At 34.0% G+C, this 548779-nt stretch overlaps 2 protein-coding genes, 1 long non-coding RNA gene and 1 pseudogene across 3 annotated transcripts; 2 read left to right on the top strand and 2 right to left on the bottom strand.

The window, feature by feature from the left end:
* The first annotated feature begins 88354 nt into the window (after positions 1-88354).
* RAB32 (RAB32, member RAS oncogene family) lies at positions 88355-133067 on the top strand. The gene is made up of 3 exons (XM_051997911.1): positions 88355-88803; positions 129266-129543; positions 132023-133067. Exons 1-3 carry the CDS (start codon positions 88551-88553, stop codon positions 132167-132169), a joined length of 678 nt encoding a protein of 225 aa, XP_051853871.1. The 5' UTR covers positions 88355-88550; the 3' UTR covers positions 132170-133067.
* A 26881-nt stretch (positions 133068-159948) lies between these two features.
* Positions 159949-164146, bottom strand: LOC127561555 (60S ribosomal protein L32-like; annotated as a pseudogene).
* A 32732-nt stretch (positions 164147-196878) lies between these two features.
* Positions 196879-454719, top strand: ADGB (androglobin). The gene is made up of 35 exons (XM_051997914.1): positions 196879-197256; positions 235306-235468; positions 237396-237488; positions 240081-240152; positions 241050-241244; positions 271146-271285; positions 273046-273132; positions 278229-278602; positions 287487-287621; positions 294849-294964; positions 305478-305652; positions 312859-312949; positions 334750-334885; positions 338176-338209; positions 341891-342059; positions 345227-345290; positions 348057-348159; positions 350746-350887; positions 357151-357265; positions 359242-359409; positions 363496-363631; positions 365159-365296; positions 367930-368023; positions 384916-385050; positions 387370-387523; positions 405248-405435; positions 415126-415310; positions 427576-427775; positions 428278-428389; positions 435494-435675; positions 444998-445159; positions 446384-446477; positions 448776-448887; positions 451702-451885; positions 454279-454719. Exons 1-35 carry the CDS (start codon positions 197183-197185, stop codon positions 454462-454464), a joined length of 4908 nt encoding a protein of 1635 aa, XP_051853874.1. The 5' UTR covers positions 196879-197182; the 3' UTR covers positions 454465-454719.
* LOC127562306 (uncharacterized) lies at positions 428400-486690 on the bottom strand. The gene is made up of 3 exons (XR_007953651.1): positions 486591-486690; positions 442999-443267; positions 428400-429664 (listed from the first exon to the last, which is right to left on the bottom strand). It is a non-coding gene; the product is annotated as an uncharacterized LOC127562306 (long non-coding RNA).
* Between the last annotated feature and the right edge of the window lie 62089 nt (positions 486691-548779).

Below are 548779 nucleotides of genomic sequence, written 5' to 3' on the forward strand. Positions count from 1 at the left end.
ATTTACCAAAGGTGTTCATAATTGTCATGAAGAATGTCAACTATTGTCAAAAACAGAAGAGGAATTTCATGGAGATAGTCTTTTCTCATGGAAATAAATTCTTACAGGTGCTATTATTTATTCTGTTAACCATGAAATATTGCTAAATGGGATCACAAAGAATCTGATACCTGAAAAACAATGAAACAACAAATCCACAAAACAAAAAACAAGTAGATAAAACAGCTCAGGGGCCAAATGTGTGAGAGTTAGAAACAGATTAATGTAGAATTGATGTAAAGAATTCTTCATAATAATTAAAGCAATTCCAAAGTGAAGTAAGACTGCTTTGGCAAGAAGGGGTGGGGCATAACTATGATAGCAATAGCTGGAGCTTTGACCCAGGAAAGTAAATTTAGAGAGCACAAAAAAGTGAACACATTTATGTTGGCAGTGTCAAAATTACAATAATAATTAACTTAGCAAAGTTTCCGTTGATTTTGTCTTGCACATCCTCACTTAAATACAACTCATTTGCATGTCATGCATCACTTCCCTGATGTTATAGTCCCCTTCATTACTTACGGCATTCTTTTCTAATCATGGATTACAAAGTTGAATAAGGGCACATTTTATGCTGCTTTTCACATCTGCCAAAATTGCTTGTCACTGGATTACAACTTGTTAGGTATGTACTTGGGAATAATTTTTCAGATATGGTTTAAATTACATGACCACTTGGGTTTTTTCCAATGCTAATTATGTGCTTCTGTGAGATATGACTCTTTCCTAGACATAATATGCATTTAAATGGGGAGTTCAAAAAACTAACCCACCAATACACACACACACACACACACACACACACACACACACATAAACACACATATACAATAGTCATTGCAGGTGGATGGAAACCATAATTAAATGAAAATTTAATATGAGAGAAAGAATGATATTTGGAAGATTGCAAAAAAAAAAAAAAAAAAAAACTTTTAATAACCCCAAGAAATTACCCGAAAAAAAAAAACTCATCTTAGTATCATTTTCTCTCCTAATAAATGAAATATGATTGTCTAGTACCTTGCATAGCTTGCCTGCAGAGGATTTATGGGATAACATGAAGAAACTATGCCATATTGCCTATAAATGTATCTGTGTAGAAACCAAAACCAACTGAGTGCACCCTTCCAGGAATTTTAGTTACAATATGTCTTTTAGCACTTAGTATATTCCCTAACACAAAGTAGATATTTAATAAATTCTTCTTGATTTCTAACCTAGTATCTAAAACCCAGCATCACAAGATAATTTCTAGCAGCCCTCTTCAAATTCAAAATAATTCAGCTTTTACTCAGAAATCAGAACAAATTCCAATAGAAATAAAATAAAAGAAGGCAAAATTTGATTTAATGAAAGTAAAAACTTACTTAAAAAAAGCAAAACCTAGAGTTTGGCAATATGGAATGTCGTCTCACAGAAGGAGTTCTCTAACACTAGAAATCTTCAAACAATCTTAACAATACTTTGTCAGGGATTTTGTAAATGGGATTTTTTAATTTGGGTCAGAAAAAAATGGCTTCTGAGATCTCTCTCCAATCATGAGAGTCTATGAGTACAGTAGCTGAAATAGCATAGAAAGAGAATAAGTTATCCTAGGCTCTATTAATGGTTCCCTTTATGACTAATCAGTTGCCCTTGAAGGGGGACTCTTTAAGCAGTAATAATTATATTTAAGTGTTTGAACAATGGTACAATTCTCAGATGAAGAACATTGCTTGCTGTGAGTACAAACCACTATCTATGAGGCATAAGAGAAAGAGCATTAGAGAGCTAATTGCTGATGGTACAATCTTAGAAAGATTATTAAACCTAGTCATATATTTTTAAGCTTCCCAATTTTGTAATCTCTTAGTTACATGTCATATTATCTTATTAAAAGATATTCATCATTTGTGCCTGTCATCAAATAAATATGCTCCAATTATATGCTTTCATAATTGTTTATCTCCTTTGTTTAATCCAAATTACTGCAAATGAGATTAAAATTAAGCTCCATACCTTTTTTAAGAGATTCCATAAAGGTTGGAAAAGAAGAAATACCATTAGATTATTTCTCTACCCCCCACAATTCTGTATGCTGTCTCTCTGGCATTTCTACTTCTCAACATACTAATACACCCTAAGAACTAAACAGACTACTGAACAATCGCAGATAATGCTCAAACCTATTTAAAAGAAATCTTTCCAGTTTCCATTGACATATAACATTACTAAAGTTGGAGTTTTTTAGAGTAGAGCTTGAAAGACTGACCCATTATTGCAATTCAGGAGGTTGATATTAGATTAACAAAGTTGGTTTTTTTTGGTAATTTCATGGGCAAACCAGATCAATATTCCTCCCAGTATAAATAATTGTGTAAGAGAAGAAAAATAGCAGATAATACAACAAATTATGCTTTTTTCTGATACAGAAATAAAGATATCTGATGTCTTCTGATAAAGAGATAATCTCTTTAGTTAAAATATCAAAGAGTAATTATGAACTATTAATGAATAATGAAATTCACATTCATATATATTTTTAAAGGATAGGCTATAAAATAATAGTCAAAGAAATAAATACATATGTACATAGAGTTTAAGAAACTTTCTGACTGTACTTCATCCATTAGTAATCACAGTTTTATTTAATCCTGTTTTCTTTTCCTCTTATTTTATTTTAAAGTAAACCTTTTGTTTTTTTCTACCTATAATATTTCTAGTGTTTAGGGATTTCTGTCCTTGCCCATCTTCCAAGTCCTTTGAATCTTTCTTCCCTTTTCAGTGTTTTAATGACCTTAATGAAAGAATCTTATCTTTAGATGTTAGATGATTGTGTTTCTTTGCAACAATAAAGAACTGGTTTCTATTTCTTTAAGTTTTTTTCTTACCCACACAGCAATATGGAGGAAAGAGGCTTTTTGAGTTTCTCGTCTCTTGATATATTTGGTATTTTTCTAATCTGGAGAAAATTTCTCGTTTATCTGACAATTCTCCTACCTATTTCCTTGATCTTTTACATGGAAATTGTCCCTTTACTAGGATGGAAATTTAGCAGAATTTATAACTTTCTAGTTGTTAAAATGACTGTGCTTTGTTTTTCAAAATATCTTTTACAGCACATATTAAGAGAACACTAATGATCTATTCAAGAAAGAAAGTAGGTAGTACAGTGGGTAGAGTGGCAGACCTAGAATCAGAAGATTCATCATCCTGTGTTCAAATCTGGTATCAGATACTAACCAGCTGTAAGACCCTGAGTTTAAAACACTTAATCCTATTTGCCTCAGCTTCCTCATCTATAAAATGGGCTAGAGAAGGAAATGGCAACCCCCTCCCCTATCTTTGCCATGAAAATTCCCAAATGGGTTCACAAAGAATAACACATGACTGAAAACAACTGAACAACAAAGATCTACTTAATCATTTGGTTCAACAAACATTAAGTATCCTACTATGTGTATCATCAAAACATATTAGATTATGAAAATACTTTTTTTAAAATAAAAGTTATTATCCTCAAGGATCTTAAAACCTAGGGGTTGATGGAGAGATGAGAGATATGTTATATATAAGCATACACACATATACACAGTTACTGCTTCATATGTCCCAATAACATACTTTGCTATAGCCATTGCTTCAATTAGCATAGTTTGGCATTTTCCCCAGAGCTCTGATATGTAAAAGGTACTGCTATCATTTGTAACTCCTACAGCATATAGAAAAACCTAAATACCTAGATGAAGAGAACAATTTGTTAACTACAAAGCAAGCCTACTTCACCTTTCCAGGTACACTGACAGTGAGCTCTGCCCATCCCCATTCTGCCCCCTTCTTTAGTAACAGTCTCTCCTATAATGGCCTCTTTAGGGTCCCAGGGTCTCTATCTTCCTGCAACAGAGCATTATCTCAAGATTTTTCTTTCCATGAACTTTGTGTCCCAATGGTTCAATTCTCTCCCAAAGACTCTTTATCATAATTTGTCATTTAAAAAAATGTTTATTTCAGGCCTCTTTTATTCTACCATGTCCTAGGACATATTTTTTAGTGCTCACCTTGGGCATCAGAATTACTCATTATAGTTTTTGCTATAACCATTGCAACCAAATGATTTTGTGCAAATTGATGTGAATATGTAATTTGGAACTTTTCATTTTTGTTTGAACATGACATTAAATGTTTGTTAGATCAGGCATATTTTTACAACACAAATAAAAATTATCTGTTTTCTAACTAAATCTCACAAAAAGATTCTCTGAGTCAAGGTCATTATGATGAAGAAATAGAATCTAAAGAACCTAAGGGACTGAATTTATTTTCTCTCTATTAACAATAGTTTCTAGAAAACTAATTTTGCTTGTGAGAGAGTAAAAAAAAAAAACATGCATTCTTGCTAACCAGTCACTCCTGATACTGTGATTAAATAGATTTCATTCCTTAGTATCACTAATATAGCATCTCAAGAATTCAAAGCACCAATAACTCATGCCTTAAAAAAAATCACTCATTGTTGATTAGCCTTTCTCAGACACAAGTTGACATGCTATTACCTTTCCTTTATTCTTGGCATGTACTCTATTAAAAAGATGTTTGATGTGTTTTCAAAAAGACTTTTTTGTTGTTATTTATGTTATTTTGCAACTGAATATAAGTATAATATTTCTTTCTAATGAGAAGTTTAGTAAAGTAGCAAGAACATGAGATTTAGATTCAGAGTAGTGATGTTCAACAATTGGCTCTGCTGCTTATTAGTCATGGGATCTCAGACATTTTATTTTTATTCCCCAAGCCTGAGCTTCCTTATTTATAAAGTAAGTGCTTCAGACTCTAATATTCCATCCAATTTTATATCTTATGATTGAAACAAAAATAACAAGAATCACATGACCAGCAAGATGGAAGAATCATCTCTATAAACCTCTTCAAAATCTAAACTAAAAAAAATTAGGTGTCAGATTTAGAATAATTACAGGTGATTTCATAAGAAGATAGCATCCCCTACCAACTACACACAAAGTGAAAATCTCAAGAATTAATGTCCAAGAACTTTAATGCTTCAATGCTTCTCAGCATCTCATCCTGTTCCCCCACTCCATTTGCCTCCAATTGTACAATCACAAGCAGAATTGTAGCCTTGTGATCCTCAGCCTACTGTTGGTTTCACTGAAGTAATGACTTTTTTCAAATACTCTCTTCCTGTTCCACAGGATAGGCATTCATTTTGCCCAGAAACATGAAGAAAAGAAGGAAATATATGCAAATTAAAATATAAGCCACTCTTATAATGACATTTAGCCATTGGTTAGAGTTGAACAGACTGGTAGGTCTGATAGAAAAGGTATTGGAAAAACTATCTAGGGCTCCCTAAAGATTACTCAGGGAGGGGATCCCCTGTCCAGTGGCTATGGTATCCCTTAAATTAAGGAGGCTGAAGTTTTTCTAGTATTCCAATCTTTGGGTCTCTGGACCAGTGAAAGGGGAAAGAAGAAATGATGGATAAAACAAGAGTGGCTCAAGAAGAACATATAAACAGAAAAATAGTACACAAATATGTGTATTAAGAGAGAAGATACTAAAAACAGGAGGAAAAATGAATAAAAGCTCAGAAAAATGAAAGCATTTTAATTAATCTTATTCAGCCAACCCATTCAGACAAAACCCTCAAGATTATTTAAGTCAGTGAAAGGAAATGGATAAGATAATGTGGGGAAAAAAAAAAAAAAACTTTTACTGAAGTCTTTGCTGGGTTGCTTTGCTTTGAAAATTGAGTTCAACCATATAATCTTGCAATTATTGGAAAGGCTGCAGATGAGGAAGCAACAGCTAAATGATGTTTTAAAAAATATTAAAGATAAATATGATGATTATTTTTATATGAATGAAACAGGCTATTCTGGTAGGGGGGAGGAGAGAATATTTTTCAGAAGTTACATTTCTAAGGAAGGAAAAAAAAAACTCAATCTAGATTTAAAGTATCAAACAGTGGACTATTTAGAGGAAATGAGGATTTTTTTTTTTAGGTAAAACCAATGCTTGTTCATTGGTCTGAGAAGCTATAACTTAGGATTTCTTCCAGTTTTTAATGACCAAATAAAAAAGTACAAGTGACTGAAGCTATCTTAAAAAATTAGTTTTTGGGTTATTTCAGCCCAGCTTTTATAAAAATTTCCAAGGACAACTATATTGCTTTTATATAATGTCCCAGGTCATCCAATTACACTTATCTCATGATGTGAAAAATGTGTTTGCAAATTCATCAAAATGGGAATAAAGCTTTCTTCACCTACCAATCTGCTTATGAAGATTCAAAGAAAGAGAAGGTCAATCTCTGTTGATAAAATGTTTTAGAATGCAATAATGTTTTTTCTCATATTATTAGCATATGTTTATCCATAAGTATAGTATTCAGAATAGATTTTTTTAAAATTTCTGTAATGACTTTTACTTTATAATAAACTTGAATCAGAAATATATTTTTCTTTTCTTCATGGTCATGTTAATAAACAAATGAAAACTTATTTTAAGAAATTTTGATTGCAAATTTCCATTGGGCTGAAACCAATTACAATATTTTACATACAATTATAACTTCAAATAGCAAGAATTTGAATAATGTAACCACTTTATGGAATTCATTATTTGTATTAATCAGGATCTAGTTATAATGTGAATGAATGAGAACTAAAATTATCTGATGAAACTCAGAATCTTATAGACTTTCCTCAAAATCATGGAATAACATGAAGCAATTTCACTATGGTTCAAAAGCCATAAAGGAAAAGAAATGTCAGGACAGAGTCAAGATGGCAGAGAGGACACGCACATCTTTCTGAGCTCTCCTTTACCTCAAACTATTTTTATGAAACCCAGCCTTGGATTTAGTACTTGACTGTCAAAATCCATGAATATTGGGAGTACAACACATTACCAATAGAAGATAATCTTGAAATTCACCAGAAAAGATCTGTTTTCACTTATGCACAGGGATGTAATGGGGCTAGGCCAAGCACAGACTCAGGCAGATAGGCAGTTAGAGCACCAAAAACAGCTCATGCTGGGCAGACGAGAGCAGGGTGGGGTGTGGTCTTACCCAGCTGAAAAATCTGCGGGGAGAATTTTACCACAGTGTCAGCTACTATGCTCTGGCAGCAAGCCAGTAGATCAGCAGAAAAACTAAAAATACAGTGGGTAAAGACTATAACCCCAAAATACTAGAGTCTCTCAGGACCTGAACACACCCACCCAGCACTGGGAGGGACTCAGCACAATCTCAGTGTGCAACCACTAATCCCAGTACAGATGCTGATCCTAGTATAAAGGTAAAAGGCTGGAGCAGAATCTACTATGCTTCAGGTGAAGGCAAAAAAGCAGGGGTAGTCATCCTGATCTCAGATCAATCAAAAGCAAAAATTGTTTTAATTAAAAGAGGCACTATATCTTGCTAAAGGGTAGCATAGATAATGAAGCAATATCAATACTAAACATATATGCACAAGCTAGTATAGTATCTAAATTCCTAAAGGAGAAGTTAAGAAAGTTGCAAGAAGAAAGAGACAGCAAAATTATAATAGTGGGAGATCTCAACCTTGCACTCTCAGATCCAGATAAAACAAACCACAATATAAATAAGAAAGAAGTTAAAGAGGTAAATAGAACACTAGAAAAATTAGGTATGATAGATCTTTGGAGAAAACTAAATGGAGACAGAAAAGAATACCCTTTCTTCTCGGCAGTTCATGGAACCTATCCAAAAATTGACCATATATTAGTTTATAAAGAACCAAATTTAAATGCAAAAAGGCAGAAATAGTAAATGTATCCTTTTCAGATCACGATACAATAAAATTACATTCAATAAAAAGCCAGGGGCAAATAGACCAAAAAGTAATTGGAAACTAAATAATCTCCTAGGAAAGAATGATTGGGTGAAAATAGAAAATCATAGATACAATTAATAATTTCACCAAAGAGAATGACAATAATGAGACGACATGCCAAAATGTGTGGGATACAACCAAAATGGTAATAAGGGGGAATTTTATATTTCTAGAGGCCTACTTGCATAAAATAGAGAAAGAAAAAATCAATGAATTAGGCTTGCAACTAAAAAAATTAGAAAAAGAGCAAATTAAAAACTCCCAAATACTAAACTCAAAATTCTAAAATAAAAGAAGAGATTAATAAAATTAAAGGTAAAAAAAAAACTATTGAATTAATAAATAAGAGTTGGTTCTATGAAAAAACCAACAAAATAGATAAACCTTTGGTAAATTTGATTAGAAAAAGGAAAGAGGAAAATCAAATTGTTAGTCTTAAAAATGAAAAAGGAGAACTTGTTATTAATGAACAGAAAATTAGAGCAATAATTAGGAGTTCCTTTGCCCAACTTTATGCCAATAAATTTGACAACTTAAATGAAATGGATGAATAACTTCAAAAATATAGGTTGCCCATCTTAACAGAGGAAGAAGTAAATTGATTAAATAGTCCCATTTTAGAAAAAGAAATAGAACAAGCTATTAATCAACTCCCAAGGATTTACATGTGAATTCTACCAAACATTTAAATAACAATTAATTCCAATACTATATAAACTATTTGAAAAAAATTGGGATTGAAGGAGTCCTATAAAATTCCTTTTATGACATAGATGTAATACTGATACCTAAACCAGAGAGGACAAAAACAGAAAAAGAAAATGATAGACCAATCTCCCTAATAAACTTTGATGCAAAAATCTTAAATAAAATATTAGCAAAAAGATAATAAATGATCATCCCCAGGATAATACACCATGATCAAGTAGGATTTATAACAAGAATGCAGGGCTGGTTCAATATTAGGAAAATTATTAACATAATTTACTATATCAATAATCAAATTAACAAAAACCATATGATCATCTCAATAGACGCAGAAAAAGCATTTGATAAAATTCAACAACCATTCCTAATAAAAAGACTAGAGAATATAGGAATAAATGGATTTTTCCTTAAAATACTCAGTAACATCTATTTAAAACCATCAGTAAGCATCATATATAATGGTGATAAACTGGAACCATTCCCAATAAAATCAAGAGTGAAACAAGGTTGCCCACTATCACCATTACTATTCAATATTGTATTAGAAATGCTAGCTTTGGCAATAAGAGGTGAAAAAGAGATTAAAGGAATTAGAATAGGTAATGAGGAAACCACATTATCGCTCTTTGCATATGATATGATGGTATATTTAGAGAATCCCAGAGATTCTTCTAAAAAGCTATTAGAAATAATCTACAACTTTAGTAAAGTTGCAGGACACAAAATAAATCCACATAAATCATCAACATCTTTATACATCACTAACAAAATCTAAAAGTGAGAGATGCAAAGAGAAATTCCATTTTAAATAACTGCTAATAGTATAAAATATTGGGAATTTATCTGCCAAGGAAAAATCAGGAAGTATATGAGCAAAACTACAAAATACTTTCCACACAAATAAAGTCAGATCTAAACAATAGGAAAAATATTAAGTGCTCTTGGATAGGTCGAGTGAATATAATAAAGATGACAATACTCCCTAAATTAATCTATTTATTTAGTCCTATACCAGACTCCCAAGAAATTATTTTAATGACCTAGAAAAAATAACAACAAAATTCATCTGGAAGAACAAAAAAGGTCAAGAATTTCAAGGGAACTAATGAAAAAAAAAATCAAATGAAGGTGGCCTAGCTGTACCTGATCTAAAACTATATTATAAAGCAGCAGTCACCAAAACCATTTGATATTGGCTAAGAAATAGACTAGCTGATCAGTGGTATAGATTAGGTTCACAGGACAAAATAGTCAATAACTATATCAATCTAGTGTTTGACAAACCCAAAGATTCCAACTTTTGGGATAAGAATTCACTATTTGACAAAAATTGCTGGGAAAACTGGAAATTAGTATAGCAGAAACTAGGCATGGACCCACACTTAACACCATACATCAAGATAAGGTCAAAATGGGTTCATGATCTAGGCATAAAGAATGAGATTATAATAAATTAGAGGAACATAGGATAGTTTACCTCTCAGACTTGTGGAGAAGGAAAGAAGTTATGACCAAAGAAGAACTAGAGATCATTATTGATCACAAAATAGAAAATGTTGATTATATTAAGTTAAAAAGGTTTTGTACAAACAAAACTAATGCAAACAAGATTACAAGAGAAGCAATAAACTGGGAAAACATTTTTACAGTTAAAGGTTCTGATAAAGGCCTCATTTCCAAAATATATAGAGAATTGATTCAAATTTATAAGAAATCAAGCAATTCTCCAGTTGATAAATGGTCAAAGAATATAAACAGACAATTTTCAGATGATGAAATTGAAACTACTTCTACTCATATGAAAGGGTGTTCCAAATTACTATTGATCAAAGAAATGCAAATTAAGACAACTCTGAGATACCAATACACACCTGTCAGATTGGCTAAGATGACAGGAAAAGATAGTAACGAATGTTAGAGGGGATGCAGAAAAACTGGGACACTGATGCATTGTTGGTGAACTTGTGAATGGATCCAGCCATTCTGAAGAGCAATTTGGAACTATGCTCAAAAAGGTATCAAACTGTGCATACCCTTTGACCCAGCAGTATTACTACTGGGCTTATATCTCAAAGAGATATTAAAGAAGGGAAAGGGACCTATATGTGCAAAAATGTTTTTGGCAGTCCTTTTTGTAGTGGCTAGAAACTAGGAATTGAATATGAATGTTATGGAATATTATTGTTCTGTAAGAAATGACCCAGCAGATTGAATACAGAGAGGCTTGGAGAGACTTACATGAACTGATGCTAAATGAAATGAGCAGAACTAGAAGATCATTATATACTTCAACAACAATACTACCTGAGTATCAATTCTGATGGAAGTAACTATCTTCATAATGAGAGGATCCAAATCAGTTCCAATTGATCAGTGATGAACAAAACCAGCTACACCCAGTAAAAGAACACTGGAAATATGTGTGCATCACAACATAGCATTTGTACTCTTTTTATTGTTGTTTGCTTACATTTTTGTTTTTCTTTCCAAATTATTTTTACCTTCTTTCTAAATCTGATTTTTCTTGTGTAACAAGATAATTGTATAAATATATTGTATTTTAACCTATACTTTAACATGTTTAATATGCATGGGATTGCTTGCCATCTAGGGGAGGGAGTGGAGGGAAAGAGAATATAAGTTGGAACAGAAGTTTTTGCAAGGGTCAATGTTGAAAAATTATCCATGCATATGTTTTGTCAATAAAAAGCTATTTTAAAAAAGGAAAAGAAATGTTGATTTATGTCAAGATAGTAGGGGAGAGCATTGGCACTAGATTTATGAAGTTATTGATATAGGGAGAGCATAGTGAGAGACTTCTGCTAATCACATCAGCACAAACACAGAGGCACATATACATGTGAATAAATGTCTTTTACAAGAGAAATTTTAAAAGTGGAAAGTTGCATAAATAACAAAAAAGATAGTAGAGAAAATAATGAATCATCCCTACTGTACTGTACCTACTGTACTGTGGAAAAATAAAGAGATTTTAATTCCTAGAATTTCAGTAAGGAAAGGGAGTGAAAGAGAATGGAAGAGATAGAAAAGGAAGGCATTGAATCTGGGGGACTTCCAAGTGGCAAATTTAATCACAACAGGAATGCAAGAAATATTGCTGAAGATCATTCCCATAATATAAGAGATTTGTGCCTATCATAAAAGAGACAATGATTTTTTAGTGGTGTAGTGGAAATTAGTGCATTGGGAAACCACACTCTCACAATTTTATATTTCTGTGGCATCAGTGAGAAGCAGAAGGGACAGGTGTATGATATAGGATCAGCTGGTACCCCAAATGGTAGGGCAGAGAACAGACATAAAGTCAGACATGGCCTTGGGGGGGAAGGAAATTGATCATTATGAGAATAGATGATAAGACCAGGCCATAAGATTTGGGACTAGGATAATTTCTACACATAGCAGTACTACTGATAACTAACATTGTTTTAAATGAGTATATTTTAAAGAGTATGGCAAAACAGAGAAAAGAGAGGATGGAGAAAGATCTATAAAAGCAATAACACAAATTAGTTAAAAGGAACTCAGATCTGCCACATCAGAAATTTCAATTCTATGAGGGCCACAGAAAATAAAGAAAAAACAAATAAGAACAGAACCTATGAATGAGAATAAAATTCAGAATAGATTCAAGGAGATGAGAAATAATGAAAAGCATAAAGTAAGATTTTTTTTAGAAAAAAAAAGCAAAATTAAATTAATAAAAATAAGAAATTGTAAAGTCTGGGCTAGCTCCCTGAAGGCCTCAGGAACAGCCGGAGTCAAGATAAGTAAAAGTCCTTCGTCTTTAGGGGAAGAAGTGAAAGAGACAGACAAACTGCCACAAGCTCACCACCAACCTCCCTTCTCCTCATCTTGCCACAAAGTGAAGTTCTCTGCCCTCTCTCACACTCCACCCTCTAATCCTTACCTATAATTCTCTTAACCCCAAACATTGAGCTAGCATCAACTGTGAGAAGAGCAATTCCAAACATATGCTAATAGAGTAATTGTCCAATGGGTAATTAGCCTTAAGTGCTTGGTTGTCTGATTCAAGTACACCTATGAAAAGTTTCGGCCTTTTACAAGAAATGAAGGAAAAGAACATTTTTCATGAATGGAAAATGAGTAGGAAAGGAGAAGCGACAAAAGAAAATGTGAAATAGCTAAATAAAGAAAAATAAATTAATTATTTAATTGAAATCTAAGAATCAATAAAATGCTAGACAGACAGGAACTTATTTCAAAGCATTAACTAACAAGAAAAACAAACTTTTAAAAAGTGATACTAAAGAAACAAATGTAGGAAACTACAATTAAGTCTTCAAATGTGAATGGATTAAAGAATCTAATAAAATGAAAAAAGAATGGAAGACTGGTTAAGAAATCAAACTCCCCTTCTTGTATACAAATGCTGCACCTCCACTAGGTTACTTCCCCAAGTGAATACTTACAAATATCAGATTTCCAGGAGGCAACTATTATCCTAGGTTTAATGTGTTTTTTGATCTTTACTTCTAAAACTACATTTTGTAAAATTCTCAAATTCAGAAACTAATGCCTTTCCCAATTCTTCTCCCAGTCCTCCCACTGCTACTACCTTGCCTTTGATATTAGCTTCCATTTACTATATATATATATATATATATATATATATATATATATATATGCATATATACACATACATTATATATAGTATAAATGGATACACACATACACTCACACACACACACACATATATACATTATATATAGTATAAATGGATACACACATACTATCACACTCACACACACACACACACACACATACATTTTTACATATTCTCTCCCCTATTAGAATGAAAGTAAGAGCTATATTTTGGTTTTTCTTTATATCCCTAGTGCTTATGTTGGCACACAGTAAACACTTAATAAATGTGTGTTGACTAATTGGCTGAATAACCATAAGGAAAGTTATGGGAAATCAGATAGTCCTATTCGTACATCAAACTGACTATTATCATACTTTGAAAAAACAACAAATTTTTTTATTAATAAATTCATGTAAAACTAGGGTATACAAGAAGGAGATTGTTGGATGGTGAATCTTTTCAATGTTCCTACAAATACATAGTGGATACCAATATATCCAATTCTTACCCATTTGGGGCTACTCTCCAGAACTTGCTACTTGTCATTTGTATCTACAGTACTGTAAGATAAAAGAACAGCAACAATCAAACCAATCAAAACTTAGGATGTGAAATTCTAATGATTAAGCTTGGTCCCAAAGAAAAAGTACAAGTATATTCATTCATTCATTCATTCAAAAAATGTTTATTAAGAGATAATTAATACACATCTAGAAAGCAAATGGTGATTTAAAGCTTTTTGTTTTCAAAATATATACCTAATTTTTAACAATCACTCTTGCAAAACTTTGTGCTCCAAAATTTTTTTTCTCTCTTCTCTTGCCTTCCCCCTTTCCTTAAATGGCAAGTAATCTAATATATGTTAAACATGTGTGATTCTTCCATACATATTTCCACAATTATCATGTTGCATAAGAAAAATCAGATCAAAAAGGCAAAAAAAATGAGAAAGAAAACAAAAAACAAGAAAACAACAATAAAAAAATAAGTGAAAATACTTTGTTGTGATCTATACACAGTCTCTGCAAATCTCTCTGGATGCATATGGCTCTTTCCATTACAAGACCATTGGAGCTGATCTGAATCACCTCCCTGTTGAAAAGAGCCATGTCCATCAGAATTGATCCTCATGTAATCTTGCTGTTACCATGTACAATGTTCTCCCGAATCTACTCACTTCACTCAGCATCAGTTCATATAAGTCTCTCCAGGTCTCTCTGAAATCATCCTGATCATTTCTTATAGAACAAGAATATTCCATAACATTCATATACCATAATTTATTCAACTATTCCCCAACTTATGGGTATCCATTCAGTTTCCAGTTTCTGGATAGTACAAAAAGGGCTGCCACAAACATTTTTGCGGTCTTTTCCCTCTTTTATGATCACTTTAGGATATAAGCCCAGTAGAAACACTGCTGGGTGAAAGGGTGTGCACAGTTTGAAAGTCCTTCGGGCATAGTTTCAAATTGTTCTCCAGAATGTTTGAACCAGTTCACAACTCCACCCACAATGTATTAGTGTCCCAGTGGAAATGATGATTTAAAAAATAAAAACAGCATGAACTCATCCAGAGCAGATCATGCCAGATTAAATGTCAATAATTACAGTTAATAGTCAATAAATATTTATTAAGTGTCTTCTTTGTGCTAAAGCATTATGCTAAGAACAGGGGGCAATAATAAGAAAAATAAAGACAGTATACACCTTCAAGGAGCTTATAGTATAATGGGAGGGGGAGAGAAGATAATACAGAATAATGAAGCAAAAAAGGGTGGTAACTTGACAGGAGGCACCCAATGAGGGGATAAGACATTCTTGTTTCTCCTACGCAGTAAAAGAGTACTAAATAAGTGTTAAATATTAAAGTTGAATAAATCTTACTAAGGATGAGATTTCAGGTGATGAGCTTATCTTGGGGGTGGCATAATTTTCAAGGAAAGGAAATCATGGAGTACTTGATGAAAAATAATGGCATTTCATTTTTCAACAGGATGACTAAACTAGCAAGTGAGGAAAATGTTTTGGAAATTATTTACCTTGATTTTAGCAAAATTTTCCATAAAGTATATGAATATTATTTTTATGAAAAAATGTGGAGAGATAGGAAATAAATTATGAATTCAGAACTGGCTAGTGAAAACTCTAAAGGAATTCTTGTTACTGGCTCAATTTCATGATGTCAAGACATCTTCAGTGGAGTTCCCACTGAGCACTGAATCTGTGACACTTAGCCATGTCCTATGTAGTATTTTATCAATGAATTAGATAAAATAATAGGTAATATACAAACCAAATTTGTATGTTAATCAATCAATATTTTCAAGGACATTATATTTGCTAGGAACTGAAATAAGTACTGGAGTACTTGGAAAGAAAACTAACATAGTGGATGACAAAAGATCTTGACAGACCAGAGCACTGAGTTGAATCTAATAAAGTAATATGTATTAGGGCAAACTGTAAAGTCTAACACTTGAGTATGAAAATCAAATTTGCATATATGACATGTAGAAGGAATGATTTGTTATTCTTAAAAAGACCTGGGAACTCTAGTAGATTAGGAGGATTGATTACAGGGACTCGTCATATCTAGTCTTAAGAGTTTATTCAGGTATCTGAATGGGTGTCAAAGGACAAGGCATTAGATTTTCTGTTTGGGTCCAGAGGGTAGAACCAGGACGAATGAGTAGAAGTCACAGAATACTACTCTCATATCAAATATATCACGTGAACAGTTAATTCAGTGAGCACCAGATGGACCAAACCTTTCTATTACATGCCCAATTCAACCAGAGCAAATTCAGCTTTAACACCTATGGTGTCAAATTAGCTAATACTACAGGGAAGAGGAAAAGTCAAGACCACAATTAATTTTACTGTTACTTTCCCAGTCTGTGCAGATGCTGCTGAAATTTTCCAGAAGTTTCAACAACTCCAAACTCACTAGAGCTCACTATCACCTAATTAATTTTGTCTCCAGAGAATTAAGGAAGAAGAATGTGCCTTGGGAAATTATTTTACTGTAGAGAATTTAGAAATTTTCCTTTGCTATCTTCATATAACCACCCAAAATGTGTGTAAAGATTGTGTGGCAAACTCTTAGGAGCCCAGGGGGGTGATGGTGATGCTAAGATTACTTTTTACTTTATCCCCCTAGGGAAAAGATAGAGAGAGACCACAGGCTTGAGAAAATTTAGTTAGCAGGGCAGCTGAGATAATGAACTACACTCCCCAGCAGACTATCTAAGAAATCTTCTATACAAAATCCAGAGAAACAAACTTGCAGCTGGTATTAGAAAGGTAAGGTCAGAAAAACAAAGATGTTCTTTATATTGCAGAGGGAAAAATTCTCTACTTCCTTTAACTCACACAGAGTAGACAGGATCAACATACAATACAAAAGGATAAATTCAAAGAATTGGATGGATTTAATTTGGGCAATGTGGTATTTTTATATATCCCATTTCTCTGTACTCATCCCAGGAATGAATAAAATTGTTTATAGAGGCAATATCAGGATGCTGTTGCCTTGAGATCCCTTGGGAATTTCCAAAGACTACAAGGACATAATGACCCAGCATTATGTATGTGGGAGTTAATGAATTCCCTGGCTTTTTCTGGTAAGGTGGAGACTTAGTGGTGAAGAATGTGAGAACTTTGAATTGAAGAAGTGCTGCACTGATCTGCTCATTGGGGACTTAGCTGAGTAGTCAGTGTAGTTGGTTTTGCTTTTTTTTTTTGCACAAGGGAACATTCCCTACCTTTATCACTTGATAGACTACCCTGTGGGGTTCTTGTCTTTCTCTGGCCATCAGTCCTACATGGAGCATGGACTCAAAAAGGAGAGCTGGTGTCTGGGCCTCTGGCTGCCCTTTTCACTTGTGTTTTCTTGTAGTAGTAGTTGTAGTAGTAGTAGTAGTAGTAGTAGTAGTAGTAGTAGTAGTAGTAGAAGAAGAAGAAGAAGAAGAAGAAAAAGAAGAAGAAGAAGAAGAAGAAACTAATAGCAGTAATAGTAGTGGTAGTAGTGTAGAGAAAGGAGGAGTAATAATGGGAATAGTAATAATTATGTAGTAGTAGTAGTAGTAGCTGTAGTAGTTGTAGTAGTAGTAGTAGTAGTAGTAGTAGTAGTAGTAGTAAAGCAATTATTTGCATAATAGGAATAGAAGTAATAGCAACAGCAGTAGTGGTGGTAGTAATGGCATTGAAAATAAGCATAAAAAATAAAATTGATATACAGCTACCAGGTACTATGCTAAGTACTTTACAAATATCATCTCACAACCTAACCATTTTACCAGCAGACATGCACCAAGAGTTGTCTAGATTGTGCAGACTCAAGGTAGAGTATTAAATATATAATTAGCAATCCCACATACTGCTTTGTTTTGATGAAGTATCTGTATAAATATCTGATATTGCCTCTATAAGCCAATTCCACTATTACTATTACTACTACTGCTATTACTATCTCTACCACTACTACCACCACCAGTACCACTATGCATTCTGAGGCAATGTAACTGATTATAAACAATTTATTCTCTTTTTATAAATGAAGAGAAATAAAATGATTTAGTCAGGATAAACCAGCTAATAAATATTTGAAGTCACATTTGAGCTCAGGTTTTCCTAACCCCAGGGTCAACATGGTATTCACTGTGTCAGTGATTAAATGTCAGTCAATAGGTAAATGTGACCTCATGTGTTCCAAACATCTTGAAGTTCTGGATAAAATGAGTAAATCTGGCTGGAGTCAGAGGAAGCATCTGTATTTAAGAGGATAATATCAGAAGGATGGACCCAAACCTGGCTATTTTATTAGTAGACACATATGAAAGAATTATTTGGACACTGTAGACCCAATATAAAATATAAAAGGTATAATTAGCAATCATAAACTCCTTTATGTTCTGGTAAGGTTTAAGTATCTGTCTCCTGAAGCAGTATACCTCTAGTTATAAGTAAATTACAAAATTCTGCTTTAAGTTTTACAGTCAATTTGAACTTATGAGAATGTATGTGTGTGTATATATATATGTGTGAATTTTTTTAACATTTCTGTGTGAAAGAAATACCTGTCTTACATCTAATTTGCATTTTACACTTAGAAGCTTTCTATTCCCCCTTTTGCAGAAAATGCAGTTGTGAGCTGGAATTTAAAATTTATATTTGTCCTTGGAGCTCTGGGAGTATAAGAAAAGGGTGGCTAGCCCCTGTTAATTAGCAACCAGGATTAGCCTCAGTCTGTACCTGCTGTTCTTTTTACTGCATAACATTGTCTTCTGAAATGTTCTGTAAACATGCAAATTTATTTACTGATCTATGACCATGTTATAAATCCCCAGGAAATTCAAGCACCTTGAGGGGAAGAGTCCAGGTATTCTGCCCTCAAGTTGCTTGGGGCTATATAACATGTTCATAGATCAGTAAATACATGCAAAATAAATATATACTTAAGAAGATGTGTTGCATGTTACAAAACACACACACACACACACACACACACACACTAGAGTTCCTTTTGCAAAGGAAAATACTAATAGTTAGAGATATTAGGAAATACTTACAAAAGTCACTTGAATTAAGCCTTTAACGGAAGCCTGGGATTCCAAGATGCTGAAGTGAAGGAGGAAGATTATTGTGGGCATGGGGGAAATCCTGTATAAAGGCAAAGAAGTGGGAGATGGTCTATTGTATATGGGAAAGAATAAATAAGTCATGTTTCATAAAGCATGCATAAGAAGGAAAAAGAAGAGAAGTGTGCAATCAGCCTAGAATGAAACTGAAGAGCATTAAATGCTAAACAGAGGAATTATATTTTTTTCTAATATTTATGGAGAATTCCTGAAGCTTCCTGATCAGGGCAGGGATTGTCCTGTGTTTTGGGTTAGCAATTAGTCTGAGATGTGAAGTAGGTATTGACGTAGATAGATATTAACTTCAGAGACCAATTGGAAAGCTATATAATATAGTCACTTTTTTGAGTCATGGACGCTTTGGCAGTCTGGTGAAGCCTATAGACCCAACCACAAAATAATTCTTCCTTCTCTACCCCCCAAGACATCAAGTAATCATCAAGTTTATACACATACAATTTTAAATATATTTCCATATTAGTCATATTGTGAAAGAAAAATCAGAACAAAAGGAAAAACCACAAGAAAAGAAAAAAGTGAAAATAATATACTTTGATCCACATTCAATCTCCACAGTTCTCTCTCTGAATGGGGATGGCATTTTCCATCCCAAATCTTTTAGCATTGTCTTAGCTCACTATATTTCTGAGAAGAGCTGAGTCTAGCATAATGGATCATCACCCAATATTACTGTTACTGTGTACCACCATGTTCTCCTGGTTCTGCTCACTTCACTCAACATCAGTTCATGTAAGTAATTGCCAAGTTTTTCTGAAATCTGCTTGCTCATCATTTCTTATAAAACAATAGTGTTCATTATATTCAAATACTATAACTTATAAAAGCCATTCTCCAGTTGAAGGATATCCCCTCAATTTCCAGTCTTCTGTCACCACAAAAAGAGCTGCTACATTTTTGCACATGTGAGTCCTTTTATTTCTATTATAATCTAGTTTAGATAACTTGGGGTTGAGAATTCTATAAGACATATTAGGTAGAGATGTTCAGCAGGCAATCAGAGATGGGGGACAGGAAATCAGGACAGAAAAGAGGGCTGAATATGTAGATCTGTAAGTTATCTGCATAGATAATGCTTGAATCCATGGGAACTAATGAGAGACAAATGGGGATAGCCAGAGACATAATAAGAAATAAGAAATAAGAGAAATAAGAGAAGATTGTGCCCTAAATTATTCAGATGAAAAGGATGTGGGACATGGATGATGTATGATGTTCTTGCAAAGGAGACTAATAGGAAGTTGTCAGACAAGCAGGAAGAAAACTAAGACAGGGCAATGGCACAAAAACCAAGAGCAAAGAACATCTAGGAGGAAGGGGGTAGTCAGCAAAACCTAATGCTTCATAGAGGTTGAGAAAGACAAGGAGTGGAAAAGGCCATTAAATTTAGCAGTCAAAATGTAATCCATCACCTAGGACACCCTAACAAGTCTAGGCTTATATGTTCAGTGTATATTCTAGAGACCTGACTTCAAATGAGTCAGTTTCATTCTTGGCTTATTGCTCATACTTGAAGTAAATCTCCAAAATAAATTTTAAGTTTTGCATGGTTTCCAACTCCCACACACCTGTTTAATGTACTAAATAGGTATTGGGTAGGGAGCCTTATTTCACCACTTGGGAAATGGATAACATGCTAAGATTTCATTGAAGCTCATGAACAAAATACAGACACACTAAGTACTCAGGTAGACTATGATCTTCCCCTAGAAGGGAACTGATTTTAGGATTAATCTAAGGACAACACTGAGTCCTTTTAGTCAGTATCTTTCTCCTATAATTCAGTCCTTCTGAATTTTTCTATAGTATCATCTTATGCTTTAGATTCTTCCCCAGAGGTAAAAATATCCTAGGGGTTATTGAGTAAGCAATCCTATTTCCATCACACCAATATGTATGACTAGCTCACTGGGCTTGATTTCCAAATAAGACAGTGCACATGAACTATTCATATTGTAGTCATTTTCAATATCACATCAAGTCAGTAAATCTCTCTTGGAAGATCTGGTACCTGAATTCTGAAACTCAATAATTCCTGGACTTGGAGATAGCCAAAAAATAAATTTCAAAGCTGATGATATCCAGAAAATTTCCCTTTGCTATCTAGATGGCTAGATTCCAGAATCAAGCTATAGCCTACTGCTTTCTTGATATTAATGGATTGTCTAAAAACTAAGTGACTTTCAGTTCCCTTGTGTCCTTTTTTCCACTTCTCTGCTGCCATCATCACAAGAACAGAGAAAAGTACATATAGTCCCATGGGACATTTTATAGCTTCCTTTTTAACCCCCTGGGTTGTCATAATCAAAGAAATGATCACTAAGCGGTCAACCTCCTAACAAAGGTCCTCCTCATTCTTAGCTCTGTTACTCCTTAGAAAACAGATCATCTGTTGATGGGAACATACTCAAAAACTTTCCAGCACAGAACCTGTCAGCACATATAATCTACAGCATATAACCTTGAAGAACTCAGGATTACTTCCATTCATTGGAAAACATCAGAATAAGACTTCTTAGAGCTATAAAAACAAGAAGAAATTTGGGGAAAATGACTAGGCAGAAAGATGTAAATATATTTCTATTTATAGATATCGTGCTTTAGTGAAGTGCTTCTCAGAGTGTCTTAGTGAAGTGCTCCTCTGAGAACCTTTGGAGAGTCCAAAACAATTATTGTAATAATACTAAGACACTTTATTAATTTAGCAAATGTTGATAGCTATAACCTATATAAACAAAAACTCTTTGGGGGAATCCTCAATCATTTTTAAGAGAGTAAGGGAGTTCAGAGTATTCTTATTTCATTCATCTTCATGACAATCCTGAGAGTTGTGTTATTATTTTTCTTATTTTACAGATGAGAAAAGTGAGGCAGACAGAAGTTAGATAACTTTTTCAGGGTTCATAAAGCTATCATCTGATGCAAATTTTGTACTCAGGTTTATCTGTCTCCAAGTCCAGCACTCAGTTGCTGTATTACTAGTTGCCTCTAACTAGAAAAATTCAACCCCCAAATGCATAAAACATTAGGACATTAGCTTACTAAGGTATATGCAGGATTTCAATAAATACACCTAAAAAACACTTTGCATAAGTAAATGAAGTTTTATATAATTATAGAGATATTTATTGTATCAAAATCAGCTAATTTAATTTACAGATATGCTAAACTACAAAGGGGCTTACACAATTCAATTAAGCAAAATAATAACAAAATTTATTTGAAAAAATGAAAAGTCTATAAAACCTGGGTAAATATGAAAATAATAAAAGAATGAAGGAGATCTAGAAATCTCAAATCATATCATAAAGCAGTAATCATTGGAAAACAAAAATGTTACTGTTAAAAAACAGAAAAGCAGATCAGTGGTACAAACAACAGTGAATAATATTCCAAAGCAATCAAACACTGCCCTATTTTCTACAAAATCAAGAATATAGGCTAGACAGGGGAAAAGCAATGGAAAAACCTAAAACATTTGCCAGAAATTATGACTAGATCAGTAATAAATATCATATATCAAAATAAGTCCCAAATGAATGTGTAAATATAATCCTCTTATTTAAAAAAAATGGAGGAAAGAGAATGGATGGAGATATTTTTCACTTCTATGATTAGAATCAAGCAAGTAATCGAGATTATTATACAAGATACAATAATCTGTTGAAGAAAGTATTGATGTCAAATATCTCTGATAAAATTCTAATATCCAAGAGATGTAGTAAATAAACATAAACATATAACCAAGGGCCATTATCCAAGAAAGAAATTGTCATAGGATATGAACAAATTATTTTCAAATGAAGACATACAAATTATCAACCAGCATGCAAAAACTATTTCAAAGAACAAATAATATGGGAAATGCAAATTTACAAACTCTAAGATACTTCAAATTAATAAAGATGGAAGAGATTAGAAACAGTCACTATTGGAGGAGCTGTTTACAGACCAAGGAATTAATGATACTCATGAAAACAAATCATAATTTTGCAAAACAAATCACTATACTGCTTACAACCTTTCATTTAGAGATTCCACAAATGGGAATATACTCCAAGGAAGAAAACAACAGAAAGGGTCTATGTAAAAATAGTAATATTAGCACTTCTTTGTAATAGCAAAAAACTGCAAACAAAATGAGTACCCATAAGTTAGGAAATGATTGAACAAAGTGTGGTACATGACTTTCCTGTGAGAAATAACAAATGCAATGAACTAAGATAAAACATAAGAAGACTTCATAAACTAATAAAGAATGAAAAAATTGATGTTTCTTGAATATTGCACTTTATTTCTCAACTCTGGGTATTTTCTCTGGCTTTCTCACAGATCTGGAATTATTTGTTTCTTCATCTCTGCCTGTTGGCTTCCCAGATTTTCTTTAAATCCCAACTAAAATCCCATTACCTATAAGAAGTCTTTCTTAATTGTGTCTTCCTGCTTTTAATTATTTATTTGTCTCATATATAGTTTGCAGTTATTTTGCTTGTTTTCTCCCTAATTAAGCAGCACTCCTCCCTCTATTCACTTACCCCCATGAAAATTCCTTCTCTCTCCATATATAAATAGTTCTAGAGAACCTTGTCTGCATCTCTCCTTTGCTCCCTGACATTCTACTTTGCACTCTACTTTTCTGAATTCATGTTGCATCTTTCTATGGGAATGTAAACTCTTTGAGGACAAAAGAGATGCCATTATTTATCCTTGTTTCCACAATACCAAGCATGGTGCCATACTTACAGTAGGAAAACTAATTTATGTTTGTTGAATTTAATTCCATTCAACTGGGAAAAAAAAAAAAAAGACTGAATACCTTCTGAGTGTTTACCTGGGAGCCTCTATTTTAAAAGGTCAAGTTATAATATTATATGACATAATGCTATTTTAGCTGCTCGAGAGAACTTTCTTTCCCTTTGCTGAAATTTCTTTTCTGCAGTTTCTGAAATTTCTACAGCAATTACTGTTGCCAGAGGTCTAACCCAGAAAAGTTAGCTATTATATATTATAATGCCATATTTATAATATAGGATATATAAACATATCACATATTCCTATTATAATTTATATTGCATCGATTAATATCCATTATATGATATATACACACATATGCAGAGGTACATTCCTATATTTGCACATGTGTGTATATATAGGTACATGTTAGAATATGCCTATATATCAATAAATTTACAGTTTTGTAAAATATCCTAGATTTAGAACTCTAGAACATATGGTAATGAATGCTTGAGCCAAGAGCATAAAGGAAAACCCCCGTACCTCTCAGGAGTACCCCTAGAACCATGAAAGAAAGTCTAGTTAAGAAACCCAATTGAACAATAAGAGAGGGAGTGGTATAAAAATGTACAAGGCTTAAAAAGGCTACACTTGTATCTCAGTAACTAGAACAAAGCCTTATTTACAATAGCTCCTTAAACATTTGTTTAATTAAATTAGTAAATGATTAGAATACAAATGGCCTTGTCATTTTGCTATAAATTTGCTATTATTACTGCGCCATCTGGTTATATTGGCTCTAAAGAAGAGGTTAAAATGATGCAATTCCTCATTATGACCTCTTGGTGGCTTGGGAAGTGAATCATGCATACATAAAATTAAATTGTCTAGGGAGTACAGCATCTGCGGAAAGAGTATTTTACACAATCTTTCTTAATGGTTGCACATGAATATTGTTGAAATTATCATGTAATTTCAACTGAATTTTTCACCAACTGGCTCACTTGTAGCATTCAAATATTTTAATTCTCTAACGTACTAGAAAAAAACAAATAAACTTTGAGTCTTATTTTAAAACTAAAAATATTTTCTTTCTGCCATCATAATGTCACATTTTCATAGTCAGTCAAAACATTTATTAAGCCCCTTTTATGTGTCAGGCACTGTATGCTCTGTGATAAAAGTGTGAATGGGAAAAGTTTAAAAAATTAAACTGATCATGAGGTCCTAAGGACTAAGAATTCTGCATATGATCACATCAGTCCTTACTAGATATTTATGAGAAGACTCCATATGGATACAACCCCCCCCAACCTGCCAAACTCCTCCTCACCATCTTTCATAGAATTTCAACATTACAAATGCATGGGGATGGGAGAGAATTAATTTTCCATCTAGCCTAAGCAAGAATCCTTTTCCCATTATGTCTAACAAGCAGTCATCCAGCCTCTTCTTGAGAACCTTTTAGGAGGAGGAATCTTCTATCTCCTGCAACATTTCACTTCCCATTATCTCTGTTATAGTTTGTCCTGATATACATTCTAAATGTGCCTCTTTATAGCTGGCTCCCCTTTTTGTTCTCCTGAGTCAAGAACCAAGAAGAATAAATCAAATACCTCTTTCATATAACCATTCTTCAAATACTTGAAATCTTTCTTGAATCTTCTAATTACTCTTAATAAAGGCATCAAAGTGGTGCAAACAGGTCCTAAATAGTGGTAAATAGAGCACTAGGTCTGAACTCAGGAAGATGTGAGTTCAAATCCAGCCTCAAGCATTTACTACTATGTGAAAATGGACAAGTCACTTAACCTATTTGTCTCAGTTTCCTCAATTGTAAAAATAATAAAGTTGTTGTGAAGATCAAATGAGATAATATTTGTGAAGTACTTGTCACATAATAGTCACTATATCATAAATACTAACTCTTATTTCGAGTTCTTCATATGAGTTCATACCCAAGGCCCTTTATCATTCTCATTTATTCCATCTGGATACTCTCTAGCTTATTAGTGTTCTTCCTAAAATATGGAACAAAACAATACTCTATCATATTGTTAATTCACATTAAGCTTAACATTTGACTAAAACTCCCATAGCTTTATTTTAAAAAATTACTGTTTATCTGTGCATCCCCTATCTTTTCATTGTAAAGTTTATTTTTATAACCCAAGTATGATATTTCACATTTATCCCTGGAAAATTCCATTTCATTAGGTTTGGTTCAATGTTGTAGCCTTCTAAGATCTTTTTAAAAATCTGACTGTCATTTAGAGTATTATCAACTCTCCTGACTTAATGGGATCTGCAAATATGACAAATATTATACTTCTGCCTTCATCCACTTTTTTAATAAAAATGTTGAATAGAACAGGGAAAGAAAAAGATCCCTGAGGGTCTTCATTAAAGACATAACCTTACAAGTGGATGTCAGACCATTGACTATTCACTAGGTTTGGCCATTCAACCAATTTCAAATTTATCTCATTATGGACATATAATCTACATTTCTCTATCTTTCCCAGACGTATATCCAGCAAAATATTATCAAAAGCTTTGCTAAAATCTAAATGAATATAAATGGTATGTATACACCTTTCCAAAATTATTTTGAGAAGGCGTCTATAGCCAATAGGACCTTAGATGCCATAATCCAATACTCTCATTTTATAGATAAGAAAACTGAGTCCCTACAGACAATAAATATTCAGACAAAATCACACAGGTTGTAAATGACAGAGGCAGGATTTTATTTTAAGCTCCATGTCTCTAAGTTCAGTACTCTTTCTACTCATAGCCTTCCAAATGAGGATCTGGATCAAAGTCAAGTTTCTTAGAGTATAACACATAGATTTATTGATTCTATTCCATTCCTTTTCTTTGAAAATGAAGAATTTTCCTCCATTTTCATTTACAAGACAAGGAATATTTTGGAACACAGAACCATAAAAAACATGAATCACTTTCCAATTGAATAGGATGGAAAATGAAGGTAATTCATCTTCATTCTTTCAGGAAATTTATATTTGATTTTTTTGGGGATAGCTCAGTGTCTTTGCCTCTCAGGTATGTTTCATTTAATTTTCTCTTGAGAAGGTTTTGCTAAATAATATCTTGCTAAGAAAAGATAGAAAAACAATGTTGGAAATAAAATCTTGATTACTCAGAGTACAGGTGCAGACTCAAGGATATGATAGATCAATTTTGCCCAAGAAAAGAATTTTGGTTCAATTCAGGGATTTTTTTCTCTCTTTTGTGACTTGTATTTTGTTGGCAATCTGGAGAATGCCATAGATCCCTTCTCAAAATAATTTTAGCTTAATAATTAAATGCTAAATTTCAAATAGAAGTTAGTGAAAATAAACATGTAATTTTAGCTTGTTTTTTTTTTTCCCATCCAAATTCACACATCCCCTGAAACGTGTCTATGGTCTTCTTTTTTCACATTAACTGAAGGTTAACAATCCCTAGACCAGTGGAAAAATGTTATTTGACAGAAAATCTGAATTCAAATTCCATTTTTCATACTTTATTAACTGTTTGATTGTGAACAAATCACTTGATCTCTCTGAGCCTTGACCTTTTCATCTATAACACAGAAATAACAGTTTCCACATTAAGACTCCCCCCACAATATAATTTAGAGGGAAATATTTTGCAAATCTTACAAAAACTACTTAAATGTGTAACATCATTGTTGTTGTTGTTATCCCTCACCTCTACCAGGGTGCCCTGTGCCTTTATGCTACCCCATGAAACATAGATTCCTTTTTTCCTTGCATCAGACTTTTGACTTTATGTAATCACGAAATTATAGAGCTGATAATGGGTTTTCAAGATCTTCCAGTTCTAGTGCAATATTTTATATACAAGGAATATGAGGTTTAGGGAAATGAAGGGATTTATCCTGAGAAGCTGCAAAGCCAGTACAACCAAGGAAAATTTGTACCTAAAACTAATTTTGATAGGAAGATGACTGGCATATATAAAAAGTTGCATAGCTAATAAGTGAAGAGCCAGAATAATGGGAATTTTCAAGTCTGCAAGGTTATCAGATGAAAAAAGATTATCTTAGATCTGCTCAGCCCTCGAGGATAAAACTAGGAATAATGGCTAGAAGTGACAGATTTAGGCATGAGAAGAAAAAGCTCCCTACCAATTAGAACTACCTCCAAGTGGAATGGGCTGCCTTTGGTGACTGTGGGCTCCTTCTCAGTGAAAAATTTTAAGGAAAGACTTGATAGTGATTTGTCAGTGATGTTGCAGAGTGAATCACTGTTCAGATCAAGATTGAGTTAGATGATTTGTCTTCACAATTCTCTTCCAATTATTAATTTTTGTGGTAACCTCCAGGGGACTTTAAGAGAAACAGAATGAAGAGGCTTTAAAAGAGAGAAGGGGAGAGAATAAAGTGAGAGGCAGAAGCCATCAAGGGATGGAACCATTAGCCACAGAATGGGGAAGGTCTGACTTTAAATACCATTTGTGATGCTTACTGTGTGTGTGTGTGTGTGTGTGTGTGTGTGTGTGTGTGTGTGTGTGTGTGTGTTAGTACCTCCAGGAAACTCTCTAAAACAATACTTTGTAGAACAGGTAATTGATCTACATTGCTAGAGTTTCTTCACACATACTCCCTACTGAAAGAGAAAGAGGGAAGAAGAGAATTAAAGAGAGACAGAGATAAACAGAGAAACAGAGAAACAAAGATAAAAACAGAGCCAGAATGTGACAGAGACAGAGACAGAAGCAAAGAGACAAAGACAGAGAGATGGAGATGACAGACAGAGACAGTAAGATAGAGACAACAATAGAGAAAGAGTGAGAGAGACAGATACTTAGAAAGCAGCCTGGCAGACAGGTGAGGGAACAATTACAGAGACAGTGGAAAGTTTAAATACAATTGCTTCAAATGGGGCATCCCATTCCCTTGTGAGAATTGGAAGTGGAGAGGGAATAGGGAAAGGAAGTATGAAGTCAGTGACTGATGCTCATGCTATGAGGTGTGGGAACTGAGGTTACTAGTTACTGAAGGAAAGGCTCCTCCAACATGATGTCCAGGAGCACAGAATTTCCAGGAGTACTTGTAATGGCTCTAATTAAGCATAATTTTCTGACTCTTTCTCCCTATACTGTTTCTCTTCCTTTCCTGCCTCTCCCTAATCTAACTCTTCCTGCCATATGCCCCATGGTTTATGGACCCAAGAGCCTGGGAATTCATGGTAATTAGTTGTTGTTCAGCTGTTTCAGTCTCTTGATCCCATTGGGGGATTTTTTGGGGCAAAATTAATGGAATGGTTTGCCATTTCCTTCTCCAGTTCATATCACAGATCAGGAAATTGAATTAAACAGGATTAAGTGACTTGCTCAGAATCACAAGAGCTAGTCAGTATCTAAGGCTGAATTTGAACTCGTTCTAACTTCAGGCACTGTGCTCAATACTCTATGTCATCTAGCTACTCTGATAATTAGTTATTGGATCCAAATTTGCTTGGTACACAGCCTCCTTTTCTCTCCTCCTATAATACATACCTTCTGTTAGAGGCAAATATACATGTTAGTTGGAGCCTTCTAGAAACATAGTTTTAAGAAAGAGGAATGATTTTAATTGTGGGAATGTTGAACTTTTATAGTATGTCAATGAGGATAGATATTTGGGGGATAGCAAGGCCTTATTGCAACTCTCAAAGCATGACACATACACATATGTGTGCATTTGTGTATGTATATATATCTATTATTTGTAACTAGAGATAGAATTACTGGGCCTAACAAGCTCTCTCTAATCACCAGGAATCCAGGGATCAAAGATGTTTTAACATGGAATCAGTGAACTTGTTGGGCTTTTAAAAAATAATTTGGTTGCCCTGAAGTCAGGAGGAACCTGAGTTCAAATCTGGCTTCAGACATTTAATACTTCCTGGCTGTGTGACCCTGGGCAAGTTACTTAACCTCAATTGCCTCAGCAAAAAAAAAAAAAATAATAATAATAATTTGGTAATTGTATTTTGGTATAATTGATTTTCTTTATAATACATAGGATTATTTTATATTATAATTGTTATGTTATATTGATTATATTATAATATTTTATTTAATTCATTTATAACACTTGTCTGAGAAAGGGACAATGGGTTTGTTGAAACAGCAAAGGACCTTCCCACTATTAAAATCATTCCTTTTTCTTAAAACTCTGTGTCTCCATTTTTAATATATACTGGATTACTTGTCATCCATTACTTGTCATTATTTGTCATAGAATGGGGGAAATGGAGGGGAACAAAATTGGGACACAAGGTTTTACAGGAGTTAATGTTGAAAACAATCTATGCATATGTTTTGAAAATAAAAAGCTCAAAAAAAAGACACTGCATCTCTAGGAAGGCTCCAACTAACATGCATATTTGCCTTTAGCAGGAGGGATATTATAAGAGAGAAAAGGAGGCTGTGCACTAAGCAAATTTGGACCCAATAACCAATTACCAGCACTGCTAGTCAGGATAATTTGAGTATTGAAACACTGCCCCAAAGAAGGTTAAGAACCCCTTGCTAAGGCCAGTAGTTGACAGGCAGCAGCCTGGTTAGCTAGATAATGAGCTTGCTGCTTGTTGCTGGGACGAAAGGAATATTAGCAGGGTAAAAACTGTCAGCCTAAGAGAGAACCAAGGAAAACAAAGCAGCAAGCAGGACAGAAAAGTGGTCATAAAAGTAATGATGTCCTCAGATCACAGTCAAGGAATTAACTAGGTCAAACACAAATCCAAGCTGAGATCAATCATATGTTAGGTAATAGGTCAAGGTCAGAGAGAGAATGACAGTAGATGGTTGTGGTTAGTCAGAGAGGAATAATAGAAGTAAAACAAACATTGATAGGATTTTGTAGTAGTGAATACATTTGCTGGGATAGTTTCATGGATATGTCCTTCTCAAGGTCTTAAAGGCTGCTCACCTTTTGGGTCTGAATTCTGAAAGACTCTGATTTCTTTATACAATGTAGGCTTCTCTCACCAGCTGTATTCCTTGGACTAGATTCTGCTATGTGATCCCATCCCCAGAAAACCATATCACCCGAAAATTCATCACCCTTCATGAATGCATCAGATTCAATATTCACCCCTCATTATTACCTTCAGTACCCTTTGCCCCTTTGAAGGGCTAGAGATTGGATTAAAGAACTCCTCCCAAAAGGTTCTCCCAGGTCATTCAATTCTTTTTCCCCCGTGTACTGTACACTTGGGACTGGATTCCACCATGTCCCTTCTCCCATCCCATTTTATTCAGCTTTCTGTTGTGCATTGTCTTCTCCTGGCATATTGTAAGCTAACTGAGAACAATGACCATCTTTTTTTTCTTATCCCCAACATTCAGCATAGTGTCTGGCACAGATGCTTAATATTTATGTGTTGATTGATTGACATGTCCCTCTCATGATGTAACTACAGTAATATCTTTGTTAAAAAGGGCAGATGGAAATTGAGGTATTATGGATAAATAAATAGTCTTGTAAATAAACTTTTGCTCTATGTATATATGTGTATATGTGTATGTACACAGAGAGACTTGTATAAATAGATTATTAATGTAATGGTTCCCTTGAGATACTAATAGAAGGGCTTTCCCTTCCTTTCCCCTTCCCCTACTTCAGATCAGTTACAGATGTTCTGACTGTTTCCTGTTGGCCATAAAGACCCTTGATTGGTTAATGAGATAGAATTCTGTTCATATCTTAAAAGAACAATTTCTTTTTCCTATTGGTCATGAAGACTAATGGTGTCTTTCTGAACTACAAAAGATCGTAGGAGGGATGTCAGGTGGCACAATGGACAGAACATTGGGCCTAGATTGAGGAAGATCTGACTTCAAACCTGCTTTCAGACACTTAAAAGTTATGAGACCTGATCAAGTCATTTACCTCTATTTACTTTAGTTTCCTCAACTAGAATGGAGATAATAATAGCTCATACCTCACAGCTGTTGTGAGAATCAGATGAGATAAAATTTGTAAGACTCTTAGCACAGTGGCTGGCACATAATACATACTTATTAAGTGCTTGTTTCTTTCTTCCCCTTTCATCTGAAAAAAAAATGAGATGGTTAGATAATCTCTAAGGTCCTTTCCATCTCTAGACCTATGTTCCTAAGCTCACAAAGAGTTCCTTTCTATTCTCAATAAATTAGATCCTGATCCTTTCCTCTTCTCTGTTCCTTTACTGGAGTGGGGGGAGTAAGTCAGAGGAAGAGAAGAGAAAGACAGAAAAAAGAGAAAGAGAAAGAAAGGGTAAAGTAAAATACACTGACTACTAAATCTACATTGAACATAAATCAGTTGTTAATGCTTCCAAAGATACCCTGGGATCTTGCAATTTTGCAATGCCTCAAGGCCATCCTTATGAATATAAAATTATTACTGTGCTAGAGAAGTGTGAAGGTGCCAGAGTGCTAGATAAAAGAGTTTGCTGTATTTTATAACTTAGAGCATCTGTTAGGATCTACATGCCAATAACTTATAATAGTTAGAATTGGTAATCAAGTGGACTATTGAATATGAATTATAGTAAGCTAAAAATATTTGGATGCTACAGTATGAAAAGATTCATTCATTCATCCAACAAACATTTGTTAGTCTCAGTTAATTTCCACATATTGTATTTGGTGCTGCAGAAGGCACAAAATTTCAAAAGACAAAGATAAGCATGCTGATTATAAATCAATCAATTAATACTTATTAAGTTCCTACTATGTGCCAAGCTCAGAAGCTATTTAAATAATAGGATTATATTGATTATTCCCAAATGCCAAAACTAAGATGCTATATTAAGACTAAGGGAAGACAAAACTATATAGTCTAAAGATCACAGAGCAAGTACCAATCTTCTTTGGTTCTTATGTCAATTAAATTTCAAGTCTAGTTCAAAAATAACCCAAGCAAAACATCCTTCAATGTTCCTTCAATTCTCATTCAATGATCTCACTAGTATATTTCCTCCATTGGTATAGATCCCCAACGAAGCCTTGCTCTAAATCTTCAGTTTATTAGTTACATTTTAATATTCATGAGGGCTGCCCATTGGTTATCTTTTGCCCTTATTATAAAACTGGCCTTTCTCCTTTTCCAATTATTCATTTCCTAATCAATATACTATATTCTTGCATTTAACTTATCACTGGAAATGGACTAAAACCTACTTTTCAAATTGTGGGTTTTTCAATTTTTCAATCAATATCAAGCATAAAACATCAACAAGAGACTGTGTTGTAAGATTGCTTTTTTGTTTTGATGAAGATCATTAAAAGAACCTGTTAAAAGACTATTACCACTCATATGAAAGAGTGTTCCAAATCATTATTGATCAGAGAAATGCAAATTAAGACAACTCTGAGATACCACTACACACCTGTCAGATTGGCTAAGATGACAGGAAAAAATAATGATGAATGTTGGAGGGGATGCGGGAAAACTGGGACACTGATGCATTGTTGGTGGAGTTGTGAACTAATCCAACCATTCTGGAGAGCAATCTGGAATTATGCCCAAAAAGTTACCAAATTGTGCATACCCTTTGATCCAGCAGTGTTTCTATTGGGCTTATATCCCAAAGAAATACTAAAGAAGGGAAAGGGACCTGTATGTGCTAAAATGTTTGTGGCAGCCTTGTTTGTAGTGCCTAGAAGCTGGAAAATGAAAGGATGCCCATCAATTGGAGAATGGCTGGGTAAATTGTGGTATATGAATGTTATGGAATATTATTGTTCTGTAAGAAATGACCAGCAGGATGAGTACAGAGAGGCTTGGAGAGACTTACATGAACTGATGCTAAGTGAAATGAGCAGAACCAGGAGATCACTTTACACTTCGACATCGCTATTGTATGAGGATGTATTCTGATGGAAGTAGATTTCTTTGACAAAGACTCAATTTCAATTGATAAATGATGGACAGAAGCAGCTACACCCAAAGAAAGAACACTGGGAAACGAATGTGAACTATTTGCATTTTTGTTTTTCTTCCGAGTTGTTTTTTACCTTCTGAATCCAATTCTCCTTGTGCAACAAGAGAACTGCTCGGTTCTGCACACATATATTGTATCTAGGATATACTGCAACATATTTAACATATATAGGACTGCTTGCCATCTAGGGGAGGGGGTGGAGGGAGGGAGGGGAAAAATCGGAACATAAGCGAGTGCAAAGGATAATGTAAAAAAAATTACCCTGGCATGGATTTTGTCTATATAAAGTTATTATAAAATAAAATAAAATATTTTTAAAAATTAAAAAAAAGACTATGTTATCCCCCAAATATAATCCAGCTTGCTCTTTCCTTCCTATCTTATGTGGGCCCAGCTCAATATTCTTCTTCATTATCAGTGTCCAACACCATTTTAATGTACTAACAACACATCATCCTTTAGGTTGCATAGTATGAAACAGCCAGATGACATAGTGAATAGAAGCTGTATGTGGAGTCAGCGAAATGTGAGTTCAAATCCTACCTCAACTCCTACCTATTAAGTTGATATTCACTAGCCAAATGACTATGGGCATGTCACTTAACTTTTTAGCTTCACTTTGCTCATCAAGGATAATAACCCCTACCTACCTGGATTATTTATGATCAAACAAGTTAATATATCATAAGTACTTTGTAAATCTTAAAGTGCTGCATTAATATTAGTTATTATTATATCAAATAGAGTTGTTCTGGAGGAGAAAGTAAGGCTGTTGATCCTGTACTGCTCTCCCTAACTCAAATCCAATTCACTTGCATGTTATGACATCATCTCTCTGATAATATAGACCAGGAATTATTAATTTTTGTCATGATCCCTTTTGGTAATTTGGTAAAGTTTAGGGTTCTCTTCTCTAAATTTTTTTAATTCACAGAATCACAGGAAATCAGCCATATTGAAATATAGCTATACAATTTATGTATACTCATATATGCATTTGCATATACAGATATATGCACATATACACAGATACACATATGCTCACAGATTCTAAATTGGGAATCTCTAGACCAGACAACAGGCATTTTTCAATTTTAACAGGTAACCAGTCTTCCTTAACTTATCACAGATCTTAATGGAGGTTCTATAATATTTTAGAGCTTGATGCATTTAGAACAATGTCATTCCATAAACAAGAACATCTGGAAGAACTTACCATCTATGAGAAATTCTTCAATTGGGACTCTATGCAATATATTTAAGATGGTAGCAAATCTGCTGGACATATGTACCTGTATTATGTTTTCTTTAACATTGATAATAGGCAGCTAGCTGATGTGGTCAATAGGATATTGAACCTGGGGGTTTGAGGTCAGATCCTATCTCAGACACTTAACTGGCTGTAAAATGAGGGTAATGATAATACCTATTTCATGGGGTTGTTGTAAGAACAAAATGAGATAATGTATAAAGTGCTACATAAATGGTAGTTATAAGAAAAAAATGACAGCTACTGTGGTTATATTTATCAAATAAATTTTATGTCCTTCATTTATACACTAGAGGAGAACTTTTAAACCAGCATGGTGCTCTACTAAACCAAATGCTTTTTTTGCAATCCATAAACAATGAACACAGCAAGATCTTGTATTTATTTACTACACCTTTCAGTCAGCTGGGTAGCTACAAACTTGTGGGCTGCTAAAGAAAATCATTCGCTAAAAGTTACCTCTTCTCTTTTCCTAGTTTCTTCAAGGATACCCTTGATATATATGCATATACGTGTATAGGTATAAACATATATATGCTTGTGTATGTATGTATATATACAAATATGCACATATATATCATAAAGTTTTTATAGATATTAAAATTAGATATGTTAGTCAACAGCTTTCATAGTCTTTTCAATCGCCATTTTTTGAGGAATGAGATCATTGACAGGATTCTCTCCCTCAAGCAATTATCATAGCATATTCCAAAAATTTACTGCTCTTATGATGGTTTTACCTCCTGTATTGACTTCCATTTATTGTGGTTCAGCTTCCCTTTTCAATTTTACATTTTCCTTCCTTCCTTCCTTCCTTCCTTCCTTCCTTCCTTCCTTCCTTCCTTCCTTCCTTCCTTCCTTCCTTCCTTGCTACTTTTCTTCATCTTCCTTCCTTCCTTTCTTTTTTCTTTTCTTTCTTTTCTTTTCTTTCCTTTCTTTCTTTCTTTCTTTCTTTCTTTCTTTCTTTCTTTCTTTCTTTCTTTCTTTCTTTCTTTCTTTCTTTTCTTTTCTTTTCTTTCTTTCTTTCTTTCTTTCTTCTTTCTTCTTCCTTCCTTTCTTTCTTTTCTTTTCTTTATTTGGAGGCATTCAGGGTTAAGTGTATCTAGTAAGTACCTAAGGCTATTTTTAAACTGAGGACCTCCTGACTCTGGGATTGTTACTCTATTCAATGTATCACCTAGCTGTCCCCCAATTTTACCTTTTTCATGTAATTTCCATTTTATTCCTCAGAACATGGAATACTGAACTATTAGGGTTGAAACCACAGAAATACAGAATCCCAGAGGCAGGGATATGCTGCTAAATGTTTAACAACTCTCCAAGAAAAAAAAAAAGACACACAAAACCTTTTTAAAATTCATCTAAATATTTTCTCAATTGCCTTCATCAACCTAGACAGTCTATAAAAAGTAAATTAAACCCTTATTTGTAACTTCTGATGATTTCTGAGGTGTAAATGTTAATACTGAAAATTAAACAATCAGCTCTCTTGAGCTTATTATAAACTGGCTTTCACACACTCTTACCCAAAAGCTACTTGGTCAAATCTGTCCCTAAGTAGAAATCTCTTCATGTTTGGTAAATGCTATCTAGCTCTGAAGACAATCAAAAAGGATTAGGTTTAGGATTACCTACTAAGGTTAAATTACCATTGCATTCATTAACTCTAACTGTTGGGAAGTTAATTCTGCTCATGCAGGAAAAAAACAAGAGGTTTCCAATCTTCACATGAGAGTCCTTCAAATTCTTAAGAGACATTTACTATTTTTCTACCCCATACACCCCATCTCACACATATACACTTTTCTCCAGACAAAAGAAACAAAGTTCCTTCAATGTAGCTTTAACTTGATTTCCTTCACCATTCTGATTCCCCTTCTTTAGTTTATCAATGTATCTCATTAAATATGACATCCTGAAAAAGTATTCGCCACAGACTGATCCAAGAACAGTGAGCCTATCACAATTCCTCAGTCCTGGATATTATTTCTCTTTCAATGTGGTCTGAGATTGCATTAATTTTCCTGCCTACCATAGCATACACATGGTTCATATTGAGCCTGTAGTCTATTAAAGCCCTCTGACATTATTCAGACAAAATACTATCTAGCCACACATTTCCCATTTTATAGTTATATAATTGATTTTTGGAACCATAATCATAATAGTACCAGGTTCTCAGAATAGATGTCCCCTTCAACATATTCATGCACTCTCATCTTCCATGTTCAATACACTGTCAAGTCCTGTCAGTCATATCTCACCCCCCTTCTCTCCTCTGACACTGTTCCAACCCTGGTGCAGGTCCTTATCTCTTTTTGCTTGAATTATTGCAAAAACTTTCTGGTTGGTCTTCCTGCCTCAAATATTTCCCTGCTCTCATCCATCTTTCACTCAACTGTCAAATTAGAAAGAATAGTTGTCAGATTCGGTGACCTGCATGCAACTCCTTCCTGCACTACTTTCTACCTGCATGATCTTGGGAAAATCAATTAATCTCTCTTTAATTATTCATCTATCAAAATGAGGAGGTTAGATTATATGGCTTAGGACTTCCGGTTAAGATGGCGGAGAGGAGGCTCACAGTTGCATAAGCTCCGCGCTTTCTCTCACTATCCACTTCATTACAAGCCTCTGAATCAATGCTTGACTGAAAAAAACCCACATATAGTTACCAAGAGAAGCCATCCTTGAGATCCGCCAAGAAAGGTCTGTCTTTACTGGAGGGCTGGGGCGGTTTTAGATCGGGCGCAGGCGGCAGGCAGCGGCAGTGAGAGCACGGGAGCAGACTGGAGAGGGGGTGGGGAGTGATTGCAGCCATCTCTGCGGGGAGAGCTTCGCTACAGGTTTGGAACCTGCAGCAAGTCAACAGCCCAGCAGAGAAGCTAAAAAAACCGGGGCTGAAGAATACAACCGCAAACAGCTGGAGTCTCTCAGGACCTGGCCGCCCCCTCCTTCCCCCCCCACAGTGACTCAGCACGCTTTGGGATCTCAGAGCGCAGGCGCAGCACAGTCCTGTTAGTGCCTCACTGCTGCCCCCTGCAGTCTGTAGAGGAAGCTCGATAACACACCCAGCCCCCCCCCCCCCAAAGAAAGACTCCAGTTTTTTCTGTTTTTCTTTGGTAGTTTGTCTCTGATTAATAGACAGAATGAGCAAGAAGCTGAAGAGGACTTTAACCCTTGACAGCTTCTATACAGATAGAGAGCAGACTCTAAATCCTGAGGAGACTAAAAACAGACAGTCCCCAGGTGATTCCCCAAAGGAAGAGATCTTCTGTTCCTCAGCACAGATGAACCTCATAGAAGTGATTAAAAAGGCTCTCACAAGGGAGCTAGAAGAAAAATGGGAAAAGAGCCTGGAGAAGTCAGTTAAAGAGAGAGTGGATAAAGAAGTAAAATCCTTGAAAAATAGGATTAGTGAACTGGAAACAGAAAACAGCTCTCTAAAAAACAAAATTGGCGAAATGGAAAAAAATTCCACAGAACAAAAGAACTCAATTGGACAATTAGAAAAAGATTTTAAAAAAGTGAGTGAAGAGAATACTTCACTGAAAATCAGAATTGAACAAGTGGAATTGAATGACTCGAGGAGACAAGAAGAATCAGTCAAGCAAATCCAAAAAAATCAAACAATGGAGAAAAATGTGAAATACCTTCTGGGGAAGACAACAGACCTGGAAAACAGATCCAGGAGAGACAATCTGAGAATCATTGGACTCCCAGAAAAACATGATGAAAAAAAGAGCCTGGACACTGTCTTCCAGGAAATTATCAAAGAGAACTGCCCAGAAGTCATAGGAACAGAGGAAAAAATAAACATTGAAAGGATTCATCGATCACCCACTGAAAGGGATCCTAAAATCAAAACACCAAGGAATATAGTGGCCAAATGCCAGAACCCTCAGATGAAAGAAAAAATATTGCAAGCGGCTAGAAAAACCCAATTCAAGTATCAAGGAGCCACAATAAGGATCACCCAGGATCTGGCAGCATCCACATTAAAAGATCGAAGGGCCTGGAATATGATATTCCGAAAGGCTAAGGAACTTGGTATGCAACCAAAAATAACTTACCCAGCGAGAATGAGCATCTTTTTCCAGGGAAGAAGATGGACATTCAACGAAGTAAGCGAATTTCATCTATTTCTGATGAAAAAACCAGAACTTAACAAAAAGTTTGATCTACAAATATAGAACTCAAGAGAAATCTAAAAAGGTAAAGATTAATCTTGGGAACTATATTTTGACTATATAGATGTATAAAGAATACATGTATACCTTGTTCTAGAAATTGATGTGGAAAGGACATTGTACCAGAAAAAGGGTAAAGTGGGGTAGTACATCTCATGAAGAGGCATAGGAAACCTATTATATCTGAGAGAAAGAATGGAGGGGGATGAATATAGTGGGTATCTTACTGCCTTCAGAATTGGCTTTAAGTGAAAAATCTTAAGACATATTCAATCTATGGTGAAACTTCTCCCATCTCATTGAAAAGTGAGAAGGGAAAAGTGGAAAGGGAAGGAATAAGCTAAGTGGAAGGGAATACGGGAACTGGGAGGGAAAGGGGTAAGATAGGGGGAGGAACTCTAAGGCGGGGGGAGGGACACTAAAAAGGGAGGGCTGTGAGAAGCAAGGGTGCTCACAAGCTTAATACTTGGAAGGGGGGAAAGGGGAAAGAAGGGAGGAAAGCATAAACCGGGGTTAACAAGATGGCAAGTAATACAGAATTGGTCATTCTAACCATAAACGTGAACGGGGTAAACTCCCCCATAAAGAGGAAGCGGTTAGCAGAATGGATTAAAAGCCAGAATCCTACAATATGTTGCTTACAGGAAACACACCTGAAGCGGGGAGATACATGCAGGTTAAAGGTAAAAGGTTGGAGCAAAATCTACTATGCTTCAGGTGAAGTCAAAAAAGCAGGGGTAGCCATCCTGATCTCAGATCAAGCTAAAGCAAAAACTGATCTAATTAAAAGAGATAAGGAAGGGCACTATATCTTGCTAAAGGGTAGCATGGATAATGAAGCACTTTCTATATTAAACATATATGCACCAAGTGGGGTAGCATCTAAATTCTTAAAAGAGAAACTAAGAGAGCTGCAAGAAGAAATAGACAGTAAAACTATAATAGTGGGAGATCTTAACCTTGCACTCTCAGAATTAGATAAATCAAACCAGAAAATAAATAAGAAAGAAGTCAAAGAGGTAAACAGAATACTAGAAAAGCTAGATATGATAGATCTCTGGAGAAAATGTAATGGAGACAGAAAGGAATACACTTTCTTTTCAGCAGTTCATGGAACCTATACAAAAATTGACCATATATTAGGACATAAAAACCTCAAACTCAAATGTAGTAAGGCAGAAATAGTAAATGCATCCTTTTCAGACCACGATGCAATGAAAATTACATTCAACAAAAAAGCAGGGGGAAGTAGACCAAAAAATAATTGGAAACTAAATAATCTCATACTAAAGAAAGATTGGGTAAAACAGCAAATCATAGACATAATTAATAACTTCACCCAAGAAAACGATAATAATGAGACATCATACCAAAATGTATGGGATGCAGCCAAAGCGGTAATAAGGGGAAATTTCATATCTCTAGAGGCCTATTTGTATAAAATAGAGAAAGAGAAGGTCAATGAATTGGGTTTGCAATTAAAAATGCTAGAAAAGGAACAAATTAAAAACCCCCAGTCAAACACTAAACTTGAAATTCTAAAAGTAAAAGGTGAGATCAATAAAATTGAAAGTAAAAAAACTATTGAATTGATTAATAAAACTAAGAGTTGGTTCTATGAAAAAACCAACAAAATAGACAAACCCTTAGTAAATCTGATTAAAAAAAGGAAAGAGGAAAATCAAATTGTTAGTCTTAAAAATGAAAAGGGAGAACTCACCACTAACGAAGAGGAAATTAGAGCAATAATTAGGAGTTACTTTGCCCAACTTTATGCCAATAAATTCGACAACTTAAATGAAATAGAAAAATACCTCCAAAAATACAGCTTGCCCAAACTAACAGAGGAAGAAGTAAATATCCTAAACAGTCCCATCTCAGAAAAAGAAATAGAACAAACTATCAATCAACTCCCTAAGAAAAAATCCCCAGGACCAGATGGATTTACATGTGAATTCTACCAAACATTTAAAGAACAATTAACTCCAATGTTATATAAACTATTTGAAAAAATAGGGATTGAAGGAGTCCTACCAAACTCCTTTTATGACACAGATATGGTACTGATACCTAAACCAGGTAGGCTGAAAACAGAGAAAGAAAATTATAGACCAATCTCCCTAATGAATATTGATGCTAAAATCTTAAATAAAATATTAGCAAAAAGATTACAGAAAATTGTCCCCAGGATAATACACTATGACCAAGTAGGATTTATACCAGGAATGCAGGGCTGGTTCAATATTAGGAAAACTATTAGCATAATTGACTATATCAATAACCAAACAAACAAAAACCACATGATCATCTCAATAGATGCAGAAAAAGCATTTGATAAAATCCAACATCCATTCCTAATAAAAACACTTGAGAGCATAGGAATAAATGGACTTTTCCTTAAAATAGTCAGGAGCATATATTTAAAACCATCAGTAAGCATCATATGCAATGGGGAAAAACTGGAACCTTTCCCAGTAAGATCTGGAGTGAAGCAAGGTTGCCCACTATCACCATTATTATTTAATATCGTATTAGAAACACTAGCCTCGGCAATAAGAGCCGAGAAAGATATAAAAGGAATTAGAGTAGGCAATGAGGAAACCAAACTATCACTCTTTGCAGATGATATGATGGTATACCTAGAGAACCCCAGAGATTCTACCAAAAAGCTATTGGAAATAATTCATAATTTTAGCAAAGTAGCTGGCTACAAAATAAATCCCCACAAATCCTCAGCATTTTTATACATCACCAACAAAACCCAACAGCAAGAGATACAAAGAGAAATTCCATTCAGAATAACTGTTGATACCATAAAATATTTAGGAATCTATCTACCAAAGGAAAGTCAGGAATTATATGAGCAAAATTATAAAAAAGTCTCCACACAAATAAAGTCAGACTTAAATAATTGGAAAAATATTAAGTGCTCTTGGATCGGCCGATCGAACATAATAAAGATGACAATACTCCCTAAACTAATCTATTTATTTAGTGCTATACCAATCAGACTTCCAAGAAAATATTTTATTGATCTAGAAAAAATAACAACAAAATTCATATGGAACAATAAAAAGTCGAGAATCTCAAGGGAATTGATGAAAAAAAAATCAAATGAAGGTGGCCTAGCTGTACCTGATCTAAAATTATATTATAAAGCAGCAGTCACCAAAACCATTTGGTATTGGCTAAGAAATAGATTAGTGGATCAGTGGAAAAGGCTAGGCTCACAAGACAGAATAGTCAATTATAGCAATCTAGTGTTTGACAAACCCAAAGCCCCTAACTTCTGGAAAAGAATTCATTATTTGATAAAAACTGCTGGGATAATTGGAAATTAGTATGGCAGAAATTAGGCATGGACCCACACTTAACACCATATACCAAGATAAGATCAAAATGGGTCTATGACCTAGGCATAAAGAACGAGATTATAAATAAATTAGAGGAACATAGAATAGTTTATCTCTCAGACTTGTGGAGGAGAAAGAAATTTGTGACCAAAGATGAACTAGAGACCATTACTGATCACAGAATAGAAAATTTCGATTACATCAAATTAAAAAGCCTTTGTACAAATAAAACTAATGCAAACAAGATTAGAAGGGAAGCAACAAACTGGGAAAACATTTTCACAGTTAAAGGTTCTGATAAAGGCCTCATTTCCAAAATATATAGAGAACTGACTCAAATTTATAAGAAATCAAGCCATTCTCCAATTGATAAATGGTCAAAGGATATGAACAGACAATTTTCAGAGGATGAGATTGAAACTATTACCACTCATATGAAAGAGTGTTCCAAATCATTATTGATCAGAGAAATGCAAATTAAGACAACTCTGAGATACCACTACACACCTGTCAGATTGGCTAAGATGACAGGAAAAAATAATGATGAATGTTGGAGGGGATGCGGGAAAACTGGGACACTAATGCATTGTTGGTGGAGTTGTGAACGAATCCAACCATTCTGGAGAGCAATCTGGAATTATGTCCAAAAAATTATCAAAATGTGCATATCCTTTGATCCAGCAGTGTTTCTATTGGGCTTATATCCCAAAGAAATACTAAAGAAGGGAAAGGGACCTGTATGTGCCAAAATGTTTGTAGCAGCCCTGTTTGTAGTGGCTAGAAACTGGAAAATGAATGGATGCCCATCAATTGGAGAATGGCTGGGTAAATTGTGGTATATGAATGTTATGGAATATTATTGTTCTGTAAGAAATGACCAGCAGGATGAATACAGAGAGGCTTGGAGAGACCTACATGAACTGATGCTAAGTGAAATGAGCAGAACCAGGAGATCATTATACACTTCGACAACGATATTGTATGAGGACATATTTTGATGGAAGTGGATTTCTTTGACAAAGAGACCTGAGTTTCAATTGATAAATGACGGACAAAAGCAGCTACACCCAAAGAAAGAACACTGGGAAACGAATGTGAACTATCTGCATTTATGTTTTTCTTCCCGGATTATTTATACCTTCTGAATCCAATTCTCCCTACGCAACAAGAGAACTGTTCGGTTCTGCAAACATATATTGTATCTAGGATATACTGCAACGTATCCAACATATAAAGGACTGCTTGCCAACTAGGGGAGGGGGTGGAGGGAGGGAGGAGAAAAAAAATCGGAACAGAAATGAGTGTCAATATAATGTAATTATTAAATAAAAAATTTAAAAAAAAAAAAAAGATTATATGGCTTATAAAGTCCCTTCCAGTTCCACATTTATAATCCTATCACATCATTTCTACTTTGTTATGTCATGGTTACTATCTTTTACTCTCTAAAGAAAACATTATATATACATAGCTACATATACATATACATATATATATATATAACATATATATACATACACATAATATACATATATGTATGTATGTATGTATATAGATGATATATAGGGAAGGTTTCTGAGCAATTTACAAGTACTTGGGCTCTTTCATTTCTTAAATCTCACCACATTTTCCAACATGTTTTTTCTTACTCTACCCTGTATCTACTTTCACAATGAAGTCATTAATTACTAAAATATATATTGAGTTGATTTGAAGGATCATTTCTTCAAAGAATTTCTCTGCCACAGATACTACTAGTGCTTAAACTGTCATTCCCTTTAAGGTTATCCTTTTGTTTATGGTTATCATGAGTGCTATGAGATAAGACCATCAAATGTTCCATGAAACTTTGGAGAACACAATAAAATTGACTCTTACTGTTGGCTTCTTTATGGAAAAGAGGCATCTTTCCATTTAACTAAACTTTCTTCCAGTTTCATTTATCTCCAAAATGTCACTGTTAACATGATTCAGCTCTTTCAATAATATGTTGATTCATTGGTCATTGAAAAAAAAAAAGAGCTCACAGAGCACAACAATTAATATTAATAGATGGCCTAAAATGGTGATTTTAAGTATTCTTTATTCTCTTTTCTCTTACTCCACCAAAATCATTGCTGAAGCTGCAGGACACAATAGAGGACAGAGAGCACTTTTTCATTTTTCATTGGCCCAAAGACTGCCAGGACCAGAGAGTTCACCATAACCAATCTATCAGGTTCATACTGCTCTGTCTTGGTCATTGAGTATCATTTAAACCTTAAATTTGAAGGATTTCCAAAAAGATGGAATCTGCTGATCCTAAAATAGCCTTAAAATATATATAATATATTCCATATGACAATAAGAAATCAAAGTGGGATTTCTCATATTCACATATATACACACAGATTTTAATGCTAATAACATTCTGTTCTCCTTAACATACAAGTATTTATTTTGAAATATAAATTTCTTGACTCATGCTGAAGGTTTGAAACTCAGATGGACAATAATACACCTTCAAGGATGTATTGTATTTTTCCCTTCAAGGACCAATACTAAGCAGATGCCAGATAATTAGGAATAATCTATTGACATAGTTACAATGTCATGTCTTTGTATACTTTAGTTATTTTTGATTCTACAATAGCCCTGAGAAATAGGAATTACATGTGTGATAGCTGAAAGGGAGATGGGGTGCTGTATGGTCCATTATTAGACATGAGTAATGAAATTTTAGATCAAACACATCTAACCCTTATATTTTATCTTTCTGCAGTTCTTAGGAAGAGTAACCAAAAGATAGTGTTATTCTGTCTCAGATCCCTGAGGCTAATGACAAAAATAATAGATTTTTTTTTCAAATGTCTGGTTTAAGAAAAAGCAAAAAAGTCAGTGACACTATATAAGTATGTTATATATAGCATCTGTATAGATGTCACAGAGTATGGGGGGTAGTGTAAGTTGTAAAAAAAAAAAAACTTGAAAAGTAGGAAAAGGTCAGACTATAAAGGATTTGATATTTGATTTTGGAGTGACAGGAAGTCACTGGAATTTACTGAGAAAGGAGGCAACATGGTTAGAGTACTGATTTAGAAGTTTAATTTGACAGTTGTATAGAGGATAGAAATGGAGATGGAGATGAAGATGGAAACAGGAGAAACTTGAGGGAGACCAAAAGGTTACTGAAATATTCCAGGCTTAAACTGATGAGGGCATGCACCAGGATTGTGTCATTGTCAGACAAGAGAAGGGGATATATGAGAAATATTGTAAATGTAGAAATAATAAGATTAAGATTAAGTAATATATTGGATATGGGAAATGAGAGTATCACTGGAGGATTTTTAAATGACTGAGAGGGTAGCTGTGCCCTTGATACCAAGAGAGAAAGTTTAGAAGTAGTAATGATTTGGAAAAAAATGTTGGAAATACACTTGATATTGAAAATCAGATAGTGAGGAAAATTTATTAAAGAAGAATGTTCAGGAATGTCTTAACATTTTGGGGCAGAAATGGGCTCCATTCCTCTTCAGGAAGACGGAGCCCTGAGCACAGAATGAGAGAAGCTTTATACTTGCTAGCTTGTTGCAGCCCTTCCTTTCAAAGAATGGATCAGTCCGTTCCTTTCAGTTACAATATTTCTGATATGCTCAACATATGTTTCCCCCCAAATATATATAAACATGTCCCTCTCCCTCACCAAACATCCCATGTTCAAAAATGGCAGAAAACTCCTCCTATATTTAATATTCAATTAGCCTATTAAGCAGGCCAATAGTGATTTGATCAAGTCAAATCATTGACCCCACTACTTTGGGCCAGATTGCTTATTATCGTAAATTTGTGGTTTTCTCAAAACTACAAGATCCCTTATTTTTTTTTTTATATTTTATTTTATTTTATAATAACTTTATATTGACAGAATCCATGCCAGGGTAATTTTTTTTTTACAACATTATCCCTTGCACTCGCTTCTGTTCCAATTTTTCCCCTCCCTCCCTCCACCCCCTCCCCTAGATGGCAAGCAGTCCTATATATGTTAAATATGTTGCAGTATATACAAGATCCCTTCTGATTGGCTGAATCCATCCATGCCATCCTAGCTCCCCAGTTCCTTGTTTGCTCGAGGATTCTATTGATCATTTAATTATTCTGTGGAATCTTAATCTTCCTTAACCTCTGATATTCTGAAAACCTCTTGGCTAGTGGTTCCCACTATCTTACACTACTTTGAAATTTGCAACACTCTGTGGAAGCCCAACTTTTCAATTTTTCTCACAGAAATCATGAGTATTATTGAAAGTAATGAAGGATAGGGAAGATATATCAAAATATTTACCTCTGGCTGTCAAGTATTGAAATGTATTTCTATCCATAAATTTCTATGAAGGCTAAAAAAGGGCAGGTAACAAATTGGGGTCAACCCAATTTATGCAAAATTGTTATACTGAATTATTTATATAATAAGTTGAAGAAAAGAACATTACCTCTCCCTTTTAATGCAAAAATATAACTCAATATTAGTGTTTTTTAATGGCATCAAACAACCATCTGGTGCCAAATATAGAACAAAAAAAAGCTGATGGAGGAAAAGGAATTCAGATTGTCACAGCAATGGCAGAAATAGCTAACTACAGATGTGGAGATAACTGTTGGAAAAATAAATAGAAAAAAAATCCATTTGTGCAAGACACAGACCTCACTCACTGAGAAACACATGAAAGGACTATTTCATCCCATACTACTCTGAAATAAAAGAAACTCTCTCAAAGTCCAACTATCAAAAAGATTGATGACTAATTGTTAGTTTAACAATAATTAGTTTTAAAATTTAAATTAATTTCCCTCAGAGGTGAGTAGCAATAGTCAAGTTAGGTATTATTTAATGCATCCAAAAAAGGATGTATATATCCCCAGGGTATGTGTAAAATATTATGCAAGAGTAAAAGGAAAAAATTTTAGGAGAGAAGTACAATTGTTCACAAGCAGCTGCAGCCTGCTTCCAATGCTCTCCTTTCCTCTGCCTAGACCTATGACAGGTGGCACCATATAGTTAGTCCTGTGAGCTCCTCCCAGACAAGTAGACAAGAAAGGAGGAAGGCAAGGAGGCAAGTGGGTAGGTAGTCATTTCCCATCAGGCTCCCACACTCCCTGTGTTCTGCTTATCCACTCCTCCTCAGACATAACACTGCACATATATTTTACAGCCAGCCCTTAGCCCAGGCAGGTGGAACTATGTAGTCCATCCAAGCTCTTCTCTCTCCACTTTTTCCAAAAGAACAAGAAATGCTCCTGCCAGCCTGAAAGGAGCTGAAGCAACAAGGACAGAAGTGGTGCAGGCAAAACAGCCTCCGCAGTAGCTCACAAAAGGAAGGAGTGAGTCAGTGTTTGCTGCTGCTGCTGCTGCTGCTGTGCTGCTGCTGCTGCTGCTGATGATGATGATGACGATGATGCTTTGGGCCTCAAATGACTGAGCACAAAATTTTCTCAGATCTATAATCTTATCTTTAAAACGAGATCTTTGACTGAAAAATTAAGTAAAAGCAAAAAGCAAACAAATAAACTAACCAACCCCGCCCCCCCCCCCCCCAAATATAGGAGAGCTACCTAGGAATTAGGAATTAGGAAACCAGGGCCAGCTGCTTTTTTGCCGCTACATTGTCTGCACCTTCTGGACTACCCTCCCCATCCCCCATTAAGGATGATAGAAATTTAGTAGCCAAAATTAATAAAAATCTTTTAATAACTGGTGAATGGGATTGAAAAATGTATATCATAATTTAGGAAATGCAGATGTAAGCATGTATAGTGAAAGTCCTCATCTCTTTCCACTTAAATAATTTCAGTAGCCTTCCTTCCAATTGGTCTTCTTGCTTCAATTGTCTTCTGACTATATTCTCTACTGTATTCCAATCAGCTATAAAAAATGATCTTCCTAAAATGCAGGTTTTGTCATATAATCACTCCAATACATTCAATAAATTCTAGTGGCTTTCTATCATCTCCAGGATCAAATATAAATCTTCTGACATCCAAAGCTCTAGTCTTTCATATCTTTCTAATCTTCTTCCACTTTACTCTCCATTTCCTATCATCCCTAGTTTACCTTCAAGGTCCAAATAAAATCCCACTTTTTATAAGAAGGCTATACCAATTCCTCTTTTATGTGTTTTAAATTTATTATTTACTTGTTTTTTGCATTCTTTTATTTTCAAATTTTGAGTTCAAAGTTCTCTGCCCTCCTCCTATTCTTCCCTCATCCATTGAGAAAAATAAGCAAAAAGGTAGAAATTACATATGTGAAATTGGGCAAAACATTTCCATAATAGTCATATTGCAAATAAATAAATGGATAAACAAATAAATAAATAAATAAAGCAAAAAAAAAAAAACAAAAACAAAAACAAAAAAAAAAAAAAAAAAACATTCTGCTCTCTACTTCCATTTAATGAGTGAGCTCCTTGCCTTCAGAAACAGTTATGATTATTAATTGTGTATTTATCTTAATCTCATTTTCTTCTGTTTTTCCATCTCTTTCTCTTTGCTTCTAACCACTACTTCCCTTAATCCTCTTTCCTACTTTTTGTCATTCCACTCCCCCTCTCCCATATAGAGGGTGGTGGAGAGAAAATATATGTATAATAAACTTTTGTTCTCTCTCTCCCCTATATCTCTTCTCCTCTTCTTCTCCTCTTCTCCCCTATTTCTTTACTAGATTTCTATGCCTAATTGTGTGTATATTCTCCCTACTTTGAATGAATACTTATGAGGTTCAAGCATTGCTCAAACACTCTCACATTTTCTTCTCTACTCTAAAATTTCTTTCTTTTTTTTAATGTGAGAAAAAAATTTGTCATTCTACTGCTCTTTTCTTCCTCCCAGGCCACTGCCAATTCTCTTCTCTTCATTTTTCTTGTATCAGCCCACAAAATCAATTCTTACCTACACCTATGTCCTCCTATCTGGAGTCCTTCAAGCTACCCTGTAAAGTCCAGGCTAGCTCACTGTAAGCCTCAGGAACAGCAGGAGTCAGGATAAACAAAAATCCTTAGTCTTGAGGGAGAAAAGTGAAGGAGAGGGACAAAACTGTCAGGAGTTTAGCCAAGGATCCCTCCTTGATTCTAGAGCCCAGAATCTCCACACTTTTCTCCTCTCCGTTCTGTCCATGCTGAGCCATGAAGTTCTTTCGCCTCTCTCACTCCACCCCCTAATCCTTACCTACAATTCTCTTAACCCCAAGCATTGAGCCAGCATTAACTGAGAGAAGAGAAATTCCAAACATATGCTAAAAGAGTCATTGTCCAATAGGTAATTAGCCTTAAGTGCTTGGTTGTCTGATTCAAGCTCTTTTTTAAGAGTTTCAGCCCTTTATACTACCCTAATAGTAATAAAGTTCTTAGGAATTACATGCATCACCTCCATATAGGAATGTAAACAGTTTAACTTTATCGAGTCTCTTAAGATTTTTTCTTTCATGTTTATCTTTTTATGCTTCTATTGATTTTTGCATTTGAAAGTCAAATTTTCTATTCAGCTTAGGTCTTTTCATTAGGAATGCCTGAAAATTTTTCTATTTTATAAAATATCAATTTTTCATTTTTTCTGGGTGGATTATTCTTGGTTATAATCCTAGCTTGTTTGCCTTCTGATATATTATATTCCAAGCACTGTGCTTTTATAACATTGAAGCTACTAAATCTTGTGTGATCTTGACAGTAGTTCCATAGTATTTAAGTTGTTTCTTTCTGATTGCTTGCAGTATTTTTCCTTGACCTCTGGAATTTGGATAATATTTTTAGGAGTTTTCATTTTGAAATCTCTTGCAGGAGGTCATCAACAGACTTATTCAATTTCTATTTTACCCTCTGGATCTAAGAACATATGCTACTTCAAAATTTGATTTGAGTAGTTATTTTATACTTGGTTGATGAAGCATATTAGGAGAATTCGGGTGGGTGCTACCTGTATTCTGCCTTGCGGGTCTGATTGCTCCCATGAAATCTTCTAAGTATTAATGCCTTCTATCTGTTGATTCTTTCCACTTTATCTTTTATATATACATATATATATATATACATATATATATCTATATCTTATTTGTAAATAGTTTTTTGAACATTGTCTCTGCCTTTAGATAACAGGGCTTAGCATTGTATCTGGAACATAGTGTTTATTAAAAGTTTTTTGACTAAAATATGTACAAAATATGAATAAATATTATAAGGTAATTTGGAGGACAAGGTATTATCAGATAGCTTCATTGAAAAGGACTTCATAAAGGTGCTTCAAATCACTGTTGATCAGAGAAATGCAAATTAAGCCAACTCTGAGATACCACTACACACCTCTCAAATTGGCTAAAATGACAGGAAAAGATAATGCAGAATGTTGGAGGGGATGTGGGAAAACTGGGACACTAATACATTGCTGGTGGAACTGTGAACGAATCTAACCATTCTAGAGAGCAATTTGGAACTATGCTGGAAAAGTTATCAAACTGTGCATACCCTTTGATCCAGCGATATTACTGCTGGGCTTATATCCCAAAGGGAGGGAAAAGGACCCACGTGTACAAGAATGTTTGTGGCAGCCCTTTTTGTAGTGGCCAGAAACTGGAAACTGAGTGGATGCCCATCAATTGGAGAATGGCTGAATAAGTTATGGTATATGAATGTTATGGAATATTATTGTTCTGTAAGAAATGATCAGTAGGAGGATTTCAGAGAACCCTGGAAAGACTTACATGAACTGATACAAAGTGAAATAAGCAGAACCAGGAGATCATAATACATGGCAACAACAAGACTACATGATGATCAATTCTGATGGACGTGGCTCTCTTCAACAATGAGATGATTTCAAACCAGTTCCACTCGTTTAGTGATGAAAAGAGCCATCTACACCCAGAGGGAGAACCTTGGAACAGAGTATAGGTCACAAGATAGCATTCTCACTCTCTCTGTGCTTGCATTTTGTTTTCTTTCTCAGTTTTTCTTTTCCTTCCTTCTTGATCTGATTTTTCTTGTGCAGCACAATAACTATATAAATATGTATACAAATATTGGATTTAACATATATTTTAACAATTTTAACATGTATTGGACTGCCTGCCATCTAAGGGAGGGGGGAGGGGGAAGGAGGGGGAAATTTGGAACACAAGGTTTTGCAAGGATCAATGTTGAAAAAATTACCCATGCATGTGTTTTGTAAATAAAAAGTAATATTTTTTTCAAAAAAATAATTAATTAATTTTAAAAAAAGAAAAAAGAAAAAGACTTCATGTAAAAGATGGTTCAAGTTGAATTTTGAAGAAAACCAAGAATTCTGAGTTGGAACTGAAGAAGGAACACCTTTCAGGAATGGGGAAATAGCAAATCCAAAGGCATGGAAATAGAAATGAAATCACATGTATGAGATCATCCTGGCTAGACCACAAAATACCAGGAAGGGAATCATATAATAAGGTTGGAAAAGAATATGAAGATCAGGTTAGGAAGACATTTAATGACCAAACAGAGTTTAAATGGAGCAGAGGAATGATATTGACAGGTCTACATTCTAGGGAAATTAGCTGTGTGATGAGCAACTTATCTTGAAAAAAAATGAGAGACTAATTAGAAGACTAAATCATTTTCTTTGTATGTAAGAGTATATGTGTTTGTGTTTGTGATTTCTGCATTTTTGTGATTTCTAGGACTGATAGAATGAGAATGCTGAAGATTTTCTTAAAAATTCATATGTACAACTCATCCCCTCTGCTAAAATGGAAACTTCATGATGGAAGGAACCATCTTTTTAAACTATATTTATTCCCACCTCCAAGCAAGCAGCCTAGTACCTTAAATTAAATTTGTTTAACTTCTTTATTAATATCTTTTTTCACTTCAGATTCACTTTCTAACAAAGTCATTCTAGTTCTCTGGCCTAGATTTTCTTATGGCTATTTGTCACTTTACGTCCTGCATAATAAAACTGAGATAATGTTTTCAAAAGGTAGTATAAAAAAACCATCCTTTTTAGCCACACTAATACACAGATAGTAATCACTATCAGGAAGTATATCAACTTCAGCTATACCCATTAAGAGCATGAGCTATTTTAACAGAAAAAAAAAATCATAGGAGCTAAAAAAGCTAAAAAAGCATGGGAGCAAGAAACAGCCTTGTTTCACTCCATGGGTGACTGGGAAAGCTCAAAAGTGTTGCTCATTGTCCAGAATCTGGGCAAACATGCTATCATGAAATTGATGTATTATACTGATGAACTTCTCTGGGCAAGTGAATTTTAACATAATTTTCCATAAGCCCTCCTGACCGACAGTATCAAAAGCCTTGGTCAGATCTACAAATGTTGTATACAGACCTCTGGTCTGCTCCTGGAATATTTCCTGGAGTTGTCAGGCAGTAAACGTCATATTAGTTGTTACTCAGTCCCTTATGAAGCCACACTGGCTCTCAGGTAAATGATCTTTTTTTAGGCTTAGGGTCAGTGAGAATTTTACCAGCAATGACTAAGAGAGACTCCCCTGTGATTATCATAGAACAATCTATTCCCTTTACTTTTATAAAGATGGACAATGAAGGCATCCTTGAATTCCTGGGGCATAACTTCTTCTTGCCACATAATCTGGAAAATTTTAGTCAGCTTTTGTATGAGCAATGGACCCCACCCCCCATTTTATTCATTTCACCTGGAAGAGAATCAGCACCTGACACTTTACCACATGAAAGTAGCCTCATGACATTCAAAACCTTTTCTTCAATTGAAACTTCAGCTAGGGAGTGATTGATTTCAACTTGAGGTAAAGAGTCAATAGCTTCAGCATTGACTGATGATGGTCTGTTGAGAACACTGTGGAAGTGTTCAGCTCATCTCTCCAGGACCATGTCCTTATCACTCATCAGTGTGGTATTATCAACAATGAGTAGTTGAGATGCACCACAGATCTTTGACCCATATATAGCTTTCAGTGCATCATAAAAACACTTTGAATTTTTATTATCATCATAAAACTGAATTTCAACTGTCTTTTTACTGAACCAAGAATCTTGCATTTCTCTAAGTTTTGATGATACTTTACTTTTGATAAAACTGAATGCTACCTTCTTAGAGATGAACTATCCTGCTGGTATAGCTTATGGAGTTCTTGTTTTTCACTTAGCAGCTTCTGAATTTCCTCATCATTTTCATCAAACCAGTCTTGATGTTTGTGAGTGTTCTGACCCAGATGAGCAAATGCAGTGCTGTACACCAAATCTCTAAAAGCTGCCCATTCCTTTTCTGCTTCATTGTGCCAATTATGTGCTAGCTCAACTTACTTTCCAGATAGGCAATAAATTGTTCCTTCTCAGAGAAGTGCTCTAATCTGTTGACATTAATTCATCTACTACTCTTTTTGCCTTGGGGCTACCACTTTTGTTGAATGTGAATATTCAGGCTGGAGAGGATAAGTTTATGATCCACCCAGCACTCTGAATCACACATTGCTTTGGTCACTCTCACATCCTGTCTCTTCTTAGAATCACATGTTCTATCAAATGCCAGTGTTTGCTGTGAGAGTGCATCCACGAAGTTTTATTACATGTAGGTAAACAGAATATGGTGTTGGTGATGAGAAGGCCATGAAATGCATAATTCTTCAATAGTAAATGACCATTGTTGTTGCTGTTTTCAACTCCATTCCTCTCAAGGACTCCCTGCTGTGTGTGGTAGTCTGAGGCCGTGCTAGGATTAAAGTCACCTAGAATTATAAGCTTGCCCTTTATTGGCACATTGATTGAAAGGGTCTCCAGATTTTCATAAAATTTTCTTTGGCCTCTTCAGGATTCGTCATGGTGGGAGCATAGACATTGATGATGATGGCATGGCATTTTCCTTCAAGTGGCAATCACATTGTCATAAGCCTGTGATTCATTCCCTTTGAAAAGTAAGTGAGCTTGTTTACAAGATTAGTTTTGATTGCAAAACCTACACCAGCTTCACTGTATTCCCTTTCACTTTACCACTCTAGAAAAATGTGTATCTAGTTTTTACAGTAAACCGGCCTTCATTTGCCAGCCTTGTTTCATTCAGGGCTGGTATTTGGATGCAATATCAATTAAGTTCTCGTACAAGAAGAGTTGTTCAATCAGGTCTACTAGATTTTGTGTTGTACACAAATATATACACATATTCCATGTACCAATGGTGAGAGAAATCAATTTTTCAGAAGCTTTTTTAGAATTTTTAGTGTCTCCACCATAAAGAGGGATCCCCACCTGCCACAGTAATCAGGCCAGAGTTGGCTAAGCAGATAATTTTTAGGGTACCTTTTCTAGCCCCTTTCTCACACCTGGGCATGAGCACTGTGACACTTAAAAGGCTACTCAGACACTGAAGGGACTGCCAAATCCCATTTCTGCTTTCAGTGAGATGATCCTAGGATCTGGACCACCTGTGTGAAGGATTGTGCCTATAGCTCCCAATGTATCCACACCTGCTGCTCATCACTCATTACCACAGGGCTTTGAGTGTAGAAATGGCAAAATGGTATGGTGATGTCTTTAGAATCATGTATAAATTGGATTGAAGTTAGGCAGTTATACAAAGTTATCAACCTTACTCTCTCTTCTAAAGCCACCATTGTCCATGGCAGGACAGATTCAAGACCACTGCTGGTGACTCAAGATGCAGTGGATGACTTTGGTGTCTTCAATGTCAAGCTCTAAGTGCTCCCTAACACCTGCTTCACCTGCCTTCATGGCCATTGGAATAAATTGTGCCTGCTACAGCTTCTTGGAGCCACAGGTGAGAATTAGGTAGATCAGGTGGACATCAAAGGTCAATAGTGCCCTTTACACAGAGCTACCAGTCTTCCCTGAATATACCCTATACTCTGATCCCCACCACCAAATAACAAGCAGAAAGATGAGACCATCAAAATAATACTTGTGAAGATATATCAAGACTTTCATTATCAAGAATTCTTTTCTCAAACACTTAGCATAATGAAAATTAAAAATATATGTATGTACATATATATATAAGATATTTTACATACATATATATGATCCTATTCCCAGTTCTAGAAATTCTATATAGTATTAACAATTACAATTTTGCTTTTTGTAGAATGTATGAGGTAATCATCAAAATGGGTGGAAGATGGAAAAGGAGAAGATAGATCAAAATTAGAAGGGACTTTAGGAGGCCATCTGGTCCAGTTCCCATCTTTAACAAGAAATAGAGGTTCTGGGACACAAATCAATTAATCCATCCATAGTCATACATATACATTGAGGTTGGATTGGCTCAGGATCATACAGAGAGTAAGAGACATATGTAGAATTTAAATCCTTATCCTTTGATTTCAAATGCAGTTCACTTTTGACTGCATCAGACTTTCTCCCTCCAAGAACAGGTTCTTATTTTTATTTAGGCCAGGATTCCGATTCCTCTAAAAGTGACACTCCAATAGCATATCTCCTTTCAGCCTGAATAAGACAGGCATTAAATATTCTTGACATCTCTAGGTTACAAATCACAATCAGACCTTTTGCTCTCAAAACTGTTCCCAAAAAGCTTTTGCAGCTGTTTGCAGTCAGCTAATGGATAGATCTAAAAGGTAAATGATAAAGATACCATGTGGAGGAATAGAAAGAATCAGAAACTACCATTTTGCCCTGTATTCTTTAGGGGACATTTTTTCAAAAACAGATAATAAAAATCATTCCAGGAAAAGCAGGTGGGATAATATCATCACAAATCCTTTTCTCCTGAGGAAAGAACTGCAACAAAAGAAGAAAAAACTTAATAGAACAGATGGCTTGATACAGGCTATTGGGAACTTGTATACACAGTTAGAAATGATGGTCTTTATTGTTTCCTGCATTCAGTTTCTAGTAGGAAAGCAAAATCCAAGTAATCAAAGTAGACTTGTATATATGTCATTTTTGTAAATGATGACAACACTTGATTTATGCAAAAGAGGTTTAGAGGTCATTTCTCAACACATGACTATATAGGTCTTGGTTTTACTGATGAATAAATTGATCACATTTGGAGAAAGCTATGATGTAACAGAAACTTTCCTGACAGAGCATGGTTCCTAATGGTACACAAAAGAATACTTATCTCCCTAGATGACTATTAGAATGGAATGTCCCCAAAAGATTTGCTTCAATTTAGAGTGATAAGATCAAGGAACACATGATAGGGGCAAGATCTTATAGATTGCCTGATCACTTTTAAAATGAGATGCCTTCATGGAAATTTTCATTTACTTATGGAAATGGTGTAAAAGCAAGATAAAGGACCTTTTGATCTACCAAAAGTCACAGAAAAACAATCGCATGACATATGAAAACACAAAGCATTTAATTTAGGATTCTGAATTTTTGAGAGATATATAAAATGCTCAACACAGTAAGTAGTAGAGTGTTCTGGGCTGAAAATCAAAAGAATGGAGTTCAATTATTGCCTCAGATACTTCCTACATGTGTTATCATGGATACAGCATTTAACCTCTCTTAGCCTCAATTTCCTCATCTTTAAAAAGATTCACTTTGATGGTCTTGAAGGTCACTTCTAGCTCTAAATATTTGATCCTATTACCTTCCTTATCTTTAAATTAAGAACATAAATATAAAAGTTTAATGCAATAAATGAAGGACACAAGCAAAAACATTCTTCAGTAAGAGGGAGACATAGAAAGAACATGGTTCAGGTTTTGCCTTTGCCACATGCTGACTGTAATTCTGAGCAGGTCATTTAACCTTTAGTAGTCTAGGCCAAAACTTCTTAAATTATGGATCACAACTCCCTATAGGGTTGTGTAACTGAATATGAAGGTCATGAAAGTATGATTTATTATAAGTAAAGGATTTATATACCTATTTTATAAACCTATATACTTAAGACCATAGAAAAATTTAAAATATAAATTATAAAAAAGGGATCACAAGTAAAAAAGTTTTAAGAAGTCCTGATCTAGGCAATTCTCAAAGAGCATCAATTACACAGAAGTTGCCAAACTTCATTAGTAGAAGGAATTCCCAACCCCTCTCTTTATATAAGATCTATTTCACAGTAGATAAGTAGGCAAAAAAAATGAACAATTTTCAAAACATTTGGGGTTATTCAGTTGTGTCTGACTCTTCATAACCTCATTTGGGATTTTCTTAACAAAGAAACTGCAGTGGTTTGATATTTTCTTCTTAGAGTTGAGGAACTAAGACAAACAAGGTTGAGTAACTTACACAATTATTTGGCCTCTGATGGCCAGATTTGAACTCAGAAAGATAAGTCTACCTGATTTCAGCCTTGCAATCCATCTACTGTGACATTTATAAAACCATTAATTATCATTTTGAAAATGTGCTCCAAATCACTAATAATAAGAGAAACACACATTAAAGGTGCTCTCAGGTTTCATCTCACAATATGCAATATGGGAAAAAATATTTTTAAAATAGTTTAAAAAGGATTATAGGAACATAGGCACACTAATATACATTTTTGGAAAAAAGAACACAGTCTCCCCTACACCATGTTAGCCCAAGGAAGATGGAGTTCAGGGAGAGGTTTGTGTAAGTTCAAAATTTATTCAGTTACTACACTGTAGTGGTCTCACCAAGTTCATGCCCAAAGATAGCATCTCTGCCATAGGAATTTTTGTCTCAACTGTTGTTGAACTAATGTTCCTTTTCTTCATTTAAAATTTTTATTATGATACATTTTATTTTTATCATAATGAGCATCTGAATAATTCCTTTGTAGTTTTAGATCAGATTTATTTTTTATTTAACTGGCTTTATTGTGTCTTAACTACCACTTGATGTGATGTTTTTGTGTATTTCTTTTTTTTTTTTTTCTGAACTAATATTCCAAAGATCACTTCTTGCTGCTCAGTGCATTAATGCTATACTAACACTAGAATCCTGACACTGGAATCCTGGGATGCTGGAGTATAGCTGTTGATCTTTTGAATTCCCAAGGCCAGGAACTCCAATCTTCTCTTTTTTTTTTTTTTTAAATAACTTTTTATTGACAGGACTCATGCAAGGGTAATTTTTTACAACATTATCCCTTGCACTCACTTCTGTTCTGATTTTTCCCTTCCCTCCCTCCACCCCCTCCCCAAGATGGCAAGCAAGCCTATACATGTTAAATAGGTTATAGTATATCCTAGATACAATATATGTGGGCAGAACCGGACAGTTCTCTTGTTGCACAGGGAGAATTGGATTCAGAAGGTATAATTAACCCGGGAAGAAAAACAAAAATGCAAGCAGTTTATATTCATTTCCCAGTGTCCTTTCTTTGGGTGTAGCTGCTTCTGTCCATCTTTGATCAATTGAAACTGGAACTCCAATCTTCTCTACCTAAAAGAGAAAAGGACAAATGCAGAAGTGAAAGATGAAAGCCCTTTTATGAGATTATAAAGCTTCAGAGAGAAGAAAGTCTTGTAGTCTCTATCTTTACAAAATCATCTCTCACTAGATATATTCTTAAATGCAAAAGAAATCAATCCCATATAATCCAATTATATTGAAATATTTATAAAATTATTTTTAAAAAGAAAATTTACAGACCTAGAATGTGGAGAAGCTTCGATGTAGACAAAATGTAATTTGATATTATGGCTGTACTGTAGATATCTATAGAGAATATCATGATATCACATCCCTTCTGAAAACCATCACTGTTTACTTCAATCCTTTCTCATGTTACATAGTTTCCATATTCTTCAAATGATTGCTCTCCTCTGGATGTTTTCCAGTTTGTTCATAATAGAGAGCCCAGGGATAGTGAATATTAACAATAATAATGATAATAATAACTAACATTTACACATGTGAACTACATTATATGACATCTATACTTATGGAAAATGTGCCTGGCACTGTACTAAGTGCTTTAAAATTATTATCTCATTTCATTTGCACAACAACCCTAGGAAATAAGAGCTATTAATGTTCCCATTTTATAGATGAGGAAACTGAGGCAGGCTCAATGATTTAGCCAGGGTCATATAACTAATAAGTGTATGAAGCTAAACTTAAACTTGGCTCTTTCTGACTCCACCTAGATTTGGGTAGAAGGGAATGGTAAGAGAGAACCCAGGGAAATTTAGAACAAGGATAGAACTTACTGATCTTTAGTTTTTGTAAATTATGTGTGGGCACATTTTAAAACTTCATGGGTGAATATGGGGTTTATGTTCAAGAGGCTAATTATAACTATTTGAAAGAAATATCTATAGCATAGTTTTAATAAAAAGAAAAACTAACAAAACACTTATCAGAAGTCTTTAGAACAAAAACCCATGAATGCTTTGAGAAATTACAATTTAAAAATACAATATTCTAACTCTTGTGGTAAATTTTCAAAGGAGCTCCAACCATCTTCTATTTTTATGGTGGGTTAAATTTTGTAATAACAAAGAAATATGCATTTTGGGAAGAGGGATGAAAGAGGGACTACAATCAGCACATTGAGGGGCAAAGTATTCAAGTATTCAACATCACGATTTTTAAAATGTTCTTTTTTTACCCTTATTACTTTAGCAACAGGCATGAACTACATCCTCACAAAATCCCTGTGAGGGAGATAGCTTTGGAGGAGGAAAGAAAAAGAGAATGAGAAAAAAATACACTATACAATCAATTCATTATAAAGAAAAATACCCACTTTGATCCAGCAACGTTTCTACTGGGCTTGTATCCCAAAGAGATCTTAAAGGAGGGAAAGGGACTCACATGTGCAAAAATGTTTGTGGCAGCCTTTTTTGTGGTGGCTAGAAACTGGAAACTGAGTGCATGCCCATCAATTGGAGAATGGCTGAATAAGTTATAGTATATGAATGTTATGGAATATAATTGTTCTATAAGAAACGATTGGCAGAGCCAAGATGGTGGAGACAATACACGTTTCTCTCTGACTTTCTCTACAACCTTCACCCTAATTACGAACTCCAGCCTCTGAATTAGCTCTGGATTGGCAGAACCCACAAATATTGGGAGTGCAACAAATTATCAGCAGAAGATAATTTTGAAGATCTTCAGGAAAGGTCTGTTTCAACTGATAATGGGAGGGAGACAGCCAGAGCAACCAGCTGAGTACAGATGTGCAGACAGCGCAGTGCCAGAGCAGTATAGTCTCTGTGAGGTGCTACAGACTCCGTGAGTGGGAGAATGTACCAGGAGGAAACAGACCAGAAAAGGTCTGTTTCAATTAGAACCAGGAGGGAGGCAGCAAAGCACAAGCAGCTGACCACAAACACCAGCACAGATAGCATAGAGTCCCCGGGATGGGGCAGACTCCACTGGGCAGTGCAGGCAGAGAACCTACAGGGAGAAATCTACAAGAATCTGCAGCATTATGCCCATTTTGCCCTGGTTGCAAGCAGTAGATCAGCAGAAAAGTTATAAAACATCCAATACAAACACAAAAGATCAATAATGGACCCCAAAACACCAGAATCTCACAGGACCTGACCACACCCAGCACCAGGAGTGAATCAGCACTGGCCCAGCAGAGCTGCTAAAGCTCAGGAAACCTACCTAACCTAAAGGCAGACCTTTTTTAAAAAATGAGTAAAAAAGTAGAGAGGACTCTGACAATAGACAACTTCTATGATGAAAGAGAAGGACAGATTTCAAATCCTGAGGAGACTAAAGGCAGATTGTCTCCTAATGAAGCCCCCAAAACCTATATAACCTCGTTCCCATCACACAAGGCCCTCCTAGGAGAAATTAAAAAGAATTTTAAAAGAGAGCTAGAAGAAAAATGGGGAAAGGAAATGAAAAATTTGCAAGAAGGTTTAGAAAAGGCAATATAGAAACTATCTGAAGAAAATTTACTACAAAATAGACTTGGTGAAATGGAAAAAGCATATAACTCATTAAAAGATAGATTTGATAAAATGGAAAAAGAAAGCAACTCCCAGAAAACCCAGAATTTGTGACATGAAAAAAGAAAATAACTCCTTAAAAAACAGAATTTGTGAAATGGAAAAAAAAATTCTATAGAACAAAACAACACATTTAAAAATTCAATTGGACAAATACAAAAAGAAATTTAAAAAAGTAAATGAAGAAAATAATTCACTAAAATTCAGAATTGAACAAATGGAAATGAATGACTCAACAAGAAAACAAGAATCAGTCGAGCAAAACCCAAAAAATGAAGAAATAGAAAAAAAATGTAAAATGCTGAATTGGGAAAACAACTAACCTGGAAAATAGATCTTAGAGAGACAATTTAAGGATTATTGGACTCCCTGAAATACATGATGAAAAAAAGAGCCTAGACACTATCTTTCAGGAAATCATCAAAGAGAACTGCCCAGATATCATAGAATCAGAAGGTAAAATGACCATTGAAAGAATTCATCAAACATCTCCCGAAAGAAACCCCAAAATTAAAACTCCAAGAAATATCATGGCTAAATTTGAGAACTGTAGGACCAAGAAATAAATATTATAAGCAGCCAGAAACAATTCATATACAGAGTGAAATGAGCAGAACCAGGAGATCATGGTACACAGCAACAAGAAGACTATTCAATGATCAATTTTGATGGACATGGCTCTTTCCAACAATGAGATGATTGATGCCAGTGCTAATGATTTTGAGATGGAGAGAGCCATCTGCACCTAGAGAGAGAATTGTGGGAATTGAATGTGGATCAAACATAACATTCTCATTCCTTTAGTTGTTGTTCACTTGTTTTTTGTTTCCTTACTCATTTTCTTTCTTTTTTGATCTGAATTTTTTTTGTGTGCAAGAGAATTGTATAAATATGTTTACACATATTGGATTTAACACAGTATAACATATATTGGATTGCTTGCCATCTGGACAAAAGGATGGGAGGGGAGGAGAAGAAAATCTAAAACACAAGGCTATTCAAGGGTCAATGTTGAAAAATTATCTGTGCATATATTTTGAAAATAAAAAGCTTTAAAAAAAGAAAAGAAAAAGAAAAATTCTCTAATAGAATGGACACATTTGGTTCTTGAATTTAGCTTAATTATATGTTTATGTTAAGAGCAATTAGCAACTTGTCCTCTACGCAACTTTTTCTTAATGTTTAATTTTAAAAATATATATGTTTAATTTATAAGAAAATGTAATATATTTCATTGACAGTTCTAACATTCAGCCTATTAATACAAGTATACTAGTATTTTTAAAAATTGAAAATGTGTTTCTTTTAACTAGAAACTCTTGGAAAGATACAGACAATGCATGTCTACTGGTCTTTCATTCATAGACAGCATGAAGCAAATCCCAAGAAAATCATCATAGGCCTTGAAGGTTTACTTCAATATTTCTCACTTAAATCAGATGTGGAGTTGCTTAAAGTGCCTCTGGGAGATATGAGCAAATTGAACAATGATGGGGGTAGAAAAGAACTCTCATTCCATTTTATAACTGTGCAGTGCCATTACAAATTCATTGTCACACTGAGGAATCTTGGCAACAAAAAGTAGGGAATTTAGAGATTCTAAAATGCATGGAAGTCTCTTAGAAAAGCTTACTGAGGGGTTGGCTAGGGAATATTGAGATAGAGGGGGAAAGAAACCTTGATAATAACATTCTACCATGAAACACAAGTACTTCTGAAAGTAAAACTCCTATTGATCTCTTCTTTAGGGCATATATTTTTTTGAAAAGAATTCCTTATCCATGTTTTGGTGATGACATGGTAGAAGCAAATTAGAGAGCTCTTGATCTCTCTATCCCCAAATGGTTCCTTCTTTGTCAACATCACAATTGGTATTGAGTATCAGACTATATTCAGATTTCTTACTGAAGCATGGCTGTTTTTCAAAGAAGAAAGAGAAGGAGGAGAGAAAAAGAAGGAAGGAAGGAAGGAAGGAAGGAAGAAGGAAGGAAGGAAGGAAGGAAGGAAGGAAGGAAGGAAGGAAGGAAGGAAGGAAGGAAGGAAGGAAGGAAGGAAGGAGGAAGGAAGGAGGGAGGGAGGGAGGGAGGGAGGGAGGAAGGAAGGAAGGAAGGAAGGAAGGAAGGAAGGAAGGAAGGAAGGAAAGAAGGAAGGAAGGAAGGAAGGAAGGAAGGAAGGAAGGAAGGAAGGAAGGAAGGAAGGAAATAGTTTTTACAACTGCACTGAAAAGCCTCTGCCACCAACCACTCCCCCAACACACACACACACACACACACACACACTTTTCTCCATGCCCTGCCCTTTCTTTTAAATAGAATATTCAAGGAAAATCCCTGACGTGGTTTATAATAGCTTGCCAAAGTAGATGTTTCTATTTTAAAAGCAAAGGAAGAGCCTGCTGGTATCTATGACATGTCTTGTGATAAGCCACTGTTTAGAAATCTCATGTATTGCTCCTGCCGCCTCCATGGGAATCTGGAAAACAATGGTGGTAGAAAACCCTCTCTGAGGTTGATGCCATCTTCTCAAAATGTGCTATACAAGAAGGGAGGAGTTGGCCAATACCCTGCAAGAGAAACAAGATGAGAGCTCTGTGCTGGATGTTCTGGTTGATTGACAACATGTGTTTCTCACAAAATGGAACGCATAGGATGTTGTAACCCTACAGAATAAATGTTTAAAAATATGATGATGGAGCTTCAAATTGGCTGGTTTTTTTTTTTTAATGTAAAATGTTGGGGAGTCCAGGATATTTCTATATTACGCTTCTTTATTTTGTAATGTGACGTTTGTACAAACTGTATCCCCAAAGAAGACTTTGCTAAAAATAATATAACTACTGAGATAAATAATGAGTAATAGTAGAGAGGGAGCTGTAGTCAAGGGAGAAAAATATTTGCAGCTGAAGTTTGAATGAGAAGAAGCAGTGAGGTGGAGAGATCAGAAAATAGCTGTTGCAGATGGCAAGAGTTATCATGGGAAAGACTGTCAGCCATCCAATATTATGCAGATGGAGCCAATGAGAAAAGGTATTAAGGAAGTGGAAGAGACTGAGTCAATACTCTGGGAGAGTTTCAAATCAAGATGAGTATTTATGAACTGCTGGCTAAAATAAATAAGAATCCTTTAAATTGTATAAGGTCAAACCTAATGTGGCCATAAATTACTCTTTGTTAATGAGGGAAAGGAAACAATTTGTCTTTAAGAGACCTGAATGGATTCTTCTTCACTGTATGTGGGCAGTGATATAGAGTTTAAGTCTAGCATCAGAAATATTCAAGAAATAAACTAATTGATATCTGGTTGGGTTCCTTTTGAAAGAAATGCACTTGGGAAGACCTCAGAGTTTTTTCCATAATCACTTATATTGTACAAGAAAAAAAACCATAAAATTGACAATAGTCACACAAGAAGCATCTTGCTATTTTCCTGGTGATACTGTATACCAACAATCCAATACACATGACCTTCCTCAACCACAATATAGCTTTTAGATTTCTATATAGCAGAGTGATTTAGGCAATTTTGTCAAAAAGTATAGACATCTAGAGAATAAGTTCTGCCAAAGCAAGACCTATTTTCTTTTGTATTTACATCCCAAATACTCGGCACGTAATAAGTGGCTAATAAGTTATCTTTGTCCAGATCATGTTCATTAACAATGGACTTTTCCCTGGCCCTTCTCTTTTCCCTCTACTATTTTGCTTTGTAAACCCATTAACTTAAATGGATTCCATTATTATGTCTATGATAATCATTCTCAGATGCTACTTCTTTCCTGCTTCCCATTTGTATCTCCAACTGTCTATGGCATATCTCTAATTGGAGTTTCCATAGACAATTTTAACTCAACATTTCCAAAATTAAATTTGTTATCATTCCTTCTCTTTTTCTTAAAGGCAGCTGGTGGCATAATAAATACAGTGCTGAGTCTAAAGTCAGGAGGACCTGTGTTCAAAATTGGTCTCAGACACATATTTGTGTGACTTTGGACAAGTCACTTGAAGCAAAGCAAAAGTAACTGTTCATTAACACTTAAAAAGTAGTGGCCTACATTGTGGTCTTGTATTCATTAGCATCCACCATACCTTAATCAAATAAGATGCTAACTTCTAATACTAAACAGAATAAAAACAATCTATATAAAGATTTAGCAAGCCATATGATTCTTTATCATCTTGGCTAATTCACCTCCTCCAAATGAAGATATAAGCGTATGCTTTAAATCTCCATCTAAGTCAAATTACAAAAAATATAAAATGCAAAGAATCAATCAAAGGGGTTATAGATCTCTTATAGCCATTATATATAATCTGGAGCTTAAAAAAGATACTAGAATGGAGTTTTGGCCCTGTGAATTATAAACACCTTCCTGCCAGTTCCTTTGAAACAACTAGCAGAAAGCCCTAGGGTTGCTGGGAACTTTCTTTTCCCCGACCCTGTAGGGAGTTGACAGTCTGAATTACAGAAGACTAAAGGAACCTCTGCTGATAAGGAATTGTCAGGCTCAATTGTGCTGCCAAGATGTGGCTCTGGACTAGAAAGAACCAGCACAAGCTAGGTGAGTGCAGAAGCAGTGGAGCAGGAACTCTGCAGATTTCAGATACTTGAAAGAGGGTGGAGTTTTTGGTGTCCAGTTCCAGGCCAGGAGGGAGAGCTGAAGGATAATCTGAGGTCGGAGGCATCATCCACTCTCACTATAGGACTAGAATTGATTATGTTAAAGTATTTTTATTTAAATTTTTTAAAAGAGAACAGGCAAAGGAGAGAGAACACAACCATAAAAAAGTTACTATGGGAATAAGGAAGGGATTAAGGACTGGGATTCATCTTCAAAGAAAGAGGCTAAAGTAAAACACCAACAACAAAAGCCTTTCTTACCCCAAAGACTAAGTTAAATGGTTACCTGCCCAAAAAGAATTTATAGAACTCAAATTTTAAAAATCAAATAAGAGAGATTGAGGGTGAAAAAGGCAATCCAAGAAAAACAAGATTATGAAAAAAAAGTTAACCAACTAGAAAAGGAGATACAGAGTCTTAAAAAGAAAGTAATTCTTTGAAAATTAGAATTAGGCAATAGAAAGTCAGTGAAGCTATAAGAGACCAAGAAATAATGAAACAAAATAGAAAGAATGAAAAAATAGAAGAGAATGTTAGATCTCAAAAGAAAAACATAGATCTGGAAAATAGATCAAGGAAAAAAATATGAATAAATTGAACAACTTGAAATCTATGACCCTCCCCCCAAAAAAATCTAGATACAATAATACAAGAAATAAACAAAGAAAATAATCCTGAAGTGTTAGAGCTAGAGGGGAAAATAGAAATAGAAAAAAGAAAATCCACTAATCACTATCTGAAAGGGATTCTATGAGGAAAACCTACAAGAACATTTACATTATACGTCAATCATATTAACATTGTTTTAGACTATTCAAAACAATTAGATAGTATAAGGTTGAAATATTGCTGTGGCATAGAAAATGATGAGTTGGTGATTAGAAAGATATGGAAAGACTTTTATGCAAGAAAGATAATATCTACCTTCATAGAAACAAAGGTAAAATAAGTATAATATAACCTTACATAGATATATATGCATGTGTATTATCTATATATGTGTATGTGTGTGTGAATATGTGTGTTTGTAAATATATCTGTGCTTAACTGTAGCCTGCTTGGGGGAGATGGAGGGAAAGAAAGGGAGCAAAAAAAAATAAAATAATAAGTCCACAGTAGAGAACAAAAGAATATCTATCAAGAAGCAAAGATGGACAGTTCTAAATACAACGTATTCTGTTAATATATATGTTTTCTTGAAATGAAAATTCATTGTTACTTTGAATCTTCTCATGTTCTGCTGTGCGCATGACAATGTTTTTTCTGTTTTTTCTTTTGTCTTTTGTTTTTCTTTCTATTTTTTAATGAATACATTTTTAAAAATAAAAATAATATAATATGATGTATAGATAGTTGGCCTTGAAATCATAAAGACCTGTTTTCAAAACTGACTCTGACCCATCTGATCATGAAAATCCAGGCAAATCATTTACTTTTTCAATATTCTAGACAATTTGCTAAGACTGTAAGTTGCAGACAGATGCTGATCTGTATTGTTGGAGGAGAAGGAAAAGGAATACTGATTATATGCCAGGAACTGTGCCAAGCACTTTACAAATATTATCTCATGATTAGAGTGAGCTTCTGCACCAGAATTTTCCTATAGCTTAAAAAAAATGCCTCTAGTCTTTCTGTGTCTACAGTCAACACATTAATTAGTGCAAGTAGCATAAAGGACAATCAGTTATAAAGTCAAGAATTTAGTTTTTGTGATGATACAGAACACATTGGAACTCCCAAATTATATACGCCTAAAATCCATTTGATACTCCTTCTATCAACATGATCAATTTTATTTTTTAATGCTAAAATAATTGTAATATTTATTTGTTTGCATTTTAATAGTATTTTATTTTTCCAAATATATCCAAAGATAGCTTTCAATATTCACCTTTGCAAAACATTGTGTTCCAATTTTTTCTCTTCCACCACTCCTGAAGACAGCAAGCAATCTAATATAGGTTAAACATGTATAATTTTTCTAAACATATTTCTATATTCATCATGCTGCACAAGAAAAATCAGATCAACAGGGGAAAGACCATAAGAAAGAAAGAAAAAACAACAAGCAAAGAACAACAAAATGTGAAAATACTATGCTATGATTCACATTCAGTCTCCCTCATTCTCTTTTCATCCCAACTCTATTGGAATTACCTTGAATCACTTCATTATTGAAAAGAGCCAAGTCCATCATGTTGATCACATAATATTGTCATTATGTACAATGTTCTCTTGGTTCTGCTCACTTCACTCAACATCAGGTCAAGTCTTTCCAGGCTTTTCTGAAACTATCCTGCTTATCATTTCTTATAGAACAATAATATTCCATCATATACCATAACTTATTCAATCATTTCTCAACTGATGGACCTCTACTCAATCTCCATTTCCTTGCCCAATGTGGCCAATTTTAAAACATTGAGATTTGCAATAGTAGCTCCATTCCTATTACTTTTAAAAATATTTTTAATATTATTTTTTCTCTATTATTTATCAGTTGCAGCTGAGTATTTTAACTGAGCTTGACCAATTGAAATACTGGGACCTTTTGTAGCCATTAGCCACCTCTTGCTAAGTTCACCCCCTCATGTTTTCTTCAATATCCTTCTTTTGGCATCCCCATATTTCTTGAGATCAGCTGCTGTTTTTGCTAGGAACAGACTTCTCCTAATTCTCCCCCTTCCCTAGCAACCAACAGGCAGGAATTTTCTTTTCCTACACAAAAATATGCTTCTTAGAGTGTCAGCTAAGGGGAAAAACTGGTTAATGATTACAGTTTTACATAATTTCTGGAATCCTGGAGGAGAAGCTGAATTATTTGATTCTGATACAATTGTATGAAGATTTAATATTTCATGTTATTATTACTTTTGATATTCTGGGAATAGAAAAACCCAAGATATTAACTAGATTGGAGCTATTCAAGGCATTTGCCAGAATGATTCTCTGCACAAAGAAATCAATGAACTTTAGGAAAATCATCTGGGAAGTTAAAGTCAAATGGAATATCTGCCTCCAACATAATAATAATAATTAATTCTGTAGGTAATGTTGAAGATCTGCAGAACTCTTTGGGCACACTATCTCATTTGAGCTGTATAATAATCCTACACAGGCATTCCATTTTACAGATGAGAAAACTGAATTTCTGAAAGCTTATGTGATATACTTCTAGCTTTCACATCTAGTTAGTATCAGAAATTCTATTCCAACCCAGCTCTCTGAAGATTCCAAATCTAGCTTTTGGTCAATTGCACCAAATTGCCTTTCACACATGTTCATGTTTTTTTTTTTTATCTGGTAAAATATAAACTCCGTGAGTCAAATACAGTTTTATTGTTTGTCTTTTTATTCCCATGCCTAGCGCAGTGGCTGACACAAAGAAAGTGTTTGATTAAGGTTCATGGAGTAATTGTTCACATCCTTCCATCCTTCCCCAAATCTCTACTGAGAATGACTGGGGCTTTCCTTCAGTATTTTTTGACATTTCTTGGATATCAATGGAGAACATACAGACAGACTTCAGATTCTTATTACCCCATTCAATAACAAGTTTCCCATGAGTTTCTCTAGTAAATTGCAGCCTATTTATATTGTGAGGAGTGTAGAAAAGTTAGGTTTCCATAGATATTGTTAAAACAGGATGAAGAGAGGGGTGAAATATCTTGCTAAGACATCTCCAACCAATCAGTCCAACCATGTGAGTCGAGGAACTGACTAAATAGCAAAACTCTTGACAAAGGGGACCAGACCTAAACCAGTCCAAACTGGCCAGGCTCAATGAAAGGACTCAAATCTTTTGCCAAATGGAATGGAGGAATACAGAGAATTGTAAATCTAAGCAATTGTAACCCTGATTAAATTTGACTAATTGTAAGGAACTCAAATTGTAAATCCAACCAATCCAAACCTTGAAGAGAGGGGTAAGGAATCGAACTAACAATATGAAACTTTCTCCTGTGTCTGCATTTGTTGTGTGTCTCCCCACTTGAGCATAACTTTTACTCATGAAAATTACTGAATAAAGTAGTCTTTTCTTACTCTAAAAGAGCACTGGTTATAACATTACTCCTGGACCAACTTGCAAGTGGGGAAGTAGTGGGCAGCAGCACCTTGTCCAAGGCTTACTTCCCAGTCCTGGTGAGTTCCTCAGAGTCTTTTGATAACAATATCCATACAATATATTTTTCTCTCCATTGCTTTTTGTGTGAGCCTCAGCTACCTATTGGAATTTTGAACTGGATGTCTCATAGACATCTTAAACATTTTCAAAAATGAACTCATTATCTTTTCTCCAAGACTCTTTCCTCTTCCCAGTTTCTTTATTATTGCTGAGAGTACAACCATTCTCCTGTCGGTCACAACCTACATGTCATTCAATTCTTCACTCTCATCCCTACATCCAATCTGTTTCCAAGTCCTATTGATTCAATTTTCACAATATCTCTTATGTATACAAATGCACTATCCTGAGGAATGCACATTTCAATTGCTAAAATCTTGCAAGATATTTTGGGGTTTATGAACTAGGACCATGCCTTAAAACCCAAATCACTCTGGTTCTCATTGATTGACCAACAATAGGTCCCAAATCAAGCCTCATTCACTAGTTATTTGGGCCCTGATTGTAATGTAATTAGTAATTACATAATATGTAATAATATAAATAGTAATTATTTCTGTTTTGGGTAGAAACTGTGAGGATCTTCCTTTCATGGACTGACTTTTTTTTATCTATGTAAAATATGTATGTATCTATCATTTCTTCCTCATTTCTTGCCCAGTCTTAATCACTGATTGAGCACTGAAACATGTTGAAAACCTTATCTTAAAAAGACCAAGATCTCCTACTGCATCTAGGCCCTTCTCTAGTCATCTTAATTTATATCTTGCTACTGGACCCACATGGCTCAGGAGGAGAGAGGAAGGCTACTGATTTTGCACAGTCCTCCCTCACTTAAATTCAATTCACTTGCATGTTATGGTATCAGTTCCCTGATGTCATGGACCTCTTTGAGAACGAAGGACGACAACAACAATATATGACATTTTCTCTGCTGCTGCTGCCATGTAGACCTCTGTTCCCTTACACTTAGACTGTTGCAATAGTCTTCTGGTTGACTTCTTTTTCTCAAATCTTATCTCTCCACTCTAATCTATCCTCCATTAGATTACCAAAAATAATTCTTCCTAAAAGGCAGATCTAACTATTTGTCTCCTCCTCCCCATTCAATAAATGACAATAGCTCCCTATCACCTCCCAAATCAAAATTTTCTCTTTGTCTTTTAAAGTCCCTTATAATCTCTCCTTCCTATCCTTCTACTCTTCTCATACCTTACTCCTTCCCTATATTCTGGGATTCAAAGACAATGGCCTTCTTGCTATTCTTCCAAACATTTTCTGGAGTATTCCAAACTCTCTCCCTTCTCATCTCTACTTCTTCCTTTCTATGGCTTTCTTCAAGTATGAACTAAAGTCCTACCTTTTACAAAGTCTTTTGCAGGCCTAAAATTTAATGCCTTCCTTCTGAGATCCTTTATGTTTTAATCTATCTAAATCTTGTTTGTACATAGTTGTCTCCATGTTGTTTCCCACATTACACTATGAGTCTCTTTAAAACAGGGAATTTTTTTTTTGTATCCCAAGTTCTTGGTACAGTCCCTAGCACAGAGTAATTGCTTAATGTTTGTTGACTTGACTGTAGTATTCCATTACTGTCATCCATATAGCATTACTAGAACAATACTGCTCTCTTACAAAAGGTGGTAGTTTCTTAATGGACTAATTACAAATCACACATAGAAAATTCAAACCTTTTCATCATCGTTGCTTTCTAAAAAAAAAGTAATATTCTACAAAATTTAGCAATGGCAATATATCATTATAAGTCCAAAGCTAAGAATAATTTCCAAATTCTTCATTTCCTTCCCTGACTTGGGAATCTTTTCTTGCCCTTACTCCTCCTTGTTTTCATTATTTCTAAACAGTAGTGACAATAAAATATAAGGTATTGCATTTTAATGAGGCAGCTAAGTGGAACAGTGGATAGAATGCCAAGCCTAGAGTCAGGAAGAGCTGGACCGGAAAATTGTATTCATTGTGTGACTCTGAACAAGTCATTTAACCTCTTCCTTATTTGAAGGTATTTATCCTATTGAATAGTAAGTATATTTTGACCAGCTTACCCCCCACTTATTTTCATCATATAAATGAAGTGTATAAATGATTTGAATAGCATTCCTTTTATAACTTAAATGTAAGCTGTAATGTACACATGACCTAACACTTGTTAGGTGAGATAACTAATGTTTCTTGCTGAAAAAAAAAAAAAAAAAACTAGTAAAAACAATTCTTTGCTTTGTTATCTAGGGGCAAAAAAGCTAAAGGGTGGATTGATTTAAATTTTATAATGCAATATGAAACTGCATTATAACTTCAACAACCAATTGAGCCTCATTAAGTGCCTCTTTCAGCAGCAGTAGCCTCAGCAGTAATCAACATAGACACCATTTCTGGCAGAAATATAACAGACCTAGTACAACAGCAGCTATTCCCCCAAAGTGAAGGAAACCTGACTTTCAAAGGCTGGGGAAGAAATAAGCAGCCAACCCTGAATGCCACAACATTAGGAGTATGACAAGCTTTAGCAACAAAGTGAGTGATTTGGGGTAGAACAATTTCCCTCTCCTTTCACCATGCTGGAGAAAAAGTCTCATTTCCCCACATCTCAAAATTTTTTTCACTGGCATCCCTCTGTGGAAACTTCCAAGGAGATTGGATCCCCAAAGAGAAGCATCATGTATAAGGATAAGGGTATTTTTCTCAGCCATTAGAAGATATCTAACCTGTGATTCAATTTTTACATATTTTACGTATTTATATATGTATATGTAAATATATGTATATATATAATATGTATGTGTTATATATATATATGTATATATATAACACATACATATGTTAAAAATAGAACTATGTCTCTTAAAGAAAATATCCAAGTGAATTATTATCTTCTATGGCTAGTGGGAGGGAAGGAGAGGAGGAGGTAGATAATATATTGTCTCCCTTTTTGTAATGGTATTATTAATGTACTATTTCTAGTCTTGAACTTTCCTCAGAATATTATGCATTGGACATTTTTTCCATGATGTTTTATGACATGTGTTTCTCTACTCCATGGCATAAGTTTAAAAGACTTCAAATCAAAACTTGCAAAGGTCTCACACTGTGCTTTCTTCTTGTCCACGGCTCTGTTAAAATGAAGTATGGCATTGTGGAAAAAGAAGTATCTTGGGAGATAGGAGACTTGGGTTCTAGTCAGTATTGGGCTGGTAAATGCTTAACAACTTAACAACTAGCTCTCCAGAAAAGAAAAAAAAAGAAATGTAAGCAATTGATACACTTTAAATTTTAGCCAGCATTATTAATATTTTCTCCATTACTCTCCTAAGTCTATATAATTATCAAAACAATAAATTAAGACCTGATTTGCAACAGTCTACTATTTTTAGATGTGTAAATATACTGAAAAGTTAACAACTGATTCTAACAAATCCCTTCTGTAGCACATCACTAGTTATGGCTCCCTGAGTGAAATAAGGAACAACATTAAACATAGTATTCACACTTCTCCCTATAGTTTGGTATCCTCCTCACTTAATCACCTTGGAACTGTTTTACTTTCCCCTTTGTAATGAATTTTTGGCTTTGACTGGTTTCACCTCTGCCTTGGAAATCCCCCTGTTGCCTAGTGACTCTAATAAAAGTAATCCAGTGTGGGCTCTGTTATGGCTTCTGGGCACTCCACAGGTTCTATTTATTCTCTAGCTACTGCTATATCTGCCCTCTTTCCAAGGAAGGGCAACTACAATGCTACATACCAAACTGCCTCTGCCTCTTTAAACTCTTTCTTGCTTACCACTCCAGTCTTCCAATCTGAATATGGTGGCGACCTGAGTGACTAAACTATAGTTCCTCCTCACTTCTCTTTAACTATTCATTCACTTCTCCTCTTGGCTAGTATTTAACCTACATCTATACATAATTTATAGGATTGTTTATCTTATTTTTATTGATATCTTTTTATATATGACCCTAAATTCCAAATGAATACCTATCCTCTCCCTTAATTACATCAAGCTATTCCTTTCAGTAAAGTGCATGTCTTTTTAAAAAAACTAGACCAGTGACTTCATTGGTATAAGGAACTGCCAGTGAAACAACTCCCTCTATTAAGTCACATCAGCAACTCTTTATAGTCTTAGAGAGTTGTTTGGGGAAATTGAGAGAATAATTTGCCTAGGATCATTTAGCTTGTAACTGTCATAGGTAGGATTTGAACTGTTTTTCCTCACTCTGAGGGTACTGCCCTTAATCCCTTTGCATAAATTTTCTTCAAAAAAAAAAATAAAAACATAAATCTTCTTAGTGAAGTGAGAAGAATTTCCCAGAAATAGTTTTTCTTTAAAAATATCATAAGAGGAAAGAAGAAAATAATGTTGCAACATAAATGTACTGTACTTTCCTCACAAATATAAAGTTTTCTCTATAAAGAAGTAAGTGGAGGCAATTAGGTATTACAGTTCACAAAATACCAGCCATGGAATCAGGAAGACTGGAATTTATCTAGTCTCAGATACTTATTAGCACTTACTTGCAATCCCTTAACCCTGACTGGCTTCCAAAACCCAAACCAAAAGGGGACAGGTGGTTTCATATAAGGCCAGTAGACACATAAAATTTCTAAACAAGTAGGTTAATATGGATTATTATAAAAAGCTGGAGGGCAGGGGAAGCACATAGATATTTTCTCAAAATTCACTCATATACATGAAATACAAAAAATATTGAGATAAGCTCATTTTTGAAATTTTATTGTTAGTCAGTCATTTCAATAACATCTGACTCTTCAGGACTCCATTTGGGATTTTCTTGGCAGATTGGTTTGTCATTTATTTCTTTAGTCCATTTTACAGATGAGAAAACTGAGTTAAACAGGGTTACAGGGTTAAATGACTTGTCACAGCTAGGAAGTATCTAGTCAGATTTGAAGTCATGAAGATGAGTCTTTTTTTTTTTTTTTTTTTTTTTTTTTTTAGTGGCCCTTTTTTAGTGAAACCAAACAGGATCTCCAAAATAGGGGTCAAAACTATGTAATTCTGGGCAAACCTAGAAGACTAGATCAATATTACCAGTGAAGAAATAGTTTAAAAAGATAGTCGTACCTTCCCTCATAAATGATTGTGTTTCTCACCTATCTATATCTAAACACAATCAAGAGTATGCTGAAAGAGTATTTAGTTCTATAATGTTATGCATATTAAATCATGTGCTGAGTGGAGAGAGAAGGAATAAACACTTATACAAACTGGGAAATTTCCATTCACACTCTACTAACCTGTTCTACATTGATTAAAGCAAATTATACAAAAAGAATATAGAATTAAAATGGAAATGATTAGATAAACATACATTATGAGAAATTACAGTAAAATTTAATAACTGGAAAAATGTTGTAATTATCTAATGTATTGATAGAATTACATAAAATATGATTAATGTGATAGTAATTCCAGGAATATTAATGGCCTTTTTTTACTAGGAAGACAAAGAAAGTGCAACGAATTGGAAATCCTGAGCCTTCAATTTTAATCCAACTTTTGGCACTGCTTAGCTGTGCAACTTTGAATAAATGCTTAACTTCTCTGTTTTCTTCTCTGTAAAGGGAAGAGTTGAACCATATGATTTATAAAATCTCTTTTAGCTCTGACAGTCTATGATTAAAATTTTGAGTACCTGAATGTAGTTGTTATTGCTGTTCATCCTTTTCTATTGAAGAGGGCCAATATGTCTTGATTCCTGCCTGAATTGAATTTAAGTGAGGCAGAGTTGCCCAAAGTTGTCATTGCCACTCTCTCCTCCAGGTTTTAAAATTCATTGTCAAGACAAGAGTCACAACTAGTGGCCCAGGATGGAGAGAGTGACCTTGGCCTTTCTAAAATAAGGTCTTTCAAAGGTTTCAGTTTTCTGAGGCAATCCCCATTCAATGACTAGGGGCTAGGTAAGAATTGAGACAAAAGGTGACTCAATTTACACTTCACAAAGATATCAAGCTGGGGGGAGAAGACCCTTAGTGTTTCTGCCTGGAACAGAAAACAATTGGTTTTTATACTTATTTTAAGACATTGAAGCCTAAAGTATAAGACACATAGGCTTTGTCTGGGGGCTATCGTTTTTTGTCCTTCCTTCTCAAAGGACCATGACATCAACCATTCCATGAGATGTAAATGTGTTGGATTTAAGTGAGAGATGGCTGTGGACTGTCACCCAACTCACCTTCCCTTTCAGAATCATTTGGGTCCAGTGGACAGATATTAATGAGTAAGATAGACAGATGAAGCTTTTTCAAGAAGTCTATGAGATTAGGCCTAAGTCACATGATCTCCATTCCCAGAACTGGAAGATCAAGTCTTGAGCCCAGGTTGCAGAAAGTCACATGATCTTTAGATCTAGAGGTCCCTAAAAGCCAAGACTGTAAATCAGTGACAGTGATAAGAGTAAAATTCTGTATGTCCTGAGTAAGCCCTGTAAAATTATGTAAAATCACCAAAAAATGTCTCCTTTGATCTACAAGCCCAAATGGTCTTGCATCCTCTGGAGCAAGACAAGCTTTCTTGGGGGAAGCTAAGACCCCCAATAAGATTTCATATCCACTTGAGACTTCCCTTAGACTCATGCATAAAATGGGTCTTCAGAAAATGATTCTTTGCAGATCACTTCTTTCTTGAGAATGATATGGCCCTGAGAATCCCTCTTGGTATTCTTTTTAATAATAAAGCTTTTTTACCATAGCCTTTGGGTTTAGCGAATTCCTTTCCAAGAACCCATGCCTTGGAGAACTCGGAACCTCACCCATTCCTGCCTAACCTCTTCTTTGGTACCCTCATCCCTCATCAAAAGGAAGTGATGGGACCCACAGGAAGCAGACAACATTGATGACTATTGGTCAATGATGGTTACTTCCTTTAATCTCTCCAATGAAAAGGATTGGGTCTTTTGCTATTTTAACCAGCTTTACTGCTTCCTGCTTGTCAGGTCAATGAGCCCATGTTAGGAGCTGAGATGCCTTTTGGTGTGTTGGATCTCTCCTTGCAGGGACTAAATAAATGCTTTCACTTTGTACCTGAAGATGTCTCTGATTAATTAATTTGGGGAAAGGAGTCTAGCACCCATCCCACACATTGATCAGAAGGACTGAAGATGGCCCTGGATGCAGTGGAAGCTCTTTAAGCTAAGTCTTTAATAGGTCTCAGTTCATTCAGTGATTAAAGCTACAAAAGGTATGAAGGGTGTGGGTGCTATTATTGGGCATTCAGTGAAATCTTCAAGATTAGCTTGACAGGTTAGTCAAGTAGTTCTATTTGAAATAAAAAGAGCTTGAATGGGATAAACTGAGTGAAGACCTATCATGGGAATGTGGCCTTGAACTATGCCCATTGTGACTTGTGACTTTGCCACAACAAGTTGATCTAGAACTAAAAAGCTGCAGGTGTTCAATTGTCTTGGAGGAATGTTTCCCGTCCTGTCCCACCCCCATCTTTTAATTATCATTTAAGTACATCTTTTAAAGGGTGATGATGGCTTTGGGAATTCAGATAACAGAATTCTCTCATCCAATTATCTGCTTGTATAGTGGGTTCTCTAGGAAAATTTAAATTAAGCTTTCGTTGTTTACTAGTATTCTTTTGTTTCTGGAATAGAGTTCTGTCTTTAGAGTATTAGCTTGAACTTCCCCAAACAATGGGGGGGGGGAAGGGGGGAGAGGGAGCTTCTGCATTTAGAATCTATTTAATCTTGTGTTTTGCAATTTGTACTTTGTACTCCTTTACTGACACCTTGTCTGTTGGGAGTTGCCCTTTTAGTGAGATCATAATAAAACCTCCCCTCCCCCCTTCCCCCTGCTTTTTACCTTGAGAATCTCCCATTTTAATTTGGGTAAGGATTAATGTCCCACACAAGCTTTAAAATTTTTTTTTCAGAGCTATATTTCAATTAATCATAAATTAAAACTGCACAAGACAAAAATAAATTGTCCCAGGTTTTTGAGAAAAAAAATAAATTACACAAATAACTTTTCTTTAACCTAGCCCCCAAATTCCAAAATATCTGACATGTGGCAGTGGGAAAGGAAGAGGAGGAAGAAGAAGAAGAAGAAAAAGGAGAAAGAAGAGAAAAATAATAAGCCTCAAAATCAAATGATTAAATAATTGTGTGGTCAATTTAAGAAATATTTGAGTTTTTTGTTTTTGTTTTTGGTTTTGGTTTTGGTTTTGGTTGGGGAAGGGAGAGAATGAGCAAAGAAAAATCAAATTGTTTAACTTGTTTACATTTTAAAAATTTTAATTTCATCTTATTTTTAGCTCTGAGTTCTTTCCCTCTCCCCTCCTCCTCTCCTTGATCCATTGAGAAAGAGAAACAAAACCCATTACAAAAAATGTGTGGTTGAGAAAAACAAATTCCTATATTAGTTACAAATAACAACCAAAAAAACCTCATTTTACCCTTGGAGTCATATCCCATCTTCATCTAGACTTTGGTAGGGTGTTTCATCATGAGTCCTTTGTAACTGGGATTTATCACTATGCTAATCAGAATTCCTACATCTTTTGAAATTGTTTGTCTTTACAATATTTTATATATATATATATAATATATATATATACACATATATATATATACATACACACACACACACACACACACACACACACACATATATATATATACACATATATACTGTTCTTCTGGTTCTGTTCATTTCTCTTTACATCAGTTCATGCAAGTTTTCCTAGGTTTCTTTGAAACTATACCCTTCATCATTTCTTTCAGCACAATAGTATTTCACCACATTTATATACTTATTCAAAAATTCACAAACTGATAGAAATCACCTAAGTTTCCAATTCTTTGCCACTAAGAAAAGAAGCTACTATAAATATTTTTTGTACATGTGGGCCCTTTTTCTCTTCCTTTGATCTCCTTGGGGTGTAGACCCAGCAAAAGTATTGATGAATCCAATGGCACTCACAGTTCAATAGCTTTTAATAGCATAGTTACACATTGCTCTCCAGAATAGAAACAGTTGTACCTGTCTTGCCACAGTCTATTCAGTTCCCTTTTTGCCAATCTGATGGGTGTAAGGTAGTAACTCAGAATTATTTTAATTTACATTTCTTCAATTATTAATGATTTAGATTTTTTTTTAATATAGCTACTGATAATTTAGATTTCTTTTTCTCAAAACTGTCTTCATATCTTTGATAATTGATCACTTCAGGATGGCTCTTATTCTTATAAATTTGAATCAGTTCCATGTATATCTTAGAAATAAGACTTATTAGAGAAACTTTCTACAAAGACTGTTTTTCCAGTTTTCTACTTCTCTTCTAATTTTAGCAACATTAGTTTTGTTTATGTAAAAACTTTTTAATTTTAAAATGGATAATCAACTTCAAACCCCTTATAAACTTATTTAATCATGAACTCTTCCCTAATCCATATATTTGACAAGTAATTTCATCTACATTCCTCTAATTTGTATATGATGTCTCACCTTTATATCTAAATACTTGTGCACTTTTAACATTAAGAACAGGGAGAGACAGTGTGGAAGAATGGATAAGAATTTACCTCAAAATCAGAAAGAAGTAGTTCTGTCTTTGACACAGACACAGGCTAAGTCACTTAAGGCAAATCATTTAACTTCTTAGTGTCCTTTTACTTAGTTGCTAAATTCTGAGATTTATAAGTTTAAAAGCAAGGGCTGTTTTGCGTAATTGGAGGGAGCTTCTAAATCAGGATTTTCTCATACAGCTGAAATAAGAAGTCTGTTCCCTTATCTACACCTCACATAGCACTTGTATGTTCTGATTTTAAAATACAGCCAAAAAAAAGTTACTTTAGTTCTAGAGGAACTAAAAGGGAATGGGTATGAAGAAGGTGAGTGAGGACTTGATATATCATTATATTTGAAAATCTAAGATATCATCTAGGCTGAATTTTTTAAAGGATAAACTTTTTCAGAACTTGTTACAAAAAGGATTTAATTAACTACCCAAAGTTCAGAAAAACAAGTATTATCATCATCTTTCTTTTACTCATTTTCAATGCAGAAAAATCTTTAGTATGAAAGAGAAGAATGTTACATCTCATTTTGTCAAGAAAAAGTCTACTTTTATAATCAATCAACAAACATTTATCAAGTGCCTGCTATATACCAGGCAGCATGATAAGACTGGGGCTATTAAAAAAAAAAAACCACCAAAATTGTCAAAAATAAAACAAAATGTCCTTGAACTTAAAGAGCCCTGGATGTAATGGGAAAAGCAATATGCAAATAACAATGTACAAATAACATATAGGCAAGTGGAGAAAATCAGTAGAAGGAACTAGCACTGAGGAAAATAAGGTAAGTCACAGAGAGAGCATTTCTGTAAGTAGTCAGCATATCAGATTGCCCCCACAGAATAAAGAACAATCAATAAGCCAATACTTTCTGAATCAAGATATTTAAAGTTATTGTTACTAAAGGTTTTTAAGTTGTATTTTAAAATTATAGATGTAAGCAAAACACAATATTTTCTCACTATAGTGACTAACTTTTATCTCAAAGAAAAGATGAGAAAATTCATCTCCCTTGCATTGCAGAAGTAGGAGACTATGGATACGGACAGACACGCACACACATATATCATCAGATGTGAGTATTTTTTGCCTTTTTTCCTCATTCTTTTAAAATATTTGTTACTCACAGAAAGGGAGATATATTCAGAAATGAATTAATAACATAGCAAAATACATTAATAATAATTTTAAAATATTTTTGAAACAGTACACACACAGAAATAAATCAACAAACTATAAATATAAATATAAATGTTTCGCAACTTTGTTATAGGTAAATGGAGAGGGGAAGAGTATCATTTTTTCAGTTTTAAAAATATAAAACAACAAAAGTCAACTGATAAGCATTTATTAAGCATTCACTATGTACCAGGAAATATGCAAGTGTTAGAGAATCTGATTGATTTCCAAATATATGTAGTTAAGAAACAGTAGGCTAGAACAGAAATTCACATGCACAGACCTCATCAAACTCATGCTACCCTCCATGAACTATTAATTAGCCAGAGCTGGCATTCCAAAAGCCACCTGCCCCAATGTAATGAGCCCCCTATGATGGATGCTGCCATATTCATAATAAGTAATATTGGTTTTATTTGGCTCTCTGGTGGTTAGCACATAAATACTCAATATCACATGCAACATAATTTGTATAGGAATAGGAGCTGATAATAGATGTATTTATATCTAAGACTCACCATAACATATTATTATTGTTCAGTCATGTCTGTCTCTTTGTAATCCCATTTTGTGGGTTTTCTTGGCAAAGGTACTAAAGAGGTGTTCCTTTTCCAGCTCAAAAGGAACTAAGGCAAAGGAACAAAGGAAAGGAACTAAGGCAAAAAGGATAAAGTATTTTGCTCAGAATCACACAACTAGGAAGTATCTGAGGCTAAATTTGAATTCCTGAAGAGTAGTCTTCCTGATTCTAAACCCAGAGCTTTTTCTATTTGTGCCACCTATCTGTGCCTGACATATGCTCAGCCTCGGCTCTATATATTTGACATGTGTAAAAGATGTGAACATTTTATTAGCTAGTTACTGCAATGGATAAAACACCAAAGTTGGAGTGAAGAAGACCTGAGTTTAAACTCTACCTCAGACATTATTTTCCTAGCTATGAGACTAGACAAAATCATTAAACCCTTCCTGCTGAGGAGCATTTGTAAAAGGGAGCACCTACCACACAAGGTTATTATGAAGACCCCAGGAGATAATATATATATATATATATATATATATATATATATATATATATATATATATGTATATATATGTATATATATATATATATATATATATATATATTTTCAAAGCACTAGGAAAATATTGGTTATTATTATTATTATGGAGTAATTTTTAGGCTTTTAGCCTAATGTAAAATGAATTCAAATTACTTAATATATTTTGGCTCCTCTATGTTAGGCTTCTCAATGGATACATTCTTATTCTATTTCTGTTTTGTGAAAATGGAAAAGAAAAACAGTGGGAAAAAAAATAGCTTGAAATGGAATGTCCAGAGACCCATAATTATAGTGTTGCACCAGACACAGCTGAACTGAAAAATAAACTTTCATTCAAAATATATCAAAGTCCTTTTTTTAATGTCTGAGAAGTATTATTTAGTCATTCACTAGTGATCACACCCTCTTTTTTCATCTTCTCTCATGAAACAACTGATAACAAGATCTTGTTATTTTCATGGAATTGAATATATCTTGGACTTTTGTGCTGAAACACTCATCTGATTTTTATTATACTTTTCTTATTAAATTCTCTCCTTATGAAAACATGTTCTGCTTAAGATATTTAATGACACAAGATGTAGTGGGATGAATGCCTTAAAAATATTATAATATAGACATCTTTGAGATACAGTTCATCAGAAAGATACAATTTGCACTATTACATTACTTCTAATTCTGGAGGGCTTTTGCTAAGGATAACTTGGTCCTGATTACAGTTTAAGGCAAGAAGGGGTACTTTGTTTCAGCAATCATCAATCTAATCTAGGCTTTTATTTTTTTAATCTTTTTGCCTGAACATGTAGCAAATGATCAATTCAACTTGAAACGTGAAAGTAAAGAAAGAATACATATCAGGTGGAGGAAAGGAAGAAGAGAGAAGGAGAAAAAATGGTTGAATAATATAGTACTATATGAAAGATAAGGAGATTGAAAGTCAACTAGTGATTTTATTGCTGTAGAAAACTTCTGGTGGGGAAAATAACTATATCAATAAGATCAATACCTACCCTGCAACTTAGAATCTCAGAAAGTTTTCTGAGACAGTAGGAATATGTGATTTGCTCAAGGTAGCTCAGTTCATATGTATCAAGGGGTAGGATTTTTACTCAATTCTTTCTGACTCTGAGGCCAGCTCTATATCTACTGTACCACACTGCCTCATGATATTTGAGGGGAAGTCAATAAATAAGGACAATTTTCATTGTCCCATGCAGTTTTTAACCATGATGTATACTTTTTATATAATATTTTATTTTTTCAATTGTATATTGAGATCCAAATTCTTTCTTCCCTTCCACACTTCCCCCCTATCATAAGCAAATTGCTACGTGTTACACATGTGCAACATGATGTAAGCTTGTTAAGTATTTTTAACATATTAACAGAAGTGTGATATGCATTCTTTCTGGAAACAATTGATATCATCTTTGATTATGTTTCTGAAATAAAATATATAGGAGATATACCTATATCTGCTTTGATTATTAGCTATTTTACAGCTCTTAAGTAGGAGACAGTTAGACGGTTCAATAGATGGAGTATAGGATCTAAAGTCAGGAAGACTCATCTTCATGAACTTAAATCTGGCCTCAGACATGTACTTGATCAGTGACTCTGGGCGAGTCAGTTAATCCTGTTTGCTTCAGTTCCTCATTTATAAAACAAGTTAGAGAAAGAAATACCAAACCAGTCCAGGGTCTCTGCCAAGAAAACCCCAGATGAGGTCAGACATAACTGAAAAACAATTTTAAAAATTACAACTAATCTCTTAAGTGCACTTCAGTCCAACAAACATTTATTAAGCATACTGGATGCATAGCCTTATTCTGTGGATTGTAATATAATACAATAATACGAAATAAAAACACAGAAATCTCTGCTTTGAAGGAACATAAACTCCTCTAGGTAGAATATGATACATACAGATTTAACAGTGATACAAGACAGAATGTTAAAGGACCAAAGAACAAATCTAGCCAACATGCCTAAAGCTGGAATGATTAATGAAGCTTTATAGAGGAGACAGTACCTGAACAGAGCCTTGAAAAAAAAAAAAAGGATTTCAACATCTGGAAATGGGAAAAGAATTTATTTTAAACTTGAGTGAAAGCCTGTAGGAGTGGACAGAGATGGGAAAAAGAGAGAGAAAAAGCTAGCGAGCCAATTAGGCAGCAAGATAGAGTATGTGATGGGAGGTAATGAATAAAAGATAGGAGGTAACCTAGTTGGAAAAGACCTTCAATGTGATGCTGAATTTTTTAGCTTTTAGGCATTAAGGAACCCAGTCAAATTTAGAGTAGGGGTGTGATGTAGTTAGATATATGTTAGATATTTTAGTAGTCAGTTAGTTAGTCAATAAACACTTATTAACCACCAACTATGTGCCACCAGTGGTTACTGAAAGTAATTGTTACTAGAAGTCACTGGAAGCTGGATAAAGGATAGAATGACAATAACAAAGTTTGGAGGCAGGGTCACCTGTCAGGAGGAAATTATAAGAATCGAGGGAGATAAGGAATGGAATTGAGATTGTAGTGATATAAAATGAGGAAAATCCATCTTCCAACACAGGGTAGTACCTTCTGTACAACTTACAGAGTTAGTTACTACCTAGAAAGCTGAGAGGTTGAATAACTGAGAGGTTGAATTCACATCCAGAGTAGATATCAGAGGGAAAAGGGACTCCTGGCTTTGAGACCAAGTCATTTCTCTTTCTAGTATGCAATGTATCTCTCAAAGTGAAGACAAAAATAATGTGGACCTGGGCTAAGAGATGGCAGGGCTTGAAGAGGGTAACCACAGAAGGCGGTATACTGGAGTAACTACACAGATTCACTATTATCTCTAAATTAGTAGAACTCATACAGACAAATAAATCCTGGTCTCTTCAAAATAGTTCCTTGAGAAAACTGTTTATTTTAAAAGATTATTGTATTCATTAAAATGAGCTGGTTCACCTGACATAATAGAAAATCATCTTATTCATACTTTTATGATTTAACTAACCAACAATACATTATTGAATTTGTTAACCTATTTCTAAATAACAGACTGGATCTTGATTAACTTTTGACCTTTTAAAAACAAAACAAAACCAAGCAAAACAACCTATGTCTTATCTTTTAAGATCAACTTAGCACCTTTTCTCCCATGAGACATTCAAAGTAATGAACTACAGGTTTTGAAAGCAGTTTCAGAAGAGGAGTCTTCAAAATTTTCTCACTCATGGCAGGATCTTTGAACTCAATGGACAGAAAGCAGTCCTTCTGGGGAACTTAAAGAAGATTGAGGAAAGAGAAAGTGTTTAGAAGCTACCTTGTTAGAGAGTATTGTGCTGCTTGGGAAACAGTTATCTAGGTTTTAGTGATCCATAGTCCTGGGGTTTTCAAATCTCCTGAATAAGTTTTGTTTTAAAATCTTTTAAAAATAATATAGAATCCTAGTTCTAACAGCTTTAAACAGTGCATAATTTAGCATTAGACATGGGCATTCTTGAAGGCAGAAAGTTGGAGTTGATTGTAGCCTACATATAGTGTAAAAAAGTTTGAATTGAAATCATAGCTTTCCTATTTATTATGTGTGATTGATGAGCTTCAAAACGTAAATAATACATGGAGCTGTCTGTAATGAATTTACTGACTCAAATCTGTCTTTCATTCAAGGGAAATAGCTTTATGATGCCATAAGGCACCCAAAGTCCTAAAAAATTTGCAATTAACAAAGGGAAAAGAGATAACTTTTATCAGATACTGTAAGGCCAGAGAAACTGAGCAAGATAGAGATTAGAGAACAATTTAATAATTTATTTAATGGAGAGATTTACTGGGACCAATGGATCCATGGTTTGGTCCCAGGGCTGAATGAGACTATTATTTCAAAGAATCCAGCTCTGAATGTCTGATACAAAATTCTTTTATAGAATGACAAGACTGATGGCATAATGGTGGAGATACCTGGATGAGGATGACCTAATGGGGGTAGGAACCTAGGATGAGGATGACATAATGGAGGCAGGCACCTAAGATGACATAATGGAGGGAAGTACTGGAGAGGCTCCTGTTATGCTAATGACATATAAAATGGAATAAGACCTTTATCCCATAAGGTCTAAGATATAAGACCTCTATCCTATCAAACATTAAGAGGGAATGGTTATAGCCTGAGGCAGAGTAACTAAATAGGACAATTAGGGAACCTGGGTCAGGACATTAAAAGAGAACTGTGGCACAATACAAAATAACTTCTGAAGTTGACATCTATAGCTTGGACTCCTGATTGTATTCAGTAACTGTGGATTCAAGATAATCCTGTTAATGCTCCTCTCCATTGCCCACCTAAACAATGGGTTACTGACAGAGACATGATCTTTTGCTGGGGTCTCATTCACCACATCATGACTAAGGGACAGGTAGCAATTTTCAGCTTCAATCTTCACATCCTTATAAAAGAAATCATTCCTTTCCTTTCTTTAGGTTCTCTCCTGGAATTTTGTACTTCCATTCCAATTAGTTTTGTTTTTTTTTTTTTTTTTGCTGAGGCAATTCGGGTTAAGTGACTTGCTCACGGTCACCCAGCTAGGAAGTGTTAAATGTCTGAGATCAGATTTGAACTCAGGTCCTTATGACTTCAGGATTGGTGCTTTATCCACTGTACCATCTAGCTGCCTCTCCAATTAGCTTTTGCATGAGGTCTTAGGGGCAGATGGGTGGAGTTGTGGAAAGAGTATCAGGCTTAGAGTCAAGAAGATCTTACTTCAAATCCAGTCTCAGACACAGACTAGCTGTGTGATCCTAGGCAAGTCACTTAATTCTCTTTGCCTCAGTTTCCTCATCATAAAATGAACTGGAGAAAAAAAGACAAACACTTCAGTAACTTTAACAAGAAAAGCCCAGATGGGGTCACAAAGAGTCAGATGTGACTAAAAAAAAGTTAACAACTGAACAACAAGGCTTTGTTAAAACTAGTGATTTCAGCCTTCTCAGTCCCTTGTCTTCCCTCTTAATAGAATTAGTAAGGCCAGTTTGCACTGGCCTATTGGGGTATCTTGGCAAGCATGTACCCAAAGTTCCCCTGGAAATTTCTGGAGACTCCAGGAATATGATCTCTCAGAGATGATAAACTTCTTAGCTGCTTCTAGGCACACAGAGGCTCAGTGGCTAAAGGACATGGTGCTTTGATACCACGAAGACATCCCTTTCTGGGATGCTGAACAGTAGGAGCTGATGATTTGTTTGTCTTTGAGAGACAACTTCTCTGCACCAGGCTCTCCTGAGGTCCTATGGGAAGCAAATACATAAATAAATCAGAGATTTCTTTTAGTATGGGGCAGGAATTTCCCTTAGATAGACCGGCTATTCTACACTCCTTGAATTGTGGCTACCTTTCTCTTATGACTTTTGGCTATCTCTGTGCACTGTGTGATTAATAAATGCTAGTTGACTGGCTTTATGTTTCCTTTCACGCAAATAGATGATTACCAAGAAGGATGTATCTAGGCTTGGAGGTAGAGAGGTCCTGGGTTCTTTAAAAGAAGTCCACTGGAAGCTGGGGAATTTTGTACTGAAGAAAATGACCATGGATAAGGGAAGATGAAGGCCCTGACTTGGCTTCCCAGAAGACTTGGACTTTGAAGGAAGCAGGGCAGAGAGCAGGGGAAATGAAAAATGCTTAATCAGCATCCTCCAAACGATTTTACCTTCAGATGAGGTTTCAGTATAGCTTCCCAGCAGTTTATAATAATAGTTGGAAGTTGCTGCTGACTTCTCCTTTAAGTTGTTCTACTTGGTTTGCTAGGAACTCATCTGTGTTTAGCACTTTTTTTTTGCAAGGAGGAATAACGTGCCTTTCATATCTAAATGATATTGTAAACTGAATATTTTTATAAACCTCCCTTTGAGGATTACCTAGATGTGAGTCCTAAATCTAATCTTTAAATAATCTCTTCCTAAACTGTCCCGAAGGGTGATTAAGGAACTGGTGTATATGAAAGATAACGCATCTCTTCTCTCATTGCAGACCAGGTCCATCCGGATCTGAACCTCACCTATACTAAAAACCCAGGGTTGAAAGGAGATGAGGTCCGTTCCCTAGAATACTGAAACTAACTTCAGTTCCTTAATGTTGGATTAGAAGCAGTTTTACTTAATTTCTCCATGGTCAAAGAAGCAGTTACCCTTTATCTATTGCACCCCATGTGTGAGTGTGAGCCCCAGGCAGTCTGGGAGTACCACAGGTAGGAAGTGTGAGCTAGCCTACCATAGGAATTAGCCCGCAGGTTCTGCAAATTCACTCCAAATTTCAGCCCAGGAGAAGGGGGTGGGGCACAGTGTCAAAGTTTCCAAGAGCTTTTTACTTACCACGGACGGGAAGAGAGAAAGTAGGAGGGGAAACAAAACTGTGGCAGAGTAGCTTGGTCCCGCGGGCCTGGGGCCGGCACGAAGAAGGAGTGGCCAGGAGTCCGTCTCCTCCCCGAAACAGCCCCTTCCCCGCCCCGAACAAGGGGGTTTTTATAAAGCGGAAGGTTCCGGGTCCTGTGACTGGAGTCAGGTGGTGTGAGAGCTCCTCGCCTTGTGGGAAGTTGCTAGGAGAAAGTTGAGAGTCTTAGAAGAAACTTCTGCTTTTGCTGCGCGCCCAGTGAACCCAGCGGCGGAGCAGCGTGCGCTTCAGACCGGATCAGGACACGGAGGTTCCGGCCGGGAGCCCTGAGCTGGGTGCTCCGAACGGCGGCGGGGATGGCTGGCGGGGCGTCTGGGGAGCCCGGCCCGGGGGCGGCTGCGGGCATTGCGGTGCCCGAGACCCAGGAGCACCTCTTCAAAGTGCTGGTCATCGGCGAACTTGGGGTGGGGAAGACGAGCATCATCAAGAGATACGTGCACCAGCTTTTTTCTCAGCACTACCGGGCCACCATCGGGGTGGACTTCGCCCTCAAAGTCCTCAGCTGGGACAGCAAGACCCTGGTCCGGCTGCAGCTCTGGGATATTGCAGGTAAGGAGCGGGGGATCCCATCAGTATCTTCCCTGCTCTACCCTAACCTGCTGACCTCTCTGACTTCCTTTAAGCCCCAACTAAAATCCCACCTACAGGAAGCCTTCCCCAATTTCTCTTAATTCCAATGCTTTTTCTTTGTTACTTATCTCTTATTTATCCTGCAAATATTTGTTTGCGTCATATATGTATATATTTGTTTGCATGTAATCTTCATTAGTTTGTAAACTCCTTGAGGGCAAGCACGGTCTTTTGCCTTTTTTTGAATCCCCAACCCGTCGAACTGTGCCTACAATAGAATAGGTGCCTAATGTTTATTGATTGATTAATTATGAATTGATTGGTTTTCCTCAGTGCTTCCCCATTGGACTTGGTGGCAGCTTCAAGGTGTCAGCTGTTTATTGATTGATTCCTCTTGGGATCATCCACTCTCGATTTGGGCCCCAAAGGGTCTTGCCTCGAAAACGCCCAATTTTCCAAATCTTGAAATTAAAATACTTTAATTAATGCCTGTTATACTGTATAGAGAGCCGGCCTGCGATCAGGAAAACCTGGGTTCAGATTCTGGACAAGGGCTTTACTGGCAGTACGGTCCTGGGAATTTAAAAGCATTTAATTCACTTAACTTTTAGTGCCTATCCGTTCTCTAAGGCAAAAAGTTGGAGCGCTGGTGCTGAATTGTTTTGACAGGTTTTCTCCATGGAATTTGTTCACCATACCAAGGAAATCATTAGAACAATTCTCCTCTCTCCCCCCACCCCTTCCCAATAAATAAAAGAAAATCAGTTCTGAGTTTCTCTATTCCCAGAAAGTCTAATTGAAAAAAGCAAAAACAAAACCTGACTACAATAACAAGGTAGATGGGGAAATATCATTCTTAAATTTTTTTTCTTAGTTCTTGACATTTATTTGTATTAGATTTTGATTTCCATTTTTTTGTTCCCACCCTCCCCAAGACAGCAATCAGTCTGATATAGGGCAACACATGTACTATAATATTAAATGTTTACATATTAGTCATGTTGTCAAAAATCAGATCAAAAGGGAAAAACCATGAAAAAGGAGAAACAACAACAAAGTGAAAATAGAAGAAGCATCACTATTTTAGTATCATATTGAAACTTCTCTTTCAAATTCGAATCCTCAAATTGCAGCATGAGTATACCACCTTCCTGCCAGATAAGGGATAGGGAAGGGGAGCTAGCTGGCTGGAAATGGACAAATGCAGGACCAGCAGCAAGTTAGTCAATCATCTGGCTCTTTTAAATAGCAATTCTTCACTGACTTAGAAAAACTAGTCAATGACAATTGGGTATTTCATGGAATTTTAAAATGTACCAAGTAAGAGCCATAGTTGGAGAGAAGGGAATGAAAGCTTCCTTGAAGAACTTCCCTTCATTCAGTTTTCTTTGTATTCACCTCTTCTTTCCCAGAGCTTTGCCCATTGTTGAATAGTTGGTACTAAACATGTGTCTACTTTGTGGCCTTGCAGATATAAAATGAGGCAAAAGACAGTTCTTGTCCTCAAAGGAGTTTAGCTGTTTTGATTTGTTCAGAGAGACTTGATAGAAGAAATTGGTTTGAGATTTTTTTCTAAGGAGCTAACTAAATCTAAACTAGCCATAAATCATCCAATTTGAATTTAAAAGAGTTCTTCCCTCTTACCCCCCCAACCCAGACTATTGGGGTTAAGTGACTTGCCCAGGGTCACACAGCTAGGAAGTATGAAGGGTCTGAGAGCAGATTTGAACTCAGATCCTCCTGACTTCGAGGCTGGTGCTCTATCCACTGCGCCCCCTAGCTGCTCCTTGCAAGAGTTTTTTAAAGTTTACCATAAGCTTTGGGGGATTGTAGTGGTCTACAATTACAAAAGGAGATAACAGATTGATATACCTAAGTAGGTCCTTATCAGACAGCTGATCCACCATCTTATTTATAAAAATAAGAAAACTGAGGCCCTTCGAGGTAATTTTCCTAAGATTACACAACTAACTACTGTTAGACCCTCAGGCTCCTGTCCTAAATGGTTTAGGAATTCCAAGCCCAAATATAATTTTGTTTGAGAAAGTATTTCTCTCTTTTCATCTAAATTATAGGAAAAAAATTTCTATAAAAGTTGCTTTGTTTGGAATCACTCAGTGATCAATGTGAAATGAAGTTTCCTGACCTTGGCTTAGTCTTCCTGTCAGTGGTTTTTCTGAAGCCATCCGTTGAAAAGTCTTCTTTGTAAACCAAACATTTCTCTTTTGAAATACTTCCTGTGATTACACAGAACACTGATGCACGCAGGACTCAGTAACTGCCTACTTTCCTAACAAAATCTGTTCTTTTAAATGGTGCTGTAACATGTGATCATCTTTTTTTTTTTTTTTTAAGTTTTTTCCCCCCAGTTCTGATCATCTGTCTAAATGCAATTTAAATATGGTGATTGACTCTTTTAGAAGTAAAATGAGAAACCTTCATTACCACTATTGGTATAACTTTAGAGTAATAATTAGACTTATTTTTTGCTGGGTTGTTCTTTGTTCTTGAAGAGGACCATAACACAATGGAGGTGATGCTATGACATGCAAAGGAGTTGGATTTAAGTGAGGGAGGGCCGGTCAAGGTCATCTGGCTCACTTTATCACCCAGAACCATCTGGGTCCAGTGGCAAGAGAGATCAGAATGACTGGAGATGGGACTATGGGAGACCTTAAGCTTAGGTCTTAAACCTGTCTCAGTTTGACTGAGTCAATTCTCATTCTATGATTAAGGCTAAGATTGAGGCAAAAAAAATGGTATTCAAAATCCAGTCTGGGAGGGGAAGGCTCTCTGGGTTTCTGGTCTTGACAGAAACAATTCCTAATTACTTTCATTCTGAGTCATGGGGCTTGGCCTTGGACCTGTTGTTGGCCAATCAGTGAGAACCAAAGTGATTTGATTTTAAGATTTGGTCCTTTAGAAAGAAATCTAGTCACCAAGTCCTAAGATATCTTGGGATGTTTCATTTCAGCATTTTTTAAAAAAATTACATTCTTTCAAGCAGAGTATCTCCAGGTTAAGGGTATGATACCCTATGTGCACAGAAGGAAGGAAGGAATCTTTTTACTGGATCCAGATGGCTCCGGAGGGAGAGTAAGGCTGATGAATTTTCACTGTCCTCATTCATTTAAATCCAACTCACTTGCATGTCATGGCATTACGTCCCTATAAGATAGGCTGGACTTGGATTCCAGAACACCTGAGTTTGATTCCTGTGTTAGAGCCTGGAAAAGGTACTCCAGGTGTAAAATGAGGATGAGAATAATATCTACTTCCCAGGATTATTGTGAGAATTGAAAAAAAAATGGAAAGTTTCAGAGTGTGTTGCTCATATTTGAAAAGAAATGCATAATAGGCCTTCAGTAATCCCTACTTGATTTCAAGATATCTTCCACCTATTATTAACCTGAAGCAGAAGGAAAATTTTTACTAGAATCTTCAGTATTATTAAAAATTAATAAACCTACGTGGCTCTCTTTAACAAAGAGATGATTCAAACTAGTTCTAATTGTTCAGTGATGAAGAAAACCATCTACACTCGAGAGAGGATTGTGGGAATCACAGCATACATAGCATTTTCACTCTTTTTGTTGTTTGCTTGCATTTTATTTTGCCTCTCTCTCTTTTTTTTTAACTATTTTGATTTAATTTTTCTTGTGCAGCACAATAGTTGTATAAATCTGTAAGCATATAATGGATTTAACATTTCTATCATGTTTAACATATATTGGACTATTTGCCATTTAGGAGACAGTATGGGAGAGGGGAGGGAAATTGAAACATAAAGTTTTGCAAGGGCTAGTGTAAAAGAATTGTCCACACATATATTTTGAAAAATAAAAAGCTTTAATAAAATTTTTTTAAAAAATCAATAAACTTGAAGTTTGTGGGAAAGAAAAGCAGTTTTCAGCAGTATTGTTGTATAAGTGGAAAAATGGAAATAATATACAAATAACAATTGTATAATATTGCTTACCATTAATATGGGACATTCCTGATTTATGTTGCTTTCTTCTTATGCAAATAAATGCAAAAGCAATTAGTAAAGGCCTTCTATGGGTCCAGAAACTATAGTAGAGACTTGAATGAGAAAGTGAGACAGTCTTTGCTCTTCAAGTACTTGGATCCTTGGAGACTGATGGTTTGTGTGTGTGTGCGTGTGTGCGCTCGCGTGTGCGCATGTGTACATTTGTACTGTAAAGTGAGGGACACATTCACTTGCTTGCAAGGTGATGGAGAAGCTAGAGTACCGGGACCTAACACTTTTTGTATTAAATTACTTATCTACAGGCCACTTGAATGGAGTGGTAATACTGGCATAAATACTTTTTCTTTTTTTTTTTTTTTTTTTTTTTTGTATAAATACTTTTTCCATTGTGCCTATGGGCACTGACCTCAGAAGTAAGTGATTCCCCTACTTCCCTGTTATTATAGTAGTTTGCTCTCTAGTCTCCTGGTAACCAGTCCAGAACTCTTTCCACCATACCAGATTACACCTATAGAGAACTTTTTTTTAAAAAAAATATTTTATTAAAGCTTTTTATTTACAAAACATATGCATGGGTAATTTTTCAACATTGACCCTTGTAAAACTTTCTGTTCTAAATTTTTCCCTTCTTCCCCCACCCCCCAGATGGCAGGTAAATATGTTAAATCCAATATATGTATACATATTTATAGAGTTATCTTGCTGCACAAGAAAAATCCGATCTAGAAGGAAGAAAAAAACTGAGAAAGAAAATAAAAAGCAAGCAAAACATTAACAGAAAGAGTGAAAATGTTATGTTATGGTCCACACTTAGTCCCACAGTCTTCTCTTTGGGTGTACATGGCTTCCTTCATCACTGAACAATTGGAACTGGTTTGAATCATCTCATTGTTGAAGAGAGCCATGTTTATCAGAATTGATCATCAAACAGTATCGTTGTTGAAGGATATGATGATCTCCTGGTTCTGCTCATTTCACTCAGCATCAGTCTCATGCAAGTCTCTCCAAGCCCCTCTGCAATCATCCTATTGGTCATTTCTTACAGAATAATAATATTCCATTACATTCATATGCCATAACTTATTCAGCCATTCTCCAATTGATAGGCATCCATTCACTTTCCAGTTTCTTGCCATTACAAAAAAGGGTTGCCACAAACATTTTTGCATATGTAGGTCCCTTTCCCTTCTTTAAGATAGAGATCTTATACCTATAGAGATCTAGGGACTCTTCATGTTTTGAATTTATGGGCCCTGTGATGCCTGAAGCTGAGGCCTAATTAATTCCTTCAAAAATAGAAGTGTGGATTGCAAAACGATAAGTAGGTGGAGTCTGCCACTAAATCAGTGACTAATCTACAGCATGGGGCTGTGGTATTAGTTACAGAGCTTCCTTCAGTTTGTTTTTGTGGGGTAGGGGCAGGGGGATTCTTAACCAAGTCAAGTGGCAAGAAATGTTTTTGTCTTTGAAAGCTTTAATGTTGAGTGACAGGACTCCAGTATTTAATATTTTCTCTAAACTATCAGCTGATTAATCTGAACTTTCTGTGAAAGAAGGCAGGAAAGAATCCTGTAAAAGGTTTCTCACTGCATATAAGAATCTAGATTTATAATGTAAATTTAAATCTCGATTCAGTATTAAGCTGTTGCTATACCTTAAGTTGTGTTTGAAGTTCTTATTCCCCAAATCTTTTTTGAGATAAGAGCTTCCCCCTCTGTAGGAAACAGAGAGGTTCTTAAGCCTGAAGAAATACTTAATTTTGACCCAGAGGTAGAGAAATAAGCTTATAGGGATGCCTGCCAAAGTAAGATGGTGTCAGATGTGCTTTATCGACCAAAATGCCCGATTAATCTTTTCTTGCTACTTTCTCATTTGTAAGAAATAATATGTAGCTTATTGTTCAATCATTCAAGACATAATTTATAAAACACCTGCTTATATGTCAGGTACACAAAGACACCAAATGAAATTATTGATTTCATCTGATTACAGATCTAAATATGTCCAGAATACAAAGAAACTTTTGTCCAAAGAAGAAAGGGTGAGCAGAGAGGGAAGATCAGGAAAGGCGTGGGTCACTTTTGAAAGAGGCGAGGGATTGTTATAGAAGGGTAGGGAGGAAATACATTCTTGGCAAGGGGAGCTTCCTATGATATGGATGTTATTATTGCCTTTGAGGAAAAGAGAAGAGTCCATTTTCATGGTATGGTGGGAGTCATTTATAATGAAACTGCAAAGAGGGGCAGGGACCAAATCGTGGTGAACAGAAAAGTTTGTAGTTGATCCTGGCATTAATAGTCTTTGAATAGGGGAGCGATCTGGTCAGATCTGTGCATAAGGAAAATCACTTTAATAGCTGGAGAATGGATTGAAAGGAGGACCTGAGATAGACCATTTAGGAGGCCATTATAGTAGTCTAGGCTAGAAGCGTCATTACCTGAATAGGAGAAAGGTTCAGATTGGAAAGATGTTACAAAAAGTCAGAATGTCAGGATTTAGATACTGAATAGTTACTGGTTGAGAGACAATGAGGAGTTGAAAATGCAAAAGTTATGACCTTGGGGGACTGGAAGGATGGGTGATCCTAGTCACTATCCAGTCTAGGAGGAGAAGAGTCTCAGGGTTAGGGATCAAACAAAAACTATTTCTATTTACATTCACTCTGAGTCTTTCTGAGGCACACATTATGACCAACTGGGTCTTGGCCAATCAATGAGGGCCAGAATGATTTCATTTTAAAGCATGGTCCTCTAGAAATAAATAATGAACATTAATAGTAAATATAATGAAATAGAGGATGGGGAGTGGAGAAAGGTTAATATATGAGATAAACTTTGGAGTAAGAAATATGTTAATGTTACATAAAAAGTATGTATATCTTCATTACTTTTGGGATGAACAACTTTTTCAAAACACTCCCATCAGTATCAATTACAAATAGCCTTGTCTTTCTATCAACTTCCTTTCCCTTTGACATGCCTTATTCTTTGCCAAGTTTCTCTACCAAGTCTTCTCTTTTCTTGAGTCTTAACAATAGGATTTTTCAGTATGAATTAGATATAGTCAGTAATTAAATAAGGCAGTGACCTTATAGGAATAATAGGAAAATAATTCTTTTCTAATAGGAAAAGAAATAGTCTTAGTGTAAATAGCTTGTTTAAACAAAAATTTACACTTAAATACATGTTTGAATGTGGGCAAATTACTTAATCTGTGACCCTTAGTTTCTGCATTTGTAAAATGGGACTAATGTTTATATTGTTTACTTTCCAGGGTTGTTATGAGGAAAACAAATATGTAAATTAACAGTGAATAACTAGGATTATATATATAAAAGCACATATATATGTATATGTTTATGAGGGATGTAAAAGACCCTTACCCAAAATGACTACTCAGAGATCACTCAGTAGAAGGCAGAAAAGTTGTTTATTGAAAACCTCTGGAGGATGAGCCGTGCCATCACGAGATAAGAGAGAGAAAGCTCGTGGTAGGAGGGCTAAAGAAGTAGTAAAGATACATAGCTTTTATACAAGAAATTACATCACAAGTAAGAGAGCATTGAGAAGGGGAGGGGGAGGCATCTAATTGATTGTTGCTATTTGGGGAGATTGGAATTGAAGGTTTCTGTTTCCCTGAAATCTCCTGATTTCTAGGAAACAGAAAGTCAGGCCTTTAAGTTAATCAAGCAGACATTGGTCCAGCTAATAGACTAAATATATATTTTTTAATTTTAATTTTATTTTATTTAATAATAACTTTGTATTGACAGAATCCATGCCAGGGTAATTTTTTACAACATTATCCCTTGCACTCGCTTATGTTTCGATTTTTCCCCTCCCTCCCTCCACGCCCCTCCCCCCCCCCAAGATGGCAAGCAGTCCTAATAGACTAAATATTGATAAATGTCAAATACCAATAAATGTCATCAGCTCAGATAAAGTAAATATGTTTCTAGCTGGCCAAGACTCAAGTAGATATGAGCCTGCACATATTATATAGGACATAGGGGAGACACAGAAATAATAAAATACAGAAAAAGAATTCATACATTCCTGTAAGTTCTTCACCTTATCGATTCCCCACATGTTGGATATGTTTGTATTTGGCTATCCTAGACTGATAACTTTAAGGACATTTAATATTGGTCCCTTTTATTATCCATTAAATACTTTTTTACCAAGGGCCAAGTTTGTGGTACATGATCACTTTTTGTAGGAATTTCCTCACTTTTTGAAATAAGATAGAAAATAAAAGAAATGTGTTCAAGTGACATGTCCAAGTATCATTTGGCACTTATTTGAAAAGTACTGACTTGTGACATTAGACATAAATGACCATCAAAGCTCAAGGTCATTAATGGGATCGTATTAATATGGATGCCATGTAAGTTTATCAATTTCAAACCCTCTTGGGATATGTGGCAGTTGAGGGGGAGTTAAAAAAAATGGGCAGGATTTAGTAGTCACAAAATTTACCCTCCTAGCCAATTGGCCACATAAAGAAATTCCTTTCTATCCATTTTCAATGTTAGACTTGAAAAGTAAATATAAAATGTTACCTTTTAATTTTTGAATTATTTTCTCAAGGATTAGATTGGGACATAATTTTTATGTTTGCTTCTGGCTAGTTGGGATATGTATGACTCTTCTGCAAAAAGAAGCCTTTGTGCTACAAAACAAATAGAAGGTTATAGTGTCTAGTCTTTTCATCTTTTTGCAATATAATACAACTAACTGGATTGGCCAAGTACTTGAATTTTTTTTTTTTTTACATAGGCCATTATAACATGATTTCTTCAATGAGTCATAGAAACTGTGTTTTTATTTGTAACTAGGGACTTTGAGTCAAATGATCTGGCATTGTTAGATGCATATTCTTGGGCTTGTTAACCACGCTAGGCTCAACTGTAAAACAGGAGTACTTACAGTTTTAACACATAGGAAGAAAGACATATGTAAATGAATTATTTTGTTTTTCTCTAACCCTTCTTTTCCCCTGATCTCTAATACTCCCACCTTATCAGAATACCTTAATGCAGGAAAGGGACCTTAGGATTTCAAATCCCATATTTTACAGATGTGAAAACTAAGAACATAGAATGAGGTATTTGCCCAGAGTCTTACAACTGAATTAGTGGTAAAGGTAGGTCTAAAACCTAACTTTTGACTTTTAGCCCTACAAAGCGTTAGAGTAAGAGTTTTGATTTACATGTTAAATTGTCCAGTTCATGGCATAGTGGTAACATTTATAGGCTTTGCAAGCTTTGATTTATATAAAATTCTTGGTTCTACTTTAATTCTCCATCCATCTAAGTGATTTTTATATTTATCAAACATTTATTACCTTCTGGTTGTTTAATTATTATCTGCTTACCTAAAGATAATGAGATAGTGATTTGCTAATCAATTGTTAGGAACCATCTAAAGATGTTACTTTACAGACTGATCCATAGGTTGAAGCAAAGCATTGTTGCTAACAAGAACTAGATTCTATCTTCATAGCTCACATTTATATATTATATATATTAAGAGACCTCTGGAATAAACTAGTTACTCATATAGGTATGAGAATACTTTACATCTTAAAACGGCTTTGGATTTAAATTTTTATTTAACATTCCTTGTTGCCTAGCATTATCTTAAAGAAGGGGTTCTTAAACTGGAACCCATATCTTTTTTTAAACAATTATTTTTATGACTATTTCATTATGAAAATTTTCCTTCGTTTTGCATTTAAAAATATTCCTAGAAAGATCCCGTAGGCTTAACAGACTGCCAAAAGGGACCATGACTCAGAAATGGTTAACTACCCCTATTCCAAAGGCAAAATATTCAAGAGAACTTGGAGGAAGTTGGAGTCTTTAGAGTTATGTTTTCAGAACTCCTTTGTTGTGGAGGAGAATTTCAAAGATTTACATTGTGTGATTCCTAGGCCACCTTCTGAAAGTGGCAAAGAATACGCCTTCACATCCAATCAGTAAACTTAGGGAAAGTGGGAGAGAGTGGGCTGAAGCTGACAACTGAGTTGAAGTGTTACAATGCTACTAATATAGAAATTCTATGTTGAATTATGAAAAGCCAAAGTACAAGGATGATCCTTTGGAAAAGGGCTTTTTTTTTGTTTGTTTTTAAATAGAAGGTGATACAAGCAGTTTTCAGATAGTTGTTTTGATTAAATAATTTGATTTGATTAAATCCTTTGATTTAATTATTTTTGATTAAATAATTTGGTTATTTTGGTTAAATAATTAATTTTGCAAAAAGGAATCCACCTTATACTGCCCAGAAGGCTATATAATTGCATCTTTTTTATGTGATTTTTCTGAAAAAGAAATAAATGACTATCAAATAATGTATTGAATGTTCATTTAAAAAGAAGAAAAAACTTTTTTTAATGCTCCCTTCATCAGTAGTCTAACACTATGTTAAATGATGAGACTATAAAACCTTTTTGCCCCAGCAGGACTATAAAATGCTGAAACTCCAGTTGTGGTATAACCAAATACTAATTAGATCTATAGGATGCCATCCAGGAACCCAAGTTCAAATTATGGTACCAATTTGATGGTTGTGTGAGCTTGAGAAAGTCTCTTAACCTCTAAGACTCAATTTCTTTATCTGTAAAATAGGAATAATATTTTTACCATCTATTGACAAGGTTACTGTGAGGATAAAATGAGGTCAGTTGTCTGTAAAAACTCTAATATGGGAATCTGATCTTCACAGGGAAAGATAATTTCCTGCAATGATTTATATTCTGGGATGAATTGGAATGGTTGAGGATGGGAAATGGGGGCAGTGGGATCTTTCTGAGTAAATATCTCTTTTAATATTTATTTGGTTTTGGGTAGCTCAGAGAAACCATAAAATAGCCCTTGTTTCTGTTCTGGCCAGAAGTTCTGAAGATCTTCCAAATTGTGTTTTTTGGGAGGGATGGAGAATAATTATTGTTTTTGAGTAGACAAAAAAGACTTTCTTTTGCCTCATTTCTTACCCAACTTTAATCACTAAATGGGTGTTATTTCAGGCAAACTTAGATCAATTAAAGTCCTTAGCTTAAAAAAGGCCAAGGTGTCCCACTTGTATCCAGGGCCATTTCTGGTTGTCCTGAAATATATCTTACCACTGAATCCAGCTGGTTTGGAGGAGAGAGACCTTGCACATTTCTCCTTTACTTAAATCCAATTCACTTTAAAGTCATGACATCACCTTCCCAAAGTCATTGGTCCTCTTTGAGAACAAAGGACAAATAACAACAAAGTAATATATAAATGTGAGCTTATGAAAATTCATTAATTTTCCAGAAGAGTATTTAATATATTTTTCATGCCTTCATGTGTCTTTAGGGAACTCCAAAAGATGCTTCATGAAACTCTAAAGTTAACTGGTTAAAAGCTACCATTAACACATTTCACTGCTATTTCAAAAAAGTTTTTAAAAACTCCACAATTTTAAAAAATGTTGAATTTTTATTTCCAGTAAGTTATTTATGACAGAATCAATGACTTTCTTTTGCAAATAATATTAAGAAAAGACCAATTTTACTGGATAGAAGAATGCTACAAGGGGAGAGATAATATGATGAGATTGAGATCCAATTTCTGAAGAACTTTCAAGGGTTGATATTTTATTCTAGCAGTAGTAGTCACATTTGTTTGTTGAATAAGAGAATGACAGTCAGATCAGTGCTCCAGGGAAGTCATTTTGGTGGTATTGTCATAGTTTTTAAATGCTATCTTTAGACCTTATTTTCCCTCATTTAACAAATTGTTATTGAATGTCAGCTCCACTGGAATTGTGGAGAAAACTTCATGGTGGCTAGACCTTAATGCATCTTCTACTCTTAAGGAATTTACAAAACTAACAGGATAGAATTTGGATGCAAATAGCCAATTCTACCAGGTTTTGAGAGATGATCTAAAAATTCTAAGGAGAGAACATAACTGTCTTGAAGAAATCAGGAAAAAGTCTCCATGGAGTATCATCTAGTCCTAATGGATGTCAAGTATCCAATCTGACACTTAAAACTCAGAGCCCATCGGGAAGTTCTTCCTTTTAAATACATTCCTATGATTGTCTATTGGGCCTTTGTCTTTTCTTTTAGCTACTTGCCTTTTGTTCTCTCTTTTTTTGTTTTTTTTTGATTTTTTTTGTGACTCAGTTTGGAAGAGATCTTCTAGCTGTTTGCTGTTTTCTTTCTCCCAGTTCATTTTATAGATGACTAATCCTGAGGCAAAAGTGATTTATACATAGTCACATAGCTAGCAAGTGGCTGTGGCCAGCTTTGAACTTAGGATTCCCTGACTACAGACCCAGTGCTCTATCTGCTGTACCTAGAAGTGGCTAAATACATTTTTGTGAGAGCATTGATTGATGCATCAGAAAATCTGCATTCATCATTATAGTTCTAAAATTGTCTTAATATGTGATTTTTGGCACTTCACTAGACTTATTTTTCTAAGGCTATACAAATGAGGGAATTAGACTAGATGAACTCTAAGATTCCAGTATTGAAAGCAGATGATATATCAATAGTCTTTGGATTTCTTACTTCAATTCGCATTTTTTCCTTTCTTTTAGAAGATTTTAATTCACTTTTTTTTTTTTTTTAACAAAGTCCACCTTCTTCTTTCACTTAATCCTGTTCTTCCTAATATTGCTAAAGAAACATAAAAGAAGGAAAAAGGAAGCTCTTAATAATAAATGTGTATAGTTGAGTAAAATATTTTTTCATTGGCCATGATCAAAAAACATCTCAGTTTACATCCCGAGTCTGTCCACCACTCTTTTGGAAGATAAGTTGTTTATTTGGTCATGAATCCTCTAAAATTCTCCTACCATATTTGTACTTCTGTTTCTATTTTCTATAAGTCTATAAACATTTTAATATCCTTAAGTCTATAAAATTATAAAACCTTTTGCCTTCTTCTTTCCAATTTCTGTTCCTCCCTAAGTCTTTCCTGTCCTTCCCCCACATGTTTTGTTGTGCAGTCATTTCAGTCACACTCCAGTCTTCATGACCGTTATTTTCTTGGCAGAGATACTGGAGTGGTTTGCCCGGGGTCACAGAGTTAGAAAGTGTTTTGGCCAGATTTGAACTCAATGAAGTCTTCCTGATTCCAAGTCCAGTGTTCTATCCACTGTGCCACGTGTCTGTCCCCTGCCTCACATACATACTCTTTTCATCTATAGGGCAAGGAGAATATGATTTTGAACTTTAAAAACTTGTGCTTCTTCAACCAAAGTTAAGTCTCTAATTGTGTCCTGTAAGGCCTTCTACTAACTGATCTATCATCCTTTTCCAGCCAGCGTGCTAATTTTTTAACTGAACAAAACCCTGTTCTTCCACAAGTTCCTGTTTCCAAGTCTTTACACATATCACTTACTGCCAGTGGTAAATGCCCCTTCCTTGTATGATGGTTATCTCAGTGCTTTACTTGTTGAACATGGCTTGTGGCTATACAGGCTGTGTTGTGTGAGAAGGCTCTTGTCAAGTTTTATTTGCCATCGGAAACAAGTTAAATCGCTTTGAAGACTTTGACTTTGGACACATTACTCAAGAAAGTAATTTAATCTCCCTTCTTTTTTTAATCATATTCTTCCAGTTTTCCTTCCATATTAAGCCTGAAAGACATAAATGGTTGAATATAGTGGAATTTAGGCCATGGAAAGATAAGAGAAAAGCCATATTATCCCACTCTACACTCAATATGGAACAATACAAAATGGATTGAAATAAGACTGTAATTGCATAATGTTGAGTCTACCTTGTTGAGGAAATAATAATAACTAACATTTAGATAACACTAATCATGTACAGGACTAAGTCTTATATTTACAAATATTTTCTTAATTGAACCTCCCAACCCTGGGAAGTAGGTGCTATTATTATTTCCATTTTACAGTTAAGAGACATAGTTAATAAGTGTCTGACGTTAGATTTGAACTCATCTTCCTGACTTTATAGATCTTATAATTTATGTACTGTGCCATTTGTTTTCCTAATTCTTCAGGCCTTGGTTTAAAATTCAGGGGGTACACATATCTGATACTGTCTATCTCAGTTTCCTCAATTATAAAATGGGGATAATAATAGCAACTATTTCCCAAGGGTACTGTGAAGACAAAATGAGAAAATATTTACTGAGCACTTGGCACAGTGCCTGGCATACAGTAAATATTTAATAAATGGCTTTTTCCTTCTCATTCCATTGCATTTGTAATTGTAGTAGTAAAATTTGTTCATCTCCAGCCTGGACTGCTACAGTTCAAATAGATGATATTTAATAAACTTGTAGGAGGCAAGTTAAAATGGAAGATGGTGTTGATACAGACATTATTATTTTTTAAATACTCATAGCAGAATATGAATCCCTTTCGTCTTTTTTTTTAAAATTTTATAATAACTTTATATTGACAGAATCCATGCCAGGGTAATTTTTTTTACAACATTATCCCTTGCACTCGCTTCTGTTCCGATTTTTCCCCTCCCTCCCTCCACCCCCTCCCCTAGATGGCAAGCAGTCCTATATATGTTAGATATGTTGCAGTATATCCTAGATACAATATATGTTTGTAGAATCGAACAGTTCTCTTGTTGCACAGGGAGAATTGGATTCAGAAGGTGAAAATAACCCGGGAAGAAAAACAAAAATGCAAATAGTTCACATTCGTTTCCCAGTGTTCTTTCTTTGGATGTAGCTGCTTCTGTCCGTCATTTATCAATTGAAACTAAGTTAGGTCTCTTTGCCAAAGAAATCTACGTCCATCAGAATACATCTTCATACAGTATCGTTGTTGAAATATATAATGATCTCCTGGTTCTGCTCATTTCACTTAGCATCAGTTCATGTAAGTCTCTCCAAGCCTCTCTGTATTCATCCTGCTGGTCATTTCTTACAGAACAATAATATTCCATAGCATATGAATCCCTTTCAAGAAAAAAAAAATTCTTTGGCAAGACTTGTTTTTCCATACTGAGAAATAATGGCTTGCAGTTTCCTTGATGAGAACAAGGTGGAAGGCAGTTTATTGGATGGATTCCCCTCAGAATTTGGACATTATGAGAAAGGCATGGAGAGGATCAAATATATCCCAATGGAGGAGACATCTTCATTGATGTGATCTCAGATCCATTGAAATGCCATGATATTGTAAAGCTTAAGACACTTGTTTTCATTCTAACAAGCTGTATAATTTTGGCATGCTAAATATTTAAGTGTACTGCTAAATTCAAGTTAATAATAGCTTTATAAGAAAGCAACAATGTCTTTTTTTTTAAATAAGTTTTTATTTATGTCTTCTGTTTCTTGCATCATTATAGTATCCCCAGTACCCATTATATTGTGGAAATGTAATGTCAAGTATTGTTCTAAGCCTTTTTTTTTTTTTTTTTTTTTGCCAGCCTGCTTTCCTGTTTTCTCAGCAATTTTTATAGAAATAAGTAGTTTTTCCTAAATAATTTGTTCTCCATTTTATCAAATATTGGGTTATTGAGTTCTACTGTATCTGATTCTTCCTTGTCTGGTGTGAGATACAAGGACAGATGAAATTGACCCCAATTTTAATTAATGACAAATGGTTTTGCTGACTACTACTTTAAAGGTAGCTGGCGGCCTAGTGGATAGAGGTCTGGACCTAGAGTTATGAGTACTTGAGTTCAGATGTGGCCTCAGATACTTACTAGCTGTGAACTCTGGAGGAAAATCACTTAACATCTGTTTGCTTCAGTTTCCTCAATTATAAAATGGAATTAATAAGAATACCTAATTCATAGGGTTGTTGTGAGGATAAAGTGAGAAAATAGTTGTAAAAAAAGCATTTAACAGTTTTGTTACATAGTAGGTGCTTTGTAAATACTTATTTTTTCATTCCCTCTTTCTGCTTCTCTTCCTTTATAATATAATTTGAGGCCTAGAATTGCTATTCCTACTTCAGCTCTTTCTTTTTATCATTTTTCTTATTTTTTTATTTGTGATATCTTATTAATTTGGTACTTTAAAAATTGCAAAACCTATGGAAGGGGAACTTTTCAGTGTAATATGAACCCATGGTCTCTTTTTGACATCATCTTTTATTCTGTAGTGTGAACAAAAAAATATCTTTCTTAGTAAAGTAGTATTGCCCTTTAAGACTGACTGCACAACTTTTCAATTCAGAAAACACTCATGATGTATAGTTGCTAATCATTTTTACCACTGACCACAGACTATATTAAACTAGAAGCTATTTCTACCCATAGAGGTTAAAGCAACACATAAATACTTTAAAATGTTTATATCCTAATTATGAAATGACTTATAATAGCCTGATCAATTGGGATTAGGATAATTTTATCAAATTTCATATATATTATATGTAATTTGGTCAAATTATATATAATATGCTTTGATCAAATTAAAGAATTGAAATTACTTAGAGTGATCTGATCAGCCTGGATTGGAATACTTTGATTAAATTGCATGTGTAGCAAATTTTACACATTTATATTTGTTACATATAATTATATCAAATTATATATAATATACTTTGATCAAGTGTTATGTGTATGTATAATATTATGAAATGACTTGTACATTTGTTCAGAGACTCTTTATAGATTCTAGTTCTCTATTAGGGAACGAGACTTGTCAGAATAGAGTTCTCAGAGTCTTCTCTGAAACACACAAACAAAACATCTAGTATAGATCAATAGATCAGGGGACAGGCTGCTCTTTTCTAGTTGTTGTATTTTTTTATTTTTTAATTTATAGACTAAAACAAGCATTTCCACTACAGAATAACAACGAAGATGATACACATGAAACCGCAAATCTATTATATATACATCACTGCTATTCCATTTTAATATATAATAAAGTTATTATGTACATTTTTGCCTCTTCCATGCATCTGGATAGCTACCTATAGAGGTAGGTGTGTGTGTGTGTGTGTGTGTGTGTGTGTGTGTGTGTACTTGGAATTTAAGATGTAACTATTAAATCTTTTTAAAATGGCATAATTTGATCAAATTATGTAGCAAATTTTGCACATATAATTTGATGAAATCATTCTAACCCAGGATGAACAGACTACTTTACGTCATTTCATAATTAGAAAAATAAACATTTAAAGTATTTAAATATTGGTTTAAACTCTATGGGTAGAAATATCTTCCACTAGTTTAATATGCTCTCTGGCCAGCACATTTATTTATTTATTTATTTGTTTCTCTGTCTCTGACTGTCTTTCTTTCTCCCTTTTTCCTTGAAGATCTCTTGATCCTCCGTAAAGTACTAAGGATACAAAGTTATGGAGGAGGGGAGTATTTAGGCAGATGGTTCTTAGTTCAGAATGTTATTTAATATCATATTTCAGCCATTATTTAATAATTCTAGTTTTAATGCAAAGTAAGATGCTCTGTTAATTTGGGGGAGGGGAGTGTGCTATTTTAGCAGCTACTGGGGAGTATTGAACTGTCTAGTGCATGCTTTTGATACTAACCAACTTATTTTTTTTAATACTAGAATGTTTTAGAATGTTTGCTAAGCAAATTTCCTTCTTCCCCTCTGACCTCCAAGTAACACTGACGATTTTAGAGAACACAGCTGAAATAGGTGACTTGTGGACTTGGTGTTTTATTGTTTCTCATGAGCAATGACAAATATGAAAATATGAAAAATTAGGACAGACTGGCTTCAGATCAAAAGGTTTTCCTCAAGTTTTATTACACTTGATGATTTTGTCTTCTAGAAACATGATTAGCAGCCCTGGTTTATCTGAGCTTTTTCAGTCAGCCAAATCTCAATATTGAGGTCAAGTTTTAATTTTACCTGCATGTAAGCTATTGGGGTTTCTATTCAAACTAAGCATAACATTTAATGTATTTGTAAACCAAATTAAATTCTTCTTTAATCTTTTTTCTTTTTACATAATCAGAGGGCATAGGAATCCAGCCAGCTCTGGAGTCCATTTTCTTTAAAGAAATGGAACAATCAATCCATAAGCATTTCTTAAAAGACTTGCACTATGCTAGATAGCAGGGGAGTTCTCATGTAGGGGTTATTTTTGACGTGAGCTTTGAAAATAAGCAGAGAGGCATTAAGAAGAAGGAAATGTACTCAGAATTGGTAGGATAACACCCATAATAGAACTATTCTGTGGATGAATACATCTTATTAAAAAAAATAGACATAAGATAGAGTGGGATAGCATAAATTAAGATTGCAGATTTATGAGGAAATGGTGAAGACCTATGCAGGAAGAGACATAAGTAATTTTTGTAATAGCATATATTACAAATTACTTAGAAAGAAGAAATGGAATTTGATAAACATATCACAAGCCAGACACAATAGTATAACATAATATAATAGGGATGGGAAACCTCAGTTATTTGAGCATCTTCTGTAACTCTCTCTACCAAAAGCAGAGCAGCTAATATCTTCCTGGTTTGTATTGGTTTGTATTAGTGCTGACTTCAGCTTTCACAAAGTGGAAAAAAGGGGAAATTCTATTCTGAGTCTGAGGGTTCTTATTGATAGAGAGAAACTGATTGCTGGAGCAGAAATAATGGGAAAGTTGGTGGGAACTGACTGCTTCATCCTAAAGTTTGTGTTAGAATAGGAAAAATATGGCTTAGTTTGGCATGTATCCTAGATTGCAGGTAAGTGGACTTCAGAAAGTTCAGAGGAAAAACTGGTAGTATCCTATGGAGTGAAATATATTGTGAAATTTAGCCCAAGAGGCAGCTGGGTGTTCTAGTAAGATAGAGCTTTGGAACTAGAATTGGTAAGAATTGAGTTCATATCTGGCAGCAGACATATATTAACTCCTGAGCATGTCACTCAAGAATAAGAGATGAGATAGAGTAAAATTAAGAAGATACAAAAAGAAACAAAAAGGGGAAGGAGAAATGAGATTTGTCTGAAGATACCACTGTGCACCCATAAGCAATTCACCCACTAACTTTGATTTACCAAAAAAAGGAAAGAAGGAAGGGAGGGAATAAAGGAAGAAAGGAAGGAAGAAGAGAGGGAGGAAGGGAAGGAGGGAAGAAGAGTAAGCATGTAGGTAACAGAAGACTCAGGCATATTGACATGGTCATGTGGGCAGTTAAGTAAGGAATAGAGCACTTCATCTGAAGTCAAGAACTGAGTTCAAATCTTGCTTCAGATACTTATTAGCTGTGTGATCCTGGGAAAATCATTTAACTTCTGTCTGCCTCAGTTTCTTCATCTATAAAATGGGGATAACAATAATACCTATCTCTAAGGATTGTTGTGAGGATCAAATGAAATGATAATTATGAAGCGCTTGGCACATAGTAGGCACTATATAAATGCTAGCCAATGTCATCATTATGTAAAAGTACTGTCAGGAGTGCTAAAGCTGAGAATAAAATGAAGTCTGGTACAGGAAGCAAAAGAAAGTTTGGGTTGTTTAAAAAAAAAAAAACATGGTAAGGGAAAACGGATTGGAACAAGAACAGAACCTTTGATTGGAGCAGATGGGATGACAACTGACAAGTTGCTTAATTCTTAATTTGCTCTTCTATACTAAGGAGAATGGCTCTTAAATTATGTGTAATGAAACAAAAATGATGGGGAGCTGTCATCCAAGATAAGTGAGGAGATAATAAGAGAATACTTAGCTGCCATTGATGAATTCAGGTTAATTGGATGAAATGGATTCTGAATATCAATGTGATACACCACTGAAAACCACTGAAAAGTCTTGGAAAATGGAAGAGGTGCCACAAGATTAGAGAAAGCAAATGGTCTTTTTCAAAACAGGAAAAATAACCTTTTTTTTTTTTTTTTTTTTTATAAATTATAGGCCAGTGAACTTGACTTTGTTCTTGAGGAAAGTCTTGGCCACATCATTAAAACAATGGTTGATGAATAGAAAAGAAAGCAGTGATTACAAAGAGCCACCATGGCTTCATCAAGAATAGGTCATGCCAGACTAACCTCATTTCCTTCTGGATTACTAAATAGATGTTAATTAAATGCATGAGAGCAATGACATTCATATAGTTTAGTTTTCAGCTTTGCTGAATAAAGTATTTGCTCAATAAAGTATTTTGTACAATTCTTATAGGAAAGTTCTTGGTGATATAATTACATGGATTCAGCTTGACTCAATCTGGATTGAAAAGCTTGACTCAATCAATGATTGTTCATAGTTCTTGATTGTTATGATAGAAGGACTTTAGGGAGCTATAATCAGTCTGTGTTTTAACTTTTTTTTTTTTAATCAATTACTTGAATAAAGGCCTTGATACGATTTTCAGATTTGATGGGCTGACAGAGAAAGTTAATATTGGATAATGAGATAAGGATCCAAAAAAGATCTTGACGAATTAGAACATTGGGCTGAATTTAAAAAAAAATCATTAGAGATAAATGTAAAGTCTTATATTTAGGTATCTAAAAACATCTTTATAAGTATATAAGATAGGAAAGGCATAGTTAGATGACAGTTTGCCTGAAAACAGATTTGGCAGTTGACAAGTTCAATGTGAGTCAGCAATATAATATGGAAGGCAAAAAAAGTTAATCTTTGAACTATATTAAGATTTTTCTAAATTAATAATTACTATAATTTATATAATTTTCATATTTTCATAAATACTTTAATTTTTCTTTAAAATATTTAATGTTTATATAAATATTTAATTTTGTGTTTGATTAATTTAATATTTATGCTAATTTTAATGTTTATATAAATGTTTTGTATTTATAGGCTCATTAATATTAATATATTTATATGCAAACATTGTGCAAAGGGTTTTACAATTATATTATTTGATCTTTACAACAACCTTGGAAGATTGGTACTATTATTATTTCCATTTTACAGAGTTCAAATCTTGCTTCAGACAATCATTAGCTGTGTGATCCTGGGAAAATCATTTAACTTCTGTTTGCCTCGGTTTACAGATTAGAAAATTAAGCAGAGATTAAGTGACTTTCACCAGGATCACACATCTAGGAATTATCTGAGACTGGATTTGAACTCGCCATCCTGACACCATATTTGTATTACCTCTAAGTCAGAAGAAAATAATTTTTCAGAAATAAGAAGACAGTAGTTTTTCTATACTCTGTCCTCATCATTTTTCATTGGAACTATTTGTATTGAGTTTTAGACACAACAGTTTATGAAGGACAGTGATAAACTGGACTGCGTCCAGAGGAGAGTTAGCAGGATGGTGAAGATCCATGGTATGTGAGGTTCTGTTGCTTAAATAAAGTGGGCATTTTTAGCTTAGAAAAAACCGGAGATGGAAAGAGGGCATGATGGCTATCTCAGTTCTTTGAGAGAGCTGTCAAGTACAGAGTTTGGACATGTTTTTTTTTCTCCCTGAAGGCAGAATCAGGGCAGTGAATGGAAGTTACAAAAAGACAAATATAGGTAAAATTTTCCTAATAATTAGAATTTTTTAAATGTTGGAATGGTCTGTCACTGGAGATGATGGGCTCCTCTTCCTTGGAAGTCTTGTAGCTGAGTCTGGATTACCACTTTTCAAATGTTAAATCAGAGATTCTTTTTCTGAATATGTCAAAAGTATATGACTGCTGGGATCCCTTCCCATTATGGTTATGTGATTGTGATTTGTAGATCATGAATGCTAAGAGGCTCCAGAAGCCGTGTAATCCAGTACATCAGACTGTACAAATGAGGTCAAGACTCAGAAGTCAAAAGAAATGTCCAGCATTATAAAATGTCAAAGCAGGAATTTGAACCCAAGTCCTCAGACTCCAGATTCAGTAGTCTTTTGACTTTAATTTTCCCAAATTGAAAAATCTTCATTGTCAACACCATATCTTTTGAGAGGAACTTACAAATTTAATTCTAATAACTACTGTGAATTTGTTAGCAGGCATGGGGATGTCTTTACATGTACACCTATAAAATCTAAAGGAAGAGCATTGCATCATAGGGTTCCCTTATTATTAGCTAACTGTGGAAGCAGAGGGAAATTCTCAAACATAAGTAAGGTATTTAAATAAAGAAGGGGATTTTCAGTTGCTTTTGTGCCAACTGCAGAGATGATATGGCATTGTAGATTGTGTACTAGACTTCCTGCCACAGAGGAGTCTGCATGATCATGGGAAAGTACGCTAGTCTGAGGCACTATCAGAACACTTTCAGCCCTCTTAAGGGGGCCTAATACAGGAAGGTGTGGGTTTCTTATAAATGGATAACCAATTGTTTGCTGAAATTCTGTCTCTGAAAATTATCATGTCGTCACTAAATTCACATTAGGCTCCAAGAGAAGAAAATATTTGCAAATAAAGCTTTCAAAAGAGCAGCATGTTCATTAGAAATAATAAAAATTATCCAGTGCTCTTCTTTTAGATTTTATCATTTCATTACATTGTTTTATGTAAAAAAAAAATTTAATATGAGCAATTTTTAGATATATGGATGGCAATTGACTGAAAAATGGACAGGAAACAAGATATAATGTTGAAAATTTTCACATTAAACAATATAATCAAATGAAATGATATTTATAAAGTAGTTAGTATCATACCTGGCACATAGGAGGGGCTTAATAAATGTTTTTAAAAACAGATTCTTATCATTGTTATTGAAAGCTTGTAACTCAAATCCTAAATTGACAAAATATTATTAAGATGCCTTTTTGACTTAAAATGAATGACTTTTTTTTTTTCTCCTGAGGCAATTGCAGTTAAGTGACTTGCTCAGGGTCACACAGCTAGGAAATATTAAGTGTCTGAGGTTGGATTTGAACTCGGATCCTCCTAACTTCAAGGCTAGTGATCTATCCACTGTGCCACTAGCTGCCCCATGAATGTCTTCTTAATGGGAAGATCTTAATATCTGATGGGATACTAGTTCAAAACTGTTTTATCTTTCCTCCAAAAAAGAGCAAGTGATATATCAAACTGCAGCGATCACCTGCTTATTTAAGTGCATAGTATTTCATGGCATTGTGAAAAGAGTGCTGGATTTGGAATTGAAAGAGCTAATTTAAAATCCTGACTCTGCCACTTATAAACTGTATGACTTTGAGCAGTCACTTGACCACTTTGGGTCTCAGTTTCCTCAAACACAAAATTGGGAAAGAGGTTGGACTGGATGACCTCCCTTCTATTTCTTAGTATCCTGCTTCATCCTGGTAGTTTCCTAATGTACCAAAATCACACCCTGCCTCTCTTCAAATTCCTTATCTTGTCATTCAAGGCTCACCTTTCCATTTTCTCAAGACTACTTTCCTTTTTTATACTCAGTGTTCCAGCCAAACTTGACTAACTCTCCATCTGTGTTTCTTATTCCAAAAGCAATAATAGTAAACATTTGAAACTTGATAGTTTGTAATTTTCTCATTTAATTTTTATAATAACTCTGTAAAGTTGAGACTGTTGGTAATGCAATGGATTGAATGCCAGCTTTGGAGTATGGAAGGCCCTAGCTATACTGACACTTACTAATTGTATAACTTTGAGCAAGCCTTTTGACCTCTCTACTTGCTTCAGTGTCCTTAACTGTAAAATAGAATAGTAGAAACATATATCTCTTCCCAGGATTGTTGTGAGGATCAAATGAGAAAATATTTGTTTGAAGCTCTTAAAATCTTAGATCTAAGGGTAGAAAGCAATCCTGAGGATAGCTAATCCAACCCTCTTTACTTTGTCAATGAATAAACTGATATCCTGGAATTTAGGTGATCTTCAAATCACACACATAAAAGGTAAGATTTAACACTGCCTCCTTTGACTCTTTTCACTGCTGCATGCTGACTGGGAGTTGTCCTTGTTTCATAGTAGCCAGAGATTCTATTTGAAAACTATTTGGTGCTTTCCTCCCCTTTTCTGTGAGATGGGAGATTGTTACCTACACTTTCAGACTCTACTTATCGTTTCAAAGAATTTTCTTTTTTTTTCTTAATCTTTGTTGCAAGGGATGATCTCCTGTGGGAGAAGGATATATTTTGAAATAAAGTGAGGTGCTGGAGAACTTCAGTCCTCTAGGGAGCTTAGATTTTATCAGGATTGAAATGCTCTCTAATAATAATGGATGAAGTTAATTTTTCCAGGCATGGCAGTCCTGTGTGATTCTCATCTGAATCTTCCTTTTGATTTACCATCAGACCCTTGTTTGTTTTCATTTTTTATTGCATGGATCCTAGGGAGCGTACAGGCTTGACCATTAGTTGTCCCTTACTGTCCTATATTATCAGCCCATTTTTTCCTGCTTCTACATTTCTCTGGCTTTCTCTACACTACTTCTGCACATCCCTGTAATTTTTGCATTCTGCTCACACTTGCCTTTTGGGTGAACTCTAGGACATTGACCCAAGGTTTCCAGCATAGTAAGGGACACAGAAGTCATGACAGTAAGCATTTTAGAATTTTTTTTTATCTTTCATGATAATTTTTCTCTGATACCCTTATCAATTTCCTATCTCACTCTCTACAAATAACTGGTCCCTGTCTTTTCTTCTCCTGACCCCAACTCTCACAGCAGATAATTTGATGCTTTCATCTCTCCTGCCTAGGTCTTTAGATCTTCTCAACATCCTTCATCACTTCTTGTGTTGTTTCAGTTTTGTCCCAACCCTTCATGACCCCTTTGAGATTTCCTTGGCAAAGATATTGGAATGGTTTGCTATTTCCTTCTCAGCTCATTTTACCCATGAGAAACTGGGGCAAAGAGTTAAATGAGTTGGCCAAAGTCACACAGTTAAATGAGTTGGCCAGAGTCACACGACCAGTAAGTGTCTGTCTTAAAGCCAGATTTGAACTCAGAAGGATGTCTTCCTAATTCCAAGCCTCGTGCTTTGTCCGCTGTACTTGCTAGCTGCCCCAATATCATTACTATTTCATCCAATATTCCTTTTGCTGGGTCATTGGCTTCATAGCTTCCTGCTTCCCAGAATTTCATCCCAACAGTTACTCATCTTTTTCCACTCGCTCCTTTTCCATTTGTCTATCAGTAGGTATAATTCTCTCAAATCCTGTTATTAAAAGTCTTTTTTATCTCTTTTCCTGTCCAGTTACAACCTTGTATTCCTCTTTTCTCACTGGAAATTTTTGAGAGGAAAAGTCTGATTGCTATATTTCCTTTTCTTCTCTTCTCTTTTCAATACTTCATCATAGATTTTTTTCTCTGTGACTGCCATTGTGATAGAATCACCAGACAACCTCTAACCCATCTAATATAATGATCTTCTTCCCCCACCCCCCTGTTTTCCTCATCCTTGTCTTAATATTAGACCATGGCCATTCCTTCTTTGGGATATTCTTTATTTCCTTGAGAAACACCAAATTAATTGGTGCCTGACTATTTCTTGAATCCATTTGGGGTTTTCTTAGCAGATACTGGAGTGGTTTGATATTTCCTTCTGTAGCTCTCATTTTAGATGAGGAAACTGAGGCAGATAAGGTAACTTGTCCTGGGTTACACAGTTTGTTGAGTATTTGAGGCCAGATTTGAATTGGGGAAGTCTTCCTGATGCCAAACCCAGCACTCTATCCATCTAGCTGTCTCTAATATAATATAATACAATAATTAATAGTAGCTGGGATGTTAAAGTTTGCAAAACTTTTTATACCTGGGAAACAAATGCTTTGTTTACCTTGGGAAACAAATGTGCAGATGAAATAATTGAGGCTGATAAAAGTTATGATTTGCCCAGGGTCACCAAGCATCTGATGCTTCTCCTGAGTCCTTATCTCTTAGACTATTGACCCTCTTTCTTTTGGTTTTCCTATTTCCCCCATGCTTTTTGACTCTACCTTTTCTCTTGGCACTATTAATAGTCTTTCACTTTGATGGCTTTTGTATATCACCTCTACCCAGAAGATTACAAATCTGTATGTCTTTGGCTTATCTCTTATGCTTTCCTATCCCTAACCTATGATATCCAGTAAGTTAATATTAAAGTTGTTTCCTATTAATGCTCTTTCATATGCATCCTCTCTCCTTTATTCCCATTGCCATCAGCTTAACAGAGTCTCTTATTACCAATGATCTGAGCTATCTCATTAAGATTAAGAAATAAAAAATTTCTTTTTTATAACCCAATTCTAACCTTTCTCAAACTAATCCTTTCTAATATTTCTGCATACATTTGGCCATAGTTGCCTGCCTATTGACTTGCAAGTACAAATCTCTTTAACAAATCAATTCCCTCTGTAATTTAAAAGCTTATTTTTTTTTCTCAATAGTATTTTATCTTTCCAAATACAGGTAAAGAAAGTTTTCAAAATTTCATTTTTGTAAGACTTTTGTCTTCTGAATTTTTCTCTCTCCCTCACTAACCTCCTTCCTCTCCAAGACAGCAAACAATTTGATATAGGTTAAATATGCGCAATCTTTTAAAACACTTCCATATTTGTCATGTGCGAGGAAAATAAAACCAAAGAGGAAAAACACAAAAGAATTGTTTTTGTCCTTCATTTTAGAAGAGGACTAATGACAGGATAGTGTCTTGATTCATGCGTGAATTGGATTTAATAAGTGAGGCCTTTCACTAAAGAGCAGTTTACTGTACACTTGAAATTATATCTTTACAATTGAAGTTCCTGTGTGTTAGATTAGGAGTCAGAAAACTATAGACCCAAAATATGGCCTGTATCTATTTTTAGTTCTTGTGTCCATTAAGGTAAGAGTGGTTTTTACAGTACGACATAGAGTAGATTTTATTTTAAAATGTTCAGAAACAGTTGGTGGGCCATATTTTGCACTGTGGACCATAGCTTGCCAACTACTATGTTAAACTTGAAAAGATAATAATATGTATTTTTTCTAGCAATACATAGAACTGTGTGGGATTGTAAAATAATAATAATAATATGTCCTCACTCCTATCCCTGATATTTTATACCTTATAGTTCTTACAGTAAGCAGAGTATGGGAAGGTTTTTATTACCTCCATACTTGACATAGTCTATTTAACTGATCTCCTTTCCTCTAGTCTTGCCAACCTTCTGATTCAGTTTGTGTTACTATTAGAACTAAATCATGGCCTTCTCTGTCACTTACAATTCTCTATAACCATATAAGTCAAAAAATTTTAATCTGACATAATTGAGGCTCTCACAATCTACTTCCAAGTTACCATTTTAAATCTTGTATTCTATGACTCGCACATTATGTTGTGGCCGAACCATATTACTTATTGGTAGAGAAAACAAAGCTTATTTTCATATTTTGTGCCACTATTTCCTAATACAGTTTTCTTCCTCTTCTCCAGATATTCTTATACATAGTTAATTTTATTTCAGTATTTAATATCTACATAGTAATAGCAAGCAAGTATATAGTGCTTTAAGGTTTGCAAAATGCTTTATGTATGTTATCTCATTTGATCTTCACAACTATTTTATGAGGTAGGTGCTTTTATTATTCCCATTTTACAGGTGAGAAAACTGAGACTGAGAGAGATTATATAACTTTCCCAGAGACACACAGCAATGATTATCTGAGACAAGATTTGAACTATGGTCATTCTGACTCCAAAGCTAGCCTGCTACCCATTCTATTACTGGTTGTCTCATGGCTTATTTCCATAATTCCTCACAGAATGGAGGTGGGCTCTGGGTTATCAAGTTTAAGACATCATAACATTATCAGAGTTCTGGCAGGTCTCACCAGTCTGAGAGGGTAAAGGTAAGAGTAGCTCAATGTAAAGCAATGGGTGATTAAGGATCAGCTTGCCCAAGTTTGAAGAGGATTGTTGTCAGATGTGTAACGAGTTTGACATTCTCCCAGACATCTGTGAAGTTGGAACAGACTAATTACTGAACCAACTTCTATAGGATCATAGATCCTTTAAAATTGAAAAAATAACTATGTCTCATCTCTCCTACATTGTAAGCCTTTTAAGGAAAGAACTATGCCATATTTTTCATTCTATTCCTTCTGATACCCTAGTGTATACTGTATCATACACAGTATAATACCAAGAGTTAGGGTCCAACTTCTGCTACTTAATCAGCTCTCTGATCTTGGGTAAGACTCTGAATAACTATGAGGATATTTCCACATTTATAAAATTAGGGTGTTAGGACTTGAATTCAGAAGGCCATTACAACTTTCTATTTCATGATTCTGCAAAAATAAACACTGAATATCTGTTATGATATATGTTACATTCATACAACACTATTTTGGCTACATGAATTCTCCATCACCATTTTTAAATTGCCTGCTATGTTCCATATCCAGAGGTAAAAGACAGTCCCTGTCAGGCCTTATGCAGCTCACAAACCAATCAGGCAGACCATAAACAAATATGTGCAAATAATCTATATGCAAAATAAATAGGAAATAATTAAGAGAGGAGAGATATTAGAATTAGGAAGAGTTGGGGAAGGCTTTCTGTAGAAAGTAGGGTTTTTCATGACTAATGTGAAAATGTTTAATATAATTGTACATGGGTCACCTGTTGAAGAAAGATGGAAAGGAAAGAAGAAAAGAAAAAAAAATGGATCTTACAAAAGTAAATGTTGAAAACTAATAAATTAAAATTTAAAAATAATAACAAATAAAAAGAAAATGGGGTTTTAGTTGAGACTTACAGGAAGCCAGCAAAGTCAGTAATTGTAGTGGAAGAAGGAGAGCATTCCAGGTATTGAGAACAGCCATTGAAAATGCCAGCAGTTAAAAGATGAAAGGTGTTGTTTGTGGGATAGCAGAATCCAGGATGTGAGATATAAGAAGACTGGAAAGGTAGGAAGGGACTAGGTTATGAAACAGAGCATTTTGTTTGATCCTAGAGGCAAAAGGGGAACCACTGGAGTTTTTAATTGAGTAGAAGGAATGACATCATTGGACTTGTGATTTAAGAAAAATCATTTTGTTGGCTGAATGGAGAAGGGATTGGATTAGGAAGAGACTTGAGGCAGGCGAAGCCCCCAGTAGAAGGCTATTGCCATAATCCAGGTTTGAAGTGATGGGGAATGTCAGAGGAAAGAAGGAGTCATACTCAAAAAGACATTGCAAAGATGAAATCAACAGGCCTTCAAAATGGCTTTGATAAAGGGGAAGAGAGATAATGAAGAATTGATTGAGGTTGTTGGCCTGAAGGCCTCAATGAATGGGGTTATCTTGTTAAGTTTTACAGCAGGTAGAAGGGGGAGATATGGTCTAGAGAAAAAGATAATAAGTAAGGGGAGTAAGGGGAAAAGATACTGAGTTTCATTTTGGACATACTGAGTTCAAGATGTCTACTGGTTATCCAATTGGAGATATCTGAAAGGCAGTTGGAATTCTTAGATTGGAGTTCAGCAGAGAGGTTAAGGTGTAAGATATGTAAATTTGAAAATCATCAGAATAAAGTTGGTCATTAAATCAATGGGAGCAAGTGGGATTATCAAGTGGTATAATTAAAGAAAGCCCAGGACAGAATCCAGAAAGGCATCTTTAATTTGAGATTTCTCTTGCTTGATTCTCACAAATTTGTCAAAGTAAGTATATGATCATAAGTCTCGCTTACAGAAGAAGTAAAAGACCAGAATGGCTAAGGGGCTTCACCATACCACCCAACTTGTAAAAACAGCAAGCTAGTATTCAAGCTAAGTTTTTTTTGTTTCCAGCCCTGTTACCCTCTTTTATAATATTATATTCTTCTGACTTATGAGTAAGAAGTTAAATGATAGGAGATTTTGAGGCTTTTTCTTTCTTTTCACCCTCATTTTGAAATATTGGTGGTTTATTAGGCAGCTACAAATGAGTAAAATGGCAAAAAAAAAAAAAAAAAAAAAAAGAACAGCAGATATGGCCAGTATCCTGTATGAGTACAGGAAGGACAGTGGCTGATGGTTGGGAGGCTTTGGGGAAGATGTTAGACGTGGGGTGGACCTTAGAATATTGGTAGGGCCTGGTTGGAGGGTTCTGGTTCCTGAAAAGAAGACTAGAAATAAAACAATACATAGACACTCGGAGTGTCTGGAAGGTATGATCCACTAAAGATAACAAAAAGGCACTTTTGAGCAATGAAACAGTAGTGTGGATCAGGATCTGGAGATCTTTATCCTGTAGGTAATAAGGAGTCCTTCTGTTTTTAAACAGAATGATAATGAAAGTAAAATTTTGGGAAAATGAATCTCCATGGTATACAGAAGAGGCTGGATTGGAAGCTGATTAGGAAGCCATTGAAAAGTTAATCCTTGAACAAGCTGATTATAGAAAGATTTGGAAAGATTTATGTGAACTGATGCTGAGTGAAATAAGCAGAACCAGGAATACAGCAAAATTGTGTGATGATCAACTATGAAAGACTTGGTTCTTCTCAATGGTTTGGGATCCAAAGCAATCCCAACAGACTTTGGACAGAAAATGCCATCTGCAACCAGAGAAAGAACTAAAGAGACTGAATACAAATCAACACATGCTATGTTCACTTTTTTTTTTAATCTCCCATGGTTTTTCCTGTTTGCTTTGATTCTTCTCTCCCAACATAATTTACAAACAATGTGTATTAAAAATAAAGTTTAATAAAAAGAAAAGAAATCCTGATGTGATATAAAGATGGGGAACTAGAATAGTAGCAGTAAAAAGAAGTGGATGAAAGTCATTGTAAAGAGAGAATTGGTGACTAGATATGGAGGGAAGAAGTAAAGATGAATCAGATTTCAAGACAGAATATTAGATATAGACAGTAATACTATGGGTATCCTTGTGTCATAACGCTGGCTCTTGGGCTATATACCCTCACTTTCAGGTAGACCTGCAGCTCCGAACATGCTGCCATGAACATGTCATCTTTTCCCTTTTTCTCTATCCCCTCTCCCTTGTTCTGGGAAAAAGTGAGTTGATTGATCAATCTAGGAACAAAATCAAGTTAACATTGACCTTTCTTCTGCATCATCTGCATCATTCCATCATACTGGGATTTTATCCATTCCTAGCAAATAGTTGGCCAGCCAGGTGGCACAGTGCTAGGCTTGGAGGTCCAAAGACTCATGCTCCTGAGTTCAAATCTAGCTCAGCTACTAACTAGCTGTGTGACTTTAAGCAAGGTACTTAAACTTCATTTTGCCTCAGTTTCCTCATCTGTAAAATGAGCTGGAAGAGAAAATGACAAAACATTCCCATATCTTTGCCTTGAGAATCCCAAATGGAGTCACAAAGAGTTGCACAGACTAAAAAATGACTGAACAACAACAAAGCAAACACTTCCTTCTATGTGTAGTCGTCCCTTAATAAAATTTAGGTTCTTGAGAGACAGAGACTATTTTTTCAGAACTGAAAATAAAATTGGAGTACAGATAAAAAAGAAAGAACATGGAGAATAGGATAAGTATTATAGAACTAGAGAATGGTCGCTGTCCCAATTTTCCTAAATGGAAAGATAACAGAATTAAATTGTAATTTTTGTTGTATTGTGGTTGTGGTTGTAGGTTGTTTGTTTGTTTTTTTTTCCCATTATTGGAGAGAGCTGCTTTGGATGGGTCAGTGATAGTTTCTTATGTGTTAATTTTAAGCTGAGGGAACATTGGGTATCCTCTTGACATTTTAGGACTAGGATTCATAGATATGGAGAGATATGGAGAGTTGCTCCCAGAATAATAGTTGATGTTGTGAAAGTAGATTTGTTAGTCACGGTCCTGTGCTGTTCTTGTGGCATCCAAACAAGTTTCATTTGGCAATGGCCCGTAACCTAGGTAGAAGCTCTCAAGTTTATAAAAATAGGCTTGATAATTAAAGTCCGAAATAGAAAACTTAAGGGATTCCTGCTGTGGATAGCATTTGGTTCTTTGGCCTGCCTTTAGCTATGGAACAAGCATGTGTACCTCTTACATCATCTCCTTTTCCACCTGCTAGTTCTCCTTTAGGAAGGCAATTTTTTCTTGACCTTAGGAAAATCACTTCTGGGTCTCAGTTTAACTATATGTGAAATGAACAGGTTAGAGTAGATCTAGCTCTAAATCTAGAATCCTTCTCACTTCAAAAACTAGTCAGTCTGGCTCTAAAAATTTAACAAAGTAAGGATCTTACTTATTTTTTGAGCCAGTAACAGTGATCCCCTTGTTCCTGACATAAGGTACTTTCTTTCCACTCCAGCCATTTTCATTGGCTGTTTCCCCACTCCCACTCTCCCATACTGGAAATGTTCTCCCCTTCCTCATCTCTGGGCCTTGGATTCCCTAGCTTCATTTATGTCCTAATTAAAATCCCACCTTCTACATACAGGAAATCTTTCCCAATCTCCCTTGATTCTGATTCTAAACCCTGATTATTTCTTGTTTATTCTATTTATAGCTTGTTAGTACATGATTATTTGCATGTTGTCTTCTAAGCTCTTTGGGGAGTAGGGACTGTCTTTAACTTTCTTTGTATTCCCAGCACTTAGCATTTTACCTGACACATAATAGGTGCTTAATAAATGTTTTTTTTTGACTGGCTAGATAATCTGAATTTAATACAAACATCTTTCTCCTCCTTTCCTTTGATTTTTTAAAATTTTATTTTAACTATAGACCTTGTCCTGTTTTGATGAAATAGAGCATAGCAAATGTATTACTGTTTGTTTTTATTTAGAAAAGTCAGTCTTGTGCCATAAGCCTGAGACCTTTGGAGAGAAACTATTAGTCACTTGAATTAGAAATATAACTAAAATTTCTTGAATCCTCTCTCTCTCAGGTTGGCCCAATTGCCTTTCTTTTCTGGGTGGTGCAGTACAATAAATTGGGCCTGTAGTTAGGAAGGCCTAGCTTCAAATCCAGCCTCGCATCCTAGACAGGTTAGATATCTCTGTAGAATGAGGATCATAATAACATCTATCTCTAGGATTGTTGTGAGGATCAAATGTGATATTTTTAAAGTACTTAGTCCAGTGCTCAGTACATACTAGATGCTATTATTATCATTTATTAAAGGCTCTTGATTATTGTCTTATGAAATCCTGGATCTACTTAAGTACGTTTCTTTTTTAGGTGTAAATGGCTAAAATGCTGGACCTGGAATCGGGAAGATTTGAATTGAAATGTGATTTCAGATACTTAGTCGCTGTGTGATCCTGGACAAATTCTTTAAGACTATCTGCCTCAGTTTCCTCATCTGTAATATGGAAATAATAATAGCACCTACCTCACAGAGTTGTGAGAATAAAAGTAGATAATATTTATAAAGCACTTAGCATGTAGTAGGCTCTGTATTAATGCTTATTACTTTCCTTTCTCCTCCTTCCTCCACTTTGATTTGATTTTTACAACAAACTTTTGAATTGGGTACTACTATAATTGATCCATTTTTTTACAGATGATGAACCTGAGGCTGAGATAGTCTAACTAATTACCCCAGAATCGGCTCACTCAGCTTTTGGGTATCTGAAGCAGAATCTAAATTCTGGTCTTCTGACTCAAGTCCAGTGCTCTCTGTTTCTGTATGCTAAGTAGATTACCACTGAAAACAAACAGTTATGATCTATAATTCATGGGGAAAATTGCTGTACTTAAAACATAATCCATATTAAAAAGATTACCTTTTGCCAGTTGACTCTATTAACCTCTTCCTGACGTGGCATTAGTTGACAAATGTGTGCTATATTAGTCTTTACTGATAACACATATGTTCATTTAAAACACACCTAAAAATGCCTTTATAACAGAAATTATAAATTCTGTTTCTATATATGTCATCTTGGACTTGATTGAAATAGATTTGTGGACTTTAGCTTTAAAAGGGACTTTAGTAGTTTAATCCAACCCTTTCATTTCATAGATGAGGAAACTGAGCCCAAAAAGATGAAGGCCACAGGTAATAAGTAACACAGCCAGGTTTGAATTCCACCCTAGCAAACAGTAGCTTTCTTCCTTTTCTTTCCCCCAAATTCAGACATATTGGGGTATTTATGCCCACCATCTTGTATTTAGTACTGCTTTAAGAGAGTGTCCTGTTTAACTCAATGGAATTTATTAAATACTATATACAAAGACTGTGCTATGCCCTAATAGTATACAAGGATAGGCAAAATATAGTCCATGCTTTTAAAGTTTATAGAATAATAGAGGAATTTGGATCTACACACCAGTAATTGATCCCAGGGAGAGCAAAATACAGAAGACAGGTCCAAGCAAATTGCTGAGAAATATGAGGGGAGAAAGTACCCTTTTGTTTTGATGGAGAAGAGAATTTTTCCAGAGGACTCATGTTTGTAATGAATTTTATTTTTCTTACTTTTTCAGTGGATGGGGGAGGAAGAGAATTCAGAACTGAAAATAAAATTTGAGTACAAATAAAAAGAAAGACCATGGAGAATAGGATAAGAGTCATAGAACTAGAGAATAGTCACTGTCCCAATTTTCCTAAATGGAAAGATAACAGAATTAAATTGTAGGCCAGTGTGCTAGACTGATTCTTCACAATTTTCTCTAATATATTATTAAAGAAATGTTTAGTGATTTTTTAAAAAATGTATTTAACAGAAAGTAGTCCAGGCTGGGAAGAATATAGAATGGATAAGGAGGAATAGCATTGGTCAAGGCTGGATTGATGGGTTGGAATAGGATTCTGGAAGTCCAAAATTATGTTAATGATTAAAGAAAACATTAGGCAAGTTGCTCCAAGGTTGCCTATTTTTACTGTATATACTAAGAAGCCTTTGGTGAAAATACCAACTGTATCAATAAAACCATTTGATTTCACTTGTGAACTGTTTCCAAGCAACTAATTTGTTAATGATTGTTGGATGTGCTTGAAAGAACTTGGGGAGTGGAGATAAAAATCTAGAAAAGAGGATTTAGGGGGTAGGCAGAGTGATGGTAACAGCCATTAGAAGATTTTATCTTAGCTCCAAAGGGCAGACCAAGAAGTTCTAGATCTATGTGAGGTAATTTTGTTGTCAGGAACACCAAGCTTAGAGTCAAGAGGACTAAGTATAAATCCTTGCACTGCAACTGACCATAGTATATAACTTATTCCTTTTCTGCCTTGGCTTTCAAGATAGCATGTTTTTAAAGACATACATTTAGAAAAAATATTGCCATTAATTAAAATGTTAATCCATTACTGACTCTAATGTTAATCATTCATAGCTGTTAATAAAGTTGCTAATTGATGATCTTCTCTATAATCTCTTTGCCAGTGAATGTGAAGATGGCGAATATAAATGTTTCTAAATTCTCTTCCATTCCAACTCCCCAGTATCTCTCAAAGCTGTACCAGCTTTTTAATCCCAGCTGCCGCCTCCCTGGTAGAGGCTCTTCATTATCCCCATCTGGCTTATTGCAATATGCTAATAAATCTTCCCACCTCTTTTCTCCCTTCTCCATTCCATTCTTCACACTATTGCCATAGTCACCTTTTTTATATAAAATTATTCACATCACTTCTTTGCCCAAAAATTTTCTATGACTTCCTGTTCCTTATCAACTAAAGTTCAAATTCTTTAACCTAGTATTTGAGGCCTTGTATAGCTAGTTATTTAATAACTAGCATGTAAATAATTCATTAAGTTTCTTAATGTCACAAATATTATTTCATTGGAGGCTTATAGCAATCCCAGGAGTTAGGTACTATCATTATACCCATTTTTCAGATAAGAAAACTTTGGTGGACCAAGATTAAATGGCTTTCTTGCATCACATTTTTAGTGTCTATCTGAGGAAAGATTTGAACTCAATTCTTCCTAATTCTGGGTCTAACATGACATCTTGCTTTTTTCAAATTTTTCTCAATAACCATTTCTGTGTGGAATTTATTGTCCAACTAAAAATCCATCCCTTCCTCCCATACTGTGAACTGTTTATAGACTTTTTTTCTTTCTTGTTATTCAAATCCTCCACATCCTTTAAAACCTTAATGTAAGTCCTGTGCGCTTCAAGAACCAATCTGTGATCTCCTCAGTCTGTTTTCTTTACTTTTCATGGTGTTTTGTACCTGTCATATTTTTATTCCATTTTGTTCTCTAAGCAGTTATGTGACATTATCCTTTTTATTTTTTTTATTTTTTAACTATGTGGTCTAACCAGTAGGCTCAATGAAGTCAGGACATGTATCATAATTATCTTTCTTTCTCTACCATTACCTAAATAGTATTTTACCTTTATTATGATGGATGAGTGGCTTCAGTGATTTTTTTTTAAAGCATCTATATTAAAATGAATTATTTATTAAAGAAATAAAATGGTAGCCATTGGATGGATGTAGTCTTAATAGCTTTGGACATGTTCTATGATCCATATTTATCCCTTTTCTTTAGATTGTATAGATGTGTCTGTCAAATGAAATGTCTAAATCAAAGGTAAATCTTTTCTGTAGCTAATATTTTTAAGTGGTGTCCCAATGAGGCAAATTTAAATTTCATTCCTATCATTATCAAGACTCAAAGATACAGCCCAATAATGAAGCTAATAGGAAGAACCTTTTCAAAAGGAAATGGAAGCAAATATCTATAGGACTGTCTCTACAAAGCAGCAAAGTTGCTTTTGATCTGAGTGCTATGTTCTGTGTCAAGCTCAGCATAAGCTGTGGGTACATATTAAATGTTAATGAAAAATGGAGTGATGCCATCGTTTTAAAATGTCAGCATATGTAGTGAAATCACACTCTAAACAGTTGGCTGACCAGATTTAAGTTGGTAATAAAATATGAACATGAAAATGAAACCATACTCGTGTATAGGGATTAGACATATTTGACCAGTTACTGTAATAGATTTGACTGATGTGGCAAGTAGAACTTCATTATGATCTTGGAAGGAGATACTTGTCAAAAGTTAATTAAAATCAGCCATCTTAACCTGATAAGGATTTTTTCTCTTTTTATGCTGTTCTACTATGAAATACTTTTAAGATTATGAAAGTTATGTAGTTTTTTTTTAAATAAATTTGGGATATTTATGCATTTTGGAATTGCTTGGCAGTAATTAATACCTCAAGATCAGGGCTTGTTTTATTATCCTCTTGTTTTGTTTTAAGGCATTCAGGGTTAGATGACTTGCCAAGGCCTACACAACTAAAAAGAGTCGGAAATTACATTTGAATTCAAGTCCACCTGACTCCAGGACTGGTTCTCTATGCATTTTGTCACCTAGCTGCCCCTTTATTAAGTATCTTCTTAATTTTGCATTGGTCTTGGTCTTCTATCATCTTCAACAATTGCTTAATTTATAAAATATTTGTGGCACTGAGATCCAGATGTTCAAAGTATGTCTGATAGCCAGATTTAATTAGCCTGGATTATCATTAAAGAATTAGCTGCTTTAATACTCTATTTTTTTAAGACTATGTTTTCCTAAGTTCCTGTGAATATTGTATATTTCAGATACCATTTACACCAGTGTTCTTAACTTTTTTTATGTCTTAGAACCTTTAGATAATCTGAAGTCTGATCCCTTCTGAGAATATTTGTGAGTGCCCAAATATATAGGATTATAATTGTTAAGTACGTGGTATTACAAAGGAAACAATTTATAATGAAATAAATATTTTTAAAAACAAGGTCATAGACCTTGGATTAAGGCCACCAGATTTAGACCATGCACAGTATTGGTATTACTACAGTGCCTCTGGTGATATTTTGCCAGCATGTTTTATATTTTTTATAGTATTTTATTTTTCCAAATACATATAAACATAGTTCTTCACATTTGCAAAACCTTGTATTCAAAAATTTTCTCCCTTCTCCCCAAGACAGCAGGCAATCCAATAGAGGTTAAATTTACAACACCTTTTATATTAAATCCATAAGATAGTATTTTTTAATGGAGAATGGAGAAAACAAACATTGATCTGCAGTCTACTTTGTGCCAGGCTCTAGGCTAAGCACTTTACAAATGTTTATCCCATTTGATCTTCATAACAAGCCTTAGAAATAAGGGTTTTTGTTATTCACATTTTACTGTTGAGTAAACTCTGGCAAGCAAAGGTTAAGAGATTTGACCAGCACAACAGTTTGTGTCTGAGGCAGATTTTGAATTCAGATCTTCCATATCCTAGAGGCCCTAGCTCTCCTGCTATTTCTTTCCTCCAAATGAGGATAATTTTGTTTACCTCTGAGTGTAGTTCACATGAGTTACTTTATATGAAGGATATTCAGAGCACTGTAAAAAAAAAAATCAAGATCTTTGTTTATTATGCTGTAGGTGCTACAGAACTCTTGCCCCTCTGTAATCCTTTTTTACTGTATGACAGACTTGCTGCTTAAAGAGATCTGCAGTGAATCACATTGAAATGCAAATATAGCTTCCTAATATATGCTTTTCAGCTTGACTTCTGAAGTAAAAGAATAGTTATGCCATAGTTTAAGAAAACCAAACACACAAAACCCCAGAGGACTGGGCCAAGATGTGAAGAGAAGATAGATGACTAAAGAATATGGGCTAGAAAAGAAGGAATCATCTTTTTTTTTTTTTTTTCTTTCACTGTTTGTTTCTCTAATCTTCTGATGAGTTTTATCAGTCTTTTGCTTTTGTCATCTTTCTGAAAGGTTCAGTTGGTGCTATTACTAGAGGGCTATTTGTTTTAAACCCTGCCTTCTTGTCTTTTAATCTCAGAAAAGGAAACTTATTGACAGTCGATCCCAGCTCTGTTTAAGGGCATGTATGATTTGAATCTTGTTTCAAGTGCTCAGATTAGATTAGGCAGTTAAAAGTGATTGTAGATGGTGTAATTGCTAACATTTCTTTTAAATTTGTGAGCATGTACATATACTTATATAATTTTATCTTCATAAACCGAAGTAAGGGTTGTTATTATTTCCATTTTACATTTAAGGAAACTGAAGCAAGTTAAGTGACATCACATGAATGGTAAATGTCTGAGGCAGGCTTCAAATTCATGTCTTCCTGACTTGAGGTCCCGTGTTCTATCTACTGTACCAGCTTATGGAATCACAAATACATACTTCAGCATAATATATGATAAGGTAAAGCTGAGTTGGAAGACAATCAAAAAATCATACGGTGATCTCTGTGTTGATGATTCAGTTATTTTTCAAGCATTTCCAATTCTTCTTGACCCCACTTGGGGTTTTCTTGGCAAAAATACTAGGGTGGTTTGCCATTTCCTTCTCCAGCTCATTTGACAGATAGAGTAAAATGACTTACCCAGGGTAACACAGGTAGTAAGTATCTGAGCTCACATTTGAACTCAGGAAGATGAGGCTTCCTAACTATAGGCCCAACATTCTACCTATTGTGTCACTTGACTGCTGCCTTCTTCAGGAAGCCTTTTCCAACCCCACTTTTCAAGTGCCTTCCTTCTCTTAGTGATTTCCTATGTATCCTATTTATAGCTTGTTTTGATTATCCTGTTTGTGTGTCTTCCCTATTAGATTGTAAACTCTTTGAGAGTAAAGATTGTTTTGATTCTTTTTTTTGTTTCTCCCTCACTTAGCAGCACCATGCTGCCAGTAATAAGTGCTTAATAAATGTTTATTGGTTGGTTGATACTATGTGGTAGGCACAGTGCTAAATGTAGGAAACACGGAGACAAAACTGAAATCATCCTTGACTCTAAGGTCAACTTAGATTCCAGTGGGGATGGGGAAACAATCTTTTTTTTTTTTTTAAATGCTTATTTAATATACAATATAAACTCAGCCTACCTTAGATGTACTTACATCTGAAGGTGTCATCAAGCTGGCTTTTGCCTCCCTTTCTAAACTTATTTCATATTATTCCCCTTAATCTATTGAAGCAGCCAGGTGGTTCAGTAAATAGAACACTGAGCTTGGAGGGGAGAAGGCCTGGATTCAAATTCTGTGTCTGACTCTTAATAATTGTATAACCTTGGACAGGCATTTAAAATTATTTAACTCAACTCCTCAACTGTAAAATAATAATAATAATAAATTTTATACATAATAAATAATAACAGCATGTTATTGTTATATTACATTGTTATATTATATTGTTATTGTTATTATATATACATATTATTGTTATATTACATTGTTATATTTTATATTGTTATTATATGACAACCTATATCGTAGAGTTGTTGAGAGGATCTCTGTCTGTAACTGTAACTTTCTGTAAAACAGCATAGTGTGAGGCACAGAGTAGGCATTATATAAATGTTTATTCTTTCCCCTTTCCCTACTGAGCATTCTAGCCCAGCTAGTCTGTGACACCCCCATCTTCCACCTCTGTGTACCTTTGTTTCACAGGTTGTGCCTCTATCTTCAGGGCTCAGGTGCTATTTCCTATGGAAGTCTATGTTGAATTTTCTTCCCAACTTTCCTAACTCCACATTCTACTGCTATCCACCCTTCCATCTTCACCCTGCTCTCTTCCTTTTCAAGTACCTAGCATTTACTTATCTATGTATGTGTTATCTTCCTAATAAAATATAGGCTCCTTGAAGAAGATTGTCTTAGTTTATTTAGAACAAAGCCTTGAACATATTAGCTACTCTATAAATGTTTATTTGATTTGAATGTCTTCCAAAAAAAAAAAAAAAAACACACACACATTTGAATTGTGCATTTAATTTTTTTTTTTTTTGTCCTGAAAATTCTTTCTTGTAAATGTATTTTTCAGGTCAAGAACGGTTTGGTAACATGACAAGAGTATACTACAAAGAAGCTGTGGGTGCTTTCGTGGTCTTTGATATGTCAAGAGAATCTACATTTGAGGCAGTTCTCAAATGGAAAAATGATTTGGACAGTAAGGTACAACTTGCAAATGGCATCCCAATTCCTACAGTTCTCCTAGCCAATAAATGTGATCAGAATAAGGACAATAGCCATAGTCCTTCTCAGATGGACCAGTTCTGCAAAGAAAATGGCTTTACAGGGTGGTTTGAAACATCTGCAAAGGTAAGGACCTGGATCTGATGAATTCTGAGTGCAGATTGAAGCATACTTTTTTTTCACTTTATTTCTTGTTTTTTATGTTTATCTTTTTGTAGAAATAGTTTTGCATGACTTCACATGTATAATTGATACTGCTCATCTTCTCAATGGGTGAAGGTAGAATGGGAGAAATAAAGGATTTGCAACCTCATATTTTTTAAAATGAATATTAAAAATAAAATTTTAAAAACTATTAGCTATTCAAAAGCAGAAACTGCATGGCTTGTGAAGAGAATACTTTTTTAGATTTGAGTAGATGGCCTTTAAGGTCCCTTTGCTTTTCTAAGATTCTGTAAATTAACTGAATGTATGATGCTTTCATGAAACTCATAGTTCTAATAGATAAAGGAAACAGAATCTATTATTCTTGGCACATGCTGCAGAATGGTTTCATTGATCAATTTTAGGTGGTAAGGTAGAAATTCATTTCCATAATTTTCAATTCCTTTTCTGACCAAGGACTTCATTAATTTCACTGGGCCCAAACATAAGTATGAGGAATTTAGTCTCCATTTCTCTTGAAACTTGAGTTGTGCAAGTTATAGAAAAAAGGAGACTCTATTGTCCATCTTGGAAACTAGTTTTAAGACGTTATTGCATCAGTTGTTGTAGAAACTCATTAATGATTAATGATTTCTCTAGGATTGGAAGTTTATGAATAATTGCCTGTAGAAATTAGTTTTTACTACATGAGACTAATAGATATTTGAAATGCCAAATTTAATATAAAGAATTTATTATTGCAGAAGTAACTCATCTGTCACATTGAGCTAAACATTTTGAAAGCCTGTTCCAAGCATATTAAGTCAAAAAACCATCACAACTGGTGGAATGAGTAAAAGTAATTGGTGCTGATGCTGGGAGGGGTACTTAATAATGAAAAGTTATAGCTACTGTTCTATACTATCTATTGCATGATGACTATAAAACATGGAGGCGTATGTTGTAATAGCTTTTGATTCCTTGGATTTTTTTTTTTAAATAACTCCATAGGTGTCATAACTGATTTGTGTATGATACCCAAAAACAGGTCTGTACTAAGGAGTAAAATAAAAGCAGCTGTGTAGAGAACTCATTATATGCTTCAATTAAGAGGCCATTGGATATATTATCACCACTGGCTCACATCATATACTCAATATTTGGGGCAAAATGGGACTCACAATGAAACATTGATCTGAATTCTTTTCTTGGGTTTAAGTCAGTCTCTGAGAATGAGAAGCAAGGTGGCACAGTGAACAGAATGCCAGGCTTAGAGTTATTTACAAAGTTCGTGTTCTTCAGTTCAAACTTGCCTCTGCCACTTACCAACTGTATGACCTTAACCATGTTTGCCTCAGTTTCTTTAATCTTTAAATTATGCTGGGAAAGGAAATGGCAAACCATTCTGATATCTTATGAAGAAAACCCCAAAAATGGAGTCACAAGGAGTTGGACTCCAATGAAACAAGACTAGTAACAGTGTGATGTTGACTTCTTTCAGATCATAGAATTTAAGAGGTGTAGTAGTGTGTGAATTTTATAGACAACATGCTTTCATTTTGTGATATCAGTGCTCATTCATATTCATGTGCTCCTACCTAATGATTTGGAACATCGGATCTTGACCATATGAAACCAGATTGAGCTTGTTTGTCTACTTTAGTCAATCTTCTTTCAGTTTGTTGCTGAATTTTGTTCCTCTTCAGGGCTGTTTTTAAAAATTTTATTTAGCATTAGCATCAGAATAGCTGTTATTCCAAAGACATGTAAGTTTTAGCCCTTTGAAAAGAATATTTCATTGAATATTAGAGTACTAGTGGAGACCAAAAATTTCAGCCATCATTCAATTAAACACAGTGAAGCTAGAGTCAGGTGCCAGAAGTGCTAAAGAAAGTTATTGGGGGCAGGGTCAAGAATTGACAACTTATTGTTGCAAAACAAAGTAAACCTCCCAAAACAAAGATCTTCAGAGGACCTTGGCATAACAAGAATGTGAAAATTTAATAAGTATTTGGAGCCAGTGATAAAATGAATTTTATGACTTTTCACATTTTTCAGATTGTGTGTGTATGTATATGGGGATATGTGTTTTTTAATCTCCCCCTTTTTTTAAAAACTAAATTTCACATTTCATGAGAGCAGGATCATATTTTACCAAAACTTAAATTTCTTCCTTAGGGGAACAGAGTACTGTATTCTCCAAAATAATCGAGCACTTAAGTTTAAAACAAGGAACTCTTGGAGAATCAGCAAAGTCTTAATTTCTTAAAATGCATCTAATCCTGTTCTTTCCTATTTGTGGAAGAAATCAGGAGAACTTGAAATTTGCCAACCTCTTTCACCATCTTTCCAGAATTCTCTCCTAATCCTGTTTTTAAAATAATTTTTCTGATTCTCCTGAACATCTTTAATACTCTTTGAAAGAAAGCTATAACACTGATTTTATTTTTCTTCATTTCAGGATAATATCAATATAGATGAAGCAGTTCGATTTCTGGTGGAGAATATTCTTGCAAACTATAAAAATTTCCCTAATGAAGATGATGTGGACAAAATAAAGCTGGACCAGAACACTTTGAGGGCAGAGAGTAAATCCCAATGTTGTTAATCTTTCCTCTACTACCTTTTTGGTATAAAATGATGGCTGACTTTATACCTATCAAGATTTAAAGTGAGACTGGATTCCAGTTGGACTGCTGTATTGGGACTTTTCACATGGATGATTCTTTAAAATGGTGGTATCTCAGGATGCCTGAACTTCTTGGTTGGAAATGGGATATATAGTAAATTGTTCCTTGCCATGGGTGTAGAATGTGTGTTCAAAGTTTGTCTTGTTCTTCAAACAATGTCAAAATGTTTATGCTTTTTTTTTTTTGTATTTTTTTAAATAAGAAAATGCTTCTTCTACATATGGAAGGATTTCCAAGTTTAATTATTTTATTGTTTACTACTACAGAAGAAAACTTTACAGTCCTGACTTTTCTAACAGTTTTTATATGTAATTTGTTTTTTTTTTTTTTCTTGAAGGAATTCTGGTAATTTGTCTTATTGATTTATGTATTTTAACTTTCATTAGTTACAGAAGTCACAAAGTCCCTTTTCCTGTTTGATAGCATTTGGTTTTTTTAAATATATATACACACATACACATACACAAAAGTTTTGCATTTCATTTTAAACCTTTTAAAGGTTTATAATTTTAACATTATGCTTTCAAGCTTTTTCTAGTCCAGTTAAACATTCTTTAATTTCTTAATCTGGGCTTGATCATGGGTGACTTATAGGGAACTAGTCCTTTCCAGGGAACAATTTTGATAGTTAAGTTTAGACAGCCTTCTTCTATATCCTCTGTATGTGTTCTTACCACAAATATCTTATTTCAGATTTGATCAGTGGTATAAGCCTCACGACTAATAATATCTTAGTGAAACCAAATGACAAAATTAAAAGTTGTGGTCAGTAGAGAATGAAATAACTGGCAAATAAACTTAGATGTTCTACACTAACATTCTGTTGTCATTTAAAATAGAGTAGTAGAGAAACTGAAGGCCAAAGCACTTGTTTTCATACCTCTTTTTTGAATGAAATTGTCACTTATTAGAAAAGAATATTTTGATGATTAATATAGTTTTTGAGTAACAAATATTAATGGCCTTTTAAAACAATATCAGTGTTTACTTCCATGAAAATATCTTGTTTTAAGGGATTCACTGCCTTATTTAAGGAAAGCCTTAATACTCTTCAAGAGTTAAATTTTTGTATAACATAACTATTGCCTAGTTCCAACTGTATATCTCTAGGCACCTAATTATTATACTAGATATGGGGCTACAATTGGAGTTACAATTTGAATTCAGATCCTGCCTCATATACTTAATTGGGGGAATATATCCATTGGCAAGGTCAATTAACACTCAGCCTCAGTTTCTTCAACTCTCAAATATTGACACTAAAACCTACCTCACAATGCTATTATGAGGAAAACGTAATGTTTTTCAAACCTCAAAACCCTATATGATAATAGCAATGACTATTTTTAGAGAGAACACTTAGAAAGGGGGGGTGTTTAATCTAGAGGTGAAAAGCCTCAGACTACTTTAGTTTTTATCATGTGAATAATTAGAAACATAAGGAAAAAATGGCTTACACATTGCCTCGGTTTTCATAGGGAAAGGACTCAGTTGTCAGAGGCCATAATATGCAATTGACTCATCTTATAGCTTTTGTCTATAGAGTTCTTATTTAAGAACTTCTTATTTATTTAAGAAAATTTTAAAAAAATAAACACAGACCAAAGACATTGAACTTTTTAAGATATGCATCCATGATATCAAAATTGATTCTCAAGTTAACAGAAGAGAAAAGAATCTTAGAATTTTAACCAAGTGACATTTGCCATTTTAATAGTAAGTCACCATGCTTTCCTGTAGAGCTTTTTTTTTTCAAATGCATCTTTAGGGATCTTGAGTAAGTCTTAAATGCATTTGGTACTTTCTTTTCACACTACACAAGAAACGTGTTGGGAAGGGGCAGCTAGATGGCGCAATGAATAAAACGCCAACTCTGGAGTCAAAAGGACCTGAATTCAAACACAGACTCAGACACTTAATCCTCATTAGCTGTATGACTCTGGACAAGTCATTTACCCCTAATTGCCTCAATAACAAAAAAGAAAAAGAAGAAATGTGTTGGGATGATTCTGAACTGGGTATTACTCGATTTGAATAGAAAACCAGTTCTGGAATCAAAAGGACCTGAATTCAAATCCAGACTCAGAGACGTAAGTAGTTGTGTAAGTAAGTAGCTGTGTGACTCTGGACAAGTAACTTAATTCCTGATTGCCTGAACAACAACAACAACAAAAAAGAAATGTGTTGAGGTGAACGCTGAAATGGGTGTTACTCAGTTTGAAATGTTGATAGTTACCATAACTAAATGACTTAAATCATTGCTACAGTTACCTTATATGTTGTTTCAGGTGTGTGTGTGTGTGTGTGTGTGTGTGTGTGTGTGTGTTTAAGATACCAGCTTGAGAATCAACTGACTTGTGATCTTTGCAGATCCTTACTTTATTCTTGTTGATTTAAGCATTTTTGTGCCTCGGTTTACCCTATATAAAAATGGCAACAATATTCTCAGAACTTGAGCATAGATTCACTTAATCTTTGTTTTATGGTGTTTTTTAGCGTGGTGGGGACCTTTCAGTTCTCTACAGCATCTAGAAATGTATGTTTGTGAGTGTTTTCATTGAGCACTTCTTTTATGCAAGACCTTTTGGGGAATATAGCGAATAAGACATAGCTTTGCCTGTGCAGTGCTTAGCATAAGTAGGGGAAGTAAGGCATGTGGGCATGTTGGAATGGATAAAGTGCTGGACTTGAAATCAGGATAAACCTGAGTTTTAATCTGGTTCAGGTCTGAATTTAGATCTTTGTGACTCCCTGTTTACTATTCCCTGTAATGCATATCCCTATAAAATCTATGATGTTAGATTGCCATTTAATTTGCCAAAATTAGGCAGTGAAAGTTGTGAAATAGAAGCACTGGGACTATATGCTATGACTAAAAGATAACATTTGTCTTTTAAAAATAAGATTGCTTTTTCCTGAATTCATAAAATAATCTTGATCATAATTTACCTGTACATTTCTCTACTTACCAGTTATTTTATCCTCGAAAACTAGAAAAAATACTGAGACTCCTTTGAGAAAAGCCTTTTATTATCTCTTTCCTGCTTCTGTCTTCTCTTCATATACCTTTTTTTAAAGAAAATTACTGAGGTACCTTTGCTGTTTTTGCAGCAGGACTAAAGAAATTAATAAACAAATGTTACTCATTGTGGAATGAGCCCAAGCAAGGGGTTTGAAAATGTATGTGAGAAAAAATGTAATTAAAGTCTTAATTTTGTTTTGCTGTATAATAGAATCACATTCTTTAAAAAGATTTTGTTCATTAATAAAATATGAAATGACTACTTTGTTTAACATTAATTTTGTGTCATTACATTTGAACAATTTTAATTTTAATTTTGGATGTTGACCAACTTACAAAGAACAATGTGTTTTTTACATGCATTTTCATTTGACTTTTACCTCTACCTTTTAAGGTATTTCAAAATATTATCCCTCTTTTATGGAGGAAGAAACTAGGACTAAGAGGCTAAGAGTCTTGCTTTTATTGTCTTACAGCTAAAAATTTTGAATTCAAGTCTTTCTGGATTCCCAATCTAGCACTGTTTCTTCTTTATCATGCTTCATGATGGCACTAAAAGAAACACAGATTAACTAACTAAATAAAAAATAAGTATCAATCATCATCATTGGCACTTAATAAATGTTAATTAATTAAAAGCTAGAATTCATATAGTGCTTTAAAATTTGCAGAGCTCTTTACAAATATGTTCTCAATTTTTCCTAATAGCAATCATGTCTATATTGCATGAGCACCTTAAAGATTTCAGTCAACTAAGAGCACTGGGAAATATAGTAGATGGAGCTGACTCTTGAGTCAGAAGTCACTGTTAAGTGATTCCTTAGCCCTTGATATTGACCAAAAAATAGTTCATAAAAAAAGGCTGGATGAATGGAGGATCAGGTTGAGAAATCACCATTTTGGCCAAAGTCCATCAAATCAAATCCCACCTTCTTGTAGAGAAACCTTAAAGACTTTTCCTTTTCCTCTAAGATTACCTTTCTTTTACATGATGTACATCTTGTATATACGTGTTTATTTATATGTTGTTCCCCTTGTTACAATCTGAGTTCCTAAAGAGTAAAAGGACCCTGTGTTGGCTTTCTTGAAGTCAAGAATCAGGAACAAGAAGACAAATTTATAGGAAGAGTTGGAGAGAGTGGAGATTCATATCTCAAACTATCTATTACCATAAGTTAGGACAGTTGTCATTCTGGGAGAGCAATTTGGAACTATGCTGAAAAAGTTAAACTATGCATAACCTTTGACCCAACAGTGTTTCTATAGGGCTTATATCTGAAAGAGATATTAAAGGAGAGAAAGGGACCCACATGTGCAAAAGTGTTTGTGGCAGCCCTTTTTGTAGTAGCCAGAAACTGGAAATTGAATGGATGCCCATCAATTGGAGAATGGCTGAATAAGTTGTGGTATATGAATGTTATAGAATATTATTGTTCTGTAAGAAATAAAGAAAAGAATGATTTCAGAGAGGACTGGAGAGACCTACATGAAGTGATGCTGAGTGAAATGAGCAGAACTATCAGGTCATTGTACATGGCAACAACAAGATTATATGATGATCAATTCTGATGGACATGTCTTTCTTCAACAATGAGATGATTCAAACCAGTTCCAATTGTTCAGTGATGAAGAGAGTCATCTACATCCAGAGAGGATTGTGGGAACTGAATGTGCTTCACAACATAGCATTTTCACTCTTTCTATTTTTGTTTGCTTGCATTTTGTTTTCTTTCTCAGTTTTTTTTTTCCCTTCTTGATCCGATTTTTCTTGTGCAGCAGGATAACTGTATAACTAACATATTGTAACATATTTAACATGTCTTGGACTGCCTGCCATTTAAGGGAAAGGGTGGAGGGAAGGAGGGGAAAATTTGGAACAGAAGGTTATGCAAGGGTGAATGTTGAAAAATTACCCATGCGTATGTTTTCTAAATATAATGCTTTAATTTAAAAAAGGATTGAATATTTCAAAAACAAAATTAGGAAAATTGTAAACCATATATGTAAACCATAATTGCATACAAAAATGAAGGTAGCTTTCCCAGACTTATCTAGATGGGCATATCTTTAGAAAGGTCTGGGACCTGATCTTCCAGGTGCTTTCTCTGACTCTCCCTCTTGATTTTGCACCTTTGCACCTAAGAAACCCCCAAGACTACATTTACCCTTAAAGCAATGAGCAGGAATCAGAGACCCCACTTCCACCAACTCCCACTAGCTGTCTTAGAAACCCAGTCATCACAGACCGACAGATTGGCATCTGGCAGCCAGTTATCCGTAGAACTACAGCACTGTGGAGCCCAGGGACCTCAGGGCCATTGTCCCATCATTCCCACCTCAAGCAGTCCAGACCCAAACTCATTTGGGACAAATGAACAAAGGTCTCATATTCTGGAATTGGTTCAGGCTGACAAGGGGCTGTAGAGCTGATCACCTAGTGGGATCCAGATTGAGGAAGGGAGACAAGTGACTTGTGGACATCAGCAGCATCCAGTGATGAATGTCAGAATCCAGGTGTCAGGTGACTTCAGGTTGGCCAAGTTGTTAGAATTTCATGGCTTAGAGTCTGAAAGAAGCAACTCTCATGAGTAGGTTAAAAATGCAAGGATTAAATATGAGCAAAAGAATAAACAAAAGTGGAATTAATATGGAGGCTACTGGGGACAGTAACTAGGAACTCCACCCAGAGGAAGATTGGGGGGAAAATGAGGCTATCATGAATGCCTCTCATGCAGACAGCTTTTCCTAGGATAAATCCCAAGAATGTTTTCCCCAAATTCCTGCTTTTGTTTTCTCAAAGGAGCAGATGCAATGGGTGTAACATTGTGGCCTTAAGTGAGTATGCTCTCCTTAAGCAAAACCAACAGAGTCCTTAGTCTTTCAAAGGAAGGCTTCTATCTAATTAGTACAAACCAAAAGCAGTTTGAAACCTCTGCAAGGAAACATATGTGTAGGACTTTTTAAGAGTCCTTTCAGAATTTATTTGCCTGGGGACAGAATGTAGGAGTCAGGAGTTGGGGAATTAAAGATGCCTTGGTCAAGGACAAACAGGCAGCAGTATGAACAGCTGAATCTTTAAGCCTGTTTCACTTGGCCTAAAAGTGAATTCCCTTTCATTTACAAAACATAAATGAAACCTCTCTAGCTCCATGGACAGCTTGTAGTAATTGTTCCCCTGCTACTTAATAGGGGAATGTTTGGCTGTCAAAAATCCCCTTTCTTTTCATATAGCCCCCATGGGACATGCAAAACGTGTTGGAGTCAGTACAGATGTTAACTCTCATTCCTTTCCAATTCTAAAGCACTGATATAGGCAAAAATGCTCAGAAGCATTTATGGGAGCCAGAATATCTAAGGGCTGGCCCAGGATGAGCTTAGGAGAATTCTCAATTAGAAGGGCTGCGGCAGCTGGCTCTACGGCAGGGGAGGCCACACCAAAGACACCAAGTTTCTTTGAGAAGTAGGCAAGGATCTAGGATAGGGTTCCAGAGACTGAGTGGAGACTCCTAGGACCTGACCCTATCTTCCATTAATGTACAGTGTAAAAGGTTTTAGGTAGGACTAAGCCCGGGGCAAGAAATTAGTTTAGCTTTCAGGGTCTTAAAAACCTTGGCTTGATCAGGGCATGATAAAATTGTCTGTTTCCTCCCCCAGTGAGCAAAAGGGAGGTGGGAGGTGGCCCAAATACTTAGACAAAGTGGGCCTCCAGACAAAAAAAACTTTCATCCTGGGAAGCAAGAGAATTTAAGATTTTATGGCAGCAACCAGAAAAGCCTCTGGGGCTGGGCTGCAGATCAAGTTATCTACATACTTGTATCTTGCCTCATATTTTCTACTGACCACTTGCTTTGATTAGAGAAATTTGTTATAAGAGGAAAAAGCAGGGACATGATTATAATATAATAAAATCAGTCAAAACTGATTCTTTAGGGCCTCAATCTGGGAGCCTATACATGACAGGATAAAGTATCCTTAGCTCTGACAAGCAATCATGCAGAAACAATTCCATCTCATAGCCATCTTCAGGAATAATCAGATGGGAAACAAAAAAACAAAACTGGGAAACTGAATCAGAAGGATCCCACCTTAAGCAGAGGCTAAGGTTGTCCTCTCACCTCTTGCCCAGATAAGACAACCATCTGTGTAACTTATGGCATTTCTTTGCCATGGTAGGATTATTGACTTAATGATCCATCAGGCAATCATATCCAAATTCAAAATCAAAACCAGTATTTAGTTACAATCCCAAGATATTTCATTTAAATAGCAAGTTTCACCAATCAGGAGTTTCAGGTCTATATAAAAAAAAAAATCTTACAAACCATTGTGCATAACTTATCAAATGCATCTGTAAAACACAGTCAAGGGGCAGCTAGGTGGCACAGTAGATAGAGCACCAGCCCCAAAGTCAGGAGGACCTGAGTTCAAATCGGGTCTCAGACACTCAACACTTCCTAATTGTGTGATCCTGGACAAGTTGTTTAACCCTAATTGCCTGGGGGGGGGGGGGGGGGGGAACAGTCAAAACTAGTGCAGGGATATCAGATTAAAATTCTGCTCTGGGTATTTCAAGAAATCTATAGATCATATTTATTATCATATTCATTAAAGAAAGAGACACTTAAATAAATATTAAATAATTTTCTAAAGACAGATGGAGACCTTGGTAGAAATAATCATTTTCAGAGAACTTGCAGTTCTAATGTCTTAAAAGTTTCTTGCATTGCTAAGCAGTGAAAAAAATCACTGAATCAAAAATGACTTTGCCTTAAAGCAGCCATAAAATTGAAAAATAAAAACAAACATTCAATTATTAACACCATGTAAATGATGCAAACTATTCCTTTAAATAGTAAAAAGGAATTAATGTTGAATTTATTTCATTTAACTAGCAGGATGGGGTTGAGTTCCAGTGAGTGGAGTTTGTTCTCTCATGTCTAAGAAGCAGACACACCCAGTGGGGGAGAGGATGAGTTAAATCTTAATCTTTCCAAGCTGACAGATTTGTCCCTTTCCCCTTCTTCCACTCCATGTGGTGTCTCTCATAACTCCACCATGCTTCCCAACCACACTTCTCTTTATACCTAACTCTTTTAGGGTGCCAAGTCCTCCCTAAGATTTAGTCTGCCAGCTAAGGACATGTCCCAACTTCATGGCATATCTCCCTTCCCCTGGCAAATGGCAAGTTCCACTAGGAGCTTGCCCCTTTCCATAATAAATCTACCTTTTATCAAAGATAATGGCCAATGTGAATTCCTCACATGACCAAACCCCAACTTTAGCTCCTATCATCATCTGGTGTCTACATAACTTACATAATACCTAACAATTTTAGGTTTCAATAGTATGACAATAACCTCAAATAATTTAATTAGCAATTTCACAATTTTCATAAGTGATAACCAAATAAACACCATAACCTATCACAAAAATGGATAGGAATGTCAAGTAATTTACAATCATTTCCAATTTTAATGTAGACACCAATTAAAAAGTTATTTTAAAAATCAACACGTTCCATTCAAACTATCAATTGCTTTTGCAAATCAATCTTTCTTGTCCCTTGTTTTTAAAATCACTTTTTTAACTTTAAGATTTACAATATAGCTAATATCTAAATAATTTTGGACCAGATTTCATAAAACTTATGCATATGTCCAGCAGAGCTGACAAAAATTTAATGCATAGCTCATAATTTTTACAAATTACCCAATATACATTTTAGAAAGCAACATACTTCATCTAATTAGGGGATATAAACATGTGACCCCCCTAAAGCTAGCAGAACTTTGTTTTAATTACTTATTTTTTTAACTTAAAATCAAATCAAATACAGATTTAAATTTCCAGTAGTAATGTTTCAATATTTGCACACAGATTTCTATGATCTTGTGCTTAAAGTAAACAAATCCACAATTCTAGCACATACCATTTAACAGTGATTGTCTTATATAATTATAAAAGATTCATCACATAAAATTTACATCTCATCTTGATATCTGAAGAAGTGACCTTAAGGACAATATTCCTAATATAAAAGCCAATCATTATAAATTGTTCCTATTTAACAAAGTTGTAGATTATCAGTAAACTCATTCCTTCATTAGGATCTATTGCAACTCAAGTTATTTCTCAGGGACAATAACATTACAAAATAGTTTTAAGAAGCTTAATAAATTTACAATTTAAGAGGAATTCCAAAAAAAGACACCTTTTCACTTGCTGTTTACTTTCTTTGATTGACATCAGCTATCTTTGTTTTCTTTTACTCATTTCCTCCCCTCCCCCATCTCAAGTCAATGCAAACCTGATCCAGATAAAGTTTTGCTTGATTTTTTTCCTATGTGAATTAGAAAAGACTTGCAGACTAGGCTGTTTGTTTTTAAACTAGTCGAGTACCTTTCTGTTTTTTTTTTTTTTTCAAAATCAATGCAAACATTATAATTTATATAAAACTGCTTTTACTACCATATCTCAAATAACAAATTGCACTAAACTGATTGAGCATATTTTCTTTTTCTCCCTCTCACCCCTTTGTCCATGTGTCCCTGTTACAATCAAGGAATGAGGGAAAGAAGAAGAAAGAAAGACTCTTAATACTCTATGCACTATCCTACTCACAGAGGCCTTAATTTAGTTGAATTTGCTTCCAAATTATCTCAACATTGGTATTATATGTTGATCACATCTAAAAACCCCTATAAAATTACCAAATATGAAGCAATTAAGTCCAATAAAGAAATTAACACTCATATAGCATTTGTTTTTTGCTAAGCACTTTTGCACTCTTGGAATGACCAATAGCCAAATTCCCCAATCATAGCTCTCAAACATTAGCTAACTTTTCCTGCAGTCCCTAGCTTGGCCAGATCTGAAGTCTACATGAAAAAGTCAGTCCCCCCCCCCTTTTTTAAAACAAAATCTAGCTCACAGACATTCTGCACAAAAACACAAACACAGACAAAAATTACATGAAAGAGAACCATCCCCCCCCCCCCCCAACACACACGACATCAATATCTCACCAAGTGTAATTTTGCTTCAAAAATTTGGTTTGGACTGCTCCTTTCCCTCTCTCTTTTGGGAGAACAGTTCTAATCTCATGGCTTGAGATACTATAATACACAGGCCGGCCTATAGACTCGGATCCCCAAGCCCAGAGGGGGTTGCCCCCATCCAGCAGTCAATTAAAGGGCCCCTGTTCTGTGCTGTTTATCAGGACTTTCTTCTGGCTTACTAGGTGCCACCCTTTAACTTTGAATCATCAAGTCTTGGTGATCTTAGGGTCTCCTTCCACCTAAGGATAGCCCAAGGACATAGGCAGTGCCTGGGGAGAGCAGCTCTGATCTCTGGATAACTCCTTCTCTTTTGCCTCTGGATTATGAGCACACAAGTTACTTGACTAGCCAGTTGCCTTCAGGCCTCCTCCTCCTCCTCCTCCTCCTCCTCCTCCTTCTCCTCTTCCTTCTCCTCCTCCTCTTCCTGTTTGTATTTAGATGTCTCTCTTCAGGTTCATACTTCACAGAAAGGGAGGCTGAGGGTCTGATCTTAAGGATGGTCAGAGAAAACCCAACCTGGCGCCTGCCCTGGATCAGAACCCCAGCCATCTCTCTGGCAAGTCACATAATCTGGATGAGCCTCCATAAACTGTATGGTATGGGTGCTAGACTCCCTTCCCCAAATTGACTACTCAGAAGCATCTTCAGATACAAACAGGAAGCATTTATTCAGTCCATGCAAGGAGATTCCCAAGCACACCTGCTGAACAGACCCAGAGCTTCTCAGCTCCCATCTCCCAGCATTGTGCCTAGTCTAGTGAGCTGGAAACAGTGATTTTGATTAATAGCAAAAGACGTGGGTTCATTGGACGGCTGAAAAGGAAGTAACCACTGATGAATGGTCAGCAATGCTGTCTACTTCCTGTGGATCCCATAACTTTCTGAAGCTTAGCTCTAGGGTCTGACTCACTCCATCTCATAGATTTTTTGAGAAATCTTCACCTGATCCCATTCAACCCCAATATATGCCAACATCCTCATTAGAATGTAAACCCCTTGAGGATAGGAACTGTCTTTGGCCTCTTTTTGAATCTCTAGTGCTGGTTTAGTATATAGTAGGTCCTTAATAAATGTTTTTGATTGATTTTACAACTTCCAGAGTAGAAAGAACCTCAAGAGAAGTTAGGTGATTTTTTAAATGTAAAAATGGTATAGCTAGGATTTTGAATGCAGATTCCACAAGTCTAGGGTCTTTCCACTGTTGTGCCACATCTTTTATGAAGGTTGAAATTAGTATGCAAAACTCAGTCTTTCTACTTCAAGATTCCAGTTCTTTCTGCCCCAGAACTCTTTTCAACAGAAATCCTAACAATGCAAGAAGATTTTCTTCTCTAAATTAGACCACCTGACCTACAGTATTGGAGTCCTTAATTGGCCTTAAGGGTTACATGGAGAAGGTTCTGTGTAAAAGGCAGAATTTCAAGAGAATTCTTGCTTCAAAATGGAATCTTTGGGGATGGGAAAGCTGTGAGTTACTTTTTGACCTCATTTGGGTTTTTCTTGGTAAAAATACTGAAGTGGTTTGCCACTTCTCCTTCTCCAGTTCATTTTCAGAAGAGAAAATTGAGGGAAGTAAGGTTAAGGGAAATTAACTTGGCCTGACATTATCCACTGGGCCATCTAGTTGCTTATTTAGGGGAAGTCACTATTTGATTGCAAAGAATTCAGAATGGGATTCTGACAAAGGATACCACTTCCTTGAACTCTTAAAATCCTCTTTAATAAAACAATTACTAGGAAGGGAGATGTTAAAAGGGAGAGAGTTTTTAACTTTAAATTGTTCTTGGAGTACTTGCTGAAATGCCTTTTAGCCAAAACAAAATAACAACAAATTCAGTACAAAATGAAACTGGTTATATCATCTATTAACAGTTCTCTGATCTCTTAAAAAACAAACAAACCTGTTTCAATAGACACATTCAAGCAAACTCATCTTTAGTTCAAATTAGGTCTCAAACATTAGATGCATGACCTTGAACAAGTCACTTAACCAGTTTGCCTCAGTTTCCTCATTTGTGAAAACAAGAATGATAATAGCACCTACCTTCCAGGATTTTTGTGAAGATCAAATGAGATGCTAACTGTAAAGTATTTAGCACATTGTAAGCACTTAATAAATGTTTGTTTCCTACTTTCCATCCTCTCTCCTCTAGCTGTTGCACTTGTTGCCTTTGGAACTTTTCCCTTTCTGCCTTAAATATACATCCCTTCACACAATTCTTAATTTATTATCGCTTGATAGTTATGTTTCCTAAGCACAGTAGCCTTCAGAACATTACAACTGTTTTCTTAAAAGTTTGTACTACATTGAAGATGATAGAAAAACACCTGAATTTAAGTCCACTATCCCCTTACTTTTGTTAAGGGAAGGAATTAGGAAATAAGGCTTCAGTATAGACTTGGCATGGAAGCGGTTCCACAGCAATCTGGGTCTGCTCTAATTTTCCTTGTATAGGAAAGAGGTGGGTGCTGACAACAAAGGCAAAAATATTGAAAATTCAAAAGAAAAACTTTGCTCCAGGCATTCAGAGTTTGGGGCTATAATTACCCCTGCCCTAACTTTTGTGTGAGTGTCTCCTACTGCAATTCACTCCTATAGGTCAAACTCATTTCTGAGGAAGGTTGAGGGGAAAGGCTTAGATCTTACATATCTACAAGAGATCAAAGGGACAAGCCAGAATTGCTGAGATAGAAATATCGAACTTCCTTTGCTTGCTCTCTATAGTCTCTTCTTTTAAAGTATACCTTAAATTCCTTTGTAACAAAACTTGCTGCTTCTTATATTTTTAAAAATTCTTCAATATTTCAAAAACACCTTGATGTATTGGATACAGTCAGCCTTGGAGTCAGGAAAAAACAATTAAAAGTTCCAGCCTCTGATACATGCTAGCTACAGTGATCCTGGAAATGTCACTTAATTGTCAAAGTACCTCTGGCAAATCTCTAAGACTTAGGTGCAGAGTAGATATAGATCACAACTGATATATGGAGTTTTCTAATAGAAACTTCTCAATAGAAAATCACAGGTTCTTTGGAAAAATACAAATTATAAAATCTTCAACATCTAAATTAATACCTTTAAGTAGTATATATTTACTATTGTTTCTATTCCCTAAAGTAGTCTCCTCTTCTATTTTCTCATTCATTAGGGAGAAAAGGAAAAATCCTAAACAAAAACATTAATGTATTATAACAAGAAACTCTTAGAATTAAAATGTATTTCATGAAGGCAAAACTATTATACTGGTTTTGTTTAATTTGTATATAGCACATATATACTACCTCTATATAAACATGTATACATAGACACATATAGTTACATATATTTGTACAGAAATGTATGTGTGTATACATATATAAAAATTTCCCCTGAATACTCAGTATTAATTTAAATAATTTATTATTTTAAAATTTAAATTATTTTCATAATTATATATTATTTATATATAATTATAATTCATATTGAAATATTAATATTTGGATTATTTGTTATTTAAAGGAATGAAAAAGAATAAAAGACATGAAACCCAATAGGGTTTTCCCCAGGGAAGATATTGCAGAAGGAATTATTGTGGGATATAATTTTTCAGTGATTCTCCAAAGAGATCAAAACACTTCTACTCTTTTTCACAATTCCAGAGACCAAACTACCGATTCATTTCTCCAGATCTATTGTCACAGGAATAATCTTGATTGCAAAGAAGAAGTGGAAGTAGAAGTCTTAGTTCCTGATGCCTCAAGATTTGGAGCCCAACAAAGATGAAAGGGGGCTCTAGTTGTCTCTTCAGTCTGTATGCTCGCGTATTCCTAGTAATATCATTGCTATTGCTATCTAACTGAAAACAATGTTCTAACTTTGGGCAAAAGTCTCTGAGTTCTGTTGCATAAAAGCCAAATCTGGGGTAAGTATTCATAAGATATTTTGTCAATCCACCAATTGTTAGAGAACGAATGTTAAAAATATAACAATTCATGTTTGATGCCCACTTCCAAAAGTTGCCCATGAAAATATTTTCAAGAAAAGTTGAAAATTAGATGGCAGAACAAGACAATGGAAATATCATTTTCCAACCTATAATACTATTCATTTTTGTCATTCTAAGTTTACTACAAAATGATATTTCCCAGGAAAATTAAAACTAGCAAAGACATTGTCTTTTTAATTTTTATATATCTCCCAGGAAATAAATCATTAAGTGGATAAAAGATCTGAAGAACAATTTTCAAAGGAACTGCTTGCTGTCAACAACCTTAAGAAGGGTTGCTCCAAATCATCAGTAATAAGAAAAATACAAATTAAAAAAAAATCTCATCTCCAGCTTATTGTTCTAGAAAACTTAACTTCAAAATGGGGGGGGGGGGAAGAGAGAGAGAGAGAGAGAGAGAGAGAGAGATAGAGATCCCCTTGCTAAGCATTAATTTAAAGAAGTCAGACAGATCCCACATATGTATGTGTGTGTATATATATATATATATATATATATATATATATATATATATATATGTCAGTATATTTTGTACTCTACTCATATATACTAAAATATGTATAGCAGTACTTAAAGTAGATGTTAATTTGGGAATAACTAAAAAATAGTGGCATATTTTGTTGCTTCCATTTTTGTTTTGCTTCCACAAGAAGTACTACTATACATATTTTAGTACAGGTGAGTAGAGTACAAAACATACTGATTAGAAACACACACACACACACACACACACACACACACATATGTACAACTGGGTCTTTCTGTCTTTGACTTCTTTAAGTTAATGCTTAGTAATAGGATTTCTCTCTTTAACTCTCTCTCTCACTTCCTCCCTCCTTCCCTCCTTCCCTCTCTTCCTTCCTTCCTTCCTTCCTTCCTTCCTTCCTTCCTTCCTTCCTTCCTTCCTTCCTTCTTCCTTCCTTCCTTCTTCTATCCTTCCTTCCTTCTTTCCTTCTTTCCTTCCTTCCTTCCTTCTTCTTCCTTCCTTCCTTCTTTCTTCTTCCTTCCTTCTTTCCTTCCTTCTTCTTCCTTCCTTCCTTCCTTCCTTCCTTCCTTCCTTCCTTCCTTCCTTCCTTCCTTCCTTCCTTCCTTCCTTCCTTCCTTCCTTCCTTCCTCTCTCTCTTCCTCCCTCTCTCCCTTCTTCTCTCTGCCTAATTGAAAATAAATCATTAAGTGGATAAAAGATCTGAATCACAATCGTCTTAAAAAAAAAAAAGAATAGCTTTTTACTTTTCAAAATATATGCAAAGATAATTTTCAACATTCAACCTTGCAAAATCTTGTTGAACAACAGTTTTCAAATGAATTGCACAGTCAGCAACCTTAAGAAAGGTTGCTCCACATCATTAATAATAAGGAAAATGAAAAACTTTAAAAGAAATTATGAAAGTGAATTCCTAAAAGTATAAGATTTGCCTGACTTAATAAAGCAAGCAAAACGAGAAAAACAGTATAGGCAATGATTAAAATAATGTGAAGAAAAAACAGTGCAAAAATTAAGTTGAATATTGTCTAATTTTAATGCCTGCTCATGTGACTAGGGAAACAATGAAGAATTTATCTTTTCTTTGGAGAGCTTGAGGGCTATAATATAGTTACTTTACCAACTGGTTTTACTTGACTGTTTTTCTTGTTACTAGGAAATATCACTAAGTGTTTGGTTATTTGGGGGAAGGAAGATATCTATCTGATAATAATTGTGATATTAAGAAAATGTCATGGATGAAACATTAGTTTAGGAAAAAATTCGTCATTGTTATTGACAAATGTGTACCAACTAAATACATGGCTCATATTAATCTGTATGAATTTAAATGAGCTCTTATACTGATTCATGAAAATTATTTCTTAAATCATTTAAGGAAAAATTATTTGGGGATTTGTTCCAATTGCCTTTGTCTTAGAGAAAAATGTGTTGATAGAAGGAGAATCTAGGTTTACAGTAAATTTCTGTTTTAAACGATTACTTGTTCCCTCAATACTTTCTGTCATAGAATTTTTTAATGACAATTGTTTTTCATTTCTGAAAGATATGACCCTTACTATGTTTCATAGTATAAAATGTTTAAACATAGTAGATGTATTTACTAAATATTTGGATGAATGGAAGAGATTTCTCCTTAAGCTCTCTTTTTCACAAGCTACTCAGGGTGACCTATCCATACTCAACCACACAAAGTATATTTAAAAGCATTTGCTTATGATATCACTTTCTTAAGGATTTTAATTGATACTTTTTTTTTGAGGGAAGGAGGAGGATACTACATTTGCAAATTGGTTCATGTTGGTATTTTTTCTGCGTTAGATTACAAATTCATTTTTTCTGCTATTCAGTGCCCTACATAGAGAAATGTTGCCTCTGAAGGGAGATTTTAGCTCTATGGTGGTACCTTAATGTGAATTCATGCATTTTTCAATCATGTCTGATTCTTTGTAGTCCCATTTGGGATTTTCTTGGCTAAAATACTGGAATGGTTTGCCATTTCCTTCTCCAATTCATTTTACATAAGAGGAACTGAGGCAAACAGGGTTAAGTGATTTATCCAGAGTCATATAACTAGTTAAGTGTTTGAAGTCAAATTTGAACTGAAGAATATCATTTTCTATTATTATACTTTGCTTTTAGTTATAATTTGCTTTTAAAACATGACCAATGCGTTTCCTCTTCCAGTTATATATTACTTTGAAAATATCAAATATCAAAATAGCAAATCATTTTGAAAATATCATTGACACATCATTTCTTTTGAAAAGTTCTTTGAAATTGATGACAGCCTATTTATACCTGCCATAGGCCTATCTGTAGTATTTTGAGTGATCTATAATTTGAATTCCTTGGAGACTATGGTATTTCATGCTTTGTAGTCATGTAGTGCTGGAAGAATCTTCATGTTCTTTTTTAAAAAAGATATTTAAGAGAAAGGAAAATTTTAGGGTTATTGAAAGCAGTCTTCACTTTACCACAATCTGAGAATTATCACAAATTCACTTCTTGTAGGATGAAGACAAAAAAAGTGCTGTATTTACAAGTTTAGGCACTTTGGTGTTATACTGCAAACAAACTGCAAATCATCTTAATGCTGTGATTATTTCATAATTTTAGTGAAGTACTACTAGGGTATATCTTCTTTATAGGCAGGGACTTTGTCTTCATACTTCTATATTGTTCTCCTAGTTCTTTTCACAAAGGAGTTGCGTAAGAAAATATTTTCTTATTTATTATTAAATATCATTTATTCAGTGAATAAGCACAGAATTTTGAAAGCCCAGGTTCTTCAACATCTATAACCTTATTAATCATGTTAAAAATTCCTGGAGAATGAATCTTTACCTTCTTTCTGGCAACCATTTCTGAAATGCAAATGAGATAAAATCTAATAGTCACTTGGCTTGGATACAAGGACTCAAGGTTACAGGGAAAAAAAGAAGTTTCCTATATCCTTGTGAGACACAGGTGCTTAACTTAATTAACTTTTTCATAAGTAATAGTTAATTTCACAGTAAAGAGGAAAAAAAGAATTATCTCAACTTCTTTAAGTTTCTCCTTTGATGTGTAGCTTCTTTCTAGGGGCTTCAAATGTGTTAATTAGCTGGGATAATTGTTTCCAAATACTGAATTTTGAGTAATATTTTAAACTAATATTTCTGGTTCCAGAAAAGAGATAATGTCTCTATATTAAACTCCTACTTGTCTTTCTGCTTCTCTTTCCTATCAGTTTTAAGCCAACAGATCCTAAAGATAATAAAGCAGATTGACAAAACTTAGATCATGTTTCCATATGTTGCATAGGGGACAGGCAACAAGCCCTCTCCCTTCTTTCTGGCAACCATTGCTGAAATACAAATGAAATAAAATCTAATAGTCACTTGGCTTAGATACAAGGACTCAAGGTTATATGGAGAAAAGAAGTTTCCTGTATCCTTATGAGATATAGGAATTTTTCTTCATTAACAGTTAATTTCACAGTAAAGGGAAAAAAAGGGGAATTATCTCTTGACTTCTTTAAGATTTTCCTTTGATGTGCAGCTTCTTTCTGCAAGAAGAGATTTGTCTTTGAAAAAGAGAAGAACCATGTGAATCATGGAGAGAAGAAACAGGCACTAAGCTGCTCCCAGGATATATAGGAGACAGAACTAGGTATTCATGCAGTCCTTTCAGGGAACCATAACCATGAAGGAGCTAGATTTGGAAGGAAAGCTAAAATGGCAAGAGAGTCCTGAGGAGGAGGAGGACAGAATTTATGAATATTGCCCTTGGTACTGCTAAGGAGATTTCTATGGCAGGAAAACATATGCAAAGGAGTAATCTGAACCTAGGCCTTCTATATAAATCTATATAAATCCCTGAAAGAGGAGAGTGGATAATTAGGGGAGGGAAGGGTGCATATTCAAGTGACCCTGGTCTGGAAAGCATATCACTTTAAATTGGAGAGACTGCATAGGTCCCTGTAAAAAGGGGAGGATAGTTTCTTTATTGTATGAGGGCCTTTAGTACAAGACCATTCTAAATTTATTTAGGAAATAAATAAAAGCATTTTCTTACAGTCAATGTCTTGTTAGTTTTGTGAATGTTTGTAGGAGAGCTCAAGGACCCTTTGGGAAGAGCAAATGAGTCAGATATTGATGTTCCCAGTATTTCTCTGGCTGGAAACATGAATTAAAGATTAATGATAACAATTATTGTTGTTGTTATTGTTGTTAGGTGAGAGATGTAAACAGATGCTAATATTGCCAAGTGTCTCCTAAAGGGGAGGAGGATGGCTGAAGGCATGATCCTGAGAAATATTACAAGATCTCCCCAAATTATATCCATATTTATCATTTTAGGATCTGGGATACAATTGACAATTTATAGCTGTTAGCTTTAATATTTTTACTTCAAATTTGTTTGTTCTTTGTTTTTTAAGGGAAGGGAATAAGCATTTGTAAATCACTTATTGTGTACCAGGCACTGTGCTAAGTACTTTATAAATATTATGTTATTTGATCCTCACAACAACCCTAAAAGGAAGATACTGTTATCTTACAAGTGAAGAAGCTGAAGCACATAAGAGCTTAAGTGATTTGCTCAGACTCACATAACTAGGAAGAAGGTAAGATTGGATCTGAACTCAGATCTTCTCACTCTGTCCATGGTATCACCAGACTGCTTACATTATTTTTTAAGAATGGAAGAGATTTTGACAAATCCTTTGATGTTCATCATTTTGCTTTTAAATAGATAATCTACCTCCTTAGAACTTCATGTTGGTTTAAATGTTCTTTCAAAGATTAAGGCTGTTGCTTGGTTTCTATTTGTAAAGAACTTTCCATGCACTAGCTTATCTATAATTACTCTAATTAATCTCTTTTTTATCTAAATGTGATGGAACTTTGTAAATTGAAAGCTATTTGAAGTCAGAAAGTGCTTTCATTTTTGTCTGTTCAACCTCAGTGCCCAGCATAGTCCCTTGCAGTTGTCAAGTAGGTGTTTTAATATGTTTGTTGAATTGAAGCAGCATTTCTCTATCATAAAAACTACGAAGGAATCATTAGATAAATGCATCTTAATTTTGAATCACAGAATTTGAATTGAATTGAACTTCAATATGGTTCAATTCATCCTTTATTTATGAGGAAACTGAAGCTAAGCCAAAGTCAAAAAACAAAGTCAAAGTCATCCAATAATATATTTCATTGTTTAAAAAAATAATTAAAGGAGAATTGATGTACCAAATAGGTAATTCCTTTTCAAGAGTTATATTTTTCCACTCTACTTGTCTCTTTTCTCAGCTATCAAGGATGACTTTCTTGACCAACTCCTTAGAGAGAATATGTACTTTCAGAATAAAATCACTTTCAATGGTTTTTTAAAAGGCCACCAGGAGTGTGAATGATCCTTTAGCCAACCAATAGAGGTATAGGGCTAATTGCCCTATAATTCCAGCAAATTGATGGAGAGACTTCCTCATAACTTCAAAAGGATCAATAAAACAAACACTTCTTATCTTCCTTTACAAGTGTGAACCAGTTACCTCTATTTTTCACACATTAAAATCTATAAATAGGCCACTCAAGGTCTCAAAGTACTTATGAAATTTAAGTGGGACTATTTTAAGTTTTAAGCAAGTGAGGCTTTAATCCCTTGTCTCTGTTTTCTGCCCCTTATATCCTGTTATTTCATTTGAGGGGTCCTCAAACTACAGTCCATGGGCCAGATGCACCAGCTGAGGACATTTATCCCCCTCACTCAGGGCTATGAAGTTTCTTTATTTAAAGACCCACAAAACAAAGTTTTTGTTTTTACTATAGTCCAGCCCTCCAACAGTCTGAGAGACAGTGAACTGGCCCCCTATTTAAAAAGTTTGTTATAGAACAAATTTTGGTGAGTTGATCTTACACTTGTTGACATTGTCTTATAGAGGAGTATGTTTTAGTGGAGAATCCATTCCTTCAAACAACTTATATTTTAAATAATATGTTCTTATAATAATGTATATTCATATATATGTTGACATATATATGTCAGTATATCTGAGAGATATTTTAAAATGTGCAACATTGATATATTGCTTATTTCAACCTTCCAACCTCTGAAAAAAAAAGCAGACCTAAATGTTTTCAGAATTTCAAGAAAATAGAAGGAAGGAAAGGAACTATGGGAAAAGGGAAATGGACAAATATCTTCATAGTAAGGACTTATTTACTGTAGCAAACCAGTATATACTCCCTGTAGGCTACTTCTTTCCTCCCATTTGTTTTGCTGAGGTAGGGTGTCTGGCTATTTTTTTTTCCCTTGGGGTTTTAGGGATAATCCTAAGGAGTTAAGAGTTTTTCTATTACTGTTGCTCATGAACCCAAATCAGTATATACTTTTCATTAATTTCCAGATAGCCATATATTAAATTAGCTTTTAAAAAGAAGGGGTAGAATAAGAACATTTGGTCTAAAACCATTTCCCAAACAGATTCAGATGCAGTCTTCTACCAGTACATTCTGAATATAGCGTAGAGTGATCCTAATCTATAGAAGTCCTTTTTCTCCCATCATGGAGTCCCCATGAAGTTTCCCTTTGGGTGTGTGTATGTGAATCTCTATTGAGTTCCAAGGGTTGATGCTCTTATAGTTTGTGTGAAGCTTCCTTTCCTCAGTGGGTTTAATTTGTCTTTGATCCTCACATTAATGTGACATTTAAATCACAAAATTCACAAATTCATCTTCTTGTAGAATATATGGGTGATGAAGAATGATATCTTCCCTTTTCCTCCATTATCCCACAGCTAATTCCCTTTCAGAGTCTTGGCTACAATTGTTGTACCATCAGGGTTCACTTCTATTGGAATTTCCTAGTGTAGACTGTCCTGTTGTTTTATCCAACATCCACAGAGTAATACTGTCTTCACTTAACAACAATTACAACTTAGCAAGGTTTATGCAGTGTAGTGTCATCTGTTTTCATTCAATTTACACCTAGTTTATGCCTTTGATTGATCAAGTCATGGAGATATCTGGACTTTATTCAAACCTATCTTATCCCTTTGATTGTGTGAGAAGTTTATTAAGTCTTAGATATTGATGTTGTATTAATTGAAGTTGAAAGGTTTGGTTTTTCATTGTTACTCATATAAGAGGATATCTCATGAACCTATCAAAACTCAGAGACCTTTTGAGGGCTTTCCTTCATAACAGGGCTTTAGACAGAATTTGTTTCTGTCTAAATAAATAGTTAAGGGACACATGAAAATGTAAATAACTTGAGAACATCATAAAGGACATATGGGATGGACTTTAGAAACTAATGAGTCTAAAACTTTCATTTTTTATAGATTAGGAACTAAGGCCAGTGAAGTTAAGAGGTTTGCCCAGAGTCACAAAGACAGTGAATAGAACCAAGATTCGAACCCAGATCCTTGATTCTGTACCCACTATTTTTTCCACTGTACCATACCTTTTGATGAATGAATGGGAAAGACTTGCAGCTGAAACCTCCTTATTAAAATATGAGCATGACCTTTTTTTTTTTTTTTTTAATGATCTTGCTTCCAAATTATGCTGCTAGAAGTGGGGAAAGGAGGAGAGGGAAACAAAAACATCTAAGAATTGAAGTTATTTTCTACACATTATGCAGTCCTTGTCTATATCAGAAACAAAGAGGGGAAATGCCACGTCCATACACATGCGAAGGCAAGGGGATAAAAAATTAAAGGTAGTCTCTCTGTGTTAATGCTATTCAGTTCTTTCCTCCTGAGCATCCTTTCAATTTTTCTCAGCAATACCTCCGACAGGCATATTTGTGTCAGAATTATTCCTACTTCTGCCCTCTCCCTATGTCTAATTCTACAGCAGCACTTGAAAATGTCTAGGAAGATGACAGGATCCAAACAATGAAATGAGCAAAATGAGGAGTAATCACAGTCTACTTAATGTGCAGGATTAAATGTTATAAATTTTTATGTCTGTTGAACTTTGAAGAAGAAAAAAAAGAAACTTAAGTGAAAATACCATTGAGCCAAAAATAGACTAAAGTTGCTCCTTACCACCATTTAACTAATATAATGAACAGTAAATTTAATTTTGAGCAACTCCAATGAACTATCAATCTTATTCTTCTCAGCAAAATAGGATGAATTTTAAGTTAAAATCCAATGGATTTCACTCTTCCTTCTCAGGTCTTGGAGTACTCATGTTAAAAAGCACCTCCCTACTTTTTATTCCCTTAAATCAAGTTAATTTTTTACAGGAGGAAGAAAATTAGTCGCCCAAGGTTATGACCTATATTATAGCAGTTTGCATCTGAGATTGATACTTTAAAAATGGTACTAGACATTCAGAAAAATATTAAAAAATTGGGAGATGTTAAGAGTTACTGTCCAGGAGATATCTTAGTAATATTTATGGAAAATTTTGGTCTAAGCTACATCTCCAAATGTCAAGAAAATTTCCACTTTCCTGCCCCTCCCCCACCTCTCATTCAAAAAAATCTTAATACTATTGTCCTCGGCCATAGACATTACTATTCTAAGGAGTTCATTGCAAACTAAAAATATAACTAGGGAACATTACCAAGAAAATATATATATATTTCTTCAAATATTACATTTTAGGCAAACTCTACTTTTTAAAGGGATAAATTACTAATGTTGCTGGTATATTATGATATTTCTTATTTATACAACATTTTCTATCTTTTGGACCTAGAAGAATTCAATCTATCAATCAATAAACATTTATTAAATACCTAGAATGTGACAAGCATGCTAAGCTTTTGATGAATGGATGGGAAAGACTTGCAGCTGAAACCGCCTTATTAAAATATATACTGGAGATACAAATATATAAATAAATAAAGAGATAATTCCAACTTCAAGGTGTTTAAAATGTAATAGAGGAGTTAACAAACATATATGTTCAAACAAGCTGTACATAAGATGAAAAAAATAGTCACCAGAGGGACAAAGGAAGTCAAGGAAGTTGGTAAACAAAGCTAAAGAAGGAGAGGCATTTGGAACAGTCAGAGAAAATACCTAATTCTGGAATCTGGACATTAGGTTACTAATTTCTTTTGACATGGAATTCAGGAACCAGCATCTTTCCTGGTAATAAATATTCTCCCTGAAATTACATATTTTCTTGATCCTCTCATCACATTATCTACCTTGTCCAGGATGTTCATAATGAATGTCAGTTCCGGAGACATCTTGTGTTTACTGATCAACATACAGATGAACAAATTTGAAAAAAAATATATAATATGATTGAGAGCTTTCCAAAAATGAGTCATTGACTTTTACTTTTAAAAAGTAAATTTTATTGATGTCTTTTATTTTTGTTTTTACATAAACTATATTTCCATAATCTTTGGCCCCTTCCCAATCCAGAAAGTCATCCCTTAAACCAAAAAATAACAGAGAATGGGGGAAAACCATTTAGCCAATTTATCAAAATAGTTTGATATTTACAGAATTTTATATTTATAGAACCACTGAAAGGAAGGGAGGAGGTACATTTTCTCATCAGTTTTAGGGGGCCAATCCTAATTCCACAGAATTAATTTTTAATTGCTTTGTTGTTGTTCTTTCTGTTGATGTTGTAGTTATTTGTAGTTTTTTTATATATTGTTTTCCTAGTTCTGATTATTTGCTTCTCTGAATTTATTATTTGTTATCATTTCTCACAGTATAGTAATATTACATTGGATTCAATATGCATGATTTATTTAAACATTTTTTAGTTGATGGCGATCTATTATTTTTAATTCTTTGTTGTTTTCAAAAAGCTTATGTAAACATCTTGTGGAATATAGGGAATTTATTTTTATCATTATCATGTCATTTTATCATTATCATTTTTATCCTTCCTCCTTGAAGAATGATCTCCTAGTTCTTCTCATTTCACTTAGCATCAGTTCATATAAGCCTCTCCAGGCCTTTCTGAAATCATGCTGTTGGTCATTTCTTAAAGAATAATAACATTCCATAACATTCATATACCATAATTTATTCAGCCATCCTCTAATTTATGGGCATCCATTCATATCCAGTTTCTTGCCAAACAAAAAAGGTTGCAACAAACATTTTTGCACATATGGGTCTTTTTCCCTCCTTTAATATCTCCTTGGGATATAAGCCCAATAGAAACACTGCTAGATCAAAGCGTATTCACAGTTTGATAACTTTTTTAGCATAATTTCAAAATGCTCTTCAGAATGGCTGGATCACTTCACAACTCCACCAACAATGCATCAGTGTCCCAGTTTTCCCACATCCCCTCCAACATTCATCATTATCTTTTTCTATTATCTTAGCCAATCTGAGAAGTGTGTAGTGGTATCTCAGAGTTGTCTTAATTTGCATTTCTCTGATCAATAGTGATTTAAAGCACTTTTTCATATAACTAGAAATAATTTCAGTTTCTTCATCTGAAAATTGTCTGTTCATATCTTTTGGTCAAATATATTTTTATCATTGATAATTGTATCAGTGGTTCATATATCATGGATTTCAGACTTTTGTCAGCGATATTTGAGATTAAGATTATTTTCCCCCAGACTGCTGTTTCCTTTCTTTTCCTGATGGTCTTAATTTTGTTTGTGCCAAAGTTTTTCATTTTCATGTAATCAGAATTATCTATTTTAGTTTTTGAAATTGCTTTTTATCACTATTTGGTTAAGAATTTACCCCTAGCCATAGATATGAAAGTTACATGATCTTGTTCTCTTTTAAATTTTTTAGTGTATGATCTTTAGTGTTCAAATCACTTATCCACTTTGAGTTGACTATGGGATGTGTTCTAAACCTAATTTCTATGAGACTGCTTTCAAGTTTTCCCATTCAGTCTTGTTATTCCCAAAGAGCTATAAAACTTTGATCCTTTGATCCAGCAAGACCACTGCTAGATCTACATCCCATAGACATCCCCCAAAAGGGAAAAGGATCAATTCATACAAAAATATTTATACTAGCTTTTTGTTGGCTAAAAATTAGAAATCAAAGGGATATGTATCAATTGAGGAATGGCTAAACAAGTTATGGTATATAATTGTGAGGGAATGTAACAAGTGACAAGAAGATGATTTCAAGAAAAACTGGAAAGACTCATGTGAAGAGAATAGAATCAGAAGAACATTGTACACAGTAATAGCAATATTGTTTGATGAATTGTCAATGACAGCTATTCTCTATAATACGATGGTCTAAAACAATTTCAAAAGACTAATGCTAAAGCATACTATCTGCTTCTAGAGAAAGAATTGACATTGATTGAATATAAATTGAAATATTCTATTTTTCACTTTCATTTTTTCTTTTATTTAAGTCTTCTTGTAAAAAAAAATAACTAATGTAGCTATGTTACACACTACTCTACATGTATTATCTATATCTAATTCATTAATCTTGGGGAAGGAAGAAGGGGGAAAAATGAGTGAGAGATGGAATTTGGAATTCAAAATTTTAAATAAAAATGATAAATAAAAAATAGGTTCTTTTCTAGGACATTTATGTATTCAGGTTTATTGGGTTATTGAATTCAGCTGTTTCTGATTCTTTCTTGTCTCGTCTGTTTCATTGATTTATTTTTCTATTTTTAACCAGTATTAAATAGTTTTTATCATTAATGCTTTATCATATGGTATGAAGTCTAGAAAGGCTATTCCCTCTTCATTCCTTCTTTTATTCATTGTTTCCCTTGAAATTCTCGATTTTATTCTCCTCCAAAGACATTTTGTTATTATTTTGTCTAGCTATGTAAATCATTTCCTTGATATTTTGGCTGGCATAGCAATAATCTGTCATTTCAGTAGTATGTTCATTTTTGTTATATTGGCATTGTTCAGCCATGAATTTTGAATATCACTCCAGTTATTTAGGTTGTTCTTTACTTCTTTAAGGAACATTTTATAATTGGAAATGGGAATAAGCATTTATATAGACCCTATTATGTTCCAAGCACTTTTTACAAATATATAATCCTTATAAAAACACTCTGAAGTAGATGCTACAGCTGAGGAAATGAACAAATGACTTGTCACACAGTGTCACACAGGAAGTAATTAAGGTTGCATTTGAATTCATTTTTTGATTTCTAGGCCAGCATAATTCTCTAAATTATATCTACATAGATACTGAGTAATTTTTTTAGAAAGACATCCAGAAGTTTTATACATTTTAATAGCTATTTTGAAAAAGACTTCTTTTATTATTATTATTTTGTGTTTTAAATGGAAATACCATTGATTTTTGTATGTTGCTTTTATATCCTTCTACTTATTTGTTCTTAAGAGTGGGTCTTCCTATGTTGCCCAAGCTAGAAGTGCTGGGCCACTCATAAGCCCATTCCACAATTGATTGGCAAGAGAACTTTAACATTCTCTATTTCTAATTTGGGCCAGTTATCCCTCTTCCATACTAATGCTGAACTCAGTGCATACACCTGATCAGCATAGCTCATTGTAACTCAGAACTTTTGAGCATCTGAGATCTGTAAATCTCAACCTCCCAGGAAGTTGAAATTACAGGTATGTGTACTGTGTCCAGCTTATCCAACCATAACCTGCTACTATTTAATGAAACTATTGTTTCAGTTAGGTTTTTTGGTGATTAACTAGAGTTTTTAAATAATGTCAACAGCAAATTGGAATGTTTTTGTCTCTTGTGTTTATGTTTTTACTTTGTTTTATTTATCTAATTTCATTTTTCATTTTAATGGTATGAAAATTATGTAATTGTGTAACTTTCTCCATGTACTATAATTAAATTGAAAAACAGTACTGTGAGTACTCAGAAATTAGGTTAGGTTATAAGATAGTATTATTAGGAATTTTCAGTATAATGAAGATTGGCTGGGAGAATTCCCCCAACAATTTAATGATCATACTGTATGTTAAGAAGACAAAATCAACTCTTGATTGGTTATTTGGAATTCCTGGGAGGATGGACTCATACATTGGCCATTATAAGTGAGTTGATAGACCTTTCCAGTCCTTATTCACTTTTTCTATTCTGCCTTTCTTCTGTATGTAGCACACTTGTGAGTGGGGAGGAACCATGTTTTTCTCTCTCCCTCAAGAATTGTAAATTGTTTCCTTTTTTGGTAGTTTAAGTTTGGTAGTTAAGTTAAGTTTATTCAACACAAATAAAAATGTACAAAGCTTTTTACTCATTTTTATTATTCCTCAGTCTAGCATTTGGATTGGTGATTTTGATGGCTGGCTAAGCTGCTCTCTCCCCAAAGCATTGTGAGCAATTTCAGCATAGTAAGATTTGTTGTACATCCGGAATATTTCTAGCTTTTTGACATTGTGCACCAAAAACTTCCTGAATCCACTTTGTAACATGTGTTTTGTCTCCTTATTGCTTCCTTAACCAATACTGGGCATCAAAATCTGGCCCTTGAATTGTTTTCATACTTTGTTGTCGATGCCTCTTGGTTTATGCCAATTTCTTTTGATCTTGATATATGTGTTTGGATCAGATGAACTTTTTGGTCCTCTTCTTGACGATTTTGGGCTTCATAAGGGATCAGAGGGCTGGGATGATGCTGGTACAAATGAATCATGGAGTTATCAGTGGAATGAGGATGACTTGTAAATGGTTTCCTTGGAGTTGATGCACAAGAGTTACATGAGTTGCCCATAGGTCTCTAATACACCTAGCCTGAAAGTTTCTAAGGATCAACAACCCCAGCCCAAGAGATGATGGCACAGGAGCAGTGCTGGAACATTAAGAGTTCCTGGCACATGACAAATACACTTTCAGACACAGCCAATATGTTGATTTACTTTTCTTGACTATACTTATTTGTTACAAAGGAAGGTTCTAGGAGGTTGGGAATGGATCACTGTGAAGTGACAATGATATAAAAAAAGAAAGAGTTTTTATGAAAGATTTACAAGAAACAAAAAAGGAATCTTGTAAAAGACATGTTTTATTTTCAGAACAAATTCTGAAAATCTGGTCCGGTAGAGAGAGATAATGGAATTAGTAGGAAAAAAAAAAGGACATCACTTGTGTGATCCCTACAATTGAAGATTTGTAAAGAGTTATTAAAGCTATCAGATAGGAGAACAGAAAACCTACACTTTGATCCTCATTCTTCTAGTGAGTTATTCAAATATTACAAGTCTGATGAGGAGCATCCAAAAAATGTGAGTACCTTTTAAGAGTTATCTAAGTCATAAGGTCTCATTAAGAATCTAGGAGACAGTTTATAAGAATCTATAGGAGAAAAGAATTCACTAGACTTAGCATACTGTGTCCCCAAGGACAATCCCATTTTAATATTCCTTTCAAGGGAAGTTTATACCTTATTATGAATGTGATTTTTTTTCTAATGTCTAGTGCTTAATGCTTTTACCTCAGTGCCTTATATAGAATAGGTATATGCTAATTAAGTTTATTTTAGTTTAGTTATAACTTACATACTTCTTAACATTTGAATTATAATGTCCCATATTTGGGTTCAAAAAATCAACTACATAAGTATGGAATGGAGAGATATAATTTGAAATCTATTCACATGAAAAAAATACTTGAAGGTTTTAGTATACTGTGTATTTAATGTGAGCCAGTAATGTGATATAACAGTGCATACATGATGGCTGTTTTCAGATATATGAAGCATCATTACATAGACTCTTTATAAGAGAGATTAGATTTTTCCTGCTTGGCCAAGAAGATAAAATTAGGAACCATGAGTCAAAGTTAAAGGAGTTAGATTTTAGCTGTTATTGTGAAAACTTTTTCTTATATTTAATTCTGCAAAAATGGAATGGGCTTCTTGATGAATGGTGAATTCCCTCTTACCAGAGATTTTTGAATAGAAGTTAAATGGTGATTTGTTGACAGGTGACATTGGTGAGGGAATCCCAGCCTCAAGTGAGGATTGGGTTCAGTGGTTCTTTCCATTTCTAAGAATCCACAATTCTATGATTTATCTTTCAAGAATCATTTTACTTTCTACAACCATTGTTTTCCTATTGTACAAGATGAATATAGTGTTTGTAAAGTGGGAATATATCTCATAATAGTTCCAAAATTGCACCTAATTCTGCATGTCACTCTTTTAGTAATAGTAGTCAAAACATTCAAGCGATTAGTTTTTTTTAAAAAAAAAATGGAATGATTTTTGATAGCATTTTGAATGACATTTATAGAATCAGTCTTTGATTATAAACTCAATGGAAATAAGTAAGAACATAGAAAATCCAAAATTTCTAAAATTATTTACCTTTGGAATGACTATGTATTTGCATTTATATTTCAGTGTGCTAGAATTCACTTTCAACAAATAGTGGTTTAACTAAAGCAAAGCTTCTTCAACTGTGTGTTGCAACCCCATATGGGATCACATAACTGAAAGTGGGTATTGTGAAAATATGAGTTATTATTAGTAAATATTTGATTTGTTTACTTATTTTATATACTTGTATACCTGGGGCTTGTAAAAATTAATTAGGTAAAAAGGGGTAACAAGTGAAAAAAGTTTAAGTAGCCCTGATCTATAGTATACTGAGGTGATAAGCATGATGTAGTAGGAAAATCACTGGATTGGAAATTAGAAGATGTGAGTTTGAATTCTACCTCAACCATTTATTACTTGTATGATTTAGAGCAAGACATAGAGCCCATCTGTTTCCTTGTCTATAAGATCAAGTAATTGACCAGAAAAACTTCAAATATTCTTTTAGCTCCAAATCTGTGTCCTTGAATCTCATAGGTCCTTACAGCTCTAAATTTCTTATCCTATGAAGATTAAATTCTGTAGTAACTAGAATTTACAGCTTCTGCTTATTCATTATCACCTTACCCCAATTCTGACTCCTCCTTTTACTTTACTCCAGACTAGGACCATTCTAATGCACAGTTAGCCTTCATTTTCAGTCATTATTAAGAATTTTAAACTTCCAAAGTTTTTTTTTTTTTCCCCATATACAAAATCTATTGAAGAAATTGAAACATTAACAAAACTGTACCTAAGCAGATCAGGTACCACTTGCCAATAGTGAGTTCCTGAGATGTCAATCAAGTAGAAACTTGATAAAAAATGTAAAGGTCCTAAGTAATTTCAATATTAGGCAATCTGTTTGGAATAATGGATCATATTCACCGGATTCAGTAGAAAATTGTTGACTGACTTATTAGAGAAGGAGGAAGGATAATTGTTGATAAGAATTATATCTTTATGACTTTCATGTTGAATATTAAATCAATTTCATGAGTACAGATGCACTTTATTTTACAGCATAACTGTGATCATTAAAAGCAGATTTATACATCAAGACTTAATGTAGATGCATTAGGGGAGCTTGATATTTAAAGAAAATCTCTTGATAAATCCTTTTATGACATGAAATCTTGGGATGCAAAGAATGTTAATAGTTTTAAGAAAGGGTATATATATATATTGGGGAATACCTATATTAATTGTCATATTTTTTCTTACAAAAACAGTTGGAGCAATTGTCAGAGCACAGCTTGGGGAACTTGAAAGATTTAAATTCTGTCTTCTTTCTGTTGCTATGGGCAAGTTGTTTGATTTGAACAGAATCTTGCACTGAACAGAGATTGCATCCCACTCATTTATAATTTTGCTGTGTGGAAGCTAGAAATTGAGAGTAAAAAAATGAAAGAGGTCACTGGGGTTCACATTTAATTTTCTGTGTGGGATGAAGCTGATAATTGGAGAGGTAAAACGTGACCTAGTCAAAGACAGATCTTGCTTCATGCTTTGAAATGGATTCTGGTAACTTTGACTTTAAATTTTCATAAGCATGTAGAATGATGACTGTCATAATGAAAAAAAATAATGTTCAACCCTGTACATAGCTTTTAAAAAAGTGAATTTTTCATAACAATCCTATGAAGTAGGCATTTTAAATATTATATGTGAATGAGAAAGAAGTGATTCTCTTCTTTCCAGGATTAACCGTGTGTTTATATTCTGGACCCTCACCCCTTCTCTTGACAGTTTATCCCTTCAATCATTTCTTTTACTCAGCATCCTACCTAGTGATTCCTTTCTATGTACTTGTGAACAAACTTAGGTTTCCAACAGGCCTTTTAAAACCAAAAACAGAGTCTCTCAAGCTCGCATTCTATATAATTGCCACATTCCAAGAGTCCTTTGCATAAAGCTTCCAATCCCACCTCTTTATTGAAACTACTTTTTCAGAGTCACTAATGACTTCTTATCTGCTATATCTTATGTCCTATTACTGAGATTTCTTTATCTCTCTTTAAAGCTTTTGACAGTATTGACCACACCCTCTTACCTTAGTTTCTGTGACTTTGCTCTCTCTCTTGGTTCTGCTTCTGCTTGTCTGTTTCTTTTTTGTCTCCCATGCTGGGTCATCAGCCATCTCTACAAACACTAATACTTCTAAAATTGTTCCCATACTTTCTTGTTTATGCTCTTTCTCTATGGTCTTTACCTTGGAGATCTCATATGATCTTTATCTGTTCAATTACCATTTCTTTACATATGATTTTCAAATCTATATACTCAGTTATAACCCCTTGCCAGAAGTCAATTGATTTCTGGACATCTTTTATGTAGATATCTTATTTAGAACCACCTCAAACTCCATGTCTTTAAAACAGAGCTCATATTTGTCTTCCCTATTCCAAATCTAATTCTTCTCCAAAATTTCCTATTTTAGTCTGTCTCCTTTTTCCCATTTACAGATACATCTTAGATTAGGTTCTCATCATTTCTTTCCTGAATTATAAAATAATCGTCTAATTGGTTTTCTGGTTTCTACTTTCTTTTGTCTTCAATCAGTCCTACATAACCCAAATTCAAATAGATCTATGATTTTATGGACATGACTACTCTCTCCAATTATGTCTGTTAATCTTGTGCTACTTTTATCCAAGTTCTTTCATCAACCTACCATAAATGATTCACTTAATACAAGAATGACTTCCTAATATTCTCCTAGAATTGTATGGATTCCACCATGGCATGTTAACTAACTGTTCATCAGATTTCTCTAACATTTATTATGTGACCAGTGCATCCCCCCCCCCCAATACATTTTATTAATATCCTCTTCACTGTTTGTCCTGCATGATTCTTGATTTGTAATGTGTACTTGCTCATGTTCACCATGAAACATTATTGTTTGTTTGATTCTCAATTTCTTATAGGAAAAGAGATTTTTTTCCTAGAAGCACTAGGGAGGCACTGAAGATTTTTGGTCTGATAGTTATATTATCAGATCTGTCCCTTAGGAAAATGATTTTGGCAGCTATATATGGAAGTCTCAAGCCTTAGTGGATCAAATACAAACTCCTCTGGTTGGTATTTAAGGTGTTCCACAATCTGATTCTTATCTACCTTTTCAGTATTATTTAATATTTTTTACTCACACATTATGTTCCAGTTAAATTAAACTACTAATTACTCGTCAGTGTTCTAATCCATTCTTCATTCATTTCCGGATGTCACATGTAAATTTCTACTAATTATAAAAATCTCCTCTGTTTAGAATATACTTGGTCTCTGTCTAAGAATCCACATTTCTTTCAGTTCAACTCCAGTGCTATTTCCTCTAATAAATTAAACCCCATCCCTTCCCATAATGTATTCTTCATCCTCAAATTACCTTGTATTTACTTGTTTTGTTTTTGTCTTTGTGTCTCCAGTGTCTAGTGACACATCGTACATATGTATCCATGGGTCAAAGGCATGAGCCTTTCCACATACAGTTTTGGGGAGATCCCTCTCAAAGTTTCTCTAGCTTTTAGCTGGCTGAGGGAAACCCTGGAAGTATCCATACCTAGCTCATTTTGCTCAAAAGAGCCCTTTGCTCCTAGCAAGTAGTTGGGCTAATCAGACATTAAATGGAGAACTTTTTTTATTCACATAGCAAAAACATAGAAAGGATTTACATCCAAGTCCATGGACAATCAAGAAACTCTCTTATCTTCCCCAAGGAGAAAGAACTCAGGGATTCTCCACTCTATATCCACTCCTCTTCCCTATCCATGCTGCACACATGAATTAGAGTAACCAGCAAATAGAGAGGTCTGGCTCATTGTTGCTGTTCAGTAATTTTTCAGTTGTGTCCAATTCTCTGGGACCCCAGTTGGGATTTTCTTGGCAAAAATACTAAAGTGGTTGGCCGTTTCCTTCCCTAGCTTATTTTACAGATGTTGAAACTGAGGGCAACAGAGTGAAGTGACTTGCCCGAGATTACACAGCTAGTGTTTGAGGCCAGATTTTCATTCAGGATGGAGTCTTCCTAACTCTAGACCCAACATCCAATAAAAGATGGCTCCTCATAAGATAGCATCACAATAAGTAGTGACCTGTTTGTTTGTTTTTTCTTCAGTTTCTCATTTTCTATCCTTTGCCAAGTAGTTCTTCATTGAGGCTCCTTCCTTTTTCTTGCTGTGGTTCTATCTTTTGTGGGGGCATGTTCCAGCTCTGGGCAGGAGTGCAGCCCATGGGTATGTACAGAGTATGCTCTACCTCTGCTATCATCTTCACCTGGCTCTAGTTCCTTGGTGCATGTGACAGAGCCCAGTATTCCCTCTTAGACTAGGAAGCAGCCTTGGGAATCTCCTATTAGTAAGGTAAGAGATACTTGACCTAAATTTTTACTTTATCTAATAGGGGCTTAATAAATATCTGTTGTATGCCTGTGAAATCTGGACAGCATATCAGGACCATGTCAGGAAAGTCAATTGCTTCCATTTGAATTGTCTTAGGAAGATTCTGAAGATCACCTGGCAGGAGAAGATACCAGACTCCGAGGTCCTTTCTCAAGCTAAACTGTCAAGCATTCTAACTCTATTGCAGAGAAGTTAAATAACTGGCCAGGAGTCACACATGTATAAATATATGAGAAAGAATTTGAATTCAGGTTTTCCTCACTCCAAATCCAGGGTTCTATCTTCTATATACACCACAGAACTGCTATTATTAGGATTAATGTTTTTTTTTTTGTTGTTGTTGTTGTTGTTGTTGTTGTTTTTGTTTAATCACAAACTCACCATAAGTAGGAATTATTTCTTGGTATTTGTATCCCCAAAATTTAGTACTATGCCTGGCACATAGTCCTCTTCAAGAATAAAGGACAACAATCACCAGCCAAATGTTTGTTGGATTAAAACAATGGGATTGGAAGTCTAAAAGATGAAAACAATTTACTAAAGATTATAAAGATTATACCATTAATATGTGGCTCTCAATACCAATACTCTGACTCTACATTTAGTGTTCTTTATAGCACAGTGTATTGCATCACAACATTAAAAATATAGCTTGAAGATTTAATAAAAAGCATACATCTTTAAAAGAGACATAATAGCTGAACAAAGAGAATAGCTTGAACAGAGAGCATACCTCTGGGATTGGTGGATGAGAAAGACAGAAAGAGAGGAAAAGAAAAGAGTAGGAGGGGAAAAAAAAAACCCTTAGTCCTTCACTTGATCAATTTATAATCTATTATTGTGATAAGCTTTATATATAATATGCTTTAAAATGCAATTAATGAGTCACAGCTATTAGCACAAGGAAGGCGAGGGGCCTGGGTATAAGTTCTATATCTTTTATCCAATTGGGTAATTTATACCAACTGCAGATGTAGGGAAAAAAAATTGGGTTACTGAGTCACAGTTACTATCCGTGTGTGAAAAAGGTCTCAGAAATTGAATGATGCCCAGGGGTTCCCTCTGGTGTTCATTGTTGCATTGGCAGGTGGAACGAATACACATAATCTGATCCTCACTCTTAATTTTGCTGCCCTACTAAGAAATTCTGGTCTACAACTGAATTATAATGGATTTTCCTTTGAGAAACACTAGATCAAAATTTCTCGGGGGGGTTTTGTTTGTTTTTCTCTTGTGTCTACAGATGGTTTTAAAGCCTAATTCTGTCATTAGATCTATTAGCAGCTATTGCTGCTGCCTCCCTACAACCTCAATTCACTTGCCTTGTACCCTTGATTTGATTAACAGATATTGGCAGATATTGGTTTTCCCCAAAACTAATCAACCAATCAGTCAAAAAGCATTTATTAAACCCCTGCTGTCATCAAAACACTATGCTAGGAATACAAAGGCAAATAAAAACTATTACCTAATGCTTCAACTATGATGTTTATTGACACGTTATTTAGTATGTATAATTTTTTGAGTCAAATAATAATTATAACATTGCAAGGTGACAGAATTCATAAGAGTAGTGATTATCTATATGAAGACATCTATTACATGTAGACATGTAATATATATAAAATGTATATAATATGCATGTAAAAATATAATATATATAAGTAATAGTTATATTCATATAGATATCTATCTTTATATATAGGATACATATCTACATATGTGTATGTATGTATATATACACACACTCATGCATATTTATCTATCTGCAATTAATGCCTATTAATCATAAGCACATTAGTTAATAACATAATGGTCTATTTATTTCACTGTTATTACAAAATGCTGTAGCATTTCAAAGGGAGGATAGTTTTGCTCAGACTTCTCTTTGCCTCTTCCCCCAAAAGGAATATTAAATATGAATGATAATTAAATAATAAAAACTAGTACATTTCATTGTGCCAGTTCTACAATCCTAGTTTGATGTAAAAGTGACCCATAAAAAAGACAAACACTCTTATTTGTGTCTTTAACATAGAAATCATTAGGTTGAGAATGGAAATGATTGAACAAAGTGGAGATGTCTAGCCCATATAACAGAGACACAATGGCTGTCTTCAAATATTTTAGAGGTTATCTTATAGAGGAAGAATTACACTTGTACTGTTCCACCCCAGAAAGTTAAACTATAAACAATCAATGGAAGTTGCTGAAGAAAAAGTTTGGGCTTGATATAAAACAAACAAACAAAAAACCCACTTCTGGACAGTTATATTGGTTGAAAAATGAAAAATACCCTCTACCACATAATTGACAGTTGGCCACCTGCCATTTTCTTGATTAATAATTGATAATTAGGCTACATACATTACTTCATTGAAGCTGCATTATAATCCTATGAGTTATATATTATAGGTTTTATTATCTACAATCTATAGAATAAGAAATTGAAGATCAGGAACTTCTTGGTAAACTAAGAAGTTGAGTGAGTTGTCTAAAATCATAGTTATTTGATGTCTATATCAAGATCCAAATTCAGGCTTTCCCGACTACAATTTCAGCACCCTATTGTGATAGAAATTTTAAAAAAGGGTAAATTGATGAATGTTTGTTCAAATATGGGTTGGGCTATGATAGTTTTCCAATTTTTAAGATTCTGCAATTCTCTAATTACTAGAAAAATAAGCTATGCTAGTTGCTTGATGGATTCTATCTGTGACACATATTTATATATTTAAAGTTAGTCCTTGAACTTTTCCTTAGAATTATAAATCTGATAGTGTGAAAAATAGATAGCTCCATCAATATTAGAGTATCTGTTGCCTTGCCTTCTGTTGCTACTGCTAGAGAATATCACTACCTTGAAATAAACCTCATTTGCTATCATTTTGATAAATGAATGAGTATGATACTTTGTTTTTCTTCAGCTATAGCTTCTGTGTCCTCAAGCAGAGAATCAATTCTGACCTTAACATCTTGCCTGGTGTGATATCTTCAAATGATGACTGAAGAATGTGTCAAGAAGTTGAAAATTTTCATTTTGTATAGTTTTTCACTGAGTATTATTCTTGAAATAGGTGAAAAAATAAAATTACTTTAAAAGATGATATTCAGATGAACACACCATAAATAAAAATTGACATAATTTTGATGTAACAGGCTTAAATCTATTCTCTAAGCCTGACTTTTCAGCTCTATGTTTTGGGTTTCTATAAAGATATGATCAGAATGAAACAATGAAATAAAATTATTTTCATTTGTATTCCTTGTCCTTTTCAGGTTTATGAATTTTCTGTCATCTCTTGGAGCTAAATCAAATGCAAACACATGCTTAACTAGAATGATAAAACAAAAATTATTTCACTAGACTCCAGGATGTATTTGAGAAACCTGCTTCAAATCAGTCCAAATATAGCCTATCCTGAGACTGCAATGATCAAGGAAATATAAAATTCCTGATATTCATTTCTTAGGAAAATCATGTATAGAAACATATAGATTCCTATCACCATCTGTTTTAAGTCTCATAAAAATATTAGGGAAATATTTTACTAAGATACTAATGAAATCATTATTAGAATTGTGTGGGAGGAACACATGGAAGGTGATTAACAAAGAATCTAGATTCAGGTCCTGGTTCCACTAATTACTGTGTGACCTTGGGTGGCTTATTTAACCTCTCAGCCACAGTTTCTTTATTTGAAAAATGGAACAATAACATTCTTACCACCTATTGTGAAAATGAGGTAACAATGCATAAAATGCATTTTGTAAGCATAAAGCATTACATCAATATAAGTTATCACCATTAGCTAAGTATAGAAAGACTGACAGGAAGATTGGCCAATAGCTCATTATTTTTTTTGACCCTGGTGACCTCAAATACTCAAATGGATCTGTGAGTTCTATCTGGGTGATCCACTAACAGTGCAGATCCATACATAACCACTTGTGCCTACATATCTTATATATTCTTATTCAAATCATCTCAGAACTTTGTCAGAAGAAGTTTATTCAGGATGCTGGAATCCTTTATTCTCTCTTGACATCATAAAGATATTAGTGACACACTCTAGCTGTTTACCATCATCCCTCAACTAGTGATCAGCTTATATTCTCTGTATGGTGATCTGAAACAGATAAACATATAATAACCTGTATTTTGTGGCTGCCTTTCATTTTTACTGTGATGATAGCAAAGTGGTTGAAAAAGGAATGGTAAATGGTAACAACACCAATTTAGGCCACCTAAAAATATTAACTTAGAATTTGGTACTCTTCATATGTGATCATCTTCCATAGACCAGTGAGATGATATACCATGAGAAATAAATCATACCAATATTGACTTTGTGATAAATGAAAGCTAAAGACATGAAAAACGTAATTAGATGGCCTCCAATGCATGGAGAAAATCCAATGTGCATATATAAAGGGAGATTGAATTCTCTGGGAGCATTATTATTTATTATTATCTATTGATTATTATTCAATGACATTTATTTAATGATATGACTATTTAGTAATATAATGAATTTACTACATTTCAGTCATACCATAGCAACTCTGAGAGAAAAGCTAATCTATGTTTTTAGATTACAGTATTATCTATGAATCAAAAACTTTTAGATTTTTAAGCTGGAATTAAGTAAAGAAGGTATTTTTAAAGGCATAGGGTAAAGGAAAAAGAAACTATATGCTTAATTTATCTTTTAAAAATTTGTTACATGCAAAGTTTGCTTGCCTCATTTAACAAATTTTTTAATGTTAAATAGTAACATCAAGCAGGTTATATCTGAATTTTTATATATGGTATAACTATATTTTCTTATTCTTCAGTAAAAGTGACATTGGCCTCCTAGCTATTCCTCAAAATAAAGGCAGTGCCCCATGACTGGAATGTTTTCTCTTATCCCCACCTCTTGTCTTCCCTGGATTCCTTTGATTCCCAGCTAAAATCTTACCTTCTATTAAAAAAAAAATATATATATATATATCTTTTAAATTCTAGTTCTTTCCCTTTGTTGATCATTTCCTATTTATTCTATATGTAGCTTGTTTGTACATTATTATTTGTAGTTGTCTCCCCTTTGACTGTAAGTAATGTGAGGGAAGGTTCTATCTTTTGCCTTTTTTTATATTCCCCAAACGTAGCACATAATAGGTACTTTTTAAATGCATATTGTCTGTTGGACTGACAACTACAAGGCAATGTGACTTGTGATTGTGAGATAACAGATTGATTGTGATAAATATTTCTGTGCTTGATTTCCTTAACTTGCCAATATGTTGCTATCCCAAAACAGATCTCCCCATCTTCAAGAAAAAAATGGCTCCCAATATCAGAAAAAAAGAAAGTTATGAATAATGTAAGAAGTTTGATGCTCAGAAGTCACAAATTCTTGTTGATCACTCAGCTTTTATCTCCCACCAGTTACTATTACTTTGACTTTATTTTTTATCTTTCTTTTGGGTCTGAGTAAGAGAGTTTGCCTCCAACCCCACACAACAGTTTTGGAAGATTTTTTGCAGAAATAATGGATTTATGTATCCTGGAGAGCTCTAGACCTAGAATTAAATCCTTAGATGACTCTGATACCTTGAGAAAGAGGATCTTTCAATTATTGTTTGGGTTTCTGGAAGTTGGGGAGAAGAGAAGACTGATGCTCAGAAGAATTGATAAGTCAAGATTTTATTTATAAATTTATATTTATAGTATTGATTTAAATCTGGAAGGGATCTTATAGATCATAAAGTTCAACTCCCTCATTTTCTATATGAGGAACTGTGGATAAGAAATAAGTAACTTTTCCCAAGTCTCCCAAGTGTTAGAGATGAGATTTGTATCTAAGTCTTCCAAACTTCATGTGTAGCACTCTAATGTCATGTTAAGTAGAGAGAATCACAAAATGTTATACTGATACTTAAAACTATTATTATTTGTAGGACCTCAGTCAAAATTCATTTTCATCTGTATTTTTGGCTATTAGTGTAAGTGCAGTTTATAAAAATGAGTATTTTGCATGTAAATATGTCTTTGTTGGAATACTCACTTGTCTCTAAAATCCGTGAAGAACATACCCTTTCCACTTGCACCTTAGCAGCCTTCACAGTTTCTCTCTTCATAACCTTGTTGTTTCTTTCAGGCTAACACTTTCTTGATATTGTGATGATTAGAGCTTGCATTTATATAGAGTGTCTTAAAAGTCTAAGGGCAATTTTAAGCTTAAATAGACTTACATTATAGTTTTAAGCTACTTAAATTAAAGTTTTAAGCTTAAAATATAATTTTAAAATCTTAAATTTAAGTTTTAAACTTAGATCTGCTCTAAGACTTTTGAAATTCCCTGCATAGTGCTTTATGGTTACAAAATCCTTTTATACAATAAGCTATGAAATGGGTAGTACTAGCAATATCCCCATTTCATACAACTGGAGACAGAAGATCACAGAGATTGTGACTTGCCAAGGATTATATTGCTAGTACATAGTGAAGTCAGGATTCAAGTTCATTTTTTAAAAAAATTCAATTTCAGTACTGTTTTAATTATTGCTATTCATTTCTAATAATTGTAATTCATATTTCCATAATGCTTTAAGATCTGTAAAATATCTTTCTCCAAACCATCCTGTAAAAGAGGGAACATAAATATCACACATGAGGGAATTGAATCATAGAGAGTTAAATTATTTTCCCAAGACCAAATAGAAATGATAGACCCTATAGTTGAAACCAAGTCTTCTGATTTCAAATCCATTATCACTACAGAATACTGGCTTTGATGAGCATCGATATTGCAGAAACCACTTGTTATTGTGAAGATTCTATCCTCCTGCTAAAACTCTTTGGCTATAAGCCGGATTCTTTTATTGGTAGTTAGGAATCTCTTCTAGAGATATCAGTCTATGGGGCAAGCCCCATAAGAGAAACTGACACATTATCATAATTTTATTAGGAACATAATGAAACAAAAACCAGTGTGATCACACAGCGTATTAAAGAGCAGTCAATAGAGATTTGGAGAGACCAAGGGGTCTAGTTTCTCATCATCTCACTTCTTGATTGTTGCAAGATCCTGCTTGTTGGTCTCAGATCTTTCCCCACTTCAGTTCATTCCCCACAGAGCTATCAAATTGATTTTTGTCTAAAGTACCAATCATGTATCATCCATTCCTACTCCACTGCTTTCATTCAACAAATTTCATTGGTTCACTATTACCACCAGATCTGTTTGGTTCCTAAAAATTCTTTATAACATACCCCTCCCATCTCTCTCTAATCTTCTTATTCTTTACTCCTCTTTACATGTTCTGTGATGCAGTGACATTGGCCTCCTTGCTGTACTTCGTAAAAAACATTCCATATTTTGACTGTCACCTCCCCAAGTTATTTTCCAAGATTGGAGCTCTTCTTTTCAGCCCCTATTCATGTGTTGTCTTCCTCCATTAGACTGTGAGCTCTTGAGGATAGCGATTATTCTAGGCCTTTCTTTGTATTCCCATCAGTTAGCAAAGTGCCTAGCACATAGTAGGTGTTCAATAAATGTTGACTGATTCTGACTTTGGCTCTCTGTTCTGGATTCTGAGTGTTTTTGCTGGCCATTGCTAATGTCTAGAACTTTCTCCTTCCTCATCTCTGCTAGTTTCTTTGATTTTAAGTCTGCATGAAACCGTTCCTTGTCTTCCTTAATTTCAGCGCTTTCCTCTCAGAGAACCTCCACAGCTGTGGATCATAACATCTGAAGGAGTTACAGGGCAGCCTTTACTGACACAGGTGTTGCGGACTGGGAATGAGATAAACTGGAGGCAGAGGGAAGAGGAGAGAGGTCAGAGAACACCAACTGCCTCTCAGTCTCCTTGTATCATCCTCTCACAAGAGGAGATCCATTCTGGATTGGACCTCCAGCAGCAACTGTCAGGTGGCTCCCTTGTATTCCAAAACTTTCCCTCTTAGACAACTTCATTTTATCCTGTAGATGTATAGTATATATTTTGTACAAAGTTGTTGAAATGTTGTCTCCCAAAATAGATTGTGAGTCCTTTGAAAGCAAGAACTATCTTTTGCCTTTATTTACTTATTTATTTATCTATTCATTCATTCATTCGTTTGTTTGTTTGTTTATTTTTGTATAGCCAGTGTTTAGCACAGTTTCTGGTATATAATAGGTGCTTAATTTTTGCTAGTTGACTGACCTACTAGGTTTGCCTTAGACAGTAGGTGTGACCTTGGAAAAAGACAACTTTTGGAAAATGAAGAGGTGGATGAAATGAACTCTGAAATTCCTTCTTCTGACTCTAAAATATTATGTTTGTTCTGTGAAATTTCCTTCTATACACAAACTTCAATTAAAGTCAAGAGGAGCTCTGTGTAGCTGGAGAAATCTAGACCAATGTTTTTTAATAAGTTAAAATAATCTTATGGAGCAATAAGTGTTATTGTTTTGAAACCAAATTGCATCTTATCTCTGGGCACATATAAAATAGCTAGGATGTTGCACTTGCACATAAAAAGTAGTGCATGAGTGTAGCCTGTTGGCCATTAGGGAAATTGCAAGACATTCATTTTTACAGATTCAGTGAATTTTCAAGTTAGGAGGGATTTTGGAGGTCATTTCATTCAAGTCTTTCATTGTACAAATGAGGAAACAGCAGTCAGAGTAATTAAAAATGTTCTGCCAAAGGTCACAAAGTGTGTCAATGGCAGAATCAAATCCAGAACCTTAAATTCTTTACTGTGCTCTTCTTTATCATATTGCCTTGTAAATTCAGTCACATTCAGACTTGGTAGGCTAATGCCATGGGATTTAACTTATATTATCAAATATTCATACTTTGCACACATTTTCTTATTTTGAACAACTGAATCAACTACAGAGAAGCAGTAGCATGATATTCAAAGTCAAGAAGAACTAGTTTTAAGTCCTGTGCAACTTTCTAAGTCCTATAGAATTAGAGGATTTCTTGGTGGGACAATTGAATCTCATCTACCCCAGAATCCCATATCATTCACTAGGCCAGATTTATCAAACACAGCTTATTGGCAAAACTTTCTAGGACAGTGAAAGTATATTAAAATGTAATTGGGAAATATTTAACAAAAAAAGACTTTGACTCTCTGTTCTGGATTCTGAGTGTTTTTGCTAGCCATTGCAAAAAGATAATAAAACAATGTCAATTTGTTTTCTAAGATAATATACAGTTAACTGGGACCCAGTATTATTTGAGGTTAACAACACCACTCTAGATTATAGCATCTACCCTAAGGTGGAATGCTGTAAAGTCTGAGTTAGTTCCCTGGAGGCCTCAGCATCAGCCAGAGTCAGGATAAGTAAAAGTTCTTGGTCTTTAGGGGGAGAAGTGAAGGAGACAAATTGCCAGGAGTTTTACCAAAGATCTCATCACGATTCTGGAGTCCAAAATCTCCACACCTTTCTCCTCCTCATCCTGTGGCCAAGTGAGCTCCGGCTTGTCTCACCCCACCCTCTAATCCTTGCTTACGGTTATCTCAAACATTGAGCCTGCACTGAAGAGTGAGAAGGGCCATTTTTCCAAACATTAGAGTCATTGTTGAATAGGTAATTAGCCTTAAGTGCTCGGTGGTCTGATTCAAGCACACCTTTTAAGCGTTTCAGAGCTTTATGTCTCCCACTTTCTTTTGTTTTAGAACACAGATGGTCACACATCCCTGACTTCTCAGGTAGGGAGGTGAAAAACACCAAAGGGAAGAAAGGAGTCAAGCCAGATATTACTAGCGGGTTTCTGGGCTGAAGCCTCTTATTAGAAACAGGTATGCACAAACCCATCAGCATGGGAGGTATTACACAAGCACATAGCAATAATGCACAGGCTATTAGTGATGTCTCCCCATAGCCAGTGCAGGCTCAATGTGGTGTAACAAACATGAAATGTGCATGCAAATAGTGATATAACAAACAATATGAATCAACATGGTGTTGTAAGAGATTGCCAGAAGTCCTAGAAGGAGAGTATGTAAATAACAATCACACATATGAATTCTTCAGCAGCCAAGAGATAGCCCAAAACCAACCTATTGTCCATTGCTTCACGTGTCAGGGAATCCAATGATCCCTGCAAGTTTTTGAAGTCCTGCAACAGTCTTTTTATATGTTAGGGAATCCAATGATCCCTGTAGATTTTGATGTCTTGCAACAATCTTATCATGTCTCAGAGAATCCAATGATTCCTGAGGATTTTGAAGTCAAACAATTTTTGATGTCCATGAGTCAAACACCATAACTGCCAGGCTCTTTCAATGGTGAGCACAATCAGCAACGAAGCCATGCGATGTTTCTTGGGTCTTCTCCTTCGTTTCAAGGTTCTGCTCTGTCTCTCTCTGATGGACAAGGTGAATACAGCTCGTTGGCACCCATCTGATTCCTTCTCCACCTGTAGAGATACAAGCAAACCCTCTCCCCCAAGTAATTAACCTATCTGGTTCCTTCCATTCACCACTTTCTGGGTCTCTCCACATCACCTGGCGATTATCTAAAGATAGTGGAGCTGCTCGCACTGGACACTGCCCTTCCTGTGGGTTATAAAACCTGTCTGCCGGAGCCAGTGCATCTTTGTCAAAAATCAAGAAGTTAATAGTATAAAGGGCTAGATTTAGAAGTTCTTTAGGGTTACCTGTGGCTCCCCCTTTCTTTTGTTTTTGGAGGAATGTCTTGAAGTCTCTGTTTCTCCTCTCTACTATTGCCTGTCCTTAAGGATTAAAGGGTATGCTAGTGGTGTGTAAAATCTTATGCTGTGCACAAAAGTGTGCAAAATGTTTAGAATTATATGCAGGTCCATTATCTGTTTTTATTGCTTGTGGCACACTCATAATTGCAAATGTTTGTATAAGGAAATCAGTGACCAATCGGGCTGTCTCTTTTGCTGATGGTATTGCAAAAGTGAAGCCTGAGAAAGGGTCTACTACAACATGGATAAAAAACAGACAACCAAAAGATTTATAATGGGTCACATCAATTTGCCTAATTTCAATGGGTCTCAAATCATGAGGGTTCTTCCCTAGAGGCAGTGTAGGAGTGTGGAAAGGAAGGCAAGATATACAGGCTTTTACTATCCTCCTAGCTTCCTCTCTTGTTATTCCAAATTGTAAACATAAAATAAGAGCAGCCTGATGATATTTAGAATGAGATTCTTGGGCTGCCTGAAATAAAGGAGTATTGCCCAACATGGTTAGAAGGCTATCTGCCTTTGAATTTCCATCAAAAATAGGACCTAGAAGTCCACTATGAGAGTGGACATGCAAGATATAAATCTTACCTGGATGCTTTCTCACTTGCTCTTGAAGTTCCTTAAAGAGCTGATATATATTGTAAGCTACAAATTTTATTTGGGCTGTGGCAATTCTTTGTACTACACCTACTGAATATGCCGAATCAGATATTATATTTATATTTCCTGGATAATAAGAGCTAGAATGATTGCACACAATTCATTCTGCTAAATGTAGACCGAAAAGGAGTTCTGACTACTCTCTTAATAGTTAAGTCACTAGAGTATACAGTACAAATATTATGTTTGGATGCATCTGTAAAGATAGTTGGAACTTTAAGAGGAACTTTAGAAACCTTTTCTTCAAGAATCCATTGCCAATTATGTAATAGTTGGGTTATCTTTAATGGAGACCCGTGTGTAAAATTTGGAGCCATGGCCAATAAAATTTGCCACTCTGGGATGGTTTCACAGAATACATTAATTTGTGCATTAGTATAAAAGGTATATATCTTGTCAGGTCCTATCCCAGATAATTGTACTGCTTGCTTAATAGCCTTTAATACAATTCTAGCCACAAGCATTATGTATGGAGTAAGGCTTTTTTCTGGTTGTGCTGGGAGGTTCACCCACTCTATCACACTGTCTCCTTGATGAAGATCTGCTGTAAATGCCTCTTTTGTAGCAAAATCTGATGTTTCCGAGGGTTTTTGAGTGACTCTTTCAACCACATTGGATACATGCAATGTTCTTCTCTAAAATATAATATTCTCTGGGAACAGGTTTCTTTGGGAACTTCTGGAGGTAGCTTTAGTTTCAGTTCAAAATAATAATCACCTTAAATGCAGCTGTCTCCATCCAAGTCTTGTCCTTCCTTGGGGCTTGGCTAGTTTTCTGGAGGCTTTCTGGATCTTGGTTTCAGTGTTCTCCACAGGACAGCCTGCCACCACTTCTCTGTCTTCCTTCGTTCTGCCTAACTGAATCCTGGCTTCTCAGTCTCCCAGTGTGCATTCTGGTTGAGCCTCCTAGCTTATATATGCTCTCTTAAAGGTGTGAACCTTTAAGTTAATAACTTAACTTAATAATAAGTTACTAAGTACCTCTAGAGAACTGTTTTTTTTTTTTTTTTGAAAATTTAATTTTATTTAATAATAACTTTGTATTGACAGAATCCATGCCAGGATAATTTTTACACAGCATTATCCCTTGCAATCACTTATGTTTCGTTTTTTTCCCTCCCTCCCTCTCCCCCCCCCCCCCCCCGCCAAGATGGCAAGCAGTCCTATATATGTTAAATATGTTGCAGTATATCCTAGATACAATACATATTTGCAGAACCGAACAGTTCTCCCGCTGCACAGGGAGAATTGGATTCAGAAGGTAAAAATAACTTAGGAAGAAAATCAAAAATCAAATAGTTCACATTCATTTCCCAGTGTTCCTTCTTTGGGTGTAGCTGTTTCTGTCCATCATTTATCCAATGAAACTCAGTTAAGTCTCTTTGTCAGAGAAAACCACTTCCATCAGAATACATCCTCATACAATATCGTTGTCGAAGTGTATAATGATCTCCTGGTTCTGCTCATCTCACTTAGCATCAGTCCGTGTAGGTCCTCTAGAGAACTGTTAATTACCCTGCTAAACAACCATTGTCTCTATCAATTCCACTGACTTAGCACTTTGTAAGGATTCTAACAGATAAAGCCAGTTCAACTTCTCTCAAGGCCTTTTGAGCTTCTTTTGTAAGCTGTCATGGTGAGTTTAAAGCACTGTCTCCCCTTAAAATGTCATATAATGGTTGCAACCAATAAGTAGTCAAGCCTAAGACTGGACATATCCATAGGATATTTCCTATCAGTTTCTGAAAGTCATTTAAGGTGTTTAGCTTCTCTGTTTTTAAGGAAAGTTTTTGTATTGTAAATACCTTAAGGTATACTTCATATCCCAATTATTGAAAAGGAGCAGGTCTTTGAAATTTTTCTGGTGCTATATTTAATTTGTAGTTCTTTAGTGTTTCTATAGTTTTTTGTAGATATGCTTCTAACATTTATTCCTCAGGTGCACATCCCAATATAACATCCATGTAATGTAATAACATTACTTTTGGAAATGCTTTTCTTACTGGAGTAAGAGCAGCAGCAACATACATTTGACACATAGTAGGGCTGTTTTCCATTCCCTGTGGTAAAACTGTCCATTCATATCTTTTATAAGGCTCAGCTAAGTTAACACTGGGCACTGAAAAGGCAAATCTTTTCATATCTTCCTTGTCTAGAGAGATAGAATAGAAACAATCCTTACTGTCTATAACCCAAAGAGCCTATTCTCTAGGCAAATAAGTAGGAGATGGAAGTCCAGGCTGAAGAGTTCCCATAGTTTCCATATGTTCAGTTACTTTTCTTAAATCAGTCAACATCCTCCATTTTCCAGATTTCTTTCTCACAACAAATACTGGGGAATTCCAAGGACTTAGAGAAGATTGTAAGTGTCCTTGGTCAAGTTGCTCCTGTACTGTATCTAAAAAGGCCTGAATTTTATTGCTAGCTAAGGGCCACTGTTCTATCCACACTGGTGTATCAGTTTTCCATTGAATAGGGACAGGTGCGAGTATTGGCAGGCCTTCAACAGCAGCCCTGCCTAAAAAACCAAAGTACTCATTTTTAACCCTAATTGTTGTAAAATGTCTCTTCCCCACAGATTGATGGAGATTTTTTCAACTATAAAAGGAGTAAAAACTCCTGTTTCACCTTCAAAAGTGCCTCTCAAAGGGGTAGCACTAACTTCAGCTGCTATTGATCCTCCTAAGCCAGACATTAGTTATCTGCCTTAATCTTTGGCCAGTGACTGGGCCAGTTGGCACCTCTAATGACTGTATGATCTGCACCTGTGTCTACCAATCCTTCTAATGGTAGGCTATTTATATAGATAGTGAGCATAGGTTGGTCAGCTGTCACAGCTGTTGTCTAGTATTTGGATTTTGTTGCTTGGAGTCAGAATCTGGGCATTTATCAACAGATTGCCTATTAGGAGTCTGTATCAGTAAACCTGATGCTACTACTTCTCCTGGGTGATAAGTCACACATTGCCTACCTGTATTAATGACTGGGATATTATCTATACATTCTCTAGTTTCCCACATCAGTGTATGGATGGACACTGTTTTGTAAGTACTCTCAGGAGGTGAAATGATCAAGCCTACTGTGCCCAGAGGCAAAGGATCCATAGGCTGGAGAGGAACAGATTTCACTTCTTCAGGGGGTAGTCCCTCAGTAGTCCCAAATGCATATTCTCCCCAGTTGTAATCCCTTTCTCCTATCAGATGGCTTCCTGGCTAATTGGTATTGAACTTCTAGGCACTCTCTGGATGCACCATTGACTGCCATCATGCCCCCAGTATTTTTTGTCTTGGGCCCTGGGGCTGGGCCCTCATCCTATTTCCCTGAATCAGTCTACATTCTGATGCCCAGTGGAAGCCTCTGTTGCATTTAGTACATGGGGTTTTGGGTCTTGTTCTCCCACCCGGTTTTCTCACTCTGTCTCTATGCCAACATTGAGCTTTCAGATGCCCTACTTTACCACACTGAAAGCATTGACACGTATCTCTAGAAGTCCCTTGCCAGAAGGGACCCTGTCTTCCCATGTTGGGATCTTGGGAAGTCTGCATCATAGCCTGGCTATAAAGGGTATTTGTGCCCACTGTGGCACAGTGTCTTATGATCTCCTCTAAGGGAGCATCCTTGCATAGTCCTAGTATAATTCTTCTACAAATCTCATTAGCATTTTCTTTAGCAATTTGCCTTATCTTAATTTCTATTGCTGCATTTTCACCAATAGTTCATATGATAGCTGTCTGCAAATGTCCCACAAAATCAGCAAAAGGTTCATTTGTCCCTTGCCCAGTTTTTGTGAAGGCCTCACCCTTGTCATTTTAACCTGGGAGAAAAGCCCTTGCTTTGATAGCAGCAGTAGCAATTTGCTCATATGCTGCTATGGAGTAATTAATGTGTACTGAGATGTCTGCATAAGAACCTATACCTGTTAGTTGGTCACAGGTGATTAGAGTATTAACTCCAGTTTGCCTATTTCATTGGGCTTGTCTCCTATAGAGTTCACTATATTCTGAAAGCCACAACAAGTTTTGTCCAGGTTCTAAGCATGTCCTTGGTATAGATTTCTAATCTCTAGGGGTTAAAATTTCATAAGCCAAATTCTCTAATAACATCTTAACATAAGATGATATAGCCCCACAAAGAGTGCAAGCCTTTGATGATTTCTAGATCAAAAGGAGTGTATCTTCTGCTTTCTTGACCTGAAGAGTCAAGCTGTTCAATCACAGAATAAGTTTCTATTCTCAAATCAGCTGTATTCTGCCCTTCTTCTTTGGCTTTAAGTAGTGCCCTTTGTAACTGGGTCATAGGAGGGGGTGATTGTGGGGGAGGAAGTGGTGGTAATAGCACTTCCCCACTCACTCCTCCTCCTCCCTCCACCCAGGAAGGTGAAGTTGATTGGGAAAGTCAAGGACCTGCTCAAGTGTAGTCAGAGTTAAAGCTGGGCTATGAGAGCGAGAATCACCACACCCTTCAAGTTCACATAAGTCCTCATGCCCTCTGGCGATATTGCCATTAATTTCTGCTTTTTCTTCCCCTTTTTCTTCATACTTTCTCATCTGGCTGTTCTTAAAACTTTTTTTTCCTATACCTTGCAGGATTCTTTAAGGCCAATTGTATTATGTAATATATAGAATATTTCCTTGGAAATTGAATCAGGACCTTTATCATTGTAGTATTCACATAGTTGATCTCCTACTAGTTTCCAATTATCTACTTCTATTTCTTCTTCCTTGAAGAACCAAGGGAACATGTGTTCTAATGTACCCATGAGTCATCAATCTGCTCCCAAGTTACAATCAAATCCTATCTCTTTATTAGTCTGAGTATACTTCCTGTAGATCTCCCTCGGGGTGGGGGAGAAACTTTTCTTACTATCTGCTCCATTTCATCTAGAAAATGAGAGCTACTAGTTTAGCTCTTAACAAAGTAAGTTCCCTGTTTATCTATTAAAATACTCACCCTATTTCCTCGTCACAAAGGACTTCCTCAGTGAAATTATTGTCCTTAGTCCACGTTGCGTGCCAAAATGTAAAGTCCAGACTAGCTCCCTGGAAGCCTCAGGATCAGTCAGAGTCAGGATAAATAAAGGTCCTTGGTCTTTAGGGAGATAAGTGAAGGAGACAAATTGCCAGGAGTTTTGCCAAAAATCTCATCAGGATTCTGGAGTCCAAAATCTTAACACCTTTCTCCCCCTCATCCTGTGGCCAAGTAAGCTCTGGCTTGTCTCACCCCTCCCTCTAATCCTTGCCTACGATTATCTGTATACATCAAACATTGAGCCAGCACTGAACAGTGAGAAGGGCCATTTTTCCAAACATTAGAGTCATTGTTGAATAGGTAATTAGCCTTAAGTGCTCGGTTGTCTGATTCAAGCACACCTTTTAAGAATTTTAGCCCTTTACAAATTATAATCATGCTACCCAGAATGTAGAATGGCTCAAATTGGCCTACAGTGAAATTTGTTCAAGATGTTATCTCAGGATATTCTCAAAAGAGGGAATCTTGTTCAGGTATGTATTGGATTAGATGGTTTTGATGTTCTTTACTACTCTGAGATTCAATGATTCTATATTTCCCCTATGGAAAAGTAGTATCTTCTTAGACAGAAGGGTAGGGAGAAAAGTTTTGAAAATGGAGGACAGCTGAGGAACTTATCACATGATTTCAATCTTCTCCATAAGAGTGAATATGATACAATAAGAACTCTGAACTTGGAGTGATGAGAAATATGAATTTAAACTCTCTCTCACTTTTACTATGTGACCAAGAAAATCACTCAGGGTCTCCAAGTTGTAGTCTCCTTGGGGAAAAAACAAACAAACAAACAAACAAACAAAAAAAAAAAAACCAAAACCAAAACCAAAAAACAAGGTTATAATGTCTGTAGTAGGTAATTTCACAGAGTTGTTGTTTTAGTTGTGATTCTAAAATCACAGAGGATTGAAGAAAATAATGTGTTTGAAACCATCAGGTATGGCGCAATGGAATACATGAGTCAGTTCATGTAAGCTTTTCCAAAGTTACAGTGCTAATAGCAATTTAGGCTTTCTTCTCAAGAAGGAACTGAAGATCAGAAAAAAATTCTTCATATTTCAAAGGTGCTCTGTCTTTTGGAAGTTTTGGAGTCATTAATAAGAATTTAGCTAACTCTTGATCCCAAGGCTAAAGGGAGAAACCCCAATATACCTAAAAAGTGAGATGAAGAAAACTCTTTATGTCCACCCCGTATTGCACATGCTACATAATCTTAGGTCAACCACATATGGCTTATGTAAAGATGTAATCAGGATAAAATACTATGTGAAATATAACCAGGGAACAGATTATAACATTTGGTTGATACTTTGCATTTACCAAACAGGTAAATGCAGAAAGGAAAGTTGGATAGAGACAATTGAATTCATCCACAATTCTCTACAGGGCATCTCTAAACTCTAATATAGATCTCAATATCTCTCTGATGATCTTGGACCTGAAAGGGGAAACTTCTGTGCTATCCTTGACTTCCTTAGCCATTCATTGTAATGTTTTATTTTCATTCTGGCATCACTTTCCTAGCTTAGGTTTCCATTAACCAGGAAAATCCAGAGATATAAGAAATTCTTGAAGGTACCAAATTTGGGTTGAAATCCTACCTCAGATACTGATTAGCTCTATGATCAGGGCAAATCACTTAACAGCTTTATGTCTCAGTTTCCTCATCTGTAAAATGAGGGAATTGGACTTGATGACATATAAGGGCTCTTCCAGCTTTGTAATAGTGATCCTATGATCCCAGAGCTTATTTTCATATCCCATTCTTAACCATATCTCCCTGATAATTATGTGATTAGTCCTTAATCATTAGCCTAGTGAGGCTCTGCATGTCTGGTGCTTTGTAAATCTTAAAGTCATACATAAATAACAGCTATTATTATTATTATTATTAGTGAAGAAAAAGAATATTTTGTTATTTAATTTTTTTAAATAATAAAAACTATTTTTTCCTCTACATTTTCCTCTACTGTGATATCCAAAGTGGAAACTAAAAATGCCAATATAGCATTTTCAAATTAAAGTAGTTCTTTAAAATGATCATTCTAATAATATAATTTCTATTTCCTTTAAAGGTAATCCCTTTTTAAAAATAAAATATTAAAAGCTAGAGATCTTTTAGTAGGTATTTTGCAAATATATATATTTGTCCTAAAATTAATTCAAGCCTAGAAAGTGATACAATTTCTTTAATAGAATGACACTTAATTCTTTTGAGATATTTCAAAAGACAATGTTCATTATTAATCTTTGGAAAAACAGGATATTAGATACATTCATGAAAGAAAAAAAATTTCCTTTGTAGTATGTGATAAATGATGTAATTTGTGAGATTGATGACTTTAAAAAAATCCTATCTGTGAAATTCCTGTCTCCTCCTGCCATTCTTTTAATAGCCCAATGGAAAAAAGCGACACCCATTATGTTTAGCACAGAATTCTGACAGCCCAATAGATGAAAAACATTTATTATTCGAGCTACCTCTAATATGAAATGGAAATTACTTTGATTGAAAGAGACATTTCTGAAGATACACTGCTAGTGGATTAAATAGCCAAAGGTCCTATATTTCTTTACTTCAAAAGGATAATTACAATATCCTGAGTAGTATTGATGACAACTTAGTAAGACATTTTGTTATAATCAAGAAAATAGTATTATTTCTTAGCTTAGAAAGTTTTATTTATTTTTTTAAGATATTAAAATAGTATTTTAAATTTTCACTTCTTACAGTATTACTTTTTTTATTATAGCTTTTTACTTACAAGATATATGCATGGGTAATTTTTCAGCATCGACAATTGCAAAACCTTTTGTTCCAACTTTTCCCCTCCTTCCCCTCACCCCTTCCCCCAGATGGCAGGTTGACCAATACATGTTAAATATGTTAAAGTATAAGCTAAATACAATATATGTATACATGTCCTTATAGTTATTTTGCTGTACAAAAAGAATCAGACATTGAAATAGTGTACAATTACCCTATGAAGGAAATCAAAAATGCAGGTGGACAAAATAGAAGGATTGGGAATTCTATGTAGTGGTTCATAGTCATCTCCCAGAGTTCTTTTGCTGGATGTAGCTGATTCAGTTCATTACTGCTGTATTGGAACTGATTTGGTTCATCTCATTGTTTTTTTTTTTTTTTTTTAGATTGATAAAAGAGGTTTATTATGGATAAGCAAAATTAAAGTATAGGCGAAGATAGAGATAAAGAGGGCACTGGACAGAGGGTCCAGTGGACAGAGGGTCCTCACATGGTAGCTATGTTTGGAATCTCTGCCTGGTTCATCTCATTGTTGAAGAGAGCCACGTCCATCAGAATTGATCATCATAGAGTACTGTTGTTAAAGTATATAATGATCTTCTAGTTCTGCTCATTTCACTCAGCATCAGTTCATATAAGTCCTTCCAGGACTTTCTGAAATCATCCTGCTTGTCATTTCTTACAGAACAATAATATTCCATAATACTCATATATCACAGTTTATTCAGTCATTCTCCAATTAATGGGTACCCACTCAGTTTCCAGTTTCTGGAGAGACCTGCCACAAACATTCTTGCACATACAAGTCCCTTTCCCTTCTTTAAGATTTCTTTAGGATATAAGTCCAGTAAAAACACTGCTGGATCAAAGGGTATGCAGTTTGATAACCATTTGAGCATAGTTACAAATTGATCTTCAGAATGGCTGGATGTGTTCACAATTCCACCAAAAATGTATGAGTGTCCCTGGTTTCCCACATCTCCTCAAACATTCCACATTATCTTTCCCTGTCATCTTAGCCAATCTGAGAAGTGTGTAATGGTATCTCAGAGTTGTCTTAATTTGCATTTCTCTGATTAATAATGACTTGGAGCATCTTTTCATATGGCTAGAAATAGTTTCAATTTCTTTGAGAATTGTCTGTTCATATCCTTTGACCATTTATCAATTGGAAAATGGCTTAATTTCTTATAAATTAGAGTCAATTCTCTATATATTTTGGAAATGAGGCCTTTATCAGAATCTTTGACTGTAAAAATGTTTTCCCAGTTTATTGCTTCCCTTCTAATCTTGTCTGCATTAGTTTTGTTTGTACAAAAACTTTTCAATTTGATATAATCCAATTTTCTATTTTGTGATCAATAATGATCTCTAGTTCTTCTTTGGTCATAAATTCCTTCCTCTTCCACAGGTCTGAGAGGTAAACTATCCTGTGCTTTTCCAATTTGTTTATAATCTCATTCTTTATGCCCAGGTCATGAACCCATTTTAACCTTATCTTGGTGTATGATATTAAGGGTAAGTCAATGCCTAGTTTCTGCCATACTCATTTCTAATTTTCCCAGCAATTTTTGTCAAACAGTGAGCTCTTATCCCAAAAACGTGGTCTTTGAACTAGACCACTAGATTTTTAAAGTTATTGGCTGTTTTGTCCTTTGAACCTAACCTATTCCATTGATCAACTAATCTACTTCTTAGCCAATACCAATGGTTTTGGTAACCACTGCTTTAAAATATAATTTTAGATCTGGTACAGCTAGGCCACCTTCATTTGATTTTTTTTCATTAATTCCCTTGAAATTCTTGACCTTTTGTTTTTCCATATGAACTTTGTTGTTATTTTTTTCTAGGTCATTAAAATAGTTTTTTGGGAGTCTGATTGGTATAGTGCTAAATAAATAAATTAGTTTAGGTAGTATTGTCATCTTTATTATATTTGCTCCCCCTATCCAAGAGCATTTAATATTTTTCCAGTTGGTTAGATCAGACTTAATTTGTATGGAAAGTGTTTTGTAGTTTTGCTGTTTTTCTGTTTTTCCCTTGGCAGATAAATTCCTAAATATTTTATACTATCAGTAGTTACTACTAAAGTAGTCTCTTTGTAACTCTAACTGTTGGATTTTGTTAGTGATATATAAGAATGCTGATGACTTATGTGGGTTTATTTTGTATCCTTCAACTTTGCTAAAGATTTGGATTATTTCTAATAATTTTTAAGTAGAATCTCTGGAATTCTCTAAGTATACCATCATATTATCAGCAATGAGTGATAATTTAGTTTCCTCATTGCCTATTCTAATTCCTTGAATCTCTTTCTCAACTCTTATTGCCAAAGCTAGCATTTCTAATACAATATTGAATAGTAATGGTGATAGTGGGCAACCTTGTTTCCCTCCTGATCTCATTGGGAATGGTTGCAGTTTTTCCCCCATTACATATGATGCTTACTGATGGTTTTAAATAGATGCTACTGATTATTTTAAGGAAAAGTCCATTTATTCCTATGCTCTTAAGTGTTTTTAATAGGAATGGATGTTGGATTTTATCAAATGCTTTTTCTGGATCTATTGAGATGATCATATGGTTTTTGTTAATTTGATTATTAATATGGCCAATTATGCTGATAGTTTTCCTAATATTGAACCAGCCCTGCATTCCTAGTATAAATCCTACTTGATCGTGGTATATTATCCTGGGGATGATTTTCTGTAGTCTTTTTACTAATATCTTATTTAAGATTTTAGCATCAATATACTGATCAGTACCAAAGGAATTTGGTAGGACTCCTTCATTCCCTATTTTTTCAAATAGTTTATATAGCATTGGGGCTAATTGTTCTTTAAATGTTTGGTAGAATTCACATGTAAATCCATCTGGTCATGGGGATTTTTTCTTAGGGAGTTGATTAATAGCTTGTTTTATTTCTTTTTCTGAAATGGGACTATTTAAGCAATTTGCTTCCTCTGGGAAGCCTATATTTTTGGAGGTAGTCATCTATTTTACTTAGGTTATCAAATTTATTGTCATAAAGTTGGGAAAAGTAACTCCCTATTATTTCTCTAATTTACTCTTCATTGGTGGAAAGTTCTTCCTTTTCATTTTTAAGACTAATAATTTGATTTTCTTCTTTCCTTTTTGTAATCAGATTTACCAAAGGTTTATCTATTTTATTGTGTTTTTCATAAAACCAACTCTTAGTTTTATTTATTAATTTAATAGTTTTTTTTTTTTTTTTTTTTTACTTTCAATATTATTAATTTCTGTTAGAATCCTTACAAGGTGTTAAGTCACTAGCATTGGTAGAAACAATGCTTATGTTTACACCTTTGGAAGTTCACACATTAGCTCACACATTAGTTCACAAATTTTGGAGTTTCAGGATTCAGTATGAGATTCACAAATTTACACCTCCACAATCCCACTCTCTCAGAGGAAGAGTCAACCTTTGGGTTCACACTTTTAAGAGATCATATATAAGAAGCTCTTAAAGCTTTAGTCAAGAGACTTGAAGAGACTGAGAAGTGAGAAGTCAGTTGAGGAGATTGACAACCTAAAGACTGCAATCGGGCAGAACTAGAGATTCAGAGGGAGCTGGAGGCGACAAAAGACAAGCTGCAAGAGCTCTTGGAACCAAGGAGGGAGATAGGCCTCTAAAAAAACTAACAGGGCTATTTTGGAAGAGACAATAAAGGATTTTAACTTTTAACAGCTGACTGCATTTGGAGTAATTATTGATCTGAACTGAAACTAAGACTGCCTCCAGAGGCCCCCCAAGAAACCTGCTCCTGGAAACCATTATATTTTAGAAAAGAAGAGAACACTACAAATTTCTCCTTTTAATTTTAGAATTTCAAGTTTAATATTTGATTGGGGGGGTTAATTTGGTGTTTTTTCTAGCTTTTTAAATTGCAAGCCCAATTCATTGATCTTCTCTTTCTCTATTTTATTCAAGTAAGCCTCTAAGGCTATAAAATTCCCCTTATTACCACTTTGGCTGCATCCCACAAATTTTGTTATGCTGTCTCATCATTGTCATTATCTTGAGTGAAATTATTGTGTCTAAAATTTGCTGTTTCATCCAATCATTCTATAATATGAGATTATTTAATTTCCAATTACTTTTTGCTCTATTTATCCCTAACTTTTTGTTGAGTGTAATTTTTATTGCATCGTTATCTGAAAAGAAAGCATTTACTATTTCTGCCTTCCTGCATTTAATTTTGAGGTCTTTATGTCCTAATACATGGTCAATTTTTGTATAAATTCCATGAACTGCTGAGAAGAATGTATACGCCTTTCTGTCACCATTCAGTTTTCTCCAAAGATCTATCATACCTAATTTTCTAATATTCTATTTACCTCCTTAATTTCTTTCTTATTTGTTTTGTGGTTTGATTTATCTAATTCTGAGAATGCAAGATTGAGATCTCCCACTATTATTGTTTTGCTGTCTGTTTCTTCTTGTACCTCTCTTAACTTCTCCTTTAGGAAGTTAAATGCTATACCACTCGGTGCATATATATTTAGTATTGATATTGCTTCATTGTCTATGCTACCCTTTAGCAAGATATAGTTTCCTTCCTTATCTCTTTTAATTAGATCAATTTTTGTTTTGCTTGATCTGAGATCAGGGTGGCTACCCCTAGTTTTTTTATTTCACCTGAAGCATAATAGATTCTTCTCCAGCCTTTTACTTTTACTCTGTATGTATCTCCCTGCTTTAAATGTGTTTCCTGTAAACAACGTATTGTAGGGTTCTGACTTTTGATCCAGTCTGCTATCCACCTCTGTTTTATGGGAGAGTTCATCCCATTCACATTTACAGTTAAAATAACTAATTCTGTATTTTCTGCCATCTTATTATCCCCAGAAAAATGCTTTTCTTTTTCTTGCCCCCCCTTAACCCTTTCCCCAGTATTAAACTTATGGGGCCCACTTGTGTCACAAAGCTCTCCCTCTTTAGTATCTTTCCCTCCCCACTTTGAATCCCTTACCCTTCCTTGTACCCTTCCCTTATTACCCTTTTCCTTTTCCCTTTCCTCTCCCACTTTTTAATGGGGTGAGAGAAGTTTCTCTGTAAAACAAATGTGTAATTATTTTCTCTTTGAGCCAACTCTGGTGCTAGAAGATTCACACAATGTTCCTCCCCCTCTCAAAATTCCCTCAGATATGATAGGTTTTCTTTGCTTCTTTGTGGGATGTAGTTTCCCTCCTTTTATCTCCCCTTTTCCCTTTTTCTGACACTATCCCCTTTCCATTGCTACTTCCCTTTTTTATGTTATATCAGTAAAATCAACATACATATTCTCTTTATGTATATCCACAACAAAAATACAGTTCTCAAGAGTTCTTTTTACCTTTTTCTGCTTCTCTTGAGTCGTAAGTTTGGAGATCAAATTTTTTGTTTAGATCTGGTTTTTTTCCTTAGAAACAAATGGAATTAATCTGTTTCATTAAATGTCCCATCTTCTTCCATGAAAGAAAATGCTCAGCTTAGCTGGGTAGTTTATTCTTGGCTGCATTCCAAGTTCTTTTGCCTTTCAGAATATCAAATTCTAGGCCCTTTGATACTTTAATGTGGAAGCAGACAGATCTTGAGTGATCCTAAGTGTGGCACCTCCTCGGTATTTGAATTGCTTTTTCTCTCTGCTTGAAATATTTTTCCTTAGTTTGATAGTTCTGAAACTGCCACAATATTCCTTGGAGTTTTTATTTTAGGGTCTTTTTTCAGGTGTTCGATGAATTCTTTCAATGATTATTTTACCTTCTGATTCTATTACATCTGAGCAGTTCTCTTTGATAATTTCCTGTAAAATAGTATCTAGACTTTTTTTTTTTCATTATAATTTTTGGGAAGTCCAATGATCCTCAGATTATCTCTCCTAGATCTATTTTATAGGTCTGCTGTTTTTCCAAGTACATATTTAATATTTTTTCTAGTTTTTTTTTTTTTTTTTTGGCTTTGCTTGACTGATTCTTGATGTCTCAATGAATCATTCATTCTATTTGTTCAGTTCTGATTTTTAATGTGTTATTTTCTTCATTAGCTTTTTAAACTTCTTTTTGTATATGTTCAATTGTGTTTTTAAATGAGTTGTTTTGCTCTGTGGAATTTTTTTCCATTTCTCTAAATTTTTTTTTTTTTTTTACTGAGTTATTTTCTTTTTCCAGTTCACAAATCCTACTTTCTTGGGAGTTCTTTATCTTTCCAATTCACATTTCAGGAGGTTGTTACTCTCTTGTATAGCTTCTCTTTCCTTTCCCCATTTTTCTTCTAGTTCTCTTTTAAGATTTTTTATAGTTTCTTCTAGGAGAACCTTTTGTATTGGGGACCAGGTTACATCCCTCTTTGGGGTATTGTCTGGAGACTGTCTGCTATTAGTCTCTTCAGGGTTGAAAACCTGCTCTCTTTTTGTATAGAAGCTATCAATAATCCTTTTGATTTTTTTACTCATTTTTTTTAAAAAGCTTTTAGGGTCTGCCTTCAGAACAAGGAGGTTACCAGCTTCCTCTGCAGAGCAGTATATGGACAGGAGCTGTCCTGCCAATGGGCTGCAAAGAGCAGCTGAGATGAGGGGGTGCTCTGGGGATACACTGGAAGTGACTAGGCCTGGGTATCGCCAAGCTGGGGAAGTACCCTGAAATGAGCCTCGCTGTGACGATTAGCGACTTCCTTGGGCTAGAGGCTGAGCAGCAAATGTATCACTCTCCTCCTCTCCCCTCCTTCACTTTGAGTATTAGCAGTTGCCCTATCCCTCATGGCACCCGAAGTGTCTCTGCCTTGGCAGCAAAGTCAAGCTGGGGAAATTTCACTACCCCAGGCCAAGCCCCACACTGTGCAGATTAGAGTTTGCCCTGGGCTGTGCCCCCTTCCGTGAAGATTTATGACTGCCCCCAGAAATCCCCTAGCTGCAGAATGCCATTGCAGAGCTGTGTTATGGTCTGTGCTGAGTCACTTCCAATCCTGGGTAAGCACAGACAGATCCTCTTAGGCTCTGGAGTCTTTCAGAGAACCCTCTAGCCTAGACTGTAATTTCTCTACTGGTCCACTAATTTGCAACCAAAGCAAAGCAGTCAGACTATGGCAGAGAGCTCTCTGTAAACCTTCCAACCATGGAAGCTGCCCCAGCTTTTGGTTCTATCCCTTCCTGCACTGGTCTGTTCCCGCCCCTCAGAACAAACCTTTTCTGGTGATCTTCCAGATTATCTTTGGCTGGTAAGTTGTTGTACTTCTAATCTTCATGAATTTTACTAGTAAAGTGCTATTTTTGAGGCTGATTTAAAAAATTGGTAATGAGGACATGAGAGGAGCTTAGAAAGTCATGTGTGCCTTCTCTACCATCTTGGCTCTACCCCAATGTTTAGGGAATTTACAGTATTACTTTGTACTCAGAATTTACCAAAAGATACAATAGAAATTCAGTAGTTTTGATCCTGTTGATGAACTCATAGTTGAATGGTTTAGTTGGTTCTCCTCAAAAGGAAATAGAACAAACAATATCCAGAAAAAAGATTGTATTCCATAGGAAATAATAGCTGGCTTTTATATATAGTACTTGCAAATAATTATATATAGTACTTTAATATTCTTTACAGCTATTATCTCATTTATCCTCACAATAACCCAGAAACATAGGTGTTTTTATTATTCTCATTTTACAGAGGAGGAAACTGAGGCAGAAAGAGGTTAAATGACATGCCCAAAATCACATAGCTAGAAAGAATTTGAGGCTGGATTTTATTTCAGGTCTTCCTGCCTCTAGTTCTAGGGGCTGCAAGTCAGTAGTCCTAAATTCTTGTGCAGTATTGTCGCGAATTACTGATATGACCTTCTAGTTCTAAAGTTTTGTGATTTTGAATTAAATATTGATCTTCTAGATGAAAGTGTCAAGCCATAGAGAGAGCTGGGAAGAAAAGGCCACTTAATCCAAGGTACACAATACAGCTTCTCTACTATTATATATGCTAACTAAGGCTATGGAAACACTAATTAAAATTAAGACTCAAAAATGTGCTTAGCCATACAAACAAGTCCTCCTCTATGAATAAATCACCAACTGAAGACTTAGAGATTAAGTTAATCTTTAATATGGGACTCACAAGATTTCTCTCTCTGCCCATGTAGAAGCCATGTGAACTTGCTCTAGTCTCTAGTAGAGGTAAAGAGTAGGAATGTAGCAGCCAGTCACAATTGTAACCTAAATACCAAGGTGATGACTATGAGCCATGGGGATCTTTTTTACATTTTAGTGATGGTTTTTCTTAAATTGTTTATCATATAATTTGATTGGTAGTTTACTATATAAATTACTGATAATGCTTGTGATATTTTTCATTGGTTGTCTTATCAGAGGGCTACATATGTTAATCAGTTGCTTAAAACATAAATGTTCACTACATGATATCATACACTTGCTTTTCTTATTGCTGAAAAAGCATTTGTAGAAAAACAACTAACACAACTGCTCAATCAAAAAATGGAGGTTTAAAATAAAATGGAATCATTTATGCTAAATTGATAAGATTATTCCCACTATTTAATTAAGGTACTACTACCATTCTCACTGGAATGAGCTTATGAATGACTATTTGTAATTTTAGCATTATACTAGGGTTCCTAAAGATTAGAAGTCTTCCTGGGCATTTTCTCTGGCTATTTTCCATGCTAGGAATGCTTTCCTTATGTAGGGACTACTTCTTCCCCTGTCTTCCTTAAAGTCCCAATCAGAATCCCACATTCAAGAAGCCTTTTCCAACCCCTCTTAATTCCAGTGCTTTTTCTCTTTTAATTGGCACCTATTTATCCTGTATATAGTTTGCTTTTAATATATTTGTTTGCATGTTGTCTCTGCAATTAGATTATAAGCTCCTTGAAGGTAGGAGCTGTCTTTTGCCTCTTTTTAAATCCCAGGCACTTAGCACAATGTCTGGCACATAGTAGATCCTTAATAAATATTTTATTTATTGATTGATTGAGATTCCCTTCTTTTTCTAAGATATCAGGGAAAGAAGAGGAATAGTAGTTAATTGCATTCTTGAGAATTCATGTACCCTTGAATCAAGAGGAAAAACTTTAAGAAATATACTTACTGCTGCAAAATGGAATAATTTGAGAAATGGAGTGGGCACATAGGGAAATGTTTAGATACTCTTCACTTCCTCAGCTCATCAGAACAAAAAATAACCCTGAAAGTGTTTCAGAATATACTTCTTTCTTCTTTTGTGTCATAGACATATCTCTCTCTCCTTCCTTCTCCTCCTCCTCCTCCCCATCCTCCTTTTCCTCTCCCCTCTCCTTTTTTCCCAGACATATTCTCCTTTCCTTAGTAATTAGTCTGAAATGGAGTCAAACTGGGGTTGGAAGTGTTTGTCTTAAAATGTAAAAATGCCTCATTAAGTATTTTTAATTGTAATAGGAAAGACCTTGGGAGAACTGGATGTCTCTAGCATGCTAATATTATATAGTGTTACTTAGTAGTATATCAAAGCTTTCCATTCTGGGACTTTCAATGGTAAATGATAATGATGGTCATAGTGGTGTGTAGAATTATGAAAAGTCATCAGGCTTTTTTTTTTTTTTTTTTTTTTTGCTTTTAGGTAAGTTCAGGGAGTAATGCTTAGTGGTAGATTTAGTCAGCATAGACATGGGTTCAGCCTTCAGACCTTAGGTATCAGATTTAAACCAAGTGATTTAACCTTTGATCTGTAAAGTGAGACTTCTGTCATCTGTATCTGTAGCCCTATCATCCATAAACTCAGCCCTATCTCTATCACAATAGTTCTATCACCTGTAAACTGAGCCCTTTATCATTTCTATCTGTAGCTCTATCATCTGTAAACTGATCCCTTTATCATCTCTATCTAGAAATAGAGCTACAGCTCTTTCATCTATAACCTGAGCTCTATCGCTTATCACCTATATGTGTAGTTCTATAATCTTAAACTACCTATCCTCTATCCTCTATATCTATAAACTGATAACTCTTTCGTCTGTCTGTAGCTTCATCATCTGTAAACTGAGCCCTATCCTTATTACTTATATCTGTAAATTGATATCCAAACTGGCTCCTCTCTCACGATAGCTTTAGGGAACAAATAAAACACTTTCTGTAAAGTCACCTGCAAAACAAAAACTTAAAAGTACTTTTTATAAAGTGAGCCTTTATTACTATAGTGAAATTGGATTTTATTATTATAGTGAAATAAAGGTTTGGGAGATTCTTAGATGGACTGATTGGGTATAGAGGGAGTAGGACATTGGGCCTGTCAGAAAAACTAAGGAAAACTTTTTTTTTTCTTTTAACTCTTCAGTTGTCTTGTATAGAAGACAATTCTAATTATTTTCTCTGAGAGTCTCATCTCAAGTATTATTTTTTTAATTTTAAAACTTTATTTTCAAAACATGCATACTTTTCAACATTCATCCTTGCAAAATCTTTTTATTTCTAATTTTTTTTCTCCCTCATCCAATATATGTTAAACATGTGCAATTAAAAAAAAAAAAGAATAGCACAAACAAGAGTGAGAAAGAAGACAATGAGCAGGAATAGCATCTATGACAACAATGGGAAAATGATTAAGACGCTGTTTTATTTTCTATATGTGTGTATCCTCAGAAAATAGTAGGATACCAAAGGCTCCTAATAATTGAATGCCAATTGATTGATCATGTTGATCGAATGGCTATAATTTGAAGAAAACACGGCCTGAAAAGTATGTCTGGGAGGAGAAAGGGGATTTCTGATGTAAGTCAAGGCCAGGGGTGTAATGACATAATTAGAGAGGTCTGAAGTTGTCAGGGAAGGTCTAGAGGTGGACAGCGGGGTCTTACACCACTACTATAAATGCAGGTGCGGTCCGCCCCCTCTCTTCCTCCCACCTCCAACTCGGGGCTCTCCCCGCTGCTAAGCATCCTCCAGCTCAATCTGCCACCAGCTCTTCCCCTCCCCCACTCCTCCCTTCTGGACAAAAATCCAATTCCTTATCAGGACTCGAACTCGTGTTTTTCGGATAGGTCCTGACCCCGCTCTCAGCAGGGAGCGCTATCTTCTCACCCCCTAGACCCTGACCTTGAACCATGCTTTCTCGCTGCCCCTTCGCCCACCCATCCCCTTTCCCCCTCTCTCCTCTTTCCTCCCCTCCAGTTCTGACAGTATTCTTTCCCCTCCCCCTCCCTCAGCCTCCCCGGCCCGAACCCCTCCCCCCCTCGCCTTCCCTCACAGGCTGCTTCCACCGTTTCCCCTCCCCGCCCTTTCTCCACCGCCCCCCCTCCCCCCCCTCAGCCTTCCTCAGCCCTTTCTTCACCCGTTGCTTTTTTAACTCCCCTCTCCCTTTTCCTCTTCCCCTGTCTCCCACCTCCCTCAGCTCTTCCTTCACAGGCCACTGCCTCCTCCCTCTCCTCCCTCACCTCCCTCTCCTCTTCCTTCACGGGCCGCCTCCTCTTCTCTCCCTTTCCTCTCTTCCTCTTCCCGGAGTGGCGGGTCCTGAACTTGGAACGGGCCCGGGATTGGCCGCGGCCCCGCGCCGCGTTCGGCTCTGACAGCTCCTAGCAACCGGGCGGACGCGGCACCACAAAAGCTACAGAACCCAGGTGGCTCCCTGCGGGTCTGTTCGCTCTATGGCCTCTAAACAAGGCAAAAAGAAAGAACTTCACCGCATCAACTCCGCGCATGGGTTCGAGAAGACGAAAGAGTAAGGGAATGCTTCCCACCCTTTATCCTCTCTGGCTCACCCCCCTCTCCCCAGCTCTCCATCACCCTTGCTTCTTCCCGGGTCAGGGTGGGGGCAAGCCTATAGCAGTTCCTCCCTCCCCCAATTTATGAGGAACATGGATGTAGAGACCATCCAGCCCGGCGCCTCGTTTTCCTGTTAAGGAAACTGAGGCCCAGAGAGGCTGACTCTCGTGACCAAAGTCACAAAGAATCAGAGGCGGGGTCTTCTCCCTCCATATTCCCCTTACACCCCGCCTCTTCTGGTCCCTCCCAAACCGTATTTGTTTCCCATTTACGTCTCCCCTCCCCCCAACTGCCTTACCTCAGTAGCCACTCTTTCCCTCTTCCCCTCCCCCTCCCCCAGTGCCCGGTAAACACCCCAGCCTGGAGTCGGGGCCTGAGTTCTAATTCTGCCGCTTCCTAGTGGTTATCCTCTTCTGTAAAATGAGCCATAGAAGGAAGCGGCAATCCCCTCAAACCCGGGATGGTGTCCGCCGGGTCGAGCTATTCCCAGAGTGGAGGCGGGCTTCAACGGGAAGTCCTGGGTTCCACAAGTGGTCTCCGAGCTGTGCGAGCCCCCCACCTTCGGAATGGAATCAGGATAGCTTTAAGTATTGGGAATTGTTAGATTCCTTTTCCTGTTATGTTGGTGCCACTGAAATTTACAGTGACTTACGTGAGTGACATGGGATAATCCTACCCTGATGAAATAATTCACTTTTTTTTTCTTTTACAAAAGGAACACATGTAAGCAAGACTGATCTATTGGACTTTGAACTCTGGATTTCATATTGGCCATTGTAATTATTCAGACCGAAATAGCCTTTTTGCCTTGTTTTTATTTATATATGTTATTCTCTTGATTCTAATTGTTTCAGTTTACATCAGTCCATATGAGTTTTTCATGATTTTCTGCATCTTGTCTTTGAGTTTTTGGAAGACTGGTGGTAGCTGCTGTGATCCAGAAAGTGACAGAGAGGAAGATTTTGGCTATCATTTGAAACCCCTTAACTTTTAGAGTTTGAGTTTCTTTGTACCACTAGTGGTACTGCTGGGTCAAATTTTAATTTTACTTATATAATTACAGATTTAAAAAAAATTTGTACCACCTCACAGTTCTGCTAATAGAATTGTGCTTAACTTCCCTGGGCCTTCCATCTTGGACTATTTCTGTTTTTGATCATCTTTATCAATTTGATAAGTATAAGGTCAAGCCTTGGACTTGTTTCATCAAGTATTTCTCTTATCACTGATTTGGAATATTTTTACTTAGGGTCCCCTGGTCACTGAGAATTTACATTTCTTTTGAAAACTGCATCATATCTTTTTTAAAATAGAATTTCCTTTCCCCCCAATTACATGTAAAGACAATTTTAACATAAATTTTTATAAAGCGTTTTATTTTTAAAATATATGCATAGTTAGTTTTCAACATTCATCCTTGCAAAACCTTGTGTTTGAAAATTTTTTCTCTCTTCCTCCCCATCACCCCCTCTCCTACATAGCAAGTAATCCAATATAGTAAACATGTGCAATTCTTCTATACATATTTCCACAATTATCATGCTGCACAAGAAAAATCAGACCAAAAAGGAAAACAATTGAGAAAGAAAACAAAATGCAAGCAACCAACAACAAAAAGTGAAGATACTATGTTGTGATCCACACTCAGGCCCTCTGGGTGCAGATGGCTCTCTTCATCACAAGACCTTTGGAACCCACCTGAATTACCTCACTTAACATTAATTTTTTGTAAAATGTTGAGTTTCAAATTTTCTCCCTTTTTTTCTTCCCTTTCCTCCTCCCTAAGATGTAAGCAATAGTTTTTTTTGATTATTATTATTATAGCTTTTTATTTACAAGATACACGCATAGGTAATTTTTCAGCATTGACAGTTACAAATCCTTTTGTTCCAACTTTTTCTCTCCTTCCCCCCACCCTTCCCCCAGATGGCAGGTTGACCAATACATGTTAAATATGTTAAAGTATAAGTTAAATACAATATATCTATATGTCTATTTATCTATATCTATCTATCTATCTATCTATCTATATATATATATATATACACACACACATGTCCAAACAGTTATTTTGCTGTATATAAAGAGTTGGACTTTGAAATAATGTACAATTAGCCTGTGAAGGAAATAAACAATACAGGCAGACAAAAAAAGAGGGTTTGGGAATTCTATGAAGTGGTTCATAGTCAGCTCCCAGAGTTCTTTCCCTGAGTGTTGCTGGTTCAATTCATTACTGTTCCATTGGAATTGATTTGGTTCGATGTAAGCAATTTGATATGGGTGTAATCATTTTCATATTTTTCCCCTCACTTATTGAAAAATGGTTCTTGGTCTTTCACATTTGTGTCAATTTCCTGCATAACTTTTAAATTGTACTTTTATTAGATATATTTGATGTAAAGGTTTTTCTTCCCCTTACAACTTATATTCTTGTTTTAACTATTTTTGTTTTTGCAAAAGTTTTAAAAACTTCCTATGATATTATCTATTTTACTTTTTAATAACTTTGTGGGAGTGCAGGAGCGCTGAGACCCCTCAAAATTGAGGTTCCAGACCAATGTCATGAGGTATCTCAAAAGAATTTGTAGGCTTAGACTAACTCCAAATCAAGAGGCAAAGATTTTATTACATCATTGACTATTGGACTATGTTTTAAAAAGTAATTAGCAAAGAAGTGGGAAGGGTCAAGTATTTTTATAGAGCACTGCTCTTAGAGTTGGGGTGGTTAGATTAGACATTTCCCCATTGTTATTCAGTAGCTTCAGGATGTTAATTTTATGTTTTAGAGGTTAGTTGGAGTTAGGGATTAGGCTTCTTTACTGTATTATAGTTCTGACCATTAAAATGTAAACAAAGAAATAGCTACTAATCTTAAACTGAGTCTAAACAACTGACTTTCTTTTGTAGTTAGTACCTCAGAAGGTAAAGATAATAGCATTCCCTAAAACCAGTCAACATGGAGCAAAAATATAAACTAGGATAATCTAAAGGTAAAGTTACAGCATTCCTAAAGCAAGATAGCTTGGAGATTATAACCACATCAACTTCCTCTATCCTTGTTTTTGTTAGGAATCCTAATATAACTCTTTACATTCTCCTCTGATCATATGATGTCATGTTTCTATTAGTTGCTTTTTGTGGTATGTAATGTTGCAGATTTTGTTTTAAATTTATTTTCTGTTTAGAAAAACTTCCAGTTTTTTCTAGTAATTTGTTGAATAGGGATTGTTTGCCACAATTGTGTTGTAGATTTATTGAACACTAATTGACCATATTTGTTTACCTTTAAAAAGTCTTTCTTATGTGTTCAGTTCCATTGATTTACTTTTCTATTTTTTTTAAAGAAAGTACCAAATTCCTTTGCATACAATTTTGTAGAATAATTTGAGATTTGGTTATGAGTCATTTTTATTTTTCTATTGATTTTTTGGTTTCATTTTAAATTTGTTATTATTTTGTCATCATTCAGTTTTATTAAATGACCCTTTGGTAATCTGATTTATGTAGCATTAAATCCTTAAAATAATTTATATAGTAGCATCATCTTCATTCTCTTGAAATGGCCTAGCCATTCACAATAAATCTATTTCAAATTGTTATAGCCTTCTTTTTTATATGTATAAGAATGCTTTATAATTGTATTCATATAAGTCTTAAACAGGTCTTAAAAGTTAAATCCCAGGGATTTTTAAAAATTAATTTTGAATAGAATTTCTCTTTCTATTTCTTTCTCTTGAGTTTTGTTAGTAGTATATAAAGGCTAATGATTTTTTGGTGGGCGTTTTTTGTATCCTATTTTGTTGTCGTTGTTTCAATTATTTTTTTATTGAATCATTGCTAGTCTCTCATGAAACCATCATATCATTTGAAAGTAGCCATAATTTTGCTTCCTTTTTGCACATGCTCATTCCTTACATTTCTTTTTCTTCTTGTATTGCTTTAGCTAGCATTTGTAGCTCCATACCAAAAAAGGAAATGGTAGATATGCTTGTTTTAATTTTGTCTCATAAGGAAAGCTTTTGATGGTTTTCCATTGTAAATTATGCATGTGGTTAATTTTCACTTTTCTCCAAACTTATTATGACTGAAGCTTGAGTTTTGGAGATCTGAAGGAATTAGTTTCCCCCTCTTCCTTATACTGAATTTTTGAATGTAACCCATTACCATGAAAGGAACCTGTGAGCTAAAATAACAAACCAGAAAATTTGTGATTCTTTGGTGTAGGGCTGCATTATGAATTTTGAAAGATAAAAATGAATATGGAAAGTCTAATTTTGAAATGCAAAGAGTTGAAAATGAACTATTTAGTAACCACTCTGACAGAGACATATACTTATTTTAATATATTAAAAAAAGATATATGATTTCATCAGTGTGGGTATCCCTTTCACCAGAATAGGTGACAACTCCTTCAAGAAGTAGTCTTGTTTAAAAAAAGGTATACTGAACTCAGTTAGGAAACCTGAATTGGAGTTTGTAACTGCCACTAACTTACTGTGTAATTCTGAATAAATCAATCAATCTATTTAAGCCTTAATTTTCTCATCTTCAAAATGAAGGGACTAAACTTAATCCTTACTGTTTCCCTGGCTCCTTTATTTCACCTAATGAGCTATGAATCATCACATACCAAAAAAGAGATGAGATTCCATTTTTAGCTATAACTTGGATTACAGCCACATAATCTTTCACTGGGATCATAGTTGAAGATTTTCCAACTTAGTAGGAATGTAGGGGTTTTGCTTTGTTGGTGTAGCCTTTGTGAATTTAGGGTTAACTCTAAGCCATAAAAAAGAACCAGAACAGCGCATTAGTGGAAGGAAGCACATATAGTGCCAGTTAGGATTGACAAAGCAATATTGACTCTGGAGATATGTGCCTGCTAATCAGGATGTAAATCCTCCAAGCTTTCTCTTTATCCCTGGGATCTGCAAAACTGAGTTTAACTGACAAATTTCACTTTAAAAGGTAAGTTCAGAAATGTCATTGGGAGTGAATGGGCTGACAAGGGGAGATAAAGAGAAGAAACCCAGAGGAAAGAGGAGATGCTAGTGAGGACATATGAGCAACTTCCCTTTTTCCCTTACCTTCTCTCACCCTTCTTAATACAAAAGTAGTATTTTTCATATTTCTCTCTGCCTTTTTTCTTTCTTTTTCCTTCTTGAAAGATAGTTATACCCCTTCCCAAGTTTCTGTTTCTTAAGAGTTTTTTTTTTCTCTTTCTGTTTTACTATTGATTTAAAGCTGGATTCTCTAAAATAAATATGGTTAACCATTGTATAACTGATTTGTGTATGTCCCTATACAAATGAGACTGGGAGAAGCACAATAGTTGATAAAGTTCAATTGAAGAGATGAAAAAAAGATTAATTTCTCAGGGGTATTCCATAATATAGAGATTGGAATGATAAAAGATATGAATAAAAGACAAATATTAATTTATATTTTTATAACTTCCAGGAAGACGGAAAAATGTGAAAGGCAGATCTGGAGCATTCTAGTCAAAGAATTTAGCTGTCTTTGGTAAGGGGAGGCTTTGATGAGCTGGATCTGCTTTGAGAGCAGTGCATTTGCTCTTCCCACAGTTTTTTGCTCCAGTCTACTGGATAAGAAAACCAAGCAACACTTGTGATCACAAGCTTAGTTATAAGCCCAAGGAGAAAAGCTAAGAAAGTAAATAGAGGAAAAAGTCAAAGGAGAATACAGAAGAATTGGCTGGGAACATTCTAAAAGCAGTCGTGTTTGTGTCACATACTTTTGGCCAAATAGAATTTGGGAAAATATTTATTGTATTTTTCTAACTTCCCCATTCTTTTTGAAGGCTTAGTTATTCATAACTCAGTACATTTGCATCAGACTCTCTTCATTGGTGGAGTTTCTATATCTGTATAAATGGAAAGATTTTGTGGAGATTGAGAGAAGTCTCAGTTTTCCAGCTTTCACCTTTAAGAGAGAAGTTACAAAATTCTGTATATTCTTTTGGTCCTTGAGGGGGCGAGAGAGAGAGAGAGACACTTTGGAAGGAAGCTGGAAGAGTTGATACTTGGATCATGTCTTTAGCCCCAGCTTGCTACACTAAAGACTTTGCTGCATAAAATTTGGGACTCTCTTGGTTGAAACTGAGGTAACCCAGCTCCTAGTAAAAATCTCATGTACTCTTTGTATTGTCTGGGGTATTCTTATGTAATACATTCTTTGATATATCTTTGATATCAGATTGAATAAAATGATTTATCTGCTGTATGCTTTTTTGTGATAGTATATCAGATAAAGAGGTGGCTTAGGAGTCAGGAAGACCTTCAAATCCATAACTATGTGACTCTGAACCAGTTGCTTAACTGTCTGTTTTAGTTTTCTTTCAAAGTAGGAAGCATTTCAGCTACAGGAAAAGACAAATTATATCATTATAATGAAGAGATAATGAAGACAACAGCACAAGATCAATACTATGGCTATATAGCAGCATTATAGTTAACTTTTTTTTCAGCCACTAGGTCTGAGCATTATTAAGAAGATTTAAAAACAAAGGGTGAAATTGCAGAGGCTAATTTAGGCTTTTATGTAAGAATAAATTTGCAACAGGTATAGTGCAAAGAACACTGGATTTACAGCCATATGACTATATCCCAGTTCTGCAACTTATTACCCAATATTGTCATTTTGGGTAAGTCTCTCATTTTCTCTGACCCTCACTTTTTTCATTTGTGAAATAACCAGATTTTCTAGTAATCTCTAAGATCCTTCTGTTATCCAACCTCGTGACTCCTCCAGGACCTTTCCTAATCAATTGTCAATGTTTTTTCAATCTTTAATTTCCTTCCACTGTGAACTCAAAATTCCATTCTGCAACAAAATGACGCTAACGCACTCAATTTATTAGAGAAATTATGGTTTCTAAAAAAAAAAAAATGGATTCAAGATTCACCTTTGAAGTCATGGATTCCTGTGCTTAGTTTTGAAGGAATATTTATGAAATTTGTGAGATCACTAAAAATAGTTTTAGGTCATTTGGTCAGTTTCAACAGGGGAAATCTACATGATTGACTAAGGTAAATGACTTATCAGTCACTAGAATTGTCATCATACTTTCCACATGTTGTCAATCATTAGTATTTAGTCACTGACCAGGCAACAGAATTCTGGGATTTTTCAAAATCATGTTATGAACAGCAGGTATAAAGAACAAAATAAAAGATGGAAACTTATTTTTCTGGAACACAAACTTTGGGCACATTCATAGGAGGGGGTGGGAGAAGACAAGAGCAAATTTCCATCTCTATCCCTAATAGATAACTGAGGTTGTCCTCAAGTATATAGGTATATAAAAAAGGTAGACAAACATTTACTCATAATCATAATTTTGTGACCCCCCCCCCCAATTATGTGACCCCATGTGGAGTCACAACTCAAAATATAAGAAGCTTTGTCATGTATCATTTAAAAGAAACATAATTATCAATTCAAAATGGTTAATTCTAATCTATATAATTACCATTCTGACATCATTAATCCAATTCAAATTTAATTCTGTAATATCCAACTCATTGATACAATCATTGACTGAAGGAGAAATTGAAAAAGGTTGGAGGGGATGTGGAAAAATAGAGACATTAATTCATTGTTGGTAGAATTATGAACTGATCCAGCCATTTTTTTTAGTACTAGCTTTATATTTGTGTTCCAAAAATTTCATTCTCCCTTCCCCTCATCCCTCTCCATAGCATATAATCCAATATATGTTAAAAATGTTCAGTTCTTGTAAACATATTTCCACGTTTATCATGCTGAACAAGAAAGATCAAAACAGGAAAAAATGAGGAAAAAAAGTGAGCAAACAACAAAAAAGATGAAAATACTATTGTCTGGATTCATTTGCCATAGTCCTCTTTCTGTATTTAGATGGCTCTATCACAAGTCTATTGGAATTAGCCTGAATTTTCTTATTTTGAAAAGAGCCAAGTCCATCCCGGTTGATCATCATAATCTTGTTGCTTGTACCGTGTTGATTCTGCTCATTTCATTAGCATCAGTTCATGTAAGTTTCTCCAGGCCTTTCTGAAATTATCCTGCTGATTGTTTCTTATAGAATAGTAATAATCCATTACATTCATATACTGTAACTTATTCAGCCATTCCCCAACTGATGTGCATACACTCAATTTCCAGTTCCTTGCCACTGGAAAAAGGGCAGCTACAAACATTTTTTTGCACATGTGATTCCTTTCCTCTTTTTTTTAATGATCTCTTTGGGATACAGACCTAGTATAGATACTGGTATGATCCAGTCATGTTTTAGAGCAATTTTGAATTCTACCCAAAGAGTTACTGTCTACATATCCTTTCATCCAACAATGCTGCTATTAGACATCTTCCCAATAGAGAATAAGGAAAGAGCCCTACATATTCTAAAATTTTTAGCATGGAAATTGTAGGGGAAAAACCATCTAAGGCTAAAAATAATCTAGTATGGGCCAAACATCTGGCAAAATAATTTGGTAACTGAAATTTAACATCAGAAACTCAATGTCTTTCATAAACTAACACATAACACTTGAACCAATGTTATCATACAGCAAGTTAAGGCCCACAAATGCCCAAACATAACAATGATCCATAAAATTTGGAGAATTTCTCTTTAATAAATACTGCCTTAATCTCTAAACCTATTATCCAAGCAATGTGAATAAAAAGTTTTCACAGTACAGAGATCCAACAGAGAAGATCAAAATAACACAGGAAGAGAATATGGTATGTACAATTCCTATTGTCCTGTCAGTTACTAGTTTTTTTTTTCAACAATTTTTATCTATTTTTACTTTATAGAATAAAACAAGCATTTCTACAACACAATATAAGGAGAAAAAGATGATTGCATATGAAACTACATTTGTTATTTAAATATACAATAGTTACCTTGTCATTTTTTTTCCCTTTTCCTCCCTCCACTTTTTGTGGATGGCAAAGAACTGAAAGTTCTAGGAGTGCCCATCATTGGAGAATGGCTGAACAAATTGTTTTATATTATTGTGATAGAATACTAATGTGTTATAATGAGCTCTATGATCTTAGAAAAACATGGATAGACTTGCATGAAATAATGAAGAAGGGAATGAGCAGAACCAAGAGGATGTTGTATACAGGAACTGCAATTTTGTTTAAGAACATCTTTGAGTAAATAAATCATTTTGAATATAATAAACACCCAAATTAGCTACAAAGATCTATGCAAGAAGATGCTATCTGCATCCAGAGAAAGAATTGATAAAGTATGAATAGAATGAGTTTGCATGTAAATATGTATACGTATTTATGTCTAGTAATAACCATCTCTAGGGCAAAGTGGAGGGAGGAAAAGGGAAAAAAAATGACAAGGTAACTATTGTATATTTAAATAACAAATGTAGTTTCATATGCAATCATCTTTTTCTCCTTATATTGTGTTGTAGAAATGCTTGTTTTATTCTATAAAGTAAAAATAGATAAAAATTGTTGAAAAAAAAACTAGTAACTGACAGGACAATAGGAATTGTACATACCATATTCTCTTCCTGTGTTATTTTGATCTTCTCTGTTGGATCTCTGTACTGTGAAAACTTTTTATTCACATTGCTTGGATAATAGGTTTAGAGATTAAGGCAGTATTTATTAAAGAGAAATTCTCCAAATTTTATGGATCATTGTTATGTTTGGGCATTTGTGGGCCTTAACTTGCTGTATGATAACATTGGTTCAAGTGTTATGTGTTAGTTTATGAAAGACATTGAGTTTCTGATGTTAAATTTCAGTTACCAAATTATTTTGCCAGATGTTTGGCCCATACTAGATTATTTTTAGCCTTAGATGGTTTTTCCCCTACAATTTCCTTTGTTACATTTATCTATTGGTGATATCATAGGTGTGATGTCATTCTTCCTCTTCCCCTGCCAATGAACTCCAATAGCTATATATTACCTCAGTGATCAAATATAAAATTTTCAGGTTGGCTTTTAAAGTTCATCACAATTGGGCCTCTTTCTACCAGTCTTTTTATACTTTACTCCCATCAAAATGCACCGGCCTTCTTGCTCATCCTTGAACATTATCTTCATACTCTGTGATTAGGATACTCTTCCTCACTTCTACCCATTGGATTCTTAAGCTTTCATTCAAGAGTCTGGGCCGTTTTTAGTCACCCTGATCTATATCTGGACCCTGGATCTAAATGGCTATGGAAGGGAAAGTAAGGCAGCTGACCTTGCCCAGCTCTCCCTCACTTAAATCCAATTCACTTGCATGTCATGGTACCATTTCCCTGATGCCATGGTCCCCTTCAGAAGAAAGGACAAAATAACTTTCTGCAAAAGGCCTTTTCGACTATATCCTTTCTCCCTACTATTAGTGTCTTTCCCCTGGATTTATCATTCATTTACCCAGTATATGCATTAAATGTGTATAATTCTTTCCATATTGTTTTCCCTGTTAGAATGTGGGAGCACAGAGGGGGCAGTTGGGTGGCACAATGGGTAGAGTATCTACCCTGAAGTCAGGAGGATCTGAGTTCAAATTTGGATTCAGACACTTAACACTTCCTAGCTATGTGAGCCTGAGCAAGTCACTTAACCCCAATTGCCTCAGCCAAAGAAAAATTTGTGAGTATAGACCATATCCCCCCCCCTTTTTTGGGGTATACCTAACAGAAGTATGGCTGAGCCATTTTTTCAGCATATTATTAGCCGAGTTCAAATGGATGCTACAAAAGGATCACTCTTGAAATTTAGCTATTTCATGGATTCTGTGAAGAAGGAAACCACTTTATATTTGACAAATCTAATTTTATGAACCTAATAATCAATTTTATTATTGCTCCAAAAATATCAATGTAACTATTATTAATGTGTTCTAGGAACATCTATCCATTTTCCTCATTTTGATAAAGAATTGTTGCTGATCTATATATCTGCCTAAGCATAATGAGTTCTTCATTAAATTGAAGAGATTTTTGGTAAGATACTTTCCAAACTTATTATGATCCAGTTTACACTTCTCATGATGGACATTAAAATTGGTATGAAATAGGTGTTAATTATAATAAACATGATTCTACAATTGAGTTTTAATTTTAGGATGCCAGTGAATCTAATAACATACAAAGATAATAGCTTTATGCTTTTTGTTCTTTACCTAGAAAGGGATCATGGTATTTTTGTTTCAAAATGGACTCAGTTTTATAAGATACAGTCAATTTGGTTCACACAATTTTCATAGTTTTATTATTTCAATGTCATGTGTCCTTAACAGAACTGAGTATGATAATCAAGTTAAAAAGGGAGTTGTACCAAAGTATCATTAATTACTTAATGTAGGGAGTTGTATCAAAATCTCACTAATTATTTCATGTTCATCTATAATAACAGTTTATATGATGCCACTAAAAATCACATTAACAGCCTTTTTACCTGGTGGAATCTTGCTCCAATGATATCTAGATACAATTTGGACTCATATGTCAAGGATAGATAAATATTGAAAGCTTCGATTTTAAATCAAAATATCAAATTGAACCAGTAGATGAAGTTACACTGTTGTCTCCTCCAGTAGTCTATTAACTAATTGAGAGGCAGGACTCTCCACTCTCCAATGCCTAGCATATCTGTAGGCATGTATTAAATGTTTATTGAAATTTTGTTACTATAGAAGAATATTGTTGACTTTTATGGATTTATTTGTATTCTACTTTTCTAAAATTATTGAATTATACAAATTAGTTACTTTGCTGATTTGTTGGTGTTTCTTAAGTAGGCCATATCATATGTAAACAGTAATAATTTTGCCTTTTTAAAAACCAATATTAATGCCTTTAGTTTTTACCTTTTGTCTTACTGCAGTTGCGGAACAATACTAAATAATTATGGAGAGAGAAGAAATCCTTATCGTATCCCTGTATTTAATGGGAAAGCTTTCAATATATTATTTTAAATAATGGGATATTTTGTGATATACATATATTTACATGTGTATGTAAAAAAAAACCTGGAAAAAACATTTTCTGTATTTTTTTCAGTTTTTTTTTTTAATCAGGAATGAGTGCTATAATTTGTCAAAGGATGTTTATGTTGATATTATGTAGTTTTTATTGTTTATTAGTTATGTTATTATGTATTACTTATGTTAACTATTTTTCTAATGTTGAACTATCCTTACATTTCTGGCTTAAATTCAACTTTCCCATAATGTATAAATTTTAGCATATTCTTGTACTATTTTTCCTAGAGTTCTATTAAATTTTTCCTTTGAAATTTATTAATTAAATTGGTTTGTGGTTCTCTTTATTTCTATGTTTTGAACATTAGAACACTGTCTCATAAGAGGCATTTAGTGTGATTTTCTCAGTTACTAAGAATAATTTTATATAGTTTTAATTAATTGCTATTTAAATATTTAATATGATTCACTTTGCACATCCATTTAGATAAAAGTTTTCTTACCTTTGGTAGCTGGTTGCCCCTTTTTTTTCATTTAATCTATCAAAGCTTGGTACAAAGCTATCAAAACTTTTAAGTTCTGTTTGTCTTATTTTGTTGATTTATATTTTTTATTTTTGTAGCTTGGCTTCTTTAAATTCTCAGTTTAAAGGCAACTAGGTAGTACAGTGGATAGAACACCAGCTCTGAAATCTGGCCTCAGATACTTACCACTTCCTAGCTGTGTGACCCTGGACAAGTCACTTAACCCCAATTGCCTAAAAAAAAAAAAAAAATCCCAGTTTACTGATATATAATTGTATTTATTTTTATTCCTAATAATAATTTTTTATTTCATTTATGTTATCAAGTAATCTTGATTTAAATTTTGATAGTGATTTTCCTTTTTTAATCATGTTAAAAAGTTTATCGACTTTGTTAATTTAAAAAAACCTGATTTTTTTCTTTCTTAATTTAATTTCTCATGCATGTTAGTTTTACATATATAAGTTTATATGTAAAGAATTATACATACATGTATATGTAAAACCAACACATGCATAATTCTTTTTATTGGAGGTGAATAGCATTTTCCCCCATAGGTCCTTTGTTGTTTAAGTATTTATAATATTCACAATAATTTAGTGATTCACAGTTTTTCTTCAAACAATATTGCTTTTACTGTATACAACATTCAGTTCTGTTCATTTTACTCTTATTTCATGCAAATATTACCATGTTTTTTCTAAAATCTATCTGTTCATTATTCTTATGGCATTTCACCATCATTTATCATAACTTATTTAGCTATTTCCAGTTGATGGTGCATCTTCACAATTTCTGGTTGTTTGCCACCACAAAAAATGCTATGAATATTTTCGAACATACAGGTTCCTTTTTCCTGATCACCTTGTGAAACAATTAATAAGGGTATTACCAAGTCAGATTTATAACCCTTTGAGCATAATTTCAGATCTCCAAAAAAAGTCTGGATCAGTTCCCAGTTCACCAACTGTATATTAGTATTCCAGCTTTTCCACATCACTTCTAACATGTGTTATTTCCCCTTTCTATCATTTAAGCCAATCTGATAAAATATAAGACAATATCTCAGTTGTTTTGATTTGTATTTCTCTAATTGATCATGATTTAGAATATTTTATATGACTACATATAGCTTTGATTTCTTAATTGAAAAATTGTCAATTTATACCTTTGACCATTTATGAATTGCAGAATGATTCATATTTGGCAAAGTTCACTGTATATTTGAGACTTTTATCCGAGAAAATGTCTATAAGAATGTCCTGTTCCCCCCAGTTTTCTGCTTTCCTTCTAATCTTGGTTACCTTGGATTTTATTTGTATAGAAGCTTTTAAATATAACATAATGAAAATAATCTCTGTTTCTTGTTTATTCATAAATTCTGCTATCCATAAGTCTGATAGGTAATATGTTCCATGTTGTTTTAATTTACTTTTGATATCTTGCTTTATATACAAGCCATGTATCCATTTTTATCTTATTTGGTAAATGGTGTAAGGTATTTGACTGTACCCATTTTTTGGCAGACTGCTTTCCAGTTTTCCCAATAATTTTTACTAAATAGTAAATTCTTAGCCCATAAGCTTATATCGTTACATTTGTCAAAAACCAGGGTTACTATATTCATTTATTATTGTGTTATCGTGTATCTACTTTGTTCCTTTGATTGACCCTTTTCTATTTCTTACCCAGTACCAGACAGTTTTGATAATTACTGTCTTACCAGTTTAAGATTTGGTACTGCTAAACCTCCTTCGCTTACATTTTTTGCATTAATTCCTTGAATGTTCTTGAACTTTTATTCCAAATACATTTTTAAAATTATTTTTTCTAATGCAATAAAATGATTTGTTGGTAATTTAATTGGGGTTGCATTGAATAGATTAATTTAGGTATATGTCATTCTTATTATTTTGCCTCTGACTAACCATCAACAATTACTCTTGCTCCAATTATTTAAATCCGACTATATGTATAAAAAGTGTGTTATAACTATGTTCATGTAATTCCTAGTTTATCTTGGCAGGTATATTCCAGTTATTTTATGCTGCCTATAGTTATTTTAAATGGATTGTTTTTTACTATTCCTTCTTGAAGTTTTTTTTTTTTTTTTGGTGATAGAAATGGTGATAATTTATGTGGGTTTATTTTATATACTACTGCTTTGCTAAAATTATTTCTTTCACTAGCTTTTTAGTTGAATCTCTAGGATTTTCCAAATATATTATCATATCATTTGCAGAAATAGAAAATTTTATTACCTCATTGCCCATCCCATCTCCTTAATTTTCTTTTTCTTCTCTTATAGATATTACTAACATTTCTAATAATAATATTGAATAATATTGGTGATAATGGGCATTCTTGTTTCACTCCTGATCTTATTGAGAAGGCTTCTTGCTTATCCCATTCCAAATAATGCTTGCTGATAATTTTAAGTAGATGTTCCTTATTTTAAGGACAAATCCATTTACACTTGTGTTTTCAAGTGTTTTTAATAGGGATCAGTGTTATATTTTGTCAATAGCCTTTTCTGTGTCTATTGATATAATCATATACTTTTGTTTATTTTCTTATTGCTATAATCAATTATGTTAATAGTTTTATTTACGTTAAACTCTCACTAAAATCCTGATATGTCCCACTTGATTATAATGTGTAATCTTTATTGTATGTTGTTGTAGTCTCCCTGGTAATAATTCATTTAAAATTTTTTCATCCATATTTATTAGTAAAATAGGTGCATAATTTTCTTTCTTTGTTTCTGCTCTTTTTGAGTTAGGTATCTATTATATTTGTTTCACAAAAGGAGTTTTATAAAAATCCTCCTTTTTGCTCTCCTATTTCTTAATCTGCCTTCCTTTCTAATCCCTGTTATCTTCTTCCCTTTCCCTTCTGTTTCTTGAAATGCGCCCCTTTTTAAGAATCTCTCTTATTTCTTTGCCTTCTTATTTCTTAATATCTCTTTCCTTATGTCTTTGCCCTCATATTTCTCTGCAAGTTAAGAAGCTTTTATACCATTCTAGATAATGTGTTCAAGGAAGCAATTCCTAGTTCCAAATGATGTGATTGAGGAAGGTGCCAAATATTGGGTTTGGTCATATGAAGAATTCACAATGGCCATTCTCTGTCAAAAGGCAGGTTTATTTAAGAGAAGAGATTACAGATAAAATGAAGAGATGCAGTAGACACCAGGAATGGTAAATGTGAAATTGATTTGAGAGAGTTTGTAGTTGGATAGGAAAGTGGTTTTTAACAATTAACAATGGAAAAAAGTTCTCTAGTGGAACTTAAAATTAACCAAAAAAAAGGGAATATGCCACGAGGTGGCAGTGTATCATTATCTGTAGGCTAAATCTACAGATTTAAGCTAGCTCTCTAGCAGAGTTAGTTTGGTGAGGAGTGTGTGTGTGTGTGTGTGTGTGTGTGTGTGTGTGTGTTGGGAGGGTAGATAAGGAGATACCAAGAAGCAGAATGTTATGGCTAGCTTAATTTAAAAGGGCAGCAGCAAAGATAAAGTGGGTCATGGGATTTATAGAGGAAATTTAACTTCAGGGGTGTGACATAACTTGACTTTCTGACTGGATACAACAGGGCAGGGTTACCCACAACCTCCAAAGAGGATGGGACTATAAGGCTTAACTGATTCCCATTGGTGCGTCTTCCTGCTTGCCTCAGGGAGTAATTTTTATCAGTATTTCAGGTTCTCTATCAATTCCACCTAGTAACCCAGGACCTCATCATAGATCTACATGTTATTTCCTTTTTTAAACTCAGTTTATATGAGAATAAAATTCTAGTACCACCAGCCCTTGATCTCCTCCTACCCTCCAATGTAAAATCCTTCTATTCACACTTCCTTTTATCTCTCCTTAACTAACTTTATTTATTTAGGATTATCCAATCATACCCAACTCAATTCCAGGCCTTCAATCTATTTATGCCCTTTAAAACTATGGTAGTAATGATAACATCTCCCATATAAGAATTAATGGTTTGATCTTATTAAATCTCTTATAGTTGATTTTTCATGTTTTTCTTGATTCTTGTAGGTTAAATTTTCCATTCACTTCTGGATCTTTCTTCATAAATACCTGAAAGTACTTTATTTAATTAAATATCTTTCTCTTCTCTCTTCCCCCTCTCCCATACAGGATTATATTCAGTTTTGCAGAGTGGGTTATTCTTGGTTGCAGACCCAGCTTCTTTGCTCTTTAGAATGTCATGTTCTATGCCCTTTAGTGTTATAATGTAAAAACTGTTAAATCTTAGGTTTTTCTGATTATAGTTCCATAATATTTAAATTGTTTCTTTCTAGTTGCTTGTAGTATTTTCTCTTTGATCTGGGAGTTTAGAAACTTAGCTAAAATGTTTCTTGTGAGTTTTTGTCTTGGGATCTCTTTCAGGTGATATTGATGAGGGCAAGGGTATTGAAGAAGAGGTTTGGCAGGAATGGGTGAGGTTTTTTGTTCCCCAAGGTACGAGGTCACAGTGAAGGAATTTTGCTAAACTCAAAGGATATGGTAAAAAGCATTTATTGCTAAGGAAAACACCAAGACAGATTTTCTTGGTGGGCAAATCATTCTCCAAAAAGAAGTGACCAACAAAGAGACATTTTCTGAAGATCCATTTTATTCATGAGTCTAAGAATTAACATCCTGTCAGACTTCCTCCAAGTGCTTATGCAGGACCATTTGAATTTGTATATTAAAGGAGACATTTTTTGAAGACTTATTTTATGCTTGAGTCTAAGGGAATCCTGTCTCCAGAGGATGTAAGACTATTTGGGTTTGTATATTTTTTATTGGTGATTTTACATAACTTTATAGGGCTGTCTCATGTCAAACAGAGTTTTACTCTCATCAATATTTGGTAGATTTTTTTCAATTTTTCTTTTACTCTCTAGTTCTAAAACTTTAGTGCAGTTTTCTTTAATAGTTTCTTGAAGTATAGTGTCTAGACTTTTTGGATTTAATTTGGATGTATTCTTTTGGATTATAACTTTTAGGTAGTCCAATAATTTTTGTATTTTCCCTCATCAGTTTCCCAGGTAGGGTGTTTTTCTAATGAGATGTTTCACATTCTTATTCTATTTTTTTCATTCTTTTGATTTTATTTTTTTATTACTTGGTGTCTTAATAGAGTCACTATCTTCCCCTTGCCTAATTCTAACTTTTCAGAACCTATTTTCTTCCAAAAGTTTTTGGATTTCTTTTTTTCCAGTTAGTTGATGTTCTTTTTTTTTTTTTTTCCCATAATTTTCTTGATTTTTTTTTTTTGCATTACTTATTTTTCTAATTTTTTCTCAGCTTTTCTTTTTTGATTTTTAAAATTCTTTTTAAATTCTATCAAGAACTCTTTTAGAGCTTGTGATCATTTTACATTTTTCTTTGAAGTAGAAGTTGTTTTGACTTTTATCTTCTGAGTTTGAACACAAATTTTCTTTATCAACATAGAAGCTATCTAAGGTTGGTTTCTTTCTCTTTTGCTTACTAAATTTTTGTTAAGCAGCTTATTTCTTGACTTAATTTTTTGTTAGAGGTGTACTCTCTTTCTGAGGTTGAAATAGCCCAGGCAATAAAATTCAAGACAGCCGCAATGAGTAAAATTTAGAATTTATTTGGTATCGAGCTCTGGACGGAGTTCTGATCGAATTCTGTACCTCACAGAACTAAAGACAGCCTTATAAGCATTTCTGTTCAGCTTGTTACATTTTGACATTAATCTGTGATTTGCATTTTACAACAGGAAGATGGGAATTTTACAGGATGAAAGGAGAAGCACCCAGGCAGATGTTTTAACATAGATAGGGATTGGGTTTCGGCTGCCACCCTCCTGGAACAGATACCCTTAAGAGCATTGTTGATCCGGCCCTTTGAAGTGCAAAAGAAGTCCCCCAATCTAGCTGAGCAAACTTTCTTCTGCTAGCCCGAGGCCCTTGAAGTAGGGTGGAAAGGAGGGCCATTTGTCCATTTCAAGGTATAGGGAATAATGTCTTAAGCTTTAGAAAGTTTTTGTTGTTCTCTTATTTTCTGAGTTTAGGTATTCTTCTCTGTCTTTGAGCCAAGATCATGCCCCCCAGAAATGCAGTCATTGGGGATGCACTTAATCCCTGGGTCCTTTTTTGCTGTAAACTTCTGCTCACTCCTCTGCTCCAATCAAAATTAATAACTGTTCTCTTGAAAATAGCCAGCAGATCACCACCACTCAGTGGTCTCACTAAATAGCATGTGTTCTCTTTTCCTTGCCTTCAACCACAGCTTTGAACCACTCTGGTCAGTCATCAGGCCCTTAGTCCAGTGCCTGAGGGTCTTGCAATCTTTCCTGGATCAGCCATTGGACATCCATACATTAATGAGTCAAAAGTTTCTGAGACTGAGGCTGCCTTTTATACAGCTGACCTCAAGGCTTGTTTTTTTTTTTTTTTTTTTTTTTTGTTGTTGTTGTTGTTGTTGATTCATTAGTATTTCCTCTTCCCCTCTCCCCCAGTTATTTGCATTTCAATCATTACTGTGGCAAGTGTGAGTTTTTTAATTTCCCATATTGCCTTTTTGCTAGACAACTGTTTTATCCTGATGTTTAATTATTTCTGTCATTCTGAGGTTCACTTTGAGGCATTATTTTAAATTATTTTGGGGGGATTTGAGAGACTTTACTGCCTTATTTTGCTATCTTCCCAGAATATTCTCTTTTTGTTAGTGTTTTTAAGAAATTAATTATCTTGTTTTCAGTTTTATCATATTTTAAAATTTTCACTATTTTATTTGTACTTATTTTGTTAACTTCTTTATGTTCTGATTTTAGGAATTGCATGCCTATTTGTATTAATTTTCTTTTCCTGTTTTGCCCAGATGATATATTTTATGTGATATATTTTCCAATGATATATTTTATCCTTTGAGGACCACTTCAGCTTTATCCCAGCAATTTGGATATGCTCTCTCATTGTTCTAAATCTCTTTAATATATTAATTATTTCTATGATTTGTTCTTTAATCAGAATGTTAGTTAGTCCTCATTTAGATTTGTAACTTTTCCTTTTATTCCTTGCATTAATTGCTGCATTTTTTTGAATTATGGTTTTATAAATTCCAGAATCTGATATTTCATCCTGTTATAGAGTTGACTTTGAATTCTTAAAGGACATACCAGTAGATTGCAAGCTATGACAGATGCCACAGTGGTTTTGGGCACAGTCCCAGCAATAGTATTTTCTTTCCAAGATCATAGCTAAATATGTAGAGACTTATCACCAAATGGGTGATCTCTTGTTGGTGAATTTTTTGGCCATACACTTCATGATATGAAGAAAAATAAAGTGTCTTTGTAGAAGATGACATATTGAAAGGATGGGGAACAGAGAGTTCTGTTGAATAAATCAGTTGAAAATCAACATCTGTTAAGCACTTATGAAGTGCTAAGTACTGTGCTAGGTATTGGGGACAGAAATAAAATTGTCTCTGATATCCATAAACTTAACATTTGTTGTGCTTGGGGGAGCACAAGGAGGGAGACAACATGCATCTATCTATGTACAAACAAACTAAATATATGCAAAATACATAAAAATTAAGAATTAAACAATTTCAGAATACTTTACTTAGTTGTTGGTATTCCAAATGTGAAATCCTTGTCCAGTGACCAATGTGGGAAATACTACAAGATAAATTAAATTATAGTAAACTTGACATTCTTTAGATATACAAATCCAGAAGAAAAAAAGGAAATGATAGCTAAATTAAAGGAAAACTCACAGTTTGGAGAAATAAAGGAGTTGGTAGAGTCATTTTTATCAAGTATCACAAAGCAATAAATAAAATATCATTTAATGGGGACATATGATCATCCTTTATTGCAGTGCTCATGATAAGTATTTGCAATTGCAGACATTATTGGAAAATTGCAGCTTATAAACCAATATCTGTCCATTGCAAAGGGTAAAGTGGTAAAGGAATTCTATGAAAACATAAGAATCTGCAAATTTAATCAGTATATACTTTGAAATTTAGTGACTTCAACACACAATAAAAGGAGAAGATGGTGAAAAATTTATTGGAAATTTTGGACCATACATAAAGAGTGAGAGTACCTAAAGATTTCTTGATTACATAAATGCCCCATATCTTTGTAATGAATATTTCCTTCAAGAAAAGTCAAAATGTACTGTGAAGTTATAAGATAAATTCACAAAATGAAATTGTTTTAATAGTTAAAATAGAACTTATTATTGATATGTGTTTTATCCTTGAGTCATTTGTTTATGCACAATGTGACCTGCCAGAAGATCAGAATTTATACAAATTTAGGAAGTAGAATTGAAAAAATGCATACAATTAAGGCCAATTCAGACCTATTTAAGTAAGTTCTTGATCTTATAAAAATGGAATCAATACATAAGGAAGGACATTGACACTTAAGATTGCTTCATACAAAATTTTAATTAACACAAATCATTTGCCATAATGAAAACAACAAAAACCTGAAAAATACATTAGGCAGGAAATAGTTTGACTTCTTTTTCAAATGAAACATGGTAACCAAGAGTAATGCTAATTTCATGTATAAATTTGTCCATAAAATCTTATGGAAAAGAACAGTGGAAGATTGATAATTCATAAATAGTAGCAATAGAGTATAACACCAATTTATTAAAGAAAGCTTCATAAAACATCTAAGTAAATCATCCTAAGATCTTAAGAATAAAGGTGAAAATAGGACATGAAAGAAATGAAAGATGAAAAAGATCTATAAAAGTTTTTTAATGCAAATCTTTTATCATTAAGGATAGTGAAACTATCACACATAGAATCTAACACCAGAATGCTAAATATGCTTATGATGAAGTTGAATTGTTCTAAAAAAGAATAGATTTGGAGGAAGAAGCTGTGGAAAATTCTGAGAAGATGACATAATAAGAGGCAAATGAGAGTTTAGCTTATATCTTAAGGAAAATAAGGATGCAACAAAATACTCGTGACATAAAGAGGAAAACTGAAGATAATTCTAATTCTTACACAAACTATAATTAAAAGACTCTTTACTTAGCCTTTGATCATGTTTAGTTCTAGAGTTCTAGGTTAGTTTTCCTTGATAATTTCTTTGAAATATTTATGGTTTTCAGGTCATCCAATAATTCTTAAATTATCGCCCCTGGATCTATTTTCTAGTGCTGCAATGGATTTTTTCAATGAGATATTTTATATTTCTTCTGTTTTTTTCCATTCTTTTGGTTTTGTTTTATTGTCTCTTGATGTCTCATGGAGTCATTAGTTTCCACTAGCGCCATTCTAATTTTTAAGTAATGATTTTCTATATTAAAATTTGTACTTCTTCTACTTGGTAAATTCTACTTCTTAAGTTCATTTCTGAAATGAATATTTGGACCTATTTTTCAATTTCGCCAATTTGGACTTTGATAGGATTCTTTTGTTTAGATAGATATGTTGGGATTAATGCTCTTGAAATGTTTCATAGAAGTTGCTTGTGAATCCAACTGGTTCTGGAAATTTTTTCTTAGAGTTAACTGATGGTTCAGTTTCTTTTTCTGAGATGAAATTATTTATGTATTTCATTTTCTCTTCTATTAATCTGGACAATTTATATTTTTATAAAAATGCATCGATTTTACTTAGGTTACCTGTTTTATTGACTTTATTTTATCTTATACACTGTTATCAATAAATAATCATAAATAGGAAATAAGTAGACTTGTGAATATAAGCTATTTTCAGCAGGTACTTATATACAGAAACAAATAGGTATTTCTCATATACAGAAACACAGTTTAAAGAAAGTTGTAATCACTCATAAGTGTAGTCACTGGGTTTAGGAATGGCTTGTTTCAGCATTGCAAAGACAAAAGACTTTGTCACCTAATAACCTGTCCTTGGCCTCAAAATTCTGAGACAGTTTGAACTGGCCCTTTTTGTCTTTTGTTTATCCTTGCAGGAAAACTGGGATAAAGAAAGATAAAATAGAGACCTAAGATGTGATTGCTCATTTTTATGTAAATAGAGGTTTATTCTAAAATGACATTACTTGTGCTAAGAAAGGGAAAATAAAGTGACCTCTGCCATTACAACAGTATATCACTTGCTACTTTTCCGCATTGTCTGCACTTGTAATATACTGAGTCCATGTGACAAAGTTAAAAATAATTGAGAAATTAACATTCTTCCATGAGAATCTAGATCTTCCACAGCTAATGGACTTGGGAATTATTTTCACCACTAAATGAGTTTTGATTTCATTTAGTACCTGACACAGGGACCCATATAGAATATAGGGATGAGATAGCCTTATTATTTCATTGGTATGGGGAATTCTTAGATGAAGGAAATCACTAATGCAGAGTGGCATCATCTTTGCAACTTAAGAACCTTACAACATTGGTTCCTATTTAGTAGTTTTGTGACTACTGGGTCTGTGCTAAAAATCTTTAATGGAGTCGTAAGCATTAAATAATTAGGATACTATTAGTAGTATATTAAATTATCTTGGATATTCACAACACATTTTTGTTGGTGTTGAAAGAGATTCATAAAATAAAAAAAAGTTGGCAATTAGAATTGTCTAAGACACTGAAAAATTTAGTGATGTGAGCAAGTGACATAGGCAATATATATTAGAGGCAGGACTTGAATTCAGGTTTTTCTGAATTTGAGACCAGCTCTATTCACTATATACTATACTGTGTCTTTGTTATACACATAGGAAACACTTATTAAATGTTTTTGAATACATGAATGAATGAATACTATTATGCAAATATATTGTTCTAGGTAGCTCTACAGAATTTCAGACTAATTATTGAAATAGGGTTATGGAATTGTTCTCTTAAAGACACAAATGACAATAAAATGACATGAATAGAGAGAAGAAATGTGTTACCCTTCAAAATAAAAAAATTGAAGAGTTAATTTTGTGTTCATACCACAATGAAATCTGGAATAATTACCAGTTTTACAAAATTAATAAGACTCTAATAATAATAATAAGAGCCATAGATACACTACAGTTTTAACTTTATATATAATTATTTCTGTATTTGAATGAAACTTAAGAAATTTTGAAGAAAATTATTTCAAAGGACAAAAATTCTGGCCTTATTTTGATTACATTTGTGTATTTGGAATAAAAAAAAGATAAGTAGGAAAACCAAGTTAGTAATGCTGCACTTGATAGAGACCAATAACTCAAATTTAGAGACTTCATTCTTATAATGGGTCCCCTTGACACCAACTTTAAGAAATGATCCATAAGGTATGAAAAGTTGGGACTTTTTTCATTTTTGAATTGATTTATATACTTAAAATAGTTTTGTGGTACTTAACAAAACAATTATGTCAAGAGGAATTTTGTTATTATTATGAAAGCTAAGATTCAATTGACTTTTCCTAATGTAAAGGCTATATATGGGTGTTTTGCTTTTGTTTTTGTTTTTAGCTAGTAGTAACAAATTACTGAATTTTTGTATACTGACATTTTTGTAGAAAGCAGAACATCCACAAGAAACTTTGGACCTTAATGCTACAAGAAAAACTGTGCAATTAAGCTATGCATAGAAAATGTACTGAAGACCTCAACAATGACTTTATTCAAAAAGTATTATTACTTTAAAAAAGGAGAAAAAAAATTACACGACAATTTATTATATATTTAAAAGGAATAACAAGTTATACATACTAGATTTGTACTTCTATGTATAGTCATCTTTATTTTAAATTATACTGTGCAATAGAAGTGCTTATTTTATTCCATAAATTAAAAATAAAATAATTTAAAAAGTATTATTACAGGTCATTCGCCGTGTGTGTCTTATCCTCCATTTTGAAAATAAAACTGTAGAATGTTAAAATGGAAAGGACCTTGGAGATTAATTAATTTAACATCTTTATTTGTCAGATTAGGAAACTAAGGATTAAAGAGCTAAAGTATTTTGTCCAAGGTCACACAAATAGTTTGAGTTAGAGCTCAGATTAAAACATATCCCCGTCTAAATCCAAGTATTGTCTCACTTAAAACAAAAGAGGTTGTTCTGAGAGCTTGCTTGTATTTAGATTATTGTGTGTAATTTTAAAATTATAAAGGGGACAAAATGAGAAAGTATTAATTCTATTGGGGATTAGGTACACAATGTATCAATGGATAAAGTGCCAGACCTGGACTAAGGAAGGCATTTTCCTGAGTTCAAATTTGACCTCAGAAACTTAATAGAGGTGTGATGTTGGGCAAGTCATTTAACACTGTTTTCCTTAATTTTGTCATCTATAAAATGAGCTGGAGAAGGAAATGGTGAGCCTTTCTAGTATCTTTGCTAAGATAACTCCAAATGGGGTCACAAAAAGTTGGCTGTGACTGAAACTGAACAATAATTAGTCATATCGGTTTGGGCTTATCTCTTTTTATGTTGGCATTATCCACAGAATGATTTTATGGAGACAATATGTGCATCCAGATATATTCCTCTCTGGGTTCTTGGAACAGTGTTTGAAATTTCCATGCAAAGGACATATTTGAATTATGTGAATCAAAAATACAAATATTGATGAGGAAGTATATTATGCATGAATTATAAAACAATAACACTTTATTCCAATTAAGTTTGTAAGCTTAGTTTGAGTCACCCAGTGGTCATAGGATCCTAGACTTTGAGCTTAAAAGGATCTTAGAGGCCAAAAGTCCAAACCCTTCATTTTACACGCAAAGAAGCTGAGCTATGAAGAGTTTAAGCAATTTGTGTAGGAATCTAGGAGAACAGTTACAGATAGGTAAATTTTAAGAGGATCATGAAGGTCTACAACAAGAATTTCCTAAACTGAAGCATGGAACCCCAGTATGACACACAACATGATATGATTTCACTGCTGCTTATAATTTTCCACCAAAAAATTCAATATGAAATGATGTTATTGTCAAAAAATGTTCATTCACAGTAATTTTGGATACTAAGCTAGGATTAATTTTTATATAAATAATGTGAAAGAGCTATCATTCCCACAGAATCACTGAATTTCACATTTAAAAGGGGACTCAGCTATCTGATATAATCTACCTGCATTCGAATTCTATAGCTTTCCCAATCAGTGGCCATGCATACTTTTTCCCAATGCAATTGCTTATTCTGATTTGCTGTCTAGTTATATATGACTCTACATGAGCCAATAGACAAAGTTCATGGTTTTCTTGGAAAAGATATGCTATTTCTTTCCCTCTCTCCTTCTCCCCATCCCCCCCCCCCCTGTTTTATACACAAGCAACTGAGACAAATTGGAGTTAACTGGCTTGCTTAGGGTCACACAGCTAGTAAGTGTTTAAGGCTAGATTTAAACTTAGATCTTTCTGACTCCTGGTTTGTTACTCTATCCAAAGACCACCTCACTGCCCCACTCCACTGAGAGGGGAGATCTAATTATAAAAAAAAAAATTGTCATTGAATCAAACATATTTTTTCTCTTTGTTGTATTTGTCCATTGCTGTTAGTTCAGCCCTTTGGGGTTAAGCAGAAAAATCTAGTACCAAGAATCTAAATTTTGCTATCTAAAACATAATATTCCAGATTTGGTTTGACCAGGGCAGAATATAACAGGACTTATTAACCTAAAATTGGATGTATGCCTTTCTTAATGGAAGTTAGTCAAATGAAGATTTTTGGTGTCCATGCTGTTGATTTATAATAGTCTTGGAGTCTTTCTCCCCTTTCCTCTGCTCTTTGTTAGGCAAATTTGCTGTCTAGCCCTGCCTTCTTCATCTCATTCTGAAAATATAAATTTATTATTTTCTTCTTTCTGTCCAAGTGGCTTATAGTATATTCCAGTTGATAACATTAGTTATGCTACTACTAATACTTATCTTTACCCTAATTCTCTTCATTACCCTTTTGTTTTTTCTATTTTTTTACATGAGAATAACTTCTTAATACATAATGCTACCCAATACTTTCTTTCTATAATTTTACTTAGATTTTCTTTTAATTTTTTTCATTTCTTTTAGCCAACCAAGAGATATCGTCTCTTCTTACCATTCACACCGAGAACACAAGAAAAACAAAATCTATTACAAGAATGCATAGTTAAAACAAATTTTCACATTGGCCATATACCAAAAAAAAAAAAAAGTTTCATTTGGCATATTGAATCCTTCCATTATCAAGGAGTATTAGCATGTTTCTTCATTAATCTCCTGGAATCCCAGTTGGTTATACTGGTAAGAGTTGAGTGCAATAGTATTTCATCACATTGATGTACCATTACTTGTTCATCCATTCCCCAGTTTATGGGAACGCCTTCAGAATTTCATTCTTTGCCATCTCAAAAAAATGGTATAAATATTTTTGTATATATACTTAGATTTTGTTTTGGTTAGGATGATCCCTCTCTTATTCTACCTTTCTCCTAATTTCTCCATCTCTATTTTGTTCCTTTCTGGCTTATTTTTCTGTTAAATGAAATCTTTTCTGTGCCCAACTCTTTGGGTGTATGTATTCTTCCTTCTTTTGACTAGTTCAGATGAGAGTGAAGTTCAAGTGAAGATCAACTGTTCTCCTTCCACACCATCTTCTTTTACAAATGTCTTTTTGTATATTCTCATTAAATGAGATATTTTCCCCTAATCCCCACCCCCTACCAGTGCTTTCTTCTTCCTTTTTCTTCTCATTCTTAAGTTCAAGGCCTAACAGGACCTACTTCTAGGCCTAAGTGGATTGTTCTGTGAACCCTAATGTTGGTAGAATTTAGAGGAGACTTGTGTATCATTTCCCCATATTCAGATGGACATATTTGAATAACAAGGTTTTATTCATTTAATCTTTTATAATTGTTCAGTCATTTTTTATTTTTGTACAATGCTCTTTACTCTTGTATTTTAATTTCACAGTTTCTCCACAGCTTATCAGCAATGCTTGTAAGACCTTTATTTCATGAAAGGTCTATTTTTTCCACTGTAGCATCACACTTAGTCTGACTGGATAACTTATTCTTGATTATAAATGCATGTGTTTTGCCTCTTGAATGTCATATTCCAAGTTCTCTGTTTCTATATGGTGGTAGTTGATAAATTGTGGATGATCCAGACTATTATTCTGTGATATTTGGCATTTCCTTTTTGGCTACTTGCAGGACTTTTTCTTTGACTTGGAAGTTCTGGATTTGGACTATTTAATTTCTTAGAGTTTTTATTTCCGACTTTCTTTCATGAAGTGATTGGTGCATCCTTTTTATTTTTATTTTGCTCTCTTGTTTGAAATATCTGGGGAGTTTTAAGATTTCTTGAAATAGGATATCTACGGCAGCTAGGTGGTATAGTGCATAGAGCATCTAAGCAATCAATGCCCATGGATTCTGCTACTATTTTAATTGACTCTGAGGGTATTTAGTTTCTTTTCTGCCATATAGGAATTTGTTATCCCTCACAACCCCCTCTCCAGGGGGAGTGCCCTCATTCTTCCCTGGCTCCCAACTGAAACTCATATGGTAGGAGTACTCATCTCAAGCCTGCTGGTTCTGAAGTTCATGCCTTTCCAGTAAGCCACCCAGGACCTCCCTATCTAGAATACTATCACCATAGATGGACAGGATCACTTTTAATTCTATTCTATATGTATAATCTGGAACTGGGCAGTAGGAGACAAAGGTCCAGTTAATACTTGTCCCTGTCCTAATATCCCTTTGTGGGTTTTGGGTGGCCACTTTGGGTCTGGTACATCCTCTTGCTTCAGTACATAGCCCTTGAGAGTTAGTGTACTCATCTTAGTCCCTTTTCCAGTGCTCAAAGTGCAAATCCAAGGGGATTTGCAAGTAAGTCTAGGGGTTGGACTGGACAGATGATTCTATGACTTTTTCTGCATTCCCTAACAGGATTTTATTTGGTACATGTAGGTTTTTAGTAAGGAGTTTATGGATGGAAAATTATGCTATTACTTCCTACTACTCCACCATCTTAACTCCCATCTATTTCCTTTTTAATTAAGGATATTTTTCCAGAGCTATATTCCAATGATTTTAATCAAGTCTCAGTGATATCTGTAAGGAAAAACTTGTTTCCTTGCTGCTGTTTCCATAGATAATTCTAGGTATCTTAAGTTTTTGGAGCTTCTAAAATGGTGTGATCCAAGAAAAGTGTGGTAACTGCTGGAAATTTGATTTCTTTTGGTCTGTGCTTTGCTCTTTACTCAGAAAAGGCCCTTACTCCTTTGCAACTGCACTAATTCTTTCTATTTTGGAACTGTAACCTGAAAATATGTAAGGGCAGGGGAGTTGCTAAATAGTGCTTTACCCAGGATCCCTCATGATCTCTTTCAGACCAATTATTTAATTTCTTTACCTTCTCTGGAATGAGAGTTTCTGAAGCTGCTTTTGCTGTTGTCACTGCCACTTTCAAGGTTCACCTGATGGTGATGCTATAAGATTTACTTTCTTTACCCTAGTGTTCTAGACCTCCTAAGTTGTGTGAGACTGGAAAAATGGCTCAACCCAAATGTTCATCGTCTCTACTGCTGCAGAATTCAATTTGAAGTATTTCTTTAAAGTGGTTTTTAGGAGAATGTTGGAAGAGTTTAACATTTAGGAGAATGTTGTCAGTATTCTACCATCTTGGCTCCTGAGTTTGTCTTCCTTTTAATGTTTCTTTCACAAATATTATTGCTATGATTATACCTCTTGTTTTTCTTAATTTGTTCTAGTATGCATAAGTTCAAAAATCTTTACAAAATTTTTCTGAATACCTCAGATTTATTATTTCTTACTGCATAATAATCCATTACATTTGTCTACTATGAATTACTCAGCTGGTCTCCAGTCAATGAATAGCCATTTTGCTTTTGCTACTTTAAACCTACTGCAAAACCATATTTGGTTATATTCCTGTATTAGGGGATATGCTTTTTTTCCTTGACTTTTTTTGGAGGATGTACCCAGTAATGGGATCTTTAGACTAAGGTTTATTACAAGTTTAATGATTTTTATTGTATAATTCTCAATCTCATTTCAGAATGGTTGGACTAATTCACAACTCTATATGTATAATTTTTCATTATACTGCTAATATTACCACCTTTGCCATTTTTCTGGAGGTGAGGTAAAACATTAAAATTGTTTAATTTGCATTTATTTTTATTGTTAGTGACTTGGAGAAGTTTTTTGATGTGACTTGATAGTTTTCAATTCTTTTTTAAAAATTGTTTTTTGAATGTATATCTGGGAATGGTTCTTAGTCATGTATGTGTATATGCACACCCATATAATGAGTTTTAGATTTGTTTCAGTAATATGTGATTCAAAGACTTTCATATTTTAAAATTTCTCTATTTTTATCTGGATTGAATTTGTTCATGCAAGATCTTTCATTTTTTTTTTTTTTGTGATCAAAATCATCTCTCTTGTCTTTTGTGATTTCCTATAAACTTGAATCATTAAAAATCTTTCTTCCCTTTTAAGCCTCCATCATTGTAAAATAGTTCTACAATTCTTTTTTAAAAATGCTGATGTATTTTATGTTTAAATTTTTTATCCATTGGGAGATTATTATGATAGTTTATTCATTTAGCATTCATTCAACAGTATTTGTTAAGTATTACTATTTTCCAGGCATCATGCTAGACACTGAGTATTCTCTCATCCCTATTTTGTATATTTGTACATATTTGTACATATTTGAGGTTGCAATTTTTGTTGCTGATTCTTTTAGAAGACTTTAGTGTCCTAAAGATTTCTGAGCATTTCTCCCATAATTTATCTTACTACCTTGTAACTATTTTCTCTTATACCTTGTTTGGTGGATGTATTTTGGCAGGTTTTTTTTTTTTTTTTTTTACCTCTTTCTTCCTTTTCAGCTGAAAACTTGAAAAAAAAGAGACTTGTAAGATCCCAGGCATGTATATTCATATCAGCCTTATCTATGGAAACTGCATTCCTGGCCAGGGTCCTGTCGTTCCATTAATTAAACTGTGTTGCAAAAATCCAAATCCCATTCTCAGAGACTATTTTTTCTTTATCATAGGTCCATGAAAGGACAATCTTTTTTTTCTTTACTTTTTATTAGCAACAATAGTAAAAATACCATCTTTGCACCTAAAATTTACATAATTTATCTGTAAAGATCCTTACTAAATTCTTCTTGGATTTTGTTTGTATGAATTACCAGAAGTGGACAATAGTCATTCAGGTGAAGTCAGTGGAAAGTTCTCTGTCATGTTGGGTTGAACAACCACAATTACTCATATTTTTTCCTTTTGACCCTTCATGGATGATAGTACCTATGGCTCTATAACGTTATCCTTTGGAGATAAGGTGCAGCTTCTTCTGTACATGATGTGGCTCCACTTTGTCTAGCTTCAAGTTTTCAATGAGCCACCTTTCTCTTTTCTTTGGGATTTTCTTCTACAATTCAATTTCTTAAAAGGGATATGGACTTCCTAATACTTTTTCAAATATATCTTTTCTTATTTTGTTTTCATATAGAAAGCTTTGTATATATTTTTAAAAATTAGACACACTTAATTCTAATTTAGAAAGTAGAAAGGCATTCTATATATTCTTTCACCTTCTAAGAGAGATAACAACCTACATGTTGATCATTTGTAGCAGTCCTTTGTCCAAGACATAATAATATAGTACTTTGTGCCAGTTACTGTTCTAAGTGTGTTATAATTATTTTTCTCATTTGATTCTCACAACAAAACCAGTAGGTAGGTACTCTTATTTAACCCCATTTTTCACATGAGGACTTGCCCAGGATCACACAACTAGTAAATGAGGCTAGATTTGAACTTAGATCTTCACAGGTCCAGGCTGAACTAGCTGACTAGAAATACAAACATTGTGCCCTGTGGTGGTGTTTTTCTTTTTTATATTATATGATGGTTCTCTGTGAGAGCAAGTTTCTTGGGGAGGTTTTCTGGAGGCAGCCTTAGTTTCAGTTCAAAGTAATAATCACTTCAAATATAGCCAGCTGATAAAATCCAAACGTTTATTTTCTCCTTTCTTGATTCCAAGAACTCTTGCAGCTTGTCCTTTGCTTCTGCCTCTGCTTTCTTCAGCCTTCAGCCAGCACAAAGGTGGAAGATGGCATGAATTTGACTCCGCCTCCGAGAGTGGGCTTGTGGGGTTTTGTATCTCCCAGAGTGCTCCTGTGTCTGTCCCAGAGTGCCCTTTGGCCCTGAGAGCTTCTTGATTATATGATATACACTGAGTACACACCAATCACTATATCACTGGGAAACCATTATTTGTTGTATGATTAAATCAATGCTAAACTAGATTTAAACATTGTCTCCTCAATTCCACTTAGTACCTTGTTTCAAGTTCTAGGTCCATAACATATCCTGGTAGGATCAGATCAATCATACTGAACCATGCTAAAGTAGATATTTATTGTCTCTATCAACTCTAATGAGATAACACTTAGTAAGGATTTCAACATCTCCCCCTTTCTTTTGATTTAGAACATAGGTGATCATGACCTCCCTGACTTCTCAAGGAGGTGAGAACCCCAAAAAGAAGGTGATCACGCCTTCCCTGACTGCTCAAAAAAGGAGTGAAAACATCATAAAAAGAAGGGGGTCACGCCCTCTCTGATATCTCAGGAAGGGAGATGAAAACACCAAAGGAAATAGGAAATCAAATCAGATTAGTGGGTTTCTGAAGGGGCTCACTTGAAGCAGGTACACATAAATCCATCAATATCAATACACATAATTATATAAAATACATAAGCACATAGCAATATAATAGACTAATAGTAATGTAACAAATAACATGAATCAGCATGAGAATTTATACATGTCCATAAGTCCTAGAAATAGTCCAAAAGGAACCTATTGTCCACTAGTTCATGTGCCAGGAATCCAATAATTCCTGTAAGCTCTGAAGTACTGCAATAGTCTCATCAACAATTTTTCATCTCAAGGAATCCAATGATTCCTGCTGGTTTTCAAGAACTGAAAGCTGAAGATTTTAAAGTTCTTTTAACAGTCTCATTGTCAGCTCTTTTAGTGTCAGATGTTTCTTAAATCTTCTCCTTTGTTTGAGGTTTTTCTCTTTTTCTGTTTCTCTCTGATGGACAAGGGGAATACGACTCGTTGGCACCCATCTGATTCCTTCTCCACCTGTAGAGATAAAGCAAACCCTCTCTCCCAGGCAGTTAACCTGTCTAATTCCCTTCTATTTACCACTTTTGGGATTTCTCCTCATCATTTGGTAATTACATTGGAGTTGTTTGCACTGGACACTGCTCTGTTGGGTTAAAAGGCCTGTATTCTCCCCAACTGTAATCCTGATTATTTATCTGTTGGTTGATCATGTAATCTCTTTGCATGTGATTACTTTTAGGCTGATTGATCACATCAGAGTCCTTACCTTCTAAAGACTCTCTGGGTATAACCTCAGCTGCTATAATGCCCCACCTGTCTTTTGATTGATATCTTGGGGCTGGGCCCTGCCTCTCATTTCTCTGCCTCAATCTACATTCAGAGGCCCAGTGAAAGCCTCGGTTGCATTTTGGACATGGGGTTTTGGGTTTACTCTCACCCTGTCTTCTCATTCTATCTCCGTATCTACAATGAGCTCTCAAATGTCCAACTTTTCCACACTGAAAACATCGACGAGTTTCTCTAGAAGTCACTTGCCAAGAGGGACCCTGTCTTCCCACGTTCATCATAGTCTGAGTATAATAAGCATTTGTGCCCACTGTGGCACACCACCTTATGATCTCCTCTAAAGGAGCATCTTTGTCTAGTCCTCATATAACTCTTTTGCAAATCTCATTAGCATTTTCCTTAGCCAGATATCTGGTCATTATTTCTGTAGCTGCATTATCTCCAATGGTTCTTATTACAGCTGTTTGCAAATGTCCCACAAAATCAGCAAAAGGTTGATTGGGACCTTGCTCTATTTTTATGAAGGCTTCCCCTCGATCTTTTTGTTCTGGGAGGGAACTCCAAGCTTTTATTTCAGCCTTAGAAATTTGTTCATACACTGGTATGGGATAATAAATCTGTTCTGAATTCTCTCCCTATTAACCTTCACCAGCTAATTGGTCAAAAGCTATTTGTACATTAGCTCCTGTTTCCCTGTTGCATTGGGCTTGTATCCTACATAATTCATGATACTTCAAAAGCCACAAAAAAATTTGTCCAGGTTCTAAACATGTTCTAGCTATGGATTTCCAATCATTCGGAGTTAAGATCTCATAAGACAAATTATCTAGTAACATTTTAACATAAGAGGATGTAGCCCCATAAAGAGTGCAACCCTTTTTCAAATTTTTAATTTTTTCCAAATTAAAAGGAGTGTATCTTCTCTCTTTTTGACCTGAAGAATCAATCTCTTCAATCACAGGATATACATTTATAAAATCAGATATATCTTCTTCATTTTTTTTCCTTAATTAATGCCTCCTCTAATCTTGTCATATTCTCCTTAATAGGTGCTTCTGATTGCATTACTGCCTCTGCCCCTCCTCCTTCCTCCACCCATGAAGGGTTAATTGAGGGGGGAGGGTCATGAGATGTGGAATGATCTAATTTCTCCTGCTGTGAAGTATCATACTTAAAATTGTACTTAACTCCATTCTTATCTGATTCTTCTTCCTTTTCACCTAGTTTAGTTGGCACCTCCCCCTCTTGCTCTTTCTTCTTTTTCCTTATTCTGACACTTAAATAATTTCTTAAGGCCAGTTGTATTAAATTATATGTGTTAAGTATGTCTTTGAAAATTGCATTTTTATTGCAGAATTGACAAAGATCCTCTCCTTCTAATTTCCACTCCATTGAGTTTGGATTAGAATTGTAGTATTCACCCAGTTGCTCTCCTATTAATTTCCACTTGTCTAGATCCAATTCTTTTTCCATAGAGAACCAAGGACATATGTGCTTTACAATTTCTAAAAGTTCAGTGATCTGCTCCAACATTATAATCAAATCTTGGCTTTTCATACCTTTGACAATGCTCTCTAAACATTTTCCTTGAACAGAAACAGAAGGCTATTTTTTAAACATCTATCCCATCTTAGCTGAAATTCTACTTTAATTCTTTTAACAAAATTTCTTTGTTGTATTCACCCTAATTTCTGGGTTGAGGAGACTTTTCCTGGATTCAGGATCAGAGGTTTTTCCACTGAAATCAGAGTCCTATCAGTCCCACATTCAGGGCGCCAAAATGTGGTGTTCTTCTTTTTAATATTATATGATGGTTCTCTGTGAGAGCAGGTTTCTGGGGAGGTTTTCTGGAGGTAGCCTTAGTATCAGGTCAAATCAATAATTACTCCAAATACAGCCAGGTGTTAAAGTAGTTTTTTATTGTTTCTTCCAAAATAGCCCAGTTAGCTTTCTTTGGTTCCGAGAGCTCTTGCAGCATGTTCTTTGCTTCTGCCTCTGCTTTCTTCAGCCTCCAGTTAGCACAAAGGTGAAAGATGGAATGAATCTGACTTGCCTCCGGGAGTGGGCTTGTGGGGTTCTGTATCTCCCAGAGTGCTCCTGTATCTGTCCCAGAGTGCCCTTTGGCCTTGAGAGCTTCTTGCTTATATGCTGTACACTGAGTATCAATCACTATATCACTGGGAAACCATTATTTGTTGTATGCTTAAATCAATTTAAACTAGATTTAAACATTGTCTCCTCAATTCCACTGAGTACTTTGTTTCCAGTTCTGGCCCATAACATCTCCTCATAGGATCAGCTCAATCATACTGAACCTTGCTAAATTAGATAATTATTGTCTCTATCAACTCTAATGAGTTAACACATTGTAAGGATTCCAGCAGTACCCTATCTGTGGGCCACTGCAAAAGTATTCTTATTTGACATACTTGATGGAACAAAGACTCTCCGTCTCTCTTGCCAGACCTGCTTTAAGGAATAGCTCTGACTAAATGCTTGTGGGTATCTTTAGTGAAGTTGTCAACTTATTAACATCTTACCTTGCCATTTTGTCTTTTTCTTGCTTATCTTTTTTAAACCATTTTTTCTTCTTTAGTCCCTGTCCTTTTCCTATTTATCTTTGGGTCCTTGGTTCCCCCTATTTCTCCTTTTCAGATTTTTCTGCTCTAGTTTTTTACTTTATAGCTTTTCAGCTCAAATTTTTTAAAAAAAATTTTATTAAAGCTTTTTATTTACAAACATATGCATGGGTACTTTTTCAACATCCATCCTTGCAAAGCCTTCTATTCCAAATTATCCCCACCTTTTCCTCATTCCCTCCCCTAGATGGCAGGTAGTCCAATACATGTTAAATATATTAAAATATGTGTTAAATCCAATATATGTATACATATTTATGCATTTATTTTGCTGCACCAGAAAAATTGGATCAAGAAGGAAGAAAAAGAAAAACTGAGAAAGAAAACAAAATGCAAGCAAACAACAGAAAGCATGAGAATGCTATGTTGTAGTCCACACTCAGTTCCCATGGTCCTCTCTCTGGGTGTAAAGGGCTCTCTTCATCACTGAACAATCGGAACTGGTTTGAATTATCTCATTGTTGAAGAGAGAAATGGCCAACAGAATTAATCATCATATAGTCTTATTGCTATTGTAATGATCTCCTGGTTCTGCTCATTTCACTTAGCATCAGTTCATGTAAGTCTCTCCAGCCCTCTCTGAAATCATCCTGTTGGTCATTTCTTACATAACAGTAATATTCTATAACAGTCATATACATACCATAACTTATTCAGCCATTCTCCAATTGATAGACATCCATTCAGTTTTTAGCCACTACAAAAAGAATGGGCTGAGGCTTGAGTTGATGCACTGAGGTCCCAAGCACATGAGGCTAAATAGTAATTGGACCATACTCTATTTATATATATGCTCGGAGAAAGAATGATACCTGCCCATTCTTTGTGCAAGTCCTGATGTGTTGTATAGGAAATGACGTTTTTGGTGGGTGGAGGCAGGGGAGTGGAAAGGGAAGCGGAAAGAGAGATTGCTCGCTGATTGTCATAGCTGCTCGCATTGCTATTGAGACCGCCCTTCACCTCTGGTCCCCCTCTGCTAGCTGGCTTCCTGTCACAGCTGCCCATTGCAATCCTTCTTCACCTCTGCTGAGAATAAAGATTGAAGATTTTTCCCATAACCTGAATTCCTGACTCTGGCTGATTTTAAATACACGGTCATCACAGGCTGCCAAAAATATTTTTGCACAAGTGGATCCTTTTCCCTTTTTTATGATCTCTTTGGCATATAAGCCCAGTAGTAACACTGCTGGGTCAAAGGGTATGCACAGTTTGATAACTTTTTGAGCATAGTTCTAAATTGTTCTCCAGAATGGCTGGCTCTGTTCACAAGTCCATCAACAATATATCCGTGTCCCAGTTTTCCTGCATCCCCTTCAACATTCGTCATTATCTTTTCCTATAGTCTTAGGCAATCTGAGAGGTGTGTAGTGGTATCTCAGTTGTCTTAATTTGCATTTCTCTGATCAGTAGTGAGGTGGAGTACCTTTTCATATGACTCCAAATAGTTTCAGTTTCTTCATCTGAAAATTGTCTGTTCATATCTTTTCAGTTCAAGTCTTAACAACTCCTTTAGTGCTTCCAAATCTCCCTTCTCCAAAATTTGTTCTGTTCCTTTTTTTTTTTTTTTAAGTTTAAAAACTCTTCAAGTTGCCTTTATTTTTCCTCCTACTCCTTTTGCTCAAGGTAGCTAAATGATACAGTGAAGAGATATTTGGATCTTAAATAAGGAAATCTTGAGTTTAGATTTGGCATCAGACATTTACTAAGTGAATCTGATGAGTCATTTAAGCTTTCTGCTTCAGTTTTTTAAACTATAAAATAGGGATAGTAATAATAATAATAATATCTACTTTGCTCACCTATATTGTAAAGTTCAAATGAGATAGTATTTGTAAAGATGTAATGTAGAACATGTTTTATATTTAGGAAATGTAAAACATTTGCTATATAAATACTTTTCCCCCTTTTTGTCCTTTTCCTCCTTTCACACAATATTCTGGAAGTAGAATGGCTGAAAATATACTTTCTAATAACAATTTTTGGTAGACATCAAAATTCCTTTTTATAGTATCATCTTTGGAAATGGACAACTTTATTTATAGAGACCAAATGATCAACAATGTCATATCATGACTTAAAAATATTATGTCATAGAAACTTTTCATTACTGTTAATGTCCAAATTAATTTCAAACACATCCTTGAAAATAAAAAAAAATTAGCTAGGAATTTGAGGTTTCAACAGAAAAAAAAAAGAAAAGTTGCCTTTATTTAATTAGAATAGCTTTTTTACTCTTAAAATGTAAAAATTTCTTCAGTAGTATTTGAACCTCAAAGAAGGAAAAAATAGGTAGTTAACAGTGAATTAATGAACATTTAGCTACATCTGCAGATCTCCAGACTTTGTTGCTTTCCTAAGAATTTTCTTGAGTCTCTACATCCCTGAGACTTATTTGAGCCATAGTTATTTTTCTCATGTATGTATTAAATATAGCGATATTAAATAATATAATCCCTTTATTTTCTGTGAGTTTCAAATGTTTTTATTTAATTTATCTTTCTTTTTTTTAGTCAGTCATCTTTTGGGAGTAGCACACAGTCTGGTTTAACTGAAATAAGAAAAGGAAAATTCCCAATTTGGCCAGAATGGAATGAAGCAGATATAAATGCAGAAAAGTGGGATGCAGGAAAAGGAGGAAAGGAAAAAGACAAATCGGGAAAAAGTCCCACTTTAGTAAGTAGAATATGAACTTTCTGGATTTTCATTTTCAAGTTCATTAAAAAAAATTTGTTTATCGCATATTTATGTACCAAGTGATTTATGATAATTTGGAGCAGCATATCACCAAATCACTTTCAGAGTGATTAATATTTTGAATTTAGCACTCTTGAAAATTATGAAAGAAGTTTCATTTAGTCCTACAGAAGTAAGAAGACCCTTTGAAATATTCCCATGGAATCACTTCAAAATTACCAAACTTTTGGAGAAGTTATTTTTCCTTGACATCAACACTATATTTTAGCCTGCCTGCTATTCTCAGTGCTGAGTACAGTGCTTAGTATGCAGTAGATGCCTAATAATGTTTGTTAAATGACTGATCCATATTCATAAAATCATAGTTCCTTTAACTATTTTCTTGCTTTCAAAAATATCTGTGACTTTCCTTTTCAGGGTATTAGATTGAATTCAGCATTCAAATAATATATTTTCAAGCAGTAATTTACTTTATAGTAAAAACTCCTAGAGGAATAGTTCTTAATCTTTTTTGTTTCATGGACTTCTTTGGCCATTTGGTAAAACCTATAGACTACTTCTCATAAAATTTTAAATGCACAAAATTACAGATACAGGATAACAAAGGAATTAAGAAACAATTATCAAAGTTTTTTTTTTTTTTTAAATTAAGATCACAGAATCCCCTCAGGTTAAGAAATTCTGTTTTAGACCCTCATAAAATTTTTAGTCACAAGTACTGGCTAGTAGGTAGCATAGGAAAGAGAGCATGAGACCTGGGGTCAGGAAGATCTGAGTTCAGATCTGGTCTCTGACTCAAACTAGCAATGTGGCCCCGAGGAAGTCACTTACTCTCTCTGCCTCAGTCTTCATCTGTAAAATGAGGATAAAGTAAAACCTATCCCTTAGGGTTATTGTGAGAATCAAGTGAAATAATAGTCTTAGCATAATGCTTAATTATGCTTAATAATTATTATTATTGTAATTGTATTTTGAAATTGTAGTCAATAACAATGTTCTTTTTGTGAAATATTATAATTCCAAGGATGAAATATATGGAATACTTTGTATACAAGAAGTACTCAATAGTTCCCAACTGTTAGTTATTTCATATTTTTGATAAAATCTTCAATATTAATATATGAGAGAATATTCTGGAGACATTTTAGTTAATATAAATATTATCTTGTATCACATTATATTATACAAATATAAACACACAATACATACACACACACATATAATATTATATCCTATATTATGTACATTTTCTACCAGGATTTTTTTTTCTGATGATCATATATCTATGTGAAAAATCTTGCAAAAATATAAAATGTGAATTACATTTAGATATAAATTTAATGAGAGAGTTCTGGGTTGGGAGTCAGGAAGACTCATCTTTCTGAGTTCAGGCCAATTCTAATAGGCTTGTGCTAGAGAGCCACCTGCATTCACAAAGAGGTCTATCAGGACTGAATGTCGATCACAGTATAGTATTTAACGTTTTTTGTTGTTCTTTGCTTGCTTTTTTTGTTTCACATTTTTGGTTCCTTTTTGATCTGATTTTTCTTAGGCATCATGATAAATGTGGAAATATGTATGGGAGTATTACACATGTTTAGCATATATTGGATTACTTCCTGTCTAAGGGGGAGGGGGCTTTGTAAGGTTAAATGTTGAAATCTATCTTTGCATATATTTTGAAAATAGCTATTATTTTACAAAATATAATAAATGTTGGATTATTGTATACATACAGTTAAAGAACTCAATTTGCTTGCTAATTGTTTATTTTTTAATGTTTGAAACATCTCTTGGCAAGTCTCTAGAGATTTATTTGGTTTATCAAGAAAATTTCTATTTTTCGTTGTTGTTAATGACTTTTGATTTCCTAATGTGTGCCTTTATCTTTTTTTACCTGTAATAGCATTTTTTTGATGACCCTGAAGGGAAGATTGAACTGCCACCATCACTAAAAATTTCTTACTGGAAACGTCCACAGGAAATTTTGATTAATAAGGTACAAAATTTTGTTTTCAAAGTCAATAAAGTGTATTGATCAACAACTTCGATACAGTATTAGAAATATAAATGATACATAAATATAAATGATAATATATTGAAATATAAACAATAATAGCTAGTACATATATATATATGTGTATATATATATATATATATACACACACATATAAAATGTATGTGCTATGCATGTTCTTTAAGGTTTGCAAAGTGCATTACAAATATTGACTCATTTGATCCTCATAACAACTATGAGAGGCATTAGATGCTAAATAATAGATGCCATTTTATAGTTCTAAAAAACTGAGGCAATAAGTGATTAATTGACTTGTTCAGGATCACACAGGTAGTGTCTGAACATAGATTTGAACTCGTTTTTTCCAACTCCAGACCCAATGTTCTCTACAGTGATATTAGTTGCCTCTAAATACAAAAACTCTTGTTTTATAGTGATAAGAAAATACTAATTTTTCTTCAATATTCATGAAGAATAAATAATCCACATCTTTATTATTGCTTGATGTTTGGAAATAAGTATAAGGTGGCACATAGCCTTAATTTTGCTTTATTACTGTTATAATTTCCTTTGCCTCAACTGCCAAGAAACAGTTTCAATTTTATTTACATTCTTGAGAAAGTTTTTATGTCAGTATGGTAGACTGAGCTTCTGCCTGAGATGTCAGACTGTTTGATTGGCAGATTTTTTTATTGCCACTTATCAGGAGGATTTTTATTGTAATTCCAAAGTCACTTTACTTGTTTTATTATTTTCTCCAGTGCTTATTAGAAATAGCTCCTTTGTATATTTCAGTTCCACAAGTTCCAGTTTGAATGAACCAATTCATTATGTGTATTAATAGAATACTAGTTTATTTGGTTGCAGTAGAATAGCATATTTTCCTCTGGTTAATAATTTCATATTATCATCCATGTTATATCCTTGGGAAATCAGAAATCTAAAGAAATCATGAGGGACAGCTAGATGCTGAAATAGAGTTCCAAGACTGAAGTCAGGAAAATTCAACTTTGTGAGTTCAAATTTCACCTCAGACCTTAACTAGCTTTGTAACCCTGGCAGTTCACTTAGCCATGTTTTGCCTCTGTAGAATAAGCTGTAGAAGAAAATGGCAAATCATTCCAATAGCTTTGACAAGAAAATCTCAAATAGGGTCACTGTGAGTTTGACATGGCTGAAAAAATGATTTAACAGCAATAGAGAAGTTACATGACTAATCAAGTATTGGAGATTTCCTCCAAATTGTAGTCTTTTCTAGCATCTATTAAATATTACTTCTAATATAATGAAAAATTTGAACAGGGAAAAGTTGCAATTTATTTCTTATGTAACCCATGTATCAATTGGGCTTTAATTTCCCAAGAGAATATAAAATCTCAGGTGGTTTCTCATAAATTCTGTTTGGCTCATGTCCTCTCCCAAGATTCCCCTTGGAAATATCATAATATGGCTTATATCTTCCCTTAAAAGGAATCTCACTTTTGCATTAAGAATTCAGACTAATTATATAAATATATAAGCTTCAGACCAAATTTTATTTAATCTGTAAAAAAAAAATGTAGTGTTTTGACAGGAAAATTCACTTTTCCTTAATTGATCAACAAATATATATGATGTATCTACTATGTACCATTAACCACCATTTCTTTTTGAATATTCTTTTCTAAGTTTTCATGACAACTGCTCTCTGGTGCTTGACATGAGGTACAAAAGAAGTTAATAGTTCTAATAGTGGGACACTATTATTGTGTCCCAAAGCTCTGTCCAAGGCTGCCTTCTCATCTTTATACATATCTGTTCTCTTCATGACCTTATCAGCTGCCCAAAACTCAGTTATCATTTCTGTGCAAGCGATTCACAAATCTATATAATTAGCCTTTGTTTTTCTCCTGAGCTCCAGTCCTGTTCTATGAATTGACTTTCAAATTGCCTGACATATATGAATCTTAAACTCAACATGTGCAAAACAAAATTTATTATCTTTCCCTAAAACCCCTGCCTTCTAGTTACTCGAACATTGATATCCTTTTAGTCTATTATCCAGATGTGACTCTGTTGATCTACTGTTTACAATTAAGTAGAAGTTAATTTATGTTACCAATGTGTCATAATTAATTTTATGAACTCCTTTTGGTAGCTTTGGGTGGCCTATATCTGTATGTTCATAGGTATCGACCACTTCTAGTGGTATAGTTTGGAGATTTCTTTTGTATTAGAATGAAGAGGTTTTGCAAAATGGCTAGTGTTATATAACTGATATATCAGAGATAGTATGTGAACACAGTCCTTCCTGACTTTAATGTTAGTCCTATGTTCACTACTGTAATTTGCTTCTTTCTATTATAGATGAAAAAGAGGAATTTCCAAGGTATCATATGTTTACTAAATTACATATCAATACAGGAGACACATTAAATAAATTTTGTATTTTGTATTTTTGATTTTATGTAAATATCTGATTAAATTTTATGTTGACATTTGACTTTGTTATTTTTCTTATAATAATTTCATAAATATTAACTATAACCTTGATTGATTTTGTATTGTTAATCTCATTTTAAATAATTTTTTCAGATTCCTGTGGTAGTGAAAAATGAAACTTCATTTGACCTATTTACAGCAAATGGACACATAATCTGCAGTGAGGTATATATAGAGAAATTAGGCATATTCTTAAATGAACTGAACTTCTTTTGTAATTGAGCAATGAAGTTGGAAGCCAGATTACAGAATGCTAAAAAATAAGTGATAAGAGAGAAAGCAGAGACAATGAACATAGATAACATGTTATAAGATTTATGAAATTAATTTCATAATTCAATATATTACTTAGAAATTAAATATTACTAATTCAATGGGCATTTTTGATATTTTTCAGTTGTAATTTTCTAAAATTTCTAGAGTTCTTCTACATATGTCTCAAAATAAAATGCTATTTTTTTTAAAATTATAATTTCTAAATACACATATTAGAAATTATAATTTGGAAAAATAATAATATATTATACATAATGATATATATTACATATGTATTCCCTGAACTTTCTTGTCTTTTGTCTCTCATTTTTTCTAATTTTTAGTTTCACTTTATTTTGTACCATTATTATCCTCCTTGGGTTTTTTTTTTTTTTTTGACTTTTCACTTGCATGATGTATTTTAGAACAACTTCCTACTCTTAATTGTTATGCACATATATTCATAATACATTAATATAATAACATTATCATTATATAAATTTTTTTCTAAATTGCAATTTTCTAAATACAAGTGTATTTAGAAAATTATAGCTTTAAAATAGCATTTTATTTTGGGAGACATATGTATAGATAAATTTGAAAGTATAATAATTTTTTCTTAATTGCAATTTAGAAAGTTATAATTTGAAAAAATAATATATTGCATTATAATAATATTAATAATGTTTTTCTAAATTGAATTTAGAAATTGTTTTAGAAAATTACAATTTGAAAAAATAAAAATTTAATTTAGTAACATTTTAATTAAAAATAGAAGTAATTAAGATAATTATTTTTGGTCTTTAGGTGATGAGATGGATTATCAGTGAAATACATTCAATATGGAAGATATATAATGGAAATATTTCAAGCCCTTCAACAGATCCTCCTGTTGTAAATTGGAAACCCTGGGAACACATATACTCTCTGTGTAAGGCAGTGAAAGGACATATGCCTCTATATAATAGCTATGGAAAATACATTGTGAAACTTTATTGGATGGTAAGTTCACATGCATTAAAATACATTTCAAAATATTGCTAGAATGATTATTTGTGCAACTTGTGTGGTGCACAAAGGCAAAGACAGATTCTGAAAATGAATCACCAGCTTGATGATTATTTCTCAGCCTCTGCTCCTGCTATACATACCAGCTTCCAAGACTGCCACTCAATTTAATTCAACACAAACTTTTATTTATTTATTTTTTATTAAGTGTAGGCACAATGCCAGGTGCTAATAATGAAGCAGTCCCTGCCCTCAAAGAAATTTCATTGTATTGGGGAAAAATAGGTCATTTGAGAAAAGAGTAATCATTAAGGAATCAAAGGGCTGGGAATCAAAGAAATCTTGGAGCAAGTTGTATCTGAGCTAAGCCTTGAAAGCATTGTTCAATTTCTCTTTTTGCTGTATATTTCTGTGTACCAGCTAATGTGACCTAAAACTTAGAAAATTCTTATCCTAAAGTTTTGAATTAAGCTTGTAGACTTCTCATTTCTGAGACCTACTGAGAGCATAGGATGGATAATTTTGAGTTTAAATTTGAGTTTAAATGCACTGATTTTTAGAATGTAAAAGATTTAATTCCTCTACCTTTAGGCATTATTTGTTCATGAAAATTTTGAAGGAATTCTACATTGAATTCATTTGAACCAGGTTTTGTTTTGTTTTTTCTTTAAAATGAAATCAGTCTTTTTTCTCCTTTCTCTTGAAAGGGCATTTCTTATATTTCCCCTGCTGATTATGTGTCCCTCATCTATCCAATTTAATTCCATTATTTATTTATCTATTTATCCATTCTTTGTTTTTATGAGCATTTATTATTGATTTCATCTATTTCACTCTCATTGAACAGTTTACAAAGAAATTATGATGCTCAAAACAAATATACAGAGTACTACAAAACAAATTTGCTATATTGACCGCATTGAAAAATGTATGCCACATTCTGAATTTTAAGTTAATCAACTCTCTGGTGGTTACAGGCCAATTTTTAAATGACGTCATTTCTTTCTCTCAGGTTGTTCTATTTAAATGATTAATTTCTTAGTGTGTCAATTTTAACAATTTATGTTTTTGTAAATCATCAACTTTGTCTTTTAATTAGTCAGCAAGGATAATGTCTTTCATTTTCAATTTATGTTTGGCTACTGTTATGACTTGTGATGTAATTTTTTGTATGGGTTTTACATGTATACTTGGAAATAAAGCATATTCTCCGTTTTTCTGTTTTTATATCTTTTAAAATTAGCTAACGTGATTTCTTTATAGTTAATCTTTTAATTTTATTAATGCTATTATAAGAAAATAATAAATATTATTATAAGAAAATATAAAAATACTCTAAGAAAAATCTTATACTTGATTTATTTTTATATCACTTAATATTTAAAAAAATTTAATTTAGCTGATGAATTGTTTTCTTGTGTATGTGGTAGAAATTTTTACATATTCTTTATTTTTCTTTGAACTATTCTGGAATGCCTTTGTCTTTGCCTTATGTACTATTATTATTATTATTATTTTAATTTTCAATTGTATGATATGTTTTAGAACAAATTCCTTTTTAAAAATTTTTTTTATTATAGGTTTTTATTGACAGAACTTATGCACGGGTAATTTTTTCAACATTGAAATCACTTCTGTTCCAACTTTTCCCTTCCCTTCTTCCATCTCCTCCCCTAAGTGGCAGGTAGTCTCATACATATTAAACATTAAATACAATATATGTGTATACATACGTACAGTTCTCTTGTTGCACAAGAAAAATTGGATTCAGAAAGGTAAAAATAACCTGGGAAGAGAAAAAAAAATGCAAGTAGTACTCATTTATTTCCCAGTGTAGAACGAACTCTTAATCACGATTTTAATTTAGTTTTATCTTTTTCTATTATCTGTTGTTCTTTTAAACAATATATGAATGAGATTTATTTCCTAATTTTATCATTTTAAAAGGCAAATTCAGATCAGGAATCATTAATTATAATTGTTTTAAACAAAATATTTGATTTGTTTTCTGTTATTTTCTTATTCTTGATAAAAGGAGTAGAACTTATATTAATCTTATATAACAATTTTATCTTTTAAAATAACAAATAAAACAGATTGTATATCCATTTTTAAATTATTGACATTTTCCCAAGTTTTAAGTGTTGTCAAATTCTTTCTTTTTCTTTATTTTATTTTTGTTTTTATTTGCTTTTGGAGTGATGATGCTTTTTTATTATTATTTTTTTTACCTTTTTGTGTTAATCATTAAAATATCTATTTTTATCTCCAAACTTCAGTTTTATTATTTCAATTTGTCAGATAAAATTTTACAAATTGTCCACAGATCTACGTATTAAATTCTAGCAATTTTTGTTGCTAACAACACTCAATTTTTTTTAGTCAGTTATGGTTGTCAGTTTTAGACATTCTTTCCCATTGTTTATGAGGATCTATTTAGTTGTGATTTATTTTTAATAAATTCTGCCATGTCTTATTTGTCTTAGAAGTGAGTTAATTTGTTTTCAAATAATAGTCACATTATCAAGGCTTGGTGATTTTTAGAACTAAAACTGTTTTTAGTATTTTCTGTTCTTTTTTGTATTTATTTTGAAAAAGTGGATATTATTGATTTTAGAATTCTAGTTAGCTTTTCTTTAGATATAGTGTTGTTTCTGTTTTAACAGTTGACTTTTTCCTTTTTCTCTTTTTTTTTTCCTTTGAATTAGTCACAACATGTAGGGGGTAGAGAATAGGCTGCACATTTCAGCAAGTGTGATCTCAGCACCATTTTGATGATCTTGTATTTAGGATGGAACTTTGGATTAATTCTCAGCTCTTGGCTTCCACCTTTTTTAGTGGAAGATTGTGCTGCAAGGACTTCTCTCTAGGGGTGAAAATGAAAACAGTTATGTAGAAATTACCAGAATTTTGGGTAGTGTGGTGTAAATGAAAGTAGAGGTAGTTTTTCCCTCTCTGCAGACCTTTCTACCCTGACATGGTAGCAGGTAAATAATAGAGTTTTGATGGGGCTCTAGAGTTCTGACATAGTAATGAGAAGGCCTATGAACTTAGCTTAGATCTATGACTAGGTCTGGAATTTAGACACCATCACTGCCCTCTCCCTCATCACTCAGATAAACTCAAGCCACTTTAGTATGGAAGAATGAATCAATTAAGAAAGGACCAAAGCCTTTCTTCTTTCTCTGATCTAGTATAAGGTCAGGAAGACAGGCAGAAGGGAATGGATGGAGCTTCTAAGGGGAGGAAACAGTTTATTCAATCTAGTTTAGTTTTGGCTCTGGGGCTACCAGACTGAACAAGCTCTAGAGGCAACTTTTATGGTCTATATCCCAGATCATTCCCTTGATTTTATTTTTTTTTCTGTATTTCTCTTCTCATTTCTTCTTTCATTATTTTTTGGGGATATGTTTAAGGATTTTAGTAGCTTTTCATGCCTGGTGAGGTGGTCTTAGAAGAAGCTTTCTCCCCTGGGTTTTCTTACTGTTCAGTCATGTTGTTTCCAAAGTGCTTTACAAGTATGTCCTCATTTAATCCTTATCACTCCACAAGTAGGTGTTGTTATTTTTACCATTTTCAGATGAGGAAATTGCAGTTGGGGATCATAGATTTAAGTTTAAAAGGGATTGTACAAAATTCCTTATTATAAGGCAGAATATATGAATACAGAATATCCAGCACTTTTCCCTCTGTGCCTTTGTCTTTTATTTATGTAGGTGAAAAGTGAACCAATGGGAATAGATGAAATCATCTAGAGAATCACCACATTTCATAGTGGAAAGCATATCAATGGTTGTCTAGGTCTATTTATACCTGAAAAAGAATTATCACTACAATATATCCATTAAATGGTCATTAATTACTCACATGAATACTTCTAATGATGGGGAACTTATTACTTTTATAGATAACCCATTCTGTTTTAGAATAATTATAATTGTAAGGAAGTTTTCTCTCCTTTATATTTAATCTAAATTTTCCTCTCGAGTACTTCTAACCACTGTTCAAAGTTCTGTTTTCTGAGACCAAAATAGAATAAGCATAATTCTCAAGGAATAATACAAATAAGTATAAATCCTCAGAGAACAATACAAAGGAATAATTTCTTTTTTGGAAGCTCTTCCCTTCTCAGTATAGCTCAAGACAGAATTAGATTTTTTAGAGGCCATATAGTACTTCTGATATTTAGCTTGCAATCCACTAAAACTCTTGGATCTTTTTTCATATAAACTGTGATTCATACATGGCTTCCAAATTATTAATAAAAATGATATGCAACAAAAAGCCAAACAAACATCCTTGGAACACTCCTTTGGAGATGTCCTTCCAAATTGACATGGAATCAGGAAATTGGAAACATCAAGGTGGTAGGTTTGGACATTTAGATTGGTGAGCTTCTTCCTTGAGGCCCACTTGAACTCTGGTTCTAGTTCCATTGCTTCATGATGGGAAGTGGTAGAAGTTAGACAAGTTTCATGCCCTGAAAATGCAGCACACATGTATTATGCACTTATCTCCTGCTTGGGCTTAGTATATGAAGCCTTAGTCCTAAATAAGACCCTGGCCTTGGCTTCATGTCTAGATATTTGATGGCTATGGTGGGTTGAGGTATGAGGTGTGACTTACTATTGGATTTGGTAAAGTTAGACAGTGTACTACCTAATGTAGCAGTAACTCTCAGAAGGACTTCTAGCCTCTATTGTGAACATTGCTAGGGTTAGAGCCCCAACTTCTTGTTAATGGGATATAAAATGGAGGAATAGACTCTAGGAAAGGAGCCCTGACATCAGTGTGTAACAGCTTTTAACTCTCTCCCCCTTTGGATTCCAACCAAGGTGTGGGGTTCAGTGATACAGGAAAGAATAGAATAAACCCTATACAGTAAGCTACTATATTACAGAAAAGATTGTTAGTTCCAAAGTCAGAGGACCTAAGTTCAGACATTTATCACCTATGTGGCTTTAGGAAAGTCTCTTTTGCTCAGTGGATCTTGGTTTCCAGATCTAGAAATTAAAGGGTATAGATTCTGAGATTTCTTCTAGTTTTGATCCTATGACAAATACCATCAGGATCCAGAGTAGCCGACTCTATGGTTACTGAGGCACCTCAAACATTTGAGTAATGGCAACTTCTTCTCTCAAACCAGAATGAGAGATCTCATTTCTTTGTTGTCTTAATTGGTCACTTGTGGAAGATCCTAAAATAGTATATACGTTGTTGCTTGGTTTTTATGAGGTTGAAATGAGCTAGATGGAACTTGAGGAAAAAGGATTAAAAAGAAAGGTATCTCTCTTAACCATAATTCTTCTCTTCTTTCTCAGCATTACCTGAATTTCAACAGATAGTATGGCCAGTCATTCCAGAATAATAAAAGATCTGCTATTGAGATTAATTTTTGAGTAAATTAGATAAACAGGGCATCTAGGTGGTACAGTTGATAAAGTGCTAGGCCTGAAGTCATGAAGACTTCTCAGATATTAGCTATGTGATCCTGAGCAAGTCACTTAACCTTATCTGCCTCAGTTATTCATCTGTAAAATTTGCTGGAGAAAGAAATGTAAAATGACTCCAGTATTTTTGCCAAGAAAATCTCATAAAATGATTGAATAGCAACAAGGTAAGCCCAGATACAGTGGTCTTAAAGAGTCATATTGAATAGTGCTCTAGCATGAATAAAATATTTTGGGAATTGATATTGTAATATTCAGATAAATTATTTAAAGGACTCTATGTCATTTCAGCCCTGGAAGTCATTCCTCAGTGGTTTCTCCCTCTGATTGGATGGACTCACATAAGAATCCTCATTTAGGCAGAACTCCAAATCAGCCTTGTATTATTTACTTCTCACCAGATTGTATTTGAGACTTTTTTTTACCAAGCCTCTGAGCCTAGTACTTTCATTCCTCCCTACAATCCTTGTAAAGCTGGTTTTTATGTATTGTTTTCTCTCATTAGAATGTAAACTCCTTGAAGATAGGGACCGTTTTTCTTTTTGCTTGTATTTATATTTACGTCACTTAACACAGCCTCTCCTATATGAATGGCTCAATATACGTTCATTAACTGACTGTTGATTGTCATTGGAAAAGTTATTCTTCTAGAACAGAATTATCAGATATGCCACATGTGGTCTGCAACACTCCTAAATATAGCCTGAAATAGGTTAAAATGTAATTGGGAGATAAAATCAACAAATAAGAAAATAATACTACATTTTAAAACTAAATCAATATATGACCCACAGAGACCCTTATTTTTTGTTTTTATTTGCTTTTGGAGTGATGATGCTTTTTTATTATTATTTTTTTTACCTTTTTGTGTTAATCATTAAAATATCTATTTTTATCTCCAAACTTCAGTTTTATTATTTCAATTTGTCAGATAAAATTTTACAAATTGTCCACAGATCTACGTATTAAATTCTAGCAATTTTTGTTGCTAACAACACTCAATTTTTTTTAGTCAGTTATGGTTGTCAGTTTTAGACATTCTTTCCCATTGTTTATGAGGATCTATTTAGTTGTGATTTATTTTTAATAAATTCTGCCATGTCTTGTTTGTCTTAGAAGTGAGTTAATTTGTTTTCAAATAATAGTCACATTATCAAGGCTTGGTGATTTTTAGAACTAAAACTGTTTTTAGTATTTTCTGTTCTTTTTTGTATTTATTTTGAAAAAGTGGATATTATTGATTTTAGAATTCTAGTTAGCTTTTCTTTAGATATAGTGTTGTTTCTGTTTTAACAGTTGACTTTTTCCTTTTTCTCTTTTTTTTTTCCTTTGAATTAGTCACAACATGTAGGGGGTAGAGAATAGGCTGCACATTTCAGCAAGTGTGATCTCAGCACCATTTTGATGATCTTGTATTTAGGATGGAACTTTGGATTAATTCTCAGCTCTTGGCTTCCACCTTTTTTAGTGGAAGATTGTGCTGCAAGGACTTCTCTCTAGGGGTGAAAATGAAAACAGTTATGTAGAAATTACCAGAATTTTGGGTAGTGTGGTGTAAATGAAAGTAGAGGTAGTTTTTCCCTCTCTGCAGACCTTTCTACCCTGACATGGTAGCAGGTAAATAATAGAGTTTTGATGGGGCTCTAGAGTTCTGACATAGTAATGAGAAGGCCTATGAACTTAGCTTAGATCTATGACTAAGTCTGGAATTTAGACACCATCACTGCCCTCTCCCTCATCACTCAGATAAACTCAAGCCACTTTAGTATGGAAGAATGAATCAATTAAGAAAGGACCAAAGCCTTTCTTCTTTCTCTGATCTAGTATAAGGTCAGGAAGACAGGCAGAAGGGAATGGATGGAGCTTCTAAGGGGAGGAAACAGTTTATTCAATCTAGTTTAGTTTTGGCTCTGGGGCTACCAGACTGAACAAGCTCTAGAGGCAACTTTTATGGTCTATATCCCAGATCATTCCCTTGATTTTATTTTTTTTTCTGTATTTCTCTTCTCATTTCTTCTTTCATTATTTTTTGGGGATATGTTTAAGGATTTTAGTAGCTTTTCATGCCTGGTGAGGTGGTCTTAGAAGAAGCTTTCTCCCCTGGGTTTTCTTACTGTTCAGTCATGTTGTTTCCAAAGTGCTTTACAAGTATGTCCTCATTTAATCCTTATCACTCCACAAGTAGGTGTTGTTATTTTTACCATTTTCAGATGAGGAAATTGCAGTTGGGGATCATAGATTTAAGTTTAAAAGGGATTGTACAAAATTCCTTATTATAAGGCAGAATATATGAATACAGAATATCCAGCACTTTTCCCTCTGTGCCTTTGTCTTTTATTTATGTAGGTGAAAAGTGAACCAATGGGAATAGATGAAATCATCTAGAGAATCACCACATTTCATAGTGGAAAGCATATCAATGGTTGTCTAGGTCTATTTATACCTGAAAAAGAATTATCACTACAATATATCCATTAAATGGTCATTAATTACTCACATGAATACTTCTAATGATGGGGAACTTATTACTTTTATAGATAACCCATTCTGTTTTAGAATGATTATAATTGTAAGGAAGTTTTCTCTCCTTTATATTTAATCTAAATTTTCCTCTCGAGTACTTCTAACCACTGTTCAAAGTTCTGTTTTCTGAGACCAAAATAGAATAAGCATAATTCTCAAGGAATAATACAAATAAGTATAAATCCTCAGAGAACAATACAAAGGAATAATTTCTTTTTTGGAAGCTCTTCCCTTCTCAGTATAGCTCAAGACAGAATTAGATTTTTTAGAGGCCATATAGTACTTCTGATATTTAGCTTGCAATCCACTAAAACTCTTGGATCTTTTTTCATATAAACTGTGATTCATACATGGCTTCCAAATTATTAATAAAAATGATATGCAACAAAAAGCCAAACAAACATCCTTGGAACACTCCTTTGGAGATGTCCTTCCAAATTGACATGGAATCAGGAAATTGGAAACATCAAGGTGGTAAGTTTGGACATTTAGATTGGTGAGCTTCTTCCTTGAGGCCCACTTGAACTCTGGTTCTAGTTCCATTGCTTCATGATGGGAAGTGGTAGAAGTTAGACAAGTTTCATGCCCTGAAAATGCAGCACACATGTATTATGCACTTATCTCCTGCTTGGGCTTAGTATATGAAGCCTTAGTCCTAAATAAGACCCTGGCCTTGGCTTCATGTCTAGATATTTGATGGCTATGGTGGGTTGAGGTATGAGGTGTGACTTACTATTGGATTTGGTAAAGTTAGACAGTGTACTACCTAATGTAGCAGTAACTCTCAGAAGGACTTCTAGCCTCTATTGTGAACATTGCTAGGGTTAGAGCCCCAACTTCTTGTTAATGGGATATAAAATGGAGGAATAGACTCTAGGAAAGGAGCCCTGACATCAGTGTGTAACAGCTTTTAACTCTCTCCCCCTTTGGATTCCAACCAAGGTGTGGGGTTCAGTGATACAGGAAAGAATAGAATAAACCCTATACAGTAAGCTACTATATTACAGAAAAGATTGTTAGTTCCAAAGTCAGAGGACCTAAGTTCAGACATTTATCACCTATGTGGCTTTAGGAAAGTCTCTTTTGCTCAGTGGATCTTGGTTTCCAGATCTAGAAATTAAAGGGTATAGATTCTGAGATTTCTTCTAGTTTTGATCCTATGACAAATACCATCAGGATCCAGAGTAGCCGACTCTATGGTTACTGAGGCACCTCAAACATTTGAGTAATGGCAACTTCTTCTCTCAAACCAGAATGAGAGATCTCATTTCTTTGTTGTCTTAATTGGTCACTTGTGGAAGATCCTAAAATAGTATATACGTTGTTGCTTGGTTTTTATGAGGTTGAAATGAGCTAGATGGAACTTGAGGAAAAAGGATTAAAAAGAAAGGTATCTCTCTTAACCATAATTCTTCTCTTCTTTCTCAGCATTACCTGAATTTCAACAGATAGTATGGCCAGTCATTCCAGAATAATAAAAGATCTGCTATTGAGATTAATTTTTGAGTAAATTAGATAAACAGGGCATCTAGGTGGTACAGTTGATAGAGTGCTAGGCCTGAAGTCATGAAGACTTCTCAGATATTAGCTATGTGATCCTGAGCAAGTCACTTAACCTTATCTGCCTCAGTTATTCATCTGTAAAATTTGCTGGAGAAAGAAATGTAAAATGACTCCAGTATTTTTGCCAAGAAAATCTCATAAAATGATTGAATAGCAACAAGGTAAGCCCAGATACAGTGGTCTTAAAGAGTCATATTGAATAGTGCTCTAGCATGAATAAAATATTTTGGGAATTGATATTGTAATATTCAGATAAATTATTTAAAGGACTCTATGTCATTTCAGCCCTGGAATTCATTCCTCAGTGGTTTCTCCCTCTGATTGGATGGACTCACATAAGAATCCTCATTTAGGCAGAACTCCAAATCAGCCTTGTATTATTTACTTCTCACCAGATTGTATTTGAGACTTTTTTTTACCAAGCCTCTGAGCCTAGTACTTTCATTCCTCCCTACAATCCTTGTAAAGCTGGTTTTTATGTATTGTTTTCTCTCATTAGAATGTAAACTCCTTGAAGATAGGGACCGTTTTTCTTTTTGCTTGTATTTATATTTACGTCACTTAACACAGCCTCTCCTATATGAATGGCTCAATATACGTTCATTAACTGACTGTTGATTGTCATTGGAAAAGTTATTCTTCTAGAACAGAATTATCAGATATGCCACATGTGGTCTGCAACACTCCTAAATATAGCCTGAAATAGGTTAAAATGTAATTGGGAGATAAAATCAACAAATAAGAAAATAATACTACATTTTAAAACTAAATCAATATATGACCCACAGAGACCCTTATTTTTTGTTTTTTTGCCCACAACCTCCATTTTAAAAAATTTGATAGCACTGTTCTATAGAATAAAATAATGTTTATATACCTGCATGTTTATTCTTCTTATAGTGGATATTTGATTATTAAAATGGGGTAAGGGGTGAGGGTATTGATGCTGCTATTTCCAAACTAAATTAAAGAGATGTAGCTACATAATGGTATTTGTTTGCCCAAAATGAGCTTGTGAGGATTTCAGAGCAGTTAAAGAAGTAATAACAGATCTTAAAAACAAACTTTAACTTTCAGCAAGCAGGGTTTTTATCCTCCTTTCCCAGCTCTTCTGACAAAACTGTTTACAAGTGGGAGTTTATGTAGAATTATGTAAAGAAAAACATCTTATGTGTTTTTCTTCAAAATATTTGCAGGTTGAAAGGTGTGTGTGTGTGCAAAAATGGGGGAAAAGGAAACAAACACTACAGTGTTTGTGGAGTGGGAAATCTTGATTGTTGAGACTGTGATTTATTCATTAGCTTGATTTCCTTAGATTTTTCTAACCATTGTTGCTTCAGAAAAAAAATCTGAATTAAACTATTGTCCTATTTTAAAAAATAGCATCTTCTAGTATTAAAACCACTATAGATCTGCGAATAGTTCATAATATAAAAATCAACACTTCAAAGCAACATAGAATACAATATTCTGGACTCTTTGGGATGAGATGGAATGTTCTTTAACATTTCAAAACTTACTGAATTTCTATAACTTCAACATATCCTTCCTCCCTCTCTCTGCTTTTCTTTTTCTTTCTATCTACTACTTTCTCTTCCTGTGCTTTTCTCTTTTTCATATATCTCTCTCTGTCAAATTTGGATATGTGACTCCATAATTTGTAGAAGGCCTTTTGTAGCCTGGCCAGTTCTTGCAAGAATACTCCTATGAGCTTTAAAATCTTCTTCAAGGATTTCACAGACCATCTCTTTTACTTGTCCTAAAAGTCTCACTGGTTTCGAACTTCTTTGAATCCTTTTTCTCATCTAATTCCAATCATCTAAATCCAATCCATCTAATTCCAGAAGAACCCTTCCCCAATTTGCCTCTAACATTTATCTAACAGGTTCCTATAGATTTCAGTGATTCCATTGAAAGATCTTTGTCATTTTTGATCTACTCTTTTCCATTTGTTTTTCCTGAAACACAGGAGGGTGATTTTGATTTTTAGGTGAAGCCTATTATAATGTGTTTATTATACTACATTGATATTTGGGCAGTATCCTTCTGAAGTTCTTATTTGTATAACATGAGAAATGGGTGTTTTGTAAAATTCTCTGGTTAAAGGAGCATTCATACTGATAAGATTATGAATCTACTTAGTATATTTTAAATGGATGGTACTTTGTATTATCATATTATATTCATGAATTACATTTGATTAAGCTTCAATGATGTCTTTAAGATAATATCTAATAATAGTGATAAAACCATAAATGTTTTAGTGGTTGGAATTATGTCAAATATATTTATAATCTGTAAATTACATAGAATTGAAGCTTTTTAAAATATAAAGACCTATTAGAAGAAAACAAAATAATATGGGAGAAGCATGTTGTACATATTTCTGTTGTTCTGACTTTACTGGAGTTATACTGAAGCTATTTGAAATGAGTCCACAGAAGATATTTATATAATGATATTTAACTGTTAAAAGTTATTTTATGTACCTATGTAATATTAAAAATCTTGTTTGACAGAAAATAAAACGTGAAAAATAATAACAGGATAATAATTTGTCCCAGGGCTGTTTTTATCTCAAGATCATAAAAAGATGAGACAAATGAGATGGAATAGCATTTAAGAGATTTTAAAATAGGCAGCAGAGATGACAACACTAAATAAAATAATTTAATCCAGAAGTTAAAACACAGTCAATTTGGCAAATCAATTACTATAATAGGGAGAACAAAAGAGCCCAGAAAATATGTTAGTAAGCAAACACTTATTTGCTGAATAGAGAGAGATGATCGCCAAAGGCAATAGAAGGCAAGAATGTAAACGTTTAATAATATTACAGAGAAGCATAATGGGAATTTATGAGCAAAAACATTTCATAATGCAGAGAGGAGTAAAGGATAAAACCAATTTATAGAAAGCTTGATAACCTTATCCAGCCCAAGTAAGCAAGATCATTCCAAGTGCATTCAAGAATTAAAATTGAACAAGCACTACAAGTAATATAAATTGAAAAAAAAATGAAGCATTTTAATAATTTTTTTCTTTACAATGGAATGGAAACAATATACTTGGACTCTTCTATCAAAATTCCTATAAAAGAGTTAAAAATAGCACTAAAGAAATCAGAGTTGGGAAAATAGACAAGACCAAGTCTATATAAGGGACATCTATCTATAATGAAAGGAATATTTTGTAAGAGTATTGAGGGTCATATATATAAGGTATCTAAAGGAAGGAAAGATACCAAAAGTGTGGAAGCAGTTTTAGACCTTATTAATACTGGAAAGTAACAGACAGAACATCAGTAATTATCTACCTATATGCCTAAGCTTCCATTTGTGGAAAAAAATTATAATTGTTATATAAATAAATTGAGGGCATTTTCAGTAGGTATATTTTTAGAGATCAGTTTTTGTGTTTATTGTTTTTAATTAAGTATATATATATATATATATGTATATATATATATATATATTTATACAGAAGAAAACAAGAATAAAAGATTCTTAAGTAATTATGTGATAGAAAGAGAAGTTGTAATGGTTATGTGGCAAGAATGAAAGGTGACAAATGAATATCTTGACGATACCCCTATTATTCCCTTCACATATCAAGAGAAATTGAGGAAGGCCTCTAGTTGGACCCTGTGTGGTGGACTTTTTGGAGGACATATCCAAGATATGTGTAAGACACACCAGATAAACAGGCAAGGATAGACTGTAACTGCATTGTTACAGGAGGACCAACCAGTTAATATGGACGCTCACTTAAATATTAAAATATGTGACACTTAACAAGTGTTTTTTGATTTTCATCGCATTTTACCTCCATTATATCACTTGAGCTTCACAACAAATCCATTAAATATCCTCTAGGTATTATTATCAACATTTCATGAAGGAAGAAACTGATGAAGTGATTTGACCAGATTTGAATCCACGCAGCATGATATCATGGATTGTTTGTTGGATATGAAATCAGGAAGACTTGAGTTCAAATCCATCCTCTAACACTTAGTAGCTTTGTACCCATGGATGAGTCACAATCTCTCTAGGCTTTAGTTTTTTCCCCTATAAATGAAAGGGATTGGGCTAGATGAGTTGAAAAATTCTTTCCAGTTCTAAATTTGTTATCCTAAGATCTATAAATTCTTCTGCTCAAAATTCAGGATTGTTATCACCTACTAATTACTTTTAGTTCCTTGTGTTTAGTTCATACTTGTTCTTTTCTGTGAAATCTGAGTCAGTGGTTGAATGGAAGTCCCTTCCCCTCAACCACACTACACTTTCTTTATGTATCTCTGGCAGAAATAGATATACTTGAAGTCTAGACTGGCAAGCACCTTTTGGATTTGTCCTGAATGAGTCTTTGCATAGAGGTTCAATGTGTCTCCTAAAGTTATAATGCTTTAAAAGTTATTGAAAGGAGATAGTATAGTAGAAGTTATCCATTCTGTGACTAGAGGACAGATTCAAGGCTAGACATTTCTTTTTGATTGGCATAATTGGGAGGGATTGTCCTTTGTTGCTGGAGGGAGCCCGTCATTAGGGAACTGTCTGCTGTTTATTGTTGTAGACAGCCTATTAATATCAAGTTGGACCATCAGTACATATATCTTGGATAAACACCATGGATAGACAATGAACTGGGGCCATAATTAAATAGAATGAAGAAGGTAAGCTAGATTATATTTAAAAATTATGCAGTACTTTTTAATAACTCCAAGATTTGTCTTAAAGCTGAAATCCATCTTTTAAATATTAATTTTGTAACACTCAATAACAACAACTCATGGAAAACTATAAAATTATGAAATATTATAAAATATGTAAAATTATGAAATAAAGTAGTCTCTGGGTAGTATAAATGGGTTATGAGATTTACTATCAGTGGGGACATATATAGTAGGCTTAGCATAGTATCTTACAAAATACAAATAGCTTAAAGGAGGCCAGCTAGCTATATAGTAAGAGTAAGGAGTAACAGTTGGATAGCCCAAATGGTTACTTTTAATAAAAACTTAAAGGAAAACATGTTGAATAAATTCTCTTGTAGAGAGTTTGTGACAAGATATGAAGGCATGAATTCATTGTGATTTATGTCATGGAGGGATTACTCACATTGATGAGTTTATAGGGTCCACAGATTCCCATCTGTTCAGTGGCTAAATTTCAGGGATTCCATGAATTTGGATGGAAAAAATTTAAATAAATTCACTAACTACCAACTGAAAGATACTATTTCCTTCAACTATGAATTAAAAAATATTATGAGAAGTGGTCTGCCAGAGTGGTCCATGAAACTGCCAGAGTGGTCCATGAAACAGACAAATAAAAAGGTTAAGTATTTTAAAATTAAAGTATTAAAATACTGAATTCCCCCAGGACTTACTCTTTTTGATAGGGTCTCTGGAGTAATCTAGTTTTCCAGCGACATTTTCATAATGTATTTTCTTTTGATATTTCTCCAATATGGGAAGATAAGAGGACATGACCCTTCTGTATTCTTACAAGTGTGCTGTGAATGCAGCTGCTTTGACTATTTTAATTTGGACATAGCATAGTACCCCAGAAGTGGCTTAAGATAAATCTGTTCTGGCTCACTTCCATTAATGTAAGGCTGCTGATCAGTGATAGTACTGGCTAGAATTCTCTCTTAAGAACCAGGTCTTAAACCAAAAAGGATATGGTTCTAATTGACCATCAGTAGGTCCAACTCCAAGCCCCATTTGGTCATTTTTTTTTTTTTTGAGTTCTATTAAGCTCAGATTGAATATAAATAGCAATCATTTCTGCTTTGGCCAGAAACCCTGAGGGTTTTCCCCTCTCAGATTCATTCATTCATTTACTTATTTATTTAGATTTTTTTTGACCTAAGTGAAAGAGGAGATTCTTTGCCTCAATTACTACCTGACCTTAATTACTGAATGAGTGCAGCTCCAGTCAAACTCAGACCTGTTGAAAACCTTAGTTTAAAATGGCCAAAGTCTCCCACTGCATTCAGGGTCATCCTTAGTCAAGGACAAACAACAACAAATATATCACGTTTTCATGCACTATTTTGTATTTGTGTGCCAAATTTATCTCTATCAGAAATTTTTGGCGTTGTATTTGTCTTTTTTATTCTATTTATCCCCATAGTATTTTCTTTAGTCCTTTTTACATTATAGCCTCACAATAAATGAAGTGTAATATACGCAGCATGAGTTACTGTAGAGTAATGCAAAGAATATTGTATCCAGTGATTAGGAGATTTTAGTTCAGATTCTGACCTTGACATTGACTGGTGCCAGCATATTTGTCACTTAACCTCATAAGTTAAATCATAATTTCAACACTTGCTATAGTTACCTACAAAAAATTAATGTCATTATAAAAATGTTATATCCTCCCTTTAATGTTGTTAGAAGGGTTTAGATATAAATTTAAAAATATTGGTAAGATCATAGATTTGGAGCTGGAAAGGAACTAAGTGGTCATCATGTCCAACCCCCTCATTTTATAGGTGAGATAATTGACCACATAGAAGTTGTAATTTGTCAATTTAATGTTTTGAAGTGATATTTAAACCCTGATATTTCTGGATTTACTCCAGTGTTCTACCCAGCTATGTCATGCTTCCTCTAACAAATTGTTTGTGAATTTAGGAAACAAAAATACTTGAGCTTTATTTTATGATAGGAGTGGCATTGAACCAAAACAGAATGAGAAAATAGATGTAGTTGATCAAATTTGAATTTTAAAATTAGTAAAAGTAAATATTAGGCTCTTTAGATAATACCTATACTTATCATTTAATAGCACAATGTTTTGGTTGTGCTCTTTAAAACTATTTAATTCCAACTTCCAGTCAAGATGGCGGAGAGGAGGCACATAGCTGTGTAGCTCCGTGTTTTTCTCTCACTATCCATTTCATTACAAGCCTCTGAATTGATGCTTGACTGAAAAAAATCCCACAAATAGTTACCAAGAGAAGCCATCCTTGAGATCCGCCAAGAAAGGTCTGTTTTTACTGGAGGGCTGGGATGGTTTTAGATCGGGCGCAGGCTGAGGGCAGCGGCAGTGAGAGCACAGGAGCAGACTGGAGAGGGGGTGGGGAGTGATCACAGCCGTCTCTGCGGGGAGAGCTTTGCTACAGGACTGGATACTTTGCTCTGGCAGCAAGTCAGCAGCCCAGCAGAGAAGCTAAAAACACCAGGGGTGAAGAATATAACCCCAAACAGCTGGAGTCTCTCGGGACCTGGCCGCTCCCCCCTTCCCCCCCACAGTGACTCAGCATGCTCTGGGCTCAGGCGCACGCGCACACAGTCCTGCTAGTGCCTCACTGCTGCCCCCGCAGTCTGTAGAGGAAGCTCGGTAACACCACCCAGCCCCTCCCCCCAAAAAGCAGACTCCAAATTAGGGGTTATTTCTTTTTCTCTTTTTGCTAGTTTGTCTTTGATTATTAGACAGAATGAGCAAGAAACTGAAGAGGACTTTAACCCTTGACAGCTTCTACACAGATAGAGAGCAGACTCTAAATCCTGAGGAGACTAAAAACAGACAGTCCCCAGGTGAATCCCCAAAGGAGGAGATCATCTGTTCTTCAGCACAGATGAACCTCATAGAAGTGATTAAAAAGGCTCTCACAAGGGAGCTAGAAGAAAAATGGGAAAAGCAGAGTGAGGCTTGGCAAAAGGAGAGGGAAGCTTGGGAAAAGGAGAGGGAGGCTTGGCAAAAGAGCCTGGAGAAGTCATCCCACTCAGTTAAAGAGAGACTGGATAAAGAAATAAAGTCCTTGAAAAATAGGATTGGTGAACTGGAAACAGAAAACAGCTCTCTAAAAAACAAAATTGGCGAAATGGAAAAAAATTCCACAGAACAAAAGAACTCAATGGGACAATTAGAAAAAGATTTAAAAGAGTGAGTGAAGAAAACACTTCATTAAAAATCAGAATCGAACAATTGGAATTGAATGACTCGAGGAAACAAGAAGAATCAGTCAAGCAAATCCAAAAAAATCAAACAATGGAAAAGAATGTGAAATACCTTCTGGGGAAGACAACAGACCTGGAAAACAGATCCAGGAGAGACAATCTGAGAATCATTGGACTCCCAGAAAAGCATTATGATAAAAAGAGCCTGGACACTATTTTCCAGGAAATTATCAAAGAGAACTGCCCAGAAGTCATAGGAACAGAGGAAAAAATAAATATTGAAAGGATTCATCAATCACCCACTGAAAGGGATCAAAACACCAAGGAATATAGTGGCCAAATGCCAGGACCCTCAGATGAAGGAAAAAGTATTGCAAGTGGCTAGAAAAACCCAATTCAAGTATCGAGGAGCCACAATAAGGATCACCCAGGATCTGGCAGCATCCACATTAAAAGATCAAAGGGCCTGGAATATGATATTCCGAAAGGCTAAGGAACTTGGTATGCAACCAAAAATAACTTACCCAGCCAGAATGAGCATCTTTTTCCAGGGAAGAAGATGGACATTCAACAAAGTAAGCGAATTTCACCTATTTTTGATGAAAAAGCCAGAACTTAACAAAAAGTTTGATCTACAAATATAGAACTCAAGAGAAATCTAAAAAGGTAAAGATTAATCTTGGGAACTATATTTCTGATATAAAGAGGTATAAAGAATACATGTATACCTTGTTCTAGAAACTAGATGTGGAAAGGACATTGTACCAGAAAAAGGGTAAAGTGGGGGTACTACATCTCATGAAGAGGCAAAGGAAACCTATTATATCTGAGAGAAAGAATGGAGGGGGATGAATATAGTGGGTATCTTACTGCCTTCAGAATTGGCTTTAAGAGAAAAATTTTAGACATATTTGATTTATGGTTAAACTTCTCCCACCTCATTGAGAAGTGAGAAGGGAAAAGTGAAAAGGGAAGGAATAAGCTAAGTGGAAGGGAATACGGAAACTGGGAGGGAAAGGGGTAAGATAGGGGGAGGAAATCTAAGGGGGGGGAGATACTAAAAAGGGAGGGGTGTGAGAAGCAAGTGGTGCTCACAAACTTAATACTGGGAAGGGGGACAAGGGGGAAAGAAGGGAGAAAAGCATAAACAGGGGTTAACAAGATGGCAAGTAATACAGAATTGGTTATTTTAACCATAAATGTGAACGGGGTAAACTCCCCTATAAAGAGGAAACGGTTAGCAGAATGGATTAAAAGCCAGAATCCTACAATATGTTGTTTAAAGGAAACACACCTGAAGCAGGGAGATACATGCAGGTTAAAGGTAAAAGGTTGGAGCAAAATCTACTATGCTTCAGGTGAAGTCAAAAAAGCAGGGGTAGCCATCCTGATCTCAGATCAAGCTAAAGCAAAAATTGATCTAATTAAAAGAGATAAGGAAGGGCACTATATCTTGCTAAAGGGTAGCATGGATAATGAAGCAATATCACTATTAAACATATATGCGCCAAGTGGTGTAGCATCTAATTTCTTAAAAGAAAAATTAAGAGAGCTGCAAGAAGAAATAGACAGCAAAACTATAATAGTGGGAGATCTCAACCTTGCACTCTCAGAATTAGATAAATCAAACCACAAAATAAATAAGAAAGAAGTCAAAGAGGTAAATAGAATGCTAGAAAAGTTAGATATGATAGATCTCTGGAGAAAATGTAATGGAGACAGAAAGGAATACACTTTCTTTTCAGCAGTTCATGGAACCTATACAAAAATTGGCCATATATTAGGACATAAAAACCTCAAATTTAAATGCAGTAAGGCAGAAATAGTAAATGCATCCTTTTCAGACCACGATGCAATGAAAATTACATTTAACAAAAAGCCAGGGAAAAGTAGACCAAAAAATAATTGGAAACTAAATAATCTTATACTAAAGAATGATTGGGTGAAACAGCAAATCATAGACATAATTAATAATTTCACCCAAGAAAATGATAATAATGAGACATCATACCAAAATGTATGGGATACAGCCAAAGCGGTAATAAGGGGAAATTTCATATCTCTAGAGGCCTACTTGCAAAAAATAGAGAAAGAGAAGGTCAATGAATTGGGCTTGCAACTAAAAATGCTAGAAAAGGAACAAATTAAAAACCCCCAGTCAAATACTAAACTTGAAATTTTAAAAATAAAAGGAGAGATCAATAAAATTGAAACTACAAAAACTATTGAATTAATTAATAAAACTAAGAGTTGGTTCTATGAAAAAACCAATAAAATAGACAAACCCTTAGTAAATCTGATTAAAAAAAAGGAAAGAGGAAAATCAAATTGTTAGTCTTAAAAATGAAAAGGGAGAACTCACCACTAACGAAGAGGAAATTAGAGCAGTAATTAGGAGTTACTTTGCCCAACTTTATGCCAATAAATTTGACAACTTAAATGAAATAGAAGAATACCTCCAAAAATATAGCTTGCCCAAACTAACAGAGGAAGAAGTAAATAACCTAAACAGTCCTATCTCAGAAAAAGAAATAGAACAAACTATCAACCAACTCCCTAAGAAAAAATCCTTAGGACCAGATGGATTTACATGTGAATTCTACCAAACATTTAAAGAACAATTAACTCCAATGCTAAATAAACTATTTGAAAAAATAGGGATTGAAGAAGTCCTACCACACTCCTTTTATGACACAGACATGGTCCTGATACCTAAACCAGGTAGGTTGAAAACAGAGAAAGAAAATTATAGACCAATCTCCCTAATGAATATTGATGCTAAAATCTTAAATAAAATATTAGCAAAAAGATTACAGAAAATCATCCCCAGGATAATACACTATGACCAAGTAGGATTTATACCAGGAATGCAGGGCTGGTTCTTTTTTTTTTTTTTTTTTTTTTTTTTTTTTTTTTTATAATAAATTTTATTTTATTTAATAATAACTTCGCATTGACAGAATCCATGCCAGGATAATTTCTACACGACATTATCCCTTGCAATCACTTATGTTTCGTTTTTTCCCCTCCCTCCCTCCTCCCCCCCCCCCAGGATGGCAAGCAGTCCTATATATGCTAAACATGTTGCAGTATATCCTAGATACAATACATATTTGCAGAACCAAACAGTTCTCTTGTTGCACAGGGAGAATTGGATTCAGAAGGTAAAAATAACTCGGGAAGAAAATCAAAATTGCAAATAGTTCACATTCATTTCCCAGTATTCCTTCTTTGGGTGTAGCTGTTTCTGTCCATCATTTCTCCAATGAAACTCAGTTAAGTCTCTTTGTCAGAGAAATCCACTTCCATCAGAATACATCCTCATACAATATCGTTGTCGAAGTGTATAATGATCTCCTGGTTCTGCTCATCTCACTTAGCATCAGTCCATGTAGGTCTCTCCAAGCCTCTCTGTATTCATCCTGCTGGTCATTCCTTACAGAGCAATAATATTCCATAACGTTCATATACCACAATTTACCCAGCCATTCTCCAATTGATGGGCATCCATTCATTTTCCAGTTTCTAGCCACTACAAACAGGGCTGCTACAAACATTTTGGCACATACAGGTCCCCTTCCCTTTTTTAGTATCTCTTTGGGGTATAAGCCCAATAGAAACACTGTTGGATCAAAGGGTATGCACAGTTTGATAACTTTTTGGCATAATTCCAGATCGCTCTCCAGAATGGCTGGATTCGTTCACAACTCCACCAACAATGCATCAATGTCCCCGTTTTCCCGCATCCCCTCCAACATTCATCATTGTTTTTTCCTGTCATCTTAGCCAATCTGACAGGAGTGTAGTGATATCTCAGAGTTGTCTTAATTTGCATTTCTCTGATCAATAGTGATTTGGAACACTCTTTCATGTGAGTGGTAATAGTTTCAATTTCTTCATCTGAAAATTGTCTGTTCATATCCTTTGACCATTTATCAATTGGAGAATGGCTTGATTTTTTATAAATTTGAGTCAGTTCTCTATATATTTTGGAAATGAGGCCTTTATCAGAACCTTTAATTGTAAAGATGTTTTCCAGTTAGTTACTTCCCTACTAATCTTGTTTGCATTCGTTCTGTTTGTACAAAGGCTTTTTAATTTGATATAATCAAAATTTTCTATTTTGTGATTGGTAATGGTCTCTAGTTCATCTTTGGTCACAAATTTCTTTCTCCTCCACAAGTCTGAGAGATAAACTATCCTATGTTCTTCTAATTTATTTATAATCTCGTTCTTTATGCCTAGGTCATGGACCCATTTTGATCTTATCTTGGTATGTGGTGTTAAGTGTGGGTCCTTGCCTAATTTCTGCCATACTAATTTCCAGTTATCCCAGCAGTTTTTATCAAATAATGAAATCTTATCCCAAAATTTAGAATCTTTGGGTTTGTCAAACACTAGATTGCTATAGTTGACTATTCTGTCTTGTGAACCTAACCTTTTCCACTGATCAACTAATCTATTTCTAAGCCAATACCAGATGGTTTTGGTGACTGCTGCTTTATAATATAATTTTAGATCAGGTACAGCTAGACCACCTTCATTTGATTTTTTTTTCATTAATTCCCTTGAGATTCTCGACTTTTTATTGTTCCATATGAATTTTGTTGTTATTTTTTCTAAATCATTAAAATATTTTCTTGGAAGTCTGATTGGTATAGCACTAAATAAATAGATTAGTTTAGGGAGTATTGTCATCTTTATTATATTTGCTCGGCCTATCCAAGAGCACTTAATATTTTTCCAATTATTTAAGTCTGACTTTATTTGTGTGAAAACTTTTTTGTAATTTTGCTCATATAATTCCTGACTTTCCTTTGGTAGGTAGATTCCCAAATATTTTATGCTATCAACAGTTATTTTGAATGGAATTTCTCTTTGTATCTCTTGCTCTTGGATTTTGTTGGTGGTGTATAAGAATGCTGAGGATTTATGGGGATTTATTTTGTATCCTGCTACTTTGCTAAAATTATGAATTATTTCTAATAGCTTTTTAGTAGAATCTCTGGGGTTTTCTAGATATACCATCATATCATCTGCAAAGAGTGATAGTTTGGTTTCCTCATTGCCTACTCTAATTCCTTTAATCTCTTTCTCGACTCTTATTGCAGAGGCCAGTGTTTCTAATACAATATTGAATAATAATGGTGATAGTGGGCAACCTTGCTTCACTCCAGATCTTACCGGGAAAGGTTCCAGTTTTTCCCCATTGCATATGATGCTTACTGAAGGTTTAAAATATATGCTCCTAACTATTTTAAGGAAAAGTCCTTTTATTCCTATGCTCTCAAGTGTTTTTATTAGGAATGGCTGTTGGATTTTATCAAATGCTTTTTCTGCATCTATTGAAATGATCATATGGTTTTTGTTTGGTTGGTTGTTGATATAGTCAATTATGTTAATAGTTTTCCTAATATTGAACCAGCCCTGCATTCCTGGTATAAATCCTACTTGGTCATAGTGTATTATCCTGGGGATGATTTTCTGTAATCTTTTTGCTAATATTTTATTTAAGATTTTAGCATCAATATTCATTAGGGAGATTGGTCTATAATTTTCTTTCTCTGTTTTCAGCCTACCTGGTTTAGGTATCAGTACCATATCTGTGTCATAAAAGGAGTTTGGTAGGACTCCTTCAATCCCTACTTCTTCAAATAGTTTATTTAGCATTGGAGTTAATTGATCTTTAAATGTTTGATAGAATTCAGATGTAAATCCATCTGGTCCTGGGGTTTTTTTCTTAGGGAGTTGATTGATAGTTTGTTCTATTTCTTTTTCTGAGATAGGAGTGTTTAGGATATTTACTTCTTCCTCTGTTAGTTTAGGTAAGCTATATTTTTGGAGGTATTCTTCTATTTCATTTAAGTTGTCGAATTTATTGGCGTAAAGTTGGGCAAAGTAACTCCTAATTATTGCTCTAATTTCCTCTTCGTTAGTGGTGAGTTCTCCCTTTTCATTTTTAAGACTAACAATTTGATTTTCCTCTTTTCTTTTTTTAATCAGATTTACTAAGGGTTTGTCTATTTTGTTGGTTTTTTCATAGAACCAACTCTTAGTTTTATTAATCAATTCAATAGTTTTTTTACTTTCAATTTTATTGATCTCTCCTTTTATTTTTTGAATTTCAAGTTTAGTGTTTGATTGGGGGTTTTTAATTTGTTCCTTTTCTAGCATTTTTAGTTGCAAGCCCAATTCATTGACCTTCTCTTTCTCTATTTTATACAAATAGGCCTCTAGAGATATGAGATTTCCCCTTATTACCGCTTTGGCTGCATCCCATACATTTTGGTATGATGTCTCATTATTATCATTTTCTTGGATGAAGTTATTAATTATGTCTATAATTTGCTGTTTCACCCAATCATTCTTTAGTATGAGATTATTTAGTTTCCAATTATTTTTTGGTCTACTTTCCTGTGGCTTTTTATTGAATGTAATTTTCAATGCATCATGGTCTGAAAAGGATGCATTCACTATTTCTGCCTTACTGCATTTGAGTTTGAGGTTTTTATGTCCTAATATATGATCAATTTTTGTATAAGTTCCATGAACTGCTGAAAAGAAGGTGTACTCCTTTCTGTCCCCATTACATTTTCTCCAGAGATCTATCATATCTAATTTTTCTAGTATTCTATTTATCTCTTTGACTTCTTTCTTATTTATTTTGTGGTTTGATTTATCTAATTCTGAGAGTGCAAGGTTGAGATCTCCCACTATTATAGTTTTACTGTCTATTTCTTCTTGCAGCTCTCTTAATTTCTCTTTTAGGAATTTAGATGCTACACTACTTGGTGCATATATATTTAATATAGATACTTCTTCATTATTCATTCTACCCTTTAGCAAGATATAGTGCCCTTCCTTATCTCTTTTGATTAGATCAATTTTTGCTTTAGCTTGATCTGAGATCAGGATGGCTACCCCTGCTTTTTTGGCTTCACCTGAAGCATAGTAGATTTTGCTCCAACCTTTTACCTTTAACCTGCATGTATCACCCCGCTTCAGGTGTGTTTCCTGTATACAACATATTGTAGGATTCTGGCTTTTAATCCATTCTGCTAACCGCTTCCTCTTTATAGAGGAGTTTACCCCGTTCACATTTATGGTTAAAATGACCAATTCTGTATTACTTGCCATCTTGTTGACCCCGGTTTATGCTTTTCTCCCTTCTTACTCCCTTACCCCTCCCTTACCCCCCTTCCCAGTATTAAGCTTGTGAGCTCCCCTTGCTTCTCACAGCCCTCCCTTTTTCAGTATCCCTCCCCTCCCCTTAGAGTTCCCCCCCCCCCAACTTACCCCTTTCCCTCCCAGTTCCTGTATTCCCTTCCACTTAGCTTATTCCTTCCTTTTTCACTTTTCCCTTCTCACTTTTCAATGAGGTGGGAGAAGTTTCACCATAGATTGAATATGTCTAAAATTCTTCTCTTACTGCCAATTCTGAAAGCAGTAAAATACTCACTATTTTCATTCCTCTCCATTCTTTCTCTCAGATATACTAGGTTTTCTTTGCCTCTTCATGAAATGTAGTACCCCCACTTTCCCTTTTTTCTAGTACAATGTCCTTCCCTCAACTAGTTTCTAGAACAAGGTATACATGTATTTTTTATACATCTTTACAGCCGAAATATAGTTCCCAAGATTAATCTTTACCTTTTTAGATTTCTCTTGAGTTCTGTGCTTGTAGATCAAATTTTTTGTTAAGTTCTGGCTTTTTCATCAGAAATAGATGAAATTCGCTTATTTCGTTGAATGACCATCTTCTTCCCTGGAAAAAGATGCTCAATCTCGCTGGGTAAGTTATTTTTGGTTGCATACCAAGTTCCTTAGCCTTTCGGAATATCATATTCCAGGCCCTTCGATCCTTTAATGTGGATGCTGCCAGATCCTGGGTGATCCTTATTGTGGCTCCTTGATACTTGAATTGGGTTTTTCTAGCCGCTTGCAGTATTTTTTCCTTTGCCTGAGGGTTCTGGCATTTGGCCACTATATTCCTTGGTGTTTTGATTTTAGGATCCCTTTCAGTAGGGGATCGATGAATTCTTTCAATGTCTATTTTACCTTCTGTTTCTATGACTTCTGGGCAGTTCTCTTTGATAATTTCCTGGAAGATAGTTTTCAGGCTTTTTTTTTCATCATACTTTTCTGGAAGTCCGATGATTCTCAGGTTGTCTCTCCTGGATCTGTTTTCCAGGTCTGTTGTCTTCCCCAGAAGGTATTTCACATCCTTTTCCATTGTTTGATTTTTTTGGATTTGCTTGACTGATTCTTCTTGTCTCCTCGAGTCATTCAATTCCAATTGTTCGACCCTGATTTTCAGTGAGGTATTTTCTTCACTCACTTTTTTAAGATCTTTTTCTAATTGTCCAATTGAGTTCTTTTGTTCTGTGGAATTTTTTTCCATTTCGCCAATTTTGTTTTTTAGAGAGCTGTTTTCTGTTTCCAGTTCACTAATCCTATTTTTCAAGGATTTGGTTTCTTTATCCACTCTCTCTTTAACTGACTTCTCCAGGCTCTTTTGCCAAGCCTCCCTCTCCTTTTGCAGAGCCTCCCTCTCCTTTTCCCATTTTTCTTCTAGCTCCCTTGTGAGAGCCTTTTTAATTTCTTCCATGAGATTCATCTGTGCTGAGGGATATAAGGTCTCCTCCTTCGGGGATTCCCCTGGGGACTGTTTGTTTTTAGTCTCCTCAGGGTTTGGAGTCTGCTCTTTATCTGTATAAAAGCTGTCCAGGGTTAAATTCTTTTTCAGTTTCTTGCTCATTCTGTCTATTTATCAAAGACAAACTATCAAAGAAACAGAAGGAAAAAAAACCCCTTGAATGGAGGCTGCTTTCTTTGGGGGAGGGGCAGGGTATTCGTGAGGCACAGGTCCTACTGTGCTATGGCGCCTGCGCACTGAGATCCGAGCGCTCTGAGATCCGAGCGGGCTAAGACACTGTGGGGGAGGGGTGGCCAGGTCCCTAGAAACTCCAGCTGTTTGGGATTGTATTCTTCACCCCCGGTGTTTTTAGCTTCTCTGCTGGGCTGCTGACTTGCTCCTATAGCAAAGCTCTCACCGCAGAGACGGCTGCGGTCCTACCCCCTCTCCGCTCCACCCGGTTCTGAGCTGCTATCTGTGCTCTGGTTGCAGCTGCTGCTACCCGCAGACTGCTTCCAAATACCGTCCCCGCCCTCGCGCAAAAACAGACCTTTCTTGACGAGTCTCAAGGATGGTTTCTCTTGGTAAGTAATTGTATGGTTTTTTTTTCAGTCGAGCATTAATTCAGAGGCATGAAATGAAATGAATAGTGAGAGAAAAACACGGAGATTACACAGAAGTGTATTTCCTCTCCGCCATCTTGGCCGGAAGTCGCAGGGCTGGTTCAATATTAGGAAAACTATTAGCATAATTGACTATATCAATAACCAAACAAACAAAAACCATATGTTCATCTCAATAGATGCAGAAAAAGCATTTGATAAAATTCAACATCCATTCCTAATAAAAACACTTGAGAGCATAGGAATAAATGGACTTTTCCTTAAAATAGTCAGGAGCATATATTTAAAACCATCAGTAAGCATCATATACAATGGGGAAAAGCTGGAATCCTTCCCAGTAAGATCTGGAGTGAAGCAAGGTTGCCCACTATCACCATTATTATTTAATATCGTATTAGAAACACAAGCCTCTGGAATAAGAGTCGAGAAAGATATTAAAGGAATTAGAGTAGGCAATGAGGAAACCAAACTATCACTCTTTGCAGATGATATGATGGTATACCTAAAGAACCCCAGAGATTCTACTAAAAAGCTATTAGAAATAATTCACAATTTTAGCAAAGTAGCTGGATAAAAAATAAATCCCCATAAATCCTCAGCATTTTTATACATCACCAACAAAATCCAACAGCAAGAGATACAAAGAGAAATTCCATTCAGAATAACTGTTGATAGCATAAAATATTTGGGAATCTATCTACCAAAGGAAAGTCAGGAATTATATGAGCAAAATTACAAAAAAGTTTCCACACAAATAAAGTCAGACTTAAATAATTGGAAAAATATTAAGTGCTCTTGGATAGGCCGAGTGAATATAATAAAGATGACAATACTCCCTAAACTAATCTATTTATTTAGTGCTATACCAATCAGACTTCCAAGAAAATATTTTAATGATCTAGAAAAAATAACACCAAAATTCATATGGAACAATAAAAAATGGAGACTCTCAAGGGAATTAATGAAAAAAAAAATCAAATGAAGATGGCCTAGCTGTACCTGATCTAAAATTATATTATAAAGCAGCAGTCACCAAAACCATTTGGTATTGGCTAAGAAATAGATTAGTTGATCAGAGGAAAAGGTTAGGTTCACAAGACAGAATAGTCAGCTATAGCTATCTAGTGTTTGACAAACCCAAAGATCCTAACTTTTGGGATAAGAATTCATTATTCGATAAAAACTGCTGGGATAACTGGAAATTAGTATGGCAGAAATTAGGCATGGACCCACACTTAACACCATATATCAAGATAAGATCGAAATGGGTCCATGATTTAGGCATAAAGAATAAGATTATAAATAAATTGGAGGAACATAGGATAGTTTATCTCTCAGACTTGTGGAGGAGAAAGAAATTTGTGACCAAAGATGAACTAGAGACTATCATCGATCACAAAATAGAAAATTTTGATTATATCAAATTAAAAAGCCTTTGTACAAACAAAACTAATGCAAACAAGATTAGAAGGGAAGCAACAAACTGGGAAAACATCTTCACAGTTAAAGGTTCTGATAAAGGCCTCATTTCCAAAATATATAGAGAACTGACTCAAATTTATAAGAAATCAAGCCATTCTCCAATTGATAAATGGTCAAAAGATATGAACAGACAATTTTCAGATGATGAAATTGAAACTATTACCACTCATATGAAAGAGTGTTCCAAATCATTATTGATCAGAGAAATGCAAATTAAGACAACTCTGAGATACCACTACACACCTGTCAAATTGGCTAAGATGACAGGAAAAAATAATGATGAATGTTGGAGGGGATGCGGGAAAACTGGGACGCTGATGCATTGTTGGTGGAGTTGTGAATGAATCCAACCATTCTGGAGAGCAATCTGGAATTATGCCCCAAAAGTTACCAAATTGTGCATACCCTTTGATCCAGCAGTGTTTCTATTGGGCTTATATCCCAAAGAGATACTAAAGAAGGGAAAGGGACCTGTATGTGCTAAAATGTTTATGGCATCCCTGTTTGTAGTGCCTAGAAACTGGAAACTGAGTGGATGTCCATGAATTGGAGAATGGCTGGGTAAATTGTGGTATATGAATGTTATGGAATATTATTGTTCTGTAAGAAATGACCAGCAGGATGACAACAGAGAGGCTTGGAGAGACTTACATGAACTGATGCTAAGTGAAATGAGCAGAACCAGGAGATCACTTTACACTTCGACAACGATATTGTATGAGGATGTATTCTGATGGAAGTGGATTTCTTTGACAAAGATTCAATTTCAATTGATAAATGATGGACAGAAGCAGCTACACGCAAAGAAAGAACACTGGGAAACGAATGTGAACTATTTGCATTTTTGTTTTTCTTTCCGAGTTGTTTTTTTACCTTCTGAATCCAATTCTCCCTGTGCAACAAGAGAACTGTTCGGTTCTGCAAACATGTATTGTATCTAGGATATCCTGCAACATATCTAACATGCTTGCCATCTAGGGGAGGGGGTGGAGGGAGGGAGTGGAAAAATCGCAATAGAAGCGATTGCAAGAGATAATGTTGTAAAAAAAAATTACCCTGGCATGGATTCTGTCAATATAAAGTTATTATAAAATAAAATACAATATTAAAAAAAATAAAACTATTTAATTCCTAAGGTAAATGAACACAGTTAATTTTTTAAAGCAAAGATTCTATTTTATCTTAAAAATTTCAAATATGGCAGAAAAGATTTGATCGTTGTAGAAGGAGATAAAACTGCAAACTAATAATGTCTTTTTTATTGACAAAAAGTATTAATGACATTTAAAGTTTGTGTTTTTTATTTTGTAATATGCTTGCACTGATGTTTGTTCCCTCTATACTCACATCCACATCCAGCCCTGACTATATTTTGAATATACATAGAGTAAAATCTCAATTTCTGAGCAATTTGAAATTCTCAAGAGAAGTGAAGATAGATATCACTGTCTCATTTTCCAGTTACAGGTGCCTATACTAGCCATCTTATTAATAGTAGTTAAAATTGGCCATTACATTTTATTGATAATATTCTTTGTATCATGAATATAAAAGAGCTTTTAAAAATCTAAGTCTAATAATTAATTTTGTCAAAAGTATTAAAATATCTGATTAAAATAATTAGAAATTCTTGGTTGTACGTCTATTGTGGATGCTGACTTTTAAAATTTTCATTACATGTTTAAAATTTCTTTTTATTTTTAGGGTTGTTGGAGAAAGATAACAATTGATGACACCTTACCATTTGATGATGAGAATAGGTTATTACTTCCAGCTACAAATTGTGACATTGAACTTTGGCCAATGATATTAACTAAAGGCATCATTAAGCTCACAAATATTGAGTATGTTGAAGAAGAAAGCTATCGATTATTTCCATGAAAACAAACCAAAATTTCACATTTTTTGGGGGGGGGGAGAGGTAAGGCAATTGTGGTTAAGTGATTTTTTTAGGGTCATATATCTGGTAAGTGGATCAAGTATCTAAGGCTGGATTTAAACTCGGGTCCTACTGATTCCAGGGCCAGTGCTCTATTCACTATGCCACCTAGCTGTTCCCCCCCCCCCCAATCCAGTTTTAATGGCATATAAAGACTTAATTATTTCTGAAATGACTGAAAATTATATATAATAGCTTTAGAGGCCTAATGTGAATCTGAACAGCAGAAGGACACTTATTAAGACAAATTTTCAAAGCAAAGTTAAAAAAAAGTAAAAACGTAAAAAATAGTAAAAATAAAAAAACAAAAAAAAAAGTTAAAAAGTAAAAAAAAAAAAAAAAATTGTAAAACCAAACTCCTTAAAAGTATTTCATTTCCTTTTGAGAAGCACATTGAGGATTTTGATTTCAATTTTTGTTGCCAAACAATAACATAATATAACATTCTGATATTTGATTGCTCTAGAGAATGAGCCTTCATTTCCTAGCTTTAGCATAATGTCTGTAGCCTTTAGAATTTGATAATTCACATGTTGGCTTACCTCATCATCAAGTGAATGACCTGTAAAATTGTAGTGATACTTTGATGTATTACTTCTTTATATCAAAATAATATATAGGTGTTTTCTGAGCATAAAAAAATAAGGTTCCTTTTACTCCATTTAGGAGGTGATGACTCAGGTGAGGTTTGGCAAGTTTTACAAAAATTATGTTAGTAGCCTGTTAATGTTTCCAATGATTTGTAATGTCTTGGGGATGCATAAAATTTTTTTGGAGGAAACATATTCTCTTCCTCACAGATAGGGAATAGATTTATAATTTTATTACTTTAGGGAGCTGCTTCTACTAATTTAGGTTGGCATCTCTGTAACATAAACACTTGAGTATTGTATAGTACATTGAGAGATTAAGTGATTTATTCAAAGGTCACAGAATCAGTATGGGTCAGGAATTGTACTTGAGCCCATATCTTACTGACTTCATGACTTCTTTATGGTACATCTTCTTATTTATATAATTTCATTTTTTTTCATATTCATTCAGTTAATATTCCAATTTCTTGAAATGGATTTAGCCAGATCAATTTTTAAAATGTAAAGCAGTGAAATTTGAATACTATTGTCATATATGTAAAGGTTTGGTTATTGTGAGCATTTCAAAGTCATCTCAACAATAAATCTATTTAGGATATTATTAATATTTAATTTGAAATCATGCCAAAAGAAATTTTAGTACTTTTTATACTTTTTTATTTTTTTTGCTGAAGAAAAATGAAGGAGCTGGCATTCTTCTTAAAATTTCATGAGTTTCTCACCTTATTTTTATAGGGCTTATGATAATTTGGATATTTTCATAAGACTATATTAATTGACAAAATTGTATGTTATTCAGACTGTCTGAAGCTTATAATTTATTTATATATCTTTTTATATTTTTATAATTATATAGAATATATTATAAATTTATATTATACATATATTATAAATATAATAATTTTATATTATAAATTTTAAATATAATATTTATACAATTATAATTTATAATTAATATAGACATTATAAAATTTTCTGATTATATTTAATAGTGACTTCTTGTTCCTTAAATATTTGCCCAAGTTTTGATATTTTAATAATGTGAACAAACTTGTTGACTTTTCTTTTCTAGTATTCATATGGCTGACCAAAGAGAGTTAGGAGAATTCACAGTTCTTCATGCACTCACAGGATGGTTACCTGAAGTCATTCCTGTCCGGTAAATTTGTCTAGTTAATAACTTATCTTTTCTTGAAATTTGAAATAAAAGGCTTTAAGAATAAAATTAGAAAAAGGTCATATTTTGAAAAGTGTTAGCCAGTCAGTCAACCAGCATTTGTTAAACATCTACTATGTATCGGCCAAGACTGTATAATATTTTAAGAACTTATAAAAATTACTTGAGAAATTTATTATAAAGGTTTCTGATTTCATATATTATAACACAATTACTAAATGCTAATGCTAATTAGCTAAGACAATAGTAATTATTTAACAAAAGAAACACTTCCTTGTTTTATTTTTACATTTAATAAACTCAATTTGCTTCAACACAGAGACCAAAAAAAACACATTTGTAAGTGGACTGCACTTAGTCAACACTCCCTTCATCCCCCATCTCAATACAGTATGCAGCAATATTTTTTTCTTTCCTCTCAGGAGTCAGGACATCATGACCAGACCTATACTATATAAATATTTTTTCCATTGTTTCCATACCCATGCTTAGCCATGGTATGCCTTTGGCACAGACTAGAATATTGATTTATACACTATTTCTTTCCCATTTCTCCTTATATTTTAATTTTCTCCATGCTTGCTATATGTCCCCATTTTATGTCTTGTCTGTTCTTTTGAGAATCTCTCTCAAGAAATGAGCATGCCTACCAATCAAGAGGATACATTCTGTATATTCTGGGTGGTATCATCTATAGCTCAGCTACTTAAACTATGAGTTACAATCCTATATGGGGTCTCATAACTTATTGTGGGGGGTCATGAAATTATGATTTTTAGCAGTAAATGTTTGATGTGTATACCTATTTTAACTGCCTATATATTGGGGGTAAATAAAAATTTCCCAAGAAAAAAGGGGTCATGAATGGAAAAAGTTTAAGAAACCCTTATCTATAGAAATTTCCTCCAGTGAGCTAGGATTACTCAGTCAGATGCATTGTGGAAAGTGTGCTTCATAATATTTCTCTTACATTTTTGCAAATAGTTTTATCTTCCACAGAAAGTTTATAAAAATATTAATTTTTTTTCTTACCAAAAATATATAATCAGGGAACAGATTATGGAACAGTAGTCATTCAGGACACATCATCAAATTGGATTTGATTGGATATCTCATGGTAAAATCAAATTCTTACTACACATACACACACACACACATATGTATGTAGTTGCCTCATTGATGGATCTTAGAGGGCAACTGTATTGGCTGCCATTAGCAACTTTTATGGGAAATTACTTAGGTAGATTAAAGAAATATTATCCTAACATAATGTAAAATAGAGTAAAAAGCTTCCAACAGGGAAAAGACAACAGTTGACTTTATGTACAATAGAGTAAGTAAAACAGGGATACTTTATAAAAGTAGAAAACTATAGATTATTGATCTCTAATGTTTTCCCATGTTTTTTTCCTCTATACTTGTGAGAAACACTAATGGTATTGGTAATAATATAGTGACCATTGGTCATGTGACCAGAATTTTAGATTTGTCTTTCCTACTAATGTACTGTATGACTTTGAATAATTCATTCCTCCTCTTTGAGCCTCACTGTCCCTGTATGTAAAATGGTGAAGGGGAATGGAGAGATGTGTATCTTCCTTGAGGTATCTGCTCCATATATGCCTTTGTTGTTTTTGTTTTTTGCTTCTTAGTGTTGACTTTAATATTATTGCTGTATAATTTTTTGTCTGTGCTTCCTGCTCTCTGCATAATTCAATAAAGACTTTTCTTTATTTCTTTAACTTCTTTATGTTTGTCATTCCTTATGGTTAATTAATATTCACCAATCTTCCTATGATTTGTTTGCTGTTCCCTCTATTACTGGGGAACAATATTTTATTTTCTCACTTTTGTTATCTCTAATAATGTAATACAAACATTTTCATGCATATTTTTTCCAAGTAGTGGGATCACTAGATCAAAGGGAATGAACAGTTTAGTTACTTTTATTGAATAACAATTCCATGCTATTTTTTTTTAGAACATTTGAACTATTTAATAGCTTTATAAGATATGAATTAGCTTGATTTTTTTTTTCCCTTCAAAGCCCATGTAATGATTGGTTCCTCCATCTTTTGTCATTTTTCTTAATTAAGGGGGTGGTAATTCTAAGGCTAAAATGGTAGATTGGACTAAATTACCAAGGATCTAGAATGACAAGTTGAAGACTTTATTTGGTATACAAAGCGGAATTGTAAGGATTTATAGAGTTAAGTCGTAAAATTGTAAAAGATGGCAATAGATAATAGCTTGAATATTAATTTGGTATTGCTCAAGTCCTCTACTAGAAGGAGAGTCATATATAATTTATCCTGGACTTTTGTTTTCTCTTCAGATCCTCACCCTGAGATAAGATAGGTATGTGTCTCTCCTCCTAAGAAATTTAGATTTTATTTCTGAGGCAAGAAGGAATTTAAAGAAAATTACATGGCCAGGTGTATGTTTAGGAAGATAATTTTGGCTAAGTGGCACTGTGGCTCGAGCATTGGGCCTGGAGTTAGAAATCTGACCTCAATTACTAGCTGTGTGACCTTGACCAAATCACCTAAACCTGTTTGCCTCAATTTTGTAGATGATATGATAATACACTTTGAGAACTCTAGATTAGCAATTAAAAACTACTTAAAATAGCTAAAAACTTTAGCAAAGTTGCAGGATATAGGATAAACCTACATAAATCATTAGCATTTCTTTATATGACTAACAAAGCTCAGCGATAAGAAATAGAGAAATTCCATTAAAATAACTGTAAACAATATAAATTATTTAGGAATCTACCTGTCAAGACAAACCCAGAAATTATATGAACACAAAATATGAAATACTTTTCATATAAATAAAGTCAGATCTAAACAACTGGAAAAATATCAATTGCTCATGTATGTGGGCCAAGTCAATATAATAAAAATGAAATTCTACCTAAATTAACTTTTTTTTTACTGAGGCAATTGGGGTTAAGTGACTTGCCCAGAATCACACAGCTAGAAAGTGTTAAGTGTCTGAGATTAGATTTGAACTCAGGTCCTCCTGACTTAAGGGATGGTGCTCTATCCACTGCGCCACCTAGCTGCCCCTTAGCTTACTTATTCAATGTCATATTATTAAAACTACCAAAAAAATTTTTATAGAGCTAAAAAAGATTAACCACAAAATTTATCTAAAGAGCAAAAAGTCAATTATATCAAAGGAATTAATGAAAAAAATACAAAGGAAGATGGCCTAACAAGACCATATATCAAACTATATTATAAATTAATTACCACAAAACTATCTCGTACTGGCTAAGAAATAGAGAGCTATATCACTGAAATAAATTAGGTAGACAAGACATAATAGTCAATGACAAAAGTAAGTTAGGGTTTAACAAACTGTAAGACTACAGCTTTTGGTTTTACAACTCACTATTTAACAAAAATTGCTGGGAAGATTGAAAACAATAGGACATAAACTAGACATAGATCAGCCTTTACATCCATATACCAAGATGAGATCTCATTGTATGTATGATTCAGATGTAAAGGGCAACACTATAAGCAAATTAGAAGAGCAAGGAATGGTCTATTTGGCAGACCTATTGAAGTCTTGAGACATTGATACATTTCTTCAATTTCTTTTTCTTCTTTTATTGCTGCTTTTTCTAGTATTATATTAAATGATAGTGATGTTAATGGGCATCCTTGCTTCATCCCTGATCTTATTGGGAAGCCTTCTAGATTTTCTCCATTATAGAAAGTGTTTGCTGATGGTTTTAGCTAGAGACTGCTTATCATTTTAAGAAATGCTTCCTTTTTTCCTATGCTTTTTAATGTTTTAATAGGAATAGGTATTGTATTTTATCAAAAGTTTTTTCAGTATCTATTGATGTAATCATGATTATTCTTGGTTTTCTTACTGATATTGTCAATTATGTTGATGGTTTTCCTAATATTAAACCAATCCTGCATTCCTGCTATAAACACAGATACATACATACATACACACACACACACACACACATATATATATATATATATATATATATATATATATATATATATATATATTATATATATATATATATATGCATATTATATAGTAACAGGAGGTAGGGCCCAAAGTTCCTTACTTTTGAAACTGAGGATCTTACTACCTCTATCCACCTTATAAAGAGTGAATCTTAAAGATTTATGTTATATAGACTTGGATTTTCTTTTCTACTCATCTCCATAGCAAACTTAATGAATGGACTGGGTGGAGATGTTGCTATTGGTGATGTATTCTAATTCCAAATGAGAAACATACTTTCTCACTCCTTTCCCTTATTGGTAGATTGGCCTTTGAGGGTAGATATTGAGCACAAATGTCACTTGTACATATCATTGCCTCTGTATTTTAGGTCTCCAACTCAAAAGACTCAGCTAAAACAATAGAATTTTTACTGGGACAAAAGAGTTGAATCCAATGACTTTTTAAAAAATCAATAGCATTTTAATGGAAATCATTTGGTTATTTTAAATATAATCAATGGTTTGACTGCATTCAGGCTTTTTTTGATTAAAACATATACAGGCTATGTAAACATTATCTAGGTTTTTAAAAAAATAAATAACAATTAGTTTCAATTTTTTCACTGTGTTTAGGCCTGTCTCAAAGCATAATAAGTTGTGAACTCCTTGAAGGCAGGGACTGTGTTTCATATTTCATTGAAACCCCAATGTTCAGTATAATCCTTGGCACATAGTAGACAATTAATAAATGTTTATTGACTTTCTGGCAATGAAATAATACAACAAGATAGCTAATCTGATTATCTCAATGATATATGAGGTAGTATCTTGAGAATCATTATGAAATTAATAATTGTTAAAATTGGTCTTCTAGGATGAATATGTTATATCAAAAAACCCACTTAAACTCATTCTGAGTGCTAATATAAAAATAAGGATTCAATAAATATTAAACAGTTGTAATGATACTTAAAATATGTAACATTTGTAAGACTGACTTTGCTAGCAAGTATACCTTAGATGAAGAGAAAAAAGCTTTATTTGAGAAAAAAAAAAAACAAACAAACTAAAGTTGACTTATTTATTTTTAAGCCAAGAATATTTGAACAAAATTTGGCAGTTCTTGAAAGAAATTTTGCCAGAGTTTAAACTGACTGAAGAGAACAGTTCTGAAAAACTATCAGATTCGAAATCAAAAGATGGAAAAGATTCCAAGGATGGAAAAAATGGAAAAGATGAAAGAGGTGGAAAAGAGGGAAAAGAAGAAAAAAGTGGAAAAAATGGAAAAGAAGATAAAGGAGGAAAAAATGGAAGAGAAGAAAGAAGTGGGAAAAATGGAAAAGAAGAAAGAAGTGGAAAAAATGGAAAAGAGGGAAAAGAAGAAAAAGGTGGAAAAGATGGAAAAGAAGGCAAAGGTGAAAGTTCACAGGGCAAAGGAGCTGATAAAGGTGATAAATCTGGAAAAGGTGAGCAATTATTTTAAAGCATTAAAGTCTCTAGATGTTGTTTTCAGATTTCTTATTGATTATTCAGTTAAATAGCTGATAATTTCCCTAATATTTATTGATTTTCATATGCATAGAAATGCTATTAAGTAAAAATACCCAACAAATGTAAATAGGAAAGATCCATGCTACAATCTAAATTTTGTTTTGTGATGTGTTCTTGTTTTGCCCTTAAAGAAAGCTTGGGGGAAAAAATAACTCATCACCATACCTCTCCAGATTTTTAATGTTGAATTTCTGGTCTTTGTGTAGTAAGAAGACATTAGAATACAATTTCATCTGATACATTTTTTTAAAGTCCTATCTGTACGAAGGGGGAATAAAGAAGAAAAGCAAATATTGTAAAAGGACAAATATTTTGTATCAGACAAATATTTACTCAGGAGAAAAAAATTGGCTTTATTATCAAATTATTAGGAAAGAATTTCACATTTGAAAAAAAGTAAAAACAATTAACAAAAGCAAAAGAAAAGGTAAAGGTAAAGTTCTAGCTCTACAGCTTTCTAAATAAATTTAATTTTTAAAAATGAGTTACAATATGGAAAAGTCAGTCATATGTTTAATGCTAGCTATAATTGCAATATGCTAGGCCTCTAATGAATATAAATTCGTATGTGGGATTAAATAATAGTATTAATAGAAAAATATATGTGAACACATTTTAGATGAACTTAGCCATGCTGTAAAACTTGTTCAATGTTTCATACAGCTTTGGGGAAGTTTACAATTTGAAAAATACCCAGAAAGTTTTAGCATTCTCTTTTCACATTTTCTGTGGGGCAGCTAGATGGCATCATGGACAGAGTGCTGGGTGTGGAGTCAGGAAAATTCACTTTCCTGGGTTCAAATGCAGCCTCAGACACTTACTGGCTGTGTGACCATGTGCAAGTCACTTAACCTATTTGTCTTAATTCCTCATCTGAAAAAAGGAATGGATAAGGAAATGACAAACCACGTCAGTGTCTTTGCCAAGAATATCCCAAATGGTGTCTTTACTAAAAAACAACAAATGGATATCAACCCATATTTATTTATCTTTATGTCTTCAAAAATATTTCAAAAAATAATTTGTTTTACTATCCACGCTTTGGTTTTGAAAATAAGTTAAATACAGCTAAGAGTTCTGACACATAAATATTTTTGTTTCCATTTTAAAGCTTTTTAGTTCCCCACTGTTTAAAATAATAGAACTGCTTTTGTTTCTAACATTATATGGCAATTTCCTGAAATAAATTAAAATCTTTAGATTTAAGGTAAGAATTCTTAAAAATTCTTTTAATTTTTAAAATTAAAATTAAATTTAAATTTAAAACCTTTAAAGGTTTTAAATGAAGTAATTTTTAGCTCCATAATTACTGTGTGTACTTAAATGTGTGTGTGTCATTACTCATTGGATTTCTTTTAAAATATTTTTATTAAATATTTCCAAATTACATGTAAAAATAATTATTAACATTTATTTTTAATTCCAAATTCTTTCCTTTCTTCATGCTTCATCCTCCTTTCAACATTTGCCAAATTGTCAAAACAAAACAAAACAAAAAGCCCTAGGAAGAATAAAGTTAGTTAAAAAATATGCATCAGTCTTCATTTGGGGCTCATCAATTTTTTCTCTGTAGGCAGATAGCATTTTTCATTATAGCTTTTAAAAATATTATTATAACTTTTTATTTACAAGATATATGCATGGGTAATTTTTCAGCATTGACAGTTGCAAAACCTTTTGTTCCAACTTTTCCCTTCCTTCCCCCACCCCCTCGCACAGATGGCAGGTTGACCAACACATGTTAAATATGTTAAAGTATAAGTTAAATACAACATATGTATACACACCCATAGAGTTATTTTACTGTACAAAAAGAATTGGACTTTGAAATAGTGTACAATTAGCCTGTGAAGGAAATCAAAAATATATGTGGACAAAAATAGAGGGATTGAGAATTCTATGTAGTGGTTCATAGTCATCTCCCAAAGTTCTTTCACTGGGTGTAGCTGGTTCAATTCATTACTGCTCTATTGGAACTGATTTGGTTCATCTCATTGTTGAAGAGAGCCATGTCCATCAGAATTGATCATCGTATATAGTCTTCTTGTTGAAGTATATAATGATCTCCTGGTCCTGCTCATTTCACTCAACATCAGTTCATGTAAGTTACTACATACCTTTCTGAAATCATCCTGCTGGTCATTTCTTTTTTTTCTTTGCTAGTTTGTCTCTGATTCTTCTCTGACAAAATGAGCAAAAAATTGAAATGGACCTTAACTCTTGACAGCTTCTATATGGATAGAGAGCAGACTCTAAACCCTGAGGAGACTAAAAACAGACTGTCTCCAGGTGAATCCCCAAAGGAGGAGATCATCTGTTCCTCAGCACAGATGAACCTCATAGAAGAAATTAAAAAGGCTCTCACAAGGGAGCTAGAAGAAAAATGGGAAAAGGAGAGGGAGGCTTGGCAAGAGAGACTGGAGAAGTCATTGCACTCATTTAAAGAGAGAGTGGATAAAGAAATAAAAATCCTTGAAAAATAGGATCAGTGAACTGGAAACAGAAAATAGCTCTCTAAAAAATAAAATTGGCGAAATGGAAAATGGAAAAAAATTGTCCATAGAACAAAACAACTCACTTAAAAACTCAATTGGACAATTAGAAAAAGATATAAAAAAGTGAGTGAAGAAAATACTTCATTGAAAATCAGAATTGAACAAATGGAATTGAACAACTCAAGGAGACAACAAGAATCAGTCAAGCAAAACCAAAAAAAATCAAACAATGGAAAAAATGTGAAATACCTTCTTGGGAAAACAACAGACCTGGAAAACAGATCCAGGAGAGACAATCTAAGAATCATTGGACTCCCAGAAAAGTATGATGAAAAAAAAGAGCCTGGACACTATTTTCCAGGAAATTATCAAAGAGAACTGCCCAGAAGTCATAGGAACAGAGGAAAAAATAAATATTGAAAGGATTCATCGATCACCCACTGAAAGGGATCCTAAAATCAAAACACCAAGGAACATAGTGGCCAAATGCCAGAACCTTCAGATGAAGGAAAAAATATTGCAAGTGGCTAGAAAAACCCAATTCAAGTATCAAGGAGCCACAATAAGATCACCCAGGATCTGGCAGCATCCACATTAAAAGATCGAAGGGCCTGGAATATGATATTCCGAAAGGCTAAGGAACTTGGTATGCAACCAAAAATAACTTACCCAGCGAGAATGAGCATCTTTTTCCAGGGAAGAAGATGGACATTCAATGAAGTAAGCGAATTTCATCTATTTCTGATGAAAAAAACAGAACTTAACAAACAGTTTGATCTGCAAATATAGCACTCAAGAGAAACCTAAAAAGGTTAAAAGAAATCTTGGGAACTATATTTCTTATATAACGATGTATAAAGACTACATGTATACTTTGTTCTAGAAACTAGAGGTAGAAATGACATTGTACCAGAAAAAGAGTAAAGTGGGGGTACCACATCTCATGAAGAGGCAAAGGAAACTTATTATATCTGAGACAAAGGATGGAAAGGGATGAATATAGTGGATATCTTACTGCCATCAGAATTGGCTTTAAGAGAAAAATTTTAGACATATTGAAAACTTCTCCCACCTCATTGAAAAGTGGGAAGGGAAAAGTGAAAAGGGAAGGAATAAGCTAAGTGGAAGGGAATACAGAAACTGTGAGGAAAAGGAGTAAGATAGGACACTATCTTAGAGGAAATCTAAGGTGGGGGCAGGGATACTAAAAAGGGAGGGCTGTGAGAAGCAAGTGGTGTTCACAAGTTTAATACTGGGGAGGGGGGGTAAGGGGGAAAGAAGGGAGAAAAGCATAAACAGGGGTTAACAAGATGGCAAGTAATACAGAATTGGTACTTTTAACCATAAATGTGAACGGGGTAAACTCCTCCAGTAAGATGAAACAGTTAGCAGAATGGATTAAAAGCCAGAATCCTACAATATGTTGTTTACAGGAAACATACCTGAAGCAGGGAGATACATACAGAGTAAAGGTAAAAGATTGGAGCAAAATCTACTATGCTTCAGGTGAAGTCAAAAAAGCAGGGGTAGCCATCCTGATCTCAGATTAAGCAAAAGCAAAAATTGATCTAATTAAAAGAGATAAGGAAGGACACTATATCTTGCTAAAAGGTAGCATAGATAATGAAGCAATATCAATATTAAACATATATTCACCAAGTGCTGTAGCATCTAAATTCTTAAAAGAGAAATTAAGAGAGCTGCAAGAAGAAATAGACAGCAAAACTATAATAGTGAGAGATCTGAATCTTGCACTCTCATAATTAGATAAATCAAATAAGAAAGAAGTCAAAGAGGTAAATAGAATACTAGAAAAGTTAGATATTATAGATCTCTGGAGAAAACTAAATGCAGACAGAAAGGAGTACACTTTCTTTTCAGCAGTTCATGTATAGTAAAACCTATACAAAAATTGACCATATATTAGGACATAAAAACCTCAAACTCAAATGCAATAAGGCAGAAATAGTAAATTCATCCTTCTCAGACCACAATGCAATGGAAATTACATTCAACAAAAAGTCAGGGGAAAATAGACCAAAAAATAATTGAAAACTAAATAATCTCATACTAAAGAATGATTGGGTGAAACAGCAAATCATAGACATAATTAATAACTTCACCCAAGAAAATGATAATAATGCTACACCATACCAAAATGTGTGGGATACAGCCAAAGCGGTAATAAGGGGAAATTTCATATCTCTAGAGGCCTACTTGCAAAAAATAGAGAAAGAGAAGGTCAATGAATTGGGCTTGCAACTAAAAATGCTAGAAAAGGAACAAATTAAAAACCCCCAGTCAAACACTAAACTTGAAATTCTAAAAATAAAAGGAGAGATCAATAAAATTGAAGGTAAAAAAACTATTGAATTAATTAATAAAACTAAGAGTTGGTTCTTAACAACAAAATAGATAAACCCTTAATAAATCTGATTAAAAAAAGGAAAAAAGAAAATCAAATTTTTAGTCTTAAAAATGAAAAGGGAGAACTTGTCACTAATGAAGAGGAAATTAAAGCAATAATTAGGAGTTACTTTGCCCGACTTTATGCCAATAAATTCGATAACTTAAATGAAATGGAAGAATACCTTCAAAATATAGCTTGCGCAGATTAACAGAAGAAGAAGTAAATTGGTTAAACAGTCCTATCTTAACAAAAGAAATAGAACAAACTATCAATCAACTCCCTAAGAAAAAATCCCCAGGACCAGTTGTATTTACATGTGAATTCTATCAAACATTTAAAGAACAATTAACTCCAATGCTAAATAAACTATTTGAAAAAACAGGGATTGAAGGAGTCCTACCAAACTCCTTTTATGACACAGACATGGTACTGATACCTAAACCAGGTAGGTTGAAAACAGAGAAAGAAAAATTATAGACCAATCTCCCTAATGAATATTGATGATAAAATCTTAAATAAAATATTAACAAAAAGATTAGAGAAAATCATCCCCAGGATCATATACTATGACCAAGTAGAATTTATACTAGGAATGCAGGGCTGGTTCAATATTAGGAAAACTGTTAGCATAATTGACTATATCGATAACCAAACTAACAAAAACCATATGATCATCCAATAGATGCAGAAAAAGCATTTGATAAAATCCAACATTCATTCCTAATTAAAACACTTGAGAGTATAGGAATAAACGGGCTTTTCCTTAAAATAGTCAGGAGCATATATTTAAAACTGTCAGTAAGCATCATATGCAATGAGGAAAAACTAGAACCTTTCCCAGTAATATCAGGAGTGAAGCAAAGTTGCCCACTATCACCATTATTATTGAATATTGTATTAGAAACGCTAGCCTCGGCAATGAGTCAAGAAAGAGATGAAAGGAATTAGAGTAGGCAATTGAGGAAACCAAATTATCACTCTTTGCAGATATTATGATGGTAAACTTGGAGAACCCCAGAGATTCTACTAAAAAGCTATTAGAAATAATTCGTAACTTTAGCCAAGTAGCAGGATACAAAATAAATCCCCATAAATCCTCAGCATTTTTATATATCACCAACAAAATCCAACAGCAAGAGATACAAAGAGAAATTCCATTCAAAATAATTGTAGACAGCATAAAATATTTGGGAATCTATCTACCAAAGGAAAGTCAGGAATTATATGAGCAAAATTACAAAAAAGTCTCCACACAAATAAAGTTAGACTTAAATAATTGGAAAAATATTAAATGCTCTTGAATAGGCTGAGCGAATATAATAAAGATGATAATAGTCTCTAAACTAATCTATTTATTTAGTGCTATACCAATCAGACTTCCAAGAAAATATTTTAATGATGTAGAAAAAATAACAACAAAATTCATATGGGAGAACAAAAGATTGAGAATCTCAAGGGAATTAATAACAAAAAAATCAAATGAAGGTGGCCTAGCTGTACCTGATCTAAAACTATATTATAAAGCAGCAGTCACCAAAACCATTTGGTATTGGCTAAGAAATAGATTAGTTGATCAGTGGAATAGGTTAGATTCACAGGACAAAATAGTCAATAACTATAGGAATCTAGTGTTTGACAAACCCAAAGATCCTAACTTTTGGGATAAGAATTCATTATTTGACAAAAACTGCCGGGATAACTGGAAATTAGCATGGCAGAAATTAGGCATGGACCCACACTTAACACCATATACCAAGATAAGATCAAAATGGGTCCATGATTTAGGCATAAAGAATGAGATTTTAAATAAATTAGAGGAACATAGGATAATTTATCTCTCAGAAGGTGGAGGAGGAAGAAATTTGTGACCAAAGATGAACTAGAGACCATTACTGATCACAAAATAGAAAATTTTGATTACATCAAATTAAAAAGCCTTTTTGTACAAACAAAACTAATGCAAACAAGATTAGAAGGGAAGCAACAAACTGGGAAAACATCTTCACAGTTAAAGGTTCTGATAAAGGCCTCATTTCCAAAATATATAGAGAATTGACTCTAATTTATAAGAAATCAAGCCATTCTCCAATTGATAAATGGTCAAAGAATATGAAAAGACAATTTTCAGATGATGAAATTGAAACTATTTTCACTCATATGAAAGACTGTTCCAGATCACTATTGATCAGAGAAATGCAAATTAAGAGAACTCTGAGATACCACTACACACCTGTCAAATTGGCTAAGATGACAGGAAAAAATAATGATGAATATTGGAGGGGATGTGGGAAAATTGGGACACTGATATATTATTGGTGGAGTTGTGAACGAATCCAACTATTCTGGAGAGCAATCTGGAATTATGCCCAAAACATTATCAAATTGTGCATATCCTTTGATCCAGCAGTGCTACTTCTGGGCTTATATCCCAAAAAAATATTAAAGAAGGGAAAGGGACCTGTATGTGCCAAAATGTTTGTGGCAGCCCTGTTTGTAGTGGCCAGAAACTGGAAATTGAATGGATGCCCATCAATTGGAGAATGGTTGGGTAAATTGTGGTATGTGAATGTTATGGAATATTATTGTTCTGTAAAAAATGACCAGCAGGATGACAACAGAGAGGCTTGGAGAGACTTACATGAACTGATGCTAAGTGAAATGTGCAGAACCAGGAGATCATTATACACTTCAACAACAATATTGTATGAGGATGTATTCTGATGGAAGTGGATTTCTTCGACAAAGAGAAGATTCAGTTTCAATTGATCAATGATGCTGAAGCAGCTACACCCAAAGAAAGAACACTGGGAAATGAATGTTTGCATTTTTGTTGTTCTTCCCGGGTTATTTATACCTTCTGAATCCTTCCCTGTGCAACAAGAGAACTGTTCGGTTTTGCACACATATATTGTATCTAGGATATACTGTAACCTATTTAACATGTATAGGACTGCTTGCCATCTCGGGGAGGGGGTGAAGAGAGGAAGGGGAAAAATCAGAACAGAAGTGAGTGCAAGGGATAATGTAAAAAATTACCCTGACATAGGTTCTGTCAATAAAAAGTTATTAAAAAAAAGAAACTCCTATGAATAGATTAACAAGAAGATATGCCAAAATATATGACAAGAACAACATAGCAGGCATTGTCATAAGAAAGTACAATGTTGCCTTTGAGGGTAAATGTAGTAGGATAGAAGGGATGAAAATTCCATGAAGAATATTCCTAGCTAAAGGTTAGGGGTATTTAGTAGTGATATGTCTTGAAGAAGGATTACAATTATTCTTTTAAACTTTGTCATGAGAAAAAGGACTTACCTTAGTATTACCTAGTTATATAATTACATTGCTATATTCAATAGAAAATCTCAGTGAAAGATAATTTGACACATAGTTCAAAGTAAATTTAGTATTGTTTTGAATTGTATGCTATACTTGACTTTCCTCTCCTTGTGGCTTTATATAAAATAAAATGTAATATATAATTATTATTTTATGTAAATTTCCTCTACAGCTTTTTAAATTTAATTTTTTTACAGTTATTTTTCCTTTCAAAGTATTCTCCTTTAGGATATAGTCTTTAAGCATTGGCTATTTTTGAATCAATATGGCAATGATAATGGCATCTTAATGCTATTTAATTATTTTTGACACAACCTCTAAGTAAAATATTTTAAGATTGTATCCTTAAACTTTCAAGTATCTAGTCAAATAAGTAATAATATTTTGGTCATTTAGTGTGTTTTTAAATGTTGGGGAGTTATATTTGAAAGGACTCTGGAGATTCTATTACTAAAGGTGAAGAATATTATCTTTTTTGTCTTTCCTTTCAATAAAAATGCATTTTGAGGCTTTGAAATAGAACTGAATATAATTTTTCTTTTTTATCTGTAATAGAGAAAGTAGATGTGAAAGAAGGAAAGAAGAAGGCGAAGGAATTGGAGAAGGATAAAGCCAAGACTTCTCATAATTCAAGGGCTCTATCAGATGTACAGCATTCTCTACTTCAATCTCTGCAGGCTATATCAGAGGGTAAGCTGCCATTCCATTCTCAGATAATCCCTGTATATTTTGGTTGTATAGGAAAAGGTGCAGAACATTCTTGTGCTAGCGGGATCAAGGAGATTTGTTCAGGGAAGTTAGGTTTTGGGTTTAGTGTTGTGGGAGGTTGTGAGTATTAGATCCATATAGAGGACGGTCTCCAAAAGTAAAGAGTACAATTTCTCTTGATTAGGCCATTGATTTGAGGTTTTCAGAATTGTTAGGCTATTATTTCATTTTTTCTTGAATTCCACAGAAAAGTACTTATTATTCTATGTTATCCCCTACATCACTGGATATTACAGTTCAGAACACATGTGCTGAATTCAGAGCTTTGTTAGGCAGACAGTTTTGAAAGTTCTCTAGAACCCTTCTCAGTATTCTAATCAATACCTGCTAGAAATTAGGGTCCCCAAAAAGGATTGTCTCTCAACACCATGTAGCTTACTTAGCTTCTTTCTTTGTGATTTGCCTAATCCCTAGGTATATCTCATCTCACATAAACTATGAATAATTAGTTGTTGGTGTGCATTTTAAAATTTGGACTGTCTATTCATATCGCATTTCAAAATGTGCTGTTTATTTGTTGTTAATGAATGATTTTTCTCTTTGGGTTTGCTAACTGATTTTTAAAACAATTATTAAGGCTTTTCAGGACATTAAGGATGTCGATGTAGAATAGATTTAGCTTGTTCTTCTCTCTCCACCTCTCTATGACAACTAGCACAGTGCATGGCTAATTGTAGGCACTCAAAAATACTCACTCTATTACATTTACGGTTTTTGTTGTTCAATCATTTTTTCTGTCGTGTTTGACTAGTCATGACCCCACTTGTGGTTTTTTGGCAAAGATACTGAAGTGGGTTTACCATTGCCTTATTCAACATTTATTATAAGGGTATGCTATTTCTTGCAGGTCTATTCAAGTCTAAACTAACTAATCTTTTCTTATAGTTATTGATTATAAATGAGATTTTAAATGAGTAGTCCCTTTTTAAGGAAATGACAAAATAAAAAGAAAAATTATTTAGGCTTCTTTTTAAGAAATATTTTTGACATGTCATTGGATTATCCAGAATGTAATAATTCTCCCCCACAAACCACAGTTGAAAGTGCTTTAAAAAATTGACAATCTTATTTGGTTTCCTTGTCATTTAAAAATGTAATTGTTGATAATTTTGGAGGATGTTCATATTTTTCTTTCCTTTTTAGGCTTTAATAATGGTAGCAATTTGTGGTCCATATTCATTGGGATTTCCTCACTTATGGGATTTAATTGAAATCCTTCATAAAATCCTAGTGGATACCTCATCATAATATGGAGGTGACTTTTGGTTCTTACAACGATGCTATATCTTTGGAAGATTCTACCATGCTTTAAAGACTAGACCTACTTTCTAGGGGAACAACAGAGTTAAATATGTGGGACCCAAAACTATTGGGCTCTGCTTGGTGAAGGACTCTTTGTTTACAACAACCCATGACAGAAAAAAATGCTATAATTTGGTCATCAATCTCATAAAACCACTTTTGGATTCTTTAGACATAATAACAGATTAGTAGAGAAAAAATATCAGAAAGTATTGAGTCACATTTTTTCATACTGTTTATTGTTACTAGACATGTTATTAGACATTTTACTAGAAGTATGAAATCATGTCAATCTTGAGATCCTTATTAATGAAACTAGAAGAGTCAAATAGAAAGATGTTTTACAAATTTTTATTGGAGAGGAAAACAAAGGCATTAATAGAATTGGCTTATTATACATCTAAACACAATAAGAAATATTCCTTGGTGTACTTGGACATCTCAAATTACAGGGCACTGTGACAGCATATGAACTAGAATCTGTTGCAGAGGATGAGGAAGTGAAAAAATTCTATAAATAACTTGTTAAGATCTTCCAAAGTAAATCAATATATGCTTACATATATGAGGGGTAAACTTTAGTTGTGAACTTTTGCATGAGGAAGATTACCAAAAATGTTAGAAAACACATTTCATGAATAATAAACAAGAGAAGACAAAATATATAAGTGTATATGTAATGTGTGTCAGTTTTTAGCTATGCAATTAAAATATATTAATACTAGCCAAAATCCATTGAATAGATCTGCATAATATATTTATAGATATAGATATCCATATATATGCGTCTGCAATATGATATATGGATTATTTCTACATGAGAAATACTTTATACTTTGAATAGTATAAAAACTAATTAACAAAATGAGAAATAAAATTGATTACATGAAATAGAAAATAATAAAGATGTGTGAGTTATTTCTAAATCAACTTTTTAAATACAGACTTTATTTGTTAAAGATCAAAATAATTTCTTTCATGAATACTTAGATTCCTCCAACCTGATCTATTTAAGTTAGCTGTTGGCACTGCAAATTAGAAAATGGATTGAAGAATAGATACGTATGCAGGCTATCATATTTTCTAAATAAATTTAATTAAGGTAAACCAAACATCAGACAAGAAGAGCAGAAAAGCCCCAAAACTGCTTTTGCCAATCAGTATTTGATCTCTTTGCCAAGTAGATGTGTTAATCAAGGACAACACAGCTTTTAAAAAAGAAATTAATTTGTAAAATCTTATTAAGGAATGTGTTAGTGGTTATGAAGAGTATCATTCCTGTTTTATACCTAGTTAGATATTAATAATCAGATTTAATAATCAGATGATCCTAGGATTTTAGCTTTTGAGATAAAAGGGAATTTTTAGATTATTTAATCCAACCCTCTCTTTTCTTAGATGGGGAAACAGACCAAAAAAGGAAGAAAGACTTTCTAAAGATCAAATAGGGAAAAACAAAGTTTAATTTAATTTAAACTAAGACCTATAACTGAAAATCCAAGGTCCTTTCCTTTGGAACCAATGAAATCTATAATTCCTCAAAAGAATTTGTCCTCAATATATGAAAGTAAAAATAAAGTGGATAGAGAAGGTCTGTTGTGTTGACCATGATATGTAGTTTAATACTAACATGTAAAATACATATATCTTGAAAAGTTACTAAGAAGGGCAATGAATTGGACTTATTTGAACAGAATGAAAATATCTAGCCAAATTGTCTTTCAGAATTACAGTTCTTTTAATTATCACAAGCTTCTTCCTTAAATGAAAGGGCCACGTTGTTAAAACTATTATACTTCATGAGAGAGATATGGAATTCTACAGACTCTGATGAATTGATTATATAAAGAGCAATTGAGAAATGCAGTGTGTGTGTGCATGTGTGTGTGCGCGCGAGTGCATGTGCGTGTGGGTGTAGATTGTGACATATTACTATTGAAAAATTGCCAAAGAGAAATGGCATAAAGAAATGTCATCAGAAAGAATAACTCAAGGACAATTTACATGCTCTATTTGTTATTACATTGTGTCAAGAAATGTAAAGACATTAATTGGATCCTGTACTGAGGATTTAAAAGTCGACATAGAATGTACTAAATAAAGTTATTGACCATACTCTTACAAAGAGTATCCATATTCTTAATGATACAGATTTATTGGAGTACTAAGAACTATTGAAATGATATTTAAATAGTATGAAAGGTTTTTGAATATAATTATAAATTAAATGAATTTTTGGTGTCCATATATCTATTTTTTATTATTTATTCTGTGATACTTTGAGCTAGTAGAGGACTAGTTCCTATTCTCAGATTTAATTAATTTATCTATGTTTTGAAAATGAAAATTTCTCCTTGTTACCCCATTTATTAAAAAAATAAGATAATGGCTTCTAATTCAAATTCTAGCTGAATTACTAATTTTTATTCTGTATGTAGACTCCTATATCTTGAAATTTTTAGCCTTCTGTGGTGCTTAGAGCCCTCAAAAAAATTTGTACTTATTATCTCATTTATCCTCACAGCATTCCTGGAAAAGTTATTATTTCTGTAATTTTAGATGTGAGATAACTCAGGCTTAGAGATTTTAAGTGACTTATAAATAAATGATACTTGATTAATGAATCATTTTTTACTTTTCCATCTAGACTATATTTCCTAAAGGAATCTTACTCAAGCTTTTAATTAATTGATTTATATTTTAGTATGCTTATTAGTATAACTTTTGTAAATTCAAATATTATAAGAAGAGATTATATGTCCAAGTTTAATCTATGTGAAGATATATTATTAATGGAAAACTGTTGACTCCTTCAATTTTATTATTTTATTACTCAGAAAATTAAAATCTGAGTTGGAAGAGGTAGAATATTGCCCCAGCAGTCATGTTATATACTTAATTTAAATCATCCAGGCATTTTTATATTTCTTAGATACATCTAGGCTATAATTTAAAGGATTAGCTAACTTAAGCGGCATTATTTTCCAAGTTTAATTTGATCTTTAATCTAATACTTCATATGAAAAAAATTTTTCTAATATTTGGAAGTACACTTGGCTTAAAATTAACAGGCCCTTTGGATTAATAATCAATTACAAGGCTTGTTAAAGCAATTTTATTTTTAATGAGGATTTTATATGGATGTGCTCTCCTGAAAGGAATGAGATATATTTCTGTCCATTGTCTTGAGTGGTTCTATTAAAGGAATAAACTTACTACAGTTAATATTTTAAGCATTTGAAAAAGTCACAGATCTAGAGTTCATTTAATGTGCTGTGGTTGATTTATTCTGAAATTGACTTGCTGTGGTGTTAAAATACTGGGAAAGCAAATATAATCTATTGTAAAACCTTTTCAACCATCTTGATCTTTTGTCTTTCTGAAGACTGACAAAAATTCAAAGTGATTAGATCTTTCCTTTATTCATCCTAAAACTTTAAATATAGATATGTAGATGATAATGAACACAGCAACCCAGTATCTTAGGTTTCATAATTGGTGCTCTGTATTCATATTTTCAGATTTTTATTATTTTTTAAAAAGTATCATAATTTTCATCAATATGTCCTTAATGGGATATATTTCTAATTCACTTGTTTCAATGATTATAGTTTTCTTCATTAAGGATTTATATGTTCATAATAATTTGTTAGGATCTATAATGAGAGTATTTTATAATCCATCTGCACTTTATATCACAGCTTTAGACTCCAACTTACAGTAATTGCTGTTTGAATAAAATACTTTTTTGTGTGAGAAAATAGTAAAGCAGCATAAATTCTGTTACTTGATTTTGGAGTAATAAGTGAAGAAAAGTACATAAAAGATAAGAATGAGACAAAACTATACCTATTTAGATAAAAAGTACTCTGATGTCATAGTTTTTTAAGAGGATAGAATAAGGATTCTTTTGATGCAAATCTGCATATTTTTCAAAATGTTCCCCCCAAAAAGTTTAACATAATGGCTGAGAGCATGCAGAGTTTTTCAGATGTGCTTTCAAAGAAATGATTGGTAATATCTTTAAATAAATAACATAACCATCATGCAAGTTCTTTATCCAATAATTATTCTAAAGTGCATAATTGTGCCATTAAGTGGGTAACCTTGAGCAATAAATAACCCCTCTGTTCTCAGGGTTTTTGTCTGTAAAATTCAATTCAATCCTTTATCAAGTGCTTACTCTTAGACTACAACTTAGGAAACTTAGAATATACAAACATGAAAATAAAATTATCCCAACACTCAAGGAATGGTAAATTATTGCACTATTCAACTCACAAAGATGGTATGAATAAAGCTATTTGTAAACTGCCAATCTTTCCATCAGTAAGAATAGTGACTTTTATTTTTTAAAATGTGCCATATGCAATTTTAGGCAAAATAACTGTTTCAGCATGTATTATACATGTGTTATAAATGTATTATACATACATCTAAATTTTTATTTTAAAATGTTTAAAATTTGCCTTTATCAAGCTGGATATTTTTTGTTGTTACTTTCTTTAACACTATTTTATGACTAGTAGTATTTAACTTATATTCTCTTCTTTGTATTTGTAAAGCTTTCCTTTTAAATATGGTAATTTAATGAAGATGTATAAGTTTCTCTATTGATCAAATATGTAACAAATAAAGTTATTTTAAGCTGAAAAAATCAAGCTAACTCCCAAATATTGAATTACCCACAAAAAGTATTCTTTATATGTTTATCTGGTACTTAATGTGCTATATCTGTCCAGTATAATATGATACCACTTCATTGTGAGCTCTCAGTCATTATGTTAAACTTTTTGGGGGGAACATTTTGAAAAATATGCAGATTTGCATCAAAAGAATCCTTATCCTATCATCTAATCATATACTAATTTAGATTTCTGCCCTAAGGCAGGGAAAATTGGGTTAGATATTAAAAAAATGTACTGCAAGTAAGTGTTCATCTATCCAGAACAAAATCAAGTCAAATAATCAAGATCTTTATTTAATCCTAAATAATGAAAATTAATGCTCACTGATTCTCATTTATTGTCAACATTATATTAAATTAAACAGAGACCTAGAAGGGCTGTGGGATATGGGAGTGGCTTATATTTTAAATTGAATAAAGAACCATTGAGCTGGAAGGAAGTTGATAGTTTCAGAATATGTTGCAATGGTCAGTCCATTTTCTTTCTGTTACTATGTACAATGTTCCCTGAATCAGTTCATGTAAGCCTTTCTGGACTTTTCTGAAATCAGCCTGCTCATCATTTCTTATAGAACAATAATATTCCATTGCATTCATATACCATAACTTATTCAACCATTAACCTACTGATGGGCATTCACTCAATTTCCAGTTCCTTGCTACTACAAAAAGGGCTGCTACAAACATTTTTGCACTTGTGGGTCCTTTTCCCTTTTAATGATCTTTTTGGGATACAAGCCCAATAAAAACACTGCTGGATCAAAGGATAGGCATAGTTTTGTAGCTCTTTATATATTTTTTCCTATATAACACAAAATGGAGGTTTTACATATGACAGCCAAGATAATTTCCAGTAGCACAATCATGACCTTTGGGGCTTCCTCCAAAACAGAACACAGGCTCAGATACTAGCTAGAGAAAGATTTAACAATATTTAGCATTGTAATGTAATGTACATATAATCATGGAGGTCAGAATAATGGAGCATTATGTAAAATAAACTTGCATTATTGTAACTTATCATTAATTTCTCACCCCCACCCCCATTTCTCATTAAGTAGATGGGAATTTGAACCAGCTGTGATAAAATATTTAAAGACTCATTTTACTTAGTATATTAATTGTTATATATTTTTTTTTGTTTTTGTTTTTTTTTTTAGTTGGAGTGATAGGAGGGATCCAACCATTTGCTTCACAATTCCCTCAGATGGTGGTATATGGTACTTTTGCACCTCTGAGCTTGTTTGAAAAGAAGATCTTTACCCTAGAGAAAATGGTAAGCACGTAGTGGACTCACTACAATTTGATTATATTTTAAATCCTAGTGTTTTAGCATTGTATAGAGGAGAATGTGAAGAAATCGACATATGGAAATTTAGGATCCAGTACTCAAACTGCCCCAATTCAAGGTGAGACTTTGGCCCAGTCAATTGATTTACTCATCTAAATCTCAATTACTTCATCTTTAAGATGGAGATATTTAGCTTAATTTACTTCAATGTGTTTTTTTAATTCTACTAATGAAACAATTAGGATTACTCTGTAAGCCTTTAAACAAAAAGTCTATTTTCCTTGGAAAAGTCTAACCTTTCCTTTAATTAATTATTGTTATATTTTGACATCTAGATCTTTAATTCCTTAAAAGGCTGTGTGTTGAGACTATAGGTAAAGAAGTTTAGGAAAAATAGAATCTATAGATGTTTGCTTTGCTCAGTTAGAAGGAGCTTGTATAAAAATTGAATGCAAATTAGATTGAAATTGATATGCCCAATATAGTTTAAATACAATTTAAAATTTGCATTTAAATTTGTCTTCTGGATGAAGTGTCTTGTTGCATAACATAATCATCTCTGCTGCTGCTTTCTCTGGTTGTTGTTACCTTTTTCTTTCATCCCTACCATTGTCATATTGCTGGAATTATAGGATTTATAGATGAGAAAGAAGGTCATCTAGCGAATCATTTTGTTTTATAGGTGATGAAAGTGAAACCTTGAGAGTTATATATAATAAGTGACAGAGCCAGTACTCAAGGTCTTCTGATTTCAAAACTCATACCCTTTCAATTGTATTACGCTATCTCTGAGGCATGATGCTGATTCTGTGGAACTACATTGTGTGGTATTAAAATAAGGATTACATTTAACCATGGAGTAATAAATAGGAGTAGGTGTTAATTTTGCCTAACTATATGCCAATAAATTTAACAATTTAAGAATATTTACCAAAAAAAAAAACTATTTAGATTTAGCAGAAGAGGAAATAAAATATCGAAATACTTACCTTAAAAATAGAAAGGCCATAAATGATCCTCTTTTTTAAAAACCCAGAAACAGATGGATTTACAAAAGAATTCTATCAAGTGGTTAAAGATCAATTAATCCCAATATTTATTAAATAAAATATTTAGAATAATAGGTAAAGAAGGGGTCTTACCAAATTCCTTTTATGAAACAAATATGATATTAATATCTAAACCAGGAAGACTAAAAACAGAAAAAAATGATTATGAGCCATTTTCATTAATGACTATGGATATAAAAATCCTTAATAAGAATCTAGCTAAGAGGTTACAATAATATTCTAGAAAGATTGTGTAATTTTTGTACAATAAATCCCAAATGGTATTTATACCATGAATATGGAGATGGTTTAATATAAGGAAGATTATTAATATAATTGATTATAACAATAATAGAAGTAACAAAAATCATATGATTATATCAATAGATGCAGAAAAATCTTTTGATAAAGTACAGCACTCTGCTATTACAAACACTTGAAAGTATATGTATATATTGGATTTTCCTTAAATTGATCAGTATTTAAAAATATGAGCAAGTATTACTTTTAATGGGGATAAACTAAAAGTCTTCTCAGTAAGATCAGGTGTGAAACAAGGATATTCACTGTCATGAATATTATTCAATATTATATTGGAAATTCTAGCAATAGCAAAGAAGAAAAAGATATTAAGGAATCAGAATGGGCAACAAGGTAATAAAAACTATCTATTTTGCAGATGATGTGATGATTTACTTAGACAATCCTAAAAACTCAATTACACCAACAGGGGTACAAAGACAAAAATTTAGAAAAACCTGGAACTCTGATCTATACAATGACAACAATCACAATTCCTGACTACTCATGATAAAACATTCTATCTCTCAGTATAGAAAGATAGATGATGGATTCATCATATAAATCTTTTTTAGACATAGCTAATGTCCAAATTTGTATTGTTTCACTATACATAGGGTTCTTTCTACTAATGAGTAAGAGAGAAGAGATAGAAAGAACAAAATAAAATTTTATTACAATAACAATGTATTATTAAACCTCTTTTCCCATATCCCTGTCAGCAATTGTCTTCTTTTATTTTTGTAATCCTTGTCATTTTTATTGCTTTGAAGTAGAACTACAATTATTTTAATTTTTGTTTGTATTATTATTAGTGATTTGTATATTTTATGTGGTTCTTGATAGCTTTTTTTTTCTTTTGAAAAATGTTAATTCACTGAGGAGACTAAAAACAGACTATCTCCAGATGAATCCCCAAAAGGGGATATGATCTGGTCCTCAACACACAAGACTCTCATAGAAGAAATTAAAAAGGCTCTGACAAGAGAGCTAGAAGAAAAATGGGAAAAAGAAAGGGAACCTTGGCAAGAGAGTCTGGATAAGTCATCCCACTCATTTAAAGATAGAGTGGATAAAGAAATCAAATCCTTGAAAAACAGAATTAATGAATTGGAAAAAGAAAATATCTCTCTAAAAAATAAAATTAGCGAAATGGAAAAAAAAGCCATAGGGGAAAAAAAAACTCACTTCAAAACTAAATTGGACAATTAGAAAAAGATATTAAAAAAAGTGAGCAAAGAAAATAATGTGTTGAAAATCAGAATTGAACAAATGGAATTGAATGACTCAAGGAGACACCAGGAATCAGTCAAGCAAAATCCCAAAATGAAACAATGGAAAAAAATGTCAAATACCTTCTTGAGAAAACAACAGACCTGGAAAATAGAAAACAAAAACAATCTGAGAATTATTGGACTCCTTGAAAAATATGTTGAAAAAAAGATCTTGGATACTATTTTCCAGAAAATTATCAAAGAGAACTGACCAGATGTTATAGAAACAGAGGGTAAAATAGCTATTGAAAGAATTCATTGATCACCTACTGAAAAGGACCTTAAAGTCAAAACTCCAAGAAATATAGTGGCTAAATTCCAGAACTATCAAATCTAAGAAAAAAATATTACAAGCTGCTAGAAAAAACCAATTCGAATATAGAGGAGCCATAATAAAGATTGCCCAGGATCTAACAGCATCCACATTAAAGGATCGAAGGGCCTGGAATCTGATATTCCAAAAGGCTAAGGAACTTGGTATGCAGCCAAGAATAACTTACTTAGCCAAAATGAGCATTTTTTTTCCCCAGGGAAGAAGATGGACATTCAATGAAATAAGTTAATTTTATCTATTTCTGATGAAAAAACTGGAACTAAACAAAAAGTTTGATCTCCAAATACAGAACTCAAGAGAAACCTAAAAAGATAAAAAGAAATCTTGGGAACTATATTTCTGCTATAAAGATATATAAAGAACACATGTATAATTTGTTCTAGAAACTAGAGGTGGAAAGGAAATTGTACCAGAAAAAAAAAGTAAAGTGGGGATACTACATTTCATGAAGAGGCAAAGGAAACCTATTATATCTGAGAGAAAGAATGGAGGGGAATGAATATAGTGTGTATCTTACTCTCATTAGAATTGGCTTAAAGAGAAAAATATTAGACATATTTGGTTTATGGTGAAACTTCTTTCACCTCATTGAAAAGTGGGAGGGGAAAAGTAAAAAGGTAAGGAGTAAGTTAAACAGAAGGCAATACAGAAATTGTGAGGAAAAGGTGTAAAATGGGTGAGGAACTTTAAGGTGGGGAGAGGGATACTAAAAAGGGAAGGCTGTGAGAAGCAAGTGGTAGTCACAAGTTTAATACTGGGGAGGAGGGGTAAGGGGGAAGGAAAGGAATAAAGAATAAGCAGGAGTTAACAAGATGGCAAGTAATACAGAATTGGTAATTTTAACCATAAATGTAAATGGGGTAAACTCCCCCATAAAGAGGAAGCGGTTAGCAGACTGGATTAAAAGCCAGAATCCTACAATATGTTGTTTACAGGAAACACACTTGAAGCAGGGTGACACCTCCAGAATAAAGTTAAAAGGTTGGAGCAGAATCTACTATGCTTCAGGTGAAATAAAAAAAGCAGGGGTAACCATCCTGATCTCAGATCAAGCAAAAGCAAAAATTGATCTAATTAAAAGAGATAAGGAAGGGCACCATATCTTGCTAAAGGATAACAATAAAGGAAGCAATATCAATTTTAAACATAAAATGCACCAAGTGATGTAGCATCTAAATTCTTAAAAGAGAAATTAAGAGAGCTGCAAAAAGAAATAGACAGCAGAACTTTAATAGTGGGAGATCTCAATCTTGCACTCTCAGAATTAGATAAATCTAACCACAAAATAAGTAAGAAAGAAGTCAAAGAGGTAAATAGAATACTAGAAAAATTAGATATGATAGCTCTTTGGAGAAAATTAAATGTAGACAGAAAGGAGTACACTTTCTTCTCAGCAGTTCATGGAACCTATACAAAAATTGACCATATATTAGAATATAAAAACCTCAAATTTAAATGCAGTAAGGCAGAAATATTAATTGCATCCTTTTCAGCCCATGATACAATAAAAATTACATTCAATAAAAAGCCAGGGGAAAATAGACCAAAAAAAAAAAAAAGGAAACTAAATAATCTCATACTAAAGAATGATTGGGTGAAACAGGAAATCATAGACATAATTAATAACTTCACCCAAGAAAATGACAATAATGAGACCATACCAAAATGTATGTGATGTAGCCAAAGCAGTAATAAGGGGAAATTTTATATCTCTAGAGGCCTATTTGCAAAAAATAGAGAAAGAAAAGGTCAATGAACTGGGCTTGCAATTAAAAATTCTAGAAAAGGAACAAATTAACCCCACTTCCCAGTCAAACACTAAACTTGAAATTCTAAACATAAAAGGAGAGATTAATAAAATTGAAAGCAAAAAAACTATTGAATTAATAAAACTAAGAGTTAGTTCTATGAAAAATCCCAACAAAATAGATAAACCCTTAGCAAATCTGATTTAAAAAAGGAAAGAGGAAAATCAAATTGTTAGTCTTAAAAATGAAAAGGGAGAACTCGCCACTAATGAAGAGGAAATTAGAGCAATAATTAGGAGTTACTTTGCCCAACTTTATGCCAATAAATTCGATAACTTAAGTGAAATGGAAGAATACCTTAAAAAATATAGCTTGCCCAGATTAACAGAGGAAGAAGTAAATTGGTTAAACAGCCTTATCTTAGCAAAAGAAATAGAACAAGCTATTAACCAACTCCCTAAGAAAAACTCCCCAGGACCAGATGGATTTAGATGTGAATTCTACCAAACATTTAAAGAACAATTAACTCCAAAGCTATATAAACTATTTGAAAAAATATGGATTGAAGGAGTCCTACCAAATTCCTTTTACGACACAGACATAGTACTGATACCTAAATCAGGTATGTTGAAAACAGAGAAGGAAAATTATAGACCAATCTCCCTAATGAATATTGATGCTAAAATCTTAAATAAAATATTAGCAAAAAGATTACAGAAAATTATCCCCAGGGTAATACACTATGACCAAGTAGGATTTATACCAGGAATGCAGAGCTGGTTCAATATTTGGAAAACTATTAGCATAATTGACTGTATCAATAACCAAATTAACAAAAATCATATGATCATCTCAATAGATAAAGAAAAAGAATTTGATAAAATTTAACATCCATTCCTAATAGAAACACTTGAGAATATAGGAATAAATGGACTTTTTCTTAAAATAGTGAGGAGCATATACTTAAAACCATCAGTAAGCCTCATTTGTAATGGGGATAAACTGGATCTTTTCCCAGTAAGATCAGGAGTGAAACAAGGTTGCCCACTATCACCATTGTTACTCAATATTGTCTTAGAAACACTAGCCTCAGCAATAAGAGTCGAGAAAGAGATTAAATGAATTAAAGTAGGTAATGAGGAAACCAAATTATCACTCTTTGCAGATATTATGATGGTAAACTTAGAGAACCCCAGAGAATCTACTAAAAACCTATTAGAAATAATTCACAACTTTAGCAAGGTTGCAGGATACAAAATAAATCCCCATAAATCCTCAGCATTTTTATATATCACCAACAAAATCCAACAGCAAGAGATACAAAGAGAAGTTCCATTCAAAATAACTGTCAATAACATAAAATATTTGGGAATCTATCTACCAAAGGAAAGTCAGGAATTATATGAGCAAAATTACAAGACACTTTCCACACAAATAAAGTCAGATTTAAATAATTGGAAAAATATTAAATGCTCTTGGATAGGCCAAGCAAATATAATAAAGACGATAATAGTCTCTAAACTATCTATTTATTTAGTGCTATATCAATAAGACTCCCAAGAAACTATTTTAATGACCTAGAAAAAATAACAACAAAATTCATATGGAAGAACAAAAGGTCAAAAATTTCAAGAGAATTAATGGAAAAAAATCAAATGAAGAAGGTGGCTTAGCTGTACCTGATCTAAAATTATAATATAAAGCTTCAGTCACCAAAACCACTTGGTATTGGATAAGAAATAGATTAGTTGATCAGTGGAATAGGTTACGTTCATAGGAAAAAATAGTCAACAACTATAGGAATCTAGTGTTTGACAAACCCAAATAGCCCAACTTTTGGGATAAGAATTCATTATTTGACAAAAACTGCTGGGAAAACTGGAAATTAATATGGCAGAAATTAGACATAGACCCACACTTAACACCATATACCAAGATAAGATCAAAATGGTTCCATGATTTAGGCATAAAGAATGAGATCATAAATAAATTACAGGAACATAGGATAGTTCACCTCTTAGACTTGTGGAGGAGGAAGAAATTTGTGACCAAAGAAGAACTAGAGATCATTATTGATCACAAAGTAGAAAATTTTGATTATATCAAATTAAAAAGCCTTTGTACAAACAAAACTTATGCAAACAAGATTAGAAGGGAAGCAACAAACTCGGAAAACATTTTTACAGTTAAAGGTTCTGATAAAGGCCTCATTTCCAAAATGTATAGAGTGTTGACTCTAATTTATAAGAAATCAAGCCATTCTCCAATTGATAAATGGTCAAAGAATATGAACAGACAATTTTCAGATGATGAAATTGAAACTATTTCCACTCATATGAAAGACTGTTCCAGATCACTATTGATCAGAGAAATGCAAATTAAGACAACTCTGAGATATCACTACACACCTGTCAGATTGGCTAAGATGACAGGAAAAAACTAATAATGAATGTTGGAGGGGATGCGGGAAAACTGGGACACTGATACATTGTTGGTGAAGTTGTGAACAAATCCAACCATTCTGGAGAGCAATTTGGAACTATGCTCCAAAAGTTATCAAACTGTGCATACTCTTTGATCCAGCAGTGCTACTCCTGGGCTTATATCCCAAAGAGATCTTAAAGAAGGGAAAGGGACCTGTATGTGCAAAAAGGTTTGTGGCAGCCCTCTTTGTAGTGGCTAGAAACTGGAAAATGAATGAATGCCCATCAATTGGAGAATGGTTGGGTAAATTGTGGTATGTGAATGTTATGGAATATTATTGTTCTGTAAGAAATGACCAGCAGGATGAACACAGAGAGGCCTGGAGAGACTCACATGAACTGATGCTGAGTGAAATGAGCAGAACCAGGAGATCATTATAAACTTCAACAACAATACTGCATGAGGATGTATCCTTATGGAAGTGGTTATTTTTGACAAAGAGAAGATCTAATTCAGTTTCAGTTAATCAATGATGGACAGAATCAGCTATACCCAGAGAAGGAACACTGGGAAATGAGTGTAAACTGTTTACATTTTTGTTTTTCTTTCCAGGTTATTTTTACTTTCTGAATCCAGTTCTTCCTATGCAACAAGAGAACTATTTGGTTCTGCACACATATATTATATCTAGGATATACTAAAACATATTTACCCTTTATGGGATTGCCTGCCATCTAGGGGAGGGGATGGAGGGAGGGAGGGGAAAAAATTGGAACAGAAGTGAGTGTAAGGGCTAATGTTGTGAAAAATTAACCATGCATATGTACTATCAATAAAAAGTTATAATAAAAAATAAAAGTAAAAAAAAAGAAAAATGATAATTAATCACTGAAAATTCATCCATTAGGGAATGGCTGTTATATATTTGAATGAGTACTTTGTATATTTTGAATATTAGATACTTACCAGATAAATATGGTGCAAAGGTTTTCTAGGCAATTATCCCCTTATAATTTCAACTTCATGAGAATTTTTATGCAAAACTTTTCAATTTTATATAAAAAATTATCCATTTTTTCCTGTGGCTGTCTGTGTCCCTCAAGAAGTCTTCCCTGATAAATCATTGTGTAAGGTATCATATTCTTTGCTGTTCTAATTTGTTTGTGATATAACTTTTTATAGCTAGGTCACATTCATTTGGAGCTTATTATGATTGAGATAGGAATCTAGATCTAATTTCTGCTATGTTGTATTCTACTTTACCTCTGAGTTTTTATTGAATAATGAGTCCTTATACCAATAGTAGGTTTCTTTGGTTTTATTTAATATTATTCACTTGCTTCTGGATCTTCCATAATATAACACACTGATCAACTTTTCTACTTTATTAGGCTCTTTTAATATAGTCTAGAACTGTAGCCTAAGCACCATATTGAATACTGACTGTGTCATCCAATGTGATAATTCTCCTTTACCTCTTTTGTGCCATCTGCAAAATTGATTTGCATATTTAATGTACCTGGAAATTTTACATTTGCAACTAATTGTTAATAGCTATAGTTAAAAATTAATTTCTGTCTAATCTGTCTAATCAGTTTTCTGCAGCACTTACCTGATCTTCCATTCTAGTAACCCAATCCTGTTACTAAGCAGTTAAATTACTCTTTAGATTGGTTGGCTGGTTTTGTCCTTTATTCTCAAAGAAGACCAAAATAACATCATTTTGTTAGAGTGGAGTTATAGTGTGTCTGACTGTGGCTGATTAGAGCAATATGAGCTCAGAATGCTCTGCCATAGATCAGATACAAATAGACCCCTATGTGGGGTGGCTTCTCTAACTTTGTGTATTTCACATTTCTTTGGATTTAATTCAATTCTGCTTTATCCTGTTTCACTGTCTTCTATATCATACAAGGTTTCTTAAGAGAGACCTTGAGAGTGTCCTTATATCACTTTCCCTGACCGTCTTGTGAAAGCTTGTCCTATATGAGCTCTTAATAAAATAGTATCTTTGAAAATGTACATTTGACATTAGAATAATGTGGTCAGCCCAATGGAATTGTGCTTTCTGTAATAGGGTTGGAATGCTTAACTTGTCCTTGAAAGTATATTGTTTGCTTGCTATTACTCTAATTTTGATTAAGTGTTGCTGGTTATGCATTTTATAAAAGAGCTAAATCTTGAAGGGAGTTAAGGTTTGTCAAAAATAGAAGTACAAATTAACTGCATTTGAGATAGAAGGCCTATTTTAGAAAAAGGCACAGAGGTAAGAAATAGAATGTAGATGAGTTTGGCTGGAACATAGTGCCAAATGATTAACATATAATTAGTCAAGTTAATTTAGTTTAGTAAGGAAAGTGAAAAATGTAAAGTCTATAATTCTCCAAAGAGAAGACTGTATTTTATTTTTTCCTAGGGACAATGGTAGGTGACTTATTGGGAGTAGTTATTAACTATAGGGAACAAATACCTTATTTAAATTGCAGGAGAAAACCCATAATATTATAGAGTTGAAAGACAGATGAGATAACTGAGAATCAAGGAAATTGATCTCTACATAAGGTTTCACAGGGAATAAATATCAGAGTTGGGAAACCATTCTAGGTCTTATGACTCCAATGCTCATTCTCTTAGGTAGACATAACCATAGAGTAATAAAATACCCAGAACATATTCATAGTATTAAAAAATGGTCTAAGAAATGTAATGGCTATAGCTTTACATTTAACTGTAGTATTGACAATAGTTCTGTATTGATTTCTATCATCCTAGGGCTCTGGCTTGATAAACACTACCAATAAAATGTACTATTTAAGTGCTAAAGTCATTCAGCTTTACTGACCTGACAATGCAATTGGAATTTGAATTCACAATAGAACACAATTTATGAGTTTCTGTTTTGCTAGGACTTAGCTGTCTAAATGTAGGAATATCCTAAAATGGGGCAGTGACAACTATTTCTACCTTTTATCTATTAAAAAGTAATGGTTAACTTTTAATATTATATTATCATATGGAGTCAGAGACCTGGATTTAAATATTGGTTACTTTAATTACTTTAAGTGGGTTAAGGTAATTGATTGATTTTTTTTTGGTCCCCACCCTTTCACAGTATCCTTGATCAAATTGTCTAACCTCAATTTCCTCGGCGTTAATATTTAAACCACCTGAAAATTTTCATGTTTTGTTACAATGCATACATTCCAACAAAATCTTCTAAAGCAATTCTCAAAACCTACCCGATGTATAATCCTTTTCAACAATCAATATCTGATATAATATTTTCTTCAGACCTGAATTTAGCTCAGAATTCAAAGAATAATTTTTTGTCCTCATTCTTTTTTGTTATCTCTTTCTCATATCTTTTAGGCAGAATCTGCTGAGAAACTCAGAGAATATGGACTTTGTCATATACGTAGTCATCCTGTGCTAGTAACCAGAACTAGGTCATGTCCACTTATAGCTCCACCAAAACCACCACCTATACCTGCTTGGAAACTTATTCGCCAAAAGAAAGAGACGGTTGTGACAGATGAACCTCAAGGTTTGTTTCTTATTTGCTCTTTTAGAAAATGAGCATTTACTAATCCCCTGAGTGAAGGCTTATGGAGTCTACTTTGTGATTTAGATTGGTAGGTTCTTATAACAAGCCCAAACCCAAAGCAAATTCAACGGTCTTCCTTTCTTTCTTGTCATGTTTTCAATTTTTTGTTTCTCTGTTTTCATTTTTTTTTTACTTTAAAGAATATGTTCTTTATTTTAAGATTCTTCATTTTAAACTTTACGTTCCAAATTACCTTCTTCCCTCTCAAACTTTCTCACTCGCTGAGAGGAAAAGCAATATTACATCAGTTATACATATAAAATCATGCAAAACATTTCCATCTTAGTCCTATTGCAAAAAAAAAAAAACAAAAAAAAATTAAGAAAGAATTATACTTCAGTTTGCACCCAGAGATTATTAGTTCTCTCCCTTGGGGGTGCATAACATTTTTTCATCATGAGATGTTTGGAATTGTCTTGGATTATTGTATTAATAAGAATAGTTAAGTGTTTCATAGTTGATCATCACTTCAATATCACTGTTACTGTGTACAAAGATTTTCTAGTTTTTTTCATTTCATGCATCCATTCATATAGGTCTTGTCATGTTTTCTGAAACCATCTCCTTTACCATTTCATATAGCATAATAGTTCTTATTTATAATCATATACTATGACTTTTTCAGTCATTCCCCAATTAGTGAAAAATTTCTTGATTCCCAGTTCTTTGCCAATGCAAAAAGAGTTGCTAATATTTTTGTGTTTATATAGATCCTTTTCCATTTTTAAACATTTATTTTAAAAATTAAAAATTTAAAAATTTAAAAAAATTTAAAAGTGGTATTGCTGCATCAAAGGATATGGCCTGTTCTATAGCTCTTTGGGCACAGTTCCAAATTGTTCTCTAGAATGTTTGAACCAGTTCACTATTTCACAAGCAGTTCATTAGTATATCTATTTTCCCATTATTCCCTTTAGCATTTGTTATTTCTGATAGGTATTAGGTGGTATCTCAGAATCACTTTAATTTGCCTTTCTTTAATCAATAATGATTTAGAGCATTTTTTCATATGACTATAAATAGCTTTGTTTTCTTCTTCTGAAAACTGCCTGTTTATATATTTGGTCATTTATCAATTGGGGAATGGCTCTCATTTTTATAAAGTTGTCTCAGTTTTATACTCATTATATATCTGAGAAATAAGGCCTACATCAGAAGAAACTTGCTGTAAATTTTTTTGATATTTCTTCATTATTATATGGTATCTTTTAGCATACTGTAGTTTGCCTAATTAGCTCTTAATCTGAAATTGCTATTTCTGCCTTTTTAAATTTTAGCTGAAGCATATCAGATTCTGCTCCTGGTCTTTATTTTAACTCTGTGTGTGCATTTTTCTTTTACAAGTGTGTCTTGTGTAAACAATATATTTTTGAATTCTGGGTTTCTAATCTATTCTGCTGTTTGCTTTTGTTTTATGAGTGAGTTCATCCCATTCATATTCACAGTTATGATGAGTGGACTGTGTATTTCCCTCCATTCCATTTTCTTCTGTTTTTTACAATCTCTTTTTATCCTGCCCTTCATTAAAACCTATTTTACTTTCAACCACTTCTTTCCTTAATATTCTCTCTCTTTTTTTTTTTTTTATCATCACTCTCTTTTCCTTTTATCCCCTTCTCCTCTTATTTCCCTAATTGGGTAAGTTGCATTTTTATATACAACTGAAAGTGTTTGTATATTTTACCTTCTTTGATCCAATTCTGATATTACTGAGGTTCAAGCATTGCCTGCTACTTCTCTATTTTTCCTCCATTGGAAAGACTTTCTGTACCTTTTTTTTAATCTGAGAAAACTTCACTGTTCTACACCTCCTTTCCCCCTTCTCCCAGCACATTCTTCTTTCTTACTCTTTATTTTTTTGGAGATCATTCCAATATACTCAAGTCACACTCATTTCTTATAGATATAAGATTTAAACTTTGTTTAACTGACATAATAATGATAAAGTTCTTAGTAGTTACATGTACCTTTTTTCCATTTAGGAATGTAAATAGTTTAATCTTATTAAGTATTTTATAATTTCTTTTTTATGTTTGCCATTTTCTACTTCTTCATTCTTATATTTGAATGCCAAATTTTCTTTTTAGCTCTGGTCTTTTCATTAGGAATGCTTGAAAGTCCTCTATTTCTTTATATATCTATTTTCACCTTATAGAATTACACTAATTTTTGCTGGATAGATTGTTCTTGGTTGTAACCCTAACTTTTCTGCTTTCTGAGATATCACTCCAAGATCTATATGATCCTGACTGTGGTTGCAGGATATTTAAATTGTTTCTTTCTGGTTGCTTGAATTATTTTCTCTTTGATCTGAGAGCTCTGGAATTTGGCTATAATGTTCCTGGGAGTTTTATTTGGGTATTTATTTTAGGAGGTATTCTATATAGTCTTTCAAGTTCTGTTTTACCCTTTGGATATTAGGACAGTTTTCTTTTATATTTTGGAAATATGACATCTAAGCCCTTTCTTTGATGATGGATTTCAGACAGTACAATAATTCTTAAATTTTCTCTTCTTAATCTATTTTTTATGTCAACTATTTTTTTGATGAGATATTTCACATTTTCTTGATTTTTTTCATTCTTTTAATTTTGTTTTATTGTTTCTTCACATCTTCTGGAGTCTTTAACTTACACTTGCTCGATTCTAATTTTTAAAGGAGTGATTTTCTTTAGTTATCTTCTGTACTTCTTTTTTCCATTTTACTTTTTAAGGAGTTCTTTTATTTAGTGGAATTTTTTTGCTTCACATTAGGCCAATTCTATTTCTCAAGGTATTATTTTCTTCAGCATTTTTGTACCTCTTTTATTAAGCTATTAATTCTTTCTTCATAGTTTTCTTGTATCAATCTCATTTCTTTGCCCAATTCTTCCTTTATCATTGTTATCTGTTTATTTAATACTTCCAGCATTCTTTTGGGGTGTAGCTCCAGTTAGTATATTGCTTTGAGGCTTTTTTGGGATAGCTGTTTTCATTTGTTGTCTTTTTCTAAGTTTATGTTTTGCTATTTCCTGCCACCATAGTATTTTTATGGTCAAATTCTTTTTTGTTGTTTGTTCTTTTTTTTTCTAGTTTATTTTTGACTTTGAACTTTATATTAAAGTTGGGCTCTGCTCACCTGGGCATAGGTAGGCACTGTCTCATACTAAAGGTTTTTTCATGCTTCTATTTTCAGAAGTAGTTATGTGATTTGTAGGTTTTTGGTGCTTCTAGGATGGTATAATTCTGGGAGAGGTTTGATCACTGTTCTTGTCTTTATTCAGAAAGGGTTCTTGGTCTTCTGCAGCCGTAAGCATTAGCACTCTTCTTTGCTTTGGAAGTGTGACCCAGTGCCTCCATCTCCATGTGACTATCAGGGCCTCTTTTTATACTAGAATTGTAAATAGAGTTGCCAATCAGCACCAGCTATACCCACGTCCAGGAAAAGATCCCTGTCATTTCTTTCTTACCAATTGTTCAACCCCCTTACTGTCTCTGGGTTGAGAACTGCTGCTGCTGCTGTTGCTTCCACCACATGAGTAGGCTCTACCACATCCCACAGACTTTTCCTGTCAACCTATTAAGTTTTCTTAACTAAAAAAATTTCATTCTAAGCTTTTGCTGGTGTAGCCACTCCAAAATATGATTTGAGGTATTATTTTAAAGTTGTTTAGAAGGAATATTCAAAGAATCCAGATGAGTGGCTGTTCTTAATCTGCCATATAGCTCCTTCATCTTCACATTTAAAAAAAAAAAGACATCTCCTTAGAGACCTAAAATATGTTTAAAGTTAAACAAAATATTTCACTTGTGGCTTTATGAATAAGTTACATAACATTATTTAAAACCCTATGTTATATTGTAATATCAATACAATTGTTTTGGTAGAGTTGCAAAGTTGTTATGTACTTCTATTTAATTAATAATTAATCTTTTACTATAAGATGTATTTCATCATTTAAATGAAAGTCTACATATATATTCCTCAAAGAAATTTTGAGAAACATAACAATGGCTAAACTTATTAGTATCGTGAACTTCTATCAGAATAGAACTTCTGACAAGTGGAAGCATATGTATTTATATTTTATTAATATAGTAGATGGTAAATTAAATTAATGGCATTAGTGCAGCAAAAATTTAGAAGCAATATTTTCCCAATTATGATTATTGTTACAATCAATAGAAGTATTTATTATAACAACATATTTCCTTTCATATTTTTATTTACTACCACTAGTCATTCAATTTCTTTTTCCTCACAATTTTTTTTTGGGGGGGACAGCATATCCTTTTTCCTAATAGCAAATAATAATGGAATATTTACACTTTTTCATCTGCTCATTCCTGAACCCCTTACAACCTTACTTCTTCCGTCAATATAATGCCAAAGCTATTCTCCCAAAGGCTATTATTAACTTCTTTATTCATCAGGTCCAGAATCATCTTTTCAGTTCTCATTGTCCTTGATCTCCCTGCTGCTTTTGACATTTTTATCTCTTAGCTGTAACACTCTTCCTTTGACCTTTAAAATGTTATATATTTTCTTAGTCCTCCTCCTACTTGAAACTTTTTACTTTAAAAATATCATGCTATACTCTTTGATCCAGCAGTGTTTCTACTGGGCTTATATCCCAAAGAAATCTTAAAGGAGGGAAAGGGGCCCATATGTGCAAAAATGTTTGTGGCAGCCCTTTTTGTACTGGCAAGAAACTGGAAACTTAGTGGAGAATGGCTGAATAAGTTATGATATATGAATCTTATGGAATATTATTGTTTTGTAAGAAACGATCAGCAGGATGATTTCAGAGAAGCCTGGAGAGACTTACATGAACTGATATTGAGGGAAATGAGTAGAACCAAGAGATCATTATACATGGCAACAACAAAATAATATGATGATTAATTCTGATGGAGGTGGCTCTTTTCAACAGTGAGGTGATTCAGATCAGTTCCAGTGGTCTTGTGATGAAGAGAGCCATCTATACCCAGAGAGAGAACTGTGGGAACTAAGTGTAGATCACAACATAGCATTTTCACTGTTTTTGTTGTTGTTTGCTTGCATTTTATTTTCTCTCTCATTTTTTCCTTTTTGATTTGGCTTTTCTTGTGCATCAAGATAATTACATAAATATATATGCATATATTGGATTTAACATACATTTTTACCATGTTTAACATATATTGGATTACTTGTCATTTAGGGCAAGGGGTGGGGGAAGGACGGGAAAAATCGGAACACAATTTGCAAGGGTTAATGTTGAAAAATTATACATGCATGTTTTGAAAATAAAAAGCTTTAATAAAAAAGAAAAAAATATCATGGTAACAATAATAAAACAGATACAAATCTTTCAACATCTGAGTAGTGCAAAAATAGATTACATACGAAATTGTTAGCTTCTCTTATATAAATTGATTTTTAAATGTTTATTACATTTAAGTAGATAGCAAAAAGAGACCTAGTTGTTTCTTACCTCTTCTGAATTTCTTTTGCTTTGTGTATCTTAAAATGTTTTGTTGGTACTTTTCTTTCTTTTTAAAAAAATTTTTTTCATTATCTATAATGTTCACCTCCCCTTTATTAGAAGCTGTTCCTTACAACAAAAAGAAATAAGTATAGGCAATCATAATCAGTGAACACATTGGCCATGCATGTTTGAAAATGTGTCTTATTCTTCACCTCTAGTCCATCATTTCTCTACCTATCAATCTGCAAATATTTATTAAGTGGTTACTATGTCCTAAGCACTCCGTGAAGTGTTAGTGATACAAAGAAAAATCAACTTCAGTCTCTTTCCTCATTCTAATGGTGAAGACAACTTATATGTAAATAAGCACATACACATACATATGGAGATCAAAATGACCTTAATGAGGAAGTCAGTAGGTAAAGATATATGATTTTGTCTCCTGAAAAATATGGCATTTAACCTGAATCTTGAAAGATCTAAGAAACAAAGATAATAAAAGAGAGAATTCCAGACATAGGACTGTCAGTGCTAAGCCAAAAAAAAAAAAAAAAAGAGAGAGAGAGAGAAAGATAGTATCATGTATGAGATTTGGCAAAGCAAGTCAAAGTAGCTGGACAACAGATGACCCTTTAATCCATTGGTCAAGAAGTGGGACTCTGGCTTTTTTTATATTGCAGCAATTAGGAACTGATAAAAAAAAATAAAACAAGTAGATCTAGTTCTCAACTAATAGTATATTATAGTATTATTATTATATGCTATGCAATTCTGAATAATGGATTGTTCTTTAGTTAATGAAGGTGTCCAAATCAAGATCTATGAAGGTTTTTTTTAAACAGTGGTTGATCAAAACACAGATACTAATATAATTCTGTAGACAGCTGAGTGGTACAGTGGATCTCTATCCACTAGGTGTGCAGTCATATATAATCCTATATCCATGATATTGCTTTTCTCAGATATTGAAATATTTATATCTGTTTATTATTATTATTAGCATCATATTTTTAAAGTAAAAAGTTTAAAGTAGGAGGAGAACTAAGAAAATGTAATATCTTAAAGGTTAAAGGAAGACTGTTACATCTAAGAGATAAACAAGGTCAAAAGCAGCAGGGAAGTCAAGAACAATCAGAAATGAAAAGATGATTTTGGACTTGATAAAGGAGTTAATAGTGTGAGACAATGAATTCAAATCCAGCTTCAGATATTTATTAGTTGTATGTCTGGGTAACTCACTTAACCTCCTGTTTGCCTCAAATTTCTCATCTGTAAAATGGAAGTAAAAATAGTACTTACCTTGCAGGGTGATTGTGAGGAACAAATGAGATAAAATTTGTAAATTGCTTAACATAGTGCCTGGCACTTTATAGATTATACAAATGTGTCTGTCTATCTGTCTTTCTATCTATATGTATGTTTATCTATATAAATTTAAAATACACACACATTCCCTTCCTTTTCATCCTCTTTCTCTATTCCCTTCTCTATTTGTACAGCTTTGGAATAAAAATAAATTTTTTATTAAAAGGTGAAGAAAATCTGATGACTATTGGTAAGATTAAGAGTATAGGAACCTAGCAATAAAGAAATAGGTATCTACACTGCACTTATCTTCCCATAATCATGTCACTCTTGTCATTTAGAAATCTTTTAATTAACTTAATTAATTAAATCAATTAATCACTCATTTCAGACCCACTAATAAAGAAACCTGAACAGTTTCTTGAGATTTGTAGCCCATTTTTGAACTACAGAATGAATCCAATTCCGATTCCAACAGAAACGTAAGTATGTAATATTATTTACTACTAAATAAACATTTAACAACAACAATATTATTTTGTTCTTCATTTCAGAAGAAAGATCCTGACTTTTCAGGAGGGAAAGGAATATAATGATTGGTGGTCATGTGCATTTGACTGAGTTCTGAAGTTAGGGCTTTTAATAGGAATTGTTTCTTGCTTTGAGGAATTTATAATTTATTACTGCCAATTCTATTAAAATACTTAAGTATTCTTCAACACTTGTTATGTGCCTGATCAGTACTTTTCTAGGTACTATGTAATCCTTTCCTTAAGAAGCTCATAATATTTTTGGGGGTTGGGATGGAAAAAAAGTAAACTAACAATACTTGAAGCAAATTAGGAGTAATATAAGATATAGCAAAATTTAATGTAATAAAAATTCCTAACTCTAGGACTGGCATTCCATCCACTGTGCCACCTAATTGCTTCTAGCGAAGTATATTAGCTACATGTTAATGGGATTGACAGCACATTAAGAAACAGGTACATATAGAAGAGGTACGAGATAATATTAGAAAATGAAGGATTTATATTTTGGGAATAAAGGTGGAGAAACCAGGAAAGGCCTGTAAATGATGGGATTTAAATTGAGTCTTGTAAGAAGCCATTTAGTAATCATTTTTAATAGAGTTCATAATTAAAACATGGAAGCTCATGGGATAACTAAATGTAAGAATATCAAAAGAAAAGAGAGAGAGAGAAAAGAGGGCCCAGGACAGAAACTTTAGGATAGTTGCAATATTTGTGTGTGAAGTCAATGAAGATCCACATTGTGATAGAGGTGGACATATGTAGCGTGAAAACCTAGAGAGAAGAGAATATCTAGGATAAGGTGATCAAAAATATTTCAAAGAGTTTTAAGAATCATGAGAATTAACAAAAAATCATTAGATTATGTAAATTAAGAGATTATTAGTAACTTTGGAAAGAGAAATTTCATTTGAATGATGAACTTTGAATTAATACTGGAAAGGATTTAGGAGAGAATAAAAGGAAAGGAATGGGAGAAATCTTGTATATAGATGACTTTTTCAAAAAGTTTAGCTGAGAAATAATAGCTATTGAGCATAGTATGATGTTGGGAGTTCAAATGTTGGGTTCTTGTTCTTTAAAATATTATAAAAGTTCTCTCTGGGTGCCTTCCCTGGAATCAGGATTTTGTCGGTCCCTGTTCGGGCGCCAAAATGTGGTGATCTTCTTCCCAAATGCAGCCAGATGATAAAAGTTCAGATCTTTTATTATCTCCAATATAGCCTGGTTAGCTTAGAGGCCTATCTCTCTGCTTGGTTCCAAGAGCTCTTGCTGCTTTGTCCTTTGCTTCTGCCTCTGCTTTCTTCAGCCTCCAGAGCCAGCACCGCTCTTCATGTCATTCCCGTGAAATCTGACCAAGAGCCTCTGTCTGTTTCTTTTATCCAAGAGGGAGGAATTATGGGATACGAGAGAGAGGGATTATGGGTTTTCTCCCATAGTGCTCTCTGGCCCAAAGAGCTTTAAGGGAGGTGTGAACTCATAAGGATACAAAGTTTACTTTGTGAAGCTGGCATACTTGTGAACTCCAATGAATAAAGGTGTGAACACGAGCCTTGTATTAATTAGTTCTACTTAGTACCTTGTTTCAGGTTCTGCCCAAAACATCTTCTTGTAAGATTAGATCAACTCTAATTAGTTAGCAGTTTGTAAGGATTCCAACAGTATGATAAGAGGTTTTTTTTAAAAAGATAAAGTGGTCCATCAATTGGAGAATGGCTGGGTAAATTGTGGTATATGAATGTTATGGAATATTATTGTTCTGTAAGAAATGACCAGCAGGATGAATACAGAGAGGCTTGGAGAGACTTACATGAACTGATGCTAAGTGAAATGAGCAGAACCAGGAGATCATTATACACTTCGACAACGATATTGTATGAGGACATATTTTGATGGAAGTGGATTTCTTTGACAAAGAGACCTGAGTTTCAATTGATAAATGACGGACAAAAGCAGCTACACCCAAAGAAAGAACACTGGGAAACGAATGTGAACTATCTGCATTTTTGTTTTCTTCCCGGATTATTTATACCTTCTGAATCCAATTCTCCCTACGCATCAAGAGAACTGGTCGGTTCTGCAAACATATATTGTATCTAGGATATACTGCAACATATCCAACATATAAAGGACTGCTTGCCATCTAGGGGAGGGGGTGGAGGGAGGGAGGGGAAAAAAAATCGGAACAGAAATGAGTGTCAATATAATGTAATTATTAAATAAAAAATAAAAAAAAAAAAAAGATAAAGTGGACATAGACATATCAACAGACATTATTGAAAGAATGAATAGATAGTAAAAGACTAGACGATTAGAGAGAAGATGTGACAGTGGAAGAAATATAAAAAGGCAAAACAATATGGAGTCAAAAGTGCACAGACCATTTGTTCATTAGATACTAGTGATACCAGTGGTGGAGAAGAATGTTTGATGTATATACATTAGGAATGAGGAAAAAAAGAGTTCTCAGTGAATGGCTTCCATTTTTTCCTTTTTTTTTTTTTTTTTTTTTTTTTTTTTTTTTTTTTTTTTTTTTTTTTTTTGGTGAGGCACTCAGATGAATGGGAGTAGGAGAGGATATTGTCAGAATTGAGAAAAACTGAAAAGATTTGAAATAATTGCTGTGGATAGTAGATTAGAAAATGGATTAAGGATAAAGGGAAGTATTCATTTATTGTAGAGTTTAGATATCATAAATTTGTAGTGGACTAAAACAGCATAGGACTTCTAAAGCTCTTTTTAGCATATTAGTAAGAACAAAGAGGTATATGTTGGGAGTTATCCAGAATTACTCCTTGGTGAGGTATGATCAGTAAAAAGAAAAAAGGAGAAAGGATTTAAGAATGAAGAATTCTGTAAGATTAAGCTGGCTCACTATAAGGTTAAGATTAATGAGGGAGAGGTATAAACAGGTCAAAAATGATGCCCTGGGGTGAAACAAGAATGCCCATTATCACCATATATTATTTAACACTATACTAGAAATGTTGGTTCTAGTGATAAGAAAAGAAATAAAAATTAAAGGAATTTATATTTTGAACAACTTAGTGGCACTGGGGTTCATGAAGACACTGGAGATCAAAATCATTTTAATGAAGAGACATATCTGTGAATATCCCAATGTGCCAGAACTGTATAGAGTAGGATTCCTATAGAAAAGGGTGAAAAGGAAAGCTTTATCCAAATAATACAAAAAACTGGGGAGCCCTTCACTGGTTTTATTGCTTTATTACAGGATGCTGTAGCTAAGGTCATGGGAAATGTAGGAGGTGTAGATAGGATATCAAAGGCTTTGTAACAGGAGAACTGTAATGCAAATTGTTAGAGAAATAATTATTACTGCCTACCCACTCATGCTATTTGTGAAGTGCCCATTCAACAGTATCAAAGAGGAAAACAATTAAAAATCCTTGTTATAAATCCTCCACTACCCTGGTATTCATTAGCTATCCCAGTTATACAAATACATGAGGAAGTGGCTGTGTCTGTAACTATGATTAACACTGACAATATTGAAACATATCTTAACAAGGCACAATGTATACCTCAAGGAATATTCCATCTGAACTTAACAGTTAAAACAGAAGATAGTAATTGTGAATTAACCCCACAGATGGATCCAAATTCAGGGGCCATTGTACAAAGATATTTTACAAAGGCTATCATACTCACTTGGCCAATACTGACACTTACTTTGAATAACCAACAGTTTGAAGGAATTAGAATTGGCAATGAGAAAATAAAACTATCATTCTGTAGACGATATGATTATATACTTAGAGAATCCTAGAAAATCATCCAAAAACCTACTAGAAACAATTCACAACTTTAGCAAAGTTACAAGATAGAAAATAAACCAGCATAAATCATCAGCATTTCTGTATATTACTGACAAAGTCCATCAGCAAGAGATAGAAAAAGAAATTCCATGTAAAGTTGTTTTAGACAAAATAAAATACCTGGGAGTTTACCTGCCAAGACAAACCCAAGAGCTATATGAATACAATTACAAAACACTAATCGCACAAATAAAGTCAGATCTAAACAATTGGAAAAATATCAATTGCTCATGGGTAGGCTGAGCTAATAGGATAAAGATGATAATTCTGTCTAAATTGGTCTACTTGTTGAATGCCATACCAATGAAACTGCCAAAAATTATTTTAGAGAACTAGAAAAAATAATAACAAAATTCATCTGGAAGAACAAAAGATCAAAAATATCAAGAGAATTAATGAAAAAAATACAAAGGATGATGGCTTAGAAGTATCAAACCTAAAACTATACTATACTAGACTAGACTATACTATACTATACTAAAACTATAAAAACAAAACCATTTCATCTGGCTAAGAAATAGTGGTGGATCAGTGGAATAGATTAGAAACACACGACACAACTATCAAAGCTTATAGTAATCTAGTATTTGACAAATCCCCAAACTCCAGCTTTTGGAATAAGAAACTACTATTTGACAAAAATTGCTAGGAAAATTGGAAATTATGTCAGAAAATCAGCATAGACCTAAATTTCACACTTATATCAAAATAAGGTCAAAAGGGATATATGATTTGGGCATAAAGGATAACATCATAAGCAAATTAGGAGAACAAAGAATAATTTATCAATCAGATATTTGGAGAAGGAAGGAACTTATGACCAAAGAAGAACTAAAGAACATTATGAAAGGCAAAATGGACAATTTTGATTACATTAAATTAAAAAGGGTTTGCCCAAAGAAAACCAACAAAAACAAGATTAAAAAGGAAGTGCAAAGCTGGGGCAAAAATCGTTACAGACAGTATTTCTAATAAAGGTCTCATTTCTAAAATATATAAAAAGCTGTGTCAAATTTACAAGAATACAGTCGTTCCCCAATGATAAATTGTTGAAGTATATGAACAGAAAATTTTCAGATGATGAAGTTAAAGCCATTTATAATTATATGAAAAAAAGCTCTAAATCACTGTTGCTTAGAGAAATGCAAATTAAAACAACTTTCTAAGGTACAGCCTCACACCTCTCAGATTGACTAACATGACAGGAAAAGATAATGATAAATGTTGGAAGGGATGTGGGAAAACTGGTACACTAATGCATTCTTGGTGAAGTTGTCAAATCATCCAGCCAATCTGGAATTATGCCCAAAGGGCTATTAAAGTATGCATACCCTTTAACCTAGTAGTGCTATTACTGGGTCTATATCCCAAGGAAATTATAAAGGAGGGAAAAGGACTCACATGGGCAAAAATGTTTGTAGCAGCTCTTTTTGTGGTAGCAAAGAATTGGAAAATGAATAGATCCCTGTGTCAATTGGGGAATGGCTGAACAAGCTATAGTATATGAAGGTAATGAAATATTATTCTATAAAAAATGTCCATAAGCTGATTATAGAAAAGTCTGGAAAGATTTACATGGACTGATGCTGAACAAAATAAGCAGAAATAGGAATACATTGTGTATAATAACAGCAAAAATATGCAATGATAAAACTATGAGAGACTTGGTTCTTCTCAGTGGTTCAGTGATTCAAAGCAATCCCAAAAGACTTTGGACAGAAAATGCCCTCTGCATCCAGAAAAAAGGTCTAAAGAGACTGAATGTAAATCAACACATGCTATGTTCACTTTTATCTCTCCCATGTTTTTTCCCTTTTGCTCTTATTTTTCTCTCCCAACATGATTGATAAAGCAATAAAGCAATTTAAAAAAAATTATAGCTTTTTATTTACAAGATATATGCATGTGTAATTTTTCAGCATTGACAATTGCAAAACCTTTTGTTCCAATTTTTCCCCTCTTTTTTTCCCACCCCCTCCTCTAGATGGCAGGTAGACCAATACATGTTAAATATGTTAAAATATTTTAACTTAAATACAATATATATGTACATATCCATACAGTTATTTAAAGCAATGTGTTTTAAAAATAAATAAACTTATTACAGTATTTAACAAAAATGATTCCCTGGGAAAGAATTCAAGGATTGAAAGTCATAGAGATTGTAAAATATAGGGAAAGATGGGCTATGTATTCTGCAGACAGTAGTCCTATTTGTCTGGAATATAGAATTTGTGGAGGAAATAAATGAAAAGGCTTGCCAAATATGGAGAGGCTAAATACCTGAGAAAGGAGACTTAACTTTTGATAGTCAATAGGGTGCTACTATAGATTTTCGCTCAGAGCTAGGCTTTGACTACATCAATTTTTATAAGAAGTTATATACTTCCAGAATGGATCAAAGAAGTAAAAGAATGGAATCAGAAAGATGATTGTTTTTGTTTATTTATTTTTTGTTTTGGAGTGGTAGTCTTTCCTTTTTCCTCCTTTGTTCCCACTTAATACTATTTTATTTTCCCAATTAAGTGTAAAGATAGTTTTTCCATTTACCTTTATAGGATTTTGATTTCAATTTTTCTCCCTTCATCTGCAGACACCAAGCAATCTAATATAGGTTTTACAAGTACAATAATATTAACTATTTTTCTACATTAGTCATGATTTTTTCATTAATCATAAAAGAAGACTCAGAACAAAAGGGGAAAACATATAAAGGGAAAAAAAAACAAAAAAAAAGTGAAAATAATATGCATCAATCTGCATCCAGATTCCATAGTTTTCTCTACATTTTCTATCATGAGTCTCTTGGAATTGTCTTAGATTATTGTATTGCTGAGAAGAGCCAAAGGTGATCATCTTGCAGTGTTGCTGTTACCATGTACAGTGTTACCCTTCACTCTGCGTCAGTTCAATGATTAATCAAATCTGTTTTTTCTCAAATCAGTCTACTCATCATTTCTTTTTTCTTTTTTTATTAGTTTTTTATTTACAAGATATATGCATGGGTAGTTTTTTCAGCCACTAACTCTTGCAAAACCTTTTGTTCCAACTTTTCCCCTCCTTCCCCCTAACCCCTTCCTTAGCAATATATGTTAAATATGTTAAAGTATATGTCAAATGCTATATATATATATATATATATATATATATATATATATATATATATATCCATAGAGTTATTTTGCTGCACAAGAAAAATCAGACTTAGAAATAAGGTAAAAATAACCTGAAAAAAAAATAAAAAATGCAAAGGGATTAAAAACAGAGGGAGTAGAAATGCTATGTAGTGATTCACACTCATTTCCCATAGTTATTTCACTGGGTATAGCAGGTTCTCTTCATTATTGAACAAATGGAACTGATTTGGTTCATCTCATTGTTTTTTTGTTTTTGTTTTTGTTTTTTTTAATGTTGTCATTTTTATTATATTAGCTTGGCCTGCTCATAAACACTTAATATTTTTCTTTCTTTTTTTTTTTAATAACTTTTTATTGACAGAACCCATTCCAGGGTAATTTTTTACAACATTATCCCTTGCACTTACTTCTGTTCCGATTTTTCCCCTCCCTCAGATGGCAAGCAGTTCTTTACATGTTAAATAGGTTACAGTATATCCTAGATACAATATATGTGTACAGAACCGATCAGTTCTCTTGTTGCACAGGGAGCATTGGATTCAGAAGGTATAAATAACCCAGGAAGAAAAACAAAAATGCAAGCAGTTTATATTCATTTCCCAGTGTTCTTTCTTTGGGTGTAGCTGCTTCTGTCCATCCTTGATCACTTGAAACTGAATTAGCTCTCTTTATCGAAGAGATCCACTTCCATCAGAATACATCCTCAAACAGTATCATTGTTGAGGTATATAATGATCTTCTGGTCCTGCTCATTTCACTCAGCATTAGTTCATGCAATAGATCATGAACCCATTTTGACTTAATCTTGGTGTATGGTGTTAAGTGTGGGTCAATGTCTAGTTTCTGCCATGCTAATTTTCAATTTTCCCAGTAGTTTTTGTCAAACAGTGAATTCTTGTCCCAAAAGCTGGGGTCTTTAGATTTGTCAAACACTAGATTATGAAAGTTATTGACTATTTTATCCTGTGAACCTAACCTATTCCACTGATCAAATAGTCTATCTTTTAGCTAATACCAAATGGTTTTGGTAACCACTGCTTTACAATATATTTTTAGATCTGGTACAGCTAGGCCAACTTCATTTGATTTTTTTTTTTTCCATTGGTTTCCTTGAAAGTCTTCCAGATGAATTTTGTTGTTCTTTTTTCTAGATCAGTAAAATAGTTTTTTGGGGAGTTTGATTGGTATAGCACTGAATAAATAGATTAGTTTAGGTAGAGTATTGTCATCTTTATTATATTCGCTTGACCTATTCAGGTGCACTTAATATTTCTCTAATTGGTTAGATCTAACTTTATTTGTGTGGAAAGTGTTTTGTAGTTTTGCTCATATAGTTCTGGACTTTCCTTTGGCAGATAGATTCCCAAATATTTTATACTATGGGCAGTTATTTTAAATGGAATTTCTCTTTGTATCATTTGCTGTTGGATTTTGTTAGTGATATATATGGGATTATTTTGTGTCCTGAAACTTTGCTAAAGTTGTGGATTATTTCTAATAGCTTTTCAGTAGAATCTCTGGGGTTCTCTAAGTATACCATCATATCATCTGCAAAGAGTGATAATTTGGTTTCCTCATTACCTACTTTAATTCCTTTAATCTCTTTTTCAACTCTTATTGCCGTAGTTAGCATTTCTAATACAGTATTGAATAGTAATGGTGAGAGTTGGCAACCTTGTTTCACTCTTGATCTTATTGGGAATGGTTCTAGTTTATCTACATTACATATGATGCTTGCTGATGGTTTTAAATAGATGCTACTGACTATTTTAAGAAAAAGCCAATTTATTCCTATACTCTCTAATTTTTTTAATAGGAATGGATGTTGGATTTTATCAAATGCTTTTTCTACATCTATTGACATGATCATACGGTTTTTGTTAATTTGGTTATTGATATAGTCAATTTTGCTAATGGTTTTCCTAATATTGAACCAGCCCTGCATTCCTGATATAAATCTATGTGGTCATGGTGTATTATCCTGGGGATGATTTTCTGTACTCTTTTTGCTAATATTTTAAGATTTTTGCATCAATATTCATTAGAGAGATTGGTCTATAATTTTCTTTCTCTGTTTTCAACCAACCTGGTTTAGGTATCAGTACCATGTCTTTGTCATAATAGGAATTTGGTAGGAGTCATTCATTCCCAATTTTTTCAAATAGTTTATATAACATTGGAGATAATTGTTCTTTCAATGTTTCGTAGAATTCACATGAAATCCATCTGGTCCAAGGGATTTTTTCTTAGGAAGTTAATAGTTTGTTCTATTTCTTTTTTTTAAAGTGGGACAGTTAAAGCAATTTAATTCCTCCTCTGTTAATCTGGGCAGCCTATATTTTTGAAGGTAGTAATCCATTTCAATTAGGTTATTATATTTATTAGCATAAAGTTGAGCAAAGTAACTCCTAATTATTGCTATAATTTCCTCTTCATTGGTGGAAAGTTCTCCCTTTTTATTTTTAAGACTAACAATTTGATGTTCCTCTTTGCTTTTTTAAATCAAATTTACCAAAGGTTTATCTATTTTGTTGGTTTTTTCATAAAACCATCTCTTAGTTTTATTTATTAATAGTTTTTTTTTTTACTTTCAATTTTGTTAATTTCTCCTTTTAATTTTAGAATTTCAAGTTTAGTATTTGATGGAGGGTTTTTAATAGCTCTTTTTCTAGCTTTTTAAGTTGCAAGCACAATTCATTGATCTTCTCTTTCTCTATTTTATTCAAGTAAACCTCTAGAGATATAGAATTTCCCCTTATTACCACTTTGGCTGCATCCTGCAAATTTTGGTATGGTGTTTCATTGTTGTCATTCTCTTGCGTGAAATTATTAATTGTGTCTCTGATTTGCTGTTTCATCCACCCATCCTTTAGGATGAGATTATTTAGTTTCCAATTACTTTTTGCAAATATTTTTCTATCTTCCCCTGGCTTTTTGTTGAATATAATTTTTATTGTATCATGATCTGAAAAGAATGCATTTACTATTTCTGCCTTTCTGCATTTAATTTTGAGGTCTTTATGTCCTAATATATGGTCAGTTTTTGTATAGGTTCTGTGAATTGCTGAGAAGAAAGTGTACTCCTTTCTCCATTCAATTTTCTCCAAAGATCTGTCATATCTAACTTTTCTGATATTCTATTTACCTTTTTAAATTTCTTATTTGTTTTGTGGTTTGATTTGTCTAATTCTGAGAGTGCAAGGTTGAGATCTTCCACTATTATAGTTTTGCTGTCTATTTCTTTTTGCAGCTATCTTCTCCTTTAGGAATTTAGATGCGACACCACTTGGAACATATATATTTAGTTTTGATATTGCTTCATTGTCTATGCTACTCTTTAGCAAGATATAGTGCCCTTACTTATCACTTTTAATTAGATCAATTTTTGCTTTTGCTTGATCTGAGATCAGGATGGCTATCCCTGCTTTTTTGACTTGACCTGAAGCATAGTAGATTTTTGCTTCAGCCTTTTACCTTTACTCTACATATATCACCCTGTTTTAAATGTGTTTCCTGTAAATAACATATTGTAGGATTCTGACTTTTGATCCAGTCTGCTATTTGCCTCCGCTTTTTGAATAGTTCATTTCTATTTGTTCAGTTATGATTTTTAATAAGTTATTTTCTTCATTAGGTTTTTTTTTTTTTTTTTTTTACTTCTTTTTGTATATGTCCAATTGAGTTTTTAAATGAGTTGTTTTGCTTTATGGAGTTTTTTTCCATTTCACTAATTTTTTTAATGAGTTATTTTTTTCCCCAATTCACAAATTCTACTTTCCTGGGATTTTTTTATCTTTTCCAATTCATAAATCCTACTTTCCTAGGAGTTCTTTATCTTTTCCAATTCACAAATTCTATTTCCCTGGGAGTTCTTTACCTTTTCCAATTCACATTTCAGGAAGTTGTTTTCTTTTTCCACTTTATCAAATCTTTCTTTTAATGAGTTATATGCCTTTTCCATACTTTCTTGCAGAGCTTCTCTTTCCTTTCCCCATTTTTCTTCTAGCTTTCTTTTAAGATCTTTTCTAATTTCTTCTAGGAGAACCTTGTGTGATGGGGACCAGGTTATATCCCACTTTGGAGTTTTGTCTGGAGATTGTCTGCTATTATACTCAGGATTGGAAATCTGCTCTCTTTCTGTATAGAAGCTATCTATAGTTAGAACTCGCTTTACTTTTTTATTCATTTTTAAAAAAGCCCTTAGGGTCTGCCTTCAGGGAAGGAGGTTCTGAGCTTCCTCTACAGAACAGGGACAGATGGACAGTAGCTGTCCTGCAAATGGGCTGTAAAGAGTCGCTGGCTATGCAGTGTAAGACTGTGCCAGAAGTGCGACTGCCCTGGGAAGAACCCGGTGATGTGGAATGTGGCTGTGCAGCTGCGCTGTGGTCATGCTGAGTCACTCCCAGAGTTGGGTGGGTGTGGAGAGGTCCTGTGAAACTTTGGCATTTAGGGGTACACTCTATCTTTGGCGTTTGTGTAACTGCTGATCTATTGCTTTGCAACCAAATTAGAGCTGCCAGCCTATGGTAGAGTCCTCCCTGCAAATTTTCTACCTGCAGAGACTACACCCCACCCCAATCCGCTCAGCATTCGCTAGCCTCTGTGTTCTGCCTCTCTGCCTTTGCTGGCCTCCTCCCGCCCAATCAAGACAGACCTTTTCTGTCAATCTTCCAGATTATCTTCTGCTGATAATTTGTTGTACTCCCAATATTCATGGATTCTACCAGTGAAGCACTATTTCAGAGGCTGAATTTGGTAATCAGTAAGTGAGAGTAGAAGAGAGCTCAGAATGAAGCGTGTGTCCTCTCTGCCATGTTGGCTCCATCCTCCTCTACTCATCATTTCTTATTGAAGAATTGTATTCCATTACATTTATATATCACAATTCAGCCATTCCCCAATTGATTGGCATCTCCCAATTAACAATTTTTTGCCACCACAGAGAGCTGCTATAAACATTTTTGTACATGTAAATCCTTTTCTATTTTTATGATCTCTTTGGGATACAGATCTAGTTGTAATATTGCTGCATCAAAGAGTATGCACAATTTTATAGCCCTTTGGGTATTACTCTAAATTCTCCAGAATGGGTGGATCAGTTCATAGTGCTACTAACAATGTTCCAGTTTTCCCATACCTCTCCAACATTTATTATTTTTCCTTTTTGTCACATTAGCCAATCTGATAGGTATGAGGTGCTATATCAGAGCTGTTTTAATTTGCATTTCTCTAATCAATAGCAATGTAGAGCTTTTAGGAAGGTGATTATTGCTATAGTCCAAACATGAAGTAAATAAGTTCTTTTTTTTATTATGTAATGGTTTCAAGGAAAATAGAGTAGGGTGGAAAGATTTGAAAGATGTTGCATAGATCAAATTGATGAACTTTTATTAAAATTAATTTGATGTGAAAGAAAAGAAAGAGGGAAAAACTAGAAATATTGTGAAGTTATGGAGTGAATAGTGTAACTCCAGATGAGAATAATGAAATTTTAAAAAGATTTGAAGAGAAATATAATGTGAGTCTAGGCTTGGTGCCTACTTTATGTTTGAAAAGACAATAACATAATAAAATAATAATGTCTTATAGAAAGTTGAAAATTCTCGACTGAAACTGAGAAGAATCACTATTGGTGATGGAAATTTGAGGACAATGGGCATTTCAAATTATAGAAATGAGTGAAATTTCTAGGCAAGAAAATGTAGAGGGAGGCATTCCTTTTAAATAATATCCTATAAAGCAAATTAAGAGAGCATGGGATAGTTTGTCAGTGAGATTTATTGATGAAAGAAGAATTTAAGGCCAAAGAAGACATGGAGAGCATTACAAGATGTAAAATAGATCTTTTTGAGTATTTAAAATTAAATAGTTTTTGCACCAACAAAACCAATGGAACCAAAATTATAAAGAAAGCAGAAAAATGGAGCAAAAATTACAAGTATCTATGATAAAAGCCTCATTTCTGAAATAATGTAGAGAACTGAGTCAAATTTATTAAAAACTATCATTCCCTAATTGATAATCAAATCATATGAACAGGCAGTATTCAGACATAGAAATCAAATCTATGAAAAATTCTCTAAATCATTATTGATCACAGAAATGCAAATTAAAGCAACTCTGCAGTATTACCTTATACCTACCTATCAGAGTAGCTAATATGACAAAAAGGGACAATGTTAGATGCTGAAGGAGATGTGGGAAAACTGAGACACTAATTCACTGTTGGTGGAGTTGTGAACTGATGCAACTGAAAAAGAGAAAAGTTTTTATTTGTACAACAATACTTATAGCAGCTGTTTTTGTAGTGGTTAAGAATTGGAAATCAAAGGGATGCTCATTAATTTGGGAATGTCTATACAAGCTATGATGAGATTATGATGAAATATCATTGTACAATAAGAAATGACAAGCAGGATGGTTTCAGAAAAATCTGTTAACACTTATATGAACTGATGCATAGGGAAGAAAACAGAACTAATAGCATGTTATACATAGTAACAGCAATGTTATTCAGTGAAGAATTGTGTGACATGGAATGTGACTTAGCAATGATCCAAGACAATTTCAAAGGACTACTGATGAAGCATATAGTCTGCTCCCAGAGAAAGATCTGGGATATTGAATAAATATAGATTGAAGCATGATATGTTTCATTTTCCTTTTTCCTTTATTTCTTTTTATTTGACGCTTCTTTTATAAAATTATTAAGATGTAATTGCACATTATTGTTGGAATCCTTACAAACTGCTAACTAATTAGAGTTGATCTAATCTTACAAGAAGATTTTGGGCAGAACTTGAAACAAGGTACTAAGTAGAACTAATTAATACAAGGCTTGTGTTCACACCTTTACTCATTGGAGTTCAATGAGTTCACATCTCCCATAGTGCTCTCTGGCCCAAAGAGCTTCAAGGGAGGTGTGAACTCCCTTGAAGTTAGAAAGTTTACTTTGTGAAGCTAGCATACTTGTGTGAACTCATTGAACTCCAATGAGTAAAGGTGTGAACACAAGCCTTGTATTAATTAGTTCTACTTAGTACCTTGTTTCAAGTTCTGCCCAAAATCTTCTTGTAAGATTAGATCAACTCTAATTAGTTAGCAGTTTGTAAGGATTCCAACATCTCCCCCTTTCTTTTGTTTTAAAACATAGGGGGTTTCTGAGGGGGTACACATAAATCCATCAATATGGGCCAGAACTTTGTAACAGATATACATGTTATACATAAATCCATCAATATGGGAGGCATTACACATAATTTACATAAGCACATAACAATATAACACAGGCTAGTAGTAATGTAACAAATAACAAGAATCAACCTGAAATCTTACACATGTCCATAAGTCCTAGAAATAGTCCATAAGCAATCCATTGTCCATTAGTTCATGTGCCAGGAATCTAATAATTCCTGTAAGCTCTGAAGTACTGCAAAAAGTCTCATCAACAATTTTTCATCTCAGGGAACCCAATGATTCTTGCTGGTTTTTCAAGAACTAAAACAGTTTCATCTTGTGTCAATCCAATGATTCCTGAAGATTTTTAAAAGTTCTTTTAACAGTCTCATTGTCAGCTATGCTCTTTCAATGGTGAGCACAATCAGCAACAGAACCACCCGATATTTCTTGGGTCTTCTCCTTTGTTTCAAGGTCTGCTCCATCTCTCTGCGATGGACAAGGCGAATGCGGCTCGTCGGCACCCATCTGATTCCTTCTCCACATGTAGAGATGCAAGCAAATCCTCTCCCCCAAGCAGTTAGCCTATCTGGTCCCTTCCATTCACCACTTTCTGGGTCTCTCCACATCACCTGGCGATTATCTAAAGATAGTGGAGCTGCTCACACTGGACACTGCTCTTCTGGTGTGTTATAAAACCTGTCTGCTGGAGCCAGTGCATCTTTATCAAAGATTAAAAAATTAATGGTATAGATAACTAAATTTAGAAGTTCTCTAGGGTTACCTGTGGCTCCCTCTTTCTTTTGTTTTTGGAGGAGTGTCTTAATGTCCCTGTTTCTTCTTTCTACTATTGCTTGACCTTGAGGATTAAAGGGTATGCCAGTAGTGTGCAAAATCTTATACTGTGCACAAAAGTGTTCAAAATGTTTGGAGGTATATGCCGGTCCATTATCTGTTTTTATTTCTTGTGGTACACCCATAATTGCGAATGCTTGAATGAGAAATTCAGTGACCACTCGGGCTGTCTCTTTTGCTGCTGGTATGGCAAAAGTGAATCCTGAAAAGGTGTCTACCACAACGTGGATAAAAGACTTCGACCAAAAGATTTATAATGGGTCACATCCATTTGCCAGATTTCACTGGGTCTCAAACCACGAGGGTTCTTCCCTGGAAGCAGTGTAGGAGCGTGGAAGGGAAGGCAAGCTGTACAGCTTTTTACTATGCTCCTAGCTTCTTCTCTTGTAATCCCAAACTGTAAACGCAAAGCTCGAGCAGCCTGATGGTATTTAGAATGGGATTCCTGGGCCTCCTGAAATAAAGGCGTACTGGCCAACATAGTTAAAAGGCTATCTGCCTTTGAATTTCCATCAAAAATAGGACCTGGAAGTCCACTATGTGAGTGGACATACAGGATATAAATCTTTCCTGGATGCTTTCTCACTTGCTCTTGAAGTTCCTTAAAGAGCTGATATATATTAGAAGCTGCAAATTTTATTTGGGCTGTGGCAATTCTTTGTACCACACCTACTGAATAGGCTGAATCAGATATTATATTTATGTTGCCTGGGTAATAAGTGAGAGCTAACATGATCGCATATAATTCGTTCTGCTGAGTGGACTGAAAAGAGGAACCTTAGAAACCTTCTCCTCAAAAATCCATTGCCAATTATGCAGTAGTCTGGTTATCTTTAATGGAGATCCATGTGCGAAATTTGGAGCCATGGCCAGTAAAATTTGCCACTCTGGGATGGTTTCACAGCATACATTAATTTGTGCATTTGTATAAAAGGTGTATATCTTGTCAGGTCTTGTCCCAGATAATTGTACTGCTCGCTTAATGGCCTTTAATAGAATCCTAGCCACAAGCACTGGGTAAGGCGTAAGGCTTTGTTCTGGTTGTGCTGGGAGGTTCACCCACTCTATCACACTGTCTCCTTGATGAAGGACTGCTGTGGGTGCTTCTTTCGTAGCAAAAACTGATATTTCCAAGGGTTTTTGAGTTACTCTTTCAACTACATTGGATAAAGCCAGTTCAACTTCTCTCAAGGCCTCTTGAGCTTCTTTTGTAAGCTGGCATGGTGAATCTAAAGCAATGTCTCCCCTTAAAATGTCATATAGGGGTTGCAATTGATTGGTAGTTAAACCTAATACTGGATGCATCCATTGGATATCTCCTATTAATTTTTGGAAATCATTTAAGGTGTTCAGCCTCTCTGTTCTTAAAGACAGTTTTTGTAGTGTAAGTGTCTTAGGATATATTTCATATCCTAAATATTGAAAAGGAGCATGCCTTTGAATTTTTTCTGTAGCGATATGAAGTTTGTAGTATCCATACGACCCACGCTTAGATGATAAAAAATTCTTATATTCGGCTCCAAAAAACAAGTCACATGTTGACAGTTCCTTGCACAACTATATTTTCCAGTCTGAAACATATCAATTACCAGTTTGTAAAGTTAAGGAACTGATGGAAGAAAATAGGAAAGTTCATCAGTTTAGTCCAGTTTCTGATTATGAAGGGCCTGAAGAAGAAGTGGACTTTTTAAAACTCAAACTTCGAAAGAGAAATAATAGCTCCAAGAATGACACAATTGGAAAGAAATGGAAGCTGTCCAATTCTTGGGACTATGATCAGGACAGGCTTAAAGAACTGATTAATTTAATTCAGTGTAGGAAAAAAAATGTAGGTGGGGAGTCTGGTACAGAAGACAGTAGAGACAAAACTGGTCTGAAAAGGAAGCCGGGGAATCATCCTGGAAATCTGAGGAAGCACCGAAAAGTCAGCAATTCTTCTGAAAATAGCAATTTAATGTGAAGGTTCTCCACGCATTATAACCTATATCTAATTCTTTACCATCTAAGGGAGGAGTGACAGAAGGGAGGAATAGGATCTGGAATTCAAAACTTTAAATAAAAATATTAAAAAAAGAATGTTCTTACATAAAAAGACCAGGAAGTAAATGTTGAGTCATTGAATGAATTAATAAATGAAAAAATTATTCATCCCTTCTATGTGACAAGCACTAGGCTAAGCACTGATTATTCAAATACAAAATAAAAATAATTTCTACCATGGAGAAGCTTACATATCAATGGAGAGGCAGCAAATGTATAGAAATTGTGGTCAGAGAAGGGCAAAGTCAGAAGAGTAGTCCAGGGAGCCACAGGATTGTGTAATGATGCTATTTTTTTTTTTAACAAGAAGTAGTTAATGAAAAATAAAACTTAATTAAAAAGCCACCAAACAATGGTAATATAGATTTGATTACTATTCTCAGAAAAAGAGTTAGAAAGTAAAATAGTGGGGAAGATAGACATAATGGGCCAACGTGGTGGAATTGAGAGCTAATAAGATGTAATGAAATCTCCCTAATCAGCTCTACCTCATTTTGGAAGATAGAGACCCAGTTGAAAGAGTGCAAGACAGGAAAATGTAGGTCAGGAAAATTGTTAGTGGCCAGCAAGATGTTAGGTGTTCCTATCAATGAGAGCAGCCATTCAGTAGTATTTATAGAGGAAATTCAGGGAAAAGAGAATAGCTAATAGGAGGAAATGTCAGTGATATGAAAAACTACACAGAAATTAAGGCATTTGAGGAATGAAAAAATCCAAGGACTTAAGAGACTTATTTTCTACAAAGTGATGAGACTGTAGAAGCACCATTTCAAGGGACTGTGAAAAGAACAGATTATGAGCTAGTGGAAGTAACTAAATATGCCTTTCCCTCAAATTACTTTGATTTTATTTGTTATATTTGTATGTAAAGCATCAAGAATACACACACATCTACATATATATATATATATACACGTACACACATGTACACACATTAATTTAGAATATAGTTCCTTGAGGGCAGGAAGTGTTCCATTTTTATCTTTGTGTCTCTAATGGCCATCACAGTGCCTGTCACATAATAAATGATTATTTCTTGTTGACTTGACAGACAGAAAGGTCAAGCAAAGATACTGTTATGTTTGGAGAGATAAGATGATAAATATAGGCAGATGATAAGGAGTCAGTGTTGAGGAAAAAATTGAAGATACATGAAATAAAAGGAAGTTCATATTGGTTAAATGTTGGAATCCTTACAAAGTGTTAACTCATTATAGTTGATGGAAACAATGCTTGTGTGCTTAGGATTTACACTTTTGGGAGAATTCACACATTAGAGCTTACACCTTTGAGAGTTCACACATTAGCTCACACATGGGAGTTCACAAGTTCGAAAGATTCACAAGTCAGAAACCCACAATCCCACTCTCTCACACCTTTGGGTTCACACCTTTAAGAGATCATATATAAAAAGCTCTTAGAGCTTCAGTCAGTCAGTTCAGAAGATTGACGAGCTAGAGACTGCAGTCGGGCAGAACGAAGGATTCAGAGGAGCAGAACCAAGATTCAGAGGGAGCTGGAGGCAACAAAGGACAAGCTGCAAGAGCTCTTGGAACCAAGCAGAGAGATAGACCTCTAAGAAAATTAACCGGGCTATTTTGAAAGAGACAATAAAAGATTGGATTTTAACTCCTGGCTGTATTTGAAGTGATTATTACTTGGAACCGAAACTAAGGCTGCCTCCAGAAAACCTCCCCAAGAAACCTGCTCCCAGAAAACCATAATATATTATACAAAAGAAGAGAACACCCACAGTTAAAGTAAGGTTAAACTGGACTGAAATCAGTTATCAATACGTCAAAACAACTTGAATGATTTTTAAGCATTTCAAACCAGTTGATGTCATTTGATGCCAAATTAAACCAATCCTAACAAATTCAAGCAAGATCAAGCCAAATCAAAGCAATTGCTATGCATTCAAACTGATTTAATGGAATCAAACCAATTCAGAATAGGATCAACATTTTAGAGTTGGAAAAGATATTATTAGATGTTATGAAATCTAATATCTTCATTTTTACACATGAAGAAATATGAGACACCCAAAGATTAAATAACCTGTCTAAGGTTACATACAGTATGCACCAGAGCCAAGGTTATATCACATGTTCTCTGATTCATCTAAATCTCTTTCTATTTTTTCATGCTCCTTAGTTCTTTCTTTGAACAATTTTGACTTTAGATACCCAAGAAATATTAATTCAGTTCTTCCTTCATCCCTTGTTTTACATTTTTTAATCTATTCCTTATCATTTATGGCAGTGGTTCTCAAACTCTTTTTCTCAGTATCTTTACGGTATTAGATATTGAGAATCTGTCCAAAGAGTTTTTGTTTATATAGGTTACATAATAAATATTTATCATAAATAGAAAAAAAACTAATTTTGAATTTGTAGATCCTCTGAAAGGATTTCAGAGACCCTCCAGGATTCACTACACCACACTTTGAGAACCACTGCTTTATGGTTTAACTTATCATGAGAATATTGATGCAGTTCATTTTTTGTAGTCATTTGTCAGTTCATTGATCTGACAAAGATCTCATAGTCAGATCACTGATAGTTAAGATCTTAAAATATATGCAATTTGTAAAACCTTTTTCTTCCATTTTTGCCATTTTTCTAACTATTGTAGAAGTGGAAGAGTCACTGCAGGGCTTAAGGACTTAAAATCCATTCTTTCATACATTATTACATGGCAAAACAATTCATGACAGTGTTTTCATATTTAGATATATTGATCGTTGTGATATATAGCTTATTGTAAGGTTCATTGTTGAATCCTTTTTAGAGTCACCAAACCTTCTCTAGCCCTTGCTCTCCTGACATGGTCTGAGAATATTGAGAATAACCCTTGGTGCTACCATGAAAGACTGGAAAAGAATTTTTACCAGGATATATTAACTCCAATATCATACCTATGGATTCACTTTTGACTCTTCTTTCTCATATGTGTGTGTATGTGTGTATGCATAAAATATGTCAAGACTTATTGCTTCCTCTTTTACAATATCACTGATATTTATAAATTTGGTGGTAGAGCCATCTGAGCTCATAGTGGTCTGATTAGCTACAGACATGCTCTACCTTGACTCCAGTATAGCTATACCATGACTCCAGATGTCATTTTGTTTCTCTTTGGGAACAAAGGACAATAACCAACCAAATGCTAGCTATTACATGCTAGTTATAACTTGCATCCCATGTAGTATTTATAAATTCAAATTTATTTCCTTGTTTTTTAATTCATACCTTGGGAATTTGCATAAAGACCATCTATGACCATTATTTTTATTGTTGACTCCTTTCTTGGATATTTTCCCCCCTCTTGTGAATTTCTGAACCTTCTACTACCATTCATCCTCTGCTATTTTCTATTGGTAATATATTTAGCATGGTGAGTAGACATTAGCAATTTTCTTTCTTCCCTTGTCTATTTCAAATCATCTCCTGATGAGATTAAAAAAAATTGTTGTTTTTTAAAAATATTCTCTTGAGAGAATTACAAGTATAAACTGCTGCTAAGAGATCCTGAAAAAGGCCTGAATCAGTGTTTTTCAACCCAAGACTGTTACTGTCCTTTTATATTGTAGCTAGTTAGTTTGATTTGTGGAATTTGATGGTATTCAAATATAAAAAATGAGTAAGTATTTTGTATACTTAACATTTTGGCCATATCACATGTCAGCTCTATGCTTCTCCTTCCCCTCTATCTTTGGATTGGCCGAAAATCTTTCATCCATGTATAGAACTCCTAATGGGGAAATTTCCTTCACTGATGCAAATAAGAACCTGCTGTTCAGCAATTAGAAAGAATTGCCTACATGCCTGATAAGTTATAGGTTGGATCTGACTTTAGATCTTTCCATTTGGGAGGTCAGCCCTCCATCTAGAATATCACAACAGCTTCTCTATCCTTAAAAAAAAAGTGTTCTACATTTAAACAATTTAACATCGCATATCAAAGGTATTCCTGCTAAAAAAACACAATTAATGGAAAATGTGCAGCATTTGTAGTTCTTTACATTATAGGATTAGTGACATTTAACAGTGTCTAAGATTATATTTACCTGATTGTGACATTTGAGTATCCTGGCTCAAAACAGTACTTGCTTTTCTGGAAAGAATGAAGTCATCAAAAGTATGTGTATGTTTCCCTCTAGTGGAGGTTTTGTAGAAGTTTAAGGAATATTAACTGCTGTCATGTAAAAGAATTTCCTGTTTTTTGTTTTGTTTGTTTTGTTTATTTTCCTTCTGCAAGGGAACAACAAATTGGGGAAACCCAGATGCATGAAATTATTTTTTTATATTTGTAATGAGTTTCCTAAAGTATTTATGCTATAGGAAATTTCTGCTTCATAGAGTTATAGTTACCTTCTTTGTACTTGCCCTTTTGAATTGGGAACAGTGATGGAGAGATATTTAAACCTACATTTTGGCTATTACATTTCAAAAGTTATTGCACATTACTGGTGTAAAGTATATAAAATAGATGGTTTCTCGGAATTATTAGGAAAATAAGGTTATCTAGAATTTGAATGGATGATAACTATATTAAAATGTTAATGGATATGACCATTTTTTAATACTGGAAATTAGGAAACATATTTATTGCTTATTAATATACAAGTACAGATTTTTTATTGGCTTACTTTAATGACTATATTTCATATGAATTATCTTATTTCATTTTTGTTCATTAGGCATTATGTACAATCTGTGGTTAAGAAGGGGAATCCTTTTATTGGCTTACCTACTCTTAGTGAAGCTGATGAAAGTCGTAGTACTCAAGATATGAGTCAAACTACAAGAACTTCAGCTGTACCAAATGTTTCTCAGGTAATTATTTAACTAAAAAGGGTTATTTTTACAAAGATAAGGGATATTCTCTTATGTTAAAGGTCTTATTTAAATCTTTTGGGGAACTACATTTTACATTTGATTTGCTATTTTGCATTTAAATTTATCTGCATGTCTTACATTCTGTGACTATAATTTCCAATTTGGAAATCTCATTAGATAAGTGACATTATATAGTTGATTTATAGAGACTTGTATTAATTTATCAAGTTAGTAACAAAGAAAATATTAGGAAATAAGAGACTTTCATCTAGTAAAATGGTCAAATAACTGTGCATTTTTATTTTTAAGTTGAATTATCAAAAGTTCATTGAAATCAATTTTCAAATAAACAAAATGGAGACAGTTTGTTGAGCCTTTAGCAATTTAGACTTAAGAGGACTTTAGATTTCAAAGGGACCATCTGGTCCAATTCTCTTTTTATAAATGAAGAAAATGAGTCCTAGAAAAACGATATAACTCTATGTATGACTTTACAACTGGTATTCCTTCATAATACTATCTCTATGCCCTATTTTGATAATATAGTATTTGGAAAATAGAAATAACTTTCAAGTAAATTATTGTAGATGTCAAAATCATTATAAAGGGACTAATAATGACTCACATTTATATACTCTTTTAAGATTTATAAAGTTTTTTTTGAAACAACCTTGTGGACTAATGTCTAAGTATGATTTGAAGAGCTATAAATAAAGGAAATCATAAAAGTTAAATAATAAGTCTAGGGGTTACATGATTAGCAAGTATCAGAATCTAGACTCAAATCTAGATCTATTTATGACTTCAGTGTTTGTAAGTCTTGAGTCTTGATAATTAAGCTTCAAGAACCAGGAAAACAATACATACAATTACTTCTAAAAATATGAATGGAGAGAACTACATCACAAAAATAATGATTATGCTATGAAATACAATTACCAGCAAAGGATATTAATAGACAATTTTCAAATAAAGAAATTAAAGCCATTTCTACTGTGAAAAAAATGCTTTAAATAACTATTGATTAGAAAAATGCAAATTAAGATAACTATGAGGTACCACTACATACCTCTCAGATTGGCTAAGATGACAGGAAAAGATAATGATAATTGTTGGAGGGGATGTGGGAAAACTGGAATGCTAATACATTGTTGGTAGAATTGTAAACTGATCCAACCATTCTGTAGAGTAATTTGGAACTATGCCCAAAGGGCTATCAAAATGTGCTTACCCTTTAATCTAACAATGTCTCTACTGGGTCTGTATCCCAGACTGTATTGTGTGTACAGTGATCATAAAAAAGGGAAAAAGAATCATATGTGCAAAAATGTTTGTAGCAGCCCTTTTTGTGGTGGCAAGGAACCAGAAACCAAGTGGATGTCCATCAGTTGGGGAATAAGTTATGGTATATGAATGTAATGGAATATTATTGTTCTCTAAGTAACAATTAGCAGGATGATTTCAGAGAGGTCTGGGGAGACTTAAATGAACTGATATTAAGTTAAATGAATAAAACCAAGAGAACATTGTCTACAGTAACCACATGATTATGTGGTGGTCAACTGTGAAGGACTTGGCTCTTTTCAACAATGAAGTGATTCAATTCAATTCCAACAGACTTTGTGATGGAGAGAGCCATCTGCATCCAGAGAAAGAACTATAGAGACTGAATGTGAATCACAATACAGTATTTTCATCTTTTGTTGTTTGTTGCTTGCTTTTTTTTCTCATTTTTTTCTTTTTTGGTTTAATTTTTCTTTTGCAGTATGATAAATACAGTATGAAATATGTTTAGAAGAATTGCACATGTTTAACCTATAGTAGATTACTTAATAGCTAAGGGAAGTAGAAGGTGGAGAAAGAAAGAAAAAAATGTGGAATACAGGGTTTTACAAGGGTGAATGTTGAAAACTATCTTTGCATGTATATGAAAATGAAAAGCTGTTATTAAAATTTTTTTAAATCATTTAGCAAAATATATATATATATAATGACCACCTTTACCTCAAAGAAATGATTTGAGGAAGCCCTATCTTCTTTTTCACTGGTTGGGAACTCTGAAGGTAGAACTATTGTAGGACTTGAGCTATGTGTTAATTAGCTTTACTGAAATTAATTTTTTCCTACATTATTATAGCCTTCAGAGGAGTCAGAGGGGAAAGATATATTGGAAAATGAAGTTGATATAATATTAGCAAATATAAAAATTCAAGCAATTAAAGTATTATTTCTTTTTAAATTTAAATTTATTATTTATTTAATAGCAGCTAATATTGATATAGCAATTAAGAATTGCAAAGCATTTTACATATATTTTCTCATTTGATTCTCACAAAAACCCTGGGATATAAACCCTATTATTATTCCCAGTTGTAAAATGAGGAAACTGAGGCAGACAGTTTAAGTGAGTTGCCCAGTGTTACACTGCTAATAAGTGTCTGAGGTTGAAACTAAATTTGGGTCTTCTTAATTACAACTTCAGCACTCTATCTACTGTGGCATTGCTGTTATTTCTCAAATCATATCTTTTACCTAATAACAATGCTCTCTTGTAGCAGAAAAATGTAGTTGAGGATTACAAACTTAACCATTGACTATGGCTAATAGACCATTGGTTAAATTGATATTTTGTACCCACAGTCTACTACCTCTATATGGAGAAGGGGAAGAAGGTGTTTTTTATTATAAATCCTTTGAAGTTAAATTGGTCACCATATTAAACTGAATTTTTCTATCTTTTAATGTTATAGTTTTAAATTATTTTGGTTATTGTTTTTGTTTTTGTAATTTTCTTTGCATCATCTTATATGAGTGGTTCCAAGTTTTTTTTCTGAATTCCTTATATTTTCGTTTTTTATAATACAACATTCTATTACATTCATATACCCCACTTTTTTCAGTCATTCACCAACCAAGAGGCTTTGTTTATATGTTTGTGTGTGTATATATACACACACACATATATTTGCATCCACAAAAAAATGGTACTTTATTTTTGGGGGGAATTTCTTTCCTCTCTGCCAAACACTAAGTATATCTAGTTGCTTTTTATTTTTAAATGTTTTTAATAAGAAAAGTAACTTATAAAATGCTATAAAAGGTGAACTATTGTTGTTGTTTCTTTCTCTGTTAATACTATTTGGTTAAATCTACTCCTCTTCTTTTTAGTTCCTTCTTGAGAATACCAATACTGCTATCACTATTTGGAAGCTTTTTATGTTTTGTACATAACAAATGATACTTATAAATTTGGTTTACTTGGTATGTTTTGTCTTCCTAACCTGCAGGTGAATATTGGTGTTTCCAATGGAGCTCCTAGAGGTAAAGGAATAAATGATTCATTAACTTTACTGAAAAAAAAAATGTAAAAGGATACTGTATCCAGTTGCTGATGGATTCTATAAATTACAGAGTTTATATATTTAATTTTAGGGGATTAGCTACCTAAAATGCTTGCCAAGAAATATTTTCTTGGTGCTTTAGTATGTAAAGAACTTACTTTCACTTCCTTTCTTTCCCTTCCCATCCTATAAGCTTTTTGCTTTAAGAAAACATTAAAAATGTAGTGGTATCTTTTCACAAAGCAAAGAGGCCATTTTATTAGAAGGTATTTTTTTTTACAGGATGGACAAAAAAGGTTGTCTTTCTGTTTTAGAATTTACTTTATCATAGTTGGGGGAAATCTGTTCAACTTCTGGCCTTCTGCTTACGATTATAGGAGATTAGTAGAACCTGAAGGGAAGACCCTCTTTGGAAAAACTTGGAGAGAGTAATCTGAAGTTCAAACTGAATCAACCCAGAGATATTTAGAGTGTTAAATGCAGAGGTCTGAGACAGGAGGCAAGAAATAAAGTGGTTTTAGCACTTTCCAAAGCTATGGAGATTAATTAGGAAAGTCAGGTTGAGAGTGCTGTGACAGAAATGAGGACCATTGGAGCTTCTTTGGAATTATTCTGTGGCAATTGATGGAATTAACTTTATGGCCTGCTGATGGAATTAACTTTCTGGCCTGCTGAGTATAGATCCTTTTGTGTTTTCTTCTGTTGCCTTCTAGGTTGGTCCCACATGGAACAGGACAAATTCTAACTTCCTACTATCTCAAGAATAACCTTCCTTTGTAATATTGATCACTAGCATCCCTTGAAAATAGTTAAATTCTGGGAGCACTTAGGTGGCGCAGTAGATAGAGCACCAGCCCTGAAGTCAGGAGGACCAGAGTTCAAATGTGATTTCAGACACTTAACACTTCCTGGCTGTGACCCTAAAACCTCAATTGCCTCAGGGGAAAAAAAAAGAAAAGAAAATAGTTAAATTCTGAGATGTTCAGTTAATCGAGGAGCAGTTTCCCCCTCTCCCCCATGTACTATCAGCATGCAAGTTCAAAGAAGAAAACCATACCAAAGTTTGAGGAGAGAGAGAAACATAATCTTTCATAGTAATGGCAAACATTTCAGATTCCAGCAAAGGAGTTTCAGAGAAATATAGAAAAGAAGGATTCTTTCAGAGATAGTAAGATTTTACAAAGATCAATCTGTAAACTCTCTGAGCTGTCAAACGTAAGTCAATGACTAATAAAGTCTTTTCTGTAAAACTACAACAATTAATTTAGCATGGGGGAGTCAGTCATCAATAGGACAACAATCATTTGTAGATGCAGTGAATAAGGTAACAATGATGAAGCAGAAATAATCAGAATACTCATGTGAAATTGACAAATCACTTAAACACTGTGAGCCTTGGTATCTTCAGTGAATTCATTTATACCACCTATTTTAAGGGTTTCTGTGAGGAAAGTATTTTTTAAAATTCTATAAAAAGATTTTTTGTTACTCTCTATATTAACAGTATCTGTGAAAATGTTTCAGTAGTTTTTCAAGATTCCACACCAGTGAATTTTCCATTTACCAGAAGTTTATTTCTCTAAGTACATCAACTAATTTTGTTTAATTGCTTTATGTAAATTTCTCTTAACCTATTATTCATGATCCTGGCTTCTCAAATAAAAGACCCCAAATCACTTTAACTATTTTTATTATTCATAATTGTAAATTTTTTATAAATTGTTTTGTGCTGCTATAATGCATTGATGCCTTCAGAAGATAATTTGCTTTGTGATCTTTCAGTTTATCTTCACTCTCCCATCTTCCTCTTATTAGTAAAATAGTTAGATAATAGTCAAATTTTATTCCAAATAAATCCAAATAATATCCAACATTTTCTTAATTTAAATCCAATGGTCCTATTACCAATTTATCTCATATCTTTTTTTCTTCTTTTACCAATAAACTATTTTTATGGTTGATGGATTGAAATTAAATGGGCTATTGTAACTTCCAAAAATTTGGAAATCACTGTGTTCTAGGTTAATATTTTGTATCACAAATATACTTGGAAAAAAGTTTTATTTATTCCTAAAAATAAAATATTAAAACTTCCTGCTCTTTTTGAATTCTTAGGGCAGTGTTTTTAATCAATTTTTATCTTTCTCACCTCTCTAAAGATGACCACTTTTAATATGGCTACCTTTTTTTTGACATGGGGAATGAGAATCATATTAGACTTACGTTAAAAATCATGGTAAATAAATATGAGTAACTGTCACATATTTCATTTGTTTAAGCATCTTTGCTAACCCTTTTTGGTTTGCTTTTGGGTTTTGGTCTGTGTTCTCAGTAGTTAAAGTTACTGACTGAATCTCCTCTGAATTAATAGGTCATGGCTCTATCTCTGTTCATTGTGACTTCACTAAAAATATCACCAAAAGAGAACCAGAAATAAGTTTTCACTAGTGTCTTTTAAGATAAACAGAAAAAAGTAAAATTGAACTTGGACTAAAGCTCTTGCAATGTTATTGTTATGGTTATTATTAGTAGTAATAGTAGGAATTAACTTAGTAATGATTGTACTTCTTGGTGTATGGGAATACTCCATCTGTATTGAGGGAATATATCTGTAGAAACTTTCATTTCAGAAAGCATGTGATAGGACTTCCATGGAAACTCTGAGAGGCACCAGGGAGCCTCGATAGACCTATTCCATATGTGCTTCATGATGTGTGACCTCCGACCTTTGCTACACTTATATTTTCTCATCCCTTATTAGTCTGCTCTTTTCCTCTTTAGATAGTCCTTTAGTGTAAAGCCCTAATAAAGTATAATCTGGTACCCTTTACATTTCTGACATTATAGAATTGTTATACTACAGAATTTTAGGGTTACTAAAGATCCTTAGCATTCATTTCTTCCAAACCTCACATAAAAGAAATTCTTGCAATAAGTTACAATAGCTCATTTCCTTCATTTTCCCCTACAACCTTTTCTTTTAAAAGTGCTTCATGAAATATATTTTCATAGTAAAAATTCACTTTTTTTATTAAGTTTTTGAGCCTTGTAAAACTGATTGCCATAGGGGCAAGAATCCCTGGATATGGGACAGAATCAAATGGAAAATGGAAACAATTCTTCTCACAATGCAGAATAACAGCTAGCATCTTTCACATATGTTGATTCTTAAAACAACCCTGTCCTATCATTATATGGACCAAGGACACTGAATTTAAATGACTTGTCCAGGGTCACAGTGCTAAAACTGTCTGAATCAGGATTTGAACTCAGGTCTTATTTATTCCAAATCCGTCATTTGGTTTACCATGGCATTTAGCAATCTTTAGCAATCCTTTCCTTTCTATTGTCTTTGAGTATCTATAGATGGATTCTACAACAGGTTTCGGAATTATGAGTTAGGATGCCTACTTTAGAAAATCATATGGGAGAAAATGGAAAGATTCTGCAAACTTTCTAAACACACAGATCAATGTAAGACTTTCTGAGGCCATTTGGTCTATATTTGGAAGGCTAAAATATATATTTGTGTCATTTTTAGCACACATATTCATAAACATAAGATTTCCAGGTTCTCCTTTTTTCATATGTTATTAACTTCCATTCTTTCAAATTATGGACAGTTTTGATGTTTTAATGTTTGTTCTTTCTATTTATACAGAAGAGACAGAAACTATGTATAATATTATACCTCGTCCATCACAGACAATTGAGTTATTCAGTCAGGTAGCAGCCATTTTGGATAAATCCCAAGAAGAAGTTTTAACAGAAAATGCTCCTATATGCAAAGAAATCTGGTTTGACTTTGATGACTTCTGCAGATGCTTCCAGTAAGGATTAAAAAGTTTTCTTCCCCCATATATTTAATATACCAGTATTATAAAGTATTCATTTTTTAATTTTGGATTGAAATTTGGATTGAAAGTACTATGTGAAAAATCAAATAGGTTAATGTAATTAGATGAATTGGATACATGGAAGGGAGTAAAATATGAGAAAGCTAAAAATGTAGAAAAGAGCCAGGGTATAAAGAGCTTTAAGTACCAAACAAGAATTTGTATTCAATTCTGCAAGATAATAAAGTGTCATTAGAATTTATTGAGTAAGGGTAATTCATGGAATAGTATTGACATGATCTGACTTAAGCTTTTAAAAAATAAATCACTTTGGCTACAGAGTACACTATGGATTAGGGTGGGGAAAGACTTGAGGCAAGGATACCAATTAGAAGACTGATGTCAGGTGTGATGACCGTGGATTTAAAATAAACCGGAGTCAGGAATTCAGGTTAAGGGAAAAATCTTCAATCTTTATTCTTTTTGAGGTGAAGGGGAATTGCGATAGCAATGTGGGCAGCTGCAACAGGAAGCCAGCCAGCAGAGGTGAAGGGGGATTGCAGGTTTCGATAGCAATGTGAGCAGCTGCGTCAAGAAATCAGCCAGCAGTCTCTCTTTCCGCTTCCCTTTCCACTCCCCTGCCTCCACCCACCAAAATCGTCATTTCCTATACAACACATCAGGACTTGCACAAAGAGTAGGCGGGGGCCATTCTTTCCCCAAGCTTATATGTTAATAGAGTATGGTCCAATTACTATTTAGCCTCACGAGCTTGGGACCTCAGTGCATCAACTCGAGCCTCAGCCCATTACAGTCAGGAAAGAATTTTATTTGCATCAATGAAGCATCCATATGAATGAAGTGATAGGTTATCTGGAGTAAAAATATTACTCATACATTTTAACTGTTAATGTCCCATTTTTAAATATTGCCCTTAGTGAGTTCTACCAAACATTTAAAGATCAACTAATTCAAATATTAAATAAATCATTTGGAATATTAAGCAAAGAAGGAGTCCTAGCACAATTTTTTCATGAAACAAAAATGGTGCTGATATCTAAATTGGGAAGAGCAAAAACAGAGAAAGAAAATTGTACACCATTTTCACTAATGATCATGATGCAAAAGTCCTAAATAAAATACTAAATAGGAGACTACAATATATCACAAAAATTATACATTGTGACCAAGTAGGATTTTTTTTTTAACCAGGAATTCAGGGATGGTTTAATATAAGCAAACAATTTATCAATAACAAAAATCATATAATTATGCCTATAGATGCAGAAAAAGTTATTGATAAAATACACCACTCATTCCTATTAAAATACTTAAAAGCTTAGGTATAATTAGATTTTTCCTTAAAAATGATAAGAAGTACATATTTGAATCAGCAAAATATTTTTTCCTATTAAGATCAGGAATGAAACAAGGATACTTACTCTCACTAATATTATTTAATATTGTACCAGAAATGTTAGCAATATCAATAAAAGAAAAGAAATTGAAGGAATTCATAGAATAGTGAGGACATAAAGTTTTTGCATAGGATGTGAATATATACATGGAAAATCATAGAGATTCATCTAAAAGCTAATTGAAATAATAATTTTAGAAAAGTAGTAGAATGTAAAATAAACATATAAATCATCAACATTTTTATATATTATCAATAAATTCCTACAAAAAGAGATAGAGATACTCCAGGAACCACGTGAACATAATTATATGACACTTTTTATATAATTAGAGTCAGATTTAAATAATTGGGATGATATTAATTGTTCATGAATGGGCAGAACCAATATAATAACAAACTTCTCCAATAAAGGTCTTATTTCTCAAATAGAAAACTTTGTCAAATTCATAATAATGAGTCATCTCTTAATTGATAAATAATCAAAGAATATGAATAGTTCAGTGAAGAAATCAAAACTACATATAGTGATATTTAAAAATATCTTAAATCATTTATTAGGTAAATGCAAATTTAAAACATTTTTATATATTGTATATCTATCAGGATGACTAAAATGATAGGAGAAAATAGCAAATATTGGAGGGGATGTCGAGAAATTGGGACACTAGTTAACTGTTGGTGGAATTGTGCACTGATCCAACCATTCTGTAGAGTAATTCTGCAATTACAAGCCAAGATTTATTAAATTGTGTATACCTTTTGACTCAGCGATATTACTAGTAGGTCTATTTCCCAAGATGATCAGGGAAAAGAGAAAAGAACCTATATGTTCTAAAATATTTATAGCTAATCTCTTAGTGGTGGCAAAGAACTGGAAATTGAAGGAATGGCTGTCAATTGAGCAATGGCTAAACAAGTTGTGGTATATGGTTATGACAGAATATTCTGTGCTGTAAGAATGATGAGCAGATTGATTTAAAAAAAAAAAAACAGTGACAGACTTGCATGAAATAATGAAGAGTGAAATGAGCAGAACCAAGAGACTGTTTTATTGTATAAATTATATAATAACAGCATTATAATTCAAAGAATAACTGTAAATGTTATTGAATATTATAAATTTTCTAATAAACTACATAGAACCTATAGGGAAGATGCTAACCATCTCCAGAGAAAGAATGGATAAAGTGAAATGTATAATGTGATTTTATACACACATATATGCACACATACATATCCACAAATGTGCATGTACATATATCTATTATCTATGTACATGTGGATATACATACATATATGTATAAATGCACATGAGAATAAGGGTTGTATGTGTGTGAAAAGTCCTGTAGTGTGAAATGGAGAGAGAGAAGGGAGACAGTACAGAACTTAAAATGTAACTAAAATAAATAAAATTAATTTTAAAAAAGAACATTGCCCTTAGGTTTATGTCAATATGACAATAAATGATTTGCAAAGGAAGGAAAAATGATTGAGTTTTACTGATTATTTGATTGTTCAAAACATTGTCAGTTGGCTGAAACAAACTGATTTTTTTTTTTTTTGGTAACACAATCATTTCTGCGTAGGTCCTCCCATGATTACTGAATCAATTCACTCTTTCCCCCCCATATTTTTAATATATTAATTCATTCAGGCTGATTAAAAACTCATTGTTATTTGTTATCTAAAATTATATTTGCATATTTGAATGGAATTAACTAAGAACTATTTGTCTTTTCAGGAATATATATATTTTCCATAAACCAAATTCTTATATCTATAACTATCAGAAGTCAGACTTTAAGGTGAGTGGAGTATTAATCTTTTTTTCTTTTTTTTTAAGAATCAAATTATGTTAGTGCATGAAACCTTTAACTTTATCAAACTTATAAATCTTTGGTCACACTTCTACAAGTTTTATTTACTTTGCTATCCTTAATCTAAGTGAACAAGCACTCCTCTATCTGTCTGATCACTACTTTTATATTCCCAATATGTGTAGACAAGTTGGTTAATGAACAAATTGCATTGTCATATGCACATCATATGTAATAGACTTTGATTTCAAGGGATAAATATGGACATTTTGCCTTCCAAACATCTTTAAGACCTCTTCTTTTTCTTTGTCCCTACGATTTCTGCCCATATTTAAGGTCAGGAGGTAATTGGGTTTAGAAGTTTTCAGGAAGATTCATTGTAGGGCAACAATTGCACATAATTTAATTTCATCTTGCGATTAACTACAAACTAGTTTTGTTTTTTTTACAGGCCAGCAATAACCTTTAAAGCACTGGGCACCCATAGTTTTCAACCAAGTCTCTAGTACAGGGTTAATGGTCCTTAAGATTGTCCTAAATATCAGAAACTATACTTTAACTTCTTATGGACTCCACACTATTCTATGGATATTCTTTAGATTTTTTTACCAGAAAAAGGTCAATCCTGAAAGTCCAGTGGGTCCTAGAAAGCAGTCCAAAAAAGGCTAATGCTTAGCTCCTTTATGAACTAAAGATATAATTATAATCAAAATTTCCAGGCGTCTTCTTGCACTCTTAACTAGCCAAATGCAGTTACTGTTGTCCCAAGTAAAACCAGTTTGTTGGTTCAGGGCTCTAGGACAGAGGCTATAGCTTTGTTCTCAATATGATTTTAAACTGACCATCAGGAAGACTTCATAGATTTGTCTGAAAGGAAACTAAAGAGCTAGTAATCTATTACTAATGCTGCTTACTTTCACCCCCTGAGTATTATCACTTATACCCTAATCAGGGTATATGAAGAGCATATCTAATTCATTTGTCATAGCTGTGCTAAAGTGTTTTGTTAGATGATTGATTTAATACACATAATACTTAATACTTTAGGACCAACTAGAGGAATCATTTCTGTCCCCTGAAAAGATTACCTTCCCAGTTACTGTTCAAATAGTTCTTGAAACAAGGCAGATTCTTTGATCCCCTCAGAGTCTGGGCCCAAGTGTATTCTAGGGATAGACATTGATAGATATCCAGTTAAGACTCATAAGCTACATTAAATTTTGGATCCAACAAAAGAACAAGACTAGATAAAGTATCCAGATAAGAAGATAGTATAGAATTGGGTTAGGGTTTAAGTATAATAGAGATGACCAAAATGAATCTCAAGTGATAATCTTGGAGGGAAATCCAGCAGTGGGAGTGTAAGTATTAGAGAGAATAACTTGACTCAATGATATGTTAGAGAATGTTTAACAACCAGCTCCTTAAAAAATATGTAGCACAATAAACTTTGAAGGGTTATCTTCTTTATTGGAATTTTCCCTATCGTTTTCTTAAGTCTAGACAATCAACAAAACAAAAAAACAAGCCCTGAATTGTATTTTTTTTAGATTTCAGAGGTATAAATAGTCGCATTGAAAATTTAACACTAGGCATGTTGAAGCGGGCTCCAGCATACTTCTGTATCCTCGCTTTTCAGGGGTATCCTTAGAACCCTAAAGGGGAAAGATTATTCATCTACAATAAAAAGTACTTTATCCAGCTGCAGTAGTCTGTGGAACATTAGATATAAAGGAACAATGGCTGATAGTAACTTATTTCAAAACTAGTTCTATTTTTTTCAGTGGGGCTCACATAGGATCCCACTGAAAATATGAGAATTAGATAATGATGATGTTATAATAGTAATTGAAGGTTTGAAAAATTCTTTGCTATTAATTCCTTAAAATAAGTAATGCAAATATTATTGTCCTCATTTTATTTTTCTTGCAAATAGGGAAGTATATGTGTCTTTGTCAGACCAGTGGACTCCCTTTGCCAACACAAATCACAACTCTTTATTAATATGGATTTAGTAGACAAGGTCAATGCTTTTGCCTGAAGTACTGAGAATTAAGTGAATTGAGCAGAGTCCTGCAATTATTTTCAGAGGAATAATTTGAACACAGATCTTTCTGTGTTCACTCTGCTATCTCCATAGTGCCATTCTAGTTTTAGAAAACTGATAATCCAAGAGGTCAAGAGGCTTGTCTATGGTCACTGAACCAGGCTAAATTGAGATAGTTCTTATCCTCTACTTTTACTGCTGTCTTTCTCATTTCTGAAATTATAGATTATTTGTGGGGAGAAATAGGAAAACTCATAGGAACTGACACAGAAAAGTAAGCAGAATTAGGAAAACTTTACACAATAACTACAATTATGTAAATGGAAAGAATAAAATGAAATTGAATGATATGTATTTATAATGAGCAAACTTAATTGACCCCAGAAAAATGAGAAAAAGTATCTTCCTTCTTTTATTGAACAGCTTGGATTCTACAGTAAATAAGAGTTTGAGGAGTGGTTAGTTTTGTTAAACTGTTTCTTTAAACCAAAGAAGGCTTGCTGAGGGGGTGGGGATGAAAGTATACTTGGAATTTTTCTTCTGCTTCCATATTAAATTACTTCCTACTAATGAGGAAATTATATAGAAAACTTTAAGAAATATAAGGCTCATTATATTTACTTGACAAATATGCCTTATTGCTGGTATGGTATGGACTTGAAATAAAACATTGGAAAGGTCTATATTATTTGCCCCTCTTTTTTCAGTACACAGATGAACGAGCATTATATTATTTATATGTGGATAGTCTGAAACCTATTGAACTTCTAGTTTGCTTTTCTGCATTGGTACGCTGGGGAGAATCTGGAGGTAAGAAATCTATGAAAAAAAAATAAGTACAATTTTGTTGTGATGCTAGGGGAGAGGAATTTATACTTTTGACTTTATTTTCTCATCACACTGATTCTTCAGCTCCTTGTAATCTGATTGAAATCCCATTGCTCTACCTGAATAATTCTCTTACAGGAAAGCAATGATTAATTGCTAAATTGATGCCCTGTTCTTAGAAGCTCTTTTCCTTCTTGACATTTCCACAGTATTTACTATTGTAGTCAGCTCCTCCCCCTTATTACTTTTCTTAATCTTAGCTTACATATTAGAGCTTTTCCTTGATTCTTTTGTGTCTGATCATTCTCTCTCTGTCTTCTTAGTTGGTTCATCATGCTCTCCCATTAATGTGGATGTCTCCCCCTAGATCAGGATTTCCTCTCTTGTTCCTTTCTGTGGCTTAAATTATGTTTTGTGCAGTTAATTCCCTCAAATTTTCTTGAATTCCAGTTCTACATTTCTAACTGACTACTAGATATCTCTACATGAATATCTGGCTTAGATCTCAAAATAGACATGTCCATACTTGATCTCAAATACCTGCAGTCCTAAACTAATCTTAACTTCCCTCTTTTTGTTGATATGACCATCATCTTTCCAGTCATTCAGGCTCACAATAAAACAAACTTCCCTTTACTCATAACATCTTTTGATCCATCCTTTTTCTCCTTTTATATTTTTACTCTTATAGATTCCTTCACATATTTTTCTGAAATTATTGGCTCTTACCCTGTGTCAGTGTCCCCTAGGTCTTTGTACTGAGTCTTCTCCTCTCCCCTCTCTTTCCCTTTTCCTCTTTTTTCTTCTCCTCCCCTCCCCTCTAATCTCTTCACCTCCTCTTAGTGATCTTCTTAGTTGTCAAAGTCTAATTTTTTATTTTATGTTCTAGTCCTCTATCACCAAATTTCTTCAGAATATTTCTACCTAGATGTACTGTTAACATCTCAAAATTAAGTCTAAACCTAATCTGATTATCTCTATTCCTCTATGCCCCTAAATCTGATCATCCTCCAAACTTTCATAGTTTTTAAAAATATATCTATTATCTATTTATTTTAACATTCATTTAAAAATTTTTGAGTTCCAAATTCCAGCCTTCCTTCCAGTTTCTCCTTCACAATTGGGGGTGGCAAATTATATGACACCAATTACACATAGAAAGTCATGCAAAAAACATTTCCATGTTTTAATAAGCAAGAAAAATTAAGTTGATAAATATCATCCTTCACTCAGAGTTCATGGCTTCTCTCTCTAAATGTGGATAGCCTTTTTCATCATAGATTCTTTGTAACTGTCTTATATCATTGTCTTGATCAAGTAGTCTCAGTTGATTATTGTACAACATTGTTGTTACTGTGTACAATGTTTCTCTGGTTCTGCTCATTTCACTTTGTTTTAGTTCATTTAAGTCTTCTCAAGTTTTTCTAAAACCATCCAGGTGTTCACTTCTTTTAGCACAATAATATGTTATCACAATTATATACCACAATTTGTTCAACCATTTCTCAATTGATAAGCATCCCCATAATTTTCAGTTCTTTGTCCCAATTTCTATTAATGTGATACTACTACACAGTCACCCTGGTTGAACATTAGTTATCCATTCTTTTTCCTTTTCTTCACTTCCATATCCAATCAGTCAGTAAATCTTGCCACTTTATCTCTTTATAGCTTCTCTCACATTTATTTCTTTCTCTTCATTCATAGAGTCAACACCTTTCTTCATGCTTTCTTTATTCTTCATCTCCACTGTTGGAATAATCTTTTAATCACTCTCCCTGATTGTTTCTCTCTTCTCCAAGGCATTGTTCCACAGGGTTGTCAAAATTATTTTTATATGACACAGACCATACTACTCTCTTACTCAAGGAGCTTCATGGATTCTTTTTTATCTATAGGCTATAAATTGCTCATCCTGACTTTTAAAGATCTTTACTGTATAGGTTCAAATCTCTCTAGGAATTTCATTCTCTTTTTTTCCCCTTAAACTCTTTAGACAGATTGTCCTCCTTACAATCTAGTTCAAAGAAAATAATATAGGTACACCTTAAAAGTACTCTATAAATAGGTATCATCCTCATCATCATCATCATCTTTTTCTTCATCATCATCATTAGCAGCAGCAGGAAAATACTCTCTTATCTCTTCCTTTTTAAAATTCTTATCTTCAAAACTCAGATTATATCCTAAACAAAGCTGTCCCCAGGCCCCCAGTAATTAGTGTATTCTTTCTTCAAATTACTTTGTCTGTTGACAAATTATATTCTCAAGTAATACATCAAAATTTTAAGGTCAGTAAATGTTTTTCATTTTTGTATTTGTTTACCTACCCAAGAGCCAACATCACAGTACTTTTTCTATAATAGATATTTAATAAATAATTCTTAATTTGATTTAATTTAATTAAATCTAATTTAAAAACTAAAAAAAAATTAATTAAATTTAATTTAATCAAATTGACCACAATTTAAAGCTTAAAGGTACCCCCTGAATTGATGATCAGACTTCATATTTAAAAGGCATTGGCAAACCATTGTAACTTGATTTTCTTTCCTTTTTTTCTTCAAGCCTTACAAAAAGACAGTCCTATCATAGAACCTGGACTACTTACAGCAGAAACATTTTCTTGGAAATCTCTGACTCAGCGGAATCTTGTACTAAAAATACATACGTATGCTGCCAAAGCTACAATGATTCGCCTTCCAGTTGGGTGTGTAATTTACTTAGCTTCCCTATTAGAAGAATCTCTGACACTCCAAATAACCAATAGTATTGTCAAAGACCAAGTTGTCAAACTTAGCAACTGGTTGCCTGAAATTGCCTCAATCATATTAAAATGTAACTAGGAAATGTTTAGCAAACAAAATTATAATATAAAATATTAATTCATAGTTCTCTAATCAATATGCTGCCTGAAATAATCTGTTTCTATTTGAGTTTGATACCTTCAATTTAAAAAACCTCCCACAATTTGTTAGATCACTAATTGTACAATTTTAATTTAATGTAACTTTTACTTATAGAAAAGAAATTTATCAAATATGGCCTATTTGAAAAATTTCCTCAAATTTGCCAATTTAGGTATTTTTCAAGTAGCAACTCATCTCATATAATATAGAGGAAATTTCTGTTTGGTCAAATATCATGTTAAATGGGATATTTTTAATAAATCCAAATTGCAATCTTATTTTTAAAAGAATTTAGTTGGTTCTATTTAATCAATGACATCCCATCCTACCCCCACACTCAAAGGTATGGAAAGTATTGTCCTGTTCTTCTGATTATTGCAGAAGCCAAAAAATAAATTATTAAATATGAAAATTATCATATAGTATCTTGGGATGCCTTCCAACTCTCAGGGAATATTTCATAATTAAGATATTTTGTGGGTCTACATTTAGAATGGGAATTTCTTGAGGGCAGGGACCATGATTTTGCCTTTCTTTGCATTCAAAGAACTTGAAACATTGCTTGGAATATGGTAAATGCTGTTGGTAAAATTGAAGTCTCCAACCTTGAACACTCAGCCAGAGAAGGCAATTATTTTAAAGCAAAGGTGATGCCAATGAAAGTACATAATAAATATATCAAGAAGGTATTTTCCTCATTAGCCTTTCCTGTGCTTACATATTCTTTCAAGAGGAAGCATCAATACCAAAAGGGAACATATCTGGAGAGGTACATATATAAGGAAACTGTGTGGCCAATATATTTACTTGGAGGAATAAATCAAGACTTTGATCTCTGGAGACACTAATGTTTTTCTAGTGATATCATCTTGTTTCTTCTGTCAAGCCTTTTTCATGCTGTTCTTGTAGCATTTCCAAGACATAATCTTTGTATTTAGCTGTTTAGCTATAGTCTTTTTCTATTTCCAGATGAAGGCAAATTCTTCAAAAATGGCTCATGGCATTTTTTTAAAGCAAACAATCTCCCTATATATACTTTTCTGCATTTTTCAGAAAATGCAGAAAAATCTGTACTCTGAACTAGACAAAAGCATTTTCTGTCTTGATACTCTAAAGAAATATGCTTTCTGTGCTTATTCATTTCCTTAGAAAAGAGTTCCTAATCTGGCATCCATGAACTTTAAAAATATATTTATTTTGATAATGATATTTTAATATAATTGATTTCCTTTGTAATCTTATGATTTTATTTTATATATTTCAAAACATTATCTAAAAAAAGGTCCCAGGCTTCAGAATTTCAAAGGGATCAATGACCTACAAAAAGGTTAAGAACCCTCAGCCTAGAAGGATATGGCCCCAGGATGCCAAGTTTATAAGAACAAAAAATAGGATCACTCCAGCTAACTAGTACTCTTAGACAGTCTTTTCTTTGGACTCCTGAGTTTGGGACATTTCAGTCAGAAAGATATCATTCATACACATACACATCGATTATCTGTATGCATATGTACATGTATACATAATTATTTCACACATATTACCCGCACATATATGATTATTCAACATATTTCACATTTTTACCTCTTGAGGCCAAAGTATAAACCATGCAAAAGTTATTTGTCATATAATTGACAAGCTTCCCTGAATTAGGTGTTCCTTAGTTTTTCCTCAGCTTTACTATAAATCTAAATATACTATATTCCATGGAGATGAGCAAGCAGGGAAAGACAAAATGAAACAACTACTACATGGAGACAACTAACTGTAAGCCCAGGGACCAAGTTCCTCATGACTGTTACCTATTCAGCTATAGTTCTGGTCCTTTCATATGCAAGTGGTACCATAAAATCTGAGACTTGTTTAAGATAACTCAAATTGCTCAAAATTAGAACAAAAAATAAAAGGGGCCCTTTTTATTTTATTTAAATAGATAGGACCTGCCTATTTATTTGATAAAGGAGTTATTTAGCCACGAAAATAGTAATTGTACTACTGGGGCTAGCCAGTTAATAAATAATCAATTGCTGATTTTGCTTCTTTTTTCCCTCGACAATTGATTAGTCAAGGAATTGCTTTTATAAGCCTCGTAATATGTAAACTCTATGTGCAGTATTAAAGTTCAAGAAATGGTCTTTGTCTTTTAGGAGCTTACAGTGTAGTTAAGAAAACAAAACAAAACAAAATAATGGGCTAATAACCATCCAAGAACAATTTAAGTGTGAAATAGTTCCCTTTAGTATGATGCTCTTAGTAGCAAGAGACTTTTTTTTTTAATTTAATAACTTTTTGACAGGGTAATTTTTTACAACATTATTTCTTGCACTCACTTCTGTTCCAATTTTCCCCTCCCTCCCTCCACCCCCTCTTCCAGATGGCAAGCAGTCCTATATATGTTAAATAGGTTACAGTATATCCTAGATACAATATATGTGTGCAGAACCGAACTGTTCTCTTGTTGCACAGGGAGAATTGGATTCAGAAGGTATAAATACCCCGGGAAGAAAAACAAAAATGCAAACAGTTTATATTCATTTCCCAGTGTTCTTTCTTTGGGTGTAGCTGCTTCTGTCCATCCTTGATCAATTGAAACTGAATTAGATCTCTTTATTGAAGAGATCCACTTCCATCAGAATATATCCTCAAACAGTATCATTGTTGAGGTATATAATGATCTCCTGGTTCTGCTCATCTCACTTAACATAAGTTCATGTAAGTCTCACCAGTCCTCTCTGTATTCATCCTGCTGGTCATTTCTTAGAGAACAATGATATTCCATAACGTTCATATTTACTCACAATTTACTCAATTTACTCAAACATTCTCCAATTGATAGGCATCCATTCATTTTCCAGCTTCTGGCCACTACAAACAGGGCTGGCACAAACATTTTGGCATATACAGGACCCTTTCCCTTCTTTAGTATCTCTTTGGGGTATAAGCCTAGTAGAAACACTGCTGGATCAAAGGATATGCACAGTTTGGTAACTTTTTGAGCATAGTTCCAAATTCCTCTCCAGAATGGCTGGATATATTCACAATTCCACCAACAATGTATCAGTGTCCCTGTTTTCCCACATCTCTTCCAACATTCCTCATTATCTTTCCCTATCAGCAAGAGACTTTTAAAGAAATTCAAACAATAAACAAAAGTGTTTGATTAAGAATTATTTCTTCGGGAAGATTCTGGGAAGATGGTAGAGTAGGTCTGAAAATTCTAAACTCTCCAAATTTTTCCAACAAACTAAAGAAAATTTTCCCTTAGGGTGAACATGAACCAGTGTAAAAAGACTTGGGGGCAGAATAGGAATCCTTATATGACAACCCAGAAGACCCCAAGAAAGACCCCAGGACTGGGGTTTAATCAGTGTGAAGTATAAATATCTCCAGGCTAGCTCTGTAGCAATAGCAAGCAGGGAGTGTTTGGATTAGCTGGGTTCAGAGGTAGCCTCAGCCCAAACCACAGGAACTTTTACCTCCCAGACAGCAGAGTTAGAGGCAGGAAATTGAGAAGATTGAGAGAACCTCTGCTGATTCGGAATGCTGGGGTCCAAATGTGCTGCAGAGAGGCAGTCCTGAGCAAGAAAGAACCAGCATACCATATGAGTGCAGAAGCAGTGGGGCACTTGCAGAAGGGCAGAGTTTTTGGTTTTGGGTTCCAGATCAGAGGGGAGAACTGAAGTGAAGCTCGAGACACAATCCACCCAAATTCCCAAGATTAAAGGTGTTCTCATTTTTTAAAATAAACAGGTAAAGAAGAATTCAACCATAGAAACTTAGTATAGGAATATGAAAGACTAAAGTTCATCTTCAGAAGAAAATGAAAAAAAAAAAAGCTTCTACCCCAAAAAGTAAGGTTAAATGGGTACCTGCCCAGAAAGAATTTATAGAACTACTCAAAAAAGACTTCAAAAACCAAATGAGAGAGACTGAGAAAAAACTAAAAAACAAAACAAAACAAAAAAAAAAACTATCCAAGAAAAGATTATGAAAAAATTAATTAACCAATTAGAAAAGGAGATACAGTGTCTTTAATGAAGAAAACAATTCTTTGAAAATTTGAATGGATCAAGGGGAAGTCAGTGAAGTTATGAGACCAAAAAATAACAAAAAAAAAAAAAATATAAAGAATGAAAAAATAGAAGAGAATGTGAAACATGAAAAACAATAGATCTGAAAATCAGATCAAGAAGAGAAAATATAAGAATAATTAGACAATTTGTGACCAAAAAAAGAACCTTGACACAATAATGCAAGAAATATTCAAAGAAAATTACCCTGGAGTTTTAGAACACAAGGGGAAAGTAGAAATAGAAAAAAATCCAGCTATTATCACCTCAAAGAAATCCTATGTGGAAAAAAACATAGGAATATTATTACCAAATTTCAAAACTCTCAGATCAAAGAGAAAATTCTACAAGAAACAAACAAAACAAAAAATAAATTCAGATATGAAAATTAGAATTGTACAGGATTAACTAGCAGCTATAATAATAAAGTGCAGGTTCTGGAATAATACAAATTGACAAACAAAATAGCTAGACCTAGAGTGAAAATATATTATCCAGAAAAACTAACCATAATATTGAATGAAAAGAAATGAGCATTCAATGATCTTGTAGATTTTCAGGACTTTGTCTCAACCAAACCAACTTACTAGAAAATTTAACAAATAAGAGCCAACATCAAAAATTAATTTAATTTTAAGGGACTCAAAAAGGACAAATTGTTTTTTTTTTTTTAACATGGAAATGTATATCATATGTTTTAAGATTGACTTCAGTAATTGGGTAGCTCAAAAAAAAGATTGGGGCAGAATTGATTATGATCTGACTCAATGAAGCAAAACTGTCTAGAAAAAGATAAAAATAGTAATTATGCCATACAAATGAGAAGCAGAGGAAGAACTGACACAAGAAGAATTTGAGGTGAGAAGAGGGCTGGTAGTTCTGAAAACTTTATATCAACAATGAGTTAAATAGGGAATATATATGCATTTATATATAAATATGCTTTTATATACCCTTCATGATATATATATATATGTGTGTGTGTGTGTGTGTGCGCGCGTGTGCACGTGTGCGTGTGTGTGTGTGTGTGTGTGTGTGTGTAGAGAGAGAGAAAGGGAGAGAATAGGTGTGGAAGGGTGCATAGATTTATGATAGTGGGACAAGGTGTATAAATTAATGTGAAGGGGATAAAAGCGAAAAGCTGGGGAGAGAAAATAAGGGATAAGAGTAGGAGGAGGTTAAATAACAGCAAGATATATAGAATTAAAGGAGAAAAATTAGCAGGGATGGGAAATGAGATATACAGAAGCACTATAACAAGGATCAGATTAGGGAAAAAGAGGGCTAGTAATCTTTGATCTCAGACAAAATTGAACTTAAAATTTCAATCAAAAGAGAAATTTATATTATATGTTAGCCATATTAATATTGTTTTAGCTGCATGTATTTATATATAAATATGCTCATGTTTAATTGTAGCCCGCCTCAGAGAGGTGGAGGAATGAATTAGTGAAAAAGAGAATAAATTTAAAAATCCACAGTGGAGAACAAATAATAATGTACAAGGAAATAAAGAAAAGATGGACAGTCATGAATAGATAATCTCTTATTATTACATATGCTTATCCAATATGTTATATTACATATAACATATGCTTATATAGTTTGAATCTGCCCTGATATTCTGCTGGGTACATGACAATGTTTTGTTTTGTTTTCCTTTTCTGTCTTTCTTCTATTTTGTTTTGTTTTGTTTTTAGTTTTAAATTAAAAAAAAACTTTTATTTTTATTTTTATTTATTTATTTTTACGATAGAATTGCTCTGGATTCACTTTCTGTGGTCCTAGTCAGTTATAAAGTTTTCTTATTTATCCCTTTGATCTTTGCCATCAGAAAATTATATTCCTATCTGCTTAGATTGGTTATTAGATTAATGAGTCCATTAGATATAAAGGAACACAAAGTTGTTCTCTAAATTTGTTTCCTAAAACTAACACTGATGTCTACTTTAAAGAGAATATTTAGTTATCCTAATTCTATCTTCTCTTTTTAGGCGGCATATGTTAATCTTTACTGCATATTCCCCAGTAGGACATCATATTCATCTGTGTAGCATGGTATCCTTTGTCTTTGGAGAAGAAGATGTTGTTATGCCTCATTTTGAGAAGGTATATATCATAACAATTGCTTGTACTACTGAAAACTTTCAGTTACTTAATTGTATTTAGAAATTGAAACCTGAAGAATAAGTACAGAGTTTATTCAGAAAGAAAAAAATAACTGTATTGTGAACTCCTTTAGATATGAGACTTTTTTGGTCTTTCTTTTTATCCTTAGGGCTAATTGATGGACTAAAATAACTTCAATTTGTTGAGATAAAATTTAAAATGTAATTTTTATACAGGGGATTCCTAAGTTATTATATAAACAAGTAAAATGTATTCTTAATTCTTTTATAATTTAAATTTCATAAGTTTTAAAACAATTTCATAATTTGTTGCATTAAATTATCATTGGTCAACAAATTTTGAATAAAACATTTTGCTAGTTTTAAGAATACAAAAACAAAAATCAAATGATTTATACTCTCAAAGAAATTACTTTTTACTAGAAAATTAAAATAAATCCAACTCAAGCTAGTAGATGTAAAGTTTTAATTCAATGCTTGTATTAACACTCCAAAAGGTAACAAGATTGAATAGCATCCAGACATACCATAATTCAAGAAGTCTCCAAAAGCATTTGTGGAAGTTTTGTATGAGATACAATCTGATACCTAATCTTCAACTTCAACAAACGACTCATTTTTTTCCCCAAATTTAACAAAACCCACAACAACCTGTCAACTCAACTCCTTATTGATTGACAATTTTTTTCTCCTCTCTAATTTTATCTCTCTTTTTAAATATTTGCAAAATTGAAATGAATATAAGGTTTATCCTTCAAAGACCTTAAAAATTAATTTATGATCAAAGTTAATTTAATTTATGTTAATTTAAAAAAATTCATGGTTGCAAATTTTATCAAAAACTTTTTAGCTTAGCATTGAATTTATGCTTTGAAACAGTCTGTAATAATGGATCTCAATTTTGCAGTTTTGGAATATACTATATTTTTGTTATTAAATTATTCATATCATTGCCAGCTATGTTATACTCTATCAGAGGATTTAAGTACCCAAATATATATTATAGATGTGGATGGAGTCATTTCTTCTTGTGAAGTTGAAGACTTGAGAGGCAGGTTCTTTTTATGCAACTGATTTTCATTAAAAAAATGATTTTTAAATCAAACGTTTTTCATATTAACTGTCACTATAGATTCTTAGCTGTCTTCTCTTCATTTTTATTTATTTATTATTATTTATGTTACTAATTTTAGCTATTATTATATATTTATCTATTATACATAATACACATATGTGAAATTTATGTGATACAATTACATTACTTATTATTATTTATTTACATATTCAGTTAGCATGATCCCTTACCACTTTAGCTTTACAGTTTTATGTCATTTATACTATAGTGAAAGAAATGGAAACACATTTGAAATGGAGAACTATTTGAAAAATGAATTCTTTTAGGGTATGAATGATTATCTCCTAATTTATGTTTCATCATACTCTATTTTCATTAATTAAATTTTCATAGATTTGGATAAGGCAAGAAAAAAAAGAAATGTATAGGTTTTCAATATGTAGCTTGTTCATTTTGCAAGTTACTCTATATTATTTGTGTCATCTCAATGAGAAGGAGCAAACAAATTCATTTCCCTTCTTTTGAGTCTATGAACCTATCATTAAGTAAATAATCAAATGATTTAGCAATGGCATATTAATAAAATATAAGAGTCAATATGGTGTAGTGAATAGAGAGCTGTCCCTTACAGTCAGAAAGAACTCAGGATAAATCTTCACTCTGATACATATTGACCCTATGACCCTGGCCAAGTCACATTTTGCTTCTTAAACAGCTCTGTAAGATTAACATGAATCATCTTAATGATGATGAATATCAGGATATGAATGAAATTCCATGTTCAGTTTAAAAAATACAGCAGTAGAAATAAAGTGGCTGCATTACATGTAAGACTTTAGTAAATTCTGGTGGTAATAGCTGTCTGTCTTATATCTCCACAGGAAAGCCTACGATTTGTAGAACATGCTGTGACAATCTTAAAAGTTACTGGGTCTGTTATGAATAATTTCAGAGATAAGGAAAAACTTCCTAATTCTTTGAGAAAGTTACAGATGATTCACTATCCTCCAAACATTAATAATAAGGAGCTATCAGAACAACATTTCAAGGTAAATGAGTGCATGTATTTTGTTTCTGAAAAGATATCAAATTGATATTGGATTTTGTTTATGTTGCATTTTGTATTTTTTTTATTATTAAATTCTTGATATGCTATGAAAGGCATCATCTACTAGCTGGGCATATCACTTAACCTCTGTTCTATTTTTTATGTACTGGAAACTCTCTAACTTATGAATGACCTTCTTAAAATGTGAAAATTAGAAATCAAACATTATCTTTGAAAAATATAGCCTGACCAAGGATGAGTATAATCTGCCTTTCCCCAGATTTTGTGCTTCTCAATGAAACCTAAGTTTACGTGAGCTGTTTTGTTTTCCATTTTATCCTCTGTGCACATAGAACTTCTTTTTAGTCCTTCATCTACCATTCTTTATTTGTGAAGTAGATTTTTTGAACACAGATAAGACAATTTGTACTGTAGTATTAAATCTCATTTAATAATAATACCTTTTATATGATGTTTATTTTGTACCAGCCACTGTACTAAGTGCTTTATAATTATTATCATATTTCATTTTTATAACTACCTTGAAAGGTAGTTATTTTAATTTTAAAGATGAAAAAAACGAAGTAGAGGTTATTTAACTTACCCAGGATCACATAGCAAATATGTATCTGAAGTGATTTGAACTCAGATCTTTACTCTGTCTCATGTTCTATTCTGTACTAATTAGCTGCTCTCTGATTAGATTCAACCCAATTTTCTAATAACGCAAATTCTTTATGGATGCTGATCCTGTTGTTCAACATGCTAGCTGCTCCTCTTAGTAGCAGATTTAACAAGCATTCTTCTGTCCCCATATTTAAGACACATTAAAAATATTAAACAGCACAGAATCAGGTATAGAACTCTGTAGTGCACCAAGCTGATACTGAGACATCAATAATTCTTTTTGGCTTTGACTACACAACTATTTCTGAATTCACCTAATTATAGCCTACATCTCTCTGCCTTTTCAATAAGAATATCATGAGGGACTCATCTATTACTAAGTTAGCAATATTCATAAAAGGAGATTTTGGAATTACTCGAGCATGATCTGTACTTTATCAAGCAATGCTTACCAACATTTTTTATTATTGTTTCTTTTTTTTTCAATATTCATTAGCTATCATTTTAATAAATTATTATTCTGGAATTTTGTTGTGGCATTTTGTAAGGAATGAAAGTCAAGTTCATTGGTCAATAGTTTATTCTTTTCCCTTTTAGAGAAGTTATTCTCTAGTTCTGTGATACTTCTCTGATGAGATTAAAGATAATGACATATACTTCTTTCATTTCCTGGAAAAACAGCATACCTTAACTGTTATATAAATGTTGTAATTATTTCTTAGTACTCTAAGCTACAGGCAGCTAGGTAGTATAGTGGATAGAATGCCGGACTGAAGTCAGGAAGATTTATTTTTTTGAGTACAAATCTGGCCTTATACATGTATTATCTCTGTGACCTTGGATAACTCACTTAAACCTGTTTGTCTTAGTTCTCTCATCTATAAAATGAACTGGAGAAGGAAATGGCAAACTACTCCATTTTGCCAAGAAAACTCCAAATGGAATCACAAAGAGTGGGACATGACTGAAATAAATGAACAACATCATCAACAGCAACAACTCTATTCCATATGGATTAGTTATTACAGAGGCATTTTTTCCCTTTCCTTTTCTTTTCAGTTTAAAATACTTTTTAGTTAGATTTAGCGTTATAAGATTCCTTGTAAATGCAGTCTTACCAGCTCTTATTAGTTATATTCTATCCCTGACTAGTGGTTTATCATTCTTAATTTTTTTCCCTGAGACAGCTGGGTTAAGTGACTTACCATAGGGTCATACAGTTAGGAAGTGTTAAGTGTCTGAGACCAGATTTGAATTCAGGTCCTCCTGATTTAAGGGCTTGTGCTTGATCCACTATACCACCTAGCTGCTCCTTCATTCTTAAATTTTAATCCATATTCCATAAATCCAAATCTGATTTACTAAATCACTCATTTAAGAAATCTCTGTTGAGTTCTTGCTATGTATAAAACCCTCTTATAGTAGTGGTAAATATACAAAGATAAATCCATGTTCAAGGCTTGAAAACAAAAAAAGATTAATTAATTATGACATATATACATATAGTGAATATATAATATTAATAATTTTTCTGAAGTTGTGATATTAAAAAACATATTTAAAGGTATGGTGGTGTATTATTTTATTGAAGTTGAAAGAATATATTTTTATTTATAATTTATAATTGAATTTGATACTGATAGGGATGCTAAGTAGAAGAAAAACACTTTTAGTCTTTGAGTTCAGAATTAAACGAGACAAGGTATATGCAAAAAAAATTGATTATCTTCCAAAGTGAATGTTACAGATAATCTGGTATGGTTCAAAGAAGGAAGAAATATGTAGGAAATGGATTTTAGGCCAAGACTTTCTCAAGGTAAGAGTTGAACGGGACTTTAAAAAATGATCAGGATCTGAATTTGTGGATACAAGAGAAAAACACTGCAAATATCTGAAACAGTCAAAATTAAGTCTTAAGATTGAGAACAAGCATAGTATGTTTAAGATTTAGGAAACAGATTCCATGATTTCATGTATTTGTTGATTTATCTATGAATATTTATTATTGTGTAATATCTTTTAGATAAATCAAAACTTTCTCCAAGGTCACCAAAATCTCTTAATCGCTAAATCTAATTACTTTTTTCTCATTCTTCTCTTCTTGTTTTTTAAAAATAGAATTTAATTCTTTAAACCACTTTCTTAATCTTAAAATTGTTTCTTCAGTGTTAATAATACAATGCTCTCTCCTTCTTCTCTTCCTACCAGTATGTTTATGTTCTCTTGATTTATATTCTTTTTTCTTCTATCCTTTAATTGTGGCTATCCTATCTCCTCAATGCTTTGATCTTGAATTCAGATTCTTCTATCTTTGCCATCTTAATTTTGACAACTTTGTCTATTTCTGTGAATGACTTTAATTATGACTGCTAGGCAAATAACTCTTAAATGATCTAAATGCAGCCTTGTTCTTTCCCTTCATCTCTAGCCTCTTATTTTATTTTTCTAAACATATTTCCACATTTATCATGATGCAGAAGAAAATTCAGATGAAAAGGGAAAAAATGAGAAAGAAAAAAAGCAAGCAAGCAAATAACAACAAAAGTGAAAATACTATGTTGTGTTTCACATTTAATCCCATAGTTCTCTGTCTGAATGCAGTTGACTCTCTCCATCACAAGTTTATTGGCATTAGCCCGAATCACCCCATTAATGAAAAGAGTCAAGTCCATAACAGTTGATTATTGCATAATCTTGTTGCTGTGTACAATGCTCTCTTGGTTCTTTTTACTTCACATCAGTTTATGTAAGTCTCTCCAGGCCTTTCTGAAATCTGCCTACTGATAGTTTCTTACAGAACAATAATATTCTGTTACATTCATATATCATAACTTATTCAGCCATTTCCCCAATTGATAGACATCCACTCAGTTTCCAGTTCTTTGTCATTACAAAAAAGGAGACTTCTGTTTTGAAAAGCCTGTTGTATACTTTCCAATTCTGGCCTACCTCAATTATACCATGTCTAAAACTGAACTCGCCATCTTCATCACACACACACACACACACACACACACACACATATACATACACACACACAGGTGCAATTCTTCTTGTCGATTTCTATATTTTTTTGATAGCATTATAAGTTTTGACAAGAATAACAGTGACAACAACGATGATGATGATAAAAGGACTGAAAGGTTTCTTATCCAAGATCACCACTGCCTTGCACATACTAAGCACTTATATATCTGTTGCATTGTGCATAACAATAGAATACTTCTCTCAGAGTTAGGAAAACTGGGATCAAGTTCTATCTCTGACACTTACTGTCTCCAGACTCTAGACAAGTAAACTAACCTTGCCATTTCCTTAAGACTTTCTAAGCTTAAAAATTACAAAGAAGTTAATCTGTATTGACAGAAACATTTTCTCTCATCACGGTTACAGATTTGTTTTTTTAAATGAGCTATCCTGATAGGAAAATAATTCTAAATATTTTTTAATCTACTTGCAGGTTTTCCATATTTCTTTATGGCGCTTATTCAAAAAAGTTTTTGGACCTAGGATTCCATCCAACTTCAAATTTGCATTCCGAGCTCTTACTTTGGACTTCAGCCCATTTGAAACCTTTCCTGAAGAAGCTTCTTTAGGTGTTAATTATTTTTAGTTATTAACTTTATTTCAGTAATATAACTAAAGTAATTGTAATAACTAAAGTAGTTGATTGAGATATAACAGAAAAGGACCTTGGAGTAGGATTTAGGAAATGGGTCCTAACTCCTGAATTAAGTAACTTTAGGCAAATTTTTTTACTTCTTTTGGCTTCAAGTGATTTAGATACAAAATGATGGTGTTGGAGCAGAGCAAGGATTGTTAATCTTTTTTTTTTTTTTGAGTCATAGTCCCCCTTTTTTTTGAAAGTGCTGAAGCCTATGGACCCCTTACTAAAAGAATGTTTTGAAACAATTTGAAACAAAATTTCAAATAGAAGTTAAAAAAATACAGATTTGTTTCTATCTACATTTTCAGATCCCTTGAAATCTATGGATTTCATGGAAACAATCCATGGACTATTTGTGTATTCATGGACTCCACACAAATCCCTAGATAAAATCATCTCTGTGGTGATTTCTAGCTCTACATTTATTTGATTCTGTAAAGTTTGAATTCAAGATTTTGTATGTTGATGAATAGGAAACAAATAGAATAGGAAATACAATTGAAGAGTGTTAGGAAGGTCCCTACATCAGTTTGCCAAATGGGTTACTTCTCTATATAATATTTGTTCATCGTTTCAATTGTATTTCAAGCCTAAAGCCTAGATTGTAATGTCCTAGCTTTCTTGTCACAAAGGAAATAATTTCTTCAAGCTTATTTACTACAATTGACTTTATGTGGTAAGGAAAATTGCATTTTAGAAGAATTTGCAATAAAGATAAACAAGGCAGAGTAGAAAATAACCTTCAATATAGGCAGTGTTTTTTGTATTTTTTTTTTCTTTTTCCCAGTCATTCCTTCTTAATTTAGGAAGGGAGAAGATAGGAGTTGCTGGTTATATGTAACATATATATAAGGTAGATATTTTCCTGCCATGTGAATGTGGTAGCTTCTTTTATATATATCAATATATGTGTGTATGTGTGTATGTTTGTATGTATGTATATATGTATATAGACAGATATAGAAATATAAACATATCTCTATCTCTGTGTATCAATTACATTTTACATTTACAAATGTTATATATTTATATAAAAGAAGGTGCCCTGTTAGCATATTTATATCTCTATAAATGTGTTCTGTATATATTTATATATGTGTGTATGTAGATATATTGTGAAGGTGTCTTGTTAGCATGGTAGGAAGAATGTCCACTTTATGTGTATGGGTGACTCTGTGTGTAAGTATATATGTGTGTGTATGTGTGTGTGTGCGTGTGCGCGCGCATGCGCTAAGGGATCACTGCTCATAAATAGTCCTGGGAAAGATATTATGTAATTTCCATTATGCCTTCAGAATGTAAAAATAATTTTGTAGGGGTAATCATTGAAATTCCCAAATAATTAAAACTCCTTGGAAAATCATAGTGCTATGATAGACTAAAGGCACATGTTGAAAATTTTTACAAGAAAGTTAGGAATTAATTTTTTTAATAAATTAATTTTTTTCTCCTCCAGCTGAGTGGATAGATCTTAAATATCCTGCTGTGTTACAAGACAGAGATTACTCTTGTGAAGATTTAGCGGCAATAGTTAAACTGCAAGCTTGTTGGAGAGGAACTTATGTTAGGCTTGTCATGAAGGCTAGACAGCCAGGTATACTTTTGAATTTAATAATTTGTTAATGACTCAGTGTAAATAATATGAAACATCAAGATAATCAATTAAACTTATTTTATGACTCCCTTTGAATACAGGCAAAGTTCAACTCAAGAAATGTCATTTTTTTAGAATATCAAAGCCTCCATCAGGATTCTTTATTTAGTTTTACATGCATATGGTTGTAATTAGCATGTACATACATAAATACATACATACATATATATATATGTTGTATGTACTCTAAATTACTTCATTTCAATTCAGTACAAGTCAATAAATAATAATTAAATATCTATCTTATATGAGAGGCATTGTGCTAACCTCTTAAAACCAAGCAGAGCTACTGATAGAGAATGGAAAGTTTGTTGCTCTGTTCTCTAATTCTCCAATCAGTGGAAAGAAGCATCCGAGGGAGTTGAAAACTGATATAAAATGTATAAATTTTGTATAAAAATGTATAAAAACCTGAACCAATTCAGCATGTGATCAACTTATCCCAGCGGTAATTATGATGTTCCACAGAGTAGAAACCAAGCAGAGCTGCTGCTGAAGAGTAGAAAGTTACCTGGAAAACTTCATAACATTATTTTTCTTCATTTGAAAAATATAACTCATCTTAAACTTAATAAATTTAAAGCAGAATTATTTCTTCCCTCCTACTCTCCACTTTTAGTCCCTCTTTCCCTGTTTCTGGGGAGTTCTCTACCATCCTTCCAGGCACCCAGATTTGCAACTGCAGAATCATTCTCAACTTTTTCACTTTGAGTCACCTCCCTTTTCCAATAATTGTCATATTTAAAAAATTTAACTTCTAAAACATGTATCACATCTGTCTCTTTCTCTCTAGTTACATTGCAATTGCCAAAGTTCAGACCTTTATTACCTTTTGCTTAGAATATCACAATGGTTTTAAAATGATCTGCCTCTATTTTCCATACAACTACCTACTGATATTTCTAAAGTACAAGTTTATACTATATCTCACTATATACATATATATATATATATGTATATATATATATATATACATATATATATATATATATCATTCCTGAAGAAGGAAATTTGAGTAGCTCTAGGATAATATATCATTTAACCTATTTGTTGTTTTAAAGCTCTTCAAAAATCTGACTAAATTCTATCTTTTCATACTAATTGCATATTATTTCCCCCAAATAGTCTACATTCTGACCAAACTTTTTTATTTCTATTCTTCATAAACAACATTATAACATGATATCTCTATCTACAATACTCTGCCTTCTCATCTATGCCTTTTAGAATTCCTAGATCTCCTCAAAACAGTTCAAGTGTTTATACTCTGCTTTTTCTCATCATATCCATTGTTAGTGTCCCTCCCAATTATTTGGCATTTAATTTGAATTTATTTTGCATTTATTTGCGTACATACTCCCCCTCTCCAATTCCTACCCCTATGTAAGCTCCATTATATCTTTTTTTAAATTTTATTTTATTTTATAATAACTTTATATTGACAGAATCCATGCCAGGGTAATTTTTTTACAACATTATCCCTTGCACTCGCTTTTGTTCTGATTTTTCTCCTCCCTCCCTCCACCCCCTCCCCTAGATGTCAAGCAGTCCTATATATGTTAGATATGTTGCAGTATATCCTAGATACAATATATGTGTGCAGAACCAAACAGTTCTCTTGTTGCACAAGAAGATTCAGAAGGTAAAAATAACCCGGGAAGAAAAACAAAAATGCAAATAGTTCACATTCATTTCCCAGTGTTCTTTCTTTGGGAGTAGCTGCTTCTGTTCATCATTTATCAATTGAAACTGAGTTAGGTCTCTTTGTCAAAGAAATCCACTTCCATCAGAATACATCCTCATACAATATCATTGTCGAAATGTATAATGATCTCCTGGTTCTGCTCATTTCACTTAGCATCAGTTCATGTAAGTCTCTCCAACCCTCTCTGTATTCCTCCTGATGGTCATTTCTTACAGAACAATAATATTCCATAACATTCATATACCACAATTTACCCAGCCATTTTCCAATTGATGGGCATCCATTCAATTTCCAGTTTCTAGCCATTACAAACAGCTCCATTATATTTTCAATTCCTACACATTATTTATAGCAATTTATAATAGGTGCTTATGAAATGCTTGGTGAATGGATGCTTTGAGCTTAACTACATTCTGTGTACTTTATTACATGAATAGGCCAAAATTTATGTTACCATGTCCCTGTTGGATATTTAGGTTGCTTCTAAATTTTGTAGTTACAGTATCCTTTAGATGCGAAGTTGGTTTTACTGATTTCTTAGATGTGATAATGCATTCTATATCTCTAGTGAATAGAAATGATCTTTACATATAAGTTTTGATTTCAATGTTTTAATAGATTCAGATGGTATTTTATGAATAATGAAATAAAGATGGAGGAAAGTGCAGCTAAATACTATATTGTACTGGGAGTTAGATGACTTGGGCACTAGTACTGGTAATACCACTAACAAATTGTAACAAATTGTATAAGTGGCTACTTCTTTTTAATTCAATTTTCTCAACTTTAAAATAAGAGAATTGGATGATATGATCCTCTAAATTCCTTGTAGATCTTAAAATTCTATGATTTATTTTGTTATTTTCAGACACAAAGGAAAATATTGCTGTGGCAGACACTCTGCAAAAACTTTGGAGTCTGCTGGATGTCAATTTAGAACAGTATGCAATCTCTCTCTTAAGGTAACAGGCAACATAAACCATTTTCATATTGTATTGACAAGTAGTATCTTGTTATAATGACTGGATCATTGAAATATTTATCTAAATTATTTAACAAAGTTCTTAGACACTAGTATGGTGTCAATTTTAAGAGTAATATCTTTAGCCCCTGCTGCATTTTTTTGAGTATTGCAATGTCCTTCATTTATACGTTGCTATTACAGTGAACATTATATATTGATAAACTTAATTTCTGTATATTTCATATTTATTTATTTCCAAGTATTAGCCTAGTAGACACTTTAAAACCATAGTTAAAGAAAGCATCTAATTTAGTTGACCAGTTTGACAAAACACTATAGCTATACCGAAATATTTCAACTTTTCTCCAAGCCTTGAAGTGACAATGAAGAATCTTTTATTCTTTCCTCTGTAGAATTTATATATGACAAAATCATTCATTTAAAACTGGAGTGACCCTCCAGTGTGGTGTTCTCTTCTTTTCTCAAATATGATGGTTCTCTGGGAGGTCTTTTGGAGGCAGCCTTAGTTTCAGTTCAATATAATAATCATCCCAAATGCAGCCAGGGATTAAAGTACAGTCTTTTATGGTCTCTTCCAAAATAGCCTGGTTAGTTTTCTTAGAGCCTATCTCTCTGTTTAGTTCCAAGAGTTCTTGCAGCTTGTCTTTTAACTCTTCCAGCTTCTGCCTCTAGCTCAACTCTGACTCAATCTCCTCCACTGACTTCTCACTTCTCAATCTCTTCAAGTCTCCTGACTGAAGTTCTAAGAGCTTCTTATATATGATCTCTTTAAAGGTGTGAATCCAAAGGTTGACTCCTCCTCTGAGAGAGTGGAATTGTGGGTTTCTGACTTGTGAATCTCCCTAATTTACTCCAATGTGTGAGCTAATGTGTGAACTCTCAAAGGTGTAAACTTAAGCATTGTTTCTATCAATTCTAGTGACTTAACAACTTGTTTCAAGTTCTGGCTCATAACATTCTAGTTCAATCCCTTTATTTTACAGATGAGGAAACTGAGACTCAGGTTATATAATGATAACAAATCACACAGCTACTACGTGTGAGAAGCAGAATTCGAAGCAAAATCTTTCCCACTTTACTTACAAAATTGTACTCCAAGTTAGAGGTCCTCTGTGAAACTCAAGCAAGCGCCTTTTTACATCTCCAAGTCTCTGTTTCCCCATCTGTAAAATAAAAGATTTGGATTACATCATCTCTAAAAACCTCTTCCAGTTTTTTAAAACAAAGGTATGTTATGTTCTTTTCTCTGTACATCAGTACTACTACTACAACCCTTTCTTCTTCACCCTTCTTTCCTTTGATCAGCTACAAAATCCCAACCAATTTCTTCCTTAGATGAAAGATTCATTTGATTTGTTACTACTTCAAGTTGGTCTCATAACCTATTGCTTTAATCAGTTCCTTTATACCGCATGAATCAGAACTCTCTCTTACCTTCTTTTTTAACATCTTATGTAGTCATGTTAGAAAAATTATATTTCCCAAGCTACTTTCTTCATTCCTTCCAAGTAGATTTATAGCCTCCTTTAGCTGTTCATTTGTTTCCTCTTTTGACTCTTTTTATTTCCATACTATCTAAAAAATTTGATAGAACACTGGACTTGGCATCAAAAAGAAGCTATGAGTGAAAATCCTGGTTTTTATATTTATTATCTTGTAATCATGGGCCAGATGCTTAATTTCTCTGAAGCTATTTTTTAATCTTTAAAACTGGAATATTAATATTTACATTAAATATCTCTCAGGGTTGTTGTAAAGAAAGCATTTTGTAAATCTTAATGGATTATATGAAGTAGCCTTTTTTTTTTTTTTTTGCTGAGGCAATTGGAGTTAAGTGACTTGCTCAGGGTCACACAGCTAGCCTATTAATTCTTCATTTACAATATACTCCGAAGTTCTCTGCATTTCCCGAGTTCTTTACTTATAGTAGCTTCTCAACAATTTTTCTGCCTTCAGTCTATTAAAAACTCCAATTTGCATTTCTCATATATACCATGTATCTTTTCTATAATTCTTCTAATTAGATTCTACAATATTTCCTCATTGCCTGTTATAGGAATATCTTTTCAAGATATGGATTCACAGAAAGCTTAAAAATGAAATTATCTTCTGTAAATGAAATAACATATGTACACAAATGTGAAATATTATATGGTATTCTAAGGTAACAAAAAAAGGAGAAACATTTGAAAATAAAATTATCTTCTGTGAGATAATATATGTAAATGCAAATCTAAATTAAAATATAGTATTCTAAGATAACAAACAGGAAGTAAGTTGATTTAGTATTGATTTTTTTTCTTTAAAGGAATAAAAAGTCTCTTCCCTCCCATGAAGAATTTTACCCAAGTTTTATATTATAACTATTTGAAGAAAGAAATGGATGAAAAAGTAAAATTGGTTTGGGGGAGGAATGGAAGGAGAAAGGTGAGAGGCTTTGAGAAAGGAAGAAGAGAAAGGGATAACATATAAAGCACATATTAAGAGAGATAATAGACAAGCAGAAAGGAAGAGAGACTCATAGAGAAAGGTGAGACAGTGAGAATCTCTGTTTTAGTCATTAAAAGGTCATCCTTAATTGTATCATTGAGAAATACTTGTGTCCTAATACTTTTAGTACTGTTTTGCTCTACTGAGTCAAATACTTTTTTTATGATCAGCAAAAACAAAACAAAAAAACACTACAAAAAAGTGTCTGATATTCTCCTAACATTTCACTCACTTATGTGTCTTTAAAGAGGTCATCTGTCAAGTGTCATTTATGAATGTCTGATCTTTGTTTATATTTTCATCAAGGAAGCTCTCATAAATCATATACTATATGTAGATCATTTTCATGAAAAGCATTTTAAAAGTGAAAAATAAGTATATAGATCTGTAGTTACTAATTTTCTCTTGATAACTGTTTTCTGCATATATACTCTTGGTGTTTTTCTTTATTCTTCTGGTGTTCCCTCCTTAATTTTTTTAAAAAAGCATTCCCTTAATGTTTTCAAAATCCTATTGCTGTTGATATGAATTTTCTTAGGGATTAAAAAAAATCTTATTTAGTTATTTTTCCTGATTATCTTGCTGTGTCATTTTGATTTCATATGGCTCTTTGACAGCAGACATAGTGAGTCCAAATGTAACTTTTTTTTACAGATTGGTTGAGTGTCTCTGACAATAAATGAATGAGAAAAAATTTTTATTAAGATATTAATATTTCAGATATTGTGCCAAACTCTGGGGAAGTAAATATAAATAAGGAAGATAGTCATTACCCTCAGGGAACTTAGCATTCAAAAAAGAGATCAAATATTCCATCATTAAGCCCATTTTGAAGCTATTTTGCCTCTCTCATTATGGTAATCATTTACATTGACAAAAATTATTTTAGGAAATGGCAAAAATCAAGACCATTTCTTAAATCTCAGATATATTTTCTAGTACACTTTTCTGTTATCCTTTGCCCACATGTTTTACAAAGTGCTATTTTGTTTTTGTAATACCCAAATTTCTCACAGTATTGCTTCCTCTTTCTACTTTATGATTGCCATGTCATATAACAAAAAACAAGGAAAGAGTACTGTCCTGAAGACTCAGAGGTAAGTAGGAGAGGATGCACAGTATGAAAGATTGCAGAAAAGTCAAGAAGAATGAGGACTAAGAAAATGCCCCTGGATTTGGAAATGAAGAAATTACTGATAATTTTAGAGAGGGCAGTCTCAATGGAATAATTGAAGCTCAGTTGTAAAAGGTTAGGTGACATGTACTGTAGATAATCTTTTCAAGAAACTTAGTCACAAGGAATAGAAAAGATATTAAAAATTAGAATGGGGCAAATAGAAGCTAATAAGTCTGTGAAAAATCAAGAATCAGTCAAACTAAAAGGAATGAAAAAATGGATGAAAAAGTAAAATACCTCATTGGAAAAATATATAGATCCAGGAGAGACAATTTAAAAATTATTGATTTATCTGAAGACCATGACCAAAAAAAAGAGTCTGGATAGCATTCTTTAAGAAATAATCAAGGAAAACTGCCCTGCTGTACTATAGCAAGAGGGAGGGAAAGTCATTGAAAAAAATACATCAATCTCTTTTGGAAAGAGATCCCACAAAGAAAATCCCAAGGGATGTTGATACAAAACTCCAGAACTATAATTTCAAGGAAAAATGTGGCAAGCTGCTAGACAAAAGCAATTCAGGTATCAAAGAGCAACAGTCAGGATTACCCAGGATCTGACAACATCTACAGTAGAGGATCAGAAAGCCTGGAATACCATATTTTGGAAGGCAAAGGACCTGGAGTTACAACCAAGAATTAACTACCCAGCAAGATTCAGCATCATCTTTCAGCTATGAATCTTCAGTGAAGAAACTTTTAATCATTTCTATTGGAAAAACCAGAACTAAACAGAAAGTTTGATCTTCATACACAGGACTCAAAAAAAAACAAAAACAAAACCAGAAAGGTAAACAGGGGAAAATATATATTATTTAAAGGTTAAACTGTTTATATCTCTACATAGGAAAATGGTATCTGTAACTCTTGAGAACTGTATCTGCTATTGGGGCAGTAAGAAGGGACATGTGGGGGGCAGAGCCAAGATAGTGGAGAGGACACGCACTTCATTCTGAGCTCCCCTGCCAGTCTCACTACTGATTACAAAATTACTGATTACAAAATTCAGCCTCTGAAATTGTGCTTGACAGAGAATCCACGAATATTGGGAGTACAACAAATTATTTTTTGCAGAAAATAACTTGCAAGATCACCAGAAAAGATCTGTCTTGATCAGGCAGGAGGAGGCCAGTTCAGGCAGGGAGGCAGAACATGGAGGCCAGTGCACGCTGAGCGGACCTAGGGTGTGGTGCAGTCTCCTTGGGCGGAGAATTTGTGGGGAGGACTCTACCATAGGTTGGTGGCTCTGCTTTGGATGCAAAGCAGTAGATCATCAGAGAAGTTACACAAATGCCAAAGGTAGCGTGTACCTCCAAATGCCAGAATTTCACAGAACCTGGCCATACCCACCCAGCACCAGGAGTGACTCAGCATGATCACAGCTTGGCCACTCTCTGCAGGGTGGTTGCTCTTCTGCAGGGCAGTCACTCTCCACAACTCAGCCCCTGTTTGCAGCCTGTTCACAGCCTGTTCACAGGGCAGCCACTGTCCATCCCTGTTTTGTAGCAGAAGCTTGGAACCTCCTTGCCCTAAAAGCAAACCCCAAAGATTTTTAAAAAATGAATAAAAGGCAAAGTGAACTCTAACTATAGATAGCTTCTATACAGAAAGAGAGCAGATTTCCAACCCTGAGGAAACTAATAGCACACAGTCTCCAGACAAAACCCCAGAGGGGGATATAACCTGGTTCCTATCACACAAAGCTCTCCTAGAAGAAATTAGAAAGGATCTTAAAAGAGAGCTAGAAGAAAAATGGCGAAAGGAAAGGGAAGCTCTGTAAGACACTATGGAAAAGGCATATAATTCATTAAAAGAAAGATTTGATAAAGTGGAAAAAGAAAACAACTCCCTGAAATGTGAAATGAAAAAGGTAAAAAAACTCCAAGGAAAGAGGGATTTGTGAATTGGAAAAAGAAAATAACTCTTTAAAAAAATTTGTGAAATAGAAAAAAATTCCATAAAACAAAACAACTCATTTAAAAACTCAATTGGACATGTACTAAAAGAAGTAAAAAAGTAAATGAAGAAAATAACTCATTAAAAATCAGAATTGGACAAATGGAAATGAATGATTTGATGAGGCATCAAGAAATCAGTCAAGCAAAAACAAAAAATGAAAATATAGAAAAAATGTTAAATATCTACTTGGAAAAACAACAGATCTGGAAAATATTATTTTTCAGGAAATCATCAATGAGAACTGCCCAGATGTAATAGAATCAGAAGGCAAAATAGGCATTAAAAGAATTCATCGAACATCCCAAAATAAAAACTCCAAGGAATATTGTGATTAAATTTCAGAACTATCAGAGTAAGGAAAAAAATATTACAAGCAGCCAGAAAAAAACAATTTAAATGCCTAGGAGTCACAATAAGGATAACTCAGGATCTAGCTGCTTCCACATTAAAGGAATCTGATATTCTGAAAGGCAAAGGAATTTGCAATGCAGCCAAGAATAAATTACCCAGCTAAGCTGAGCATCTTCTTCTAGGGAAGAAGATGGACATTCAATGAAACTGGTGAAATCCATTTGTTTCTAATGAAAAAAAACAGAGCTAAACAAAAAATTTGACCTCCAAATATAGGACTCAAGAGAAGCATAAAAAGGCAAAAAGAACTCTTGAGAACTGTATTTCTGTTATGGGCATACGTAAAGAGCACATGTATAATTTGATTTTACTGGTACAATTCCTTTTCCACTAATAATTCCTTTTTTATATTATATCAGAAAAAGAGAACAGTGAAGGTAAAAAGAGGGAAATTACATCTCACAATGAGGCAAAGGAAACCTATCACATCTGAGGGAATTAAGGGAGGGGAAGGAACATTGTGTGAATCTTACTCTCATCAGATTTGGCTCAAAGAAAAAATATTAGACATATTTAGTTTACAGAGAAACTTATCTCATCTCATTGAAAAGTGGAACAGGAAAAGGAAAAGGAAAGGGATAGGCTAAATAGAAGGGAATACAGAAACAATAAGGGAAAGGTATAGGAAAGGGAGAGGAACTCTAAGGAGAAGGAGGGATTCTAAAGAGGGAGAGCTGCATGAAGCAAGTGGTGCTCATAAGTTTAATACTGGGGAGGGGGATAAGGGAGGAAGGAAAGAGAAAAGTATGATCTGGGGATAAGATGGCAGGAAATACAGAATTAGTAGTTTTAACCACAAATGTGAATGGGATGAATTCTCCCATAAAGCGGAGATAGATAGCAGACTGAATCAAAAGCCAGAATCCTACAATATGTTGTTTACATGGAAACACACTTAAAGCAAGGTAATATATACACAGTAAAGGTAAAAGGCTGGAGTAGAATCTATTATGCTTCAGGTGAAGTTAAAAAAAAAAAAGCAGGGGAAGCCATCCTTATCTCAAATCAAGCAAAAGCAAAAATTGATCTAATTAAAACAGATAAAGAAGGAAACCATATCTTGCTAAATGATAGCATAAATAATGAAACAATATCAGTACTAAATATATGTGCACCAAGTGGCATAACACTAAATTCCTAAAGGAGAAGTTAAGGGAGCTGCAAGAAAAAATAGACAGCTGCAAGAAAAAATAGACAGCAAAACTATAATAGTGGGAGATACAACCTTGCACTGTCAGAATTAGATAAATCAAACCTTAAAACAAATAAGAAAAAATTTAAAGAGGTAAATAGAATATTAGAAAAATTAGGCACGATCGATCTTTGGAGAAAACTGAATGGAGACAGAAAAGAGTAACTTTCTTCTCAGCAGTTCATGGAACCTATACAAAAATTGATCATATCTTAGGACATGAAGACCTCAAAATTAAAGGCAGAAAGGCAGAAATAGTAAATACATCCTTTTTAGATCATGATGCAAAAAAAAAATACATTCAACAAAAAGCCAGGGATAAATAGAATTGGAATTTTGGGAATTGGAAACTAAATAATCTCATCCTAAAGTATGAATGGGCAAAACGGCAAATCATAGACACAATAATTGCACCCAAGAGAATGACAATAATGAGACAACATACCAAAATTTGTGGGGTACAGTCAAAGTGGTAATAAGGGGAAATTTTATATCTCTACAGGCTTACTTGAATAAAATAGAGAAAGAGAAGATCAATGAATTGAACTTGCAACTTAAAAAGCAAGAAAAAGAGCAAATTAAAAACTCCTAATCAAATACTAAACTTGAAATTCTAAAATAAAAGGAGAAATGAAAGTGAAAGTAAAAAACAAAACAACCTATTGATTTAATAAATAAATGTAAGAATTGGTTTTATGAAAAAAAAAACAACAAAATAGATAAACCTTTGCTAAATTTGGTTAGAAAAAGTAAAGAAGAAAATCAAATTGTTAGTCTTAAAAGTGAAAAGGAAGAACTCTCCACCAATGAAAAAAAATAGGGCAATAATTAGGAGTTACTTTGCCCAACTTTATGCCAATAAATTTGATAACCTAAGTGAAATGTATGACTATCTTTAAAAATATAGGTTGCCCAGATTAACAGAGGAGGAAATAAATTGCTTAAATAGTCCCATTTCAGAAAAAGAAATAGAACAAGTTATTAATCAATTCCCTAAGAAAAAATCCCCAGGACCAGATGGATTTACATGTGAATTCTATCAAACATTGAAAGAACAATTAACTCCAATGTTATCTAAACTATTTGAAAAAATAGGGAAGGAAAGACTCATACCAAATTCCTTTTATGATACAGACATGGTACTGATACCTAAACCGGGTAGGATGAAAACAAAGAAAATTATAGACCAATCTCCCTAATGAATATTAATGCAAACTTAAATAAAATATTAGCAAAAAGATTACAGAAAATCATCCCCAGGATAATATACCACAACCAAGTAGAATTTATACCAGGAATACAGGGTTGGTTCAATATTAGGAAAACTATTAGCATAATTGACCATATCAATAACCAAATTAACAAAAACCATATGATCATCTCAATAGATTCAGAAAAAGCATTTGATAAAATCCAACATCCATTCCTATTGAAAACATATATAGGAATATATTGGCTTAGTATAGGAGGTATAGGAATAAATTGGCTTTTCCTAGCCAATCTATTGCCAGCCAGTAGCATCTATTTAAAACTGTAAGTAAGTATCATATGTAATGGGGATGAACTGGAACCATTCCTAATAAAATCAGGAGTGAAACAAGATTGTCCACTATCAGTATTATTATTCAATATTGTATTAGAAATGCTAGCTTCAGCAATAAGAGATGAAAAAGAGATTAAACGAATTAGAGTAGGTAATGAGGAAATCAAATTATCACTCTTTGCAGATGATATGGTGATATATTTAGAGAACCCCAGAGATTCTGCTTAAAAGCTATTAAAAATAATCTATAACTTTACAAAGTTGCAGGATACAAAATAAATCCACATAAATTCTCAGCATTCTTATATATCACTAACAAAATTCAACAGCAAGAGATACAAAGAGATTCCATTTAAAGTATACAATAGTATAAAATATTTGGGAATCTATCTGCTAAGGGACAATCAGAAACCATATGAACAAAATTACAAAACACTTTCCACACAAATAAAGTCAGATCTAGCCAACTGGAAAAATATTAAGTGCTTTTGGATAGGTCGAGCAAATATAATAAAAATGACAATACTATCTAAACTAATCTATTTATTTAATGTTATATCAGTCAGACTCCAAAAAAACTATGTTAATGACCTAGAAAAAATAACGAAATTCATTTGGAAGAACAAAAGGTCAAGACTTTCAAGGGAACTAATTTAAAAAAATCAAATGAAGGTGGTCTAGCTGTACCTGATCTAAAACTACACTATAAAGCAGCAGTCACCAAAACCATTTGGTATTGGCTAAGAAATAGACTAGTTGATCAGTGGAATAGGTTAGTCTCACAGGACAAAATAGTCAATGACTTTAATAATCTAGTGTTTGACTAACCCGGGATAAGAATTCACTGTTTGACAAAAACTTCTGGGAAAATTGAAAATTAGTATGGCAGAAACTAGGCACTTGATCACAAAATAGAAAATTTTGTTTATATCAAGGTCAAAAGTTTTTGTACAAATAAAACTAATGAAGATTAGATTAGAAGAAAGGCAATAAACTGGGAAAACATTTTCACAGTTAAAGGTTGGGCTCACAGGACAAAATAGTGAATGAACTCTAGTATGATGATATCAAAGAAAAAGGTATTAAGGGGTGGGGAAAAAAGGACTATACTGGAAGAAGAGGAAAGGGGAGGTATAATGGGAAAAGGTTCAAAAAACATTAAAATAGAGGGAAAGAAGAGAAGAGGATGAACATTGTTTGAAGCTCAATCTCATCAGTTTTGACTCAAAGAGGGAATAACTGAATCATTCATTTGGGTATAGAAATTTATCTTGCCCTATAAAAAAGTAGAAAGAGAAAGGGGAAAGACGGGAGAAGGGATAGATAGAAGAGATGACAGAAAAATTAGGATACGAGAAGGGGAAGGAGGGAAAGAAGATAGAGTAGTCAGGGGGTTAAAAACACTACTAAGAAGGGATAGGGTGGAAAGAGAACAAAGGGATATACAGGGGAGAAAGTAGGATGTAGAGAAAAAAAGAGTCAGCAGTCATAATTGTGAATGGGAATGGGATGAACTCTCCCATAAAACAGATGCAAATAGCAGAGTGGATTAAACAACAGAATCTTACAATATGTTGTTTACAAGAAATACATTTGAAACAGATATATACAGAGTAAATATAAAAGATGAGCAGAATTTATTATGCTTCAGCTGAACAAAAAAAAAAAAAACAGGCATAGTAATTAAAAGAGGTAAGGAAGGAAACTAAAACATGTTAAAGAGTACCACAAACAGTGAAGTAGTAGCCATAATAAATGTATTCACACCAAATATTAAAGCAGCCAAATTCCTAGAGAAGATTTTAAGTCCATTAAAGGAATAAATAGACAGAAAAACTATCTTATTGGGGAACCTCAACCTTCCCCTCTCAGAATCAGACAAATCTAACTACAAAATAAAACAAGAAAATTAGGAAGATTAATAGAATTCTAGAAACCCCAGATATGATAGACTTCTGGAGATATTGGATAGGGAAAGAAAGGAATATACTTTTTCTCATTAATACATAGCACCTATACAAAAACCTAGCATGTATTAGGGTATAAAAACTTCACAATCAAATGCATAAATCCCCAGTTAAATACCAGATTAGAAATGCTGAAACTCAAGGGAGGGAGTAATAAAATTAAAACTAAGAAAACTATTGAGCTAATCAATAAAACTAAGAGTCGGTTTTATGAAAAAACCAACAAAATAGATAAATAGTTGGCTGATTTGATTAGAAAAAGGAAAGAAAAAAGGTGTAGCAATTTTGATCTCAGATAAAGCAAAAAGTAAAAATAGTAAAGCAAAAAAAATTACCAGCATAAAAAATGAAAAAGGCAAATTTATCACAAATGAAAAATTAAAGCAATAATTAAGAGATATTTTGCCCAACCGTATGCCAGCAAATCTGACATTCCAACTGAAATGGATGGTTATTTACAAAAATATAAATTGTGGATTAATAGGAGTGAAAATTACTTAAATAGTTCCATTTTAGAAAAAGAAATTGAGCAAGTTATCAATGAATTCCTAAGAAAAAATTTCTAGGACTAAGTGGATTTACAAATTAATTCTGCCAAATATTAATTTTATTTATTGTCAATAATAGTTTTATTTTCAAAATATATGTAAAGAGAATTTTCGACATTCATCTTTGCACAATATTCTCCTGATTCTGTTCATTTCACTTTGCATCAATTCATATAAGCCTTTCCAAGATTTTCCAAGAGTATCCTGCTTGTCATTTCTTATAGCACAATAGTATTCCATCACAATCATATACAATTTTTTTAACCATTCCCCAATTGATGGGACATCCCCTCAATTTCCAATTGTTTGCCACCACTAAAAGTATCTTTGTACATATACATGCATATGTATATATACATACATATGTGTATATGTATGTATATATACATACATATGTGTATATATATGTATATATATATATATATGGAATATGTATATATTCCTTTGTGGTTTTTATCTGTTTGGAATATAGGCCTTGTAGTGGTATTCTTTGATCAAAGAGTATTCATGATTTTTATGGTTCTTTGAGCATAATGCCAAATTGCTTTCCAAACAGTTGAATGACTTTACAACTCCACCATCAAAGCATTAGTGTCTCAGTCTTCCCACATCCTTTAAAATAGTTGTCATTTTTCTTTTCTGTTATATTAGCCAATCTAATAAGCATGGGATGGTAACTCGAACTTGTCTTAATTTACATTCATCTAATCAATAGATTTAGAGCATTTTTTTTATAGCTTTTTATTTACAAGTTATATGCATAGGTAATTTTACAGCATTGACAATTGTCAAACCTTTTGTTCCATTTTTTCCCCTCCTTCCCCCTATTCCCTCCCCCCGATGGCAGGTTGACCAATACATGTTAAAGTATAAATTAAATACAATATAAGTATACACGTTAGAGCATTTTTTCAAATGACTATAGATAATTTTTATTTCTTTGACAATTTTATGTTCATATCCTTTGACCACTTATCAATTGAGAAATGTCTCTTATTTTTTATAAATTTGATTAAGTTCTCTATGCATTTAAAAAAGGAGGTCTTTATCAGAGAAACTTGCTATAAATTTTTTTCACATTAATAATGTCTAACTATATATTTCTCTCAATCTTATTTCTCCCCATTCTCCCATTCTCAAAAGTGTTTTTATATCTGACTTTTCTTCCTTGCAATCTGTCTATTCTCAAGTGTTTTGCTTCTGACTTTTACCTCTTCCACTTTTCTCTCCCTTCTATCAGTTCTTTCTATTCCCCCCATTTTTCTCTTATCCTCTTTCCCTTTTATTTTCCTGAATGGTAAGATGGAATTCTACACTCAACTGTCTGTGTATGTTGTTTCCTGTTTGAGCTAATAATTTCAAAGAAATTATGGCTCATGTTCCACCCCCACTGCAACTTTCCACATCTTCCCTTCCATTGCAAAATCTGCTTCATGCCTCTTTTATATGATATAATTTATACCATTCTACTTCTAATTTCTTCTTTTTCCAGTACATTCTTCTTTCTTACCATTTATTTTTTAGATAATCACTCTATCATATTCAATTTACACATGTGCTCTCTGTGTTTATGTACTTTTAACTGTCCTAATAATGAGAATTTTTTAGGAAGTAGAGGCATTATTTTCCCATGTAGAAATGTAAATCCCTTTATTTTTTAAATTTTTATATTTATTAAATCCCTTGTGATTTTTTCCTGTTTACATTTTTTTATGCTTTTCTTGAATATTGTATTTGAAAGTCAGATTTTCTATTCAACTTTGCTCTTTTCATCAGGAATGCTTGAAAGTCCTCTATTTCACTGAATGTCCATTCCCTGCCACCCAAAAGGATTATTTACTAGGTAGTTGGTTTCTTAGTTATCATCCTCACTCTTTTGCCCTCTGATTCTTCCATTTGGAAGTTGCTATATATTATATTATCTTGATTGTAGTACCACAATATTTGAATTATTATTTTTTTTTAGCTACTTATACTAGCACTCCTTGACCTGGGAACTCAGGAATTTTTCTATAATATTTCTGGGAGTTTTAATTTCAGGATATTTTTCAAGAGATGACAGTGGATTTTTTTCAATTTCTATTTTATTTTATATTTTAGTATATTAGGGTAATTTTCCTTGATAATTTTTTAGACGATGATATCTAGGTTCTTTTTTTTTTTAATCATAGCTTTCAAGTAGTTCAATAATTCTTAAATTATATTTCCTGGATCAGTCTTCTAGGTTAATCTTTTTTTTAATGAAATATTCAGATTTTCTTCTATTTTTTCATTATTTTGGTTTTTGTTTTATTGTTTTTTGATGTGTCATAAGGTCATTCATTGACTTCTATTTGTCCAATACTAATTTTTAAGGAATTATTTTCTTCAGTGGAGCTTTTGCACTTCTTTTTCCATTTGGCTAATTCTTTTTTAAGGAATTCATTTCTTTAGTTAATTTTTGTATCTCTTTTTTATTTGACTAATTTTGCTTTTTAAGAAGTTCTTCTATAGTATATGAATGTGATGGAATATTATTTTTCTATAAGAAATGATGAGCAGACTAATTTCAGAAAAGCCTGGAAATCTTACATGAACTAATGCTAAGTGAAGTGAGCAGAACTAAGAGAACATTGTACACAGTAACAAGATGATTATGTGATGATCAAATATGATGGATTTAGCTCTTTTCAAGAATGAGGTGATCCAAGGAAATTCTAATAGACTTGTGATGGAAAGTACTGTCTGCATCCAGGGAGAGAGAGGAGAGAGAGAGGAAAGAGAGAGAGAGAGAAAGAGAGAGAGAGAGAGAGAGAGAGAGAGAGAGAGAGAGAGGCAAAGAGAGAAAGAGAGAACTATCGAGACTGAATGTGGATCAAAGAATAGTATTTTTCACCTTTTGTTGTTGTTGTTTGCTTGGTTTTTTTTCTTGTGTTTTTAAAATTTTTGATCTGATTTTTTTCTTGTACAGCATGACCAATATGGAAATATATTTAGAAGAATTGCACATGTTTAACCTATACTGGATTGCTTGCTTTCTTAGGGAAAAGAAAGGGGAAGAGAGAGGGAAAAAAAATTTGAAATGCAAAGGTGAATATTGCAAAATACCTACACATATATTTGGAAAAATAAAATACATTAAAAATTAAATTCATTCATTTACTTTCAAAAAAGGAGTTCTCTTTAGTGAATTTTTGTGTATTTTTTTTTCCATTTGGTTAATTCTACTTCTCAAGGCATTCTTCTTTTTATTAGGTTTTTGTGCTTTTTTTTTTTTTAACCATTTGACCTATTCTGTTTTTAAAGTGTTATTTTCTTCAGTATATGTATGTGTTTTCTTTACCAAGATGTTGACTCCTTTTTTTCATGATTTTCTTGCATCACTAATTATTTTTCTTCCCAATTTTCTTCTACCTCTCTTACTTGATTTTAAAAATCCTTTTTGAGCTCTTTCATGGCTTGAGGCCAATTCACATTTCTCTTTGAGGCTTTGGATGTAGGATTTTTGACTTTGTTGCCATCTTCTGAGTTTATTTTTTGATGTTACCTGACATCATAATAGCTTTCTAAAGTCAGGATCTTTACTTGTTTGTTCATTTTTCTAGCCATTTCTTGACTTTGAACTCCACACTAAAGTTTGACTGCTTTCAGAGCACAAGGGAGTCACTGTCATAAGCTTCAGGTTTTTTGTACAGCTGTCTTCAGAAGTAATTCTGGAGACCTGTAAGTTTTTGATGTTTCTAAGGTATTGTGATCTAGAAAGAGGTATACTGTTCTCTTTTGTGCTCTGGTCTGTGACAAACCACAAGCACTCTTTTCCATCCTGAAACTTTGGCTAGTGTTCCAGCTTTCCTCTGGCTACAAGCTCTGGTGTGCTAGTGCTCCTTCTTATCCTGAAACTGATCTGGGTCATAATCTTGGATTTCAGTCCTGGGCTGTCTTCTACTTTCACTTTGATGCAACAGACTTTTCTTGACAACTTTGTAAGTTGTCTTGAGCTAAGACATTGTTTTACTCCATCATTTTGTGGATTCTTCTACTCTATAATTTGTTTTGAAGTATTATTCTAAAAATAGAGGGATTTTGGGGAGAGCTCAGGTGAATATCTGCCTTTTCTCTACCATCTTCATTCTGCCTTTCTCTCAGTGGAGATTTTTTTAAGATACGCATTTAAGATACGCATATATTGTTCCATGATTCCTCCCTCTTCTAGTTACTACCTCTGTGACCTCAGACAAGTTATTCAATTTTTTTGAACCTAATCATAAGCTTAGATTACCTTCCCAATGCCTTTTCCCTCTGAATTTGTTTTGTGATTCTATGCTTCTTTGTTATATCTTCATCTCATCAGAATATCAGGTGTATTTAACACATTGCTCATGTAGAATACAAATCATTATTAGTCAAAATATATTCACTGGTCCATCTTGTATCATTAGCCTTTGAGGTTCAAAAACCAAGTTTATTTATCTTGCTCTGTAGAATCTCATAGAGTTAGTCACACAATTATTTTTGGTGATAATAAAAGATATATAGAGATAGTAATACTCTGGAGCTCTCCCTGACTCCACTGTTAAATTTATCCCCCAGAACTCACCTAGTTACCATTCCTTTCAGAGTTCTAGGAGCTAACCCTGAGAGGTTGAGTGTATTTTTCTAATGTTATTGCTTACAAGTTTCTATCAGGATGCTTGCCCATTAATTATTACCAAGATTTAGTAAGTTTTTAAATTAGCTTTTAGAAATGAATTTTTACTATTGTGGTATAGTACAAAAAGTTAAGACATTCTCTTAAATTAGAGCCACACCCTCTCACATAAATATGAACCGAGCCAAGGGAAAGTAAGGTCAAGTATAGATGGTATATGTGTCAAAGAAGTAACTCATAGTTCTTAGATGCTAGAAGTCCATTTTTTTCCCTTTGTGAGGCATGTTTTGAATGGTGTGGCTTATTGTTGACCATCTTATTGAGTTGTGAAGCTGCATTTTTCAATGTGCTTAGTTTGTCTGTAGCTACTTATGTAGATACTACCATTAGTCACTGCTAATTTGGGAATGATCTTGCCATTACAAATGAGAAATTTCAAATCATTTGACCCTTTGAATTTCACAGGTCCTTTCTCTAGTCAAGTGGTAAAGGAAAAAAGATAGAGGCTTTCTCCTGTTTCCTCCTCTAAAATTTCTCTCTCAGGGACATAACTGGAACTTCTACCACTGGGTTGGTCTGACACAAGAAGGCAGAGAAGTCTAGTTTGCTATTTTATACAAAAATGCACATGGTGTGACTGAGTCTCTTCAGCCAATATCAATACATTTCCTATATGGTGTCATTTAATTTCATTATTCCTTCCAAAATAATTAAGGACTTTCAAAACCTATCTTAAAGCCTTTGACTGACTGAAGAGAAGTATCCTCATTAATTATTTTAATCTTTAAGATTTACATCTCATTAGTTACTTTAAAGAGGGGAAGCTAACTTACTGATTGAATGGACTACCTCATCCTTATATAGATTTTCTATATTTTTTTCTTATTTGTTCTTTTCATAAATAAGGAGCATTTAGGAAATAATTTTATGAAATATGCTCTTTCATTTTTTTCCAGGTTAATGTTTAAAAGCAAATGCAAGTCTTTTGAGCTATATCCGTGTTATAAAGATGAAGAAACTAAGATAGCTTTTGCTGATTATTCTGTAACCTATTCTGATCAACCACCAAATTCTTGGTTTATAGTTTTTAGGTAAGATTTTGAAAATATTTTCCTCCTCTCTAAATTTGATGTTATTATTAAAATCATTTTCTGTGTATAATTAATATAAGTAGCTTGATTTTTTTGTTTGTATCCCCAGCACTGAGCATAGTACCTAGCATAGAGTAGATGCCTAATAAAGTATTTTGATTGATCTGAATCACTTGTTTAATTTACTATGGGATACAATTAATTATTTTATAATTTTGTTTAAAAAAATAAAACTTCCAAGTTGCTTTTTTTACCTTTCCCAAAAATTATTCCACTTTTGCTTTGTATATATGAAACTATTTAAAGAAAAATTTATTTGCATTTTTATCTAGTTAAAAACAAAGAAAAATAAAAATTAGGGTATAAAACTGTTTTGTTAATGTTTGAATTTAATAACTTCCTGGTTTTGTTGTAATTTTAATAACTTTCTGATTTTATTGTAATTATTTATGTTCATTGTATCTTTCTTAGAATCTTATAAGAGACTTATTTCATCTTTGCATTCTTAATATCTAGCATTGTGCCCAAATAGAGTAGTTACTAAATAAATATTTGTTAAATTAATTTGAAATGCTACTCGCAAAATGTATATAGCATAAAACTCTCTCATTTGCTATACTTAAATAGCTGCAATATACAAATTATAATTATATAGAAAATTTATACTTATAAATAATGTTGATTGCAAGAATCATTATAATTCAATTCGGTTAAAAAGAATTTATTTCTTAAGTACTTAAACTCCTCTAGGATAAAAATAATGAAGCTTCAAGTTTATGCTCTGCTGAAAAAAATATGGACACAGAGAAGTAAATATAAAACATAAAATAAATACAAAGTCATTTTGTGGGAGGCAAGTTCAGACTGACAACTGAAGGATCAAGATAAGCCTCTTATAGAAGGAGATCCTTTGTGCCGAGACTCTTAAGAGGCAGAGTGGAGGAGGGAAACCATTAAGTTTCCAGGTATAGAGAAGAGCAAATTGGCCAGTTTAACTGGAATATAAAGTTTATGAAGAGGCATTATAAAATTCATCTCAAAATAGAATTTGGAACCATATTGTGAAGGGACTAACTGCCAAATAGAGATTTTTATTTTATCCTAGAGACAATAGGATTATCACTTCAGTTTAATGATCAGGCAACAACCAACCATGATCAACTTTATTTATTTGTGATTTTGTGTTTTCTGTGCTTTTGGAATGTTATTTGGCAAGTGTGTAAAGGATGCCTTGGAGAGGAGAGAAACTGAAAGCAGAGAAAGACTAGTTAGGAATCCAATGCAATAGTTCAGGTGAGAAGTATTGAGAACCAAAATATGTGTGGTGGCAATCTGAGAGAAGAGGATAGATATGAAAGAGATGAAAACTGAATTGATAAGATTTGGGAAAGGGTGGAATGAAAAAGATGAAAATCTGAGAATGACTTGGAGGTGGCAAACTTGAGTCACTAAGAGGAGAGTAGTGTTCCCCAGTGAGATGAAGATAATAAATTTTATTTTGGACATGCTGAGTTTGAGAACTCTATGTGATAGCCAGGTAGAGACATCTAGCAAACAGTCTAGACTGGTGCTTAAGATTAGAGATGGGGGTTAAACATGCTAGTTTGGAAATCTGTGACTTAGAATTGATAATTGAGTGTATCCGGATTATGAAACCACCAATAGAAAATACAGGACAGAACTCTTGAAGTACACTCACACATAGGGTCAGGATATAGATGATGATACAGCAAAGGAATCTGAACAGGAGCCTATTAGAAAGGAAAAGAAAAGGAGAAAAAAGTATCGAGAAAGCTCAGGGAAGAGAAAATATTCTTAGAACTGGGGAATCATAGATTCGAGCTAGTAGAGACTCTAGATGTTATCAAGTTCAATCCTCTCATATAATAGATATGGCAAATGAAGCCTGGGAGAATATGACCTGGGTCACACAACAAGAAAGTGCCTGAGGCAGGATGGCTACAGAGATATCAAGAAGGATGAGGCTAATAAAGCCCTTTTGGGAATAGCAGTTAATAGATCATTGGTAACCTTAGAATAATTTCCTTCAAGTGTTGGGGTTGGAAGTCATGTTGTGAGAACTGGACAAATCTGTGGAATTAAGGAAGTAGAGGCAAAATATATAAACAGGTCTCTCCAAATGTTGTCTATAAAAAGATAGGAGAGATGAAAAAAAGTATCATTTTATACAGGTATGTTTTATTGAATTTGTATGTTTTAAAAGTTAGCATTCATTTATTCCAACTTCTTTTTAGTCATTTAAAATCCAATTAATTTTCTAACACATCTTTTAAAGGAGATTCTTTTTTTTAATTGCAGAGAAACATTTCATGTAGCACAAGATATGCTCTTGATGCCTAAAGTGTATACTACTCTTCCAGTTTGTATGCTCCATGTTGTTAATAATGACACGATGGAAGAAGTGCCACGAGTATTTCTCAAAGTAATACCTTATGTCTATACCAAGAATAAGGTAAGACTGAAGGTTATAATAGTTATAAATTTTCTTTGTATAGAGGATAAAAAGATAATTTCTATATACTTTTGGTGTGTTTCTTTGTTGAGAAAATCCAAAAATGGTCACTAATACTCAGACACAACTGAAAAACTAAGAATAAGATAGTTATAGCTGCCAAAATTTTTTTTTTAATCACAGATCTGACTATATCACTCCCTTACTCAGTAAACTATAGTATTTCTCTGTGGACTCTAGAATTAAATGAAACTCTTCTGTTTAGCCTTTGAAATTCTGTGCAACTGTCCTCAACTTACCTTTCTAGCTTTGTACATTACTCCCTTTTCACAGATATATTGATATTGCCAAAGTAATCTTAATGTTCTTCATGCATGGTACTCCACTTCCCATCTCTATACCATTGCATTAGTTTCCCACCATGTCCAGAATGCACTCCTTTCCTCTCTTCCATCTCTTAGAATCACCAGTTTCCTTCATAGTTCATCTCTAGCACCTTGTACAGTACAGTACACCTTATATAGTAAGCCTTTCTTGATTCCCCTAACTTCTATTTCCTTTCCCATAAATTTCTATTTTGTATTTATTGTAAATACTTTATATCTACATACTGTGTCCCTTAAATAAACTATAAGCTCAATGATAGTGATTATTTAACTTTTATCTTTCAGTCCTAAGTTCTTTACACAGTGTCTAGCTCATAGTGAGTGCTTAATATGTGTTATTATTTTCAATCATCCTTTCATTTATCCACTCATCTATACAAATAGCTAAATGAACTGAAACAACAAAGGGATCAGAGACAGAGATGGTGATGATTCTAGAGGAGCTTAGAATATTAATGGGGTCATATTTTTAGAGCTGCAATGGGTCTTAGAGTCCAGAGTCCCATCCCTTCATTCTTTGGATGAAGAAACTGAGACCCCAAGAGAATCTGTGTCTTGCCCAAGATTACACTTGCCCAAGCTAATGTCTAAAGTGGAAATTTAATCCTGTGCTTCTTGGTTTCCCATCCAGCATTATCCATTACACCACTCCATTCCTTGCTCTGTGTGTGCTTGTCTCCTACCCATCAGATTGGCTACTGACAACAAAAGTGAAAATCAAAGGCCTCATGGAAAGCAGGCACATTAATGAACCTGTGAATGGATACAACTGTTACAAAAAGATATTTGGAATTACAAAAGGTTACTGAGCAATGCATGCTCTTTGACTCAACTGTTATCATTGAGATGTATTTTCTAATACATCTTTCACATAGGCTGAACTTTGAAGTCACCAAATATCAATGCATATATTACTTGGTCTAGAAGTTTTTGCTGAGGTCTTCATAAGATTGCTTCTTCTCCTTTTTCCATATGCTGGGATGTAAGTGTGATTTCCTTCAAAATAATTTTTGTTTATGTTGGTTATTATGTGAGATATATGTTCCAAATGATGTTTCTTTTTTTTTTTTAAATAACTTTTTATTGACAGAATCCATGCCTGGGTAATTTTCTTTTAGAACATTATCCCTTGCACTCACTTCTGTTCTGACTTTTCCTCTCCCTTCCTTCACCCCCTCCCCCAGATGTCAAGCAGTCCTATACAAGTTAAATATGTCACAGTGTATCCTAGATACAATATATGTGTGTAGAACTAAACAGTTCTCCTGTTGCACAGGAAGAATTGGATTCAGAAGGTAAAAATAACCGGGAAGAAAAACAAAAATGCAGTTTACATTCATTTCCCAGTGTTCTTTCTTAGGGTGTAGCTGCTTCTGTCCATCCTTGATCAATTGAAACTGAATTAGATCTTCTCTTTGTCGAAGAAATCCACTTCCATCAGAATACATCCTCATACACTATCGTTACTGCAGTATATAATGGTCTCCTGGTTCTGCTTATTTCACTTAGCCAGTTCATGTAAGTCTTGCCAGTCCTCTCTGTATTCATCCTGCTGGTCATTCCTTACAGAACAATAATATTTCATAACGTTCATATATCACAATTTACTCAACCATTCTCCAGTTGATGGACATCCATTCAAAGGATATGCACAGTTTGATAACTTTTTGAGCATAGTTCCAAATTACTCTCCAGAATGGCTGAATGTACCAAATAATGTTTCTAATTACCTTTAGAAAAAGGAAGAAAGCTCCTTTTCCAAGTCCTTTATTGTTCAAGGAAACTTGAATGAGAAGTCATGGACATGTTTAAAGACAGGAAGTAAATAGCCAATAGACAAGGAGAGATTGATGAGAAACTGGGGATGACATAGGAGACAATCTGTTGAAGAAGATGGGATGGAATGGGATCATCATGTGGAATGCTTTATTACCCAGGAAAAGAAAAATTATACTTTTTCATTTAAAAGAATGGTGAAAGAGGCAATAGCAGCAGAAGGCATCGGAGTAGTGAGATAAAGAAAAGATTAATATGATTAATCAGCAGTCTTCTGAAATCATGTTTGGCAATCATTTTTCTAATTGTGCATTTGCTTCTACATCTGTATCCCTTGTTTCATAGTTCAAAGTAGATTTCCTATTTTGCATTTTAGCTGATTAATTAATCAGCATTAATCCCCCTAAGGTTAATGCCAAACCTAAATTTGGTATGATAATTAACAAAACTACTTTGTTTTCACATCTTCCTTCCTTGGCAGATTTAATTTTGTTTATACAATATTGGGATGGATAAAAACTCATTTCCTCGTTTATCTTTTCCACACAGGATCCTGGAATATGATGTTCCCAAGAAATTGGGTAATGAAGTAGCTTGGAGGCTTCCAAATAAATTATACATCATATTTCATATAGATAAATATCTGGCAAAAGTTGGGCATAGATTATTTTTTTCTTTTGCTTATAAAGTACTGTCACTTTAAGCTCACTTCTTTTCCTTGCATAATTTTACATAACTTCAAAACTCTTTCCTTCTCTGTCTTTTTTGACACTGCATTCTCTTTTATTCTGCCTCCTTCACTACTTCCAGTCCTCATATTTTATATATACAAACCTTTTCAGAATTTGTTCCTTTTCCTTTCTGGCACCATATTTTTAATACACTAGTCTTCTATTGTTCCCTCTATGAAAAGTACATTGCTATTATTCATCCTGCTTGCTGAACAAATATTCCTAAGACATATGTAATTCCTTTGCTCATGACACTCAGATTGTAAACTCACCCAAACATTCCCAAATCTCAAGGCCAGATTCTTCTGCCTGGCTCTCAAGATTCTTTACAGCCTTTTTCCACTTTTGGCATATAAATTTTCTTTTGGTCTTATATATGTGTCCAGATATAGTTCCTTCACTTGTCTTAGGCTGATCTCATGAAGATGGTGTTATTTCTAGCATTATGCTTCTCTTCTGCCCCACCCCATCTTAATATGTTTTTTTTTTTCTCTTTATTTCTTCACTTTGTCTTTTCAGATACTAGCCACAATCAATTTCCAAATTCACTGTGAGGTCTTCCCTCGTTACTCTCATCCAAAGTGATCTCTTTGAACTCCGAACTCTTTTAGATTTTATAACTCATGCCACCTAAAAGTTTATTATATGATGTATATATATATATATATATATATGTATATGTATATGTAAATATCAGTATATCATGTTATCTAAGTTTCTTTTTCCATTATTAATTAAGTCTGAGATTTTTTTCCCCAACTTTTATAGTCTTTCTCTTTTTTGGTTATCTTGTATGACAATACTTCACTTTCCTCACAATTGTATCATCTCCAACATGAATCTTCTTTCTACAGTTATGCTTATCCGGAAGATTTTTGTTCACTTTGTTCTCTTTAGTGAAATTTCTTTTTACTACCCTAAAATATATTTTAAAATATACCCCTAAAATATATGATTAAGGCATTAGGATTATGATTATTCCATTGCTCTTGAAAACAATTCACTATAGACTTCTGGCCAAGATGGCAGAGAGGAGGCACATAGCTGTGTAGCTCCACATTTTCTCTCACTATCCATTCCATTACAAGCCTCTGAATTAATGCTTAACTGAAAAAAACCCCACAAATAGTTACAAATAGAAGCCATCCTTGAGATTCGCAGGAAAGGTCTGTTTTTGCTCGAGGGTGGGGACGGTTTTAGATCAGGCACAGGCTGAGGGCAGCAGCAGCGAGAGCACGGGAGCAGGCTGGAGAGGGGGTGGGGTGTGATCGCAGCCGTCTCTGCGGGGAGAGCTTCTCTACAGGTTTGGATACTTTGCTCCGGCAGCAAGTCAGCAGCCCAGCAGAGAAGCTAAAAACACCGAGGGTGAAGAATACAACCCCAAACAGCTGGAGTCTCTCGGGACCTGGCCGCCCCTCCCCCACAGAGTCTCAGCACGCTCTTGCATCTCAGAGCGCAGGCGCAGCACAGTCCTGCTAGTGCCTCACTGCTGCCACCCGCAGTCTGTAGAGGAAACTCGGTAACACCACCCAGCCCCTCCCCCCAAAGAAAGCAGGTTCCATTTAGGGTTTTTTCTTTTTTTCTTTGGTAGTTTGTCTTTGATTCTTTGACAAAATGAGCAAAAAATTGAAAAGGACCTTAACCCTTGACAGCTTCTATACAGATAAAGAGCAGACTCCAAATCCTGAGGAGACTAAAAACAGACTGTCTCCAGGTAAATCCCCAAAGGAGGAGATCATCTGTTCCTCAGCACAGATGAATCTCATGGAGGAAATTAAAAAGACTCTCACAAGGGAGCTAGAAGAAAAATGGGAAAAGGAGAGAGAGGCTTGGCAAAAGGAGAGGGAAGCTTGGGAAAAGGAGAGGGAGGCTTGGCAAAAGGAGAGGGAAGCTTGGGAAAAGGAGAGGGAGGCTTGGCAAGAGAGCCTGGAGAAGTCATCCCACTCAGTTAAAGAGAGACTGGATAAAGAAATAAAGTCCTTGAAAAATAGGATTGGTGAACTGGAAACAGAAAACAGCTCTCTAAAAAAACAAAATTGGCGAAATGGAAAAAAATTCCACAGAACAAAAGAACTCAATTGGACAATTAGAAAAAGATTTTTAAAAAGTGAATGAAGAAAATTCTTCATTGAAAATCAGGTTCAAACAATTGGAATTGAATGACTTAAGGAGACAAGAAGAATCAGTCAAACAAACAATAGAAAAGAATGTGAAATACCTTCTGGGGAAGACAACAGACCTGGAAAACAGATCCAGGAGAGACAATCTGAGAATCATTGGACTCCCAGAAAAGCATGATGAAAAAAAGAGCCTGGACACTATTTTTCAGGAAATTATCAAAGAGAACTGCCCAGAAGTCATAGGAACAGAGGATAAAATAGACATTGAAAGAATTCATCGGTTACCTACCGAAAGGGATTCTAAAATCAAAACACCAAGAAATATAGTGGCCAAATGCCAGAACCCTCAGACAAAGGAAAAAATACTGCAAGCTGTTAGAAAAACCCAATTCAAGTATCGAGGAGCCACAATAAGGATCACCCAGGATCTGGCAGTATCCACATTAAAAGATCAAAGGGCCTGGAATATGATATTCCGAAAGGCTAAGGAACTTGGTATGCAACCAAAAATAACTTACCCAGCTAGAATGAGCATCTTTTTCCAGGGAAGAAGATGGACATTCAACGAAGTAAGCGAATTTCACCTATTTTTGATGAAAAAGCCAGAACTTAACAAAAAGTTTGATCTACAAATATAGAACTCAAAAGAAATCTAAAAAGGTAAAGATTAATCTTGGGAACTATATTTCCGCTATAAAGATGTATAAAGAATACATGTATACCTTGTTCTAGAAACTAGAAAAAGAGTAAAGTGGGGGTACTACATCTCATGAAGAGGCAAAGGAAACCTATTATATCTGAGAGAAAGAATGGAGGGGGATGAATATAGTGGGTATCTTACTGCCGTCAGAATTGGCTTTAAGAGAAAAATTTTAGACATATTCAATCTATGGTGAAACTTCTCCTACCTCATTGAAAAGTGAGAAGGGAAAAGTGAAAAGGGAAGGAATAAGCTAAGTGGAAGGGAATACGGAAACTGGGAGGGAAAGGGGTAAGATAGGGGAAGGAAATCTAAGGCGGGGGAGAGATACTAAAAAGGGAGGGCTGTGAGAAGCAAGTGGTGCTCACAAGCTTAATAATGGGAAGGGGGATAAGGGGGAAAGAAGGGAGAAAAGCATAAACAGGGATTAACAAGATGGCAAGTAATACAGAATTGGTCATTTTAACCATAAATGTGAACGGGGTAAACTCCCCCATAAAGAGGAAGCGGTTAGCAGAATGGATTAAAAGCCAGAATCCTACAATATGTTGTTTACAGGAAACACACCTGAAGTGGGGAGATACATGCAGGTTAAAGGTAAAAGGTTGGAGCAAAATCTACTATGCTTCAGGTGAAGTCAAAAAAGCAGGGGTAGCCATCCTGATCTCAGATCAAGCAAAAATTGATCTAATTAAAAGAGATAAGGAAGGGCACTATATCTTGCTAAAGGGTAGCATGGATAATTGAAGCAATATCAATATTAAACATATATGCACCAAGTGGTGTAGCATCTAAATTCTTAAAAGAGAAATTAAGAGAGCTGCAAGAAGAAATAGACAGCAAAACTGTAAAAGTGGGAGAGCTCAACCTTGCACTCTCAGAATTAGATAAATCAAACCACAAAATAAATAAGAAAGAAGTCAAAGAGGTAAATAGAATACTAGAAAAATTAGATATGATAGATCTCTGGAGAAAACATAATGGAGACAGAAAGGAGTACACTTTCTTTTCAGCAGTTCATGGAACCTATACAAAAATTGACCATATATTAGGACATAAAAACCTCAAACTCAAATGCAGTAAGGCAGAAATAGTAAATGTATCCTTTTTCAGACCACGATGCAATGAAAATTACATTCAACAAAAAGCCAGGGGAAAGTAGACCAAAAAAAAATTGGAAACTAAATAATCTTATACTAAAGAATGATTGGGTGAAACAGCAAATCATAGACATAATTAATAATTTCACCCAAGAAAACGATAATAATGAGACATCATACCAAAATGTATGGGATGCAGCCAAAGCGGTAATAAGGGGAAATTTCATATTTCTAGAGGCCTATTTGTATAAAATAGAGAAAGAGATGGTCAATGAATTGGGCTTGCAACTAAAAATGCTAGAAAAGGAACAAATTAAAAACCCCCAGTCAAACACTAAACTTGAAATTCTAAAAGTAAAAGGAGAGATCAATAAAGTTGAAAGTAAAAAAACTATTGAATTAATAAAACTAAGAGTTGGTTCTATGAAAAACCAACAAAATAGACAAATCCTTAGTAAATCTGATTAAAAAAAGGAAAGAGGAAAATCAAATTGTTAGTCTTAAAAATGAAAAGGGAGAACTCGCCACTAACAAAGAGGAAATTAGAGCAATAATTAGGAGTTACTTTGCCTAACTTTATGCCAATAAATTCGACAACTTAAATGAAATAGAAGAATACCTCCAAAAATATAGCTTCCCCAAACTAACAGAGGAAGAAGTAAATATCCTAAACAGTCCCATCTCAGAAAAAGAAATAGAACAAACTATCAATCAACTCCCTAAGAAAAAATCCCTAGGACCAGATGGATTTACATGTGAATTCTATCAAACATTTAAAGAACAATTAACTCCAATGCTAAATAAACTATTTGAAAAAATAGGGATTGAAGGAGTCCTACCAAACTCCTTTTATGACACAGATATGGTACTGATACCTAAACCAGGTAGGCTGAAAACAGAGAAAGAAAATTATAGACCAATCTCCCTAATGAATATTGATGCTAAAATCTTGAATAAAATATTAGCAAAAAGATTACAGAAAATCATCCTCAGGATAATACACTATGACCAAGTAGGATTTATACCAGGAATGCAGGGCTGGTTCAATATTAGGAAAACTATTAGCATAATTGACTATATCAATAACCAAATTAACAAAAACCATATGATCATCTCAATAGATGCAGAAAAAGCATTTGATAAAATCCAACATCCATTCCTAATAAAAACACTTGAGAGCATAGGAATAAATGGACTTTTCCTTAAAATAGTCAGGAGCATATATTTAAAACCTTCAGTAAGCATCATATGCAATGGGGAAAAACTGGAACCTTTCCCAGTAAGATCTGGAGTGAAGCAAGGTTGCCTACTATCACCATATTATTTAATATCATATTAGAAACACTAGCCTCGGCAATAAGAGTCGAGAAAGATATTAAAGGAATTAGAGTAGGTAATGAGGAAACCAAACTATCACTCTTTGCAGATGATATGATGGTATACCTAGAGAACCACAAAGATTCTACTAAAAAGCTATTAGAAATAATTCATAATTTTAGCAAAGTAGCTGGATAAAAAATAAATCCCCATAAATCCTCAGCATTTTTATACATCACCAACAAAATCCAACAGCAAGAGATACAAAGAGAAATTCCATTCAAAATAACTGTTGATAGCATAAAATATTTGGGAATCTATCTACCAAAGGAAAGTCAGGAATTATATGAGCAAAATTACAAAAAAGTTTCCACACAAATAAAGTCAGACTTAAATAATTGGAAAAATATTAAGTGCTCTTAGATAGGCCTAGCGAATATAATAAAGATGACAATACTCCCTAAACTAATCTATTTATTTAGTGCTATACCAATCAGACTTCCAAGAAAAAATTTTAATGATCTAAAAAAAATAACAACAAAATTCATATGGAACAATAAAAAGTCGAGAATCTCAAGGAAATTAATGAAAAAAAAATTAAATGAAGGTGGCCTAGCTGTACCTGATCTAAAATTATATTATAAAGCAGCAGTCACCAAAACCATTTGGTATTGACTAAGAAATAGATTAGTGGATCAGTGGAAAAGGATAGGTTCACAAGACAGAATAGTCAACTATAGCAATCTAGTGTTTGACAAACCCAAAGATCCTAACTTTTGGGATATGAATTCATTATTTGATAAAAACTGCTGGGATAACTGGAAATTAGTGTGGCAGAAATTAGGCATGGACCCACACTTAACACCATATACCAATATAAGATCAAAATGGGTCCATGACCTAGGCATAAAGAATGAGATTATAAATAAATTAGAGGAACATAGGATAGTTTATCTCTCAGACTTGTGGAGAAGAAAGAAATTTGTGACCAAAGATGAACTAGAGACCATTACTGATCACAAAATAGAAAATTTTAATTATATCAAATTAAAAAGCCTTTGTACAAACAAAACTAATGCAAACAAGATTAGAAGGGAAGCAACAAACTGGGAAAACATCTTCACAGTTAAAGGTTCTGATAAAGGCCTCATTTCCAAAATGTATAGAGAGTTGACTCTAATTTATAAGAAACCAAGCCATTCTCCAATTGATAAATAATCAAAGGATATGAACAAACATTTTTCAGATGATGAAATTGAAACTATTACCACTCATATGAAAGAGTGTTCCAAATCATTATTGATCAGAGAAATGCAAATTAAGACAACTCTGAGATACCACTACACACCTGTCAGATTGGCTAAGATGACAGGAAAAAATGATCAATATTGAAGGGGATGTGGGAAAACTGGGACATTGATGCATTGTTGGTGGAGTTGTTAACAAATCCAACCATTCTGGAGAGCAATCTGGAATTATGCCCAAAAAGTTATCAAACTGTGCATACCCTTTGATCCAGCAATGCTACTACTGGGCTTATATCCCAAAGAGATACTAAAGAAGGGAAAGGGACCTGTATGTGCCAAAATGTTTGTGGCAGCCCTGTTTGTAGTGGCTAGAAACTGAAAATTGAATGGATGCCCATCAATTGGAGAATGGCTGGATAAATTGTGGTATATGAATGTTATGGAATATTATTGTTCTGTAAGAAATGACCAGCAGGATGAATACAGAGGGGCTTGGAGAGACTTACATAAACTGATGCTAAGTGAAATAAGCAGAACTAGGAGATCATTATACACTTCGACAACGATATTGTATGAGGATGTATTCTGATGGAAGTGGATTTCTTTGACAAAGAGACCTGAGTTTCAATTGATAAATAATGGACAGAAGCAGCTACACCCAAAGAAAGAACACTGGGAAATGAATGTGAACTATTTGCATTTTTGTTTTTCTTCCCGGGTTATTTTTACCTTCTGAATCTAATTCTCCCTGTGCAACAAGAGAACTGTTTGGTTCTGCAAACATATATTGTATCTAGGATATACTGCAACATATCTAACATATATAGGACTGCTTGCCATCTAGGGGAGGGGGTGGAGGGAGGGAGTGGAAAAATCGGAACAGAAGTGAGTGCAAGGGATAATGTTGTAAAAAAAAATCACCCTGGCATGGATTCTGTCAATACAAAGTTATTATTAAATAAAATTAAATTAAATAAAAAAAAAAGAAAACAACTCACTCTAACTTACAAAACTTTTCCATTGTTTATTTTGTTTGCTTTCATCCTTCCATTTTTATCATTAAATGCCACTGCAATGATTTTCCTAAGCTAATGTCTTAAAAAATTTTTTAAAATAATTTTTATTGATATCTTCTGTTTTTTTAACATCATTATAGTTATTCACATTTTATTCCTTCTCCCTCTTAAAGAGCTATTTCTCTAAAAATAGTATTTTTAAAGAGGAAAAAAATCAGTTCAATTGAATGATGCATTCAAAAGTTTAAAATATATTCACTGTGTAGTAACTGTGAATCTCCAACTTTCCACAACAGGGTGAGTTGGATGTGTCCTATCAAATCTCTTCATTTCAGTCATATCTGATCTTCATAATTTTTTAGCATTCACTTTTGATTGTTTTTGTCTGTGGTTGTTCTTTCCTATTTCCGGTGTTGCAGCTTTTGTGTATATTGTTATTTTCTCTTGGATCTTATTACTTCGTTTTGTCTCAGTTCGTGTATATCTTTATATTCATCACTTCTTTGTATTCTTTATAATCATCACATAAGCACAAATAACTGATTAAGAGATCATACAAAACTCAATATTTTCCTGTCAATTAAAGTATAAATTACTTCATTTTTAAAATCTGGGACCACCATGTCCAAAACCTATCAACTCTTTTAAATTGAGAAACTTCTCCAAGTCTTTGGCCTATTTCATTCATTCTCCCTGACCTATGGGTTGGTATATATTTTTCCTATCTTTATCTTTTTTCTACATTTGCACTGACATCATCAATAATTTGAGTATATTTGGAGTTGTTGTTGTTCAGTCTTTTCAATCATATCCAACTTTTTGAAGTTTACTGTCTTCTTATCTTTCCCACCATAAGTAAAACTAAATACAGGGATTTTATACCAAATTATTTGGAAGCTCACTAAATATGTGTTGAAAGAAATCTTAGAAATTATGTAATTCAGCCTACCAAAAACTCTTTCTATATGATATCTATCAAGCAGGCATCAAGTTTTTATTTAAAAACACTCTAAGAATTTCTAGGAATGTGGTAAAGAAGATAAAAAAAATTCCAAGCTGTCCAGATTTCTTCCACAAACAATAAAATTACACCTCAGGGCCAACATAAACAGGTGAAAAATGAATAAGAGTTGGGACAAAACAGGGGTCCCTGCTCCCAGGATTTAACACTTCCAGGCTAGCTCCATGAAAACATTAAGCAGGATCCCCTGGACTAGCTGGATTCAGGAGTGGCCTCAGCCACAATCACAGGAACTTTTATCTCCTTGAAGGGTAGAGAATAGGGGATCTGAGTCTGGGAAGATCTGCTGATCAGGAACACCAAGCTCAGCTGTGTTGCAGAGATGTTATACTGATTGTGAAGGAACCAGCACATCCAGTGAGTGCAGTAGCAGGGGAGCTAGGACAGAACTGGCTGCTGGGCCTTGTAAGGAGAAAAGAGAGCTTTTAGTTTGGGGTTCCAGGAAAGAGAAGAAAGCTGAAGTGAAGCTAGAGGCACCATCCTGCCACCCCAAGATTAGAGGTGCTTAAACTAATAGTTCTCATTTAAGGAAAAAAAAAAAAAAGAACAGACAAAGAGAAAGAACCAAACCATTGAAATTTACTTTGGGAATATGGAAGACAAGAGTTCATCTTCAGAGGAGGAAAATGAAGTATAAAAAAAAGTTTCTTTTATCCCAAACAGTAATGTTAAATGGCTCTCTGCCCAAAAAGAATTTATAGAAGAATTCTAAAAAGACTTCACAAATGAAATGAGAAAGACCAAGGGGAAAAAAAATAAGAACCATCCAAAGAAAACAAGAAGATTATGAAAAAAAGTTAATCAACTAGAAAAGGACTTACAGAGTTTTAAAGAAGAACATTCTTTGAAAATTAGAATTGGGCAAGAGAAAACCAGTGAACCATTAAGAGACCAAGAAATAGCAAAAACATATAAAGAATGAAAAAATAGAAGTGAATATGAAACTTCTTATTAAAAAAAAACCCCAACATATCTTGAAAACAGATCAAGAAAACATAAGAATAATTTGACTACCTGAAAGCTGTGACCAAAATAAAAAAACAAAAACAAAACAAACAAACCTTTAAAAATAATGCAAGAATTATTCTGGAGTGATAGAATATGTGGAGAAAGTAGAAATAAAAAAAAATCCACCTATTACCATCTCAAAGAAATACAACATGGAAAATACATACGTATGAGGACATTGAGACATGAAAAGGTTAAATGACTTGCCTAGAAACACACACCAAATAAATATTTCAGACAGGATTTGAACACAATTTTTATTGATTACAGATCCAGCATTTTATTCATTGCCAGACACATGTTTTTGGACTGAATGGAGACATCCTTCCAAGTGTGCCTAGAAACACACACCAAATAAAATACATAAAGAACGTGTGTATAATTTGATTTTACTATTATAATATTAAAAAAAGGGAAGTAGAAGTGGAAAGGGGATTGTATCAGAAAAAGGGAAAAGGGGAGATAAAAAGAGGGAAGTTACATCCCACAAAGAGGCAAAGGAAACCTATCATATCTGAGGGAATTAAGGAGGGGGAGGAACGTTGTGTGAATCTTACTCATCAGATTTGACTCAAAGAGAAAATATTGGACATATTTGGTTTACAGAGAAACTTCTCTCACCTCATTAAAAAGTGAGAGAGGAAAAGGGGAAAGGAAAAGAGTATGATAAATAGACGGGAATACAGAAAAAGGGAAAGGTATAAAAAAGGGGGGAGGGACTCAAAATGGGTGGGAGGGATTCTAAAGAGTGAGAGCTGTGTGAGGCAAGTGGTGCCCATCAATTTAATACTGGGGAAGGATAAGGAGTAAGAGGGGAAAGGAAAAGAAAAGTATAATCTGGAGATAATAAGATGGCAGGAAATACAGAATTATTTTTTAGTAGTTTTAACCATAAATGTGAATGGGATGAACTCTTCATTAAAGTGGAGGCAGATAGCAGACTGGACCAAAAGCCAGACTCCTACAATAGGTTGTTTGCAGAAAACACATTTAAAGCAAGGTGATACATACAGAGTAAAGGTAAAATGCTGGAACAGAAACTATTATGTTTCAGGTGAAGTCAAAAAAGCTGGAGTAGACATCCAGATCTCAAAACTTGATTTAATTAGAAGAGATAATAAAGGGAACTATATCTTGCTAAAGTGTAGCTTAGACAATGAAGCAATAACAATACTAAACATATATGCACCAAGTGGTGTAGCATCTAAATTCCTAAAGGAGAAGTTAAGAAAGTTACAAGAAGAAATAGACAACAGAACTATAATAGTGGGAGATCTCAACCTTGCACTCTCAGAATTAGATAAATCAAACCACAAAACATTGTACACAGTAACAGCAAGATTATATGATGATCAATTATGATAGACTGCTCTTCTCAACAATACAATGATCCAAGACAATTAGAATATACTTAAGATGGAAAATGCTGTTCATATCCAGAGAGAGAACTGTGGAGACTGAATGCATATCAAAGCATGCTATCTTCAACTTTTTTCCCATTTGTTTGCTTTTTTTCCCCCTTTTGTTCTGATTTCTCTTTCACATCATGATAAATATTGAAAAATGTTTAAAATTAAAATAATAAAATCATATAACCTATATCAAACTGCTTGCTCTCTTAGGGAGGAAGAGAAAGAAACCTTACAAAAATGAATGTTGAAAACTATCTCTACATATATTTGGAAAATAAAATACTATTTAGGAAAAAATGTAAGTTCTATATAACGTTATCCTCACAATAACTCTACGTATGAGGACATTGAGACATGAAAAGGTTAAATGACTTGCCTAGAAACACACACCAAATAAATATTTCAGACAGGATTTGAACACAATTTTTATTGATTACAGATCCAGCATTTTATTCATTGCCAGACACATATTTTTGGACTGAATGGAGACATCCTTCCAAGTTCAGCTTATTAGTATCTTCTCTCTGAGTCTGGCCTTTTAAATAATTATCACTTCAGTATATAATTATCTAGCCCATCCCTCCATTTTATTTTAAAAATTAGTATGACACTTTTTCAAATGCAGCTATATCCTGATAAGTATAAATAATAAATCACCTGAATGGTTGCATGTATTTTGATTCATATTATTTGAGTTATATAATTATGTAAAATATTGTCATTGTTTTCTGCTCAATAGAAATATGAAGTTCAAATTTGAATAATGTGACTGCCTTTGATACTTTATTATTCATTCTAATTGGGACCTTGCTGTACTTAGTGGAGATTTAGATAACTATATGTATATTATATTCTCCCTGATATTCCAGGCTTGTAACCCTTCAAAGAAAGGAAATTATTAGTTGTTTAACATTTGACATAACCTTCCTAGAACTGAAAAGTTGATTATTATTCCCAAAGCTGTCAAGTCAACAAGACCAAAATTCTAAACACTAAAACTTAGAATGCTCTAATGTTGGAGAGGCAAGATAAGCACAACAAAAAAGTGTTGGGTTTTTTTTTTTTTTTTAAATCCTTGGAGAAAAGAGTAGAATCAAAAAAGGATAGGACTAGGAACTGGAAAGAAATCAGTAATCACCGCAAATCAGAGCATAATTTTTTGTTTTGTTGATTTCTAGACCTAAGAAGTATTAATAATGTAGATCAAACTTAAAAGAGTATGTATATACATATTTCACCCTCCACTTTATCAGGATAACCTTCATAAAAGGTTAGGTTGGGGGGGGTTTCTCTCATATTTCTTCATTTGAGTCATGCTTGATTTTTCTAATTGTGTTATATTCACTTGATTTTTTTTTTTTTTTTGGTATGTTGTTATTATTTCCACTTAGATTGTTGTAATTACTGTGCTTATTGTTTTTCTGGGCCCTGCTTATTTCACTTTATATCAGTTCAAGCAGATCTTTTCATGTTTCTTTGCAGTCATCACATTTATGATTCCTGTTGTTTTTTAATTGTTTCAGTAAAGTCTGACTCTTTGTGACCCCCTTTGGGGCTTTCTTGGCAAAAATAGTGGAGTGGTTTGCCACTTCATTCTCCAGTTTGTTGTACAAATGAGGAAATCGGGGCAAAAAAAGTGAAATGACTTATCCAAGGTCACACAACTAGTAAGTGTCTGAAGCTGTGTTTGAATTCAAATAAAATTTGAACTCATCATTTCTTACAGCACAGTAATATGTCATTACATATAGAGATGTGCAAAACAAAATTTAACATTATTTATGTATAAAAGAAAAAATAAAGAAAAGAAAATATTCTTCATTCTATACTATTCAATATATACTATTGCTTGCTCTTGGTTTTAGATATTATTTAAGATAACAAGGCAAGTTTGATACAATGTGTTGTACACATTTGTTGTACAAATGTGTTGTATTTTGTTTAAAGTTTTTTTCTATATTTATTAAAATAACCATATGGTTTTTGTTATTAATATGGTCAATTTTGCTTAAAGTTTTTCTTAGTATTGAATCTGTCGTATATTCCTGATCTAAATCCATTCAAATCATAGTGTATGTAATCTCTGCAATCTATTTCTATAATCTCATTTCTAGTATTTTATTCTATTATAAATACATTGATAGGCATCTCATTGGCACAGTGAATAGAGCATGAGAGTTGGACTCAAGAACTCCTCTTACTGAATTAAAATCTGTTTTCAGATAGATTAGTAGCTGTGTGATTATAGGTATTTGTGTTTGTGTCAATTTCCTCACTTGTAAAATGAACTGAAAAAGGAAATAACAAATCACATCAGTATCTTTGCCAAGAAAAATACAAATGGGGTCATGAAGCTTTGGACCTGACTGAAATAACTCAAGAGCAACAATAACAAACTATATTGATATCTTTAGAGATTTTCTTCTTATCAGTCTTCCTTGAGATTGAAGTCCAATTATGGAATATCTGATTCAACCTCAAACTCTCTTAATCTATGTTTTAATCATTTTATGTATTCTTGCTGTTTTTACCTCCATAATATCTCTCATGTCCAATCTCTTCTTTCTAATCACACAATCAACAACTTAATGTTCTCAGCATCTTGTACCTAGTAGGCATTAAACTGTTGTATCAATTGCACAATTTGTTTCTCTCTGTCTTGTCTCACCATTTTAATTCAACCTTCACACAGCTAATAAAGTATTTTTCTTTAAACCTTTGTAGATCCAGCCTTGTTACTCTGCTACTCATAAATACCGATTGTTTCCTATTGTCTCCAGCATAATTAGCTCCTCTTTTTGACTTTTAAAACTTTATAATGTAGCCTAACTTAACTTTCTAATTTCATTATATTTTACTCCCTTTCCTGTGCAAATTGACCTTCTGTTCTTTGCTTTGGCAACTACTCCATTTCCCATGTTTTTCAATTGTAGGTTCTCATATGTGGAACTCACTCCCTCCTGATTTCTACTTTACATAATTCCTCATTTTATTCATGAGCCAGCTCATGATTCCCCCAAATATTAGGGCCCTTTCTCCCTAGCTACCTTTAACTTTATTTTTTTTATTTTGTACTTTTCTGCATATACTTTAATATGTATGTCCTTTCTCCCTTCATAGAGTATTAAAATCCTTGAAAGCAGGTCAAGTTTTACTTTTTATATTTATATCCCAATGCTTAGCACAAGGCCTTGCATCTAAAGAGTCTACTTAATAAATAAGCATTTGTTGAAGGATTATTTTGCCTTGTAGTCTTCTTTATTGAGGTAAGTTAATCACACACAGGTCAAAGTTTCTCATTTTGAATTTGAAATACAAAATCATAAATGCATTTGTTAAAGATTTTAATACTGGAATGGAAAATTAAAAACCATTTAATACTATGCCATCATTTAACAATTGAAGCAACTGAGACAAAGAATATTAAAATAACGTCCAAAATTTCATCCTGGGACCTCTGATTCTAAATACAGATATAATCTTGTAGATAAATTTTTTTCTAGTTAAATTTTTAATAGTTAATTTTGAAGCAGAAATTCAGATGTAACTGGGATAGATCCATGGAGATTTGATCATGGCAACAATTTGAAAAGGCATTTCTTCCCTATCATGTTGTTTATCATTTAGGTATTTATGTATATCAGGTCCCCAGCAGGTTGATTGATGTCTGAAGGGCAAGTAGAGACAGGGCCCATTGATAATATCCTGCTTCTTCAGACCAGGAGAAGTCATAGACACTTCCAAATACATTGAAGTTTACACCCAATAAGGCTATTATCTCTACTATATCAGAAAGAATATTTTTTCTTTTGAGCCAAGTGAAAACATTGCTTTTTTTCCTTTGTAATGACTGTGATTTTAAAATGGACTTTTTTTTTTCATTTTTTTAGAAAGGATACTCATTTGTGGCAGAAGCCTATACGAATGATTTTTATGTATCAGCTGGAAAATGGAGACTTCGTATCATCGGTTCTTTTACTCCACTGCCATATCTTAATCGAGAGACTGTATGCAGTTTATTTTCCATAAGAGAGATTAAAGACTATTATATTCCTAATGACAAGCAAATTATGTTCAGGTATATATCTATATCTATCTTTCTCTCTCTCTCTCTCTCTCTCTCTCTATATATATATATATATATATATATATATATATATATATATATTTCAAAAGGTAAACTATTTTGATATTTTAAATTTATTTTTTTATAAAACCATTGTAAGGTTTTTGTGAGAATCAAATGGCACAATATTTGTCAAATATTTATCATGGTATTTGGCCCATAGTGATTAATTCTTGTTTCCTTCCAATAAGCTATCAGTATCTAAAGCAGGCAATATGCCTACATAATCTGATTTTATAGTTGCTATGAATCAACTAGTAAAAGCTAAAATTAAAAAGAAGATTCAGATAAAAACATTTAATGTGATAGAGAAAAATCTTTTAAATAAGAGATGATATATCCACAGGGATTATCATGCTGAAGAACAAGATAATAATTCACCATACATTGAAATAATTTGGTCATAGGTTTTCTTAAAATTATAAATTGGAGAGTTAGTACGAACATGCATTTGGGAAAATTTAAAGACGAAAAAAATAATTTTAAAAGAAAGAATGTTATCCAGAGGGTCTGACTTATTTATGGTATGTCTTTAATAAATTCTTGTTAATTTCAATTTAATTAAATAGAGATAATTATAAAATTAATTATTCTTAACAAAAACAAAGTAAAAAAAGAAATGATAAGTCTAATTGCAATATATTTGTCTTTAAATGAATCAAAGATATATATTTTACCTAATGTCAAAGTATGTATACTATCAAATCTTGTAAAAATCTGTAATGTCTAAAATTACAGCAAAATTTTGATTTGTATATTTATATTTGAAATGACTAGCATTTATCTAAATAATATGTATTTTAAAAAATACTAATCTAAGGATTCCCAACCATTTTAATAAAGGAAAAATATTTTTCATTAAAAAAAAATCTCTCAATACTGAAACTGGGTCATGTGGAGATACAGGAGCTTGTGGATGATTAGGTGGGAAAATTATATAAAACTGCTAAAAAGAGCTAAGGTGGGGGAGGAGTCAAGATGATAGCATTACAGAAGCACTAAAGCCAACTTCTCTCAGCATTCTATTTAGAGCAACTGTAAAATAACTCCTCAAATGGAATTCTGAAGAGACAAAGACAACAAAAACTAGGCAAACATTCTTCTAGCAAAAGAACTTAGAAAATTAAAAAGAGAGGTCTGTAACACTGGGGGGACAACCTTGTGTGGAGCCCATGTGGGTACATCACAAATGGTGAGATATAGTGACAGATGATGGTGACAGAAGCAGCAGAAATTTCAGGGGTTGTAGACACAGGGAATCAAGATACTGATTACAAAGAAATTATGGGGAATCCCATGTCCTAGCCCTGTACATAAGACTGGATACAGTTTGGTAACTCCACTGCCTATAGAAGCTTAAAGAAAGAAGAGTATTGTCCATCACGAGTAGAACTCTGAGGAGCAACATCACTTATAGTCACAAGCGTGAACCATTCTTGAGTAAGAATTAGAGCACAGAGCTAGGGATCAGTGACCATACCTTTCCCTGCATCATACCATCTTAAAAGTACTGAAAACTTCTAAACTCACAAAATAAGCTCTGAAAATAACTGAGGAAAAAAAGTCAAAAGTTGGAAGTTTTCTCTCTTTTTTAATTTAATTTAATTTTTTTTATTAAAGCTTTTTATTTTTCAAAACATATACATGGACTATTCTTTAACATTAGCCCTTGCAAATCCTTCCAATTTTCCTCCAACTTCCCCCATCCCTTCCTCTAGATGGCAAGTAGTCCAAATATGTTAAACATGGTAGAAATAGATGTTAAATTCAACATATGCATAATATTTATACAGTTATCATGCTGCACAAGAAAAATCAAATCAAACCAGTAAAAAAAAAAAAAAAGAGAGAGAGAGAGAGAGAAGCAAAGTAAAATGCAAGCAAAGAACAACAAAAAGAGTAAAAATGCTATGTTGTGACCCACACTCAGTTACCACAGTCCTCTCTCTGGGTGTAGATGACTCTCTTAATCACTGAACAATTAGAACTGGTTTGAATCATCTCATTGTTGAAGAGAGCCACAGTTGGAATAATTTTCTACTTCAGACCAAGGAACAGAGCCCAACTTTAAAATAAAATTAAGAATATCAAAAAATAGAACAATAAACAAACAACAAAAATGAACCTTGATTACAAAAATCACTTATGGTGATATGGTGCAATATTGACTACTCTGTCATGGTTCAGAAACCACTGATCCAGTGGATCAGCAGATTAGTCGATACAACTACAGAAGGCAAATAATGAGCCCTTAAACGCCAGCATAACAAGTGGACTTGGCCACACACACATGCCTCAGGAAGCTGGAGCACTGGCCCCAGCACAGTGTGAAGCTACTGTGGCCTGTAGAGGAAACTTGGGACAATCTCTCCTTTGCCCTAAGAGCAGACCTCAACCATTAAAAATAATCAAAAAGAGCTCTGACCATAGATAGCTTTTATACAGAAGGGAAAAACAGAACCCAAACCCTGAGGACACAAAGGCAAAACGTCTCCAGATGAAACCTCAAATGGTGATATGAGTTGGTCTCCAAATCAAAAGGCTCTCTTGGAAGAATATAAAGAAGATCTTTAAAAAGAGAAGAAAAAATAGGCAAAGGAAATGAGAGCTTTGGAAAAAGAAATACAGAAATTGTCTTAAAAATGCATTTGGTAAAATGGGGGAAAAAAGCCATATTGAATAAAACCACTTTAAAAAAATAAATTTGGTGAAATGGAAAAAAAAAAAAACAAATCCTTAAAAAAAGATGTGATTGAGATGAACTCTCTCATAAAATGGAAATGGATAGCAGACTCTATTAAAAGCCAGACTCCTACAATAGGTTGTTTATATGAAACACATTTGAAGCAGAGAGATTCATTCAGAGTAGAGATAAAAAGCTAGAGCAGAATCTATTATGCTTTAGCTGAAGTAAAATAAATAAATAAATAAATAAATAAATAAATGAATGAATGAATGAATGAATGAATGAATGAATAAATAAATAAATAAAGCAGGGGTAGCAATCCTGATCTCAGATCAACCAAAAGCAAAAATAAATCTAAATAAAAGAGATAAGGAAGGAAACTATGTCTTACTAAAGGGTACCATAGATAATGAAGTAATATCAATACTAAACATATATATGCATCAAGTAATATAGCATCCAAATTCCTAGAGAAGTTCAGAGAGTTACAAGAAGAATTATGCAAGTGGAGGATCTCAAACTTGCTCTATCAGAACTGGAGAAATCAAAATACAAAAAAAAAAAAAAAGAAAGAAAGACATTAAGAAGGTAAATAGAATTTTAGAAAAGTTAAGGATAATAGACCTTTGGAGAAAATTGATTGAGGACAGAAAGGAATATACTTTTTTCTTGGCAGTACATGAAACCTACACAAAAATTGACCATGTATAAGGACATAAAACCCTCAAACTGAAATGCAGAAAGGCAGAAATACTAAGTGCATCTTTTTCAGATCATGGTGAAATAAAAATTACATGGTTGTAGGGGGGAAAAAGGCCAAAATTAATTGGAAATTAATAATCTAATCCTAAAGAATGAGTGGGTAAAACAACAAATCATAGAAACAATAATTTTATAAAAAATAATGACAAAACTGAGAAAACAGACCAAAATTTATAGATCCAGCCAAAGCAGTTCTTAGGCGATTTAAAAAAGGTAGAAAAAGAACAAATTTTAAAACCCCAATTAAGTAATAAATTTGAAAATTTGAAAATAAAAGGGGAGATTAATAAAATGGAGACTAAGCAGACTATTAAGCAAAAATAAGAGTTGGTTTTATGAAAAAAAAACAAAATAGATAAATTTTTATTTAATTTGATTAGAAGAAAGAAAGAAGAAAGTCAAATTGCCAGCTTCAAAAATGAAAAGGGTGAAGTCACTACCAATGAAGAGGAAATTAAAGCAATAATTAGGGACTATTGTGTCCAACTTTATGCCAATAAATGTGATAATCTAAGTGAAGTGGACGAATACTTACAAAAATATAGATTGTCCAGATTAACAGAGGAGGAAATAAATTACTTAAACAGTCCCACTTTAGAAAAATAAATTAAACAAGCTCTTAATGAACTTCCTAAGAAAAAATCTCCAGGGCAAAATGAATTTGCAAGTGAATTCTATCAAACATTTCTGTGCAAACTATCTGGAAAATTAGGGAAAGAAGGAGTCCTCCTAAATTCCTTTTATGACACAGATATGGTGCTGCTACTTAAAACAGATAGGGTCAAAATAGAGAAAGAAAATTATAGACCAATTTCCCTAATAAATATTGATGCAAAAATCTTAAATAAAATATTGGTAAAGACATTACAGCAAGTTATATACTATGACCAAGTAGGATTTAAACCAGGAATGCCAGGCCAATTCAATATTAGGAAAACTTTTAAAATAATTGACTATAAAAATAAACCAGACTAACAGAACTCATAGAATTTGACAAAATCCAACACCCATTCCTATTAAAAACACTAGACAGTACAGGAATAAATAGAGTTTTCCTTAAAATGATCAATAGCATCTATCTAAAATCACCAGCAAGCATCATAATAATGGGTATAAATGAGAAACATTCCCAATAAGATCATGGGTGAAATAAGGTTGTTCTCTATCATCAGTACTATTATGTAATATTGTATTATAGTATTGTATTAGAAAAGTTAACTTTAGATACGAATAGACAGTTTTCAGATGAAGAAATTGAAACTATTTCTAGGCATATGAAAAGATGCTCCAAGTCATTATTAATTAGAGAAATGCAAATTAAGACAACTCTGAGTTACCACTACACACCTGTCAGATTGGCTAAAATGACAGGGAAAGGTAATGTGGAATGCTGGAGGGGAGAAAACTGGGACACTGATACAGTGTTGGTGGAACTGTGAATACAACCAACCGTTCTGGAGAGCAATTTGGAACTATGCTCAAAAAGTTATCAAACTGTGCATACTCTTTGACCCAGCAGTGTTACTTCTGGGCTTATATCCCAAAGAGATCTTAAAGAAGGGAAAGGGACCTGTATGTGCAAGAATGTTTGTGTCAGCCCTCTTAGTAGTGGCCAGAAACTGGAAACTGAGTGGATGCCCATCAATTGGAAAATGGCTGAATAAATTGTGGTATATGAATGTTATGGGATATTATTGTTCTGTAAGAAATGACCAGCAGGATGATTTCAGAAAGGCCTGGAGAGACTTACATGAACTGATGCTGAGTGAAATGAACAGGATCAGGAGATCATTATATACTTCAACAACAATACTATACGATGATCAATTCTAATGGATATGGCTCTCTTCAACAGTAAGATGAACCAAATCACTTCCAATAGAACAGTAATGAACTGAACCAGCTACACTCAGTGAAAGAATTCTGGGAAATGAGTATGAACCACTATATAGAATTCCCAATCCCTTTATTTTTGTCCGCCTGCATTTTTGATTTCCTTCACAGGCTAATTGTACACTATTTCAAAGTCTGACTCTTTTTATACAGCAAATTAACTATTTGGACATGTATGCATATATTGTATTAACTTATATGTTAACATATTTAACATGTATTGGTCAACCTGCTATCTGGGGGAAGGGATGGGGGGAAGGAGGGAAAAAGTTGGAACAAAAGGATTTGCAGCTGTCAATGCTGAAAAATTACCTATGCATATAATTTGTAAATAAATAGCTATAATTTAAAAAAATAAAATGGATAATAAAAAAATCTAAACCATGTATAATCATATATTTTAAAAAAGTTAACTTTAGCAATAGAAGAATGAGAATAGATAACAAGGAACCAAAATTATCACTTTTTGAAGATATGATGGTATACTTAGAGAATTCTATAGAATCAATAAGAACATCTCTAGGAACAATTCACAACTTTAATAAAGTGGCAGTATACAAAATAAATCCACAGAAATTATTGCCATTTCTATATGTTGTCACAAAAGTCCAGCAGCAAGAGGTACAAAGAAAAATTTCATTTAAAATGACTATAGATGGGGCAGCTAGGTGGCACAGTTGATAGAGCACCAGCCCTGAAGTCAGGAGGACCTAAGTTCAAATCTGTTTTTAGACACTTAATACTTCCTAGCTGTGTGACCCTGGGCAAGTCATTTAACCCCAACTGCCTCAGCAAATAATAAACAAGCAAACAAATAAATAAGATGACTGTAGATAATATTAAATATTTAGGATTCTACCAGCCAAAATAAACCCAGGAACTCTATGAACACAATTATTAAACTTTCCACACAAATAAAGTAACTTCTAAACAAATGGATGAATATCAAATGCTCATGGGTAGGCCAAGCTAATATAATAAAAGTGAAAATCTTATATTAATTAAGCTACTTCTTCAGCGCCATACCAATCAAACTGCCAAGAAATTACTTACAGAGCTAGGAAAAAAAAAAAAAAAACATTCATGTGAAAGAAGAGAGTCAATGGAATTAATGAAAAAATGCAAATGAATATGGCCTAACTGTACCAGATCTCAAAGACTGGCTAAGAAGACAGGAAAAGATCATGATAAATGTTGGAGGGAATGTGGGATAACTGGAATATTGTTCGTGATTTATTGTGAACTGATCCACACATTCTGGAGAGCAATTTGGAACTATGCTCAAAGGGCTATCAGTATTGTACTGGGTCATAAAGGAAGAAAAAGGATCCACATGTGCAAAAATGTTTGTGGAAGCCCCTTTTTGTAGTGGTAAAGAACCAGAAACCAAGTAAATGACCATTAGTCAGGGAATGGCTGAATAGTTATGGTATATGAATGTTATGGAATATTGTTGTTTTATAAGAAACACTGAGCAGGATGATTTCAGAGAAACCTGGAGAGACTTACATGAACTGATGCTAATTGAAATGAGTAGAACCAAAAGAATATTGTACACAGAAACAACAAAATTATGGGATGATCAGCTCTGATGAACATGGCTCTTTTCAACAATGAGGTAATTCAGGTTAGTTACAATAGACTTGTGATGGAGAGAGCAATCTGCATCCAGAGAGAGGCCCTTGGGGACCGAATGTGGATCACAATGTTGTTTTTGCACCTGTTGTTTTTTTCTCATTTTTTCTTTTTTAATCTGATTTTTTTTTTTGTGCAGCATGATAAATTTGGAAATATGAATAGAAGAATTGTATGTGTTTAATATACATTGTATTACTGTCTAGTAGAGGGGGTGAGATAAAAGGAGTAAGAAAAACTTGGAACATAGGATTCTGTAAGGGTGAATGTTGAAAAATATTTTTGCACATATTTTAAAAATACAAAATGTATTGTAAAAAAATTGACCTGGAAAATATATTGAAGAGAAAAAAATTTAAGAATTATTGGACTACTTGAAAGTCATGATATAAAAGAGGGCAGACATCATATTTCAAAAAAAATTTAAAAGAAAATTGCCCTGTTATCCCAGAACCAGAGGGTAAAATGGAAACTGAAAGAATCCACCAATCATCTTCTGAAAGACATCTCAAAATGTAAACTTCTAGAATATTATAGCCAAATTCCAGAGTTCCCAGGTCAAGAATAAAATAACAAGGAACAATTTCAGTATTGTGGGTCCACAATCAGAACTATATAGCATTTGGTAGTGTAGATTAAAGGATCAGAGGGCTTAGAATAGGATATTCCTGAAGGCAAAGGATCTGTGATTACAACTAAGAATTACCTACCTAGTGAAGCTAAGTAGATTCCTTTAAGGGAAAAGGGAATATTCAATGAAATAGAATGATTAAAACATTTCTGATGAAATAACAGACCTGAACAGAATATTTGATGTTCAAATTCAAGATTTAAGAGAAGGTACTATAAGACAATGAAGTAATATCAATGCTAAAAAATTTACACACACACACACACACCAATTAGCATAATATTCAAATTATTAAATGAAAAGGTAAATGAATTACAAGAGAAAATAGTAATATTCTATTGGGGGTGGGTGGTAATCCTCAACTTTTCCTCTCAGAGCTAAATAAATCTAACTATAAAATATAGATGTTAATGAGATGAATAGAATTTAAGAAAAGTTAGGTATTATATATTTTTGTAGGTTTTTGTTTGTTTTGTTTGATTGATTCTTAATGTCTCATTCAGTCATTCACTTATATTTGTTCAATTCTAATTTTTAGTGACTTATTTTCTTCAGTTAGCTTTTTAAAACATCTTTTTGCATTTGGTCAATTGTACTTTTAAAGGAGTTATTTTGTTCATTGGATTATTTTCCCCCATTTCACCAATCCTATTTTTAAGGAGTTTTTCTTTTTCCATTTCACCAATTCTATTTTTCAAGGAGTTATTTTCTTTTTCCATTTCACCAAATGCATTTTTTAAAGGAATTGTTTTCTTCAAACAATTTCTTGTTTCCTTTTCCAAACTTGCTAATAAAGTTCTTGTTTTCTTTCCTCATATTTTTCTAACTCTTTTAAGATCCTTTTTGAATTCTTCTGAGTCTTTTGAATTGGAAGCCAGTTCGTACTCTTCTTTGAGGCTTCATATGATATACTTTTGAAGAAAATTAAGTGGAAAGAAAAAGAAGTAGTAAAAATCTTAATAAAGTTGACAAACTTTTTGTTCATTTAATTAAAAAAGAAAGGAGATCACAAAATTACTAGTCTAAAAAATGAAAAGGGTGAATGCACCACGTTGAAGCAATTAGGAATTATTTTGCCCAATTATATACCAGTATTCTGACAATATAAGAAAAATGCATGACTATTTATAAAAGAATACATAGCCCAGATTAACAAAAGAAGATATAGAGTGTTTAATAATTCTATCTTAAATAAAGAAATTGAATAAGGCATAAAGGCATTCTCCAAGAAAAAATCCCCAGGACTAGATGGATTTACAAGTAAATGCTACCAAACATTTAAGGAAAATAAATACTAATACTCTATAAAATATTTTGAAAAATGAAGAGAGAAGGAACCCTACCAGATTCCTTTGATGACACAAATATGGTTTTGAAACCTAAGCCATGGATAACAAAAACAGAAAAAGAAAAGTATGGATCAATTTCTCTAAAAATATATAGATGTAAATATTTTAAATGAAATACTAGCATCATACACTAAAACCAGATGGGATTTAAAAACTGGAATTCAGGGCTGGTTCAATATTAAGAAAATTATCAGTATAATTGATCATATCAATAACAAAACCAACAAAAATCATATTATCACAATATATATAAATGAAAGGCTTTTCACAAAATATAATAATCATTCCTATTAAAAACAATAGAAAATCTAGAGATAAATTTAATCTTGATAAAAGCGAGGTATTTAAAAATGGATGCCAAGGCAGTGGTAATCATCTTGAAATTTTCTCAGATAAGGTTTCTAGAATTATTAAAAAACTTCATAATATTGGCTAGTTAGGGAAAGATCTAAATAATACATTAATGCAGACTGTTATGATTTCTTCTTAAAAGTCTTAGTTTCCTTTTTATGGCCTATTTTAGTAGCTTAAAAACAAACTTTGATAGTTCAGATATTTTAAGAGAAGTTTTGAAATAGCATTTTTGTACACCATTATTCTACCAAGTTTATAATTAGTTTTGCTTGGATTACAGAAAATACTAGTAAATTTTCCACAGATGTTACTAATATTATTTTCTTTTATAGGTATTCAATAAAAGTGGCAGTAGGACTTATTGTTACCGTTCAGGTACGCACTTCTAAAACTGATGTTTTCATCAAACTACAGATCTTGGAAAATGAGGAAGAAGCTGTAAGCACTATTGGAAAAGGCCATGCTATAATTCCTTCATTTTTTTTCTTTAGTAATGAAAGAATTTTAAGCTCTCAATGTAAGTACCTTATTTTTAATTTTTATAAAAATATTTGAACAGCAGATATTTACTTGTTCAGTTTTGAAATCATTTACTTGGAGAAAAAAACAATAAATGTGTAAAAATATGAAATAATAGTTATACTCAAATGAAATAATCATTTAAATACATTATTATGTTAACACAAATATATGCACAACATATATATATATATATATATATGTATCAGACACTGTCATAAGTGCTTTACAAATATTGTCATATTTAATACTCATGCTATCCTGGGAGGTAGGTATTATTATTATTATTCTCATTTTACAGTTAAAGGAACTGAGGCAGACAAAGGTTAAGTGATTTGCCATAGGTCATATAGCTAGTAAGTATCTGCAGCTGGATTTAAATTCAGTTCTTACTGGCACTAGACCCATGGCTTTCTCCACTGCACCACCTCTAAAGAAAGAGTTGATTTTAATATGGATATAAAGACTGCTAGAAACATCATTCATGGAACACTTGTTCATTTCACCTTTCAGTGTTCTTGATACGCATAAGCAAAAAAGCTATTAAGATTCTTGCAGCAAAGTTAAAGAGAAATCATATAAAGAATTTAATAAGAAATCAATCCTATTATTTGTCCTTTGATATTAACTTTCTCCTTAAAACTTCACCTGATCTCAACTTTTTATTACTGTCAAATGAGGGTCCATGCATCTTCAAAGTTAATTAGGCTTGCAAGATTAATCTCCAATGAGTAGAAATCCAATGCCATTTATCAAGCTCTATTTTCTTTTTACAAAGTAACAAATTGTTCTAAATGATTGCAAATTTTAAGTATAGTCCTTTTTTACCACTTATTTTTATTAATTTCTTTGATATTCTTTTCCCCCTCAATATTATTTTATTTTTCCAAATACATATAAAGATAGTCTTCAACATTCGTTTTTGTAAGACTTGGTTTTCCTAATTTTTTCTCCCTGCTCTACAAGACAGCAAGTAATATGATATATGTTAAATGTATTCAGTTATTTTAAACACTTCCATATTTGTCATGTTGTGTAAGAAAAATCAGATTAAAAGGGAAAAAACATAATAAAACAAACAAAAAAAGGTGAAAATACTATGCTTCAATTCAGATTCCTTCTCTGATACAGATGTCATTTTCCATCCTAAGTCTTTTTGAATAGCCTTGAATTACCACATTGTTGAGAAGAGCCAAGTCCATCACAGGTGATCATCACATAATCTTGTTGTTACTGTGTACAATATTCTCTTGGTTCTGTTCACTTCAATCCGCATCAGTTCATGAAAGTCTTTCAAGGCTTTTCTGAAATCAGCTTGCTCATCATTTCTTATAGAATATTAATATTCCATTACATTCATGTGCTATCACTAATTCTGCCATTCCCCAACTGATGGGTATCCATTCAATTTCTAGTTACTTGACACTACAAAAAAAGGCTGCTATAAATATTTTTGCATATATGGGTCTTATTTCCTCTTTTATCATCTCTTTGGGATACAGACCCATGAGTGAGACTGCTGAATGAAAGGATATGGACAATTTTATAGCCCTTTGGGCATAGTTCCAAATTGCTCTCCAGAACAGTTGGATCATTTCCCAATTAGTGTCCCAGTTTTCCCACATCTTCTCCAACATTTATTATTATCTTTTCCTGTCATCTTAGCCAATCTGAGAGGTGTGAAATAGTACCTCAGACTTATCTTAATTTGCATTTCTTTAATCAATCAAGCTCTAATCTAATCAATTAGAGCATTTTTATATGACTAGAAATGGTTTTAATTTCTTTATCTGAAAATTGTTCATATCCTTTGATCATTTGTCAATTGAAGAAAGATTTATAATCTTATAAATTTAAGTCAGTTCTTTTTATATTTTAGAAATGAGGCCCTTATCAGAAACATTGGCTGTGAAATTGTCTTCCCAGCTTTCTGCTTTCCTTCTAATCTTTGCTGTATTGATTTTGTTTGTGCAAAAACTTTTTAATTTAATCTAATCAAAATTACCCACTTTGTATTTCATAGTATTCTTTAGTTCCTTATTGGGGATAATTCGTCCCTTCTCCACAGATCTGGCAGGTAGAGTGTATCCCTTGCTCAACTTATTTTCTTACAATATCACCCTTTATGTCTAAATCATGAAATCATTTGTATTTTGATATAGGCTATGAAATATTGGTCAATGCCAAGTTTCTGCCATGCTATTTTCCAATTTTCCCAGCAATTTCTGTCAAAAAGCAAGTTCTTATCCCAGAAGCTGGAGTTTTTGGATTTATCGAACACTACATTACTATAGTCATTGACTATTGTGTCTTCTGAACCTAATCTATTCCACTGATTGGCTACTCTATTTCTTAGTAAATCTAAATGGTTTTGATGATGGCTGCCAAGCCACATTCATTTGTACTTTTTTCATTAATTCCCTTGAAATTCTTGACCTTTTATTCTTCCAGATGAATTTTGTTATTTTTTTTCTTGCTCTATAAAAGTAATTTCTTAGCAGTTTGATTGGTATGGCACTGAATAAGTAGATTTAGAGGTGGAACTGTTATTTTTATTATATTACCTTGGCCTACTCATAAGCAATTGTTATTTTCCAATTGTTTAGAGCTAATTGTATTTGTGTGGGAAGTGTTTTGTAATTGTGTTCATACAGTTCTTGGCTTTGTCTCGGCAGGTAAAAACTCCCAAATATTTTATATTATCTACAGTTATTTTAAATGGGATTTCTCTATCTCTTGCTGCTGGGCTTTATTGGTAACATAGAAATTCTGTTGATTTATGTGGATTTATTTTGTATCTTGAAACTTAATTAAAGTTGTTACTTGTTTAATGGTTTTTCATTGATCCTCTAAGATTCTCTAAATATCATCTACATATCATCTGTCATATCATCTACAAAGTGATAGTTTTGTTTCCTCGTTGCCTACCCTAATTCCTTCAATTTATTTTTTTCTTATTGTTAAAGCTAACACTTATAATGCAATATTGAATAATTGTTTTCCTTATTATTCTTGATGTTTTTTTTTCTTTAGATATATTTTGCCTTTTTTTTAGCTCTAGAAAATAATCCTTTGCTAATTTAATTAGTAGACTTTCAATCTCCTCCAGACTCATAGAGTCCTAACAGTGTGACCCTAGGAAAATCAATTAACTTGTTTGCCTCAACTCACTAGAAAAGGAAATAGCAAATAATTCTAACCTCTTTGCCAAAAAAAAAACAAAAAACAAAAAACAAAAAACAAAAAAAACTCATGAACAATATTTGTGTGCTATGGTTTACAGGATCATGAAGAGTCAAACATGAATGAATGATTGCATGACAACAATTTCATTAATGTGGCACTGAATAAATAAATTACTTTTGGTGAAAAGCATAATTTTATGTTATTAGCTATTCTTACTTGTAAATAGTTAATACTCTAATTATTAAGATTTGTTTTTATTTGATTAAAGAATATTTTGTAATTATATATATAGAGAGCTTCTCAGTGTGTCTTGAAAGGTATTTTCCCAATTATTTTATACTATCCATGGTTATTTTAAATGGAATTTCTCTTTCTATCTCTCTACTAGATTTTTTTTGGTAATATAAAAAAAAGTCATAGATTTTGTGGGATTGTATTTGTTGAAATTGTTAATTGTTTTAGTTAACCTTTTTAGTTAATTCCCTAGGCTTTTCTACATAAGTTTAACAAATAACCTGCAAATAGTAACTTTTTTCCATTTTGATTATGCTTATTCCTTTTTTTTTCTTATTTTATTGCTATGGTTGGGATTTCTAACACTATATGAACTATAATAATGATGATAATGGTCATTTTTACATTTAATTTTACTAGAAAGGGTTCTAGTTTATCCCCATTATGCATAATACTGACTCTTAGCTTTCAATAGGTGCTACTTTTTATATTAAAAAATATTTTAAAAAATATAAAAAATATATAAAAAATTTATATTAAAAACATAAAAAAAATATATAAAATATATTATATTAAAATGCTTCATTTATTCTTATTCTTGAAACAAACAAGAATAGATGATGTATGTTTTCAAAAGCCTTTTTTGAATTTATTGATATATTTATGATTTTATTTTCATTTTTGTTATCACTATGGCCAGTTTATAGTTTTTCCTAAATTGAACCACCCCTAACATAATTGGCTAAATCCAATCCATTCATCATTGCAATGTTACTTTAGACTTCTTGCTAATTTTTATTTAAAATTTTTGCGTCAATATTTATTAGGAATTTTGTTCTATAGTGCACTTTCTTTTTTTTTGACTCTTCCTGGTTTAGGTTCTAAGATCATACTTAGTCATGAAAAGAATTTTATGCTTTTCCTTCCTCCGCCTCAAATAGTTTGTGTAATACTGGAATAAATTGTTTTAAAAATGTTTTGTAGAAATGATTGGTCAATCCACTTAGTGCTGAAGTGAGGACTTTTTCTTTGGGAGTTTATTTACAACTTCTTTCAATTTCTTTCTATGGGGTAGAATTATTTATTTTTTCTATTTCCTGTTCTATTAATTGGACCAATTTACATTTTTATGAATATTTATCTATTTTATTTTATTTGTTTTGGCATATGATTAGAATAGTTTTTAATGTTTTTAAAGTTTCTTAGTTATTGGTTATGAATTCATCTTTTCAATTTTTATAATGGTAATTTGATCTTCTGTCTTTTAAAAAATCAAGTTAGCTAATGCTATATTGATTTTATTGTGTTTTTTTTAAAAAACTAGTTAATATTTTTGCTTTCAACTTTATTAATCTCTTTGTGAAGATATTTAGTTTGTTTAATTGGGGGGTTTAATTTGTTGGTTTTCTAGTGTTTTTAGATAAATTCCCAATTAATCTATTCTGTTCTCTTTTTTTCTTTATGTATCCCAAATATTGGTATTGTGTGGGACAGTCACCTTTTCCCAAACTAAAATCAGAGACTCTAAAGGTAAAAAGCCAAAAAATGATTTATTATAATCTTGCAAGAAAAGGCAATTCTTAACAGATAAGGTGTCAGTAGAGAAGTGCAAAGCTCAAACTGTAAAACACAAGCTTATATAGATCCTAAACATAGAAGCCCCCACTTCACCCTAACCTTTTCTCCCATTGTCTGAGGAAGTCCAGGCTTACACAAATCTATCCCAGAAACAAAAGAATACTAGTATATAATTAATTCTTTACCACTAAGTACTTAATTAAGAGGTTGGGGGGGGGGCAGAGGGAAAATAGTGATCCAAGACAATCAAATAACTCACAGCTTATTAGCTATAGGTTAACTTGTCATTACAAAGTCTCAAGTAACAATTAGAGCATAAGTTGACACCACATCCTTAGGAGAGGTCTTCATTTAGTTTATTTCAAACATTCCCTCCTCTTTATTTATTAACCTTTGAAAACTGCACACACCATTCTTGGTATATTTCCTCAACCATCTTCTTCTCAGTCTTCAGTCCTTCTGGACCTGTTTTTGTCTTTTTTTTTTTTTTTCCCAACTGGGTTTGTGTAGTCCATTGTTAATTCCTCCTGTCTCCACAATGTAGTTAGCATCTTTAAAGACAGACACAACAACCTTTGAGACAATCTCGATGGGAATTTAGCTTTTCCAGACTGTCTTATTGCCATAAGTTAAGGAATTTAGCCTTCCCAGACTTTTATTGCCATTAAGTTAAGAAATTAAGCTTTCCCAGACTATCCTGAAGACTATCCTCTTCATTTTGTACCTTAGCAAACCTCCCTTTCCCCCCCTCCCCGCCCCCCGACTACATTTCCCCCATAAAAGATCTGCTTATGATGAAAACTTTTGCTACATTTTCTCTCCCTCACTCTAGGACACTGAATCAGAAAGATCCCACTTTAAGAGGCCAGTATTGTACTCCCACCTCTTGCCCAGATATTAATCTCCACCATAACAATTCAGAATCTTTCTTCTGAGTAGCTTGCTGCATATTCCTTTCAGAGGTGGATTACTGACTTGACAATCCATCAGACAATCATACCTGAATTCAAAACTCCAAATAATATCAGCTACAGACTTAAGAGATTTTTATCTCAAATAACAAGTCTCATTAATTAAAGCTTCAGGTGAATTTAGTTCTCAAGGATTACATAGTCTATTTAAGTATTCTATAATTTTACACTGATAACAGTAAGAGATTCATCCTAGAAAGTTCACAGTTTATCTTCATATCCATGTAGATGGATTTTAAATTCAACATTACACAAATCATTTTGTTTTTAGATGCTCAATAACCAATCTATATCAAAATATGTTCAAGTATTAACCATGTTCAAAGGGACAAAGACAGACCACTGTTCTCAGAATCTTCCTAAACAATGGGAACAGCTTTAAAATGACTCAATACAACTAATTAAAACTCACATAGAATATAGAATATATTGTGCTAATTTTACATTAAAGAACCCTATCAGAATCAACATTAATAATTTCTTCATTTTAAAAATGTTAATTTAACTTCCTCCATTTGAAGAGTCACTATAAACTTTTCTGGAAATACAAATAACAGGTACAACACCAGTATTTTTAGAAAATCCTCTAAGGACAATCTCTTCTCCCTCCCACCAAAACATTCCTAATTGCCCTGGTGCAAAGTCAGTTTTAGAGGTTATAAACTGTCCTTAAACAGTCCATTCTTGAGGTTCCTCTATAGGTCCTTTAAGCCTAATATTCTCAGCCTACAGACTGCTATCTCAGTCATCTGTTATGTCTGGTAATGTCTTGTTCACTCTGCTTCTTCCAGGACTTAGTAAGTACCAACTCTCCTGAAATTGCAAATTCCAAAGGTCTTGTTAGGGCCAGCAATTCTTGCTTCCTAAGAGCTAAAAGAAATGAGGACACTTCCAGTATGATAATTCCTTAAAAACTTATCCTTTGTTTCAAAAGAGGGCTTTTTCTTTTTCCTCCCAAGTAAGATAAACCAGTCTCATATGGGGAAAATCCCAGATCACTTCTGGGGACAATTTTAATTTTTTAACAAAGCAATAGGCAAACATTTAATCCAAGGCAATTTAGTCTTTAATGTCAATTTAATAATCCTGTTTCATAAGAATCTGATTCATTCTTTCCACTTTCCCTGATGAGGGCAGATGCCCAGGTATATGAAATTACCACTCCATTTTTTTTTTTTCTTATAAAACCTTAAAAGTAAAATGTGTTCCTTTATCAGAATCAATAGTCTCTACAAATCCATACTTAGGTACAATTCATTCCAATGTTATTTCATTAACCTCTCTTAAAACAGGAGAGCCAGGAGAAAGCTGGGATGGCTATCTCCACTGATGTCATTTCACTAAAACCTAACTTGAATATTTTGGAGCCAGCCTCCCTCCCTCTGGAGGGACACTTCCTCATCACCTTCTTCTTTATCTTTAGACATATTACATACTCTTCAAATATAATTTGTTTTGCAATTACACATATGCCTATATGCCAAATTTTCTTGCTTTTGCGTCTTTGTTAAAGAGAGAAAATAAGACAAACCTTAAGATTCAGAATATAGAAAATATCTAAATAACTTTGGAACAAATTTCACAAAATTTATACCATATAACCAGTTGGGCTAACAGAATATTAAAGTACAGGTCATACAATTTTTACAGATTGTCCAGTATGCAATTTAGCATGCAAGTAGCTTGCATATACTTCATCCAATTAGGAGATACAAACATGTGACCTTTTTAGGTAAGTTTCCAGAGAACCAAAATTTTCTTTAACTTAAAATCAAATCAAATACAGATTTAAATTTCTAGTAACAATTCTTCAATATCAATGCACACATATTTCTAAAATCTTATATTACATATAGTATATGAAAATATATATTAAAATCTTAATAAACAAGTTTACAATTTTAGCACAGACTGGTTAATAATAATTACCTCATACAATTTCAGAATCAGAATTCCAGTTTAAATACACACAGCCCCAAAATTTAAGGGGGCAGAAAACTGCTCTTTCAAGTTCACCTTCCATGCCAGAAATGCTGGGGGGTCATGTCAAAGATGTTGAGGCACCAGTGCAGATCCTAAAAGAATCGGGGACACCAGATTCCATAAGTCTTCGCAAAGGAGAGAAGCATGGAAAATTCCAGAGAGGGTGGTTTTTTCCCTTTGCAATTTTTAGTAAGCTTCAGATTTAAACCTCAGAAGGCTTTTAGTCACATAAATTAAACCTACTTAAAAATACAACAGACTAACTCAAGTTAGCTAAGAGATTGTGTCAAGCAACTTAAATGATTGCCTCAAAAACCCCAGAATCTGGTAAAATGTTTTAGCAGATCTATAATTTTAACTATTTCTGCAGACCCAAATTGGCCAGTTTTAGGTCCATAGTTTTTCTTCCTTTTTTTTTTTTTTTTCTTTTTCCTGATGTGGCAGTGGCAGTGGCAGTGGCAGTTAAAAACTTCCCCTATCTCAAAACTAGCCCTTCCTCTCTCTAGCTAAAAACTATTTGCATAAATCCAATTATGTACAAAATAAGCCTTTTAAATTCCAAATTGATAGATCTTTTCCTTTGTAATTTAGCTGACTGAGAAAAACACAGAAGACAAAACACAGGTGAGCGCGCGCGCACACACACACACGCACGCACACACACAGAAACACAAACCGCTTTTCTAAATCAATAATTTTCCAGTTCTGGGCCCCACCTTGGGATGGAAGGGAGGAGAGGAGTTCTGGAGCCCAAGCCACAGGAGCCAGCTGTCTGGGTACTGAAAGCTCCTTTGAATGTACACCCAGCACTTGGGGCATTGATAGTTCCTTGGAGCCAGCCCAAACAAAACAACAGTATTTAATCCCTATACATTTGGTACTTCATCCCAATTTTTCCTAAAGGGCTATCTTCCCAGGACATTAGATGGGTTTTTAGAACCAGATACTTTAGATCGTTCCTTTCCCAAGGTTCACAGTATTTTATCTTCTTTGATGGAGGACTCACCTCATCTTACCAAAGGAAAATGGGAGAATCCTTATGGACTTGAATTGCTTAGAATTTCTCAATATCAAAGGAAATGAGAGCCTTAAATTCTTCCAATCCCAATCCCAGTCACCCAAGCAGCTCACCAGTTCTTAGCAGAGGGAAAATCCTTTTATAGACTCTAAATGCTTTGACTTTATCTCTCCTCCTCTCCCCCCTCCCCCTCCCCAACACTAGTTTCTTGCCCAACCTGGGTTATGTACTTACCTCACTGATTTCAAACTTTTCTCAGCTGCTCATCTCCTGAGCTGAATTAATCCTCTATCTTTACTAGACTACTTCCATTTTTGCTTTCTCTGTGTATCTCTTTTTGAGAATTTACCTGATTGAAGCAGGAGTTCCCAAGCCAAATCCAAGGACCACCAGAGAATTCTCTGGAGAGCACCTGCCCAAAGATTCAGTACAGGAGGGACCACTCATGAACAGGAAATATCCTGGATGAGCCCCCAAAACTGTGTGGAACGGTGACCCTTACCCAAATTAAAATCAAGGACTCTCAAGGTAAAAAACAAAATAAATAAATAAAAGGATTTATTATGATCTTGTGAGAAAGTGCAACTCCCAACAGACAAGGTATCAGTAAAGAAATGTAAAGCACAAGCTGCAAACACAGGATGGTACAGACCCAAATGCAGAAGCCCCCTCCCCCGACTTTTTCTTCCATTGGCTGGGGAAGTCCAGGCTTATAATCTAAAGGGGAAATCTATCTCAGAAAAAAAAAAAAAAAAAACACTAGTAAATAACACACTCTTTATCCATTAATATTTAAATACTAATTAAGAGGAGGGGGGATTAGGAGGGGAAATATTCACCCAAGACAATTGAATGCCTACAGCTTTTTTTAGTTATAGTTCAACTTGCTATTGCAAAGTCTCAAGTCACAATTAGGGCATAAGTTGAAGCTACATCCTTATGAGAGGTCTTCAATCAATTTATCTCATTCAGTTTGTTGTCTCACTGTTGTCACTATGTTTAATAAAATTATTGATTTTTTTCAATGTTCTTTCTTTCTTTGACTCACCCATTCTTCAGCATTAAGTTATTTCATTTCCAATTACTTTTGTTCTTTTTATTTAAAAATCCTTTATTGAATACAAATTTTATTGCATCGTGGTCCATACATTAAATATTTTCTTATTCTTTTTTGTATTTGTTTGAGATGCTTATTCACTAGTTCAGTCAGTTTTTGTGAAAATGTCATTCACAACTAAGAAATTTTAATTCAATAATATTCAGAAGTCATCAAATATAACTTTTCTAAAATTATATTCAGATTCTAATTTTTTTTGTTAGAAATATCTAGATCTGGGAGAGATTAGTTGAGTTCCCCTTTTATTATAACTTTTATAAGCCTTTATAAGGACCCTAATGCAATATAACTATTTCTCCCTTTAACTATTTTAAGTTTTCTTTTAAGAATTTAAATGCTAATAAATGCCACATAGTACATATATTTTTATCACAGATATTACTAATTTATTGTCTGATACTTTCTACACATATCTTTCTTCTTTATCTAATTTAATGAGGTCTAGTTTTGCTTTTGCTCTGCATGAGATCATGATTGCTATTTATACTGAAGCATAATAGATTTGCCTCCAATTGTATGTGTGTATATTCTCCCTTTTGACCAATTCAGAGGAGAAGGAGGTTCAAGTATTAACTACTCCACTTCTTCCTCCTTATTGTATTTACTTTTACTTGCACAATTTAGCAAAAGGATGAGACAATCTGGAAGAGGCAAAGCATCCCTGCTTGTAGTCAGATTACTTCTAAATTGTGCTGCCTAGTTTGTGATCTTGAGAATTCTTGAGTTATATGTTGAAACTACAAAATACAGCTGGGCCAGTAGAAGCTAATTTCTATTTATCTTCTGCTATGAGGATCTGATAGTGTCTATTTTACAAATCTAGCCCTGAAAACTATTGCCTGGCAAATAATACAGGGTATCTTAGATTTGTGGATTGGTCTTTTGCTTCAGTTTAGTTCCCTTTAAACTATAGTCTGCTTAGATTTTTATTTTCAAGTTTTTTCTAATTCTAGTCTGAGCAACATGATGCCATTGACTAACAATTTTTTCGAGTAGTTTTCAGCTCTTCTGTTTCTTTTCTTTTTTTTTTTTTCTTTTCTTTTTTTTTTTTTCTTCCATTTCTGATAGTTCAATTTGCAGAACCTTTATAAACTTTTATAAGGATCCTAATGCAATATAGTGAAAAGCACATATTTGAAAATAAGAGTTAGGATTTTTTTGCAATGGAATCCAATGTAAGCTTTTTTAGTAAAAATGGGGGTAAATCAAGGATGCTTTTTTCCTAATATTACTTGATATAGTTTTACAAATAATAGTTATGATTATTAGAATATATATCAAGAATAGAGAAATATAGAAGATACAGAAGTATAACTATTTGCAGATAATATATTATACAAAGAAAATTCATAGAATTAGTAAAGAAACTTAGATATCAAAAATGAATTAGCTACAAAATAAAATCATTAAAAATCATTATTATTGCTATATGATACTAATACAAGTCAGGAAAAAAAGATGATCAGAGAAATACCATTTGAAATAACTACATAATATAGCTGGAATTTGACCTATCCAGGCACACAGAGATTTATGCAAATATAACATAAAGCCTTCTTGACCAAAAAAAAAAAAAAGTTTATATAAACAATTGAGGAAATATTTACTGTTTATAGTTGTAGCATTCAAATATAATTATACATTAAGCCTATTCAACATTATTTCATATTTCATATACTCTGTTGTTTATATAAGTATACCAGATTGCCCTGGCAGGCATAAGACATCCTAGATACTCTCCTTTACTGTGGAACTGAATTTGGAGTTTAGGTTAATAAATAGGAAAACAGTATCTTCCTTCCCAATCTGCTTATCAGTATGTGGAATTTATGTAGTACTTGAACATTTACAAATCACTTTAAAATGATAATACAAAGGAGCTGATGCAAACATTTTTCCCTTCCAATTTTGCAGATGAAAAGACAAATTTAGGTAGATAACATGCCTTTTCCAAGGTCATACCACAAATCCAGGATTTTAATTTCCAAGTCTAGTCTTTTTTTCCATTTATACCATGCCAGGCAATACTGTATACAGTATTGTATATTGTGTAACTAAATAAGCTTGTTATGGCATGACATAGTAGTAAAATCGATACAATAAAACTAAAGATAATATTGTATTAAATGTATGTTATCACTTTTTAAACTCAGAATGAATATTTTCCCCATATTAGCTAGCAAGCAAGTTCTTGCTCATAAAATAGCTGCCAACAAAGAAGCAGATGTGCCACAACCTAAGAAAAAAGCTGCTGCAGCAGTTCAAAAAGCTAATAAGGCACGAACTACTGGTGCAATTGAAAGCGGTCAAAATATTCTTGATGATGATTCTGTTAGCTTTCCATATACAGAGGAAAACTCTCAAGTTTCCCAACAGGTAAGATCTTTACATTGAAAAGAAATATCTGCCAGATAATAGTTTAACATAACCATTTTATTTTCTTCAAGATAGTCTTGATTTTTTTAAAAAAGGACTTGTTAAAATTATAATATTCTCTATTTTAAAAATAGAGCAATATTTTTAATTGGTTCGTGTTTCATTTAGTAGGAATAAGGTCCTATTCCATTATCATATGAAATAATGGTTGATTTTGTTGATTGAAATGATAAGGGGAAAAAAAGGATTGTGATTCCTCATCTATAAAATGAAATGATTGAATTTAAATTTAAATTAATTAAATTAAATTTATGTGTTTCAAGATTCTAGTTTTGAATCCAAGATACTCCGATCTCAGCATTCATTCTTTGCGTACTCTAATCATTTTGTCTTTACACTGAAGGAATAGTATTGGGTTATCAGTTTAAGGACAGATTATTTTTGCATTTGATATACTGTATATTCATATTGCTTCTTTACTAAACTTTGCATTTTATTACAGACTTATAAGTATATCATACAAGCTACAGTATTGTCTAATAGTTGGCCCCTTACAGAAAACCAGTCAGCATTTGTTCAGACACTTAGAGATTTGGAGAAAAATGATCTCAGAGGTATGTTACCCTAAATTCTTGCATTTATATCCATATTATATTTCTGCATTTTATCTCATAATTTAATGTCATTTCAAACATTATTTTCTGCAAATATTGTATGCGTTCTCTGGTTTTCCTCTTTTTTTTTTTTTTTTTTTTTTTTTGATTCTTAAAAGCTTCAACATTTTTTGTAATTGACTTTCTGAACCAAAAATATGTGGAACAGATAAAAACTAACTTTGCCTCGTTAGAAGCATAATTTATTATATTCTATTAGATTAACTTTCTTTTTTAATTAAAGCTTTTTATTTACAAAACATATGCATGGGTAATTTTTCCACATTGACCCTTGCAAAGCCTTCTGTTTCAATTATCCCCTCCTTTCTCCCACCCCCTTCCATAGATAGCAGATAGTCCAATACATGTTAAATGTGTTAAAATATATGTTAAATCCAATATATGTATACATATTTGTACAGTTGTCTGGCTGCATAAGAAAAATCGGATCAATAAGAAAAAACTGGGAAAAAAACAAAATGCAAGTGAACAACAACAGAAAGAGTCAAAATGCTATGTTGTGGTCCATACTCAGCTTCCCACCATTCTCTCTTTGGGTGTAGATGGCTCTCTTCATCACTAAACAATTGGAATTGATTTGAATCATCTCATTGTTGAAGAGAGTGACATCCACCAGAATTGATCATTGTATATAGACTACCTTTCAAGTAATTTAAGGAAAACATAGTTTCACAAAATTCAATTTATGACACTTCACTTGCAAAATATAACAATATCTTTGGATGATTTTAGTAACAATATTTTAGCATTTCACAAGGTGGAGATATTACTACATAAAAGAGGACTTTTAGATATATAACACATTTCATATTGTAAAGCAAGAAATATTAGGTTTTATTCTTCAAAAAGTAAATGCAGACATCCATGATGTTCAAGACTTAGGCAAAAAATTGATTGATTTCACATTTGGAAGGATATAGTTTTCAAAAGCAAGCTCTAATATTTATTTCTCAGAGATTTTCCAAATAAAATATGTTATGTATAAATAAGTTTAGTTTGGCATTTTATTAGTGATCCATTTACATGGAAATAAGGAATTGACATGAGGGAATGGTTTTTTTATATTGTTTTTAGGAGTCCTTAAAAGCTTTTATTTTTGGCCAAGGGACTCCATCATCCCAAAGTTCTGCCATAATATGACAGGAGACAAAGGCATCATTTATAAATGTCACAGCAGAGATGAAGATTCTGAAGGGAGATGATGTATTCCATATCCTGAAATTAAAAAGAAGATTAGAGGTTTACAATGGAGAGGAAACTTGAAGGCCAAATTTAAGAGAGTAGGCAAAAGTGAAAAACAAGCCTAAATTGGCTTTGAAGAGAGAATACCATAAACTACAATCATCATCATGATATTCATTGAGGTCAGGGATACTGTATCCTCAAAATGTGGAAAAAACTAAATAACACTAGGCCCTATCCCAAACATTTATTTTTTAATAATTCTGATCATATTTATTTAATACAAAAAAACCCCACATTTCACCCATAAAAAAAGTTACAGTTTTTACATGAGAGAAATTAATATCTCACACACTAAGCAACGTCAGTATAGCTGCAGCAACTACTTCATGGTTGTGAAAAGCCCGGGGTACAATTATTGGGGCTCAAAAGGGATCCTAAAATGTTGGAGTTCCAGAATGATGTCCTGAGTTATCTCAAAAGAATTTGCAGGTTCAAGCCCATCTCCAAGTCAAGAGGCAAAGTTTATTATAATTTTGATTCTTGTTAAAGTGGGCTAAATTCCAAAAGAATTTACTAAAGACTCAAGAGCAAGAAAGTAAATTTTTAGGGAAAAGTAAGAGAAACTATGTGTTTCATGTCACTGATATGCTAATTTTTTGCTTAGAGATAAAGTTGAGGAGGGGTCTATTTCTGACTTTGTGCACAGATGCAGTATGCATAGTTCCCAGGGCAAAGCCCATGGGTTTGGAGAGGTTAGGGATTAGGGGACTAAGGAGAAACCTTCTGGAGGTATATTTTTAGGCCTGAAACAGCACTAGGTCTAATGGCAGGCATCCAATTTTGTTCTGTGCATGTGTTAACTATACCTCATTCTTGTTGCTTATTTGTTTCAGAAACCCTGTTATCACTAACCATTAGGCTGTTATTTCATAGCTAGTGATCTTTGGGCTCAGCAACCTGGTTATATAAAGTAAACTAAGGCAAGATAGACTAATGGAAGAAATACATTATTTCTAACTACATCATTCTCAAGGCCAGATAACCTTGGGATTCTTCCTAAGGACTGCATCACATCACAACAATCACTGCTGGAAAAAAATCCCCTGATGGAGTCTGGATGGTAGTGAGACAAAGAGGAAGCATTTTCAAAGAGATTTCACAGCCTATAGTACTTCAATGCACTGAAGCTTTAATAAAATTTTTTATAATAAATTTATGTATGTATACTTGTGGCAGTAAATGATAAAAATAGATTAGTAATATACAATATTTATGCACTTATAACTTAGTAACTTTCTTTTTTTCTTTATGCATGTTTTTGGGATCTTTCACAACATGCTATAGATTTCCAAAAAGTCCTATTTAATTATCAGTTGCCAATCCCAAATAATGAAAATTACAATGTGAAAAACCCAGGAATGCCAGAAGATGACTATAGATGGGCCAGGTAGTAAAGAAAGACTAGCCGGTAGTAAAAAATGATCATGGATTTTGAAGTAGAAAAGCTTTCCAACAATAAAGACATATCATTAAAGTAATGGAATGCTAGAGCATAAAGGCCATGCTTGCTTAGGCATTTTAAAGAAGCTGTCTGACAGGTGAGAAAAGAAATTTTGATGAAAACTTTATTCCTAAAGAGAAATCATACTAAGAATGTCTTTTTCCTGCATGCAGAATTGATTAGGTAGGATTCCTGAGATAATGCCTGTATATAACTCTCAGAGATCTTAAAAAAGAGAAGGGTATATAATGTGAGGCCTATAGTGAAACACAAACACACACACACAGATACACAATTGTAAAGGACTCTGGGGGAATTGTTTCCTAAGACTACAGTTTTTTTCCTTTTTCTAGACACTTTTCTTAAGCAATTTAGCATATCATTATAGCATCATCGTTTTTGATTGCTGCGTCATTACTAAAACCTTCACATCTTATAAGAAAGCTTTTCTAGCAAAAATTTTAAAAATCTTTTACATCTAAAGTTTTAGAACTCCAATACTGAACTTTACATTTGTCCTCATTGAATTTCATTTTATTCCATTTATTTCATTATTTCCATTATTTCAGCCTATCTTTTTTGGCTCCTATTCTTATCTAACACATTTGAGATCCTTCCCAGCTTTGTGTAATTGTATATTTAATAAGCATGTCCGCTAGTTTAAAAGATTAAAATGTGAAACAGTACAGGGTATGACAGTGTGATGTATATTCCATTATGAATCTCCTTCTGTGATAATACAGAAATCTTAATAATTATTCTTTGGGTCTAATCAGTCAGTTAGTTCAGTCCATTCACTAGAATACCAGCTCATCTAGGCACATATTCCTTGAGGATAGTAATTATTACTTGTTTATCTTTGTGTCATAGACATAGCCAGATGTGGCTCTTTTAACATCTCTTGATTAAAGCAGGACCTTACTCTCTGAGACCTAAGTTCCCTGGACAAATGCTCTTTTTTCTTGTTTCTTCATGCACCTCGAAGGAGGGCATTTATCTTCACAAAGTCACAGCATAGGCCATTGAGTTGATATGATAGCTTAAGAGTGAAATAGAACTAGCACTAGCTCTGGGTCTCTCCATTGTAAAGAAATAAGGTTTCTGTTTAGAAATATATGAAGAAGAAAATTGAGACCAAAAAGAGAGGATTCTGTGTGGTAGAGGAAATCAGAAGTTCCAGAAGCAAGCAATACTTCTAAACCTTCTAAGAAACCTTCTAAAGAAAAGACAAAGCATCAGTGCACACATACAGATATTGGGATGCACAAGGATTTAGAAAAAAAAAATCATGACAATACATGGAACTTCTACAGGATACCATGCTGTATCTAGGGACCTATGCTTACAGAATGGTTCTGGAGACAGTGGAGGAAGTTAGATAGTACAGTGGATGGAGTGCTGAATCTATCAGGAGTCAGGAAGCCTTGGGTTCATTCAAATCCAGCCTCAGACAAGAATAAATCACTGGACTTCTGTTTGCCTCAATTACCTCATTTGTAAAATAGGGATGGATATAACAGCTATCCTCCAAGGTTGTTATGAAGATAATTGAATATAATATTAACAAGATATTTTGCAAACCTTTAAGTGCTATATTAATTCTAGCTATCATTAGCAATTTGTAATTACATGAAAGAATAAGGAGTTTGAATTGAGCCATCATATGAGGCAGAAAGGGTGTGAGAAGAGGAAGGGATTAAGAATGTCAGCAAGAAAAAATGGAAGAGAAAATTGACACACTTTCTTCATACTTATAGAAAAACTCCCAGGCCACATCATTACAAGACCATGAAGAAGAAAAAGCATAGCAAGAACTGTGCATGCCAGGGAGTAAGTTGGATCTATCTATCCTTTCCCTGATAATTACATGCCATGGAGAGTGATATCATTTAACATAGCACTTTGCGTTTGTCTCTAGAAAAATGAGAGGAGAGCTTTTCTTTTTAAGTTCTGTATCTTTTTTCTAGCTAAATATGTCCTTGTTAGTTTTAATATAAAGAAGAGAAGTAAAGTTCTTTAAGGAAATAAAATCCAAATTCTTATTTTCCAAGGGGAAACTTGAACAGGGTCCAAATAAGCTAAATTCTTATCTTCCTAAAAGCAGTGCTAGATGGGATCATGAGTCATGGGCTTTTTATGTGAGGCTTCTAAAATAAACTTAGCCCTTCTTGTCAGTTCCAATTGATAAAAATGCTTATGTCTAGCCCATCAAGTAGCATCACTGACATTACAGGAAGACATCTGTGGTCCTGCATCTAAGGTTTGAGTTGCTTCTCCACCTGTATCCCCTACCTAGACAATACAAAATTATTTAACTTTTCAGGGATCCATGTCAACTCATAGAACTTTCTGTTCTTGGGTCTGTTTTGTCTATTTGTATCTTTACCTTTTTGATTTCTTAGTACTAAACCAAGAGTTATGTGAGCTATTCTGAAACAATTCAATTCTATTTTAAACAGATTGAGAGCATCCTCTTTTTTTCCCTTTATGAGTTGTTTTCTAAATGGCTGAGAAGTGCCGCTTGTTTTGCCTTTTTTGTTTTTGTTTTCCCTTGCAGAACAACCTAAAATAGTAATCAAGAAGAAAAAAGGAAGCCCTGTTCCAGATCTTGGTATGTCTGTTATGGGCCCATCTTCAGAACCACTATTTTTTTCTTATATTTTTCTTTTTAGGAAAAAGACAGTGTAGCATTGAGGAAGTCTATTTTTATAGTCCTGTTCATTACAGAGCATTAAAATTTAAATGTTTAGAAACATTTAATGTTCTATAAGTGCTCCATGAACATCAACAGAAGAAGGGTGGTGGTAAGGGGAGCATGCAATTTATGCTGGAAAGGAAACATTACCAGAACTTAATTCTAAATTGTTTTCCCCAAATTACTGAACCAATTCATAGTTCCAACAACATTTTAACCTACCTGTCTTCCTAGGTTTTGTTTCTAAAACACAGTTTAATTTTTTCATCTCTCTCCAAGGTCAAAACTGATCATTATACATTGTTCCCTTTTGTGTTATTGTTTTTTTCTTTATTTTGTAGTAGTCATATTTTTTTTGTTGTTTCTGCTTACTTTACTTAGAATCAGTTCATACAAATCTTTCCCAGTTTATCTGAATTCTTCAAATTCATTTTTTCTTGTGCATACTAATAATCTATTGCATTCATTAATAGTACAGTTTGTTTATCCATCCTTCAGTTGATGAGAATCCACTTTGTTTTCACTTCTTTGCTCTCCCCTCAACATACAAACACAAAACTACTGTTATAGAGTGCACATGCATATACAAAACTATTGTTACAACATGTGTACATAATTGTATAAATTGGATCTTTCTATTTTATCTGTAACAATGCCAAGGAATCAATTTCTGGATCAAAGTATATGAACATGGTAATTTTCCCCCTCAAAATTACAAATTTCTTTCTAGAATGATTAAATCAATTAGCCTTCACCAACAAATATATTCATGTCCAAATCTTCATATCTTCCTTTAATGTCAAATATTCTTTGTCATTTTTGCCAGTTTGCTTAGAATGAAGTGAAATTTTAGATTTGTTATGATTTTAGCTTCTCTTAGAAGTGATTTGTAGGAATATTTTATGTAGCTTTTAATTAGTTATGTCTTGTTTTGAGATATATTTGTTCATATACTTTAATCATTTATCTATTGGAGAATGGATATTCTTTTTCTAAAATGGATGTTTATATTTAATTTTTTACAGCACCATCATTTTAAATACATCCTTCCTCTGTTCCCTTCTCAGAGATATCTTTAATCAGAAATTTTTTTAAAGGGGAAAAATAGTTTGCAAAATTAACATAAATATATATTTACCAAGACTTACATTATAATAGAAAATAGTTTATATACACAGTCTTTCCTATCTGCAATAAAGAAAGAAATATTCATTCTCTCTCCAACTCATCTTTAGGGCCAAGATTGATCATTATAATTTCACAGTGTTTAGTTTTAACTTTTGTCATTGTTCTTTCTATTTATGTTGTATTTGTACTTATTGTTTTGATGACTAGTTATTTCATTTTATATCAGTTCATATGCCTTTTCATACTTCTCTGTGCTCTCAATATTCATAATTTCTTATTAAGCAGTAGCATTCTATTATATTCATATACCTCAATGTATTTCGCTTAGAAGGGGTTCTTTTTCATATATATATTATATATATTATACACATACACATTTATATATATATTTGTCAGTGTTAATACCTTATTTATTTTAGATATTAGAAATATTTGATGCAAAACTTTTCTTAATTGACATTTTTCCTTTTTCGCCTAGCTTCATTGGATTTGTTTTTCCAAAATTTTTCAATTCTAATCATATGTAACTTTATAGCACATTCAGAAAAACATGAAGAATTAATTTCAATGGGATTTACAGATGCCCATGGGTCTACCGATGGGCAAAAAACTACATCTACTGTAAAAGCAACTCGAAAAGGTAAAGATAAAGGAGCTGACAAGGCAGAAAAAGAGAAGGCAGCTAAAGAAAAGGTGGCACCTAAAGTTGAGCCTCAGGTAAGAATGACATTCTTCATCTGAATAATTTTATGAAATGTGAATTTTGACAATGCTTGACTTCTTGACAATGCAAGAATTTTAGTATCACATATGTAAATCCCCTATAGCTCTCATAATTCCAATTTTCAAAATAGAGAAACTAAATTGTACATGCACATGTACATGTACTTCTCATCTTCCAGCAAACTGTTTCTGCATACCATGAGCCACTGAGAAGTAACACAAGAGCACCAGGATAGTGAAGGTAGGTCTAGAATGATGAATGGAACAGCCAATGTGAAAGGAAAACTTCCCCCAGATCGCAGTTTTGCTTATGGCATTCCAGTTTGATGTAGTCAGAATTAAAAATTTTAGATCCTCAATAAAAATGGACCCTTCATGGGATGTTTTATTGAGAAAATTGCATATAATTAAATTAAAAAGATTTCTTCTTGGTTAAAACATAAACTACCAAATTATGAATCATTTCTTAAATGTTTACGCACAAAACTATGAGATCTGACTGAAGAGGCATCTCAGACATATATAAGGAGAGACAAAATATTGGGGTTTGAACTGCCTGAGCTTTGAGGCTTTCACTGTAAAATCCTCTTGGCTATTATTAATTTTGACCTCCTACAACAGACCTTCTTGGACACCACTGTTATTGACCCATTTTCTCCACCTATGAGCAGCTGATATTTTACCTCTTCCCTGGGTAATAAATTCCTGCTGCTTTTTCCATTAATCCCTGTGGTTCAGGTTCATCATGTACTCAAGTTAATATGTTACTCCTCAATTATCAATCCCTACTTGCTCATTCCCCATTCAGTTCGTCTTTATATATCACAATGGTATTGATTCTCCTTTGATCTCCCATTCTATCACACCCTCTGGAACCCACTTCTACTGTTAATAACTCATCTTAATGATAGATTTTTTTCTCTCATATGTCGTCTATCCTCTGATATTCAGAAACCTGTTAATTTCCTCAGTATATATTTATTTCCTTGCCTCTATCTACTTTGCTTGCCACTCTTTTCATACCTGAAAACCAAGCACATCTGGAGGAAGAGAGCAAATCTCTTGTTCCACCCTGCTCTTCTCAAACATTACCACTACCACTGCTACTCAGGCAGCTTCTTGAGTTTGTTCTTGTCATTCTATCATTCATGCATCCCATGGAACATAACACATTAGGATCTTCTGTCCTCTGCTATCTCTTTCAGTCTGTCCAATCTCATGTTTATTGCTTCCATGATACTATCTACCCATCTCATCCTCTGCTATCCCCTTCCTTGCTATCTAAGGGACTCTCAAAAGTGGTCTCTATCACCTCATTTGAAAGTATCAATTCTGTGATGCTCAGCTATAACTCCAAATGTGGGTTGCATATCTCCATATGGATGTCCTATTGGCATCTGAAACACAGCATATTGAAAATAATTCATTTTCCAGTTCCACTTTCCCTGAGGCTCACATCTACTTCTCTTTCATTCTATCCTATTAGTCTTGAAGCCAAATCATTCTCCCAATCAGCCACTTAGATGATTTCAGAGTCATTCTTCTTTCTTTTTAATATATACTACTGGTATCCAAATTCTGTTTATTTTATATTTGCAATATTGTCTTCACTCACACTAATATCCTCGTACAGGCCCCTATCACACTTTGCTTCACCGTTTAAAGTAAATAATAATTTAGGTCTTCAATTGAAATGGACTCAACCTTGGACATTTCATTTGGAAAATTGAATATAACTAAATTGGAAATTTGCCTGAAAAGAGAAATTCTTCCTCGGTAAAACAAACAAGCAAGCAAACAAAAGTTCATAAACTATCTATTGGGAATTATTTCTTAAATGTTTCTTCTAATTAGTCTCATCCCTCCAATTTCCCCTCCCTCTCATTCACACTCCCCATTCTCATATTCTTCCAAGGACTATCCTACTCAAAACCCTTCAATAGTTCGTTATTGCTTTTACAATAATATACAAACTTCTCAGTCTGATCTTTAAAGCCATCCACTATGTGAATTTATCTTTTTTTTTACAACCTTTCTTATTATTCCCCTTTATATATCTGAAGCTAAATTAGTGACTGGTCTTTCAATTCAATTTTCCAGACTGAGGGTTACTCATATCAATGAAATTTTAGGTTTGAGACACTCTTCCCTACCCCCATCTCACCAAATATTGTCTAATACATTGCCTTATACATATTTAATATTCAATATATTTTTATTGAACTGAAAAGTATTAGAAAGCATTGTGATGAATGTAGTTTTTGTTTACTACATAAAACAGATATCTTCCTGAGAAGACCTTAAGGTTCCTATATAGCTTGATATCAATTCAGGATAACCAGAGACTCTGGAAAAACTGCCAAGAAAAATCCTAGACCCTTGCTTTTTTACAAAGGGGTTTACTTATTATCTCTACCTCTGGATCCCACTGTATTTATCAGGATAAATTATAGCTAAAAAGTTCAGGATCTCCTTACTTTTATGTGCATTCTATAGGCAATTTCAGAATAAGAAGTAGATGTTTTTCTTAGAACTATTGGTAAAAGCTGTTGTCTTAGATCAGCTGTTCTTTCCTGACAATGACAATATCTTGATAATCATAACACATGAGACCTAGCTTTCCTAATTTATTCGTATGAAAAATCAAAATAAGATATAAATGTACCCTATGTGCTAAACATTTACTAAGTCCTCTTAATTCTCATTATTTTTACAATTTCCTTTTGATATTTTTTGTTATATCAAATGAATTTTATTATTACTTTCTATAGTTTTTTAAAAACAACCCTTTAGTAGTTTGACTAGTTTGGCACTGAATCTGTAAATAAATTTTGATAGTATTATAATTTTATTACATTACCATCATCTCATCATAACCAATTAAATATTCTCAGTTATTTATGTGTTCTTTTATTTTTAGAAAGTATTACCCAGTTATATTTATATAATTCTTGTGTCTTGGTAAGTGAATTCTCACTTTCTGCAGTAATTTTGAATGAATTTTTTTCCATATCTTATCCTCATTTTTAGATAACATGCAAAAGTCTGATGATTTATATAAGTTCATTTCTTATCCTGCTACTTTTAAAATTATCCTTCTAATTAATCTTAGGTGAATTCTGTGTTTTTTTTTTTCAGTAAATTGTATCATTTGCAAAATGCAATAATTTTGTTTCTTTATAGTCATTCCCTTAAATTTTCTATTTCTCATTTATTTATGTAACTAATAATTCTATAAATATATCAAATAATAGTGGTGATAATAGAAATGCTTGCTTTATCTTTGATATTATTGGAAAGACCCCTACCATTTTTTGATTATGATAATGCCTGTTTTTGGTTTTACAAAGAGATTTTTACCACATTAAGGAAATATCTATTTACCATTTTAATATCTTAAATATAATTCTGATGTTATATTTTGTCAAAAAACACTTTCTGTACTGATATAGGCACATTTTTAAAAATTATTTTTGGTTTTGTAGTTCTAATAATGGATTAAGCCTGCATTTCTGGTCATAGGATATCATATTGTGAATATGTTGTTGGAGCCTCTTTGCTAATATTCTACCCAATATTTTTGCATTAGAGATATTGTTTTATTATTTTTCCTTTGTTTTATTTCTTATTGACTTAGGTAATCATTACAATATTGTACCCAGGATAAACTGGGACCATTCCCAATAAGATCAGGAGTAAAACAAGGTTGCCCACTATCACCATTACTATTCAATATTGTATTAGAAATGCTAGCTTCCACAATAAGAGTTGATAAAGAGATTAAAGGAATTAGAGCAGATGATATGATGGTATATACTAAGAGAACCCCAGAGATTCTACTAAAAAGATATTAGAAATAATCCACACCTTTAGCAAAGTTGCAGAATACAAAATAAACCCACATAAATTGTTAGCATTCTTATATATCACTAACAAAATCCAACAGTTAGAGATACTAAGAAAAATTCCATTTAAAGTAACTGCCAATGGCATAAAATATTTGGGAATCTTTCTACCAAAGGAAAGTCAGGAACTATATGAGCAAAACTACAAAACACTTTCCACAAAAATAAAGTCAGATCTAACCAATTGGAAAAATATTAAGTGCTTTTGGATAGGTCAAGTGAATATAATAAAGATAACAATAGCTACCTAAATTAATCTGTTTAGTACTATACCAATCAGAATCCCAAGAAACTATTTTACTGACCTAGAAAAAAGTAACAATAAAATTCATCTGGAAGAACAAAACGTCAAGAATTTCAAGGGAACTAATGAAAAAAAAAAATCAAGTGAAAGTAGCCTAGCTGAACCAGATCTAAAACTATATTACAAAGCAGTGGTCACCAAAACCATTTGGTATTGGCTAAGAAATAAACTAGTTGATCAGTGGAATAGGTTAGGCTCACAGGACAAATAGTCAATAACTTTAATAATCTAGTATTTGAGAAACCCAAAGACCCCAGCTTTTGGGATAAGAATTCACTGTTTGACAAAAACTGCTGGGAAAATTGGAAATTAGTATGGCAAAAACTAGGCATTGGTCCACACTTAACACCATACACCAAGATAAGGTCAAAATGGGTTTGTGATCTAGGCATAAAGAATGTGATTATAAATAAATTAGAACATAGGATAGTTTACCTCTCAGACCTGTGGAGGAGGAAGGAATTTGTGATGAAAGAAGAACTGGAGATCATTATTGATCACAAAATAGAAAATTTTGATTATATCAAACTAAAAAGCTTTTGTACAAACAAAACTAATGCAGACAAGATTAGAAGAGAAGCAATAAACTGGGAAAACATTTTTCCAATCAAAGGCTCTGATAAATGCCTCATTTCCAAAATATATAAAGAATTGAATCTATAAGAAATCAAGCCATTCTCCAATTGATAAATGATCAAAGGATATGAACAAACAATTTACAGATGATGAAATTGAAATAATTTCTAGCCATATGAAAAGATGCTCCAAATCATTATTGATCAGAGAAATGCAAATTAAGACAACTCTGAGATGCTACTACACCTCTCAGATTGACTAAGGTGACAGGAAAAGGTAATGACAAATGTTGGAGGGGATGTGGGAAAACTGAGACATTGATACGTTGTTGGTGGAATTGTGAATGCATCCACTTATTCTGGAGAGCAATTTGGAAATATGCTCAAAAGGTTGTCAAACCTTTTGTGTGCTTTACACACAGTTACTATTTGATCCAGCAGTGTTACTATTGGGCTTCTATCCCAAAGAGATCTTAAAGAAGGAAAAGGGACCTGTATGTGCCAAAATGTTTGTGGTTTGTGGTAGCCCTTTTCATAGTGGCTAGAAACTGGAAATTGAATGGATGCCCATCAATTGGAGAATGGCTGGGTAAATTGTGGTATATGAATGTTATGGAATATTATTGTTCTGTAACAAATGAACAGCAGGATGATTTCAGAAAGGCCTTCAGAGACTTACATGAACTGATACTGAATGAAATGAGCAAGATGAGGAGATCATTATATACTTGAACAACAATACTATATGATGATCAATTCTGATGGACATGGCTCTCTTCAACAATGAGATGAACCAAATCAATTCTATTTGTTCAATAATGAAGAGAACTAGCTACATCCAATGAAAGAACTATGGGAAATAAGTATGAATCACAACATAGCATTTCCACTTCTTCTGTTTTTGTCCACTTGCATTTTTAATTTCCTTCTCAGGTTATTTTTACCTTATGTCTAAGTCTGATTTTTCTTGTGCAGCAAAATAACTGTATAAATATGTATACATATATTATATTTAACATATACTTTAACATATTTAAAATGTATGGGTCTACTTGCCATCTTGGGGAGGGGTTGGGGGAGAAGGAAGGGAAAAGTTAGAAAAGAAGGTTTTTCAAGGGTCAATGCTAAAAATTTACCCATGCATATATCTTGTAAATAAAAAGCTATTTTTTAAAAAAGTGGCTTGTAAGCTTCAAAAAGAAAAAAAAAAAAACAGAAGAAAAAAAAACAAAAAAACAATATTGTCCTCAGGAAAGATTTTGGAAGGATGCTTTCTTTCTTAATCTCTACAAACAAGTTGTGTTATTGGATTTAGTTGTTTGAATGCTTGATAGAATTCAATTGTAAATTTGTATCTGGATTTTTTAAATTTCATATATGGATTTTCAATTTTGTTTTATAGGATTAATTTTATTTTTTCTTTTAATATAGGCCTTTATTTTTGTTTAAAATTATTTCATTTGTTATCATTTTATTTATGTTTAATTGAGTAAAAATAGGTTTCTAATCCTCCTTTGTTTTCTCTATTTGTTTTAAATTCTTTTTTATTATTTTTGAGGGAGGCAATTTGTTTTTTTTTTTCTTTTTATTGTTCTTAGTTGAACTGTTTCATTGTTTTTGTAAGTTTTACAAATTGTATCTCCAATTTGGTGATCTCTCTTCTCTTCTTCTTCTTTTTTTTTAATGAAAGTATTTAAAGACATATTTTTCCAATTATTTCTTTGCTTATATTCTAAAAGTTTTGTTATATGGTCCCATAATTTCCATTGTTGAGAGTATATGTTGATTTTCCATAAAGATAAGAACCATATATATTACTTCATTTCTCCTGTAGTAGTCACCAAGAGTCCATAATACTCTCCTAAAATTCTATTCTGATCCTAACCTCTTTTTAAAAAATATTTTTCTAAGTATGAGAGGGATATATTGAAGTCCCCAAATATTATACTTTTGCTGTGTATTATTTCATTTAATTTTGTTAACTTTTCCTTTAAGTAACCAGAAGTTATAACATTTCCTGAATGTATGTATGTACATGTCTATGTTTCTATGTTTGTTATTTCATTACATATGATGTCTTTAAAGACATTGTAGCTTCCTTGCTTAACTTCTCTAAGTATGTCTGTTTCTTTGGTTCCCTTGTCTAAAATTTTGATTGCCATGCCTGATATACAAATAATATCACTTGAAGAATAACAAATTCAGTTCCAATATCTCATTTTAATCCTGTATAAATTTTTATATTTCAAATGTGAATTTTTGTTTTCATTCTGTAGTCATTTTGAATGGAATTTCTTTTTATATTTTGTTGGGATTTTTTTTTCCAAGAAAAGTTCTAGATCAATTAAAACAAGTTTTTTGTTTGTTTGTTTGTTTGGTTTTTTTTGGGGGGGAGCTTGATACAAAATTGGGAAATATGTGATTGCTTATTTGTTAAGGACAATGCCTAAATGAAAGGGCAGGTCAGTTCTCTGAGAGCCTCCACAGCTGTGAATGATAAACTTGAAGGCGTTGCAAAGCAGTCTTTACTTACACAGATGTTCCTTGTGGATTTGGAATGAAATAAATTGGAGAAGAGAGGGAAGAGGAGAGAGGTCAGAGAACAGCAACTGTCTCTCAGTCTGTATCATCATCTTCCTCTCACATGAAGAGATCCATTCTACAGGTCTGAGTTAGACCTCCAGCAGCCACTGGCAGGAGCCTCCTATATCACAACATATGGTGCCCAAATGTGGGACAAGAAGAACCAGCTGCATTCAAGAGTGTTCATGAGTAGGACCCTCTCAGAGTTTCTTCAGTAACCTGTGGGGAACGAAAGGGAGAAGTGACCGAGTAAGACTTTTTTAGTCAGGATAATTAAATGGGTCAACACACCAAAGGGCCAAACCAGGAGACTAATGAGAGACTTATGAAAAATCCTTATTCTGACTACAGTTATCTTCTCTGTTTGATTTGCCTCCATGACATCTCACAAGATTCAACATCTGCTATAGTATCTCACTCTGCAACCATCCAGAGGTGATAGTGCTGTTTGCACTCTCTAGCATGTGGACTCAGATACCTTAGATGTGGACTTAGATAACAGCTAATGCATAAACTTACTGACCATGCTGTGGGAGGGGGGCGGGAATAATCGTGTTTCCATAAAACAACAAACAGGGAATTATTAAGGACTATGCCTAAGTAAAGGGTCAGGTCAATTCTCCAAGAGCCTTCACAGCTGTGAATCATAAACTCGAAGAAGTTGCAAAGCAGCCTTCACAAATGTTCCTTATGGATTGGGAATGAAATAAATTGGAGGTGAGAGGGAAGAGGAGAGAGGGTCAGATAATACAACAGCCTCTCAGTGGAGAGGCCAGAGAATGCCATTGCCTCTCAGTCTCCTTGTATCACCATCATCCTCTCACATGAAGAGATCCATTCTACAGGTCTGAGTTAGACCTCCAGCACCCACTAGCAGGTGGTTCCTACATCACAACACTTACTGAATTCCATTGTTGGGTGTTTTCAAATATCATGTCTCTTAGTCATAGTGGATACAATTCAGCCCCCTTTTCTCTCCCCTGTGAACCCTATTACCTCTAATTTTTTAGACTCATTTTGATTCTCTGTCCACACATATGCAACAATGGGATTTATAGTTCAGGGACTTTATACCTTTCTGTAATATACTTACAACTAGATATATAGTCCATCTCTTTCTTCTAAGATGACACATATTTGACTTGGCTCATTGAAAGATAGTAAGTATATAATCATTCTTCTCTACATTAATCTTTATTATTAGTTTATCTCAAATAATAGCCTTATCCCTTTTGTAAATGGAAATGTTTTGTTTAATGAATTCTTTTGGATTTTAGGGACAATTAATAGACAATGCACTATAGTGAGAAAGTGCACTCAATTTGTTATCAACACAATATCCTGTATTGGTTTTCTCTTCTGCTACTTACTACCTGTGTATTCTTGGGCAAGTGACTTTTCTGCTCTGGACTTCATTATCTTCACCTTTAAAATCAGGGAGTTAGTCTAGATAATTTCTAAGACTCCTTCTAACTCCAAATCTATGATCCTAATTTTGTTATCACAAGCTTTATAGAGATAGAGTTCTTTCCAATGATGAAAGCAAGGGAATTTTTTTTTGGAATCTTATTTTCCTACTCTTCATGTTTGCAATGAAGGAATTAATGGGACAACATTATTTCATAATATTTCCTTCCCTTTCCTTTCTCATATATTTCAGCCTGATTTTCAAGTTCAGTAATACTGAAAAAAAGAAAACAGATGTGGTAAAATGTTATATTAAGTATCAGTTTTGTTTCTATCACTTTTCTAAGTTGATCCATATTGATTATACACACGTCTAGAAATAAATGGATGATTTAAAAAAACAAAAACAAAACAGAAAACCCAAGATTGCTGCACAAAAACAATCTAGAATAAAAAACCACAAAGAAATTGGAAAATACCAGTCATTTATTAAAAGCTTGCAAATCTAGTCATCTTTTTGGTTACTCTCTCCTCAATTTTAGCCTCAGCCACAAGATCCAAATAAACCTTATTGGGTGTTGCGCTTGGTCACTGAACAGCTTGAGACTGATGTTCTAGAAGTTAAGAAGGATACAGAAAGAGCAGATGAAATCCGAGCAATGAAACAAGCATGGGAATCTGCAGAGCCAGGCAGATCTATCAAGGTAATTACAATCGGGGAGATTATTTTAGTTGTCTTCATTTTGGAGTGATTTGAAAGCAACAAAATATAGGAAATATATAGTTATAATAAACCATTTGAGAGGGTTGAGGGAACTTAACATTGAATAAATGACTTTTCAAACAGCAATTATGTAGGTACTTATTTCTTCCTTCCTTTCTTCCTGTCCTTTTCTAATCAAATGATGATGTTGTCAATCTTAGATCTGTTTGATAACTCTAAAAAGTTAGATCTTGATGATATTTTTTGTGGCCAAAGAATCTGTAGTCTTTTTTATCAAATGCTGGAAATTTATTTTCATTTACAAAGTCCTAGCTATGCTCATTCATCTGTTCTTCTCTCCAAAGAATGAAGCTAAAATATATACTTGGATATACATAATAAAACCTTATGAACACATGCATGTTCATAGTCTCTTGCCTATAATCCTCCTCCCTCTCAGAACTTAAACAATTCTGTACACATATCTTATTTATACACTCATCATATTTTCTGGTATCATTTTTGCATGTGTTCTATCCTGCTACTATCATAAAGTTCCTTAAGAACGGGGATTATTTATTATTTAAACTTTTTATCCACTTCAGAGACTAAATAATAAGTAGTTATATTCATAGAATGGGTACTTTTTGGTGATAATAAATTTAACTGACAACAGATTGATGGAGTATATAACTTTGAAATACGACAGTATAGGTCTAATTAGTAGCTATATTTGATGGCTAATTTAATTCATCCTAGTAGTTTGATCATTCAAATTTAGAACTGATTTATAGATATGAGTTATGTAATGACATTAATTTCAATAAATAATTCATTCAGTAAGTTTGTTAAGCACTTATTGGATACAAAGCACTTTGCCAAGTACTAAAAGAGGTACAAAGACAATTTAGACATGAATAATCATCATGAAGCTTGCAATCTAGTCAATTATAACATGTTAAATATTAATTAATAATAAAAGATGTTCTGTAAGTGTACACATTTATTAGAGTTGCTCATTCATTGACTGACAAAAAAGGTTTCATGTATTAAAACAAATAACTTCAGTATTTTAATGTGTTTGCTCACTTACTAACCTGTTAAGACACGGCTAAAATAATTTTGCTAATTTTACATTTTCTTCTTTTCCTGGAGGTTTTGTAAAAATGATTACTCTATAATCAGCCATTTTTAAAGATCTTGTCTTCTAACATTTGTTTTCCAGGCTGCTCAAGCTCGCTTACATTTTATCAACAAATTTACCAAGAAAGCTGAAGCTGGGAGAGAGCCTGAAGATATTACTAAAAGCATGGAAGAGGGTATTGATTTCATTTAAGGACCAAATGAATCTCACCATTCATGAGTACTGTATTGAGAATTTCCAGGGTTGGAGAGAGGAAGAGGGAGGGACAGAGAACAGAAAGAAAAAGGGAGAGAGAGAGGGAGAAAGAAAGGTAAACGGAGAGATACTATAGGTCTAATAGCTGTATTTGAATAATCCCAGTAGTTTAATCATTCAAATTTAGAACTGATTTTTATAGATATGAGTAATATGACTTTAATTTCAATAGATAATTGAATATTGCCTTTTGTTCGCTAATCTAAATATGCTTCAACTAATCCGTAAAAAGCAGTTTCTAAGGGGCAGCTAAGTGGTGCAATGGATAGAGCACCAGCCCTAAAGTCAGGAGGACCTGAGTTCAGATCTGACCTCAGACACTAAACACTTCCTGGCTGTGTGACCCTGAGCAAGTCACCTAACCCCAATTGCCTCAGCAAAAATAAATAAAAGAAATAAAAAGCAGTCTCCAGAACTCACAAACATCCTAAAGACTTCCTCCCTTCCCCCACCTCCCCCCTTGGTATGATCTGCATTTGAGTTCACAGTGTTTTTATTATTGTTGTTATGATAATGATTCTTCTGCAAGGCAAAGGATCGAATGTTTTTGTTTTTGTTTTTCCCAGTTAGCTCTAGCTCCCATTCTGTAGAATCCCTTTTTACTTTCAGTTCCAAATTCTCTCCCCCCACTTCCAGTTCTATCTCCACCCATTGAGAAGACAAGTTATATGATATCCATTATATATATGAAATTATGCAAAAATACTCCTGTATTAGCCAAGTTAGATCAAATAAGGGATAAGATTACTTCTTGAGTTGGGTGGAACAATATTAATAATTGGTGAGAAAAGAACTGCTTATCTCTTATTGTACTTTTGTCCCAAGGAGAAGTGTCATACCAATCAAACAGACAACTCATTACTTTGAGGACTCACCCAAAATTATAATGAAATTCATAAGGAAGAAAACCAAGTTAAGAATCTCAAGGATGTTAATTAAGAAAAGTGGCTTAAAGGAGATGAAACATTACAAAAATTCAAACTGTTAGGGAGTCGTCAGAATGATTTATGTTTAAAACATATAAAAAAGAGATCAGTGAGATAGATTAGAAAAATAAGCACCATTTCAGCCCTACATTTCAAATATTTCAGCCTTTTAACTTTGATAACATTCAATTGTGTTACCCCATTTGAAGTGATGCTAAATAACATGACCTTGAACAATTCACTAAGCTTCTCTTGGCCCATTTTCTCATCTGTAAAATGAAGTGATTGGATTAGATAACTTGAATGCTCCTTCCAACTTTAAATTTATGATACTATGAATTCAGTTGCTTACACTGTAGCATACTCCCTTTCACGATTTGTGTGAATAAATTTATTTCCTCTGTTTCTCCATGACTCTCTTATAATTATGAGCATATGAGATACCAAAGCCTTCTCTATCCAATCCAATCAGTAACATGAGTTACTGATCTCCCACCACTACCATGTTTTTTCCCCATCACTTTGTTAAGGATTCTGAGTACCTCCATCCCTAAAAAAATCTTAATTCATGAGGAAAACCATGAAATGATTTTGAAAAAGATCTATTCAAATAGTCAGGGGATTTTGGCCAAAGTTAGGGTTTTCTACTCAAAATCTACACATCTTGAGATTATATCATTTCCCTAGAGCCATAGCCTTCTGTTTGATTCTTTTTGTGAAGGCTGCCCAGAGATTTTTTCTCTCTTATGTGGTAATATGGCATGCACTTCAGTCCCTTCCTTCCCTAATTATTAGCAAGTGATGTTTATTTCTAATATATGGATCTGTTTGAGGCTCTGAAGTGTAAAATTGTTAGTGTGAAAAAATTTACTTTTCTATCTCCCAGCATCACAAGTCTGTGTCTTCACAACCCAGTCAGTGCTTTCTTTAAGGGTATTTACTTATAACTATAGGACCTTTAATAAATATTTATTTTTTTGTTATATTTGCTAAGCAAAAGTAAGATAGGTTTTTGCTATGTCTGTTGTTAATCTATAAAGTAAAACAACAAAAACTAGATGTTTAAACACAAATTAAAATTATCTAAATAAAACCCTATCAGGTAAGGCAAAGCCAAGCAATGACAAAAGAAAAAAAAAGACTATATGAAAAAATTTTAAAATACAATATTTAGGAAAGGGAAGTATACATTTTGAAATGGGGGTGACATAAAATGATATCACTGCAAACTTTAAAGTTAAAAATAATTATATATATATATCTTTTTATTACAAATGGTATAACTTATGAAGAAACAAAAAAACATCCTGGTATTGAACCCATACAAACTGTAGTGACAACTGACATAGCTGGTCAACCAATGAAGAAAGAATTAGCACCTTTAAATATTACTCCATATTTCCGGTAAGTTGTAGTAAATATGAATAAATGTGGAAATTTGTGTTCTTGGAGCTGAGATTACATTGCCAATATAAGATGTATCTGTGGCAATGATGAATTAGAAATAAATATCTCTCATATTCTTGTATACAAATTAGACCTGTAAATCTTAAGTTGTATAGGTGTATACCTGGCATTTTTATTTCAGTGAGAGTTTATTAGAAAGTTGTATTTGATCCTGAATATGGGGTTCTTTTGTGGCTCTCTCCTGTATGTCTCAGTGAGCCCATATGATCCCATGAGCTTAATAGTCATTTGTAGTAAATAACTCCATAAGTATATATAGTCCTCATTTTTCTTCCTGTACTCCAGTCCATATTTCCAACTTCTTGTTCTATTTCAGTGTGTCATTGAAATAACAAAATTTACACACACACACAAAAATAAAACTGGTTATTTATATAGATATTCTTCACAAAATCTTAGAGTTTAAAGAGCCATTTAATCCAATTCATAGACCCTCTACAAACTACAGAATCATAGAATTTGCAAGTTCAAAGGAAACCTCTGCAGTCATCTGCCCAACACATATCTGCTTCCCCAATCATTCTTTATAACATATATGGGAAGCAGTCTGATTGATGCAGAAGACCTGCAAAAAGGAAGAACTTATTTTTTTTAAACAATTCTTTTCATTTTTAGACAACTCTTTTAAGATTTTTTTCCCCTCTGACATCAAGTCTAAAATTTTCACTTTATAATTTTCACTCATTACATGAGTTTTCTTCTCTAGGCAAAATACTAATCCTCCACTCCATTCCATCAACCTGTCACATGTTATTAAACGTTCTCAGCCTTTTTGGTTACCTTCAGGTTATCCTTTAACTTATCAATGACCTTCTTAAGTTTTGATGTCCAGTATACTGTATTCCAAATGGGATCTCATGAAATTATAACTTCCTTTTATCTGAAAACTGCCTTTCTTTCTTCAGTTCAAGATCATGTTTCCTGCTGCCACATCACACTATTAGTGCATATTAAATTTGAAGTCCACTAAGATTCTTGGATTTTTTTTCAAACAAACTTCTCTTATCACACTCTTTCATTTTTCATTTGTAATATTCATACTTTTTTTTGCACCCAAAAGTAAGACTATCCACTCTATTAGATATAATCTTGATAGTTTTAACCCAAGTCTATTCTTTTTGGATTTCGACTCTGCTGTCTTGTATTCTAGGTATTGTTTTGCAGCTCTGTGTAATCTGTAAATTTGAAGAACAAGTTGTAAATAAGAGACAATGTGATGAAATAGATAAAATTCTGCACTTGTCACCAGGAATTGCCAGGTTTTAATCTTGCATCAGACTATTCTCACCGGCTAACTCTGGGAAAGTTATGCAACCTTGCTAAATTTTGATTTCTTCATCTATAAAATGATTTGAAGACCTTTATGGCCCCTCCATCTTCAAATCAACTCTGTGATTGTATGCCTTTATCCTGTTTATTGATTAGAATGTACTATTCTTTCTCTTACTCCTTTATCTAATTTGTTTTCAAATCTTATCCATTCTTTTCTCTTCACTCACTGCTACTTCTTTAGTACAGGCAAAAAGAAACTTAAGTATCTGAGTCTTGATTTGAACTGAGATCCTCCTGATAGTCAGTGCTTTTCCCTTGGATTTCATTGTTTCCTGTTTCTTCTCTGTCCAAGCCTTCTTGAAAATAACTACTAAAATAAGCTTCATAAAGAACAGGTTTGAACTCATCACTGTCTTGCTCAGAAATCTTCATTGGCTTCCACTTGCCTCTAGGATAAAATACAAACTTATCACCTTACTATTTAAAATTGCCCATGATATATCTCCAACTTCCCTTTATAGATTGATTTCATATCTTCCTTTTATGCACTCAAGATTCCAGTCAAATTGCTATACTGTTCCCCAGATTCAGCATTTTATAACTGTGATGTCATAGACAGCAGTCTCTCATGTCTGGAAGGCACTCCTTCCTCTTTTCCATATTTTAGAATCTTCAGTTGCCATTAAAGACCATTAGGCATTACTTTCTATGTGATTTTCCCCTGATATCCTACTCTTTAAGTGTTCTCTCCTTTCTTATCCTAAATGTGAATTTTTAAATTATCTGTATCTGTATTATATCTCCCAATTGAATAGAAACTTTTTGAGGGTAAACTCAATTTCATTGTTTTCCCACTATCCTTAATTCTTAGCATAGTAGCAACTGTCATATTGTGAGTTATAAATAAATGTTTATTGAACAGATTTGACATCTTCAAATAAACTTCAGGTTTGATGATTGGGGCAAATAGAGCTACAAAGTATTCACACTAGGTAGCCTATGCTTAAATAGATTTACACTGATTTGAAGTTCAGCCAATAGGGATAATCGTGAGGAATGAATGTATGCTCTTGAGGAATGATGACAAATTTTTAAATATGATTGTTACTTTTTGACTTTATAGATTCCAAAGAAACAGAATAATCTTTCCTAGAAAACAAAATGTATTTCATAATCATATTATGTAAACAGTTAGACAAAAAGAGATGGTGACCCCAAAGCATGACAAAAATAAAAATGAATGGCAGTAAAAATTTCCCATATGATTTAGTACTCTTTGCTTTTTTAAATTCAGTATAAGTTACTGATATTATCAATATGACTCTTAGAGATTAAGATGATGATGGATATTGGAAGAAGAGCTTTGTGATATTTTGTCATAGCTAGAGTTGGGTCTTTTAATCACTTTATTCCTTAAGAAAACAATTCAAAGCCAAATTCCAAAATGAATTTAAAATAGCTTTTGATGTTTTTCCCAAGACAAACAACTGATGAACCCGTACTATTCAGTGATGCTTTGGCCCAGCAACAAGATATGCAGAAGGCAGAGGAAGTTCATCAGTTTCGCCAGTATCGAGAAAAAATACTTAACAAGAGAGAGTTTGAATATGCAGCACGGAAGAAACTAAAGGCAAAAGTTTTGGATACTTACAAAGATATCCGTGTAAGTTAGAGCATGTCACTTTTGACAAATCTTTTAAATTTTTAAAATTTGACATCTTATATATTATTATCAATCCATGTAATTAGCAAGTTGATGGAGATTTGCCTCTCATCCTTTCTAGAATCACATTCTATCCTTTTCCATCACATGGGAGAAACTATATTTAAAAAATATATATTTATGAGATATGTTGCTTCCTATAAGTGTTTTTATTTTTTTTATTGTGACAACAATCCAACTTGGAGACAATGTGCTACCATTGAACATCACTATTCATATACCATTTCTTGAATTTCACTTTTCTCCTTTAGTGATTGTTATTCTTCAGCTATTCAGACAACACTGGCATTTCATATGCCAGGAAGAGCACAAGTTCATTTCCAACTAGCATTGAAGGTAGATTATTTATGTCCTTAAGTTAGTAAAATTTGGAGGAACATTTTAAAATCATTTAATAAGTTCATTTGTTTGTTTCGTACCACCAAGATGGCTGTAAAATGTTTTCAGAATTTTAATATCCTCCATGCATGTAGTAGTATGACTAGTCCAATAAAACTCTGCCACTGTCAAAATAGAATCTGTTCAATAATATTGTATTTCTAGAGCAAATACTTTATGTATTTGTTGTCATGTCTTAATGACTTGTTTTCATACAGTACTGGTAGCAATGATTCATCTTCTTACTGATATCCATTTCTTCTAGCTTTTTTAAAGAGCAGAGTGACATAGTACATAATTTGTTAAGGAATGTATATCTCTTACATTTTTTGTCAGCCATCTCTGAGAAGCATGAATTTTTAACAGTTGATCACTTAATTTTTTTTCCAAGTATAAAATTTGAAGAGGTATTAAAGGTATATCTGCCTCCTAATATCATTTATTGCTACAAGACAACATACTAGGAAGAACAATGTTATAGAGGACTGTCAGTTCCCTCAGAGTAATGTTATTAATAAATATTGCTTCCCAGGATGATAATAATAATAATAATAATAATATAATAACAGCTACTATTTTCTTAGTGCTTTGAAGTTTGCAAAATGGTATGTGTGTATGTGTGTGTATGTAAAATCAGTTTTGGCATTTGTAAAATGGGGACAATTACAGCACCTATCTTATAGGATTGTTGAAATAATCAAATGAGATGTCATAAATATATATATGTATATATATATATATATATAATTTCTATATTTATACATTACTTATATAATATTTAGAACATATTAATACTATATTACCACACATAGTATGTCTCATTTGAGGTAGCTACCATGTTTTGCCATTTAATAGATAGCAAAACTAATTTTACATATTATATATTTTGTATATACATATACAGTTATATATTTATGCATAATGTAAAAATTAATCAATATATAGCTGATTTTATATATACTATAAAGTACTGTATTATAATAGTATATATGAATATGTGTATTTGCATGTATAGATTCAATTTCATATTATTTAAAATATAAAATCACATATTAATATAAAATCTCATTTGATCATTTCAACAAACTTGTGAGGTAGGTAGCATAATTATCTCTATTTTCAGATGACAAAATTGAGGCTGAATGAAGTTAAATGACTTGTCTAAGGCAACACAATTAATAACTGTCTTGGAGTCTGATTCCAAGATTACTACTATATCCACTATTTACAGTTATACTGTGAAATTTGGTTACGAAGGTGGTTAGGGCAGCCTTAGGAGTACTAGTTCTATATCACCTTCTTTCTCAATCATCTAATAAACATTTATTAAACACATATAATGTGCCAAGTACTATGCTAATAGAAGTGAATCTAAAAAAGAATAAAAGATAATCCCTGCCTTTAAGAAATTCAAAGTTTAATGACAGTTGTGTATATACAGTCATTTCCCAGTGTAAACATGGTGGAGAAAAACTTCCTCTTAGAATTAGTTTTCTTGTAGAAGAAATTGTATATCTACCAAGAATTGCACCTTTTTTCAACTTCATGTTACTGATGTATGGAAAATGAAATATGTGAGACAGTGTACTGTAGTGGGTAGCGAGCTGACTTTTAGGTCAGGACATTTAAAAGGCACATCCGGTCTAAAATTGGTAGATGAAACTCTTCTCTGGTAACCTTCTATACTAATAAATCATAAATTTGATCAATTAGTACAAGCAAACAAAATTTATATATGTGACATTATTACCTGCTCATAAAGGGAGAAAAAGTCATTCAGAAAAGTTAGGAAATTATAGATCCATAAGTAAGTATTATTCAAGCAAGATTTCATTTCTGATTTGAATCCTTGTGCATCACAGAAAAAAAAGTGTAGGGATTTGTTTTATTATACCAAATTCACTGTTGTTGTTGTTGTTTTGTTTTTTTGTTTGGTTTAAATTTGGGGGGAACAGACATCTTTACAGGAGACCCGGGATATGGTTCTATTACCTCGGGAAGAATACAGGGAGAGGTTGCTAGAAGAGGAGCGCCAACGAGTAGCGGCATTAGCAGCAGAAGAAGTAGTTGTTAAACCAGAGCCAGAGAAGAAAAGTCCTGAACATCAGAAAAAAAAAGGAAAAGGAGGGAAAAAAAAGTGACCCTAGGAAGTCAAACATTTCCCTTATTCAGGAAAAGAAAACTATTTTTAATGAGCAATTGTTGTATATATCTATGAAATAAAAATTAGAACAATTGAAAATATAATTATTTAAGCATGATTGTATAATTCTCTAACATTTCTAGTTTTTAATCTTAATTTTCCCCCTAGTTTTAGCCTTACATATATATGATATTTTAATTTAAATTAAGTTATCCTCAAAATACTTATATAATAAAGGAATTGTCTCCCTCAATCTGAGATGTCTGTCTTTCTTTTTTAGAAAAAATCCCAGTCAAAACCAGGTTCTAGAACATTTTTAGCAACTATGAAGAACTAACTGCTATTCTAAAAAGTCTAAACAAACCTATTTCATTTAAAGATATTAAATTATTCAAGATTTATTTTTCCATCATGAAAACTTTTCTTCCTCTCAAGTTTTGTTTCTTTTTGCTTTTTGTTTTTTCCCCAATTTAGTTGTTGGACATTAAGTGGCTATATACAAACTTTTTTACTTAGTGATTATTTAAATTTGTATACATATAGACCACAATTTCAATGGTTTCTAACATGTTTACCCATTTTAGCATTTCTTGGTTTAATCCAAGCCAATTTCCCTATTTCTTTCAAATGTATTCAAGTTTCTTTTTGATTTACTATTGGAACCCTCTCATGACAAATACTAATCAATGGTAACCCTATGGTTTATTTTAACAATGCTAAGAGAGTGTTGGTTTTCTAATATTTTCATGTCTGTTTCCATTATTGTTGATAAAAAATTCCGGTTTCTTCTGAGGATTATTTTGCAGTATTTATGCAGCTGAATCATGTGGTTAAATAAATTAATTGTGTTATGCCACAGTTTCCTTTATTTGTTCTACCTCAGTTTCCTTGAATCATTGTACTTCAGTTCCCCTGAATTGTTCTGCCTCAATCTCCCTGATGGCAACCTCCCTTCCTGACCATTAGGACTGATATAATTAGGGCTGGGAACCCTGACCATTAGCATTCCATAGAACCATAAAATACAGATGGTTTATTTCAAGATAGGGGGGGCATATCTTTTATCTCAGACATCCTGACTCCTGGTCCTCCAAACTTATCAGGATTTATGATCCTTCCTTACCCCCAACCTGTCAGAACCAAATTTATGGTCCATTCTGGGAAGTTCCTGCTCACCAGTGCTCAACCTTCCCTCTCCTCCCCAACCCCCCGCCTTTGTTTCCCTTATCACTGCAGCCCTATAAGAATCCCTGGAATCCTTAGGTCACAGCTAAATACTTTGAGAATTAGTCCTATTGAGCCAATTAATCCAAGGTCTCCAATTTTAAAAAATATTAAAAACTCTCTAATCTCTATCTTGCCTCAGTTTCTCTAGCATTACAGTTGTTGGATTTTCACTGGCACAAATATTCACATGAAACAGGTTTTCATATATCCAAATGTATTCCTTTGTTACATAATATTTACGGAAAATAAAATACACAATATTTACAAAAAATTAATTGTTCTATATTGAACACAATCACTCAATAAGCAAATAAGTGCTTATAATATAACAGTCCCTGAACTAGATAATGAGAATACTAAAGCAAACATGAAACAGCCCCTGCCCTCAAGGATCATATTGGGAGACAATACACACACATACACATACACACACACAAAATTTTTTTTTTTTAATTTTCACATGCTTAGTGTTTGGAGAATGCAAGAAAAAATATCTAGCTTCATGATTCAATCAAGTTGGTATTTTTTTGTCTCTGTTTCAGAACTGAATTTCTTTATCAATAGTATAGTTTTTCATCTCTATAGCAAATAATGCCACAAAAGTTTGAATAACATGGGGACAAAATGGTGTGGAAATCTAGGGTTTGGCATTCTGGAGAGCAATCTGGAATTATGCCCAAAAAGTTATGAAACTGTGTATACCCTTTGATCCAGCAGTGTTACTTCTGGGCTTATATCCCAAAGAGATACTAAAGAAGGGAAAGGGACCTGTATGTGCCAAAATGTTTGTGGCAGCCCTGTTTGCAGTGGCTAGAAACTGGAAATTGAATGGATGCCCATCAATTGGAGAATGACTGGGTAAATTGTGGTATATGAATGTTATGGAATATTATTGTTCTGTAAGAAATGACCAGCAGGATGAATACAGAGAGGACTGGCGAGACTTACATGAACTGATGCTAAGTGAAATGAGCAGAATCAGGAGATCATTATATACTAAGACAATGATATTGTATGAGGATGTATTCTGATGGAAGTGGATTTCTTTGACAAAGAGACCTGAGTTTCAATTGATAAATGATGGACAGAAGCAGCTACACCCAAAAAAAGAACACTGGGAAATGAACGTGAACTATTTGCATTCTTGTTTTTCTTCCCGGGTTATTTTTACCTTCTGAATCCAATTCTCCCTGTGCAACAAGAGAACTGTTCGGTTCTACACACATATATTGTATCTAGGATATACTGCAGCATATCTAACATATATAGGACTGCTTGCCATCTAGGGGAGGGAGTGGAGAGAGGGAGGAGAAAAATCGGAACAGAAATGAGTGCAAGGGATAATGTTGTAAAAAAATTACCCTGGCATGGATTCTGTCAATATAAAGTTATTATTAAATAAAATAAATGCTTATTGCAAAAAAAAAAAAAAAAAAGAAATCTAGGGTTTGGAAAAGGGAAATTTATCCATACCCAATATCTTTTAAAAATTATTTTATTAGAGCTTCTTATTTACAAAACATATGCATGGGTAATTTTTCAACATTGACCCTTGCCAAACCTTCTGTTCCAACATTTCCCCTCCTTCCTAAAGCCCGCTCCCAGAGGTGGCAGGTAGTCCAATATATGTTAAATAGGTTAAAGTATATGTTAAATTCAATATATGCATACATATTTATATAGTTATCTTGCTACACAAGAAAAATTGGATCTAGAAAGAAAGAAAATAAACTGAGAAGGAAAACAAAAATGCAAGCAAACAATAACAGAGAGTGGAAATGCTATGTTGTGGTCCACACTCATTTCCCAGTGTTCTTTCTCTGGGTGGAGCTGATTCTTTTCTTTACTGAACAACTGAAACTGGTTTGAATCATCTCATTGTTGAAGAGAGCCACGTCCATCAGAGTTGATCATCGTATAATCTGGTTGCTGGGTATAATGATCTCCTGGTTCTGCTCATTTCATTTAGCATCAATTCATGTAAGTCTCTCCAGGCTTCTCTGTATTCATCCTGCTGGTCATTTCTTATAGAACAACAATATTCCATAATGTTCATATACCACAATTTATTCAGCCATTCTCCAAATGATGGGCATTCATTCAATTTCCAGTTTTTAGTCACTATGAAACAGGCTGCCACAAACATTTTGGCACATACAGGTCCCTTTCCTTCCTTTAGTATCTCTTTGGGATATAAGCCCAGTAGAAATACTGTTGGATCAAAGGATATGCACAGTTTGATAACTTTTTGAGCATAGTTCTAAATTGCTCTCCAAAATGGTTGGATTCGTTCCCAATTCTACCAACAATGTATCAGTGTCCCAGTTTTCCCACACACCCCCTCCAACATTCATCATTATCTTTTCCTATCATCTTAGTCAATCTGAGAGGGGTGTAATGGCATTGCAGAGTTGTCTCAAATTGCATTTCTCTGATCAATAATGATTTAGAGCACCTTTTCATATGATTAAAAAATACTTTAAATTTCTTCATCTAAAAATTGTCTGTTCATATCCTTTGACCATTTATCAATTGGAGAGTGGCTTAATTTCTTAAAAATTTGAGTCAATTCTCTACATATTTTAAAAATGAGGCCTTTATCAAAACCTATGAAAGTAAAAATGTTTTTCCCAATTTATTGCTTCTCTTCTAATCTTGTCTGCATTAGTTTCATTTGTACAAAAACTTAATATAATAGAAATTTTCTATTTTGTGCTCAATAATGATCTTTAGTTCTTCTTTGGTCACAAAATTCTTCCTCCTCCACAGGTCTGAGAGGTAAACTATCCTATGTTCTTCTAATTTATTTATATTCTCATTCTTTATGTCTAGATCATGAACCTATTTTGACCTTATCTTGGTGTACAGTGTTTAGTGTGGGTCAATGCCTAGTTTCTGCCATATTTTCTCAGCAGTTTTTATCAAACAGTGAATTCTTATCCCAAAAGGTGGGACCTTTGGGTTTGACAAACACTAGATTGCTATAGTTATTGACTATTTTGTCCTGTGAACCCAGCCTATTCCACTGATCAACTAGTCTATTTCTTAGCCAATACTAAATGGTTTTGGTGACTGCTGCTTTATAATATAGTTTTAGATCAGGTACAACTAGGCTACCTTCATTTGATTTTTTTTTTCCCCATTAGTTCTCTTGAAAGTCTTGACCTTTTGTTCTTCCAGATGAATTTTGATATTATTTTTTTCTAGGTCATTAATATAGTTTTTTGAGAATCTGACTGGTATAGCACTAAATAAATAGATTAGTTTAGGGAGTATTGTCATCTTTATTATATTCACTTGACCTATCCAAGAGCACTTGATATTTTTCCAATTATTTAGATCTGACTTTATTTGTGTGTAAAGTGTTTTATAGTTTTGCTTATATAGTTCCTGACTTGCCCTTGCCAGATGGATTCCCAAATAGTTTATACTATTGACAGTTATTATAAATGGAATTTCTTGTTTGTTTCTCTTTTTGTTGCATTTTCTTTAGTGATGTATAAAAAGGATTTGTGCAGATTTATTTTGTATACTGCAACTTTGCTAAAGTTGTGGATTATTTCTAAGAGCTTTTTAGTAGATTCTCTGGGGTTCTCTAAGTATACCATCATATCATTTGCAAAGAGTGATAATTATCTACTCTAATTCCTTTAATCTCTTTTTCATCTATTATTTCCAAAGCTAGCATTTCTAATACGATATTGAATAATAATGCATACCCAATATCTTTATACTTCCAAGGATTTTAATGGCTTGAATCTCTCTCTTCATATTCAAAGCATATGACACTAAAACAGCAACATCAACAATAACAACATAATTTCAATCTGTAGACTTAAAATTGATTGCTCTCTCTGAAGACAGGTTTGTTCATTTTCATTTTAGTTAAACTGTTTCCAATCACAGGTGGTTTTTCCTTGAGTAAATATATTATATATTGAAGTTTTTTACATTCTTAGGAACTTAACTATAAATATTTCCTGGTTTTTTTTTCACTTTTTTGGTATGATCATAGATGGCAATATTACACCACACAATATGCTGTCTTCTGGAAATTAACTTATATAACAAACTCATCAACTATATCTCCCTTTAAGTTTAATCACAGGTTATTTTTTCTAAATTCAATCAAAGTCTATTCTCATAGAAATGTGTTGAGCTTCATTATATAAACATGACTGTCTGTCTAACAGGGACTAAGCAACAGATATCTTAACAGAGTTAAAATAATCATTAGTTCCCTTTTGTTCATGAATTTTGAAAAAGACTTATTCATTTATGGAATGAATAGTGAATAATAAGTGAGATGATCGAATCACATTTTCTATTTTCATGGAACATGGAACATGAATTAATTTTTTAAATTTTGGTGAGAACCCCAAATCAACCACAAAAATTACCAGAGACCAAAATAAGTCAATGAAAATAGGACCAGAATTCATAAATCTTATTCTTGATTCCAAATCCAAACTCTATGCTAATTTTGTTCATAGTCATAAAATTCTATGCTAATTTTGTTCATACTCATAAAATGTATTACTGAAATTTAGTTTAACTGTTAAAAGCAACTTTCAAACTGATAAATGATTTTAATGTCTAAGACATGCTATTATTAACAGTCACTGTAGTTAAAATTTTGTATAATGCTCTTTAATTACAGGGCACTTTCACTTTCGTTATTTCACTTGATCATAAGAGACTTAAAAAGTAGATTGTAAAATTATTAGTTCCTTTTTGAAAATGATGAATTTGAGGCCTAAGAAGCATAAGCGTTTTACTCAAAGTTACACAGGCCTTCAGAGGCAAAAGTCCTTCTGACAAAAGTCAATAGAGCCCTAGTTTTCTTTTCTTTCTATTGCTGGATTAAATTCATGCAAGGTCCAGAAATAATAATGCTAGAATGTAAGTAATAACTGACTTATTGATTATCCATTAATATCCACTGAGTATCCATTATCCATGATATCTTAAGTGTCAGTGCAGTCTACTAGAAAGAGTGCTGCAAAGTTCTGACCTGGAAGACTTTTACTTTTTTGTCTTGACTAGTCTTTATTTTACTGGTTGATTGATTAGCTTAAACCTTGTTAAATTGCCATAGAGGATGTTTTACTTGGTAGAAGATGAAAAATCTTAACTAGGCTTTTGAAAAGCAATGATTTAGGATGTTTCAGGAGATGAAAATCATAACTAGTCAGTTTAAGAGAATGACTTGTGCAAATACAGGAAATGGCATGTGGAGTTGGGGAATAGTTATCTAGTTTGACTGGAATGTTGAATGAGAATATAAAATAAGACTTTAAAAGTTAAGTGATGAATGCTGGCCAAGAGCTTTCTTTATCTTGTTCTGCTAAAGTGATTATCCTAAAGCACACATCTGACCATGTTATCCACCCTATTCAAAAATTCCAATGTCACCATTAACCAGAATTAAATATAGAGTCCTCTTTAGGATTTTTAAAGCCCTCCTTATCCTAGCTTATTCCTACCTTCCCAGTCTTCTTATACTTTACACTCCACATTCTTTGAGCTAACGATACTGGTCTTCTTGCTGTTTCTCAAAAATGTCACTCCATCTCCCAGCACTATGTTTTTCTGTGGGCTCTCCCATGTATCTTGAATCCATTCCCTCTTCACATCAGTCTCTTGGCTTCCTTGGTTTCCTGCAAGATTCAACTCAAATAACCCAACATCCTCCTTCAAGAATTCTCTCACCACTCTTTATTCCCCATAGTTGCTTTCCCTTATAGGATTACTTTCCATTTGTAGATGTATAGTATACTATAATAGTTTGAATGTTGTCTCTCCCATTAGAATGTACCCTCCTGAAGGAGAATATTTTTGCCTTTCTTTATATCCTTATAACTTGCACAATACATATCACATAGTTTATAAAAATGATTTTTGATTTTGAATTATACTTGAGAACAATATAGTATATAGTACCTGAGCTTTTTGTCAAGTTCTTGAGTGCGATCTTTACAGAAAAATGACCATTTTGTTTTCATATTCCCTTTCAAATAAGAAAGTATTACCTAGGGTTAAAAATAGGATTACAATCCATTTAAATAATAGAGATATTGTGGAAATTCAGTGACTGCCTTTGTTTAGGATTTAGAGGCTTTTACATTATTGTTATTTGAGGGAGACGATTGGTTATAATGAGCCTCCCACCCAAATAGCAATAAGGAACATTTGTTTATTATTCATTTGGCATTTACCTATGTCATCTGTCTATGGCTGTCTAGCAATACTATCCTACTTGTTAAGAGATTGGGAAAAGAGAAGAAAACTATATAGATTTAATCTGGAAAAGGAATTTGGATAATTAGCATAAATTATCCAAATTTGGATCTTATCTTCTCTCACCAAAAAAACCATAAGAGTGTTATAGTCAAGCAGAATTATGTTAGCTATTTTGGAAGATTTTACCTATGACAATCTCCCTTTGAGCAGTTCTAGGATTTTTTTTTTCAGCCTTGCAGAAATGAAGTGTTAGTTCTCATTTCTCAGCATCCCCTGTTTGGGATATGAAAGCGAATGAGGGGTTAGAATTAGGGTTAGGTTGTTAGATTTAGACTGTATTGTAGATGGCCAGTATGTCAAAGTAGTCCTACACTCAATTCCAGCTTCATTTTGAAAATATCACACCTGTATATGCTGTCCCTTCAATCATCATTCTTTTTCTCTTTAGACTCTCAGAGGAAATATCCCCATTCACATATTTATGCTTACCCAAAACTCTTGCCTGCTTCATGGACTTGTTAATGAGCACTGAGTTCAATTGGATATCACAGTGTCTTGATTTTGTTAATCTAAGTAAATATAGCATTAAAATGATCCACAGTTTGGAAGGGAAACAGCTCTTGCATCTTTTCTTTTCCATTTTCCTGACACTCTAGGGTAGGGGGCAATCAGGTTTCAATAGTGACCACATGAATAGAAGTAAAGTATCCAAATTAAATAAGGAAATAGATCTCATTTTATTCATCATTAGATCCCCACCTGGAAAATTGTGTTAAGTATTTTAAGAGAGACAAAATCTCTGTCTTCAGATATTTGAAGGGCTACTATGTGAAAGAGAGATATAATTTAATTTCAGTAGCTCAAGATAGCAGAAGTAGGCCCAGGGATAGAGTAAGAAGATACCTTTAACAAGGAGAGCTATTTTAAGATGAGTGAGCTACTTCATGATTTTCCTGTTAACTAGAACTGTTTAGGCAAAGATTGGTTGATCACTTACCAGGATTATTACAGAGAAGATTCCTGTAGTGAACAATAAAGTAATTTTTAAGGTCCCTTCCAACTTTTTGAAATTGAGTGATTCTGTGAAATGTTTGGATAATCCCAGAAGTTTGTAAAAGTTTGGCTAATCCCAGAAACTGGATTTGAGGCCAAGAACAAGGACATGCTTAATAAAAAATAAATTAGATGAAGATGATGAACATTTGAGGGTTACTAATTTTCCACTAGTGATGTAAACTATGTCCCCCTCATCTTTGGGAGAGAGTGGACCTAGGTTAGAGAAACCCTAAAATTTCCTGACCTTTAAAAAGGGCCCCATCCTCCTGTTCCTAGGGGAAACTTCCATGGGATCTACACCTACAGTTCAATTGGAGATCTTGGCCTGGGGCATAATTACCACCTTTTATTGAATTTAGCCCTTAATCTTCCTGCCCTCCAACCTCAGAAGGCTAATAAAAGAGGACTCTGAACTCCAAACCTTTGCTAAACATCCTAACAGAATTTAGTCTACTGAGAAGTTGTTTCTTCTCAGTGTAAATCCATCTTTGCTAAAAACCTACCTTGGCTAAAAATCCTTTCAGGATTTGGCCCACTGAGGAAGTTATTTCTCAGTGTAATAAACCTTTTTTTTTTTTTTTTTTTTTTTTTTTTCCACAAACCTCACCTGCATTAGGCACTGTGAATTCTTCCACAGGAACCTGTGACATTGCCTGGAGAATCTCTTACCCTCATTTCTCACACCTCAACATTAGTTCTTCACAATAAACATAAATTGTTGCTTGAAATTTTCTAGCTTTTCACCTATTGATCCTATCTGTTATCTCATACAAGCTTGTTGAATGGTAGATCAAATTAGTTGAAATTAGGGTTGTGATTATCTTTTTTTTAGAAGTCAAATAGCTTCATAATTTGCAACTATTTTTTACTATAGTATACTTTAGTTTGTCTAGAATTTTGTATATTATACAAGCAGGAGATAAATCGTTGACAAAATGTCTTGGTTTTATGTTTGAGGATTTGTTATGAGATGAAATACATCTAAGATATCAGATACTAAGATTAACAGGTAACTGTTTACAATATAGAGTGTCTGAAATAGCTCACCATCCTTGAGAAACAAGAAATTAGGAAAAGTAGGATTTATTTTTTCATGTGAATATGCTCTAATTATCAAGAGATTTCATTTGCTACATTTTTTTTCTCATGATAACTTAAAGAATCTGATGAAATTCTAACAAAATGGAAGAAACCATATTTGGTTTCATATAACCATTTATTATTGACGGTAAAACTTTATCTCTGTTCTCTTTTATATCCATTTCCTTTTTTCTTTAGTAACCCATCCTTGAATGGAAAGTAAATATGATTGGAAAAGGAGATGATTTTAAACAAAGAAAAATAAAGATGGTTTTATAATGCGGGAGAAACTGAGGCAGGATAGAGATTAGAGAGTTATAATAATTTAATTTATTGGAGAGTTTAATTAGTTGACTGGATCAGACTGGATCAGACTGGATCAGTATTGGAGACAATACTGTCTCCAAGTATCCAGTATTGAATGTGTGATTCCAGAGATTCTTTATAGGACTTAAGTGACTAAAAAGAGAAATGACAGGATGGGGAAGGCAGAGTAAGCACTGAACATTCTGATAACTTGGGAAGGTCTGGAGTCATGATGTCTAAGATAGAAGCTCTTTCTCCTTATCTAGATTAAACATTTACAGTTTATAACCTTAAGAGTAGCTAGCCCTAAGTTGGATCAGTATATGTTTAGGAGGGGGATGTTGCAAACAGGCAGAACAATTCAGGGAAATTGAGGTAGAATAATCAAAGGAAACTCTGGCAAAACATTGCACACTCTTTCTTCTGAATATTCAAATGATTGAATTACCTTCCTCCTGATACTTGGAAGGTCTTAGCACCATAATTTTGACTGCCCCTTCTTGGGAATGGATGAGGTAAACAAGATTAGAAAAGATGCAGGGACCTAGGGCAAGGGGGAGAAGAAGGAGAAGCAAAGGTCCCAGAAGGGATGTAATAAGGGTGGTTAGCCATGGGGAGGAATTAAAGAGAGACTGGTACCAGTTCTTTCCTTGTTCCTGCTCCAATCATCTAGATTCAGAATTCTTATGAACCAGGGCCAGACTTTCCCTGATTCCCCAAGTTATTAGATTCCCCAAATTATTAGCATAAACACAGCAGTCCTCATTTAGGGTGGCACACAGACCTCCCCTTTGCAAAAATAGCAGGTCAAGCCCCCTTTGGTTTTGGAGTACCATCTCAGCCAGAGAATCAACCTGGCTTTCCAATTTTGAGATGGATGATTCGATCTGAATCAGGTCTGTGGTCATTTGTGCACTTACCTCAGCATACCCAGAACTGCCAGTCAGGAGGGCTGCAGTGCTAAGGGTGGTAGTGAGCCCTACAATGAGGTGGTGTAGTTCGAGCCTTACAATGAGAGGAAGGAATGGCAGAGCACGTCTCTGTCTGATACATTCCAAGGGGAAAAATGGGATGGAGAATGGCTCCATCTGTCCCCTCCTGGAAGAACAGACAGGCTGGGAAACACTGATACAGAAAGGATATGGATTTCTTAGGAAGGTATCAGAGCAGGCACAGTCAGACCATCACAACAGGCAAACCGTCTTCAGGGGCTTGATACCAAACTATGATGTTGGTGGAGGATGCTGAAATGTTAATTAAGGAGTCAGAGTTACAGGACTGGAGGAGAGGGTCAGAAAGACCTACGGAAGCCATCACGAGATAGGTGCCCATGCCTTGGAGATTCCCAAGGGTGATTTTTGGCTGCTCCTAGGAACAGGTAGATTGAGAAGTGGCACCAGGAACTGAGTCTGCCAGGGCAATTCCAACAAAAGAAGGGGGTTCAGAGTTAAAGCAGAGCCATCAATCACGGCCCAGCTGGGGATTTGTGGAGTTCAAATAGGAGTGCGTTATTGGCAGTAAATCGAGCATGGAATGGGGACCAAAGGATTCAGGGAGGCTGTCCACTGGAACTGATGGGTCAGGAAGGGTAAGGGGACTTTGGACCAGAGCAAGACCTGGTGATGCCAGGGATGGCCTTGGCTGAATAGGATCAGCCAGGGCTGATGCTCTAGAAGTGGGGGGAGTGAAAAGTCCTGCGGGGCCTTTTGAGGGGGGTGATCTATACGTTGAGCTAGGAGGTAATGGCTGAAATGAAAACCACTACCTGTCCAAGAATAAAGGGTGAACCTTTGGGACCTCTCCTACTTCTGATGGGAGATTACTGGACAGTTAGGATGATGCGGGGGGCGGGGGGATCTGCAGGATGGTTTGGGTCTTCTGATCAAAGGTTTGGATGGTCAACTTTAAGGAGGCATCACCTGGGAGTGAGCACCACCCGGCATCAAGGCACAATCGGACTAGAGAGTCTATGGGGACTCTAAAATAGAAGCAGGGAGCCAGAGTGGCATCTATGTCATAGAGGGTTCTAAACCTGAGTAATAGGTGGCAGAAAAGGAGGGAGATCCCTAAAGGTCATTGTCCATGTGAGCTTTGGAGTGTGTGGGTTTCCTGAAGCTTTGGAAACAGAGGGAGGGAGGACTAAGGCAAGCCCATGGAGTGGTGCTGGAATTACATGTCTATGCTGGATGTAGAGAATTTATCAGAACTGCATCACCAGGATGGAATGGGGGAGCAGGCTCAGTGAGGAGGTGAAAGATGCCTTCCTGGCAGGGCCTGTAGAAACTTTACAAGGAAGGAGTTAGAGACTTCAGCAATTATGTCTTCCCTGACCAAAGGTAGCTTTGGAAGTGGTCTCTCAAACAGAATTTCCAAGGGGGTTAAACCCAGTCTGTTGGGGGTGCTTCTACTTCTAAGTAATGCTAATGGCAACAAGGAGACCCAGGAGTCTTGGGTCTCTAAAACAAGCTTTGTAAGGAACTCCTTAAGTGTTCTGTTCATTTTTTTCACTTGCCCAGAGCTCTGCAGTCTGTATGCACAATGAAGTTTCCACTCTATTCCCAGTGCCTTGCTAATACCTTGTGATATTTTGGCAACAAAGGCGGGCCATTATCAGACCCTGTGGCTACTGGAAGACAGAAGCAGGGCATTAATTAATTTAGTATCTTTTTGACCACTGTGAGAGCTGTTTCATTTTATGTGAGAAAGGCCTCTGTCCACCCCGAGAAGGCATCTACAAAAACTAAACAAGTATTTGTACCCAGCTGTTGACGGCTGTATCTCGGTATAATCTACCTCCCATCTTTCCCCTGGGATATGTCCATTAAGCCTGATTCCACAAGGGCCTCTTTAATTCTTTTTATATTTACTTGGGCTCAGGTGTTACATCTATGAACATAACTTCTGATCAATTGGCTGACATCCTTTATGTAATAGCTGCTCAATAACTGATGCATTTTTTTCACCCAAATGAGTGAAATCATGCAAGTCCTTCATCAGCATTCTGCTTAATGCTTGCGGAATAAAAATTTTGTCCTCTATGTACCACCCAAGGTCCCTTCCTCTGTCCTCCCCTCCAAGATGGGAAAGAATCTTCTGAGGGAGAGTATACAGGTACGGAGGAAGGGTGGGAATTGCCAGAGGCAGGGAAGAAGTGGGGGAGGAAGTGGCAGCTTGCCAAGCCGCTGCATCCACAGCCCGATTTCCCACTGCTTCCATTGTCTCACCAGATTGGTGACCTGGGCAATGAATAATAGCAACAGAGAGGGGTAACCAGATAGAATCTAGTAAGGAAAGTCTCTCTTCTTTTTTTTTTTTCTTAATTTCCCTCCTAGTGGAGGTCAGCAGGCCCCTTTCTTTGTAAAGAAAGGCATGGATATGAGCTGTTGTGAAAACATAATGGCTGTTGGTGAAAATGTTAGCCAAGTTCCCTTCTGCTATGCTCAAGGCCTGAGTCAAGGTAACAAGCTCTGCCTTCTGAGCAGAAGAGCCAGCGAGGAGGGAAGAAGACCACAGAGCAGAGGGTGGGAGGGGGGGGGGGATAGTCCACCACTGCTGCCCCAGAAACACGGGTGTCCCCCACAACAAAACTCCCGCCTGTAAAAAGAGTCAGGTGAGGGTTTTTAGCAGAATGTCAGACATGTCAGGCCTTGCTGACTGGGACTCCTCCAGGAGTGGAAGCAGTCACGTACGGGAGCCAGGTCAGAACCAGAATCTGGGAGCAAGGTGGCAGGTTCAGGGCAGATGGTTTGGAGAAAGTGGACGATCAGGAAGCAGGGCCTGATAGTGATGCTGCGTTAGAGAGCCACCAGTCCCGGGCGGACAGAGTGAGGAATTCCCAAACCTGCTTTTTAGTGGTAGGGACCGGAATAGATCAGATAGCCTGGATATGTTCTGAAGACAGGGAGCGGTGGCCAGATTTGAGAACACAGCCCAGATAAGAGACTTCGAGAAGGCAGAGCTGAGCCTTTTTAGCAGAAACCCTGTAACCTAAGGATTGAAGGAGTTGCGCAAGGGCACGAACTTGCTCGCAAGCAAAGGGACTCAGCAGGGGCTGCAAGGAGATCATCTACATATTGAAGAGAAGAGCAGTAAGAATGTTCTCTGGGGAAGGTTTGGAGGTCCAGATGGAGAGCTTCACCAAACAGGGTGGGGAGTTTTTAAAGCCCTATGGCAGCCTAGTCCAAGTGAGCTGCCCTGAAAATTCCCCCTTGGTATCTATCCATTGGAAAGCAAAGAGAGGTTGACTAGCAGGTGCAAGAAAGCATCCTTTAGGTCCAGAACAGTATATGCAGTGTAAGAGACAGCAAGCTGAATAAGGTATGAGGATTTGGAACTGTGGGATGGATGGTTTCAATCCTTTTATTAATCTCCCTAAGATCTTGAATAGGATGGAAGTCTGTGGACCCAGGCTTCCTGACTGGAAGCAAAGGAGTGTTCCAAGGGGACTTGCAGATCCCTAAGATACCAGCATTTCTAATTGGTTAACGTGAACAGAAATACTTAGGAGGGTTTCCCTTGGCATAGGGGACTGCTTGACAGATACAGGCGAGGCTGTGGCCAGAAGCTGCACAACCACGGGGGCATGATGAATAGCCAGGGCTGGGGGGTTATGTTCTGCCCACACCTGAGGGAAGTCTGCTTGCAGCTGAGAGAGAAGAGGGGAGGGAGCAGGAGAGGGTGGCGCAGGGGAAGCCACTAAGATATGTTCAAACTGGAGGGGGAGGGTGACAAGAAAATGCTTTGGACTGGGAGGATTTAAGGTCGGAGAAGCCTGGTCTTCAGAGAAGGAGATGGTTACTTGAAGTTTTTGAAGCAAGTTTTTACCAAGAAGGGGACATGGGCAGTCTGGCATGACTAGGAAGGAGTGGGGGCAGTGCCACGCTCTAGATGGACTGTGCATTCAGTAGTCCAGGGATAAGAAACAATTTTACCAGTAGCATCTTGTATAGGGGTAGATTTTGGGGAGACTGGACCCAAAGGTTTTGTTAGAGTGTGTGGGTTCAGTATCGACCAGAAACTCAACAAGCTGAGCCTCTTCAGGGTCTAGAGGAAGAGAGAGAGAACCAGGGCTGCCTCCGTCTGCCCCCTCAAGAGAGAAGATATTCTTGAGACGATTCTGGATCTGACATTCGTTTTTCCAGTGCCCTGTTTTCTTACAATAAGCACACTGATCTGAGCCTAATGACTGCTGTCCATGGGGATGCTGGGAAGAACCCTCAGAGAAGTTGTCTGATTCTCTCATGGCTGCCACGACTGTCTAGGCGCACTCTTTACCTGCTTCCTTAACTGGTGTGTCTCGGGTATTAAAGACTTTCACAGCTATCTCAATATATCAACATGATATATTCTTCTGTAACTTTCTGCGATGTCCGGAGGAAACTCACTGTCAAATGCAATACTCACAAATCTATAGTTCTTGGGAGCTTCAGGGTCTACAGTGCTGTAGGTTTGGTAAGCCTCATATAGATGTTCTAGAAGGCACCAGGGGATTCTTCTGTGTCCTGAATAACTTCAGAAATCTTGGTCATGGTAATAGGCTTCCTGGCTGCAGCTTTAAGACCCTGGAGAAGATAATCTGTGATAAGCAGAAAGCGCAGTATGACCCTGATGGGAGGTGGAGTGCCAGGAAGCCTCTCAGAGGGAAAACTAGCTTCTACTTGATTATCATGTTCTTCTATGGATCTCCCACGAGGTCCGAGCACAGCTTTCCTAGCCTCTAGCTTAATCTTATCCCTCTCCTCAGTAGTGAAGAGGGTAGTAAGGAGCTGTTGACAATCATCCCACGTGGGCTGGTGGGTATGAAAAACAGATTCAAGAAGGTTAATCAAAGCTTATGGTTTCTCAGAAAAGGGGGGATTTTGGCCTTTCCAATTATAAATGTCATTCATTTAAAAGGGGACATAAACTAAGAAGGGGACCCCCTCTGAGCCCACCATTTCCCTTAGAGGGAGAACAGGTTTGGGGGGAACTAGGGGTGGCTGGACAGATCCCAAAGTATTGTATGAGACTCTGCCTCTGGTAAAGAAAGCGAGAGAGACAGAGGAGATGGAGGGGAAAGGCAGGGTAGGAAACAGCACAGGAGAAACGGGAGGCAGGAGGCAATGGAGTGGGAGCCAGTACTTCAGTGCTAGCTTTACAAAGTCCCTGTGTGCCTTCGGGAGAAGAAGAGGAGGCTGAGGAAGTGGGAGGGAGAGGAAGAGAAGCTGACAAAGGGCCTGGGGCTGAAGAGTGAGACACAGGTTTTAATCCTTCAGGCTAAAATTCATACGGGTCGGGAATTTCCAGGCAAAGGTGGATACAGGCCTGAACCCAGATACAGCAGGGGAAGGGAATTATCTAAGGGGTCTTCCAGAGAGACCTGTAGGACTTTCTTCTCCGGTTTTTCTTGAGCAACCGGCAGTTTACAACCTTCCTTATCTGTCCTCAGGGACTGGGTGACCAAAATGCTAATACCATTTTTCATGGTCACAGTCCTCAGCCAGAAAGGGAGGTAGAAGACAACTTGCAGCCAAACATCAATATAGGGATATTGATCTGGATGGCCAGGTTCACCAGTAATGATCTGGTGCACTGCTTGTGCTATGTCCCTATCATATGTGCCTTCCAATGGCCATCCCGCCCCAAAGGAAGGCCACTCCTTTTGGCAAAACAGTTTTAGTTTATCCTTTCTCCACAATATTCCACAATCACGATGTTTAAATGTTTCAGAGAAATGATTGAGAAGGTAATCAAGGGGAGTTCCTATCTTTGAAGCAGAATTTCCTATGATAAGGTGGCTGAGTTGATAGATAGACTTATACCTCTAGGGGAGAACTCCTCATATTTTTGAACACTGCTCTTTCTGACAAAATAGCCAAGCCTTTTCTGTCCCTTTGGACCAATTGCCAAATTTCTCAGTCACAGTTCTTAAACCTTAAGCCACAAAACAAGACACACAGAACACAGAACTAAGTCAGACAAGACACACAGAACCAGTGATTAGTATCACACATAGACTGCACAATTACAACATTCAAGAAGACATTAATATAACCTCAGAATCAGAACCAGAACCACATCGTGTCTTAAAAAAACCCCAGATTTACACTCTAGAACGTCCAGAGTTGTGCTAACTGGTACACCCAGGCAGTGCCACTCTACTCTCAGAAGTTAACACCCGTCCGTGTCTTATAATTCTGGGAATCCAGATGCCAGACAGAACAGAGAAACAGATCAGATTGTGCCTGATTTACTCTCCTGCGGCCGAAATGAAGGTGTCCACCATTGAGCGTGGCTGCGGCTGAAGAACTGCTTTCTTCCCGGAGTCTCTGGAGAAACCCAGAGAACTAACCTTCCAAGAAAAAACCCAGATCCTCAACCACCCTGAGGTCCAACGCAGACCCAAAAGTCTCTAATCTATAATCCCATTCTCAGTTTCTAACATCTCGCTGGGGCCTCCAAAAATGTAATGCCAGAGAAAGTGAGGCAGGATAGAGATTAGAGAGTTATAATAATTTAATTTATTGGAGAGTTTAATTAAGTGAATGGATCGGACTCTCGCTTCCAAGTATCCAGTATCGAATGTGTAATTCGAGAGATTCTTTATAGGGTTTAGTGATTAAAAAGAACAATGACAGGATGGGGAAGGCAGAGGGAGCACTGGACATTCTTATAACTTGGGAAGGTCTGGGGGTTAAGATGTTTAAGATAGAGGGTTTTCTCCCTATCTAAATTAAACATTTACAGTTTATAACAGAGTAGCTAGCCCTAAGTCATATCAGTCTTAATTTTTAGGAGGGGGGATGTTGCAACCAGGCAGAACAATTCAGGGAAACTGAGGTAGAATAATCAAAGGAAACTGTGGCATGACAGTTTGCCAGTTAGTCCTTTGAGATCTTCAGAGATGAGACATAATGTAAATTCAAGATTAGATCATTATTTCTTTTTAGTTAGATTACTTATAAGAAGTAAGGTAAAGTGGAGGACTGGGATCAGAAGATCTGGATTCAAGTCTTATTTCTGAAACATATTGGTTGTGTGATCCCTTAAGAAACAATTCACTTAACCTTTCTGAATTGATTAAAGGAAGTTCCTATACTGAAAAAAAAAATTATGTATTAAATCTTTATTCCTAGATCCTATGCCTCATCTAGCTCTTTTCATAATTCAAGCCTCTTTTTCTTCATTATTTGATTACTTCCTTTCCTATTCTGTGGGGGAAATAGATAGAAAATTATGGGAATCAATTTCCCTAAGGTCTTTACTTTCTACTCTTGACTCAAATGGAATAGTTTCCAGGTTGTTAGACATCCATATAATTGGAATTTTCATTCTTGGATGTCTTCCCCCAAAAGGGAAAACAGAAAACAAGATGAAATCAAAATAGGAATTCTCAAGAGAGTTATTTATATTATTGATGAAAAAACAAAAGGATCTCTAAGTCCAAAAACATCTAAGTATAATATTATTGACAGTTTAGGATGAAAAGGTCTATTTTGTCCCCAATTCTAGGGTAAGGATACAATTCAGTCAGTCAGCAATACTTTGGGGAATAGTATAATCCCAGTTCCCTCAGGTAAATGTGCTTTTTTTTTTTTTCACCGTATGTGCTAATGATGCTTGAGAAACATATAGTTCAATGAAATTAGGTATTCAGTGAATTTCCAGTCAAATTATCCAAGTAAAGTATAATGTATTCTTAGTAATGAATGAAACATTTTCTTCCAAGAAACTCAGAATATGTATAGTTATTTTGATTTTATGTCTCCAAGATTATTTGTTTTAATTAAGGTTTTTATACTCTCTCTGATTTTCTTAGGCTGTGAAGTGTCTTAAGTTCTACCTGGCCCCTTAGTTTAAAGGATTAGAAGGCAAAAATACTTCCTGCTATAAAATGAAATATGTATGCCTTAGGACAGGGACTGAACTTTATATCTGCTCTGCACATAGTAGGCACTTAATAAACAGTTTTTTTTTCCTTTGTTAAATTCAATGGAATTTAAACAAATTATCATTTACTGCAGATTTTGCTTTTTCAGGAATTATATGTTTATCTAATTGCTAAGCACAGCTAGGGAGTCCAGTGGTTAGAATACGAGTCTTGGAATCAGGAGGACCCAACTTCAAATCCAGACTTACTACTTGTGTGACCCTGATATCACTTAGCTCTGTTAACCTCAATTCCTCATCTGTAAAGTGAGGTGGAGAAAGAAATGGCAAACCTTTCCAATGTCTTTGCCAAGAAAACCCCAAATGGGGTCACAAGAGATTTGGATATGACCTAAATGACTCAACAATAATAATGTAATTGATTCCTGGTTAACTTAACTGGGGAAAAAAAATCTAATATCCTTTGATTGATCAAAAACCTTGATTTCTTTATTGTACTATTCAATTCAATAAACATTTAGTTACTTAATAACTACTATGAGAAAGGAAATGTGCTAAGCACTAGAAATACAAAAAGAGTCTCTTCCCTCAAAGAGTTTATAATCTAAAAGGAGTGTGTGTATGGAGGTAGAGGGAAGAGAGGCATGGAAAGAAAGATATGGGAAACACTCCATATACAAGATAAATAGGAAATAACTAAAAGAGGAAATGCACCGAAATTAAGAAGGGCTAAGGAAGACTTCTATAAGATGTTGAATTTTATTTGGGATTTAAAGGAAGCCAAGGAGGTCAGTAGTCACAAGGGATGATGGAAGGCATTCTACAAAATTGTAGATACTGGATTTAGGGATAGGGGAAAGGGACTAGACCTGGAATTTCATTGACATCAGAAACTCCATTAAAAAAAAAATCCTTTTTCCAATGGAGGTCATCATCTTCTCTTCAAGAAGGTTGCCTAGAGCACTGAAAAGCTAAATTATTTGCTTACATTTACACAACCAACAGGTGTCAGAGGTGATACTGGAACGGGCCTTTAAATGGAGAGACAGTGTGGAACAATAGGTAGAAAACTGGCCTTCAAGCCAGAAAGACCTGACTTCAAGCAGACATTGCATACAGCATTTTCCTGGCTCTGCTTCCTTTACTCTGTTTCATTATATAGTAGTATTGCCATGCTACAAACCCTTACTAGCTGTATAACTCTGTCCAAGTCATATCTGCTTCAGTTTTCTCATCTGCAAAAATGGTGATAATAATATCTACCTATCTCACCAGGTTGTGGTAAGGATAAAATGAAATGATATTTGTTTTGAAAATTTTTAAACATTATATATGCTAATTGTTGTTATTATTATTAATAAGAATGATTGACCATAGGTTTCATAATCCTTTTCTTGTGTATATGTCACAGATTCCTTTGCTAGTCTGTTGAAATTTATGAACCTCCTCTAAAATGTTTTTTAAAACACAATAAATAAAATACATAAAGATATAAAGGAATCAAATTATATTGAAATAAAGTTATCAAAATTTAAAAAAAAAAAAAGTTCATGGACCTTAGATTTAAGAACTTTTGCTTTAGATATTGAGACTGTATCTTTGAAAGCCAAGTGGATATGAGGCATAAAAAACCAATTTGAGTTGGAATTTGGAAGTACATTTTGAAAAATATCTTATTATAAAATGCTTTTTCTTATGGAGTCAGGAAAAGAATATAGATTTGTGAATAGAGTTTTTTTCTTTCTGTTAATGTCTCTTTAAAATCATGGTGCCTTGCACTTTTTTACAGAATTCCAAATGTCTGAGCCAGATAAAATGCAGCAGGATTGTTATTTCTTTTTCCTTTAATATGATGTGGGACCAAATTAGATTTTTGGCTGCCCCATGACATTGATTCCTGTTGAGTATGAAGTCCACTAAAAACCATTGTTTGTTTATCCATAAATTGCTTTCAAGTTATGTCAAGGCAAGACAAGCAAATAAGCATTTGTTAAACATCTGAAAGGTGACAGGCACTGTGTTAAATGATAAGGATACAAGGAAATGCAAAAGCAGCCCCTGCCCTCAAGAGCTCATAATCCAAGAGTGGGTGCGGAGGAAAGGAGGCAACATGCAAGTAGCTATCTGCAAATAAGTTATATACAAGATAATTTATAGATAATCTCAGAGGGAAGATTCTAACATTAATGAGAACCAGCAAAGCTTTCTTGAAAAAGGTGGGAAGCCACAATCCCCATATACTTATAGAGTTGTTTTTCAAACTCAAATAAATCCTTATTTAATTTAATTTAATCCTTGTAAAACTTAATCTTGAATTCATTCACTATTATTGTGATTTTTGTGATCATAAGGATCTTTTTGGATCTCAGTTCTATCATTTCTTAATCCATCTAATTATATTGTTGTGCCTCAGTGTCCCTAAATTGTCCTGCCTCAGTTTCCCTAAATTGTTCTGCCTCAGTTCCTTGAATTGTTCTGCCTCAATTCCCCTGGTTGCAACCCTCCTTTTCTGTTTATTAGGACTGAGATAATTAGGGCTGTAGCTGGCCACTCTGGCATTCCAAAAGATAAAACTCCCAATGTCCTATCTCAGATATCTAATTGACATTCTCTATCTCTATCTCTCTAGACCTCCTGGCTCTAGTTGGACACCTCCTTTACCCCCATAAATTATCAGAATTTATAGTTCTACTCCCAACTATTCAGAACTGAATTGATGGTCCCTGCCTGGAAATTTCCACCATTTACCAATGCTTGGATTCCACTTTCTTACCTTTGTCTTCCCAATCTTGGAGCCACATGTAAAAACTATTGGAAACTCATATTCCTTGCTGATGCTGAAGCTGCTGCTGCTGCTCAGTGCTTTGAGACATCAGCCCTGGGAGCAAAATGGATCCTTTGGTCCTAGAAAATCTCTCTCTCTCAGAAATCCAAATAAAATATTAAAAACTCTCTAATCTCTACCTTGCCTCTCAGTTTCTCTGGCATTACAATATTATCATGCAAAGTTTATTTTGTCCAAAAGAATATAATGAGATATCCTATCAAATGTCTGGCTGAAATCTTGATGTGAATCTATCTACAGCTTTCCCCTGATCTAAAAATCTAGAAAATATGTTAAAAAAGGAAATCACAATGAGTCATAATTTGGTTTGTGTGTGTGTGTGTGTGTGTGTGTGTGTGTGTGTGTACGTATGTGAACTCATACTGACTCATTGTGATCCCCTTTTTTCCTTTTGGGCTGCTCACCAATCTTAAATAATTTGTTTGAGAAGTTTTCCAAGAGTTAATATCAAGCTCAATGATCTATCCTTCCTAGCATGAAACACATTCATTTTTGTAGAGAAGATGTATTAGATGTCAGAGAAAATGTTTTTTTCTCACATTGATCCAGTAGAGGGAGTCTGAGCTTCATTATTCAATTGCTGGAAATTGCCCATAAAGACAGGACTTGGAACTTATGCAATCGAATTCTGGAAGCCCTAAGTCCCTAGTGAAAAGATGGAGACTGATATCTTCCCTGGATGCTGACATAGTCCTGAGTCAGGAAAAAAGATCGACATCTGGCTTCCACCTGACCTCTTTCCTCAGAGGAGGGGACCAAATCTCATTCAGGTATTCTCATTTTCCAGAAGAGGAAATCCCAGAAGTGGCTCAGTTGTTCTTTTGGTTGATTTACTCCTGCTTAATGTCAGCTCCCTGAGCACAGAGCATCCAGTGTTTATGTCTGTGCTCTGAGATGGTCTTGCCCAAGTTTTCTTTTTCTTTTAATATTTTTATTTGTTGGTTATACATGTATATTAACTTTTAAAATATACATTTCTTTATGAATTATGTTGACAGAAAAATAAAAACAAAAATGAAAAAAACACAAGAGAGAAAAAAAAACAGAAAAAAGAAGTGATCATACCATCTTAGCTTTTTATTTAGAGAACCTTCAGACTAAGTGTCTGGTTCTTCATTAGAGATAGATAATTAGAAAAATCAGTCCCCTTCTGAATTTGTTTTAGTGATCAGACAACAGATTAATTTGGGGGAATATATGTATTTCTTTCTTTTAAATTATATTTTCATTTTTCTGGTCCCCTATCCTCTTCCAATGAATAAACACACATATATAAATGCACATATTATGTACATATACACATACATAAATATACACATATACATATATATTTATATATAATGGAAAGAGCCAAAAAGGAACCCAGACATTCATTGATAACTGAAGTGATTATATATATATATATATATATATATGAAATATTATTTGTCACATATATGTAATTTATTGATAACTGAACTGAGATACAGGAAATATTTTATATCTATATTATACATTCATATTTTATATCTATATATAGAATATTTCACACATATAACATATTTAATATATGATATAATATACATATGTATCATCTATTTCAGTTTAGTTATCAACAATTATATTCTCTTTTTAAAATCTCTTCCAATATTGTAAAACTCTAGGGAAAAAAGTCAATTTCTAGAGATGGAAAAATATTAGTTGGGATGTTCCTTATAAATGAAGAAATTATCCTATCCTGTACCCTCTTCTCCTAAAGGCCTAAGATTTATTTATATAAATTTATATAGATTTAATTATAAAATGTTCCTTAAAGTAATAAAAAGGGTAAGATGAGGAGCACAGAGCTGAGTTGTGTTCCTACAGCAGCCCCTCAGCTGAACTCTTCCAAATTCCCTTTCAAATGAATTTAAAATAACTCTTCAAATCAAAATTTGGAGCAAAAGATCCAGCAAAAATTCAGAATGAGACATTTTTCACAAATCTTAGTGTCATATAACTTAGGAGGTCAGAAAGACTGGGATAAGGCCCACAGTAATCTCATCAGTGTGCTTTGGAGATGCTTAGGACTGTGGTAGCAGCAGCAGCAACAGCAACTTCTGGAGTTCTCAACTCAGAGACAATAAAGGGGTCAGAAAACTGTTCAGAAAGAGAATACTGAGAATCTTTTTGCTAATGTTAGGTGTAGCTGGCACTAATTTGCAATTCTTTGCCCATGCCAAGTTCTAGGTCACAATTCTAGGACAGAGAGGAAGTACTGGATCACAGTTCTAGAACAGAAAGGAGCTCTTGTGGTCAGTCACAAAGAATCAGGGGACTTAGTCACAGTTTCAGAGCCAAGAGCACTGTTAGCACTTGCATCCACAGGGAGGCAAGGGCCCCTTTTTGGTTAAACACAGGACACAGAGTAGGAGTTTTTGACTACATCCCTCCTTAGATGTCACCAACTTGAAAATACCAAAAATTTATAGATTCCCAAAACTCATTCTAAAAATACAGCAGAAAAAAGCCTGAAGCTTGTCCCAGTTCCTCCCCTCATCCCTCATGGTTAGAAAAGTCTAACTTTAACATAAAGGAATAGATTTAGAAAATGAGCAAATAACAAGAAAAAAAGAACTTGATCTTAAAAATGATACTATTGTCATATAGCTTGAAATCAATACAAAAACAGCTACAAGCAAAGTCTGAAAAATTCTGATTGTACTCAATTCCAACAAGAATTTCTGAAGTGTTAAAGAAAGAGATAAGGGTAAGAGAGGAAAATTGGATAAAGAAATGAGTGATAGTTTAAAAAAGATATGAAAAGAGAATTAACAGTTTGGTAAAGAGAGACAAAAATACTAAAGAAAATTGCATGTTAAAAATAAGTAGCAAATTGGTAAAACAGTCACAAAAATTCACTGAAGAAAAAAATTCTTTTAAAAGCAGAAATTGACCAAGTAGAAAAAGAGGCACAACAGCTCACTGGAGAAAATAATTCTTTAAAAAAATTTTTATTTTTCTTCAATTACAAGTAAATATAATTTTTTAAACATGAAATTTGTTTTTGTTTTTGTTTTAATTTTGAGTTCCTCAATGTAGAGGGGCAGAGCCAAGATGGTTGAATAAGGTAGAAATTCACCTGAACTCTCCTGAATTCACCACCAAACAACTATAAAATAATGCATCAAAGTAAATTTTATTGCAGCAGAATCAACAAAAAGATGGGGTAAAATAATTTTCCAGCCTAAGACCACTTAGATTGGCAGAAAATGTCTCATTTAGGTGAAAAGGAAATTCAGTCAAGTTTAGGTGGCATCCATGCAAGCCAGAAGCAGGCTGTGCCCCATCTAGCCACCGGAAGCCCCAAACTCCCAGGCAGTTCAGTGTCATAGCCCTTGCATATTAGGTCAATTGTACAGCAGGGCAGTGGCAAGGCCTTGAGCCCCTGGAATAGCAGGCCAGCAACCAGGTTCCAGGTCCCTGATTCAAGAAATTTAGGGATTTCCCTATGCTCTAGGAGCAGAACCTAATTTTAAAAGTTATGAAATAGGAAAAAATGTGCAAAAAACCTCCCTACAAACAAACAAACAAAAAAAGAATCTAACAATAGATCTGTTATTATGAGGACAGAAAAGCTCAAAACACAAATTCTGAAGGAGACTACAACATCAAAAAGTCCATATGCATGAATTGGTTTCAGGCCCAAGAAGAACTCCTGGAAAAAAAACTCAAAAAAGATTTTAAAACATAAATAAGAGAAGCAGGAAGAAAATGGGGAAAGAAAGGAGAATGATGCAAGAGAATCATGAAAAAAGAGTCAACACACTTTGGTAAACAAAGCACAAAAATGGGGGGAAGGGTGCACATAAATTCACTGAAGAAAAAACTCCTTAAAAAGTAAAATTGATCAAATGGAAAAGGTGGTACAAAAGAAGAAAATAGCATCTTAAAAATTAGAATTGTGCAAGTGGAATCTAAAGACTCCACGAGACATCAAGAAACAATGAAACAAAATCAAAAGAATGAAAAATAAAAGAAGAAAATATCTCATTGGAAAAACAACTGGCTTAGAAAACACATTCAGGAGAGATAATTTAAGAATTGCTGGAATACATTTAAGCCACGATTTAAAAAGATACAGAAAGTCATATTTTAAGAAGTTATCATGGAATATTGCCCTAATGTTCTAGGACAAGACAATACAATAGAAATTGAAACAATCTACTGATCACTTCCTGAAAGATATCCCAAAATGAAAACTTCCAGGAATATTATAGTCAAATTTCAAAGTTTTCAGAGTAAGTAGAAAATATTGAAAACAAACGGAGTTATAGAGAGGGTTGTACAATATTTAGCAGCTGCCACTTTAAAGGAACAGAAAACTTGGAATATAGTTTTCTGGAAGGCAAAGAAACTGGGATTATAATGAAAACTAACATACCCAGCAGAACTGAGTATAAACATTCAGGAAGAAAAAAATGGATATTTAATGAAACAGAAGAATTTCAAGCTATCTTGGTGAAAAGACCAGAGCTCAAAAAAAAAAAAAAAATGAATGCAGAATCATAGGGCACGCAACAAAATCAAGCTATTTACATTTTTATGAAATGATTCATCTAACTTCTAAAAACTCTATAATTATTAGGGCAGCTAGAAAGAGTCTATCTATATGAAACACACAGATATGAATTGATTATATGATTATGAAATGATTATATGGGGTGATTTGACAAAAAATGAAGCAAAAGAGTTATGCACTGGGAAAGGGGGGGGGTAGGAGAGATAGAATGGGGCAGATTTTTTTCACATTAAGGAATTTTGCAAAAAAGAGAAAGGGATGGCAGGCCATGCTTGAACCTTACTCAAATCAGAATTGACATAAAGAAGGAAGAATATATATACACACTCAATTGGATTTAGAAACCTTTCTTACCCCATAGAGAGATGTAGGAAGGAAAAGGGATAAGAAATATGGAGGGATGAATAAAAAAGGAGGGTAGATTGAGGGAATCAGAAACAAAGCAGACTTTTGAATAGGGACAGGACAAAAAAGAGAGGGAGAAGAATAAATAGAAGAAAATTTGATGGAAGAAATATACAATTAGTAATCATAAATGTATGAATAGGATGAACTCACTCATAAAATGGATATGGAAAGCAGAATAGATTAAAAAACAAAATCCAATTATATGTTGTTTATAAGGCACACACTTGAAACAGAAAGTCATGCAGAGAGTTAAAATAAAGAGCTGGAGCAGAATCTATTATCCTTCAGGTGAAGTAAGAAGATTTAGAATATCAAGGAAAATAATGAAAAAAAGTCAGAAATAAAGTGACAATAGCATTTTAATTAAGAAGTTCTATTATAAAGCACCAGTCATCAAAACTATTTGGTACTGGTTAAAAGAAATAGAAAAATCAATCAATGAAACCAACCATATAAGAGAGAAAATCAGAAATAACAAAACAATAATCCAATGTTTAACAAACTAGAAAAATATAATATTTTAGAATAAATTCTTTATTTGATAAGAATTTCTGGGAAAACTGGAAACAGTCTAGCAGAAATTATTTCAAACCATTATCTTACAGCACATGCTAAAATAAATTCAGGATGGATTTATGACTCGAATATTAAAGATCATACCATAAAAAAATCAGGAGAGAAGCAGCTATGAATAGAAGATGAATGCTTAAAGAAACAAGGGATGGTTACAGAAGATAAAAGATAATTCTGTTTGCATGAAATTGAAAGTTTTTATACCTACAAAATTACTGCACAAGCATAAGGAAATCAGTCAATTGGAAAAACTATCAAATATTTTTGATGAGAGTTTGGAATCTAAGAGATGTAGACAACTCGTAAATATACAAGACTAAAACCCATTCATTAGTTAGCAATTGGTCAAAGGATATGAACAAATAACCATTCAAAAGAATGCTCCAAATCACTAATATAAGAGAAATGCAATTCAAGTCAATCCTGAAGTTTCACCTCATATCCAGTAAATTGGCCAGCTTCAAAAAATGAAGGGAATCAATGTTGGGAAAGCTACAAAATGATAGGCATACCAATGCATTGTTATTGGAGGTGGAATTGGTATAACCGTTCTGAAAGGCAATTTAGAATTACACAAATAAAGTCAATGAGATTTCCATAGCTTTTGATCTTGATAATTTACTGCTATCATTAAGGGTACTGCCATCCTCCCATTCTTCTTGACTTCTCATCTAGCTGTCATCCTAATCTTTTCATTTTCTCTCACCCTCCACATAACAATCTTTTTGCCAAGGCCTGCTGATTTTACCTTGGTAATATCTCTTTTTTTTTTTTTTTTTTTTTTTTGACACTGTCTCCATCTTGGTTCAGGACCTTATTATCTATCACCTGGATTATTTCATTAGCATGCTAGTTGGTCTCTCTTTTGCAAGGGATTTCCCATTTTAGTCCATCCACCACTCAGCTGTGAAAGTGATTTTTCTAAATTAGCACAGACCTATCCATGTCACTTTCTTCTCCTTTTCTTCCCCTTTCAATCTCTTTCCCTTTTCTTCCTCTTTCAATCTCTTTCCTTTTTCTTTCCCTTTCTATCAAGCTCAGGATCAAATATAAAGTCCTCTATATGAAATCCAAAGCGCTCCATAATCTTTCCCTCATAATACTGTGCTCCAATTTATCACTCTTTTCTACCCTAATCTCCATATAATGTATAGTATAGTTACCATAGTCTATTTGTTGTTCCTTGGATAAGACACTCTATTTCTAAATTATCAGCTTTAATCACTAAATTAATGTTTGTAGACAGCTGAAGAACTATGTCATTCTTAATATAGTTGATCTGCTTTTCTACTACTACATCAGCAACTTTGTGAAGGGGAAGGAAGTACATAGGATTGTTACTGATATGGAGTTTGAAGAGTCAGAGATCAAATATTTTAATATCTTTATATAGTTATTAAATATCAAAGCCCAGGTTCAGAGTCAAAGACCACATACTTCAATATCTTTATACAGTTATTAAGTAGCAAAGCCCAAGTCCTCTGTCTCCAAATTCATCTCATAATCCTTTCACTACACTTTGATGCCAGGGTCATCCTCTGTTTTTACTTACTTCATTGATCATTGTGATTAAAATAATTCATCATAGAGGCAGATAAGTGGGGCAGTAGATAGAGCACTAGCCCTGAAGTCAGGAGGACTGGAGTTCAAATCTGACCTCAAAAACTTAACACTTCCTAGCTGTGATATTGGGCAAGTCATTTAACCCCAATTGCCTCAGGAAAATAATAATAATAATAATAATAATAATAATAATAATTCATCATTTGGTGGTCAACATTTGATGAGCAGTTTCTACATACTTAACTAGTAGATATATCATATGTTATTAAAATGCCATTAGAAGACTTTCCAGCTTGACAGAGAGCATTGAAATTCATATTATACATATAGGATCTTTGCAAATTCAGTGTCACTTCCATACTGTGACAAAGTATAAGAAGACTTTAATATTAAATTTGGATTCACAATTTGATAACATTGATTTATAACTCTTGGAAAATAATTGCCCACCACTATTTCGGATAGAATTCTGATGTTCTGTCAACTATGATCCTCCTTATTCACCCTTTCTAAATGTGATATCTCCCAAGTTAACTAAAGGAACATATTCTAGACTGTAATAGATAAAAACATTATTTGGGACTATTATTTCTGACTTCTTCTTAAAAGATAAGGGTCAAGATTTCTTTCAATTACTATGTCTCAAATCATGTAAATTCTACAAATGGCTCTTTGAACACTGTAACACACATTATAGATGTTCCATTGGGAACTAATTAATTGTTTCAGGAAAGAACAAATAATTCATTGACTTAATGTAGAATTTTTAAAATAATAGCTTTTTATTTCCAAAATATATGCAAAAATAGTTTCAACATTGACCCTTGCCAAACCTTGTGTTTCAATTTTTTCTCCCGTCCTTTCCCCCATCTGCCTTCCCTAGAGACCAAGTAATCCAATTTAGGTTAAATATATGCAATTCTTCTGCACAAGAAAAATCAGATCAAAAAAGGAAAAATGAAAAAGAAAAAAAGCAAGCAAACAGCAACAAAAAAGGTGAAAAAACTCTGTTGTGATCTACATTCAGTCCCCATGGTCCTCTCTCTGGATGCAGATGGATCTCTCTTCATCACAAGTCTGTTGGAATTGGCCTAAATCACCTCATTGTTGAAAAGCATCAGTTCATATAAATTTCTCTAAGCCTTTCTGAACTGATGTAGACTTTTTAATTCTTAATTTTCCTACATGGAAAAATGGAAGTCCAGATAAAAAGGAAAATTTTGAGAGCTAGGTTTTTTACTGATTGGTAGCAGCATCTATGGCAAAATCTTTGGTGCTGGAAAAACTTCAAATGCAAATATTAAGTAATTTTTGTGATTAGAAGGAAGGAGAGGAGGTTTGGGTTGTCTAGCATTAAAGAGCAGTGACCGCTTGTGGCCCAATCCATGTTGGGAAATTAAACTACTCCAGTGTGGCTATCTAACTGACTTTAACCCACATCAACTGAGAACCATTGAGCTCCAGTGATCCATCAGTCTCAGTCTCCCCAGCAGCAGGGATTACAAATGTGTATAACTGCACCTGATGAGTCATTCTGTTTAATTCTTATAAATATTTCACAAGTGGCCCACTATGCAGAGGGTACCATTATAGGCACTTGGCACAAAAAGACCAAAACAAAATGTTTGTTACCATCCTCACTTTACTATCACCAAGGTAAGCCCCAAACTTCTACTCAACTCTCTTGGTGAAATACTTCATTGCCTCATTCGGATTAGTAAGTCAACTAGACCCCTAGAAATCTTTTATCTCATATGATCTTATCTAAGTTTCCATTCTTCACTCTTCAAGTCCAGCTTAATTACTTTTCTGGGGTTATTTCCTCCTTAGATAGTTTTCCATATAAAATGCAGGAGTAGAGAGTTTGGTACCCACATTTTATTCTTTAGTTGCTTTCAGACTTGTTTCTTTGACTCTGTTTAATCCTCAGCCTCTATAGCAAGAATGTGCTGGGCTCACATTCTATTTGGGGATGATGGGGATGGTGGTATCTGTGGTATAGTCTGGAGTTCTTGGCTTTATTTTTCATTGTTTTTAACTCTCTCCAAGAAAAATGATGTTCTGGGATGATACTGGTGCTAAATACACTTATGGTTATAGTGGGAGTAGATTTTAGAAGAACAGAGAAAATTATCAGCTTGCAAGAATAAATGAGTTACTGTGGATTTACGGAATGCTCTTACAATCCATCCAGTGGGATTAAAGGGGGCTAAAATGTGTCCTTGTGAAGAACATGTTTTTAGTAGAAGTTGGGTTGATATAGAGAAATATTGATTTCTACAAAGAAATACATAGACTTGTTCTAGGAGAGCATGACTATTTTGCCACCCTTTGGGAGATAATCAAGAAATTTTAAGGGAATTCATCAGAATTCTGAATAAATAGTGTAATAAGAGCAGCTCTATGTTTCTAAAAATTATGATTTTGATACTCTTATATATAATAATTTAAGTAAATAGCTTCCAATTTGTTATTTGCTATGATCTGATATTTGTTCATTCAGTAGACATATATAAGAAATTACAACACAGAAGGCATTATGCTAAGTCCTAAAGATACAAAAAAAGGTAAAAGACAATTCCTGCCATTAAAGTATTCACAATCTAACCAGGGAGTAAATATGTAAACAAATACTACATCCTTTGTTCTATAGCCTTTGCACCCTAATTGACAGAAGAAGAAATGTTGGATCTCCCTAGATGCAAAGGAAACAGCTTCTTTTATATCTGCTTAGTCAGGGTCCTAGGCCTTATTGTTGTTAATCTCATCCTGTACCTAATGGTTAAACTTCAGAAATGATCTGGAAATATTAAAATAAACAGGAAAAAGTAAGAAATTCTAAACTAATTTTACAAATAGTTTTAGCTTAAAAATAGTTTCTAGTGGGCTCATAAAATATTCAATTTTTATATCCCTTAAATTCTACAAGTGGTTTTAAAGAAAACAATTTAATAACAAAAAACCCCAAAACATTTTGTAGTTGGGTTACCCACTTCTATTTTTAGCATTTGGAAGAAAGGAAAAAAATAAACATTTCTATAGTACCTATTATGTGTCAGGCATGGCTAAATAAGCTTTCCAAGGATTACTTCATTTGATCTTCAAAAACACCCTGAGGAGGAGGTGCTATTATTATCCCCATTTTATAGTTGAGAAAACTGAGGGAGTCTAAGATTGAGTGGCTCCTCCAAGACACACAACCAGTAGTATCTGAGGCTAAATTTGAACTGAGATTATTCTTACTCCAGGCCCAGCAGTGGACTATCTCCTGTGTGACCTAGCCATAGTAGATAGAAATCTATAATAGACAATTTTAAGTACATAATATAAAATAGATCTAAATCCATGGATTTGTTTGCATCACTGGGTTTGTAGTAGAGTCTCTCTCTTCTTTATAGATTTATTATTTTCTTACCTTGACCCCATTTCAACCTTGGAGAAAATCTTCTTTGTGTTCTTGTTGTAATAGCAGTAAGGTTGGAGTGATTGGCCTGGGGAGAAGTTTTCTAGGAACTCTTCAGTAGGCTGTTCTGTTCCTCTGCCAAGCCCAGTGCCTGGAACTATCAGAATAATCACTTTAAGTAGAGTATAAAGTTTAAATTCCAACTCATGAGCTGTGATGGGGAGTATCCCAAAGTTATTGAAGGAGGTCTGCAAATCCATAAATAAGCAAAATGGCTTTCTAAAGGCTGAATAAAATTATATATTACTAATTTGCAAATGATGTAGCTACTGTTATAATTAATAAAATGCAGATTTAGTTAAAAATGATTCCAAAGGGGCAGCTAGATGGTACAGTGGATAGAGCACCAAACCTGAAGTCAGGAGGATCTGAGTTCAAATCTGACTTCAAACACTTAACACGTCCCAGCTGTGTGACTCTGGGCAAGTCACAACCCCAATTGCCTCAGCAAAAACAAAACAAAACAAAACAAACAACAAAAACAAAAATGATACCAAATTGGTAAATTTTTTGTCACTCTATATCTTTACAACCAATAGTACAACTACTATCATTTCTACTCATGAACTGCTTAGTCATACTATCATGTGGGGATATTGTTTTCATTAATTAATAAGCATTTATTAAATACTTACTATGTGTTAGATCTTGGAGATATAAAGAAAAAAATGAAACAGACTGTCTCCTCAAAGATCTTGGGTTTCCTAGTATGAGAGGAGCCTTCCCCAAGGAATACACTGTCTAAAACGGCAGCTAGGCGATATAGTGCTAGAGTATAGGGCTTGGACTCTGAAAGTTCAGTTTAAATATGACCTCAGATAATTATTAGATTGTGACCCCTGTTTATCTCAGTTTTTTTTTTTCATCTGTAAAAGAGGAATGATAATAGTTTACAGGGTTGTTGTGAGGAACAAATGAGATAATAATTGTAAGGTGCTTTAGCGTAGTGTCTAGCACATAGTAGGTGCTATACACATGCTTATTGCTTTCCATTTTTCTCTGTGTTTAAGTGATAAGCAGCACACACTTATTGAGCTCTTACTGTGGTTAGGTGGCACAGTGGATAAAAACACAGGCTGGGCCTGGAGTCAGAGAGACCTAAGTTCAGATCTGGCTTTAGATACTTGCTGTATGACTCTAGGCAAATCACTTAATCCTGTTTGTTTTATTCTTCTGGAGAAGGAAATAGCAAATCATTATAGTATCTTTGCCAAGAAAACCCCATAATAGGATCATGAAGAATCAGATGTGATTGAACAACAACAAATTTCCTAGATATTGTGTTAAATACTGGGGATAAAAATAAAGGTCTGATGTGCCCTTTCCCTCTACATTATGAATGTTCTCACAATTTTTCAAGTTCTAATTCATACCCTAGGTGGCACAGTAAATAGGATGTTGGGTCTAAAGTCATGTAATATACCCAGTTCAAACTAACCTTAGACACTTTTCTCTTCATGTGATTTTGGGGAAGGCACTTAATCTGTGTTTGCCTTAATTTCTTCAACTGTAAAAATGGGGAAAATAACAACATATACTCGCAGGATTATTATGAGGATTGACATTGTAAACAATCGCAAAATGTTTGTTGCATAGTAAGTACTTTATACATGCTTATTCCTTCTCTTCCTTAATAACTTGCAATAAAATTATAGCCTGAGGCAAATGCTAATTAAATATTTCCTATAGGATTTGTCTTTCTTCAACAATACCAGAACTTGTATTAGATACGGAAAGCACCAATAAAATCATGTGTATTAATTACAACCTATAACCCTTATATCCAAAATCTATTTTAAAAAAGCAAATCTGAACTCATCCATTGGTCAATCATAAACATTAAGTATTTATTATTTGTCACACATCTGGGTGAGTGAAGCTATAATGGAATTGAATGATTCCAGAAGTAATGATAGTACTGATTTTATTATAGTTCCCAGGGCAAATGATTGAAAGTGTGGAGTGGTGGCAGGGTACATGGAAAGACAATAGCTCAGGTAGATGACAGAAAAGGATGTGAAGTGAACTCTAGACTGGGATGGGGTAGATATTAGTAGGCTGTGTGATTCTGTCCTCATCAATTGGGGCAATTTGTGTCTTGGGGTAGGAGTTCTAAATTTAAGTGGATTAACTTCTCAGGGCATAGTCCCTGGAGGTCTGGTGATGTGGAAGGGATAGGAGAATGACTGGAAGATGGCTCAACTAGATGGTTAGATGGGAAGTAAAGCATGGTTTAGTTGGGGCTGGCTAAAAATAGAGGGCTATGTCAGTTTGCATTGTCTCGATCACCAGTCAGGGTTACTCAGGCTGCAGGCCAAGAGTTCCAAAGCAAAGTTGATTAATTCCCTGAGGGCATGGTCTCTGAAGGTCCAGTAGCCTGAAAGTTCCTGCAGCAAGCCTAATAGCATGACAACCAGAGTGGACAATTGTAGCTTGTGAGTTTAAATCAGCATATTTGCTTTTGCCACATTTTAAAACTAGGTTAAAAACACGTCAAAACAGATTTTTTTTTTTCAGTATCCAGGTACAAATCTGACTTTTTCTACTTCCTCCCTTCACCCCCAAATCTTAACTGTAACTCATAGGTTTTTTGATTGAAAGAGCTTAATAATATTATCATAATGTTGGAGAAACGGAGGCAAGACAGATATTGGGTTTTTAATCATTTTAATAATGGATAATTTAGACTAGGCGAAACCAGCTGGCTGAATTGGACTGTTGTCTCAAAGCATTCAGTAATGAGCAATTAATTCCAGAGACTTTTATAGGGCTCCAGCTATCAGGGAAACATAAGCAAGAGGGAGCAGAACACTGGGTGAGTGAAAATTCCAGGAAAGGATCATAACTTAATCCTGAGAGTAAGAGACAGAGAGTCTGGGGCAAGAGATAGTGAGCACTACCCAGGTATTTGAGATAAATCATCTGAAATTTTACAACTCACTGGAATGTGAGAGTGACCAGAGCTTAATGGATAAGGAAAAGGAGGGGGTGGCCATAATATTTTATTCAGGGGATAGCATAATAATTCAGGGAAACTGAGGCAGAGAAATTGAGTTATTATAATTCAGGAAAATCAAGGTATTATACTATTATCCAATCTTTAATAAGATTCACAGATTCAGTGATTGAGGGGGAAACTAATTCTTTAATAGTTAGGGAAACAGGCTAAAAAGGTTAAATAATTTGCCCAGGTCATATTCCTGATGATAGAATCATAGAGCTAAACTACAAGGTACCTCCGAAGTCATGTAAGTCAACTCTTTTATTTTACAAATGGAGAAACTGAGGCTTAAGGATCCCAAGTTCCCCAAGTTAATCTATCTTTGGCAGACCTAGTACTTGAACTTAAATCTACTGAATCAAAATCAATATTCTTTTCAAAGCATGAAGATGTGATTCTTAAATATATATATTTAATTTTATTTGAACACGTTCTAAATATTTTATTATTCATATTGACTTGGAAGAATTACCTTCATCACCTGTTTACCATGGTGAATGAAAACATGTATCACCAAGTTTTTAGTCACCTAAAACCTGATATGGACTATCTTCCCTTCTAATGAAGAAGCCCAATCAGCTATTACTATATTATCCTGTTTGTATAAAGTAATTGTGAAGAATTCATGATCAATCTCCATTGTCCAGCCCCCAAACTCTGGGTGTCTTTTTTTTTTTTTAATAATAGCTTTTGATTTTTCCAAATACATGCAAAGTTAGTTTTCAACATTCACCTTTGCAAAACCTTGTGTTCCAAATTTTTCTCCCTTTCTTTCCCCTTCCACCCACTAAAATGCAAGCAACCTACTATAGGCCTGAGAAATGTCATATAAGTATTTATAACATTAATATACATAATCAATTCCCAAGGTTCTCAAAAACTCTCAGGATGAACAGTTTGAAGAAAAGATCAATTTCTCATCCTTCCACTCAATTGCCCCCAATTAATTTACCAAATGTTTACAAGATAAAACTTAGGTATGGTTTATGAGAAGTATGTTAAAACTATATCTTGTTCTGGTTCTCCTGACTACCCCCCTTACTTCTAGTCAGTATAGTAAATTTATAAGTACCCGTAAAAATGGTCAATAGCAGGAAATAAGACTGTAAAGACAAACTTGGAAGTCACTTGCAAATTGTCCCAAAGATCAAAGGAGCATAATTTGAATATCATATCATGTATTACTGGAAATTCACGTTTTGGCACTATGAGCTAAATCAGGGGAACCATTTGGGTGCTGCTGGTCAGGATTTCTGGTCCTGTGATATGCAAATTCAAGATAAAATCTAGTCTTCCACAATTCCAGAGCAGCAGAATATCAAAAGGTATTGACAACTTTAAGAAGAGGACTAAAGTTTTACTAATAATTTTGAGATGATTTGAAATGTTAATGAATTAACCCCAGGTGACATACATAAGAGTTGATTTGTTTCTCTCTCCAAAAGACCCCCCCCCCCCGAAAGTTTGCCTCTTCCTTTCCCCCTTCCCCCTACTCTTTCTATCATGCCCATGCTGCTGAGTGGTCCCAACTCTAATCTATGATTAAATAAGTGAGAATCTCTGCTACTTCTAAAAAGCCAGAGAAACTGAGGCAAGATAGATATTAGAGGGTTTTTAATATTTTATTTGGATTTCTGAGGAGAAAGAATCTGGAGGCAGAGCAGAATCCATTCTGTCTCCAGGGCTGAATTAGACTTTCCTCTCAAAGAATCCAGCAATGAATGTGAGATTCCAATGATTTTATATATGTGGCTACAAGATCCAAGATCAAGGAGAGAAAGAGGTGGAGTCCAAACACAGAAAAATGCAGAAATTTCCAGAAATGGACCATCAATCTGGTTTTGATAGCGGGGGGATGAGGACCATAAATTCTGATAACTTAGGAAGACTTAGGAGCCAGTAAGTCTGAACTCCCCCTTATCTGGGATATACATTTACAGATTATGATTCTTTTGAAATGCCAGAGTGGCCAGATCTTTACAACCCTAATTATCTCAGGCCTAATCATCAGGAAGGGGAGTTGCAACCAGATGGATCGAGGCAGAACAATTCAAGGAACTGAGGCAGAACAATTTAGGGAAACCGAGGCAGGGCAATTTAGGGAAACTGAGGCAGGACAATTAGGGAAATTGAGGCAGGACAATAAAAGAAAATGGGCACAACACTTCTCCTCCTTATCTCCTTCTTCATGCTGTCTTCCTTCACCATTCCGTCCTTCATTCCCATGCACTCGTCTCCCTTTTAATAATTTTCATTACTTGTCTCTGCCTTTATGGATTTTCGTTCCCATACCCACTGTGTTAATTAAAATGTGATTCTGTTTTATCCTGGAAGGCACCAAAAGAACCTACCCCTATGTCATAATTTCATTAATTAGTTATCAATTCATTAAGTATATGCAAAAAGACCCTCATGAAAGTATTTGCCACTTCTTATTTACTGAGGTTTAATATGGAGGGCCTCATAAAGTTCTTCATAGAATTCCTCTGTCATCTCATCCTCAGCAACGTGTTATTGTTTAGTCATTTCAGTTATATATGACTCTTTAGGACCAAATTTGGGGTTTTATTGGTAAAGATACTAGAGTGGTTTGACATTTTCTTTTCAGTTCATTTCACAGCTGGGAAAATTTAAGCAAAAAGGATATAAGTGACTTCTACTAGAACGAGACAGTTGAAATAGGTCCATCCGAAGTGGATTTCTTTGACAAAGAGACCTAACTGAGTTTCAATTGATAAATGACGGACAAAAGCAGCTACACCCAAAGAAAGAACACTGGGAAGCAAATGTGAACTATCTGCATTTTTGTTTTTCTTCCTGGGTTATTTATACCTTCTGAATCCAATTCTCCCTATGCAACAAGAGAACTGTTCGGTTCTGCAAACATATATTGTATCTAGGATATACTGCAACATATCCAACATATAAAGGACTGCTTGACATCTAGGGGAGGGGGTGGAGGGAGGGAGGGGAAAAAAATCGGAACAGAAACGAGTGCAAGGGATAATGTTGTAAAAAAAAAATTACCCTGGCATGGATTTTGTCAATATAAAGTAATTATTAAATAAAAATTAAAAAAGAAAAAAAAGAAATAGGTCCATCCATACATCCACCTCAGAAAGAAGGACAAAGAAATTATCTGGGGAGTTTGGGAAGATCACAAAAAGCATAAACATTATCTCTGGAAAAACCCCTTATATGTCATCTCATCTCTTTTTTCCCAAATCTTCCCATGTAGTCCTAAGAATCCCTTTTCTTTATGAAGATGCTGTGTCATGTGAAATGTAGGGATTTCCCTATCTTGGTTTCTATAAATCTGTATGGAGCCAAGAATGGATCCCTGGAGAACTGGCTCCCAGTTCTGATAACATCAGATCACATTCTTTTTCCTTGCAAGTCTATCTCCGTAGGAAGTGGGGAGAAGGGTGTGAAGATTCCTCTGTGATTCAACTACTAAGGATGCCTGATTCTATAAAGCTTCTTGCTGGTTACCTGTCTGACAATAAATATTTATTAAGTACTTACTAGCACACACTGTGCTAAGTACTGGGGATAAAGGTCTGGAGTGTCATGACCTTCCACTCTGTCTCATGCATCTTCTCACAAAGTTTCAAGTTCAAATTCAAATTCTCCTAACACTAGCTAGGTAGATGGTACAGTGGGTAGAATGCTAGGTCTGTAACCAAAAAGACTCAAGATTAAATTCTGACCTCAGATACTAGTTGTGCAATCTTGGGCAAATCACTTATCTCTGTCTATTTCAATTTCCTCAAATGTAAAATGGGGAGTTGGGAAATGATAGCATCTATCTTCTAGATTGTGAAGATCAAATGAGGTATTAGTAAAGTATTTAGCACATAATAGAAGCTTCATAAATGCTTATTTCCTACTTTTAATTCTTGCCACAAAGAACCTTCCTGGATCCAATGTAACTTTATTCCCATTGTGTTCTTACCTTAAGGGGTACTTCAGTTATTATGTGACATACAACCTTGGGGAAACTCATTTAATATCTCTCAGCCAGATTCCCCAGTCCTTTCCAGTTTCCATAGATAGACTAATTTAATTCAAGATTTCTTGAAAGTAGCAACTGATTTCATGTTTCTATATCCTTCATAGAATTTATTACAGTATGAGGCACAAAGAAAATTCTCACTAAATACTTATTGATGGATCATTTAAATGTTGGTTTGTTTCCTTCCATGCCTAGAACAGAACTAGGTGCTTAAGGAGACAGAAAGCTGGGAAATCTGATGGTTTTGTTGATGAGGGACCTTTGGGAAGAAGAAAGAAGTGGGAACATAGAAGGTATGTAGAGAGCACTATTAGTGACTCACTGATCACCCTCCCCCTTCCCTTGTCCTAATTGGTTACTCCCTACCACTCAGGGTTCTATAAAATTAAGAGGCTCTGGGAGATACAAAAGTCTTTTTCTTGCCACTTTATCTTTAACTTCTTCTCCAAGTTCAAAAGCCAGGAATCAGTTAAGGATTAAGATGGACAAAGTGTTCCTGCTGGGCCTCTTTCTGTTCTATCTCTTGGGAGGTGAGTTCTGGGGATCTTGCAAAATATTTTCTCCTATTTCTCTCCCAAAGTTCATTCTAAATATCAGAGCAGGGATAACACAAAAATAAGCACCTCTTCTTTTTGCTTTTGCTTCCTTCCATTTTCCATGAAATTCCTCCTTTCTTCTCCCATCTTTCACTATATCTGGCTCCTTCTGGGAATTCAAGAATAACAAGTGGGGGCAGAGGGATGGGGAGGAAAAAGAGATGTCTGGAGTTAGACAACTAAAAAATAATGTAATATCATCTCTGTTACCTCCAAGATGGAGAAGCAGGTTTCAGTTCAAAAGAGGAGCCAAGTCGCACTTGCAATCTCTGCCAAAGATATGTATATGAAACCTGTTTGGTGAATAATGGTACATGTGCTACAAGGGAAGAAAATGGATGCCGAACACAGATTCACTACCGAGTCAATAAAAACAGTAAGGAAACTAAGTACCAGCTTGAGCTGTCTCTGATTTGGCCTGTTCAGGCTGGGTATGATGTGATGTGTGTGTGTGTGTTTGGAGACAGAAAGCTGGGAAATCTGATGGTTTTGTTGATGAGGGACCTTTGGGAAGAAGAAAGAAGTGGGAAAATAGAAGGTATGTAGAGAGCACTATTAGTGACTCACTGATCACCCTCCCCCTTCCCTTGTCCTTGTGTTAAGGAGACAGAAAGCTGGGAAATCTGATGGTTTTGTTGATGAGGGACTGAGGGATACACTGGGTGTGGGATTGGGGTATTACCTAATTGTTTTTTGTTCCTTTGGGGGTGGGACAGTAATAATATTTCTGCTCCATAATATTCCTATTCCATTGTGTAGATATATTCACATAGATTAAAATGATTTATCTGAAGTCTATAGCTAGTATGCAAAAGAATTTAAACTCAGCTGTTCTGACTCTCAGTCCACTATTCTTTCCAGTTTATCACACTAAGAGGAATCATATATATATATATATATTTCCTATTCTAAGTATTGCTGATTTAGGGTAAGAAGGTGTGGGGGTAGAAGGAGAATGGGGCAACAGAAAGGATAACAGTCAGCAGATGGGTAGTCTACAAATTAGGAATAATAGGGGTAAAGGTTGGGTTTGAATTCCTTTCTCCAATTTATGGATGACTTTGAGGAAGCCTTTTCAAAGCTGACCTTTTCTTCTTTTTCAGAATGGCTCTATTCCCATACCTCAATGGACTGTGCTAAAGACTGCAAAAGAAGTTACTACAGAGCAAATATGAAGGTAATTTTCACATTTTGCTGTGATAATAAGGACAAATGTAACAGGGCTTATACACCATCAAGTACTGATTAGTGGCTTTGCACCCTCTGTCCTCTCATCCCCTTCACCATTCCAATATGGTCCCTTCCTAAATGTTTCAAGTCCTATTGACTTCCTCTTGCCCCATTTAGTCTGTGATTGGAGTGGAGTGTACTGGGACATTTCAGAAGAGTTAAATGGAAGAACATCTACCTATATATCCTCAAAAATTTACCTTATTTGATGTTAATATTGCTCTTAAATTTCCAAATAAAGTTTTCATTATCTTGATTATATTTCAGTTTATTTAATGGGAGTAAAAGATTTGCATATATTTTGAAAAATGGGCTTAGTCACTATGACTAAGCCAGAAAAGCTCTGGATTATCTTGATACTTCAGAGGTCACACTGGCAGCTGCATACAGAGGGGTTTCCAAACAGATATGGGGTATGGGGTATGGGGTATTAGGAAAAAAAAAAGGTTAATTCAAATGGGGAGGAATCTGGTGCTTGGTTGTTAATACTAGCCATTCTCTCATCTGTGAATCATTATTTCATAGAGCTTTTAGGTGACTATGGACAGTTAGGAGAAGAGTCTTGAGAAGTCCTAGAAAATAGGAATTCTAGAAAGATGAATAGACAATAGGAGATAATAAAGTTATTCTTCATCATTGTTATTATCTAGTCCCACATGGAACATGTTAAAAATGCCAGTTCCTATATAATCACCACCACTTCTTGGGTTAAGCCCACAGACTGCTATGTGAGAGTTGGGGATAGGAATGGCACATCAACTCACTGGGAGATGGTATCTTCAGGGATGGGTAATGAGCTGTTCCTTCTAAAGCTTCCTTCAAAAGCTTTAAATGTTAGACATCTAGCAGTCAGTGAGGTGGATAGCACAGTATGGGGCAGTATGCAGTCCCACAGAAATTGACAGTAGGGGATGCATTTCTAATTCCGTACTCATAGGGTTGCAAACTAGGTCATGGTTTTGTCATCAGGAACAGGGCTTTTGTGATGCTGAAGCTCTCTCTATGTAATAGTAGAGCATAGATCCTAAGTGTTTTGCACATGCGTAGGAGAGAAAACAGATTTTTAGAGCTTCATTTCAATGTGATCCTGGTGGTCTTGGAGAGTTTAGATTCCTACCTCCCAATGATTATTTTTATGACTTTGTGGACTTTGGTCAGTCTGATCAAATATTCAGGAATGGATAGGAACTATGTTTCCCTCCTTTGAGAGATGACATGTGGAAAGAACTCCTGACTGTGGCCATTTACACTGGGGCAGCGGTCAGCATAGAAGTTCAGGGATCTCATATTAAAAAGGAAATTTGTCCATGCAGTGCCTCAGTGTTGCTTGTCTATCCATACAGATTCAGGGCATTTCTTCCCCTTGGTGAATATTGTATTAGAGTACTTTTACTCTACATCCTAGATAAAGAAAGTCTTCAGAGGTCTTGGCTCTGTCCCCAGCAGCTTTTCAAGGAGGCCCCTAGACTTTTCTAGTCCTGACACCTGCTTCATTATTTCCTCACAACAAATCCTCCCACTACCAATACCTTTTTCTCTCTCCAGAAAGCTCTAATGGCTTCCTATCCATAACATCTGAGAACTTTACAACATATTTAGACTGGAAAATGGAGGTATTTGATGAGAGCTTTTCTTCTCCCTTCTTTACATCACTCACATGCCTTTTGCCTTTATTTCCTTGTTCACCAGTCTCACCTGAAAAAATAGCTCTTCTTGCCAAGCCAAATTACTAAAGACATGCTCTCTAAAATCCTCACTCAATCTGCAATTCATCTTAGATGCTCCCTTGATAATTACAACATAGCCACGAATTTCTTATTCTTTCAAAGACACTTGATAGTCTGACCAGCCTGGCTAACTATCATTCTACATGTTGACAATCTTTAACAACTAGTTCTTTTGGGGGAAAAGGTATGCAAGACACACTTTTATGTATAATAGACATTATTAACATTTTCTACATACTTTCTTAAATCTAGAATCAACAAAATAATAAGTCAAAGGCTGATTTGTAGTATTTACAGATTTCTCAGGTATAATGATCATACTGAAATTTTAGCTATTAGTTCTCATGGATAGGGTCAGGTTGCTCCATCATATCCTTAAAACAAGGCAAAAAAATTTGAAAAGAAAAGAAGCAATGCTTCTCAAGGAGCTTATATTATATTTCTATTGAGGAAAAAAAACTTTATATTTTGTTCTAGAATAGGTAACTTGGAATTTAGAGGAGAACCATATTATCTATGTAAGAGGAAAATTACTTTGACAACTATGTTCAGGTGAAAGGTGATGAGAGCTTAAATTAAGGTGGTGGATGCATTACTAGAGAGAAGGAGATCAGAAGTGAGAGATGTTGTAGAAGTTAAAATAGCAAGATTTGGCAACTAAATGGGTATGTAGAATGTGAAAAAGTAATGAGTCAAGGATAGCACTAATGTTGGGAACCTTGGATAAGGAAAGAAATGTGTTGGTCTTTGATGGACATGGGTAGAATGTTGGTTTTGGAGAGGAATGATATTGAGCTCTGTCTTAGACCTGATGAGTTTGAGATACATCTGGGACAAACAGTTTGATATATCTACAAGGAAATCAGTGACATAGAAATGGAATGTTGAAGAGAGATTCAAGATATATACATAGACACATAGAATACATGTATAATACACATACATACTATTACAATAATATAATATTATATATGTGTGTATGTATATGTATATACTTATATATTTATATGGTATTTTTGTTTAATCTCCATAGAGATAACTAAATTCATGGGAATTGATGAAATCATCAAGTGAATCAATTATGAAAGAACAGAAAAGAGGGGCTCAGGGAAGAACTTTGTGGAATACCATTGTAAGATAAGGTGATATGAATGAGGATCCTCCATCGGAAACTGAAAAAAAAAATCAAATAGGTAGGAAGAGAGTCGAGAGAGAATAGTTCAATAAAAAGTCAGAGAGGAAAGAATATCCAGGAAGGGATATCAGCAATATCAAATATAGTACAGCAATCAAGATAGAAGGAAGATTGAAAAGAGAGCATCAGATATAATTGGTATATCCACTAGTAAATTTGAAGAGAGTAGTTTCAGATGATTTTCTTGAATGATGAAGCCATATTTAGGTGCTACAACCTCATACAGTTGAGGAATGAGTAAAGGAATAGAAAATAATGGCAACAGATAGCTATTTCTAGGAGTTTCACTGAGAAACTAAGGAAAGGTACAGGATAATAGCTAGAGATAGTAGGGTTGAGAGAAGATTTTATTTTATTTTATTTTATTTTTGAGGAGGAGGTGGGTTTATTTGTAAGTAACGGGAGAAATTAGAAGATAGGGAGAAATCTTAAGATTAGGAAGGAAGGTTATTGAGTGTTTTATCTACTTGAAAAGAAGGGATTAAAGACACATATAAATTGATTTGGCAAGGAGAAGGACCATCTCATTATCAAAAGCTAAGGGTAGAGAAGAGATTGTGTCTCTGCATATGTCTGTATGTATCTGTGTATGTGTGTATGTGTGTGTGCATGCGAGAGAGAGACAAAGAGAGAGAAACAAAGAGAGAGACAGAGAGACAAAGAGACAGAGACAGAGAGAATCTGAACCAAAAAAAGAGAAGAAAGAGCTCAGTGTTAATTGTTTTAATTTTCTTAGCAAATTAAAAGTCAAAGTCCTCAACTGAGACAGTGAGAGAATGGAGAAGCATGAAAAGCTTGAGCAGTGGTATTAAGGGAGAAAGTATTAGTACTGAAGAGGATTGCCAGGGATACAGTGACATTTGGGTGATGATAAGGCTCTATGATTCAAAAGCAAAGAGTAATGAAAAGAAGAGAGAGGTCAGAATGAGGGGAGTTTAAGAGAGTCAGAAAGCGTTGAAGCCTAAGCAGAGATATATACAGAAAGAAACTGACTTTATCTTAACAGATCAGAAATAACTAGTTATCAGTGTAACAGTGAGTTAAAAATTAATTGTCTGTGTATGATCAGGGAAAAATCAAAATCAAAGTAAATGCAAAATTAGAAGAAAATGTAATGATAAGAGGAGATTGTTTTTCATTACAGAAGCAACCCCCCCCCCCCCAACTGGTTTAAAGAAGCTACTGTTGGTAAAACATAAAATGGATCTTTTGTTAGACATTGCCTTTATCAGCATTTACAAAAGAAATTAAATTGATGTGAAACTGTCACAGACAGAAGGGTTAACGGCAAATGAATTAACATTAAATTCAGTGATGAAATATTGTCCCTATGATGAACAATGCTTATTATCCCTTACAGTTAGAGAAGAGAGGAATTGTAAGTTTGGAGTATTTCATATTCATTTAGATGTACTCAATCAGTTTGGTTTATTTTTTTTTTTATTACAAAGTAATGATCTGCATTATACACAATAACAACAAGATTATAAGATGATCAATTCTGATGGCTGTGGCTCTTTTCAACAATGAGATGATTCAGGCCAATTCCAATAGACTTGTGATGGAGAGAGCCATCTACATCCGGAAATAGGACTATGGGGACTGAATGTGGATTACAACATAGTATTTTCACCTTTGTTGTTATTTTCTTGCTTTTTTTTTTCTTATTTTTTTCCTTTTTGATTTGATTTTTCTTGTTCAGCATGATAAATGTGGAAATATGTATAAAAGAATTGTACGTTTAACATATATTGGATTATTTGCTGTCTAGGGGAGGGAGTATGAAAAAGATAGAGTGAAAAATTTGGAACACAAAGTTTTGCAAGGGTTGATGTTTAAAACTATCTTTGCATATGTTTTGAAAATAAAAAAAAACTATTATTTAAAAAAGTAATGTTCTATTGTGGTAAAGTATGATATAACTTGGGAAATTATCATAACACTAATAAAAAATTTTTGAAAAGGAATTCAGTTGTAATTACCTTATCCAGAACATATCAGTTAGCCTTACTAAGTACAAATTATTAGCATCAGTTTAGAATAAAATTTCATTTGAGAACTATGACAGAGGAGGATGATAGAAAACCATAAGAAATAGTACTTCACAAAACAGAAAGAAAGAAAACAATTGAGAAAATGAACCTGAATAGAACTTGACACAATGAAAATAAATTATACAGATTATCTAAAAATATTTATAGATGAAACTGGAGAATGGATAACAAATAGATTTGAAATGAGACAGACTGATCCAGTATATTTTTTTAATAGTACAACTATGATAGTTGAGTCTATAAATTTTGAACCTGATATACTTTGTGAAAAAGCAGATATTATACTTAAGATGAATTCAGTAAGAACACTGGACCTGACATAGTAAAGTAATTCATTAGAAATAATACCATCTTAAGGTTTTCAAGATAAAATGGGAAAGATTCTAAAAGAATAAAAGCAAACATCATGGGTGATTTAACAAATGACAACAGTAATTAAGACAGCACTACATGCTTATTAATGCATATATTGATGATAAAAAGTTCATGAAAACATGACATGAGAACAAATAGACACCTGTAAGTGTTTTTTATGCTCTATCACAAGTGAAGGAGAGGTGTCTTAAATATAGGTCTCACTGGGTTTATACTGATTTTTTTAAAAGTATTTGACTTGACTAAACAAAATATAGCTCAGAAAACACATCTCTCAAATATACATTAACATTATGCTGACAAGCAAAGCAATTTGTAATCTTAATTAATTGAGTTTCCTCACAAGGAATTCTTTACACTAATAAAATAATTTATCTGAATGAGAGATAAAGAGACAAAGAGACAGAGAGAAAGAGAAAGAGAAGGAAGGAAGAAAGACAAAGGGAAAGATGGAGAAAGAAAAGAGGATGAAGAGGATGAGAAAAAGAAACAGAGACACTTGGAGAGAGAGACAGAGACAGAGACACACAGAACAGAGACAGAGAGGCACAGAAAGACAAAGACATAAAAGAGCAAAGAGAGACCAAGGCAGAGCTGGAAAGAAAGTAACTGACATGAAAAACAAAAGAGAAAGGGAAAGGAAAACAGATAGAAATGGAGAAATACAAAGACAAGGGCAGATCGAGGCAGAGATTGTAGGATAGAAACCATTAGGCAGATTACAGAATCCCAGAAGATAATTTTATTCAGTAAACCACCAAAGACTGAAATCAGTATTCAGATGTTTTCCAAACAGGAGGCCTGTAGTTAGTAAAGGTACTTATCAGTATCAGGGAGGGGAAACTTTGCAGAATTCAAAGCAAAAAGAGATTCTTTATCAAAGGCAAGGCTCACCAAATTACTCCAATTTTCAGTTGACATTGCACTAATTTCATTGAACCTCAAATAGTACAAAGCCTCCTTTGGAAAATTCACAGCAATTGAAAGATTGGTTTAACAACTCAATTCAATAAATTAATTTCAACAAATACTTATTAAGCATTACAGTATATTAAACATTGGGGGAGAGACAGAATTGAACTTTAACACAGTCCTTCAACTTGTACAACAGATGGATAGTTTAATAGAGAGATATAGTAATATACACTAGTTGAGGGGCAGCTAAGAAGGTGTTATAATGCATAGAGTGCCTGGCCTGGAATCAGGAAGACTCATCTTTATGAGTTCAAATCTGACTTCATACATTAGCTGTGTGACTCTGTCACTTCATGGTCTCAGTTTTTGTACGATTTGTAAATAAGTGCAAATTTGTAAGATGAGCTAGAGAAAAAAATGGTAAACTATTCAGTATCTTTGCCAAGAAATAGCCAAAAAATACTATATAGAATAATCATCATATAAAATTCAAAGAGGAAAAATTCCTTAGTCACATTCATATTGGATTTTAAACACTACTTGGAATCATTAGGTGAGAAAATAAAGGCCATTCTATGCATATATAAAGGTACTGACATAGGGAAACAATGTGAAGTAATGAAATGAAGTACTAAAAAATAATGTGAAATAATGCTAAATATAGAATGACAGACACTAGATTGTGTAGGGCTTTGAATATGGGCCAAAGGTAAAGGAGATTAAAATTGATAAGTAATAATTGCACTGTTGATATCAGGTCCTGTGTCTTGACCCATACTAGCTGTGACCCTGGGAAAATCAATTAATCTCCTAGTATTCTCAACAACCATAAAAGCTACATAATCTGCACTGATGGAATGAGTTTCATCAATTGGGAATTTTCTATAGCTTTGAAATCTCAAGTCTAGTCCCTTTCCTATTTTTTTCTTATTCAGTCATTTTAGTCATCTTTAGTGTAAATGACCTCTTGGTTTTTTTTTTTTTTTTTTCCAAAAAATATTAGAGAGCTTTGCTGTTTCCTTCTCCAGCTCATTTTACAGATGAGGAAACTGAGGCAAATGGAGTTAAATGACTTACCAAGGATCATAGTAAGTGTCAAAGGTTGGATTTGATTTCAGAAGATGAATCTTCCTGACACCAGGCCAAATACTCTGTCCACTAAACTACCTGTCTTCTCCCTATTCTTATCCTATCATATTTTAAGGTTCAAACAAAAGAGAGATTCCTTCTTGATGATTAAATTCTTCAAATACTCCTACCTGAAGCTGACATTTCAATAATTATATTGAGGCCTGGAATACCACTGTGCCTCTTCATGAAAATCCACAGTAACATGAAAAAGAACAGCCTAATTATACGTCCTGGGGCAGGGAGGGAGAGGGGGCGGCGGAGGGGGAGGTCGGTGGGAAGTAGATTAAGAAATTATTTAGATTATGACCTGCAGTTGCATGGGTAGTATATTGAATCAGTCCATCAATAGATGAATCTTGGCTAACTAATGCAGATTCATAATGAAATGGGCTCAGAAATTAGCATTTGGGAAACAGAATAGTGCCTTCAGCAATCCCAAACTGTCTGTTATTTTAATGGCCCTCTTAAAAAAAAAAAAAACAAACAAAAAAAAAAAACATTTTCTCAGGGTTGCTATGTCTACAAATTACAAGGCCCTATGTTCTCACAGAATTAAAATTACAAGTAAGCTTTAGATTAATGGAAAGATCCATGGTGGGTACAGACTTTAATTTATTATCAAATCTGATCTGCATGCAGACGACCTTGAAAAGGACATAATGTAAGATGAGCAAAGTATATGGGCTGGCCTTGATATATTAGTGACATAAAACAAATGGGTGCTCTGGATATTAAAAAATTCCAACATTGGTGTTGGATAACCAAGATAAAGAAGAGAAGAAAATCAGTTTCTTCAAATTAGTGGGACTAGTGGGGTTGGGGAATGTGAACAGTGAGCCAGATTTTGAAGAAATAATATAGACCAATGAGAAGCATTAAGCACATTGATGAAATCATGGATTTCTATCCAGCCAACACCCTATTTATTCCACACATTTATTTAAATCCTCTGAATGATCTTATATACATCAAAATGTAGCTTTATGGATACAAATAGTTGAGGCAGAACAGAACAAATGTAGCAGAAATCTTCCAGGAGAGCAACTTTCCAATTTTCAGACTTAAGCAACACTCTAGGGAAGCCTGAGCCTATACTTAGTATTCACCTAGTAAATGCCAACTTGCTGAAACATTTCCTCAGACATCTGTATGCCACAATGGTTATATCATCCCACAGCTGTTGCCCCATATACATTATTCTGTCAGCAGTATACAAGACAAATGTGTATTCTGTGGACTCAGGGAGCACATCTGGAAAACTCCAGTTATGCTTCAAAAAGAGAATAAATACAGAGAACAGAATAACAGATTTCTTCCATATCTTTTCCTGGGTCACTGTATTTTTATGAAATTTCTCCAATGACTTGTCTTAAATTTAACACATTTCTCTCCCTTCAAATTCTGAAAATCATGGAAAAAAACTTGGGGAACCTTGGTAATAAAGGAACAAAAACTGAGCAAGTAGCTTTTGTATCACCTTCCCTAATATGCTTATTTTGCCATAAACAAAAAAGACAAAGGGTCTTCTATAATTTTTTCTTTGTTTGTTTGGAGACCCCACGTTCTTTTGTTCTAAGAAAAATATCCCTATCTCTCCAAATCTCAAAGAAGATTATCTTGCCTTGTTCCAACCTCTGAGTTTTTTTTTTCTTTCAAATGTTTCAATGGAAACATTTTGTTTTATATTGTGGTCATTTCTGGACATATTCTACACTGCTTCACCAATCTACCCAGTCATCATTTCTTCCCCTGTAAATAAGAAAAACAGATAAGTGGAAACAACTGATACCATGATTGTTTATCAATGTATGCAAATTTATATCCCTGAAGTCCTCCATATTATTTGCCAAAAAAGGAAGAGAGTAAGTTTCATTGTTTTCTAGAATCAAAGTTTATTACTAAAATCATTCACAATTGTTTTCTTTTAGTGTTCTTTCAACATAATATTGGTTTTTTTTTTAAATTTTAATTTAATTTTATTTAATAATAACTTTATATTGACAGAATCCATGCCAGGGTAATTTTTTACAACATTATCCCTTGCACTCGCTTATGTTTCGATTTTTCCCCTCCCTCCCTCCAACCCCCCCCCCCCAAGATGGCAAGCAGTCCTATATATGTTAAATATTCAACATAATATTGTAACCATAGTGTATATCCTCCTACTTCACTCTCCATAAGTTTATACAAAATTTTCCATATTTTTCTGAATTCCTCATATTGAGGACTTAATATTGAACAACAATAGTGAATCAATTAGTTACAAGCATGTATCAAACACTTGTGATGTACTAGGTACTCTGCTCAGTTTGGGGGATACAAAAAAGGGAAAAAACAGTTCTTACCTTCAAAAAGCTTACAGTAATATGTTATTATATTAAACAGCCAGTTTGTTCAGCCATTTTCCAATCATTGGATACCTGCTTTGTTCCCCTTTCTTTACCATCATAAAAAAAAAATGCTAGTATGGCTATTTTGGAATTATGTAGCTTTTTCTTCTGTGTTTGATCTCCTTGGGACATTAAACCCACTGATGGGTTTGTTAGGTCAATGGATATAAATAGCTTAGTCATTATTACATAGTTCCAAATTGTTTTTCTGGTCTGCTTCCACTATTAGGAAAATAAAGAAGAGGTCACACTTCCAGGGATTTGTGACTTTTCTCCTTCTAGATAATAAATTCCATGAAAGAAGGAGCCAGTTGCCAATTTAGCAGGAAACAAATTAAGTGGCTGGGAATGAATTGGGGCACATTTTTGTCATTTCTGCTACTGGGGAGACTAAGGTTGATGGATTGCTTGAACTCAAGAGTTCTAAGTTATTGTGGCCGAACATGATTAGATACACTAAATCTGGAGCCAATATGGTGAACTTTTCCTTCCCTCTCCTCTAGAAGTAAGGGGTCTTGGCTGTCTACTTTTGTATCCTGTAATTTCTTGCACATTAGCACTCATATACACTATTTAAAAGTGCATATCTACCTGCAACCCTTTAATTTACCATCCATTACAATTCTACTTCAATTTTTCAGTGAGACATGACAGATTCTGAGTTTGAAGGCCATGATGGTGGAGCACAAGTTCCAGGTAGTTCTTTTACTCTAGAAAGATTTCAAGTAGAGGATTGGTAAAAATACTTTATATCTTTTAGTCTTAAGTATCAGGGTGCCTAAGTTAGCAGAAGCTTGTCATTGGGTAGCCTACAGGGGGATGAACTTTTTATTCACACTGAATGAATATCTACTAATTCATGGAAGAGTTTCAAACCACTCAGTGGAGAAAATATCCACATGAATAAAATTATGAATCCCTGGAGCACTGAAGTATTGGAAGTACCTATTTCACTGAAGTTCAAGGGCATCTTATAGCACAATTTATATGTAGATGAAATGAATTCTCAGTGCAGTTTCACATTATTCAATTATCTTTGCATAGGTTAAAAAATGTTATCAAGTCTCTTGCAGACATTTACCTCCCTCCCCTCCCCCCCCCCCCACCTTTCACTCATAGACTTCGCTAGCCTTCACCCTTTTTTTGGTGTGTGTGTGTGTGTGTGGGGGGGGGGGGGGTTGCCTGTCCTTGGTTACAGACTTGGATTTGGAGTCATAATATTTGAGTTTAAATTCAACCTCAGACACTTACTAGCTAGGTGACCATGGACAAATAATTTAATTTCTCTGAACCTCAGTTTCCTTATCTGTAAAAATGGAATAATAATATTTATGTTATATATAAATGTTTTATAAAAATACCATGTAACATATATATATATAGTGTGTGTGTGTGTGTGTGTGTGTGTATAGTACTTTGCAAACCTTAAAGATATAGAAATGTTAGTTCTTCTTGATCTTATGATGTTAATATTTACTTTCTATTTTAAGGATAGAGCTACTCTCATAAACTTTTTTGGACTGATCAAAAGCATTTTTCTGTTTGGGCTTCCCAACTTTAAAGCTTTTACAAGGAAGAATTGCTATTATTCAAGTAAATGTGATGGTAAGGCAGAAATGATGTTGAGCTTGTAGTCACAGGACAGGAATTCAAATCCCAGTCTGCCATCTTACTACCGATATTACCTTGGGCCTCAATTTCCTCATTTGTAGAGTGAGCGAATGTGACTAGATGATCTTTAATGTCTCTTCCATGTCTCATTCTAATTCTATCATTCTGTGAATTTCTAAATATGAGTAGGTAAAGGACAGAACTCAATACTCCATTAGAGATCTCTCTTTAGGTCAAACATTATGCATTAATAAACATTCCTTGAGCCCAGCCAGTCAAATAGTTTTTAATCCAAACCCAGAGTCTACCATATAATCATTATCTCTCCAAGAATATAATGACAAACTTTTTGAAATGTCTTATTAAAATGTGTCTTACCAAAATTCATGTAGCTATCTCTGTGTCATTCCCCTTGCCTACCAGTCTAATTCATTATCAATATTGGAAATGAGTTTATATTGTCATGATTTGCTCTTAACGTATAATGATTGTCAATAGTCACCTCAACTTTTTAGGGGATGGAGGTGACACCTCAACTTCTCTCCTCTAGTCCTTAGTGTCTTTTGGGTTCTCCATAACTTCTTAAAGATCACTATCACTAGTTCAATGAATGCAATTGCAATTTTTTTCAGTGCAATGGAATATAGCTAATTTGGAGCAATTGTCCTTAAATTATCTTAACAGGGAGTGTGAGATCATGTCTTACCATCTTAAATTAAACAAGCAGTTACTAAGCTGGCTACTATATTCCAAGCATAGTGCTAAGGACTGCATTAGGCACTGGATATATGAATGATGGAAATTGATCTTTGTCTTCAAAAGAGCTTCAATTCTCTTTACTCTATATTTCATTTCTTTGGTAGACAGTTTTGTTTTATCTTTCCCATTCTGGAGGTTATTTTCCTTGGTTGAGAAAATCCAAGAAAAAATGAATCAGTGGTCTGGGCTACAGGGCCAAGAATTCAATACATAGGAAATCCACACTGTTTTAACTTCCATTATCTCCTTTACAACTGTGTGTTAAAGATCCTGAGATGTAAGGAGAACTGACTTGAGAGAAACCTAGATTTAACTTTCAATTTTGTCATTGATTTAGTGGCAAGTATAAGTTCTGTGTCTCAGTTCCCTCATCTATGAAATGGGGACAATATCACCTACCTAATCACTTAATGGGAGTACTGTGAAGATGAAATGAGATAATTTATGCCTTAAAAGAAAATCTAAGTGCTATATGAAGGTGATATTTTGTTGCTGCTACAAGGCTTGATTCTAAACATTTTCATCACAATAAAGGTGTTCTAAGAAAACAAAAATACATAAATTTGCACACTCAAGTAAGTAAAGTAGAAATGATTCACTGAGCTAAAAGTAAATATAATGATTGCTATAGCAAGTTGCAAAGAACGAAAATATAAAATACTCTTAGGGGAGAATGTTTCACTGATCATTTACCATCTGAATTCAAGTTTGAAAGAACACCTTTGAAATTATTAGGAGGTCTGTCATTATAGCTATCAAAGAACATCCAAATGTGTTGCTATGAATCTACTGTTCTATCAGGTCCCTATTTTTCTACCATTAGGAAGATCTTCCACCAGCTTAACTGCAAGATTCTAGCTGCATTTTTTTCCTTCTTGTCACCTCCGTCCCCTAAATTCTTCATCACCAAAGTCAGAACTCAAGAGAGACAATGTTAGTAGTTGTGTGAGGAACAACAAACCCCACAGATACAGAAACAGTGCTTTTAATGAAAATTCTCAAAAAAGTAACACTTTTTTTTGTTGTTTAATCATTTCAGACCGGAACAGAAGTGAATGCAAGGGATAATGTTGTAAAAAATTACCTGGCATGAGTTATATCAATAAAAAGTTATTTAAAAAAAAATCATTTCAGTCTTGTCCAACTTGTTGTGACCCCATACTGGAATGGTTTGCCATTTCCTTCTCCAATTCTTTTTACAGATGAGTAAACTGAAGCAAACAGATGGATTTATGGATCCCCAGCTAACAGGCTAGATTTGAATTCAGGAAGATGAGCATTCTGAGTTCAGGCCTGGCACTTTCTCCACTGTGCCATCTAGCTACCACCAAAAAGTTACAATTTTTACTCATGGAATTTTGAAGGCTTACTTAGGATATCCCAATGTCTCATTCAGTCTTGATTGCTTCTTCACTTTGCCTATGGAGATGGGATGCAAGTTTCTACTTCTTCCCTTCTCTGTTCCCTAAAATCAATCCACAACACTTATTTTTAAAGTTTTTAAAACCTATTATGCCAATAGGCATGTAAGTATTTCAGTACAACAAAGGATGTGTAATTTCATCATTTTCAGTTCCTCCCTCAGGCTACTTCTTTATACTACAACATCATGTCCCCAGGAAACTCATTATTCTGCAAGATTAAGTCAGCCTTGGTATCCACACCATATCAATATCTTTAGTACCTTTTGCCCCTTGGATTAGAGGGCTAGAGGGTGGACCAAATTGCTCCTCCTAAAGCTGGAATCCTCCTTTCCCATTCAGATGTACTCCCTTGGATTTGACTCCAACATGCCCCTGAATCTAATACCTTCCCATTCTTCTCTGACTCTCTTCTTTCCCACTTTTCAGTATTCTCTTGTGTTGCCTCTGTTTTATATTTGTTTTGTCAGCATCCAGCACAATACCCGACTTATAATCAGTGCTTAATCAATGCCTACTGTTTATTTACTGACCAACTGATCAAGATAGTTATACTTGATATAAATATAGTTCGCTAATTGATCATGTCTTCTCATACTATGAAATTCTTGTTTATAGTCATAGAACAACAATTTTGAGATTTTTGTGAGTTCTCTTTTCATGAGAACAAAAATAGTACTTACATAGTGGTCCATTTGTAAAATATTAATAAAGAATAGCTATTGTCTACACTAGGACATTCAGTTAAGTGGGTAGTCCATTGAGTTAGTAAATAAGGATAATAACAATGATGAAAGCTAACATTTAAATTTATTACAAACCAGGCACTGTGCTAAGTGCCTTACAATTAATTATGATTCCGTTTGATGCTCACAAAAATCCTGGGATTGGATGCTATTGTTATCTTTATTTTATAAATAAGAAAATGGAGGCAAACAGATTAAATGACTTGTCCAGAGTCTCACAGATAGTAAGCATTTGAGGCTGGATTTCAACTCAGGTCTCACTGATTCCAGGACTAACTTTCTCAATCCATTGTGCAAACTAGATATCCCTGCTTATATTGTTGTGCCACAGTTCCCTGACCCAGTTTCCCTAATTGTCCTATTTAGTTACTCTGCCTCAGGTTATAACCATTCCCTCTTAATGTTAGGATAAAGGTCTTATATCTTAGACCTTAGGCTATAATCATTCCCTCTTAATGTTTGATGGGATAAAGATCTTTATCCATTTTAGACATCATTAGACTATCAGGAGCCTCTCCAGTACCTCCCTCCATTATGTCATCCTAGGTGCCTGCCTCCATTATGTCATCTTCATCCTAGTTTCCTCCCCCATTATGTCATCGTTTTTGTAACCCTATAAAAGAATCTTGTATCTGACATTCACTGCTGGATTCTTGGAGAGGAGAGTCTCATTCAGCCCTGGGACCAAACCATAGATCCACTTTGATCCCAGCAAATCTCTCCCATTTAAATAAATTATTAAGTTGTTCACTAATCTCTATTTTGCTCAGTTTCTTCGACATTACAATATGTTGGGATTTAAACCTTCTCTCAGACACATATTTACATGAATGACTTCAGGCAATTCACTGAAATTCCCTATATCTAGTATCCATATGAGAGAAATAAACAAGTTAACTCATTACCCTGCATTTCCTCATCTGTAAAAAGGTCATATTACTAAACCTACCTAGACCTCTGTTTCCTCATATATAAATTTCTCTGCACTGAGTTTTCTCATCTATAAAATGAGGGGTTTGAATGAGATAACCTTTGACATATACTTCTTCTTCTAAAAATATGAATATATAAGCTAAGTTCAGAATCAAACAGGAACAATAGAGCATAGTAGATCACTTTTGAGAAACTATATAGTTCTCTCTCTTTGTTATATATAGATATTATATACTAAATATAGTTAATTACATAACTGTATAATCCTAAACCTAACCAAGCTGACATAAAAATTCACTTATTAACATCAACTATTTTTAGTGATGCAAAGTGATTTTCATCATTGGTTGTTGGTTTGTTTTTTTGTTTTCAAAGAGGACCAAATGATATTACTATATTAGAGTTGCGTTACAGTGTGTCCAACTATGACTGATCACATAAATACATGCTCAGAACACTCTGCCACAGATAGGACACAAATAGTTCTTATGGTAGACTCCCTAACTTCTATTTTGCTTATAGAGCACAGTCTGATGAGGACACACTATGCTATGTGGTTCTGTGCCAGTATCTCATTCCATACAATCAATTTTAAAGTTCTTTCAATTTATTCTTTTTCTAGCTTTTTTAGTTGCCTAATTCATTGATCTTTTCTTTCTCCATATTATTCATGTAGCTATTTAGAAAGAAAATTTCTCTTGAGAATTGCTTTGGCTGCATCCCATAGTTTTTGAAATGTTGTCTCATTATTGTCACTTTCTTTGATGAAATTATGTATTGTTTCTTTGATTTGTTGTTTGACCCACTCATTTTTTAGAATTAGATTATTTCATTAACAATTGATTTTTAGTCTATATTTCCCTGGTCCTTTACTGAATATAATTTTTATTGCATCATGATCCAAAAAGGAAGCATTTACTATTTCTGCCTTTCTGTATTTGATTGTGAGGTTTTTATGTCCTAATTCAGGGTGAATTTTTGTGTAGGTGCTATGTATTTGCAGAGAAAAAGGTGTATTTCTCTCTGTTCCTATTCAATTTTCTCCAAACATCTATCACATCTAGGTTTTCTAGGATTCTGTTAACCTTCCTAGTTTATTTCTTGTTTAATTGTGGTTAGATTTGTCTGAGTCTGAGAGAAAAAGATTGACCCCACTTGTATAGTTTTACTATTTTGTCCTCTAACTAGCTTAAAATCTTCTTTAGGAATTTGGATACTGTACCACTTGGTGCACATATATTTAATATAGTTACTATTTCATTGTTTATGATACCCTTTATCAAGATGTACTTAACTTCCCTATCACTTTTAATTAGATACATTTTTACTTTTGCTTTATCTGAGATCTAAATTGCTACCCCTACTTTTTTTTTTTTTTTTTGCTTCAGCTGAAGCATAACAAATTAGGTTCCAGCCTTTTAGTTTTACTCTATATGTGTCTCTGTGTCAAATGTGTTTCTTGAAAACAACATATTGTAGGATTCTGTTTTTTAATCCACTCTGCTATTTGCTTCCATTTTATGGGATTGTTCATCCCATTCTCATTCACAGTTATGATTACCAGCTCTGTATTTCCCTCCATCCTATTTTCTCCCCTGTATATACTTTTGTTCTCTCTTTCCACTCTGTCCTTAGTAGTGTTTGTTTTACGTGCCCTACCCACTACCTTATCTCCTATCACTCCTCCCTTGTTCTCTTAGTAGTGTTTTTTTTTAAACCCACTCCACCAACTACCTTATCTTCTATCATCCCTTCCCCCTTCTCTTACTTAAAAAAAAAAAAAAAAGTAGTGTTTTTGCCTTCTCTTCTATCCTGCCCTTATCTTTTCTTTCCTCTTTATCCCTCTGCTTTTTTATAGGGTTGGATAAATTTCTATGCCCAATTGAATGATTAAGTTATTCCCTCTTAGAGCCAAAACTGATGAGATCAAGCTTCAGACAATGCTCATCCCCTTCTTTTCTTTTCCTAAATTATAATAGGGATTGTGTCTCTTCATGTGATTAAATTGTCCCATTATACCTCCTTTTTTTCCCAGGACAGATCTTTTCCTACCTCTTAATTTCTTTTTCTTTGATATCATGACATCAGAATCCATTCAAAACCATACCCTCAGAGCACTTGATGCTCCCTCTCTCTCTGCCCCACTGACAGATATAGTTCTTAAGAGTTATAGATACCATTTTCCCAATTAGAGAGATAAACAGTTTAACCTTTAAAAATATATATATATATATTTTCCTCCTGTTTACCTTTCTATGCTTCTCCTAATATTTGTAGATTGTTTTCTGTGTAGTTCTCTTTTTTTATCAATAGAAATGATTGAGAGTCTCTTCATTGAAACTTCTTCACCTTCCCTGAAAGATGATGCTGAATCTTGTTGAGTAATTAATTCTTTGTTGTAATCCTGGGTTATTTGACTTTCAGAACATGGTATTCCAGGCCCTCCAATCTTTTATTGTAGAAGCTGCCAGATCCTGGATAATCCTGACTGTTGCTCCTTGATATTTGAATTATTTTTGTCTGACAGCTTGCAGTATTTGGGGGGGTGGGGAGATTGTAGTTCTAAAGGTTCACAAAAAATGTTCCTTGGCGTTTTCCTTGTGGGATCTCTTCCCAAAAGTAATTGATGGGTTCTTTAATGAGTATTCCCCCCTCTAGCTGTAGTTTATCAGGTCAGTTTTCCTTAATTATCATTTGAAGAATTCTATCCAGGCTCTTTTTTCAGTCATGGCCTTCAGATAGGCCAATAATTTTTAAATTATTTCTTGTAGATCTATTTTCCAAGTTTACTGTTTTTGCAAATGAGATATTTCACATTTTCTTCCTTTTTTCCCATTCTTTTAGTTTGTTTGATTGATTCTTGCTGTGCCACAGAGTCATTAACTTCCATTTGTCCGATTTTGGTTTTTAATGTTTCAGTTAGTTTTTGTATCTCTTTTTCCATTTGATTATTTCTACTTATTGAATTGTTTTCTTGGATCAATTTTTTCCCTTCCTTTTCTAAGTTGTTAATTCTCTCATGGATACCTCTCATTTCTTTACTCATTGTATCTTCTACCACTTTTATTTCAAATCTTTTATGAGCAATTTCAAGAAGGCTATTTGGGCTTGAGACTAATTCATATCACTCTTTGAGATTTTCTCTGTGGAAATTTTGTCCTTGTCTGAGTTGGTGTTTTGGTCTTCCCTGTCACCATAGAAGCTTTCGTTGGTCAAGTTTCTTTTATGTTTCTTGCTCATTTTCTTTACTTTTCTTTTGCTATCTCCTCTTTTTCTTACTTTTCTGGTCAAGCTCTACTCCTGGAGTAAATGGGGTGCTGTCCCAGACTTCTTGTGCAGCTCTGAACCTTGACTTTGAGTACAGGGACCCTCTGTATTTGCAGATTGTAGCTTGGCTGCTCTTTTCTGGAAACAGTCTGGGTTCCCAGAGTCTGATCTGGGACTGGAAGCTACCCCACTTGTCTGCTGCGATGGAGGATCTTAGATACTGATTTGCTGTGATTAGGACTCACCAGAGTTTCCCAGAGACTGTCTGAGCAGAGCTGAACACCCTTTTCACCCAGTGATAGACTTTTTTTTGAAATTTTTCCATTTTATCTTGAGCTGGATAGTGATTTCATTCTGTCACAATCTGTTCAGAGGCTTGGTTTTATGTGGTTTTTGAGGGAAACTGGGAAAGCTTCAGCAGTTTCTTGACTACTCTGCCATCTTGGCTTTACTCCTAGAAGTCCAATTTTAACCTTCTAAAGAGTGACCTTGAGAGTGTTCTTAAGTCACTTTTCCTGACCATCTTGTAAGAACTTGCCCTGTGTGAATTCTCCATGCAATAATCATTTTAGCATGTATACATTTAGCATTTGAATAATCTGTTCAGCCCAAGGAGTTGTGCTCTCTGCAGTAGAATTGGAATGCTTGGCAATTTAGTTCGAGAAAGGACCTCAGTACCTGGTATATTTTCCTTTCAGATAATCTTCATAATCTTTCTAAGAATGTGATTTTCATTATATAGAAGGTTAAAAGAACCAAAAATTGTAGATAGTTAACTCAAGGAGCAATGAAGAGATCCATGTGTGGCATAAGTAACGTGGAGCCCATCATTAAGGATAACTTGTATGCAAATCTTCTTGTTAGAGACTCAATACAGTATTCAGATGATTGAAAAGGAATTGGACCAGTCATTTGGTATAATCAAGTAATGACAGCTCTAAAGCAAAACTGTTGTATTTATACAAATGGAATGTGGAAGAGGCAAATGATGGTACAGTAAATAAACAAACAAACAAAAGCACACTGAGTCTGAAGTCAAGAAAAGCTGAGTTCAAATGTACCTTTAGACACTTAGTTGCTGTATAAACCTGAGCAAATCATTTAACCCTCTTTGCTTCAGTTTCCTCATCAACAAAGTGAGCTAGAAAAGGAAATGGCAAATTATTCCAGTATTTTTGCTAAGAAAACCCCAAAAGGCATCATGAAGAGTTGGACATGATTGAAACTACTGGATTTGATGATGACAAAATTTGAATTCCTAATACCTAGCACAGGAGGTGCAACAAAATAGGTATTTAATAAATATTAACTGATAATGTTTCAGTACATCACAATTTTACAGATGAAGAAATTGTGATTTGAAGACAAAGTGACTTGTCCATGTTCACACAGCTATAATATCAAAACCAGAATTTGAACCAAAGTCTCCTGAGTTCAAGTTCAGCATTCTTTATCCAGTATTATGCTACTATGTGTCAGAGACCCACTTCATAAGTTGTAGCTTATGCAAATAGGCTAATTTTTTTTCTTTATCTTCTAAACAAAATCTTAAACACAATGAGATTTGAGATTGTTTTCCATATTTAAATAAATTTCCATATTTAAAAATAATAATGTTATAATTGGAAAGACATTATCAATGATCTAATTCAACACTTTTAGGAATCAATTCCCAAGGTTAATTTCCCAAAGCTGTGTCAGAGATAAAACAACAGCTTCAGGCTCTTTGACTACTTAGTAGTTCAGGATGCTTTCCCCTAACTCTGCTCCTTACATAATACATGTCGTAAATACATGACATCTGATTAATGTTTGATTATATTTATCTCATTTATATTGATATTTAATCAATTGTTCCATATTTGTATACTATTATGTTATCATCTACTGGCACAGATTCATTTTATAAAAGCAACTCAAAGTAACATTGCCCTTACCCTCCTGGAATAAATATTCAAATACTATGAGAACCTTGCCCCAGATATCAGATATATTCATTTTTTTAGTCCTTCTATCCAAAACTGCTTCAGAACAGTTTGATGGAAATTTTCTAAGCCTAAAATGAGTTATTTCTCTCTGTCAGGTTTTTAGAGCAGAGGAGGATATAGTTAGTTTTATTTTTATTGGATGGGTTCCTATTTAGCAGGTTCTCTAAAAAAAAGACAAATAATAAAAATCCATTCAATAAAGGTATGTCTACTATATGCAAAACAATATATTAGGCACTAGAAGTGAATATTCAAAGAGCAAGAAAAAATTAAAGTACTACCCTCAAGAAGCTTACCTTCTATTAAGAATCCCCAGGTTCCCTGACATTCATCAGAATTGGCTCATGCACATTCAATATGGATATAGACGTCTATCTTACCATGCAGGTAGACATAAGCATGTTAGGGGGAGGAATAAGAAATTCAAGAAGAAAGGATCATTTCCCTTCCTGATAAACAGGAAGGAGAGAGAGTGATAAAAGAGAGGGAATATTAGGGGAATTGGGGAGAGACAGGATAAAAAGAAAGAGAATAGAAGAGAGGAAATACAGTTAGCAATAATAATTGTAAAAGGAATTTTGAAGGAAGTTTCTCTGATAAGACCTCATTTCTCAAATATAGAGGAATCTGAGTCAAATTTATAAAAAATTAAGAGCCATTCCTCAATTGAGAAATGATCAGAAATATGATCTATGCATAAAGAGCTAGATCTTCATGAATATCCTTTGATTTAATAATATATCTTTACTAGGCATCAGTCCCCAAAGAGATTTTTTTTAAAGGAAAAGGACCTATATGTATAAAAATATTTATAGAAGCTCTTTTATCAGGGCAAAAAAAAAAAAGGAAATTGAGGGGATGCCCATCCATTAAAGAATGGTTGAATAAATGGTAGTATGTAATTATAAGGGAATATTATTGCTCTATGGGAAATAATGAGCAGGAGCAAGCCATTACCCTAACTTTGAAATTAGACTTCTGTTTGATTTCACCCACAGATTAGAGGCTAGCTGGGTCCAATTGATGTTTCCTTCTCTTCCCCAATAAGGTAAAGGGAAGATGAAGATCATAGGAATGGAGGAGGTTGATAGCTTCAATATTTGAGGAGATATTAAAAAGTGTATTGAAATTCTTAAAACTGAGGGCAGAGTTTGAAGAAAATGGAGAGCCAGTTCCTGAACTCCTTGTGAAATAAAGAAAAATGAGTTTTTCTTCAGTAGAATATAAGTCCCTTGAAGTAAGGAACTATTTCATTTTGTCATTCTATATTCAGTTCTCAACATTGTGCCTGGCACATAGTAGGATCTTAACAAATACTTGCTCAATTGAATTGAATTATACTAACTCAAATTATCAGAACTAGAATCTAGATAACGTGACATAGCTTGTTGGAATGGCCCTTAAAGAATCTTAAAGAAGAGGCAGCAAGAGGAAAGCCTGGACATAGTTGTGAGGAACAAAGGAATGTCTTCCTCCTTGTGCCATAAGACAGAGGGCATTAAAGAAGTACATATCCATTACTGGATACTGCCTCCATTACCAAAAGGTATAAGAATGGTATGAGATGGAGTGTGAGAGGAATAGGTCTCATATGAAGGACAGTTTCTTAAAAATGTTATATGGGAGGGCAGCTAAGTTGCTCAATGGATAGAGCACCACCCCTGAAGTCAGGAGGACCTAAGTTCAAATGTGAACTCAGATCCTTAAAGCTTCCTAGCTGTGTGACCCTGGGCAAGTCACTTAACCCCAATTGCCTTAGCAAAAAAAAAAAAAAAAAAAAAAGAACAAAGAAAAGAATGTTATATGGGAAGAGTAGGACAGAACAATAGGTTTCTGGGGATGAGTGAAAGAGAAAATAATAATTGCTTGGGGCCAGTTTTCTTCTAGGCAATTGATCTTAAGGATTTGATTGAGGAGAAGAAAAGTTTGACAGATGGAAGAAGAGGACCTAAATTCAAATCTTGATTTTATCCATGCCCCTCTAAACTTGTCCTTGCTCTTATTCTATGGTCCACTCAAGGATAGGGTAATATATAATTTACACTTTTCCAAGTAAGCAATAGTCTACTCCTGTCCTTGATGTTGATTTAATTTTCTAATTCTATAGATGGAAAAAAAAAAGTGGTAAGGTTTCAGTACTGGACAGAGTTCCAGGGATCTACTAATTAGAGAAGTACTCTCTAATGTAATTAAAGCAATCAGAAAGTTCCAAGTGTAGTTAATGTCCATAAAAGCTCAATGGTTGTGGAACACTAAAAATAAGAAGAGGATTTTTAAAGACCATTTTGGCCAAGTTCATGGCCATTTATGCTTATCCTATTCTTTTACATTTCTATCTTCTTGTTAGACATTTCCAAATGATTAACCTATTGGCATTTCAAGTTTATTGTGCCTACAATTGAACTTACCCTTCCAAAACTGCCTCAATTTATTTTCTCTTTTTCTCCCTTTCTACTTTATTATGGAGAAGGAAAACAAATTGGATAGCACATTTCATCATAAATTCTCTGGATTCATGAATGGTCATTTAATGATATTAATCAGTATTCTTATAACTTTTAAAGTTTTTGTTATAGTGTTATTTTTAATCGTACATTTTGTTCTCTTAGTTCTGATCATTTTACTCTTTGTACATGTTCATGCTTTCTGCCCCATTAGACTGAGAATTCTGTGAGGGAAGGGACTGTGTTTTATATATTTTTTTCATATCCTCGGGGCTTAGCACAGTGTCTGACACATAATAAGTGCTTAATAAATGCTTATTTACTGACATTTTCCTATTCTGAAAGAATCTCTGGCATGAGATTATACACACACATACATGTGTGTATACAAACATAAATAGAAACACACATATCTGGCTTTGAGCTGTACATAGATATGTGTATACAGACATTATGTGTGTGTGTGTGTGTATATATATACATGTATGTATATCAATCTATCTAGTTCTTGTAATTTTTAGTGGATGAATCACAAAGCCATATATTATAAGATTTCCTACAGCATTATTTCATAGGTCACTTTTGCTTTGAGAGAAAAGCAAGGAACCTGACTGTTAATATAGGTTTAAAGATAAAATCTGTATTCTCCGAGCAGAGTGCAGTAACGTTTTGTTGCTTGCAGTTACTACAGAAAATCACTAGAGGGAGCGTTCTTCAACGACCTGAATGCTTCTTGAGTGCGATCAGGACTAGCTTAATGTACACTTAGCCTATAATAAAGTACTTCCTAGGGAGCAAAGAAGCCTGTCTGTTTGAAGTCTATTTTGTAGGTTGCACTGCCAATGGGAGCAATACAGGCTACATCTTCATGTCTGTGCTGCTCTGTCGAAAACTTTGGGGCAGGGACCTTTAAATGATAACAGAAACCCTTGCTAGGCCAAGTGATTTCCCACAGCATATATCAAAAAGCAGAGGATTTCCAGCTCCTCACCAAGGACTATATAAATGTCAGCTATTATTTTTATAAAGTGCTTACATTATAAATCTAAGCAGGGCCACTTAGTCGCTGTGAGACCTTGGGCAAAATACTTTGTCTCTATGGGACTCAGTTTCCTTATGTGTAAAATTAGGAGATTGGGCTAATTGACCTCTAAGGTCTCTTTTTGCTCTAAATCTATGACATTCCTATTTTGGGCAGTATCAGGATGATCTATGCATCTTTCAAAATTTTAAAGGGGAAAAACAGGGTGGAGTATTACTAAGGTTAGACTAGAAAATCACCAAAGACATGAGGGAGAAGGGACAAAAAGGCTGATTAAAAATTTCCCATCATTAGTTGCTACCAATCATCTTATTTGGTGGCTTAACCTGGGTTTCAAGAGTGAAATTTTAACATACAATATCCTAAGCTCTGTAAGGACTCTGAAACACCATCTGTTTAAATTGAAGCACACAGAATTCTCCTCCAGTACTAGTCAGGTCCATCTGTTATTTATCTATCAGCATCACCATCGTTGAGCTTAATGAACTTTTATGGACATTAACTACACTGGGCACTTTCCTGATTGTTTTACATTATTTTCATCAATTCCATCTCAACCTGGGCTCTGAAGGAAGGACTCTCCCTTCCTCTTAATAATGTAGACAAAGGCACATAATATTGATCTCACTGCAGTACAGAACACTGCTGAAATGTTGAAAACCAATTACTTTGTACAATACTGTACAGTAAATTTTAGGCTAGGCTAGGCACAAGTAGCCATTCAAGTATTTTATAAGAGATGAGGCCATAAAAAGATTGTCTTTCACCAATCCTTCTCTTGCCGTATACCTGTTGGGTCATGCTTTATGGGTCCTCATTACCAAGGTAGAGTGTGATAAGGAGTTTGGAAACCATAGTAACTTATAATGACAGAATTGACGTTGCTGTGAAACACTCATGACTCATATGGCTCAAAACCACACATTAGCCATTAAAGTGCCTCCCTAGCTTTTTCCATAAGGGCTTTTTCTTTCTTTCTTTCTTTCTTTCTTTCTTTCTTTCTTTCTTTCTTTCTTTCTTTCTTTCTTTCTTTCTTTCTTTCTTTCTTTTTAACAGCATCTTTCTTTCAGGGCTTTCCAAGGTCATGCTAGAAATTCCCTGAGGGAGTTATTGCTTCCAATGGAAGTAAATTTCATTAAAATCAATCAATGAACATTTATTGAATATTATCTGTATGCCAAACACTGGGTGAGGCATTGGAGATAATAATAAAACAACAAAAACAATAGCTCTTCTTTCTGTAGTGTTTTATGGCTTAAAAATTCTTTATAAATATCATTTCCATTGATCTTTATAACAACCTTGTGAATTAAGTATCATTATTATTATTAGTCCCATTTTGCAGATGAAGAAAATGAAACTGAGAGGCCAATTTATCTGTGATCACACAGTTTCTAAGTGTCTAATTTAACTGAGACTCTCCTGACTTCAGGCCTACCCCTCTTTCACCATGATGCAAAAATGAATCAATTTTCTGCCTTCATGAAAAGGCTTTTTTCAGCCCCATCCCAAGCTAATTCTAAAGCTCTATAAATTACATATAAAGCTCCATCACTTTTATTCCATGTAATAATCTGAGTGCTGAGACATCTTAAATAAAAAGCATTTATAACTCTTTTTTAAACCTAATTTTAAAAATGAAACCAATTGTTTGCCTCCTATGAGTGAATCTTCTAATAACAGCTTAACTTTTCATTTAGATTCTATTCATAAAAATGCAGGCCTTTAATACTTCATTTTTAAAAAAAGTCTTAGTAGATTATTAAACACTGAATGAAACAGTCTCAGGAAGTGATTTTTTTTTTTTTTGAACATAAGAGAACATTCTGGCTTTGATGGGCTAAATCATTCCTTTGAAAAGAACTCTAGAATTAGATCAAAAAAAGACCCCAACATATTTTACCCTTGCATCTGACTCACCCTAGGGGCATATATACTTTTTAATCAGTGTGCCATATTAAACTGCATCATGAAATGACTATGTATACAGTCTGGTGATTTGTGCTTTATATTACAGTTCTTCGCAAGTGAATCATGTTAGGTCTCTTCCAATCTTATTTCCAACTATTCACTTTTTCACAATCTATGTTCCAGCCAAAGCAGGTGATTTATTCTATAAATGCACCTCAAGCTTTTTTAACAACATTCTATTCCCTCAAACTAAAATTCTCTCTTTTCTTCTCCCCCTTCTTTTAACTCCTTTAACCCAGTCTGTCAAATTCTTCCTTCAAAGACTAGTTCAAATGTCTCTTCCTCAATGAAGCAATGAATGAAGAATTGATTACCCAAGCAGAATCATCTTACCCACTCTCAACTATTATATAGTGTGCATTTAACATTAATGTTTTATAGCATAATATTAAGGCATGTTTTGAGAGAGAGTTTTGCCTAATGAATTCAGTCTTAGACCTTTAGTAAAATTCTATTTTTGATGTTTATTAGCTATGTGACAATGGGTAAATCATGTAACTTTTCTAAGCCTCAATTTCCTTATCCATATAATGTAGCTAATGCCTATAATATCACTGGGATGAACATGGATGTTGGATTCTTAAGGACCTGGGTTCAAGTTTTTCTTCTGTCACATACTTACTCTGTGACTGAACAAGTCACAGGACTCAGGCAGTTCTCCAAGATAAGAGATTACAGAGAGTATAGCGATCTATCTTGGTAGAGGAAATACAGAGTTTCTAGTAAATATGTGAACTGCTATCAATGAAATCACAAATTTAATCAAAACAAAATTTAAAAATGTTTATTTTAGTTTTTTTGAATAATTTTAATAAATTACTAATATGTAGAATGCTTTTCAAACTTACTATTATTATTGTATATTGTCTCTATTACATAGTGATCTTGGGGACAGCTAGATGATCCAGTGAATAGAGCACTGATTCTAGAATCAGGAGGACCTGAGTTCAAATGTGACCTTAGACACTTAACACTAGGTGTGTGACCCTGGGCAAGTCATTTTATCCTAACTACTTCACAAAAGAAAAAAAAAAAGTGTTTCTGTGAAGTGAGTCTCATAAGGCTAAGTGCCATGATCCAAACTCCACAATTAGTCACCTTGTGTATGCCAAATTATTGCTTTCTGAAAACATTTACCAGCATATAGACATGACGTTGGCATAAGGGACCACTGATTATGAAATACTTTTTCTGCCTCAGGGAGTGTTTTCATCTTGCAGGCCTGAAAATCACTGTTTTAAGAAACTGGAAACTTAACAATTGATCTCTGACTTTTACAAATAACTAGACAGATTTCTAAGCCATCCAGGCCCTGCCTACATCAGATGCATGGAAAACTGCTGTCAGCCTTTATCAAATTGCTAGTTAATCTTTAGAAACCAAATTAGCTCCATAATTTCAGATGCCAATGGAATTGACAAGAGAGACTGGCATGTTTTCTTTATTCAGTCCTGATCTTCGTTGTTTAGTCATGTGCCTTGGTCGACCGTTGCCAGACATAAGCAGTCATGCTGCATTGAGGGTTCCATGGAAATTTAATTATGGAAGTGCAGCCAGCATAAGTACAGAGAGGCTTTCAGCCAGTTAAGTGGAGACATTGATCATTTGGTAGAGAGGGTCTTGCATAAAGATCTCTCCTGACTCTCGGTGTTGTGTTTATTTGGTGAACAAAGAAGTTAGTGCTCTCTTTCCAATAAAACATGCCTTGTATTTACAAAGGGGCTTTCTTTAATGGATTCTGAACCTTTTTAAAAGCTTCAGCTGATTAACCCTCCTCCCATACCTGAGAAAATGGAAAAAAGGCTTAAGATGGATAGGCAAACTAGGTTTGAACCTACTTCCTGACAAAGAGGTGATGGATTACAGATTCCAAATGAGACATACATTTTCAGACATAGCCAATGTATGGATTTATTGTGCTTGACTATAATTCTCGTTTCAAGGGAGGATTTGTTTTTTATTGATGGGGGAGAAGACAAAGTGATTGTGATGCCTTCCCACGAAGAAAAAAAAGAAAACAGAGTTATTGAATCATGTTTAAAATGCACAGAACAGAAGACAGGGATAAATAAAGCAACTTTTAAATTGTTTCAAAAATATTATATACTTAAAAAATTGTACCTTGTTAGAGATTCAAGGTTTTGTGCCCAATTTTCTTTGCATATGGAAATTTTCATATTTGTTGGTGTTTGTTAAGTTTGAATAATTAAAATAAAAAAAACTATTTAAAAAACTACACAATACAAAGTTTTACCAAGATTAATACTAAATGCATTAATCAATATTCCTGCTAAACTTCTCCAGAACCAGGAATGTTATAAGTAAAGGGAAAAAACCCCATCACATAGACATATATGTATACATACATATGTGTATATATATATGCATATGTGTATATCCATATGTATAGATAGTCGCACAGCACAAGGTTACCTCTACATGTGTGTTTTATATATAAAACACACATACGCACAGAGGCAATTTTGTGTTACATAGCTGTCTTAATGGAATTATTCTAATCACTTTGTTTTTAGTATTTGGGGAAAGACTGAACTTATGAAAACTTTGAGATATCCATGCAGATAACACATGTACACATAAACTTGTTGATCAGTCATAGAAGTAGCAAACTGTATAGAAATTATAGAATATTAGAGCTGTAAGGTCCCTTAGATAACATCTAATGTAACTTGCTCTTTTTACAGATTAGAAAAATGACTCCTAGAGAAAAAAGCTAAGGAATGGCCAAGAATGATAATGGGAAGTACTTCTGGAATAGGGAATAAGGAATCCTTTCTGAAAAATTGAGTGGGATGCTCCATTTAGTCACAATGGAGCCAAGTTAAATCTATTGACTTTGGTATGGTCTATAGTATATGACTAAAAAGGTAGAAAAAACAGCCTGATAAAAAGATAAGTGGATCAATGGAGAGGAGATTTGGAGATAGTGATAACAGTGTTGAATTTAGAGTCAAGAGAACCAGAATTACTTTGGGTAGGGCAATTTACTTTGGGGACTTCAATTTTCTCACTTGAAAAATGAAAGGTTTGGAAGGTAGCCTCTAAGATCCTTTCCAGCCTTAAATCTATGAGCCTCTAAGTACAGAAATGCTTGTATTTCAATCATGGAATAGCTTCTAACTTACTGTCTAACAGTAAGCACTTCTAACAGTGCTTGCTAAAGAGAAGTCAATTCACCCTTGAACTTCCGTCTCATTCTTTGTACAATGAATATGTCACTATTGCCTTTCTTCTTTTTGGTCCCATTGTCCCTACTAGAATATAGAAGGATTAACATCTGATTATAAGTTCCTTGGAGGTAGGGTCCCTTCTAGCTCCCAAATTTTATAATTGTATGAATTGGCTGAATTTCCAACTGCACAGCATTTCTGGGAGCATTTCTTTGATATTCTTGTGTTAGTAAAAGAAAATTTTAGCTATTTCTTTTCCTCTTTTTTCTTCCTCTTTCTGTCAGCAAGAATGACATTTATTGAGCAATACTGTGTATAAGGCACCATACCAGATTTTTCCTGTTTCTTAAGGCAATTTTATTCTTCTGCCTCTACCATCTTTCCCCAACCTATTTTGCATGCAGCCAAGCTCTTTAAATATACTGTTATTAGCTCTGCTGAGACTGGGAAATACTGTCAGTTTTGATTAATCTCCATTTCTTAGTTATAAGCATATTGTGGTTATATTATTACAAAATAAAATTTATTTTGCAATTTGCTGTATGCTAAAGGTCATAACTAAGATAGCCCTTGGCTCTTGCCTATATTCTAAATCAAGTCAAGTTCTAAGAAATTCATCTTCTGGTGGAAAAACTGTTGGTATCTATTGAAAAAGAGACCCTAATTATCCAAAATCTTGAATATCTCTATTTTCACTAACCACTAAGGGATAATGTGATATAGGGTACAGGCACACTTATAATTGAGAAGATCGAGTTCAAGTTCATGTCTGACACATATCATCTAGGTGAGTTATTTAAAATGCCCTATGCCCCAGGAAACTCTCTAAGACCTTAAGTTAAAGAATAGTTGCTCTTGACACAATTACCTTACCAGGAATTCTTACACCAATGAAAATCAAAGATCTAGACCCTTCTTAGCAGTGTCCTCCCTTCCAATATAACTTCATTAAAACAAGAGAGACAGACAGACACACACAAACACACACACACACACAGAAAGACAGAGAGAGAAGATGAGTAAGTATGAGTTACTTATCCAAATATTTTCTTTCCTTTTGGAATGGGATTGAATCCTATATCTCTATAAAGCTTTCCCAGACTGAGGCAATCTACTTATTTGAATATCTTTTATACTTTTCCTTTGTGTAATTAAATTCACAATGAATCATGTAGTGATATCTTTCTATTGTGTCTTGTTTGTTCAATTAGATTAGATGCTTCTTGAAGGTAGAGACTAAGCCTTCTACTTCACTGTATCCTAAGTCCCTACCCACTTCCAATTCACACATCTAGGACAGTTGTTCCTTGCAAAAACCAGTAAATTAATAAATAATTGAATTGATTTTCAAGCTTTGAATAAAATGTAAAAAATGTTAAATAATTCTATACAAGAAGATTTCTTCTTTAAAAATCATGACCTAAACTAGAGCAATAACAGCGTTTTGGTGACTAAAATGACCTTTAGAAATAGGGTTAGTGGGGAGGAGTTATGATCCTTGGATCTAAGTATTTGAAAAGCTATAATTTGGAAGAGTATCATTCTTTCTTGCCCCAATATAAAGGAGGAAGGACAGTGGGTAGAAGAGGCAGATTTAGGTTTATGAAATGAAAAATTCTATAATAATGAAAACTAAAAGTAGAATGACTTGCCTTTGAGTTTAATAGTCTCTCCTTTGCTAGAGGTGTGGGGTCCAAAATTGTTTAGCTGACAATTAAAGAAACTAAGACAGAGTTCTGAACCAAGAGTGCTTTATTCAAAGATCAAGGTCCCTCTAATGAAGTAGACCTCAGATTTTCCTTATGATCAGAGATGTCCCTTTCCTCCAGGATCTTAGTTTTATAGCACTTAATACCCAGATGATATAGAAAAGAAACAGTAAAATGTGGAATCTTATTGGTTAATAGATCTTGGCCTTGATCTTTCAGAAAGTCTGAACAAGGTACAGAATCTCATCGATTGACAAATGAGCTGATGAGCAAATCTTGACAGACCTATCCTGACCCTTCAAGAGGTCCTAGAAGGTACTGAACAGACCCATGGGTTGAACTGCTAAACAGATGCCGAAACATCTATATGAGTTGATGGGGTGGTATAGTTAGGCACAAGCCAGAAAAGGGCCACTTGTTAAAAGAACTCATGGTTATTTCCCCATGCTATGCAATAGAGGAATGATGAGGCACAAAGGGGGCAACAAAAATAACTGCAGGACTTGGGCTTGGCCGCCATAAAAAGGAAATATAAAGCTGGAGATTCTCTAGTTAGTTTCCTGTGATTAAGAAAGTGAACTCACAATCTATAATTCACAGCTCTGGGGCCTAATATACAAAATTTATAATCACAACTCCTGTGGAATCATATCAAACTGATTAATACTGACTGGAATAAAATAGGGATTTAATTAATCATCTGTCACAAGATCTTCCAGCAGAGGCTGGATTTGTTGGGAATATTGCACTGTGGGTTATTTGTCAAATACAGATTAGAATAGATGGCCTTTGGAGAACCTGCCACCTATGAGATTCTGATTCTGATTCTGATTCTGATTCTGGGATTTTCTTAGGCTCACATGGCTAACATTTATCAAGACCAGGAAACAAACCTAATTATTTTTCTTAAGTAATAGTATTTTATTTTTCCAAATACATGGAAAGACAGTTTTTAACATTCACCTGATACAACCCAATAATTTAGAAGCCAAGGTTACTTTGGAACTAGTTCTATTATGGATAGATATTAGGTACTTGCTATCACCTGAAGACCATAAATATTCCGCTATGGAGAGGTTTGTCTTTACAGGACATGACATCTTAGGAGGTACAACTGTAGCATCCATTACTACCTCGTTAATAAAAGTTTACCTAAGGAGGCAGCAGGGTCTAGTGAAGAAGAAACAGATAAAAATACTGAAGATTAGGAGCTTTCTCTCAACTTGATCTGAGCCTCAGTGCCAAGAGTACTACAACTGCACTGGTCTATAAGAGAGACAACCAGGAATCTAAGAGTATTTTGAACATATTAATATAGGTCATTCATTATTAATTAATCACAAATATTCATTGAGCTTCTTCTAGACAGAGGCAAGGGAATACAAAAGTGAGTATAACATGACTCTACTTCCCAAGGAGTTTGCACAAATGTTGAAGAAACAAAACATGAACACATGAACTCCTGACCAATGCATTTTTCCTGATAATCCCAGGCTTAAAACAGTCTCTTGAATTTTCTTCTTTGTTCCCTTAAATTCTTATTTTGTATCATATTTATCTACACACTTGTCCTGGAACCACAGGATCAAAAAACTAGAACTGGAAGGGCTCATAGAGGCCAACTACTTCTACCCCCTCACTTTACATTAGGATATTGAGACTAAGTGGTTTGCCCAATATAGTAGAACTGGGATTTGAACCCAAATCCTCTTTCTTTCAACTAAACCATACTAGTAAAAAGACAGGGACTAGGGGATTTTTTTGGTTCCTGATTTTTTGTTTGTTCTGTTTTTATTTAGCATAGTATCTTAAGTGTCCTAAGTGATAGGTGCTTAGCAAGTATTTGCTAAGTGAATGGACATGGACAGATAAGAGAAGACAGTGTTGTTCATCCTTCCTTTCCAAGAGGATCAGTGACATTATAGATTGATATTTTAACTTGAGCATGAATTATATTTAAGTGAGACAGAGCTGCACTAAGTCATTGAAGTTCACTAGCAAGACAAAAGTCAGGTAGCTACCAATGGCTTGGAGATAGTGGATGACCTTGGCATTTGCAATATCTGACCAAGCTCCGAGTGCTTCACAGAGCCTGCTTCAGTTGCCTTCATAGCTATTGGAACAAATTATTCCTGTCTTTGTTTCCCTAGTGCTTGACACAGTACATCCTAGCACATAGCAAGCATTTAATAAATGTTTATTGACTTGGTTCGTTAACTCTTCTTTTTAGTTGTCTGATTTTTTAACCTGGGAAAATAAATGTCATCTACTTCACTTCCTACAGAGAACATGGGGGGATTCATGAGAGAACATTTGAAAAAGAGTAATTTTTACGAAGTTACTCAGAGATAAAACACACTAGCAAAGAATTTCCCACATGCTTCATCTCCAATCCACATATACATCCTTCAATATATAGCTGCAGCTGATAACCTTATTCTATTTGGGTTTGTTCAATACTCATCTAACAATGAAATGTTCGAGAGATCCATGCAGTGCTCTTCATGTCTGAGGGACTTATCTGTAAAGTCCATGAAGTCTTTGTCTAGTAAAAGAAAAATGCCTAAGTCAATGAGGAGGTTTATATTGATTATGTTTGACCACTTTGGGCAGAAATATTTTTTTATATAGAACTTTTGGCAGTACATTATTTGCACATAATTCAGCACCCTTCCCCCGCAAAGGCAACTTTGAAACCCGAGTCTGTCATACTCACATGTGTTAAATTTGTGACCTTGCATAGGCTGCAAAGAGGAAGTCTGAAGATTTGACATTGCACTGGAATATAAAGCAAAGTTGTGTTCTTGTTTACAATTATTAAGAAACCACTAAATGCTAAGTATTCTTCCTTTTGAAGTAATGTTTTCTTCTACCATAATGGCCTTCCTCAGATTTCTCTAGAATATTTTATAAACAGGTTCCCATGGAAACCTGATATTGAGTGACAGGACACAAGATCACATTATTGGTTAAAATAATCCAATGCAGTTCAATTCAACAAATATGTATTAAGTAAACACAGGCACAGTGCAGAGATAAAAAAAGAGGAAGAATTAAGATGGAAGGAGAGAAAGAAAATGCTTAAGGAAAATAGCCTAATAGGAGGGCTATTATGTATGCATAATTAAATAGGATTTATGGTAATTATTATAAAGGCTGTGAATAGATACAGATAAATTTCTAGAAAACAATTTGATAAAGGAGAAAATGCTTCTTTTTTCCTCTTAGACTGGGTCTCCATATATCACCTAAGCTTGAAGTGCAGCAGCTAATCATAGGCATAACCCTATCACTGATTGCCATGGAAGCTTTAATCTGTTCTGTTTCTGAGCTGAGCTAGTTCACTCTTCTTTAGGAAGCCTGGTTATCCTTCTAGATTTCTGTTAAATTTAAATAACTATCTCTTCAAAAACACTTTTTAGTTTAATCTGTAATATTTACATTTTCTCTATCATTTTTTTTCAATCTAGACAATCAATAAGGCAATAAATCAAGCCCTCATTTTGCCAATTTCTGAGGTATAAATTTCTGTGGTGATCTTTTTCTTCTCAAAACGCAGCCAGGTGATCCAAATGTTAGAGTTCAAATGTTGGAGTTTGTTCTTCTCAGGGCACAGCCGGTTTAGAGGCTTAGAGCCCTTCGGATGTCTCCAAATCCAAAGGTTCTGCCCTTCAGCCTCTGCCTCTGCTTTCTTCTGCCTCCAACAGAGATGGAAGATCTCTCTTATCTCCTTCTGGGGAGCCCAGCACCAACTTGCCGCGGAGAGAGGGCTTCTGGCGTAGCTCCACTGAAATCCCAAAAGTGTTCTCTGCAGCAGAGTCGTTTCTCTCGAGTCTAGCGCGATCAGCCAGCCAAGAGGAAAAAAAAATGTATTCTGGAATGGCTGTCTCGCCTTATATGTGAACCTTCTGAGAGAATGGGATTATGGGTTTTCTCCCATAGTGCTCTCTGGCCCAAAGAGCTTTAAGGTGTGGACTTTGAGTAAAGGTGGGAACACAAGCCTTGTCTTGATTAGTTCTACTTAGTACCTTGTTTCAGGTTCTGGCCAAAACAACTTCTTGTAAGATTAGATCAACTCTAATTACTTAGCAGTTAGTAAGGATTCCAACAAATTTCCACACTGAATATTTAACAATCCCTCAAGCCTCTGCTTGTTTACTATAGCTCAGAATACCAAACTTAAGTAATTTCATCAGCCTCACCTCTCCAGTAGGAAAGATTACAACCCTCAGCAAAAGTCAGCTGAGGATCAGGAAAGACTTCATAGGGTGAAGGATCCTGAGTTGATTCAAAAGAAGTAATAATAAGAAATAGTAACAGTAACAGTGTCACCACTCTATATTTGTATTATTTTATAGTTTTCAAATAATTTGTACTATATCAAACTTTTTCTGTATATGTGTTCTTAGCTTAAGGGATATATTATCCATAGCATATTAGAATCCATACAATCAAGGGAACATTTTATGAATGAATGAATGAAAAAAGATATTAAGTCTTTACTGTGAGTAAAACATTGCTAAAATAGTACAAATAGAATATATAAATATAAATGGATTCAAAATAAAAATGCAGAGATAATTCTTTCTGTCAGGGAATTCATTTTCTAATAAGACAGTTATCATATGTAGGAAATTTCATGTGCAAATCAAATGAAAAAATCCTATATTCCTTAAGATGTGGCAACTACAAAACAAACATATCGTTTTTAATGTTCTTTTTGTTGATAAAATCATTTTGAACAGATATGGTTTTAAACCATTTGATAAAGCTGACAGCTTTCTTTTCTGAGTGTTTAGTATCTAAAGTTGTTGATTAAGTGGGAGCTGAAGCACCTACAAAAATAGTTGCCTTATCTCTTCTCCATAGGGATTTCTTCCTGAGGTGATAGCTTCAGGGGCTGGGCTAGATGGAGAATGGGTGATTTGGGAAATGCTGTCATTTCCAGGGCTTTAGGACTTATCTGTTCAGCAGTAGCAGTTGGTCAGTGCTTGATGTTGGCTATCATGGAACATTCTCAGGAAGACCTGAGGTCCAAAAAGTTTTAAAGACTTTTCTAATTCCATCAGCAAGGTCAAGATAGGACTTAAATCTGACTCTTTTATTTGCTTCTGAGGTAAACTCAGTAAATGATGATAATATCTATTTTTCAGAAAAAAAATGGTTAACAGTCTATGGATACAGTTTTAGGGTAACTGGTTTAGGGTTTTCTCTGGTATAATCCATCTTCTTGGATCTATTAGACTTGTGCATTATAGAATTAAGTGAGGAAATTAATCTATCTCTTCATTATTTTCCTTTTTGTTTGGCGGGGGGTAAACCTATTTTAATGTTAAATACAAAACAAGAAAAGAAAAAAAAATTGCCACATCTGTAGCAGAATATAACAGAGGATTCAATATGAATCAATAAATTTCCATTTCAAGAAAACCTGTATAATAAATACTACACATTATTTTCAGATTTGTCCAGCATTACTTTGCTTCCTTGTAGGTTTTCTTTTGTTCTCTGCTATACACTTTTTACTTTACTTCTCTGCCTCCCCTCCCAAAGAAAGTTACAATTAAGCATGGACATCCATTCATCTGTCCATACACCGCCCACACACACACACACACACATAGGTATATGTATGTATATACATATATATATATACATATACATATATGTGTGTGTGTACACACCTAAATAATTATACATAGATATCTATAAACATGTATATATATATATATATATATATATATTCATACACATAAATGTTTGACTGTGCTATATTTATTTCTAATGTCAACTGTTTCTCTGAAGGTGGATAGAATCTTCCTGAATAAGTCCAAATCTTATCATGTTTTTCTAAATAAACCAGTTCATCATTTCTTATACAATAGCAATATCCCAATCCTATCACATTGTATCTGAGAGAGTAATTTTCTGCATTCTTTCTATTCTTCATTGTATAGGTTTTATTTGTAGAAGAAAAATTTAATTTAAAAAATAAAAATTTTCCATTTTAATCTTTGGCAAGTATCTCACCTTTTAAAATAATTTAAGGTCTGATATTACTGACTCTGCTTCCTTCATTTCTTTTCCCCTTCAGTTTCTTTGAAGCTCCTTATCTTTTATTCATCCCAATGAACTTTATTATTGATTTTTTTCTAATTCAACAAGATAATTTTTAAATTATTTAATTTGGATGACATTACGATAGACTGGTTAAGTAAAATTGTCATTTTTTTTTATTACAGTGGCTTTATTCAGGAAAAATAAATATTACTTCAATTGTTTAGACTTTATATTGTAGAGGGCAGGAACTCTGAAAAGGTATACTTAAGGCTCTGTTTGCTTGATTTAATTTTACAACAAGATATTAACTCAGTGGAATTGATGAGATAATTGGTTCCCTAGTGATATAATGATTGACTTATACTCAGTATGATAAATTGATTTAATCGTAATAGAGTATTTAAGAGATCAGAATCAGACCGAAGGAGAAGCAGAGACTGAGATATGCAGACTGCTGACTGACTGACTGAGAACACTGATGCCAAGTAATGTTCTGACTAGCTCTCTGGAGGTCCTCCGAATGAGCCTTCCTTTCAGCAAAATAATCACCATGAAAATAGTCAGGAATAAAGTCCAAAGTCTTTATTGTCTCCTTCAGTCTCCCAGTCTGCACCAGTAGTCTCAATCAGTCAACCAGTCTATAAATTAATTAATAAAATAAATTAAATCAATAATATTATTGATACATAGTGTAGTTTCCCTGTTTTTCTCTTTTGATGAAATTTATTTTGGCTTTAATTTTTCCTGAAATCATGATTCCTATTCCTTCTTTCTTACATAATAAATTCTACTTCTGACCTTTATTTTATATTTGTGAATCTCTCATTTTTATAGCATTTCCTGAAAAAAAAAAAACAATATTGTTCAATTCAAATTTTTAATTTGCTATCAATTTTCATTTTATGGGTAAATTCGTCCCATTCACATTCTAAGCTATAATTACTTATGCATTTTCCTCTTTCTATTTCCTTATTATTGTTCTCACCCCTATTCTTATCCTTTCTCACACCTCCATCTATCTTCTAGCTATCACTTTGCCCTCTTATTCCTTAATTTATCCAGTGCTCCTTATCCTTTCCCCTATCCTATCTTAGCCCTTTTTTCTTTTATATGCATATATAGTATAAACACACACACACACACACACACGTGTGTGTGTGTGTGTGTATGTGTGTTGTTCCCTCTTTAACCCACTCTTGATAAGTATAAGGCTTCAGCACTCCCTTCTCCTACTAGCTTCTTCTGTATCAGTTTTTCCTTTTATACCTCATTTTATGACATATTTACTCCTTTTTTAAATCTCTCTCTACAGTTTTATTTTTTTAAAGAATCTCTCAGGGGAAGCTAAGTGGTCCAATGGATAGAGTACCAGCCCTGAGTCAGGAGAACCTGAGTTCAAATGTGGCCTCAGCCCCTTAACACTTTCTAGCTGTGTGACCCTGGGCAAGTCACTTAACCCCAATTGCCTCAGGGGGAAAAAAGAATCTATCATACTCAGATCAGCCCAAGTTTTTCTTTCACGCTACCCAAATAAAAATGGCAGTTACAAAAGAACTGATAATAATTTTATTTGTGAGAAATAAACAACTGATCTCATTGAGTTCTTTATAATTAGTCCTTAATGTTTACCTTATATTTCTCCTATCAGATGTCAATATTGAATTTTCCCTTAAGGTCTGCTGTTTTTTGTCACAAATACCTTAAAGTCTTTCAGTTTAAGTGTCCTTTTCCCTCCTCCTTACTCAGGATTATACTTAACTTTAGTGAGCACATTACCCTTGCATGCCAAAATGTAGTATTACAAGACTTATGGTCCTTCAATATAGTAGCTGTTGGGTCTTAGATAATCTTCATTGTAGTTCCACAATATTTAAATTGCTTTTTCTTGTTTCTTTCAATGCTTTCTTCTTAAACTGAGATATTCCTGTAAATTTTTCTCCTGGGATCTCTTTTAGATGGTGATTAATAGGTATTTTCTATTTCTGCCATGTTTTCTTATTCTAGAACTTCAGGGCAAATTTTCTCGATAATTTCTTATTTATGTCAAGATTCTTTGTATTGTAATTTTTAAGTAGTCTGGCAATTCTCACACTTCTCCTTGATCTGTCCTCCACAATGATTGTTTCTCTAAAATGTTTCACATTTTCTTCTAGTTTTTCATTCTTTTGATTTTGTTTTATTATTTATTAGTGACTTAGGATATCATTAACTTAACTTTGTCCAATTCTAATTTTCAAGGAATTATTTTCTTTCTTAAGTTATTGATTCTCTATTTCAAGTTGGTTGACTTTTTCATGATTTCTTGGATTTTCCTGAATCTTTCTTAGTTGATTTTTAAAGTCTTTTTAGAGTCCTTCCAAGAACTCTTTTTGTGCTTGGGAACATTAGATGTTTCTCATTAAAAAGGGAGTAGAATTTTTTAAATAGTTCCATTACCTTCCTGTGAATATGGATCTAAATCTTCTCTATCCCTATAGTAGCTATTTGTGGTTGGATTCTTTCTCCTTTGCTTACTCATTTTTATTTATTTATTTTGTTTTATTTTGTCTTTAGCAGCTATTAGAATGATCAAGTTCTAGAACCAAGGTATGAAGAATGAGGCCTCAAGCCTCAGGTCCTGCTTAGTTATTTTCTGAGGTCTATCTCGATGCTTAACCTTGGGCTCTCCTCTTCACTCCTAAACTTCATCTAAAGCCCTTGGTCACACTGTCCCATAAATAATCTTTCTCCCTGCAGTGGTTGCAAACCACAGCTGTCCTTTCTGCCCTAAAATTGGAATCAGGAATTCTGCTCTCTTTCAAATGCCTACAGACAGAAGGGTCCCCTCCCTTCAACTGCAGTACTCAGAAATTGTGCTAACTCTTTCTCCCCTCAGTCATAGCCTAGAGTGCAGCTGGTCATCCCAGCTGTGCTTGGTATCTCTCTACAATGGAAGATCTTTTATTCTTCTCTTACTCAGCTGTTAGATGTCCCCCACAAATCCTGAGATGAAAGTTGCTAAATCTGAGGCTTCCTTCCAACCTCAGTTGCCCTAGGGCTTGTAATTTGTAGATTCCATAGGACTGGCCTGTAGTTTTTGCATTTCACTCAGGGAGAACTTCTGCTCAGAAGGTCAAGTCTTTCTTGAGGTCTTCTTAGGTACCTTAAAAGAACACCTATTTGACCTGGACTTTTGTTTATTTCCTCTGCTCTACATTCCTTCTGAAGCAATATTCTAACTTTTTTTTGTGGAGGAAATTTGGAGAGCCAAAAGTTTTCTGACCCACTCTACCTCTTCCCCAGAATTCTCTTCTTTATTTTTAAAAGAGTGTCTGATAGAGACATCCAGGCAAACAGATACATTTTGGAAAATATGTCAAAATTTTTTGAGTGAAGTAATTGGGGTTGACTTGTGACTTGCTTAGGAAGTGTTAGATTTGAACTCAGATCCTTTTGACTTCAGAACTGGTGCTCTATCCACTGTGCCATCTAGCTGTCTCCAAAATATATCAAATTAATGTTATGTTGTGTTCAGTCTCTTTTCAGTTTTGTCTGATTCTTTGTGACTTCATTTGTGATTTTCTAGACGAAGATGGAGTGATTTTTCATGTCCTTCCCTAGTTCATTTTATAGATGAAGAAAGAACTGAGGCAAAAAGACTTAAGTGACTTGTCCACAGTCATACAGCTTGTAAGTGTCTGAGGCTGGCTTTGATTTTAGATGGGTCTTCTTAACCCCAGATCCAGCACTCTATCCATTAAACCACCTTGACTGCCCATATTCTCTCAGCCAACACCTCATGCAGTCCTTTTTTTATTTCTCCTTGTAAGTCTTCTTATTCTGGGGTCAATTATGTAAGGAATCTTTCAGAACTTAGACAGGCACACACTCTTTCATTGGATTCATACTTTCCCTATTTTGTAGGATCTTTAAGACACCGTAGTCTGAAGGAATAGCCTTAGAAATTTCTGAGTCACTTCAATAGCATGAAGAAGGTATTGAACATGAAAAGTTTTAATGGTTATCTCTAGATTGTCTAGTGTTTTAGTAGTTCAGGTTTTAGTACTGTCTTTCACAAGAAATACCTTATAAAAAGTTTTATTTTTCAAAAGCAAAGACAGTGGTCCTTATAGATGATCAAAAAGATGACACTTTAAAACTGCAGTTCTATCCCAATGCTTTGTTCTCTAATCATGCCTTCTTACCAGATTTCCTTTCTCATCAAGGGCACAGATTAGTATTTGACTTGGGGAAGAACAAATATGAATCAATAAAATAAAAAATGCCTAGTTAAAGGGTTCTAAAGAAAGTGTTTTGTAAGCCTTATCCAAGAATGTGAGTTATTGTTATTCAAATTATTCACAAAACTCATTGATCCAATCCCATAACTCACTGACATAGTATGTAGAGCCTTTTAAATAGCCCCGGAAAACTTTAACACTTTGAAATTGAGGATACCCCAAAAGGAAAGAAAAAAAAAAACCATGGTGATTTGAGTTTCTAGAAGGGTCATAGAGTTACATTACCAATAGGTTATTCAAGTAAGTGGAACACTAATAGGTTATTCAAGTGGCCAAATATAGTAGATATTAAGAAATGGCAATTTCCTTTTTTCCCCTTTCAAATAAATGCTTTATTGATCCTTTTTTTTTTTATATCATTCTGACTTTCCAATGATTTCCTTTCCACTCCCTCCTCTCAAATCTGAGCTCTCCCTTATAATAAAAAGAACCAGTAAAGTCAACATAATGACATGTGACAACATCTGTTTCATTCTAAAGTTATAGTTCATTACTTCCTTGCCAAGAAGGAAAAGCTACTTGACTAGCAATCCTCTGAAGTGTGAGAATTTCTGTTACTTTTTTAGGATACAACTAATTCTTTTCACCTTCCAGTCACTTTCCCTGATTTAATGCTCTTTTTCTTACCTTAAAAATGTTTTTTAAACCATCAACTGTCCCTTGTGAACTTTGAAATAGCTCCCTGGCCTTTCAGCTGACCTGTAACTGAATTAATATAAGCAACCCAGATGCCCTTTTTCACTGCTGATAATCTCAGGAGAAATATAACAGAAGAGGTTTCTTTATTAGAGGGAAAATATAACAAGACAGAATTAAACTAATTCAAAATTTGGATTTCCTCTTTGCCAAGATGACCTATTTCTGCATTCACTTAACCTTTTCCCATACTTGACCTCCCCAAAGGTCCTTCCTAATAATACTTGCCTACTTCTCTGTACTCTGCATAAGATCTTTTAGGGAAGGGGATGAAAGAAAGGAAGGTAGATGACAGATGCATAGTTATGGACTAAGGAATGGAGGCAATGATAGGACAAGGAAAGTGACAGATGAAGTAATAGGGGGTGGAGGTGAAATGAGAGGTTGGGAGTAAGTGGGTCATTGTTCCTGGCCTGGAAGGGACCTTAAAGGCCATTTAGCACAGTTTTTTAAATTTTATGCTGAAGGGATTGAATCTTAGAGAAGTTGTGATTTCCCAAGGTCACGCAAGTAGTAATCACCAGAACTGAGACTCAAACTCAGACCTCTTTCTGCCTCATCCCCACTCACTACCTCAATGTTAGTGGATCAAAATGATTGCTGGTGAGATATTTTTATTTTCACAGAGCAGGGTGCTATTTTTCCCTCTAGGACTGATAAAGATACACAAGAAAATAAAAAACAAACACCTTTCCAAATCATCTGATCACTGCAGATGTACAATTAGCCGAAAGAAAAGAAAGGGAATTTCCTTCTTGAAATTGCAACTCTAAAGACATTAAGCAGTTGCTGAATTATCCAATGCAGAAAAATCTCACAGAAAAAGGCTTGTGTCAGCAAGGGCTCAAATTCCAGATCAAGAGTCCAAAAGTAAGAATGAGATTCTATGGATTTTTTTTTTTAAATCTCAGTCCTGCTACAGCTTATTTATTTAATTTCCAAGGCAATTTACTCAGCCCCTGTCTAAAGTTACCTAATTTAACACAAGACAAGATCAGTACACAAAGGTTATGGGAACCATAATCATTATGAAAGATGATTATTGATTCCAGAAATGTCTTGAAAAATCCATATTACTATAGCATTGCATGATGAGCTGATACTGATAGCAAAGCAGGGGAGATTGGAATGGTGTGGACCACAGATTACATGTCTCTGTCTATTTCTTTGTCTTGCTTTGAAAAGGAAAACAAATGGCAAAGATCTTTTAGGAATACTCTATGAAGAAGACCTGGAGAAATTTGGGTGGATATTCATGAAATAGTTCCATAATAATTTAAATAGCCTAATCCAGCTGCCCTTAAACAATATAGGCATTGAAAAATAGCTGGGGAGGGAAGAATATTTCCTCCCAAATACCAATATCATATAGGAACTGCTAGCACAAGCAAGAAATATGCCACTTAGATTAAAGGAAAGAGAAGGATATAGTAATACTTCACCACAAAACAACATAGGATTATAGGAATCGATTCAATTTGTGTGAGAAAGAACCCATTTTTCTGACAATTAACCTATTTATTAGCTCTAGTTTAGGAACCAGTTTAGTAGCACAGTATATAGAGGGCAGGGCCTGGATTCAGGAAATTTATCAGCTGTGTGACCTTAGACAGTTTATTCTATTTGTCTCAGTTTCCTTATTTGTAAAAAAGGCAGCAGAAAGAAAAGTGAGTCATAGGAAGAAATAGACAGCAAAACTAGAGTAGTGTGGGACTTCAAGTGTCCCCTCTCTGAACTTGATAAATCCAATAAAAAATAAAGGAGAAAGAAACTAAGGCAGTAAATATAATATTATAAAAGTTAGATATGATAGACTTTTGGAGAAAATTGAATGGGAACAGAAAGGAAAGTATCTTTTTCTCACTGGCACATGGGATCTCCACAAAAATTGGCCATGTATTGAGGCATAAAAACCTCAAAATCAAATGTAAAAAGGCATAAATATTAAAGATATTCTTTTCAGATAATATTGCAATAAAGCTACATTCAGAAAAGGGAAGTGGAAATATATATATTAAAAATTAAAAATCAATCTAGTTCTAAAGAATAAGTGGGTTAAAGGAAACGCTTAATAATTTCATTAAAAAGAATAACAACAATGAGAAAATATACTAAAATTTATGAGATGCAGCAAATAGTACTTAGGGGAAAATTTATTTCAATAAATTCTTATATCAACAAAATAGAAAAAGAACAGATCAATGAATTCGGCTTGCAACTTAAAAAAAAAAAACTAGAAAAAGAATAAATTGAAAACCCCTACGTGATCACCAAACTGGAAATGCTAAAAATCAATGAGCTTAATAGGGTTGAAAGTAAACAACAACAACAACAACAACAACAACAACAACAACAAAAACTATTGAGATAAAAATATATCTAGAAGTTGGTTTTATGGGGAAAAAACAATAAGATAGATACGCCACTGATTAATTTGATTCAAAAAAAAAAAAAAAGAAAAGAAGAAAACCAAATATCCACCATCAAAAATGACAAAGGCAAATTCATCACCAATAAAGAAGTTAAAGCAATGATTAAGAAATATTTTGCCCAATTATATGTCAATAACTCCTACAATCTGAGTAAAATGAATGAATATTTATGAGAATATAAATTACCCAAATTAACAAATCAGAAAATAGAATGCCTAACTAACACTTTCTTAGAAGAAGAAATTGAACAAGCTGTTAATGAACTCCCTAAGAAAACATCCCCAGGCCCAAATGGTTCACAAGTGAATTCTACCAAACATTTAAAAAACAATTAATTTTCATACTGTATAAACTATTTGGAAAATGAGTCAAAGCAGTAATCCTACCATGATTGTTTTATGACAGAAATATAGAACTTATACCTAAACCAGAAAGAGTTAAAATGGAGGAAAAAAATTATAGAACATTTTCCTAATGAATATTGATCCTAAAAATTTGAGCAAAATACTACCATGGTAATTATAGCAATATATCATAAAATTTATATACTGGGACCAAGTAGAATTTATACTAGGAATGCAGAGTTGGTTCAGTATTAGGAATACTATCAACATAATTGATCATATCAACAACAGACTGAAATCATATGATTAACTCGATAGATACTGAAAAAGCTTTTGATAAAATATTCCTGTTAAAAACAATAGAGAATATAGGAATAGAGGGAATGTTCCTTTAAATGATAAATGATATCTATCTAAAATCATCAGCAAACATCTGCAATGGGGATAAGCTAAGAATCTTTCCAGTAAGATCAGGGGTGAAGCATGGATACACACTATTACCACAATTATTCAATATGGTACTAGAAATGTTAGCTATAACAATAAGAGAAGAAAAAGAAATTGAAGGAAGTAGGAATAGGCAATGAGGAAATAAAACTATCACTATTTGCAGATGATATGATTGTATACTTAGAGGATCCTAGAGAATCAACTAACAACTTTAATGAAGTTGAAGAATATAAGATAAACCCTCATAATAGTCAGTATTTCCTAATATGACCAACAAAGTCTAGAAGCAAGAGATAGTAAGAAAAATTCTATTTAAAATACATATAAAATTATTTAACATGTATTGGTCTATCTCCCATCTAAGGAAGGGGGTGGGGAGAAGAAGGGGAAATGTTGGAACAGAAAGTCTTGCAAGGGTCAATGCTGAAAAATTATGTCTTGTAAATAAAAAGCTATAATAAAAAAATACATGTAAATTGATAAATGTGGAAATATATTTAGAAGAATTGCACATGGTTAGCCTATATTGAATTACTTGCTGTCTAGGGAAAGGGGAAAGTGGGGAAGGAAGAAGAAACATTTGGGACATGAGGTTTTGCAAGGGTGAATTTTGAAAACTATCTTTGCATGTATGTTCAAAAACAAAAAAGCTATTACAAAAAATAAAATAAATATAAACAATATAGAATACTTTGGTGTTTACTTATCAAGATGAAGCTAGGCACTATATGAACAGAATTACAAAACACTTTTCACACAAATAAAGTCAGATCTAAACAACTAGGAACATATCAAATTGAGATAATATAATAAAAATCACAATTATGTCTAAATTAATTTACTTGTTTAGTACCATACCAATCAAACATGGAAGAGATGACTTTTAAAATCATCTTTAAAAGATGCATTGGAATCCCAACAGTTAAGAGAACGAGGAAGGGCATTCTAGGAATCAAGAATAAGGTGAACAAAGACACAGGAATGGGAGGAAGCATGACACCTTAAGTCAGAGAGAAGTAATATGAAATGAGGCTAAATAGAAAGGATGAGAGCAAATTTTGAAGTGTCTTAAATATGAAACAAAGAAATCTCAACTTTGCTTAGTAGCTCATGGGAAACCATAGAAAAATTTAGAACAGAAGAGAAATATGACCAGATCAAATTTGGCACTGGTATGAAGAATAGATCAGAAGGAAGAGATATTTCAGTCAGAAAGATATTCAGAAGTTGGACCTTTTGGAACCAAGACACTTCACTTTCATCAATTTCTCTGTCTTCTTGATAATAGAAATAAAATTTCCTTGCCCAGAGAGTATGATGTAGATGAATAAGCTAATATTTATAATGAAGACAAAAATGGTGTGTGTCATTGTCATTAATAATAAACATATTAGCAATATGCCATTGTTCCAAACATATTTATTAAAGTTTATTGGCTATGAAATGTGTGACATTTCACTAGAGCATGATTCAGTTTAAAAGGCCCTATTTGCTATAGGCAAGCTTTAAATAGAACTTTTTATGATTTTTAATATTAACTCTTTGGGGTTACTCATTTACATACATATGTACATGGAGAATCGAGAAGATTCCAAAGCAGAGCAGTTTGACAGAGGCAGTAATTCCTTTTGCTCCAGAAAATTAAAAAAAAAAATTCCTGCCTCTATACAATGATTTTACATCCATGGTCTGGTGAAATCAGTCTCTTTGTTTCTCTTTTTTTCAGTCACAATGCATTTCAGTGCCTCATTTCTTAGCCCTTAAAGTGTTTTCTGGTTCTATAATATCCTCTCTAAAATATATCCCTTCCTCATTCTGATCTTAAGGTATTTCAAGTTCAAAAGGAACATGATCATTTTTTACAATGTGTGTAGTGACTTAATTGAAGAATTACAAGTAGTAATCAAGCTAAAATTCTTAAGTTCTTCCTACTCCATTTAGGACATTTCTCCCCATGACACAATTCTAGCTTCTAGAATACCTCCAATGCCTCTTATTTTTCAGGGCTCTAGTCAACTGAAATATAAACTGTCCAATTAAATGTGCTAATGTATGCTCCTTAAAACTGTTACTATGATCTCTTGGTAAGTCACCTTTTAACTTGGACATTTTGGAGACAAAAAGTCATAAAAACACAATCTCTCCTGGTCAAAAAGGACTTTAGCCATGATTTATTCCAAGTTAGTTACAGTTAGGTTTCTTAAGCTCCTAGGAAAATATCTGGCATGGAGTCAGAAAGACCTGAGTTCAAATATAACCTCAGACACTTAATAATTGTGTGATCCTGGGAAAATCACTTAACCCTGCTTACCCCAGTTTCCTCATCTGTACAATGAGGTTGAGAAGGAAATGGCAAGCCACTCCAGTATCTTTGGCAAGAAAACCCCAAGTGGAGTCATGAAGAGATGGACATAAGTGAAAGTAACTGAACAGCAACAACAAATTCTGGTTTATCCTTAAGGCGAATATTACCTCTGAAGTCTAAAGCTAAGCAATAGATGGTTCAGAGCCTGTGGCTGGTCTGTGGAGCCACCTTAGAAGACACTGTCTTCTACCTCATCATGGAGGCTATGAGCATATTATCACACTATCACTTCTGTCTCTTATGTTTATTATTTCTTGATTTGAAGTGATCAAGTATCAGAGATGGAACTGAACAGCTTACATCCTTGTGAACTTTGAAAGATTGGGAAAATTGGACCTCTCATTGAAACTGATAGCAGCATCCTATGAGTAGCAATAGGTAATGTCAATATCTTCATTGGGAGCTGAGAGATACGTCAAAGACAAACTGGACACATTGAACAAATGTGAACAAAACATGGCTTAAAGCCATGATGGTGAGGAAAAGTGAAAGCCATGGATTCTGCAAGGTTACTGACCACGCAAGCCCACGAGAGGCAACCATTTAAGAGTTACTTCATGAGAACTTTATAAAAAAGGAGAAAAGGAATTCCAGTAAATAGAACTGTGAGTTATTCTTTTGCTACATGGGTTCTCTTTATGTGTGCTTCCCTATCAGTAATCTCTGTTTAAGCTTATTCTTACCATAGACCTTGTATATTTGTGGGAGAGTATAATCCAGACTTTGGGCAGATGCTTTAGACAAACTCTTCTTCCTTTATCTTAGTAAATTTCTTTGTTAAAAATGAATTGAGGTTCCTGACTAATAATCAATAGGAAATATACCACTGAGAACTCATGAATATAAATTTAAAAAAAGAAAAGGGCTTAGGATAGATCCTTGAGAGATGCTCATGGTTAGCAGGAATAAGTAGTGAATTAAAGAAGTTGGAGAAGGAGCACTCAGACTGAAAGGAGAAAAATCAGAAAAGAATAATGTGAAGAAAATCTAAAGAATAAAGAGCATTCAAGAAAAGGAGAAGATGGTGTTAGATTCTGTAGAGACATCAGGAAGAGAATTGAGAAAAGACCATTAGATTTGTCAGTTAAAAGAGTGCTAGTACCTTTAGAAAAGACAGTTTTAATTGAATGATGCTGTCAGAAGATTGCTAATGATTTAAAGTGAGAGAAGAGGAAGGAGAGCACTTAATGAAGATAGTTAGTTTTGATTTTGTTCTTCAAGAAATTTAGGTGGGAAAAGGAGGAAATACATAGCATGAGAGTTATCAAAGATAGAACAAGGTTCTTTTGAGGTGTAGAAAACATAAGCAGGTTTGTAGGTGTCAGAGAATGGGTTAGTAGAAATTTAAGATCAATGTTAGAGAAGTGATGAAAGCAGGGGTCAATTAATGGAGAAAATGGAAGGGGATGGAAATAAGGGTATATGTAGAGGAACTGACTGTAGTAAGAAGAGAAGCCAGGTCTTTATCTGAGATAAGTGAAAGAGAAGATAGTAAGGAAATGTATGTGAGTAATTTGAAATGAAGAAGAGGTAGCTCTCAGTGAATGATAGGTCAAGTGGGGAAAGGGATAACATAGAAGTTTCAAGGAGAGAACAGAAATTTTGGAACTCTTGCTATGGCAAATGGGGATAATGAATCAATTAGGAATATAAGGGCCCAATTGGTATTATGAAATAAATTTATAATAGACCTCTTAGTGTGGTTCTCTGAGTTTTTTCTCCAGTTCAATTTACCACTGTAGGAATAGTAATGAAAGTGGAATATGATAGGAATAGTTTAGGGATCACATTGGATTATAAGCATGATAGAAAATTATGTTTGTTGTTTACAAGAAGGAAAGAGATTGAAGAAAAGGTAGTATTTTGAATGAATGAGTCAGAAGTGAATAAGACAGTGGTCTTTTATAGAAGGGGAACAGATTTGCATGTCAGCAATTGGGGGCTAAGAATCACCAGGGCAGGGAGAGCATGAGTCAGGAGTATACTAGCTATTGAGAAATCAGTGCAGGAAGAGTATTATTGTTTGGAAGAAGTCTCTTGAGGGAGGCAGATGATCAGACTGTTCAAGACTTTCCTCAAAATTCAACCTCCTGGCAGATAATGATGTTGTGTCCCCTAAGACCTCGGGAAATTCCCCTGGCAAGAGATGTTCCAGCAGGCAGAAATAGATCCCCTAAACCATACACACATACTTGGTGGTGGGCAATCTGTCTGCAAAAAAAAGGAGCAAGACCAATCTTACTCTTAAACTTTCCCTAGTATCCTCTTTCAGGTTGCTCTCCATTTTTCAGGCACCACATTTATGAAAGTTAGTAAATCTTCTATGAAATGTCCCTTGGTCCTCACATTGAAACAAATTTTAAACTAAACTGTCTGAGAATCCTAACTTGCAATTACATCATCTTGAGAGAAGGAACATTCATAAAAGAAAAAAAAAAAGAGCTGTTCAAGTGACTCATTTCTGAAATAAATGCTATTCTAAAATAAGAAAGGTCTCCAAAAAGCTTTAGATTTCAGAAATCCACCCTCTAATGAGCTTCAGGTTTCTAGTGTCCTTCCCTCTCTCCAAAAGGATTGAAACATTAGTGTTAAAGATGGGCCATCAGCCAGAACTCTCCCACTCTCCAGACCGCTCTCCCTCCAACTCTTTAGGGAACAAGAAAGACATTCTGGGTAATTCAAGTTAGAAAATTCAGCCTCATTAGGAATGATACTGGCTCCTCAGAAGAGTTTAAAATAAGGATGATATTAACTCCAGTGAAATTCAGATGGGACAAGGAAGCTTTTGGGAGGTCAAGAGTGAGGGGCGGGGTACTAAAGAGGGCTTTGAATAGATAGAAAGGATATATAAGTATAATATTATTTGTAGTACTCTTTTTGAAGTGGCAGTGTAAACTGAGAGGGTGTCCATCCATCGGAGAATGGCTGAACAAAATAAAGCATATGAATGCGATTGAATGCTATTGTGGTATAAGAAATTATGAAGGGGGATAGTTTTAGAAAACCCTGGAAGAATTAAGAACTCTAGTCAATTCCACCGCCAACTACAATTCTAAAGGACATGATTAAATAAGCTACTGACTTCCTGACAGAGAGTTAATGGATTCATGGTACAAACTGAGACTTTTTTTTTTTTTGGGGGGGGGGGATGTGGTCAATGTGGGAAATTGTTCTGCTTGACTAGGCATATTTATTACAAGAATTTTTTTTGTTTTTTTTATTTTTCAATGAAAGGTGATAGAAGGATGAGAAGATGAAATTTTGCTAATTAAAAAAGGAATTATTTTTTAAAGAAAAAAACCTTAAATGGAAAGGACCACAGGATGGACTATCTTACATTTCCAGAATGAAGAGAAGCATCTAAAAGGTCAAGAATATGAAGAGCAAAGAGGATTGTCTGGACCAATTGAACTTCATAGTAATGTGGACTAAACCTAAGTTTAGTCAAGACAATTGAAGTTCTAGCTCTGTTATGTGATCCTAGGCAACCCATTACTATCATTACCGATACTATAGCTCAGATTTTATTTCTTCTTTTTCTTGTGAGTCAATTGAGGTTACATGGCTTGCCCATGATCCCAAAGAGGCTGGATTTGAACTCAGGTCCTCCTAACTTCAGAGCTGGTGCTCTCTCTACCACAACATCTAGTAGTAGTCCTTCTTTGTAAAAAATAACAGAGGTAGCAGAGGAAAGGGACAGCTTTTCCCATCAGCCACATGCAGTAGTAAATGAAACAGTGAATCATTTTTTTCCTTAAACACATCTTCCAGGAACACCAAAGAACTGAAAGACAAAGGATCGAGTGACAAAATTTAAAGGGTGCTTTTTGTTTGTTTTTTTAATAATTGCTGCTTGCCTAAGTAGATGGCTGGAACACTGAAGGGAAAATAGATAAATCATAAGGAATATGTAGGAATTAAAGATATTTATTCTTTTTTTCTGTTTTACTTTGGTTGGCTGTGCCTGCCATTTAGTTCTAAGAATGTTCCTTCATTCTGTTAAATTATGTCTGACCAATGTAATTCTACTTCTCACAAATAATTGTGGTTGAGCTCAGCTGGCACATTTCCTGATATTGGTTCATTGGATGAGGAAATGAGATCGTCCTGGGATTCACAGAAAAGGTAGTGATATTTTCCAGTGCAGTGCTGGGACCCCAAATTTTCGTCTGTTTATTTATATATTTCATAATTATATTCCCAAGGAAGGAATAAATACTTATCTAAATATTTCAGTCAGCACCATCTTCATGATGATGTGGCCCTTGAATATTATATTTAGAATAAATGTTTTACAAATAAAGGGAAAAGTAAGGTATTAATCTTAGTAGTTGTGGTTAGCCATTGAGGTTACATGGCTTGCCCAGGATCACAAAAAGGCTGGATTTGAACTCAGGTCCTCCTGACTTCAGGGCTGGTAGTCTATTGATCACACTATTTAGTAGATCCCCATACTGTTTCTGTAAGTGCTTCTTTGTAAAAAAAATAACAGAGGTAGCAGAGGGAAGGGGCAGCTTTTCCCATCAGCCACATACAAACAGTGAATCAATTTTTTCCTTAAACACATCTTCCAGGAACACCAGAGTACTGAAAGACAAAGGATCGAGTGATAAAATCATAAAAGATAAAACATAAGATAAGCAAAAAGATGGAAGATATGTACAGGTTGATGACCTTTTGGGTTTCATCAAGTCTATTCATTCCCCTAATTAATTTTCAGGCTAATTAGAGCATCATGGGAGATAGAATATCCTCATGGGGGCCCCATTGACAAAGTTAACATAAGGGTTATTGAACATATTCTCCAAAGGATGTTTAGAATTACAGACTCACAAGAAGAGATTTAAGTTTATAAAGGAATTTTATAACTCCAAGTGACATTGAATACATGTAACTGGAACCAAGTATACCTCAAGTCAGCATTGGGAAGTAGATAGTTAAAAAAAAAAAGATAGAAGATCATTATTTGGCTCAGAGCCCTACAAGGTGTTAGATCTCCTTTGTCAGACAGACTTTCTAGTCATGGCACCCCAGTGGATGAGAATAAGGAACCCCAGGTAGCCTGAAAGATTAGATATAAAAGTCATCAAAAAGTAACAAAGAGCTGTTTGGCAACCAAAAAACTAGGGCAGCCACCTACTAGAAACAACATGATAGAGAATGGGTATATGGTATCCAATATGAACACAGAAGTAACCAGAAAAATGACATGACTAGATAATATTGGCAGTTCTATTGAATGAAAGGTTTGACTTGCCCTCATGATGAGGTTCCCTGGCACACACCCCTTCACCCATATTTCCTGATCATAAATGTTTTTGGTGTACATAGCCTCCCACATTGTGGATGTGGCAATCTGTAAAATGATATGCTTCTTAGGAAGGGGAGTGTGAAGAGAGAATTGTTATTTTTACCTGCTGTGATATTGTCAAAATATATTTTGTTTTGAATCACATGTTATTTGTTTGGTTGATATAAGAAAACACACCACTAGGGACTTGTGAATGTGGTTTGAGTTGAGAGCTGATTCACAGAGTATCTTGAACTTGAGTACTATTCTGGGAGGCCACATATGTAGGAGGGTCCCGGGTATTACTCAAACTTAAATGGACAGTCAGCATAAATTCTTACATTGACTAGATAGGCAGATATGACTTCATAACCTTCAAACCTAGGGCATAAACTAATCTGATGCAAATTTCTGGCCACTTTCCCAAGGAATGACAAAACAAATTAAAAGAGCTTCTTTGCCTGAGGATGAGAATCATGTGGAGTGCCTTTGGTTCCCAAGAGCACGAGGCAG

The sequence above is a fragment of the Antechinus flavipes genome, chromosome 4 (genome assembly GCF_016432865.1).
Source record: "Antechinus flavipes isolate AdamAnt ecotype Samford, QLD, Australia chromosome 4, AdamAnt_v2, whole genome shotgun sequence".
Classification (NCBI taxonomy): domain Eukaryota; kingdom Metazoa; phylum Chordata; class Mammalia; order Dasyuromorphia; family Dasyuridae; genus Antechinus; species Antechinus flavipes.

Coding starts and splice junctions, on each gene's coding strand:
- RAB32 (XM_051997911.1), top strand. CDS start 88,551: ATGGCTGGCGGGGCGTCTGGGGAGCCCGGCCCGGGGGCGGCTGCGGGC. Junction 88,804..129,265: donor GCAGCTCTGGGATATTGCAG/GTAAGGAGCGGG, acceptor TGTATTTTTCAG/GTCAAGAACGGTTTGGTAAC. Junction 129,544..132,022: donor GGTTTGAAACATCTGCAAAG/GTAAGGACCTGG, acceptor TCTTCATTTCAG/GATAATATCAATATAGATGA.
- ADGB (XM_051997914.1), top strand. CDS start 197,183: ATGGCCTCTAAACAAGGCAAAAAGAAAGAACTTCACCGCATCAACTCC. Junction 338,210..341,890: donor TTCCAATGGAGCTCCTAGAG/GTAAAGGAATAA, acceptor CTATTTATACAG/AAGAGACAGAAACTATGTAT. Junction 415,311..427,575: donor AAGAATTTTAAGCTCTCAAT/GTAAGTACCTTA, acceptor TCCCCATATTAG/CTAGCAAGCAAGTTCTTGCT.